This window comes from Lycorma delicatula, chromosome 3 (assembly GCF_047948215.1).
Source record: "Lycorma delicatula isolate Av1 chromosome 3, ASM4794821v1, whole genome shotgun sequence".
NCBI classification, from domain to species: Eukaryota; Metazoa; Arthropoda; class Insecta; order Hemiptera; family Fulgoridae; genus Lycorma; species Lycorma delicatula.
In genome coordinates, this window is record NC_134457.1 from 24,361,548 (window position 1) to 24,881,226 (window position 519,679).

Consider the following 519,679-nt stretch of genomic DNA (forward strand, 5'->3'; position numbering starts at 1 on the left):
CGAGCATTTTGATCGTATACTGTTTATATGGTCGGACAAGTCAGGCATGTCCGACCATGACATATGTTAGTGAGGTAAGAAGCCTAGCTGGAGGAGAGGGTTGGAGCTTTTTCCTTCGACCTCCTTGTACACTGATTCTGACAACGATAGTTCAGAAGTAGATATAGAGGTGACCACCTGGTTGGGTATGAACCCACTTATTGAAGAGTTTTTGCAAGCCGGGGGCAGGCCTGGCAGCTCTGCTCCATTGGCCTGTGATGTTTTGGTGGAACTGGGTGGCTTATCTTCCTATTTAGCAAACCCCAAGTGTACTAGTGCAGCTACCAAGAGGAGTTTATTACCTCGTCTCAAATTCTTCCGAGTGGCTTTCACGGCTGTCGTTGAGGGTTTCGAAAATCTTGCCTCAAGGCCTTAAGAAATAACTGTAGCTCAGAAACCGGCCTCGGCCCGATGGAACCGTGTAGGTATGCTGTGATGGTCAAGGGCAGGCATGAAACCAGCCAGTCCTCTAAGAAACCTGAGATTGTATCTGTTAATAGGGCGGAGGACTCAACTGTGTCCAGCAGTCAGCTGAAGAAAGACCTCCAGGTTGTCCTTCCGGGTGACCGGAAAGGTCATAAAATCAGGAACATTAAAGAGACCGGCAAGGGATTACTTGTGGTAGCGGATGACACAGAAACAATTCAGGCAATTAGAGATTGCACGGCGGTTAGGCGATTGAATGTGAAAACAGACCCGAAGACAACGCGTAGTCCCTGTATTATAGTCTATGATATTGACCGTACCCTGACCGACGAAGATTTCTTGTCCCTCATTAGGAAGCAGAACACTGATTTGGATGACGCCATCTAACGGCGGAACTGCAGGTTGGTCTTTAAAATGTGTAGGCGTGATACCCAGAAATATCACGGAGTCTTTGATGTAAGTTCTGGTCTCTCAAAAATTTACGTATGCAGGCAAACTATTTATCGATTTAGGGTCCTGCCGACTAAAAGAGTACGTGGATGACCAAAGATGTTTCAAGTGCTGCAGATATGGTCACAGGGCTAAATTTTGTAAGTTTGCGTTGGTGTGTGCCCATTGTGGTGAGGAGGGCCACAAACGTGATGTCTGTTAGCATAGATCCGAGGATCCGGCTTGTGCTAACTGTAAGAGGTTGCACAAGAATCATGAGCACCCAGTTGTTAGTAAGGAGTGTGGCTGTAACGTAAGGACCGTTGCGGTATACTTTAATTATTTAGATGGTTGGGTTCGGTCAAATAAATGCCCAGAGTGCTTATGGAGTTCAGGTTGAGTAAGGTGAATTTGTAGAGAGACGGAGCCTCGATGTTGTCCTTCTGCGGCACCCGTTTATCATTAGGGGTGATCTGCCAGGCTTTCACAGCTGTAACAAATTTGTGTTGGGCATACCTTTGTCTGCTATTCTGTGCAGGAAGTCGCTTGTTAGTGTCTTTATACGGCAAGTTTCTGACGCGCATCATGTTGTGGTCAGACTTGCCATCCGCTCAGAACCTTACAGTTGTTAGTTCATATTTCCAATAGTGGGATACCACTATGTGTTCCTTAGTGGTATCCCACTAGCGAGATACGATAGGATCCTTCGTATTGTGGGTAATGGTCCAATTCTTATAGATGCTGATGTTAATGCGAAGATGCTTTTCTGGCACAGTGGGATCACTGATCATGGAGGTGCCTTAATTGACAGTTTCATCGCGCAGCACAATTTTGAGGTCTTTAATGTTGCAGACCAGTTGGCCACTTACGACGGTACGGTTAACGGACGAAGGGCCTTTTCAGGTACAAATATTGACATCACCATTGGTAGGGACATCCCTGGGAGGGGTCTTGACTGGTATGCGGTCGACGACTGTTCTAGCCACCATCGGTTGATACTTTTTGAAATAGCGGATGAGCTGCGCAGTGGCCATGAGAGGCATTTTCCTGTTTACCGAAGGCGCTTCCTGCATAGGAAGGCGGACCGGCCGAAATTCTACTCTTTGTTGGAGTCCAGACTAGAGATTTTTTCTGTAGATCTTGACGGCCTGTTATTAGATGTCCTAGCAGAAACTTTCACTTCTGCGGTGGTGGTGGCGCTGAAGCCGCCATTCCTAGAGGCACTGACCGGGAACGTATATCTGGTTGGTAATCTCGGAATCTGATAGCAATGAAGCGGTCTGTGAATCGACTCAAAAGGGTTGCGCAACGAGAGGGTGAACCCGATCGCCGTACGGATCTAACTGTAGATTACTGCAGAGCGAGGGCTAGGTACTTTCATTGCATTAGGTCCTCCAAGCGTAATTCCTGGCGCTCCTTCATTCAGGAGCAAGGGAATAGAGACCCTTGGGGTGTTGTGTATAGACATAAGCACAGGAAAGATGTCCTCTTCTTGTCAGTTTTGTCAGCCCGCGAGGGTGTGGTAATTAATTACAACCGTGTCCTTAACATTTTGCTGAATGATTTGCTCCCGGATGACACTATGGTGGGTGAGGTTTCATACCACCAGCTGGTCAGGGGTCAAGTCGCGATTTTTGAGACCGACTTACAATCTTCTGAGATCACTGAGGCGGAAGTGCGCCAGGTGATCTGTAGTATGGCACGGCACAAGGCCCCCGGATATGATTGTATCACAGTGGAGCTCCTCGTCCGAGCGCTTCCAGTAGTTCTTGGTCCTCTAACTAGAGTACATAATAGGTTGCTCTTTGCCGGCCACTTTCCGGCGTGTTGGAAGCGTGGAGACTTGGTGTTGTTGTTCAAAGGTGGCGACAAACATCCTACTGTTAGTTTTTCTTACCGTCCACTAACGCTCTTGTCCGTGATTGGCAAGATTTTTCAGAAGATCCTATATTTTCGTATTAATGTTATTGGCCACTGATCATTTGCTAGACAACCAGTATGGTTTATGACCGGGCAAGAGCACTGAGGATGCCATACTAAAGGTGATGGATATAGCTTCCTCCAGTCCATGTAAATATATATTAGGGATTTTTCTGGACATATCCGGGGTATTTAATAACTTATGGTTGCCTTCTGCCCTGTTTCAGATGTAGAAGCGTAAGTGTACACGAAATGAACTATATGTGCTCTCAAGTTATTTCAACCATCGGAACGTTTCCCTGCGTGATGGCGGTTCGGAGGTTCGTAAGACCTTAACTAAAGGACGTCCTCAGAGCAGTGTTCTGAGTCCCCTTCTTTGGATCATACATTTCGATTCGATGTTGCGTTTAAGGTTGCCATGTGGTTGTCGTGTCATCGCTTATGCTGGCGACGTGCTGCTACTGGTTGAAGGGGATTCGCGTAACGAGGTAGAATTCCGAGCTGCTCGTGATTGTGGGACACTCCCAACTGTGGAGTCTCCAACATGAGATGATTTTCAGCCCAGAGAAAACCATAGTGATTTGCTTAAAAGCCGATTGGCTGCTATCTAACGAATCCGGGTTCGGATGGCTGGTCTCCCCATTCGGTTCGTTACGACTCAAAAATACCTGTGTGTTATCCTTGATGAGAATTTTCGGTTCAAGAAACATCTACAGTATGTAAAAAAAAAAGGCCGCTGATGCTTTTTATGGAATCCATAGAGTCACTCATCCCGATTGGAGATTGAATTACCGTACCATGCGTATCCTTTGCAAAGGTATCAGTGAGGCTATTATGCTGTATGCTGCACCTGTCTTGGCCACCGCATGGCTTTTAGATATTGCGTGGACATTTTGCTATGGGCCCAGCGATTCCTCTTGCAGGCTGTTATAGGCAGTTATAGAACAGTATGGCGGGAGGCAGTCTATCTTATAGCCGGAATAAAACCAATAGTTATCTTGGCTAATGAGTGTAAAGAGTGTAAGGTAAATAGTTATTTAGCATTTCCATAGTAAATAACCTATTGACGAAAGCAGGAGTTTGAAGGCCGGGGTCTTACGTCTTAGCAGGTCAGGTAGGACGAATCCCACACAGGTCGCTACACGCATGGAGTATTTCCTATAGTGTCTGATTTAGGTGCGATTGGATGGGTCTCCCCAATCGGTATATCACACAGTTTCTCTCCGGACATAGTGCCTTTTGGGAGAGTTTGGCTAGGTTCGGTTTGGTGTATTCGAGTCAATGCCCGGATTGCGGGACTGGTGGTACGTCCTCTACATCTGTCCCCAATACGAGGTCGAACGTTGAGAGAATACATTCCTTTCTGAATCTCCGTATTAACTGGATGATCCGCGAGGAGTGGTCTATAGTGGCTGGTTTTCTCCGCGCCTTTGCCGTGTATAGGTCTGCAGAGGGAGTTTAATCGAGGTACTCGATCGTGGTAGGATCCTGTGTGGCTAGGGTTCCGGGTTAGGCATTGGATTGGTCGGAGGTTGGCGCATTAGCATCGTGCCACGGTTATATTGGTATTGTTTGAGATTCGATTTGAGACTCCCGCTGGTAGGTTGGCCGCGCCGCCGAGGTGTGTTAACTCATGTGACCAGGGGTGTGGCTTCCCTCCGCCGGTGGCGGTTCTAATCGTGACTTGGTAATGCAACGCGAGACACCATGATGGGACCAGGTGGTGGTGCGGGGTTTGTCCCCGGCCTCTGCGCGGACCGGAATGCGGTTACGTTCCCCTTGTTAGGTGACCTAAATTGGTCGATTAATTTGGGTGAAGGTCTGAATTTCTATTTTGCGTAAGATATAATTTTGATTGGTATGAGTGTAGCACTGATTTAACTTTAAACTCGTTCTTTTTCTCAGACATTCACAGTCACGAACGGTGCTGTCAAATCTGGACTAGGTGCGGGGTTTGCGGTTTTGGTCATTTAGTTTGAGGGAATCAATCATGTTAGGCTGGATGTGAAGTTGTCCGTTTTTGAGTCCTACGTAAAGGCAAAATTTGATATGTATTTTACCGATGCAAATGTCTGCTGAGGCATTTACATCTGTGGCATCCCGACCGAGGCCTGGCTGATGACTGTGAAATGTAATCAGTTAAGAGTGATTACAGACTACCTCTGGTAAAGCCCCCCCTGGGTGGTGTGGCAACCAGTAACGTCACAAGGTGGTGTCTTCCCCCTACGGGGTTCGGATGTACAAGCTTGAACACTATCTAATATCATAATTATTGGAAGATATGAATAGATAATTTTAGAAAATTTACTTCATCAAAATGGCACTCTACTATACTTCCATTATGATGTTAATGCTATCTGAAATTGTACAGAGTGCTTGTTTTTGGCTCAGTTAACAACAGCCTAGCTTCCACAATCACTTGATTGAACTTAACACTTTTAACCTCTTCATGTGGAGATACATTAAGGGCAGTACTAGTTCTATCTTTTCTGCAAGCTTATATCAGTTATACCTTAAAAAACAATAAAAAAAGTTGTCTGAACCATTCATGAAGAAAGAATGTTATTTGTTGACAGGACCTCTACCAAGTTACACAAGAGCCCACATTGAACATAGAAGTTTGTCAGTACCTATTCACTAAACTTTATGAAATTTATTAAGTTTATAATTTATTAAACTTTTTAAGTTCATTATAATTATATATATTTTAATGCTAAAAGATGATAAATACACATGTTAGTTCTTAAAATAAAAAGAAAACAATAATAAAGTCAAAATAAAAACATAAGTCTATATACCTTTTTAAACATTATGGTAAACTCCTCATCATTTGGAAAAACAATATCAGCAGCCAGATCTTCTAAAATATTTTTGAATTCTATTTTTGAAAATGATTGAAATCCATTTTTCTGAAATTATAAAATTTTCATATATTAATTTAGATTTATAAAATTACTAAACAATTCATATAGAATCTAGCCAGAGATGGTGTAGAAAGATGTCATGTCAACTTCCTCAATAGTGTCCAAAATCATCTAAAAACTTTTTTTTTCATTAAACCATTTAAAATTGTTGCTTAAGTCATGTTTCTGTCATACCTATTTAATCACAAAGTAAATCACTCATCATATTGCGTAACAAGACATTATCCAAATGAAGTATTCTTTACAGCTGTTTTAAGAGCAGCTATTAGAGAATCACTAGATCATCAGATCTCATTGTAAGATCAGCTAAATTGGTGTCTATATTTTCTCCAGATTTAAAAAATCAATTTCTTTAGTTATTAGTCTGTAGTTCCTTATTTGTGTCCACAGAAATATTTATGTGGAATACAAATACAGTGTGGAATTTTTCTTTACTAGGTGTAGTACAATAATTTCAGTTGACTCACTTAATGTTTTTTTTTTTTTTTTTTTTAAATAAAAGGCCTTGACAATCTTGATTTACAAAACTTATAAGTAAGATGAAGTGGTGAAATGACAGAATCAAGTGAATCAAACATGGACTTCAACCATTCAAATTCATCTTCCATTCAACTAGACTATTTTTAAAACCTTAAATAAATTCTTTCCTATAAAAAATATTCAATTAATTTACTTGTCAATCTTTTGTATTTTATGTGAAAAATGTCTGAAGCTACTTTCACAATATTGATGATTTTTTTTTTTTTTTAAGTTTTAGTCAGTATTCATAACTCATTCTCACAATAAGCAGCTGGAATGGTTAACGTTTTATGAAGTTCTGTAATGGTGTCTTTGTACACTTTATCAACTTTGTCTATCACAAATTATAAATATCTTGTTGCCTATTTATAAATATCAACCGTGTCTTACTGTCTAATCTTTCATGCCTATGTAACCAGTGATTCCTTGATATCACTAGATAAATATCCAGTGAAATATCCAGCTTTTAAATATCCAATGATATCTATTATTAACCTTGATATCAAGGATAAATATCTAACTGATGGTTGTTCCAAACATTCAGTTAAGGTGGTTGATGCTAAAAAAATAAATTTGCCTAAAAATAAAATAATTATTCACTCTTTAAATCAATTTTTTATTAACTGCAAAACCTCACATGATTGAGGAAATATACAATCCTTGTAAATATTATTTAAATAAATTTAGTACCTGGAAGATCATTAGAAAATGAATATTGCTGTTTTCATGAAAGTGCTTATTTTTTAATTTAGTTTGTAATAAAAGAAAAAGAAAAAAATATGCAAGTTAAAGAATTCTTTAACTAAAAAGCTTCTTGAAAATAATTTGAGTTCCGCCCTTGAAATAACCTGGGCAGTTTATAAGAAACTGGATTGATTTTAGAATAAAAAAAATTTTAGTAATATCAAAAGAAATGTGCAAAATATCCTTTTCTGATAGTACTAATGTAAGAGATGTGTTTATTACCATTTACATGGTGTTAATTTTCTTCATAAATTTTCTTTTCTATTTGCACTGTTAATTCTGCAGTTTGATTCACTGAACTCTTCCAAGATAAGGCTTTTTAATATATTATAGTGCTATTTCATTTTACATCATTTTTAAATATTAAGTGGTTAGTGAACAATTCAACTAAGTCGTTTGAAGGAATAATCTTCAAAAACCCTCTGGTAGTTACCACTCAAAAGTATGAATATTGGGACTTTCTAGACAGCTTGCAGGTTTTCTTAGAAGCAGTATGAAGCAATATTTATTAACTGAATTCACTGAATCCCAGAACACCAGCAGGCATGATTAGATGGCTAGACAAGAAAATGAGATCAATTATTGTTTGGCCAAACACCAGAAAACATATGAAAGTAAAAGGAAACATTTATATGACATGTCTAAAATTTACCCTTTATTTCAGCATGTGTCCATGAGCAAAATGGGAATTTTACTAGGAAGGTAATAAATATTAAAATCATAGCCTTATTAAAGGTATAAATGTAAATTTAACATCCCTCTAACACTATAATGCCAAGGTGAAACAATATGTACATATTTTTATTTATGTATGGGATAAATTGAAAAACAAGATTATACTTCAAAAACAATTTATAAAAAGTCTTAGTTAAAATCTAAACACAGATAGCAATTTCAATTATTAAATAATCACAGTCAGTAGACAATAAAACAAACACAAGTAGAAAATAAAAACAAATAAATAAAAAATTTTGAAAACCTTTTCTGCATTTACTAAAAATTGAAGAAAAATGCACAAAGCTTACCTTTTAACTTGAGAAACCTTTTTAAATGTTTATTTAAGTTTTTTTTTATAGATGATAATAATAATTTTCAAACTGCCCCTTTACTAGGCTCAATAAATGATCTCAATAAATCTCAATAAATGAAAAATTATAATCTCAATAAATGAAAATATGGAAATATATTCAAGTAATGTACCATTTAATTACAGTACCAACATGCAGTGCAAAGTACATACAGATAGCAACATAATATTGATTTATAACAATTGTTTTAACAATTTATTTTTAAGATAATTGTCAAATGTTAAATAAATCATTCCTGATTTGACTTGAAGCAACTAGTTAACTGATTCAATTGCCTGTAACCCTTCTATCACTTCAGAAGTTGCTATAAATAATGATAATTAATTTTCTATTTAATATATTATGTCTGAGAAGTCTCTCTAATCCTAGACAAATATATATTGTGAACAGATATATTTGAGTGGTGACTTATTTGCAGACATTGGAAAGATGGTTAATACCTCAACTTTAAGAGAAGGATATAATGAACGAATCTGGATACAGCAAGTTGGGGGAGCTCCAGCTAATTTTTCTCTTTGAGTGAATTTTCCTAATTGAAAATCATTTCTTAAATGAACAATTTCCAGCCACTGGTTGCCAGCCATTGATTTACAAGAAGCCCCATTACAACCCCCTTCCAAAATCCTGACCTTACCTAACCAACTCATTGTGGGAATAATAAAGGCCTATGTATCTCAACATCAGTACACAACAAATGAAGAATTGCATAAAAGCCTGAGTACAGCCTTTCAACCATAAGTCTGGAGATATTTTGCAACATGTCAGGGACATGAAGACACACAGTTCTTTGTATTTACCATCGTGGTGCATATACAGATCCACTGGATAAATAATTATTACAAGTGACATTGACTTTTGTAGGCTCTTGTACTTCAACAATAGATTACCCAGCCAATTATTAAAGAGTTTTTTGTTGGTTTCAGAGCACTGAGTAGCAACCCCAGACCTTCATCTTAGTGAAGAGATGCTGCCTTCACTTTGTGCAAAAGCTAGGATGCAAGAGAAATGATAAAAATTTCCTACTTCAACAACTCCGGTATATCTTTATAGAACTATTCAATGGAGCTTAACTTTATCAAGTAGAACAATTCCCTACATGAGTAACCCCAGGTCATTTACTTTTGACTGGCTCTACAAGCTTCTTCAGTATCTTACAATAACCTTTTGATGTTTTTTTAGCTCATGAATTCTTCTACCAAATTCCCTTGGGATCCCATAGCTCTGCGCTATTATTTTTTGGTTTGATAGTGCCCTTTTTAATATTTATGGCTAGTTATGCAAGCAAGTGCATATACTCTGTTTGGATTGTTTTTTGATCTCTTCGTTCATGAATATGATCCATGTGTCATCCCTAGTTACAATTTTGTCAAGAATCATTTCCCCTTTTCATTGAAATGTTAAGGAATTTCAAAACCATGACCATTCTTTAAGTTTAGTACATTACAGTTAATTTCTTTGGTAATCAATCACCTTCCAAAGAAATTATTTAAACGCAGCCTGTTTGTCACAGTACTAAAAAGATTTATTCTTGAAAATTGCATAAATTCATCTGATAGTTCGGAAATTATGAATCTATGTTTATTCACAAAATTTTATCAACTTTTTAAAAAACCCATCTTTCTCAATTGAGTATTCTCCTTATATACTTATGCTCTTCTCCAAATTTCCAAAATGAACCTCTCAGTGTTGCCTTTGCCTCATATCATTTGTACTAAGCTCATGATGCAATTGTCAAATGATGTTACAATCAAACTTTCTAACTTCTAACTTGCAAAAAAAAATTAATCATATCATATGGTTTTTGTTGATGACAATAACAATGTCTATGATTCATTCATGGTGGAGGATATAGATTAATGCATATAATATTATATATTGCTGATGACTAATGCGCAGTTGCTGTATTGTTATGACTATTTGTTTATTTTCAACAGCTATTATCAATTGGAAGTTAATTTGGAATAGCCAGTGCATAAAAAATGATTAGTAATTGTCAATGAACCCTAAAATTGAAAAAAAAAATAACGACAGAAAAGTAATTAGGAATCAGGCAGAAAAAAATACTTTCCGTAAAACGTAAACAGGCTTATTCACATATAAGAGTTTAACAATACTTGTACATGGTGAGCAACTTAAAACCACAATGAGCTAGTTCAAATTGCAGTTATTTGAATGTTACCTTTAATACTGTTACTATCAGAATCATTATTGGTTGTGCTATCATTGGTTATGTTATTATTCTCGTCTACTGTTGTCCAATGTAAACTGTTCATGCTTCAGTACAGTATCACTGTACTGTATTGTGCTTTACTAAAATGCCTTATATCAAGGAAGGGCTGCTGTTATAGAAGCTTATATGCATTCTGAATGCTTTTAAGAAATGCATCAAATATTTGCAGAAAAATTTTGAAATTCCAGTATCTCAGCAAAGAAATTTAGTTAAAAAATGGCACATAACAGGGTTGGTTTAAAACGCAAAATAAATAGGCAGTCTTTAAAAGCCATAACCTATATTCAAAGAATAATTTCTGCCAGTCTGAAAAAAAGAAAATACAAGTTATCACAACAATGTTGTGTAAAATACACATTCTGTCAAAAGATTCTTCACAATTTAAATATGAAACGAAATTGTAACTGTCACAGATCAAATTATTCACTAGCATGCATTCATGCGGCTTTTGCAGAAGAAAAAACAGTCAGCAGAGGATGGTGGTTTCTGCAAACTCTAGGTTTTTCTAATTCCAACTTTTTCATTTGGGAATGTTTAAAGGGCAGAGTTTATGTATCACACCTGCATAAAATCAATGAACTGAAGGGGAAACATTCAACAAAGAACTGATGGTACTGAAAAGTACTTTTTGTGTCGGATGACTCTCAATGTGATCACTTTAGCACAAAAATCCATCACTATACATAGTGCTTTTGTTAATCTAAATACGGACTTCTTTTAATTTACATTTTCATTTCATTCATGTAATGCTACTGTGAAATGTCACTGTATTTTGTCTTTAGTGGTTCAGTTTTAATTGCTCATCCATTATTATACATGCACATACTATTTATTGTATGTTATTTCAGTAAAAATAGCATTTACTTGAAACTTATTTTCAACGTCTTCTATATTTTTTATTGTTAACTTTTCACAAATTTTGTAACCTTGAGATTTTAGTAGGTCAGTAGATTCTTCTTTAACCATACCTTCCTCCAACACCTCCGCCAACCTAATAATAAATAAATATTAATAGTTAAATGAGTAAATTTGAATTATATAGTACTAGTACATGCAATTAAAAATTTAATTGTAAAAGTAAAAAAGAGAATATGTAACTAACAACATTTTCTTTCAACATAGGGGTACTGCAAAACCTAGTACATCTGAAGGATTAGTATCTGGAAAAATTAAAGTAAAGATAAAATTTCAGCACCAAATTTCTCTTTTGTTATCTTTAATTTTAATTTGTTTAGCTATTGTCTTAAATGTTAAAAATGTATACTTATTAAACTGATTATTGTAGGATATTGAAGTATAAACAATGCTAGGTATTATCTTCTTTCATTAAAGAAAAAAAATGACGGTTGGTTTTGAAACTCATCAACTCATATTTAGGTTACGAACATTTTTTATGAACAAAAAAATTTTTTTACTGATTTTCAAAACGCTGTAACTTTATGAAAAATTATTGTACGGAGACGATAAAAAAATTTTTAAGCTTCAAGTTTCTATTAGACAGTCTGTTTAGAAGCTTAAATTCTTAGTTGCTTTCATTTTTTTTGGAACTGTAGTAGTAGTTATTTATTTTATTTTAGGGAGCCAGAAGAGGAAGCAACCAGATGAGAGTAGTAGCGAAAGTGATAATGGCGAAGAGGAGAAATTAAAGCAGAATGTTGGTGAAAAATCAAGTGGATCTTCGCTATCATCTGGTTCTGGTGTACAGGATCATATGGATCCTATGTATGGTCACATATGGTCAGAAAGGTACCAAAATTTTATATGGTCCGGAATGGTTGAACTAGAAAAGGTTAGAATAAGCAAGGATGTTGGTACAACAACACCATTCTCCTTCCTCATGATCCTCTGCACAGAAGTGACAGACTAAAGCAACAGCTCTTTTGAGATATCTGATGGCTCAATCTAAGTCATAACAAAAGATCACCCCCTTTCTGGAATTTAGTGTTATGTGGTTACACTTTTGCTTCGTCCTTCCCCATAGACCTAAGGGCTAAGGGCTTCCAACTCTCTTCGTCATTACTTACCTTGATTAACAGGGCACCTCTTCTAAGTATTTTAATAGACAATGGAGAGCCACACACTGCTATGGCAAAGGTTTCTCCTTCACCAAGGATTTACCTTCTTAGTTATACTTCTACAAGGAAAATGATATTAAATTATTTTTCTTATCACTCGATACATCTCATCTTCGACTGACAATGTTGGTCAAAGTCTTTTCAAACTTTTTGTTGGTTTTTCAAGTGGTCCAACAACCACCAAAGGAATATTAATTGGGGACTGATATACAGTTCCCACGAGTACTTGTACTACAACGGACCACTCCAACAGAGCATGCCTGTACTGGAGCTACGGCTAAATACAACTGGGTTTGTTCAGGTGCCTAGAGGACATCGTTTGAGAATCACTATGTAGAGCCATCCACCGGCATGATAATTGCCACCTTGAGTTAGGGTTGCATTTCGTAAGGTGTGTCGCAACACTACCGAGTGAGTATGTGAAAGGAAAAACTGTGTAAGATGTTTATGGCTGATAAATCCATAGAATCTATCAGCTTTTTTAAATAATTTATTATTACTTTTTTTGTATATTTCCCTTTTCTAAAAATACATTGTTTTGCATACTCATAATTACTTTTCATAATATAGAATTCTAACCTTTTGCACTTGTAGTACTAAATCTAGGTCTAGAGCCCAATCAGGATACATTTTCTGAATGAGAGATGAATTCTGTAATGTAGGAAAAATGTTGTACCACTCAAAATCTTTTAAATAAAAGCAGATGCTACCATTCCACTACCAGTATTGGGTAATTATGATTTTTATATTGTAGAATAAAGAAAGCATTGGGTTATAAAAAATCTGTATGTTAATGTTTTTATACTGCTCTTGAGAAGTCAATTGTGATTTTTATGTCTATATGTTGAGCAACTTCTTGGGTGGAAATATTTTGATAATTTACAACAGGATACAAAAATGTCTTGATATTATACTTCTAGGTACATTAGGGATTCATTATTCTGGGTTGGGAACTTCAGGTTCAATTTGTCAAGGAAATGTTTTTTACATTTTCTATAATGTCGAATTTATAATTTAAAAAAAAAAATTAACTGTGGGTTTTTTTTAAGTCCTGTAATATGATTTTTTTTAACTTTTCCATACTTTACTATTTAAGGTCTACATTAATGATGAAACTGTCATTAATTTTCTCTGCTGTTACTAGTGTAATGTTCATTTGTATTTTATTCTTCCAATTTTTTAGTTACAAATTATCATTGTAGAGGTGTTGAATTATAAAATTGTATAGTTTTATACAGATCTATTTTTATTTTCTGTCACAACTTGTCTTGGTGTTTTAGCCATTTATACTTCTAAATGGCCTAATTTTATATATTTTGTCTGTAATTACATTCAATTGAGAAAATAAATGGCAAAGGGAACTTGAGTTTTTTGAACAACATAATGAAACATGATATTATTTTAAAATTTCTAGAAATTATTAATAACACTCATCCAATACGCACTACAGCATTCCTGGTAAGAGTGAAGTAAACTGGTGCTGCTAATTAACTCCTAAAGGTTATACAGAAGAACAAGTTCTGTTAAATTGAAGCAATATAGTTTTTATGATTTTAGAAAAATTAAAATTATCTTTATTTAAATGCAGTTATTTTACTGATGTATTATAATTATATCATTTTCCAATTTTCTGTAAGCTCAGTTACAGTTTAATTTTGTTTCAGATCTAAAATCTAGATACCAAATAATCCAAAGTACCTGAAATAAAAATAATTTTGGCATGGATATATTGGTAGGAATTGAAAGTAAATTTAATTTGAGTTACTATGAATAATATTATAACTAATCTATAGCTTTAATGCTGACATGTTTAATGTTACAATTTTTAACATAGCCACATTTCAGTAAATGTAAGAATGAAAATATAATGTTGGGAATGAATCAAGAGAGTTTGTGCAAATCAACCATCCTACAGCCAGATAAGGCTTAGAAAGAGTATAATTAAATAAATATCTTACTTGATATGTATATGTATATAACATCAAGAACAGGCAGGTATGCTACTCCACATAAATATGATGATAAAAGATTTATTTGTTGTACCTACATAACATGGTGATAAACAAGAATTCAGAAGAAATTAACTTACACAATCTTACCTAACTATATCATCAGTGTTTTTAATGGTGTACGGTGGATTCGTCTCATCTTTATTTTGTGGTGTAACAGTATCCATTTTATTATAAAAATGTATATATTAATTAAAATTAATAAATATCACTATGTAAACATGTGTTGTAGCAGATAATTGCAATTAAAAAATCCTTAACTTACAGTCATTATAATCAGTAACAAATAAATGATTTAGGTTAAGTAAATATTAATTACAAGTAAAAGAACGTGTCAAGTTAATAAACACTTTTTTATAAAATAAAAGATTAAAACAAATCTCCTGTCATAAACAAAAACAATATTCCCAGTTTAAATGAAAATAAAAGTATGCTTATTTCTTCTTTATTTCTAATCAAAGAAGATAAAATTAACCAATGATATTATTTCAAATCAATTCTTTTAAATCACTAATGGAACTTTGGAATGTAAATGTGTCAACATAAGAATGTAAAGATTTTACTTTAAATATTTATAAATGAAGTAATGAATTATGTTTATTTTTATGTTTTACAGTTATCTGATTCAGGAATAGTGAAGAAATAAAAGAACCTGCACTTATTTGGTTGCTTAGTTATTCTAATGGTTTATTCATAAAATCTCACAATAATATAACTTTTATCATTAATGCTAGTTCAGGGGTATTAAGACTGTGGACAGAACTGTGTGGATATGGGTTATAACTGTGGATAACTATGATGATAGATGAGTTTTGTACTATATGAAAAATACAGACAAAAATATATGTACATGAAAACAATTCTAGCCTAACAGAATTTGAACTCGGAACAATCCAGATGAAAACCACTTCACTGATCGTGGTGTACAATTTATTTTACATTTAAAAAGTGTACTTGTTCTATTTGACTATGTAAACTTAAATATATTTTTGTTACAATAAACCACTGTTGATCTATATTTTTTATCAAGTTTCTATAGTCACTGTGGCAATTTCCTGCATCCAATCTCCAAGCCTTTCTGTTATGAGTCATTTCATCTTCTAATCCATGATCTCCTGCATTACACTCACTCTCTAGGCTTTCTTTCCTTCAATTACATGGCTGTCATTTCCAGATTTATCTGGACTCATATGGTGCATCTAGCCATACCGCAATGTTGTTTCTTAGAGATGTAATCAATCAATGAAACCATTTGAATTGGAAGTTGAAGTTGACATTGCTGATGTCCAGCAAGATTCAATTTGGGAGCAAATTTTTTTATATACTCATATTCTATGTTAATGAAAACTAAGGACATAAGTGCAAACACAGTAATATTTATACATAACACAAGAATAATTCAAATCAATAAAAATGTAAGAAGTAATTCAATGAAATATTTAATAGTAAAGTGTTGTTATATTGAGAGAAGTGGAAAAATGAGTATGGTAATAGTACATGACGTTAAGTAAAACTAAAACCTTATTATTAAAATTTAAAATAATACAAAGATATAATAAAAATTGGGAGCATTTCAGTTAATATCTCAGGAGAATAATATTCCTGTATCCAACATGAAGCTATTTGGGTTCTGGTTTGTTGATAAATTTAATCTGAATGAACATATTAGTCGGCTACTTAAAAAAAATTTTTAACCGACTGTATTTGTTCATTTAAAATCTTTTCATTTTAAACTACCAAAACACAGAGAGGATAGAGAGTATTTTAACATTTACTTATGGCGTCAATTTTTTTATTTGATTCCATTATCAGGTGAGTAATTAAAATAATTATATATGAAATCAAAGTTAAAAACTGAGATTTTTCACATTTGTCATTCTTAAGTCTCTTGACCAATTGACAAGAAACATTATTAATGAATAAAAACATGAAAAAACTGCAGTTTTAACTGTGATAATATGTAATTATTTTAATTACTTAAGTGTTGATGCAGTTGAGGACTAAGAAAGCAGTACTATGGGATAAGTATTTTAACATGCTCTATCCTAATTGTTTAAAAATATATATAAGTTATTTTAAATAATTTACTTATATTAATGTAAGTAAACATTTTGTTGATTTTGTAATACATTAGGTTAAGGTTAAATTTGTTCATTTTAAAAACTTTGGCAACTGTTTATGAAGCTCAAGTTATTATATCAAATGTGTTATGTAACAATAAATTAGTATTAGTCTCATTGATTGATCATACTTAAACCTCCTTTAGTTAAGAAAAGATTTTATATTTTAACATTTTTTATTTATTATTAGAAGAATTTTGTTATTTGGGAAGTAGAATTACTAAAGATGGACGAAGCAGGAGCGATACAAAATGCCGAATAGCACAAGCTAAACGAGCCTTCAGCAAGAAATATAAGTTGTTTACATCAAAAATTAATTTAAATGTCAGGAAAAGATTTTTGAAAGTGTATGTTTGGGGTGTCGCTTTATATGGAAGTGAAACTTGGACAATCGGAGTATCTGAGAAGAAAAGGTTAGAAGCTTTTGAAATGTGGTGCTATAGGAGAATGTTAAAAATCAGATGGGTGGATAAAGTGACAAATGGGGAGGTATTGCGGCAGATAGATGAAGAAAGAAGCATTTGGAAAAATATAGTTAAAAGAAGAGACAGACTTATAGGCCACATACTAAGGCATCATGGAATAGTCGCTTTAATTTTGGAAGGACAGGTAGAAGGGAAAAATTGGGTAGGCAGGCCACGTTTGGAATATGTAAAACAAATTGTTAGGGATGTAGGATGTAGAGGGTATACTGAAATGAAACGACTAGCACTAGATAGGGAATCTTGGAGAGCTGCATCAAACCAGTCAAATGACTGAAGACAAAAAAAAAAAAAAAACATTTTTTTATTATTATTATTATTCCACACTTTCACAGCTTTTACATTTGCCAGTGACATTCCTTAAACTCGGAGTAATTTTACCAACGAGATTAGGCTGCTATTGTTGACTAAGTGCCTTCCAGGCAACATGATTGGTGTCAATTATCACGCTCCTTTGCATGGGTCTTCCACTGGATCTTCATTTTTTCAAGACTATTGTGCAAAGCAGATTGCATTATTCCCAACGCAGATATAATTATTATTTAAACTTCTTTTTGATTCCATATTTCTTTAATTTCCAAAGCAGGATCTGTATATTTCTGCAGCTTCTCATTGTGTTTAGTGTTGATGTTACTTGATGGGATGGCTACGTCTATTAGGTAAGTTACTTTTTCCATTTTATCAACTACTACTATATCTGGCTTATTACAGTTGATGGGTTTTGCTGTTATAATTCCCTGGTTCCAGAAAATTTTTGCGTTGTTGTTCTCTAAAAAGGAGGCTGGCTCATAAGTATGGTAGGGCCCTTTTTGAAGCTTTAACTTGTATCTATTGCAGAGTTCTATGTGTACAATTTTTGCCACGTTGTTGTGCCTCCTGGTGTACTCTGTCGCAGCTCAAATCGGACAGCCAGTGATTATATGGTCTATTGTTTCATTGTATTGCATACATAGCCTACATTTGTTGTTGATATTTTCTTTAAGAACAACCTTCTTATAATTTCTTGTTGCTACTACTTGAAATTGTATGCTACACATAAACCCCTTCGTCTCAGAATGTAACTTTCCTTGCACAAGCCAATTATTTGAAGCTGCTTTGTTGACTCATTCCTGCTCTAGACGGTGCCTAGATCTCCCATGCAGCTCTTTTCTTCCCCAATCTAGAATTTTATCTGCATTGCTCTCTTTCTTGTGTTCTACGTTGTTAGTCCTGTTAGCTAGATTTAATGGCGTATACTTTTTGGTCTGCCGCTACGATGACTTGATAGAAGGGGTGTTGCCTGCTATGTAAGTAATCCCATAAGTTTTCGTTCTGGCCATAGCATAGATTTTTAATATCAAGTTCTCCTCTTCCACGTTACTTTCTTGGGAGCGTGAATCTTTCTTTAGACGTGTGGATGTGGTGGGACTTTTCTTGGTAAAATATTTTTCTAGCGAGTCTGTTCAACTCGTCTAACTCTGCTTAACTGTATTTTATTATACCTAGCGCATACATGAGTACTGGTACTGCATATGTATTCACTGCCTTCACTTTATTTCCCCCATTAAGTTCCGATTTTAAAATTAATTTTAATTGCTTTCATATGTTTTCTTAAGTTTTTCCTTAATGGCTTTGTACTCAATTTTATAGTTTGATCGCATCCTAGGTACTTGTACACGTCGTCTTCGTTCATTGCTTCTATGCTACCCTGGGCCTGCAGGTCATAATTCTGCGGCTGGTGGAACTTTCCCTTCACAATGGCATTTATCTTGCACTTACTTTTTCCTAGCTCCATTTTAATGTCTTCACTGAACATTTCGACAAAGTTTGAGCAGTTGCTGCAGCTGTTGTTCAGTCCCTCCATAAATCTTTAAATTGCCCATACAGAAAAGGTGTGCCAATTTGTAATCTCCTGCTCGCGATTTTATATTGTAACCGTATCTTGCCTCCTTTAGCATGTTTGAGAGTGGATTGATAGCCATACAGAACCAGAGAGGGCTCAGGGCGTCCCCTTGAAATATTCCTATACTTATACTTATGGGTCCTGTTTGTATATTTCTTGTTCCACTGTTTGCAATTAGTATCGTGTTCCATGCATTCATTGCATGCCTCAAGAACCTAATTGTCTTTTCATCAACTTGATAGGTTTCTAAGATCTTCATCAGCCACGAGTGCGGCACACTATCGAATACCTTTTTATAGTCTATGTCGGTCATCCACAGATTTCTTTTTAGTGTATTGGGCCTGTTGCGTGGTTACTGTATCTATGATTATTTGTTCTTTGCTCCCCCTCGTGGCATTTGCACATCCCTTCTGCTCCAAATGGAGGACTTTGTTGGTTTCCAGGTGCTTTTGTATATTTTGTTGGCATGTATATTATATGTTGTCTGAAGGCATGTTATGGGTTTATATTGAGCTGGGTCTTTTGTGTTATTACTTTTAGGCAAAAGGAATGTTATCCCCTCTGTTAACCACTTAGGTGTATTCTCTGGATGTTCAATTATACCATTATATGCCTCTGCTAAGATTGGCTGCGCTATATCAAATTTTTTTAGCCAAAAGTTATGCACTTTATCCAATCCTGGCGACTTCCAATTCTGAACGCGCTTAATTGCTTCACTCACATCATTGAGTGTGATGTTACTGTAACCCATTGTTTCGATGCTCCTCCATTCTGCTTTTATCCAGGTGGCATTTTTATTATATTCTGTGCTACTCAACCAGATGTTTTTCCAAAATTCTTCCACTAGTTCTTGGGATGATAGTTCAGAGTTGCTGTTTTTCTCCTCTGTCAATTTTCGGTAAAATAATCTCTCATTTTGTTCAAAATTTTTATTTTCTTCTCTTCTATTTTACTTCTTATATCATTTCAATCGTGTTGTGAGGGCCGCTAGCTTTTGCTTTTTTATTTCTAATGCATAATCTGCACTTTTAAGTTCATACATGCTAATCATTTTTTCCACCTCTCGTGTTATCCTTAATCTGACTTATCCTTGCCTGTACGCTTCCAATTTTCCAACTTCTTCCCGTATCTTTTCTATTTTATTATCAAGCCTTTACTGCCAAGGTGGGTTAACATTTTTGTTCCCCGACTTTGGTGTTGTTAATATTTTTTTGCGAGTTGCTTCTTATAACAGCTACTCCCCCACAGTAGTTTAAGTCATTTATTTCTTCTAAACTTATTTTATTGGTTTCTGCTGCTTCTATTATTTCTGAGATTTTATGTTCAATTTCTTTATTTACCATGTGTATTAGTGTTGAGGTATTCCTTCAATACACCAATTTAGGTAATCATGGTCATTGATGGGGTGCCAGTCCATTTTAATCCTTTAGGGATCTTTGGACTTCTTCTCTTACTCCTTCCACCAAGTCATTTTGATTTATATTTCTCAGTATATTCTGTGAAGACTGCTGACTAGCGTTAGTGACGAGATCACTTATTGCATTCTCATTATTGCTGACAATATTTGGTGTTAGCCTTCCTGGTTCTTGTGCTATTGGGTGACCTTGCTCACTACTTTGGTCCAATACTTCTTTGACTTCATCCTTTATTTTCTCTACGTGTGTGTCGGGATCCGGTTGTTTTTCTCAGTGACCCCCTTTTGGTCTGCAATTCGTTGTTCTGTCAGGTTTGAGTACTGCGGTAATTTATGTATGAACTGCTGATACAATGGCCCCTTGCACCCTGTCATGTCGTCTTCCAATCTAGTTATTGTATAGTAACAGCGCATTATGTGCTCATTCATTTCGTCTGACCATTTTAAGCTTTGTTTCGGTCTTCCAGCAGCAGTGGTCGCAGGCATTGCCTGTGAAGCACTAGCAGTGGGCTCGGCATGACGACTTTCGGCGCCATTTTCTTCAAGTGGTGCAGCAGTAGACGTTCTACGTGGCTCGATGCTATTGACTCCATCAGTCAGTAGCATTATTATTATTAAATTTATGAATACTTAAATGTTATGAATTCACTGGTGTTATAAATTTATAACATGTTATATTATAAAATAACTTTTTATAACAGAATATTTTGAAGGAGTTAACCCAGTCAAAAAACTCTTCCTCTTGAAACAATAGTTTCTTATATAATGTAAACACGATATTACATCCCAATAGAATGGACTGAAACTCAAAACGTTTTATCATAAAAAGCTTATATAACATGTTTACTGATTAATGAAATATAAATTACTACAGTAAATTATTTACACTATATTACTGGCAGGTTTTATAAATTAAAAGTTAAAATACATCTTTTTATCTCTTCTATTGACACAGGTTACTGCCATGAAGTGGTAGGTTATTGCCACAGGTCACTTTCATAAAGTGAATAATAACTAGCGAACAATTTTTTTCCAAAAATGAATAATAGTTGTTCCATAATGATGTACACATTATGATAAATAGTCAAATTTATTCATATTGGATTTTTAATAGATGAACAATTTCTCATTAAATTTAAAATTATGCTTAATAAAAATCTTCCCCTGAAATCAAAATTATGTACAAGTAGCTTACCTTGTATACTATTTTCCTTTTTTATATTTAGCTATAATTTTTACTTTCTCGTACAAAGTAAAAAAAAAAGAATTGTAATCACAAAAAATTTTAGATTTCAGATTTCAACAGAAATATCCATTCTAACCACCCCTGAATCCATTTTGACTAGTTTCGGTGTGACGTTTGTAAATACGTATGTATGTATGTATGTACATAAGTATCTCACATAACTCAAAACCAATTAGCTGTGTAGTATGTTGAAATTTTGGATTTAGGATTGCTGTAACATCTAGTTGTGCATCTCCCCTTTTTATTACAATTGACTTAACCAAAAGTGTCCAAAAAGGCTCAAAATCCAAAAAAAACATGAATTTTTGACTTTTTCTTAACTATAATAATAAGCCCTTGTTGAGAACTTTTCAGTGATATATCATAAGCTACTTCATCAAAATAATTATACATTATAAAATACTTATTTTCACTGGTTCCAGAGTTATAGCCAAATTAAATTTTAATTAATGAAATATTTGAATGTTATAAGCGGAAGGCACACTGATTCGAATCAGACTTCATCTCCCTTTTTTAACTTTTTTTTTTAATTTAAATATATTGATTTATTAATAATTATTAATCTCTGATTGTAAAAAAGTTTTACAATAATTAATAATTCAGTAATAACAATAAAAAAATGAAAAAAATATTAGAAGTTATTAATGAAATAAAATTTTATGCACTTTCATTTAAGAAAAAAAGGGTATATGTAATTTAATAGGCGTACTAGTAAGTCTTGTGGTGTCCACATCAGATTTGGTGAAACATCTGATTATTCGTTTTTGTTTTCATTTTGTCGATGGTTACATCACAATAATTTAAAAAACATAGTATTAGATATAAGACTTATATTCATTTAGAGAGTAATAAACTTACTTTTACTCTATCCTAATATTTCAGGTAAGCTTGTTGAATTAATAATTGTATAAATATTTGATGTTAATAAAAACTAATATTTAGTAATTTTGTAACTGTCCACTTTATTAAAGAATTGGAGGATCGTATCTTACTTTCAAATGAAATAAGTTTAAATGAAGTGCAGCAAAAAATGTGTATATGTAACTTAATAGGCATATAAGGAAGTCATGTGGTGTCCACATCAGATTTTTAAATCTAATAATTAAAACACTTAAATAAATATAATTGTACAAATTATTACAGATATGACATAGAAACATTGAAATAAATGTACCATACACAAAATAACAAAGTTCTTTTTTTTTAATATTACATGATAATTTTAATTTTATATTAATTTCATTTAATTACAAACTGTAATGACTAGAGTTTTTTCAAGCATTCAGAAATAAAAAAAATAAAAATCCATTTTATTGTTGAAAACCATTTTATACATTGAAAAATTGTTTGACCAGCTGGTTGGTGAGAAAGTAAATTAATACATTCATTTCCAGGGGTTTTCATTGTTGTAAATTAATAAATAATATTCATTAAATATGATCTACAACTTTTGTGAGCAATAAAAAACCCATTGCTTATTGACATGTAAAATTGTAAAGAACTTTAATTTTTTGCTGAGAAATTTTACATTAATCTTGATACTTTCAAGTCTGTAACAGCATACATCCACAGCGGTCTAATCCTCTTTAAATTACCTTGTAACAACTTCTATATATGGTGGTAAGTCATTATGGCATATCTAGACAATTTATGATGGTAAAGTAACTACTGAAAAGAATGATGAGAGATAATTAAAATTTTTTAAATAAAATAAATGTAAAAGCTACTCGAATTTTAAATACATCATCAGGCAGCGATGATAATGTGAGAGTGTTTTTCGACCAGAAAAATTAAAACAAAAAAAAAAAACAATCTAAACACACAAAACTGGATTTACTAAAAATCTTAAACTGCTGTTACATGACTCCATTATCAGTAATGTTGTAGATAGCGCTGTTATAATTACAGTAGTGTCTGTCTTGAAATGATTAGGAAACCCCATTATTTCTAACTGACTGGTTACATTTGTTCATTTAATAAGTCATTTTTTTTAGATATGGTATGTTTATGAATTTTATATTGCTTAAGATTTTATCTTTAATGTAGTATGTATAACATTTGCATATTGTTAACATCTTTATGTAACAAATGTATTAAATTCAACATGAATATTTTACTCATAGTACATAAAAGCCGTAACCTTAACTTGTTTGAAAAACGTTCACACAGACTAACTTTAACATAAACAACAGAAGAAATGAACAAAACCAATGGAGAGCAAGTATAATGTATTATTTTATCACACTTTAAAGGGGTTTTCCAGCTTCCCAACCACTTCAAGATAAGATTGACTTAATTATCTAGTGTAAATTTCAAAATCAACAATGAAGAAGTGGATAATATCTATAAAATTATCTTCTGGAAGTATAATTCCTTGTACATGAAAATAACTGTTTAATTTACTTCTTTTTTTTTAAAGTAAACTTTACTTTTTAAATAATTGTTTATTTAGTTTACGTTTTTCACGTAGAGCCATGAAAGAAGTGCCATTATTAATGGTAGACCCAGTTGGCTTTGTTATAAATTTTAAAAGGTGGCTTTTGAGTGAACTCACACTTTCTACATTCATTGCCTTCAAATACCTTACTGACTGAGCTATTATGATTATGTAATGTTCTGTATCAATATAGCAACTAATCAATAGACTTGCTGTCCACTGAGGAAGCAGTTGTTGCATTCCTGCAGAAATTCTTCCTTCCACAAGTAGTAAAAAATGAAGGTATATTTCAGTAAAAGGATGCAGCTGTGCTATAATATGTGATCTTGCTGTGTAAAAAATAATAAATAGATTGCTGGATTGAGAATTCACACATCCTTTTATAACTAACATAAGTTTCATTTATGGCTGAAATGAAGTGATGTTACCAGTAACAACTACTGAATGAGTGAAAAACAGCTGGAAATAGACAACTAGATCATCGACTGTAAAACAAAGATATACAAAGCATGTAAATATATAAGCATATATATATATATATGTAACAAAGCATATTGCTTTATATGTCCAACAAACATACAAAAAGTTAGATTCCACTTTAAACAGTTCTTCCCCTTTGCTTTCAACAGTAAAAGGTGGGCTGCTGAAATTAAACACAGTCGTACATCCATTCAAGATGATAAACACTTGGGGAACGCCCAAAAATCTTTACGACAGACAAAGTAGTAAAAAAATCCACAATGCCATATTAAATGATCGCCGACTAAGGTATGCGAGGTTACTGACAGCAAACATTTCAATAGACCATGCCCACTACATTTTATACAAATTTGGGTATGAAAACGTTTTCCACTCGAAGGGTGCCACTTTTGTAGATGATTGACAAAAAGATGCATTGACTGTACACTTCTCGAGGGTATTTAGAATTACAATAGGATTCCGCTGAATTTCTTCAACGTTTTATAACACTAGTTGGAACACCATTACACACCAGAATCAAACAGTGGGTAGAAAAAAAGTGAAAGTGCAGCAGAGAAAGCAAAAACGATTCCATCTGCATGGAAAGTCATGGCTACATTATTTGGGATTCTTGTGGTGTGATGCTCATAGACTAACTGGAAAAACCCAGAACCATCATAGGGGAATATTATGCTTCACTACTGGACTGACTGGTGCTATTCCAGCTAAACATTTACATTTAGCTAAAAAGAAAGTGCTCTTTTACATCTGCACAAATGTTTTGTGTCTGCACAAATATTTCAGGTTGTTGTTGCTGCAAAACTCTACCTACGCTTCAAAGTGTTTCTACATGCACCATATTTCAAGAATTTGTTCCCAGCAATTACTTCTTCCCAAACCTAAAGAAATGGCTCACTGGATGAAGATTCACTTCATCTGATGTAAAAGTTGAGACAGTTGAATTGCAGAGTTTGACAAATTATACTAAGGATAAAAAAAGTTGGAAAATCATGGGTTTCTTTTTCAGGCCGAGTTATTTCTGAACAACTCTCGTATATTAGTATTGGGAAAGGTGGCTATGGTATAGTGTAAGTTAATGAGTCTAATAATGAAGTGGAAATATAATATTTATCACTGGATGTGTGCTTTCAGAACAATGGATTTCCAGTGGAATTTATTTTCAAAAAAATCTTTCTGCAAATTTGTACTACTTGGAAATGTATTCAGTGAGGTTATATTGGAAGTAAAATATCATGAACATTTATTTAATATACTTATCCTCTCTGCTGTTAAATACTTCTGATTGCTGTAAATCAGTCGGCAACTCAGTAAAAGTTATAAAACAGTTGTTCAGTCATGCATCAACGTTATGGAAGCAATCACACTGTATACTTAAAGGAAAAGAATTGGTTTCTCAATAATGCATAAGTAACGTTCATTATAAAGATGTTATATGTTTCTATTTAGAAATAAGAATAAATATGAGTAGCAATTACATGTCATCATCTTTCCACCCATAACCAGTGTTTCCTTCTCTCTTAACTCTAAAATTTCAACTCTAGTTTTCAATCTGATCAATTTAGTGTTAAAATGTATTAAAATTCCAGTAATTGACAAATAATTAGATTAATGATCTTCAGCTATTAGAGTATTTTATGAAACGTGTATACCTACTATTCTAAAAACAAAAAGTGACAAAATATCTTGAAGGAATCAGATTGTTCTAGTTGCTTATTTTGCTACAAAATATATTCATAAAGGGAAAGTTATGTGACTATTTATTTTTTTAACTAACTTATTCTTTTTGAATCAAAATGGATCTATGTTATATCGCACCAAACCAGGAAGTATATAAGTTAGGATCTTTCACATTCACGAAAAGAAAGTACTATATAAAAAACGCATATCTGATAAAAAAAATAATAAAAAGTGTTTTCCAATTGGCCAAGGAAACTAAAATGAAGAAAATAGAAATTAGTAATTAATTTAATAAATTAGGATAATTTAAAACTCATTATTTGCATCTTTTGTGAAGAGTTTTAATAAAAGCCGTGATATAAGTTTCCTATAATTATATATATTCAATTAATAATATGTTTAAACAATTTTACTGTTTAGTTTTTATTCTTTAACAGAAAATATTTTTTATATTTTAAACAAATTGATTGTATGTTAATATAAATTCATATTAAACAATTAATATGTAGATATAATATTGAATATCAATATTATATCCAGTTTCAGTGTTCAGTGTTTTTCCAGTGTTTCTTTTTCCTCTTAGCTTTCTCTTTTTTCTTTATTTTTTTTAATTTTTTAGTTAATCTTCTTTCTTCTTTACTATCAAACTCACAAGACAATGGAGATATTGATTCAATGTCACTTAAATGTAAATTGCATGGCTGAAATAAGATGAAAATAGATGTTTTCAACATTTTATGATAAAAATAAAACTCAATAAAAGTATGGACAGATAATTTGGTACTTATTATTTTTTTTGCATTTAATATAAATTAATTATTTTTATATTTAATTTTTAAGTTTATAACTTGCTATAACATTAGAATAGCAGTGTAAAAGAAAAATAATCTACACACTGAATATATATATTCTCATTTGCTTTCTCATACTGTATTCAAAAGTAGATTAAAACCACTGTGAAATTGAAAATAATTTACTATTTTTTCTGTTATGATATTTGTACCTTAAAAAAGAATAAAATATTCATTTAAGTATGCTTGGAAGAATAAATTTACAAAAAGAGTTGCATAACATATAACTCTCTTTTATTAAATATATATATAATGTATGTATTTTTCACTCATATTTAGATTAAATATTCTTAAGAGAACCAAGATGCAAATTAAGTAATATAGTTCACCTGATTGAGATAACAAAACATAACAACGAAGTCACTCTTGCTAGTTTAAATTTGAATTAATTATCTACAACTTCTTAATGTATTACTTTGTGAACTTTATGAAATAAACACATCTTTAATCTAATACAATAATCTATTTCTAAATTTATGAATTGTTTAAGAATTTTGATAACTGTATACTTATTTTTAATTCTATGTTTATCAAGATTATTGTTATAATTACTATTAATATTATTTTTACACGTAAAAAGTTACAAAATAGTCTACCTATCTAAACCATTACTTAAAAAACAAATTTTCTAATATTTTATAATCTTAAGGTCAGTATGATTAATATTTTTTGTAACTTCCTCTTTTTGTAATTCTTCTTGTTTTAATTAGCTTCTTTGTAAAATTAGAAAAAATTAATATCTCTTTACTACTGAAGAATTCTTTTTCATTATTTTTTCATATTTCATCGCAATTTTGTTTACTTTCTCATCCAATAATTTTTCTTCCTCTGTATCAATTTCATGTTGTAAATCACTTGCATGCACATCAAATGGCTGAAATGGAATAAGTTACAAATTCACAAATAAATTTCTTTTTGAATGAAATAATACTAGAATAAAAGTGATTATGGATTTCATTTTATTTTGCTATTCCTTTATTTATTTTTTCTTTTCAAGTATAAAAAAAAAAAAGACTACATTCTTTTAAACGGTTTTATTATAATTATTTTTGTCATCGCTATAATTTTCATCTTCAGTTTCAGGACTAAGATTAAATGCACTACCATCAGAATCAAAACCACAAGGTTGAACAGTAAATGGCTGAAATAAAAAGTATTAGGTTAAATTTTAGCTACATGGCATATTTTCATTATTTATATTTTAAAAAGTATTAATCATAATAAGAAAAATTAAATTAATTTCACCTTGAATAATAGTTATATGCAATATTTATTTAATTACTTGATGAAAAATAGTATGTACAGCAAATTAATCAGGCTTAGTAAGTTCTGATAACAAACACATACTTACTTTTTTTTTTAATATTTATTTGTATGTTTAGAAAATTATGTAACATAAAATATAGCCATTCTTGAATGGATCTTTATTATATTATATGATTATGTCTTAATCTGAATTAAATTGTTTAAGAATTAGATTTTTAATATAGAATTTACAAAATAACTATTACAAATAAAGAACTATACTCAAGACTAATTAAAACAAATTGGAAAACAAAGGACTGCTTAGAAATGTTTACAAAAACAGTATTTAAAATCTAAACTAGATAGTCATTTTGATTGTAATATAATTACAATTAGTATACATTGAGAAAAGTTTGCATAACAAAATAAATAAAAACATAAGAAATAATAAAAAAAAAATTTTGACAAATAAATAGTGGTTAGAAAAATATTTTTGAAAAATAATATTTTTAACATAATGGGAAATCAGAATTGGAGGTCAGTGATCTCAATATTTTTTATGCTAATTTTGGGATTCTTTTGGGATTGATTAAAATGAAAACAGTTGTTTGTTTTTTTTTACTCTTATCCTAAAAACACTGTAAAAAATACTCATTTTTAGTGTTTATAAGTACTGATTATTTGTTAATTAACATTTTTTGTTATAATTTCTTATTTTCTTCATTTATTTACTTATAGTATTATATATATATATATATATATATATATAATATTTATTTGTATGTGTAGCAAATTATGTAACATAAAATATAGCCATTCTTGAACGGATCTTTATATTATATGATTATGCCTTAATCTGAATTAAATTATTTAAGAACTAGATTTTTAATATAGAATATACAAAATAAATATTACAAATAAAGAACTATGCTCCAGACTAATTATATATATATATATATAAACTGAGTGTATATTTATATACTCAGTATCTACAAATGAAGATTGTTAATGATCAAAAAGACTATCTAAACAATTTTTGATTATTTTCTTGTTTTCTAATTTATTTTTATTTTTTATATTTTTTAAAAAGAAATTAAGCCATAATGGTTGTTGCCTAAGAAAAGAGATGACAATTTAACAAAACAATAGTTGAGGAATGATACAAAAAGCACTTTTAACTAAATACAAACGGCTAAATGATAGGACAAACAGCTAACTAGCATGTTGTAATAAATAAATTATATTTTTAAAACTTGTTTTATGATAAAGCCTACTGCTAAACCAATCCAATAAAAATGTGGATATAATATTGTGTTTAACACTACGAAACTATATAAATTTTCTAGTGTATTCTATATAAAATTCATGTATTTGCAAACACCTCAGTGTTTCACAAAATTATTTCATATGACAACCACTTCACTGATTCAGGTTAAACAGCTCTAAATAATGAAGTTTCTTAGAACTGTTTTGGAACTAGTATATATATATATATATATTACGTATAGGAAGTTACTTTAAGAAAGTAATATTTTTTCAGCCATCACATAAAACGTGAACTATTTATTATACAATCAGTTTTTTAATGTAATATACTTTTTTGACATAGATTATGGAAAATTTTTTTTTTGTTATTTATTAAGAATCCTTCATCACTTATAGAACATTAGCAGCACTGTGAAGAGCCACATGAATAATCTTCTGTCTTTATTTTATAATTTTTTGCAGATGAATCTAATAACTCTTTCAACAATTGATTCTTTAAATAATCATCAGCTACTGATATTGCATGTAACTCAGTTCGTTTTGTCTGTGGAAAAAGTAACTTCTTAATACTTAATTGATAACTTTATATACATATCAATCTTTATACAAAACTAGAAGTTCAATAGGTCTTTCACAAGAAATATCACTTACAATAAAAAAATAATTAATATGTATTAATCCACAGATTATAAAATCCTAAATTACTAAAATAGCTCATATGAAAATAAATCACAATTTTCAGTTACCTTTCTAACCATTTCCAAGTGTTAATGCTTCACAGAGACAAAAATTAAAAAAAAAACAACATTTATTTAAATATTCACCATAAATCAAATAATTAAAATTTTGCTTATAATAAACTAAACACTCTTTTGATCTTTTTTAAATGTGATAACAGAACGCGGAAAGTTTGAAGTGTCATTTTTAGTTTATAGTCAAAAAGTTGTCTCATTAATCTGGCAGCAATTTACAGCATTTTATTTAACTTATATTTTTAATAAATGATAAATTTTATGTTAGTTAATTTTTCAGAATGGATAAATATAAAACTGAAACTTAACACATTTATTATTCTGTTAAACAGTTAACTGAATCAGTAAAAATTCTTTTAAGTAATATTTTATAAGAGAAGTATGATCAAAGGAGGGCTTAATGTTCCTTTACAAAAACTTTAGAGTATTAAGATAAGTAATATTATTCCTGTTTCTCAGAGAAATAAAGATATATCTTTTAAAAATTGGAGAAAAACCAGGAAAAGTATTGTAGGATAGACTAAGGATAAAATGATTCAGTAAAAAATAGATATTCAAATGATGTAATAAGCAAAAGTGGCCATCTCTAAATTTGTTTTTAAACATTAACAAATAATTTTTATTTTTTAACCTAATTGAAAAAGGTTATGAAAATCTTAAAATTAGTGAATACATTGTTGACATTAAAATTATAAAATTATTTTATATTTACCTCCCATGCCTTGGCAATTTTATGCAGAACCGAGTATTTTGAACGATTATGGTTTGCAATCATTAATGTTTTGTGAGTGCCATTGTCCTGTAACAAGTTTTTTCTTCCAAATTTCAATGTTTTACAACAATAAAATAAAATTAATTATAAAGGATAAACAAAGTACTGTCTGCAAAAAACGAGAATTGCCCTATCCAAATGTCTGCAGGTGCTCTATATAAATATATATAGCACCTACTTATTTGTATATTCTTTTTATTTCTAATTTCCCCAAGTAATTAATTCAATTCAAAGCTTGTATTAAAACCATAAAAGTCATTATTCCTATTGGTTCTCAGCAGAGAACTACTTCTGCTGGTATACTTTCAAGTGATTGTGAACGACTGTTGTACATTCTTTAAATTTTGTATGGTGCTTTTCTGTTTGACTGACCTAGTCTGATATTCTTAATAGAGAGAGTGGGCCAAGTAAAAATGTAAATAAAAATGAAAAGCAAAAAGTAATATTAAATTACTCACATTTATTGATTCCATATTATAGTCCTTTTGAAAAACGAAATGTTTACAATGTTGGAATGTAATTTTAAAGTCTGTTCAAAATGCTCACCATCACTATACAAAGTTCAGCACGGTGAATCATGTTCAGAAAAACTTTCTGCAATTCTCCAACTGGAATCCTGGCAACTCTAGTCTTATGTTGTCTTTCAACTTTTCTAACGTCCGTGGGTTGTTCTTGTAAACTATCCATTTCAGATTGGCTCAGAGGTAAAAATCGCACGGCGAAAAGTCTGGAGACATGGATGTCCACAAGTTTTTACTGATGGTTCTATTCTTTGTGAAATATCGGTGGATTTGAGTTGGAGAACGATCAGAAGTATGGAAAGTTGCTCGTCTTGTTGGAAGTATCAATAAGAAAGTTCTTCTGGAGTCAAGTTATGCATAAATTCTTCGTATAGTCATAAATGAACGTCAGTATTAACAGTTTCCTCAAATAATATTGGTCCGAATATCCGGATTTCAGAAATTGCACACCAAACGCCAATTTTTAAATCATAGAGTGGTTTCTAATGGGTTTCATTTGCGTTTTGTGTAGTTCGTGCCACATATTCTGTGAATTAACGTATCCTGATAAATGGAGCCATCCGTCTTTTGTTGAAATGAAGAGAAAAGCATCACGGAATCCTTCGCTAATATTCTGTAATTGCCACTGACAGTAATTTACTCGTTTACCCTTATTGTGTTGTTTTAATTCATGTACAACACTCATACAATAGGCTTTCATTGTAAACTGTGAAGATTACGCCAACGCGATGTTAGAGAAACTCCTGTTTGTTAAGCAATCGTTGTGTTGACTTGTAAGGACTCCTTCTAATACAAATCACTATATCAATGACAATTTTTCCAGAGGTCGTTGGTTGTTTCACTCTCTTTGCATTGGTAACAAACCGGTCGGTCATTCACCACTTTTTCACTAAATCTTGAATTGTTGATTTTGAAAGAACATTACTTCTAGGATATGCCCCTTGAAATCTTTCACAAACCAGTTTATTGGAGTTGTACAAACATATTCCTCGTCATTGAAAACACACTACTCAATTGAATACACCTTGACGCACAAACACTACTGACTCACTGATCGAAAGGGGAAGGCTGAAGGCTTCTGAATGAGTCAATGACTTTAAACTAATATGCATGCGCGACAAACATACCACCTTCTGACACAAATGATATTGTTTCAGACGGTGAGACTGGTTTTATATGGTCTACCCGGTACTTTCAGTGACCAGTGAGTTCTGTTCCTGTAATATTTTATATGAATAACATACAAAACAAAATTTATTAAAATAGTTGAATATCCTTGTATTTTGTTTGTGGGTATTTATTAACTAGTTACATCTTTTCTTAACAAAGAAGAGATAAATAATTGTTTTTCTATAAATAAAGCATGTATGCATTGCCTTATTTAATCATTAAAATAAATGTTTAATTAAAACCAAAATGCACCCATAAATATCTTTAAATTCAATGCTTTTCAGAAAATAAATATAAAAGAAAATAATTGAATTTATTTAAAAAATAAAAACTCAAATTCCCTTAAAAAGTGCCCTACTGAACCACATAAAGATATGTAAGTGTACTACATTATGGTTGATGTATATAACAATCAATTTCAAATTTGTTCAGTACAAAATATTCACCAACTTTAAGGCAGAGCAGTAAAGTTTTTGTCTTTTGAAAATTCCCAAATTTGAATTCTGTCTTGCTATTTTTTTCACACTAAAAATTTCTATTACTATATTCAGGTATAGAAGCTTAATCGGTGAATAATTATTAAAACAATAAAAATAAATAAAAAGTAGTTTTATTAACACTATTTTTGTTTAATGGGTACTGAGACTAGCATCTGCACTAATCATTGAAAAATATTTATTATGGATCTAATGATTTGTATGATATAAAAACCTGAATGGTACTTTACCAGTCATATTCACCTCAAAAGTAAATCAATACATGGAAATATATTGTTATATTAATGTTGCCATCATGAACAAATAAATAATCTTATTCAAGGTTTGACGTTATAGTTTATATAATCTACGTCTTATATATCCTAATTAATAATTAGGCTTATAATTATACTCGGCCAAATTAATAAATTTACAAACTCAAAAGTCTTTGCTGTGGTGGTAGTTAACTAATGAAACAGCAATTAATGAATGGTGAAATATCACTTCTTTTACATCAATTTGGATTTCATACGCAAGTACGAATTACGACATATTATAAGTAATTACCTTAATTATCCTTAATTGTTCTTCTTTTACCAGAAGTAGCTTTATCATATATTTGAAAAGAGCTTTATCAACTACTTCTTTAGGCCCATTTTCTTTTACATCAACAATAGCGCAAAATTTATTCATGTCTGTAAATAAAATTTGAAAAAATAAATGAAATTTTTGAAATCATTCATGCTTTTTAATGTTATCATTCATATTTATTTTTATGAAATAGTTGAAATTGTCAATAGGAAGAAAAAGAAACAAAAAAGAAAGTTTAGTTCAGTTTGGTTTTTCTCTTATTTAATTTTTGTAACAATGTATGAAGTGAATAATTTTAAGAGTGTAATAAGGTTAAAAAGTAAATTCTACTTTCATATGTTAAGATAACTTAACATATTAGAATGAAAATTTAATCATGGAGAGATTATGGACAAATTTTCTGGCCTCCAACTGTATCTTTAATGCAACAAAATGAATTAAATCAAATTTTACTGTTTTTGTTAGAGCAGGACTCTGTCCATCTGATTCCCAGTAACATTAGACCCCTCCAAAATTTAAATATAATGGAGATTTTTTACCATTATCAAAATTAATTTCATGTAAACTTCAATAGTGGCTTCCCAAAATGTGTAATATAAAACCCATCAAATTGTCCATAATATTCAACTGTAAAGCTGAAGATGACACTTTCATTTTAATCACAAAGGAACTGACTGTAATGGTTCGAAATGATTACTCTCAGAGTAGGGAATTCTGATTATTGTTTCTTGTATAATAAATTTATAAAATAGAAACTTTAAATGCAGATGTCACTCCAAATTTTGCATGAACTATGATGTGGAGTTAATGTTTTTCATTATTAACGCTAGTAATATTTAAGTTTCCAAGAAATGTTAAAGAATATTTAGAGCCTGGGAGATTGATATAATTAAATTTACTGTGCTTAATCCTTTAAATAATATGACACATAAACAAATGAGAAAGAGCCATTCATATGTAAATTAAAGTTAAGTTATTTATGGGTCAGCAGATGAGAATGAAGAATGGTAGTTCAGAACAAGTCGTAAATTGAAGAAGATTATGGTGAGATACTGTTAGGGATAAAGAAGGAAAGTCTACAACAGGCCGGTCATCTCAGAAATAACAATGGATTAGATGACAAGGAAGGTGTGAACTGTCAGGCCTAAAGGCGTTGAAGGAGGGGCAATCAAGTTAGAGATGGGTTGATGATATCAAGGAGGATTTGAGGGAGATGAACATCAGGAAAATGGAGGCACAAGACAAAGATGAGAAACAGGTTTGGGGAGATATTGATAAGGAGACCAAGGTCCTGAACAGACTATAGCGCTTAGGATGTATGTATGTATGTACTTAACTAAAATATGCTTGTAAATTTAATTATACATCTGCTATTAATAATTTTTTTTTATATAGTAAAAGTAGTTATTACAATGCACTAAAAGTCAAATACAGTAATTTTATAAATTATTTTTTTATAATTTTTTATACAAAAATACTTCTATATATTCCTTCTAAGAGCTGTAGAAAATATTACAAATAATCTAATAAATAATATCAATGGGCATAATGATTAGGAACGGACTTTTTAACTTTTCTCCAAAATAATAACTTTTAACAAAAAACAGATCAAACCTCCAGAAGATGCATATGGAGGCTTGATCTGTTTTTCAAATAGGAGAAATTTTTCTGGTGAACTGGATCTAAACAAACTTTACAACTTCATCTATCATCAAGTCATACCCTTCTATCATCTCACTAGGTCACATTTAGAGTTTTAACTCAGGACCTAGCCCCACCACAGGTGACCCCTTGACAGTCAATAATGAAAGGTCTTTTAAGGAATACTTCACTAGCTGACCCAAGCAACAACAGAGTTCAGGGAAAGCTGCACTAGGATATGATGGGCTGCCACTTAGAGGATAATGTGCGATTGGAAGCATTGGAATGCTTTAACACTCCACACACAAACAAGAACAATACAAAATCCAAAATCAAATTGAAACAAATCACCTACATTTCCATACACAATGTAAACTCACTCATGCAGACTGGTAGCTAAAAATAACAACTGACTTAATGGACCAACACAAAATTTTCATCATGGGATTACAGGAAAATGAAATATTGTCCAGAACACCATGGATTCTCAAGGATATAAACTCTAAAAAGGTATACCTAGGAAGAAAGTGATGAAAAGTGTCCTACAGTTTGGAACAGACTTTTTGGTCAGCCTCAAAATAATAAACTTCATACAAGAATTCAAGTCACAATCCCCAGAAATCTCAGCACTCACCCTAAAAGCATCATAATGGATCATAAAGAAACAGAAACATTCTGGGACCTACTTGACCAGAAAATAAATAACATCCCCAAAAATCACATTAAACAAATAATTAGAGATTTCAATGCTCAACTAGGCATAAAAAGAAGATACTGTGAGACTTCGTAAGAAAATGGCCGCCCAAAAGAGAACAAATGAAAACGAACAGAGACACATTGATCTCTACCAAAACCTATCTTGAAATCCACATATTTCAAGAGGAAACCTCAAAAACTCAAAACCTGCAAACACTCAACTACACTAAAGAAGAATAGCAATTAGATCATGTTTTCATAGACAAATACCATCACAAAGAGATCTACAATGTAAAAGACCTCTGAGGAGTGCACAGACTCAGATCAATATGTATTTTAATTAAAATTAAATTCACTCTCCAAAAGAAAAAACAAAACCAAGCCTCTACAACTAAAAAAAATTGACCCTACCCAACTAATTGAGAATGAAAATTACCAAAAAGAAACTGAAAAAATAACAATCACAAATAAAAGTGAAGACCTAGCAACAACCTTAAACAAATTGCAAAAGAATTGGCCTCAATAAAACCCTGTAAAAAGCATCAATGGTGGAACAGTGAATTCAACAAAACCCATAGAGAAGAGACATCAAAAGCATAGCTATCACACCAATCCCAAAAATCAGAAATATCCTTCCAAAATCTAGTAAAACAAAGAAAAATAATCACTCAAACCCTGAGAATAATAAAAAAACAACACCATAAAGACACACTGAAATCAACAGAAGAAGATTTCAACAAAATGCAGTAAAAGAAACTATCACAAAACCTTCAAAAACCAACTCCAAAAATACAAATCCCCAGTCCTACTAATGAAGGATGAAAACCATAATCTGGCCCATAACAATAAAAACAATACAGAAATCCTGGCTAAATATTTCAACAAACTCCTAAATTGCGAAGAACCAACAGAACTCCTAAACTTCAACACCAGTACCCCAATAACAACACCACTGGAAAACATCAACCCTCCAACAATAAAAGAAGTCTACCAAGCACTCGGTGAGATGAAGAATTACAAAGCGACAGGAGATCAGACCTTTGTAGAAATCTGAAAATATGCAGGAAGACCAGCAAAAATCACCCTTAATTAACAGCTTGTCAACATCTGGATCAAAGAACTACCAGAACTCTGGACAACAGCCCTCATACACCTGCTCCACAAAAAAGCAGACAAAACAGACCCTACAACTACAGGGGAATCTCACCCATAGACACAACATACAAAATTCCTTTAAGAGTCATCCTCAACAGGATTGGTTTACAACTTGAGAAAGAACTAGGAGAATACCAGGGAGGTTTCAGATTCTTGAGCTGTCCAGACCAGATCATGAGTCTCAAGCTAATATTGAATTATAGCAGAAAAAGAAGCAGAGACATGTGGTAACAGACTTCAAAAAAGCATATGATTGCATCCACAGAGAATCCCTACTAAAAATTCTACTAAGTCAATAGTGAAATTCAGAAGTGACTCGAAAATATTTGAGATCAAACAGCACTGTGCCAAGGCAATGGACTATCACCACTATTATTCACGTGCAGTCTGGAGGTGATAATGGGGATGGCTCAAAAAATGCTACCAAAAATAAAAAAAGGCCAAAAATCAAAACAATTGCCTTGGTTTCACTCATGACTTAGCACTATTAACAAACGACATCAACAAAATTAAAACACAGATATTAGAAGCTCAAAACATTGCAAATAAAATCTGCCTCAAAATATCATTTGAAGACAGAAATTATGCCCCAAAAACAAACACATTGAAAATAAGTAAACGTAAATGGTAATAAAGTCAAAATAGTAACCCAATTTAAATACCTCAGAGAAATAATGACAACAACCTAAACAAAATATCTCAGTCCACATGAGAACAAACAAACTAGCTAAAGCACAAAAATTAACCTGTTATACCTACAGTAAAAATGTCTACCTATAAAGGCAAAAATAAGACACTATAACACAGTTGTAAAACTGGAAGCCACATATGCAGCACCTGAACCTGAATCAAAGATCAAGAGACTCCAAAAAATCAAAAGGAAAATTAGAAGAACCTGCATCAACAAAAAGTACCAGAAAGCTGGGCAGTGGTGGATTGTGCCCAACAAAGTTGTCTAGAAATAGGTAGAACCCAGTACTGGTACCATGCGTAAGAGGAGACTAGGATTCTTTGAACACTTTGAGGATGTAAGATTCAAGACTTCTGAAACAACTGGTACATATAATACTGTCCAGTTGTTTCAGAAGTCTCTGAAATTATACATCTCGACTGAAAAACACCAAGGTATGATGCAGTTCAGAGAATACGGATCAGAGATATAAGAGAGGATGTGAAGGAAATTGGCCTTTCATCAGAAGACATCAGAGACAAGACAAAATTAAATGAAAAAATCAACGATAAAAACATTCACCAAAAAGAAACTCACAACATGAATATTTTCACCACCAAAAAGGGCAAGGAGATTTAACATGAATAAGTACTGGGAGGATCACAAGGCTCAAAAAGTCTCTTCGAAGAGGCTTCAGTAATGGATTGACTAAAGAGATCGTATGCAGTTATAAAAGATGAAAAAGATATATCAATACATAATACATTATTTATTTTATAATTACCTGATACTTCATTATCTTTAGCACCAGGTACTACTTGAAGATTAATGAATATATTTTTCCCCTTGTTAGAAACAAATTTATAAAATGGAATTTTACATTCATGTGTATCTAACTTATCCTGCAACAAAATAAGGATTTATGAATCTTACTAAAGAACTCAATTGTAAGAATCTTTATTTCAGTATACTCATATTAATTCAGACACATTCAATCTTTTTAAATTAAGTCATTGAATTTCATAGACTTTGTCATCTCAGTTAAAGTTTTGTAAACGTGATAAAATTTAATTTAAAAAGAGGTAACCCAACTTTAAGGTAGTCTAATCAAATTAACATTAATAAGTTGTGTTCAATGTACACCAACTTCTAAAATATAAAATTAAACAAGTTTGAAAAAACTTATTTTTTATAATGTTTAGTGCAATTTTTAAGCTAGTTTTCTTAAATTTATGATGTATGTGCAATTTTCTTAAATTTAACTTTATTTTAGTAAATCATCCTAAATATTTTATTTTAGTTTCTATTTAATATATTCATTTATACAATATTAATGTTGAATACAGTGACTGTAGAAAGATTGTAAGTGATCTGATATGAGATACTAGTCATTCCTCACACTAGCATAAACATTCCTCAAGATAAGAACCATACTGTGTCAGAGTTATGAAGGAAATTCAGGAGCGATTTGGAATCTCAACACCTTCTTTACAAAGACAAGAATTTGTTTGTTTTGTTTTTATTTAAGACTATAAAAAATATGCCTGTACAAGAAAAGTTATTTGCAAAAAATGAAGGAAGATAGATGATCTTGAAAAAAGAAGGAAGATAGATTGAGAAACTACTGAAGAGTGTTTGCTAAGCCTATTTGGAGAACAAAAGTAATAACATTTTATAAGATATAAAAATCCAACACCACTAATGTAACCATTGATGACAAAAAACGAAGAAAACTATCTTCAAAATAATTCTGTATGTAATAATTCTAGTTTCTTTATGTAGAAAATTTAATATTCTGTAAAAAAAGTTTCCAGTTAAGTTACTTATTAAAAAAAAAACTTAAAATGGGACCATCATTTACTAAGTACAAAGTAAAAAAATAACATTTAATTTGGTTCATTAATTAAATAGTAAGCAATATATAAAAGAATACAAATATTTTGAATTTGAGAACCTCCTCTTCCTTTTATTGAAGTTTGTTAAAAAAAGACCAAGAACAACTATAGGTAATTTTTTATTAAAAATAAAAAACTACAAAAACAATGACTTCGATTCACATTTTTTGATCATAACATTTTTGTACCTGGATTATTTTTTTTAAAGTTTTTTAACACAATTTCACAATTCTCACAGCTTAATTTTTATGACCAAAAAATATTTTTGAATTAATGCACAGACTTAACATGATGTAGCTTCAAAACAATCATATAAACACTAGTACTTTTAGCCCTAATTCAGTATTTACCTAAACAAAATCAGTTAAGTTGCTTAATCATGTTTTAAAATACAGATACCAATAAATGACCAAAACGTTTAAAAAAATGAGTAAGTTGGTGTAACATCACTTATATTAGAAACAAGATGATGAAAAAGTATTTATTATTAAGTTAAATTTTTATTATAATTTTTTACCTCTGATGAAATATTTGAACTACTTGTATCTTCTGAATCACATCTAACATACCTAATTGTTAGGAAAAATGTAAATATTTTTATTACATTTGTCATAATTTATATAAATTAAAAATTTTATATTTTAGTTTATCGTTTAAAAATTAACATTGTAAATATTTTTAATTAATATAAGTCTGATGGTGCTGTTGATACTAACAATTATCATGTTATTTATGTTACATAATTTAATAACAATAAATTCTATGTGATAAAAATCAATTAATCTGATAAATATTATAGAATTAACTGTATAACTAAATTATTCATGTTACTTTCATAGGAAGTTGATAACCAAACTTATGATTAATTTGTTTAAATTCAAGTAAATTTAAAAAAATGTTATGGTAAAAATAAATGTTATCACTACCTAGACACTGCGTGACAAGCAAGCAATGCATGTTTATTAAAGAGGCTATTTCAGTAGTAAAATAAACATAAAAAAATACTATAAGCAATGTGATTGATATTAAGTGAAATAAATGGAAGTTTTAAAAAATAGACTTAACACATCCTTTAAAAAACACAAAAATATTTTTAAGCAATAATTACCCAATTCAAATACTAGCATTTTATTCAGTGGCACCACAAGATTCATTACTCCCAGAAGCAGTTGCTGAAGAAGCTTAACATAGAGAAAAAGCTAGTTTAAATACAATTAAGGATATTTCTGTTCAGCTTTCACAATCAATTTTTTAAAACAAGTATATTGTGGACATCAATTCATACTTCAAATATGAGTAAAGGGTAAGATACTGATAACAGCGGAAAATGGGATAAATGATCCTCAACTCATTTCCCAAAAATGGGAAATTAAACTTACAAAATAATAACAGATCTAGTTTGTAATACAAAATAAATATATGTACACATATACAAAAGCGCAAAACAATACACAATCCAGAACTTAGTGTAAAAGGTTCCTGGCTGAATTTAGTTTAAAGAAATTTTATAAAATAACACTAAAATTCAGATTTTAGTCAAAAAGAAGTTAAAAATGATATTTATGAGATTTGCGATTATTCCCTAATTTGAATAATTTTAAAAATGAATTTCTTTAAACTTCTCAGTAAACACTGCAGCGTTATAATCCAGGAAAATAACAAAGTCTTTTGAGATATGCTGCTACTGATATATAATGAAAATTAAGTGGGTTAATAAAATATGAAATGAAAATTCATCTCTTGCAAAGGGAAAATAAAATTGATGGATTGGATATTAAAACATCTGAATTTGATTAATTTGGTGAAAAAGGCTTAAGTAAAGGATAAAATCTGTAGAGGAAGACAAATTGGGAACTTGTAACCAGATAACTGAGGATGCAGGATGTAGTAATTAATAATAATGGTTTAGTTTAGCTTAATATAAAATATAGTCATGGAGAATAGCACCATCCAGTCAAATAGTTAATAACTAAAAAAAAATCATTCATGAACAAATAGAACATTCATTAACAAATAAAATCATTCATTTAAATAGAAACTATTTTCTTTATCAACAGGTTTCAATTGAAGAATTTTACTTCAAATAAACAAGAAAAAATGGTTTAGATCATAACACATGATTATTAATCTGAACTAAATCTCCAAACCATATTTTTAAGGAATTCATTTGTAAATACTATGTCACACTCATTAAAATTTTCTAAATTTCATTGTTTATCCATTACTTGCTAAATACTATACTGTGGTAGATTACTATTGTATTCAATAAAATTTTAAAGAAAGGTTTAAGATTACAAAATTAAAAATTTATCAGAAATTTCTAATACAAATTACTGCCACATTTTATAAGAATTGATTAATAAAACAGAATCATGTTGCATGTTTCTGATTAATCTTCAATAGTGGGTTATGGCTACATCCCATTACCATATGAAAGGCTGGAAAATTAGATTGCAAAAGTCTAACCTTTATTGCAAAGTGAATCTACCTGCTTAATCCAGATGATTATGTGTTCATAACCTTTTCTTTCTTTTTCCTGTTTAGCCTCCGGTAACTACCGTTTAGATAATTCTTCAGAGGATGAATGAGGATGATATGTATGAGTGTAGTAAAGGGCACGATTTATATTTACCAGGTTTCAGTGCGGGGATCATCAATGTTTTTTTTTTGGACGAAAAACATTTCCGTGTTATCATCGCCCGGAAAAAATGAAATATAGATATAAAATACAAAATCGAATAAGCAACAACAAAATAAAAATAAAATAAAAAAGTAAAGTAGAAATTTAAAACTCAAACTAAAATACTAAAAAGAAAGACAAAAGAAAAACAAATAATAAAAGAAAAATAAAAACACAAAAATATACAACTACGTACAAAAATTTAAGAACACTATTAAAAAGTTTGTAAAATACTAATAGCTTGAAGAAATAAAAATACCCAGTCTAAAACTTCTTTAATATTGCCCAGGATTTGACGAAAATTCCTGGGCAATTTAAATTTCCAACGAAGGCCGCATATCGTATACAATCCACAAGAATTGGTGCATAGTCAAGCGGTACTTGCATCGTACACATATAGGTACATTTTCTGCTGACATCAGGTACCCGTGAGTAGCTCTCGATGTCCTATCGAGAGCATGGCAACACAGTATCTTTGACATGTCGAAGTTTGTTATCTACCTTGGCAATCCAGTCATCTTGCCACCTCGCGCGAAGTGCATGTTTGACATGGTTAATACACTTGGATGTAGTAACACGGGTAGTGAAGGATGGTTGATTGCATGCGTCTTTAGCAGCGGAATCTGCACGTTCATTATCCGTGGCTAGGGATCTATCAGAAACTCACTTGTGTGTTGCGATGGTTCAACTCGATTGCGATTGCATTGTAGATTTCGGTGATGATAGGATGTCTGGAATAAAAATTTTCAAAGACTTGGAGAGCACTACACGAGTCGCTATAAATAAGGATATGACGATACTTACGGTTAATGATATTCAAAGCCTTATGTATAGCGTATAGTTCAGCAGTAAACACACAAGACTAGGTAAACCAAATATGTAGGTTCGGTCATTAACAACAAATGCGCATCCAACGGTATAGTTCTGTTTCTACCCATCCGCGTATACCACTGCGTCTGGGTTTGCCTTGGAGAGAATATGGTGAAACATTTGCTGAAAGAAAATTGATTCTTTATTGTATATCGTAACGTCAAACGTAAAATTAATAAAGTTGATTCTCGACGGAGGATACGAAAACGGATAAATCGGAAAAATGAATGCTTCTGACCAGGAATCTAGAAAAAATCTGGTAAGAAAATATTTTCTTGTAAATAAACAAAAGATGTCGTAATGCACTGCTCGGGAGGTGAGAGAACATACTGAACCTGATATTATCATTTCCAGGGTAAGTGTCGCTGGAATTTTTCAAGGCATACCTTAGTTTAACAAAAGAAAAAGGAATGTTTAATTCATTTTGCGAGTCTCCGATAATAAAAGCCACACTTTCTACCAGCAACTTATACCTCATAAACTCAGGACAGTAGGATGATGTTAGTGAAACTGACCTAAAAGAGTAATCAAACAAGTTCGCCGCATCAATTGACGCGGTAACGAGGATGCCGTTATTTCCAGGTCCAATCGGCGGTGATGATTGTCCTGATCCACACATAGCCCCTACCTTTCTCCAAACAACCGATGATGTTGTTGTCCGAGAAATGGTATAGACACATTTTAGCCATGATTTCCGCTTATCACACCGAAACACTCGACGACATACAGTCCTCGCATTGCAGTATTCGCAGAGCATTTCTGTCGCAGGCTTACGATTGAAATTACGCAAAGCCCTGTGACGATCCCTTAATGCTCTCCTATACTCTTCGTTCCACCAAGGAACAGCAGGCCGTCTTGGTTTTTCAGATGTTAGAGGATTATTTTCACTTGTTTTATCGAGTATTAGGTGTGCGAACTTAGAAAGTTGGTGGATCGCGTCACCATTTTCATCGTATTGGCTAAATGAATCTTTGTATCCGATCCAGTCTGCCTTCCCAACCACCTATCTGCCTAGCTAACTCTGAGGCAAATTACTTTTACCAACCGAGATAATAACCGGTCTGTAATAATTTCCAAAAAGGTTTTTGGAAACGCGCCAGTTAAGACGTGGAAGTAGGGATGCTGAACAAGACGATGCACAAAGATCTGATGAAGATGAGGCAAACGTGTATGATCTATCTTTCAATAAGTACAGATCTAAGTTCTGCCTCAGTCGATCAGCTACACTTCCTTGGGAAGAACATGACGATGAGCCCCAAGAATGATGATGGGCGTTGAAATTTCCAGTTATTAGGTAGGGTACAGAAATCTGAGAAAACAGTCTGGACAGATCATCCTAATGATGATTTGGAGGATATAGTCGCACGCAGATATAATTTTGAATGCTGCCAATATCTTCACTGAGACTGCAGGATGTTTGTATTCAGTGATTTTCTGCGTGGCCAATAATATTTCCTTTAGGAAAGCATCTACACCTTCTCGTCTTCTGCCCTTAGTTTGTTAGTCGCATCTTTCGGAAGCGTATCCGCGAAAAGACATAATACTGTGGACGGAGGTGAGTCTCCTGCAGCCACAGTATTAAAGAATTTTCTTTCTTTGGAAGGACTTCAATATTCTCATAGCGAGAACAGAGACCGCAAAAATTCCACTGAATAATATTTGTAGCCATAGGAAAAAATGTCTTTCCCGTTATATATAAAAACTGCGTGCAAATTATTTATCAAATACTATCCGGTTTTTTATTTTTATTTTATAAAAATAAAAAACTGGTGGCGGATTAAGTGCTTCGCCTCTTGGGCACTTCATCCGCTACCATATCCTCGTATAAATCTGGAGACTGTGGAGGGGATTTGGAAGGATGGAGGTCCCGTGCCAGGCGGTGAAGTTTTAATAGATCTCTTCACAAGGAGCTTGGTTGTTTGCTGCGTAATTAGTGCAGCAGGAACATTTTGTAATGGTGTAATTACTGACGTAGAGGTAGATAAACCACCATCAGTTTTTTTGGCAAACACTTTTTGCCAGACTCAATGCTGTAATTACAACAATGAGGTATTTTACTTGTTCTAACTAAGCTTGGACCAACTTGTTCAGTTCTTTAAATGGTGTGTATTCGTTGTCCCTTTGTACATTGTTGGAAAGAGCCTTGAAAAAACTAACACCGGGCTGGACAGGATTCCTCATGTGAAAGAATTTGTTTTCCCGACGAGCCACAGGAAATGACATTTTCTTTTCAATAATAATCCTTTTTATTGTCTATTCTTCCCTATAAATCGGACATTCTCGAGACCTTGCCGAATGTGAACCCTTACAATTTATACACTTTTCAGCTTCAGTGCATGCGGTCATGTCCCGCACAGTTGCAACGTGCACAGACTCTTTCTTTAGCAAAACCAGTTTTGGTGTGACCAAAACCCTGACACTGGAAGCAGCGTCTGGGTTTAGTATGTATGGTCGCACACGGCCAAAGAGTTACCTTGTTTTGATTGGCTCAGGGACCGTCGGAGTAGAAAAGATTGTAATAAGAGTGGGTACTGGTACATCAATGCCATTTTCATTCCTCATTATCCTCTGAACAGAAGTGACTGACCGCGTGAACAGTTCCTATGACATCTCTGATGGTTCAATACCAGCCAAGTAAAGGCAGAAGATGTCCTTACTGGAATTTAAGGTATTATGTGGTTCCACCATCACTTTGTCTTTCCCTATGAACCTAAGGACTGGTAGGTTCCGACTCTGTTCGTCATCAGTCACTGCAATCAACAGATTGCCACTCCTAAGTTTTTTAATTGATTTCGCAGAGTCTCACGCTGCAACAACGCATTTGTTAATTAAGAAAGGTGAAACCTTGGTAAATAATTAATATTCTTCCTTTTATTTGACTACAAAAGACATATTATTGATATTTTTGCATTCGTTGTTTTATGTAGTTTCATTTCGACACATCTTCGGCTGACAACGCCGGTCGAAATCTTTTAAGCTCCCGGGTTTGTTGGCTTTTCAAGTGGAACAACCACCACCGAGGAAGTATTTAATGGAACAAACAGTCCTATGATTCCCACGAGTGCCGGCGATATAACTGACCGCTCTAGCAGAGCGCACGCGTACGGAGCTAGGGCAGCAAATAAATGGGTTACCCTGTTTTCCAAAGGACGTCGTTTGAGACTCACTACCCATCCACAAAACAAAATACAACAAAAATATTTTTCAATAGATTATATCTTAATCATACCAAGGTCGTTCGGGAAGTTCTCAGCCTGACAGAAGTATGACCAAGCAACCAAGTTTTTATATTTTGTAAATAAAGATAAAAGAAGTTCCGAGTACTATTTATAAGGTACTATTTTTAAAGGTTTAATTCCGAAGGACATACAAAAACTCACTTTAAAGGACTTTTCCCGTTCTTTTTCGACGGTTGAAAGTGGAGTGTTGAATTTAAACGTGGTCGCACATTAATTCAAGATGAATGCTCGGGACGACCAAGAACCGCTACGCACTACAAAATCACCACAAAATTCAGATGCCGTTATAAATGATCGCCGACACATTTTATGCAAGCTTGCTGACATGTAAACATCTCAATAGACCGTTTCCACTGCATTTTACGCCTGTTTTGGGTATGAAGAGCTTTCCGTTCTATGACTGCCGCATTTTTTAAAGTCTACCATAACATATTCTACTGAACCCTTCTCGAGGGTGCTTAGCCTTATTTAAAAGCAATTCCATAAAGTTTCTTCAATGGTTTATAAGTGAAACATGAATTAAACATTATACACCAGAAACCAAACAGCAGTAAAATAACAAGTCGGAGTAGCAAAACAGTACCAATGAAAGCAAAACGGTTCCATCTGTAGGAAGTCATAACCTAGTTTTTTTTTGTAATTTTGTGGTGTGGTGCTCAAAGACCACCTGGTAAAAGACATGACTTCACAGGGTTATTACAGTTCACTGATGTACCGTTTGAAGAACGATAATCAGGTTAAACGTCTAGATATAGAAAAAAAAAAAAAAAAACAAAAAAAATGCTCTTTCACCATGATAAAGCGCCTGCACAAATGTCTTGAGTTGTTGCTGCTGCAAAACTCCACCTATGCCACCTATATTTTCCCAAATGTTTCTTTCTTCATCAATTTGCCAGAACACCTCTTCATTTGTCACTTTATCCAACAATCTGATTTTTAACATTCTCCTATAACACCATATTTCAAAAGCTTCTAATCTTTTCTTCTCAGGTACTCTGATCATCCAAGTATCACTTCCATATAAAGCTATGCTCCAAACATATCACTTTCAAAAATCTTTTCCTAATGTTTAAATTAATTTTTGATGTAAACAAATTATATTTCTGACTGAAGGATTGTTTCGCCTGTGCTATTCGGCATTTTACATCACTTCTGCTTTGTCCATCTTTAGTAATTCTACTTCCCAAATAACAAAATTCTTCTATCTCCATAATCTTTTCTCTTCCTATTTTTAAATAATCTTCATTATTTCTACTACATTTCATTAGTTTCATTTTGTTCTTGTTTATTTTCATGCGATAGTTCTTGCATAGGACTTTATCTATGCCTTTTACTCTCCGCTAGAATTACTATATCATCAGCAAATCGTAGCATCTTTATCTTTTCACCTTGTACTGTTACTCCGAATCTAAATTGTTCTTTAACATCATTAACTGCTAGTTCCATGTAAAGATTAAAAAGTAACGGAGATAGGGAACATCCTTGTTGGACTCCCTTTCTTATTACGGCTTCTTTCTTATGTTCTTCAATTATTACTATTGCTGTTTGGTTCCTGTAAATGTTAGCAATTGTTCTATCTCTGTATTTGAACCATAATTTTTTTAAAATGCTTAACATTTTATTCCAGTCTACGTTATCGAATGCCTTTTCTAGGTCTGTAAATGCCAAGCATGTTGGTTTGTTTTTCTTTAATTTTCCTTCTACTATTAATCACTAAAATTGCTTTCCTTGTCCCTATACTTTTCCTGAAACCATATCGGTCTTCAACTACTCTCCTCCCAATTCTTCTGTACAGAATTCTAGTTAAGATTTTTGATTCATGATTAGTTAAGCTAATTGTTCTATATTCTTCAAATTTATCTGCTCCTGCTTTCTTTGGTATCATGACTATACCGCTCTTTTTGGTCTGACGGAATTTTTCGTAAATATTACACACCAGTTTGTATAATCTATCTAACGCTTCCTCACCTGCTCTGCGCAGTAATTCTGCAGGTATTCCGTCTATTCAAGAGCCTTTCTACCACTCAAATCTTTTAATGCTCTCTTAAATTCAGATCTCAGTATTGTTTCTCTCCTTTCATCCTCTTCTTATTTTACAATAAATAATTTTTATTCAAAGATTATTCATTCAAAATGTCCTTCTAACAACCAGACCCCAAATTAAAGATTTACATTTTTTCGTTTTTATTTTCTGTTAAGAATAAATATTCTTCAATATTATTCTCTGTTTTTAAGAAAGCAGGATCAGAAAAATAGACAACTATATGATAACATTATAATAAATAAATAAGAGAGGTTAAAATAGACTTGTCATGTTACTTCGTTTACAATGATCCTCACAGTAGTATACACAAATACTGGGAATCTCAAAATAACATACGAAAAATGAAAATAACATGCAGTAATATCTAAAACTTGAGAACCTGACTTAACTTAAATACAAAAAAATTTGTTTAACTAATCCAATGAAACTGTTAAAAAGGAAAACAAGAAATTAACAATAAACACCAAGAGACAAAATAACATACAAAAATAATCTGATGACACAACTGCTACAATTCAACAATGCTAGACAAATGAAAAAATCTAAATGAAACAATCTTAAAAATATAAATTATAAAGTACAACTATCATATTAAAAAGTGAATTTACTGAGTATATGTACTTTGACTACATTTCCAGGACTGTTTTTAAGTTATTCAACATATTTAGGACAATAGTTATGCCAAACTTCAACTTAAATTGAAAGAGTGCTATATATAAAGTTTTAAGAGGATTCAAAGAAGCAAATTGTTGATCTCATTGCAAAGCCTATTTTTAAAGATGAATTACTGAGAAAATTAATATTAATCTAATTAATGCGATTCTAAAATATGTTTGTATTTATTATATTAAAAACAGAAATTTGTTCCTCATAATTTTTCTGTAGAATTTAAATTAATTATATATTTTATAACATAGTTGAATCCTGAATAACAATTTTGTAAAATATGTAATGCTGCAATAATTCAAGTGAATTTAATTGATTTACTTCGCTTCTTAGAATAAAGAATAAAAACACATCATAAAAAACTGCTGCGTTAGCATCTTAAGGTCTTTTTAGGCTAAAACGTGTCATCAGAAACTAATATAACAAATTAAAAATAAAGTTTCTTAAAATTATAGTGAATTTCATTTCGATGTGATATGTTCTTACAATTACGTTTAGTGAAAATTTGAAGATATAGAAGGGGTGATATAAAGATCAATGGATCATTAATTTATAATACTTAATATTAAAAAAGATCAGATCCAATATTTTACAATGATGAATAACTACACTGTACATATCAAGATGTAAAATTGATAAAGTTATATAAATCTTTGAAATAATAACCAAAATTTAAATCAAACAATTTAGCATTTATCTTATTAATACTTAAATGACCTGAAATACAACATAGCTATTCATAATAACTAGTTTTTCAAATATCTTACAAAGCAATCTTACAAGAATTGAAAATAAATATACTTCACAAAAAGTTAAGTTTTTAGTTTTCTTAATCATAACTAATAATTAATTCATTGCCTGTTTCTAAGAAAGCTAACCTTTTAGAATGAAAACTTGAATTAATAATTATAATTGTGCCTCTGTGTCTGAAGTTGACATTACTTCTATCAATCATGTTTCAGATACTGCTACATACACCAAAACTCAAATTTAAAAAAAAAAAAAAAAAAAAAAATAGTTTTTGGACACAGTCCTCTTAAATTTTTGTAATAAATACTAATCTCCTTTTCACAAGTTAACATTATAATTTAAAATCAGTAAAATCATTAGCAGACTTATAAAATCATTAATCAAGATACTTTTCCTTATAAAAATGTCACAGCTTTCAACCTAGACATTTAATACAGTTTTTAGCTGAAGATTCCTTTACCATTCTAAATAAATTTTTACTTCAAAGTAAGAGTCAAGATACAAGAATTCTATTCTCACTAGCACAATCCATTTCCATAGCTGACAATTGTTTCAATTTTCTGTTCAAAATAAATTCATTCTTACTAAAATATTGTACAACATTTACAATTATAGATGGTGGATGCTAAAGTCTATGTGGAACACCAATAGATAAATTTTATCAAAATAAATTGTTTTTTCTATTTTCCCAATATTCTGAAAATATTTTCTTGGCTCTCAAGAGGTACATCCTTAATCAAGACATAATTAACTTAAGAAATTGTTTGTATTTTGAATATTATTTTACCGATTGTAGTCATTTTCTTAATATTACGAAATATCAGTAATATTGATATCTCAACATTAAATAACCTTCTCTGATCACCTTAATAGAATTAAAATTTTTTGACCCCCATCCCCATAAGGTCCTTAAATAATTTTTAAATAAACATTAACAAAAACATATTAGTGTGAAAACACCAATATCAAAAAAATTACATGAATAATTGAGGATTGGCATAAGAATAAATAAAATTTCATTAAAATAGTTTTATTATAATTTTTTTTTTTTTTTTTAGTTTATTCTGTATTTTACAAACAATGTCCTAAGCTTTTAAGTAAGTGAAGTAAATTACATGTACACATAAATTATTATTACTCTATTTTAATGATCAATTGTTTATTCATTTTACAGTTATCCGATGATGAAATAATTATTTCCAACTGCTTAAAAGAGTTTTTCTTAAATCCATACAAGACTTAATTGCTTCTTGTTCTCTTCTGTAAAAATCAGCAGTACGACCCAAAAAATCTGAAATCATAAATAATATTTTTTTAAGAAATGGGCATTTGGAAAAAATTAAAAACATTCTATTAACAATTTTTCCTAATCATTAACAAATCAATTAACTTAAATTTTGTCTATGTGGATTTTTCAAATACTAAGAAACAGTGAGTAGATGTTATGTTCACATATAAAAGCTAATCACGTTTTTTTTTTTTTTAAATAATAATAAAGCAACAGAAATTATTTAAAAATTAATATAAAAATATATTTTTTTGTCCCGACTTTATGTCAAATGTATGTCATTTTTGAGCAATAAAAAACTCGGAATTTTTAGAAAATTAAGTAGCAGTATTGTTATTTTACCTTTAATAACTGGATTAGTAAACTATTTATGCCATTACTTTATAGTTAAGGACCACCAATAAGAATTTATTAGGGCCATCCCTAGAGGAGGCAGAAAAATATTCTGATACATTCGTGATTTCTTTAGGTAGTTCCTCTGGGTTGATCAACAGAGGAACTCTACTCTTTTCTTTTCTTTTCCTTAGCTCTTTATTTTCATACATGTATCTTAAGAGCTATGATCACTTCTATACATAGGTCTATCATACCATGAAATCCACACAATTTCCAATAATCAAATCTAGTACGTGTTTAAGATTTAATTTCGAAAAGTCTAACAACAGAGATAATAGATAATTTAATTTTTATATTTAATTAATATTCTTTTTTTTGGATGGGTGAAAAAAATACTGTACATATTATCATCCTCCAGGACAAAAACAAAAAGAAATTCCCCTTCTTGGATAAGAAAAATATTAATAAAATAAGATTAAAACTAAGCTGAAATAGTATGATAATAAGAAGATTAAAACTAAAATAATAAAAAAATATAATCAGTAAGATAAAAGACATAACATAAATAGGAAAAAAAAACCAGAGTTTATCATTTGATAACATTGTAGTTTATGGAGTATATTGATACTTTGTAATAGTAACAATACCCAATCTAGTACATTCTTATCATTGTCGAGAATGCAGTGAATGTTCCTAAGTAATTTAAATTTACGACATAAGGCCTCATAACATATGCAATCCACAAGGATGTGGTGCACACTCAATCAATCATACATAGAGGGGTGCATTTTCTCCTGACATCAGATGCCCATGAGTAGCTCTGGTATGCCCTAACTGCTATCAGCAGAGGAACACTTCCTCTGTGAATTTTTCTGGATGAAGAGTTCCACGGTAACACAGTATCTTTCATGTGTCAGAGTTTATTATCCACTGTAGCAGTCCAGTCACCTTGCTCAAAGAGTGTGTTTTACACAATATTTACACAATGGGTAAGGATTCAGTAGAAACTCACTTGTGTTGTGATGGTTCAATTCAGTGATTACATCATAGATTTCAGTGATAAGATGTCTAAAATACAAATCTTGTACAGCTTGAAGTGCACTACAAATAAGGATATCACAGTATTCAGGGTTGATGATATTCAAAGCCTTATTGATAGCATACAGCTGAGCAGTAAAAACACTTCTAATATTAGGTAGACCAAACATATAGGTTCTGTCATTAATAACAAATGCGCATCCAACATTATCATTTTGTTTTAATCTATGTGTGTGTACTACTGTGTCTGGGTTTGCCTTGGAGAGAAATTGGTAAATTTGCTGAAAGACAAGAGGTGTTAATATTTTATTGTATACGGTAAGATCAAAATTAGAATTTATGGGGTTGGTCCTCCAAGGAGGATATGAACAGGGCTAAGTTGAAAAAATAGAAGGTGTGTCTAAATTTAAAAGGTCCATTAAACATCATTTATGAACACACTCAGGTACTGTATAACGTGGATGGTCTTTATGCCTTTGTAAATGACGATTTGCATGGACTACATTAAAAATTGGGTGATTCAGTTGTCCTTTAAACCGGGCAGAGTAAGATGCCATCTATCCCAAAGTGATGATTCACCGCAGTCAACAAGTAGGTTTGCGACAGAGCTTGATCTAAAGGCACCTGTAGCAAGATGATGGAAAGCACGATACACAGAATACAGCAACTTAAGCATGTTATGGCATGCTGAACAATAGGTGACACAACCATAATCTAAACGGGAACAAACAAGGAATAGTAAAAAGGCACATACATGAATGATCGGCTCCCCAATTGGTATTGCAAAGAACTCTCGGCATATCCATAAATTTGGAACATTTGGTTTTTAATTGTTTGACCCACATAAGATGGCTACCAAAAAATAAATCTAAAAATTTAACCTCAGGAAATAGTAATTAGCTCTCTGTTGAGAATGATTTGTGGAATAAAAAGGTCCTGCAGGCAAGAAAAGGCTATATATTTCGTTTTCCCAGGTGAAAAGGTGAAGCCAGTAATCTTGGACCAAGCTTCAAGGTGAGATATAGAGTTCTGTAGTAGTCTCTCAGCTGTGGCTGAACCGAACGTGATATATATTGCAAAATCTTCAACAAATAAAGAACAAGAAACAGGTGACTACACACATTTAGTAATACTGTTGATGGCTAAAGCAAACAAGGTGGCAATTAATAACTTCCTGGAGGCACTCCATTCTCCAAGGTGACACTATCCGACAAAGAATCTCCAACACAAACGCAGAAAGTTTAATCATTTAAGAAACCCTTAAATAAGGGTTTAACTCTTATTTAAGGCAAACACATTGCCTTTATTAATAAAAAAAAAAAAAAAAAAAAAATTTTTGTACGGGTCATGACTACTTGTAATTTGTTAACAACAGTTTCAATTTGTAGCAATGCAATTCTAGGAGTGAATGAGCAGAATTGAATTTAATAAAATTTTATCAGAATAATAGTAATAGTAAAATTGATTAAAGAGTTACTAAATATAAAAATTAGAAGAAAAAATATATTTAAGTTTATTTATCAAATAATTTAGCTGTTATTACTAAGACTATCTTCAATTTTGCAGATTATGATAAGAGTTATTCACAATAATTTTCTATAAGTAATTACTTTTGAATATTTACTTGGTAATCTAAAAATAAAAAAAATAAATATGTACAATCTCAGACGAAAAATGTACTAAAAGACTACATACATGTATATATTTCTAACAATTATTATGTCGGTATTTAATAATACTGACAAGCCATTTTAATATTAGAGAAGAGCAGTTATTGAAAATTTAGCTTACGCAAAGTGTATAATGTATTAGAAAAAGTTTTTTTTTTATAAATTATAAAAGAAAAAGATATAAATGGGTGCAGTCAGGATAAATCTAAAGATATCAGGTAGAATATACAACGGTTAAGCAGAGATTTTGATTTTTGAAACAAATTATGGACTGGGAAACATATCAGGCACGTTCCAAAGAATGGTTATAATAATCAAATTGTGATAACACAGCAGAAAGAAGTTTATGACAGAATATTTTAAAAAGAATTATTTATTAAATAACACACTAAGGCGTTCAATTTTAGATCGCTTGTTAATTGAAAGTTGCGTAAAAATAAAATACTGTTAAAGAAGGCAAATTAGAAATAATAAAGCAGATAATTCAAAATGTTTAATGTAGTATGTATGCTGGATTTTAAAGATTACCATACAATAGAAAAAAAAAGAATATAAAAGTAATTATACAACTGAAACAAGAAAAATTCAGTAATTTTGTTGAAAAAATTCATCTATACTCATTTTTTTTACAATAAATTCTTCCTTGAAATCTTCTATAAATATATATATATATATGTATATATGTATAAAAAATTTAGATTGTATTAAAATCACAGACATTAAAAGTAGTGAATGGAAAAAATCAGTTTTTAAGTAAAATTATAATGTAAGTTTAATGACCAAAGATGTATTTTTCATTTTTCAAGATCACTTACTCAGATATGTTAAAACTCACCTTTGAGGGTGGTTTTCTATTTTTCAAATGTTCTCGCTCAATAATTAAAAATCTATTGCATATTCTTTATTTTTTAATAAACCACAAATTTATGCATTTTGTGAACATTAAGTACTCTTCACCATACTTCAAACTGAGCTTAGATTTATGAATTTATTATTTTTTGATATTTAGAAATGCAATATTTTTCTGCTTATTGCTTAAAGTAGAAATAAATAAATAAAGCAGTATAAATGATAAATTTTTAATTATGTATTTAGTGGAAGTTCTTCTACAATGGATGTTATTATTTTTAAGTGTTCTATAATTTGCATTATAACTAATTTTTAAATGCTCTTTTTTCTACCACTATTTTTCAATCTTTCAATCATTACATATAATATTGCATATTTCACATTTGTCATATTTATGAGTATTATTTGTATACTTAAATTCATAAATAAGGTAAATTGTTTTATATGGTAGTTTGACCTTTTACTATCAAATAAATTTACAATTTTATCTCGGTTGTATTATTTTTATATTTTAAGTAATTTTTACTTTTCCAGTAGCAGATCCTATAGAAGGAAAATATACCATTCAACCAAAATTTTGGATATAGGATTTTTGGCTATGTCTGTGTTTTAAAACAACCTTAGTCAAAAAAAAGTATCAGAATTTCTGGAAGATTTATGCACCTACATATGTTGGCCTACATTTTAATTAATATCTTCAGGACTGGTTCAACAAGTAGTATTCAAAACTTTTTATAAATAGAGAATTAAATTTGAACAAAATTAAAAAAGGGGAATAGATAGTTTTCACCATTTTTAATTTTTGGCTTTTTGTATAGTAATTACAGATTACTTTTCCATCGTTTTAGCATGATGGAAGTACTTATAAACTTATTTACAAATCCAAAGTTTTAAGCCACTCAAACTTAAAACCTAAAAGCTTTTGGGTTTGGGGACGTTCAAAATTATTTCTAAAGAGTTTTAGCAACATATTTCAAAAATTGGTTGAATAAAAAAGTTGAAACTTGACTATATACAACCTAGCTTTGGCCTGATTTTTGACCCATTGGACAAGCAGCATCACGGTAACCACTTCCTTCCTCCACCAATAAAGTACAATTTTTTTAGACTTTTGAATAACACTGCATCAAACCAGGCCAATTTATTGAAGCAAATAATTACTCCAATAAATAAACATTTAAGCCCCCAAAAGCAAAGGGGTTGAATGAGTAAAATATTAATTTTTTAAACTTAAGATTTAAAATCTAGCCATATGTAGTATTAAGGGAACTTAATACTTAAAGCCATAGGAACCTTTTAAAAAAGTGGGTCCTGTGGGACTGACTTAAGAATTTAAAAAATTGTTATAATAAAAAAGGCCAGATGAAACAAATCCATGAGCAACTACAAAAGAAATCCTACATAATCCTAATTAGTTATAGTAAATAAACCACAAATAGCTAAACTTATATGACAAACCAAAGAATAAGTAGCAAAATTTTAGAGTCTCTTTGAATTAAACAAAATATACTAATACAAAAACAACTAATTTTGTGGGGGTTTCTGACCCCTACCAGGCGCATCCCCAAGAGTCAGATAGGAAAGTAGATACCCTGCATATCTACTTTGCAGACATGAAGGGTAGATGGGAAATAAAATACCACCCTTGGACCAAAACAGAACTAAAACCCACCACATCTGTTTCTGGATCAGGCAGCGGTTGGTCAGCATCTGTCTCATCATACTCCCCCACTAAGGTAGAACTAACCCTGCAGGAGCTAACCTTAGTTTTATCTCTGAAAAAAATTTATTTCTTTTTCACACTTTAGTTTAATAACTTGAATATGATGGAAACTTCTTTGGGTAAAACTACTCGGGGGGGTAACTCTATAGAACAATCTTCCATTACAAGAAGTGAGGCAATTGGGCCTAAAGATTCTGGAGAGCTTAAAACAAAACAGAGAAGTCAGAGTCTCTTGAAAACCTTTCTAAGATAAAAAAAAGTAAATTACTTTGGAATCATAAAAATGCTTTTGAAAGTCGGTTAATTAAAACAGCTCACACATACCCCACATGAAACTATATCTTCAAGTCAGATAACTATAGAATTTTTAAAGGAAAATTTGGTAACAGAGTTATGAAAATCTCCTCTATTTTGAGAGCAGCTTTTGTTGTAAATAAGAATATTTTAAACTAATGATTGATTTTCACTCACCATCTAAAAGGTTGTTTTTTTGTAACTTTAAAATATGCAAATAGATATTGTACCTAAAGTGGCTTTCAATTGCAAATAGGTATTGTACCTAAAGTGGCTTTCAATGCAATCTCAAAGAGCAATATCAAACTCAAGCAAGGAAGACAAAAACGTTAATGAGGAAAGCTAAACGGGAATCTTGGAATGGGTATGTTGCCAGCATAGAACATGATCACATGGTAGAGAGAGTAAGGCTTACAAGATTATGAAATATCTCAATGCAGATGTACGTGATTCTGTAGGAATTTACTCAGCTGATGTTGAGAAATGGTTGGAATAATATCAGCAACATTGGTCAACAGACATTCAGGTTCATCCAATTGATGATCCATGGGTGTTCATACTTGGTATAAACAATATAGACTTAAGGAATTACAAACGGCTCTAACTTGTAGTCATAATAAGAAAGTGCCAGGGACAGACAACTTGAATATGGAATTGTTTAAATATGCAACATTGGAATTGCATGTCCGATTAGCAAGTTTCTTTGACTTATACTGGAAGCAGAGGAGAATACCAGAGAAATGGAGGGACGCATTGGTGGTATCTATAAGAGTTAATAGAGAAGATCTTAGTAATTATAGAGGAATAAGTTTGTTAAATTCTAGTTATAAGTTATTTTCCCAGATTTTGATTAATCAAATTAAGACCCATTGTAGAGATTGTGCTGCTGGAAGAACAAACTGGTTTCTGGAAGGGACATTTGTGCACAGATATCTTTGTATTAAAACAGATTATAGAGAAAAGGAGGGAATTTATGTCCTTATACAGTGTTTATTGATTATGAAAAGGCCTTCGACAGAGAGTCCAAGTTTTGGAATATAATGGCTGAGAGGCCATTTCCTTTACAAATTATTGAGACATTGAAAACTTTATACTGGGTCACAAGAATAGTGGTTAGATTGCGAAATGGAAAGGTTGAATATAGGAAGGTGGACACGGATGTAAGACAAGGATGTGGAATTTCACTTATATTGTTTGATATTTATTTAGATAATGCGATTAGAGCATGGAAAATAGGTTAAGAATTTTAAAAATTGATATTTATCAGAATAATTTTGTAATGACTTTTGTTTGCCAATAATCCAGTTATTATATCAAACAGAGATTACCTACAGCGTGCTTTGTTTGAATTGAATAAGATAGTCAAAGAATATAAATTTAATATCTCGTGGGGTAAAACGGTTTCCATGGCCTTTTCTGGATTAAATCTGCTGCGATATAAATTAGTAATGGAAGATAAAACCATTGACCAAGTGAATGAATTTAAATTTCTGGGTTGGAGTATATCACTTTTTGTGGAAACAGATGTAAAAAATAAGATAGAAAAGTTTAATAAAATGTTTGGTACTATTAGAACATTGCTTGGCAGGGTGAGGAATAGTACAATGATGAAACTTTATAAAAAGCATAGCTGTTCCAGTGGATCTGTATGGCAGTGAAACATGGGTATTGACATCAGCTGACAAAAGCCAATTACAGGCTGGTGAAATGAATTTTCTTAGATGTAACAACAATATCATAGGTGAAATTAACTTTATTAGACAACAATCAGTATATGACTTTTAAATGGATTTTTTATTTCATTTTTCTCATTAATAGTGAGATGCTTCTATTTTAGCTTCATGTTTAATATAGAATTATTTTGAGTATGAATATTTATATCCTTAAATAGGTTTAAATTAAATGAAATTTTACTTCTTTACTCTTTAATCTAAGAAAGATTGAATTTAGCTTTAATATTTTTTATTTGCAAAATAAATACTACTTTTTAACTACTTTCCTTTATAAGGTATTATTTTAACTGTTATTTGTTTTTATTATTTTCTTCATTCTAGTATTCCTGTTTTTCATTTATGAATTAGACCTAGTATTAAATAATTATTATTATTAATGTTGATGTTATTCTTTCAATTAAGTTTATTATAGTTGTTGAAAATATTAGTATAATTATTGAGATTTCAATGTCAAAGATTTGAGAAATAGATGCAATTAGAAAAAAATGTGTTGAGAATGATTTTCTTGTAAATTATATTTTAGAAAATCCACATACAAACGGTGAATTTTTCTCATCTTTTCATTTTTTTTTAGATTGTTATTGTAAAAAATAATAATGTTAAAATGATTACTGTAAGTGTTATACTTTTAATATTAATTAATCTTTTGGTATGGGCTACTAACTGGCCCATACCTTTGCTGTAGAGAGAGAGCTGCTGCGTGGCTCACTTGTCACTCTGAAGCATTTCCATGGAAATTAACTTCTAGCAGAATTTGATGTTTTAACACCTGAATTGTATGAGATACTGATGCTTTAAATACTTGATTTTCCAAATTCTCCCAGCAAAAGAGAATTAATGCTGAAAGATAAAGTAAGCTGGCTGACCGTATAATGTTCCCATAACATAACTAGGGAAATTCTGCAAATTTACTTTGGAACTTATGTTTCAGATGGCTCATAGTTTCATTAGAAGAAAATTATTCCTTGTTTGGTAAATAATTTCAGAAACTACAAGGTAACAACAATGTAGTAATTTTTCTCCATATGTTCAATAATCAGCTATGGAAGAGAATGCTACCAGACAACTTCAAAAGTGAATAGTGGTTTCTCAGGAAGTGTAGTGATTTTTCTGGGGAACCATCAATAAAAGTTTTGCTCAACATGCTAGGTAAGTGAAAATGAGCCTATTTCTCAAAAAGTTGTTTATCAGTTCATGCTTTTCGTTAATAACTGTTACACAGTTGATAACAATTTGAAAAAAACATGTACTTTTGTTTATTTTGTCGATTAACACCTTGAATTTTGAAGGGATGGAAGTAGTGCAGGTCTTTATCTAAAATCTGAGAAATGCTGGCTTCAGAAAGTTTACATTAAATAGTTTGGTGTGAACTCTGTATAATGGTCTTTCTATGCCCTGTATTTATGAAGGTTATTTTTTTTTCAAGGTCTGATCGGTCGCAATATAAAAACCAGCGCAAAAATCGGATGAACCTTTGCGCATATGTGTTGTATGGCGTCTCTAGTATGGCCTTCAATCACGCCGCATCACTTCGTTTAGTTCTGAACACGCAGCTAGCACGTAAACATATCTACAACAATAGCATCTCCCGTCAAGTGTGAAGTGTGTGCGGTAATACGATTTCTTCAGGCTGATGGGTGTAATGCAGCTGAAATTCATAGACGAATAAGTAATGTGTAAGGTGAAACTTCAATAAGTGACAGCAAAGTGCGACAATGGTGCAGGAAATTTGCTGTCACAAAGCAGGACGTGCAGATGTTCATGATGCAGGCGGTCAGGGAAGGAAGCGAGTGTCAACCGATGATCTCGTTGAGCGATTGGATGAGGCAATTCAAGAAAATCGTCGGTTCACAATTTCAGTATTGAGTGATTTGTTTCCTGAAATTTCAAGGTCAGCTCTTTACACCATTGTGAGTGAGAGACTTCAGTACTGCAAACTGTGTGCAAGATGGGTTCCCAAGATGCTATCTGACTATCACAAAACAATGAGAATGGACGCCTCCCAAACATTTCTCCAGCGCTACCCCAATGAAGGAGAACAATTTTTGAACAAAATTGTCACAGGGGACGAGACATTGGGGTCCATTTCGAAACTGAAGAAACAAAAGAACAATCCAAACAGTGAATGCATTTTCATTCTCCCAGTAAACCAGTTCAAGCAAACCTTCTCCAACAGAAAGTGAATGGTTACTGTGTTCTGGGACCGGAATGGAGTTCTCTGGGTGGAATTCATGGAACATGGCATGACTATCACTGCAGCCTCATACTGCGTGACTCTTCAACACCTACGAAGGACAATTCAGAATAAGCAGAGAGGAATGTTGTCATCAGGCATTGTCTTTCTCCATGACAATGCTCGGCCGCACACTGCAGCTGTAACAAAGAAGCTCCTGCAACATTTTCGTTGGGAAGTGTTTGATCACCCACCATACAGCCCGGACTTGGCTCCATCCGATTTTCACCTCTTTGCTCACATAAAACGCTGGCTAGGAGGACAACATTTTGGCACAGACATCGAGCTGCAGACCAGTGTAGAAACATGGCTGAAAACACAGGCAGCTCCATTCTATGACGAGGGTATTGGTACCATGCTAAGACAAATGTCTAAATCGGAGTGGCGACCATGTAGAGAAATAGCATAACTATGTAAGTACTTGTTACAAATAAAAAATTTTTTATTTTCACTGTGGTTTTAATTTGATGACCGATCGGACCTTGAAAAAAAACAACCCTCGTACATTGCTATTTTTTTTATTGTACAGCCAGCAGCTTCAAAATTTTGAACCAAAATCCTGTTAGGAAGGATTGGTGAAACGGAATAATTACAATAAATACTGTACTGTCTTCAAAATCCATGCTGAGCAATCACAAATTTATCATTATTTCTGTAAAAGGATTTCATACCAAAGGTAAACTGCATTCAGTCGACGATTCCACTCCTACTAAAACGTAGTACCAGGGTTGTTTGGAAATGGAAAGTTCTTGACCTGACATAGAAACGGCACAATTATTACCAAATGACTGTGATAACTGTCAAGTATGATCCTTTAGACGGTATGCTGTGAAGTTTCAGACACATGCATTTAGTTGCTTGTTTCTGACAATCAAGTAAAACAAACAAATTTTGAAATTTTATGAAAAATGTATAAAACTGATCAGCTGTTATTAAGTAATTTGTTTTAAAAGATTTAACCCCATATATACACAAAGAAAAGAGTTAGAATCAACTTTAAAGGATTTTTCCCATTCATTTTTAACAATAAAAAATAGGCTGAATTTAAATACAAGTAAACATAATGAAAAAATATTTAAAATTAGATTTAATGGACATTACAGAGAATTAAAAAAAAATCACAAAAATATCTCCATTATAAACATTAAACTTTATAAATGTTAAAAGTAATATGAATATTTCAGAAATAAATAACTCTATTTCAAGCAAAATGAGTAGGTGGTTTTTAGAAAGTAAATATACCTAAAACTTTCTTCAATCAGACGAATAATAATAATAATAATAATGTTAAATAAATTTATTTTTATGGTAATTTATTTAAACTTACCACTACTACCACCACTACTAGAATGATGATTGTATGTTAGTTTCAAATGTGAGAAAGGAGGATCCTGTAATTCTGACAAACTGTGATTCAGTGGAACATTTCTTTCTGTAGTACCTTTAAAATATAATACCAAAATCTAATCATTGCTGTAATTTCAATTATCTGCTATTAAATAATCAAAGGAATATTTGAAATTTATTTATATATGAGGGAGAGAATATACAAAAAATCTGAAGTACCACACCATTATCCCACTGTTCTGCAACTGGCAAAAACTACACATGATTGAAAGAAAGAATGATTGATGAGACAGCATGAGGCCAAAACACAAAACAATGGTGTAATAATAGTGAAAAGAGGATAGTTCTACGTACAACACACATCAAAGAAGGTATTATTCCTCTTTGATGAATTTTGCTTCAATAATTAGTTTTTAGCAGTGAAGAAGCAAAATCTGTTGAAATTTATCAATATAAGAAATTTTAGTATAGTGACATGTTTATCAAGTATATAAATGGGATAAAAGTTTCTATACAATGTTAATTCTATAACAGACTTATCTAGACCAAGTGGTGACACCAAATCCACTACAAAAATTGAAGGTATGATGGAAGAAAATTGTTCCATAACAGTAAATGAATGATATACCTCATCTGGATATGAGTCATGTATCAGTATATCAAATTATCAATGGTATTAGCATTTCAATAGTGTCCATAACATATAAGCTACATCAGTAATTGCAGAATTGATGATCATCAATAAAGAACATCATTGATGATGAGCTGATGCCTGCAAAAAAACTTTTGTGGCACTTGAAAGTAAGTAATGGCTTTCTAAGAACTTTCACTTGAAATGAACCCTGGGCGTGCTACCACCTACTATAACCATGTAGGTCCAAAGCACTGAAACACATGTTGAATAACTGAAGGCTATGCAGAAAGATCAGTGAAATATAAACCATGCTTTTTTAGCGAGTGGTGTAGGGCACCACGCTTATTCCACTCATGCAGTTAGGTAAGCTCTAGGAGCTAATTAGGATATTGGTCGCTAAACCGTTTTGAGGAACAGTAGCTGTTTGTGGTACGGACATTCGGTCTAATGCTTTAGGACGACTGAATGGGGTGTGGTGGGAGAAATGCCAGAAACCAAAAACCATGCTTTTGTTTTTAACATTTATTAGTACTGAATAAAAATACAAGACGTACTTATTACTCTATGCAGTCTCCCTTAAGTTCTACATGTTTTTCCCAACATGTGAGGAACTTGTGAATTGCTTCTTCATTAAATGTTTGGGGATGTGTTGATTGCACATGAACTCCTCTATTCTGTTGTCACTCTCAAATTGATGTATTTTCAATGCATCCTGGAATGGCCCAAACAAAAAGGATCACAAGGTGATAAATCTGAACTCTGTGAGGGAAGTTCTAATTTCTTAGTAAATTTCATCTGGAGCTCTGTACGAGACCTGGAATAGTCATGAAGAAGAATCATATCTCTGATTGGCTGATAGTACCTAGCAGTAGTGTGTAGCAATTCATGGAGAAAATCGCAAAAGTCCCAAAAAAACAGTTGCGAGGACTTTTCCAACAGATGTGTTTTTGCCTTACAGGGGCTCCATACTCACCAATTTCAATTTGAGAATGTAATGATGGACCCATGTCTCATAACATGTGACATACTTAGCGCAAAGTATAATTTCCTCTCATCTAAATCAATTCAGGAGCCTTTGGCAAATTTCCTGTCAGGCCTTTTCTGATTTTGTGTCAAAAGTCTTGAAACCCACCTAGCATACTTCAGAATCCAAGGTGATCTACGATAATGAAATGGTCACATTCATGATCGATACACACTTTTAAAGACACTATCATCGTGCCAATTGTCTTCAGTGAGGTCACAGATCAAAGGAATGTTGTCATCTGTCATACTTGTTCTTGAACACCTACTGTGTTCTACAGCACATCCTCCTTTAAATTTGCTGGCCCAATGATAGACTTGGGTGCATGACAATGTCATATGCCAAACTATACATGTAGCCTAGTTAAATTTCAGAGGGTTTACTCCAAAACCAAAAAGTTTCTCTCTCATTCATGAGCAATTTCACAATAATACAATGCCAACCACTATGGAACAACTTGCTTTGATATGATGCTACTGACCAGCGATGTGAATCCAAAGACGGTTAGAGCATCCATCCCTCCCATCAACATCCTTCCACACCAGCTCAGTCATATTCGTTTATAGGCAGTGAAGTAAAGACCATTTTATATGTACCAGTAGTATTTAGGAAACATCGAGACATGATTTACTGCACTGATGAAATTTGAGACAAAATTCAGTGAGGTATAAATATTGCATTGTGTTTATGAGACATAAAATATTTCAAGTTCTCATCTGACCTCCCTCATGTTTGATATAACATACGTTTTTATTATTAATACATTATAAAAAGATGTTGAAATCTGTAGCATTATATCTGATCAACAAAATAAGAGCAACCGGTTGGCTACCAGTTCATTAGAAAAAAGCACATAGTGATAATGTTAAAGAGGAACTGTGTCAATATGGAAAAACTTAACATACAAATTAGATTTATAAAAAATTAAACAAAAAAGTAAGAAATTTTTTTATTTTCTTCACTTAATTGTAGAATTAAAAATTAATGAAATTTTAAAAATGTATATTATTTATTTGCTACATGAATAAATATATATTTAAATTACTTATGAGCATTTATATTTATATAATTACATTATCATCGTCTACTATATCTTACGTATTTTGACTTGTAACAAATTAATTCTTCATATCTATTGCAATAAAGAGGTAAGCTAAAATAAAATATTATTTTTTATCCAGCTTTCTAACTGAAATAAAAATATCTCCAAGCATGTGAATGAACACCACACACACACACACACACACACACACACACACACTTACCAATATCTAATTACTGTATAAAGAAGTACACAGGGGATAGCCAAATTAAAGACCAAGGTGTAACTCCTTTTCGGCACACTAAACACGGAAACCTTGTTTTCCGGCCGTGTAGATGCAATAAAATAAAAAAATATCAAATAAGGAGCTATTTACAGTTCCTAACCCCTTTTTAGTTTATCACCATGTATATGATTATGCACAAAAATTGCTATATTTTTTATTATGAAAAATTGACACGTTTTTCATTCAATTTTATTTTTTAATGAAATAATGCATGCTAAATTTTTCTCATTGTCAGACTCCTAATCTATTTAATTTTGAAACTTCAAAATTCATTAATACACTCCTTTAAAGATTTAGATATCACATTAAGATTTCTATAGATTTCAATCATGTTAATTTATATGTTATATGTTTCAACAGGGCAAAAGTTAAGAATTTCAAAAAATTTAAAAAACCTTGTCTGTTACAGTGAAAAATTTGCAAAATACAATTCGTTCCAAGCAAAAAAAACTTTTTTAATTCACCTGAATTTTATGTTACCTATTTTACCAAAAATAATACCTGATATTTATTTTCTTGGGAAAAGATTAGATATTTTACAATTTCCTTAAACTGTTAGCAGGAAAAATTTTAAAAACTGATTAGGAAGGAGTTTTGACTTCTTTATAGGATAAAATTCAATTCCAGAAGAGGAGGAAATTTCCTAACTTATAAAATGATGTTAATCTAAGACATTCAGAGTAAGATTCTATTATAATCAGTAATCTTAAAAGGGTCTATATGGTTAAATCCCTACAAAAACAAAAGAAGTTGGACAGTTATTCTACCATCAGTCAAAGAAGTTCAGTTATTCAAAAAAGTTGGACAGTTGTTCTACCGTGCTATATTTACTTAAATATTTATTATTTTATGGCATCAATCAAATTTAGAATAGTGTAACTGGTAGCTCTAAAAGCTTAAGCCGATTGCCTACTTGCATCTTCCAGGTTATTTATTTGATCAATTATTTGTTATATAGATCATTTAAGTTTAAAAATATCAAATTCATATTTTATTCAAAACTTTTTTTAGGTCATAATTGCTTTTGCAATTTTCTGAAAACTGAGAAAATAAAACTACTCTAAATTATGTGCTTGCATCCACTTTTTCATAAAAAATAATCTTTTTGTACAATTACATGCCAACCTTCAAATAAAACATTTTAAATAACTTTATAAGCTAATTGAATTTATTTATTACAATTATTTTTTTTAATTTAGCACAGAAGTTTAATTATAATAAAACAAAATACCTCAGCAGCACCTGAATTTAAAAGTTTTAAGTTCAAATAAATTCATAATAGAATAATTCAAGAAGAAAGCGAAATAATTTGGGAACTAATTCTAGAGCTTTAAAAGTTAATACAAACAAGTCCTAAAAAGCTTAGTTATAGAGTTACAGCTAACAAAAAATTTCACCCGGGTTTCAATTCTCTCAGTGAAATGAAGCCATACTTAGATTTTAAAGGTGTTATATAAGAAATAAGCTTGATGATGACTTATGTTTTTTGATCTGAAAAATTGAACAAAACAATCCCAGAACTGTATCTTCCATATTTTCATGATATCCACTATAAAACATAAAAATTTGGTGATGAAAAACAAGTTTTTTTTTAGGTTTGTAATACAATAACATAAATAACTAATACATTTGTAAATTCTATTATCAAACTTTGTAGAGAATTTAATTCTGAGAAAATTGATACAATAAAGTCTATGAAAATGAAAAAAAATTTAACTTTTATTAATAAAAACAAAACTTAACAGAAGAATGATATGAATTTTAAAATTAAGAAAAAGCTGTTTAATTTTTTTTTTCCATCTGTTAACCAGTAGTAACATTTTCTGTTAAGTTTTGTTTTTTAAAAATAAACGTTTTCTTAGAATTAAATTCTAAGTTTTGATAACAAAATTTACTCATTTATTAATCATTTAACAAAGTTATTGTAATTAAAATGCCTTTTGTGTATATGTGTGTGTACTGCACACACACACACACACACACACACACACACACACACATACACACACACACACACATGCACACGCACACACACACACACACACACACACACACACACACACACACACACACACATACACGCACACACACATATACACACACTTTCTTGTAACCTCCTCTGTTAAATGAATTCAAAATGTTTCATTTTAGTATAAACATACCTAGTGATGGAGTTGATGATGAAATTTTACAATCAACAGAATGCTTCAATGGTTGCTTTTCTAATGACTGCTTAGAGATTACCTGTTTGTTATTCACATCGCTTTGATCCACAATATTTTCCTTTAAAATTTCTCTTATTTCTTTAGAATCTGTCAGTTTTTTACCAACTAATTCATTTAATAACTTTTCTATGTCTCTCTCAAGACAACTTGTCTTTGTTTCCAGTTCCTTTACCTACACAAAAACTTATTATTTAACATAAAAGAAAAAATATATAATCAGTTTTACAGATGACCTTTTATTTTACAATTTTATAACAGTATGGAATTTCAAATACATATTTTAAAAAAAAACACAAAAAAACATTAATAACCATACTGAGGAGATTCTGAACTTATTTGATGGTTTTAATTCTAGATGGATCATGGTGGCCATTCTATATTACTGGCTTTCCTGTCATTCAGTCTTTGCTCAAGAAACAATAACTACTCTTATTAAACAGTTTACTCTTCCAAACATTAATGTGTGTATAGATTAAGAGTTATTTTTAATATTTCATTTTATATTTTATTAAAACATATCAAACACACTTAAGACTCATAAACAGTATGTAATCATGAAATATTAACATTATCCAAATACAATAAAGGTTTATAAGAAAAGGAAAATTGTGATTAAAAAGAATGATTGGGTAAACATTTCTTTAAATATTTTTTTAATACATTTCATTTTTACAGTCGTTAACATTATTGTTAAATTTTTGAAACAATGTAGCCCCAAACATACGTTTTAACTTAATGTGTTTGTCAAATTATATTATTTTATATATTATCATTGCTCAAAAAATACAATGAATCTTTTTCATTAATTTTATTCAACCGATTTCATTTAAAAAAATTAACAATAATGTACATGATAATAACTTACAGTAAGCAAAAAACTAACTGAATTTAATAAAACAAACTTACATCAATATCGTCCTGAGCAGAAAATAACTCCTCTTGACATTTACCCATTTCTTCCGCCATTTGTAATTCTATAGACTGGAGTAAATCCTCAGCAGTCGCTAACCAGTTCAACAATTTTTGTTTTCTTCTATTATGAACTGAAGAAGCCTCAAGTCTAACCTAAACAAAAACAACCCTTTAAAAAATCTTGTTATACATATAAAGAATATCCGAAAAAAGAACTCTGGGGTATCTCTAAAATGAATGTAATCTTATTTTGCAGCACTATTTATTTTGCAGCATTTTTTAGTGTTTTATGCCTAATCTTGAAGCAACAACAATTAAGCTTAGTTTACTTATTATCCATCAGATGGTAACTGCATTAAGACTGTTGCACAAGCTAAGCTATAATGAGCCTGAACTTCAGTATCAAGGCATCGTGACAAGAGACAGCACAATGCATACACTGGTTTGCAGAAACAAGATAAATGACTGTTGTACAAAGAAATTATATGAGAGTCTATCAGAAATTTTTTAAGAGACAAATGTAAATGGTGTGAACTATTTTTGGGAACAAAAAGCATTTTGAAAAAACACTCCCCAGAGAGGCGTAAAAAAGTTTTAAAAACACGAAAGAATTCTACTGTCTTTCCAATGAAATCCAAAATAGTACTATTAAGTATTATTAATCCCATACTAGATGAATGTTGTCAAATAGTATAATATGTTAGTCATCAACTAAATATTCCTAAAAGAACTTTATTTTCTGATGAAGCAACATTTCATGTTCATAAGTTGTCAATCGCTGTAACTGTCAAGTAAAGGGCTCAAAAAATCAACACAAATTGGTGAAATTTGTTCACAACTGCCCAAAAGCAAATGTCTGGTGTGGTATCAGATTCTCCTATAATATGTCCTCACTCTACAGAGAAGTAAACTTCTAAGATTGGCTCATGATTAAAAGATGAAAATGAAGTGTAGCAAGAGCAGAGGTAAAAAAAGTGTTTTTGAGGATGTCTGATTTAAGCAAAGTGTATTATAGTAGCCAATTTGGAAGAATTTTTCAACACAATTCGATTAATGATAACTCCTAAAAATGTTTTTTAGCATTAATCAAATTAAACATTTATAAATTTATTATAAATATACATGGTATAAGAGCTAAATTAAATAAATTTTTAACTTCATTTTTTTTTTTTTAGTAGCAGTTATTTGGTTATTGTTTTAACAAAAACTTGGTTACATGATGGAATTCATAATATAAAATTTGTAGATGTTTGATTACATGAGTACTACAAGATGGTGACTAATACATGAGTAATGATTATAGTGTAGTATATAGATATAGCCTCAATGTGAATCGGCACTGATGCAAGGGATGCGACTCAGCAGAATCATGATGAAATCACTGACACAAACGCAACATTTGTTTATTCCTCACTCTATAAGCTAACTGAATACAGTATAGTTAACTTGTAACCACCAGACAATGTGTCTGTAAGAACTCTGCATCAGACAGCTGTTTCCAGTTCTGTTTATCTATACTTACTGTATTTTCTGTAGCAATGTGCATTTACAAATGTTTTTATTCTTCCCTAGTGTAATGGATCCATATATTTAAACTGATGATAGAACTTATTCCCAAAACATGTTATTAAACTGAATAAAATTGCGAAATAAATTTAAATTATGTCATCTATAAATTTAATCAGTAAATAATTAGATATTTATCAGGCTTCATGCAGAACATCTTTTATTTTTATCTATAAAAACGTTTTCATTTATTTCCACAATTCAATTTCAAGTTGTAGGTTTCAAACATATGCTGACATCGGAAGAAACATATTCTACATCTCGCTACATAATTGTGAGTTAGCTAATAATATTATTACGTTTTACATCTAGCTGAACTGTGTTTTAAATACCAAACATTTTTAAGGGCTCAGTTTGTTGAGTGATCTCCTCCAGACAACAAAATAAGCAGATAAAACTAAATATTTAGTCCTCCTGAGGACTTGGATTATTATTAAACAACACAAAACTGATTTACTGGGAACACTATTATACTTATAAATAAAAGCAAACAAATTAATGAACCACTAGGGTACTGACCATGGAAGTGTGAAAAATTTTACTGTAATATTAAAAGAGAAAATTGATGAAGCAATAAAAAACTGGCAAAGAATTACATAATTTTTCTTGTGTTGCCCTTGTCATATTTTGATTTCAAATACATCACACGGTTATTAAATATTAATGACTTAATTATGTAATATTTAAAGCACAATTACAAAAAAGATGAAAATGTACAGTAAAAAATTTGGGTTTCATTTGAACCACATTAATCAAATGACATTTTTATCTTTTAAATGTGCAATATTAAAAGTACAAATGATGAAAAAATCAAAATTCTTAATAAAAGATTTTTGTTAACAGTTGACCCCTTGTTCACTTGTAACACTTTTAATAACATCCACAATTTGAAGAACTGATAAAATATCAGAAATTATAAAAATTCAGAAATTTTTATTTAAATATTCTCATTTTGACTATGTTAATACTAGATACATTAGGATTTTCAATTTTAAAAATTAAAGTAAAAAACAGATATTTTAACAACTGGTCACGTTCAAACCGCTTGTTTTTACGGCTTAAAAGTTACACCATTATAGGATTAGTGGAGGACCTTGCATTTACTTCAAATGTCAGCCCAATTTAAATTGATGTTATTCAACCAGGCTAAAAAAATTTGTCTACTAAAAAATACATACAGGTACGTGATATCCTTGTTTGACGGGGTCAAAAATCAGGCCAAAGGTGGAATTGTAGATGGCCAAATATTTGTGCCAAATTTCAACTATTTTAGTCAATACGTTTTTGTGATCTAAGGCTAAAATTGTTTAGAAATAATGTTAAATACTCCCCACCCCTAAATCCGATTGAATTTAAACTTCAGAATAATTGTAAATAAATACTTTCATCATAATAAAGCTCAAATTTCTTCAACCACTATACAAAAATCAATAATTCAAAATAGTGAAAACTGCCCTCCCATTTTTTAATTTATCCAAAATTTAATGCTAACACTTCCCCCAACATAAATTTTTTAAGCAATTTTCAAAGAATTTACATTGAGGCAATCCAGGATATTAAATATAATAAGTCTTCTGAAGATTTCTATAATTTTATTGTTTTTTTTTTAATAACGGCCCTTATGAAATGTCAACATTTGCAAAATCTCTGATACTCAAAATTCTGACTGATTGGCATACATCCCTCTGCAGCAGCAATAGAACTATGTGGGTGAATCAAATATATGTGGTAATGTTTTTTAATAGATTTATTGATTAATAAATAATTTACACAATTCATACCTTCATCATTTTTCTATAGTCTTCTGTAAGATCTACACACTTTGCCAACGATTTGCAAGTTTGAATATTCCTTGTTCATAAAATTTTGAGGATGAGTTGTCAACCAACTGCGCACACACTCCTCAACATCTTTATTGTTTTCGAATCATTCCACTCCAAGCAATTTTTTCAAGGGCACAAATAAAAAATAGTCACAGGAGGACAAATTTGGACTCTAGGGAGGGTGGTCAAGGGTTTCCCAGTGCGTTTTTCTAATTTATTCCTTGTCAAAATCACGGTGTGTGATCGATCTGGTATTTTCATAGAGAAAGATGACATCTTTGATGAGCATACCTCATCTTTTGTTTCGGTAGGCAGCTTTTATTGACTATAGCAGCTGACAATAGTAAGCCGCCATTCACCATTTGTTAAATGGCATTCACCATTTGTTCATTGTGAAGAATATCAATGAGTAAAACTCCCCTTGAGTCATAAAAAATCATTGTAAGAACTTTTCCGGCTGACAGACAGGATTTGGCCTTCACTGGGCAGCCCTCATCCTTCCTTTGCCACTCCTTAATCGCCATTTTCGACTATGGAGTATAATGATGGACTCTGTCTCATCAAATGTGACAATGCACCTCAAAAAATCATCCCCTTCTTGCCAAAATCAATTCAGAAGTGTCTCACAGATCACCAACCTGACCTGTTTTTGATTTTCGTTCAACAATCTTAGAACCCATCAAGCACTAATTTTTCTAAATCCAAAATGATCATTTCAACCCCTTGTAGGGGAAGACACCTACCTGTCACCTTGTGACGAATCCGGTCGCCACACCAGCCCCCCCCCCCCATTCCTAGTCCTGATGGGCTTTAACGGAGGTCTTCTTTTGACCCTCTAACTTTTTACATCTCACAGTAATAAGCCAGGCCTACTTGGGATGCCACCAATGTAAATGCCTCGGTAGATACTTACATCAGTGAATTATGACTCAGCCTTCGCCTTTGCTGTAGGCTTCTTTCAGACACATCCTGACTGTCCTACTAATCAAGGTGATCATCCGAACTCCATAGGGGAAGATACCCATCTTGTGACGCTTCCGGTCGCCATACTACCCCCTTCCGTTCCTAGGCCTGATGGGCTTTTAACAGAAATTCAAGAGATCAGTGATAATGGAGTGAGCACTCCCATAGCTGATACCTATTTTAAAGTGATTTCTTCAACAATGAACTGGCAATCACCTTTGATAAGCCTTCAAATGGCATGGATGTTGTCAGCTGTGGCACTTGACCTTGGTTGCCGATCATTGACTTCAATTTTCTACCCTTTCTAGCCCACCCTAAAATTGTCTGGCCCATGTATACCCTCAGTTCTGGGAAGTGTAGTGTCCACAAACTGTACTTTTAAATGAGTAAAAAGTGCCTTCATTAGTTAAAAACTTTATGATTATATGTTGTACAGCAGACGACGGAACCTCTTGTTCACTCAATGCTGTACTGACGACAAAACAGAGCAGAGGAACTAAGCAAGCTGGTTTCCCCTCTCTAACACCCCAAACATTAATCCCCCCCACTCTGCCACCAAGCTGTGTAGAATATCAAAATTACCGTTTAAATTTGATTCACCCTTGATTGCGAAATCAGGAGAGTAAAATTAAACTCTCTGCAAAATAAATTAAGAAGTTGATGCTGCTTATTTGGTAATAACTCTGATGAAAAAAAGCATAAATATAAAATAAAATTAACATTCAACCTTGCTTAACTCTTCTGATAAATGTTTATATTGTTGCTCTAATGCTGAATATTCTAATCGTGGATAGATTCCATTCTCATCAGTTAACTTCAACTGTAATTGTAGCTGTTTCTTTTGTTCTAATAAATCTTCATATCGTTCACATAATTCATCTTCAGCTTCTTTTACATCCATGTCTTGACGAACTCTCTAAAAAAAAATAATAAGCAATAGTAAATAAATAAAAATCATAATTCTCTTTATACAGAATTTTTGTGGTAAAATGAATAATGGAATTATAAATTTATTGCAAACAGAATTTTATCTTTCCTGTAAACTTTAATTTACTTATATGAAAAAGTAAAAAAAACTTGATTTAAACATGTGAATTTTATTAACACTGTACAAAATGAAAAAGTTAGAACATTTATAAAAACTTATCATGTATTTCCTACTTATTTTTTTCCTCTTTTTTCATATTTGGTGTTTCTGCCAAGACCTCTGCTTCACTAGAATATATTAAACTATATGTTTAAAAAAAAAATCAAAATTGAGAGTCTAAAATTCATCATTTCAGCGACTGACATGAAACATATATAATTTTAATTATTCTGATGAAAAAGATGCAAAAGTACTAAACATGAAAAAAGAAAAAGAATAAGAAGCTATGTATATGATTAATTTTTATAAATAAATATATTGTGTTCCTAGGTTGCAGTTTAATATGGTGTTAAAAAATTATATGTATATTTTAAAGAAAATAACCATCGAATTCTGTAACATGATAAATATCTTGGTAACTTGCATAGTAAAACAGATCAGATGATCTGCTAAGAGAAAATTATTAAATGAATTATAGTTTAACTACAACAATTTATCTTAGCCTCATTATCTCACATGATACATAATTTTTTTTTTAGTTCAGTTCTAATTACAAATACTTTTTAAATCTAAGAAACTACTTGGAACTAAAACATATCAAAAACAAATTAAGACATACTTAATAAATGTTATCTTCTCAATTGCTCTTGCAAACATCATTAGTGAATGGTTATAGATATAAATGAAGGGTTCATTCGCAAATTTTCTCTTCAAATCAAACCTAATTTAAGCTAACAAAACTGCATCAAACCTAACCCAACTAGTAATATTTTACAGGCGAAATTGTGATCTTTGCAAGCAATATTTTCACTTTAATGATTATTTAATGAATCTAAAATTACAGGAATTCCCCAAGCATTTGATTCTTTAAATTGGTAGCTGGGATCCCCCAACCTTTTGCAATTCTGCAGTCTTTTGGGATCACTGTTACACACTCTACGGCACAGTTTTCTATCGCTGTCCAAATCATTGAATGCATCGTAAATGTAATCTTTCAGTTCATCAACAGTATGAGGCTTTCTAGAATAAACAGACTCCTTAATGACCCCCCCATACAAAAAAATCCATTGATAATATTGGGTGAATGTGGAGGCATGTCAATATCTGCCTGTCAACCATTCATTCTTCTGCCAAATGTTTCAATCAAATAATCATAGACTGCAGTGGTGTAATGTGGTGGAGTGCCATCATGTTGGAAGTAAATTTTTTAAATGTTTTCAGTACACATTATGAGTCCTGTACCATGTAATTTTTAAGCAATTATCTCCTGTCACTGTTTCTTCAAAAAAGTATGGTTCAAGTACGTCAGAAAATGATATTGCCCACCAAACATTCACACGTGGTTGATTGAGTTGTTGCTCTAACAAAAGATGTTGGTTTTCAGTATGCCAGTAAGTGCAGTTATGTCTGCTAACTTGTCCACTTGACTTAAAATTGGCCTCATCAGACCACATAATTTTAATGAATAATTCCAGATCTTGCTTCTGTTCGTTAAGCATCAATTCACAAAATTGAAGACACTGATCTGGGTCATCTTCAAGTACCCCATGAAGTAATGTAGACTTTAAATTTATGTTTATGTAACATTCTTTGTACCTTAGTTATCTTCATGATAACACCAGTTCAGAGACCAATTGTCTTGCTGATTTTCGTGGACTCTGAGTCACTCTAAACATACACATAATTCATTTTCCTCTGTTGCGACTGTTATTGGATGCCCAGGTCTTGGTGGATCCATAATAGATCCATGTTCAAATTAATCTTGTATGTCATATACAATTTGTCTAGAGGGAGAGTATGATGTAATATATCTATTCCACTCATTAATAACTAGTAGCACCAATTATATAAAATGTTTTTAAAGTGCAAATCCTTTCTTCTTTCATTAACATCATTACAACTACTTAACACAGAAAACAAAATCGGACATTACAACTCACTTCAATACACTGAGATACAGATCTAGACAGTCAGGTGTGTTTGTCATTGTACTACCAACTTGACATGGCTGAATTATCGACATTTTGTCATACCAACATCATGGAGAAATATACTATAGTTTGCTATTGTTAATTTAAAAAATATTTTTTCCTATTCGTAATTATTTTTATCTAGTGTCAAGTGACGTTTGCACCACCTGTATTATGGGTTTAGCTGAAGATGTTTTATTTGCTAGATGCTTTAAACCATTAATTAAATCATTCAAGAGATTAATGAAAAACCTGATAAACCAAAACCAAAATCATCAATACAATTCGCAACTGATATTGAAATTTTTACTGCTAAAATTGGCCATGATTTGGCTGATAGACTATATGCAAATTATCAAGAAACTTGTAGTTTGCTAGCACAAGATTTAGAAGTTTCAGATGATGATTTTTCACCAACTTAAATTGTAGGACATTCAACAATTTTGAATAAACAACTTTAATTGAACAAACTTTAGATGATGATGAACCCATTAAATTTTAAATTGTATTTAATTTAAATTTTTTTAAATTAAATAATTTATAAATAATTTAAATTTTTTAAATTTAATTAAAATTTTTTGTATTTTATTTAATTTAATTTTAAATTGTATTTAAGGGTGTAAAATCTATTTGGGTGATCACAATATACATGGGATAAGAGCTAAATTAAATAATTTTTTAACTTAATTTTTTTAGTAGTAGTTATTACGATTATTGTTTTAACAGAAACTTGGTTACATGAAGGAATTTGTGGTGTGTTGATAGTTGAAGTTAATATAAAGTGGACTGTAGAATAAAAACACTTGAATTAAACATACTATGATTCTAATAACTTTACTAATAAAAGAATATTGATACATTAGTTGGCGACTCGGCCGTATAGTATGGTTGCTCGTAGCACACTAACTTATTACTATACGATACAAGAATAGTTCACTCTTCTGCCGCAAGGAAGTGATGCAACATACTGCCCACCAGAAATCGATATGATTTCTCAACTAAATAAAATGTTCGATAATTAATTCACTTAACAAAAATAGTATAAAGACTTAAAAGAGCATTAGATGATTAAAACATTAAATGCTAATAAACATAAGTAACATAATAATAAACTTATGTAATCTTAAAAAGAATGATAATGAGAAAATTATTAACGAATAAGAACAAAATATACAAGAAATAAACAATAATAATGTAGAACAAGATGATTATTTTCACATAGGTAATACAGTTATACTGTTTAATTAACATAACATTAGTCACTGGTGGGTAATGGGCATAATTTGTCACTGGCCTTTTAAACACTCCTAAGGAGTTTCGAACTGTTACCTCATGAACTAGATTGTCTGGACCGGGATGAACGTTCTCAACTATTCCCAGCTTCCATTGAAGAGGAGGAATGTTGTCTTCCTTCATTAGCACCAAATTTCCAGGTTTCAGAGATGGTGATTTGGATTTCCATTTAGAGCGTTGCTGGAGCTGAGATAAGTAATCAGCGGACCATTGATGCCAAACATGTTGAACACATTGCTGAACTAACTGCCACCTGTTAAGCCTGTTTATAGGGATGTCAGTTAGGTTATAATCTGGCAAGGAAGTAAGTGGGCCGCCTACAAGAAAATGTCCAGGTGTCAAAGGTTTTGGGTCGGATGGGTTGCAAGATAAGGCACATAAAGGTCGAGAATTAAGACAAGCTTCAATCTGAGTCAGAATAGTATTGAGCTCTTCAAACGTAAAGGCTATTTCCTACCACACGTCGGAGGTGAAATTTTACTGACTTTACAGCTGCCTCCCAAAGGCCTCCAAAATGAGGGGAATTGGGAGGTATAAAGTGCCACTAGATGCCATTTTCAGATGCAGAGTTTACTATTTTTTGTCTCACGTGGCTAGTATTTAAAAATGAGTACATTGAGCGAAGCAAATTATTTGCGCCCACGAAGTTCGTTCCATTATCGCTATAAATGTTTGAACATAGACCTCTTCTTGAAGTAAATCTCCTCAGTGCTCCTAAGAACGCATGAGTTGATAAATCGCTGACTAATTCCAAATGTATCGCCTTTGTAGAAAGACAAATAAATAGAGCGACATAACATTTTGTTTTTATCTTTGAATTCCGCCCACCATGCCGAATTGTCAGAGGTCCGGCGTAATCTATACCAGAGTTCATAAATGGTTTGTATGTTACCTGAGTGCGATGGCTCGGCAATTGACCCACTAATTGTTGTGACTGTTTTGCCTTAAACCGGAAGCATAATAGGCACTTGTGCAAAATTGATCTGATGACATTTTTACCATTTATTATCCAGTACCTCTCACGTAATTGAGAATGAACCAATTGAGGTCCTGCATGTAACATTCTCAAATGCTCGTTTATGACTATTAATTTAGTTAGATTGGATTTGGGTGGAAGAATAATCGGATGCTTGCCATCAAAATTCAATTGAGATAGTTGTAATCTTCCTCCTACTCTTAAGCAGTTCGTGCTGTCTAGGAATGGATGTAACGAATACAATTTACTATCTTTGGAGATGCTTGAATTGGTGGTCAATTTCTTGATTTCAGTTTGAAAATTAATGTTTTGGGTATGTATGATACAACGTAACAAAGTAGATTCCTTTACCTTAACTGATAAGACATCTCTATTGATACTATTATCTTTAGTTTTCAAAATTTTTAAAAATCTTATACAATAAGAAAGCGTATTTATCATTTTTTGTAAAGACGAAAATGAGTCTGATAAATCTGACAAATTTGTGGTTACCGCAAATGAAGTAGATACATTGCGAAGTTCACTTGAACAATCAGCTTCTAAGTTAGTTTCATCAAAAGGTTTATGATTCCAGTATTCTGATGGTTTGTTAAGCCAAGAAGGCCCATACCACCATAATTGATTGATCTGTAATTCAAATGCGTCGTTTCCAAGAGAAAGTACATCAGCTAGATTTTCATCTGTAGAAACATGTCCCCAAACACAGCCATCGGTTAAGTCTTGGATTTCTGAAACTCGATTTGCTACGAAGGTCTTCCATTTTGTTGGTAATGCTGATATCCAAGAAAGTACAGTATATCCAACTGTAGAATCAGTCCATAAATAAATTTTATTTATAATTAATTTAAGTGTAGGGTTTACAAAGTTAAGCAACCTTGCCATCAAGAGTGCTCCACATAATTCCAATCTTCGAATAGATATTTGTTTTACTGGAGCCACCCGTGATTTAGAGCAAAGGAGTTTAACTGATATATTTCCAAAGGTGTTAACTGAACGTAAGTATATACAAGCTCCATAACCATCTTTTGGAGCGTCAGAAAATCCATGTAATTGTATATCAAATATTTTTCCAGTACACTTGACTAATCTAGGAATCTTAATTTGCTCGATGAATGGAAGCTTTTTACAAATGTCAGACCATTTATTAAGAAGGTTTTCTGGAAGTTTATCGTCCCATTCTAGATTTTGGAGTCATAATTGTTGCATGAATACCTTACACTGCATAATAATAAGGAGATTAAGGAGATTTACACGCGAGACAAAAAATAGTAAACTCTGCATCTGAAAATGGCATCCAGTGGCACTTTATACCTCCCAATTCCCCTCATTTTGAAGGCCTTTGGGAGGCAGCTGTAAAGTCAGTAAAATTTCACCTCCGACGTGTGGTAGGAAATAGCCTTTACGTTTGGACCTAACAGACCAAGGGGGTCGAATATTGAAGATATTGTGGCCAATACTGATCCTTTAGTAAATAAGTTGTTGGTTTTTACATTAGTTGAAAAACATAACGTATCTTGAATGTGGTTCCAAATTAAACCTAATGTGTTGATTCCCTCGCTGGAAAAGTTAAATGTATGGTTTGAATCATCGGTTTCGGATACAGATTCCAGGAGAGCTGAGCTGTTAGAGCACCATTTACGTAGTTCGAATCCCGCTTGCTTTAGAATCGCTGTTATTTCACCTTGCAGTTGCATTGCCTCAGTTAAATCATCAGCACCAGTTTGTAAGTCATCTACGTAGAAGTCATGACGTATCACTTCAGAAGTCTTAGGAAATTGTTTTGAGTTTTCGTTGGCCAGTTGTATAATGCATCTTGTGGCGAGAAATGGCGCGGATGCTGTTCCATATGTTATTGTTTTTAGTTGGTAATGGCCAATTTCTTCTTCACCAGAATTTTGCCATATAATCCTTTGAAGATCATAATCCCTTGGATCAACCAGTACTTGCCTATACATTTTCGCAATGTCAGCGGTCATAGCGTATACATGTGTTCTAAAGCGTAATACTATCGATATTAAGTCTTGCTGCATAGTCGGACCTACCATGAGCGTGTCGTTAAGGGATATTCCATTGTCAGCCTTAGCTGAGGCATCGAATACGACTCGTAGTTTGGTGGTACTACTGGTTTGTTTGAATATTGTGTGATGTGGTAGATAGTATGGTCTCTCAAAGGCATCATTGCATGTCAAAGCATCGTTTCTTGTTGGTTGTTCAATTACCTGCATGTGATTGAGTTCAAGATATTCCTTCATAAAATTGCTATAATCCTCCTTAAGATTAGTGACTTTGTTTAATTTCCTCTCTAATAACAAGCATCTGCGATGCGCATTGTCGAAAGAATCGCCAAGGGGTGTATGGTTTTGTTGTCTGGGTAATCTAACAATGAATCTGCCATCTTGATTTCGCTTGAGGTTTTCTGGAAAATGCTGTTCGCACATCCTTTCTTCCTTGGTGCGAGGAGTAGTTTTAATCTCCTCCAGTTTCCAAAATTGTTTTAACTGATTTTGAATATTTAGTTCTGAATTAATACATAGTGACGTTATCTTAGGCGGGTTTTCATTTTCATCTGTTGATGGTAATCTACCTGCGACTATCCAACCTAATGTGATTTCTTGAATGACTGGGAAGTTCTGAGTTTTCTTTATTTGACCCTTCTTCATTAAATGTAAATACAATTCAGATCCTATCAATATGTCTATATTACCGGGTGTGTTAAAATGATAATCCGCAAGTTTTACGAATTTTGGAAGGTTCCACGTACTCGTATTGATGGGTTCGGAGGGCATAGAACTTGTAATACAAGGTAAAACAAAACATTTAATTGTAGTAGCATATTCTTGATAATTTGAATGTAACTGAACGGTAACACTCTATTTTACGGTGGCTGAAATGTTATTTATTCCATGAATTGGTAGATTTTCCCATTCACGCTTTAATTTTAAACGCTGAATCATGTCTTCAGTAATGAAGTTAGCTTGCGAGCCTGCATCAAGCAACACTGCAAGGTTGTAGCGTTTTTTTGTGAATCCTTGACACCAACTATAGCAGTGGCTAGTAAAACTCGTGTCACACTCTGAATCTTTAAACTGCAATAGTTACTGCATACGTTTGGGTCAACCTGAGCTATCCCTTTAATTGTGTCTTCTGTTTTATCCTTAGAAATGGTGTTCCTTAACTTGAGAGAATGCATTGTCGTGCAAGATTGAATGATGTCTACGCTTACAGTATTTACAACAATGAGAATTATAATATTCTTTGACATTGTGATTACTATTAAGACAGTTAAAACATAATCTGTGCCTTTTGACGAATGATATTCTACCATTTACTGGCAACTTAAGAAAATTCATACATTTGTAGAGTAAATGAGGTTGCTTACAGTAAGGACATTCTGAGTTTGCTATACTAACTGCATGAGTATAAATTTTCTGGGAAGACTTAAAGTCTTTGTCATTTATATTACTTGATATTGTATCAATAAAATTAGATATGCTAGATGCAGATTCCTTTGGAATACTCTGAACATTAATACTATTTCACGAACATGTTTTGAGGCTATGAGTCGCTTGTTGGCAAACCTAGATTCGAGTAATTTCCAGGCGACTGTATAATTATCAGCTGTGACCGATAAGTTTTTGATTATTTGTAGAGCAGAATCAGTTAATGATGATGTCAAGTAATGAAAATTTTGAATTACCTTTAAATTTTCGTTGTCATGAACTACTGCACGGAAAAATTCACTAAACGTTAACCAGTCTTCATAGGAACCATTAAATTTCGGCAAATTTATTTTTGGAAGAATAATAGATTTATCATTTTTATGATTGCTGCAGTTAGAATTTCTAGACGAACTAGATGAGCTTGGAGACAATGATCTATGGCAGTTGGAATTTAAGATTTTTTGTAACTTTGATTTAAGAATAAGAAATATTTCTTCCACTTCTTCCCTATCTGCTTCTTCACTTTCGTGGTTAAGTTCTAAAAGGGTTTGCACCTCATCATATTTATGCCAAGTTGTTTCTAAATGATCCAGTTTGACCTTTACTAAATCAAGATCTGGTTTTTCGGAGTCTAGAGACTCTACAAATGTTTTTATGTGCGTAATAGAGCCTTTAAATGTACCTCGTTTACGCCTGTTTTGTTTCATTTGGGTTTCAAAATCTGTTGTAAGCATCTTATTACCTATTTCATCATCTGTATTTGGCATTTTGGTCAGTTTGAATAATACAAGATGTAATCAATAACAAGTTTGAATAATTGCGATAAGAAATAATATTAAACAATAAACTAAGGAAATAATGATAAATGACAGGAATATAAATATATGATAAATAGGTTTGGTAGTTTTAAATTGATAATGGTAATTTGTAAGTAGGGTTACGTAAGGATTTGAGATAAGTAAGGCGTATGTACTGATGTAAATAAAATAAGGATAATTAACGTAAACAGGCATTAACAGATTAATTATAATGTTATAAGAGTGGCAGTCAGCTTACTGATAACACCTGACACGTCGATGAAGTAACTGCGATGGAATGTAGGCTGCATCAACACTGCCGACACGATGTCTGGAGATGGCTGAGTATTAGTAATATTCGTATATTTTTACAAAAATACAGCTCCTAATTCATAGCCATTATACCGTTTGAATAACAACACAAATACAAATAGACAGAAATAGCTACACAAATAGATAGAATGATAATCTAAGCTTAGCATCATAGCACTGGTCACTTATGATTCGAAGAAACTGGATCGGTGGACATCCGGTCGGTGGACCAATATGTGGTGTGTTGATAGTTGAAATTAATATAAAGTGGACTGTAGAATAAAAACACTTAAATTAAACATACTATGATACTAATAACTTTACTAATAAAAGAATATTGATACATTAGTTGGCGACTCGGCCGTATAGCATGGTTGCTCGTAGCACACTAACTTATTACTATACGATACAAGAATAGTTCACTCTTCTGTCGCAAGGAAGCGACGCAACAGAATTCATAACATAAAATTTACAGATGACAGATAAGTGTATGGAGAAGTGACTGTACTGGAGATAAGCAAGATGGAGGAATATTGCCAACAGTATTAAGTTCATTATTATATTGTATATTATATGAATTTTAACTCCACAGTGTATTATTTTGCATCATTTAAATTAATATTTTTACATCTATTTTCTTTTAAAATTAAAAGTTGTTTATTTTAGACAGGCAAATTTAAAATAAACATTTTTTAGTGATAATCAAGTTTAGTAGATTTTTTTGAAAGGTATGAAGTGAAGATTTATTTTGATAGTATAATTATTTGCTTTTAGGAGATTATAATTTAACTAATTCTTATAACTGGTACAAAGGTTTGGTTAGTTTACATATAGATAAATAGGCTAGAACTTATTGATAATTCTTTGTCACTGTTGAATTTGAAATTATATAATATTTTAAATAACTACAGAAGAATTGTAGATCTAATTTAATCTACTACCACAGTTAAAGTTGGAAGAAGAATTAAACCCTTTTGTTACAACTGACTCTCACCATCCTGCACTTAGTACTGTAGTACCTCTTCCAAAACATTCATATTACAACTAAAAATAGTAATTTTCCAAAGAATATGATGAGGTAATATGAATTGTTAAAATTTGATTTATTCAATTTTGATTGAAGTAAATCATATATTTTTCTCATTCTTTACTTATATATTCCAGTTAACCAATTAAATATTGAAAAATGTTTTCAGTATGATTTAGAAAAGATATAACTAAATTATGTAAAAGAAAAAAATAGGTTTACCAAGAAAAAAACACCTTTTTGAAGTCTATTTTTTTTAGAGACATTAGGACAGAACTTGAAAGGAAAATAAATAAATACAGCATACTTAGCTTGTTGCTAACATTGAATAAATAGTGTAAATGAATGTAAATGATCTTTGGTTTTTGTATAAAATGTTTAATATCCAAAGTGAGGTTATTAAATGAATTATTGTAATATTAAGTATGAAGGGCAGGACTGATATTCTAGTAGATTTTGTTTTTTCCTGTACTTAGAAAACACTTTTTGCCTTATATAGATAATAAATTTATTACAAAATATTTTTCCTCCAAAAAAAAAAAAACATGCAAATAGGATCAAGCTTTCAGCTAACATCCTCATTCTTGCCATCCAGAATGCATTGGAATGAACCTGAATGAGTAACAAAAATTGGCCAGTTACCACAGGAACCTATAACACTATATTTCTAAAATAAATCTTTAACAAATCATCAGTTTGATATTGACAAAATAACTACTGAAGAATATGTTGCACCTGCAATTTTCTCCACCTGCTTACAGAAGGATAAAACTCTTTGAGATTCTATTGAGATAGTTAATCTCATATGAACTTAAAAAACTCGGCAAAGCAGTAAAAAGATGTTTAGATTACATCGACTTACACAATGTTTCTATGAAGGTATATCTGTTTAACTAATAAAGGTATACTATACTGGATTATGAGATTTTAACAATACTTCATGTAAAAAAAATTTAACTGAATTCAGTTAGAAATAGACAAAAATTTCTTTTTTTTATAGAAAAACAAACATAACAGTATTAAGTACTCACTGTTCTATCAATTTCTGTAAGGAGAGCCTCTAACTGTATTCTACGTTTCTCGGCATTCTGATGCAATATCTGTTGCCTTGTATCTTCTAGAAGTTGTTTCTCCCTTTGCCGCAATTCTTTTCTCATAATCATCACTCTATGACGTTGATCAGCCACTCTTTTCTCTTCTTTAGCTATTGCCTTTTTATACTGTTTTTCAATTTCTGAAACATTAAAATACCTTTGAAAAAAGATTTTATTATACTTTCATTAAAAAAGTAACTAAATCTAACATTTTATCAACTGACAAAAAATATGTAAATAAAGAAGTTCACACACACACACACACACACACACACACACACACACACACACACACACACACACACACCCCTCAAGTATAAAGTAACATACCATGTATCTGAGAATCCTGAACCTGTTTACATAAATACTTTACTTGTTCTCTTTCATGTTCTAATCTAGCATTGGCCAAACGTGACTGTTCGTTTAATAATTCTAATTCCTCCATTCTCACTGCATTGACGTGTTCTGCCTAAATAAAAAAATAAATATAATTAAATAAAAAATATAACTGCAATACAGGCAATTAGGAAATTATAATTTCAATAAACCAAAACATTATTAATAAAAACACCTGCTGTTTTCATACAGTTGGAAAATGACTTGGATCATTCTTTGTAACAAATGGAAACACTGCTACCAAAGCCATTGTTTTATATTTCATGTGTTCTTTATCCTGAAATACTATTTGACATATTTTTCTGTACTGCAAATGGACAATATTTTCAGTATGTAACTGTTTTTAATTTTTAACATTTTTTTAATTTTATTAAAATTCCAACAGGCAAGAATTTTTTACTGCAGAAAAATTATATGATTACATTTTTTTTTTCATATTGCAAGAGAACAAAATAATCATTGAAATTAATGCTAACATTATATAGAGAAGAGCTGTAATATAAGCTCTATTTTTAATATATTTTGTTGTGTGCCTTTGGGAGCATAAAAGATTGCTTTTTTAGTTTTTTTTTTTTTTTTTTTTTTTTTTTTTTTTTTTTTTTAGTTAGTGTAAATGATGTTTTAAACTGAATCTAAATGAATGAAAATCCATACTTCAATTATAAATAATAATTGTTAAAATCCCATTACATGATGTACGTTATTTCACTGACCTGAATAAGGAAGTTTTAAGTTTTATTTTACTGGCAGACAAATAATTGTTTAATATATCCTTTTTCATTACTTCAAGATTTTGAGGGTTCTTTAAGGAAATGCCTGACATGCCTGAAAAATCAACTGAAGTTGACCATTTTGCTGAATTTAAAAGATTAAAAACAAATTTGTTATTGAGTTTTAATTACTGTAAATCACTGCATTGTTGAACATATTCTTTGCATTCTTCAGAGATATTACAAGCTCATCCCAGTTATAGAGAACAGAATAGTCCTGCTGGGAAAGCAGTCATCATTAGCATCTACTTAATAAACCAATACTAATGTTAAATTTTAATTTCAAAAATTCATCTTGCACTAGTTTTATTTTTAATACATGTCTTAAACAATCAGATAATGTCTACAATGTGTAATAAAGTTTATGAATAGGTCGAAGAAGAAAAGTAATGGAGCACACCGTAGGTGAACACCTGCTGATGGATAATAGAACTTTATAAGCATATATATGTATATAGGTATATTGTAGGTGTATATATGTGAATGAATATCTCTTTTATATGGTGTAGTCAGTAACATTTCCAAAGCCAAAAGATAAACATGTGGTGGTAGTTTTTAATTTTAAGCAAACGTTATTGTTAATTTTAATCATAAGACTGGTTTGTAAGGTTTGGGAAGTTGGAATAAATTATAAATTACATTAACAATTGTAAAAAGTTTATAACTAATTATAAATGCACCATTAAAACATTTTAAGCTGCTGAAAACAAAGTTTTTTCATCATTAAGGTGGATTCTAAGGGTTTCAACATTGTAATGAAAAATAAATTAAGTTTCAGAATATGGAACAATGTTTATTTTACACATTTAAACATGGTTTCAATGTATGAATCATTTAAATCTATGGTTTTTGAATTTTTTTTAACAAGGGGTAGTTTTCACCCCAAAAAAACAAAAAACACACATCAGGAACATATAACTTTTGAAGCAGAGGGTTAGATAATCTTAATTACAAATTCTCATGAAAATTGATGTTATCCGAAAGAATTCTGAAGTATATCTATTTTTACTGTCAAACACTAGACTAGTATATTTGTTCACCATAGCAGTTCTACGGCTAAACCCTATTAGATGAATGACCCTGTGTCATTCCAAGAGTCCCATAGACTACAAATAAATGTATGTGTGTGTGTGTGTGCATATATATATATATATATATATATATATATATATATTATATATTTATTAACAGTGAAAATTAACTTAGCTTAGTCATTTATAAACAGTGAAAATAAAGGCTGTAAAAGAATGTAAACTTACCTGCAAATCAATAACAACCTTTGGATAATCACTGAAAACTTGATACATTTCACCTTTTTCCAATGGAGTAAATGGTTTTAAATAATTTTTTGGATGATTATCAGCTTCTGTTTCCAAACACATTTTATATATTTTACAAATGAACTTTTTCATATCAATAGCATTTTGATTATGATAAAATGTCTGAAAAATAACAAAATACTTATAATTAAATTAGTATGATTAATATCCCTGTTGAGAAGAAATATACATAAGATGCATTTAAAAAATTAGATTTTGAAGCAAAATAACTGATTTGAGGTTCAAATCCTAATAAAGGTTAATTGCTTTTATACAGATTTGAATACCAGAGAGTGAATATTGGTGGACTTTGGCAGTTGAGGTTCAATTTACCACACATCTCAGGAATGGTCAGCCTGAGTCTGTACACTTCATTTACTACATCTCACTGTACAATGTTCAAAAAGTGACATTATGGGAACATTAAAAAGCAACATTATGGGAAAGCGAATTAAGTTACAATAGTTGTTGAATATGGCCTCCAATTATGCGATTCACATAATTGAATATGATGTTGCATGCTCTTAAATACATGCTGTAACTTTTGTTGAGGAATTGCAACATCATCAAATATTGCTCTACAATTCAGGAATGGTGAGAGGATGATTTTTGTAAGCAGCATCCTTAAGGTATCCTCATAAGAAAAAAGTCAGGAGGGGATAAATCAGAAGACCAAAGGGGCCACAACCCCTTCAAAATCACTTGTCCATAAAAACACTGTTCCAAGAAAGTCATAAGGTTCTTGGCTGTATGAACCGTAGCAGTGTCCTGCTGAAATCACATTTACTCTTAACCAGTCTGCAGGTATAGTGTTACAAATTGTTGGACCATCTGTATGTAGCGCTCACTATTCACTGTGTCATTAAGATTTCCTATGTGACATTGCACACTAAACAACCAGTTTTTGTCTAAGCATAGGAGACTCATGCGACTGATGTGGATTTTCCATACACCAAATGCATGAATTCTGTGCATTCATATAACCATTACAGTGAAACCTAGCCTCATCAGACCAAAATCAACCATCTAGTTCTTCTCCAGCTGACGTTAAAGATGACATGAACCACATGACACGTTTTCCAGAGCCTGCAGGTAACAACTCGTGAACAAAACAACTTCTTCACTGATGCATCTTTAAATACTTACACACCATATGGGCACTACCAACAGAGACTGAACTGGCTAGACAGGTGTTGCACAGACTTCTTGGAACTAACAGAAAATGCAGCTTGCACATTAATCAACTTTTCTGGTGTTAGCACTTTCGGTCTACCACTTTTGGCTGCATCTGCCACATTGTCTCTTGAAACTTGCCATACAGCCGCTTGATGGAGGACTTGTTTGGTGGATCCACATCATACTTTTCTGTGAAGACATTCTGGATCTGGGCATAACTGGCATATCTAGTATATTGGGAGACAATGAATATTCTCTTCTGTATGTAACCCATTTTTCCTCAATTAAACCTGCATCCAAAAAAGGAAACATTCTTCCATAAGGTTGTGTCACTTTTTGAACACTCTGTACTACTGACTGCACCGCATTTGCATGTCACAAATTATCCTCATCTAATTGGACCGTAGGAGGACTGCTTATTGTTCACTAGTTAAGCAGATTGTAACATACACATTGGGAAAATAAATATTTTATTCTTCGAAAATTATGCACATTCAACAAAAATAAAATAAATAAATCAAGAAAAAACACCTTTAGAGAACACCATTAAAAATCCAATTGAGTCAAACTGTATTACTTAGGTTATCAATTCAAGTAATTTACACTTGAGTAAGGCCTTGGGTATTCTAAATCTCTTCTACCTAACAGAAGAATAGCATCTCCTCCTTAGTATAAAAGAGCACTACTATTAATAATTCATTTCATTGTTAACATACATCAGAATAATTTTATTACTTATAATAAAAGAAAAAAAAACAATTAAGCATTTAAATACTTTCAGTAACACAGATAAACTTTACATACTGCAGCATCTTATTCTAACTGTTATTTCATTTTCATCTTTATAATTTTATCTCTATTTTGATTTTATTTCAACATTTTAATCTTCAGTTATAAAGTATAAAGGGCAATAATTTTTCTTCAATACAAATTAGATGAAATAATACTATGTTCTATTACAATTTTTACTACTAAACCCCCTCCTCCTCTATGAATCATGAGACCTTGCCGTTGGTGAGGAAGGCAGGGGTCACCAGAAAATTAAAAAATAACATTCTACGAGTCGGAGCGTGGAATGTTAGAAGCTTGAAAAAGGTTGGTAGGCTAGAAAATTTAAAAAGGGAAATGGGTAGGACAAATGTGGATATAGTAGGAATTAGTGAGGTTCGGTGGGAAGAGGAAGGCGACTTTTGGTCAGGTGATTTGAGAGTAATTAACTCAGCGTCAAATAATGGGCAGGCAGGAGTAGGTTTCGTGATGAACAAGAAGATAGGGAGGAGAGTGGAGTATTTCAAAACGCATAGCGATAGAATCATTGTAATAAGGATAAAATCAAAACCTAAACCGACAACGATTGTTAACGTCTATATGCCTACAAGCGCCCATGATGATGATGAGGTAGAGTGTGTATACGAAGAGATTGATGAAGCAATTAAACATGTAAAAGGAGATGAAAATTTAATAATAGTTGGAGATTGGAATGCAAGCATTGGAAAAGGCAAGGAAGGAAATATAGTAGGTGAATACGGGCTGGGCAAAAGGAATGAAAGAGGGGACCGACTTATAGAATTTTGCACAAAGTATAATTTAGTAATTGCCAACACCCAATTTAAAAATCATAATAGAAGAATATACACTTGGAAAAAGCCAGGCGATACCGGAAGGTATCAGATAGATTATATCATGGTTAAGCAAAGATTTAGAAATCAACTCGTTGACTGCAAAACTTACCCTGGAGCAGACATTGATAGCGACCATAATTTGGTGATAATGAAATGTAGATTGGGGTTTAAAAACCTGAAGAAAAGGTGTCAGATGAATCGGTGGAATTTAGAGAAGCTTGAGGAAGAGGAGGTAAAGAAGATTTTTGAGGAGGACATCGCAAGAGGTCTGAGTAAAAAAGATAAGGTAGAAAATGTAGAAGAAGAATGGGAGAATGTTAAAAAGGAAATTCTTAAATCAGCAGAAGCAAACTTAGGCGGAATAAAGAGAACCGGTAGAAAACCTTGGGTTTCAGACGATATATTGCAGCTGATGGATGAACGTAGAAAATATAAGAATGCTAGTGATGAAGAAAGTAAAAGGAACTATCGGAAATTAAGAAATGCTATAAACAGGAAGTGCAAACTGGTGAAAGAAGAGTGGATTAAAGAAAAGTGTTCAGAAGTGGAAAGAGAAATGAACATTGGTAAAATAGACGGAGCATACAGGAAAGTTAAGGAAAATTTTGGGGTACATAAATTAAAATCTAATAATGTGTTAAACAAAGATGGTACACCAATATATAATACGAAAGGTAAAGTCGATAGATGGGTGGAATATATTGAAGAGTTATATGGAGGAAATGAATTAGAAAATGGTGTTATAGAGGAAGAAGAAGAAGTTGAGGAGGATGAAATGGGAGAAACAATACTGAGATCTGAATTTAAGAGAGCATTAAAAGATTTAAATGGCAGAAAGGTTCCTGGAATAGACGGAATACCTGTAGAATTACTGTGCAGTGCAGGTGAGGAAGCGATTGATAGATTATACAAACTGGTGTGTAATATTTATGAAAATGGGGAATTTCCATCAGACTTCAAAAAAAGTGTTATAGTTATGATACCAAAGAAAGCAGGGGCAGATAAATGTGAAGAATACAGAACAATTAGTTTAACTAGTCATGCATCAAAAATCTTAACTAGAATTTTATACAGAAGAATTGAGAGGAGAGTGGAAGAAGTGTTAGGAGAAGACCAATTTGGTTTCAGGAAAAGTATAGGGACAAGGGAAGCAATTTTAGGCCTCAGATTAATAGTAGAAGGAAGATTAAAGAAAAACAAACCAACATACTTGGCGTTTATAGACCTAGAAAAGGCTTTCGATAACGTAGACTGGAATAAAATGTTCAGCATTTTAAAAAAATTAGGGTTCAAATACAGAGATAGAAGAACAATTGCTAACATGTACAGGAACCAAACAGCAACAATAACAATTGAAGAACATAAGAAAGAAGCCCTAATAAGAAAGGGAGTCCGACAAGGATGTTCCCTATCTCCGTTACTTTTTAATCTTTACATGGAACTAGCAGTTAATGATGTTAAAGAACAATTTAGATTCGGAGTAACAGTACAAGGTGAAAAGATAAAGATGCTACGATTTGCTGATGATATAGTAATTCTAGCCGAGAGTAAAAAGGATTTAGAAGAAACAATGAACAGCATAGATGAAGTCCTACGCAAGAACTATCGCATGAAAATAAACAAGAACAAAACAAAAGTAATGAAATGTAGTAGAAATAACAAAGATGGACCACTGAATGTGAAAATAGGAGGAGAAAAGATTATGGAGGTAGAAGAATTTTGTTATTTGGGAAGTAAAATTACTAAAGATGGACGAAGCAGGAGCGATATAAAATGCCGAATAGCACAACCTAAACGAGCCTTCAGTAAGAAATATAATTTGTTTACATCAAAAATTAATTTAAATGTCAGGAAAAGATTTTTGAAAGTGTATGTTTGGAGTGTCGCTTTATATGGAAGTGAAACTTGGACAATCGGAGTATCTGAGAAGAAAAGATTAGCAGCTTTTGAAATGTGGTGCTATAGGAGAATGTTAAAAATCAGATGGGTGGATAAAGTGACAAATGAAGAGGTATTGCGGCAAATAGATGAAGAAAGAAGCATTTGGAAAAATATAGTTAAAAGAAGAGACAGACTTATAGGCCACATACTAAGGCATCCTGGAATGGTCACTTTAATATTGGAAGGACAGGTAGAAGGGAAAAATTGTGTAGGCAGGCCACGTTTGGAGTATGTAAAACAAATTGTTGGGGATGTAGGATGTAGAGGGTATACTGAAATGAAACGACTAGCACTAGATAGGGAATCTTGGAGAGCTGCATCAAACCAGTCAAATGACTGAAGACAAAAAAAAAAAAAAAAATACTAATAAGCAGACTTTGAAAAAATTTAAGCAGTTGGCACCCAGAAAGAAAATATTTCATCCATTAGGCTTTGCTAGTTTATTTATTCAGAACTGTGTATCACAATTATAAAATATTAAACGATTTTTTTTCTTAGACCTTCAATAATTTCTAATCTGTAAATACATTTGGTAAAACTGAAATAGTAAGTTTATAAAAAATTACTGAAACAACTAAAAGCGATAGGTGATAAGCTGAAAAACAATGTAATTATGTTGATAAGATCCAATAAATAAGATATTGCACAAAACATTACAAATGATTTGGAGCACATAAAATTATACTGATAAAAAGAAACACTAAATCTTGTAAATTCAATACAATTACAATTTTTTCCCCTTGTAAGATCCAAATACTTCATTAATTAGAAGTTCATTTGGATGTAACTCTGGAACCAATGAAAATAAGTACCACATATGATATATCGTTGAAAAACTCTCAATGAGGGCTTCTTACTGCAGTTAAGAAAAAGTCCAAAATTCAATTTTTTTTGATTTTGGGATTTTTCGGTCACTTTTGGTACCAGTCAATTGCAATAAAAAGGAAGTAAAATTATTATCTTCCAAGTAATATCTCAATTTTTTACACGACTGCCCAAAAAGGAGTGTAATGTTTTTAGGGTGTGTATATGTATTTCATTTTTTATATTTGTAAGATCAAGTAACATTGTAAATACACAGTTATCATAGAAGACGTTGAATAACAACTATCATCTAGCAATTAGAATCTTAAATTAATATTCGCAAAAAAAGACATTACAATTAATTAAATATCAAACGAAACAATTTATTTCATCATCAAGAAATTATAATAGAACAATTTAGACATATTTCTTGATTTTAGTAAAAATATTTCACTTTCATTTAGATTATTGAAGTCCTTGAAATAATTGTTGAATTAAGTAAAAATCTGAGTGTTTGTCATGGTATAAAATTATAAAAATAACACTAGATCCAGTAGTAATATACATATCTTCGTAGCTCACGATTACAATTTTGAAGTTTTCTAACAGTTCAAGATGTATATATTGAAGATAATACGATGAATTTTGTATTATAAGTCACATATGCCACTATTAATTTTAAATTAAATATAATTTTCTAAATGCGAAACTTTAGGAGATGTCCTTGTCCACTGATAACTGATTCTGAGAAGCACATGATGCAGTAAACTTATAAATTTGTTGTTATTTTCAGAAGTTTTCATAATGCATTTATCTTCCTTTAATTCAACTGAATTATCTTCGAATACCTCTATGGTCACGTCGTTACTCAGGGCTGATGAAACAGGTCTATCAGAATACGATTCTTTGCTGTTATCTGTTGTTTTCGATGATGTCTGGACATGAACGACCATTTCCTGCTTAAAACTAGCCAGTTGTTTTTCAAAATCTATCTTCGTTTTATTTGCTCTAATAGAATCTAAATGTTGTACCTGTAGATCACGTTTCAGATTTTCATTTTCTCTTCTGAGAATTGCATTCGTGTATTCTTGTTTTTTGTATAATTCGTTGAAATGTTCTAGTTTAGCCTTCACTTCATCATAATCTTCACTTAATTCTTCCATTCTTTTTTTATTTGTTTTCATGACCTTTTCCTGTAGAACATATTTTTCATTTGCTTCAAATAATTCAGTTTTTAGTATTTTTATGTCTTCTTGGAACTGACGATTTTTTTCATTTAAATCTTTTAAAATATTGGTTTTCGATTCTTGAATGCGATTTAATTCAAGTATTTCAGTTTTCAACCTCTTTATAATGTTGTCTCTGATATATATCTCTTGAATTGTATTGTAAGTCTCGCCATTAATTTCTATGATTCCTTTAAATATTTGACTTGGTTCAGTTTGATTATTTTGCGACATTTTTCTTTAAACCGCTATAAAAATTCTTCTTACAGCTATGAGTAGAAAAAATATAATGAATTAGGTAAAGTAAACAATTCAAATATAAAATAATTCTGTTCCACGGCAACAGACTTTCAGAATAATAAAGTAGATAGAATAATTCATTGTTAACTTCCGTTGGATGCATTATATTAAGAATTCTTTTTTACCTTTAATTACTTGATGTTTTTATTAGTATTGCATGGTTAGTTGATTGATGTGATGCCATCTACTGAGGCAATTAATGCTGACCTTCAGAACGTGTGCTTCTGGTCAGCGAGTGGCTGACCTATTTGAAAATGCCCAGGGTTAAAGGGGACACGTCTGAAGAATCAGAAAGGTAAGTTAACGGATGGGAGTTTAAACAACTTTCTGTTCTACATAAAATCGTAAATGTCAGTGATGCCTTACTATATGTTCTTAGCAAGAGATGCTTTACAGATTTTACTGAAACGAGGAGATCTGAGAGGAATGAATTTCTAGGTAATATTGTCTTCAGCGAGGGTATCAAGTATCGTTTCAAGATGTGCTATTGATGATAAAAGTTGGTTTAATTCGTTTGAGGTTCGAACGAAATTCTTTGCGTTGTCATGAACATTTTCCTCTCCGTGAAATAAAGCGTTATAACGCTGCCAAGAAGGATTTGGCGGTTAATTCTTGAACAAGCTCCAAGTGAATAGATTTCGTGGCCATGCAAACAAATAATGAAATGTATCCGTTGGATGTTTTACATCCTCGTGTGTATGATGTCAGAATTTCAAATGGTTCACAGTAGTCCACTACGATATTAAGAAACGGTCTAGACAGTTGGTGGGCATATCTCCCATTTGTTGTTGAATGAACCTTGGTTTTACTCTGAAGCGTATAACATTCATTAACTATTTGTTTTGCAAGTTTTCGTCCGTTAACAGGCCAAAACTGTTGCCGAAGTGGAAGCAACTAATGCTTGTGGTCTCAAATGTAACTGTTTAATGCGCTCATGTTTTACAACCAGTTTTGTAAAGTGATGATTTTATGGAAGAACAGTAGGATGTTTTGTTAGTAGTTTGAATCTGAATTGTGTATTCGACCACCAACTCTGATAACATCTTTGTTAGTAAATGGGCACAGGGATAAGAGCTTGCTATGTGTGCTCAATTCCTTGCCGTTTTTTAGATGATTGTACTCATCAATGAATGTTCTTTTTTGAACTGTCTTGACAAGAGTGATCGTTGCTTGATCTAATTCATTCGTTTTAATAATCCATTTATTCTTAAACTGTAAACTTTCAGTTTTGCACTATTTATAAAACGAAGAATATATGCTGATACGCGCTTAACCCTAACAAAGGATGAATATTCATCATCTAAAGTGATCACATTAACTGGAGACATCGAGCTTTGTTCAGGTATGTCATCTTCATAGAACTCCAAATCCAATAGTTGCTGCCATGTGGAAGAATCTGATAACCACGTTGGCCCATGCCACCATAATGTTAACTTTAACAAGTGATCGCTGAAACTCCTCGTGAAGCCATATCAGCAAGATTGTCGTCTCCTCTCACATGATTTCAATCAGGGTCTGACATTTTTTTAATCTTTCCAACGCGGTTTGCTAAAAACACATTCCAACTGTCCACAGAGGCAAGCTAAGTGGTTTATAAAAAAGAAAACCGTTTGTTTCTTTTACCTGTTTAGCCTCCGGTAATTACCTTTCAGATAATGCGTCAGAAAATGAATGAGGATGATATGTATTAGTGTAAATGAAGTGTAGTCTTGTACAGTCTCAGTTCAACCGTTCCTGAGATGTGTGGTTAATTGAAATCCAACCGCCAAATAACACCGGTAGTATCCACGATTTAGTACTCAAATCCATGTGAAAATAACTGACTTTACTAGAACTTGAATGCTGGAACTCTCGACTTCCAAATCAGCTGATTTACGAAGACTAGTTCACCACTAGACCAACCCAGTGGGTTAATAAAACATAAACCAAATAATATTATCGCGGTGGACTGCGGGTCCGCTTTTTTTCAAGTAAGAATAAATAACCAATGCCACGAAAGTATTGAAACTTTATTATTAGCTTTTTTAATTAAAATTTTTATTTATATTGAGATCGACAAATAGTTTTTTGTATTTTTTTTTAATTTTAAAAATACTTTCTTTATTATAAAAATAATAAAGAACCTTTGTAATGATTTCTTATTAAATTTTTACTTCCTTGCACGAAGTAAAGGAAGTATTGTGATCACGAAATTTTCAAATTTCAACCAAAATATCAATTCTGATTATCCCTGAATCCATTTTGTCTAGTTTCGGCGTGACGTCTGTACGTACATACGTATGTATGTATCTCGCATAACTCAAAAATTATCAGCCGTAGAATGTTGAAATTTTAGATTTAGGATTACTGTAAAATCTAGTTGTGTACCCCCCCTTTTGAATGCAATCGACTGAATCAAGAGTGTCAAAAAATTTGGATTTTTGACTTTTTCTTAACTGCAGTAATAAGCCCTTATTAAGAGCTTTTCAACGATTTCATAATAGGTACTTATTTTCACCAACTTATAACCAAAAGAAATTTTAATCAATGAAATATTTGGATTTTGTAAGGGGAAGGTACATCGGTTCGAATTAGACTTCATCTCCTTTTTTTAATTTTTTTTTTAAATTTAAATATAATTTGAGTTATTAATAACTATTAACCTCTGATTGTAAAAAAAATATTACGGTGAATACAACAAAAAACAAAAAAATATCAGAAGTTATTAAAGAAAAAATTTTATATACTTTCATTAAAAAAAAAATTGTATAGTTAATTTAACAGGCGTACAAGGAAGTCACATCAGATTTTTTTTTTAATTTTCCGTAGTCTACCTAATGATGGTTGTTTAATAATCGAAATGGTCATCTAGATTTAGAGTTTAATATAACTTGTTTAAATGGAAGTTTGTATGTTGAGTAAACGAATTAATAAATAATATTAAGAAATAAGAAATTAGAATAGCAAACATGATATATTCCAAAAACCGTCTACTTTTAATGTATATTGAGCTTCACTCCAAAAATCGTTTACTCAAAAATAAGTTAATAATTCGCCAATTTATTATTCATTTTTTAATATTATTTATTTATCAGTTTTTTTACTCAAGGTACAAATCTACACTTAGAGGGTTCATTATTAAAATTATCATTTGCATCATGATTGAAAAATACATCTTTTATTATGATAAAAATTTGTTAAATCAGAAAATATGTGTTGGAAACTTTCTTAAATTATTTTAAATATATATTTATTTTTTAAATTTAATACGTGTGCTTTAAAACTTTTTTATAAGTTAAATAATTATGTTACAGTAACTCATGTTTTCTTTGTAATTGTTTTATTCAAGAAATGAATATAAAAAAAAGTAAATAAAATAAGTAATAAGTTAGGTACTATTAAATAGTATTAGGGATATTTTTTACAATCAATGTAACAAATGCATATCACTCTACAAATAAATCGTGAAATATTATTTACAATTAAGATTGAAAATCGTTAAGAAAGCTTTAGAGAGAGAAAAATATAAAACACCAGAAGTAAAAGAATTTAGCTACTTATTCTTTATCAACAGTTTCTGCTCTGCAGGTTCTAGCTATTTTTCTCGGATGCTCTAATCTGTGCCTTCCTCTTCACTGATGTATCTCACATTATCATTTCACATCAACCCTAACTTTCATCCTTCTTCTTCTTCCTCTTCTACTTCTCGTGAACTACTCCGTGTTTTTTCTGATATATCCTTCAACCAAAGTATAAGAGCAATATAATTCTCTTTCTTTTAATAATGGTATTAACCAATTTCCAATGGCTCACTTGCCAACATGTGGTTATTTTATTAATAACATGTGGTTATATTAAAAATAAATAGTACGTCTATAAATAAAGTTATAACAAGTAGTGATATATTCTATTTTGAAAAATTTCAAAAGTCAAAAATTAAAAAAGAGTATTACGTAAAATAAAATCTGTTTCTACTGTAACTGGGTAAAACAAAATTGAGGTTTTATCATCCTGAACCGCCACATGGCGTATGTTCTCAGCCAATCATACCTCCACTATCTTTACCCTCCAATTAGGCTTATATTACTTATTTTGTTTCTCCTCCTTTCTACATTGTGCCTGCTCGTTAACTTCTCTAAAATATATTCGGTTTATAGTTTTTAGTGTTATTTTGACTTCTTAGATGTGAGATTAGATATAGGCACGGGATCTGTGCTTCCGCGAATCGGTTAATAATTCAGAGGGAATGACGTCTAGAATAGAAGATGTCTAAAGAAGGAAAAGGAAAAGCTGAAATAAATTTGCTGATGTATATACAAGTATTTGCCTAGCTGCTAATTACATCGGTGGTATCCTGACAGAAGTCTAGCTGGTGATGGAAATATGTAATCAGAGAACAGTGGGGGGGGGGGATTATCTGTTTACTAGAATCATTAAAATGATGCTTGACTTCACGCATGCTGATCAGGATGCTCGAGTTATCTTATGTTCTCTCTAATAACTTCTCATTATTTGTTCTCAATTTACAAAAAGTCTATTAGTGTTACCAATCATGTGTGTATTTATTCACAGACAATACACCTTACAGTAAATGGAGTACTAATAATGCGTAATCTCTAGAAAATATTTCAATTATATGTAAAAATATTAATGATTTTCCTTTAGCTTCAAGACTATATGGTAACAAAATCTCTAGACTTAAGGCAGTGGTAATAATAATAATAATAAATTTTTTTATTATTAAACTAAATGACAATAGGAGTAGTGTTGTAGCAATTCAGTAGGAATTTCCTTACTGGGCACTGGGTGACGGAACAGTGTTTTGGATAATGCAGTAAGCCAACCGAACGACACAAAAGATTCAATTCTCCATCTATTAAGTGCCAACGGTTTCGTTCGAGGCCAGATGAAAGGGTAGGGGATTAAACACTCTATTTCCCTTAGAGTGAAGAATACTCGCAAAGGCAGTAGAATATTCGGAATTAGTCAACTGTATTAAATGTAGAACAAAATTGAAAACCACAGCATTAAAAGTCCAAAAATATACCTTCAGGAAATCACAAGGCATGTCTTTCTACACAGACTGTAATTCTTGGGGTCCAAATTAAGACATAAATTTAACGGTTATATTTGAAATCTGATCAAAAATTTCTAAACAAAAAGTTCCAAGATTATATTTTCAGTAGTTTTCGAGAAATCTGGTGTAAAAAGACAAAACATTTGTGACAAAAAACATGCTATTTTATGTTTGGCGTAAAATAACTTAGGAAGAATGCTTTAACTGTCCTAAACATTTATAATAAATGATGTCCACGTTTAGTACAAAAGTCAAGAAAGAAAATTCATTTATAGTATTGTCCAAGAAGGAAGAAAATAACCAAGAGAATTGGGCTATTCATACCTATTATTAACTCAGCTGCATCTACTTATATATGAGTGACACAATAGTTATACCATGCTTATTTTTTTCGTAATGTTTAATTTATAATCGGTTCCAATTAACAGGAACCGTAAGAAAATTTGAGTACCAAAAAAATTACATACAGAGAAAGGTTTCCATTGAAATCCGTCAAAGAATTGTATATGTATATATGTACAGTATACATAAATATTATACTACACAAGTACAAACAAAACGTAGTCCAAAGAACATTGATCAAAGTCTTAAGTTCAAATAAAATATTTTTCAGTTCAGAAAATATTTTTATCAGTCACAAGAAAAACAAAGAAACTACTATTTTCTTGTCACAGAAAGATTCAAGCAAAAGGCTTTCTCATATTCTATGTACTATATATATATATATATACATACAGACAACACGTGCCACTACTTTTTATATTTTCTCTTCTTAGCATCTTTCTTTTTTTCTTTCCTGGAAAAACATTCCTCATCCATTGAAAAATATAAAAATATTCATCATTATATTCAATATTACGATGCTTTATTATTAAATATTTACTCGTTATCATTTTCTTTTAAGTATTCATTAATTTTTTTTTTTTTTTTTGAGCAACCATACTTCAGTTAGCATTTTAATTAAATTACTATGGAAATTTAGTGAAGATATAGTAATTTAATTATTATATCAATCATTTAAATAGTCGACGTAAAAATTAAATAATACTTTTTAAAAATTAAATTGTTCAATTTCATTTTTCCCTTGTTTATTTAAATATACATTTATGTTTTTGTTTCACCAAAGATAAATTGTAATAAACTTTTTTTTCCTTTTTAATTTTATTATTTTCTTACATGGATAAAATAATTTAAACATTGTTAACAAATTTTAATACGCGAATAATTAATTTGACAATTGAAAAAACAAATAAATATAACTGAATTTAACCAAAAACAAACTTAATAATCTTGGTTATTTATATAAAATAATTTATATGTACAAATTAAATTAAGTGGAGTAGAAATTTTTAAATATTTAAAAAAGAAAAAATCTAGAGCGTGACCTTTTTTACAAAAAATTAATGTATATTAAATTAATCACATTATATTTATAATTAATTCTGTTAAATTAAATAATTCCTCACCATACATAAAAAGAATATGGAAAAAGCTAACAATAGAATTGTAGAAATTACCCGTCAGTGTGGGTTGTTTCTGATTCACGGGGCCTACACACTCAAATTAAAAATATTTATCATTTTTTTTAAATATAATATTTTTTCGTTTGTTTAATTCAATGATTCTAACTAAAGCGCGCTCGCGCATACCGTATTTAATTCGCGCAGGTGTGGCGGTATTAGCGGCGACGGTCGGCAATAACTAAACTAATGTAATTTCACAAATTACATAGATCAAATTTCGCTTGTACGGTCGGCAGATCAGTATAGCCGCGAAGCTTAATGTACCAGGTAACAAGTCAACTGGGCGATCGATTTCGAGACCCCAGCCAGACCAAGTTACTTTGTTACTCATTAAATATTATTCATAGACTGTTGTTTTTTAATTGGTAAAAAATTTTCCTAAGAAAATTATGACTTTAATTAGGTGAATTCTCGAGATTCTAAGAGTGACCTTGTTCTACAGCCTTACCCTTTTGACTTTTTAAGTTGAAAATTTAATGGCATCAGTGTCCCACATATAGAATCAATCTGACCAAGTTTGGTGAAAATCGGTCCCGTAGTTGTGAAGATATAAAGTGATTTAAAGTGTGACACCGAACACACACAACATAAGAATATTAATATCCGGAAAATTTCCATCCAGTTTTTTTGGGTATCTTAGGTGTGAAAACGTCAAGATCCGGTGAAAACCGCCTATACCCAAATAGGACCGATTACAATACTTTTCCTTCCAGAGCTAAATCGGGATGTAGACGGGAAAGTAAAAGTAATGTGTACTGTATATATTCAGTTAATTTATGAATATTTATTACAAATGCATTATCTTACCTTTCAAAATAGTAACAATTATATTTTGATAACAAATATAGTAAAAAAATGAAATTTCATAACATTAAAAGTCAAATTCGGTAGTCCACAAATAAAATTATATTATTATTTACAGACTTAACTATATTGATTGAAAATTAAATATGCATCCCCAAATATATATATACAGTTTCGAAGGCATTTAATATTTATAGAATAAAAATTAAATAAGCATGCTGATCTTCGTGGCTGAATCAGAGCGTCTCGGCCTTTCATCTGGAGATCCCGGTCATGTAAGGCATTCTTCATATGCTAAAAATCTCCATCAGGCTAATGATCATAGCGCAGTTGAGCCCGTAATTTAAAAAAAAATCCCTTTCGGCACGCCTGAAGGCAGAGGTAGATTTCAGCGGTGCTAAGTAGGGGATAAAAAAGATTTCCACCTTAAAATTAAAATAAACTTCAAATTTACTCAATACGACAATAGTTGCATGTGAAAAAAGTTTCGCATGTTTAAAATACGAACTACGCCCATCTTCTTACAATTCCAGCAAACGTTTGGTCATCCGGTGCCGTAAAGAGTGGTCACATCAAAACTTGTTACAAAAGTTTTAGGTATTGCTTAGAGGACTAACGACGACTTTAAAGCGATTCGATACTGTGCCTATTAAGGGAGGTATGATTTATTTTGTCTTCGAAACCTCACTTTTTCCACCCTCTGGGCCAATGTTTGGTGATATCAAAAAACTTTACTTACATACGTTTTAGGCAATTATCCAAAATAGTAGGATCTTTAAACGAATTTTACTTAATAAGAAAGTTATAGCGATATTTTGTTTTTTTGAAAAAGTCACCCATTTCCATGATTCGAATTTGGCCGTTAACGAATTCAACCGAGATTTTCGGAAGAGTTATTTTTAAGGAACAATCTGAAAGCGATTGACGCAAAATTACGGCAGTTATGTCCACAAGAAAATGATATATATATATATACACATTGTAGATAAACTATTCAGCTGACAGTGATTTTAGGGAGTGAGGGATGTGAAACGGAAAGACATACCGAAATTTTCCAGAAGTTGTACCCATTACAATAGGTAGCTTTCTTACTAAATCTACCTAAAATGTTCAAAAATATAAGGAAATAAACTATTTTGTAAATTGGTGGGTTTTACCCATTTACAATCCCTTAAAACTGGATAATTCATTCGGTTTGATAAACAGATATTTTACGTAAAATTAAATGTAATAATTTATTTTTAATTATTACAGGTCTTTTAATGAGAAAAAAGTCAAATAAAGACAAAAAAAAACTACTAAACCCAAAGACTGATTTTCAAAATCCAAGTTTGCTCTTTCTTATACGGTTGTATACTTGTCCTTTAAGCAATTAAAATTTCCAAAATTTGAAAACCCTAAAAAATGTTTTACGATTTTCAAATTTTTGAATGAAGAAAGAAAGAGAAAAATTATAACTGTTTAATTGCTTTCTAAGAGAATAATACATTCTGTATATTTTAGGCCTTATAAAATTCATTAAATTTTATTTAATTTTTCATTTTCAATCCTTAATAACTCAATAAATGGACCAATTATCATATTTCATATATAATTGTCTTCAGAATTTTCTGAATCTGTTTTTTTTTCATTCTTCTCTACATTCAACTTTTAACTTTTCAAATTTTATAAAGATAAAGAAAATTATTCTAATTAAATAAAAATATTATTAACACCTTCTTTTTGTCATTACTAGAAGCAACAATCAAAAGCTCCAATAGTTTAGGTTTCTGAATAATTAATAAGTCTTAAATTTCATTCTTTACAATTATTATTATTAGTATTATACATTATCTCTGTTCATGTCAATATATTACATCATACAAAAATAATCTTTCTTTAAGTTTAATAGATTTATTTCTATTTAACCCATATATATTATTTTTGCAAATACAATAATTTTATAAAGAATATTTATAGAATATCATAAACATATCATGTCCATATTAAAACTTTATGAGTACGAGTGATGTCATGTATTAATATACTCTAAATATACTATGGCATCACTCAAACACAAAAACGTTTTAATAAGGACATGGAATGTTGACGATATTCTCATTATATATAACCCAGTAAAAAACAATGAACACCTAACAATTTTTAAAATGAAAATCTAAAATTCACATTTGAAAATGATAATAATAAACTGTTAAAACTATTTAGATGTCAATATCAAAATAAACAAGGGCAACCAAATTGAAAATCAGTATATAGAAAACCTACATCTAATAATATAACAATTCATACAAAATCAAATCGTCCTTCGTCACAGAAAATGAACACTTGTACAAATATTATTATTAGTATTGTTACACCAACTGAGGAGCACATTAATCAATCCATTATTTCAAAATCCTTGAAGAACAAGTTCAAGGATCACCTTCAAGAACAAGTTCATGAGCAATCACCTTTTTCTTTTGCTCGCAATATTTTTTCATACAATTTTTCATCCATAGAGACTGCCCCTATTTCTTCTGTATGATTATGTTGTACATTTCTCTTTTTTAGGGGGAGTCTGATGGACTCCCATATTAATAATTACAAATATTACTAACAGAGTAATTAAGTACATACATAACAAAAAAAGTTAAATAATGAAATAAACATCATAAAACATATAATAGGTGAAAATGAATAAGATACTATTTTAATAAATAATATTTAAAAAAAAAAAAACTATCAAAACAATAACAAAATAATTTCCTTACAACCAATTATAAATAAGACAAAAAAGAGAGAGAAAATATATATGTAAAGTATGTATACACTAATAATATCATTGAAAACATTACTAAAATTTATAATAACGAAATATTTAAACCAGCATACAAATCTAATAATTACATAACAAAAATATTTAAAAAGCAAAACTAATAATAATAATAAAATAAAATGTGTGGAATTTATAAAATTAAATGCAATGATTCTTTAAAATTAGATTTCTTGAACATTAGAGATTACAAAAGTATTAAATTAGGTTTATCTAATATGGCAGACCATAATAAACAATAAACATTCTATTTTTGATATTAACACAAATTTAGAAGTATTAGAAATTAATAAAGATGACAGAAAATGAAATATATTAAAAAAATATTACATATATAAATACAAATAAAATTTCAACTTGATAAACCATCAGACAGTGTTTGAGGGAGAAGGCCTTATAAAAACTGCAACAGATGGCAGCACTCGTTAAAATCAATATGCAATTTTCAGTAAGTATTTTTATTTTTAGATTTTTTTTATTATGCAGTAATGAAATTATTTCAATCATGACTAAGGATGTGGGATTTCACAAAAGCACTTACATGAAAAATTAAGATAAGATGTGTCTACATTCTCAACATTCTGTACTAGGTGGTTTAATTGAATTTAAATATATATACACATGGTTTACTTAGCTTTCTAACTTGGTTTACTTAGCTTTCTAAGTTAGCTTTCTAACTAGAAATGGGACCAATAGAATGAAAGGTAAGCTTTTAGAAAAAAATCACAAAGAATAAAGGATCAGGTTCTCTTTTAAAACTATTTTTAACAAAAGCGACATCTTTGTGCATCTACAAAATTAGCTCATCTGCAAAGAAAAATAACTGCAGCAGAATGTTGTAAAACAAAATTCATTAGACTCTATAATAAGACATTTAAGTTAAAATTCATATTGTTTTTGTTTTTTTTATTTATGTTCTGCATTTAATACTAAGTGTTATTTTGATTGTAAGAAAACAAGCTCATAAGATGCAATGATTAAGGATGTTATTTAAAGAATAAGCCACTATCCCAAAATAAAAAGTAAAAGAAAAATGCCTTAATCCCATGCAAATGATTTACAGTTAAAATTTTTAAATAATATTAAGTTCAATTTTACAAAATTACTAGCTACAGAGGCGTGTTGTAGGCACATCCTTTGCAACCAATGAATCCGGGATTTTTCGCTACTGATCAGTACACTCCAGTGCTAAGTTAAAGGGGATGGACAGACACACAGACCCACATACAAATGCTCTTTAGTAGGGTAGGATTATTAAGTTATTTATTAAGTCTATTATTCTTTTTAAACTATTGATCACACGTTTTTATATTTCTTTGTAATGTGACTAATATTGGGTTTATTGGGTTTTCAAAAAAGATAACAGCCTTCTGAAGATTTATAGAATTCATAGATATGATTTGGTCTGTAAAGTAATAATAGTCTAAATGAATGATTAAATTATAAGACAAAAATATAAAGTTGCCAGAGTTTCATTACGTAGGGAATAAATTACAAAAAAATAACTGTGGAAGGAAATAATAAAAGTAAACTGATACAAGCAAGAGAGACTTTTCATGCAGAAAAGAAGTATGTTAATGTCGAATAAAGACATAAAAGATAGAAATTTTTAAAAATATTTATAATGAGTTCATTATAAATTACACCAAAAAAAAAAAAAAAAAAAAATGGACAACCAGAAAGTAAAACAATACTTTTGTAATGTGGTTTATAAAAAAAAATGCTGAAAATCAGTTAAGAGAAGTATGAGATAAAGTACTTTAAAGAAAACAAATAGAGAAAGAAGATTTATACAGAATTTTGATGGGCTATAGTAATACATCCACACACAATTAATTTAGAATAGAGTGCTATGGAGGATGAAACCTGGATGACAAATATAGATACATAAAAATGAGATAATCAGGGTGTAGAGCATGTAGTAAATACCTTGAGATCAAAATTTTAACAAAAAAAAAAAAAGATAAAAATTACCATCAAATCAATTAAATGGTTTATCACAAAAAAAGTACAACAAAAATTTAAAAAAAATATTAATATTAAACAGAATAAAGTATAAGTGTATGAGGCATTTAAATAATTTCTTTTTCACTTTAACACAAAAACTTCTTACCTCAAAATCACTAATATTACTTAGTTTCAGCAATGCTGAACGACATAAAACATTATAACTGACAACAGCAAAAATAATGAATGATGGCTCATTTGATAATATATTATCAAATAATTGTAACCATTGGTGACTCGTTAAAACCTGCAACATAATTTATAATCATCAAAATACATGATTCAAAAAAATGCCTGCTGTCTATATAAATGTATATATACACAAGAACTATAAATTAATAATATTGAAATTGGATTGGTAAGAGGATGGTAAGAAACTGATCTTTACATACATACCTTGGATTCATGAAATATTAGAAAATCCATAAATGTAGCTTTTCCTTCAGTATGGATCAGAGTAGTTGAAAATTCTCTGAAAGTCAGCATGAACCATGATATAATTTTTCATTATGTGCTGTGACACTGTAGCAACTACTGCCAGATTACCAGACAAATCAAGCAACTTTAAAAATCAGGTATATCAAACATTGATAACAATGCTAATTATACCACTACATAAACTAATATTTTCAGTTTTCAGTCTTGAGAGAATATTCAAAATAACTCAACTACTTGCCTTAAGTCTTTGACGAAATTACAAACGCCTCGTCACACTTAAGAGCAGCAATAATGAATGCTGGATCTGGATTACTTTGCTTTTATCTCTAACATAGACAAGGATGTTCTATGATCAATTAAGCGTCATACTCTTCCCATGATGTCTTTTTTGAAAATCAAGTGGTGGTTCTAGCGCTTGGTCATGATATAATTATTTAAGTTTTCTGGAATGGGATTTCTCTTGAAAGGTAAGTATTGTCATAACATTTGTAGCACACCACTCAGTCAAAACAAAATGCTTAGATTTTCTAAAAATATCACATTTCTTTGAAATATCAGCTTCTGCAGAAGTTAAAAATTATTCACAACCTCTCTGATATCTTATTAATGACTTGAGTTATTTCTAGTATTGTTATTTAATTTTAGTAACAAAAGAGCCTTCCAGTAATGGCTGTGGAGTTGTGTTGGTCATACAAATATTGTTGATATTAATAGCATTATGTTTTCTAAATTTCAAGTTTTTTTAATATTTGATTTTTCTCCCTTGATGAATCATGAGATCTTGCCGATAGTGAGGGGGCTTGAGTGCTCAGTGATACAGAGTAGCTGGACAGAATGTGCAACCATATTGGAGAGGTATTTGTTGAGAGCCAGACTAAGGAATGATTCCTGAAAGAGGGCAGCAGCTCTTTCAGTAGTTGTTAAGGGCGTAAGTCAGGAGGACTTAAATATTCATATCAACATCACTCAATCTTCTAAGTACTGTGCAGTTGAAAGCAATGGAAAAATACAGCTGCTTTTTTTCAAGAATATGTAACTCTGCATTTTCATGCAACAAAGATGAGGCGCCTTCCTTAGTAAAATATTACAGAGTAAACTAGTCCCCTGTTCGGGTCTCCAGGTGGGGACTACTAAGAAAGGGATCACTAGAAAATTAAAAAATAACATTCTACGAGTCGGAGCGTGGAATGTTAGTAGTCAAAGAAAGGTTGATAGGTTAGAAAATTTAAAGAGGGAAATGGATAAATTAAATGTAGGTGTAGTAGGAATTAGCAAGATTCGGTGGGAAGAAAATGATTTTTGGTCAGGTGATTTTAGAATAATTAACTCAGCTTCAAATAAAGGGCAGAAAGGAGTGGGATTCATAATACACAAGAAGATAGGGAAGAGAGTAGAGTATTTCAAAATGTGTAGCGTTAGAATCACTGTAATGAGGATAAAATCAAAACCTAAGCCAGCAATGATTGTTAACGTCTATATGACTACAGGTGGCAATGATGATGAGGTAGTGTGTATACGAAGAAATGGACGAAGCAATTAAACACATAAAAGGGGATGAAAATTTAATAATAGTTGGAGATTGGAATGCAAGCATGGGAAAAGGCAAGGAAGGAAATATTGTGGGGAATACGGGCTGGGCAAAAGAAATGAAACAAGACCAACTTATTGAGTTTTGCATGAAGTATAATTTAGTAGTTGCCAACATCCAATTTAAAAATCATAATAGAATAATATACACGTGGAAAAAGCCTGGTGATACTGCAAGTTATCAGATAGATTACATCATGGTTAAACAAGGATTTATACATCGACTCGACTGCAAAGCAAATCCTGGAGCAGACATTGATAGCAACCATAATTTAGTGATAATGAAATGTAGAATAGGGTTTAAAAACCTGAAGAAAAGGTATCAGATGAATCGGTGGAATGAGGAAGAAGAGGTAAAGAAGATTTTTGAGGAGGACATCACAAGAGGTCTGAGTAAAAAAGATAAGGTAGAAAATGTAGAAGAAGAATGGGAGAATATTAAAAAGGAAATTCTTAAATCAACAGAAGCAAACTCAGGCAGAACAAAGGAAAATTGGAACTGATGTATGATCGTATAAAGTAGTGATGAAGAAAGCAAATGAAACTATAGACAATTAGGGAATACTATAAACAGGAAATACAAATTAGCAAAGGAAGAGTAAATTGAAGAAAATTGTTCAGAAGTGGAAAGAGAAATGATCATTGGTAAAACAGACGGAGCATACAGGAAAGTTAAGAAGAATTTTGTGGTACATAGATTAAAATCTAATAATGTTAAACAAAGATGGTAAACCGATTTATAATATTAAAGAAAAGTTCAATTAGGTGGGTGGAATATATTAAAGTAATATGGAGGAAATGAATTAGAAACTGGTGTTATAGAGGAAGAAGAGTAAATCGAAGAGGATGAAAGGGAAGAAACAATACTGAGATATGAATTTAAGAGAGCATTAAAAGATTTGATTGCAGAAACTATAATGGAGTACCTAAGAAGAAATGATTAAAAGCTTTTGAAATGTGGTGCAATATAAGAATGATAAAAATCAGATGGATGGATAAAGTGACAAATGAAGAAGTGTTGAGGCAATTGATGAAGAGAGAAACATTTGGAAAAATATAGTTAAACATAGAGACAAACTTATAGATTACATATTAAGGCATCTTGAAATAGTTGCTTTAATATTGTAGGGACATGTAGATGGGAAAAATTGTGCAGGTAGGCAATGTTTGGAATATGTAAAACAAATTGTTAGAGATGTAGAATGTAGGAGGTATACTGAAATGAAACAACTGGGACTAGATTTAATTGACCAAAACTGTTACCGGTGGTTATAATGATATTGTTACGGACTTTCTAGTAATCTGAATCATTAATAAATGGTTCTAAGACATCAAAAAGAAAAAAAGCTGAAATAATTGGTCAGTGGAGAAATGTCTAAATTTTTTCACAATTACTTTTATTATAAATTTTTGCCATGATTACTGGTAAAGACAAATGTGATAAGTTAAACCTTAACTACAATGCCATAGTAAATCAATGACTGAATTAAAGCAAAATAAACTGTTTTTAATAACTTGAGGCTAAGAATATTACATAAGAATGAAAATACATGAGCAATTTGTTAAAGTTCTTGCCAAGATATGCAATGTGATAAGTCCAATTCATTGGGTTGTTCAATGATAAACACCCAAGTAATTACATTCTGTCATTCTTTTGACAGAACTGCAACCATTCTTGATACATTTATTAATATAACATTTGTAATATAAATGTATTATGCATATGTATATATGTATTAGGCATTTATTAATATTACTGATGAATGTAAAACAATATTCATATTGCCATTCAAAGAGTTGCTATCAATCCAAAAGCCATACAATAAGTTTTGTCAGTATTGACTGAATTAAGACTAATGTTGTCCATTCAATTTTTTCATACTTCTTAGACACATTTGATGCCTAATTTTTGACTTACTAAAAACGTATTACAGCTGCAAAGAAATAATTAAGTTCTTATTTCTTTACAGTTGCAAAGAAATTAATAATATTAATGATACATTAAAAAAAATACCTCGGAAAACATATTTTCTAATAATGCCCAACCATATGTATGTGCTGTAATATGATGATCATTAAACCACAAAAACAATTCCTCATCCCATTCACTAAGTACGTTTTCAATCAATGATAAGACATTGACAGGTGGGAAAGGAAAAAACTCAAACCAACGCTGACACCAATTAACTAGAAAAAAAAGTCATCCATTTGTATGAATTCAATCAATTATCTGAGTAATTAATACACATTTTTTTAAATAAAAAAGATTTCAAAAAAATAATAATGATTAAAGTACTTGGAATTACATATTATAAAACCACTAGTATGCTCCCCAACCTACACTTAGCTGTGTACCTGTAACATAACCCAATGTATTGAATATAACCCAAAACCCTATATTCAAATACAGTAAAAAAAGCAACACCCAAAAGAATAAAAATAAATAAAAAAAAAGAAAAACTGATTGAAAAGTTACTACTTAAACTACTTTCACATTCAAAATTTGATACACAAAACATCAACTAATCTATTGGTTGAACTTTTTGCCATTCAACCAAAGATATAGGTAACATTAATATATGATTAAATTTCTAAATTCTATAGTAACATGTAGGGATGGTCGGTACTATCATTTTTTCATGTGAAAATTTTTAGATAATTTTATTTGACAAGATAACCCTCTCTAAAAGCACTAGAGAATCTAGGAAATACTTTAAGGTCCAAGATTCAGTGATGGGGAAATCTGGATATTCACCTACCTGTGAGAGAGGAGGCAACCTCTGTATATATTAACAACTGCTAGAATATACAAGCTGTTAATGAATGAAGGAGCCAAGTTATTCTCGATATAAGAAGTTCTCCCCATTACAAGTTCCAATAGCCTCCTCAGAGGGCAGATGAACAGTGGTAGGTATAGGGCACTCTAATGACCTGAGGGTGAGAAACTGCTCCCAAAAGTGGAAGAATATCTTACGGAAGTGTACTAAAATACAGAAAGCAACTGAAAACCACTATTTTAAAAATCCTAGTGATAATTCCTTGCATTAGGCTATGATCCTGCCTTTTGTTAAAAGCTCCAGATTAAAATAGCTCTCATTCAGATCTCCAAGAGAACGAACAAAAGAAATTAAAAGACTGATTGCCTAAAGGAATTTGAAATGTCAAGACTGATTAGAATAGAAAGTTAAAGAATCTAAAGAGGTAAATGAAATAATACGGATATACTACAACTGAGTGAAGTAAAGCTGGAAGGGTAGGATGAAATGAAGAGTGAAGAAGTTACAATGTTCTATTCTGGAAGAAAGGAAAAAAAGGAGTGGCAAATATTATGAGGAATGAAGTAGCAAAACAGTTGCAGAAAGTATGTTATATAAATGATTGATATCGTTAAGAATAGAGATGTTACAAAAGATTTAGTTATAATACAAGTATATATATCCCAACACTGAACTATGAAATAGGTATTGAAGAGATGTATGAAAATATTTAAGATCTAATAAAATCAGAAAAGAACTGCTGTAAGATATAAATGAGAGACTGGAATGCTATGTGGTAAGAAAATTTCATTTCGGAGTAAAGAATAGAAGAGGGAAAAGATTAGTAGAATTTTGTCAAGAGTAAAAATTATTTTTAACCAACATTGGTTTAAAAGTTATAGAAGAAAGAGATATACACGGGTATCCCCTGGGGACAAAGCACACTATCTTAGATCATATCTCACTAGATGAAAGGGATAGAAATACTGTAAAAAAGCCAATGATTACCAGTTGCAGATATAAATTGAGATCATGAACTACTTATGATGGAAATGAGAATAGCTTTACAGAAAGAAGAGAAAACAAAGATAGTTAAGAAATTGGACTAAAAAAAGTTAAAAGAAATTGGATGGGAAACAATAGGAGAAAACTAGCAAAGGCAACTACAGAAAGAAAAGAGTTAACAGAGGACAGCGAGGAGATCTGCATTAGAATAAAAAATGTAATAGTAAAAGCAGCAGGAATCAGAAGACTATTATGAGCAAAAATAGAGCCAAGAAACCATGGGTAACAAAAGAAATGCAAAGAAAATGAAGAAAAAAGGTATTATAAGAATAGGAGAGGAGAAAATGAAAGGGCGATGAATCGAAAATTAAACAATAAGTAAAGGAGGGAAACCAAAAAAAGCTAGGGAAACATGGTTGAAGAAAGAATGCAATGATATTGAGGAACTAGAACAGAAAGGCCAATATGATAAAATGTGTAGGAAAGTGAAGACCATTTCATGGGATAAATGAAAATGGAGGAATAAAATGAGAGAAATTGAGGAGGGTGATAAAATGCTACTTTAGGAGAAAGAAGTAAGAAAAATATTTAAAAAATACATGCAGGACCTATATATAATAAGAGAAAAACCTGAGGAACTAAACATAGAAAAGGAATGGAATAGTTGAAGAGAATAAAGGATTAATGTTATTAAAATGTGAAGTACAGATAGCAGTTAAAGAAATAAAGAATATAACAAATCGACTAGTTGATTCCATAGAATTTTATAAACACTTAACTGAGGTTGCGGTAGTAGTGGAAGAAACAGCACAACTGTGTAATAAGATATAAATACAGGAGAATGGCCTGAAAACTGTGAAAGCAGTAATTATACCTATTCCAAAGAAAACTAGTACCAGTAAATTTACTGAACATAGAAGAATAAATTTAATAGTCCACTCTGTGAAAATAATGTTATGAATCTTAAACCTTGATAAGAACGATGGAAGAGAATGCAGGAAAGGAACAATCTGGCTTCAGGAAAGGAAAAGGAACCAGAGATGCTATCAGGCTACTAAGGATGGTTGGAAAGAGATACTTAGAGAGGAAAAATAAATCTGTTTCATACATTTTTTGAGAAGGCATTTGATAAGAGTCAAAAGGCAGTAAATGTTTAAATTCTTAAAGATAAAACTTAAAATGGAAAGATAGAAGATTAATTAAAGAATTTTACATTAGTCAAACAACAGTAATGAAAGAAAAAAGTACATAACTGATTGAGTGGGCCTAGGTCAAGGTGTTGCCATGAGAGGCAAGGATGCTGCCTCTCATTGACACTGTTTGAGATGATATTGCAGAAATTATCAAAAATAAATTAAATGGAGAAATCAAAAATTAAAGAAAATGGAGTATATATAGGAGGATGAAAATAAGGTGCATAAGGTTTGCTGATGATTGGTAATTTTAATTGATGGCAAACATGTGCTTCAAAGATTATTAACAGTCCTGGAGAAAGGAATGAAACTAAATATAGAGAAAGCTAACGTAATAGAAATAAAGAACAAAAACAATTAAATGGTTAAGCACAAGTGAAGGAAGAATAGAAAAAGTAAAATTTTTGGATATTTAGGGACTATGGTGACAGAGGACTGGAAGAACACAACGGAAATAAAGGAAGGATAATGCTGGCAAAACATCTTCTTCTTCTTCAGTAAGAGGAGGAAATTACTATGTCGTAAAAGACTGAATTTTTTTCTTTTTTCTGTTTAGCCTCTGGAACCACCATAAGGTATCACTTTAGAGTGTGAGTGAGGATGATATTTATGAATATAAATGAAGTGTAGTCTTTACAGTCTCAGGTCGACCACTCCTGAGATGTGTAGTTAATTGAAACCAACTACCAAAGAATACCGGTATCCACGATCTAGTAATCAAATCCACATAAAAGTAACTGTCTTTAGTTAGACTCTAAGTCTGAATTTAGAGTTAAGGAAGAGGTTACCTAAATAATATGTTTGGAGTGTCTTGTTTAGAAGTGAAGCATGGATAATAAGGAAGAGGGAGAGAGACTGATTGAGATTTATAGATGTGGATATGGAGAAGGACGAAGAAAATAAGGTGAACAGATAAAGTGAAGAATGAGCAAGTATTAGAATAGGTTAAAGAAAAAAACATGTTTGCAGCAAGTTCACAAAAGAAAAGGAAATTGGTTAGGACAAGTAGTTAGAGGAAGTAGAATTAAGACAAGTGCAATGGAAGGGTCAGTAGGAGAACAGAAGCAAGGAAGAAGGTCAAAGTTAATAGATGAGGTAAAAATTGTAAACTGCAAGAGGACAAACAAAGGAAAAAGCTTGAGGCAAAAATGGATGGAGACAGAGGAACCTGCCACCAGGCAGAACACCAGATGATGATAGTCCAAATCACACTTTGTCAAAGTTGACAATAAGTGGGCATCGACCAGTTATTATTATGAAACACAAATATGTATATTCTATACAGTAATAAGAAACAAGGATATTAAGGGAAAAGTATTGAAAATATATGTGTTGGTTAGGTCCCAAATATTTCATATGTGGGTAATATGACGACATGAATAAATAAAACTTGCTGATTGGAGTTTTTAATGACTGGTTTATTAGCGGACTGTACATTAATTGACTGTATAATTATCTCTCTCTTTTTCTCTCTCTCTCTCTCTGTGTGTGTGTGTGTGTGTGTATTGTCACCAAATGGCTTCAACAGCACGTAATTCATAACCTTGCAGTGCCCCTGAAAAGGGCAGTTTTTTAGCGTTAGCTCTGAGAAGAGCTGTTGAATCGAAAAGCTGGTCTCCACCAAAGTCGGGGAGTTGCGGCTCGTCCATTGAAGTCTGACCAGGCTTTCCCTCAGCGGCAGTTGGGTCCCCACTACAGTGAGGCAGTGGTGGTCCCCAGAGCCCTGCAGTGTTGGGTTGGCATCGGTTGTCCTTCACCGGCACAGCCAAGGCGGTTCTTCCTGAATGATTCCATGCTGGGCCGGCTCTTGCTGCTGAGTCTGGTGAGCTGGAGCTGGAGCTGGAGCAGGAATGTAGTGACTGTGACCAGCGGCTCCCTTGATGGGCCAGCCAGGCCTGCTGCTCCGACGGGGATGTTGACATCCGCCAGGAGGTCCCATGTTGAGCAAGCCAGGAAACTTCTTCTTCCAACTTTTTCTTCAGGTGGTGGTCAATGTTAAATTGCATCCACTCTCGTGGTGAATGCTCTTTTATTGGTGCCTAAGAGTGGTGGGGCTGCAGCGCCGCTATGGTGGGAGAACTGCGCAGTGTGGGAGTGATGCTTATATCTGCACATCAGTATACTGTGCGCTTGCTCACATTGTTGCTACCATTATCGCCCGCCAATATTAAATTAGGCATATATGTGGTAACAATATATATACATATAAATCCAAAAAAATAACAATTTAACCACTTAACACAGTAAGAAAAGAACCTATAAAACTAATACTGATAATCAACTTTCATGGGATCCCATATCATTAGCCGGTACATAATTCTACAACCACATCAACAAATAACAAAAACCCGCCGGGATAGTCTAGTGTTTAAACTCTGATTTTCAAAGTCAAGAGTTCTAAGGTTCCTTGTAAAGGCAGTTGCTTTTATATGGATTTGAATACTAGACCGTGGATACCAGTATTCTTTGGTGATTGGGTTTCAATTAACGACACATCTCAGGAGTGGCCGACCTGAATCTGTTCAGTATGTTTCAATGAATGTTTGTGTACGTTCATTGTGTGACATTTTAAATTTAAATCATTTCAGTATGGCAGTGATGTGTTATAAATTTTAAGGTTTTATAAATTTTTATTTCTTTTTTGTTTTTGTTATTTGCTAATGTAATTGCAGAATTATGTACCAACGGTTGATGTGGGATCTCATGTAAGTCGACTACTGGTATTAGTCTTTTAGGTTTTTTTATTGTTTTTTTTTTTTACTTAATATAAAATATTAATAATCTTTTGAAAATTCAAATCATTCATTAACATTTTGACCAATGTGCTAATAAAATTTAATATTAAATTAAATTTAAACCACCAATTTAATATTAAATTAAATTTAAGCAAATGCAGTAAATAGCTAAGTTAAATTTACCATATTAATTTCAAGAATCAATTTTTATGGGATCCAGCATCTTCAGTTGGTATTTAATTCCATAATTACATTAAAATAAAATTGTTTTTATAATTTGTAAATTTTGATTTTGTCGAAAATGTTACTACTTTATAAATTTTGAATTTATTATGGATGAATACACAAATTCTGCTGTGCAGTACTGAAATGATGCAATACTTAAAATGTAGTATTATTTTCCTTTGTTTTGTTGTCAGTGCCAACCGTTAGATTGTATTTTTATTATGTTTTAATTAAATCAACTGTGAATGTGATCTGGAAGTTCATCATTTTATATTTGTTTATATTTATATATGTAATATTTCTTGAGTATATTCATTTTTTTTATCATTATTACAAATTTCCAAAATCTCTAAATTATTTTTGCAATCAATAATACTATGCATTCTATCATGTCAGCTATATTAGAGATACTTTTTTTTTTGTATTTTGGGTAATGTTTTGTTAATTTAAAAAAAAAATGATTATTGGTTTTACCAATGTAAATATTATTACAGATGTTGCATTTAATTTTGTATATTGCTCTTAATTCATCTCTATTAATTTATTATTGATATTTTTTAAATAATTTATAATGTGATTAGTTGCATATTAGTAGTATGCATATAATATATATTTTTTTATCTTTTATGACCGCACAGGATCACTTCAGGCAGTCCATTATCCAAGTCTCTTCATAGGGACTTGGAGTTCAGGCCTTGCAGTCCTCCCAGTACTTTTTCATACATTCCAATCTCTGACCCTTTCTGGTGTTGAAAATGTTCATGTCGAGAGTTTCTTTCTTGTGAGGGTGTAATGAATTTTTTGCCCTTGATTTTCTCATTTAATTTTATCTTCTCTATGGATCTTCTGGTGTAAAACCAATTTCCTTCAGATCCTCTCTTATTTTCCTGATCCATATGCACCCTGTCTTGGTGTTTTACAAGTCAAGATTGTATTGTACCAGCGGTTTCAGAAGTCTCGAATCTTGCAACCTCATGATATATCCAAAGAATCCTAGTCTCCTCTTGCACATGGTATCAGTAATGGGTTCTAACTGTTTAAACATGTTTATTGGGCATGATCCATCACTGCCAATCTTTCTGGTACTTATTGTTGATGCAGGTTCTTCCAATTCTTTTGATTTTCTGGAGTCTGCCAGTCTTTGATTGTTCATTCAGGTGGAAGAATGACTCTGCTGCATATGTGGCTTCCAGTTTTATAACTGCGTTGTAGTGTCTTATTTTTTCATTTATGGTTAGACATTTTTTACTGTAGGTGTACTAGGTTAATTTTTGTGTTTTAGCGTTTGTTTGTTCTTGTTGAGATTCTTTTGTTTAGGTTGTTTATTATTATTTTTCCCAGGTATGTAAATTGGGTTACTACTTTGACATTATTACCATTTATGATTACTTTTTTTAATTGTGTTGGTTTTTGGGGCATAATTTCTGTTTTTTCAAATTTTCAAAATTTGAAAAAATCAGTGTTTTCAAAATTTGAAAAAATCAATTCTTTCAAAATTGAAGCCAATTTTATTTGCAATGTTTTTAAATTCTAATATCTTTTATGTTTTATTTTTATCATATACATTAATAATATTTTCTGTTATTTTATTTATATAACTGCATTTTAGGTATAAAACTATTATTAATATTTGCATTATTTTAACACAACTATCATGGTATTTTTTTATACTGTTTTTATAATTCTTTTTTATAATTTCATTGTCAAAACCATAAAAATATTGTTTTATTTCTATTTTTTTTTTTAAGTTTATTTTTATTGTTTTTTGTATAATGAACCATTCTAAATATCATGTTTTTGTATAAATCTTTTGTGACTGTAGGTGCGTTAAAATTTAAATATATTGTAATATTATTTGTTGTGGGTTTTCTATAAACTGATGTTTCTATTACATGGTTTATATTTATTTTGATTTCAATATCTAAAACATGTATTTTTCTGTTATTTTTTTTTTATTTCCTCAGTAAATTTTTAATTCTTATTGCAATTGTTAAGATTTAAAATTATCAAATGCTCATTATTTATAATTGGTTATATATGACTAAGATATCAGATGCATATCAAAAATTATATTTGGTGTGTAAAATTCAGAGATATTATTACAGTTTAACTACTACACACATCAACATGAGTTGAGTGAAAGAAAACCACAAGTACATTGTACTAAAATACCAGTGGTTTAAAGTATATTTTCTGACTGGTGCTTAATACACAAATTACATACCCTAGCATTTTACTGTATGGAAGAAAAAAAAACAAGTAAACTGAGAAGGTTCACAGGTAAACAGGAAAGCCATAAAAGTTTATTCTTACAGTGAAATTGGTGGGAAGATATACAAATTTTATAAGAAAAGAGGATATAAATTAAATTTTGAAATTAGATTTTATTCATGACTTGGGGAAGTGTTTTAATAAGTTTAAAATATAATAATACAAGTAATAAATCAACTAACGTTATAATTTTGATTCAACTTCCTCAGCCAGCTTTATAGTTTGAACTCTAAGATAGAAATATCAGAAACTAAACCACTTCAAAGGTTCTATCATAAATGGAAACTACATGATCATATCTGAATGCAGGTATTAGTATATTTTCAAGAAAAGACCCAGCACCAGCTGAATGAAGATGCCACATAGCAACTATGAAAAATAATAATTCAGTTTTTTGCTTCCAGATGTACTTACACAAAAAATCTGATGTGGACAACACATGACTTCCTTGTACACCTATTAAATTACATTTACACACTTTTTTAGAATGAAAAGTACATAAAATTTTATTTCATTAAAAACTTCTGATATTTTCATATATATATTTTTTTCTTATTGAATTATTATTCATCATAAAACTTTGTTTACTATCAGAGGTTAATAATTATTAATAATTTATTAATAATTATTAATAAAAGGAGATGAAGTCTGATTCGAACTATGTGCCTTCCCGTAGGATCCAAATATTTCATTAATTAAAATTTTATTTGGTTATAACTCTGGAACCAATGAAAATAAGTACCACTTATGTTGTATCATTGAAAAGCTCTCAATGAGGGCTTATTACAGCAGTTAAGAAAAAGTCCAAAATCCAATTTTTTTGGATTTTGGGCTTTTTTGGACACTTTTGGTTCAGTCAATTGCAATCAAAAGGGGTGGTACACAACTAGATGTTATAACAGTCCTAAATCCGGAATTTCAACATCCTACAGCTAATCATTCTTGAGTTATGCAAGATACATACGTATGCATAGATGTCATGCCGAAACTAGTCAAAATGGATATTTCCATAGAAATCTGGAAACCAAGACTTTTTGCAATCACAGTACTTCCTTTACTTCATACAAGAAAGAAAAAACCTACCCAATTTTTGAATTGGACCAATGTGCTTATAATGTGTGTTTCAGAGGGTAGTATAACACTGTTAAATTGAATCTTCCCTCACTTTAAGCTTGGTGTTCTAATTATAGCTATGGATGTTTGTAACAATGCAGTACCCATATGAGGATATTAAATTTTGGTGAAGGATGTTCGTCGTTTTTTGATACTTCCACACCCTATAAAAAGTTGTCATTCTTATAGAGCTACCATTAGATGCTACGGACAGCTACATGAGTAATGTGTGTGATACGTGTTACAAATGTTTATATTTATTATAAGCTATTATAACATACAAGAAGTATATTCTAATATCTAATTATACAATATATTTTTAAAACTTGCATTTTTTGATGAGTTACGGACAATTTAAAATGCAAATAACTAACAAAATATATGTCATTACTGACACTATTCCACATTACATGGAAAGAATTATAATAATAAAGACAATATATTTACCTATAATTGTAATAACAGCTTCAAAACATGCTAATGGATCATTTTTAAAAACTTTAACAAATGGAAACACAACTTCTGGAAGATATGACACTTGACTGAATAAAGGTGACCAATAAGCAAGACATGACATTGACCTGAAAAATATAATTATGTAATTTAATTTCTACAAATTACAACACATACTACAGATATATTTCAGTAAGTAATCAATTTACAATTGATAAGCTAACAAACCAACAATTATTGTAATTATCAACTTCTACCAAGCACATCTTGACTTCAATTTAAAAATGGATGTATTAATACATTCATTAATATAACTTTTAAATTATATAGGGAAATATTATTAAAATTAAATTAAATATTAATTAATAAAGACTTAAATTTATAAAAAAAATTCTTTATAAAATGTTTAAAAAATGTTTTTTAAATTAATATATAGCAATTACCTTTTTAGGCTGCTTAATAAATGTTTATTTTCTAAAGGATAAGCTTTACCAACTGATTCTGAGACAATATGAAAGCCTTTACTAATAAGAGCATTAAATGCTGATCTATTCATTGGTAATGCTAATATATTTTTCCATATTACCAATCTATAACATTCTGGATACTCCCCAAATTCCTTTAATATTGGTCTCAATCTCTCAACGTTTAATAAACAACTTATCTAAAAAAAAAAAGAAAAAGTTTATATTAACATACTGTATTAAAAAATAATAATAAGGAAAGTTCTAGTCTCAAGTTAAAAATTCATTAAAACATATTTAGTGTAATACAGACTGATAAATGCAATTTAAAAAAATCATATTCTTTAATCTGGAATTCTCATATTTTGAGCAGATTTTCTGATTTTGCGGTTTAGATACCTGCAACCCTTGTTCATGTTGTGAACATATCTGTTACATCCTTAGATTGCCAAGGGAGGATGCTAAAATCCAGTAATCAAGTGGTGATCAGCACTAAAATATCGACAAGCTGTTATCAAATCACAACTGATCGAGAGGGCTTTGAGTAAATAATTCTCCCTTACGGCAAGCACTAACCCTCTATAATGTCTAAGCTTTTATAGATGGTAGGAATTATAAGTATCAAAAGACAAACTTGATCATAAATTAAAAATAACAAAGCTGACACAATATTATATTTCTAATAAATTGTAATTTTTTAAGTAAGTCAATTATGAAGTTTTTAAGTTATAAAGAAAACTGTTTAACTGTGTAATAATTTAAAGATAAATTTAGCTAACGTGAGAATAGTAAATACACTGAAATATGAATAGATGAAAAACAATATTAACTGAAAAGAAATGCTAATGACCAACGGCAGTAAATATTAAAAATAGCCTAGCAGTAGACTTTTCTTAATGATCCTCAGAACTATAATCAAGATTTTAGCCCAACATAAAATTAGAACTCTTATTTAAATTTTGTGTTATCTATGACAAAACTGAAAATAAGAGACCTAGAAATGTAATAAACTAATTTAATAAATTAATGATAATTATTTTTTTCAGATTAATAACAAGCCTGCAAAATTTGGGTTTTGGAGTGTTTTTTTAACTTTTGATAATTGATTCCTATGTATTTCTTAGCACTGAATCTGAAAATAACCTTCATTTTTTCCATCACATCAGGATTTTTTGCAATTGCAAATTTCATAATTTGTAAAAAGTTGAAAAATGTGATACTGTAAAATAGACATAAAACCCTTTTCTTTATAATAAATTAATATAATATATTTACCTTTTTAGTTTATACTATACAATCTTATAGCTAAATAGTTGAGTGGTCTGAAGAGAAGGACAGGGAAGGTTGAAGATGACGAGATGGTGGCTCTCCATCAAGATGGAGAATTGGCTTTCCATTGCTCAGTCAATCCTTGGCTGACCATTAAGTTTATTGGTAGCTATCTGCGCCACAAATGCACCGTGCAACTACTATCAGTGCTATTTCGAGTTTTTTCAATCCTCCATGATGAATGCATTTTTGTTGGTGGAAAATTCTCAGGCCATAAAGCAAACTTTCCATTTTCAAAATGGCTTCAAGAGGCTGCAAAAATTCTGCATATTATTTTTGTTACATTTGTGGTGAGTTAATGGTGGAAAGGCAAAAAAGAAAAAAACAAGTTTCATTCGACAAGTGAATCTCACATATTTCAGAGTGGAAATAGGAGATAAAGACAAAACTTGGGCACTCCACTACACATGTGATGTGACTTAGACAGTGCTCAAAGAGTGAACAAGTGTTCAGATTTAGAGTTCCAATGGTGTGGCAAGAACTAAAAAATCACACCAATGACTGTTACTTTTGTTCGACTGGTGTTCACTATTTCAATGAAGAATAAAAAAAAATAATTTACCCAAATATGCCATCTACTTTGTACATGGTTCCTCCTGGTCCAAACATACCAGTGCCAATTACACCTAAACATTTACCTGAAATAGATGGTTCCAAAAGTTATTTAAATGAAGATAACATAAAGTACGAACTTGGAGGTAGCTGTGCACTAGAGCTTTATTCACAGTCTGAACTAAACGATTTGGTTTGAGACTTACATCTGACCAAAGAAAATTCACAATTACTGGGTTCAAAACTTAAAGAGAAGAACCTGCTAGCAGCTGGTACCTCATTTTCCTGGTTCAGGTACTGATGTATGTGAACTTTTAACTCTATTTAAAATTCAATCGGTAATTTCAATTGGAAAATAATGATTAGATAGGATTTGACAACTTTCCAATGGAAAATACTGAGTGGAGACTGTCCATAGATTCGTCCAAAAGAAGCCTTAAAGTTGTCCTTCTTCACAATGGGAATATGTATCCATCAATACCCATCGGACATTTTGTCCATTTAAAAGAGACTTACGTTAATTTGGAATTTGTTCACAGTAAAATTAAATAAAACAATCATCATTAAATAAGACATTCAATTGAATTATGTGCGGTGATCTCAAAATAATATCGATGCTCCTAGAACAGCAAGGAGGATATACAATGTTTTTTTTTGTTTTTTTTTATGAACAGGATAGCTGTTCATACAAAAAACATTGTATGAACAAATACAATGTTTGTATTTGTTCCTAGAAAAAAACCATTGGTTAAAGAAAGATTGATCAAAAAGAGCTTCATTACAACCAGGAACCAAAAATGTGCTCCGAAAAGCTCTCAAAGATCCAAATAAAGTTCTCCTTCCACCTCTGCATATCAAGTTAGGTTTGATGAAGCAATCTGTCAAAGCCTTTCCAAAAGAAGGTAAATTTTTAAATACATTTGTGACAAATTTCCAGTCTTATGTACCACCAAACTAAAGGAGGGAGTTTTTGCTGGTCCTCTCTTTTTCTGTTTAGCTTCTAGAATCACCATAAGGTATCACTTCAGAGGAAGAATGAGGATGATATGCATGAATGTAAATGAAGTGTAGTCTTGTACAGTCTCAGGTCGAACATTCCCGAGATGTGTGATTAATTGAAACCCAACCACCAAAGAACACCAGTATCCATGATCTAGTATTCAAATCCAAATAAAAGTTCTATAAAAGTCCTTTACTCGTATTTGAACCTTGGAACTCTCGACTTTGAAATCGGCTGATTTGCGATTATGAGTTCACCACTAGACTGACACAATGTGTTTATCTTTACTGGTACTAACATTAGAAAACTTCTCAAAGATGGTACTTTTAAGAAACAAATGGAAGTTGCAGAAAAAGAAGTCTGGGGAACCGTTAAAGATGTAGTAACTAAGTCTCTGGGCAATAAGAAGGATACAAACTACAAATCAATCATTGACAACATGCTGCAGAAGTACAAAAATGTAGGCTGTTCCATGAACTTGAAGGTTCACTTCCTAAATTTACATGTGGACTATTTTCCTGAAAATCTGGATGCCATAAAGAGATAGTTGAGAGATTTCATCAGGACATGAAAGAAATGGGAGGTATGAAGGAAAATGGACTACTATAATGATGGCAAACTATTGCTGGATGTTACACTGAGATGAACCCTACAGAGAATATAGAAGGTGAAGCGCAAAGCAGAGTATAAGCCATCCAAAGAAACTTTGACATGTGGAATAAAATTCTAATATTTCACATACTTCATCATTAAGGGTGGGTGAAGAGGAGTGGTTTCCAAAAGCAAGACATACATCATAAAAATTAATTTAATTAATTTAAAAATGCACTGTAATAGAAATTAGGATTATTTTGTGGCAATTTTGATTAGAAATTAAGGGGTCAATGACTCCCCTGCCCACATCTTCAGACCATTAAATTGTTTAGCTATAAGAATGCATAGTATATGACAAAAAAGTGAATATATTATATTTATTTATTATAAAAAAAAAGTTTTATATCTATTTTATTGTATCACATTTTTACAATTTTTCAACTTTTTACAAATTTTGATATTTGTGATTTGCAAAGAATCCTCACATGATGAAAAAAATGAAGATTATTTTCAGATTCAGAGCTAAAAAATACATAAGAATAAATTTGTTTTTTGTCTTCAATCATTTGACTGGTTTGATGCAGCTCTCCAAGATTCCCTATCTAGTGCCAGTTGTTTCATTTCAGTATGCCCCTACTTCCTACAACCCTAATAATTTGTTTTAAATATCCCAAACGTTGCCTGCCTGCACAATTTTTTCCTAATACCTGTCACTCCAATATTAAAGCAACAATTCCAGGATGCCTTAATGTGTGGCCTATAAGTCTGTCTCTTCTTTTAACAATATTTTTCAAAATGCTTCTGTCTTCATCAATTTGCGGAAACACCTCTCCATGTCACTTTATCCACCCATCAGATTTTTAACATTCTCATATAGCAACACATTTCAAAAGCTTCTTATCTTTTCTTCTCAGGTACTCCGATCATCCAAGTTTCACTTCTATATAAAGCTACACTCCAAACATATTTTTTCAAAAATGTTTTCCTGATGTTTTCCTGACATTTAAATTAATTTTTGATGTAAGCAAATTATATTTTTGAAAGCTCGTTTCACCTGTGCTATGCGGCACTTTATATCACTCCTGGTTAGTCCATCTTTAGTAATTCTACTTCCCAAATAACAAAATTCTTCTACCTCCATAATCTTTTCTCTTTCTGTTTTTATATTCAGTGGTTCATCTACACTATTTCTACTAAATTTCATTACTTTCATTTTGTTCTTGCTTCTTTGGTAGTTCTTGCCTAGAACTTCATCCGTGCCATTCATTGTTTCTTCTAAATCTTTTTTACTTTCAACTAAAACATATATTGTTTAAACCTGTTGTCAATAAAGTGGGAATTGCTATGATGATTTCTACTTCTAATAGAAAATTGAATTAACAATGTTAACTTGTAAGAAGATCAAAAGTTTTCTCAAATCTTTCTCATTTATAATGATCTGCAAAATAATATTATTAATCTACAGTACTACATAATAACAAAGAAACTAAACAGTTATTGAATTGAAACAGGAAAGAGAAACACTCAAGATGATTTACACCAACATGAGAATTTATAACTAGACATTCATCTTGATTTGTTGAATAATTATTATCACTAGAAGTAAATTAATTAAAAATAGATATAAATACAAAAGAAAAGCATAAAAAGTATGTACGCAAATAAAACAAAGACTAACTAATAACCAAAAAGTAACAAAAAAATGCTTTTATTTATAAAATACACCAATAAAATTTGTTTATCATGCATGTAATATAATAAAATTCATTTATCTTGCATTTGAATGATAACTTTAAATATGCCTACTCTATGAATCATGATACCTTGCCATTGGTGAGGGGGCTTGAGTGCTCAGGGATACAGAGTAGCTGGACCGAAGGTGCAACCATATCGGAGAGGTATCTGTTGAGAGCCAGACTAAGGAATGATTCCTGAAAGAGGGCAGCAGCTCTTTAAGTAGTTGTTAGGGGCGTGAGTCAGAATGACATAAACGGCCATATCAACATCACTCAGTCTGAGTACTGCGCAGCTGAAAGCAATGGAAAACCACAGCTGCTTTTTTTCCAAGAAAATGTGGCTCTGCATTTTCATATAGCAATGATGGAGGCGCCTTCCTTGGTAAAATATTCCGGAGGTAAACTAGTCCCCCTTTCGGATCTCCGGGTGGGGACTACTAAGGAAGGGGTCACCAGAAAATTAAAAAATAACATTCTACGAGTCGGAGCGTGGAATGTTAGAAGTTTAAAAAAGGTTGGTAAGCTAGAAAATTTAAAAATGGAAATGGATAGGATAAATGTGGATGTAGTAGGAATTAGTGAGGTTCGGTGGTAAGAGGAAGGCGACTTTTGGTCAGGTGATTTTAGAATAATTAACTCAGCTTCAAATAATGGGCAGGCAGGAGTAGGTTTCATAATGAACAAGAAGATAGGGAAGAGAGTAGAGTATTTCAAAATGCATAGCGATAGAATCACTGTAATAAGGATAAAATTAAAATCTAAACCGACGATTGTTAATGTCTATATGCCTACAAGCGCCCATGATGATGATGAGGTAGAGTGTGTATACAAAGAGATTGATGAAGCAATTAAACACGTAAAAGGAGATGAGAATTTAATAATAGTTGGATATTGGAATGCAAGCATTGGAAAAGGCAAGGAAGGAAATATAGTGGGTGAATACGGGCTGGGCAAAAGGAATGAAAGAGGGGACCGACTTATAGAGTTTTGCACAAAGTATAATTTAGTAATTGCCAACACCCAATTTAAAAATCATAATAGAAGAATATACACTTGGGAAAAGCCAGGCGATACTGGAAGGTATAGATAGATTATATCATGGTTAAGCAACGATTTAGAAATCAACTCGTTGACTGCAAAACTTACCCTGGAGCAGACATTGATAGCGACCATAATTTGGTGATAATGAAATGTGGATTGGGGTTTAAAAACCTGAAGAAAAGTTGTCAGATGAATCAGTGGAATTTAGAGAAGCTTGAGAAAGAGGAGGTAAAGAAGATTTTTGAGGAGGACATCGCAAGAGGTCTGAGTAAAAAAGATAAGGTAGAAAATGTAGAAGAAGAATGGGAGAATGTTAAAAAGGAAATTCTTAAATCAGCAGAAGCGAACTTAGGCGGAATAAAGAGAAACTGGTAGAAAACCTTGAGTTTCAGACGATATATTGCAGCTGATGGATGAACGTAGAAAATATAAGAATGCTAGTGATGAAGAAAGTAAAAGGAACTATCGGCAATTAAGAAATGCTATAAACAGGAAGTGCAAACTGGCGAAAGAAGAGTGGATTAAAGAAAAGTGTTCAGAAGTGGAAAGAGAAATGAACATTGATAAAATAGACGGAGCATACATTAAAGTTAAGGAAACTTTTGGGGTACATAAATTAAAATCTCATAATATATTAAACAAAGATGGTACACCAATATATAATACGAAAGGTAAAGTCGATAGATGGGTGGAATATATTGAAGAGTTATATGGAGGAAATGAATTAATGATTAGTGAATTAAGGAAGGGTGACCCCTTCCTTAGTAGTCCCCACCCGGAGATCCGAACGGAGGACTAGTTTACCTCCAGAATATTTTATCAAGGAAGGTGCCTCCATCATTACTATATGAATGCAGAGCTACATTTTCTTTGAAAAAAATCAGCTGTAGTTTTCCATTGCTTTCAGCTGCGCAGTACACAGAAGAATGAGTGATGTTGATATGACCGTTTAAGTCGTCCTGACCTACGCCTTTAACAACTACTGAAAGAGCTGCTGTCCGCTTTCAGGAATCATTCCTTGGTCTGGCTCTCAACAGATATCTCTCCGATATGGTTGCAGCTTCGGTCCAGCTACACTGTATCACTGAGCACTCAAGCTCCCTCACCAACGGCAAGGTCTCATGATTCATAGAGGGAGTTTTAGATAATATAAAAGCTTATTTATTAAATAGTGCTTTAATTTTTATCATTAATTTTTATAAATATATATATGTACTATGCTAAATTACTTGTATCACTATTTGTAACCAATAGGCTAATCTGAATGATGATTTTTACCTTTCCATTGACTGAATTTGAGAATGGATTTAAGCAAACATTTCATCAACAAATGAGCAATAATGCTAAAAAAAAAAAAACAGCATGCAGCACTTTTCCATATCATTTTTCATATATTAATATTTGAGTCATTAACTGTTTCACATTCTGTAAAGCGATTGGTGGAAATACTAGCTGGTAAAATTTAGGAAATAAAACCAAATTTTATTTTAGTATTTTATTATCAAAATAAAATGAACTGTTCTTGATATATCAGCAGTTTAAAAAAAGAAAATTTAATAATGCCAGAATTTTTACTGTATCATCTTTATTTAGTAAATAAATTACTAATATGAATTTTATTTTCATGCTACCATGTGTTCCACACAAACCAAAGCAAAAGAGATTTTACTACAATGTTCAACGAGTATTGAAATTTGTGCCCATAATCTTGATTTATAAATGTTTTACTCCTTGTAAAGGATTACACATGAACAACATGATCTTGACCCCGTAGAGAAGACACCTGCCTCGTGACGGTTCCGACTGTCACACCACCCCCTCCATACCTAGTCCTTAGGGACTTTATGTTCAGTAAGCCTCAAAACATCTTTCAGTTTAGCCTTGGTCAAGATGCCACCAATGCGAATGCCACGAATGACATTCCCATCTGTATTCAACGCCTAAAGTGGACCTTAACACATACATAGAGTCTCAAACGACACCACATCGATTGAGATCCTACTCGAAGGGAGAGTGTCCAACACATGAATACCAACTCTGAAACCTCAATATCAAAACACTAGAGTAACAGGTTTAATAAAATTTGACAAACACAAACTTATTTTAACTAGATATAGCAATGTCTGCTACTTTTTTACTTGAAATATTTATTGATGCCATGTCCCACTCCTTCTTGATAATAAATAAATTTGTTATTAATATAAATAACAAAAATAATAATAACAATAGCATAAAAAATTAAAACTGTTCTCTTTTTTAAAAGTTGTTTATTTACACCTTTGGATGCATTTATCAAATAATTTTTCAAAACAAAAGTTAAAAAAAAATAAAATAGTAAAAAACTTTTGGAAATTTCATGCAGAATATATAATTCCAACTTAACAGAACAGTTATTTGTGATTTTGTGTATGCGTGCGCGCACACACACATTTTAACCTAAATAGTATAAAATGCATAATAACTGATACTTCAAAACAAATGTGATTTTTATTTCATGAGTAAAATACATACACAAATTAAATAAATAATTACCTCATTCTGTAACTGGTTTTGTAATAGCTCACGTGTTACTGTACTCTTAAGAGATGACTGTTTATTACTAATATGACTATCAACTTTACTTAATTGCTTCTTAAGTTTATCAGAATATTCTATTACACACTTCTCATGAAAATTTTTCTTGGATTCAGTAACATTACTTTTTGATTCATGTTTCTCTTTATCATTACTTAAAAAACCTGATGTTAAATTTGGAAATAATTTTTCAGTAGAATAAATATTCAATTCTCCTGTATCTAGTATAAAAACAGTATATTTGCTGTTACCACTACATATCAGTTTATCTATAACAAACATATAAATACACATAAGAAGTAGTTTAACTATCCCATATTCTAAATTTTTATTTTCAAGGTAATAAAGATGTATTATGTTTTTAAAAAAAAAAAACATTAATTAATTTTATATTAATTTTCATTAAAAATATCTTCAGTGATAATTTTTACTGCTAATTCATCTGAAATCAGACATTCTAAGTATGTGTAAAAAATACCACACTTTAATAATTTCAAATTTCACAGAAACAGTATGTGAAATAAGCAAATTTCAGATCAAACATTCTTTTTGATTACATTCCTAAATCTATATCTTCCTGATAAAAAAATTGTCAGTTATGATTTTAGCTGTAATCATAATGCAAAATATTAATCCTAATTCATTGAAGATGATAAGCAACAATAATTAAAAATATTCTGATATTAAATTTAGTTTTTCAATAAAAAATTTATCATTTTGTACAACTAATAAAAATCTGAACAATATAAATATGTTAACATCAGCAAATTTTATGTAAGAATAAGATCTTTTGTATCCTGAACTACTCTGGTGAGGTATTTGTCTTTTCTCATTTGCCCAATCCTTTTCCCTTATCCATGGGATAAGGATGGGAGTGTTGATTGTGGGACGTAACAGAGGTTGTGGCACAGTTTTTAGATCTGATCAGTCTGGATTCTCTGTGCTGAGAATGCCGTGATCTTAATGATAAAGCAAACAAATTCCTAGTAGGATGGGGAGATTGTCTAGAGGCCAAGTTGAGGACAGTAAGCCTGTCTATGGTTAAACAGTTAATCCTGCAACAAAAAGGATCTACATTCTAAACATATCATAATAATATATATACCAGTAAAAATATTGTGTGCTGGTTGCTTGAGCCAGAAGTATTTTTAGTGCATATTTATGTAAATATGCAATATATTTATACATATGCAATTTTGTGCTAATATCTACATATACTGTAATATTTTTTTTAATTACAGAAATAATACATCATTAGAAATTCTAGTGCATAATAAACATATCAGAACATTTATATACAAAATACACACAGAAAAAAGAAATATTTTATGGAATAAGTATAGACTGCTTCATATACTCTGAAATACTAAATATTATACAACACAAATAATATACGTGTGTTTAGTTTATTCTCACAGATACATATGTAAGTTAAATCAATCATCATTATAAGTCAATTTTGTGAACATTTTTGTTAATACACTTAATGGACTGCTGTCTTAATTTGAAAGAAATACAAAGTGAAAAACTTGTTAATCCAAAACCATAATGTTTATTTTTATGTACAAGTATAGGAATAAAAAGAAAAAATTACGGATATTGTGAATGGTAAAGCAATACTTTTTCTGTAATCAGATTGTTATTTAATTCTTTATATCTATTTATATGGAGCGAAAAGAGTTAATTTTTCCTTCTGTGCATTTTGGAATCCACTATTTCACAGAATAGCTGAAACAAAGAGTACAGTAAAAATTTACACTACAGATTACAGCACAGAGTTATTTCATAGAAATAAATGGAAAATGTTTCATTTAAACAAATTAATTCAATTTATATATAAAGTATAGTCGATGCACAATCAGTATTATTAAACTGTTTAAGGGAAGCAGGAATTAATTGGTACATTAATAGTAAACATGTAAAATTAAATTGGAGAAATGTCACCATTTAAAAAGAAAGGCTTTTATTGAAGAATGTAGGAACATTTAAATGTGAGAAATTTCCAATTTTCAGTCTTAACATCTTATGCATTAATAATAAGACATTTTATAAAACAAAAATGTAGCAGAAGAGGTAACTGGTAATGGTAATAATTAATTCAGTTTCAGAAAAAGAATAGGTACAAAAGAGGCCATTTTTTCATAAGATTAATTTTACGAGGGCCATTCAAATATAAACTGGAATTTGTTCACACAGCTTTATTGATATTAGCTAAATACATTTAAATTACCTTATTTTTCTACATAGTTTCCGTCAACAGAAATAGATTTTAGATAGCTTCCTTATTCCCCTCATCAAAAAAGCAAGATCGCTCCCCTAACAACCAGTCGTGCAGATAATGCTTGACTGCAGCATTATCTTTGAATCTTTCTCCTCCTAACCTAATTTTTCCAAAACACGTGAAAATCATACAGTGACAAGTCTGGACTGTACAATGGGTGTTCAAGAGGTATCCAATGAATTTTAGAGAGTTTATCACAAGTTTGAACTGTTATATGCAGCCATATGTTGTCATGGAGAAGAAAGATGTTGCGAATCTGTTACCAGGGTTGTTTGTTGCAATAAGGAGCCTTGACGTCATCCAAAAACTGGCAGTAGCATGGCACATTTACAATCTTCTGTTCGAGCAGGAAATCAATTGGCAGCATGCCTTTTAAGTCCCAAAACATAGTTGCCAGAACTTTTCCAGCAACAAGCATTTCTTGGCTTTGATCAGTGTCCCCTTCCCTGTTTTCAAACACTCCATACTTGTTTTCTTGCTTTCTGGGGTTTATTGATGGACCCATCTTTTGTCAGAGGTCACAATATGGTCCAAAAATGCTTCGCCTTCTTCCTCAAAGCGATTCAGAAGCCATTGACAGATGACTTTCCAGACATTTCTCTGTGCCTCATTATAACACTTTGTAGTATCCAAGAGCATATTGGTAACATTGTAACCACACTCCCAACACTCATGCACATCTATGATGCAATTTCAGCAACAGATGTGGCCGTCACCTTCCACAAGGTCAAGAACAGCCTGAATATTATCTGATGTGATCTGAATGTTATTCTGATTCTGACAATACTAGCAACTTTTCATTCTCCACTGCATCAATTTTTTGTCCCAATTAAACACCTGAATTTTGGATAGGGTAACATTTCTGAACTGTGCTTGGGGTTGAGAAACACTATGGAATATGAATATGGTATGAAACACGTGACTGAATTCCATTACTCTGGAAGACCAGTTGAAGTTCTGACTACCAGGCTACAAAATTGCATAAATGATCTTATTCGTGAACACAAACGAATCAAAATTTCCCTAATTGCTAGTTTGCTTAATATTAGTGTTGGAACTGCGCATTTAATCATTCATAATGTGCTGAATTATCACAAAACATATTCAGATGGATTCAAAGACAGTTGACTCAAACCCATAAAGACACCCAAATTCACATTTGTTCTGAGCTCAAAGAACAGTTTAAAGCGAAAGGTAACAACTTTCTAGATTGTATAATAACCTGTGATGAAACGTGAACACACCATTTCGAGCCCAAATCCAAACAGTAAAGTCTTGAGTGGAAACATCTGGATTTGCCCACCAAAAAAATTCAAAACTCAGCTTCAGCCAATAAAGTGATGTTGACTGTCTTCTGGGACTCGTGAAGCCCAATTTTTAGTGACTATTTAGAAGAACAATATACCATAAACAGTGAATACTATTCTAACATGCTCAAACAGAAAGTGGACCCACGATTAGGCAAAAACATCAGGGTTCTCTCTCAAAAGGTGATTCTCTTGCATGACAATGTGCGCCCCCACATCGCTCAGAAAACAGAAGAAATGCTCTAGAAGTTGGATTGGGAGGTGTTCATTTGTTCAGCCGGCTCAAAGAGTTTTTACATAGGAAGAAGTTCAATGATAACAAAGTGGTACACGAATGGTTTAAACAGCAAGGTAAAGACTTCTATGTTGCGAGAATCAGAAAGCTCACAGAACGGTGGGACAAGTGTCTAAAGGTTGCTGGAGACTATGTTGAAAAGTAATGCAAGTTTCAATTTCATTGAATACATTGATTTTTCTCTACATCAATTATACAAACATAGTATAATTTTTTATCAACTCACCATTAATAATTGGAGATTTAGATAAAAGTGAGTAGTATTGGTGAAAAAAATTCAAAATATTTTGACTAAATGAATCATAATATATACTTTATCATTTTCTGTAGGTAAGTACGAGTATATTTTTCATTATTAATGATGTTTTTATATTAAGACGATCAAACATGTATGTTTCCTTTAAAAAAGGAGCATCAAATTCTGTGATCCTAAATGTCAACAAAAACTTACATATCCCATAATTCAATCTTGGAATTTATTTTATAATAAATAAACATAAGATATCTCCTGTACATTACATCCTTCTGCAGAATGATTACAGAATCAGATTCATCTTAGTTGCTGAAGAAAAGAGAGCAAATATGAACAATCAAAACATGGAATTGCGCACAGTTGTACTTCAATCTGATATAACCTTGCATAACATTTAGAAATATAACTGTATCTATACAAGAAGATAATTATTTAAAAGTGTTTGAAAAACCTACATTAGCACCACAAAAAACAATTCACTGGATGGATTATCATGCAACCATCTGGATGGATAAAATCGTTGCGATGGTGCTTCTCAAGAAGACATAACATAGTTAATCACATCGGTAGAATTCCCATTAACTATAACAATAGCATTTCTGGGGCCCATCATGTGAAATTTCTTAGTATCTTATTAGGCAACTAATTAATTCTCTTAGAATACACAAATAAATTATACTTGTAATGAAATCAGACCACAGTTTTTTGCTTTGAAGCAACACTCAGTTTGTCATTTAATATTTATTATCCCTACATATATTTCCATCTCGAGTTTTATATCTTGGAGATCCCTCTAAAAGTCAGACTTGAGATCTCAAGACACCAAAATGGGCTGTCAAATCGTTGTTTGGCCCCATGTAAATCATTTACATGATTTAGTAAATTAAAATTGCAATTTATTCTCAAAAAATAGAAATATCCACTTCTACCAAACTGTACAACAGGACTGTAACTCAACTAATATTTTGCCGTATAAGAAAGTACTTTAATGTCTTATATTATTATATTTCTGTTCGTCATTTTTAATAAATTACAAAACCATTTAAAAATCTTCCAACCAATTTATTTAAAATAAAAGATTTTCTTTTACAAAAACAATAAACTTTGTTAATGAATTTTTAAAAACTGAAAAAGAAACCTGAATTTTTTGTATTTCTGAAAGATGTGTACATAAATATGTGCTCAAATATTTTTCATTAATGTCTTGTGACTTGTGATTTATCTTTTAATTATTTTATACATATTTGGTATTTTTATGTATTTACTTCACTATTATTTCATATGTTAAAGGTATAAATAATTAATATAGATTTTAACCACATCTATTTTTTATTTTATAATTAATTTTGTACTTTGTGATAATATTCTGATCAAGGTTTTACCACAGTTTCCCTTGATTACCTAGACAAATGCTGTGTCTATGTAATTAAGGAGTATCCATGGAGTAGCATACCAATCAGAATAAAAGATTATTTTAATAGTAATTTATTATCTATACCATACACTGAAAAGAAAACCATACTATACTCTAATAAAGAAAACTGAAAAGAACTTAAATAAGAATTATCTATGATTAAAGTATGATCCAATGTATGTATATGAATTAAGTGAAACACTATGATTAGGTAACTAAAATAAGTAACACACACACACACACACACACACACACACACACACACACACACACACACACACACACACACACACACACACACACACACACACACACACACACACACACACACACACACACACACACACACACATATATATATATATATATAATGTTCAGTAACATCTCTTTCAAATTTAGAGACATGAATATTGCTCAGTATTTGGTGAGACAATTGGGTGTCTCACTTAAATTAGGTGAGTTGACAAGTCTAAGAGTGGCACAATGTTAAAATGAAAGCACCCATGATTAGTTTATATCAAAGAACTGATTTCTTCTGTACTTTGCTTTTTAAAAAACCCAAACTGCTTTTTTTAAAAAATGAAATGTCATAATATTCAATAAATATTAATACAAACATACGAACTAGGTATCATGGAAACCAGGAATATGACTCATTGGGGTGAAATATTCATAACAGTAAATCATCTGTATTTGATAAACCATATGTTAGAAAACCTATCTCACATCAACAATAACTAATAATACTTCACACATCAATAACTTCATTTGCATGAGTGTTGCATTCAAATTCGTGAATCATTCAATAGCTTACAGTTTCTGTTGTGAAGTTCTTACTAAACTTAATAGAATAAATTAGTTTCACAAAATTTCTTTCTTCAACACGAAATTGTATAATCACATCACAAAAACAAGGCCTATCTTTAGGCCTTAAATAGGCCAAAAAAGGCCTAATTTTCAAAGCTGTACTGATGGAAAACCATGACTTATCCACCACACACAGCCCTGAACTCCTCACCAAATAAATGAGATTTAAGGAGGGAGGATTAAGTTAAAGAAACAGTCAAAATATTCATAGAAATTTCTGAAATTGGATGGAAACTTCTACAAAGAAACATTTTTGATGTCACTAGGATACAGGCTTTTCCAGTCTCAGTGATTAAGAGTTAAAAGGAAAAATTATGTAAATTTAATAATCACATTGATTTTTGTTTTTTATATAAAATAAATATTGTAAATAAAAACAGAATTTCTTTTGAAGAATCCTCATATATGGTTCACCTAAATCAACTTTCATGTGTTTCTTCCTATTTCTTTCTTTCAGTGAGTATATAAAAGCTGACATGTCAGCTTATTATTAAATTCCTGAATTATTCATTTAATCAGTATTGCACAGTTTTGTTTCAATAATAGATAATGCACAACATCTTTTAATAAAAAAAAAGTGCCTTAATGTTTTACTTACCAATACAAACACGTGTTAGCGAAAAATTATATAAAATATCACTAGTAGAAACATTGATAAAATACACGGTACAAGTAATTGTTAAAGCTAAAAGTATCTGAAAAAAATCAAAATAACACATTAGAACATGAATCTTACAAATGAATCCATTTCTCAGAGATAAGAAAACCCTTCTGAAAGAAATTAGTAATAATCAAAGAAATATCTATTCCAAAGCCAGAGTTAGTGACAAAAAAAAATATTTCAATCTAAGAAAGGATATTAAATTCTAATAGAAAAAATCACTCTCATGAGCTGACACAAAAACATAAATTGAACCATAATGACAAAAAAGCTATAGAAGAGATTATGTTTCTACAACATTATTGACATCAGGATCATAATTTTAAATGACAATGCTGACGCATTAGGGTTAAGTATTATGTCTCATTCTGGTATAAATGAGATCTAGAATTTTATTAGATGGACTTATAGAACTAAATTATGCAGTACATTAATAGTACAAATAAAACAGACACCCAAAGGGCTACTTCAACCACCTAATTGCTTCTTTTTTTTTTCTTACACTAAAACCAAATGAAAACAATATTTTTGTTTGTGATTGCATCAGGAAATAAAAAGATGTCACAGATATATTTTAAAAAGTTCCTTCAATTCTATAGAATGTACGTATAATATTTTAGGAACTTCAGGGAACAACCACTTTCAACATTGTTATCCACCTCACACCAGTTACATTAGAAAAACCCATTGAAACTTCAATGAAGTATTGTAACAGGTTTTCTCCTTTTATCATCATTTCACACATGCTCAATCTGTTACCTCATTATAATGCTAAGTTCCATTTCAGACAGCTATTGATTTTATGAAAAAAAACTGGTAATGAGAATGTCAGCTATCAATATATTTCCTTTTATCTTAAAACCAATTCCAGGAGGAAGTCTATTCTCTTAATAACTAAAGAAATCCTCTCAAAAATTCTATTTTTAAAGCCAATCACTTCTACAATGCATCAGGAAATGATGTAGCAAATGTAAAGAGATACAGCAATAGAAGAGATCATTCAATTACACATCAGTAAACTAGCAATGTGATATACGAGTAAAATAATAATAAGAAAAAAATTTTTGGAACAAAACCTTCTAGGATAGATCAAAGCAGGACATTTGAAGTTTTTTGCCAATGAGAAAAAACCTATAACTGATTTGACATGTAGTATAGAAATTTCCTGATAAGCAGGAATTTTTGAATTTAAAGAGTTATAATAGTTTTTTCTTTGACTACTTCAGAAGTAATGTTTGGATATTTTTTTTTATTCTATTAATTCTGGAAAAGCTATACAAAATTTCTAAAAATCACAAGTAACCAATTCATCTAACTGTAATACAACAGATGAATGGGAATTTCAAGAAAGCAAAATGGTAGATAGAAGTAGATGGACACTATCTCTTCTACAAAGCAAAAAAAAAAAAAAAAAATTATATAAAATTCATAAGTGGGGTATCAAAACTCTAAGTACAGAAAGGCTCAAAAGTTTCAAATTTTAAAACTGATTACAGTTAAAAAAAATCTGATAGAAACAGACCAGGAGAACACTCATAACACTAAAAACCGTAAGTGTGGATGGTGGAACAAACAATGTACAGAATCAATCTACCAGATTACAAGAATGCAACACAACTGGTATAAAATGAACAGATTAGAAAACTAAATTTCCAAAAAAACAAACTCAGAAAATCCTCAGAAAAGAAAGACTTAAATTTGAAACAAGCTTCCAACAGATAAATTAAGAATTTCAGAAGTACTACTATAGAGAATATTATTGAGAATCTAAACAGAAATTAACCAATACATCTGAACTTATGCTTCAAATGAGAAAATGGGGATGTAGAAACCAACTACAAAAAGAATTATGGAATCTCTGCCAGGTGCTTTGAAAACCTAGTCAATTGTAAGGAATCTAAAGAAAGAATCTCTGAAGTCAATAACAACAAATACAAACCTACCAAACTCAGATACATCAGGCCTAGAAGAGATCAAAAGTGCAATCAGAGTACTCAAACACTACAAAGCTTGCAGAAAACATTCAGTAGTGGCATACAAGAACAATATTATACTAAGTAAGAAAATCATAAGAATATGGGAAACAAGGAACTCTTTACTCACTAAAATAGAATGTGACAAAAAAAAGTCAATAACTACAGATGCTTACTCTATTATCAATGATATCCCAACCCCCCGTAGGGGAAGACATCCACCTTGTGATGCTTCTGGTCACCACACCACCCCCCTGTTCCTAGCCCTGATGAGCTTTAACAGGACCTACCAATGATATAAAAGTTTCTGTCCAAATTGTTTCCAAACCAATTTGAGAAATACCTAAACATGCAAATAGGCAAATATCAAAGCTGCTTTATAAAGCCAAGTCATGGAAGATACTTATTCCAAAAGCAATCTTTCAACTGTACAAACAATAAAATAAAAATATTGTTGTTTACGCCATTCTGGCATAAAGTTTTTCTGTTATTTCTACGAATTCACAGCTAGGGTAGGTCCCGTTGCTTTGTTACAAGGAATGTTTGAATTCCACTTGGTTTCGTATTGCTGGGTCCGTAAAGTCCACCTGTCTCTATTATTGTTATTGTATTCGAACCTCCCACCGTCATCCTTAGCGACCGCGCCTATTATTCTATCGAGTTATTTCTGACTACCCTTTTCAAACACCCGTTATCTTTTCGTCCCCTCACTAATACAAACACACTCTATCCTGTCCACTACCTGGATCTGGTTACCCCCGCCTTTTTTCGCCATCTTTTCGGCAGAGTACCTCCAACATCTCACCACTGCAGTCGCCTCGGGCAATACTCTCCTGCAAAATCTGTGTTAACATTCACGCTCCAGCAGAATTTCAAACTCATCACAACACATTTGAGATTCCGAGCCTCACTCTACCACTAAACCACATCACGCCGCTGTATTCCTGATTCACCGTGCGGACTACGCCCAGGACTACATAGGTATTCTTCCGTACTTGCTGTTACGAGGTCATCTCTGGCAAATATTTGTGTGCTACAGGCAAGTTCAGTTTTTCTTTACTCATTACGTTAAACCTTTATGTTATCATTCAAATTCGTGGAACATTCAGTTCATCCTACCTATGCCGTTCAAGTTTCAATTTCACTTTAGTACAGTCACGGCAGGTCACTTACAGAAGGCTGTCATTTCAGCTGCAACCCATTTCATGTGCTCAATTAAGTTCAGTGTGATTATATTGTAATTAACTCTTTTGTACTGTAATATTGTTGTGTATTTTTCTACGTCAAACTAAAATTACATTTTTACATTATTTAACGTTAAGTTTGTGGTTCATAAATCAGGAAAGGCCAATGCCAATCAAGATTTACTTTAATTTATTTTTCTAAGGTTATGACATTTGTTCATTGCTAATTTTTCAATATTACAGCATTTGTCAGTAATGCAATAGTTTTCAGACATACTATGTTTATTGATGTCATATTTTTCTAAAGTTATAATTAAAACTAAGGTGTTTCATGTTATCCTTCAGGCTTTGTCAAAAACGTATATTGTAAAAATCTGTATTTAGAAGCGTGTACTCATGTATTTTTTCAGTTAACTATCATTGTTCAGACGCTGATTTCAGCTGATGTATTTAGTAGTTTTTAAGGTTATAATAATTAACTTATATCAAGTTGTTCTCATTAAAGTCCAATTTCTTTTGGCAAATACTAGCTGTGTGTTTTTTAATTTTTTAACTTTACCCAACATAGCTAGTTGTTTTTGGTCCTCCGGGTGCCGGATATCACTCCGGATTTACAGTTCATACTACATTTCTTAAAGTAAATTTTTGTTATAAAATCTCTTTCAAACATTTTTGATCTAAACTCTTTCTATTATAAATACTTTAAATTGTTCTTTCAAATTTAGAATATCTTATATTGTATTGTTTTTAAGCATGTTACTGAAAGTAATGATGTCATGAAAGTTGTAAACAACTACTAATTACAGTAATTATATAATTAATTATTGCTTGTGATAATTTAATCTAACGATTATCGTATGTATTAATTCTCTGATAAAAAATTCTTTCTGATTTTATATTATTATTGTTGTATAATTAAGTTGTTATTTTTAAGAGTGGTATCTCATATTGCATCTAATCTTACTATTTAAACATTTATTGTAAACTTAATGCACAACATGACTCGCGCTCAGGCCACCATCATTTCAGCTAACGCTGCGCTGTTAGCCAAAGCGCAGCTTCGTGTTAACAAACTCAGTAGAATTGTCAACTCTCACGGAATTTCTGTATCTAGTAAACAACTTGATGATATCAAAGCCCTCGATCAACAGTTTTATGGCATCATCGATGAAATTCTTATTAATAACTCAGAAATAAAAAACAAATCCGAAATTTGTGATATAAATTTAATCAGCACCGAATGGGATTCATTGTTTTGTCCCATCAAACTTGTAGAATCAGAAACTCCCGATGTAAAACAGAATATCAAACCAGTTTTTCATTCCTTATTAGAGACTCCGAAATTCAAAATTCCCATTTTTTCTGGAAATTTCCACGACTGGATAAATTTTCACAATCTGTTCAAAGGTTCCGTCCATGAAAATTCACAGTTATCTTCTGAACAAAAACTGCAAATTCTAAGAACACATTTATCTGGTAATGCGCTCCTATTAATTGAATCTCTGCCAATTTCTGCGGAAAATTATCAAGTCGCTTATGACATTTTGATTTCCAGATATGACAACAAACGTTCTCTTCTAAATAGCTTTTACAGCCGTATTAAATGTTTTCAGTCCGATGATCGTAAAAATTACCTCTCTAATTTTAAGGCCACGTACATTTCCTCCATTAATGCGTTGAAAAGTCTCAACATAAATTTAGAAAATTTTCTTCTTCTGCAGCTTGGTTTAGAAAAACTCACCCCCAATGTTCGAACGCGTTTCGAAAATCGTATCGCCTCGTCAAGCGTACCCACATACGAAGAGCTGATTGAATTCCTCACGGTTGAGGAAAAAATTTCCGAAAGCCTTGACGCCGATGTCACCTTTTCTGAAAAATCTCCTACGTACTTTAATAACCCTAGTCCTCAAACATCAAAATTCTCCAAGCCAATAAAATCCTTCTTTCTTCAAAATCACACTCCGTCCGGCCGCTGTCCGGTATGTGCGGACGCTCATCGTATTTATGGCTGTAAACAATTTCAAACTTTGTCGCATGAACAAAAAATCGCCTGGTTACGAAAAAATGATCGTTGTTTCCGCTGTTTGGGCTCTCATTCGCCGAAAACTTGTATGTCAAAATTCAACTGCAGAAACTGCAATAACTCCTCACACCATACTTTACTGTGTCAAAAGAGTAACATCGCTCTATTCGGAAGTTCAAACGACAGCACTTTGAAACCCTTTTTATCTTCAGGTCGTTGTACCACTCCTCCGTCTCCTAATTTTTCCCGGCAAAATATTATACAGAATTGTCCATCTCAGTCTTCCAGTAATTTTCAATCGTCCCATCACTCGTCTCTACGCCCACATACCCCCACTCTATCTGGTTGTCATTCTGCTCATAACGCTTGCCCCTCACCCTCTGTAACCACACCTGCTCCCACGACACCTTCCGTGGCTCTAGCCCCTAATTTTCTCTCTAATAATTCACCCGTCACTCATTCCGCTCGTATCAGTTCTACTCCAATTTCACCGCAGTCTGACCCCAACGCAACTTGTTTTTCCTGTCATTCCTCTTGTGAACAGTCTTCGACTGTGCTGCTTGGCACTGCCATCGTCTCTTTAGAAGACTCATTCGGTAAACTGCATACGGTCCGTGCTGTTTTGGACTCCGGTTCGCAACGCACCTTAATTACAAAAAATTGTCTTTCCCGTCTTGCCCTTCCTTTGGAAAATTCTGAAATACGCCTTTCCGGTATTTCCTCTACCCATGCTTCTGTTCTTGGTACCGCTAACATCAAAATTCACTCCTTACCTCAATTCAAAAAGACCTTTCAATCTAAGGCACTTGTTCTTCCTAATATTTCTGGTAACCTTCCTTCGCATTCTTTGTCCCCTTCAGTCGCCCACAAATTTCAACATCTCCATCTCGCTGACCCGACGTTTTGCTCTTCCTCGCCTATTGACCTTCTCATTGGCAGTGACCTGTTCTGCCATGTTTTGGCGCCCTCCGGCAATATTCAAGAATCCGGATTTCCTTCCGCGCTCTACACTGTCTTTGGATGGATAATCATCGGCAACACCTCCGAATTTCTCGCTTCGCCGTCTGAAGAATCAACTTCCTTTTTCAACACCCTATTTTCACAAGAAGACAATGTTGGTGACACTTTTCATAAATGTAGGGAAACCGAGGAAGTTATGTATCCCCAGCCTCCCAATCCGGATGATCAACGATTTGAGCATCCTTTTCATCCTAAAACCACTCAAAGTCCTGAAAAACGATACGCTGTCGTTTCAACTCTTTCTTCAGATGCTACGACCGTGGCTAACAACCGCAACAGATCATACAGGTTACGGACCTACGAGACTAACCGTGTCAAACGAACTTTGGAAACCACTTCTCCCCCTTCTGTAAAATCTCCAAGTAACGCTTCTGACATCGCGTTTCAAGGATCTTCTGCCTCACAGCCTCCTACTCGCGATTCCTGGTGGAATGGACCACCAGCCTTCCACGTTCCTATCAATCGCATACCTCTTTCTAAGCCCAAGAAAACGACTTCTCAAATCCGTTCTTTCAACTCCGCATCTTCTTACCGAAAAACCCATTGGTGTCATCTCGGAAACATTTCCTGGTAAGGATGGTATCTTCCGTGTCATCCGTATCAAACTCTCTTCTGGTTTCATCACTCACCATGGAAACAAGATTCCTCCTCTGGTCTTCTCTTCATGATTCTGCTCGCTCGCCCCCCAGTATGTTTACGCCATTCTGGCATAAAGTTTTTCTGTTATTTCTACGAATTCACAGCTAGGGTAGGTCCCGTTGCTTTGTTACAAGGAATGTTTGAATTCCACTTGGTTTCGTATTGCTGGGTCCGTAAAGTCCACCTGTCTCTATTATTGTTATTGTATTCGAACCTCCCACCGTCATCCTTAGCGACCGCGCCTATTATTCTATCGAGTTATTTCTGACTACCCTTTTCAAACACCCGTTATCTTTTCGTCCCCTCACTAATACAAACACACTCTATCCTGTCCACTACCTGGATCTGGTTACCCCCGCCTTTTTTCGCCATCTTTTCGGCAGAGTACCTCCAACATCTCACCACTGCAGTCGCCTCGGGCAATACTCTCCTGCAAAATCTGTGTTAACATTCACGCTCCAGCAGAATTTCAAACTCATCACAACACATTTGAGATTCCGAGCCTCACTCTACCACTAAACCACATCACGCCGCTGCATTCCTGATTCACCGTGCGGACTACGCCCAGGACTACATAGGTATTCTTCCGTACTTGCTGTTACGAGGTCATCTCTGGCAAATATTTGTGTGCTACAGGCAAGTTCAGTTTTTCTTTACTCATTACGTTAAACCTTTATGTTATCATTCAAATTCGTGGAACATTCAGTTCATCCTACCTATGCCGTTCAAGTTTCAATTTCACTTTAGTACAGTCACGGCAGGTCACTTACAGAAGGCTGTCATTTCAGCTGCAACCCATTTCATGTGCTCAATTAAGTTCAGTGTGATTATATTGTAATTAACTCTTTTGTACTGTAATATTGTTGTGTATTTTTCTACGTCAAACTAAAACTACATTTTTACATTATTTAACGTTAAGTTTGTGGTTCATAAATCAGGAAAGGCCAATGCCAATCAAGATTTACTTTAATTTATTTTTCTAAGGTTATGACATTTGTTCATTGCTAATTTTTCAATATTACAGCATTTGTCAGTAATGCAATAGTTTTCAGACATACTATGTTTATTGATGTCATATTTTTCTAAAGTTATAATTAAAACTAAGGTGTTTCATGTTATCCTTCAGGCTTTGTCAAAAACGTATATTGTAAAAATCTGTATTTAGAAGCGTGTACTCATGTATTTTTTCAGTTAACTATCATTGTTCAGACGCTGATTTCAGCTGATGTATTTAGTAGTTTTTAAGGTTATAATAATTAACTTATATCAAGTTGTTCTCATTAAAGTCCAATTTCTTTTGGCAAATACTAGCTGTGTGTTTTTTAATTTTTTAACTTTACCCAACAATTGTTGTAATCTTTGTAGACTTCAAAAAACATGCAACTCAATAGATCCTTTTTAACATTTTTGCAGAATTTGGAATAAACAACTAACTAATTTATCTACTAAAGCAAACATTAACAGGGATTAAATTCAAAATACAGTTTAAAAGGAACTATCAGAAGCATTTAAAATCCAAGCAGGAGTAGGACAAGGAGACAGATTATCGCCCAATTTGTTTAATGAAGTAGGAAAAGGTAATCAGGGAATGGCAAAAATAATGTGAAGAAAAATCAATTGAAAAAGTAAAGAAAAGACCTCCAGAAAAAACTTTTCAATACATTGCTGGCATTTGCAAACAATCTTGCAATCCTAGCAGAAAAAACTGTGTGCACCCAATGTGCATACAGTTTCCAGAATCCTAGGTCTTCAGTCAGAATTGTGTATAGAAAAGACCTTGAAATTTCTGGGATTTCTGCAGAAGGTTCACTTAACGTAAACCTCCATTTGTTGCAGACAAAATCATCAACGCACTCAACCAGGCACACAGTAGCGACAGACTTGCGTTCTTGCCCAACTTCATCATGGATGTCCATTCGCCCTTCTTTAAATTTCCTACACCATTCCCATACACTAACAGCACTCATAAAGTTTTCACCATACACTAAACTCATACTGCAATGGATTTCAGCAGCACTACATCCTTCTGCTTGTAGGAAACATATCGCACTTCACAACTCACACTTGGCAGGAGCATTGATCATAGTGGCCATATTCAATTGCTCATAACTCGGCTCAGACTCTTGTAATGGAGCTGGCAATGGCAGAGATTGTGGTGGAGGAGTGGCATAATCACACAATACGCAGATCTGGTTGCCGCCTATCTCTTGTTTACTTAGATGCACGATCGAAGGTTGAAAAAACAAACAATGATTAAGGATAGAAAGGGTAATGGTAACAAGAAGAAATGATGATTAAAATAAAATCGTGAAAAGCATAAAAGAAAAACAGGTAAAGTTTTGCTCAAGTAGAATAATTCCAGTCATTTGTCTTAACTTTTTTAGTGGTTTAGAAAAGAGAGAAATGGTTGAACCAATAATCACAAACCCAGACAACCAAGAATTATCAATACCATGATTATTCATCCTTTCATATGTTATACAGAAGAACGAAGAGAATTAGTCTGATGTGTGTGGGGGGTTGGCCAACTGCCTGAGAAACTGCATATTTACTGTATATTACTACATTCAAAATAATGATTAATATAGCAATATGTGAGCAGAAAATAATTACATTCCATGTTTATAAAGTAACATGGCTCAAGTAAATACAGTTTGTCACCATACCAGGATGTGTCATTAACTGCAATCCAATAACAAATGGTGGCTAGGAGAAAACTAACGAACTAATAGTTAAAATTACACAAATTTAATGAAAATTAAATTTGCCAAGCTTTCACAGTAACATCTGTGCTACACCAATATACAAATAATAATAATACCATAATGAATATTGCTATACAAAATTACTTACATTATTATTCCCACCATCATAAGGTTGGGATAAAAATTCTAAATGTTTCGTTCCAATACACTTCTCTGGTAAATTAAGAGTACATTTGATTACCCAATCTTGCAAATTTATCACAAATAACATGGAAGCCTGACCACCAACAACTAAAGTACAACCATTTCTGAAAATAAGTATATATGTAATTGATAAAAAAGAAAATCATATTAAATGAATAATAATCAATATAAATCTATTTTCAGATATTTTATTTGCTTTTGATATAAGCCTAATTATTTATTAAATTATTATTATTATATAAGTTTTCAGTTTTCTGAACTGCTGTAATGGTAGAATTGTACAATATATTAAAACTGTATGTAAACAACTATTAGAATGTTAATTATAATAATTAGTACAACTATACTAGAAGATTACAATTAATATTATTAAGATTACAAATTAGTATTATTATGTTATGTATTAAAATCATATTTATTGTGCTATTAGTTACTGATATGAAATAACACGTAAACTTGATAGAATACAATTTTTTTAATGATTCAATGACACCCCAGAAGTCTCCAAATATCTCATGAAAGTTTATTGATTTGAGGCCCAAAAGCACTCTCTTTGTTCTTGTAATGAATGTAACTGTACCTTGGTGGTATATCCATATTGAACGCCAGATCAGGATATATTGTTAATAAAAAAACCCAACAAAAATGGTAGTCAGGGAGTATGGACTAGTCATTATTGGAAGAGACACTACCTCATCGATGGTAACTTGCCTATTCACCAGAACAATCTCTCAAGCTTACTGAATCTTGTCACCCATGGTGGAGGTTGACAGGGTCCTGCTCCCTTTGTGTATCATACTTGTCTGCACACCTTTAAACCTCTCGATCAATGAAAAAACTTTCATGTGATAAAGCACGGTCTCTGTATTGTGAAAAAAGCTTAGAATGAATTTCAAACCCTTTCAGATCCTCTGATCAGAGAAATCAGATCACTGCTCATAATTCCACCTTGGTACAAACTGCTAGCACAGCAGACGTGTTTACACTGTAATAGCAGGAAGGCAAATGACATCATCAGGATTAAATTTCACACAGGTGATCGCAGTTGTACCAACACAGAAGGCAGTATGACAACCTTGAAGATCTATTATATACTATAAACTGTAGATAATTTTTGAATCGTCCATTTATATTTAATAAATAAAATACAAAGTGGATAGCAACACTTTCTGGGAGAAAAAAGTATAGGTGATACTCTTACAATTACTGAGATAATGAGGATTTTCCTGTGATACATTCGGCATCTTAAATTTTAAGTGACAAAAATATTTATTTTCATCATTTAAAATTTATTTAAGTGAAAGATGGATGGTTACATGCATCTTTAGCAGTGGAATCTGCTCTGAATTCCCACATGGCTAGGGATCCAGCAGAAATTCACTTGTGTGTTGTGATGCATGAATATGTATGTACGTGTGTTGTATATCAATGAATTGATATGCTTATCAATTGTTAAAAATAAAAAATACAATATTAAAAATGAATAAGATTATAAAGAATTTGCTATGTAATCCTATATTCTGGTGAATGTGGACAAAAAGTATTTATTTTTACTCATCTGATTTTTCAGTAAATGGTTACCTGTGAATAAGAAAACTTATTAATTTTTTAACTTTTGATAGTAATTATGGTTAACTACATACAAAAGTGTTTTGTATCCATATACATTTAAATTGAGTTGTATATTAAAATCAACATTTGTTTTTAAGTACAACAAATACTGACAAAGTTCCAATAAAAATAATATTTAAATAAAGATTAAAATGCAAAATTCAGCATGTCTATAGCTTTCCTAAATTCCATAGTAGACAAGTACAGAAAATAATTTGTTCACCAATAATTAATTAAGTAAAGATAGTTAAAACCCATTAAGATATTGTATAAATATTTGTTAATCTTGAAAGAAGTCATATCATGTATGATAATATTACCACTGGTTTTTCTTTTGAGTATACCATGCTTTCGTGCTAAGATATTACAGATGTGGGAGTCATACGTAAAGATATGGTCTTCCAATATTATAAAAGTAAGCATTAACAATGAGTTTACAGATTTTGTAAATTTTATAAATTCAAACTACTTAATAAGAATGTAAACCCATACAGGGTATACTTTATGATGTAGGCTATACTTTAAGTTAATAATAGTGAGTTTTTAATTATTTAACATCAAACATACTTGCTCTTATTGAATAGAAAAAAACAATTTATTGAATATAAAGCACTGCACCAGCATGAAGCAGTATATAAGTGTTCTAGCCATCCTGCCTGGTTTTTGGTAGTTCTGAATTAAATTATTTTTATTCACTTTATAGTAAAGTACAAGGTAAGATGCTTACTTGGAAAATGCAATAGCATTTAAGCGATGGTTTTTCCAAATATCTGGTGAAATTTGTATAATACTTTCAAATGTTCCAAACTTCCATGCCTGAATAGTATCATTTTCAAAACAAGCCAATATGTTATTACTGACTGGTATGAATGTAACCTAAGTGGCAAAAAAGGCAAGAAAGCTTAAAATATTATTTTTCAGTATTACACAATAAATAAGTTGAAACTTTTAAAATATGTATGTACACTTCATTTAATATATCACTAAAAAGTGGTGTATATAACTCATAAATTTTCAAAATTTAATCGCATTTTCAAGAAAATTTTTAAAGGCTACCAATTTATAATGTTGAGATCATAGTATGTGTTAATTATTGTTACTAACTCATGGAGTCTTATGCCGCATAACTGACATTTTTTTTCCTTCTTTATAAAAAAAAAGCTTGGTGCATTGGTTCACTGTATGTCCTCACATTTTTATTTTGAGTGAAGCGCTTCTACACTAGATCACAGAACATACAGTTTTACTCAAAGTACATTTTACCAAAGCTTTTTCTAAAATATGTTTTACTACAGTTTTTTTTAATTTTATTTATTAAACTAATTATTTTCTGTTTTTGTTGTTATATTTTTAAAAATAATGTTTATTATATAATGCATTTCCAGATAATTAACTTAAAATTTGATGTATAATTAAATAGAGCTGTAGTCTTCATGAAAGCATTAGTTTAAGTGCATAAGATTTAATAATGCATAACAGAATGAAAAAAAGGTGAAAATAACCAAAAACCCTGTTTTTGATCGTAATGTCATATCAAGAAGCATGGTGTGCAATGGTTTGTTTGCTGATGTGCTCACATTTTTATTAATAGAACAGATGTTAATGTAAACAACGAACTGTTCATATTACACAAAACAATTTATTACACAGCTGTTAGTTCAATTTTTAGTCATTCTTTTTCTTCATTTTGATTATTTTGGTACTGTAATGTTTTTATTATTTAATAAAAATATTATTTACAAATGATATAAAATGAAAGAAACCGCTTCAGCATTTTCCTGGATGCATCAGGAAAAACCATGATAAGAACAGCACCATGAAATACTTAATAAAATACTTATACTATAAAATGGTAATAAAAATGATGAAAACTGCAATACTTCTTAACCATTTATTCAATAAGAAATGGTAATAATATCCAATAATGCAATACTTCTTACCATTCTCGAAAACTGCAATAATTCAAAACCTCATTGATCTACTGGGATGAGCAAAGACTTAAAACACTTGGATAATCAAGTCATTATCCAATTCATTATTCAAGTCATTATTAAGTGGATTACCACCTAATGAGGTCTCACCCAAACTTTTTTCTCAACTCTGAGTCGAAATATGAGGAACATTTGTTCTCCCTATATTATGACATGGTAAGAAAAACTATGAAATGGCAAGGGGGCACAGCCCACTAGTACTAAATAAATATAATGCTAATCTATGGGGTAAGTCTAGTGATTAAACTCATCATCAAGTCAAGAATTCTAAGGTTCAAGTCTTTGTAAATGCAGTTGCTTTTATATGGATTTGAATTCTAGACTGTGATATCAGTGTTCTTTGGTGGTTGGGTTTCAATTAACAATTTGTCTCAGAGGTGATCTACCTGAGTCTGTTCCAGATATATGTTTACAGGTACATTTATATTGACATTGTACTACATCAGGTCTAGTAAGCTGATAGTGATAATTGCTTTTGCCTATACACACACACACACACACACTTAGACCCAACAATAGCTGAAGAAAATAAACAAGATATAATGTTATAAATTACTAATTTTCAATAAATCTTTTCTTTTTGTTTGAATGTACATTATTTTTTCAAAAAAATTCAACAAGATTATAAACTAAATTTATTTCTAATTCATATTTCTTTTTATCAAAGTTAAAATAAAGTAAAATCACCTCTTACACTGACCAAACCTAGCTAAAAAAAGGAGGAAAATAAAATGTTTTCAAGTCAAATAGCTGAGTACAATTAGCCCAGTCAAGCTAGACAAATCCAGTGGAATAAATCCTGTAGTTTTGAAAATTGGCACAGTTCTTCCTTGGTACCTAAGTTTGAAGAAAATAAAAAGTCCTGGTGGGTAGGATGTGAACTCGAAGGAGAGCTGCCTTTAAAGGTGACCTTTTTTTAGATTTTCGCTCATATCTCAGAAACTATCATTCGTACTGAAAAATTGTATACATAAAAATTGCAGACAAAATTCCTGCAAAAATGGTCCTACGCATTATTTACGTAGAACCAATAATTTCAGCATTATAGAGCCAAGAAAGTAACAGTATTTCTGACTTATTCACATATGATTGTTATAACATACTTAATGTATTTAATGTTAATACTTACATTAGTTATGAAAATTATGCATTATTAAGAAACAATCATGTTGCTAGGGTTGTATTAATTAAACAATCACCTCATCAGGGTCTTCGACCTCTTCTTCATCCAGACATTCATAGTCTACTGTAGGGCTACTGGTGCAGGCTCCTTTGCAATTCCCACACACTGCTGTGCAGTGGATTCCCACCTTTCGACACCCACAACCCTGTTTCCCAACAACAAGCAGGTATTTTACAGACAAACAGACAGGTGAAAGTGCTGCTGACAAAACATTGCGAAGAAGAATCTTGGAAAGATTACCTTGTCTCGATATTAGACATCTCTTTGGTGTTCTGGTTGAATAAATGGCTACGCAAAGGAAAGAAGCATTGCCACCCGGTGCTGGGGCGACAAGGTTTTTTGGCTTATTCCAAGTTGGACCAGGTGGAGGTCTTCACAGACACACTGGAGGAACAGTTCACTCCAAACCCCGCCAAAGCCGCCGGGTTGGTCTAGTGGTGAACGCGTCTTCCCAAATCAACTGATTTGGAAGTCGAGAGTTCCAGCATTCAAGTCCTAGTAAAGCCAGCTATTTTTACACAGATTTGAATACTAGATCGTGGATACCGGTGTTCTTTGGTGGTTGGGTTTCAATTAACCACACATCTCAGGTATGGTCGAACTGAGAATGTACAAGACTACACTTCATTCACACTCATAACATATCATCCTCTGAAGTATTATCTAAACGGTAGTTACCGGAGGCTAAACAGGAAAAAGAAAAGGAAAAACCCCGCCGGCCCAAACAACGACCATGCAACCGAAGTGGAGTCTTTCCTCAGTACTACTTCACTTAGATAAAGGATACCCCCTCCCCCGTGAAATAGACCACATCACTGAAGCAGAAGTGGCTGTAACTATCAAGGCCACAATGCCCCATTAATTCCACATGGGTGGACAGGATTAAGGCCTAAGCATACCGGAATGTACCCCCACTCTCATAGCGACTATGGCCACCCTTTTTACATCCATTTTGAACGTAGGATATTTTCCAGAATACAGGAACATGGCGAAGATGGTATGCCTGCCCAAACCAGGGAAAAGTCTATATTCCCCCGGAATTACAGGTCGAGATCCTTACTACCTGCATTCTCAAAATTATTTGAAAGAATTTTCCTTGAGCAACTTCGGCAATGTTTGGGGCCAGAGGTTCAGCCTGAGCAACTCGGGTTCAGAGAGGGTCACTCGACAACCCTCCAACTAGTTCAACTGGTGGATAGCCTTGTCGAGGCTTGAACAGGAAAGCGGTGACCGCGGCTGTTTTCTTGAGGTGGCTAAAGCCTTCAATAAAGTTTGGCATGACAACCTACTGTATAAACTCGCTCACACAACGATCCCTTGCCACCATGTCAAGCTAATAAGATCTTACCTACTGGGAAAATAGTTTGCAGTACGCGTTGGGGGGGTCCTTACCACTGCCAGGGTTCCCCAGGGGGCAGTTCTTTTGCCGATTCTGTACACTACATACACAAATGTATTGCTGGAAGGTGTTAATACCACTTTATATGCCGATGATACAGCATATTACTACACATCCCGAAATACAGACTACGCAGTCGAGACTGCAATGACAGCTGGATTTAGTGAAGCCGTGGCTTCATATGTGGAGAATCAGGGCCAACAGGGAAAAGTCTGTGGCTGTGCTATTCACATGCAAGTGACGCACTCCAGCCAGACAGCTGGAAATCTTAGGGGGAAAAATACCCTTTGAGAAAAAAGTTAAGTATCTATAAATCAAGTTAAGTTATGAAAATCAGACACTGGTTAAAGACAACGGAGAAAGTTGAGCCTGTACACCACTTAACATGATGTAACAGAAAGCCACCATCTATCACATTTATGCCAAGCTTGAAGCTAAAGTGTTCTCGTGAACTGGGAAAAATTCACAAAGCTGACATCTTCATCTTTCTAAATCTCATCATTCTTCTTGAAAATTACAACTTGTTGGAATACGAGAAGTGAATCCACAATCATTCTTTAATATTTCTAAAATTTCTTTAATATTGATAGTACTATCTATATTAAAGAATATCGAAGAAAGATAAAACTTTGTCTTCCTTCTTGCATGTCGACACAGATAGTGACGATGTCGCCAGAAGACAAATGACAAAATTATAACTTGGAACAGCTTTTTATTACTACTGCAGCTTAACCTATTGTGCTGATCGTTAGCGCCCCTATGGTGGAAACACTGCATTTACGTTAAAACTCATATCAGCGTATCTCATGTTAGGCCATTAGTATAAGCTCAACCCAAACCAGCTTGTCAACTCTCCCCTCGAGCTGCTGCCCTTGCGGGAACACCTGGCTAACCCTCTCCCCCTGGCCATCGTGTCTCCTTCACTGTAAAACTGCTAATTTGAATACTATTGACTATAATTTCATTTTATATGCCTGTTATATACAAATGGTTTCATGGTAATGCATTACCTGTGGAGATTACTGAGGCCGAGGTTTACTCAGGCTACCTGTAATCTTGGTAGAGGTAAAGCGCCTGACTTTGATGGACTAACGGCTGAGCTCCTTGTTTGCTCGGTTGGAGTTAACATGAGAATTACCACACGCGTATTTAATAAATTATTGTTTGGTGGCTTCTTCCCAGTGTGCTGAAAGAAAGGGACTGTAAAATTGTTGTTTATGGGAGCCAACAAGATCCAGTAGTTAGTTCGTCATAGCAACCCCTAACGTTGCTACCAGTTATCCGCAAAGTCTTTGAGATGTTGTATCTTCATATAAATGAGAGACTGGCTTTGCATGGGATGCTGATGGAAAACAAATATGGGTTTCACCCTAGAAAAGGCACTGAGAATACCATACTTCGTGTGGTGTTGACCAGTGAGGCAGAATATGTCTTGAGGATCTTGCTACAAATTTCCGAGGCGTTAAACAATCTGTGGTGGCCCTCTGCCATTTTCCAATTACAGAGACAAGGATACACAGAAAATAACTGCAGGTGTTGAAAAGTTATTTCATTCATTGGAACGTGTTGCTCCGCGAGGGCAACTATGAAGTAGGGAAGACGCTATCTATGGATAGTCCCCGAAGCAGTGTGTTGGGTACTCTCTTGTGGGTGGTGGAGTTTGACTCTCTTCTGCAGCTGAGGTTGCCCAGTGGGTGTCTTGTTGTGGCCTATGCATATGATGGGCTCCTGCTTGGCGAAGGATGCTTGTGTAGGGAATTCAAGCTCAGGGCCACTCGTGCATGCAGGGTGCTTGAGCTGAGGACTTATTAACACAAGATGACTTTCAGCCCAAAGAGGACCACAATGATGCTTCTCAAAGGCTGTTTGGTAGACAGTTGGCGAGTTCAAGTATCGATGTCAGGACATCAAATAAACTACACTCAGGTTCATAAGTACCTCAGAGTGTATCTTGAGAAATTTCAGTTCAAGAAACACCTTCAATAATTTTTTGGAATCCATGTAGTCAATTCAGACTGGAGTCTCAATTTTAGGACCCTAAGCATCCTGTACAGGGCGTGGTGAAGCAAATATGTTGTATGCTACGCCAATTTAGGCGGATAGGATGAAATTCCATTGTTATTGATATATTATTGACAGCCCAATGACTATTACTGTTGATGGTAATGGATAGTTACCGGACAGTTTCACAAGAGGCAGTCTTGGTGATTGCGAGAGTGAAACTGGTTGACATTCTAGCTCTTGGGAAAACAGGAGCAGTATGTTGCTAGGAAGTTGGGTGAGTTGACTTCTGAAAAGATTCGGGATGTTGAGCAACATGGTTATGATATATAGCAGGCTAGATGGAATGAGAATATTGATGGACGATATATACGCACAATCTCTTCCCAGACATTAGATTTGCGTCTCATGGATTTCCCCTAACAAATACGTAACTCAGTTTCTTACTGATCAGAGGGCCTTCAGGGATAGACTGGCTGGGTTTGGCCTGGTTGATTAGAGTCTGTGCCCACAGTGTGGGGTGCAGGACAATGCCTTCCATGTGTTGTATAAGTGAACCAAATACAATCTAAAATGCACCGCAGTAATTTGTTGACTTTTTTTTTTTTTTTTTTTTTTTTTTTCTTAAACACCCCCAACATCCCCGGCCTCCGCCGTTAGGCTATGCGCAGGAATGTCGGAGTGTCGTGGCAGTCGACTGCCCCCCTGTCTTGCCTTTTCTTTGGCGTCCCATCGGGGTCCTCTCAGTTTCATCAGGATGCAGCAGCCCTCCCTTCTGGACAACCACTACATCCCTCCACTTAGAGGCTACCCTTCCCGTCCCTACACTAGGTTGCCGGCTACGCATTGCGCGAAGCCGGCAAACCGCCGCGTCCCCCTCTCACACCTGAGGGTCCCAAATGCATCATCGGAGCACCCCAACTGACCTTCATTCTTGCATATGAAGGAGCCAAAGCGTCCTCTGCATCCAGGCTGCCTCCCTGGCCCTGCACGGCGACCACGATTCGCCCCCTGTATTTTATTTATTTATTTATTTTTCCTCCCTTCAGTTGCAGCCCATCACGTTGGCGTCTGAACTTATTCCTCCTTCCGCAATCCGCGGGCACGTTCGCTGTGAGTGCCCTCGTAACCGTTAGAAGGAACACAATCAATAAAATAAAATAATACCACAATCATACAATACAAGGAAAATACATAATAAATGAAACCCACTTCATGTTGTCTCTTCGGCGATGTCACCTCTAGCCGTGGCCCTCCTGCACACGGTCGAAGCGATCGTGCTTGTCGTCTCGAGCCGGCCGTAGAGTACCAACCACAGTGACAATGGAGACAATGAATTCACAATACCATACAACACAAAAATAATATATATAGTAGAAGAAACACACAGTATACTTGCTAGGGACATTGCTGCTTACCCGCGCCTAGAAGTCTTCTCCCCACTCTCTTCCATGTACCTCCTTCGTCTTCAGGATGCTAGCCACCATGCTCTGTACCGCATCCCATTCTCTCTTCCCTTTCAGCATGTGAGCTACAGTTGTTTCTGGAGTGAGGCCATCTGTGCCATGCCTCTGCCGGACCACAGCCCACCTTTCGCACTCGTAAAAGGTGTGCTCCGGCGTGTCATCCTGACCGCAGTAGAAGCACCTCGGTGTCCGTCTTCTCTTGAACCGATGTAGGTAGACCCCGAACTCCCCGTGTCCAGACAGGAACTGCGTGAGGAAGTAATCTACCTCCCCATGCCTCCGCCTGACCCACGGTCCCAAGTCCGGGATCAGTCTCCTGGTCCATGCCCCAGCCGTAGCCGTTCTCCACATCTCCTGCCAGTTGACCATCAGCTGCCTCCCGGCTTCCGCCTTCGGCGTTCCTTCGTATGTGGAGACCAGCTGCGTGGCCCGCAGCTCGATGGGAGGCACCCCTGCGATGACTGCCACTGCGCATCCAGATACGGTGCGGTACGCCGATGTTATGCGAATCGCCGCTCTTCTGGTAAGGGAGGCTAGCATCCGTACGTTCTTCTTTCTCGAAAGTGCGTCCTTCCAGGCCGGGACCGCGTACAGCAAGACGGAGGAAACCACTGAAAGGATCAGCCGTCGCTTGCTCGCCCGTGGTCCGCTCTTGTTGCCCATTAGTTTTTGTAGAGCGTCTTGTATCTTCTCGGCCCTCTTAGTGACCTCTCTGAGGTGGGTGTTAGACAGCCCATTCTTGTCAATCCACACGCCCAGGTACTTAGCGCAACCGGACGTGTGGACCCGTACGTCGTCTACCATGAAGGACATTCCTCTCAGTCTTCTTCTGCCGGTGATCGGGACAGCTGCCGTCTTGTGCGGTGCCAGTCGTAGTCCTCTCTCCCCCAGCCATCTGCTGACGACTGCCACCGCCAAGTTTGCCTTATCTTCTACCTCCTCCTCCGTCCGTCCCGACACCATCAGCGCGAGGTCATCTGCGTACGCGACCGACTGGCATCCTTCCGGGAGTTCTTCCCGCAGAAGGCCGTCGTACGCGATGTTCCAGAGAAGAGGCCCAAGCACCGACCCCTGCGGAACGCCTCCAAACATGTTGAAGTCATCTTCTCCTTCCTCTGTGCGTACCCGCAGAGATCTCTCATGCAGATAGTCATTTATTACGGCGAGCAAGTAGCCGCTGATCCCTCTCTCCCGGAGTATTCCCATGATCACTCCCCATGGCACGCTGTTAAATGCATTCCTGATGTCTAGGAAAATGATCAATGGGATTTTCCTTCGTCGCCACGTGCCTGCCGACTGAACTCTGGCCCACTCTAGCACCCGTCGGACGGCGTCGACGGTCGATCTTCCCCGAACGAAGCCGTACTGGTCTGGGGAAAGACCTCCGCCCGCCTCAATCTCCGACCGCAGTCTTTCAGCGATCAGTCTCTCATACAGCTTTCCCATCGTGTTGATGAGGCAGATCGGCCGGTATTTCCTGGTTTCTTCGGCTCCCGGTTTCGGGAGGAGGACCAACCTGGCCTCCTTCCAACAGCCGGGAAAACTCCCCGTGGACAATGCCCCACTGAACATGTCTAACACCGTCCACGGGTGCCTATCCACCAACACCTTCACGATGGACCCAGGGATGTTATCTGGGCCCGGGCTCTTCCGCAGGCTCATCTTCTTGGACGCCCACTGTAGTTCTTCTACAGTGAAGCGCCTTTGTTGATCACCAGCTATCGGTTCCCATTCCTCCTCTTCGACGTGGAAGAGCTCCGTTATCGCTGTGAGAGACTGTTCCCTTGTCAATGGGGTCAGGCGCCTACCAAACTTCTTGGTGACGATCTGGTAGGCCCTGCCCCACGGATCTTGCTCCAGGTCTTCCACGAGGTGTTGCCACGCCTCTTGTTTGGCAGCCTTAATGGCTCTACAAAGGCTTCTTCGTGCCGCGTGGAACACCTCCGTTTCCTCCTGTAGGCGCTCAGAGTCCCTCCGTCGTGCGCGCTGCATCCTCCGCCTTGCTGTTTTGGTTTCACCACGTAGTCTCGCAATGTCCCTGTTCCACCAGTAAACATTCTTTACGCGTCTTCCAGGCTGTGGCCGCTGCTTCACACATTCCCCCTGTAGGATGGCCATGAATTCCTCGGGGGTGTGAACACGCCTACGGGCCACCTCTGCCGCCGTCCTATCCGCTACCGTCGCAGCCTGCTGTTCCGACGGCCTCCAGATAGGGTCCTGTTCCTCTAGACCCCTTCCGCCTCCTTGTATTTCAAAAATTATGGCCTTGTGGTCGCTGGCAAAATCATCTTCTACTACCTGCCAGCCCACTATCCTTCTTGCCACCCTATCTGAGGCCGCTGTCAGATCCAACACCGATCCATCACCCCTTGCGTCGTATGTAGGCACCCTAGGCGTGTTCATGACCACCAGTCCCGCGGCCCCAAGCATTGTAGCTAGGGTGTAGCCTCTCCGCGTGGACCGGCACCCTCCGAGTTCAGTGCATTCGGAGTTGAAGTCCCCGGTCAAAAGTACCGGGAACCCAGCCCTTCGTATGCATTCCTCCAGGTTTCCGATGAATTCTTCATGTCGATCCATTCCGCTGTTGGGAGAGATGTACCCATTGATCACCGTGAGTTGATGGATGTCTACAGCCACGAACCCTCTACCTCTAACTACCTTCGTGACTGCAAACCTGCCGGTGACATTCCGTATAGCAGCATCGCCATCCTGGTCAACATACCAGTGGCCTGAGTTAACCAGTCGCTGATTAGGTTCCACGACCAGCAGTAGGTCGTATCCTCCAACCAGCGCTGCCGCCCATGCCAAGTCATGGGCAGCCACGGCTCTGTTTACGTTGAGCTGTAAACACTTCATTTCCGAACGTGTTTACAGTCCCTGCTACCCAGTCTATGCCCAATCACTCCACAACCCACGCATTTGGTGGGTTCCCGGCACTCTGCCCTCTTGTGCCCCGTCGCCCCGCAATTGTAACAACAGGCTCTCCTATCGGGACCCGTGCAGTGTGCCGCAACATGACCCGTCTCCCAACAGCGAAAGCAGTTAACATCTGGTCTTCGTATCTCTGCTCGACACGATTGCCACCCTACAAGGAGCCTCCCGGTGGACGTAAGCCTCTTCGCCTCTTCCAACGGCAGCACCACAGTGGCGTTCTGCGTTTGTCCATATGCTTGGCGGACCGACGTGATCCTAGCAGACGTCTTTCCCTCCAGCGCGCGTTGTACCGCCGCCATCACCTCCTCCTTAGTCACTTCAGCGTCAAGGTCTCTAATGTGGACAACCTCTTTTCTGTCCAACTGCCCTTTCCCACCAATCTTCACCTCTGGCGCCTTCTGTGCCAATTTCTCTCGTAGGGATTGGGCAGAGTTGGTCCCCGCCCGCACCCGTACCTCGACATCCTCGCCCCTGCCTTTACGAACTGAGAGTATGTTAGGAGCCAGTTCCTCTCCCACTGTTACCTTCACTTGGCGTAGTAGCTCTGCATAGGACTTGCCCGTCTGCCGTAGGACCACGGTCTCGGTCTGCCTCTCACGCCGTTCCTCGGTCGGGTCCCCTGAGTGAAACATAGTAACCTTCCTTTTATGCTTTCTTGCCCAGAATTCCAGGGTGTTTTTAACTATGCTACCCAGTTTACCCCCTGGCGCCGCAACAGTCACCGGGTGTACCTCGTACGTTGAAACGGTTTCCAGACCAGATAGCAACCAGTCGACAGCAGTTATGTCTTCCCCTTTAACTGGTATCACGTACAGGTTTCCCGACGGGTCGATCTCCTCTTTTTCCCCAATAACGTCTGTGGCCGCGACATGTCGCACCACAGTGCCTGGGAGCATAGCGCCACTGTTCAGCTTCCTCTTTATACCGGGTGCCAGGTCGCAGACCCGGCAAGCTATTTTTGACTTCTTGTCGCCCTCAAGGTCCAGCACATAGACACATGCACGCTCGTCATCCGCCTTGGGTAAGCCCCGCACCTCCTCGACTAGCTCGAAGGCCTGTTGGGGCCACCTTTTTTCAGCAAGCTCCTTCAGGTCTTGGACCTCCCCCTTCTTCAGCACTGCCTGGATCGCGGCGAGATCCGACCCTGCCGTCTGGGTATGCTTATTGTCCAGGTTCGCAGTCCCTTGAGTGCCCTGCATCGTCGTCGCAACCCTTTGCGCCTTTTCCATGACTCTGCCGGCCGTCTCCTTGAAAATGTCGCTCACTTCTGGGCTCGCCTCACATAGAAGCAGCAGGACCTGAATTTCTTCCAGAAGCGACTTCATGGTCGGGTGGTGGGCCTCTTCCGCGTCTTCACTCACCTCCTTCCTGCGCTTCCGCGCCCTGAGCTTGCCCAAAACCGTCTCGTCCGTTGCCTCCTCCTCTGACTGGTCGGTGGAGGAAGTCAGCGGGGGGCGCGGTGAGCGCAACGTCTTCCTTGACCGTCGGAAGGCCCTCTCTTCCTCTGTCGTTGCTGCACTACACCCCGCATCGCCGGCAATCATCAGCTCTTGCTCCATATCGACTGCTCGCTCCATCAGCACCGGTTGGTACGGGAAAACCCCACAGATTCCACTTACTAGTCCTATACTACACTTACTGTAGCTCGTTAATAAAATAATTAACAAAATAACCTAAATGATGCAGGACTTACGCCCTAGAGTTCGCACCACTCAAAAATAACACACTAATTAAATAAGATTACGGTCCTAAAACTAATTATTAGTCTAGTTCACTTAAACGAGTCTTAACTGATTCACTAAGTAGGTTGGCAACACTGCTGCAACCTCTTTGTCTTTAACTTGTCCTAATAATGGCGGACAATGGCGGCTGATACCACTATACAGTATCCCGCCTGCTATGCTAGTATTTTTCCCTCCACAAAGCACGTGGCGAGAATCCCGTTTAGGTTACCTCCTAAAAACACTTATTATTTAATTAAAACTATATCTAACTGTCTTAAACTACTATTATCATCAACAAAACAAACAAGGTTGATAATCTATCACTTAAAAAAGAGTCACTACTAATGTATAAATTAACTTAAAGGGCTGGCGCCGAAGTGTCGCCACGTGGACACTTGGTGAGGGAAAAACGTTAATATCACGCCTTCCCACGAACCGATTTCCACGGTTGATGTCTTAAAATGATCGTCTTGTCAAACACTAACAACTACAAACTATTCTACGCTAATTGGCACTGTTTAAAATTCCACTTAATACGACCGCCATGCGGTCCATATTTAAACTAAAAAACCTTATATCTACTGTAATTTCTAACCGATTTGAACGTTTTATGCCTTAATCCACTCGTCTAAACCTATATTTTATCACTAAACACTAATAACTACCGAAAACTATGAAAAACCACTGATATTATCACCCGTACGGGATACACCGAATCTAGTTGCTTATCGGACCGAGTCACTACTCAACTCAGTAATTTGTTGACTGGATACCATCGAAGCAACACTTGACATCAATCAAAATTGGTAGGACCAGGCTGGTTGCAGAATTTCTACACTATTTGGCTAGGGAACAGATTGCAAGAGAGGAATCTAGGGTGCTGCTTGGTCTTGTTTCTTGTTTACATGTTTTTGTTTTTCCACATTTGTGAACTCAATTTATCTTTGGGGTAGGTTAAGTGATTCAGTTCCTTCAAAAACTACAGTTTTCAGTCTTGCTTAAGACTAGAGATTTAGAGATGTGTTTTGTTATTTTTAGTAATAGTTACACCAATGGGAATGATGCTTGTGTCAATCGCATCAATGGCATACTGGGCCGAGACAACTGAAAGATGTCATATGCCAAGGTTTAAAAAATGACCTTAAAGCCCATCAGGGCTAGGTACAAAAGGGGTAGTTGAAGGGGTCAACTATCTCATCATAGAGGGGTCTTCCCCTCTATGATGAGAATTGGGATGTTTGAAACCATTTACAATGAAGGAAAATTCAATAAACCCTAGTCCTGAGTAAATGCTGAATATATGAATATAATAAAGCTGAATATATGAATTTTTATACTTTTATTTTTGCATATTGTTTATAGAATTTTTCACTACAAGTGATAGTTAGTTTCAGAGATGTCAGCAAAAACTAAAAAAGTCAATTTTAAAGGACCCCCCCTTGAGCTCACATCCCAACCACCAGAAACTTAGGTAACAAGGAACAACTGTACCAATTTTCAAAACTCCAGGATTTATTTCTCTGGACTGGCCTTTTTGTGTCTCATTTAACTGGGCTAAATAGTTCAACTGAGAAAAGATTTCTTTTGAAAAAACCCAAACAAAAAAAAAATAAAGATTTACATGAAAGAAAAGGTAATTATTCTTAAAATAGAAAACAATAATTAATATTGAGAAATACTATTCTTTTTTAATTTTTTTTTTTTATATATATTAAGATAAATATACGCTCAAAAACATTCATTTCCACTTACACTAGATAAAAGTTTTAATCTTCTGAGCTATTAATTGTACTATTTAAAAATGTTGCAATTTAATATTTTATGTTTATTAATATTTATGTTTATTTAATATTTATGTTTATTTAATATTTATGTTTACTTAATATTTTATGTTTATTTAAAAATCTAATGTGATATAAAAAAATTAATTGAGATTATATGCAAAAAATAATATGGTTATATAGATATGGTTGAAATTAATAAAAAAAAATTATTAAATGTTTTTAATTTAATTAGTAAAGGAAGTGAAAACAGGCATGAAATTTTCTTCATAATTTCTGAAATCCACTAACAATTTCAACCATATTTCAGCTATTTATCCAAAAATTTGAACAAATAAGCTGTATAATTTTGTTCACAATAAAAACCATAAAATTCTACCTAATAAATGTTAGTTGATAAAACTAATATTTTCAAAGCATTTACTAATTAAAAAATTTAAATGGCCATAATTTTTAAATAAAAAAAATCTTATTTATTATCAAAGAAAGACTTATTTATTTTGTAGATGTTGTTTGGTACATGAACACCAAATTTCATTAAGATAATCTCAATCCATTCTTAAGAAATACATTTTTATTGAAAGAACACAAAATAGCTGACGAGGAGAAAATGAACAAGGTAAGACCATTTATATACATGAACATATTTGTTTATTTTGATATCCTGAATTAGTCCGGAACCAACGTTAGATATTACTTAAAGGACGAGATGAATGATAATTTTTGTAATGTGAAAATGCCATGCCTGACCAGAATTCGAACCCGGGACCTGCAGATGAAATGAATTAGTCCCGTAAGTTCGGCTAACAACACCTAGTATATATTTTATTTAACTAACTAATAAATATAAAGGGATCATTTAACAATTAATTAAAAAGTCTATGTTCATACCCAGACATGAAAGCAGTTCATGTTAGTGCAAGACGTGCAGTTCAGGACACCCTGAACTGGTTTCATGTCTGGATGTGAAAACAGATTTTTCAATTAATTTTTAGATAATCCCCTTTATTTATTCTTTAGCTAAATAAATATATTATGGTTCCCTTCTGCCCATAATCGGCCACTACTTACACAGGGTACAGAAACTGTTTGTAGCTGCCCTGTAACATAAAAAACATATGGTGCTCTGAAAGTGCTTCTAACATAGGGAACAGATACTTCTGTAAAATTCTTCTTAATCCGGTTCCTAACCTTTAACTTGCCAGACTTGAAGAGCAAGTTAAAAGTTAGATAGGCTACCTTATCAGTTACTGTTGACATGGCTCTCAGGAACACACAAGTCCTACCACCACTATCACCATGATGTGAAGACCTAGGAAATGAATTTTCTATATGAGGACTGGCTACTTAGTGAAAAAAAACTATTTCTGATTGATACCACTTGTACATCCAAATAACAAATTAACAACCAACAAACAACCAGTGAAACAAAGGCTTTGGAGTTGTGTTGTTCATACAAATATTGTTGTTATTAGTAGCGTTACGTTTTCTAAATTTTAAGTTTTTTTAATATTTGTTTTTTCCCCCCTCGATGAATCATGAGATCATGACGATAGTGAGGGCGCTTGAGTGCTCAGGGATATAGAGTAGCTGGACCGAAGGTGCAACCATTTCGGAGAGGTATCTGTTGAGAGCCAGACTAAGGAATGATTCCTGAAAGAGGGCAGCAGCTCTTTCAGTAGTTGTTAAGGGTGTAGGTCAGGACTTAAAATGGCCATATCAACATCACTCAATCTTCTGACTACTACACAGTTGAAAGCAATGGAAAACTACAGCTGCTTTTTTTCCAAAAAAAAGTAACTCTTCGTCTTCATATAATAAAAATTGAGGCGCCTTCTTTGGCATTTAGTGGTTAAATATTCCGTTAATTTAAATATTACGGTAGTAGTTAAATATTCCGAAAATAAATAGTCCCCGTTCAGATCTCCGGGTAGGGACTACTAAGGAAGGGGTCACCAGAAAATTAAAAAATAACATTCTACGAGTTGGAGCATGGAATGTTAGAAGTCTAAAAAAGGTTGGTAGGTTGGAAAATTTAAAGAGGGAAATGGATAAATTAAATGTAGATGTAGTAGGAATTAGCGAAGTTCGGTGGAAAGAGGAAAATGACTTTTGCTCAGGTGATTTTAGAATAATTAACACAGCTTCAAATAACGGGCAGGCAGGAGTAGGTTTCGTAATGAAAAAGAAGATAAGGAAGAGTAGAGTATTAAAAATGCATAGCGACAGAATCATTGTAATAAGGATTACATCTAAACCCAAGCCAACAATGATTATGATTATGATTATGATTAACGTCTGTATGCCTACAAGTGTCCATGATGATGATTATGAGGTGGTGTGTACATGAAGAAATTGACAAAGATATTAAACACATAAATAATATTAATTAATAATAGCTGGAGATTGGAATGCAAGCATTGGAAAAGGTAAGTAAGGAAATATTGTGGGTTAATATGGACTGGGCAAAAGGAATGAAAGAGAGGACCGACTGAAGGGTTTTGCACAAAGTATAATTTAGTAATTGCCAACACCCAGTTTAAAAATCATAGTAGAAGAATATAATTACAGAAAAAGCCAGGTTATACTGCAAGGTATCAAATAGATTATATCATGGTTAAGCAAAGATTTAGAAATCAACTCTTTGACTGCAAAGCTTACCCTGGAGCAGACATTGATAGCGATCATAATTTAGTAATAATGAAATGTAGATTGGGGTTTAAAATCCTGAAGAAAATGTATTAGATGAATCGGTGGAATTTAGAGAAGCTTGAGGAAAAGGAGGTAAAGAAGATTTTTAAGGAAGACATCGCAAGAGGTATGAGTAAAATTATAAGGTAGAAAATGTAGAAGAAGAATGGGAGAATGTTAAGGAAATTCTTAAAACAGCAAAAGCAAACTTAGGCGGAACAAAGAGAACTAGTAGAAAACCTAGTGATGAAGAAAGTAAAAGAAACTAATGACAATTAAGAAATGCTATAAACAGGAGTGCAAACTAGTGAAAGAAGAGTGGATTAAGGAAAAGTGTTCAGAAGTGAAAAGAGAAATGAACATTGGTAAAATAGACAACGCACACAGGAAAGTTAAGGAAAATTTTGTGGTACATAGATTAAAATCTAAAAATGTGTTACAAAGATGGTAAACCAATTTATAATATGAAAGGAAAGTGGGTGAAATATATTCAAGAATTAAACAAAAGAAATGAATTAGAAAATGGTGTTATACAGGAAGAAGAGGAAGTCGAAGAGGATGAAAGGGGAGAAACAATATTGAGATCTGAATTTAAGAGAGCACTAAAAGATTTGAATGGCAGAAAGGTTTCTGGAATAGACAGAAACCTGCAGAATTATGGTGCAATGTATATAAGGAAGCAATAGGTAGATTAAACAACTGGTGTATAATATTTACGAAAAAGGGGAAGTTCGGCCAGACTTCAAAAAGAGTGTTATAGTCATGATACCAAAGAAAACAGGAGCAGATAAATGTGAAGAATACAGAACAATTAGTTTACCTAGTCATGCATCAAAAATCTTAACTAGAATTTTATACAGAAGAATTGAGAGGAGAGTGGAAGAAGTGTTAGGAGAAGACCAATTTGGTTTCAGGAAAAGTATAGGGAGAAAGGAAGCAATTATAGTGCTCAGATTAATAGTAGAAGGAAGATTAAAGAAAAACAAATCAACATACTTAGCGTTTATAGACTTAGAAAAGGCATTCGATAATGTACACTGGAATAAAATGTTCAGCATTTAAAAAAAAATTAGGGTTCAAATATAGAGATAGAAGAACAATTGCTAACATTTACAGGAACCATACAGCAACAGTAATTGAAGAACATAAGAAAGAAGCCATAATAAAAAAGCAAGTCCAACAAGGATGTTCCCTACCCCCATTACCTTTTAATCTTTATATAGAACTAGCAGCTAATGATGTTAAAGAACAATTTAAATCTGGAGTAACAGTACAAGGTGAAAAGATAAAGATGCTATGCTTTGCTGATGATATAGTAATTCTAGCTGAGAGTGAAAAAGATTTAGAAGAAACAATGAACAGCATGGATGAAGTCCTACAAAAGAACATGAAAATAAACAAGAACTAAATGAAAGTAATGAAATGTAGTAGAAATAATGAAGATGAACCACTGAGTGTAAAAATAGAAAGAGAAAAGATTATGGAGGTAGAAGAATTTTGTTACTTGGGAAGTAGAGTTACTAAAGATGGGCGAAGCAGGAGCGAGATAAAATGCCAAATAGCGCAGGTGAAACGAGCCTTCATTCAGAAATTTAATTTGTTTACATCAAAAATTAATTTAAACATTAAAAAAAAACATTTTTGAAAGTATATGTTTGGAACGTAGGTTTATATGGAAGTGATATTTAGATGATTGGAGTACCTAGGAAGAAAATATTAGAAACTTTTGAAACGTGGTACTATAGGAAAATGTTAAAAATCAGATGGGTGGATAAAGTGACAAATGAAGAGGTTTTGCAGCAAATTGATGAAGAAAGAAGCATTTTGAAAAATATAGTTAAAAGAAGAGACAGAAGACTTATAGGCCACATATTAAGGCATCCTGGAATAGTCGCTTTAATGTTAAGAGGAACAGGTGAAAGGAAAAAAAATTGTGAAGGCAGGCAACGTTTGGAATATGTAAAACAAATTGTTAGGGATGTAGGATACTGAAATGAAACGACTAGCACTTGATAGGGAGTCTTGGAGAGCTGCATCAAACCAGTCAAATGACTGAAGACAAAAAATAAATATTTGTTTTATGTAATTATAGAATTTGTGTGACTGATGATGTGAGATCCCATGAAAATCGACTATTGTTATTAGCTTTTTAGGTTTTATCTGTCACTTTGTTTTGGTGGTCGAGTTATTAATATTGAATTTAATTGGAAAATGGCCAATTTTTTAATGAATTATCTGAATTTTAAAAACAAAAGTGGGAGATGTGGGAGAGATATGGGGATAGAAAGAGGGGGTGTGAGAAGGGGGGAGTGAGAGTGAATGAGAGATTCTAGAAATTCTTTTTGAGATGTGTACCTACAGCACAAAACAATACCTTATCTCAGTTTCTAGGTCTCTGCCTATGGATTAAAGAGATATGGTAAGTTTAACAGTCAAATAATAATTGACCATTTTAATTCCTAGATGAAATTTTAAAAACTTACCTGTTTAAGTTTTACTGTTTTATACAAAGTAATTTGATGTATTTGTGTGTTTGTCTGTAAATTCCATATAAATGCTTCATCGGTTGTACCAGTCAAACAATAAGTATATCTCTGATGAAATGAAATCCATTTCACAGCTAATTTATGTCCAATCAATCTACCAGTAATTTCACACAACTCTAAAAATGATATGAAAAAGATATGAAAAGAATTTCTTACAAAGTTCTTAGAAAAAAATATATTAAAAATCTCAAAGAAATATTTTACACAAAACACATAAATAAATATTCAATTCAGATCAATAAATACATTATACATTTCATCACAAATGGGTAGGGTTACTGCTCTCCTAACAGTAGCAATGCTTACCCCTTCTAGATTTTATCCTTTTAAGAAAGAAACTATCCCAGTGCCTGCTTGTAAGAATTGAGGGAAAATATGGGAAAACATTGATCAGGACACCATCACAAATTAATGAAAGAAAGAGAAAAGAAATGGTTAGACTCCATACAGATACATAAAAATAATAGATATATGAAATAATAATACTAAATAATAATACTAAAGAAGTGCAAAAATAATTAATGGATAAATAAAAAGCAAAGTAAAGTACAACAGTAAGCAGTATCAGTAAATGTAAAAGAGAGGGGCTGGAGAAGAGTAAAATAGAATATCTAAAAAGAAATGTGAATTATAGAGAACTCAAAAAATTAGCTTGAGAGTAGAGGAAAGTGGAGACAGATATGGTGCATGGGATCTGGCTTAAAAAGGATAATCATACAATGACGATACATTCAGTCCCTATGATAAACAGAATGGCGTCATTTGTAGAGTTAGATATTATCTGCATTATAGCAGACTTGGTAAGCTGATATGCACCAGTATAATCTAAGTGAGGCAGGTAATATAAACCCTTACTTATTTCTCACACTCTTTGGTAATCTCAGCATGGGATGCTGTTGCTCTTGGAAAGGTACACCATTTTTAGGAGTAACATTTCTTGCATAAGGTAATTTTTTAACAATTATGATATAGTAATCGACATTTAACAGTACTGTTATCTAATAAACAAGAAGAAATTCATTAAAAACAACTTCATTCAAATTCATTTGATACAAAACATTTATTTACAAATGTTCAAAAACTCCAACCTCATTATCCTTATTATCCTAAACAAAAAGACTTCTGTTATATAGTAGTAGTAAACTTCCTTATAGCAAATGCAGAAAATTTATTCACAAGTCATAATTGTTTCACGTTGTTTTTTGCAGTTATTATTACATATATTTATTTATACCAGTTATCTACAACACAATAAAGATTTTAGCAATTCCTATTATATGCATTACTAATTCTAATATGAGGGGCCTGAGAAAATTCATTTCTAAATTCAACAAATATTTCTTCTTTGTTAGATTCAACAACAGTGACTATTTGACAAAGAGTTCGAAAATTACTCCACTCCCTAATTAGATTGACTGAAAATAAATACTACTGATTAACTCTTGGCAATAACATAATTTTATGTAATTATTCTTCTTCATAATATTTTTACAGTTTTCTTACATATTAGCAAAAGATTCTACCCATATTTCATTAAAAAACATATTTATTTTTGGATGTAAAATTTTATGATTGCAATCCCTAGCAAGTAACACACGAAACTACTGTTATTAACAATAGGTTTTCTGTGATTCATATGATGTATTAAGCTTTGTAATATGTATTTATTTAATACTTTCAGCACATTGTATTTCATATATAATTACTTATTAGTTTTAATTATTAAAATGTTCATTTTGTGTTACCTATATTTACAGATTCAACATCTCCGTTATCTTTTCCAATAAGTAATTCATTTTTTCTGTAAGTTGAATATACAAGAGTAGAACAATAACCAGTACACGGCAGCATCCAGAATCTAAAAATATAAAAAATTATATATTTCACACATATATATTTTACAAAACTCAAATAAAACAGTAATAATAAAAAGGTGATCTAAATGTTATATGATATAAAATCTGAAATGGAATTTTAAATTTTAAATTATAAAAAAACAGAAAATAGAAAATAAATAAATAATTAATACACTAGTAACTTGGCGTTAAATTATTTATAAAAAAAAAAAAAAAAGTTTAATTAAAAAGCTCACTTTATAAATTATATTTATATTATGTAATATTAATTGTACACCCAAGAGCAAGATGTTGGATTCTGAAAAATATAACATGATAGACATGGTAAATTAATTGATAGAATGCATAAATTAATTACACCAAAGTAGATAATAAGTATATTTATCTACTTCATCTACTTTTTGGGCTCAAAATACTTTAATCAAATAGCTTTAAACAACAGTGACACAGTCTAACCACTTGCAGACATCAGAGGATCTTCTTGAATCTTTTGAACAACTAAAAACTGTGACAAAAATATTACTTATACCAAACTATAAACTGTAAAAATTTAATTTTCTTCACGTTTATTTATATTAACTACAAGAAACAACAATTAAATGAAAGATTACCAAAAATAAATGTCAAATGATACGCAATGAATAGATATTACAAAACTACCAGCCAAACTATTGAATTTGACAATATATAATACACTCTACAATTCAGATTAATGAGACAAAGTTTAAGTAATAAATAAATTAATAAACTTAATTTATCTTATAAGGTTTTATTAACAAGCAGGTATTAACTATTGTAAAAAGTGAAGTAACAAATATGAATACCAGTAATAGGGAAATAGGAGTACGGCGCCAGGAAATGACGGCATCCAAGATGGCGGACGTTCGCCATCTTGGAAAATGGCGTATAATATGGCGGTCGTCGGCCATCTTGGATTGTGACGTCGGTAGCGCCGTAGTACGCAGTCTTTCCAACCTGTTTCTTTTAAGACGTTCCTCGAGGATCATCCTGGTCGCACGAATATGTTTTGACATCCTTATCACCCTTCACATCTGCTCGACTCCGATTAAAACAAAAATAATAATCTTTTCCTTATAAAACAGGAAAAAACCTGGAAGGATGAATTGATCAGCGATGGGTGGTGCTACTAGTAAGTACATTAAATTAAAATTCTAGATTAAGGTTATTTTTTTAAATAGAATCTTGGATAATTTACGTTTTGTATTTAGGGTATCACCATGACCACCTGGTGCAGCTGTTGTATTCAACGAGGAATACTATACATTATTAATCGAATTTCAACAACAATACCAGAGTATTAACCGAATTTATTTTTTATCAAGAACAATGGAATTTAGAGTATTGATGCTCAGAAGTTTTATGAGGAGGTATGTAGGGTTTTATACTTAAGAAAAAATAACACAAAATATAATACAATACAATAATTTATTTTATATTACATACGTAATTTTTTTTAGTTATTATAACACATAATGGTTTTTAAGAAAGGCAATATATATCCGCATGATAAAAAAAAATTAACAATAGTCATGGTCGTGGGCTACTAGGGTTTCGTTTACGGTTCTTTGACTACAATAGTCATGACCGTGGGCTATGAGCACTTCGTTTACGGTTCTTGGTCTCTTTTGCGGATTGATGTCGTCATTGATGGGTGGGAGTTTACGTTTCTTTTTGGTCATAATGTAATGCCCGTATGGAACTGTGTTTATTTTATATTCTAATATGTAACGTTTATCGTCGTAAGGGGAAAGTGATTTCATTCACTTGTTAATAGAAAATATATTGTGCAAAGTGCTTATGATTCCGCACGCGCTTGTGTACGTAACGGAATCATTAAAAAGCCTTATTTTGTACAGATCGTGTCTAAGATCCTTTGCAATGGATACTCTAGGAATACCCTTTGCAACATTCTTCTCCTTGTTGAAATCGAGAATGGTATACATCTTAGCACGAAGTCCGACAAATTCACGGAATAGCTTTTCCATTTATTTCGTTTTGAATTTACCAAGTCGCTTCTTATTGGTGTTACTAAAACATACGTGATCGCGAGGGTAATCTGAAGTATCGAACCGATCGATATCGTGAAGAATATCGTTGTAAACGTTATCGGTCACGATATGATAACATCAGCCTGTCCGTATCGGTCATTAGAAGATTTATATTATGACCGTACTTTTCCACCATGTAGTCATAGTGGAATTCGTACATGATCATTTTGCTAATGTCCAATACGGTAAATCCGATGTAGATCGGACGATTGAGGAATATCTCAGTTTTCTTCATACTTACCTCGACGACATCCTTGTTATAGATGTACCAAGCCCTAACTCTCGTTTTTGCAATCACCTTATCCAGTTTACGTTCGTTAGTGACCAGTTGGAAGTCTATTCTGTTTCGAACGTTTTCCAAGGATTTGCCTATACCGCTTTGTTCATCAACTTAGAAAAGTCCTTTTCAAAACTGTTTCGTGCTTGTGCACGCTTTTCAGTATTGAAGTCTATGTACGGTTTCAACAGAGGCGATTGGGAGAATTCCAGAACTCTGTGAACGGTTTTCACTTTCAGTCCTAGTCGAGTGTACAACTTTAGGTTTCTGTAATGTAAAACGTATTTTTGTTTGTCGAACAATGTTGTCGTTAATTTCTTTACGTGACATCTCTTTATGTCCTTCAAATAGGGGGACAACTATCATCGGTTGGTACTAATCGTTCTGGTGCAAGAGGGTAATCCTCTCGTGCAATTCTTTCGGATAGTCATGATCCACTTCCAAGGTGTAGCTCTTTTCGCCACGATCGTCAACGTTGTTAATATCGAGATTGTCAATCTCTTCAGTACTCAACCACCTAAAATTAGCGTGTGGTAAGGGCTCAACCATGGCTGTCCCGGAAAGGTGTTTGCAATCGTAATATTGAACCCAGGACGTGGGTTCGGGTGGGTCATACTGATCTGGAATGTTTGGATTGTTCGCCTTGGCGTATCTGTTTGAAATCAAGGCTACATCGCCTCGTGTTCCTTTTTCAACAAACAGATGCATATCTATGTCGGTCAACAGTTCCGATTTTTGACTGGTAATTTTTAACATGGCATTCCACGTAAAATGGGGCGTGGAGTAAAAGTGACAGGGGTCCAAACCGTAATATTGCATAGACGTACTTCGGAAATTTTCTAATACGTCTACCAACAATAATACGTCGCTAAGAAGGTAAAGATCGTGGTAATCGCCTAAAGTATTGCAGTCAAACGTTTGCTAGACGTTTTGAACGTGGACCTAATCATCGTCCGTTATGTTCTTTCTTCGTAGCGTACTGTAGAATGCCGTCTGCGGTGGAAGTTGGGTTTCGAAAAACTTGTTTATATGGGTTATGTACTCGTGCTGGTAAACGCCTTTACGGATTAAACAATCTCTTTTCTCGGGTAGCGGGTAACAGTTTGTGAGACGTTTAAATATGGTGTCTTTGTCCTGACAATCTTTTACTAGATTTTCTACAAGTTTTTCAAGGGACGACGATAGAAATTGTAAAGAGTCCAAGAACTTCAATAGACCGCCGGATAGTGACTGTAATGGCTCGGACGTGTTGGCGATACAGTTTAGTTTTACATCGTCCTTATATTTTCCTAAAGCTTGAACTATGTGATGGCTATCGTAACCGCGAAGGTTATGAAAAAATACCGGAATATGCTCGTTGTGCTTATTTAAATTGCACTCTTTATAACATGCACCCAGAAACCGTCCTGTGGTATGTGAGTGATGACGTATACGATCGTCGTTCAACTCACATTGACAAAGAAAACACTCGGTAGCCCTTTGAAATGTTTCAGTGTCTTCGGGAGTCATCACCATCGGTTTGTCGGTAATCAGAATTTTGTGCAATCTACCGGCGTGACTGAGCAATTCATCCAGCATCTTTTCAACGATATTTTCACCATCGGTTCTCGCTCGGTAGACTACAGGACCTTTGCAAATCTGCCCTTCCTCATCCACGACTACGTATGCGTAACCGGACGGAAGATGATGGGCTATCTTATCGGTAAAACTAGTGTTGGCTTTAGGAGTGGCAGTGTCCATCGGATGTACAAATGATTCAGTCTTCATACACCGCATACGGAACGCGTAGTGTGGACGAGTAGTCCCTAAACTTCATAACGCATTCCTTTTCTTTAGTGGGATCGGGTACTCTTATCCTTTGTGCACTGTGCGTCGCTTACACTCGATCAAATGTTGGTTTAAGTTTTGTGTAGCGACAAGTGGATCTGATGAACTGAAACGGTGCAGGCAATATGTACGGTATTTACCGCAGTAATTAGCCTTTGTGAGACCCGAAAGTAGACGAGATAGCCCATTTGGTATTTATAAGGCAATAATGGAATGTATCTCGTCTCCTCTGCAAGCAGCAATAGGTGTATGCAGTGGGCACGATCGCGGTTTTCGGTAACACGTACCGGGTACACACGATCGTTATCTTCCTCATAGCCGTAGACATTGATGATTATTGTGGGGTTCAACACCTCGAATCGATGAATGTTTTTTACTTTTACTGGATATGATATCGCGGTCATGCTAATTTCATGTTCAAAGTGTGCATACCAACTCTGACGATAGTGACGTCCTGGTTGGTCATGTAGGTATGCTAACACGGACCAAAGGAAACATTTTTCATCATGCGGATTTTTTACATTAATTATTTCCTCTCTTCTTACATGTTTTTTCGGTGTAGCAATGAATGTGCTAGAGGCACCGTGCAGCGGACGGTAACGAATATTTAAATCTATATAAATTATTTTACTCATTACCCACCCGCTACCGTTGCTTATGAATTTGGTTAGTTTCTCTATGATCTTTTCCACAGATTCTATCCATGATTCTTCAACAACGTTGGTGTTATCGTCCAAATTCTAGTCTTTCTGTGCAAATATAAATTAGTGAATGTCGTCTCTACTCCCTTTCGAGACGTGTCTTCTTCATCAATTCAACATTTGCAGGAACGTACCTGTAGAAACAGAATAAATTTAGTACATATTGACTACTATTTTTTAAAAAGTATTAACATAAAAAACAGTTCATTTAAAAAAAAAATTAACGTTTTTAAAACATGTATAATTACCATTTTATGTTGCCGTCAAAACGTCTGCCTTCTTCCTTCAAACAGTTCAGGATGTTCTTCTGATACCGCAGAAGGGTTGAAAGGAGATACATGTCCTCAAAGTCAGACAAATTCCATCGAAGACGGATGACATTATTGCTTATTGCACGAATAACTACCGGTGATAGCATTTTAGATGATAACGTCTAAAACAAATTAAAATAACATATATCGTAACATTGTTTTTTTTTTAAAATGGTAATTGTTTTTTGTTTTTTTCTCTGTGTGTTTCAGACAGTAACAGAAGAAGACATTTATATAGTTTATTTATTTATTTTTAAAATTTATCTATTTATTTTATTTATCTTATTTATTTGTATTTATTTTTAAAAATTAAATTTAATTAAATTAATATTTATATTATTTATTTGATTGAATGTCATTTAATCTTCCCTTAGTCATATTAAAAAAAAAAAACTTATATTCAAACTTACCTAGTTGCTTACGGTGATGAAACAACTACACTTAATAGTTTAACTTTACAATAATACCGTGTTCATTGATCACAAGTCGGTAAATGACTGAAACAATTTTTCAATATATATACCTCCGTATATATATTGTATCAACCGTTCGTGTCAGTCGCACTCGAACTCCCACAGCATTAACATCGTTGGATGTAGTTCTCTGCAACTGCGTACATACACACACACATATGTATGTATGTGTGAACCGATAATATGTATAAGGAAAAATAGTTGTTAAAAATTGAGCGGATGTGTGTGGACAATAGATAAGCAGGTTTTTTCCTGTTTTATAAGGAAAAGATTATTATTTTTGTTTTAATCGGAGTCGAGCGGATGTGAGGGGTGATAAGGATGTCAAAACATGTTCGTGCAGTTGATAAGTAGGTGTTTCCGCAATTTATATCTGTTTTCCTGTTCATAAGGAGAAAAAGAGTCACGCGTAGGCCTGACGGTTCGTCAGTCGAGCGCCGCATCCCGCACGGTAAACATCTCTCTCTCTACGTCGCTCCACTGATGCACGCACGCAAACACACGCGCAGCAGACACCGCCTCCCGGTGCTTGATCTACACGAGAACCTCTCGAGCGGCGACGCCTCCCGACGCCGTCGCCTGGACGACCAGGATCATCCTCGAGGTACGTCTAAATTTTTTTTTCACAGACACCACCTCCCGGTGCACCAGCCACAACGAAGACCTCAAGCGGGGCGGGCGACGCCTCCTGGTGCAACGACTACGACGACTCGGATCATCCTCGAGGTGCGTCGGACAGTCGAATGCGGCACCCCTCGTCGAGGCGACGACAAGGTTCTCGTCGTGGATAGTGCACTGAGAGGTGGCGGGCGCCGCCTCCCGGTACACGATCTACGACGAGAACCTTGTCATCGTCTCCGCGACGACCAGGATCATCCTCTAGGGACGTCTTAAAAAAACAGGTTGGAAAGACTGCGGGCTACGGTGCCACTGACGTCACAATCCAAGATGGCCGGCCTAAAGAAACAGGTTGGAAAGACTGCGCCGCCTCCCCGTGCACGATCTACGACGACCAGAATCATCCTCGAGGAACGTCCTAAAAAACAGGTTGCTAAGACTGCGGGCTACGGCGCTACCGACGTCACAATCCAAGATGGCCGACCTAAAAAACAGGTTGGAAAGACTGCGTGCTACGGCGCCACCGACGTCACAATCCAAGATGGCCGACCACCGCCATCTTGGAGACGGCATTTCCTGGCGCCGTACTCCTATTTCCGTACTACTAATAACTACATGAGCAGTTTTACAATTGTACATGGACTGAAACGAATGTAAATAAAAAAGTTTTATTATTTTTAATTTGTAAATTTTGTATTTTAATTTTATTTAATCTCTAATAATGGTTACTCTTTTAGACCGTGAAGTAAATCATTTATGTAACTGGTACACTTAATAAAAAAAAAAATTAATTAATAACAAATATAGACAATGAAAACCAAAATTAACATTAAGAATAACAACCCCCCCCCCAAATAAAATAACTAAATTACAATTAATAAATTTTCACTTACTTCAGACTCAATAAATCAATAATAAAAACATTTCCAACTTGATCTGATGCAGCAATTTGTTCATAAGTATCACTAAAAGAAGCATTAACAAATCTTAAACATTTTTTTTTACCCTTATGATTCGTAACTGTATTATGGATTTGAACAAGTAACCTGAAAATAAAAATATTATTTAAAAAGATTAATTGTTTCACTTAACAATTTAATTTTTTTTTCTTCTATATTTTATGCTTTCACAGAGATCTCTACTTAATCAAAAAATTTATGTGTAAATTTATATTAAAAACACTTTAAAAATGTTAAATACAGAAAGATATATTTACCATACATGTCACTGACTTGAGTTTGTACAGATACCATTCTATATTTTAAAGCATGTATGATGAGTGCACAGATAAAAATATATACTACAGAATCTCTGGTATGTTCTGTATATCAGCAATAGACAACCCCACCCACCATGTAGTCAGATACAATAAACATTATTAGATATTCAAAATAAATTATATCTTTTTACTCAAACTACTCTTTTATTTTCACTTACCCTTTACATAATAACTGCAATCCAAAGATTTTTTTCATAACTGCTCCAGTTAACTGAATGCGGGAATAATAATCAGTGAACAAAATTAACAGGGCAATCAATAATTTTTAATAAATGATATATAAATACTGTCATTAAATTATAGAAGACATGAAATAATAAAACACCAGATCTCAACTTACTCAGAAAAAGTAAGCACCAAGTAACTAAATCAATCATGATTAACAAGTACTGAAAACTTCAATCAGTTACAGCAGCAAGTGTTACTTTGCTTTAAGTTGTTACCTTAAAAAACAACTGAATCTAGAATTTAATCTTGCACCTATCTTTAATACAATTATTAAAATCTCAAACATCGTTACATCAAAGGCTGATTCTAGAACAGGTAGCTCTATTTAATGATGTACAAACACATTTTACAAATTTAATTAAAACAGTAAAACAAAAAAAAAACACTGACATCTTCCAAAGATGATGTATCTGAATGCACGTTCGTATTAGTTTATGCTTTGTCCGTTCCTTTGAACTAATCTTCAATATTAATAACTTCAATTTTTCTTTTCTACAGTTCTAACTTCCATACATCTAATACCAAATTAACTAAATTTAGATGTCTAAATAAATGACCCATCAATCTAGTTCATTACAAGATTCAGTCACACGTATTCAATTTAATACCTCTTCATTTCATACTTCATCAACCATCTAATGTCCAACATCCTTCTACAGTGCATTCAAAAAGTAACTACACACCTATATAAACACAATTATATGCTGAGATACTAATACACAGTACTGGGATAATGTTTTCTACAAAGGTTGGTAATCCTGTGTTGTGTCAGTTTGCATCTGTGAGCCAATCAGGGTGTTGACCTAGAGATGAGAAGGCGTATCTGGTTCTTTATGTGTTCATCACTTTTGAATGATTGAGACCTGTGTCTTTCCATGTGCACTCAGAACAGTGATAACTTTAGAATTGCAAATATTTCTCATTGAATATGTCTTCCAAGTACAAACAGCAAGATAAATTTTCCATTAAATTTTCAGGTAGACAACTGACATAGTGTCGAGTGCTAACTGAGAAATTTGGGGAAACAGGATTGCTAAAGGACTATGAGCGAAGTGGTAGACCATCAGAAATCAATGAAGAAAAGCTGCTGCAAGACTTATCAGCTGCTATGCAATGTAGTCTTGAGTCCATTTAAAACACTGGTGTTGCAACTACACACAAGGCAATCCATAAGATGCTCAAGCTCAGTCACACCCCATATAATGTGAAAGCAATTCAAAGGTTATTGGCTGTAGATTGTGGAAAGTGAATTTAATACTGTGAATGGTTTCAACAATTTCTAGCGCATAAATCTAATGATATTTTGAATTATGTTTTCTATACTGATGACTCATGGTTCCATTTATTAGAGTATGTGTATGCACAGAAACTTACGTTTATTGTCTGTTAACAACCCACATGTCTTAAATGAAATTCCTCTAAATGATTTTTCAAACACACTGGCAAATATTCTTTCCTGTTTTTATTTTCCTATAGTAAATATTTCAATACCATAAAAGAGCTACACACACAACAAACATTTTCAAACTTATAGACCTATATTTAATACTAGTAGATTTCTTCTCTGTATGAAATCTCTCAATCTTTAATTGAAAATACTTAAAACAAGGGATATTACATTATAATTATTACACATTAAATTTATCTGACTGACAAAAAAAATTAACTCATAGAATATCCTACGTTTACACGTCAGACATAGGACTTATTAATGTAGAATTGAATATACAATATAAATTGATTATTTACAACTGAAAATGAATACTTCTTTTTGTTCACATTCTAACTTTACAATTATCTATCCATCTCAATAAGGCCACCTGCAATATATTCAGTTGGAAACAAAAAGCAATGATAACAATGTTACGCAATTATCACGGTTACCATGCACATATTTTAAACTATTTACAAGACATTTTCATAACATTACAAATTTGGCTCACTTTAATGGTTTACTAAAATAGAATCTGATTACCAAAACTAGCTCTCTTCTTCCTAATCATAATACACTGAATAGGTCCCATGCGTCAGGTTATTTATTTTTTTTTTTTTACAATATGTTTTAAATCTATTAAACCTTAAATGCAAAAATGCAATTTATTTTAAATGATGAAAAGACAGACACACTTACCCATCCTTCCGTGAGGATTTTATCTGAAATGATTGTTTGTGAATATGTGAATTCATCTCATTACAGTTTGTAGTGTTACGTTAACAATACACCTGAATGAAAATAGCATGTACTACGCCTATCTTGCAAAAAAGATTTAAACCGAGGTCTAAACATAACTAAGAATAAGCTCTCGGAAAAAGTTGTCAATCTTTTTAATTATTTGTTTGTAACATCATACCATAAATACTCTACGCATAATTTTATAAAAAACAGTGTTCTGTCTTTATAAAAAAATGCACGCTTTACATTAAAGATTTAACAATCAGCATTCCTCTGATCACAAAAATTACTTTCATATCATAGTCGAATCGCTCCAAAAGGAAATATTTATGACAATTGAGGGATAAAACTTGTATTCACGGATAAATGTTTCGGCTTTTGTGTAACTTATTGGACAATACAATAAATTATTAAAGGCTAACACCGAATAAACACATTACATGAAACAGTTCGATAATACCTCGCGCAGCAGCTGGTACTTGACATTACAACGGCTTTTGTTTAAAACATCTACCAACACTTTTAAAATTAGTTTACAAAAATTGTATTATAAAAAAATTACTGTAATTTATAACTTAATTAACAAAAACTATTGTTATCTTAATGAATTACTAAAATGACAAAATTCGGGTAGAATTTTTATTATTTTACAAAATAAACACAAATTATATATTTTTTGAATGTAAAATCTATTTAACTATATAAGCGGGGTAATTACATGTTTATGTATTTTAAAAGCACTATTTGCTAAATCTATTCATAATATTTGTTAATAATTATTAGTTAAGCCAGACCCTTTTTTTCGAAAGATTATGGGCTGTCATATGGCCTTGCAGTTTGGTTCTGACGTTAGCTGGTTAGCGAATGTGGTCGAGCTTTTTTTTCTAGGCGAATAAGTAACTTGAACATTTGTTTTTGTTTATTTTATATTTATATTACTTATTAATTATTTTAACAAGTTCAAAATGAGTTTTCTTAGTAAAGTGTTTGGTGGTAAAAAGGAAGATAAAGGGCCCACTACAGGAGAGGCTATACAAAAATTACGAGAAACTGAAGAAATGTTGATGAAAAAACAAGATTTTTTGGAAAAGAAAATAGAAGCTGAAGTAGCTATCGCCAGAAAAAATGGGACTAAAAATAAGAGAGGTAAGAATGTTTTTCTAGTAAACACAGAAAAGTATCGCGTAATTGTTTGTGAGTCATAAGGTAACCTAGTAATTTAATTGACTAAATTTCACACGCACACTGACTGATTGTTTCATCAAGTCGATTTTTTTTATATAAAAAAAAAGAGTAATATTTTTAGAAAAAATAAAATTGTACTTTCAATTTTGCATAGTGCCACTACAACTAATATATTTCACAATAATAATTTTTTTCTGAAAGCTTGTAGGTAATCAGAATAAGGAAGTCTGAATGCAATGATCTTACTTTCCCTTTATGTACTTCAGGTTAGGATGTTAGCAAAACTTTTTATATATGCCGAGATCTGGGGTAGTTCTATTTTACTTATTTACTTCATTGGTCAACCTTCATTAATATCCGAAATAATATTTACATTTGTAAATTGAATTCCGAACACCAGTTTATCCCATGCAAAAAAATCAAAATATATATTGGGGCAAAAAAAATATTTCATGGTTGGTGACAATTTATCCATTTATTAAATTTACTAATGGTAGTACAGTTCAGTTGCATAAAACAATAAGAGATTTAATTCCCAAAAAATATACATAAAAGTTACATAGTATTTATTTAAAAATTAATCATACATAATTCTGAGCAATTACTTGATCACCTTCAATATTTTTCATATTTTAATATACCATAGTATATATGCTTAGGATCAGGAAGACACTAGATCTAAATGTCAAAAAACATAATTAGACAGCAGATGTTTTGTGCAAGGTCAGATGCACACCATGCAACAATCAGTATACGCTAGTCAATTAGCTATAGTTTGTGAGTTATGGCAATCTGTTGATTATGGCTAATCTGTTCTGTTCACAAAAGTCTAAACTTAACCCTAACCTCTCTCTACAGAATGAATTATCATCTGAACAGGTCTTGATAATTCAAAAAACTGATAGCTAATTGATAATACTGATTATATAGTGTGGGCTTTGACCTTGCACAGGTCACCGCTGTCCAATCCTGCTTACTGAAATTTGAATCTTTTGTTTTCCTCACCCTAATCATATCTATAATGGTGTATTAAAATGAAAAAAATTGAAGGTGACCAAATAATTGCTCAGAATTACCCACTCATATATGAATCTGTATCACTGCAATATCAAATAGAGCATCACCAATAAAAAGTGGCCAGAGGAACTGGAATTAGATAGATTCCAGCAAAGTTGAGTGAAGTGCAACACTTTGATTTAGTTTCAGAATACACATTCTATCACAAATGTAATCTTTGGTGACTGCCTAATTAGCAAGTTTTGTGACTGAGGGATGGTACTTTAAAACAGGTGATCTGTTCTACATTAGCCCTGTTGAAGAGCTTCATTGATATATCCTGCACTTAAAACATCACCAACCTGACAAGCTCACTACAGTTGTTTGGAAGCAGTTTGTAAGGAAAAAGAAATGTTCTTCTTCAGTGCAATAGGTCGTTCTAATGAGCTAAGAAAACCAATTAATTAAGGCTGATAAGCTGCCTGAATTAGTTTTGTTTAAAGTCCCAATAAGCTTTACAAAAGCTTTTATCACAAGTAAAAAAATTGAGAATTTCCTTGTGTTAATATTATCTTTTAGTATTTGAATGGTATCCAATTTTTCTGATTGTTCTGTTGCATATATTTATGTAGAAGTAGATCTGTATTTAATAGCAATGTTACTTAACAGTGTCTGTCCTTTGTAATTGTAAATGTTGCTCGCAACATACATACTTGAGACCTGAGTTTCATTAAAAGTATAAGTGACAAACCAGTTGTGGATAAAGCTTTATTTATTCTAAGAAAAGAGATGTTTTATGAATGACATGGGATCTTGTATCTGTCTTCAAAACTACTTTCCTCATAAATGTTTTACTTGCCTTCTGTGACGGTGTTCAAATTACCTTTAGTATAGTAGATAATTAATTACTCTTCCCATAAAAATAAAACAGATTCTAATAAAATGCTTTTATTAAACTTTTTATTTTAATGTCAACAGTCAAAATGATAAGTATATTTAAGAAATGTTATTTCTCCTGCCTGTAAAATAATAATTGTGCATTGCATCAACATTAAGATTTTTCACGAAAAATAGTCAGTAACCAAAAAATAAAGTCAAAAAAATTTCATGCCCTTCTACACAAGAAGATAGACAGATAGGCTTGTTATTTTATGTTACATTTCAACTTGTTGCATCATAACGAACCACTAACTTGCCATGCTCAAATTTTTTTAACCTTAAATTGAACATAACTCAACCAATCTATGTCAGATTTTAATATGCACAACTAAAGATGCACTACTACAGCATGTCTAAATTTCAGTGAAATTGATCTAGTAATTTTGGAGATTTTTGAGTCACAAAATGTTATATATACCATTGGCTTATAAATAAATATTTAAGGAAACCACAATTTAAATAAATGGCATTTTTTTACTCCCCTCAAGACGTGAAGAAAATTCATTTTCACCCTCCACTCCCACAATGCAACTGAAAGTAATACCATACTTTTCTTCAAAAGTAAAGAGGTGAAACATTTATGGGCTGCCCAGTACAGAAATCAATTCTAATTTAAATTCAAGCTTGCTGAAGTTTTTTTATTATGTAGCAGATTATAATTGCTCAATATAATTATTTATTATTATTACTATTCACTTATTCTTTAATTATATTTCCTCAATTATAAAATTAGTTTTAAAAAAACAGCTGTCAAATGTAGCAAAGTTTGTTTACCAACTGATATTTTTATTACAGTGACTGAGATGCTAAACATATTTATTTATTTATTAAAACAGAAAATCTGCATTATTACATAAGTAATCCCATGGAGGTAAATAAAATTACCTGTTCATAGGTCTTGTTCACACGTATTTATTTTATTTATTTATTTATTTTATTTATTATTTATTTTATTTTATTAATTCATTAAGTACTTAAAATCTATTATTTCTGTATATTAATTATAACTGTTTTTAATTGAATATCAATATTTTCATGCATTCTAACAAAACAGCAGCTTTCTGCAGAAGCCATAACGTACAAAAAAGAAAAATTTAAGATGAATTTTTTTCTAAAACGTTTTCACCTCATATCTCAAAAACCTGTTGCCTGAAAAAAGAAAAAGTTTAAAGTTAGCACAAATATTTGGCTCTGTATATATATATATATAGTTTTGGTTTGATTTTCAACCCAATTACACAATGAGTCATGGTACCGATAATTTCCTCCTCCCAACAGGTTGTCCCAAACTTAAGGGACTGATTCCAGACAAAGTAAACAAAAAGGTTTCTTTGACAGATCACCTGTCTCACTTCATTTTCCCTTTGTTGACCAGTTTTCCCCTGGCAAAATCTAGGAGGTTTCAGCCAAACTTCATGTAGCTCTATCTTGCTTTATTTTCCCTTTATTTGCCATTTTCATCTTTAAAAAAAAATTGGGATATTTGTGTAAAATTTGGTATATATGATGTACCCTACAACATCTACAAAATAAATATATTGAAAATTTTTCTTTTTGAAAAAATCCAAAATGGCAGCCTTTAAAATTTTCTAATGTTTTATTGGATAAATTGTTAAGCCTTAAATTGTGAACATAATATCTCAAAATCAGTTTATAAATAGCTACTGTATGAATGAAATTGTTAAACGTGGAGGCCAAAATTAGGTATGAAAACAGGTATAAAATTGTCAGACTATAATTTCCAGTCCATAACCCTACGGACAAGTAGGTAAGGTGAAGTAAGTACCTTATATCACACTTATTAGTTTTCTTCTAATATCATAAAACAGATTTTATATTATTAGAGATTAAAATGTTTCCTTCTTAGGAAGATTTACAACAGATTATTATTTTTTTCATGAGGTAACATTGCTACACTTGGTACCAGCTATTGAAATTTCACCAGAATCTTTATGAACAATCTGTAGAAACCAATCTCTAAAATTGTTTGTTAAATTTGTTATCTAAAATCAATATCACAAATCATTTCATAATTTATTTGATTAATTTTAAGTGAAAATAATAAAATCCAATTGGTGTATTTGAAATAAAGGTCTGACAATGGCAAAGTCTGGAAAATTAAGCAACCTTTTGCTGGTTTTTTTTTTTTACTACCAGTAAAAACAGAGAATTCTCAGTTTTTGGTGATTACTTTTTAAATAAAATTTAATTTACTTTATTCATACAAGAAATTCATTTTAATACTATACAATACAAATAAAATCATATAAGTTGATTTTGATGCTAAATTTATTTATTTCCCGATTTTTAATGACAAATGCACACTGTTCACTAAAGTTTTTCTTTATTAATAAATCCACCATTATTTTGATTATTTTTATAGATTTATCTAATGCTAATTTCTAATTTTTTGTGCAGATAAAAACCTGTTAATCTTTATGGTGTGAAGAAACATATTTGAACATTTTTTTTTGTCTACACACTTATTCCAAAACAGTTTCTAATCAGTCATTATGTCTATGAACCGAACTAAAGAAGATTGTTCTTTAGTATTTATTGTCTGTGTTGTAATTTATTACAATTTGACACTGTATGAGATGTGTAATAGTTATATTATTTCTAGAATACCTTTAATGTAATAATATTGCAACAAAATCTAATTAGTATTACAAACGTCTTTAAAAAGGATTTATTTATTAATTCTTTACAAATAATTGTAACGCATTGATATTTATTATTATTAAAATTAGATTAAATTCATGTTACTCTATGTACTTAAATTAATTCTTTGATAAATTCAGACCAATCATTTATAATATTCCTTTTATAAAGATTGTATAACTCTAGAATTCATTTCATCTATCATCTTTTGTACAGTTACTTTTTATATATTTCTTTTTCTGTATGTTTTATCAAACATGCAGATTTCCTTTTCCTAGTTTTCATATTTATATATTTCACTCAGATGAAATTTTATACTAATGTATTCTAATACTTTAAACAAAAGATTGAAACCTTATTAGCCTATAATTTTTTTGTTTCATTTTAACATATGGTTTTTGTTAAGGGTTAATTTTAGCAATTTTTAACTATTCAAGGCATTAATTAAAACTTTTAATAATTTTTGTATGTACTTTAATTTTATTTTGTATGTACATTTTAATTTACTAAGATTTTGGGAGAATAATTTAGGAGAAAAAACTTGGGAGAATTTAAATCTTTGTTTTAGCCTTTATTTTTTCTTGTCTGAAAATATTAACTGAACAAGTTGCTGATTTCCCTATTATCTGAAAAAGTTTTTGTTATATTTACAAATTTTTTACATAATTTCATGAATTAACAAAATATACTACTACTTTCCTCAAAACTCCTTTTCATAATTTAATAGCTGAAATGACAATGTGCAGTAGTTTCACTTATATCAGTCGTATCTTAAGTGTTTATCAACTAATTTGAACAAATGAGATGTCATTTTGTTCACAATAAAAGGCTTAGCATTCTACATAATGAAATGTAATTTGATAAAAGTAATATTTAAGGAGGAATTGATAATTAAAAAAATTTAATGGCTATCTTCTTTGAGTTTTCTTCCATAGATAAAATTGTTACACATTGTTTTGTAGAAGATATTGTTAACATACATTATATACAAAAACATGTATACCAAATTTCATTAAAATATAACAATTTGTTCTTAAGAATTAAATTTTTTATTAGAAAACATAAAATGTCATCCAGAAAGAAAATGAAGCAAGATGAGGCATTTATCCCCTTGAATCTTTTGTTTATTTTGATGTCCTGATTTATTCTCTTAAAATGGACAAACACCTCCCAGGATACTGTATATTCTAAGTGAGCGTCATTTCTTTACACCAAATATGCTCTCCCATAACTTATTCTTTAAAGTCCAGTAAATCTTTGGATATAAGGATTTCCTATTTCAAGCTTCTTTGCCCCACAAAAAAAAGCTACATTAAAGTATGGTGAAAATCTGTTATATGTCCACAATGCTAAGATTAAGTTTAGTTAGATCTTAGATGGCACCATTGAAATGGTATATTGAGATAGAAAATAAGTAAATAAAATTATAAATGTAATCTAACCAAACTTAACCTACGCTCACTTCGCTCAATAGTTAAGGTTATTTATTTTAGGTTTAGTCAAGGTTATTTATTTTCTTATTTCTATATAGCGTTTCTGTGGCACCATCTAGCAACTAACTAACTAACCTTAACATCTAAACATAACCTTAGCGTTGTGGAATACAACAGATTTTGACCTAAAGTATCAATTAAATAAGTATTTTAAAGAAATTTATTGTGCATAAGTTAGATAATTTTCAATTATATCAGGTTATTTCATTATTCTACTACTTTTCTGTTGTTTAGTTTTCAAAACTGTTTTATCTGCAACTGTCTCTTCACGCCATTTCCAAGATGTATAATTTGATGTCTATAACAAGTGATGCCCATTTCATGTTTGATGGTTTATTTTCATTATAGATCTAATTATTATTTAATGTTTTCAACACAAGGCTTGTTTTTCATATTGGTTTAGATAGACCTTTCTTTTTCCTATTTAGCCTCCGGTAACTACCGTTTAGATAATACTTCAGAGGATGAATGAGGATGATATGTATGAGTGTAAATGAAGTGTAGTCTTGTACATTCTCAGTTCGACCGTTCCTGAGATGTGTGGTTAATAGACCTGGTTTAGATAGACCTGGAAAATTGTGTGTTGCATAAATGTATATGTACATACTTTTTGCTTGTATGCACATATGCTTTCATTTATGTAAAATTTTAAAATAGACCTTTCTTTTTCCTGTTTAGCCTCCGGTAACTACCGTTTAGATAATACTTCAGTGGATGAATGAGGATGATATGTATGAGTGTAAATGAAGTGTAATCTTGTACATTCTCAGTTCGACCGTTCCTGAGATGTGTGGTTAATAGACCTGGTTTAGATAGACCTGGATTTACTAATTTACTAAGATTTTGGGAGAATAATTTAGGGGAAAAGACTTAGGAGAATTTAAATCTTTGTTTTAGCCTTTATTTTTTCTTGTCTGAAAATATTAACTGAACAAGTTGCTGATTTCCCTATTATCTGAAAAAGTTTTTGTTATATTTACAAATTTTTTACATAATTTCATGAATTAACAAAATATACTACTACTTTCCTCAAAACTCCTTTTCATAATTTAATAGCTGAAATGACAATGTGCAGTAGTTTCACTTATATCAGTCGTATCTTAAGTGTTTATCAACTAATTTGAACAAATGAGATGTCATTTTGTTCACAATAAAAGGCTTAGCATTCTACATAATGAAATGTAATTTGATAAAAGTAATATTTAAGGAGGAATTGATAATTAAAAAAATTTAATGGCTATCTTCTTTGAGTTTTCTTCCATAGATAAAATTGTTACACATTGTTTTGTAGAAGATATTGTTAACATACATTATATACAAAAACATGTATACCAAATTTCATTAAAATATAACAATTTGTTCTTAAGAATTAAATTTTTTATTAGAAAACATAAAATGTCATCCAGAAAGAAAATGAAGCAAGATGAGGCATTTATCCCCTTGAATCTTTTGTTTATTTTGATGTCCTGATTTATTCTCTTAAAATGGACAAACACCTCCCAGGATACTGTATATTCTAAGTGAGCGTCATTTCTTTACACCAAATATGCTCTCCCATAACTTATTCTTTAAAGTCCAGTAAATCTTTGGATATAAGGATTTCCTATTTCAAGCTTCTTTGCCCCACAAAAAAAAGCTACATTAAAGTATGGTGAAAATCTGTTATATGTCCACAATGCTAAGATTAAGTTTAGTTAGATCTTAGATGGCACCATTGAAATGGTATATTGAGATAGAAAATAAGTAAATAAAATTATAAATGTAATCTAACCAAACTTAACCTACGCTCACTTCGCTCAATAGTTAAGGTTATTTATTTTAGGTTTAGTCAAGGTTATTTATTTTCTTATTTCTATATAGCGTTTCTGTGGCACCATCTAGCAACTAACTAACTAACCTTAACATCTAAACATAACCTTAGCGTTGTGGAATACAACAGATTTTGACCTAAAGTATCAATTAAATAAGTATTTTAAAGAAATTTATTGTGCATAAGTTAGATAATTTTCAATTATATCAGGTTATTTCATTATTCTACTACTTTTCTGTTGTTTAGTTTTCAAAACTGTTTTATCTGCAACTGTCTCTTCACGCCATTTCCAAGATGTATAATTTGATGTCTATAACAAGTGATGCCCATTTCATGTTTGATGGTTTATTTTCATTATAGATCTAATTGTTATTTAATGTTTTCAACACAAGGCTTGTTTTTCATATTGGTTTAGATAGACCTGGAAAATTGTGTGTTGCATAAATGTATATGTACATACTTTTTGCTTGTATGCACATATGCTTTCATTTATGTAAAATTTTAAAGAGATTTATCTTAGGAAAACATGTTTTTATTTACATTAGTTTCATTTTTTTTTTTTAAATTGTTACTGAATTATGTAAAAAAGCTTCAATGGAAAGGAAAAACTAGTAAAAAGAATCCAGTGATATATTGTTAACAGTATAGTTAAAAAAATCAAAACTAGTGTAGTTCAAATAGATTAAGTTTGTTTTACTCTTTTTTTTAATTTTCAGTTTCTTATAAATATCTTAACCTTTATTACGCTTAGATGTGTTTGTATTTATTTATTTTTACTAGCATTGAACAATCGTCACTATTTCAGCAAGGCTAACTGGAGTAGCATCTATATCTAATGTAATGATTGCCAGTTTAAAAAAAAAAAAAACAGAAAAATTATCAAATAATATCACAGCATAGTGCTACTGAGGATAGAGTAGATATTTTTCATTGACTTATAATAAATAATATTTATATTTTTTTTATTAATGACTAATTACTTAAATAATACTCATTTTAAATTTTGCTTTACTCTCCTTCTAAATTAAGTATTATATTTATGTCTGGGTAAGTGATTATGATTATCATCAAAAGTTTAGTTTCAGTTTCAAACAACATTAATTAAAATGATTAAATAAATATTTTTACAAACATTAATTAAAAGGATTAAAACAATATTTTAAAAGCAATGATGTGAGAGTAGTTAACTTCTGAAATATTGGCAAATAATTCTCATAGAGAGAGACTACAAAAAGTTTTTCCAATTTAAATTACAATCCTTGTAGAGTCCAAAAATTTGACATCTTACAAGGTTGCACATTAAATCACCATGCATAATGCTAGCTAGCTATTTTGCTTGATTTTAGTTACATTTGTTAAAGTGTACTTTTTTAATCTATCAATGCTATCTTACAGTGGTATTATCTACACGTAAAATTAAGTTATTTTGTACATTATTACGTAAGTTCTTGTAGAGAAGAAAACACTGTCAGTCCAGAATTAATACTAAAGGATGCCAGAATTATCTTTTTACCATGAAAAACATATTGCTCCTGGTTTTTTAAAATGCTAAATTCTGCATCCTGTTTGATTAGAAGGATTTGATCTATTGCAACAGCACCAAATACTTCATAATATTAAAGTTTTTCAGTAATAATGTCATGCATAATATAGCAAGGCCTTGATAGATCATCGAAAAGGTCAGATTTTTTAAATTTATCGCAAGACCTTCTAGTGTCTGTTAATACATTATAAATAGCCAACTGTATATCACACTCCTTTTAAAACCGTATTGCAGGATGGAAAATGTTCTACAAACCCACAAAATATCACATTTTGCAAATCTAATGAAATATTAAAGTCTTATTTACATCCTGTCTTGTAAGTATATTTAATCTTTGATTAAACCAGTTTAATTGGAAAAATACGTTGAAGAATAAATGAATAATTGATTATCTTGGTCAGGGATTAAGGGTTAAAACAACAATTAATTTTAAAGTTTACATTTTGAATGTCTTTATTGATTGAAGAAATAGTTACCCAGGAATCAGTAGTTTTTACAAATGTCATTAAACAAAGCCCCAATGGGATTATCAGTTAAGATAGCATTGGTTCACAGTTTACAATCCTAAATATTCTAAATATTCCTATTATTCTGTAAACTAACTGAGACTAATAATGAGCATGGTTTAATCATTTTAATTTCACCCCTCCCACTGGCAATAACTTCACAGTTAACCATTGATTTACCTTCCTTATTAATCTTACAAAATATTTTTTTATTATTAAAATAATAAATTTTAAATGTCTGTGACAGATTTTGGAAATTGTATTAAACTTTCTTTTAAAAAATTATATGATGCCTTTGTATTAATTGTATAATAATTTCCACTTACCAGCTATTTTTTTTTATTATGTCTGAGCACTTTTGGTTATTAATCTATCATCCAGATTTATCTAATGCTAATTTCTAATTTTTTGTGCAGATAAAAACCTGTTAATCTTTATGGTGTGAAGAAACATATTTGAACATTTTTTTTTGTCTACACACTTATTCCAAAACAGTTTATAATCAGTCATTATGTCTATGAACCGAACTAGAGAAGATTGTTCTTTAGTATTTATTGTCTGTGTTGTAATTTATTACAATTTGACACTGTATGAGATGTGTAATAGTTATATTATTTCTAGAATACCTTTAATGTAATAATATTGCAACAAAATCTAATTAGTATTACAAACGTCTTTAAAAAGGATTTATTTATTAATTCTTTACAAATAATTCTAACGCATTGATATTTATTATTATTAAAATTAGATTAAATTCATGTTACTCTATGTACTTGAATTAATTATTTGATAAATTCAGACCATTCGTTTATAATATTCCTTTTATATAGATTGTATAACTCTAGAATTCATTTCATCTATCATCTTTTGTACAGTTACTTTTTATATATTTCTTTTTCTGTATGTTTTATCAAACATGTAGATTTCCTTTTCCTAGTTTTCATATTTATATATTTCACTCAGATGAAATTTTATACTAATGTATTCTAATGCTTCAAACAAAAGATTGAAACCTTATTGGCCTATAATTTTTTTGTTTCATTTTAACATATGGTTTTTGTTAAGGGTTAATTTTAGCAATTTTTAACTATTCAAGGCATTAATTAAAACTTTTAATAATTTTTGTATGTACTTTAATTTTATTTTGTATGTACATTTTAATTTACTAAGATTTTGGGAGAATAATTTAGGGGAAAAATCTTGGGAGAATTTAAATCTTTGTTTTAGCCTTTATTTTTTCTTGTCTGAAAATATTAACTGAACAAGTTGCTGATTTCCCTATTATCTGATGAAGTTTTTGTTATATTTACAAATTTTTTACATAATTTCATGAATTAACAAAATATACTACTTTCCTCAAAACTCCTTTTCATAATTTAATAGCTAAAATGACAATGTGCATTAGTTTCACTTATATCAGTCGTATCTTAAGTGTTTATCAACTAATTTGAACAAGTGAGATTTCATTTTGTTCACAATAAAAGGCTTAGCATTCTACATAATGAAATGTAATTTGATAAAAGTAATATTTAAGGAGCTATTGATAATTAAAAAAATTTAATGGCTATCTTCTTTGAGTTTTCTTCCAAATATAAAATTTTCACACATTGTTTTGTAGAAGATATTGTTAACATACATTATATACAAAAACATGTATACCAAATTTCATTAAAATATAACAATTTGTTCTTAAGAATTAAATTTTTTATTAGAAAACATAAAATGTCATCCAGAAAGAAAATGAAGCAAGATGAGGCATTTATCCCCTTGAATCTTTTGTTTATTTTGATGTCCTGATTTATTCTCTTAAAATGGACAAACACCTCCCAGGATACTGTATATTCTAAGTGAGCGTCATTTCTTTACACCAAATATGCTCTCCCATAACTTATTCTTTAAAGTCCAGTAAATCTTTGGATATAAGGATTTCCTATTTCAAGCTTCTTTGCCCCACAAAAAAAAAGCTACATTAAAGTATGGTCAAAATCTGATATATGTCCACAATGCTGATTAAGTTTAGTTAGTTCTTAGATGGCACCATTGAAATGGTATATTGAGATAGAAAATAAGTAAATAAAATTATAAATGTAATCTAACCAAACTTAACCTACGCTCACTTCGCTCAATAGTTAAGGTTATTTATTTTCGGTTTAGTCAAGGTTATTTATTTTCTTATTTCTATATAGCGTTTCTGTGGCACCATCTAGCAACTAACTAACTAACCTTAACATCTAAACATAACCTTAGCGTTGTGGAATACAACAGATTTTGACCTAAAGTATCAATTAAATAAGTATTTTAAAGAAATTTATTGTGCATAAGTTAGATAATTTTCAATTATATCAGGTTATTTCATTATTCTACTACTTTTCTGTTGTTTAGTTTTCAAAACTGTTTTATCTGCAACTGTCTCTTCATGCCATTTCCAAGATGTATAATTTGATGTCTATAACAAGTGATGCCCATTTCATGTTTGATGGTTTATTTTCATTATAGATCTAATTATTATTTAATGTTTTCAACACAAGGCTTGTTTTTCATATTGGTTTAGATAGACCTGGAAAATTGTGTGTTGCATAAATGTATATGTACATACTTTTTGCTTGTATGCACATATGCTTTCATTTATGTAAAATTTTAAAGAGATTTATCTTAGGAAAACATGTTTTTATTTACATTAGTTTCATTTTTTTTTTTTTTAAATTGTTACTGAATTATGTAAAAAAGCTTCAATGGAAAGGAAAAACTAGTAAAAAGAATCCAGTGATATATTGTTAACAGTATAGTTAAAAAAATCAAAACTAGTGTAGTTCAAATAGATTAAGTTTGTTTTACTCTTTTTTTTAATTTTCAGTTTCTTATAAATATCTTAACCTTTATTACGCTTAGATGTGTTTGTATTTATTTATTTTTACTAGCATTGAACAATCGTCACTATTTCAGCAAGGCTAACTGGAGTAGCATCTATATCTAATGTAATGATTGCCAGTTTAAAAAAAAAAAAAACAGAAAAATTATCAAATAATATCACAGCATAGTGCTACTGAGGATAGAGTAGATATTTTTCATTGAGTTATAATAAATAATATTTATATTTTTTTTATTAATGACTAATTACTTAAATCATACTCATTTTAAATTTTGCTTTACTCTCCTTCTAAATTAAGTATTATATTTATGTCTGGGTAAGTGATTATGATTATCATCAAAAGTTTAGTTTCAGTTTCAAACAACATTAATTAAAATGATTTAATAAATATTTTTACAAACATTAATTAAAAGGATTAAAACAATATTTTACAAGCAATGATGTGAGAGTAGTTAACTTCTGAAATATTGGCAAATAATTCTCATAGAGAGAGACTACAAAAAGTTTTTCCAATTTAAATTACAATCCTTGTAGAGTCCAAAAATTTGACATCTTACAAGGTTGCACATTAAATCACCATGCATAATGCTAGCTAGCTATTTTGCTTGATTTTAGTTACATTTGTTAAAGTGTACTTTTTTAATCTATCAATGCTATCTTACAGTGGTATTATCTACACGTAAAATTAAGTTATTTTGTACATATTACGTAAGTTGTTCTTGTAGAGAAGAAAACACTGTCAGTCCAGAATTAATACTAAAGGATGCCAGAATTATCTTTTTACCATGAAAAACATATTGCTCCTGGTTTTTTAAAATGCTAAATTCTGCATCCTGTTTGATTAGTAGGATTTGATCTATTGCAACAGCACCAAATACTTCATAATATTAAAGTTTTTCAGTAATAATGTCATGCATAATATAGCAAGGCCTTGATAGATCATCGAAAAGGTCAGATTTTTTAAATTTATCGCAAGACCTTCTAGTATCTGTTAATACATTATAAATAGCCAACTGTATATCACACTCCTTTTAAAACCGTATTGCAGGATGGAAAATGTTCTACAAACCCACAAAATATCACATTTTGCAAATCTAATGAAATATTAAAGTCTTATTTACATCCTGTCTTGTAAGTATATTTAATCTTTGATTAAACCAGTTTAATTGGAAAAATACGTTGAAGAATAAATGAATAATTGATTATCTTGGTCAGGGATTAAGGGTTAAAACAACAATTAATTTTAAAGTTTACATTTTGAATGTCTTTATTGATTGAAGAAATAGTTACCCAGGAATCAGTAGTTTTTACAAATGTCATTAAACAAAGCCCCAATGGGATTATCAGTTAAGATAGCATTGGTTCACAGTTTACAATCCTAAATATTCTAAATATTCCTATTATTCTGTAAACTAACTCAGACTAATAATGAGCATGGTTTAATCATTTTAATTTCACCCCTCCCACTGGCAATAACTTCACAGTTAACCATTGATTTACCTTCCTTATTAATCTTACAAAATATTTTTTTATTATTAAAATAATAAATTTTAAATGTCTGTGACAGATTTTGGAAATTGTATTAAACTTTCTTTTAAAAAATTATATGATGCCTTTGTATTAATTGTATAATAATTTCCACTTACCAGCTATTTTTTTTTATTATGTCTGAGCACTTTTGGTTATTAATCTATCATCCAGATTTATCTAATGCTAATTTCTAATTTTTTGTGCAGATAAAAACCTGTTAATCTTTATGGTGTGAAGAAACATATTTGAACATTTTTTTTTGTCTACACACTTATTCCAAAACAGTTTATAATCAGTCATTATGTCTATGAACCGAACTAGAGAAGATTGTTCTTTAGTATTTATTGTCTGTGTTGTAATTTATTACAATTTGACACTGTATGAGATGTGTAATAGTTATATTATTTCTAGAATACCTTTAATGTAATAATATTGCAACAAAATCTAATTAGTATTACAAACGTCTTTAAAAAGGATTTATTTATTAATTCTTTACAAATAATTCTAACGCATTGATATTTATTATTATTAAAATTAGATTAAATTCATGTTACTCTATGTACTTGAATTAATTATTTGATAAATTCAGACCATTCGTTTATAATATTCCTTTTATATAGATTGTATAACTCTAGAATTCATTTCATCTATCATCTTTTGTACAGTTACTTTTTATATATTTCTTTTTCTGTATGTTTTATCAAACATGTAGATTTCCTTTTCCTAGTTTTCATATTTATATATTTCACTCAGATGAAATTTTATACTAATGTATTCTAATGCTTCAAACAAAAGATTGAAACCTTATTGGCCTATAATTTTTTTGTTTCATTTTAACATATGGTTTTTGTTAAGGGTTAATTTTAGCAATTTTTAACTATTCAAGGCATTAATTAAAACTTTTAATAATTTTTGTATGTACTTTAATTTTATTTTGTATGTACATTTTAATTTACTAAGATTTTGGGAGAATAATTTAGGGGAAAAATCTTGGGAGAATTTAAATCTTTGTTTTAGCCTTTATTTTTTCTTGTCTGAAAATATTAACTGAACAAGTTGCTGATTTCCCTATTATCTGATGAAGTTTTTGTTATATTTACAAATTTTTTACATAATTTCATGAATTAACAAAATATACTACTTTCCTCAAAACTCCTTTTCATAATTTAATAGCTAAAATGACAATGTGCATTAGTTTCACTTATATCAGTCGTATCTTAAGTGTTTATCAACTAATTTGAACAAGTGAGATTTCATTTTGTTCACAATAAAAGGCTTAGCATTCTACATAATGAAATGTAATTTGATAAAAGTAATATTTAAGGAGCTATTGATAATTAAAAAAATTTAATGGCTATCTTCTTTGAGTTTTCTTCCAAATATAAAATTTTCACACATTGTTTTGTAGAAGATATTGTTAACATACATTATATACAAAAACATGTATACCAAATTTCATTAAAATATAACAATTTGTTCTTAAGAATTAAATTTTTTATTAGAAAACATAAAATGTCATCCAGAAAGAAAATGAAGCAAGATGAGGCATTTATCCCCTTGAATCTTTTGTTTATTTTGATGTCCTGATTTATTCTCTTAAAATGGACAAACACCTCCCAGGATACTGTATATTCTAAGTGAGCGTCATTTCTTTACACCAAATATGCTCTCCCATAACTTATTCTTTAAAGTCCAGTAAATCTTTGGATATAAGGATTTCCTATTTCAAGCTTCTTTGCCCTACAAAAAAAAAGCTACATTAAAGTATGGTCAAAATCTGATATATGTCCACAATGCTGATTAAGTTTAGTTAGTTCTTAGATGGCACCATTGAAATGGTATATTGAGATAGAAAATAAGTAAATAAAATTATAAATGTAATCTAACCAAACTTAACCTACGCTCACTTCGCTCAATAGTTAAGGTTATTTATTTTAGGTTTAGTCAAGGTTATTTATTTTCTTATTTCTATATAGCGTTTCTGTGGCACCATCTAGCAACTAACTAACTAACCTTAACATCTAAACATAACCTTAGCGTTGTGGAATACAACAGATTTTGACCTAAAGTATCAATTAAATAAGTATTTTAAAGAAATTTATTGTGCATAAGTTAGATAATTTTCAATTATATCAGGTTATTTCATTATTCTACTACTTTTCTGTTGTTTAGTTTTCAAAACTGTTTTATCTGCAACTGTCTCTTCACGCCATTTCCAAGATGTATAATTTGATGTCTATAACAAGTGATGCCCATTTCATGTTTGATGGTTTATTTTCATTATAGATCTAATTATTATTTAATGTTTTCAACACAAGGCTTGTTTTTCATATTGGTTTAGATAGACCTTTCTTTTTCCTATTTAGCCTCCGGTAACTACCTTTTAGATAATACTTCAGAGGATGAATGAGGATGATATGTATGAGTGTAAATGAAGTGTAGTCTTGTACATTCTCAGTTCGACCGTTCCTGAGATGTGTGGTTAATAGACCTGGTTTAGATAGACCTGGAAAATTGTGTGTTGCATAAATGTATATGTACATACTTTTTGCTTGTATGCACATATGCTTTCATTTATGTAAAATTTTAAAATAGACCTTTCTTTTTCCTGTTTAGCCTCCGGTAACTACCGTTTAGATAATACTTCAGAGGATGAATGAGGATGATATGTATGAGTGTAAATGAAGTGTAGTCTTGTACATTCTCAGTTCGACCGTTCCTGAGATGTGTGGTTAATAGACCTGGTTTAGATAGACCTGGATTTACTAATTTACTAAGATTTTGGGAGAATAATTTAGGGGAAAAGACTTAGGAGAATTTAAATCTTTGTTTTAGCCTTTTTTTTTTCTTGTCTGAAAATATTAATTGAACAAGTTGCTGATTTCCCTATTATCTGATGAAGTTTTTGTTATATTTACAAATTTTTTACATAATTTATATATTTTGCATAATTATTTTAATTTTAATTATTTTACATAATTTATTTTATTTTGTTATAAGTAACAAAATATACTACTTTCCTCAAAACTCCTTTTCATAATTTAATAGCTAAAATGACAATGTGCATTAGTTTCACTTATATCAGTCGTATCTTAAGTGTTTATCAACTAATTTGAACAAGTGAGATTTCATTTTGTTCACAATAAAAGGCTTAGCATTCTACATAATGAAATGTAATTTGATAAAAGTAATATTTAAGGAGCTATTGATAATTAAAAAAATTTAATGGCTATCTTCGTTGAGTTTTCTTCCAAAGATAAAATTTTCACACATTGTTTTGTAGAAGATATTGTTAACATACATTATATACAAAAACATGTATACCAAATTTCATTAAAATATAACAATTTGTTCTTAAGAATTAAATTTTTTATTAGAAAACATAAAATGTCATCCAGAAAGAAAATGAAGCAAGATGAGGCATTTATCCCCTTGAATCTTTTGTTTATTTTGATGTCCTGATTTATTCTCTTAAAATGGACAAACACCTCCCAGGATACTGTATATTCTAAGTGAGCGTCATTTCTTTACACCAAATATGCTCTCCCATAACTTATTCTTTAAAGTCCAGTAAATCTTTGGATATAAGGATTTCCTATTTCAAGCTTCTTTGCCCCACAAAAAAAAGCTACATTAAAGTATGGTGAAAATCTGTTATATGTCCACAATGCTAAGATTAATTTAGTTAGATCTTAGATGGCACCATGGAAATGGTATATTGAGATAGAAAATAAGTAAATAAAATTATAAATGTAATCTAACCAAACTTAACCTACGCTCACTTCCCTCACTAGTTAAGGTTATTTATTTTAGGTTTAGTCAAGGTTATTTATTTTCTTATTTCTATATAGCGTTTCAGTGGCACCATCTAGCAACTAACTAACTAACCTTAACATCTAAACATAACCTTAGCGTTGTGGAATACAACAGATTTTGACCTAAAGTATCAATTAAATAAGTATTTTAAAGAAATTTATTGTGCATAAGTTAGATAATTTTCAATTATATCAGGTTATTTCATTATTCTACTACTTTTCTGTTGTTTAGTTTTCAAAACTGTTTTATCTGCAACTGTCTCTTCACGCCATTTCCAAGATGTATAATTTGATGTCTATAACAAGTGATGCCCATTTCATGTTTGATGGTTTATTTTCATTATAGATCTAATTATTATTTAATGTTTTCAACACAAGGCTTGTTTTTCATATTGGTTTAGATAGACCTGGAAAATTGTGTGTTGCATAAATGTATATGTACATACTTTTTGCTTGTATGCACATATGCTCTCATTTATGTAAAATTTTAAAGAGATTTATCTTAGGAAAACATGTTTTTATTTACATTAGTTTCATTTTTTTTTTTTTTAAATTGTTACTGAATTATGTAAAAAAGCTTCAATGGAAAGGAAAAACTAGTAAAAAGAATCCAGTGATATATTGTTAACAGTATAGTTAAAAAAATCAAAACTAGTGTAGTTCAAATAGATTAAGTTTGTTTTACTCTTTTTTTTAATTTTCAGTTTCTTATAAATATCTTAACCTTTATTACGCTTAGATGTGTTTGTATTTATTTATTTTTACTAGCATTGAACAATCGTCACTATTTCAGCAAGGCTAACTGGAGTAGCATCTATATCTAATGTAATGATTGCCAGTTTAAAAAAAAAAAAACAGAAAAATTATCAAATAATATCACAGCATAGTGCTACTGAGGATAGAGTAGATATTTTTCATTGACTTATAATAAATAATATTTATATTTTTTTTATTAATGACTAATTACTTAAATAATACTCATTTTAAATTTTGCTTTACTCTCCTTCTAAATTAAGTATTATATTTATGTCTGGGTAAGTGATTATGATTATCATCAAAAGTTTAGTTTCAGTTTCAAACAACATTAATTAAAATGATTAAATAAATATTTTTACAAACATTAATTAAAAGGATTAAAACAATATTTTAAAAGCAATGATGTGAGAGTAGTTAACTTCTGAAATATTGGCAAATAATTCTCATAGAGAGAGACTACAAAAAGTTTTTCCAATTTAAATTACAATCCTTGTAGAGTCCAAAAATTTGACATCTTACAAGGTTGCACATTAAATCACCATGCATAATGCTAGCTAGCTATTTTGCTTGATTTTAGTTACATTTGTTAAAGTGTACTTTTTTAATCTATCAATGCTATCTTACAGTGGTATTTATCTACACGTAAAATTAAGTTATTTTGTACATATTACGTAAGTTGTTCTTGTAGAGAAGAAAACACTGTCAGTCCAGAATTAATACTAAAGGATGCCAGATTTATCTTTTTACCATGAAAAACATATTGCTCCTGGTTTTTTTAAAATGCTAAATTCTGCATCCTGTTTGATTAGTAGGATTTGATCTACTGCAACAGCACCAAATACTTCATAATATTAAAGTTTTTCAGTAATAATGTCATGCATAATATAGCAAGGCCTTGATAGATCATCGAAAAGGTCAGATTTTTTAAATTTATCGCAAGACCTTCTAGTATCTGTTAATACCATTATAAATAGCCAACTGTATATCGCACTCCTTTTAAAGCCGTATTGCAGGATGGAAAATGTTCTACAAACCCACAAAATATCACATTTTGCAAAGCTAATGAAATATTAAAGTCTTATTTACATCCTGTCTTGGAAGTATATTTAATCTTTGATTAAACCAGTTTAATTGGAAAAATACCTTGAAGAATAAATGAATAATTGATTATCTTGGTCAGGGATTAAGGGTTAAAACAACAATTAATTTTAAAGTTTACATTTTGAATGTCTTTATTGATTGAAGAAATAGTTACCCAGGAATCAGTAGTTTTTACAAATGTCATTAAACAAAGCCCCAATGGGATTATCAGTTAAGATAGCATTGGTTCACAGTTTACAATCCTAAATATTCTAAATATTCCTATTATTCTGTAAACTAACTGAGACTAATAATGAGCATGGTTTAATCATGTTAATTTCACCCCTCCTACTGGCAATAACTTCACAGTTAACCATTGATTTACCTTCCTTATTAATCTTACAAAATATTTTTTTATTATTAAAATAATAAATTTTAAATGTCTGTGACAGATTTTGGAAATTGTATTAAACTTTCTTTTAAAAAATTATATGATGCCTTTGTATTAATTGTATAATAATTTCCACTTACCAGCTATTTTTTTTTATTATGTCTGAGCACTTTTGGTTATTAATCTATCATCCAGATTTATCTAATGCTAATTTCTAATTTTTTGTGCAGATAAAAACCTGTTAATCTTTATGGTGTGAAGAAACATATTTGAACATTTTTTTTTGTCTACACACTTATTCCAAAACAGTTTATAATCAGTCATTATGTCTATGAACCGAACTAGAGAAGATTGTTCTTTAGTATTTATTGTCTGTGTTGTAATTTATTACAATTTGACACTGTATGAGATGTGTAATAGTTATATTATTTCTAGAATACCTTTAATGTAATAATATTGCAACAAAATCTAATTAGTATTACAAACGTCTTTAAAAAGGATTTATTTATTAATTCTTTACAAATAATTCTAACGCATTGATATTTATTATTATTAAAATTAGATTAAATTCATGTTACTCTATGTACTTGAATTAATTATTTGATAAATTCAGACCATTCGTTTATAATATTCCTTTTATATAGATTGTATAACTCTAGAATTCATTTCATCTATCATCTTTTGTACAGTTACTTTTTATATATTTCTTTTTCTGTATGTTTTATCAAACATGTAGATTTCCTTTTCCTAGTTTTCATATTTATATATTTCACTCAGATGAAATTTTATACTAATGTATTCTAATGCTTCAAACAAAAGATTGAAACCTTATTGGCCTATAATTTTTTTGTTTCATTTTAACATATGGTTTTTGTTAAGGGTTAATTTTAGCAATTTTTAACTATTCAAGGCATTAATTAAAACTTTTAATAATTTTTGTATGTACTTTAATTTTATTTTGTATGTACATTTTAATTTACTAAGATTTTGGGAGAATAATTTAGGGGAAAAATCTTGGGAGAATTTAAATCTTTGTTTTAGCCTTTATTTTTTCTTGTCTGAAAATATTAACTGAACAAGTTGCTGATTTCCCTATTATCTGATGAAGTTTTTGTTATATTTACAAATTTTTTACATAATTTCATGAATTAACAAAATATACTACTTTCCTCAAAACTCCTTTTCATAATTTAATAGCTAAAATGACAATGTGCATTAGTTTCACTTATATCAGTCGTATCTTAAGTGTTTATCAACTAATTTGAACAAGTGAGATTTCATTTTGTTCACAATAAAAGGCTTAGCATTCTACATAATGAAATGTAATTTGATAAAAGTAATATTTAAGGAGCTATTGATAATTAAAAAAATTTAATGGCTATCTTCTTTGAGTTTTCTTCCAAATATAAAATTTTCACACATTGTTTTGTAGAAGATATTGTTAACATACATTATATACAAAAACATGTATACCAAATTTCATTAAAATATAACAATTTGTTCTTAAGAATTAAATTTTTTATTAGAAAACATAAAATGTCATCCAGAAAGAAAATGAAGCAAGATGAGGCATTTATCCCCTTGAATCTTTTGTTTATTTTGATGTCCTGATTTATTCTCTTAAAATGGACAAACACCTCCCAGGATACTGTATATTCTAAGTGAGCGTCATTTCTTTACACCAAATATGCTCTCCCATAACTTATTCTTTAAAGTCCAGTAAATCTTTGGATATAAGGATTTCCTATTTCAAGCTTCTTTGCCCCACAAAAAAAAGCTACATTAAAGTATGGTCAAAATCTGATATATGTCCACAATGCTGATTAAGTTTAGTTAGTTCTTAGATGGCACCATGGAAATGGTATATTGAGATAGAAAATAAGTAAATAAAATTATAAATGTAATCTAACCAAACTTAACCTACGCTCACTTCGCTCACTAGTTAAAGTTATTTATTTTAGGTTTAGTCAAGGTTATTAATTTTCTTATTTCTATATAGCGTTTCAGCGGCACCATCTAGCAACTAACTAACTAACCTTAACATCTAAACATAACCTTAGTGTTGTGGAATACAACAGATTTTGACCTAAAGTATCAATTAAATAAGTATTTTAAAGAAATTTATTGTGCATAAGTTAGTATAATTTTCAATTATATCAGGTTATTTCATTATTCTACTACTTTTCTGTTGTTTAGTTTTCAAAACTGTTTTATCTGCAACTGTCTCTTCACGCCATTTCCAAGATGTATAATTTGATGTCTATAACAAGTGATGCCCATTTCATGTTTGATGGTTTATTTTCATTATAGATCTAATTATTATTTAATGTTTTCAACACAAGGCTTGTTTTTCATATTGGTTTAGATAGACCTTTCTTTTTCCTATTTAGCCTCCGGTAACTACCGTTTAGATAATACTTCAGAGGATGAATGAGGATGATATGTATGAGTGTAAATGAAGTGTAGTCTTGTACATTCTCAGTTCGACCGTTCCTGAGATGTGTGGTTAATAGACCTGGTTTAGATAGACCTGGAAAATTGTGTGTTGCATAAATGTATATGTACATACTTTTTGCTTGTATGCACATATGCTTTCATTTATGTAAAATTTTAAAATAGACCTTTCTTTTTCCTGTTTAGCCTCCGGTAACTACCGTTTAGATAATACTTCAGAGGATGAATGAGGATGATATGTATGAGTGTAAATGAAGTGTAGTCTTGTACATTCTCAGTTCGACCGTTCCTGAGATGTGTGGTTAATAGACCTGGTTTAGATAGACCTGGATTTACTAATTTACTAAGATTTTGGGAGAATAATTTAGGGGAAAAGACTTAGGAGAATTTAAATCTTTGTTTTAGCCTTTATTTTTTCTTGTCTGAAAATATTAACTGAACAAGTTGCTGATTTCCCTATTATCTGATGAAGTTTTTGTTATATTTACGAATTTTTTACATAATTTATATATTTTGCATAATTATTTTAATTTTAATTATTTTACATAATTTATTTTATTTTGTTATAAGTAACAAAATATACTACTTTCCTCAAAACTCCTTTTCATAATTTAATAGCTAAAATGACAATGTGCATTAGTTTCACTTATATCAGTCGTATCTTAAGTGTTTATCAACTAATTTGAACAAGTGAGATTTCATTTTGTTCACAATAAAAGGCTTAGCATTCTACATAATGAAATGTAATTTGATAAAAGTAATATTTAAGGAGCTATTGATAATTAAAAAAATTTAATGGCTATCTTCTTTGAGTTTTCTTCCAAAGATAAAATTGTTACACATTGTTTTGTAGAAGATATTGTTAACATACATTATATACAAAAACATGTATACCAAATTTCATTAAAATATAACAATTTGTTCTTAAGAATTAAATTTTTTATTAGAAAACATAAAATGTCATCCAGAAAGAAAATGAAGCAAGATGAGGCATTTATCCCCTTGAATCTTTTGTTTATTTTGATGTCCTGATTTATTCTCTTAAAATGGACAAACACCTCCCAGGATACTGTATATTCTAAGTGAGCGTCATTTCTTTACACCAAATATGCTCTCCCATAACTTATTCTTTAAAGTCCAGTAAATCTTTGGATATAAGGATTTCCTATTTCAAGCTTCTTTGCCCCACAAAAAAAGCTACATTAAAGTATGGTGAAAATCTGTTATATGTCCACAATGCTAAGATTAATTTAGTTAGATCTTAGATGGCACCATTGAAATGGTATATTGAGATAGAAAATAAGTAAATAAAATTATAAATGTAATCTAACCAAACTTAACCTACGCTCACTTCGCTCAATAGTTAAGGTTATTTATTTTAGGTTTAGTCAAGGTTATTTATTTTCTTATTTCTATATAGCGTTTCTGTGGCACCATCTAGCAACTAACTAACTAACCTTAACATCTAAACATAACCTTAGCGTTGTGGAATACAACAGATTTTGACCTAAAGTATCAATTAAATAAGTATTTTAAAGAAATTTATTGTGCATAAGTTAGATAATTTTCAATTATATCAGGTTATTTCATTATTCTACTACTTTTCTGTTGTTTAGTTTTCAAAACTGTTTTATCTGCAACTGTCTCTTCACGCCATTTCCAAGATGTATAATTTGATGTCTATAACAAGTGATGCCCATTTCATGTTTGATGGTTTATTTTCATTATAGATCTAATTATTATTTAATGTTTTCAACACAAGGCTTGTTTTTCATATTGGTTTAGATAGACCTTTCTTTTTCCTATTTAGCCTCCGGTAACTACCTTTTAGATAATACTTCAGAGGATGAATGAGGATGATATGTATGAGTGTAAATGAAGTGTAGTCTTGTACATTCTCAGTTCGACCGTTCCTGAGATGTGTGGTTAATAGACCTGGTTTAGATAGACCTGGAAAATTGTGTGTTGCATAAATGTATATGTACATACTTTTTGCTTGTATGCACATATGCTTTCATTTATGTAAAATTTTAAAATAGACCTTTCTTTTTCCTGTTTAGCCTCCGGTAACTACCGTTTAGATAATACTTCAGAGGATGAATGAGGATGATATGTATGAGTGTAAATGAAGTGTAGTCTTGTACATTCTCAGTTCGACCGTTCCTGAGATGTGTGGTTAATAGACCTGGTTTAGATAGACCTGGATTTACTAATTTACTAAGATTTTGGGAGAATAATTTAGGGGAAAAGACTTAGGAGAATTTAAATCTTTGTTTTAGCCTTTTTTTTTTCTTTTCTGAAAATATTAATTGAACAAGTTGCTGATTTCCCTATTATCTGATGAAGTTTTTGTTATATTTACAAATTTTTTACATAATTTATATATTTTGCATAATTATTTTAATTTTAATTATTTTACATAATTTATTTTATTTTGTTATAAGTAACAAAATATACTACTTTCCTCAAAACTCCTTTTCATAATTTAATAGCTAAAATGACAATGTGCATTAGTTTCACTTATATCAGTCGTATCTTAAGTGTTTATCAACTAATTTGAACAAGTGAGATTTCATTTTGTTCACAATAAAAGGCTTAGCATTCTACATAATGAAATGTAATTTGATAAAAGTAATATTTAAGGAGCTATTGATAATTAAAAAAATTTAATGGCTATCTTCGTTGAGTTTTCTTCCAAAGATAAAATTTTTACACATTGTTTTGTAGAAGATATTGTTAACATACATTATATACAAAAACATGTATACCAAATTTCATTAAAATATAACAATTTGTTCTTAAGAATTAAATTTTTTATTAGAAAACATAAAATGTCATCCAGAAAGAAAATGAAGCAAGATGAGGCATTTATCCCCTTGAATCTTTTGTTTATTTTGATGTCCTGATTTATTCTCTTAAAATGGACAAACACCTCCCAGGATACTGTATATTCTAAGTGAGCGTCATTTCTTTACACCAAATATGCTCTCCCATAACTTATTCTTTAAAGTCCAGTAAATCTTTGGATATAAGGATTTCCTATTTCAAGCTTCTTTGCCCCACAAAAAAAAGCTACATTAAAGTATGGTGAAAATCTGTTATATGTCCACAATGCTAAGATTAATTTAGTTAGATCTTAGATGGCACCATGGAAATGGTATATTGAGATAGAAAATAAGTAAATAAAATTATAAATGTAATCTAACCAAACTTAACCTACGCTCACTTCCCTCACTAGTTAAGGTTATTTATTTTAGGTTTAGTCAAGGTTATTTATTTTCTTATTTCTATATAGCGTTTCAGTGGCACCATCTAGCAACTAACTAACTAACCTTAACATCTAAACATAACCTTAGCGTTGTGGAATACAACAGATTTTGACCTAAAGTATCAATTAAATAAGTATTTTAAAGAAATTTATTGTGCATAAGTTAGATAATTTTCAATTATATCAGGTTATTTCATTATTCTACTACTTTTCTGTTGTTTAGTTTTCAAAACTGTTTTATCTGCAACTGTCTCTTCACGCCATTTCCAAGATGTATAATTTGATGTCTATAACAAGTGATGCCCATTTCATGTTTGATGGTTTATTTTCATTATAGATCTAATTATTATTTAATGTTTTCAACACAAGGCTTGTTTTTCATATTGGTTTAGATAGACCTGGAAAATTGTGTGTTGCATAAATGTATATGTACATACTTTTTGCTTGTATGCACATATGCTCTCATTTATGTAAAATTTTAAAGAGATTTATCTTAGGAAAACATGTTTTTATTTACATTAGTTTCATTTTTTTTTTTTTTTAAATTGTTACTGAATTATGTAAAAAAGCTTCAATGGAAAGGAAAAACTAGTAAAAAAAATCCAGTGATATATTGTTAACAGTATAGTTAAAAAAATCAAAACTAGTGTAGTTCAAATAGATTAAGTTTGTTTTACTCTTTTTTTTAATTTTCAGTTTCTTATAAATATCTTAACCTTTATTACGCTTAGATGTGTTTGTATTTATTTATTTTTACTAGCATTGAACAATCGTCACTATTTCAGCAAGGCTAACTGGAGTAGCATCTATATCTAATGTAATGATTGCCAGTTTAAAAAAAAAAAAACAGAAAAATTATCAAATAATATCACAGCATAGTGCTACTGAGGATAGAGTAGATATTTTTCATTGACTTATAATAAATAATATTTATATTTTTTTTATTAATGACTAATTACTTAAATAATACTCATTTTAAATTTTGCTTTACTCTCCTTCTAAATTAAGTATTATATTTATGTCTGGGTAAGTGATTATGATTATCATCAAAAGTTTAGTTTCAGTTTCAAACAACATTAATTAAAATGATTAAATAAATATTTTTACAAACATTAATTAAAAGGATTAAAACAATATTTTAAAAGCAATGATGTGAGAGTAGTTAACTTCTGAAATATTGGCAAATAATTCTCATAGAGAGAGACTACAAAAAGTTTTTCCAATTTAAATTACAATCCTTGTAGAGTCCAAAAATTTGACATCTTACAAGGTTGCACATTAAATCACCATGCATAATGCTAGCTAGCTATTTTGCTTGATTTTAGTTACATTTGTTAAAGTGTACTTTTTTAATCTATCAATGCTATCTTACAGTGGTATTATCTACACGTAAAATTAAGTTATTTTGTACATTATTACGTAAGTTCTTGTAGAGAAGAAAACACTGTCAGTCCAGAATTAATACTAAAGGATGCCAGAATTATCTTTTTACCATGAAAAACATATTGCTCCTGGTTTTTTAAAATGCTAAATTCTGCATCCTGTTTGATTAGTAGGATTTGATCTATTGCAACAGCACCAAATACTTCATAATATTAAAGTTTTTCAGTAATAATGTCATGCATAATATAGCAAGGCCTTGATAGATCATCGAAAAGGTCAGATTTTTTAAATTTATCGCAAGACCTTCTAGTATCTGTTAATACATTATAAATAGCCAACTGTATATCACACTCCTTTTAAAACCGTATTGCAGGATGGAAAATGTTCTACAAACCCACAAAATATCACATTTTGCAAAGCTAATGAAATATTAAAGTCTTATTTACATCCTGTCTTGTAAGTATATTTAATCTTTGATTAAACCAGTTTAATTGGAAAAATACGTTGAAGAATAAATGAATAATTGATTATCTTGGTCAGGGATTAAGGGTTAAAACAACAATTAATTTTAAAGTTTACATTTTGAATGTCTTTATTGATTGAAGAAATAGTTACCCAGGAATCAGTAGTTTTTAAAAATGTCATTAAACAAAGCCCCAATGGGATTATCAGTTAAGATAGCATTGGTTCACAGTTTACAATCCTAAATATTCTAAATATTCCTATTATTCTGTAAACTAACTGAGACTAATAATGAGCATGGTTTAATCATTTTAATTTCACCCCTCCCACTGGCAATAACTTCACAGTTAACCATTGATTTACCTTCCTTATTAATCTTACAAAATATTTTTTTATTATTAAAATAATAAATTTTAAATGTCTGTGACAGATTTTGGAAATTGTATTAAACTTTCTTTTAAAAAATTATATGATGCCTTTGTATTAATTGTATAATAATTTCCACTTACCAGCTATTTTTTTTTATTATGTCTGAGCACTTTTGGTTATTAATCTATCATCCAGATTTATCTAATGCTAATTTCTAATTTTTTGTGCAGATAAAAACCTGTTAATCTTTATGGTGTGAAGAAACATATTTGAACATTTTTTTTTGTCTACACACTTATTCCAAAACAGTTTATAATCAGTCATTATGTCTATGAACCGAACTAGAGAAGATTGTTCTTTAGTATTTATTGTCTGTGTTGTAATTTATTACAATTTGACACTGTATGAGATGTGTAATAGTTATATTATTTCTAGAATACCTTTAATGTAATAATATTGCAACAAAATCTAATTAGTATTACAAACGTCTTTAAAAAGGATTTATTTATTAATTCTTTACAAATAATTGTAACGCATTGATATTTATTATTATTAAAATTAGATTAAATTCATGTTACTCTATGTACTTGAATTAATTATTTGATAAATTCAGACCATTCGTTTATAATATTCCTTTTATATAGATTGTATAACTCTAGAATTCATTTCATCTATCATCTTTTGTACAGTTACTTTTTATATATTTCTTTTTCTGTATGTTTTATCAAACATGTAGATTTCCTTTTCCTAGTTTTCATATTTATATATTTCACTCAGATGAAATTTTATACTAATGTATTCTAATGCTTCAAACAAAAGATTGAAACCTTATTGGCCTATAATTTTTTTGTTTCATTTTAACATATGGTTTTTGTTAAGGGTTAATTTTAGCAATTTTTAACTATTCAAGGCATTAATTAAAACTTTTAATAATTTTTGTATGTACTTTAATTTTATTTTGTATGTACATTTTAATTTACTAAGATTTTGGGAGAATAATTTAGGGGAAAAATCTTGGGAGAATTTAAATCTTTGTTTTAGCCTTTATTTTTTCTTGTCTGAAAATATTAACTGAACAAGTTGCTGATTTCCCTATTATCTGATGAAGTTTTTGTTATATTTACAAATTTTTTACATAATTTCATGAATTAACAAAATATACTACTTTCCTCAAAACTCCTTTTCATAATTTAATAGCTAAAATGACAATGTGCATTAGTTTCACTTATATCAGTCGTATCTTAAGTGTTTATCAACTAATTTGAACAAGTGAGATTTCATTTTGTTCACAATAAAAGGCTTAGCATTCTACATAATGAAATGTAATTTGATAAAAGTAATATTTAAGGAGCTATTGATAATTAAAAAAATTTAATGGCTATCTTCTTTGAGTTTTCTTCCAAATATAAAATTTTCACACATTGTTTTGTAGAAGATATTGTTAACATACATTATATACAAAAACATGTATACCAAATTTCATTAAAATATAACAATTTGTTCTTAAGAATTAAATTTTTTATTAGAAAACATAAAATGTCATCCAGAAAGAAAATGAAGCAAGATGAGGCATTTATCCCCTTGAATCTTTTGTTTATTTTGATGTCCTGATTTATTCTCTTAAAATGGACAAACACCTCCCAGGATACTGTATATTCTAAGTGAGCGTCATTTCTTTACACCAAATATGCTCTCCCATAACTTATTCTTTAAAGTCCAGTAAATCTTTGGATATAAGGATTTCCTATTTCAAGCTTCTTTGCCCCACAAAAAAAAGCTACATTAAAGTATGGTCAAAATCTGATATATGTCCACAATGCTGATTAAGTTTAGTTAGTTCTTAGATGGCACCATGGAAATGGTATATTGAGATAGAAAATAAGTAAATAAAATTATAAATGTAATCTAACCAAACTTAACCTACGCTCACTTCGCTCACTAGTTAAAGTTATTTATTTTAGGTTTAGTCAAGGTTATTAATTTTCTTATTTCTATATAGCGTTTCAGCGGCACCATCTAGCAACTAACTAACTAACCTTAACATCTAAACATAACCTTAGTGTTGTGGAATACAACAGATTTTGACCTAAAGTATCAATTAAATAAGTATTTTAAAGAAATTTATTGTGCATAAGTTAGTATAATTTTCAATTATATCAGGTTATTTCATTATTCTACTACTTTTCTGTTGTTTAGTTTTCAAAACTGTTTTATCTGCAACTGTCTCTTCACGCCATTTCCAAGATGTATAATTTGATGTCTATAACAAGTGATGCCCATTTCATGTTTGATGGTTTATTTTCATTATAGATCTAATTATTATTTAATGTTTTCAACACAAGGCTTGTTTTTCATATTGGTTTAGATAGACCTTTCTTTTTCCTATTTAGCCTCCGGTAACTACCGTTTAGATAATACTTCAGAGGATGAATGAGGATGATATGTATGAGTGTAAATGAAGTGTAGTCTTGTACATTCTCAGTTCGACCGTTCCTGAGATGTGTGGTTAATAGACCTGGTTTAGATAGACCTGGAAGATTGTGTGTTGCATAAATGTATATGTACATACTTTTTGCTTGTATGCACATATGCTTTCATTTATGTAAAATTTTAAAATAGACCTTTCTTTTTCCTGTTTAGCCTCCGGTAACTACCGTTTAGATAATACTTCAGAGGATGAATGAGGATGATATGTATGAGTGTAAATGAAGTGTAGTCTTGTACATTCTCAGTTCGACCGTTCCTGAGATGTGTGGTTAATAGACCTGGTTTAGATAGACCTGGATTTACTAATTTACTAAGATTTTGGGAGAATAATTTAGGGGAAAAGACTTAGGAGAATTTAAATCTTTGTTTTAGCCTTTATTTTTTCTTGTCTGAAAATATTAACTGAACAAGTTGCTGATTTCCCTATTATCTGATGAAGTTTTTGTTATATTTACAAATTTTTTACATAATTTATATATTTTGCATAATTATTTTAATTTTAATTATTTTACATAATTTATTTTATTTTGTTATAAGTAACAAAATATAGTACTTTCCTCAAAACTCCTTTTCATAATTTAATAGCTAAAATGACAATGTGCATTAGTTTCACTTATATCAGTCGTATCTTAAGTGTTTATCAACTAATTTGAACAAGTGAGATTTCATTTTGTTCACAATAAAAGGCTTAGCATTCTACATAATGAAATGTAATTTGATAAAAGTAATATTTAAGGAGCTATTGATAATTAAAAAAATTTAATGGCTATCTTCTTTGAGTTTTCTTCCAAAGATAAAATTGTTACACATTGTTTTGTAGAAGATATTGTTAACATACATTATATACAAAAACATGTATACCAAATTTCATTAAAATATAACAATTTGTTCTTAAGAATTAAATTTTTTATTAGAAAACATAAAATGTCATCCAGAAAGAAAATGAAGCAAGATGAGGCATTTATCCCCTTGAATCTTTTGTTTATTTTGATGTCCTGATTTATTCTCTTAAAATGGACAAACACCTCCCAGGATACTGTATATTCTAAGTGAGCGTCATTTCTTTACACCAAATATGCTCTCCCATAACTTATTCTTTAAAGTCCAGTAAATCTTTGGATATAAGGATTTCCTATTTCAAGCTTCTTTGCCCCACAAAAAAAAGCTACATTAAAGTATGGTGAAAATCTGTTATATGTCCACAATGCTAAGATTAATTTAGTTAGATCTTAGATGGCACCATTGAAATGGTATATTGAGATAGAAAATAAGTAAATAAAATTATAAATGTAATCTAACCAAACTTAACCTACGCTCACTTCCCTCACTAGTTAAGGTTATTTATTTTAGGTTTAGTCAAGGTTATTTATTTTCTTATTTCTATATAGCGTTTCAGTGGCACCATCTAGCAACTAACTAACTAACCTTAACATCTAAACATAACCTTAGCGTTGTGGAATACAACAGATTTTGACCTAAAGTATCAATTAAATAAGTATTTTAAAGAAATTTATTGTGCATAAGTTAAATAATTTTCAATTATATCAGGTTATTTCATTATTCTACTACTTTTCTGTTGTTTAGTTTTCAAAACTGTTTTATCTGCAACTGTCTCTTCACGCCATTTCCAAGATGTATAATTTGATGTCTATAACAAGTGATGCCCATTTCATGTTTGATGGTATATTTTCATTATAGATCTAATTATTATTTAATGTTTTCAACACAAGGCTTGTTTTTCATATTGGTTTAGATAGACCTGGAAAATTGTGTGTTGCATAAATGTATATGTACATACTTTTTGCTTGTATGCACATATGCTTTCATTTATGTAAAATTTTAAAGAGATTTATCTTAGGAAAACATGTTTTTATTTACATTAGTTTCATTTTTTTTTTTTTAAATTGTTACTGAATTATGTAAAAAAGCTTCAATGGAAAGGAAAAACTAGTAAAAAGAATCCAGTGATATATTGTTAACAGTATAGTTAAAAAAATCAAAACTAGTGTAGTTCAAATAGATTAAGTTTGTTTTACTCTTTTTTTTAATTTTCAGTTTCTTATAAATATCTTAACCTTTATTACGCTTAGATGTGTTTGTATTTATTTATTTTTACTAGCATTGAACAATCGTCACTATTTCAGCAAGGCTAACTGGAGTAGCATCTATACCTAATGTAATGATTGCCAGTTTAAAAAAAAAAAACAGAAAAATTATCAAATAATATCACAGCATAGTGCTACTGAGGATAGAGTAGATATTTTTCATTGACTTATAATAAATAATATTTATATTTTTTTTATTAATGACTAATTACTTAAATAATACTCATTTTAAATTTTGCTTTACTCTCCTTCTAAATTAAGTATTATATTTATGTCTGGGTAAGTGATTATGATTATCATCAAAAGTTTAGTTTCAGTTTCAAACAACATTAATTAAAATGATTAAATAAATATTTTTACAAACATTAATTAAAAGGATTAAAACAGTATTTTAAAAGCAATGATGTGAGAGTAGTTAACTTCTGAAATATTGGCAAATAATTCTCATAGAGAGAGACTACAAAAAGTTTTTCCAATTTAAATTACAATCCTTGTAGAGTCCAAAAATTTGACATCTTACAAGGTTGCACATTAAATCACCATGCATAATGCTAGCTAGCTATTTTGCTTGATTTTAGTTACATTTGTTAAAGTGTACTTTTTTAATCTATCAATGCTATCTTACAGTGGTATTATCTACACGTAAAATTAAGTTATTTTGTACATATTACGTAAGTTGTTCTTGTAGAGAAGAAAACACTGTCAGTCCAGAATTAATACTAAAGGATGCCAGAATTATCTTTTTACCATGAAAAACATATTGCTCCTGGTTTTTTAAAATGCTAAATTCTGCATCCTGTTTGATTAGTAGGATTTGATCTATTGCAACAGCACCAAATACTTCATAATATTAAAGTTTTTCAGTAATAATGTCATGCATAATATAGCAAGGCCTTGATAGATCATCAAAAATGTCAGATTTTTTAAATTTATCGCAAGACCTTCTAGTATCTGTTAATACATTATAAATAGCCAACTGTATATCACACTCCTTTTAAAACCGTATTGCAGGATGGAAAATGTTCTACAAACCCACAAAATATCACATTTTGCAAAGCTAATGAAATATTAAAGTCTTATTTACATCCTGTCTTGTAAGTATATTTAATCTTTGATTAAACCAGTTTAATTGGAAAAATACCTTGAAGAATAAATGAATAATTGATTATCTTGGTCAGGGATTAAGGGTTAAAACAACAATTAATTTTAAAGTTTACATTTTGAATGTCTTTATTGATTGAAGAAATAGTTACCCAGGAATCAGTAGTTTTTACAAATGTCATTAAACAAAGCCCCAATGGGATTATCAGTTAAGATAGCATTGGTTCACAGTTTACAATCCTAAATATTCTAAATATTCCTATTATTCTGTAAACTAACTGAGACTAATAATGAGCATGGTTTAATCATTTTAATTTCACCCCTCCCACTGGCAATAACTTCACAGTTAACCATTGATTTACCTTCCTTATTAATCTTACAAAATATTTTTTTATTATTAAAATAATAAATTTTAAATGTCTGTGACAGATTTTGGAAATTGTATTAAACTTTCTTTTAAAAAATTATATGATGCCTTTGTATTAATTGTATAATAATTTCCACTTACCAGCTATTTTTTTTTATTATGTCTGAGCACTTTTGGTTATTAATCTATCATCCAGATTTATCTAATGCTAATTTCTAATTTTTTGTGCAGATAAAAACCTGTTAATCTTTATGGTGTGAAGAAACATATTTGAACATTTTTTTTTGTCTACACACTTATTCCAAAACAGTTTATAATCAGTCATTATGTCTATGAACCGAACTAGAGAAGATTGTTCTTTAGTATTTATTGTCTGTGTTGTAATTTATTACAATTTGACACTGTATGAGATGTGTAATAGTTATATTATTTCTAGAATACCTTTAATGTAATAATATTGCAACAAAATCTAATTAGTATTACAAACGTCTTTAAAAAGGATTTATTTATTAATTCTTTACAAATAATTGTAACGCATTGATATTTATTATTATTAAAATTAGATTAAATTCATGTTACTCTATGTACTTGAATTAATTATTTGATAAATTCAGACCATTCGTTTATAATATTCCTTTTATATAGATTGTATAACTCTAGAATTCATTTCATCTATCATCTTTTGTACAGTTACTTTTTATATATTTCTTTTTCTGTATGTTTTATCAAACATGTAGATTTCCTTTTCCTAGTTTTCATATTTATATATTTCACTCAGATGAAATTTTATACTAATGTATTCTAATGCTTCAAACAAAAGATTGAAACCTTATTGGCCTATAATTTTTTTGTTTCATTTTAACATATGGTTTTTGTTAAGGGTTAATTTTAGCAATTTTTAACTATTCAAGGCATTAATTAAAACTTTTAATAATTTTTGTATGTACTTTAATTTTATTTTGTATGTACATTTTAATTTACTAAGATTTTGGGAGAATAATTTAGGGGAAAAATCTTGGGAGAATTTAAATCTTTGTTTTAGCCTTTATTTTTTCTTGTCTGAAAATATTAACTGAACAAGTTGCTGATTTCCCTATTATCTGATGAAGTTTTTGTTATATTTACAAATTTTTTACATAATTTCATGAATTAACAAAATATACTACTTTCCTCAAAACTCCTTTTCATAATTTAATAGCTAAAATGACAATGTGCATTAGTTTCACTTATATCAGTCGTATCTTAAGTGTTTATCAACTAATTTGAACAAGTGAGATTTCATTTTGTTCACAATAAAAGGCTTAGCATTCTACATAATGAAATGTAATTTGATAAAAGTAATATTTAAGGAGCTATTGATAATTAAAAAAATTTAATGGCTATCTTCTTTGAGTTTTCTTCCAAATATAAAATTTTCACACATTGTTTTGTAGAAGATATTGTTAACATACATTATATACAAAAACATGTATACCAAATTTCATTAAAATATAACAATTTGTTCTTAAGAATTAAATTTTTTATTAGAAAACATAAAATGTCATCCAGAAAGAAAATGAAGCAAGATGAGGCATTTATCCCCTTGAATCTTTTGTTTATTTTGATGTCCTGATTTATTCTCTTAAAATGGACAAACACCTCCCAGGATACTGTATATTCTAAGTGAGCGTCATTTCTTTACACCAAATATGCTCTCCCATAACTTATTCTTTAAAGTCCAGTAAATCTTTGGATATAAGGATTTCCTATTTCAAGCTTCTTTGCCCCACAAAAAAAAGCTACATTAAAGTATGGTCAAAATCTGATATATGTCCACAATGCTGATTAAGTTTAGTTAGTTCTTAGATGGCACCATTGAAATGGTATATTGAGATAGAAAATAAGTAAATAAAATTATAAATGTAATCTAACCAAACTTAACCTACGCTCACTTCGCTCACTAGTTAAAGTTATTTATTTTAGGTTTAGTCAAGGTTATTAATTTTCTTATTTCTATATAGCGTTTCAGTGGCACCATCTAGCAACTAACTAACTAACCTTAACATCTAAACATAACCTTAGTGTTGTGGAATACAACAGATTTTGACCTAAAGTATCAATTAAATAAGTATTTTAAAGAAATTTATTGTGCATAAGTTAGTATAATTTTCAATTATATCAGGTTATTTCATTATTCTACTACTTTTCTGTTGTTTAGTTTTCAAAACTGTTTTATCTGCAACTGTCTCTTCACGCCATTTCCAAGATGTATAATTTGATGTCTATAACAAGTGATGCCCATTTCATGTTTGATGGTTTATTTTCATTATAGATCTAATTATTATTTAATGTTTTCAACACAAGGCTTGTTTTTCATATTGGTTTAGATAGACCTGGAAAATCGTGTGTTGCATAAATGTATATGTACATACTTTTTGCTTGTATGCACATATGCTTTCATTTATGTAAAATTTTAAAGAGATTTATCTTAGGAAAACATGTTTTTATTTACATTAGTTTCATTTTTTTTTTTTAAATTGTTACTGAATTATGTAAAAAAGCTTCAATGGAAAGGAAAAACTAGTAAAAAGAATCCAGTGATATATTGTTAACAGTATAGTTAAAAAAATCAAAACTAGTGTAGTTCAAATAGATTAAGTTTGTTTTACTCTTTTTTTTAATTTTCAGTTTCTTATAAATATCTTAACCTTTATTACGCTTAGATGTGTTTGTATTTATTTATTTTTACTAGCATTGAACAATCGTCACTATTTCAGCAAGGCTAACTGGAGTAGCATCTATATCTAATGTAATGATTGCCAGTTTAAAAAAAAAAAAAACAGAAAAATTATCAAATAATATCACAGCATACTGCTACTGAGGATAGAGTAGATATTTTTCATTGACTTATAATAAATAATATTTATATTTTTTTTTTATTAATGACTAATTACTTAAATAATACTCATTTTAAATTTTGCTTTACTCTCCTTCTAAATTAAGTATTATATTTATGTCTGGGTAAGTGATTATGATTATCATCAAAAGTTTAGTTTCAGTTTCAAACAACATTAATTAAAATGATTAAATAAATATTTTTACAAACATTAATTAAAAGGATTAAAACAGTATTTTAAAAGCAATGATGTGAGAGTAGTTAACTTCTGAAATATTGGCAAATAATTCTCATAGAGAGAGACTACAAAAAGTTTTTCCAATTTAAATTACAATCCTTGTAGAGTCCAAAAATTTGACATCTTACAAGGTTGCACATTAAATCACCATGCATAATGCTAGCTAGCTATTTTGCTTGATTTTAGTTACATTTGTTAAAGTGTACTTTTTTAATCTATCAATGCTATCTTACAGTGGTATTATCTACACGTAAAATTAAGTTATTTTGTACATATTACGTAAGTTGTTTTGTAGAGAAGAAAACACTGTCAGTCCAGAATTAATACTAAAGGATGCCAGATTTATCTTTTTACCATGAAAAACATATTGCTCCTGGTTTTTTTAAAATGCTAAATTCTGCATCCTGTTTGATTAGTAGGATTTGATCTACTGCAACAGCACCAAATACTTCATAATATTAAAGTTTTTCAGTAATAATGTCATGCATAATATAGCAAGGCCTTGATAGATCATCGAAAATGTCAGATTTTTTAAATTTATCGCAAGACCTTCTAGTATCTGTTAATACATTATAAATAGCCAACTGTATATCGCACTCCTTTTAAAACCGTATTGCAGGATGGAAAATGTTCTACAAACCCACAAAATATCACATTTTGCAAAGCTAATGAAATATTAAAGTCTTATTTACATCCTGTCTTGTAAGTATATTTAATCTTTGATTAAACCAGTTTAATTGGAAAAATACCTTGAAGAATAAATGAATAATTGATTATCTTGGTCAGGGATTAAGGGTTAAAACAACAATTAATTTTAAAGTTTACATTTTGAATGTCTTTATTGATTGAAGAAATAGTTACCCAGGAATCAGTAGTTTTTACAAATGTCATTAAACAAAGCCCCAATGGGATTATCAGTTAAGATAGCATTGGTTCACAGTTTACAATCCTAAATATTCTAAATATTCCTATTATTCTGTAAACTAACTCAGACTAATAATGAGCATGGTTTAATCATTTTAATTTCACCCCTCCCACTGGCAATAACTTCACAGTTAACCATTGATTTACCTTCCTTATTAATCTTACAAAATATTTTTTTATTATTAAAATAATAAATTTTAAATGTCTGTGACAGATTTTGGAAATTGTATTAAACTTTCTTTTAAAAAATTATATGATGCCTTTGTATTAATTATATAATAATTTCCACTTACCAGCTATTTTTTTTTATTATGTCTGAGCACTTTTGGTTATTAATCTATCATCCAGATTTATCTAATGCTAATTTCTAATTTTTTGTGCAGATAAAAACCTGTTAATCTTTATGGTGTGAAGAAACATATTTGAACATTTTTTTTTGTCTACACACTTATTCCAAAACAGTTTATAATCAGTCATTATGTCTATGAACCGAACTAGAGAAGATTGTTCTTTAGTATTTATTGTCTGTGTTGTAATTTATTACAATTTGACACTGTATGAGATGTGTAATAGTTATATTATTTCTAGAATACCTTTAATGTAATAATATTGCAACAAAATCTAATTAGTATTACAAACGTCTTTAAAAAGGATTTATTTATTAATTCTTTACAAATAATTGTAACGCATTGATATTTATTATTATTAAAATTAGATTAAATTCATGTTACTCTATGTACTTGAATTAATTATTTGATAAATTCAGACCATTCGTTTATAATATTCCTTTTATATAGATTGTATAACTCTAGAATTCATTTCATCTATCATCTTTTGTACAGTTACTTTTTATATATTTCTTTTTCTGTATGTTTTATCAAACATGTAGATTTCCTTTTCCTAGTTTTCATATTTATATATTTCACTCAGATGAAATTTTATACTAATGTATTCTAATGCTTTAAACAAAAGATTGAAACCTTATTGGCCTATAATTTTTTTGTTTCATTTTAACATATGGTTTTTGTTAAGGGTTAATTTTAGCAATTTTTAACTATTCAAGGCATTAATTAAAACTTTTAATAATTTTTGTATGTACTTTAATTTTATTTTGTATGTACATTTTAATTTACTAAGATTTTGGGAGAATAATTTAGGGGAAAAATCTTGGGAGAATTTAAATCTTTGTTTTAGCCTTTATTTTTTCTTGTCTGAAAATATTAACTGAACAAGTTGCTGATTTCCCTATTATCTGATGAAGTTTTTGTTATATTTACAAATTTTTTACATAATTTCATGAATTAACAAAATATACTACTTTCCTCAAAACTCCTTTTCATAATTTAATAGCTAAAATGACAATGTGCATTAGTTTCACTTATATCAGTCGTATCTTAAGTGTTTATCAACTAATTTGAACAAGTGAGATTTCATTTTGTTCACAATAAAAGGCTTAGCATTCTACATAATGAAATGTAATTTGATAAAAGTAATATTTAAGGAGCTATTGATAATTAAAAAAATTTAATGGCTATCTTCTTTGAGTTTTCTTCCAAATATAAAATTTTCACACATTGTTTTGTAGAAGATATTGTTAACATACATTATATACAAAAACATGTATACCAAATTTCATTAAAATATAACAATTTGTTCTTAAGAATTAAATTTTTTATTAGAAAACATAAAATGTCATCCAGAAAGAAAATGAAGCAAGATGAGGCATTTATCCCCTTGAATCTTTTGTTTATTTTGATGTCCTAATTTATTCTCTTAAAATGGACAAACACCTCCCAGGATACTGTATATTCTAAGTGAGCGTCATTTCTTTACACCAAATATGCTCTCCCATAACTTATTCTTTAAAGTCCAGTAAATCTTTGGATATAAGGATTTCCTATTTCAAGCTTCTTTGCCCCACAAAAAAAAGCTACATTAAAGTATGGTCAAAATCTGATATATGTCCACAATGCTGATTAAGTTTAGTTAGTTCTTAGATGGCACCATTGAAATGGTATATTGAGATAGAAAATAAGTAAATAAAATTATAAATGTAATCTAACCAAACTTAACCTACGCTCACTTCGCTCACTAGTTAAAGTTATTTATTTTAGGTTTAGTCAAGGTTATTAATTTTCTTATTTCTATATAGCGTTTCAGTGGCACCATCTAGCAACTAACTAACTAACCTTAACATCTAAACATAACCTTAGCGTTGTGGAATACAACAGATTTTGACCTAAAGTATCAATTAAATAAGTATTTTAAAGAAATTTATTGTGCATAAGTTAGATAATTTTCAATTATATCAGGTTATTTCATTATTCTACTACTTTTCTGTTGTTTAGTTTTCAAAACTGTTTTATCTGCAACTGTCTCTTCACGCCATTTCCAAGATGTATAATTTGATGTCTATAACAAGTGATGCCCATTTCATGTTTGATGGTTTATTTTCATTATAGATCTAATTATTATTTAATGTTTTCAACACAAGGCTTGTTTTTCATATTGGTTTAGATAGACCTTTCTTTTTCCTATTTAGCCTCCGGTAACTACCGTTTAGATAATACTTCAGAGGATGAATGAGGATGATATGTATGAGTGTAAATGAAGTGTAGTCTTGTACATTCTCAGTTCGACCGTTCCTGAGATGTGTGGTTAATAGACCTGGTTTAGATAGACCTGGAAAATTGTGTGTTGCATAAATGTATATGTACATACTTTTTGCTTGTATGCACATATGCTTTCATTTATGTAAAATTTTAAAATAGACCTTTCTTTTTCCTGTTTAGCCACCGGTAACTACCGTTTAGATAATACTTCAGAGGATGAATGAGGATGATATGTATGAGTGTAAATGAAGTGTAGTCTTGTACATTCTCAGTTCGACCGTTCCTGAGATGTGTGGTTAATAGACCTGGTTTAGATAGACCTGGATTTACTAATTTACTAAGATTTTGGGAGAATAATTTAGGGGAAAAGACTTAGGAGAATTTAAATCTTTGTTTTAGCCTTTATTTTTTCTTGTCTGAAAATATTAACTGAACAAGTTGCTGATTTCCCTATTATCTGATGAAGTTTTTGTTATATTTACGAATTTTTTACATAATTTATATATTTTGCATAATTATTTTAATTTTAATTATTTTACATAATTTATTTTATTTTGTTATAAGTAACAAAATATACTACTTTCCTCAAAACTCCTTTTCATAATTTAATAGCTAAAATGACAATGTGCATTAGTTTCACTTATATCAGTCGTATCTTAAGTGTTTATCAACTAATTTGAACAAGTGAGATTTCATTTTGTTCACAATAAAAGGCTTAGCATTCTACATAATGAAATGTAATTTGATAAAAGTAATATTTAAGGAGCTATTGATAATTAAAAAAATTTAATGGCTATCTTCTTTGAGTTTTCTTCCAAAGATAAAATTTTTACACATTGTTTTGTAGAAGATATTGTTAACATACATTATATACAAAAACATGTATACCAAATTTCATTAAAATATAACAATTTGTTCTTAAGAATTAAATTTTTTATTAGAAAACATAAAATGTCATCCAGAAAGAAAATGAAGCAAGATGAGGCATTTATCCCCTTGAATCTTTTGTTTATTTTGATGTCCTGATTTATTCTCTTAAAATGGACAAACACCTCCCAGGATACTGTATATTCTAAGTGAGCGTCATTTCTTTACACCAAATATGCTCTCCCATAACTTATTCTTTAAAGTCCAGTAAATCTTTGGATATAAGGATTTCCTATTTCAAGCTTCTTTGCCCCACAAAAAAAAGCTACATTAAAGTATGGTGAAAATCTGTTATATGTCCACAATGCTAAGATTAATTTAGTTAGATCTTAGATGGCACCATGGAAATGGTATATTGAGATAGAAAATAAGTAAATAAAATTATAAATGTAATCTAACCAAACTTAACCTACGCTCACTTCCCTCACTAGTTAAGGTTATTTATTTTAGGTTTAGTCAAGGTTATTTATTTTCTTATTTCTATATAGCGTTTCAGTGGCACCATCTAGCAACTAACTAACTAACCTTAACATCTAAACATAACCTTAGCGTTTTGGAATACAACAGATTTTGACCTAAAGTATCAATTAAATAAGTATTTTAAAGAAATTTATTGTGCATAAGTTAGATAATTTTCAATTATATCAGGTTATTTCATTATTCTACTACTTTTCTGTTGTTTAGTTTTCAAAACTGTTTTATCTGCAACTGTCTCTTCACGCCATTTCCAAGATGTATAATTTGATGTCTATAACAAGTGATGCCCATTTCATGTTTGATGGTTTATTTTCATTATAGATCTAATTATTATTTAATGTTTTCAACACAAGGCTTGTTTTTCATATTGGTTTAGATAGACCTGGAAAATTGTGTGTTGCATAAATGTATATGTACATACTTTTTGCTTGTATGCACATATGCTCTCATTTATGTAAAATTTTAAAGAGATTTATCTTAGGAAAACATGTTTTTATTTACATTAGTTTCATTTTTTTTTTTTAAATTGTTACTGAATTATGTAAAAAAGCTTCAATGGAAAGGAAAAACTAGTAAAAAGAATCCAGTGATATATTGTTAACAGTATAGTTAAAAAAATCAAAACTAGTGTAGTTCAAATAGATTAAGTTTGTTTTACTCTTTTTTTTAATTTTCAGTTTCTTATAAATATCTTAACCTTTATTACGCTTAGATGTGTTTGTATTTATTTATTTTTACTAGCATTGAACAATCGTCACTATTTCAGCAAGGCTAACTGGAGTAGCATCTATATCTAATGTAATGATTGCCAGTTTAAAAAAAAAAAACAGAAAAATTATCAAATAATATCACAGCATAGTGCTACTGAGGATAGAGTAGATATTTTTCATTGACTTATAATAAATAATATTTATATTTTTTTTATTAATGACTAATTACTTAAATAATACTCATTTTAAATTTTGCTTTACTCTCCTTCTAAATTAAGTATTATATTTATGTCTGGGTAAGTGATTATGATTATCATCAAAAGTTTAGTTTCAGTTTCAAACAACATTAATTAAAATGATTAAATAAATATTTTTACAAACATTAATTAAAAGGATTAAAACAGTATTTTAAAAGCAATGATGTGAGAGTAGTTAACTTCTGAAATATTGGCAAATAATTCTCATAGAGAGAGACTACAAAAAGTTTTTTCCAATTTAAATTACAATCCTTGTAGAGTCCAAAAATTTGACATCTTACAAGGTTGCACATTAAATCACCATGCATAATGCTAGCTAGCTATTTTGCTTGATTTTAGTTACATTTGTTAAAGTGTACTTTTTTAATCTATCAATGCTATCTTACAGTGGTATTATCTACACGTAAAATTAAGTTATTTTGTACATATTACGTAAGTTGTTTTGTAGAGAAGAAAACACTGTCAGTCCAGAATTAATACTAAAGGATGCCAGATTTATCTTTTTACCATGAAAAACATATTGCTCCTGGTTTTTTTAAAATGCTAAATTCTGCATCCTGTTTGATTAGTAGGATTTGATCTACTGCAACAGCACCAAATACTTCATAATATTAAAGTTTTTCAGTAATAATGTCATGCATAATATAGCAAGGCCTTGATAGATCATCGAAAATGTCAGATTTTTTAAATTTATCGCAAGACCTTCTAGTATCTGTTAATACATTATAAATAGCCAACTGTATATCGCACTCCTTTTAAAACCGTATTGCAGGATGGAAAATGTTCTACAAACCCACAAAATATCACATTTTGCAAAGCTAATGAAATATTAAAGTCTTATTTACATCCTGTCTTGTAAGTATATTTAATCTTTGATTAAACCAGTTTAATTGGAAAAATACGTTGAAGAATAAATGAATAATTGATTATCTTGGTCAGGGATTAAGGGTTAAAACAACAATTAATTTTAAAGTTTACATTTTGAATGTCTTTATTGATTGAAGAAATAGTTACCCAGGAATCAGTAGTTTTTACAAATGTCATTAAACAAAGCCCCAATGGGATTATCAGTTAAGATAGCATTGGTTCACAGTTTACAATCCTAAATATTCTAAATATTCCTATTATTCTGTAAACTAACTCAGACTAATAATGAGCATGGTTTAATCATTTTAATTTCACCCCTCCCACTGGCAATAACTTCACAGTTAACCATTGATTTACCTTCCTTATTAATCTTACAAAATATTTTTTTATTATTAAAATAATAAATTTTAAATGTCTGTGACAGATTTTGGAAATTGTATTAAACTTTCTTTTAAAAAATTATATGATGCCTTTGTATTAATTGTATAATAATTTCCACTTACCAGCTATTTTTTTTTATTATGTCTGAGCACTTTTGGTTATTAATCTATCATCCAGATTTATCTAATGCTAATTTCTAATTTTTTGTGCAGATAAAAACCTGTTAATCTTTATGGTGTGAAGAAACATATTTGAACATTTTTTTTTGTCTACACACTTATTCCAAAACAGTTTATAATCAGTCATTATGTCTATGAACCGAACTAGAGAAGATTGTTCTTTAGTATTTATTGTCTGTGTTGTAATTTATTACAATTTGACACTGTATGAGATGTGTAATAGTTATATTATTTCTAGAATACCTTTAATGTAATAATATTGCAACAAAATCTAATTAGTATTACAAACGTCTTTAAAAAGGATTTATTTATTAATTCTTTACAAATAATTGTAACGCATTGATATTTATTATTATTAAAATTAGATTAAATTCATGTTACTCTATGTACTTGAATTAATTATTTGATAAATTCAGACCATTCGTTTATAATATTCCTTTTATATAGATTGTATAACTCTAGAATTCATTTCATCTATCATCTTTTGTACAGTTACTTTTTATATATTTCTTTTTCTGTATGTTTTATCAAACATGTAGATTTCCTTTTCCTAGTTTTCATATTTATATATTTCACTCAGATGAAATTTTATACTAATGTATTCTAATGCTTCAAACAAAAGATTGAAACCTTATTGGCCTATAATTTTTTTGTTTCATTTTAACATATGGTTTTTGTTAAGGGTTAATTTTAGCAATTTTTAACTATTCAAGGCATTAATTAAAACTTTTAATAATTTTTGTATGTACTTTAATTTTATTTTGTATGTACATTTTAATTTACTAAGATTTTGGGAGAATAATTTAGGGGAAAAATCTTGGGAGAATTTAAATCTTTGTTTTAGCCTTTATTTTTTCTTGTCTGAAAATATTAACTGAACAAGTTGCTGATTTCCCTATTATCTGATGAAGTTTTTGTTATATTTACAAATTTTTTACATAATTTCATGAATTAACAAAATATACTACTTTCCTCAAAACTCCTTTTCATAATTTAATAGCTAAAATGACAATGTGCATTAGTTTCACTTATATCAGTCGTATCTTAAGTGTTTATCAACTAATTTGAACAAGTGAGATTTCATTTTGTTCACAATAAAAGGCTTAGCATTCTACATAATGAAATGTAATTTGATAAAAGTAATATTTAAGGAGCTATTGATAATTAAAAAAATTTAATGGCTATCTTCTTTGAGTTTTCTTCCAAAGATAAAATTGTTACACATTGTTTTGTAGAAGATATTGTTAACATACATTATATACAAAAACATGTATACCAAATTTCATTAAAATATAACAATTTGTTCTTAAGAATTAAATTTTTTATTAGAAAACATAAAATGTCATCCAGAAAGAAAATGAAGCAAGATGAGGCATTTATCCCCTTGAATCTTTTGTTTATTTTGATGTCCTGATTTATTCTCTTAAAATGGACAAACACCTCCCAGGATACTGTATATTCTAAGTGAGCGTCATTTCTTTACACCAAATATGCTCTCCCATAACTTATTCTTTAAAGTCCAGTAAATCTTTGGATATAAGGATTTCCTATTTCAAGCTTCTTTGCCCCACAAAAAAAAGCTACATTAAAGTATGGTGAAAATCTGTTATATGTCCACAATGCTAAGATTAATTTAGTTAGATCTTAGATGGCACCATTGAAATGGTATATTGAGATAGAAAATAAGTAAATAAAATTATAAATGTAATCTAACCAAACTTAACCTACGCTCACTTCCCTCACTAGTTAAGGTTATTTATTTTAGGTTTAGTCAAGGTTATTTATTTTCTTATTTCTATATAGCGTTTCAGTGGCACCATCTAGCAACTAACTAACTAACCTTAACATCTAAACATAACCTTAGCGTTGTGGAATACAACAGATTTTGACCTAAAGTATCAATTAAATAAGTATTTTAAAGAAATTTATTGTGCATAAGTTAAATAATTTTCAATTATATCAGGTTATTTCATTATTCTACTACTTTTCTGTTGTTTAGTTTTCAAAACTGTTTTATCTGCAACTGTCTCTTCACGCCATTTCCAAGATGTATAATTTGATGTCTATAACAAGTGATGCCCATTTCATGTTTGATGGTATATTTTCATTATAGATCTAATTATTATTTAATGTTTTCAACACAAGGCTTGTTTTTCATATTGGTTTAGATAGACCTGGAAAATTGTGTGTTGCATAAATGTATATGTACATACTTTTTGCTTGTATGCACATATGCTTTCATTTATGTAAAATTTTAAAGAGATTTATCTTAGGAAAACATGTTTTTATTTACATTAGTTTCATTTTTTTTTTTTTAAATTGTTACTGAATTATGTAAAAAAGCTTCAATGGAAAGGAAAAACTAGTAAAAAGAATCCAGTGATATATTGTTAACAGTATAGTTAAAAAAATCAAAACTAGTGTAGTTCAAATAGATTAAGTTTGTTTTACTCTTTTTTTTAATTTTCAGTTTCTTATAAATATCTTAACCTTTATTACGCTTAGATGTGTTTGTATTTATTTATTTTTACTAGCATTGAACAATCGTCACTATTTCAGCAAGGCTAACTGGAGTAGCATCTATACCTAATGTAATGATTGCCAGTTTAAAAAAAAAAAACAGAAAAATTATCAAATAATATCACAGCATAGTGCTACTGAGGATAGAGTAGATATTTTTCATTGACTTATAATAAATAATATTTATATTTTTTTTATTAATGACTAATTACTTAAATAATACTCATTTTAAATTTTGCTTTACTCTCCTTCTAAATTAAGTATTATATTTATGTCTGGGTAAGTGATTATGATTATCATCAAAAGTTTAGTTTCAGTTTCAAACAACATTAATTAAAATGATTAAATAAATATTTTTACAAACATTAATTAAAAGGATTAAAACAGTATTTTAAAAGCAATGATGTGAGAGTAGTTAACTTCTGAAATATTGGCAAATAATTCTCATAGAGAGAGACTACAAAAAGTTTTTCCAATTTAAATTACAATCCTTGTAGAGTCCAAAAATTTGACATCTTACAAGGTTGCACATTAAATCACCATGCATAATGCTAGCTAGCTATTTTGCTTGATTTTAGTTACATTTGTTAAAGTGTACTTTTTTAATCTATCAATGCTATCTTACAGTGGTATTATCTACACGTAAAATTAAGTTATTTTGTACATATTACGTAAGTTGTTCTTGTAGAGAAGAAAACACTGTCAGTCCAGAATTAATACTAAAGGATGCCAGAATTATCTTTTTACCATGAAAAACATATTGCTCCTGGTTTTTTAAAATGCTAAATTCTGCATCCTGTTTGATTAGTAGGATTTGATCTATTGCAACAGCACCAAATACTTCATAATATTAAAGTTTTTCAGTAATAATGTCATGCATAATATAGCAAGGCCTTGATAGATCATCGAAAATGTCAGATTTTTTAAATTTATCGCAAGACCTTCTAGTATCTGTTAATACATTATAAATAGCCAACTGTATATCGCACTCCTTTTAAAACCGTATTGCAGGATGGAAAATGTTCTACAAACCCACAAAATATCACATTTTGCAAAGCTAATGAAATATTAAAGTCTTATTTACATCCTGTCTTGTAAGTATATTTAATCTTTGATTAAACCAGTTTAATTGGAAAAATACGTTGAAGAATAAATGAATAATTGATTATCTTGGTCAGGGATTAAGGGTTAAAACAACAATTAATTTTAAAGTTTACATTTTGAATGTCTTTATTGATTGAAGAAATAGTTACCCAGGAATCAGTAGTTTTTACAAATGTCATTAAACAAAGCCCCAATGGGATTATCAGTTAAGATAGCATTGGTTCACAGTTTACAATCCTAAATATTCTAAATATTCCTATTATTCTGTAAACTAACTCAGACTAATAATGAGCATGGTTTAATCATTTTAATTTCACCCCTCCCACTGGCAATAACTTCACAGTTAACCATTGATTTACCTTCCTTATTAATCTTACAAAATATTTTTTTATTATTAAAATAATAAATTTTAAATGTCTGTGACAGATTTTGGAAATTGTATTAAACTTTCTTTTAAAAAATTATATGATGCCTTTGTATTAATTGTATAATAATTTCCACTTACCAGCTATTTTTTTTTATTATGTCTGAGCACTTTTGGTTATTAATCTATCATCCAGATTTATCTAATGCTAATTTCTAATTTTTTGTGCAGATAAAAACCTGTTAATCTTTATGGTGTGAAGAAACATATTTGAACATTTTTTTTTGTCTACACACTTATTCCAAAACAGTTTATAATCAGTCATTATGTCTATGAACCGAACTAGAGAAGATTGTTCTTTAGTATTTATTGTCTGTGTTGTAATTTATTACAATTTGACACTGTATGAGATGTGTAATAGTTATATTATTTCTAGAATACCTTTAATGTAATAATATTGCAACAAAATCTAATTAGTATTACAAACGTCTTTAAAAAGGATTTATTTATTAATTCTTTACAAATAATTGTAACGCATTGATATTTATTATTATTAAAATTAGATTAAATTCATGTTACTCTATGTACTTGAATTAATTATTTGATAAATTCAGACCATTCGTTTATAATATTCCTTTTATATAGATTGTATAACTCTAGAATTCATTTCATCTATCATCTTTTGTACAGTTACTTTTTATATATTTCTTTTTCTGTATGTTTTATCAAACATGTAGATTTCCTTTTCCTAGTTTTCATATTTATATATTTCACTCAGATGAAATTTTATACTAATGTATTCTAATGCTTCAAACAAAAGATTGAAACCTTATTGGCCTATAATTTTTTTGTTTCATTTTAACATATGGTTTTTGTTAAGGGTTAATTTTAGCAATTTTTAACTATTCAAGGCATTAATTAAAACTTTTAATAATTTTTGTATGTACTTTAATTTTATTTTGTATGTACATTTTAATTTACTAAGATTTTGGGAGAATAATTTAGGGGAAAAATCTTGGGAGAATTTAAATCTTTGTTTTAGCCTTTATTTTTTCTTGTCTGAAAATATTAACTGAACAAGTTGCTGATTTCCCTATTATCTGATGAAGTTTTTGTTATATTTACAAATTTTTTACATAATTTCATGAATTAACAAAATATACTACTTTCCTCAAAACTCCTTTTCATAATTTAATAGCTAAAATGACAATGTGCATTAGTTTCACTTATATCAGTCGTATCTTAAGTGTTTATCAACTAATTTGAACAAGTGAGATTTCATTTTGTTCACAATAAAAGGCTTAGCATTCTACATAATGAAATGTAATTTGATAAAAGTAATATTTAAGGAGCTATTGATAATTAAAAAAATTTAATGGCTATCTTCTTTGAGTTTTCTTCCAAAGATAAAATTGTTACACATTGTTTTGTAGAAGATATTGTTAACATACATTATATACAAAAACATGTATACCAAATTTCATTAAAATATAACAATTTGTTCTTAAGAATTAAATTTTTTATTAGAAAACATAAAATGTCATCCAGAAAGAAAATGAAGCAAGATGAGGCATTTATCCCCTTGAATCTTTTGTTTATTTTGATGTCCTGATTTATTCTCTTAAAATGGACAAACACCTCCCAGGATACTGTATATTCTAAGTGAGCGTCATTTCTTTACACCAAATATGCTCTCCCATAACTTATTCTTTAAAGTCCAGTAAATCTTTGGATATAAGGATTTCCTATTTCAAGCTTCTTTGCCCCACAAAAAAAAGCTACATTAAAGTATGGTGAAAATCTGTTATATGTCCACAATGCTAAGATTAATTTAGTTAGATCTTAGATGGCACCATTGAAATGGTATATTGAGATAGAAAATAAGTAAATAAAATTATAAATGTAATCTAACCAAACTTAACCTACGCTCACTTCCCTCACTAGTTAAGGTTATTTATTTTAGGTTTAGTCAAGGTTATTTATTTTCTTATTTCTATATAGCGTTTCAGTGGCACCATCTAGCAACTAACTAACTAACCTTAACATCTAAACATAACCTTAGCGTTGTGGAATACAACAGATTTTGACCTAAAGTATCAATTAAATAAGTATTTTAAAGAAATTTATTGTGCATAAGTTAAATAATTTTCAATTATATCAGGTTATTTCATTATTCTACTACTTTTCTGTTGTTTAGTTTTCAAAACTGTTTTATCTGCAACTGTCTCTTCACGCCATTTCCAAGATGTATAATTTGATGTCTATAACAAGTGATGCCCATTTCATGTTTGATGGTATATTTTCATTATAGATCTAATTATTATTTAATGTTTTCAACACAAGGCTTGTTTTTCATATTGGTTTAGATAGACCTGGAAAATTGTGTGTTGCATAAATGTATATGTACATACTTTTTGCTTGTATGCACATATGCTTTCATTTATGTAAAATTTTAAAGAGATTTATCTTAGGAAAACATGTTTTTATTTACATTAGTTTCATTTTTTTTTTTTTAAATTGTTACTGAATTATGTAAAAAAGCTTCAATGGAAAGGAAAAACTAGTAAAAAGAATCCAGTGATATATTGTTAACAGTATAGTTAAAAAAATCAAAACTAGTGTAGTTCAAATAGATTAAGTTTGTTTTACTCTTTTTTTTAATTTTCAGTTTCTTATAAATATCTTAACCTTTATTACGCTTAGATGTGTTTGTATTTATTTATTTTTACTAGCATTGAACAATCGTCACTATTTCAGCAAGGCTAACTGGAGTAGCATCTATACCTAATGTAATGATTGCCAGTTTAAAAAAAAAAAACAGAAAAATTATCAAATAATATCACAGCATAGTGCTACTGAGGATAGAGTAGATATTTTTCATTGACTTATAATAAATAATATTTATATTTTTTTTATTAATGACTAATTACTTAAATAATACTCATTTTAAATTTTGCTTTACTCTCCTTCTAAATTAAGTATTATATTTATGTCTGGGTAAGTGATTATGATTATCATCAAAAGTTTAGTTTCAGTTTCAAACAACATTAATTAAAATGATTAAATAAATATTTTTACAAACATTAATTAAAAGGATTAAAACAGTATTTTAAAAGCAATGATGTGAGAGTAGTTAACTTCTGAAATATTGGCAAATAATTCTCATAGAGAGAGACTACAAAAAGTTTTTCCAATTTAAATTACAATCCTTGTAGAGTCCAAAAATTTGACATCTTACAAGGTTGCACATTAAATCACCATGCATAATGCTAGCTAGCTATTTTGCTTGATTTTAGTTACATTTGTTAAAGTGTACTTTTTTAATCTATCAATGCTATCTTACAGTGGTATTATCTACACGTAAAATTAAGTTATTTTGTACATATTACGTAAGTTGTTCTTGTAGAGAAGAAAACACTGTCAGTCCAGAATTAATACTAAAGGATGCCAGAATTATCTTTTTACCATGAAAAACATATTGCTCCTGGTTTTTTAAAATGCTAAATTCTGCATCCTGTTTGATTAGTAGGATTTGATCTATTGCAACAGCACCAAATACTTCATAATATTAAAGTTTTTCAGTAATAATGTCATGCATAATATAGCAAGGCCTTGATAGATCATCAAAAATGTCAGATTTTTTAAATTTATCGCAAGACCTTCTAGTATCTGTTAATACATTATAAATAGCCAACTGTATATCACACTCCTTTTAAAACCGTATTGCAGGATGGAAAATGTTCTACAAACCCACAAAATATCACATTTTGCAAAGCTAATGAAATATTAAAGTCTTATTTACATCCTGTCTTGTAAGTATATTTAATCTTTGATTAAACCAGTTTAATTGGAAAAATACCTTGAAGAATAAATGAATAATTGATTATCTTGGTCAGGGATTAAGGGTTAAAACAACAATTAATTTTAAAGTTTACATTTTGAATGTCTTTATTGATTGAAGAAATAGTTACCCAGGAATCAGTAGTTTTTACAAATGTCATTAAACAAAGCCCCAATGGGATTATCAGTTAAGATAGCATTGGTTCACAGTTTACAATCCTAAATATTCTAAATATTCCTATTATTCTGTAAACTAACTGAGACTAATAATGAGCATGGTTTAATCATTTTAATTTCACCCCTCCCACTGGCAATAACTTCACAGTTAACCATTGATTTACCTTCCTTATTAATCTTACAAAATATTTTTTTATTATTAAAATAATAAATTTTAAATGTCTGTGACAGATTTTGGAAATTGTATTAAACTTTCTTTTAAAAAATTATATGATGCCTTTGTATTAATTGTATAATAATTTCCACTTACCAGCTATTTTTTTTTATTATGTCTGAGCACTTTTGGTTATTAATCTATCATCCAGATTTATCTAATGCTAATTTCTAATTTTTTGTGCAGATAAAAACCTGTTAATCTTTATGGTGTGAAGAAACATATTTGAACATTTTTTTTTGTCTACACACTTATTCCAAAACAGTTTATAATCAGTCATTATGTCTATGAACCGAACTAGAGAAGATTGTTCTTTAGTATTTATTGTCTGTGTTGTAATTTATTACAATTTGACACTGTATGAGATGTGTAATAGTTATATTATTTCTAGAATACCTTTAATGTAATAATATTGCAACAAAATCTAATTAGTATTACAAACGTCTTTAAAAAGGATTTATTTATTAATTCTTTACAAATAATTGTAACGCATTGATATTTATTATTATTAAAATTAGATTAAATTCATGTTACTCTATGTACTTGAATTAATTATTTGATAAATTCAGACCATTCGTTTATAATATTCCTTTTATATAGATTGTATAACTCTAGAATTCATTTCATCTATCATCTTTTGTACAGTTACTTTTTATATATTTCTTTTTCTGTATGTTTTATCAAACATGTAGATTTCCTTTTCCTAGTTTTCATATTTATATATTTCACTCAGATGAAATTTTATACTAATGTATTCTAATGCTTTAAACAAAAGATTGAAACCTTATTGGCCTATAATTTTTTTGTTTCATTTTAACATATGGTTTTTGTTAAGGGTTAATTTTAGCAATTTTTAACTATTCAAGGCATTAATTAAAACTTTTAATAATTTTTGTATGTACTTTAATTTTATTTTGTATGTACATTTTAATTTACTAAGATTTTGGGAGAATAATTTAGGGGAAAAATCTTGGGAGAATTTAAATCTTTGTTTTAGCCTTTATTTTTTCTTGTCTGAAAATATTAACTGAACAAGTTGCTGATTTCCCTATTATCTGATGAAGTTTTTGTTATATTTACAAATTTTTTACATAATTTCATGAATTAACAAAATATACTACTTTCCTCAAAACTCCTTTTCATAATTTAATAGCTAAAATGACAATGTGCATTAGTTTCACTTATATCAGTCGTATCTTAAGTGTTTATCAACTAATTTGAACAAGTGAGATTTCATTTTGTTCACAATAAAAGGCTTAGCATTCTACATAATGAAATGTAATTTGATAAAAGTAATATTTAAGGAGCTATTGATAATTAAAAAAATTTAATGGCTATCTTCTTTGAGTTTTCTTCCAAATATAAAATTTTCACACATTGTTTTGTAGAAGATATTGTTAACATACATTATATACAAAAACATGTATACCAAATTTCATTAAAATATAACAATTTGTTCTTAAGAATTAAATTTTTTATTAGAAAACATAAAATGTCATCCAGAAAGAAAATGAAGCAAGATGAGGCATTTATCCCCTTGAATCTTTTGTTTATTTTGATGTCCTAATTTATTCTCTTAAAATGGACAAACACCTCCCAGGATACTGTATATTCTAAGTGAGCGTCATTTCTTTACACCAAATATGCTCTCCCATAACTTATTCTTTAAAGTCCAGTAAATCTTTGGATATAAGGATTTCCTATTTCAAGCTTCTTTGCCCCACAAAAAAAAGCTACATTAAAGTATGGTCAAAATCTGATATATGTCCACAATGCTGATTAAGTTTAGTTAGTTCTTAGATGGCACCATTGAAATGGTATATTGAGATAGAAAATAAGTAAATAAAATTATAAATGTAATCTAACCAAACTTAACCTACGCTCACTTCGCTCACTAGTTAAAGTTATTTATTTTAGGTTTAGTCAAGGTTATTAATTTTCTTATTTCTATATAGCGTTTCAGTGGCACCATCTAGCAACTAACTAACTAACCTTAACATCTAAACATAACCTTAGCGTTGTGGAATACAACAGATTTTGACCTAAAGTATCAATTAAATAAGTATTTTAAAGAAATTTATTGTGCATAAGTTAGATAATTTTCAATTATATCAGGTTATTTCATTATTCTACTACTTTTCTGTTGTTTAGTTTTCAAAACTGTTTTATCTGCAACTGTCTCTTCACGCCATTTCCAAGATGTATAATTTGATGTCTATAACAAGTGATGCCCATTTCATGTTTGATGGTTTATTTTCATTATAGATCTAATTATTATTTAATGTTTTCAACACAAGGCTTGTTTTTCATATTGGTTTAGATAGACCTTTCTTTTTCCTATTTAGCCTCCGGTAACTACCGTTTAGATAATACTTCAGAGGATGAATGAGGATGATATGTATGAGTGTAAATGAAGTGTAGTCTTGTACATTCTCAGTTCGACCGTTCCTGAGATGTGTGGTTAATAGACCTGGTTTAGATAGACCTGGAAAATTGTGTGTTGCATAAATGTATATGTACATACTTTTTGCTTGTATGCACATATGCTTTCATTTATGTAAAATTTTAAAATAGACCTTTCTTTTTCCTGTTTAGCCACCGGTAACTACCGTTTAGATAATACTTCAGAGGATGAATGAGGATGATATGTATGAGTGTAAATGAAGTGTAGTCTTGTACATTCTCAGTTCGACCGTTCCTGAGATGTGTGGTTAATAGACCTGGTTTAGATAGACCTGGATTTACTAATTTACTAAGATTTTGGGAGAATAATTTAGGGGAAAAGACTTAGGAGAATTTAAATCTTTGTTTTAGCCTTTATTTTTTCTTGTCTGAAAATATTAACTGAACAAGTTGCTGATTTCCCTATTATCTGATGAAGTTTTTGTTATATTTACGAATTTTTTACATAATTTATATATTTTGCATAATTATTTTAATTTTAATTATTTTACATAATTTATTTTATTTTGTTATAAGTAACAAAATATACTACTTTCCTCAAAACTCCTTTTCATAATTTAATAGCTAAAATGACAATGTGCATTAGTTTCACTTATATCAGTCGTATCTTAAGTGTTTATCAACTAATTTGAACAAGTGAGATTTCATTTTGTTCACAATAAAAGGCTTAGCATTCTACATAATGAAATGTAATTTGATAAAAGTAATATTTAAGGAGCTATTGATAATTAAAAAAATTTAATGGCTATCTTCTTTGAGTTTTCTTCCAAAGATAAAATTTTTACACATTGTTTTGTAGAAGATATTGTTAACATACATTATATACAAAAACATGTATACCAAATTTCATTAAAATATAACAATTTGTTCTTAAGAATTAAATTTTTTATTAGAAAACATAAAATGTCATCCAGAAAGAAAATGAAGCAAGATGAGGCATTTATCCCCTTGAATCTTTTGTTTATTTTGATGTCCTGATTTATTCTCTTAAAATGGACAAACACCTCCCAGGATACTGTATATTCTAAGTGAGCGTCATTTCTTTACACCAAATATGCTCTCCCATAACTTATTCTTTAAAGTCCAGTAAATCTTTGGATATAAGGATTTCCTATTTCAAGCTTCTTTGCCCCACAAAAAAAAGCTACATTAAAGTATGGTGAAAATCTGTTATATGTCCACAATGCTAAGATTAATTTAGTTAGATCTTAGATGGCACCATGGAAATGGTATATTGAGATAGAAAATAAGTAAATAAAATTATAAATGTAATCTAACCAAACTTAACCTACGCTCACTTCCCTCACTAGTTAAGGTTATTTATTTTAGGTTTAGTCAAGGTTATTTATTTTCTTATTTCTATATAGCGTTTCAGTGGCACCATCTAGCAACTAACTAACTAACCTTAACATCTAAACATAACCTTAGCGTTTTGGAATACAACAGATTTTGACCTAAAGTATCAATTAAATAAGTATTTTAAAGAAATTTATTGTGCATAAGTTAGATAATTTTCAATTATATCAGGTTATTTCATTATTCTACTACTTTTCTGTTGTTTAGTTTTCAAAACTGTTTTATCTGCAACTGTCTCTTCACGCCATTTCCAAGATGTATAATTTGATGTCTATAACAAGTGATGCCCATTTCATGTTTGATGGTTTATTTTCATTATAGATCTAATTATTATTTAATGTTTTCAACACAAGGCTTGTTTTTCATATTGGTTTAGATAGACCTGGAAAATTGTGTGTTGCATAAATGTATATGTACATACTTTTTGCTTGTATGCACATATGCTCTCATTTATGTAAAATTTTAAAGAGATTTATCTTAGGAAAACATGTTTTTATTTACATTAGTTTCATTTTTTTTTTTTTTAAATTGTTACTGAATTATGTAAAAAAGCTTCAATGGAAAGGAAAAACTAGTAAAAAGAATCCAGTGATATATTGTTAACAGTATAGTTAAAAAAATCAAAACTAGTGTAGTTCAAATAGATTAAGTTTGTTTTACTCTTTTTTTTAATTTTCAGTTTCTTATAAATATCTTAACCTTTATTACGCTTAGATGTGTTTGTATTTATTTATTTTTACTAGCATTGAACAATCGTCACTATTTCAGCAAGGCTAACTGGAGTAGCATCTATATCTAATGTAATGATTGCCAGTTTAAAAAAAAAAAAACAGAAAAATTATCAAATAATATCACAGCATAGTGCTACTGAGGATAGAGTAGATATTTTTCATTGACTTATAATAAATAATATTTATATTTTTTTTATTAATGACTAATTACTTAAATAATACTCATTTTAAATTTTGCTTTACTCTCCTTCTAAATTAAGTATTATATTTATGTCTGGGTAAGTGATTATGATTATCATCAAAAGTTTAGTTTCAGTTTCAAACAACATTAATTAAAATGATTAAATAAATATTTTTACAAACATTAATTAAAAGGATTAAAACAGTATTTTAAAAGCAATGATGTGAGAGTAGTTAACTTCTGAAATATTGGCAAATAATTCTCATAGAGAGAGACTACAAAAAGTTTTTCCAATTTAAATTACAATCCTTGTAGAGTCCAAAAATTTGACATCTTACAAGGTTGCACATTAAATCACCATGCATAATGCTAGCTAGCTATTTTGCTTGATTTTAGTTACATTTGTTAAAGTGTACTTTTTTAATCTATCAATGCTATCTTACAGTGGTATTATCTACACGTAAAATTAAGTTATTTTGTACATATTACGTAAGTTGTTTTGTAGAGAAGAAAACACTGTCAGTCCAGAATTAATACTAAAGGATGCCAGATTTATCTTTTTACCATGAAAAACATATTGCTCCTGGTTTTTTTAAAATGCTAAATTCTGCATCCTGTTTGATTAGTAGGATTTGATCTACTGCAACAGCACCAAATACTTCATAATATTAAAGTTTTTCAGTAATAATGTCATGCATAATATAGCAAGGCCTTGATAGATCATCGAAAATGTCAGATTTTTTAAATTTATCGCAAGACCTTCTAGTATCTGTTAATACATTATAAATAGCCAACTGTATATCGCACTCCTTTTAAAACCGTATTGCAGGATGGAAAATGTTCTACAAACCCACAAAATATCACATTTTGCAAAGCTAATGAAATATTAAAGTCTTATTTACATCCTGTCTTGTAAGTATATTTAATCTTTGATTAAACCAGTTTAATTGGAAAAATACGTTGAAGAATAAATGAATAATTGATTATCTTGGTCAGGGATTAAGGGTTAAAACAACAATTAATTTTAAAGTTTACATTTTGAATGTCTTTATTGATTGAAGAAATAGTTACCCAGGAATCAGTAGTTTTTACAAATGTCATTAAACAAAGCCCCAATGGGATTATCAGTTAAGATAGCATTGGTTCACAGTTTACAATCCTAAATATTCTAAATATTCCTATTATTCTGTAAACTAACTCAGACTAATAATGAGCATGGTTTAATCATTTTAATTTCACCCCTCCCACTGGCAATAACTTCACAGTTAACCATTGATTTACCTTCCTTATTAATCTTACAAAATATTTTTTTATTATTAAAATAATAAATTTTAAATGTCTGTGACAGATTTTGGAAATTGTATTAAACTTTCTTTTAAAAAATTATATGATGCCTTTGTATTAATTGTATAATAATTTCCACTTACCAGCTATTTTTTTTTATTATGTCTGAGCACTTTTGGTTATTAATCTATCATCCAGATTTATCTAATGCTAATTTCTAATTTTTTGTGCAGATAAAAACCTGTTAATCTTTATGGTGTGAAGAAACATATTTGAACATTTTTTTTTGTCTACACACTTATTCCAAAACAGTTTATAATCAGTCATTATGTCTATGAACCGAACTAGAGAAGATTGTTCTTTAGTATTTATTGTCTGTGTTGTAATTTATTACAATTTGACACTGTATGAGATGTGTAATAGTTATATTATTTCTAGAATACCTTTAATGTAATAATATTGCAACAAAATCTAATTAGTATTACAAACGTCTTTAAAAAGGATTTATTTATTAATTCTTTACAAATAATTGTAACGCATTGATATTTATTATTATTAAAATTAGATTAAATTCATGTTACTCTATGTACTTGAATTAATTATTTGATAAATTCAGACCATTCGTTTATAATATTCCTTTTATATAGATTGTATAACTCTAGAATTCATTTCATCTATCATCTTTTGTACAGTTACTTTTTATATATTTCTTTTTCTGTATGTTTTATCAAACATGTAGATTTCCTTTTCCTAGTTTTCATATTTATATATTTCACTCAGATGAAATTTTATACTAATGTATTCTAATGCTTCAAACAAAAGATTGAAACCTTATTGGCCTATAATTTTTTTGTTTCATTTTAACATATGGTTTTTGTTAAGGGTTAATTTTAGCAATTTTTAACTATTCAAGGCATTAATTAAAACTTTTAATAATTTTTGTATGTACTTTAATTTTATTTTGTATGTACATTTTAATTTACTAAGATTTTGGGAGAATAATTTAGGGGAAAAATCTTGGGAGAATTTAAATCTTTGTTTTAGCCTTTATTTTTTCTTGTCTGAAAATATTAACTGAACAAGTTGCTGATTTCCCTATTATCTGATGAAGTTTTTGTTATATTTACAAATTTTTTACATAATTTCATGAATTAACAAAATATACTACTTTCCTCAAAACTCCTTTTCATAATTTAATAGCTAAAATGACAATGTGCATTAGTTTCACTTATATCAGTCGTATCTTAAGTGTTTATCAACTAATTAGAACAAGTGAGATTTCATTTTGTTCACAATAAAAGGCTTAGCATTCTACATAATGAAATGTAATTTGATAAAAGTAATATTTAAGGAGCTATTGATAATTAAAAAAATTTAATGGCTATCTTCTTTGAGTTTTCTTCCAAATATAAAATTTTCACACATTGTTTTGTAGAAGATATTGTTAACATACATTATATACAAAAACATGTATACCAAATTTCATTAAAATATAACAATTTGTTCTTAAGAATTAAATTTTTTATTAGAAAACATAAAATGTCATCCAGAAAGAAAATGAAGCAAGATGAGGCATTTATCCCCTTGAATCTTTTGTTTATTTTGATGTCCTGATTTATTCTCTTAAAATGGACAAACACCTCCCAGGATACTGTATATTCTAAGTGAGCGTCATTTCTTTACACCAAATATGCTCTCCCATAACTTATTCTTTAAAGTCCAGTAAATCTTTGGATATAAGGATTTCCTATTTCAAGCTTCTTTGCCCCACAAAAAAAAGCTACATTAAAGTATGGTCAAAATCTGATATATGTCCACAATGCTGATTAAGTTTAGTTAGTTCTTAGATGGCACCATTGAAATGGTATATTGAGATAGAAAATAAGTAAATAAAATTATAAATGTAATCTAACCAAACTTAACCTACGCTCACTTCGCTCACTAGTTAAAGTTATTTATTTTAGGTTTAGTCAAGGTTATTAATTTTCTTATTTCTATATAGCGTTTCAGTGGCACCATCTAGCAACTAACTAACTAACCTTAACATCTAAACATAACCTTAGCGTTGTGGAATACAACAGATTTTGACCTAAAGTATCAATTAAATAAGTATTTTAAAGAAATTTATTGTGCATAAGTTAGATAATTTTCAATTATATCAGGTTATTTCATTATTCTACTACTTTTCTGTTGTTTAGTTTTCAAAACTGTTTTATCTGCAACTGTCTCTTCACGCCATTTCCAAGATGTATAATTTGATGTCTATAACAAGTGATGCCCATTTCATGTTTGATGGTTTATTTTCATTATAGATCTAATTATTATTTAATGTTTTCAACACAAGGCTTGTTTTTCATATTGGTTTAGATAGACCTTTCTTTTTCCTATTTAGCCTCCGGTAACTACCGTTTAGATAATACTTCAGAGGATGAATGAGGATGATATGTATGAGTGTAAATGAAGTGTAGTCTTGTACATTCTCAGTTCGACCGTTCCTGAGATGTGTGGTTAATAGACCTGGTTTAGATAGACCTGGAAAATTGTGTGTTGCATAAATGTATATGTACATACTTTTTGCTTGTATGCACATATGCTTTCATTTATGTAAAATTTTAAAATAGACCTTTCTTTTTCCTGTTTAGCCTCCGGTAACTACCGTTTAGATAATACTTCAGAGGATGAATGAGGATGATATGTATGAGTGTAAATGAAGTGTAGTCTTGTACATTCTCAGTTCGACCGTTCCTGAGATGTGTGGTTAATAGACCTGGTTTAGATAGACCTGGATTTACTAATTTACTAAGATTTTGGGAGAATAATTTAGGGGAAAAGACTTAGGAGAATTTAAATCTTTGTTTTAGCCTTTATTTTTTCTTGTCTGAAAATATTAACTGAACAAGTTGCTGATTTCCCTATTATCTGATGAAGTTTTTGTTATATTTACGAATTTTTTACATAATTTATATATTTTGCATAATTATTTTAATTTTAATTATTTTACATAATTTATTTTATTTTGTTATAAGTAACAAAATATACTACTTTCCTCAAAACTCCTTTTCATAATTTAATAGCTAAAATGACAATGTGCATTAGTTTCACTTATATCAGTCGTATCTTAAGTGTTTATCAACTAATTTGAACAAGTGAGATTTCATTTTGTTCACAATAAAAGGCTTAGCATTCTACATAATGAAATGTAATTTGATAAAAGTAATATTTAAGGAGCTATTGATAATTAAAAAAATTTAATGGCTATCTTCTTTGAGTTTTCTTCCAAATATAAAATTTTCACACATTGTTTTGTAGAAGATATTGTTAACATACATTATATACAAAAACATGTATACCAAATTTCATTAAAATATAACAATTTGTTCTTAAGAATTAAATTTTTTATTAGAAAACATAAAATGTCATCCAGAAAGAAAATGAAGCAAGATGAGGCATTTATCCCCGTGAATCTTTTGTTTATTTTGATGTCCTAATTTATTCTCTTAAAATGGACAAACACCTCCCAGGATACTGTATATTCTAAGTGAGCGTCATTTCTTTACACCAAATATGCTCTCCCATAACTTATTCTTTAAAGTCCAGTAAATCTTTGGATATAAGGATTTCCTATTTCAAGCTTCTTTGCCCCACAAAAAAAAGCTACATTAAAGTATGGTGAAAATCTGTTATATGTCCACAATGCTAAGATTAATTTAGTTAGATCTTAGATGGCACCATGGAAATGGTATATTGAGATAGAAAATAAGTAAATAAAATTATAAATGTAATCTAACCAAACTTAACCTACGCTCACTTCCCTCACTAGTTAAGGTTATTTATTTTAGGTTTAGTCAAGGTTATTTATTTTCTTATTTCTATATAGCGTTTCAGTGGCACCATCTAGCAACTAACTAACTAACCTTAACATCTAAACATAACCTTAGCGTTTTGGAATACAACAGATTTTGACCTAAAGTATCAATTAAATAAGTATTTTAAAGAAATTTATTGTGCATAAGTTAGATAATTTTCAATTATATCAGGTTATTTCATTATTCTACTACTTTTCTGTTGTTTAGTTTTCAAAACTGTTTTATCTGCAACTGTCTCTTCACGCCATTTCCAAGATGTATAATTTGATGTCTATAACAAGTGATGCCCATTTCATGTTTGATGGTTTATTTTCATTATAGATCTAATTATTATTTAATGTTTTCAACACAAGGCTTGTTTTTCATATTGGTTTAGATAGACCTGGAAAATTGTGTGTTGCATAAATGTATATGTACATACTTTTTGCTTGTATGCACATATGCTCTCATTTATGTAAAATTTTAAAGAGATTTATCTTAGGAAAACATGTTTTTATTTACATTAGTTTCATTTTTTTTTTTTTTAAATTGTTACTGAATTATGTAAAAAAGCTTCAATGGAAAGGAAAAACTAGTAAAAAGAATCCAGTGATATATTGTTAACAGTATAGTTAAAAAAATCAAAACTAGTGTAGTTCAAATAGATTAAGTTTGTTTTACTCTTTTTTTTAATTTTCAGTTTCTTATAAATATCTTAACCTTTATTACGCTTAGATGTGTTTGTATTTATTTATTTTTACTAGCATTGAACAATCGTCACTATTTCAGCAAGGCTAACTGGAGTAGCATCTATATCTAATGTAATGATTGCCAGTTTAAAAAAAAAAAAACAGAAAAATTATCAAATAATATCACAGCATAGTGCTACTGAGGATAGAGTAGATATTTTTCATTGACTTATAATAAATAATATTTATATTTTTTTTATTAATGACTAATTACTTAAATAATACTCATTTTAAATTTTGCTTTACTCTCCTTCTAAATTAAGTATTATATTTATGTCTGGGTAAGTGATTATGATTATCATCAAAAGTTTAGTTTCAGTTTCAAACAACATTAATTAAAATGATTAAATAAATATTTTTACAAACATTAATTAAAAGGATTAAAACAGTATTTTAAAAGCAATGATGTGAGAGTAGTTAACTTCTGAAATATTGGCAAATAATTCTCATAGAGAGAGACTACAAAAAGTTTTTCCAATTTAAATTACAATCCTTGTAGAGTCCAAAAATTTGACATCTTACAAGGTTGCACATTAAATCACCATGCATAATGCTAGCTAGCTATTTTGCTTGATTTTAGTTACATTTGTTAAAGTGTACTTTTTTAATCTATCAATGCTATCTTACAGTGGTATTATCTACACGTAAAATTAAGTTATTTTGTACATTATTACGTAAGTTCTTGTAGAGAAGAAAACACTGTCAGTCCAGAATTAATACTAAAGGATGCCAGAATTATCTTTTTACCATGAAAAACATATTGCTCCTGGTTTTTTAAAATGCTAAATTCTGCATCCTGTTTGATTAGTAGGATTTGATCTATTGCAACAGCACCAAATACTTCATAATATTAAAGTTTTTCAGTAATAATGTCATGCATAATATAGCAAGGCCTTGATAGATCATCGAAAAGGTCAGATTTTTTAAATTTATCGCAAGACCTTCTAGTATCTGTTAATACATTATAAATAGCCAACTGTATATCACACTCCTTTTAAAACCGTATTGCAGGATGGAAAATGTTCTACAAACCCACAAAATATCACATTTTGCAAAGCTAATGAAATATTAAAGTCTTATTTACATCCTGTCTTGTAAGTATATTTAATCTTTGATTAAACCAGTTTAATTGGAAAAATACGTTGAAGAATAAATGAATAATTGATTATCTTGGTCAGGGATTAAGGGTTAAAACAACAATTAATTTTAAAGTTTACATTTTGAATGTCTTTATTGATTGAAGAAATAGTTACCCAGGAATCAGTAGTTTTTAAAAATGTCATTAAACAAAGCCCCAATGGGATTATCAGTTAAGATAGCATTGGTTCACAGTTTACAATCCTAAATATTCTAAATATTCCTATTATTCTGTAAACTAACTCAGACTAATAATGAGCATGGTTTAATCATTTTAATTTCACCCCTCCCACTGGCAATAACTTCACAGTTAACCATTGATTTACCTTCCTTATTAATCTTACAAAATATTTTTTTATTATTAAAATAATAAATTTTAAATGTCTGCGACAGATTTTGGAAATTGTATTAAACTTTCTTTTAAAAAATTATATGATGCCTTTGTATTAATTGTATAATAATTTCCACTTACCAGCTATTTTTTTTTATTATGTCTGAGCACTTTTGGTTATTAATCTATCATCCAGATTTATCTAATGCTAATTTCTAATTTTTTGTGCAGATAAAAACCTGTTAATCTTTATGGTGTGAAGAAACATATTTGAACATTTTTTTTTGTCTACACACTTATTCCAAAACAGTTTATAATCAGTCATTATGTCTATGAACCGAACTAGAGAAGATTGTTCTTTAGTATTTATTGTCTGTGTTGTAATTTATTACAATTTGACACTGTATGAGATGTGTAATAGTTATATTATTTCTAGAATACCTTTAATGTAATAATATTGCAACAAAATCTAATTAGTATTACAAACGTCTTTAAAAAGGATTTATTTATTAATTCTTTACAAATAATTGTAACGCATTGATATTTATTATTATTAAAATTAGATTAAATTCATGTTACTCTATGTACTTCAATTAATTATTTGATAAATTCAGACCATTCGTTTATAATATTCCTTTTATATAGATTGTATAACTCTAGAATTCATTTCATCTATCATCTTTTGTACAGTTACTTTTTATATATTTCTTTTTCTGTATGTTTTATCAAACATGTAGATTTCCTTTTCCTAGTTTTCATATTTATATATTTCACTCAGATGAAATTTTATACTAATGTATTCTAATGCTTCAAACAAAAGATTGAAACCTTATTGGCCTATAATTTTTTTGTTTCATTTTAACATATGGTTTTTGTTAAGGGTTAATTTTAGCAATTTTTAACTATTCAAGGCATTAATTAAAACTTTTAATAATTTTTGTATGTACTTTAATTTTATTTTGTATGTACATTTTAATTTACTAAGATTTTGGGAGAATAATTTAGGGGAAAAATCTTGGGAGAATTTAAATCTTTGTTTTAGCCTTTATTTTTTCTTGTCTGAAAATATTAACTGAACAAGTTGCTGATTTCCCTATTATCTGATGAAGTTTTTGTTATATTTACAAATTTTTTACATAATTTCATGAATTAACAAAATATACTACTTTCCTCAAAACTCCTTTTCATAATTTAATAGCTAAAATGACAATGTGCATTAGTTTCACTTATATCAGTCGTATCTTAAGTGTTTATCAACTAATTTGAACAAGTGAGATTTCATTTTGTTCACAATAAAAGGCTTAGCATTCTACATAATGAAATGTAATTTGATAAAAGTAATATTTAAGGAGCTATTGATAATTAAAAAAATTTAATGGCTATCTTCTTTGAGTTTTCTTCCAAATATAAAATTTTCACACATTGTTTTGTAGAAGATATTGTTAACATACATTATATACAAAAACATGTATACCAAATTTCATTAAAATATAACAATTTGTTCTTAAGAATTAAATTTTTTATTAGAAAACATAAAATGTCATCCAGAAAGAAAATGAAGCAAGATGAGGCATTTATCCCCTTGAATCTTTTGTTTATTTTGATGTCCTGATTTATTCTCTTAAAATGGACAAACACCTCCCAGGATACTGTATATTCTAAGTGAGCGTCATTTCTTTACACCAAATATGCTCTCCCATAACTTATTCTTTAAAGTCCAGTAAATCTTTGGATATAAGGATTTCCTATTTCAAGCTTCTTTGCCCCACAAAAAAAAAGCTACATTAAAGTATGGTCAAAATCTGATATATGTCCACAATGCTGATTAAGTTTAGTTAGTTCTTAGATGGCACCATTGAAATGGTATATTGAGATAGAAAATAAGTAAATAAAATTATAAATGTAATCTAACCAAACTTAACCTACGCTCACTTCGCTCACTAGTTAAAGTTATTTATTTTAGGTTTAGTCAAGGTTATTAATTTTCTTATTTCTATATAGCGTTTCAGTGGCACCATCTAGCAACTAACTAACTAACCTTAACATCTAAACATAACCTTAGCGTTGTGGAATACAACAGATTTTGACCTAAAGTATCAATTAAATAAGTATTTTAAAGAAATTTATTGTGCATAAGTTAGATAATTTTCAATTATATCAGGTTATTTCATTATTCTACTACTTTTCTGTTGTTTAGTTTTCAAAACTGTTTTATCTGCAACTGTCTCTTCACGCCATTTCCAAGATGTATAATTTGATGTCTATAACAAGTGATGCCCATTTCATGTTTGATGGTTTATTTTCATTATAGATCTAATTATTATTTAATGTTTTCAACACAAGGCTTGTTTTTCATATTGGTTTAGATAGACCTTTCTTTTTCCTATTTAGCCTCCGGTAACTACCGTTTAGATAATACTTCAGAGGATGAATGAGGATGATATGTATGAGTGTAAATGAAGTGTAGTCTTGTACATTCTCAGTTCGACCGTTCCTGAGATGTGTGGTTAATAGACCTGGTTTAGATAGACCTGGAAAATTGTGTGTTGCATAAATGTATATGTACATACTTTTTGCTTGTATGCACATATGCTTTCATTTATGTAAAATTTTAAAATAGACCTTTCTTTTTCCTGTTTAGCCTCCGGTAACTACCGTTTAGATAATACTTCAGAGGATGAATGAGGATGATATGTATGAGTGTAAATGAAGTGTAGTCTTGTACATTCTCAGTTCGACCGTTCCTGAGATGTGTGGTTAATAGACCTGGTTTAGATAGACCTGGATTTACTAATTTACTAAGATTTTGGGAGAATAATTTAGGGGAAAAGACTTAGGAGAATTTAAATCTTTGTTTTAGCCTTTATTTTTTCTTGTCTGAAAATATTAACTGAACAAGTTGCTGATTTCCCTATTATCTGATGAAGTTTTTGTTATATTTACGAATTTTTTACATAATTTATATATTTTGCATAATTATTTTAATTTTAATTATTTTACATAATTTATTTTATTTTGTTATAAGTAACAAAATATACTACTTTCCTCAAAACTCCTTTTCATAATTTAATAGCTAAAATGACAATGTGCATTAGTTTCACTTATATCAGTCGTATCTTAAGTGTTTATCAACTAATTTGAACAAGTGAGATTTCATTTTGTTCACAATAAAAGGCTTAGCATTCTACATAATGAAATGTAATTTGATAAAAGTAATATTTAAGGAGCTATTGATAATTAAAAAAATTTAATGGCTATCTTCTTTGAGTTTTCTTCCAAAGATAAAATTTTTACACATTGTTTTGTAGAAGATATTGTTAACATACATTATATACAAAAACATGTATACCAAATTTCATTAAAATATAACAATTTGTTCTTAAGAATTAAATTTTTTATTAGAAAACATAAAATGTCATCCAGAAAGAAAATGAAGCAAGATGAGGCATTTATCCCCTTGAATCTTTTGTTTATTTTGATGTCCTGATTTATTCTCTTAAAATGGACAAACACCTCCCAGGATACTGTATATTCTAAGTGAGCGTCATTTCTTTACACCAAATATGCTCTCCCATAACTTATTCTTTAAAGTCCAGTAAATCTTTGGATATAAGGATTTCCTATTTCAAGCTTCTTTGCCCCACAAAAAAAAGGTACATTAAAGTATGGTGAAAATCTGTTATATGTCCACAATGCTAAGATTAATTTAGTTAGATCTTAGATGGCACCATGGAAATGGTATATTGAGATAGAAAATAAGTAAATAAAATTATAAATGTAATCTAACCAAACTTAACCTACGCTCACTTCCCTCACTAGTTAAGGTTATTTATTTTAGGTTTAGTCAAGGTTATTTATTTTCTTATTTCTATATAGCGTTTCAGTGGCACCATCTAGCAACTAACTAACTAACCTTAACATCTAAACATAACCTTAGCGTTTTGGAATACAACAGATTTTGACCTAAAGTATCAATTAAATAAGTATTTTAAAGAAATTTATTGTGCATAAGTTAGATAATTTTCAATTATATCAGGTTATTTCATTATTCTACTACTTTTCTGTTGTTTAGTTTTCAAAACTGTTTTATCTGCAACTGTCTCTTCACGCCATTTCCAAGATGTATAATTTGATGTCTATAACAAGTGATGCCCATTTCATGTTTGATGGTTTATTTTCATTATAGATCTAATTATTATTTAATGTTTTCAACACAAGGCTTGTTTTTCATATTGGTTTAGATAGACCTGGAAAATTGTGTGTTGCATAAATGTATATGTACATACTTTTTGCTTGTATGCACATATGCTCTCATTTATGTAAAATTTTAAAGAGATTTATCTTAGGAAAACATGTTTTTATTTACATTAGTTTCATTTTTTTTTTTTTTAAATTGTTACTGAATTATGTAAAAAAGCTTCAATGGAAAGGAAAAACTAGTAAAAAGAATCCAGTGATATATTGTTAACAGTATAGTTAAAAAAATCAAAACTAGTGTAGTTCAAATAGATTAAGTTTGTTTTACTCTTTTTTTTAATTTTCAGTTTCTTATAAATATCTTAACCTTTATTACGCTTAGATGTGTTTGTATTTATTTATTTTTACTAGCATTGAACAATCGTCACTATTTCAGCAAGGCTAACTGGAGTAGCATCTATATCTAATGTAATGATTGCCAGTTTAAAAAAAAAAAAACAGAAAAATTATCAAATAATATCACAGCATAGTGCTACTGAGGATAGAGTAGATATTTTTCATTGACTTATAATAAATAATATTTATATTTTTTTTATTAATGACTAATTACTTAAATAATACTCATTTTAAATTTTGCTTTACTCTCCTTCTAAATTAAGTATTATATTTATGTCTGGGTAAGTGATTATGATTATCATCAAAAGTTTAGTTTCAGTTTCAAACAACATTAATTAAAATGATTAAATAAATATTTTTACAAACATTAATTAAAAGGATTAAAACAGTATTTTAAAAGCAATGATGTGAGAGTAGTTAACTTCTGAAATATTGGCAAATAATTCTCATAGAGAGAGACTACAAAAAGTTTTTCCAATTTAAATTACAATCCTTGTAGAGTCCAAAAATTTGACATCTTACAAGGTTGCACATTAAATCACCATGCATAATGCTAGCTAGCTATTTTGCTTGATTTTAGTTACATTTGTTAAAGTGTACTTTTTTAATCTATCAATGCTATCTTACAGTGGTATTATCTACACGTAAAATTAAGTTATTTTGTACATATTACGTAAGTTGTTTTGTAGAGAAGAAAACACTGTCAGTCCAGAATTAATACTAAAGGATGCCAGATTTATCTTTTTACCATGAAAAACATATTGCTCCTGGTTTTTTTAAAATGCTAAATTCTGCATCCTGTTTGATTAGTAGGATTTGATCTACTGCAACAGCACCAAATACTTCATAATATTAAAGTTTTTCAGTAATAATGTCATGCATAATATAGCAAGGCCTTGATAGATCATCGAAAATGTCAGATTTTTTAAATTTATCGCAAGACCTTCTAGTATCTGTTAATACATTATAAATAGCCAACTGTATATCGCACTCCTTTTAAAACCGTATTGCAGGATGGAAAATGTTCTACAAACCCACAAAATATCACATTTTGCAAAGCTAATGAAATATTAAAGTCGTATTTACATCCTGTCTTGTAAGTATATTTAATCTTTGATTAAACCAGTTTAATTGGAAAAATACGTTGAAGAATAAATGAATAATTGATTATCTTGGTCAGGGATTAAGGGTTAAAACAACAATTAATTTTAAAGTTTACATTTTGAATGTCTTTATTGATTGAAGAAATAGTTACCCAGGAATCAGTAGTTTTTACAAATGTCATTAAACAAAGCCCCAATGGGATTATCAGTTAAGATAGCATTGGTTCACAGTTTACAATCCTAAATATTCTAAATATTCCTATTATTCTGTAAACTAACTCAGACTAATAATGAGCATGGTTTAATCATTTTAATTTCACCCCTCCCACTGGCAATAACTTCACAGTTAACCATTGATTTACCTTCCTTATTAATCTTACAAAATATTTTTTTATTATTAAAATAATAAATTTTAAATGTCTGTGACAGATTTTGGAAATTGTATTAAACTTTCTTTTAAAAAATTATATGATGCCTTTGTATTAATTGTATAATAATTTCCACTTACCAGCTATTTTTTTTTATTATGTCTGAGCACTTTTGGTTATTAATCTATCATCCAGATTTATCTAATGCTAATTTCTAATTTTTTGTGCAGATAAAAACCTGTTAATCTTTATGGTGTGAAGAAACATATTTGAACATTTTTTTTTGTCTACACACTTATTCCAAAACAGTTTATAATCAGTCATTATGTCTATGAACCGAACTAGAGAAGATTGTTCTTTAGTATTTATTGTCTGTGTTGTAATTTATTACAATTTGACACTGTATGAGATGTGTAATAGTTATATTATTTCTAGAATACCTTTAATGTAATAATATTGCAACAAAATCTAATTAGTATTACAAACGTCTTTAAAAAGGATTTATTTATTAATTCTTTACAAATAATTGTAACGCATTGATATTTATTATTATTAAAATTAGATTAAATTCATGTTACTCTATGTACTTGAATTAATTATTTGATAAATTCAGACCATTCGTTTATAATATTCCTTTTATATAGATTGTATAACTCTAGAATTCATTTCATCTATCATCTTTTGTACAGTTACTTTTTATATATTTCTTTTTCTGTATGTTTTATCAAACATGTAGATTTCCTTTTCCTAGTTTTCATATTTATATATTTCACTCAGATGAAATTTTATACTAATGTATTCTAATGCTTCAAACAAAAGATTGAAACCTTATTGGCCTATAATTTTTTTGTTTCATTTTAACATATGGTTTTTGTTAAGGGTTAATTTTAGCAATTTTTAACTATTCAAGGCATTAATTAAAACTTTTAATAATTTTTGTATGTACTTTAATTTTATTTTGTATGTACATTTTAATTTACTAAGATTTTGGGAGAATAATTTAGGGGAAAAATCTTGGGAGAATTTAAATCTTTGTTTTAGCCTTTATTTTTTCTTGTCTGAAAATATTAACTGAACAAGTTGCTGATTTCCCTATTATCTGATGAAGTTTTTGTTATATTTACAAATTTTTTACATAATTTCATGAATTAACAAAATATACTACTTTCCTCAAAACTCCTTTTCATAATTTAATAGCTAAAATGACAATGTGCATTAGTTTCACTTATATCAGTCGTATCTTAAGTGTTTATCAACTAATTTGAACAAGTGAGATTTCATTTTGTTCACAATAAAAGGCTTAGCATTCTACATAATGAAATGTAATTTGATAAAAGTAATATTTAAGGAGCTATTGATAATTAAAAAAATTTAATGGCTATCTTCTTTGAGTTTTCTTCCAAATATAAAATTTTCACACATTGTTTTGTAGAAGATATTGTTAACATACATTATATACAAAAACATGTATACCAAATTTCATTAAAATATAACAATTTGTTCTTAAGAATTAAATTTTTTATTAGAAAACATAAAATGTCATCCAGAAAGAAAATGAAGCAAGATGAGGCATTTATCCCCTTGAATCTTTTGTTTATTTTGATGTCCTGATTTATTCTCTTAAAATGGACAAACACCTCCCAGGATACTGTATATTCTAAGTGAGCGTCATTTCTTTACACCAAATATGCTCTCCCATAACTTATTCTTTAAAGTCCAGTAAATCTTTGGATATAAGGATTTCCTATTTCAAGCTTCTTTGCCCCACAAAAAAAAAGCTACATTAAAGTATGGTCAAAATCTGATATATGTCCACAATGCTGATTAAGTTTAGTTAGTTCTTAGATGGCACCATTGAAATGGTATATTGAGATAGAAAATAAGTAAATAAAATTATAAATGTAATCTAACCAAACTTAACCTACGCTCACTTCGCTCACTAGTTAAAGTTATTTATTTTAGGTTTAGTCAAGGTTATTAATTTTCTTATTTCTATATAGCGTTTCAGTGGCACCATCTAGCAACTAACTAACTAACCTTAACATCTAAACATAACCTTAGCGTTGTGGAATACAACAGATTTTGACCTAAAGTATCAATTAAATAAGTATTTTAAAGAAATTTATTGTGCATAAGTTAGATAATTTTCAATTATATCAGGTTATTTCATTATTCTACTACTTTTCTGTTGTTTAGTTTTCAAAACTGTTTTATCTGCAACTGTCTCTTCACGCCATTTCCAAGATGTATAATTTGATGTCTATAACAAGTGATGCCCATTTCATGTTTGATGGTTTATTTTCATTATAGATCTAATTATTATTTAATGTTTTCAACACAAGGCTTGTTTTTCATATTGGTTTAGATAGACCTTTCTTTTTCCTATTTAGCCTCCGGTAACTACCGTTTAGATAATACTTCAGAGGATGAATGAGGATGATATGTATGAGTGTAAATGAAGTGTAGTCTTGTACATTCTCAGTTCGACCGTTCCTGAGATGTGTGGTTAATAGACCTGGTTTAGATAGACCTGGAAAATTGTGTGTTGCATAAATGTATATGTACATACTTTTTGCTTGTATGCACATATGCTTTCATTTATGTAAAATTTTAAAATAGACCTTTCTTTTTCCTGTTTAGCCTCCGGTAACTACCGTTTAGATAATACTTCAGAGGATGAATGAGGATGATATGTATGAGTGTAAATGAAGTGTAGTCTTGTACATTCTCAGTTCGACCGTTCCTGAGATGTGTGGTTAATAGACCTGGTTTAGATAGACCTGGATTTACTAATTTACTAAGATTTTGGGAGAATAATTTAGGGGAAAAGACTTAGGAGAATTTAAATCTTTGTTTTAGCCTTTATTTTTTCTTGTCTGAAAATATTAACTGAACAAGTTGCTGATTTCCCTATTATCTGATGAAGTTTTTGTTATATTTACGAATTTTTTACATAATTTATATATTTTGCATAATTATTTTAATTTTAATTATTTTACATAATTTATTTTATTTTGTTATAAGTAACAAAATATACTACTTTCCTCAAAACTCCTTTTCATAATTTAATAGCTAAAATGACAATGTGCATTAGTTTCACTTATATCAGTCGTATCTTAAGTGTTTATCAACTAATTTGAACAAGTGAGATTTCATTTTGTTCACAATAAAAGGCTTAGCATTCTACATAATGAAATGTAATTTGATAAAAGTAATATTTAAGGAGCTATTGATAATTAAAAAAATTTAATGGCTATCTTCTTTGAGTTTTCTTCCAAAGATAAAATTTTTACACATTGTTTTGTAGAAGATATTGTTAACATACATTATATACAAAAACATGTATACCAAATTTCATTAAAATATAACAATTTGTTCTTAAGAATTAAATTTTTTATTAGAAAACATAAAATGTCATCCAGAAAGAAAATGAAGCAAGATGAGGCATTTATCCCCTTGAATCTTTTGTTTATTTTGATGTCCTGATTTATTCTCTTAAAATGGACAAACACCTCCCAGGATACTGTATATTCTAAGTGAGCGTCATTTCTTTACACCAAATATGCTCTCCCATAACTTATTCTTTAAAGTCCAGTAAATCTTTGGATATAAGGATTTCCTATTTCAAGCTTCTTTGCCCCACAAAAAAAAGGTACATTAAAGTATGGTGAAAATCTGTTATATGTCCACAATGCTAAGATTAATTTAGTTAGATCTTAGATGGCACCATGGAAATGGTATATTGAGATAGAAAATAAGTAAATAAAATTATAAATGTAATCTAACCAAACTTAACCTACGCTCACTTCCCTCACTAGTTAAGGTTATTTATTTTAGGTTTAGTCAAGGTTATTTATTTTCTTATTTCTATATAGCGTTTCAGTGGCACCATCTAGCAACTAACTAACTAACCTTAACATCTAAACATAACCTTAGCGTTTTGGAATACAACAGATTTTGACCTAAAGTATCAATTAAATAAGTATTTTAAAGAAATTTATTGTGCATAAGTTAGATAATTTTCAATTATATCAGGTTATTTCATTATTCTACTACTTTTCTGTTGTTTAGTTTTCAAAACTGTTTTATCTGCAACTGTCTCTTCACGCCATTTCCAAGATGTATAATTTGATGTCTATAACAAGTGATGCCCATTTCATGTTTGATGGTTTATTTTCATTATAGATCTAATTATTATTTAATGTTTTCAACACAAGGCTTGTTTTTCATATTGGTTTAGATAGACCTGGAAAATTGTGTGTTGCATAAATGTATATGTACATACTTTTTGCTTGTATGCACATATGCTCTCATTTATGTAAAATTTTAAAGAGATTTATCTTAGGAAAACATGTTTTTATTTACATTAGTTTCATTTTTTTTTTTTTTAAATTGTTACTGAATTATGTAAAAAAGCTTCAATGGAAAGGAAAAACTAGTAAAAAGAATCCAGTGATATATTGTTAACAGTATAGTTAAAAAAATCAAAACTAGTGTAGTTCAAATAGATTAAGTTTGTTTTACTCTTTTTTTTAATTTTCAGTTTCTTATAAATATCTTAACCTTTATTACGCTTAGATGTGTTTGTATTTATTTATTTTTACTAGCATTGAACAATCGTCACTATTTCAGCAAGGCTAACTGGAGTAGCATCTATATCTAATGTAATGATTGCCAGTTTAAAAAAAAAAAAACAGAAAAATTATCAAATAATATCACAGCATAGTGCTACTGAGGATAGAGTAGATATTTTTCATTGACTTATAATAAATAATATTTATATTTTTTTTATTAATGACTAATTACTTAAATAATACTCATTTTAAATTTTGCTTTACTCTCCTTCTAAATTAAGTATTATATTTATGTCTGGGTAAGTGATTATGATTATCATCAAAAGTTTAGTTTCAGTTTCAAACAACATTAATTAAAATGATTAAATAAATATTTTTACAAACATTAATTAAAAGGATTAAAACAGTATTTTAAAAGCAATGATGTGAGAGTAGTTAACTTCTGAAATATTGGCAAATAATTCTCATAGAGAGAGACTACAAAAAGTTTTTCCAATTTAAATTACAATCCTTGTAGAGTCCAAAAATTTGACATCTTACAAGGTTGCACATTAAATCACCATGCATAATGCTAGCTAGCTATTTTGCTTGATTTTAGTTACATTTGTTAAAGTGTACTTTTTTAATCTATCAATGCTATCTTACAGTGGTATTATCTACACGTAAAATTAAGTTATTTTGTACATATTACGTAAGTTGTTTTGTAGAGAAGAAAACACTGTCAGTCCAGAATTAATACTAAAGGATGCCAGATTTATCTTTTTACCATGAAAAACATATTGCTCCTGGTTTTTTTAAAATGCTAAATTCTGCATCCTGTTTGATTAGTAGGATTTGATCTACTGCAACAGCACCAAATACTTCATAATATTAAAGTTTTTCAGTAATAATGTCATGCATAATATAGCAAGGCCTTGATAGATCATCGAAAATGTCAGATTTTTTAAATTTATCGCAAGACCTTCTAGTATCTGTTAATACATTATAAATAGCCAACTGTATATCGCACTCCTTTTAAAACCGTATTGCAGGATGGAAAATGTTCTACAAACCCACAAAATATCACATTTTGCAAAGCTAATGAAATATTAAAGTCGTATTTACATCCTGTCTTGTAAGTATATTTAATCTTTGATTAAACCAGTTTAATTGGAAAAATACGTTGAAGAATAAATGAATAATTGATTATCTTGGTCAGGGATTAAGGGTTAAAACAACAATTAATTTTAAAGTTTACATTTTGAATGTCTTTATTGATTGAAGAAATAGTTACCCAGGAATCAGTAGTTTTTACAAATGTCATTAAACAAAGCCCCAATGGGATTATCAGTTAAGATAGCATTGGTTCACAGTTTACAATCCTAAATATTCTAAATATTCCTATTATTCTGTAAACTAACTCAGACTAATAATGAGCATGGTTTAATCATTTTAATTTCACCCCTCCCACTGGCAATAACTTCACAGTTAACCATTGATTTACCTTCCTTATTAATCTTACAAAATATTTTTTTATTATTAAAATAATAAATTTTAAATGTCTGTGACAGATTTTGGAAATTGTATTAAACTTTCTTTTAAAAAATTATATGATGCCTTTGTATTAATTGTATAATAATTTCCACTTACCAGCTATTTTTTTTTATTATGTCTGAGCACTTTTGGTTATTAATCTATCATCCAGATTTATCTAATGCTAATTTCTAATTTTTTGTGCAGATAAAAACCTGTTAATCTTTATGGTGTGAAGAAACATATTTGAACATTTTTTTTTGTCTACACACTTATTCCAAAACAGTTTATAATCAGTCATTATGTCTATGAACCGAACTAGAGAAGATTGTTCTTTAGTATTTATTGTCTGTGTTGTAATTTATTACAATTTGACACTGTATGAGATGTGTAATAGTTATATTATTTCTAGAATACCTTTAATGTAATAATATTGCAACAAAATCTAATTAGTATTACAAACGTCTTTAAAAAGGATTTATTTATTAATTCTTTACAAATAATTGTAACGCATTGATATTTATTATTATTAAAATTAGATTAAATTCATGTTACTCTATGTACTTGAATTAATTATTTGATAAATTCAGACCATTCGTTTATAATATTCCTTTTATATAGATTGTATAACTCTAGAATTCATTTCATCTATCATCTTTTGTACAGTTACTTTTTATATATTTCTTTTTCTGTATGTTTTATCAAACATGTAGATTTCCTTTTCCTAGTTTTCATATTTATATATTTCACTCAGATGAAATTTTATACTAATGTATTCTAATGCTTCAAACAAAAGATTGAAACCTTATTGGCCTATAATTTTTTTGTTTCATTTTAACATATGGTTTTTGTTAAGGGTTAATTTTAGCAATTTTTAACTATTCAAGGCATTAATTAAAACTTTTAATAATTTTTGTATGTACTTTAATTTTATTTTGTATGTACATTTTAATTTACTAAGATTTTGGGAGAATAATTTAGGGGAAAAATCTTGGGAGAATTTAAATCTTTGTTTTAGCCTTTATTTTTTCTTGTCTGAAAATATTAACTGAACAAGTTGCTGATTTCCCTATTATCTGATGAAGTTTTTGTTATATTTACAAATTTTTTACATAATTTCATGAATTAACAAAATATACTACTTTCCTCAAAACTCCTTTTCATAATTTAATAGCTAAAATGACAATGTGCATTAGTTTCACTTATATCAGTCGTATCTTAAGTGTTTATCAACTAATTTGAACAAGTGAGATTTCATTTTGTTCACAATAAAAGGCTTAGCATTCTACATAATGAAATGTAATTTGATAAAAGTAATATTTAAGGAGCTATTGATAATTAAAAAAATTTAATGGCTATCTTCTTTGAGTTTTCTTCCAAATATAAAATTTTCACACATTGTTTTGTAGAAGATATTGTTAACATACATTATATACAAAAACATGTATACCAAATTTCATTAAAATATAACAATTTGTTCTTAAGAATTAAATTTTTTATTAGAAAACATAAAATGTCATCCAGAAAGAAAATGAAGCAAGATGAGGCATTTATCCCCTTGAATCTTTTGTTTATTTCGATGTCCTGATTTATTCTCTTAAAATGGACAAACACCTCCCAGGATACTGTATATTCTAAGTGAGCGTCATTTCTTTACACCAAATATGCTCTCCCATAACTTATTCTTTAAAGTCCAGTAAATCTTTGGATATAAGGATTTCCTATTTCAAGCTTCTTTGCCCCACAAAAAAAAAGCTACATTAAAGTATGGTCAAAATCTGATATATGTCCACAATGCTGATTAAGTTTAGTTAGTTCTTAGATGGCACCATTGAAATGGTATATTGAGATAGAAAATAAGTAAATAAAATTATAAATGTAATCTAACCAAACTTAACCTACGCTCACTTCGCTCACTAGTTAAAGTTATTTATTTTAGGTTTAGTCAAGGTTATTAATTTTCTTATTTCTATATAGCGTTTCAGTGGCACCATCTAGCAACTAACTAACTAACCTTAACATCTAAACATAACCTTAGCGTTGTGGAATACAACAGATTTTGACCTAAAGTATCAATTAAATAAGTATTTTAAAGAAATTTATTGTGCATAAGTTAGATAATTTTCAATTATATCAGGTTATTTCATTATTCTACTACTTTTCTGTTGTTTAGTTTTCAAAACTGTTTTATCTGCAACTGTCTCTTCACGCCATTTCCAAGATGTATAATTTGATGTCTATAACAAGTGATGCCCATTTCATGTTTGATGGTTTATTTTCATTATAGATCTAATTATTATTTAATGTTTTCAACACAAGGCTTGTTTTTCATATTGGTTTAGATAGACCTTTCTTTTTCCTATTTAGCCTCCGGTAACTACCGTTTAGATAATACTTCAGAGGATGAATGAGGATGATATGTATGAGTGTAAATGAAGTGTAGTCTTGTACATTCTCAGTTCGACCGTTCCTGAGATGTGTGGTTAATAGACCTGGTTTAGATAGACCTGGAAAATTGTGTGTTGCATAAATGTATATGTACATACTTTTTGCTTGTATGCACATATGCTTTCATTTATGTAAAATTTTAAAATAGACCTTTCTTTTTCCTGTTTAGCCTCCGGTAACTACCGTTTAGATAATACTTCAGAGGATGAATGAGGATGATATGTATGAGTGTAAATGAAGTGTAGTCTTGTACATTCTCAGTTCGACCGTTCCTGAGATGTGTGGTTAATAGACCTGGTTTAGATAGACCTGGATTTACTAATTTACTAAGATTTTGGGAGAATAATTTAGGGGAAAAGACTTAGGAGAATTTAAATCTTTGTTTTAGCCTTTATTTTTTCTTGTCTGAAAATATTAACTGAACAAGTTGCTGATTTCCCTATTATCTGATGAAGTTTTTGTTATATTTACGAATTTTTTACATAATTTATATATTTTGCATAATTATTTTAATTTTAATTATTTTACATAATTTATTTTATTTTGTTATAAGTAACAAAATATACTACTTTCCTCAAAACTCCTTTTCATAATTTAATAGCTAAAATGACAATGTGCATTAGTTTCACTTATATCAGTCGTATCTTAAGTGTTTATCAACTAATTTGAACAAGTGAGATTTCATTTTGTTCACAATAAAAGGCTTAGCATTCTACATAATGAAATGTAATTTGATAAAAGTAATATTTAAGGAGCTATTGATAATTAAAAAAATTTAATGGCTATCTTCTTTGAGTTTTCTTCCAAAGATAAAATTTTTACACATTGTTTTGTAGAAGATATTGTTAACATACATTATATACAAAAACATGTATACCAAATTTCATTAAAATATAACAATTTGTTCTTAAGAATTAAATTTTTTATTAGAAAACATAAAATGTCATCCAGAAAGAAAATGAAGCAAGATGAGGCATTTATCCCCTTGAATCTTTTGTTTATTTTGATGTCCTGATTTATTCTCTTAAAATGGACAAACACCTCCCAGGATACTGTATATTCTAAGTGAGCGTCATTTCTTTACACCAAATATGCTCTCCCATAACTTATTCTTTAAAGTCCAGTAAATCTTTGGATATAAGGATTTCCTATTTCAAGCTTCTTTGCCCCACAAAAAAAAGGTACATTAAAGTATGGTGAAAATCTGTTATATGTCCACAATGCTAAGATTAATTTAGTTAGATCTTAGATGGCACCATGGAAATGGTATATTGAGATAGAAAATAAGTAAATAAAATTATAAATGTAATCTAACCAAACTTAACCTACGCTCACTTCCCTCACTAGTTAAGGTTATTTATTTTAGGTTTAGTCAAGGTTATTTATTTTCTTATTTCTATATAGCGTTTCAGTGGCACCATCTAGCAACTAACTAACTAACCTTAACATCTAAACATAACCTTAGCGTTTTGGAATACAACAGATTTTGACCTAAAGTATCAATTAAATAAGTATTTTAAAGAAATTTATTGTGCATAAGTTAGATAATTTTCAATTATATCAGGTTATTTCATTATTCTACTACTTTTCTGTTGTTTAGTTTTCAAAACTGTTTTATCTGCAACTGTCTCTTCACGCCATTTCCAAGATGTATAATTTGATGTCTATAACAAGTGATGCCCATTTCATGTTTGATGGTTTATTTTCATTATAGATCTAATTATTATTTAATGTTTTCAACACAAGGCTTGTTTTTCATATTGGTTTAGATAGACCTGGAAAATTGTGTGTTGCATAAATGTATATGTACATACTTTTTGCTTGTATGCACATATGCTCTCATTTATGTAAAATTTTAAAGAGATTTATCTTAGGAAAACATGTTTTTATTTACATTAGTTTCATTTTTTTTTTTTTTAAATTGTTACTGAATTATGTAAAAAAGCTTCAATGGAAAGGAAAAACTAGTAAAAAGAATCCAGTGATATATTGTTAACAGTATAGTTAAAAAAATCAAAACTAGTGTAGTTCAAATAGATTAAGTTTGTTTTACTCTTTTTTTTAATTTTCAGTTTCTTATAAATATCTTAACCTTTATTACGCTTAGATGTGTTTGTATTTATTTATTTTTACTAGCATTGAACAATCGTCACTATTTCAGCAAGGCTAACTGGAGTAGCATCTATATCTAATGTAATGATTGCCAGTTTAAAAAAAAAAAAACAGAAAAATTATCAAATAATATCACAGCATAGTGCTACTGAGGATAGAGTAGATATTTTTCATTGACTTATAATAAATAATATTTATATTTTTTTTATTAATGACTAATTACTTAAATAATACTCATTTTAAATTTTGCTTTACTCTCCTTCTAAATTAAGTATTATATTTATGTCTGGGTAAGTGATTATGATTATCATCAAAAGTTTAGTTTCAGTTTCAAACAACATTAATTAAAATGATTAAATAAATATTTTTACAAACATTAATTAAAAGGATTAAAACAGTATTTTAAAAGCAATGATGTGAGAGTAGTTAACTTCTGAAATATTGGCAAATAATTCTCATAGAGAGAGACTACAAAAAGTTTTTCCAATTTAAATTACAATCCTTGTAGAGTCCAAAAATTTGACATCTTACAAGGTTGCACATTAAATCACCATGCATAATGCTAGCTAGCTATTTTGCTTGATTTTAGTTACATTTGTTAAAGTGTACTTTTTTAATCTATCAATGCTATCTTACAGTGGTATTATCTACACGTAAAATTAAGTTATTTTGTACATTATTACGTAAGTTCTTGTAGAGAAGAAAACACTGTCAGTCCAGAATTAATACTAAAGGATGCCAGAATTATCTTTTTACCATGAAAAACATATTGCTCCTGGTTTTTTAAAATGCTAAATTCTGCATCCTGTTTGATTAGTAGGATTTTATCTATTGCAACAGCACCAAATACTTCATAATATTAAAGTTTTTCAGTAATAATTTCATGCATAATATAGCAAGGCCTTGATAGATCATCGAAAAGGTCAGATTTTTTAAATTTATCGCAAGACCTTCTAGTATCTGTTAATACATTATAAATAGCCAACTGTATATCACACTCCTTTTAAAACCGTATTGCAGGATGGAAAATGTTCTACAAACCCACAAAATATCACATTTTGCAAAGCTAATGAAATATTAAAGTCTTATTTACATCCTGTCTTGTAAGTATATTTAATCTTTGATTAAACCAGTTTAATTGGAAAAATACGTTGAAGAATAAATGAATAATTGATTATCTTGGTCAGGGATTAAGGGTTAAAACAACAATTAATTTTAAAGTTTACATTTTGAATGTCTTTATTGATTGAAGAAATAGTTACCCAGGAATCAGTAGTTTTTACAAATGTCATTAAACAAAGCCCCAATGGGATTATCAGTTAAGATAGCATTGGTTCACAGTTTACAATCCTAAATATTCTAAATATTCCTATTATTCTGTAAACTAACTCAGACTAATAATGAGCATGGTTTAATCATTTTAATTTCACCCCTCCCACTGGCAATAACTTCACAGTTAACCATTGATTTACCTTCCTTATTAATCTTACAAAATATTTTTTTATTATTAAAATAATAAATTTTAAATGTCTGTGACAGATTTTGGAAATTGTATTAAACTTTCTTTTAAAAAATTATATGATGCCTTTGTATTAATTGTATAATAATTTCCACTTACCAGCTATTTTTTTTTATTATGTCTGAGCACTTTTGGTTATTAATCTATCATCCAGATTTATCTAATGCTAATTTCTAATTTTTTGTGCAGATAAAAACCTGTTAATCTTTATGGTGTGAAGAAACATATTTGAACATTTTTTTTTGTCTACACACTTATTCCAAAACAGTTTATAATCAGTCATTATGTCTATGAACCGAACTAGAGAAGATTGTTCTTTAGTATTTATTGTCTGTGTTGTAATTTATTACAATTTGACACTGTATGAGATGTGTAATAGTTATATTATTTCTAGAATACCTTTAATGTAATAATATTGCAACAAAATCTAATTAGTATTACAAACGTCTTTAAAAAGGATTTATTTATTAATTCTTTACAAATAATTGTAACGCATTGATATTTATTATTATTAAAATTAGATTAAATTCATGTTACTCTATGTACTTCAATTAATTATTTGATAAATTCAGACCATTCGTTTATAATATTCCTTTTATATAGATTGTATAACTCTAGAATTCATTTCATCTATCATCTTTTGTACAGTTACTTTTTATATATTTCTTTTTCTGTATGTTTTATCAAACATGTAGATTTCCTTTTCCTAGTTTTCATATTTATATATTTCACTCAGATGAAATTTTATACTAATGTATTCTAATGCTTCAAACAAAAGATTGAAACCTTATTGGCCTATAATTTTTTTGTTTCATTTTAACATATGGTTTTTGTTAAGGGTTAATTTTAGCAATTTTTAACTATTCAAGGCATTAATTAAAACTTTTAATAATTTTTGTATGTACTTTAATTTTATTTTGTATGTACATTTTAATTTACTAAGATTTTGGGAGAATAATTTAGGGGGAAAATCTTGGGAGAATTTAAATCTTTGTTTTAGCCTTTATTTTTTCTTGTCTGAAAATATTAACTGAACAAGTTGCTGATTTCCCTATTATCTGATGAAGTTTTTGTTATATTTACAAATTTTTTACATAATTTCATGAATTAACAAAATATACTACTTTCCTCAAAACTCCTTTTCATAATTTAATAGCTAAAATGACAATGTGCATTAGTTTCACTTATATCAGTCGTATCTTAAGTGTTTATCAACTAATTTGAACAAGTGAGATTTCATTTTGTTCACAATAAAAGGCTTAGCATTCTACATAATGAAATGTAATTTGATAAAAGTAATATTTAAGGAGCTATTGATAATTAAAAAAATTTAATGGCTATCTTCTTTGAGTTTTCTTCCAAATATAAAATTTTCACACATTGTTTTGTAGAAGATATTGTTAACATACATTATATACAAAAACATGTATACCAAATTTCATTAAAATATAACAATTTGTTCTTAAGAATTAAATTTTTTATTAGAAAACATAAAATGTCATCCAGAAAGAAAATGAAGCAAGATGAGGCATTTATCCCCTTGAATCTTTTGTTTATTTTGATGTCCTGATTTATTCTCTTAAAATGGACAAACACCTCCCAGGATACTGTATATTCTAAGTGAGCGTCATTTCTTTACACCAAATATGCTCTCCCATAACTTATTCTTTAAAGTCCAGTAAATCTTTGGATATAAGGATTTCCTATTTCAAGCTTCTTTGCCCCACAAAAAAAAAGCTACATTAAAGTATGGTCAAAATCTGATATATGTCCACAATGCTGATTAAGTTTAGTTAGTTCTTAGATGGCACCATTGAAATGGTATATTGAGATAGAAAATAAGTAAATAAAATTATAAATGTAATCTAACCAAACTTAACCTACGCTCACTTCGCTCACTAGTTAAAGTTATTTATTTTAGGTTTAGTCAAGGTTATTAATTTTCTTATTTCTATATAGCGTTTCAGTGGCACCATCTAGCAACTAACTAACTAACCTTAACATCTAAACATAACCTTAGCGTTGTGGAATACAACAGATTTTGACCTAAAGTATCAATTAAATAAGTATTTTAAAGAAATTTATTGTGCATAAGTTAGATAATTTTCAATTATATCAGGTTATTTCATTATTCTACTACTTTTCTGTTGTTTAGTTTTCAAAACTGTTTTATCTGCAACTGTCTCTTCACGCCATTTCCAAGATGTATAATTTGATGTCTATAACAAGTGATGCCCATTTCATGTTTGATGGTTTATTTTCATTATAGATCTAATTATTATTTAATGTTTTCAACACAAGGCTTGTTTTTCATATTGGTTTAGATAGACCTTTCTTTTTCCTATTTAGCCTCCGGTAACTACCGTTTAGATAATACTTCAGAGGATGAATGAGGATGATATGTATGAGTGTAAATGAAGTGTAGTCTTGTACATTCTCAGTTCGACCGTTCCTGAGATGTGTGGTTAATAGACCTGGTTTAGATAGACCTGGAAAATTGTGTGTTGCATAAATGTATATGTACATACTTTTTGCTTGTATGCACATATGCTTTCATTTATGTAAAATTTTAAAATAGACCTTTCTTTTTCCTGTTTAGCCTCCGGTAACTACCGTTTAGATAATACTTCAGAGGATGAATGAGGATGATATGTATGAGTGTAAATGAAGTGTAGTCTTGTACATTCTCAGTTCGACCGTTCCTGAGATGTGTGGTTAATAGACCTGGTTTAGATAGACCTGGATTTACTAATTTACTAAGATTTTGGGAGAATAATTTAGGGGAAAAGACTTAGGAGAATTTAAATCTTTGTTTTAGCCTTTATTTTTTCTTGTCTGAAAATATTAACTGAACAAGTTGCTGATTTCCCTATTATCTGATGAAGTTTTTGTTATATTTACGAATTTTTTACATAATTTATATATTTTGCATAATTATTTTAATTTTAATTATTTTACATAATTTATTTTATTTTGTTATAAGTAACAAAATATACTACTTTCCTCAAAACTCCTTTTCATAATTTAATAGCTAAAATGACAATGTGCATTAGTTTCACTTATATCAGTCGTATCTTAAGTGTTTATCAACTAATTTGAACAAGTGAGATTTCATTTTGTTCACAATAAAAGGCTTAGCATTCTACATAATGAAATGTAATTTGATAAAAGTAATATTTAAGGAGCTATTGATAATTAAAAAAATTTAATGGCTATCTTCTTTGAGTTTTCTTCCAAAGATAAAATTTTTACACATTGTTTTGTAGAAGATATTGTTAACATACATTATATACAAAAACATGTATACCAAATTTCATTAAAATATAACAATTTGTTCTTAAGAATTAAATTTTTTATTAGAAAACATAAAATGTCATCCAGAAAGAAAATGAAGCAAGATGAGGCATTTATCCCCTTGAATCTTTTGTTTATTTTGATGTCCTGATTTATTCTCTTAAAATGGACAAACACCTCCCAGGATACTGTATATTCTAAGTGAGCGTCATTTCTTTACACCAAATATGCTCTCCCATAACTTATTCTTTAAAGTCCAGTAAATCTTTGGATATAAGGATTTCCTATTTCAAGCTTCTTTGCCCCACAAAAAAAAGGTACATTAAAGTATGGTGAAAATCTGTTATATGTCCACAATGCTAAGATTAATTTAGTTAGATCTTAGATGGCACCATGGAAATGGTATATTGAGATAGAAAATAAGTAAATAAAATTATAAATGTAATCTAACCAAACTTAACCTACGCTCACTTCCCTCACTAGTTAAGGTTATTTATTTTAGGTTTAGTCAAGGTTATTTATTTTCTTATTTCTATATAGCGTTTCAGTGGCACCATCTAGCAACTAACTAACTAACCTTAACATCTAAACATAACCTTAGCGTTTTGGAATACAACAGATTTTGACCTAAAGTATCAATTAAATAAGTATTTTAAAGAAATTTATTGTGCATAAGTTAGATAATTTTCAATTATATCAGGTTATTTCATTATTCTACTACTTTTCTGTTGTTTAGTTTTCAAAACTGTTTTATCTGCAACTGTCTCTTCACGCCATTTCCAAGATGTATAATTTGATGTCTATAACAAGTGATGCCCATTTCATGTTTGATGGTTTATTTTCATTATAGATCTAATTATTATTTAATGTTTTCAACACAAGGCTTGTTTTTCATATTGGTTTAGATAGACCTGGAAAATTGTGTGTTGCATAAATGTATATGTACATACTTTTTGCTTGTATGCACATATGCTCTCATTTATGTAAAATTTTAAAGAGATTTATCTTAGGAAAACATGTTTTTATTTACATTAGTTTCATTTTTTTTTTTTTTAAATTGTTACTGAATTATGTAAAAAAGCTTCAATGGAAAGGAAAAACTAGTAAAAAGAATCCAGTGATATATTGTTAACAGTATAGTTAAAAAAATCAAAACTAGTGTAGTTCAAATAGATTAAGTTTGTTTTACTCTTTTTTTTAATTTTCAGTTTCTTATAAATATCTTAACCTTTATTACGCTTAGATGTGTTTGTATTTATTTATTTTTACTAGCATTGAACAATCGTCACTATTTCAGCAAGGCTAACTGGAGTAGCATCTATATCTAATGTAATGATTGCCAGTTTAAAAAAAAAAAAACAGAAAAATTATCAAATAATATCACAGCATAGTGCTACTGAGGATAGAGTAGATATTTTTCATTGACTTATAATAAATAATATTTATATTTTTTTTATTAATGACTAATTACTTAAATAATACTCATTTTAAATTTTGCTTTACTCTCCTTCTAAATTAAGTATTATATTTATGTCTGGGTAAGTGATTATGATTATCATCAAAAGTTTAGTTTCAGTTTCAAACAACATTAATTAAAATGATTAAATAAATATTTTTACAAACATTAATTAAAAGGATTAAAACAGTATTTTAAAAGCAATGATGTGAGAGTAGTTAACTTCTGAAATATTGGCAAATAATTCTCATAGAGAGAGACTACAAAAAGTTTTTCCAATTTAAATTACAATCCTTGTAGAGTCCAAAAATTTGACATCTTACAAGGTTGCACATTAAATCACCATGCATAATGCTAGCTAGCTATTTTGCTTGATTTTAGTTACATTTGTTAAAGTGTACTTTTTTAATCTATCAATGCTATCTTACAGTGGTATTATCTACACGTAAAATTAAGTTATTTTGTACATTATTACGTAAGTTCTTGTAGAGAAGAAAACACTGTCAGTCCAGAATTAATACTAAAGGATGCCAGAATTATCTTTTTACCATGAAAAACATATTGCTCCTGGTTTTTTAAAATGCTAAATTCTGCATCCTGTTTGATTAGTAGGATTTGATCTATTGCAACAGCACCAAATACTTCATAATATTAAAGTTTTTCAGTAATAATGTCATGCATAATATAGCAAGGCCTTGATAGATCATCGAAAAGGTCAGATTTTTTAAATTTATCGCAAGACCTTCTAGTATCTGTTAATACATTATAAATAGCCAACTGTATATCGCACTCCTTTTAAAACCGTATTGCAGGATGGAAAATGTTCTACAAACCCACAAAATATCACATTTTGCAAAGCTAATGAAATATTAAAGTCTTATTTACATCCTGTCTTGTAAGTATATTTAATCTTTGATTAAACCAGTTTAATTGGAAAAATACGTTGAAGAATAAATGAATAATTGATTATCTTGGTCAGGGATTAAGGGTTAAAACAACAATTAATTTTAAAGTTTACATTTTGAATGTCTTTATTGATTGAAGAAATAGTTACCCAGGAATCAGTAGTTTTTAAAAATGTCATTAAACAAAGCCCCAATGGGATTATCAGTTAAGATAGCATTGGTTCACAGTTTACAATCCTAAATATTCTAAATATTCCTATTATTCTGTAAACTAACTCAGACTAATAATGAGCATGGTTTAATCATTTTAATTTCACCCCTCCCACTGGCAATAACTTCACAGTTAACCATTGATTTACCTTCCTTATTAATCTTACAAAATATTTTTTTATTATTAAAATAATAAATTTTAAATGTCTGTGACAGATTTTGGAAATTGTATTAAACTTTCTTTTAAAAAATTATATGATGCCTTTGTATTAATTGTATAATAATTTCCACTTACCAGCTATTTTTTTTTATTATGTCTGAGCACTTTTGGTTATTAATCTATCATCCAGATTTATCTAATGCTAATTTCTAATTTTTTGTGCAGATAAAAACCTGTTAATCTTTATGGTGTGAAGAAACATATTTGAACATTTTTTTTTGTCTACACACTTATTCCAAAACAGTTTATAATCAGTCATTATGTCTATGAACCGAACTAGAGAAGATTGTTCTTTAGTATTTATTGTCTGTGTTGTAATTTATTACAATTTGACACTGTATGAGATGTGTAATAGTTATATTATTTCTAGAATACCTTTAATGTAATAATATTGCAACAAAATCTAATTAGTATTACAAACGTCTTTAAAAAGGATTTATTTATTAATTCTTTACAAATAATTGTAACGCATTGATATTTATTATTATTAAAATTAGATTAAATTCATGTTACTCTATGTACTTCAATTAATTATTTGATAAATTCAGACCATTCGTTTATAATATTCCTTTTATATAGATTGTATAACTCTAGAATTCATTTCATCTATCATCTTTTGTACAGTTACTTTTTATATATTTCTTTTTCTGTATGTTTTATCAAACATGTAGATTTCCTTTTCCTAGTTTTCATATTTATATATTTCACTCAGATGAAATTTTATACTAATGTATTCTAATGCTTCAAACAAAAGATTGAAACCTTATTGGCCTATAATTTTTTTGTTTCATTTTAACATATGGTTTTTGTTAAGGGTTAATTTTAGCAATTTTTAACTATTCAAGGCATTAATTAAAACTTTTAATAATTTTTGTATGTACTTTAATTTTATTTTGTATGTACATTTTAATTTACTAAGATTTTGGGAGAATAATTTAGGGGAAAAATCTTGGGAGAATTTAAATCTTTGTTTTAGCCTTTATTTTTTCTTGTCTGAAAATATTAACTGAACAAGTTGCTGATTTCCCTATTATCTGATGAAGTTTTTGTTATATTTACAAATTTTTTACATAATTTCATGAATTAACAAAATATACTACTTTCCTCAAAACTCCTTTTCATAATTTAATAGCTAAAATGACAATGTGCATTAGTTTCACTTATATCAGTCGTATCTTAAGTGTTTATCAACTAATTTGAACAAGTGAGATTTCATTTTGTTCACAATAAAAGGCTTAGCATTCTACATAATGAAATGTAATTTGATAAAAGTAATATTTAAGGAGCTATTGATAATTAAAAAAATTTAATGGCTATCTTCTTTGAGTTTTCTTCCAAATATAAAATTTTCACACATTGTTTTGTAGAAGATATTGTTAACATACATTATATACAAAAACATGTATACCAAATTTCATTAAAATATAACAATTTGTTCTTAAGAATTAAATTTTTTATTAGAAAACATAAAATGTCATCCAGAAAGAAAATGAAGCAAGATGAGGCATTTATCCCCTTGAATCTTTTGTTTATTTTGATGTCCTGATTTATTCTCTTAAAATGGACAAACACCTCCCAGGATACTGTATATTCTAAGTGAGCGTCATTTCTTTACACCAAATATGCTCTCCCATAACTTATTCTTTAAAGTCCAGTAAATCTTTGGATATAAGGATTTCCTATTTCAAGCTTCTTTGCCCCACAAAAAAAAAGCTACATTAAAGTATGGTCAAAATCTGATATATGTCCACAATGCTGATTAAGTTTAGTTAGTTCTTAGATGGCACCATTGAAATGGTATATTGAGATAGAAAATAAGTAAATAAAATTATAAATGTAATCTAACCAAACTTAACCTACGCTCACTTCGCTCACTAGTTAAAGTTATTTATTTTAGGTTTAGTCAAGGTTATTAATTTTCTTATTTCTATATAGCGTTTCAGTGGCACCATCTAGCAACTAACTAACTAACCTTAACATCTAAACATAACCTTAGCGTTGTGGAATACAACAGATTTTGACCTAAAGTATCAATTAAATAAGTATTTTAAAGAAATTTATTGTGCATAAGTTAGATAATTTTCAATTATATCAGGTTATTTCATTATTCTACTACTTTTCTGTTGTTTAGTTTTCAAAACTGTTTTATCTGCAACTGTCTCTTCACGCCATTTCCAAGATGTATAATTTGATGTCTATAACAAGTGATGCCCATTTCATGTTTGATGGTTTATTTTCATTATAGATCTAATTATTATTTAATGTTTTCAACACAAGGCTTGTTTTTCATATTGGTTTAGATAGACCTTTCTTTTTCCTATTTAGCCTCCGGTAACTACCGTTTAGATAATACTTCAGAGGATGAATGAGGATGATATGTATGAGTGTAAATGAAGTGTAGTCTTGTACATTCTCAGTTCGACCGTTCCTGAGATGTGTGGTTAATAGACCTGGTTTAGATAGACCTGGAAAATTGTGTGTTGCATAAATGTATATGTACATACTTTTTGCTTGTATGCACATATGCTTTCATTTATGTAAAATTTTAAAATAGACCTTTCTTTTTCCTGTTTAGCCTCCGGTAACTACCGTTTAGATAATACTTCAGAGGATGAATGAGGATGATATGTATGAGTGTAAATGAAGTGTAGTCTTGTACATTCTCAGTTCGACCGTTCCTGAGATGTGTGGTTAATAGACCTGGTTTAGATAGACCTGGATTTACTAATTTACTAAGATTTTGGGAGAATAATTTAGGGGAAAAGACTTAGGAGAATTTAAATCTTTGTTTTAGCCTTTATTTTTTCTTGTCTGAAAATATTAACTGAACAAGTTGCTGATTTCCCTATTATCTGATGAAGTTTTTGTTATATTTACGAATTTTTTACATAATTTATATATTTTGCATAATTATTTTAATTTTAATTATTTTACATAATTTATTTTATTTTGTTATAAGTAACAAAATATACTACTTTCCTCAAAACTCCTTTTCATAATTTAATAGCTAAAATGACAATGTGCATTAGTTTCACTTATATCAGTCGTATCTTAAGTGTTTATCAACTAATTTGAACAAGTGAGATTTCATTTTGTTCACAATAAAAGGCTTAGCATTCTACATAATGAAATGTAATTTGATAAAAGTAATATTTAAGGAGCTATTGATAATTAAAAAAATTTAATGGCTATCTTCTTTGAGTTTTCTTCCAAAGATAAAATTTTTACACATTGTTTTGTAGAAGATATTGTTAACATACATTATATACAAAAACATGTATACCAAATTTCATTAAAATATAACAATTTGTTCTTAAGAATTAAATTTTTTATTAGAAAACATAAAATGTCATCCAGAAAGAAAATGAAGCAAGATGAGGCATTTATCCCCTTGAATCTTTTGTTTATTTTGATGTCCTGATTTATTCTCTTAAAATGGACAAACACCTCCCAGGATACTGTATATTCTAAGTGAGCGTCATTTCTTTACACCAAATATGCTCTCCCATAACTTATTCTTTAAAGTCCAGTAAATCTTTGGATATAAGGATTTCCTATTTCAAGCTTCTTTGCCCCACAAAAAAAAGCTACATTAAAGTATGGTGAAAATCTGTTATATGTCCACAATGCTAAGATTAATTTAGTTAGATCTTAGATGGCACCATGGAAATGGTATATTGAGATAGAAAATAAGTAAATAAAATTATAAATGTAATCTAACCAAACTTAACCTACGCTCACTTCCCTCACTAGTTAAGGTTATTTATTTTAGGTTTAGTCAAGGTTATTTATTTTCTTATTTCTATATAGCGTTTCAGTGGCACCATCTAGCAACTAACTAACTAACCTTAACATCTAAACATAACCTTAGCGTTTTGGAATACAACAGATTTTGACCTAAAGTATCAATTAAATAAGTATTTTAAAGAAATTTATTGTGCATAAGTTAGATAATTTTCAATTATATCAGGTTATTTCATTATTCTACTACTTTTCTGTTGTTTAGTTTTCAAAACTGTTTTATCTGCAACTGTCTCTTCACGCCATTTCCAAGATGTATAATTTGATGTCTATAACAAGTGATGCCCATTTCATGTTTGATGGTTTATTTTCATTATAGATCTAATTATTATTTAATGTTTTCAACACAAGGCTTGTTTTTCATATTGGTTTAGATAGACCTGGAAAATTGTGTGTTGCATAAATGTATATGTACATACTTTTTGCTTGTATGCACATATGCTCTCATTTATGTAAAATTTTAAAGAGATTTATCTTAGGAAAACATGTTTTTATTTACATTAGTTTCATTTTTTTTTTTTTTAAATTGTTACTGAATTATGTAAAAAAGCTTCAATGGAAAGGAAAAACTAGTAAAAAGAATCCAGTGATATATTGTTAACAGTATAGTTAAAAAAATCAAAACTAGTGTAGTTCAAATAGATTAAGTTTGTTTTACTCTTTTTTTTAATTTTCAGTTTCTTATAAATATCTTAACCTTTATTACGCTTAGATGTGTTTGTATTTATTTATTTTTACTAGCATTGAACAATCGTCACTATTTCAGCAAGGCTAACTGGAGTAGCATCTATATCTAATGTAATGATTGCCAGTTTAAAAAAAAAAAAACAGAAAAATTATCAAATAATATCACAGCATAGTGCTACTGAGGATAGAGTAGATATTTTTCATTGACTTATAATAAATAATATTTATATTTTTTTTATTAATGACTAATTACTTAAATAATACTCATTTTAAATTTTGCTTTACTCTCCTTCTAAATTAAGTATTATATTTATGTCTGGGTAAGTGATTATGATTATCATCAAAAGTTTAGTTTCAGTTTCAAACAACATTAATTAAAATGATTAAATAAATATTTTTACAAACATTAATTAAAAGGATTAAAACAGTATTTTAAAAGCAATGATGTGAGAGTAGTTAACTTCTGAAATATTGGCAAATAATTCTCATAGAGAGAGACTACAAAAAGTTTTTCCAATTTAAATTACAATCCTTGTAGAGTCCAAAAATTTGACATCTTACAAGGTTGCACATTAAATCACCATGCATAATGCTAGCTAGCTATTTTGCTTGATTTTAGTTACATTTGTTAAAGTGTACTTTTTTAATCTATCAATGCTATCTTACAGTGGTATTATCTACACGTAAAATTAAGTTATTTTGTACATATTACGTAAGTTGTTTTGTAGAGAAGAAAACACTGTCAGTCCAGAATTAATACTAAAGGATGCCAGATTTATCTTTTTACCATGAAAAACATATTGCTCCTGGTTTTTTTAAAATGCTAAATTCTGCATCCTGTTTGATTAGTAGGATTTGATCTACTGCAACAGCACCAAATACTTCATAATATTAAAGTTTTTCAGTAATAATGTCATGCATAATATAGCAAGGCCTTGATAGATCATCGAAAATGTCAGATTTTTTAAATTTATCGCAAGACCTTCTAGTATCTGTTAATACATTATAAATAGCCAACTGTATATCGCACTCCTTTTAAAACCGTATTGCAGGATGGAAAATGTTCTACAAACCCACAAAATATCACATTTTGCAAAGCTAATGAAATATTAAAGTCTTATTTACATCCTGTCTTGTAAGTATATTTAATCTTTGATTAAACCAGTTTAATTGGAAAAATACGTTGAAGAATAAATGAATAATTGATTATCTTGGTCAGGGATTAAGGGTTAAAACAACAATTAATTTTAAAGTTTACATTTTGAATGTCTTTATTGATTGAAGAAATAGTTACCCAGGAATCAGTAGTTTTTACAAATGTCATTAAACAAAGCCCCAATGGGATTATCAGTTAAGATAGCATTGGTTCACAGTTTACAATCCTAAATATTCTAAATATTCCTATTATTCTGTAAACTAACTCAGACTAATAATGAGCATGGTTTAATCATTTTAATTTCACCCCTCCCACTGGCAATAACTTCACAGTTAACCATTGATTTACCTTCCTTATTAATCTTACAAAATATTTTTTTATTATTAAAATAATAAATTTTAAATGTCTGTGACAGATTTTGGAAATTGTATTAAACTTTCTTTTAAAAAATTATATGATGCCTTTGTATTAATTGTATAATAATTTCCACTTACCAGCTATTTTTTTTTATTATGTCTGAGCACTTTTGGTTATTAATCTATCATCCAGATTTATCTAATGCTAATTTCTAATTTTTTGTGCAGATAAAAACCTGTTAATCTTTATGGTGTGAAGAAACATATTTGAACATTTTTTTTTGTCTACACACTTATTCCAAAACAGTTTATAATCAGTCATTATGTCTATGAACCGAACTAGAGAAGATTGTTCTTTAGTATTTATTGTCTGTGTTGTAATTTATTACAATTTGACACTGTATGAGATGTGTAATAGTTATATTATTTCTAGAATACCTTTAATGTAATAATATTGCAACAAAATCTAATTAGTATTACAAACGTCTTTAAAAAGGATTTATTTATTAATTCTTTACAAATAATTGTAACGCATTGATATTTATTATTATTAAAATTAGATTAAATTCATGTTACTCTATGTACTTGAATTAATTATTTGATAAATTCAGACCATTCGTTTATAATATTCCTTTTATATAGATTGTATAACTCTAGAATTCATTTCATCTATCATCTTTTGTACAGTTACTTTTTATATATTTCTTTTTCTGTATGTTTTATCAAACATGTAGATTTCCTTTTCCTAGTTTTCATATTTATATATTTCACTCAGATGAAATTTTATACTAATGTATTCTAATGCTTTAAACAAAAGATTGAAACCTTATTGGCCTATAATTTTTTTGTTTCATTTTAACATATGGTTTTTGTTAAGGGTTAATTTTAGCAATTTTTAACTATTCAAGGCATTAATTAAAACTTTTAATAATTTTTGTATGTACTTTAATTTTATTTTGTATGTACATTTTAATTTACTAAGATTTTGGGAGAATAATTTAGGGGAAAAATCTTGGGAGAATTTAAATCTTTGTTTTAGCCTTTATTTTTTCTTGTCTGAAAATATTAACTGAACAAGTTGCTGATTTCCCTATTATCTGATGAAGTTTTTGTTATATTTACAAATTTTTTACATAATTTCATGAATTAACAAAATATACTACTTTCCTCAAAACTCCTTTTCATAATTTAATAGCTAAAATGACAATGTGCATTAGTTTCACTTATATCAGTCGTATCTTAAGTGTTTATCAACTAATTTGAACAAGTGAGATTTCATTTTGTTCACAATAAAAGGCTTAGCATTCTACATAATGAAATGTAATTTGATAAAAGTAATATTTAAGGAGCTATTGATAATTAAAAAAATTTAATGGCTATCTTCTTTGAGTTTTCTTCCAAATATAAAATTTTCACACATTGTTTTGTAGAAGATATTGTTAACATACATTATATACAAAAACATGTATACCAAATTTCATTAAAATATAACAATTTGTTCTTAAGAATTAAATTTTTTATTAGAAAACATAAAATGTCATCCAGAAAGAAAATGAAGCAAGATGAGGCATTTATCCCCTTGAATCTTTTGTTTATTTTGATGTCCTGATTTATTCTCTTAAAATGGACAAACACCTCCCAGGATACTGTATATTCTAAGTGAGCGTCATTTCTTTACACCAAATATGCTCTCCCATAACTTATTCTTTAAAGTCCAGTAAATCTTTGGATATAAGGATTTCCTATTTCAAGCTTCTTTGCCCCACAAAAAAAAAGCTACATTAAAGTATGGTCAAAATCTGATATATGTCCACAATGCTGATTAAGTTTAGTTAGTTCTTAGATGGCACCATTGAAATGGTATATTGAGATAGAAAATAAGTAAATAAAATTATAAATGTAATCTAACCAAACTTAACCTACGCTCACTTCGCTCACTAGTTAAAGTTATTTATTTTAGGTTTAGTCAAGGTTATTAATTTTCTTATTTCTATATAGCGTTTCAGTGGCACCATCTAGCAACTAACTAACTAACCTTAACATCTAAACATAACCTTAGCGTTGTGGAATACAACAGATTTTGACCTAAAGTATCAATTAAATAAGTATTTTAAAGAAATTTATTGTGCATAAGTTAGATAATTTTCAATTATATCAGGTTATTTCATTATTCTACTACTTTTCTGTTGTTTAGTTTTCAAAACTGTTTATCTGCAACTGTCTCTTCACGCCATTTCCAAGATGTATAATTTGATGTCTATAACAAGTGATGCCCATTTCATGTTTGATGGTTTATTTTCATTATAGATCTAATTATTATTTAATGTTTTCAACACAAGGCTTGTTTTTCATATTGGTTTAGATAGACCTTTCTTTTTCCTATTTAGCCTCCGGTAACTACCGTTTAGATAATACTTCAGAGGATGAATGAGGATGATATGTATGAGTGTAAATGAAGTGTAGTCTTGTACATTCTCAGTTCGACCGTTCCTGAGATGTGTGGTTAATAGACCTGGTTTAGATAGACCTGGAAAATTGTGTGTTGCATAAATGTATATGTACATACTTTTTGCTTGTATGCACATATGCTTTCATTTATGTAAAATTTTAAAATAGACCTTTCTTTTTCCTGTTTAGCCTCCGGTAACTACCGTTTAGATAATACTTCAGAGGATGAATGAGGATGATATGTATGAGTGTAAATGAAGTGTAGTCTTGTACATTCTCAGTTCGACCGTTCCTGAGATGTGTGGTTAATAGACCTGGTTTAGATAGACCTGGATTTACTAATTTACTAAGATTTTGGGAGAATAATTTAGGGGAAAAGACTTAGGAGAATTTAAATCTTTGTTTTAGCCTTTATTTTTTCTTGTCTGAAAATATTAACTGAACAAGTTGCTGATTTCCCTATTATCTGATGAAGTTTTTGTTATATTTACGAATTTTTTACATAATTTATATATTTTGCATAATTATTTTAATTTTAATTATTTTACATAATTTATTTTATTTTGTTATAAGTAACAAAATATACTACTTTCCTCAAAACTCCTTTTCATAATTTAATAGCTAAAATGACAATGTGCATTAGTTTCACTTATATCAGTCGTATCTTAAGTGTTTATCAACTAATTTGAACAAGTGAGATTTCATTTTGTTCACAATAAAAGGCTTAGCATTCTACATAATGAAATGTAATTTGATAAAAGTAATATTTAAGGAGCTATTGATAATTAAAAAAATTTAATGGCTATCTTCTTTGAGTTTTCTTCCAAATATAAAATTTTCACACATTGTTTTGTAGAAGATATTGTTAACATACATTATATACAAAAACATGTATACCAAATTTCATTAAAATATAACAATTTGTTCTTAAGAATTAAATTTTTTATTAGAAAACATAAAATGTCATCCAGAAAGAAAATGAAGCAAGATGAGGCATTTATCCCCTTGAATCTTTTGTTTATTTTGATGTCCTAATTTATTCTCTTAAAATGGACAAACACCTCCCAGGATACTGTATATTCTAAGTGAGCGTCATTTCTTTACACCAAATATGCTCTCCCATAACTTATTCTTTAAAGTCCAGTAAATCTTTGGATATAAGGATTTCCTATTTCAAGCTTCTTTGCCCCACAAAAAAAAGCTACATTAAAGTATGGTGAAAATCTGTTATATGTCCACAATGCTAAGATTAATTTAGTTAGATCTTAGATGGCACCATGGAAATGGTATATTGAGATAGAAAATAAGTAAATAAAATTATAAATGTAATCTAACCAAACTTAACCTACGCTCACTTCCCTCACTAGTTAAGGTTATTTATTTTAGGTTTAGTCAAGGTTATTTATTTTCTTATTTCTATATAGCGTTTCAGTGGCACCATCTAGCAACTAACTAACTAACCTTAACATCTAAACATAACCTTAGCGTTTTGGAATACAACAGATTTTGACCTAAAGTATCAATTAAATAAGTATTTTAAAGAAATTTATTGTGCATAAGTTAGATAATTTTCAATTATATCAGGTTATTTCATTATTCTACTACTTTTCTGTTGTTTAGTTTTCAAAACTGTTTTATCTGCAACTGTCTCTTCACGCCATTTCCAAGATGTATAATTTGATGTCTATAACAAGTGATGCCCATTTCATGTTTGATGGTTTATTTTCATTATAGATCTAATTATTATTTAATGTTTTCAACACAAGGCTTGTTTTTCATATTGGTTTAGATAGACCTGGAAAATTGTGTGTTGCATAAATGTATATGTACATACTTTTTGCTTGTATGCACATATGCTCTCATTTATGTAAAATTTTAAAGAGATTTATCTTAGGAAAACATGTTTTTATTTACATTAGTTTCATTTTTTTTTTTTTTAAATTGTTACTGAATTATGTAAAAAAGCTTCAATGGAAAGGAAAAACTAGTAAAAAGAATCCAGTGATATATTGTTAACAGTATAGTTAAAAAAATCAAAACTAGTGTAGTTCAAATAGATTAAGTTTGTTTTACTCTTTTTTTTAATTTTCAGTTTCTTATAAATATCTTAACCTTTATTACGCTTAGATGTGTTTGTATTTATTTATTTTTACTAGCATTGAACAATCGTCACTATTTCAGCAAGGCTAACTGGAGTAGCATCTATATCTAATGTAATGATTGCCAGTTTAAAAAAAAAAAAACAGAAAAATTATCAAATAATATCACAGCATAGTGCTACTGAGGATAGAGTAGATATTTTTCATTGACTTATAATAAATAATATTTATATTTTTTTTATTAATGACTAATTACTTAAATAATACTCATTTTAAATTTTGCTTTACTCTCCTTCTAAATTAAGTATTATATTTATGTCTGGGTAAGTGATTATGATTATCATCAAAAGTTTAGTTTCAGTTTCAAACAACATTAATTAAAATGATTAAATAAATATTTTTACAAACATTAATTAAAAGGATTAAAACAGTATTTTAAAAGCAATGATGTGAGAGTAGTTAACTTCTGAAATATTGGCAAATAATTCTCATAGAGAGAGACTACAAAAAGTTTTTCCAATTTAAATTACAATCCTTGTAGAGTCCAAAAATTTGACATCTTACAAGGTTGCACATTAAATCACCATGCATAATGCTAGCTAGCTATTTTGCTTGATTTTAGTTACATTTGTTAAAGTGTACTTTTTTAATCTATCAATGCTATCTTACAGTGGTATTATCTACACGTAAAATTAAGTTATTTTGTACATATTACGTAAGTTGTTTTGTAGAGAAGAAAACACTGTCAGTCCAGAATTAATACTAAAGGATGCCAGATTTATCTTTTTACCATGAAAAACATATTGCTCCTGGTTTTTTTAAAATGCTAAATTCTGCATCCTGTTTGATTAGTAGGATTTGATCTACTGCAACAGCACCAAATACTTCATAATATTAAAGTTTTTCAGTAATAATGTCATGCATAATATAGCAAGGCCTTGATAGATCATCGAAAATGTCAGATTTTTTAAATTTATCGCAAGACCTTCTAGTATCTGTTAATACATTATAAATAGCCAACTGTATATCGCACTCCTTTTAAAACCGTATTGCAGGATGGAAAATGTTCTACAAACCCACAAAATATCACATTTTGCAAAGCTAATGAAATATTAAAGTCTTATTTACATCCTGTCTTGTAAGTATATTTAATCTTTGATTAAACCAGTTTAATTGGAAAAATACGTTGAAGAATAAATGAATAATTGATTATCTTGGTCAGGGATTAAGGGTTAAAACAACAATTAATTTTAAAGTTTACATTTTGAATGTCTTTATTGATTGAAGAAATAGTTACCCAGGAATCAGTAGTTTTTACAAATGTCATTAAACAAAGCCCCAATGGGATTATCAGTTAAGATAGCATTGGTTCACAGTTTACAATCCTAAATATTCTAAATATTCCTATTATTCTGTAAACTAACTCAGACTAATAATGAGCATGGTTTAATCATTTTAATTTCACCCCTCCCACTGGCAATAACTTCACAGTTAACCATTGATTTACCTTCCTTATTAATCTTACAAAATATTTTTTTATTATTAAAATAATAAATTTTAAATGTCTGTGACAGATTTTGGAAATTGTATTAAACTTTCTTTTAAAAAATTATATGATGCCTTTGTATTAATTGTATAATAATTTCCACTTACCAGCTATTTTTTTTTATTATGTCTGAGCACTTTTGGTTATTAATCTATCATCCAGATTTATCTAATGCTAATTTCTAATTTTTTGTGCAGATAAAAACCTGTTAATCTTTATGGTGTGAAGAAACATATTTGAACATTTTTTTTTGTCTACACACTTATTCCAAAACAGTTTATAATCAGTCATTATGTCTATGAACCGAACTAGAGAAGATTGTTCTTTAGTATTTATTGTCTGTGTTGTAATTTATTACAATTTGACACTGTATGAGATGTGTAATAGTTATATTATTTCTAGAATACCTTTAATGTAATAATATTGCAACAAAATCTAATTAGTATTACAAACGTCTTTAAAAAGGATTTATTTATTAATTCTTTACAAATAATTGTAACGCATTGATATTTATTATTATTAAAATTAGATTAAATTCATGTTACTCTATGTACTTGAATTAATTATTTGATAAATTCAGACCATTCGTTTATAATATTCCTTTTATATAGATTGTATAACTCTAGAATTCATTTCATCTATCATCTTTTGTACAGTTACTTTTTATATATTTCTTTTTCTGTATGTTTTATCAAACATGTAGATTTCCTTTTCCTAGTTTTCATATTTATATATTTCACTCAGATGAAATTTTATACTAATGTATTCTAATGCTTTAAACAAAAGATTGAAACCTTATTGGCCTATAATTTTTTTGTTTCATTTTAACATATGGTTTTTGTTAAGGGTTAATTTTAGCAATTTTTAACTATTCAAGGCATTAATTAAAACTTTTAATAATTTTTGTATGTACTTTAATTTTATTTTGTATGTACATTTTAATTTACTAAGATTTTGGGAGAATAATTTAGGGGAAAAATCTTGGGAGAATTTAAATCTTTGTTTTAGCCTTTATTTTTTCTTGTCTGAAAATATTAACTGAACAAGTTGCTGATTTCCCTATTATCTGATGAAGTTTTTGTTATATTTACAAATTTTTTACATAATTTCATGAATTAACAAAATATACTACTTTCCTCAAAACTCCTTTTCATAATTTAATAGCTAAAATGACAATGTGCATTAGTTTCACTTATATCAGTCGTATCTTAAGTGTTTATCAACTAATTTGAACAAGTGAGATTTCATTTTGTTCACAATAAAAGGCTTAGCATTCTACATAATGAAATGTAATTTGATAAAAGTAATATTTAAGGAGCTATTGATAATTAAAAAAATTTAATGGCTATCTTCTTTGAGTTTTCTTCCAAATATAAAATTTTCACACATTGTTTTGTAGAAGATATTGTTAACATACATTATATACAAAAACATGTATACCAAATTTCATTAAAATATAACAATTTGTTCTTAAGAATTAAATTTTTTATTAGAAAACATAAAATGTCATCCAGAAAGAAAATGAAGCAAGATGAGGCATTTATCCCCTTGAATCTTTTGTTTATTTTGATGTCCTGATTTATTCTCTTAAAATGGACAAACACCTCCCAGGATACTGTATATTCTAAGTGAGCGTCATTTCTTTACACCAAATATGCTCTCCCATAACTTATTCTTTAAAGTCCAGTAAATCTTTGGATATAAGGATTTCCTATTTCAAGCTTCTTTGCCCCACAAAAAAAAAGCTACATTAAAGTATGGTCAAAATCTGATATATGTCCACAATGCTGATTAAGTTTAGTTAGTTCTTAGATGGCACCATTGAAATGGTATATTGAGATAGAAAATAAGTAAATAAAATTATAAATGTAATCTAACCAAACTTAACCTACGCTCACTTCGCTCACTAGTTAAAGTTATTTATTTTAGGTTTAGTCAAGGTTATTAATTTTCTTATTTCTATATAGCGTTTCAGTGGCACCATCTAGCAACTAACTAACTAACCTTAACATCTAAACATAACCTTAGCGTTGTGGAATACAACAGATTTTGACCTAAAGTATCAATTAAATAAGTATTTTAAAGAAATTTATTGTGCATAAGTTAGATAATTTTCAATTATATCAGGTTATTTCATTATTCTACTACTTTTCTGTTGTTTAGTTTTCAAAACTGTTTTATCTGCAACTGTCTCTTCACGCCATTTCCAAGATGTATAATTTGATGTCTATAACAAGTGATGCCCATTTCATGTTTGATGGTTTATTTTCATTATAGATCTAATTATTATTTAATGTTTTCAACACAAGGCTTGTTTTTCATATTGGTTTAGATAGACCTTTCTTTTTCCTATTTAGCCTCCGGTAACTACCGTTTAGATAATACTTCAGAGGATGAATGAGGATGATATGTATGAGTGTAAATGAAGTGTAGTCTTGTACATTCTCAGTTCGACCGTTCCTGAGATGTGTGGTTAATAGACCTGGTTTAGATAGACCTGGAAAATTGTGTGTTGCATAAATGTATATGTACATACTTTTTGCTTGTATGCACATATGCTTTCATTTATGTAAAATTTTAAAATAGACCTTTCTTTTTCCTGTTTAGCCTCCGGTAACTACCGTTTAGATAATACTTCAGAGGATGAATGAGGATGATATGTATGAGTGTAAATGAAGTGTAGTCTTGTACATTCTCAGTTCGACCGTTCCTGAGATGTGTGGTTAATAGACCTGGTTTAGATAGACCTGGATTTACTAATTTACTAAGATTTTGGGAGAATAATTTAGGGGAAAAGACTTAGGAGAATTTAAATCTTTGTTTTAGCCTTTATTTTTCCTTGTCTGAAAATATTAACTGAACAAGTTGCTGATTTCCCTATTATCTGATGAAGTTTTTGTTATATTTACGAATTTTTTACAAAATTTATATATTTTGCATAATTATTTTAATTTTAATTATTTTACATAATTTATTTTATTTTGTTATAAGTAACAAAATATACTACTTTCCTCAAAACTCCTTTTCATAATTTAATAGCTAAAATGACAATGTGCATTAGTTTCACTTATATCAGTCGTATCTTAAGTGTTTATCAACTAATTTGAACAAGTGAGATTTCATTTTGTTCACAATAAAAGGCTTAGCATTCTACATAATGAAATGTAATTTGATAAAAGTAATATTTAAGGAGCTATTGATAATTAAAAAAATTTAATGGCTATCTTCTTTGAGTTTTCTTCCAAAGATAAAATTTTTACACATTGTTTTGTAGAAGATATTGTTAACATACATTATATACAAAAACATGTATACCAAATTTCATTAAAATATAACAATTTGTTCTTAAGAATTAAATTTTTTATTAGAAAACATAAAATGTCATCCAGAAAGAAAATGAAGCAAGATGAGGCATTTATCCCCTTGAATCTTTTGTTTATTTTGATGTCCTGATTTATTCTCTTAAAATGGACAAACACCTCCCAGGATACTGTATATTCTAAGTGAGCGTCATTTCTTTACACCAAATATGCTCTCCCATAACTTATTCTTTAAAGTCCAGTAAATCTTTGGATATAAGGATTTCCTATTTCAAGCTTCTTTGCCCCACAAAAAAAAGCTACATTAAAGTATGGTGAAAATCTGTTATATGTCCACAATGCTAAGATTAATTTAGTTAGATCTTAGATGGCACCATGGAAATGGTATATTGAGATAGAAAATAAGTAAATAAAATTATAAATGTAATCTAACCAAACTTAACCTACGCTCACTTCCCTCACTAGTTAAGGTTATTTATTTTAGGTTTAGTCAAGGTTATTTATTTTCTTATTTCTATATAGCGTTTCAGTGGCACCATCTAGCAACTAACTAACTAACCTTAACATCTAAACATAACCTTAGCGTTGTGGAATACAACAGATTTTGACCTAAAGTATCAATTAAATAAGTATTTTAAAGAAATTTATTGTGCATAAGTTAGATAATTTTCAATTATATCAGGTTATTTCATTATTCTACTACTTTTCTGTTGTTTAGTTTTCAAAACTGTTTTATCTGCAACTGTCTCTTCACGCCATTTCCAAGATGTATAATTTGATGTCTATAACAAGTGATGCCCATTTCATGTTTGATGGTTTATTTTCATTATAGATCTAATTATTATTTAATGTTTTCAACACAAGGCTTGTTTTTCATATTGGTTTAGATAGACCTGGAAAATTGTGTGTTGCATAAATGTATATGTACATACTTTTTGCTTGTATGCACATATGCTCTCATTTATGTAAAATTTTAAAGAGATTTATCTTAGGAAAACATGTTTTTATTTACATTAGTTTCATTTTTTTTTTTTTTAAATTGTTACTGAATTATGTAAAAAAGCTTCAATGGAAAGGAAAAACTAGTAAAAAGAATCCAGTGATATATTGTTAACAGTATAGTTAAAAAAATCAAAACTAGTGTAGTTCAAATAGATTAAGTTTGTTTTACTCTTTTTTTTAATTTTCAGTTTCTTATAAATATCTTAACCTTTATTACGCTTAGATGTGTTTGTATTTATTTATTTTTACTAGCATTGAACAATCGTCACTATTTCAGCAAGGCTAACTGGAGTAGCATCTATATCTAATGTAATGATTGCCAGTTTAAAAAAAAAAAAACAGAAAAATTATCAAATAATATCACAGCATAGTGCTACTGAGGATAGAGTAGATATTTTTCATTGACTTATAATAAATAATATTTATATTTTTTTTATTAATGACTAATTACTTAAATAATACTCATTTTAAATTTTGCTTTACTCTCCTTCTAAATTAAGTATTATATTTATGTCTGGGTAAGTGATTATGATTATCATCAAAAGTTTAGTTTCAGTTTCAAACAACATTAATTAAAATGATTAAATAAATATTTTTACAAACATTAATTAAAAGGATTAAAACAGTATTTTAAAAGCAATGATGTGAGAGTAGTTAACTTCTGAAATATTGGCAAATAATTCTCATAGAGAGAGACTACAAAAAGTTTTTCCAATTTAAATTACAATCCTTGTAGAGTCCAAAAATTTGACATCTTACAAGGTTGCACATTAAATCACCATGCATAATGCTAGCTAGCTATTTTGCTTGATTTTAGTTACATTTGTTAAAGTGTACTTTTTTAATCTATCAATGCTATCTTACAGTGGTATTATCTACACGTAAAATTAAGTTATTTTGTACATATTACGTAAGTTGTTTTGTAGAGAAGAAAACACTGTCAGTCCAGAATTAATACTAAAGGATGCCAGATTTATCTTTTTACCATGAAAAACATATTGCTCCTGGTTTTTTTAAAATGCTAAATTCTGCATCCTGTTTGATTAGTAGGATTTGATCTACTGCAACAGCACCAAATACTTCATAATATTAAAGTTTTTCAGTAATAATGTCATGCATAATATAGCAAGGCCTTGATAGATCATCGAAAATGTCAGATTTTTTAAATTTATCGCAAGACCTTCTAGTATCTGTTAATACATTATAAATAGCCAACTGTATATCGCACTCCTTTTAAAACCGTATTGCAGGATGGAAAATGTTCTACAAACCCACAAAATATCACATTTTGCAAAGCTAATGAAATATTAAAGTCTTATTTACATCCTGTCTTGTAAGTATATTTAATCTTTGATTAAACCAGTTTAATTGGAAAAATACGTTGAAGAATAAATGAATAATTGATTATCTTGGTCAGGGATTAAGGGTTAAAACAACAATTAATTTTAAAGTTTACATTTTGAATGTCTTTATTGATTGAAGAAATAGTTACCCAGGAATCAGTAGTTTTTACAAATGTCATTAAACAAAGCCCCAATGGGATTATCAGTTAAGATAGCATTGGTTCACAGTTTACAATCCTAAATATTCTAAATATTCCTATTATTCTGTAAACTAACTCAGACTAATAATGAGCATGGTTTAATCATTTTAATTTCACCCCTCCCACTGGCAATAACTTCACAGTTAACCATTGATTTACCTTCCTTATTAATCTTACAAAATATTTTTTTATTATTAAAATAATAAATTTTAAATGTCTGTGACAGATTTTGGAAATTGTATTAAACTTTCTTTTAAAAAATTATATGATGCCTTTGTATTAATTGTATAATAATTTCCACTTACCAGCTATTTTTTTTTATTATGTCTGAGCACTTTTGGTTATTAATCTATCATCCAGATTTATCTAATGCTAATTTCTAATTTTTTGTGCAGATAAAAACCTGTTAATCTTTATGGTGTGAAGAAACATATTTGAACATTTTTTTTTGTCTACACACTTATTCCAAAACAGTTTATAATCAGTCATTATGTCTATGAACCGAACTAGAGAAGATTGTTCTTTAGTATTTATTGTCTGTGTTGTAATTTATTACAATTTGACACTGTATGAGATGTGTAATAGTTATATTATTTCTAGAATACCTTTAATGTAATAATATTGCAACAAAATCTAATTAGTATTACAAACGTCTTTAAAAAGGATTTATTTATTAATTCTTTACAAATAATTGTAACGCATTGATATTTATTATTATTAAAATTAGATTAAATTCATGTTACTCTATGTACTTGAATTAATTATTTGATAAATTCAGACCATTCGTTTATAATATTCCTTTTATATAGATTGTATAACTCTAGAATTCATTTCATCTATCATCTTTTGTACAGTTACTTTTTATATATTTCTTTTTCTGTATGTTTTATCAAACATGTAGATTTCCTTTTCCTAGTTTTCATATTTATATATTTCACTCAGATGAAATTTTATACTAATGTATTCTAATGCTTTAAACAAAAGATTGAAACCTTATTGGCCTATAATTTTTTTGTTTCATTTTAACATATGGTTTTTGTTAAGGGTTAATTTTAGCAATTTTTAACTATTCAAGGCATTAATTAAAACTTTTAATAATTTTTGTATGTACTTTAATTTTATTTTGTATGTACATTTTAATTTACTAAGATTTTGGGAGAATAATTTAGGGGAAAAATCTTGGGAGAATTTAAATCTTTGTTTTAGCCTTTATTTTTTCTTGTCTGAAAATATTAACTGAACAAGTTGCTGATTTCCCTATTATCTGATGAAGTTTTTGTTATATTTACAAATTTTTTACATAATTTCATGAATTAACAAAATATACTACTTTCCTCAAAACTCCTTTTCATAATTTAATAGCTAAAATGACAATGTGCATTAGTTTCACTTATATCAGTCGTATCTTAAGTGTTTATCAACTAATTTGAACAAGTGAGATTTCATTTTGTTCACAATAAAAGGCTTAGCATTCTACATAATGAAATGTAATTTGATAAAAGTAATATTTAAGGAGCTATTGATAATTAAAAAAATTTAATGGCTATCTTCTTTGAGTTTTCTTCCAAATATAAAATTTTCACACATTGTTTTGTAGAAGATATTGTTAACATACATTATATACAAAAACATGTATACCAAATTTCATTAAAATATAACAATTTGTTCTTAAGAATTAAATTTTTTATTAGAAAACATAAAATGTCATCCAGAAAGAAAATGAAGCAAGATGAGGCATTTATCCCCTTGAATCTTTTGTTTATTTTGATGTCCTGATTTATTCTCTTAAAATGGACAAACACCTCCCAGGATACTGTATATTCTAAGTGAGCGTCATTTCTTTACACCAAATATGCTCTCCCATAACTTATTCTTTAAAGTCCAGTAAATCTTTGGATATAAGGATTTCCTATTTCAAGCTTCTTTGCCCCACAAAAAAAAAGCTACATTAAAGTATGGTCAAAATCTGATATATGTCCACAATGCTGATTAAGTTTAGTTAGTTCTTAGATGGCACCATTGAAATGGTATATTGAGATAGAAAATAAGTAAATAAAATTATAAATGTAATCTAACCAAACTTAACCTACGCTCACTTCGCTCACTAGTTAAAGTTATTTATTTTAGGTTTAGTCAAGGTTATTAATTTTCTTATTTCTATATAGCGTTTCAGTGGCACCATCTAGCAACTAACTAACTAACCTTAACATCTAAACATAACCTTAGCGTTGTGGAATACAACAGATTTTGACCTAAAGTATCAATTAAATAAGTATTTTAAAGAAATTTATTGTGCATAAGTTAGATAATTTTCAATTATATCAGGTTATTTCATTATTCTACTACTTTTCTGTTGTTTAGTTTTCAAAACTGTTTTATCTGCAACTGTCTCTTCACGCCATTTCCAAGATGTATAATTTGATGTCTATAACAAGTGATGCCCATTTCATGTTTGATGGTTTATTTTCATTATAGATCTAATTATTATTTAATGTTTTCAACACAAGGCTTGTTTTTCATATTGGTTTAGATAGACCTTTCTTTTTCCTATTTAGCCTCCGGTAACTACCGTTTAGATAATACTTCAGAGGATGAATGAGGATGATATGTATGAGTGTAAATGAAGTGTAGTCTTGTACATTCTCAGTTCGACCGTTCCTGAGATGTGTGGTTAATAGACCTGGTTTAGATAGACCTGGAAAATTGTGTGTTGCATAAATGTATATGTACATACTTTTTGCTTGTATGCACATATGCTTTCATTTATGTAAAATTTTAAAATAGACCTTTCTTTTTCCTGTTTAGCCTCCGGTAACTACCGTTTAGATAATACTTCAGAGGATGAATGAGGATGATATGTATGAGTGTAAATGAAGTGTAGTCTTGTACATTCTCAGTTCGACCGTTCCTGAGATGTGTGGTTAATAGACCTGGTTTAGATAGACCTGGATTTACTAATTTACTAAGATTTTGGGAGAATAATTTAGGGGAAAAGACTTAGGAGAATTTAAATCTTTGTTTTAGCCTTTATTTTTTCTTGTCTGAAAATATTAACTGAACAAGTTGCTGATTTCCCTATTATCTGATGAAGTTTTTGTTATATTTACGAATTTTTTACAAAATTTATATATTTTGCATAATTATTTTAATTTTAATTATTTTACATAATTTATTTTATTTTGTTATAAGTAACAAAATATACTACTTTCCTCAAAACTCCTTTTCATAATTTAATAGCTAAAATGACAATGTGCATTAGTTTCACTTATATCAGTCGTATCTTAAGTGTTTATCAACTAATTTGAACAAGTGAGATTTCATTTTGTTCACAATAAAAGGCTTAGCATTCTACATAATGAAATGTAATTTGATAAAAGTAATATTTAAGGAGCTATTGATAATTAAAAAAATTTAATGGCTATCTTCTTTGAGTTTTCTTCCAAAGATAAAATTTTTACACATTGTTTTGTAGAAGATATTGTTAACATACATTATATACAAAAACATGTATACCAAATTTCATTAAAATATAACAATTTGTTCTTAAGAATTAAATTTTTTATTAGAAAACATAAAATGTCATCCAGAAAGAAAATGAAGCAAGATGAGGCATTTATCCCCTTGAATCTTTTGTTTATTTTGATGTCCTGATTTATTCTCTTAAAATGGACAAACACCTCCCAGGATACTGTATATTCTAAGTGAGCGTCATTTCTTTACACCAAATATGCTCTCCCATAACTTATTCTTTAAAGTCCAGTAAATCTTTGGATATAAGGATTTCCTATTTCAAGCTTCTTTGCCCCACAAAAAAAAGCTACATTAAAGTATGGTGAAAATCTGTTATATGTCCACAATGCTAAGATTAATTTAGTTAGATCTTAGATGGCACCATGGAAATGGTATATTGAGATAGAAAATAAGTAAATAAAATTATAAATGTAATCTAACCAAACTTAACCTACGCTCACTTCCCTCACTAGTTAAGGTTATTTATTTTAGGTTTAGTCAAGGTTATTTATTTTCTTATTTCTATATAGCGTTTCAGTGGCACCATCTAGCAACTAACTAACTAACCTTAACATCTAAACATAACCTTACCGTTGTGGAATACAACAGATTTTGACCTAAAGTATCAATTAAATAAGTATTTTAAAGAAATTTATTGTGCATAAGTTAGATAATTTTCAATTATATCAGGTTATTTCATTATTCTACTACTTTTCTGTTGTTTAGTTTTCAAAACTGTTTTATCTGCAACTGTCTCTTCACGCCATTTCCAAGATGTATAATTTGATGTCTATAACAAGTGATGCCCATTTCATGTTTGATGGTTTATTTTCATTATAGATCTAATTATTATTTAATGTTTTCAACACAAGGCTTGTTTTTCATATTGGTTTAGATAGACCTTTCTTTTTCCTATTTAGCCTCCGGTAACTACCGTTTAGATAATACTTCAGAGGATGAATGAGGATGATATGTATGAGTGTAAATGAAGTGTAGTCTTGTACATTCTCAGTTCGACCGTTCCTGAGATGTGTGGTTAATAGACCTGGTTTAGATAGACCTGGAAAATTGTGTGTTGCATAAATGTATATGTACATACTTTTTGCTTGTATGCACATATGCTTTCATTTATGTAAAATTTTAAAATAGACCTTTCTTTTTCCTGTTTAGCCTCCGGTAACTACCGTTTAGATAATACTTCAGAGGATGAATGAGGATGATATGTATGAGTGTAAATGAAGTGTAGTCTTGTACATTCTCAGTTCGACCGTTCCTGAGATGTGTGGTTAATAGACCTGGTTTAGATAGACCTGGATTTACTAATTTACTAAGATTTTGGGAGAATAATTTAGGGGAAAAGACTTAGGAGAATTTAAATCTTTGTTTTAGCCTTTATTTTTTCTTGTCTGAAAATATTAACTGAACAAGTTGCTGATTTCCCTATTATCTGATGAAGTTTTTGTTATATTTACGAATTTTTTACAAAATTTATATATTTTGCATAATTATTTTAATTTTAATTATTTTACATAATTTATTTTATTTTGTTATAAGTAACAAAATATACTACTTTCCTCAAAACTCCTTTTCATAATTTAATAGCTAAAATGACAATGTGCATTAGTTTCACTTATATCAGTCGTATCTTAAGTGTTTATCAACTAATTTGAACAAGTGAGATTTCATTTTGTTCACAATAAAAGGCTTAGCATTCTACATAATGAAATGTAATTTGATAAAAGTAATATTTAAGGAGCTATTGATAATTAAAAAAATTTAATGGCTATCTTCTTTGAGTTTTCTTCCAAAGATAAAATTTTTACACATTGTTTTGTAGAAGATATTGTTAACATACATTATATACAAAAACATGTATACCAAATTTCATTAAAATATAACAATTTGTTCTTAAGAATTAAATTTTTTATTAGAAAACATAAAATGTCATCCAGAAAGAAAATGAAGCAAGATGAGGCATTTATCCCCTTGAATCTTTTGTTTATTTTGATGTCCTGATTTATTCTCTTAAAATGGACAAACACCTCCCAGGATACTGTATATTCTAAGTGAGCGTCATTTCTTTACACCAAATATGCTCTCCCATAACTTATTCTTTAAAGTCCAGTAAATCTTTGGATATAAGGATTTCCTATTTCAAGCTTCTTTGCCCCACAAAAAAAAGCTACATTAAAGTATGGTGAAAATCTGTTATATGTCCACAATGCTAAGATTAATTTAGTTAGATCTTAGATGGCACCATGGAAATGGTATATTGAGATAGAAAATAAGTAAATAAAATTATAAATGTAATCTAACCAAACTTAACCTACGCTCACTTCCCTCACTAGTTAAGGTTATTTATTTTAGGTTTAGTCAAGGTTATTTATTTTCTTATTTCTATATAGCGTTTCAGTGGCACCATCTAGCAACTAACTAACTAACCTTAACATCTAAACATAACCTTAGCGTTTTGGAATACAACAGATTTTGACCTAAAGTATCAATTAAATAAGTATTTTAAAGAAATTTATTGTGCATAAGTTAGATAATTTTCAATTATATCAGGTTATTTCATTATTCTACTACTTTTCTGTTGTTTAGTTTTCAAAACTGTTTTATCTGCAACTGTCTCTTCACGCCATTTCCAAGATGTATAATTTGATGTCTATAACAAGTGATGCCCATTTCATGTTTGATGGTTTATTTTCATTATAGATCTAATTATTATTTAATGTTTTCAACACAAGGCTTGTTTTTCATATTGGTTTAGATAGACCTTTCTTTTTCCTATTTAGCCTCCGGTAACTACCGTTTAGATAATACTTCAGAGGATGAATGAGGATGATATGTATGAGTGTAAATGAAGTGTAGTCTTGTACATTCTCAGTTCGACCGTTCCTGAGATGTGTGGTTAATAGACCTGGTTTAGATAGACCTGGAAAATTGTGTGTTGCATAAATGTATATGTACATACTTTTTGCTTGTATGCACATATGCTTTCATTTATGTAAAATTTTAAAATAGACCTTTCTTTTTCCTGTTTAGCCTCCGGTAACTACCGTTTAGATAATACTTCAGATGATGAATGAGGATGATATGTATGAGTGTAAATGAAGTGTAGTCTTGTACATTCTCAGTTCGACCGTTCCTGAGATGTGTGGTTAATAGACCTGGTTTAGATAGACCTGGATTTACTAATTTACTAAGATTTTGGGAGAATAATTTAGGGGAAAAGACTTAGGAGAATTTAAATCTTTGTTTTAGCCTTTATTTTTTCTTGTCTGAAAATATTAACTGAACAAGTTGCTGATTTCCCTATTATCTGATGAAGTTTTTGTTATATTTACAAATTTTTTACATAATTTATATATTTTGCATAATTATTTTAATTTTAATTATTTTACATAATTTATTTTATTTTGTTGTAAGTAACAAAATATACTTACTACTTTCCTCAAAACTCCTTTTCATAATTTAATAGCTAAAATGACAATGTGCATTAGTTTCACTTATATCAGTCGTATCTTAAGTGTTTATCAACTAATTTGAACAAGTGAGATTTCATTTTGTTCACAATAAAAGGCTTAGCATTCTACATAATGAAATGTAATTTGATAAAAGTAATATTTAAGGAGCTATTGATAATTAAAAAAATTTAATGGCTATCTTCTTTGAGTTTTCTTCCAAATATAAAATTTTCACACATTGTTTTGTAGAAGATATTGTTAACATACATTATATACAAAAACATGTATACCAAATTTCATTAAAATATAACAATTTGTTCTTAAGAATTAAATTTTTTATTAGAAAACATAAAATGTCATCCAGAAAGAAAATGAAGCAAGATGAGGCATTTATCCCCTTGAATCTTTTGTTTATTTTGATGTCCTGATTTATTCTCTTAAAATGGACAAACACCTCCCAGGATACTGTATATTCTAAGTGAGCGTCATTTCTTTACACCAAATATGCTCTCCCATAACTTATTCTTTAAAGTCCAGTAAATCTTTGGATATAAGGATTTCCTATTTCAAGCTTCTTTGCCCCACAAAAAAAAAGCTACATTAAAGTATGGTCAAAATCTGATATATGTCCACAATGCTGATTAAGTTTAGTTAGTTCTTAGATGGCACCATTGAAATGGTATATTGAGATAGAAAATAAGTAAATAAAATTATAAATGTAATCTAACCAAACTTAACCTACGCTCACTTCGCTCACTAGTTAAAGTTATTTATTTTAGGTTTAGTCAAGGTTATTAATTTTCTTATTTCTATATAGCGTTTCAGTGGCACCATCTAGCAACTAACTAACTAACCTTAACATCTAAACATAACCTTAGCGTTGTGGAATACAACAGATTTTGACCTAAAGTATCAATTAAATAAGTATTTTAAAGAAATTTATTGTGCATAAGTTAGATAATTTTCAATTATATCAGGTTATTTCATTATTCTACTACTTTTCTGTTGTTTAGTTTTCAAAACTGTTTTATCTGCAACTGTCTCTTCACGCCATTTCCAAGATGTATAATTTGATGTCTATAACAAGTGATGCCCATTTCATGTTTGATGGTTTATTTTCATTATAGATCTAATTATTATTTAATGTTTTCAACACAAGGCTTGTTTTTCATATTGGTTTAGATAGACCTTTCTTTTTCCTATTTAGCCTCCGGTAACTACCGTTTAGATAATACTTCAGAGGATGAATGAGGATGATATGTATGAGTGTAAATGAAGTGTAGTCTTGTACATTCTCAGTTCGACCGTTCCTGAGATGTGTGGTTAATAGACCTGGTTTAGATAGACCTGGAAAATTGTGTGTTGCATAAATGTATATGTACATACTTTTTGCTTGTATGCACATATGCTTTCATTTATGTAAAATTTTAAAATAGACCTTTCTTTTTCCTGTTTAGCCTCCGGTAACTACCGTTTAGATAATACTTCAGAGGATGAATGAGGATGATATGTATGAGTGTAAATGAAGTGTAGTCTTGTACATTCTCAGTTCGACCGTTCCTGAGATGTGTGGTTAATAGACCTGGTTTAGATAGACCTGGATTTACTAATTTACTAAGATTTTGGGAGAATAATTTAGGGGAAAAGACTTAGGAGAATTTAAATCTTTGTTTTAGCCTTTATTTTTTCTTGTCTGAAAATATTAACTGAACAAGTTGCTGATTTCCCTATTATCTGATGAAGTTTTTGTTATATTTACGAATTTTTTACAAAATTTATATATTTTGCATAATTATTTTAATTTTAATTATTTTACATAATTTATTTTATTTTGTTATAAGTAACAAAATATACTACTTTCCTCAAAACTCCTTTTCATAATTTAATAGCTAAAATGACAATGTGCATTAGTTTCACTTATATCAGTCGTATCTTAAGTGTTTATCAACTAATTTGAACAAGTGAGATTTCATTTTGTTCACAATAAAAGGCTTAGCATTCTACATAATGAAATGTAATTTGATAAAAGTAATATTTAAGGAGCTATTGATAATTAAAAAAATTTAATGGCTATCTTCTTTGAGTTTTCTTCCAAAGATAAAATTTTTACACATTGTTTTGTAGAAGATATTGTTAACATACATTATATACAAAAACATGTATACCAAATTTCATTAAAATATAACAATTTGTTCTTAAGAATTAAATTTTTTATTAGAAAACATAAAATGTCATCCAGAAAGAAAATGAAGCAAGATGAGGCATTTATCCCCTTGAATCTTTTGTTTATTTTGATGTCCTGATTTATTCTCTTAAAATGGACAAACACCTCCCAGGATACTGTATATTCTAAGTGAGCGTCATTTCTTTACACCAAATATGCTCTCCCATAACTTATTCTTTAAAGTCCAGTAAATCTTTGGATATAAGGATTTCCTATTTCAAGCTTCTTTGCCCCACAAAAAAAAGCTACATTAAAGTATGGTGAAAATCTGTTATATGTCCACAATGCTAAGATTAATTTAGTTAGATCTTAGATGGCACCATGGAAATGGTATATTGAGATAGAAAATAAGTAAATAAAATTATAAATGTAATCTAACCAAACTTAACCTACGCTCACTTCCCTCACTAGTTAAGGTTATTTATTTTAGGTTTAGTCAAGGTTATTTATTTTCTTATTTCTATATAGCGTTTCAGTGGCACCATCTAGCAACTAACTAACTAACCTTAACATCTAAACATAACCTTAGCGTTTTGGAATACAACAGATTTTGACCTAAAGTATCAATTAAATAAGTATTTTAAAGAAATTTATTGTGCATAAGTTAGATAATTTTCAATTATATCAGGTTATTTCATTATTCTACTACTTTTCTGTTGTTTAGTTTTCAAAACTGTTTTATCTGCAACTGTCTCTTCACGCCATTTCCAAGATGTATAATTTGATGTCTATAACAAGTGATGCCCATTTCATGTTTGATGGTTTATTTTCATTATAGATCTAATTATTATTTAATGTTTTCAACACAAGGCTTGTTTTTCATATTGGTTTAGATAGACCTGGAAAATTGTGTGTTGCATAAATGTATATGTACATACTTTTTGCTTGTATGCACATATGCTCTCATTTATGTAAAATTTTAAAGAGATTTATCTTAGGAAAACATGTTTTTATTTACATTAGTTTCATTTTTTTTTTTTAAATTGTTACTGAATTATGTAAAAAAGCTTCAATGGAAAGGAAAAACTAGTAAAAAGAATCCAGTGATATATTGTTAACAGTATAGTTAAAAAAATCAAAACTAGTGTAGTTCAAATAGATTAAGTTTGTTTTACTCTTTTTTTTAATTTTCAGTTTCTTATAAATATCTTAACCTTTATTACGCTTAGATGTGTTTGTATTTATTTCTTTTTACTAGCATTGAACAATCGTCACTATTTCAGCAAGGCTAACTGGAGTAGCATCTATATCTAATGTAATGATTGCCAGTTTAAAAAAAAAAAAACAGAAAAATTATCAAATAATATCACAGCATAGTGCTACTGAGGATAGAGTAGATATTTTTCATTGACTTATAATAAATAATATTTATATTTTTTTTATTAATGACTAATTACTTAAATAATACTCATTTTAAATTTTGCTTTACTCTCCTTCTAAATTAAGTATTATATTTATGTCTGGGTAAGTGATTATGATTATCATCAAAAGTTTAGTTTCAGTTTCAAACAACATTAATTAAAATGATTAAATAAATATTTTTACAAACATTAATTAAAAGGATTAAAACAGTATTTTAAAAGCAATGATGTGAGAGTAGTTAACTTCTGAAATATTGGCAAATAATTCTCATAGAGAGAGACTACAAAAAGTTTTTCCAATTTAAATTACAATCCTTGTAGAGTCCAAAAATTTGACATCTTACAAGGTTGCACATTAAATCACCATGCATAATGCTAGCTAGCTATTTTGCTTGATTTTAGTTACATTTGTTAAAGTGTACTTTTTTAATCTATCAATGCTATCTTACAGTGGTATTATCTACACGTAAAATTAAGTTATTTTATACATTATTACGTAAGTTCTTGTAGAGAAGAAAACACTGTCAGTCCAGAATTAATACTAAAGGATGCCAGAATTATCTTTTTACCATGAAAAACATATTGCTCCTGGTTTTTTAAAATGCTAAATTCTGCATCCTGTTTGATTAGTAGGATTTGATCTATTGCAACAGCACCAAATACTTCATAATATTAAAGTTTTTCAGTAATAATGTCATGCATAATATAGCAAGGCCTTGATAGATCATCGAAAAGGTCAGATTTTTTAAATTTATCGCAAGACCTTCTAGTATCTGTTAATACATTATAAATAGCCAACTGTATATCACACTCCTTTTAAAACCGTATTGCAGGATGGAAAATGTTCTACAAACCCACAAAATATCACATTTTGCAAAGCTAATGAAATATTAAAGTCTTATTTACATCCTGTCTTGTAAGTATATTTAATCTTTGATTAAACCAGTTTAATTGGAAAAATACCTTGAAGAATAAATGAATAATTGATTATCTTGGTCAGGGATTAAGGGTTAAAACAACAATTAATTTTAAAGTTTACATTTTGAATGTCTTTATTGATTGAAGAAATAGTTACCCAGGAATCAGTAGTTTTTACAAATGTCATTAAACAAAGCCCCAATGGGATTATCAGTTAAGATAGCATTGGTTCACAGTTTACAATCCTAAATATTCTAAATATTCCTATTATTCTGTAAACTAACTCAGACTAATAATGAGCATGGTTTAATCATTTTAATTTCACCCCTCCCACTGGCAATAACTTCACAGTTAACCATTGATTTACCTTCCTTATTAATCTTACAAAATATTTTTTTATTATTAAAATAATAAATTTTAAATGTCTGTGACAGATTTTGGAAATTGTATTAAACTTTCTTTTAAAAAATTATATGATGCCTTTGTATTAATTGTATAATAATTTCCACTTACCAGCTATTTTTTTTTATTATGTCTGAGCACTTTTGGTTATTAATCTATCATCCAGATTTATCTAATGCTAATTTCTAATTTTTTGTGCAGATAAAAACCTGTTAATCTTTATGGTGTGAAGAAACATATTTGAACATTTTTTTTTGTCTACACACTTATTCCAAAACAGTTTATAATCAGTCATTATGTCTATGAACCGAACTAGAGAAGATTGTTCTTTAGTATTTATTGTCTGTGTTGTAATTTATTACAATTTGACACTGTATGAGATGTGTAATAGTTATATTATTTCTAGAATACCTTTAATGTAATAATATTGCAACAAAATCTAATTAGTATTACAAACGTCTTTAAAAAGGATTTATTTATTAATTCTTTACAAATAATTGTAACGCATTGATATTTATTATTATTAAAATTAGATTAAATTCATGTTACTCTATGTACTTGAATTAATTATTTGATAAATTCAGACCATTCGTTTATAATATTCCTTTTATATAGATTGTATAACTCTAGAATTCATTTCATCTATCATCTTTTGTACAGTTACTTTTTATATATTTCTTTTTCTGTATGTTTTATCAAACATGTAGATTTCCTTTTCCTAGTTTTCATATTTATATATTTCACTCAGATGAAATTTTATACTAATGTATTCTAATGCTTCAAACAAAAGATTGAAACCTTATTGGCCTATAATTTTTTTGTTTCATTTTAACATATGGTTTTTGTTAAGGGTTAATTTTAGCAATTTTTAACTATTCAAGGCATTAATTAAAACTTTTAATAATTTTTGTATGTACTTTAATTTTATTTTGTATGTACATTTTAATTTACTAAGATTTTGGGAGAATAATTTAGGGGAAAAATCTTGGGAGAATTTAAATCTTTGTTTTAGCCTTTATTTTTTCTTGTCTGAAAATATTAACTGAACAAGTTGCTGATTTCCCTATTATCTGATGAAGTTTTTGTTATATTTACAAATTTTTTACATAATTTCATGAATTAACAAAATATACTACTTTCCTCAAAACTCCTTTTCATAATTTAATAGCTAAAATGACAATGTGCATTAGTTTCACTTATATCAGTCGTATCTTAAGTGTTTATCAACTAATTTGAACAAGTGAGATTTCATTTTGTTCACAATAAAAGGCTTAGCATTCTACATAATGAAATGTAATTTGATAAAAGTAATATTTAAGGAGCTATTGATAATTAAAAAAATTTAATGGCTATCTTCTTTGAGTTTTCTTCCAAATATAAAATTTTCACACATTGTTTTGTAGAAGATATTGTTAACATACATTATATACAAAAACATGTATACCAAATTTCATTAAAATATAACAATTTGTTCTTAAGAATTAAATTTTTTATTAGAAAACATAAAATGTCATCCAGAAAGAAAATGAAGCAAGATGAGGCATTTATCCCCTTGAATCTTTTGTTTATTTTAATGTCCTGATTTATTCTCTTAAAATGGACAAACACCTCCCAGGATACTGTATATTCTAAGTGAGCGTCATTTCTTTACACCAAATATGCTCTCCCATAACTTATTCTTTAAAGTCCAGTAAATCTTTGGATATAAGGATTTCCTATTTCAAGCTTCTTTGCCCCACAAAAAAAAAGCTACATTAAAGTATGGTCAAAATCTGATATATGTCCACAATGCTGATTAAGTTTAGTTAGTTCTTAGATGGCACCATTGAAATGGTATATTGAGATAGAAAATAAGTAAATAAAATTATAAATGTAATCTAACCAAACTTAACCTACGCTCACTTCGCTCACTAGTTAAAGTTATTTATTTTAGGTTTAGTCAAGGTTATTAATTTTCTTATTTCTATATAGCGTTTCAGTGGCACCATCTAGCAACTAACTAACTAACCTTAACATCTAAACATAACCTTACCGTTGTGGAATACAACAGATTTTGACCTAAAGTATCAATTAAATAAGTATTTTAAAGAAATTTATTGTGCATAAGTTAGATAATTTTCAATTATATCAGGTTATTTCATTATTCTACTACTTTTCTGTTGTTTAGTTTTCAAAACTGTTTTATCTGCAACTGTCTCTTCACGCCATTTCCAAGATGTATAATTTGATGTCTATAACAAGTGATGCCCATTTCATGTTTGATGGTTTATTTTCATTATAGATCTAATTATTATTTAATGTTTTCAACACAAGGCTTGTTTTTCATATTGGTTTAGATAGACCTTTCTTTTTCCTATTTAGCCTCCGGTAACTACCGTTTAGATAATACTTCAGAGGATGAATGAGGATGATATGTATGAGTGTAAATGAAGTGTAGTCTTGTACATTCTCAGTTCGACCGTTCCTGAGATGTGTGGTTAATAGACCTGGTTTAGATAGACCTGGAAAATTGTGTGTTGCATAAATGTATATGTACATACTTTTTGCTTGTATGCACATATGCTTTCATTTATGTAAAATTTTAAAATAGACCTTTCTTTTTCCTGTTTAGCCTCCGGTAACTACCGTTTAGATAATACTTCAGAGGATGAATGAGGATGATATGTATGAGTGTAAATGAAGTGTAGTCTTGTACATTCTCAGTTCGACCGTTCCTGAGATGTGTGGTTAATAGACCTGGTTTAGATAGACCTGGATTTACTAATTTACTAAGATTTTGGGAGAATAATTTAGGGGAAAAGACTTAGGAGAATTTAAATCTTTGTTTTAGCCTTTATTTTTTCTTGTCTGAAAATATTAACTGAACAAGTTGCTGATTTCCCTATTATCTGATGAAGTTTTTGTTATATTTACGAATTTTTTACATAATTTATATATTTTGCATAATTATTTTAATTTTAATTATTTTACATAATTTATTTTATTTTGTTATAAGTAACAAAATATACTACTTTCCTCAAAACTCCTTTTCATAATTTAATAGCTAAAATGACAATGTGCATTAGTTTCACTTATATCAGTCGTATCTTAAGTGTTTATCAACTAATTTGAACAAGTGAGATTTCATTTTGTTCACAATAAAAGGCTTAGCATTCTACATAATGAAATGTAATTTGATAAAAGTAATATTTAAGGAGCTATTGATAATTAAAAAAATTTAATGGCTATCTTCTTTGAGTTTTCTTCCAAAGATAAAATTTTTACACATTGTTTTGTAGAAGATATTGTTAACATACATTATATACAAAAACATGTATACCAAATTTCATTAAAATATAACAATTTGTTCTTAAGAATTAAATTTTTTATTAGAAAACATAAAATGTCATCCAGAAAGAAAATGAAGCAAGATGAGGCATTTATCCCCTTGAATCTTTTGTTTATTTTGATGTCCTGATTTATTCTCTTAAAATGGACAAACACCTCCCAGGATACTGTATATTCTAAGTGAGCGTCATTTCTTTACACCAAATATGCTCTCTCATAACTTATTCTTTAAAGTCCAGTAAATCTTTGGATATAAGGATTTCCTATTTCAAGCTTCTTTGCCCCACAAAAAAAAGCTACATTAAAGTATGGTGAAAATCTGTTATATGTCCACAATGCTAAGATTAATTTAGTTAGATCTTAGATGGCACCATGGAAATGGTATATTGAGATAGAAAATAAGTAAATAAAATTATAAATGTAATCTAACCAAACTTAACCTACGCTCACTTCCCTCACTAGTTAAGGTTATTTATTTTAGGTTTAGTCAAGGTTATTTATTTTCTTATTTCTATATAGCGTTTCAGTGGCACCATCTAGCAACTAACTAACTAACCTTAACATCTAAACATAACCTTAGCGTTTTGGAATACAACAGATTTTGACCTAAAGTATCAATTAAATAAGTATTTTAAAGAAATTTATTGTGCATAAGTTAGATAATTTTCAATTATATCAGGTTATTTCATTATTCTACTACTTTTCTGTTGTTTAGTTTTCAAAACTGTTTTATCTGCAACTGTCTCTTCACGCCATTTCCAAGATGTATAATTTGATGTCTATAACAAGTGATGCCCATTTCATGTTTGATGGTTTATTTTCATTATAGATCTAATTATTATTTAATGTTTTCAACACAAGGCTTGTTTTTCATATTGGTTTAGATAGACCTGGAAAATTGTGTGTTGCATAAATGTATATGTACATACTTTTTGCTTGTATGCACATATGCTCTCATTTATGTAAAATTTTAAAGAGATTTATCTTAGGAAAACATGTTTTTATTTACATTAGTTTCATTTTTTTTTTTTTTAAATTGTTACTGAATTATGTAAAAAAGCTTCAATGGAAAGGAAAAACTAGTAAAAAGAATCCAGTGATATATTGTTAACAGTATAGTTAAAAAAATCAAAACTAGTGTAGTTCAAATAGATTAAGTTTGTTTTACTCTTTTTTTTAATTTTCAGTTTCTTATAAATATCTTAACCTTTATTACGCTTAGATGTGTTTGTATTTATTTATTTTTACTAGCATTGAACAATCGTCACTATTTCAGCAAGGCTAACTGGAGTAGCATCTATATCTAATGTAATGATTGCCAGTTTAAAAAAAAAAAAACAGAAAAATTATCAAATAATATCACAGCATAGTGCTACTGAGGATAGAGTAGATATTTTTCATTGACTTATAATAAATAATATTTATATTTTTTTTATTAATGACTAATTACTTAAATAATACTCATTTTAAATTTTGCTTTACTCTCCTTCTAAATTAAGTATTATATTTATGTCTGGGTAAGTGATTATGATTATCATCAAAAGTTTAGTTTCAGTTTCAAACAACATTAATTAAAATGATTAAATAAATATTTTTACAAACATTAATTAAAAGGATTAAAACAGTATTTTAAAAGCAATGATGTGAGAGTAGTTAACTTCTGAAATATTGGCAAATAATTCTCATAGAGAGAGACTACAAAAAGTTTTTCCAATTTAAATTACAATCCTTGTAGAGTCCAAAAATTTGACATCTTACAAGGTTGCACATTAAATCACCATGCATAATGCTAGCTAGCTATTTTGCTTGATTTTAGTTACATTTGTTAAAGTGTACTTTTTTAATCTATCAATGCTATCTTACAGTGGTATTATCTACACGTAAAATTAAGTTATTTTGTACATTATTACGTAAGTTCTTGTAGAGAAGAAAACACTGTCAGTCCAGAATTAATACTAAAGGATGCCAGAATTATCTTTTTACCATGAAAAACATATTGCTCCTGGTTTTTTAAAATGCTAAATTCTGCATCCTGTTTGATTAGTAGGATTTGATCTATTGCAACAGCACCAAATACTTCATAATATTAAAGTTTTTCAGTAATAATGTCATGCATAATATAGCAAGGCCTTGATAGATCATCGAAAAGGTCAGATTTTTTAAATTTATCGCAAGACCTTCTAGTATCTGTTAATACATTATAAATAGCCAACTGTATATCACACTCCTTTTAAAACCGTATTGCAGGATGGAAAATGTTCTACAAACCCACAAAATATCACATTTTGCAAAGCTAATGAAATATTAAAGTCTTATTTACATCCTGTCTTGTAAGTATATTTAATCTTTGATTAAACCAGTTTAATTGGAAAAATACGTTGAAGAATAAATGAATAATTGATTATCTTGGTCAGGGATTAAGGGTTAAAACAACAATTAATTTTAAAGTTTACATTTTGAATGTCTTTATTGATTGAAGAAATAGTTACCCAGGAATCAGTAGTTTTTACAAATGTCATTAAACAAAGCCCCAATGGGATTATCAGTTAAGATAGCATTGGTTCACAGTTTACAATCCTAAATATTCTAAATATTCCTATTATTCTGTAAACTAACTCAGACTAATAATGAGCATGGTTTAATCATTTTAATTTCACCCCTCCCACTGGCAATAACTTCACAGTTAACCATTGATTTACCTTCCTTATTAATCTTACAAAATATTTTTTTATTATTAAAATAATAAATTTTAAATGTCTGTGACAGATTTTGGAAATTGTATTAAACTTTCTTTTAAAAAATTATATGATGCCTTTGTATTAATTGTATAATAATTTCCACTTACCAGCTATTTTTTTTTATTATGTCTGAGCACTTTTGGTTATTAATCTATCATCCAGATTTATCTAATGCTAATTTCTAATTTTTTGTGCAGATAAAAACCTGTTAATCTTTATGGTGTGAAGAAACATATTTGAACATTTTTTTTTGTCTACACACTTATTCCAAAACAGTTTATAATCAGTCATTATGTCTATGAACCGAACTAGAGAAGATTGTTCTTTAGTATTTATTGTCTGTGTTGTAATTTATTACAATTTGACACTGTATGAGATGTGTAATAGTTATATTATTTCTAGAATACCTTTAATGTAATAATATTGCAACAAAATCTAATTAGTATTACAAACGTCTTTAAAAAGGATTTATTTATTAATTCTTTACAAATAATTGTAACGCATTGATATTTATTATTATTAAAATTAGATTAAATTCATGTTACTCTATGTACTTGAATTAATTATTTGATAAATTCAGACCATTCGTTTATAATATTCCTTTTATATAGATTGTATAACTCTAGAATTCATTTCATCTATCATCTTTTGTACAGTTACTTTTTATATATTTCTTTTTCTGTATGTTTTATCAAACATGTAGATTTCCTTTTCCTAGTTTTCATATTTATATATTTCACTCAGATGAAATTTTATACTAATGTATTCTAATGCTTCAAACAAAAGATTGAAACCTTATTGGCCTATAATTTTTTTGTTTCATTTTAACATATGGTTTTTGTTAAGGGTTAATTTTAGCAATTTTTAACTATTCAAGGCATTAATTAAAACTTTTAATAATTTTTGTATGTACTTTAATTTTATTTTGTATGTACATTTTAATTTACTAAGATTTTGGGAGAATAATTTAGGGGAAAAATCTTGGGAGAATTTAAATCTTTGTTTTAGCCTTTATTTTTTCTTGTCTGAAAATATTAACTGAACAAGTTGCTGATTTCCCTATTATCTGATGAAGTTTTTGTTATATTTACAAATTTTTTACATAATTTCATGAATTAACAAAATATACTACTTTCCTCAAAACTCCTTTTCATAATTTAATAGCTAAAATGACAATGTGCATTAGTTTCACTTATATCAGTCGTATCTTAAGTGTTTATCAACTAATTTGAACAAGTGAGATTTCATTTTGTTCACAATAAAAGGCTTAGCATTCTACATAATGAAATGTAATTTGATAAAAGTAATATTTAAGGAGCTATTGATAATTAAAAAAATTTAATGGCTATCTTCTTTGAGTTTTCTTCCAAATATAAAATTTTCACACATTGTTTTGTAGAAGATATTGTTAACATACATTATATACAAAAACATGTATACCAAATTTCATTAAAATATAACAATTTGTTCTTAAGAATTAAATTTTTTATTAGAAAACATAAAATGTCATCCAGAAAGAAAATGAAGCAAGATGAGGCATTTATCCCCTTGAATCTTTTGTTTATTTTGATGTCCTGATTTATTCTCTTAAAATGGACAAACACCTCCCAGGATACTGTATATTCTAAGTGAGCGTCATTTCTTTACACCAAATATGCTCTCCCATAACTTATTCTTTAAAGTCCAGTAAATCTTTGGATATAAGGATTTCCTATTTCAAGCTTCTTTGCCCCACAAAAAAAAGCTACATTAAAGTATGGTGAAAATCTGTTATATGTCCACAATGCTAAGATTAATTTAGTTAGATCTTAGATGGCACCATGGAAATGGTATATTGAGATAGAAAATAAGTAAATAAAATTATAAATGTAATCTAACCAAACTTAACCTACGCTCACTTCCCTCACTAGTTAAGGTTATTTATTTTAGGTTTAGTCAAGGTTATTTATTTTCTTATTTCTATATAGCGTTTCAGTGGCACCATCTAGCAACTAACTAACTAACCTTAACATCTAAACATAACCTTAGCGTTTTGGAATACAACAGATTTTGACCTAAAGTATCAATTAAATAAGTATTTTAAAGAAATTTATTGTGCATAAGTTAGATAATTTTCAATTATATCAGGTTATTTCATTATTCTACTACTTTTCTGTTGTTTAGTTTTCAAAACTGTTTTATCTGCAACTGTCTCTTCACGCCATTTCCAAGATGTATAATTTGATGTCTATAACAAGTGATGCCCATTTCATGTTTGATGGTTTATTTTCATTATAGATCTAATTATTATTTAATGTTTTCAACACAAGGCTTGTTTTTCATATTGGTTTAGATAGACCTTTCTTTTTCCTATTTAGCCTCCGGTAACTACCGTTTAGATAATACTTCAGAGGATGAATGAGGATGATATGTATGAGTGTAAATGAAGTGTAGTCTTGTACATTCTCAGTTCGACCGTTCCTGAGATGTGTGGTTAATAGACCTGGTTTAGATAGACCTGGAAAATTGTGTGTTGCATAAATGTATATGTACATACTTTTTGCTTGTATGCACATATGCTTTCATTTATGTAAAATTTTAAAATAGACCTTTCTTTTTCCTGTTTAGCCTCCGGTAACTACCGTTTAGATAATACTTCAGAGGATGAATGAGGATGATATGTATGAGTGTAAATGAAGTGTAGTCTTGTACATTCTCAGTTCGACCGTTCCTGAGATGTGTGGTTAATAGACCTGGTTTAGATAGACCTGGATTTACTAATTTACTAAGATTTTGGGAGAATAATTTAGGGGAAAAGACTTAGGAGAATTTAAATCTTTGTTTTAGCCTTTATTTTTTCTTGTCTGAAAATATTAACTGAACAAGTTGCTGATTTCCCTATTATCTGATGAAGTTTTTGTTATATTTACGAATTTTTTACATAATTTATATATTTTGCATAATTATTTTAATTTTAATTATTTTACATAATTTATTTTATTTTGTTATAAGTAACAAAATATACTACTTTCCTCAAAACTCCTTTTCATAATTTAATAGCTAAAATGACAATGTGCATTAGTTTCACTTATATCAGTCGTATCTTAAGTGTTTATCAACTAATTTGAACAAGTGAGATTTCATTTTGTTCACAATAAAAGGCTTAGCATTCTACATAATGAAATGTAATTTGATAAAAGTAATATTTAAGGAGCTATTGATAATTAAAAAAATTTAATGGCTATCTTCTTTGAGTTTTCTTCCAAAGATAAGATTTTTACACATTGTTTTGTAGAAGATATTGTTAACATACATTATATACAAAAACATGTATACCAAATTTCATTAAAATATAACAATTTGTTCTTAAGAATTAAATTTTTTATTAGAAAACATAAAATGTCATCCAGAAAGAAAATGAAGCAAGATGAGGCATTTATCCCCTTGAATCTTTTGTTTATTTTGATGTCCTGATTTATTCTCTTAAAATGGACAAACACCTCCCAGGATACTGTATATTCTAAGTGAGCGTCATTTCTTTACACCAAATATGCTCTCCCATAACTTATTCTTTAAAGTCCAGTAAATCTTTGGATATAAGGATTTCCTATTTCAAGCTTCTTTGCCCCACAAAAAAAAGCTACATTAAAGTATGGTGAAAATCTGTTATATGTCCACAATGCTAAGATTAATTTAGTTAGATCTTAGATGGCACCATGGAAATGGTATATTGAGATAGAAAATAAGTAAATAAAATTATAAATGTAATCTAACCAAACTTAACCTACGCTCACTTCCCTCACTAGTTAAGGTTATTTATTTTAGGTTTAGTCAAGGTTATTTATTTTCTTATTTCTATATAGCGTTTCAGTGGCACCATCTAGCAACTAACTAACTAACCTTAACATCTAAACATAACCTTAGCGTTTTGGAATACAACAGATTTTGACCTAAAGTATCAATTAAATAAGTATTTTAAAGAAATTTATTGTGCATAAGTTAGATAATTTTCAATTATATCAGGTTATTTCATTATTCTACTACTTTTCTGTTGTTTAGTTTTCAAAACTGTTTTATCTGCAACTGTCTCTTCACGCCATTTCCAAGATGTATAATTTGATGTCTATAACAAGTGATGCCCATTTCATGTTTGATGGTTTATTTTCATTATAGATCTAATTATTATTTAATGTTTTCAACACAAGGCTTGTTTTTCATATTGGTTTAGATAGACCTTTCTTTTTCCTATTTAGCCTCCGGTAACTACCGTTTAGATAATACTTCAGAGGATGAATGAGGATGATATGTATGAGTGTAAATGAAGTGTAGTCTTGTACATTCTCAGTTCGACCGTTCCTGAGATGTGTGGTTAATAGACCTGGTTTAGATAGACCTGGAAAATTGTGTGTTGCATAAATGTATATGTACATACTTTTTGCTTGTATGCACATATGCTTTCATTTATGTAAAATTTTAAAATAGACCTTTCTTTTTCCTGTTTAGCCTCCGGTAACTACCGTTTAGATAATACTTCAGAGGATGAATGAGGATGATATGTATGAGTGTAAATGAAGTGTAGTCTTGTACATTCTCAGTTCGACCGTTCCTGAGATGTGTGGTTAATAGACCTGGTTTAGATAGACCTGGATTTACTAATTTACTAAGATTTTGGGAGAATAATTTAGGGGAAAAGACTTAGGAGAATTTAAATCTTTGTTTTAGCCTTTATTTTTTCTTGTCTGAAAATATTAACTGAACAAGTTGCTGATTTCCCTATTATCTGATGAAGTTTTTGTTATATTTACGAATTTTTTACATAATTTATATATTTTGCATAATTATTTTAATTTTAATTATTTTACATAATTTATTTTATTTTGTTATAAGTAACAAAATATACTACTTTCCTCAAAACTCCTTTTCATAATTTAATAGCTAAAATGACAATGTGCATTAGTTTCACTTATATCAGTCGTATCTTAAGTGTTTATCAACTAATTTGAACAAGTGAGATTTCACAATAAAAGGCTTAGCATTCTACATAATGAAATGTAATTTGATAAAAGTAATATTTAAGGAGCTATTGATAATTAAAAAAATTTAATGGCTATCTTCTTTGAGTTTTCTTCCAAAGATAAAATTTTTACACATTGTTTTGTAGAAGATATTGTTAACATACATTATATACAAAAACATGTATACCAAATTTCATTAAAATATAACAATTTGTTCTTAAGAATTAAATTTTTTATTAGAAAACATAAAATGTCATCCAGAAAGAAAATGAAGCAAGATGAGGCATTTATCCCCTTGAATCTTTTGTTTATTTTGATGTCCTGATTTATTCTCTTAAAATGGACAAACACCTCCCAGGATACTGTATATTCTAAGTGAGCGTCATTTCTTTACACCAAATATGCTCTCCCATAACTTATTCTTTAAAGTCCAGTAAATCTTTGGATATAAGGATTTCCTATTTCAAGCTTCTTTGCCCCACAAAAAAAAGCTACATTAAAGTATGGTGAAAATCTGTTATATGTCCACAATGCTAAGATTAATTTAGTTAGATCTTAGATGGCACCATGGAAATGGTATATTGAGATAGAAAATAAGTAAATAAAATTATAAATGTAATCTAACCAAACTTAACCTACGCTCACTTCCCTCACTAGTTAAGGTTATTTATTTTAGGTTTAGTCAAGGTTATTTATTTTCTTATTTCTATATAGCGTTTCAGTGGCACCATCTAGCAACTAACTAACTAACCTTAACATCTAAACATAACCTTAGCGTTTTGGAATACAACAGATTTTGACCTAAAGTATCAATTAAATAAGTATTTTAAAGAAATTTATTGTGCATAAGTTAGATAATTTTCAATTATATCAGGTTATTTCATTATTCTACTACTTTTCTGTTGTTTAGTTTTCAAAACTGTTTTATCTGCAACTGTCTCTTCACGCCATTTCCAAGATGTATAATTTGATGTCTATAACAAGTGATGCCCATTTCATGTTTGATGGTTTATTTTCATTATAGATCTAATTATTATTTAATGTTTTCAACACAAGGCTTGTTTTTCATATTGGTTTAGATAGACCTGGAAAATTGTGTGTTGCATAAATGTATATGTACATACTTTTTGCTTGTATGCACATATGCTCTCATTTATGTAAAATTTTAAAGAGATTTATCTTAGGAAAACATGTTTTTATTTACATTAGTTTCATTTTTTTTTTTTTTAAATTGTTACTGAATTATGTAAAAAAGCTTCAATGGAAAGGAAAAACTAGTAAAAAGAATCCAGTGATATATTGTTAACAGTATAGTTAAAAAAATCAAAACTAGTGTAGTTCAAATAGATTAAGTTTGTTTTACTCTTTTTTTTAATTTTCAGTTTCTTATAAATATCTTAACCTTTATTACGCTTAGATGTGTTTGTATTTATTTATTTTTACTAGCATTGAACAATCGTCACTATTTCAGCAAGGCTAACTGGAGTAGCATCTATGTCTAATGTAATGATTGCCAGTTTAAAAAAAAAAAAACAGAAAAATTATCAAATAATATCACAGCATAGTGCTACTGAGGATAGAGTAGATATTTTTCATTGACTTATAATAAATAATATTTATATTTTTTTTATTAATGACTAATTACTTAAATAATACTCATTTTAAATTTTGCTTTACTCTCCTTCTAAATTAAGTATTATATTTATGTCTGGGTAAGTGATTATGATTATCATCAAAAGTTTAGTTTCAGTTTCAAACAACATTAATTAAAATGATTAAATAAATATTTTTACAAACATTAATTAAAAGGATTAAAACAGTATTTTAAAAGCAATGATGTGAGAGTAGTTAACTTCTGAAATATTGGCAAATAATTCTCATAGAGAGAGACTACAAAAAGTTTTTCCAATTTAAATTACAATCCTTGTAGAGTCCAAAAATTTGACATCTTACAAGGTTGCACATTAAATCACCATGCATAATGCTAGCTAGCTATTTTGCTTGATTTTAGTTACATTTGTTAAAGTGTACTTTTTTAATCTATCAATGCTATCTTACAGTGGTATTATCTACACGTAAAATTAAGTTATTTTGTACATTATTACGTAAGTTCTTGTAGAGAAGAAAACACTGTCAGTCCAGAATTAATACTAAAGGATGCCAGAATTATCTTTTTACCATGAAAAACATATTGCTCCTGGTTTTTTAAAATGCTAAATTCTGCATCCTGTTTGATTAGTAGGATTTGATCTATTGCAACAGCACCAAATACTTCATAATATTAAAGTTTTTCAGTAATAATGTCATGCATAATATAGCAAGGCCTTGATAGATCATCGAAAAGGTCAGATTTTTTAAATTTATCGCAAGACCTTCTAGTATCTGTTAATACATTATAAATAGCCAACTGTATATCACACTCCTTTTAAAACCGTATTGCAGGATGGAAAATGTTCTACAAACCCACAAAATATCACATTTTGCAAAGCTAATGAAATATTAAAGTCTTATTTACATCCTGTCTTGTAAGTATATTTAATCTTTGATTAAACCAGTTTAATTGGAAAAATACGTTGAAGAATAAATGAATAATTGATTATCTTGGTCAGGGATTAAGGGTTAAAACAACAATTAATTTTAAAGTTTACATTTTGAATGTCTTTATTGATTGAAGAAATAGTTACCCAGGAATCAGTAGTTTTTACAAATGTCATTAAACAAAGCCCCAATGGGATTATCAGTTAAGATAGCATTGGTTCACAGTTTACAATCCTAAATATTCTAAATATTCCTATTATTCTGTAAACTAACTCAGACTAATAATGAGCATGGTTTAATCATTTTAATTTCACCCCTCCCACTGGCAATAACTTCACAGTTAACCATTGATTTACCTTCCTTATTAATCTTACAAAATATTTTTTTATTATTAAAATAATAAATTTTAAATGTCTGTGACAGATTTTGGAAATTGTATTAAACTTTCTTTTAAAAAATTATATGATGCCTTTGTATTAATTGTATAATAATTTCCACTTACCAGCTATTTTTTTTTATTATGTCTGAGCACTTTTGGTTATTAATCTATCATCCAGATTTATCTAATGCTAATTTCTAATTTTTTGTGCAGATAAAAACCTGTTAATCTTTATGGTGTGAAGAAACATATTTGAACATTTTTTTTTGTCTACACACTTATTCCAAAACAGTTTATAATCAGTCATTATGTCTATGAACCGAACTAGAGAAGATTGTTCTTTAGTATTTATTGTCTGTGTTGTAATTTATTACAATTTGACACTGTATGAGATGTGTAATAGTTATATTATTTCTAGAATACCTTTAATGTAATAATATTGCAACAAAATCTAATTAGTATTACAAACGTCTTTAAAAAGGATTTATTTATTAATTCTTTACAAATAATTGTAACGCATTGATATTTATTATTATTAAAATTAGATTAAATTCATGTTACTCTATGTACTTGAATTAATTATTTGATAAATTCAGACCATTCGTTTATAATATTCCTTTTATATAGATTGTATAACTCTAGAATTCATTTCATCTATCATCTTTTGTACAGTTACTTTTTATATATTTCTTTTTCTGTATGTTTTATCAAACATGTAGATTTCCTTTTCCTAGTTTTCATATTTATATATTTCACTCAGATGAAATTTTATACTAATGTATTCTAATGCTTCAAACAAAAGATTGAAACCTTATTGGCCTATAATTTTTTTGTTTCATTTTAACATATGGTTTTTGTTAAGGGTTAATTTTAGCAATTTTTAACTATTCAAGGCATTAATTAAAACTTTTAATAATTTTTGTATGTACTTTAATTTTATTTTGTATGTACATTTTAATTTACTAAGATTTTGGGAGAATAATTTAGGGGAAAAATCTTGGGAGAATTTAAATCTTTGTTTTAGCCTTTATTTTTTCTTGTCTGAAAATATTAACTGAACAAGTTGCTGATTTCCCTATTATCTGATGAAGTTTTTGTTATATTTACAAATTTTTTACATAATTTCATGAATTAACAAAATATACTACTTTCCTCAAAACTCCTTTTCATAATTTAATAGCTAAAATGACAATGTGCATTAGTTTCACTTATATCAGTCGTATCTTAAGTGTTTATCAACTAATTTGAACAAGTGAGATTTCATTTTGTTCACAATAAAAGGCTTAGCATTCTACATAATGAAATGTAATTTGATAAAAGTAATATTTAAGGAGCTATTGATAATTAAAAAAATTTAATGGCTATCTTCTTTGAGTTTTCTTCCAAAGATAAAATTTTTACACATTGTTTTGTAGAAGATATTGTTAACATACATTATATACAAAAACATGTATACCAAATTTCATTAAAATATAACAATTTGTTCTTAAGAATTAAATTTTTTATTAGAAAACATAAAATGTCATCCAGAAAGAAAATGAAGCAAGATGAGGCATTTATCCCCTTGAATCTTTTGTTTATTTTGATGTCCTGATTTATTCTCTTAAAATGGACAAACACCTCCCAGGATACTGTATATTCTAAGTGAGCGTCATTTCTTTACACCAAATATGCTCTCCCATAACTTATTCTTTAAAGTCCAGTAAATCTTTGGATATAAGGATTTCCTATTTCAAGCTTCTTTGCCCCACAAAAAAAAGCTACATTAAAGTATGGTGAAAATCTGTTATATGTCCACAATGCTAAGATTAATTTAGTTAGATCTTAGATGGCACCATGGAAATGGTATATTGAGATAGAAAATAAGTAAATAAAATTATAAATGTAATCTAACCAAACTTAACCTACGCTCACTTCCCTCACTAGTTAAGGTTATTTATTTTAGGTTTAGTCAAGGTTATTTATTTTCTTATTTCTATATAGCGTTTCAGTGGCACCATCTAGCAACTAACTAACTAACCTTAACATCTAAACATAACCTTAGCGTTTTGGAATACAACAGATTTTGACCTAAAGTATCAATTAAATAAGTATTTTAAAGAAGTTTATTGTGCATAAGTTAGATAATTTTCAATTATATCAGGTTATTTCATTATTCTACTACTTTTCTGTTGTTTAGTTTTCAAAACTGTTTTATCTGCAACTGTCTCTTCACGCCATTTCCAAGATGTATAATTTGATGTCTATAACAAGTGATGCCCATTTCATGTTTGATGGTTTATTTTCATTATAGATCTAATTATTATTTAATGTTTTCAACACAAGGCTTGTTTTTCATATTGGTTTAGATAGACCTTTCTTTTTCCTATTTAGCCTCCGGTAACTACCGTTTAGATAATACTTCAGAGGATGAATGAGGATGATATGTATGAGTGTAAATGAAGTGTAGTCTTGTACATTCTCAGTTCGACCGTTCCTGAGATGTGTGGTTAATAGACCTGGTTTAGATAGACCTGGAAAATTGTGTGTTGCATAAATGTATATGTACATACTTTTTGCTTGTATGCACATATGCTTTCATTTATGTAAAATTTTAAAATAGACCTTTCTTTTTCCTGTTTAGCCTCCGGTAACTACCGTTTAGATAATACTTCAGAGGATGAATGAGGATGATATGTATGAGTGTAAATGAAGTGTAGTCTTGTACATTCTCAGTTCGACCGTTCCTGAGATGTGTGGTTAATAGACCTGGTTTAGATAGACCTGGATTTACTAATTTACTAAGATTTTGGGAGAATAATTTAGGGGAAAAGACTTAGGAGAATTTAAATCTTTGTTTTAGCCTTTATTTTTTCTTGTCTGAAAATATTAACTGAACAAGTTGCTGATTTCCCTATTATCTGATGAAGTTTTTGTTATATTTACGAATTTTTTACATAATTTATATATTTTGCATAATTATTTTAATTTTAATTATTTTACATAATTTATTTTATTTTGTTATAAGTAACAAAATATACTACTTTCCTCAAAACTCCTTTTCATAATTTAATAGCTAAAATGACAATGTGCATTAGTTTCACTTATATCAGTCGTATCTTAAGTGTTTATCAACTAATTTGAACAAGTGAGATTTCATTTTGTTCACAATAAAAGGCTTAGCATTCTACATAATGAAATGTAATTTGATAAAAGTAATATTTAAGGAGCTATTGATAATTAAAAAAATTTAATGGCTATCTTCTTTGAGTTTTCTTCCAAAGATAAAATTTTTACACATTGTTTTGTAGAAGATATTGTTAACATACATTATATACAAAAACATGTATACCAAATTTCATTAAAATATAACAATTTGTTCTTAAGAATTAAATTTTTTATTAGAAAACATAAAATGTCATCCAGAAAGAAAATGAAGCAAGATGAGGCATTTATCCCCTTGAATCTTTTGTTTATTTTGATGTCCTGATTTATTCTCTTAAAATGGACAAACACCTCCCAGGATACTGTATATTCTAAGTGAGCGTCATTTCTTTACACCAAATATGCTCTCCCATAACTTATTCTTTAAAGTCCAGTAAATCTTTGGATATAAGGATTTCCTATTTCAAGCTTCTTTGCCCCACAAAAAAAAGCTACATTAAAGTATGGTGAAAATCTGTTATATGTCCACAATGCTAAGATTAATTTAGTTAGATCTTAGATGGCACCATGGAAATGGTATATTGAGATAGAAAATAAGTAAATAAAATTATAAATGTAATCTAACCAAACTTAACCTACGCTCACTTCCCTCACTAGTTAAGGTTATTTATTTTAGGTTTAGTCAAGGTTATTTATTTTCTTATTTCTATATAGCGTTTCAGTGGCACCATCTAGCAACTAACTAACTAACCTTAACATCTAAACATAACCTTAGCGTTTTGGAATACAACAGATTTTGACCTAAAGTATCAATTAAATAAGTATTTTAAAGAAATTTATTGTGCATAAGTTAGATAATTTTCAATTATATCAGGTTATTTCATTATTCTACTACTTTTCTGTTGTTTAGTTTTCAAAACTGTTTTATCTGCAACTGTCTCTTCACGCCATTTCCAAGATGTATAATTTGATGTCTATAACAAGTGATGCCCATTTCATGTTTGATGGTTTATTTTCATTATAGATCTAATTATTATTTAATGTTTTCAACACAAGGCTTGTTTTTCATATTGGTTTAGATAGACCTTTCTTTTTCCTATTTAGCCTCCGGTAACTACCGTTTAGATAATACTTCAGAGGATGAATGAGGATGATATGTATGAGTGTAAATGAAGTGTAGTCTTGTACATTCTCAGTTCGACCGTTCCTGAGATGTGTGGTTAATAGACCTGGTTTAGATAGACCTGGAAAATTGTGTGTTGCATAAATGTATATGTACATACTTTTTGCTTGTATGCACATATGCTTTCATTTATGTAAAATTTTAAAATAGACCTTTCTTTTTCCTGTTTAGCCTCCGGTAACTACCGTTTAGATAATACTTCAGAGGATGAATGAGGATGATATGTATGAGTGTAAATGAAGTGTAGTCTTGTACATTCTCAGTTCGACCGTTCCTGAGATGTGTGGTTAATAGACCTGGTTTAGATAGACCTGGATTTACTAATTTACTAAGATTTTGGGAGAATAATTTAGGGGAAAAGACTTAGGAGAATTTAAATCTTTGTTTTAGCCTTTATTTTTTCTTGTCTGAAAATATTAACTGAACAAGTTGCTGATTTCCCTATTATCTGATGAAGTTTTTGTTATATTTACGAATTTTTTACATAATTTATATATTTTGCATAATTATTTTAATTTTAATTATTTTACATAATTTATTTTATTTTGTTATAAGTAACAAAATATACTACTTTCCTCAAAACTCCTTTTCATAATTTAATAGCTAAAATGACAATGTGCATTAGTTTCACTTATATCAGTCGTATCTTAAGTGTTTATCAACTAATTTGAACAAGTGAGATTTCATTTTGTTCACAATAAAAGGCTTAGCATTCTACATAATGAAATGTAATTTGATAAAAGTAATATTTAAGGAGCTATTGATAATTAAAAAAATTTAATGGCTATCTTCTTTGAGTTTTCTTCCAAAGATAAAATTTTTACACATTGTTTTGTAGAAGATATTGTTAACATACATTATATACAAAAACATGTATACCAAATTTCATTAAAATATAACAATTTGTTCTTAAGAATTAAATTTTTTATTAGAAAACATAAAATGTCATCCAGAAAGAAAATGAAGCAAGATGAGGCATTTATCCCCTTGAATCTTTTGTTTATTTTGATGTCCTGATTTATTCTCTTAAAATGGACAAACACCTCCCAGGATACTGTATATTCTAAGTGAGCGTCATTTCTTTACACCAAATATGCTCTCCCATAACTTATTCTTTAAAGTCCAGTAAATCTTTGGATATAAGGATTTCCTATTTCAAGCTTCTTTGCCCCACAAAAAAAAGCTACATTAAAGTATGGTGAAAATCTGTTATATGTCCACAATGCTAAGATTAATTTAGTTAGATCTTAGATGGCACCATGGAAATGGTATATTGAGATAGAAAATAAGTAAATAAAATTATAAATGTAATCTAACCAAACTTAACCTACGCTCACTTCCCTCACTAGTTAAGGTTATTTATTTTAGGTTTAGTCAAGGTTATTTATTTTCTTATTTCTATATAGCGTTTCAGTGGCACCATCTAGCAACTAACTAACTAACCTTAACATCTAAACATAACCTTAGCGTTTTGGAATACAACAGATTTTGACCTAAAGTATCAATTAAATAAGTATTTTAAAGAAATTTATTGTGCATAAGTTAGATAATTTTCAATTATATCAGGTTATTTCATTATTCTACTACTTTTCTGTTGTTTAGTTTTCAAAACTGTTTTATCTGCAACTGTCTCTTCACGCCATTTCCAAGATGTATAATTTGATGTCTATAACAAGTGATGCCCATTTCATGTTTGATGGTTTATTTTCATTATAGATCTAATTATTATTTAATGTTTTCAACACAAGGCTTGTTTTTCATATTGGTTTAGATAGACCTTTCTTTTTCCTATTTAGCCTCCGGTAACTACCGTTTAGATAATACTTCAGAGGATGAATGAGGATGATATGTATGAGTGTAAATGAAGTGTAGTCTTGTACATTCTCAGTTCGACCGTTCCTGAGATGTGTGGTTAATAGACCTGGTTTAGATAGACCTGGAAAATTGTGTGTTGCATAAATGTATATGTACATACTTTTTGCTTGTATGCACATATGCTTTCATTTATGTAAAATTTTAAAATAGACCTTTCTTTTTCCTGTTTAGCCTCCGGTAACTACCGTTTAGATAATACTTCAGAGGATGAATGAGGATGATATGTATGAGTGTAAATGAAGTGTAGTCTTGTACATTCTCAGTTCGACCGTTCCTGAGATGTGTGGTTAATAGACCTGGTTTAGATAGACCTGGATTTACTAATTTACTAAGATTTTGGGAGAATAATTTAGGGGAAAAGACTTAGGAGAATTTAAATCTTTGTTTTAGCCTTTATTTTTTCTTGTCTGAAAATATTAACTGAACAAGTTGCTGATTTCCCTATTATCTGATGAAGTTTTTGTTATATTTACGAATTTTTTACATAATTTATATATTTTGCATAATTATTTTAATTTTAATTATTTTACATAATTTATTTTATTTTGTTATAAGTAACAAAATATACTACTTTCCTCAAAACTCCTTTTCATAATTTAATAGCTAAAATGACAATGTGCATTAGTTTCACTTATATCAGTCGTATCTTAAGTGTTTATCAACTAATTTGAACAAGTGAGATTTCACAATAAAAGGCTTAGCATTCTACATAATGAAATGTAATTTGATAAAAGTAATATTTAAGGAGCTATTGATAATTAAAAAAATTTAATGGCTATCTTCTTTGAGTTTTCTTCCAAAGATAAAATTTTTACACATTGTTTTGTAGAAGATATTGTTAACATACATTATATACAAAAACATGTATACCAAATTTCATTAAAATATAACAATTTGTTCTTAAGAATTAAATTTTTTATTAGAAAACATAAAATGTCATCCAGAAAGAAAATGAAGCAAGATGAGGCATTTATCCCCTTGAATCTTTTGTTTATTTTGATGTCCTGATTTATTCTCTTAAAATGGACAAACACCTCCCAGGATACTGTATATTCTAAGTGAGCGTCATTTCTTTACACCAAATATGCTCTCCCATAACTTATTCTTTAAAGTCCAGTAAATCTTTGGATATAAGGATTTCCTATTTCAAGCTTCTTTGCCCCACAAAAAAAAGCTACATTAAAGTATGGTGAAAATCTGTTATATGTCCACAATGCTAAGATTAATTTAGTTAGATCTTAGATGGCACCATGGAAATGGTATATTGAGATAGAAAATAAGTAAATAAAATTATAAATGTAATCTAACCAAACTTAACCTACGCTCACTTCCCTCACTAGTTAAGGTTATTTATTTTAGGTTTAGTCAAGGTTATTTATTTTCTTATTTCTATATAGCGTTTCAGTGGCACCATCTAGCAACTAACTAACTAACCTTAACATCTAAACATAACCTTAGCGTTTTGGAATACAACAGATTTTGACCTAAAGTATCAATTAAATAAGTATTTTAAAGAAATTTATTGTGCATAAGTTAGATAATTTTCAATTATATCAGGTTATTTCATTATTCTACTACTTTTCTGTTGTTTAGTTTTCAAAACTGTTTTATCTGCAACTGTCTCTTCACGCCATTTCCAAGATGTATAATTTGATGTCTATAACAAGTGATGCCCATTTCATGTTTGATGGTTTATTTTCATTATAGATCTAATTATTATTTAATGTTTTCAACACAAGGCTTGTTTTTCATATTGGTTTAGATAGACCTGGAAAATTGTGTGTTGCATAAATGTATATGTACATACTTTTTGCTTGTATGCACATATGCTCTCATTTATGTAAAATTTTAAAGAGATTTATCTTAGGAAAACATGTTTTTATTTACATTAGTTTCATTTTTTTTTTTTTTAAATTGTTACTGAATTATGTAAAAAAGCTTCAATGGAAAGGAAAAACTAGTAAAAAGAATCCAGTGATATATTGTTAACAGTATAGTTAAAAAAATCAAAACTAGTGTAGTTCAAATAGATTAAGTTTGTTTTACTCTTTTTTTTAATTTTCAGTTTCTTATAAATATCTTAACCTTTATTACGCTTAGATGTGTTTGTATTTATTTATTTTTACTAGCATTGAACAATCGTCACTATTTCAGCAAGGCTAACTGGAGTAGCATCTATATCTAATGTAATGATTGCCAGTTTAAAAAAAAAAAAACAGAAAAATTATCAAATAATATCACAGCATAGTGCTACTGAGGATAGAGTAGATATTTTTCATTGACTTATAATAAATAATATTTATATTTTTTTTATTAATGACTAATTACTTAAATAATACTCATTTTAAATTTTGCTTTACTCTCCTTCTAAATTAAGTATTATATTTATGTCTGGGTAAGTGATTATGATTATCATCAAAAGTTTAGTTTCAGTTTCAAACAACATTAATTAAAATGATTAAATAAATATTTTTACAAACATTAATTAAAAGGATTAAAACAGTATTTTAAAAGCAATGATGTGAGAGTAGTTAACTTCTGAAATATTGGCAAATAATTCTCATAGAGAGAGACTACAAAAAGTTTTTCCAATTTAAATTACAATCCTTGTAGAGTCCAAAAATTTGACATCTTACAAGGTTGCACATTAAATCACCATGCATAATGCTAGCTAGCTATTTTGCTTGATTTTAGTTACATTTGTTAAAGTGTACTTTTTTAATCTATCAATGCTATCTTACAGTGGTATTATCTACACGTAAAATTAAGTTATTTTGTACATTATTACGTAAGTTCTTGTAGAGAAGAAAACACTGTCAGTCCAGAATTAATACTAAAGGATGCCAGAATTATCTTTTTACCATGAAAAACATATTGCTCCTGGTTTTTTAAAATGCTAAATTCTGCATCCTGTTTGATTAGTAGGATTTGATCTATTGCAACAGCACCAAATACTTCATAATATTAAAGTTTTTCAGTAATAATGTCATGCATAATATAGCAAGGCCTTGATAGATCATCGAAAAGGTCAGATTTTTTAAATTTATCACAAGACCTTCTAGTATCTGTTAATACATTATAAATAGCCAACTGTATATCACACTCCTTTTAAAACCGTATTGCAGGATGGAAAATGTTCTACAAACCCACAAAATATCACATTTTGCAAAGCTAATGAAATATTAAAGTCTTATTTACATCCTGTCTTGTAAGTATATTTAATCTTTGATTAAACCAGTTTAATTGGAAAAATACGTTGAAGAATAAATGAATAATTGATTATCTTGGTCAGGGATTAAGGGTTAAAACAACAATTAATTTTAAAGTTTACATTTTGAATGTCTTTATTGATTGAAGAAATAGTTACCCAGGAATCAGTAGTTTTTACAAATGTCATTAAACAAAGCCCCAATGGGATTATCAGTTAAGATAGCATTGGTTCACAGTTTACAATCCTAAATATTCTAAATATTCCTATTATTCTGTAAACTAACTCAGACTAATAATGAGCATGGTTTAATCATTTTAATTTCACCCCTCCCACTGGCAATAACTTCACAGTTAACCATTGATTTACCTTCCTTATTAATCTTACAAAATATTTTTTTATTATTAAAATAATAAATTTTAAATGTCTGTGACAGATTTTGGAAATTGTATTAAACTTTCTTTTAAAAAATTATATGATGCCTTTGTATTAATTGTATAATAATTTCCACTTACCAGCTATTTTTTTTTATTATGTCTGAGCACTTTTGGTTATTAATCTATCATCCAGATTTATCTAATGCTAATTTCTAATTTTTTGTGCAGATAAAAACCTGTTAATCTTTATGGTGTGAAGAAACATATTTGAACATTTTTTTTTGTCTACACACTTATTCCAAAACAGTTTATAATCAGTCATTATGTCTATGAACCGAACTAGAGAAGATTGTTCTTTAGTATTTATTGTCTGTGTTGTAATTTATTACAATTTGACACTGTATGAGATGTGTAATAGTTATATTATTTCTAGAATACCTTTAATGTAATAATATTGCAACAAAATCTAATTAGTATTACAAACGTCTTTAAAAAGGATTTATTTATTAATTCTTTACAAATAATTGTAACGCATTGATATTTATTATTATTAAAATTAGATTAAATTCATGTTACTCTATGTACTTGAATTAATTATTTGATAAATTCAGACCATTCGTTTATAATATTCCTTTTATATAGATTGTATAACTCTAGAATTCATTTCATCTATCATCTTTTGTACAGTTACTTTTTATATATTTCTTTTTCTGTATGTTTTATCAAACATGTAGATTTCCTTTTCCTAGTTTTCATATTTATATATTTCACTCAGATGAAATTTTATACTAATGTATTCTAATGCTTTAAACAAAAGATTGAAACCTTATTGGCCTATAATTTTTTTGTTTCATTTTAACATATGGTTTTTGTTAAGGGTTAATTTTAGCAATTTTTAACTATTCAAGGCATTAATTAAAACTTTTAATAATTTTTGTATGTACTTTAATTTTATTTTGTATGTACATTTTAATTTACTAAGATTTTGGGAGAATAATTTAGGGGAAAAATCTTGGGAGAATTTAAATCTTTGTTTTAGCCTTTATTTTTTCTTGTCTGAAAATATTAACTGAACAAGTTGCTGATTTCCCTATTATCTGATGAAGTTTTTGTTATATTTACAAATTTTTTACATAATTTCATGAATTAACAAAATATACTACTTTCCTCAAAACTCCTTTTCATAATTTAATAGCTAATATGACAATGTGCATTAGTTTCACTTATATCAGTCGTATCTTAAGTGTTTATCAACTAATTTGAACAAGTGAGATTTCATTTTGTTCACAATAAAAGGCTTAGCATTCTACATAATGAAATGTAATTTGATAAAAGTAATATTTAAGAAGCTATTGATAATTAAAAAAATTTAATGGCTATCTTCTTTGAGTTTTCTTCCAAATATAAAATTTTCACACATTGTTTTGTAGAAGATATTGTTAACATACATTATATACAAAAACATGTATACCAAATTTCATTAAAATATAACAATTTGTTCTTAAGAATTAAATTTTTTATTAGAAAACATAAAATGTCATCCAGAAAGAAAATGAAGCAAGATGAGGCATTTATCCCCTTGAATCTTTTGTTTATTTTGATGTCCTGATTTATTCTCTTAAAATGGACAAACACCTCCCAGGATACTGTATATTCTAAGTGAGCGTCATTTCTTTACACCAAATATGCTCTCCCATAACTTATTCTTTAAAGTCCAGTAAATCTTTGGATATAAGGATTTCCTATTTCAAGCTTCTTTGCCCCACAAAAAAAAGCTACATTAAAGTATGGTCAAAATCTGATATATGTCCACAATGCTGATTAAGTTTAGTTAGTTCTTAGATGGCACCATTGAAATGGTATATTGAGATAGAAAATAAGTAAATAAAATTATAAATGTAATCTAACCAAACTTAACCTACGCTCACTTCGCTCACTAGTTAAAGTTATTTATTTTAGGTTTAGTCAAGGTTATTAATTTTCTTATTTCTATATAGCGTTTCAGTGGCACCATCTAGCAACTAACTAACTAACCTTAACATCTAAACATAACCTTAGCGTTGTGGAATACAACAGATTTTGACCTAAAGTATCAATTAAATAAGTATTTTAAAGAAATTTATTGTGCATAAGTTAGATAATTTTCAATTATATCAGGTTATTTCATTATTCTACTACTTTTCTGTTGTTTAGTTTTCAAAACTGTTTTATCTGCAACTGTCTCTTCACGCCATTTCCAAGATGTATAATTTGATGTCTATAACAAGTGATGCCCATTTCATGTTTGATGGTTTATTTTCATTATAGATCTAATTATTATTTAATGTTTTCAACACAAGGCTTGTTTTTCATATTGGTTTAGATAGACCTGGAAAATTGTGTGTTGCATAAATGTATAATATGTACATACTTTTTGCTTGTATGCACATATGCTCTCATTTATGTAAAATTTTAAAGAGATTTATCTTAGGAAAACATGTTTTTATTTACATTAGTTTCATTTTTTTTTTTTTAAATTGTTACTGAATTATGTAAAAAAGCTTCAATGGAAAGGAAAAACTAGTAAAAAGAATCCAGTGATATATTGTTAACAGTATAGTTAAAAAAATCAAAACTAGTGTAGTTCAAATAGATTAAGTTTGTTTTACTCTTTTTTTTAATTTTCAGTTTCTTATAAATATCTTAACCTTTATTACGCTTAGATGTGTTTGTATTTATTTATTTTTACTAGCATTGAACAATCGTCACTATTTCAGCAAGGCTAACTGGAGTAGCATCTATATCTAATGTAATGATTGCCAGTTTAAAAAAAAAAAAACAGAAAAATTATCAAATAATATCACAGCATAGTGCTACTGAGGATAGAGTAGATATTTTTCATTGACTTATAATAAATAATATTTATATTTTTTTTATTAATGACTAATTACTTAAATAATACTCATTTTAAATTTTGCTTTACTCTCCTTCTAAATTAAGTATTATATTTATGTCTGGGTAAGTGATTATGATTATCATCAAAAGTTTAGTTCAGTTTCAAACAACATTAATTAAAATGATTAAATAAATATTTTTACAAACATTAATTAAAAGGATTAAAACAGTATTTTAAAAGCAATGATGTGAGAGTAGTTAACTTCTGAAATATTGGCAAATAATTCTCATAGAGAGAGACTACAAAAAGTTTTTCCAATTTAAATTACAATCCTTGTAGAGTCCAAAAATTTGACATCTTACAAGGTTGCACATTAAATCACCATGCATAATGCTAGCTAGCTATTTTGCTTGATTTTAGTTACATTTGTTAAAGTGTACTTTTTTAATCTATCAATGCTATCTTACAGTGGTATTATCTACACGTAAAATTAAGTTATTTTGTACATATTACGTAAGTTGTTCTTGTAGAGAAGAAAACACTGTCAGTCCAGAATTAATACTAAAGGATGCCAGAATTATCTTTTTACCATGAAAAACATATTGCTCCTGGTTTTTTAAAATGCTAAATTCTGCATCCTGTTTGATTAGTAGGATTTGATCTATTGCAACAGCACCAAATACTTCATAATATTAAAGTTTTTCAGTAATAATGTCATGCATAATATAGCAAGGCCTTGATAGATCATCAAAAAGGTCAGATTTTTTAAATTTATCGCAAGACCTTCTAGTATCTGTTAATACATTATAAATAGCCAACTGTATATCACACTCCTTTTAAAACCGTATTGCAGGATGGAAAATGTTCTACAAACCCACAAAATATCACATTTTGCAAAGCTAATGAAATATTAAAGTCTTATTTACATCCTGTCTTGTAAGTATATTTAATCTTTGATTAAACCAGTTTAATTGGAAAAATACCTTGAAGAATAAATGAATAATTGATTATCTTGGTCAGGGATTAAGGGTTAAAACAACAATTAATTTTAAAGTTTACATTTTGAATGTCTTTATTGATTGAAGAAATAGTTACCCAGGAATCAGTAGTTTTTACAAATGTCATTAAACAAAGCCCCAATGGGATTATCAGTTAAGATAGCATTGGTTCACAGTTTACAATCCTAAATATTCTAAATATTCCTATTATTCTGTAAACTAACTCAGACTAATAATGAGCATGGTTTAATCATTTTAATTTCACCCCTCCCACTGGCAATAACTTCACAGTTAACCATTGATTTACCTTCCTTATTAATCTTACAAAATATTTTTTTATTATTAAAATAATAAATTTTAAATGTCTGTGACAGATTTTGGAAATTGTATTAAACTTTCTTTTAAAAAATTATATGATGCCTTTGTATTAATTGTATAATAATTTCCACTTACCAGCTATTTTTTTTTATTATGTCTGAGCACTTTTGGTTATTAATCTATCATCCAGATTTATCTAATGCTAATTTCTAATTTTTTGTGCAGATAAAAACCTGTTAATCTTTATGGTGTGAAGAAACATATTTGAACATTTTTTTTTGTCTACACACTTATTCCAAAACAGTTTATAATCAGTCATTATGTCTATGAACCGAACTAGAGAAGATTGTTCTTTAGTATTTATTGTCTGTGTTGTAATTTATTACAATTTGACACTGTATAAGATGTGTAATAGTTATATTATTTCTAGAATACCTTTAATGTAATAATATTGCAACAAAATCTAATTAGTATTACAAACGTCTTTAAAAAGGATTTATTTATTAATTCTTTACAAATAATTGTAACGCATTGATATTTATTATTATTAAAATTAGATTAAATTCATGTTACTCTATGTACTTGAATTAATTATTTGATAAATTCAGACCATTCGTTTATAATATTCCTTTTATATAGATTGTATAACTCTAGAATTCATTTCATCTATCATCTTTTGTACAGTTACTTTTTATATATTTCTTTTTCTGTATGTTTTATCAAACATGTAGATTTCCTTTTCCTAGTTTTCATATTTATATATTTCACTCAGATGAAATTTTATACTAATGTATTCTAATGCTTTAAACAAAAGATTGAAACCTTATTGGCCTATAATTTTTTTGTTTCATTTTAACATATGGTTTTTGTTAAGGGTTAATTTTAGCAATTTTTAACTATTCAAGGCATTAATTAAAACTTTTAATAATTTTTGTATGTACTTTAATTTTATTTTGTATGTACATTTTAATTTACTAAGATTTTGGGAGAATAATTTAGGGGAAAAATCTTGGGAGAATTTAAATCTTTGTTTTAGCCTTTATTTTTTCTTGTCTGAAAATATTAACTGAACAAGTTGCTGATTTCCCTATTATCTGATGAAGTTTTTGTTATATTTACAAATTTTTTACATAATTTCATGAATTAACAAAATATACTACTTTCCTCAAAACTCCTTTTCATAATTTAATAGCTAAAATGACAATGTGCATTAGTTTCACTTATATCAGTCGTATCTTAAGTGTTTATCAACTAATTTGAACAAGTGAGATTTCATTTTGTTCACAATAAAAGGCTTAGCATTCTACATAATGAAATGTAATTTGATACAAGTAATATTTAAGGAGCTATTGATAATTAAAAAAATTTAATGGCTATCTTCTTTGAGTTTTCTTCCAAATATAAAATTTTCACACATTGTTTTGTAGAAGATATTGTTAACATACATTATATACAAAAACATGTATACCAAATTTCATTAAAATATAACAATTTGTTCTTAAGAATTAAATTTTTTATTAGAAAACATAAAATGTCATCCAGAAAGAAAATGAAGCAAGATGAGGCATTTATCCCCTTGAATCTTTTGTTTATTTTGATGTCCTGATTTATTCTCTTAAAATGGACAAACACCTCCCAGGATACTGTATATTCTAAGTGAGCGTCATTTCTTTACACCAAATATGCTCTCCCATAACTTATTCTTTAAAGTCCAGTAAATCTTTGGATATAAGGATTTCCTATTTCAAGCTTCTTTGCCCCACAAAAAAAAGCTACATTAAAGTATGGTCAAAATCTGATATATGTCCACAATGCTGATTAAGTTTAGTTAGTTCTTAGATGGCACCATTGAAATGGTATATTGAGATAGAAAATAAGTAAATAAAATTATAAATGTAATCTAACCAAACTTAACCTACGCTCACTTCGCTCACTAGTTAAAGTTATTTATTTTAGGTTTAGTCAAGGTTATTAATTTTCTTATTTCTATATAGCGTTTCAGTGGCACCATCTAGCAACTAACTAACTAACCTTAACATCTAAACATAACCTTAGCGTTGTGGAATACAACAGATTTTGACCTAAAGTATCAATTAAATAAGTATTTTAAAGAAATTTATTGTGCATAAGTTAGATAATTTTCAATTATATCAGGTTATTTCATTATTCTACTACTTTTCTGTTGTTTAGTTTTCAAAACTGTTTTATCTGCAACTGTCTCTTCACGCCATTTCCAAGATGTATAATTTGATGTCTATAACAAGTGATGCCCATTTCATGTTTGATGGTTTATTTTCATTATAGATCTAATTATTATTTAATGTTTTCAACACAAGGCTTGTTTTTCATATTGGTTTAGATAGACCTTTCTTTTTCCTATTTAGCCTCCGGTAACTACCGTTTAGATAATACTTCAGAGGATGAATGAGGATGATATGTATGAGTGTAAATGAAGTGTAGTCTTGTACATTCTCAGTTCGACCGTTCCTGAGATGTGTGGTTAATAGACCTGGTTTAGATAGACCTGGAAAATTGTGTGTTGCATAAATGTATATGTACATACTTTTTGCTTGTATGCACATATGCTTTCATTTATGTAAAATTTTAAAATAGACCTTTCTTTTTCCTGTTTAGCCTCCGGTAACTACCGTTTAGATAATACTTCAGAGGATGAATGAGGATGATATGTATGAGTGTAAATGAAGTGTAGTCTTGTACATTCTCAGTTCGACCGTTCCTGAGATGTGTGGTTAATAGACCTGGTTTAGATAGACCTGGATTTACTAATTTACTAAGATTTTGGGAGAATAATTTAGTGGAAAAGACTTAGGAGAATTTAAATCTTTGTTTTAGCCTTTATTTTTTCTTGTCTGAAAATATTAACTGAACAAGTTGCTGATTTCCCTATTATCTGATGAAGTTTTTGTTATATTTACGAATTTTTTACATAATTTATATATTTTGCATAATTATTTTAATTTTAATTATTTTACATAATTTATTTTATTTTGTTATAAGTAACAAAATATACTACTTTCCTCAAAACTCCTTTTCATAATTTAATAGCTAAAATGACAATGTGCATTAGTTTCACTTATATCAGTTGTATCTTAAGTGTTTATCAACTAATTTGAACAAGTGAGATTTCATTTTGTTCACAATAAAAGGCTTAGCATTCTACATAATGAAATGTAATTTGATAAAAGTAATATTTAAGGAGCTATTGATAATTAAAAAAATTTAATGGCTATCTTCTTTGAGTTTTCTTCCAAAGATAAAATTTTTACACATTGTTTTGTAGAAGATATTGTTAACATACATTATATACAAAAACATGTATACCAAATTTCATTAAAATATAACAATTTGTTCTTAAGAATTAAATTTTTTATTAGAAAACATAAAATGTCATCCAGAAAAAAAATGAAGCAAGATGAGGCATTTATCCCCTTGAATCTTTTGTTTATTTTGATGTCCTGATTTATTCTCTTAAAATGGACAAACACCTCCCAGGATACTGTATATTCTAAGTGAGCGTCATTTCTTTACACCAAATATGCTCTCCCATAACTTATTCTTTAAAGTCCAGTAAATCTTTGGATATAAGGATTTCCTATTTCAAGCTTCTTTGCCCCACAAAAAAAAGCTACATTAAAGTATGGTGAAAATCTGTTATATGTCCACAATGCTAAGATTAATTTATTTAGATCTTAGATGGCACCATGGAAATGGTATATTGAGATAGAAAATAAGTAAATAAAATTATAAATGTAATCTAACCAAACTTAACCTACGCTCACTTCCCTCACTAGTTAAGGTTATTTATTTTAGGTTTAGTCAAGGTTATTTATTTTCTTATTTCTATATAGCGTTTCAGTGGCACCATCTAGCAACTAACTAACTAACCTTAACATCTAAACATAACCTTAGCGTTTTGGAATACAACAGATTTTGACCTAAAGTATCAATTAAATAAGTATTTTAAAGAAATTTATTGTGCATAAGTTAGATAATTTTCAATTATATCAGGTTATTTCATTATTCTACTACTTTTCTGTTGTTTAGTTTTCAAAACTGTTTTATCTGCAACTGTCTCTTCACGCCATTTCCAAGATGTATAATTTGATGTCTATAACAAGTGATGCCCATTTCATGTTTGATGGTTTATTTTCATTATAGATCTAATTATTATTTAATGTTTTCAACACAAGGCTTGTTTTTCATATTGGTTTAGATAGACCTGGAAAATTGTGTGTTGCATAAATGTATATGTACATACTTTTTGCTTGTATGCACATATGCTCTCATTTATGTAAAATTTTAAAGAGATTTATCTTAGGAAAACATGTTTTTATTTACATTAGTTTCATTTTTTTTTTTTTTTAAATTGTTACTGAATTATGTAAAAAAGCTTCAATGGAAAGGAAAAACTAGTAAAAAGAATCCAGTGATATATTGTTAACAGTATAGTTAAAAAAATCAAAACTAGTGTAGTTCAAATAGATTAAGTTTGTTTTACTCTTTTTTTTAATTTTCAGTTTCTTATAAATATCTTAACCTTTATTACGCTTAGATGTGTTTGTATTTATTTATTTTTACTAGCATTGAACAATCGTCACTATTTCAGCAAGGCTAACTGGAGTAGCATCTATATCTAATGTAATGATTGCCAGTTTAAAAAAAAAAAAACAGAAAAATTATCAAATAATATCACAGCATAGTGCTACTGAGGATAGAGTAGATATTTTTCATTGACTTATAATAAATAATATTTATATTTTTTTTATTAATGACTAATTACTTAAATAATACTCATTTTAAATTTTGCTTTACTCTCCTTCTAAATTAAATATTATATTTATGTCTGGGTAAGTGATTATGATTATCATCAAAAGTTTAGTTTCAGTTTCAAACAACATTAATTAAAATGATTAAATAAATATTTTTACAAACATTAATTAAAAGGATTAAAACAGTATTTTAAAAGCAATGATGTGAGAGTAGTTAACTTCTGAAATATTGGCAAATAATTCTCATAGAGAGAGACTACAAAAAGTTTTTCCAATTTAAATTACAATCCTTGTAGAGTAACCAAAAATTTGACATCTTACAAGGTTGCACATTAAATCACCATGCATAATGCTAGCTAGCTATTTTGCTTGATTTTAGTTACATTTGTTAAAGTGTACTTTTTTAATCTATCAATGCTATCTTACAGTGGTATTATCTACACGTAAAATTAAGTTATTTTGTACATATTACGTAAGTTGTTCTTGTAGAGAAGAAAACACTGTCAGTCCAGAATTAATACTAAAGGATGCCAGAATTATCTTTTTACCATGAAAAACATATTGCTCCTGGTTTTTTAAAATGCTAAATTCTGCATCCTGTTTGATTAGTAGGATTTGATCTATTGCAACAGCACCAAATACTTCATAATATTAAAGTTTTTCAGTAATAATGTCATGCATAATATAGCAAGGCCTTGATAGATCATCAAAAAGGTCAGATTTTTTAAATTTATCGCAAGACCTTCTAGTATCTGTTAATACATTATAAATAGCCAACTGTATATCACACTCCTTTTAAAACCGTATTGCAGGATGGAAAATGTTCTACAAACCCACAAAATATCACATTTTGCAAAGCTAATGAAATATTAAAGTCTTATTTACATCCTGTCTTGTAAGTATATTTAATATTTGATTAAACCAGTTTAATTGGAAAAATACCTTGAAGAATAAATGAATAATTGATTATCTTGGTCAGGGATTAAGGGTTAAAACAACAATTAATTTTAAAGTTTACATTTTGAATGTCTTTATTGATTGAAGAAATAGTTACCCAGGAATCAGTAGTTTTTACAAATGTCATTAAACAAAGCCCCAATGGGATTATCAGTTAAGATAGCATTGGTTCACAGTTTACAATCCTAAATATTCTAAATATTCCTATTATTCTGTAAACTAACTCAGACTAATAATGAGCATGGTTTAATCATTTTAATTTCACCCCTCCCACTGGCAATAACTTCACAGTTAACCATTGATTTACCTTCCTTATTAATCTTACAAAATATTTTTTTATTATTAAAATAATAAATTTTAAATGTCTGTGACAGATTTTGGAAATTGTATTAAACTTTCTTTTAAAAAATTATATGATGCCTTTGTATTAATTGTATAATAATTTCCACTTACCAGCTATTTTTTTTTATTATGTCTGAGCACTTTTGGTTATTAATCTATCATCCAGATTTATCTAATGCTAATTTCTAATTTTTTGTGCAGATAAAAACCTGTTAATCTTTATGGTGTGAAGAAACATATTTGAACATTTTTTTTTGTCTACACACTTATTCCAAAACAGTTTATAATCAGTCATTATGTCTATGAACCGAACTAGAGAAGATTGTTCTTTAGTATTTATTGTCTGTGTTGTAATTTATTACAATTTGACACTGTATGAGATGTGTAATAGTTATATTATTTCTAGAATACCTTTAATGTAATAATATTGCAACAAAATCTAATTAGTATTACAAACGTCTTTAAAAAGGATTTATTTATTAATTCTTTACAAATAATTGTAACGCATTGATATTTATTATTATTAAAATTAGATTAAATTCATGTTACTCTATGTACTTGAATTAATTATTTGATAAATTCAGACCATTCGTTTATAATATTCCTTTTATATAGATTGTATAACTCTAGAATTCATTTCATCTATCATCTTTTGTACAGTTACTTTTTATATATTTCTTTTTCTGTATGTTTTATCAAACATGTAGATTTCCTTTTCCTAGTTTTCATATTTATATATTTCACTCAGATGAAATTTTATACTAATGTATTCTAATGCTTTAAACAAAAGATTGAAACCTTATTGGCCTATAATTTTTTTGTTTCATTTTAACATATGGTTTTTGTTAAGGGTTAATTTTAGCAATTTTTAACTATTCAAGGCATTAATTAAAACTTTTAATAATTTTTGTATGTACTTTAATTTTATTTTGTATGTACATTTTAATTTACTAAGATTTTGGGAGAATAATTTAGGGGAAAAATCTTGGGAGAATTTAAATCTTTGTTTTAGCCTTTATTTTTTCTTGTCTGAAAATATTAACTGAACAAGTTGCTGATTTCCCTATTATCTGATGAAGTTTTTGTTATATTTACAAATTTTTTACATAATTTCATGAATTAACAAAATATACTACTTTCCTCAAAACTCCTTTTCATAATTTAATAGCTAAAATGACAATGTGCATTAGTTTCACTTATATCAGTCGTATCTTAAGTGTTTATCAACTAATTTGAACAAGTGAGATTTCATTTTGTTCACAATAAAAGGCTTAGCATTCTACATAATGAAATGTAATTTGATAAAAGTAATATTTAAGGAGCTATTGATAATTAAAAAAATTTAATGGCTATCTTCTTTGAGTTTTCTTCCAAATATAAAATTTTCACACATTGTTTTGTAGAAGATATTGTTAACATACATTATATACAAAAACATGTATACCAAATTTCATTAAAATATAACAATTTGTTCTTAAGAATTAAATTTTTTATTAGAAAACATAAAATGTCATCCAGAAAGAAAATGAAGCAAGATGAGGCATTTATCCCCTTGAATCTTTTGTTTATTTTGATGTCCTGATTTATTCTCTTAAAATGGACAAACACCTCCCAGGATACTGTATATTCTAAGTGAGCGTCATTTCTTTACACCAAATATGCTCTCCCATAACTTATTCTTTAAAGTCCAGTAAATCTTTGGATATAAGGATTTCCTATTTCAAGCTTCTTTGCCCCACAAAAAAAAGCTACATTAAAGTATGGTCAAAATCTGATATATGTCCACAATGCTGATTAAGTTTAGTTAGTTCTTAGATGGCACCATTGAAATGGTATATTGAGATAGAAAATAAGTAAATAAAATTATAAATGTAATCTAACCAAACTTAACCTACGCTCACTTCGCTCACTAGTTAAAGTTATTTATTTTAGGTTTAGTCAAGGTTATTAATTTTCTTATTTCTATATAGCGTTTCAGTGGCACCATCTAGCAACTAACTAACTAACCTTAACATCTAAACATAACCTTAGTGTTGTGGAATACAACAGATTTTGACCTAAAGTATCAATTAAATAAGTATTTTAAAGAAATTTATTGTGCATAAGTTAGATAATTTTCAATTATATCAGGTTATTTCATTATTCTACTACTTTTCTGTTGTTTAGTTTTCAAAACTGTTTTATCTGCAACTGTCTCTTCACGCCATTTCCAAGATGTATAATTTGATGTCTATAACAAGTGATGCCCATTTCATGTTTGATGGTTTATTTTCATTATAGATCTAATTATTATTTAATGTTTTCAACACAAGGCTTGTTTTTCATATTGGTTTAGATAGACCTTTCTTTTTCCTATTTAGCCTCCGGTAACTACCGTTTAGATAATACTTCAGAGGATGAATGAGGATGATATGTATGAGTGTAAATGAAGTGTAGTCTTGTACATTCTCAGTTCGACCGTTCCTGAGATGTGTGGTTAATAGACCTGGTTTAGATAGACCTGGAAAATTGTGTGTTGCATAAATGTATATGTACATACTTTTTGCTTGTATGCACATATGCTTTCATTTATGTAAAATTTTAAAATAGACCTTTCTTTTTCCTGTTTAGCCTCCGGTAACTACCGTTTAGATAATACTTCAGAGGATGAATGAGGATGATATGTATGAGTGTAAATGAAGTGTAGTCTTGTACATTCTCAGTTCGACCGTTCCTGAGATGTGTGGTTAATAGACCTGGTTTAGATAGACCTGGATTTACTAATTTACTAAGATTTTGGGAGAATAATTTAGGGGAAAAGACTTAGGAGAATTTAAATCTTTGTTTTAGCCTTTATTTTTTCTTGTCTGAAAATATTAACTGAACAAGTTGCTGATTTCCCTATTATCTGATGAAGTTTTTGTTATATTTACGAATTTTTTACATAATTTATATATTTTGCATAATTATTTTAATTTTAATTATTTTACATAATTTATTTTATTTTGTTATAAGTAACAAAATATACTACTTTCCTCAAAACTCCTTTTCATAATTTAATAGCTAAAATGACAATGTGCATTAGTTTCACTTATATCAGTCGTATCTTAAGTGTTTATCAACTAATTTGAACAAGTGAGATTTCATTTTGTTCACAATAAAAGGCTTAGCATTCTACATAATGAAATGTAATTTGATAAAAGTAATATTTAAGGAGCTATTGATAATTAAAAAAATTTAATGGCTATCTTCTTTGAGTTTTCTTCCAAAGATAAAATTTTTACACATTGTTTTGTAGAAGATATTGTTAACATACATTATATACAAAAACATGTATACCAAATTTCATTAAAATATAACAATTTGTTCTTAAGAATTAAATTTTTTATTAGAAAACATAAAATGTCATCCAGAAAGAAAATGAAGCATGATGAGGCATTTATCCCCTTGAATCTTTTGTTTATTTTGATGTCCTGATTTATTCTCTTAAAATGGACAAACACCTCCCAGGATACTGTATATTCTAAGTGAGCGTCATTTCTTTACACCAAATATGCTCTCCCATAACTTATTCTTTAAAGTCCAGTAAATCTTTGGATATAAGGATTTCCTATTTCAAGCTTCTTTGCCCCACAAAAAAAAGCTACATTAAAGTATGGTGAAAATCTGTTATATGTCCACAATGCTAAGATTAATTTATTTAGATCTTAGATGGCACCATGGAAATGGTATATTGAGATAGAAAATAAGTAAATAAAATTATAAATGTAATCTAACCAAACTTAACCTACGCTCACTTCCCTCACTAGTTAAGGTTATTTATTTTAGGTTTAGTCAAGGTTATTTATTTTCTTATTTCTATATAGCGTTTCAGTGGCACCATCTAGCAACTAACTAACTAACCTTAACATCTAAACATAACCTTAGCGTTTTGGAATACAACAGATTTTGACCTAAAGTATCAATTAAATAAGTATTTTAAAGAAATTTATTGTGCATAAGTTAGATAATTTTCAATTATATCAGGTTATTTCATTATTCTACTACTTTTCTGTTGTTTAGTTTTCAAAACTGTTTTATCTGCAACTGTCTCTTCACGCCATTTCCAAGATGTATAATTTGATGTCTATAACAAGTGATGCCCATTTCATGTTTGATGGTTTATTTTCATTATAGATCTAATTATTATTTAATGTTTTCAACACAAGGCTTGTTTTTCATATTGGTTTAGATAGACCTGGAAAATTGTGTGTTGCATAAATGTATATGTACATACTTTTTGCTTGTATGCACATATGCTCTCATTTATGTAAAATTTTAAAGAGATTTATCTTAGGAAAACATGTTTTTATTTACATTAGTTTCATTTTTTTTTTTTTTTAAATTGTTACTGAATTATGTAAAAAAGCTTCAATGGAAAGGAAAAACTAGTAAAAAGAATCCAGTGATATATTGTTAACAGTATAGTTAAAAAAATCAAAACTAGTGTAGTTCAAATAGATTAAGTTTGTTTTACTCTTTTTTTTAATTTTCAGTTTCTTATAAATATCTTAACCTTTATTACGCTTAGATGTGTTTGTATTTATTTATTTTTACTAGCATTGAACAATCGTCACTATTTCAGCAAGGCTAACTGGAGTAGCATCTATATCTAATGTAATGATTGCCAGTTTAAAAAAAAAAAAACAGAAAAATTATCAAATAATATCACAGCATAGTGCTACTGAGGATAGAGTAGATATTTTTCATTGACTTATAATAAATAATATTTATATTTTTTTTATTAATGACTAATTACTTAAATAATACTCATTTTAAATTTTGCTTTACTCTCCTTCTAAATTAAATATTATATTTATGTCTGGGTAAGTGATTATGATTATCATCAAAAGTTTAGTTTCAGTTTCAAACAACATTAATTAAAATGATTAAATAAATATTTTTACAAACATTAATTAAAAGGATTAAAACAGTATTTTAAAAGCAATGATGTGAGAGTAGTTAACTTCTGAAATATTGGCAAATAATTCTCATAGAGAGAGACTACAAAAAGTTTTTCCAATTTAAATTACAATCCTTGTAGAGTAACCAAAAATTTGACATCTTACAAGGTTGCACATTAAATCACCATGCATAATGCTAGCTAGCTATTTTGCTTGATTTTAGTTACATTTGTTAAAGTGTACTTTTTTAATCTATCAATGCTATCTTACAGTGGTATTATCTACACGTAAAATTAAGTTATTTTGTACATATTACGTAAGTTGTTCTTGTAGAGAAGAAAACACTGTCAGTCCAGAATTAATACTAAAGGATGCCAGAATTATCTTTTTACCATGAAAAACATATTGCTCCTGGTTTTTTAAAATGCTAAATTCTGCATCCTGTTTGATTAGTAGGATTTGATCTATTGCAACAGCACCAAATACTTCATAATATTAAAGTTTTTCAGTAATAATGTCATGCATAATATAGCAAGGCCTTGATAGATCATCAAAAAGGTCAGATTTTTTAAATTTATCGCAAGACCTTCTAGTATCTGTTAATACATTATAAATAGCCAACTGTATATCACACTCCTTTTAAAACCGTATTGCAGGATGGAAAATGTTCTACAAACCCACAAAATATCACATTTTGCAAAGCTAATGAAATATTAAAGTCTTATTTACATCCTGTCTTGTAAGTATATTTAATCTTTGATTAAACCAGTTTAATTGGAAAAATACCTTGAAGAATAAATGAATAATTGATTATCTTGGTCAGGGATTAAGGGTTAAAACAACAATTAATTTTAAAGTTTACATTTTGAATGTCTTTATTGATTGAAGAAATAGTTACCCAGGAATCAGTAGTTTTTACAAATGTCATTAAACAAAGCCCCAATGGGATTATCAGTTAAGATAGCATTGGTTCACAGTTTACAATCCTAAATATTCTAAATATTCCTATTATTCTGTAAACTAACTCAGACTAATAATGAGCATGGTTTAATCATTTTAATTTCACCCCTCCCACTGGCAATAACTTCACAGTTAACCATTGATTTACCTTCCTTATTAATCTTACAAAATATTTTTTTATTATTAAAATAATAAATTTTAAATGTCTGTGACAGATTTTGGAAATTGTATTAAACTTTCTTTTAAAAAATTATATGATGCCTTTGTATTAATTGTATAATAATTTCCACTTACCAGCTATTTTTTTTTATTATGTCTGAGCACTTTTGGTTATTAATCTATCATCCAGATTTATCTAATGCTAATTTCTAATTTTTTGTGCAGATAAAAACCTGTTAATCTTTATGGTGTGAAGAAACATATTTGAACATTTTTTTTTGTCTACACACTTATTCCAAAACAGTTTATAATCAGTCATTATGTCTATGAACCGAACTAGAGAAGATTGTTCTTTAGTATTTATTGTCTGTGTTGTAATTTATTACAATTTGACACTGTATGAGATGTGTAATAGTTATATTATTTCTAGAATACCTTTAATGTAATAATATTGCAACAAAATCTAATTAGTATTACAAACGTCTTTAAAAAGGATTTATTTATTAATTCTTTACAAATAATTGTAACGCATTGATATTTATTATTATTAAAATTAGATTAAATTCATGTTACTCTATGTACTTGAATTAATTATTTGATAAATTCAGACCATTCGTTTATAATATTCCTTTTATATAGATTGTATAACTCTAGAATTCATTTCATCTATCATCTTTTGTACAGTTACTTTTTATATATTTCTTTTTCTGTATGTTTTATCAAACATGTAGATTTCCTTTTCCTAGTTTTCATATTTATATATTTCACTCAGATGAAATTTTATACTAATGTATTCTAATGCTTTAAACAAAAGATTGAAACCTTATTGGCCTATAATTTTTTTGTTTCATTTTAACATATGGTTTTTGTTAAGGGTTAATTTTAGCAATTTTTAACTATTCAAGGCATTAATTAAAACTTTTAATAATTTTTGTATGTACTTTAATTTTATTTTGTATGTACATTTTAATTTACTAAGATTTTGGGAGAATAATTTAGGGGAAAAATCTTGGGAGAATTTAAATCTTTGTTTTAGCCTTTATTTTTTCTTGTCTGAAAATATTAACTGAACAAGTTGCTGATTTCCCTATTATCTGATGAAGTTTTTGTTATATTTACAAATTTTTTACATAATTTCATGAATTAACAAAATATACTACTTTCCTCAAAACTCCTTTTCATAATTTAATAGCTAAAATGACAATGTGCATTAGTTTCACTTATATCAGTCGTATCTTAAGTGTTTATCAACTAATTTGAACAAGTGAGATTTCATTTTGTTCACAATAAAAGGCTTAGCATTCTACATAATGAAATGTAATTTGATAAAAGTAATATTTAAGGAGCTATTGATAATTAAAAAAATTTAATGGCTATCTTCTTTGAGTTTTCTTCCAAATATAAAATTTTCACACATTGTTTTGTAGAAGATATTGTTAACATACATTATATACAAAAACATGTATACCAAATTTCATTAAAATATAACAATTTGTTCTTAAGAATTAAATTTTTTATTAGAAAACATAAAATGTCATCCAGAAAGAAAATGAAGCAAGATGAGGCATTTATCCCCTTGAATCTTTTGTTTATTTTGATGTCCTGATTTATTCTCTTAAAATGGACAAACACCTCCCAGGATACTGTATATTCTAAGTGAGCGTCATTTCTTTACACCAAATATGCTCTCCCATAACTTATTCTTTAAAGTCCAGTAAATCTTTGGATATAAGGATTTCCTATTTCAAGCTTCTTTGCCCCACAAAAAAAAGCTACATTAAAGTATGGTCAAAATCTGATATATGTCCACAATGCTGATTAAGTTTAGTTAGTTCTTAGATGGCACCATTGAAATGGTATATTGAGATAGAAAATAAGTAAATAAAATTATAAATGTAATCTAACCAAACTTAACCTACGCTCACTTCGCTCACTAGTTAAAGTTATTTATTTTAGGTTTAGTCAAGGTTATTAATTTTCTTATTTCTATATAGCGTTTCAGTGGCACCATCTAGCAACTAACTAACTAACCTTAACATCTAAACATAACCTTAGTGTTGTGGAATACAACAGATTTTGACCTAAAGTATCAATTAAATAAGTATTTTAAAGAAATTTATTGTGCATAAGTTAGATAATTTTCAATTATATCAGGTTATTTCATTATTCTACTACTTTTCTGTTGTTTAGTTTTCAAAACTGTTTTATCTGCAACTGTCTCTTCACGCCATTTCCAAGATGTATAATTTGATGTCTATAACAAGTGATGCCCATTTCATGTTTGATGGTTTATTTTCATTATAGATCTAATTATTATTTAATGTTTTCAACACAAGGCTTGTTTTTCATATTGGTTTAGATAGACCTTTCTTTTTCCTATTTAGCCTCCGGTAACTACCGTTTAGATAATACTTCAGAGGATGAATGAGGATGATATGTATGAGTGTAAATGAAGTGTAGTCTTGTACATTCTCAGTTCGACCGTTCCTGAGATGTGTGGTTAATAGACCTGGTTTAGATAGACCTGGAAAATTGTGTGTTGCATAAATGTATATGTACATACTTTTTGCTTGTATGCACATATGCTTTCATTTATGTAAAATTTTAAAATAGACCTTTCTTTTTCCTGTTTAGCCTCCGGTAACTACCGTTTAGATAATACTTCAGAGGATGAATGAGGATGATATGTATGAGTGTAAATGAAGTGTAGTCTTGTACATTCTCAGTTCGACCGTTCCTGAGATGTGTGGTTAATAGACCTGGTTTAGATAGACCTGGATTTACTAATTTACTAAGATTTTGGGAGAATAATTTAGGGGAAAAGACTTAGGAGAATTTAAATCTTTGTTTTAGCCTTTATTTTTTCTTGTCTGAAAATATTAACTGAACAAGTTGCTGATTTCCCTATTATCTGATGAAGTTTTTGTTATATTTACGAATTTTTTACATAATTTATATATTTTGCATAATTATTTTAATTTTAATTATTTTACATAATTTATTTTATTTTGTTATAAGTAACAAAATATACTACTTTCCTCAAAACTCCTTTTCATAATTTAATAGCTAAAATGACAATGTGCATTAGTTTCACTTATATCAGTCGTATCTTAAGTGTTTATCAACTAATTTGAACAAGTGAGATTTCATTTTGTTCACAATAAAAGGCTTAGCATTCTACATAATGAAATGTAATTTGATAAAAGTAATATTTAAGGAGCTATTGATAATTAAAAAAATTTAATGGCTATCTTCTTTGAGTTTTCTTCCAAAGATAAAATTTTTACACATTGTTTTGTAGAAGATATTGTTAACATACATTATATACAAAAACATGTATACCAAATTTCATTAAAATATAACAATTTGTTCTTAAGAATTAAATTTTTTATTAGAAAACATAAAATGTCATCCAGAAAGAAAATGAAGCATGATGAGGCATTTATCCCCTTGAATCTTTTGTTTATTTTGATGTCCTGATTTATTCTCTTAAAATGGACAAACACCTCCCAGGATACTGTATATTCTAAGTGAGCGTCATTTCTTTACACCAAATATGCTCTCCCATAACTTATTCTTTAAAGTCCAGTAAATCTTTGGATATAAGGATTTCCTATTTCAAGCTTCTTTGCCCCACAAAAAAAAGCTACATTAAAGTATGGTGAAAATCTGTTATATGTCCACAATGCTAAGATTAATTTATTTAGATCTTAGATGGCACCATGGAAATGGTATATTGAGATAGAAAATAAGTAAATAAAATTATAAATGTAATCTAACCAAACTTAACCTACGCTCACTTCCCTCACTAGTTAAGGTTATTTATTTTAGGTTTAGTCAAGGTTATTTATTTTCTTATTTCTATATAGCGTTTCAGTGGCACCATCTAGCAACTAACTAACTAACCTTAACATCTAAACATAACCTTAGCGTTTTGGAATACAACAGATTTTGACCTAAAGTATCAATTAAATAAGTATTTTAAAGAAATTTATTGTGCATAAGTTAGATAATTTTCAATTATATCAGGTTATTTCATTATTCTACTACTTTTCTGTTGTTTAGTTTTCAAAACTGTTTTATCTGCAACTGTCTCTTCACGCCATTTCCAAGATGTATAATTTGATGTCTATAACAAGTGATGCCCATTTCATGTTTGATGGTTTATTTTCATTATAGATCTAATTATTATTTAATGTTTTCAACACAAGGCTTGTTTTTCATATTGGTTTAGATAGACCTGGAAAATTGTGTGTTGCATAAATGTATATGTACATACTTTTTGCTTGTATGCACATATGCTCTCATTTATGTAAAATTTTAAAGAGATTTATCTTAGGAAAACATGTTTTTATTTACATTAGTTTCATTTTTTTTTTTTTTTAAATTGTTACTGAATTATGTAAAAAAGCTTCAATGGAAAGGAAAAACTAGTAAAAAGAATCCAGTGATATATTGTTAACAGTATAGTTAAAAAAATCAAAACTAGTGTAGTTCAAATAGATTAAGTTTGTTTTACTCTTTTTTTTAATTTTCAGTTTCTTATAAATATCTTAACCTTTATTACGCTTAGATGTGTTTGTATTTATTTATTTTTACTAGCATTGAACAATCGTCACTATTTCAGCAAGGCTAACTGGAGTAGCATCTATATCTAATGTAATGATTGCCAGTTTAAAAAAAAAAAAACAGAAAAATTATCAAATAATATCACAGCATAGTGCTACTGAGGATAGAGTAGATATTTTTCATTGACTTATAATAAATAATATTTATATTTTTTTTATTAATGACTAATTACTTAAATAATACTCATTTTAAATTTTGCTTTACTCTCCTTCTAAATTAAATATTATATTTATGTCTGGGTAAGTGATTATGATTATCATCAAAAGTTTAGTTTCAGTTTCAAACAACATTAATTAAAATGATTAAATAAATATTTTTACAAACATTAATTAAAAGGATTAAAACAGTATTTTAAAAGCAATGATGTGAGAGTAGTTAACTTCTGAAATATTGGCAAATAATTCTCATAGAGAGAGACTACAAAAAGTTTTTCCAATTTAAATTACAATCCTTGTAGAGTAACCAAAAATTTGACATCTTACAAGGTTGCACATTAAATCACCATGCATAATGCTAGCTAGCTATTTTGCTTGATTTTAGTTACATTTGTTAAAGTGTACTTTTTTAATCTATCAATGCTATCTTACAGTGGTATTATCTACACGTAAAATTAAGTTATTTTGTACATATTACGTAAGTTGTTCTTGTAGAGAAGAAAACACTGTCAGTCCAGAATTAATACTAAAGGATGCCAGAATTATCTTTTTACCATGAAAAACATATTGCTCCTGGTTTTTTAAAATGCTAAATTCTGCATCCTGTTTGATTAGTAGGATTTGATCTATTGCAACAGCACCAAATACTTCATAATATTAAAGTTTTTCAGTAATAATGTCATGCATAATATAGCAAGGCCTTGATAGATCATCAAAAAGGTCAGATTTTTTAAATTTATCGCAAGACCTTCTAGTATCTGTTAATACATTATAAATAGCCAACTGTATATCACACTCCTTTTAAAACCGTATTGCAGGATGGAAAATGTTCTACAAACCCACAAAATATCACATTTTGCAAAGCTAATGAAATATTAAAGTCTTATTTACATCCTGTCTTGTAAGTATATTTAATCTTTGATTAAACCAGTTTAATTGGAAAAATACCTTGAAGAATAAATGAATAATTGATTATCTTGGTCAGGGATTAAGGGTTAAAACAACAATTAATTTTAAAGTTTACATTTTGAATGTCTTTATTGATTGAAGAAATAGTTACCCAGGAATCAGTAGTTTTTACAAATGTCATTAAACAAAGCCCCAATGGGATTATCAGTTAAGATAGCATTGGTTCACAGTTTACAATCCTAAATATTCTAAATATTCCTATTATTCTGTAAACTAACTCAGACTAATAATGAGCATGGTTTAATCATTTTAATTTCACCCCTCCCACTGGCAATAACTTCACAGTTAACCATTGATTTACCTTCCTTATTAATCTTACAAAATATTTTTTTATTATTAAAATAATAAATTTTAAATGTCTGTGACAGATTTTGGAAATTGTATTAAACTTTCTTTTAAAAAATTATATGATGCCTTTGTATTAATTGTATAATAATTTCCACTTACCAGCTATTTTTTTTTATTATGTCTGAGCACTTTTGGTTATTAATCTATCATCCAGATTTATCTAATGCTAATTTCTAATTTTTTGTGCAGATAAAAACCTGTTAATCTTTATGGTGTGAAGAAACATATTTGAACATTTTTTTTTGTCTACACACTTATTCCAAAACAGTTTATAATCAGTCATTATGTCTATGAACCGAACTAGAGAAGATTGTTCTTTAGTATTTATTGTCTGTGTTGTAATTTATTACAATTTGACACTGTATGAGATGTGTAATAGTTATATTATTTCTAGAATACCTTTAATGTAATAATATTGCAACAAAATCTAATTAGTATTACAAACGTCTTTAAAAAGGATTTATTTATTAATTCTTTACAAATAATTGTAACGCATTGATATTTATTATTATTAAAATTAGATTAAATTCATGTTACTCTATGTACTTGAATTAATTATTTGATAAATTCAGACCATTCGTTTATAATATTCCTTTTATATAGATTGTATAACTCTAGAATTCATTTCATCTATCATCTTTTGTACAGTTACTTTTTATATATTTCTTTTTCTGTATGTTTTATCAAACATGTAGATTTCCTTTTCCTAGTTTTCATATTTATATATTTCACTCAGATGAAATTTTATACTAATGTATTCTAATGCTTTAAACAAAAGATTGAAACCTTATTGGCCTATAATTTTTTTGTTTCATTTTAACATATGGTTTTTGTTAAGGGTTAATTTTAGCAATTTTTAACTATTCAAGGCATTAATTAAAACTTTTAATAATTTTTGTATGTACTTTAATTTTATTTTGTATGTACATTTTAATTTACTAAGATTTTGGGAGAATAATTTAGGGGAAAAATCTTGGGAGAATTTAAATCTTTGTTTTAGCCTTTATTTTTTCTTGTCTGAAAATATTAACTGAACAAGTTGCTGATTTCCCTATTATCTGATGAAGTTTTTGTTATATTTACAAATTTTTTACATAATTTCATGAATTAACAAAATATACTACTTTCCTCAAAACTCCTTTTCATAATTTAATAGCTAAAATGACAATGTGCATTAGTTTCACTTATATCAGTCGTATCTTAAGTGTTTATCAACTAATTTGAACAAGTGAGATTTCATTTTGTTCACAATAAAAGGCTTAGCATTCTACATAATGAAATGTAATTTGATAAAAGTAATATTTAAGGAGCTATTGATAATTAAAAAAATTTAATGGCTATCTTCTTTGAGTTTTCTTCCAAATATAAAATTTTCACACATTGTTTTGTAGAAGATATTGTTAACATACATTATATACAAAAACATGTATACCAAATTTCATTAAAATATAACAATTTGTTCTTAAGAATTAAATTTTTTATTAGAAAACATAAAATGTCATCCAGAAAGAAAATGAAGCAAGATGAGGCATTTATCCCCTTGAATCTTTTGTTTATTTTGATGTCCTGATTTATTCTCTTAAAATGGACAAACACCTCCCAGGATACTGTATATTCTAAGTGAGCGTCATTTCTTTACACCAAATATGCTCTCCCATAACTTATTCTTTAAAGTCCAGTAAATCTTTGGATATAAGGATTTCCTATTTCAAGCTTCTTTGCCCCACAAAAAAAAGCTACATTAAAGTATGGTCAAAATCTGATATATGTCCACAATGCTGATTAAGTTTAGTTAGTTCTTAGATGGCACCATTGAAATGGTATATTGAGATAGAAAATAAGTAAATAAAATTATAAATGTAATCTAACCAAACTTAACCTACGCTCACTTCGCTCACTAGTTAAAGTTATTTATTTTAGGTTTAGTCAAGGTTATTAATTTTCTTATTTCTATATAGCGTTTCAGTGGCACCATCTAGCAACTAACTAACTAACCTTAACATCTAAACATAACCTTAGTGTTGTGGAATACAACAGATTTTGACCTAAAGTATCAATTAAATAAGTATTTTAAAGAAATTTATTGTGCATAAGTTAGATAATTTTCAATTATATCAGGTTATTTCATTATTCTACTACTTTTCTGTTGTTTAGTTTTCAAAACTGTTTTATCTGCAACTGTCTCTTCACGCCATTTCCAAGATGTATAATTTGATGTCTATAACAAGTGATGCCCATTTCATGTTTGATGGTTTATTTTCATTATAGATCTAATTATTATTTAATGTTTTCAACACAAGGCTTGTTTTTCATATTGGTTTAGATAGACCTTTCTTTTTCCTATTTAGCCTCCGGTAACTACCGTTTAGATAATACTTCAGAGGATGAATGAGGATGATATGTATGAGTGTAAATGAAGTGTAGTCTTGTACATTCTCAGTTCGACCGTTCCTGAGATGTGTGGTTAATAGACCTGGTTTAGATAGACCTGGAAAATTGTGTGTTGCATAAATGTATATGTACATACTTTTTGCTTGTATGCACATATGCTTTCATTTATGTAAAATTTTAAAATAGACCTTTCTTTTTCCTGTTTAGCCTCCGGTAACTACCGTTTAGATAATACTTCAGAGGATGAATGAGGATGATATGTATGAGTGTAAATGAAGTGTAGTCTTGTACATTCTCAGTTCGACCGTTCCTGAGATGTGTGGTTAATAGACCTGGTTTAGATAGACCTGGATTTACTAATTTACTAAGATTTTGGGAGAATAATTTAGGGGAAAAGACTTAGGAGAATTTAAATCTTTGTTTTAGCCTTTATTTTTTCTTGTCTGAAAATATTAACTGAACAAGTTGCTGATTTCCCTATTATCTGATGAAGTTTTTGTTATATTTACGAATTTTTTACATAATTTATATATTTTGCATAATTATTTTAATTTTAATTATTTTACATAATTTATTTTATTTTGTTATAAGTAACAAAATATACTACTTTCCTCAAAACTCCTTTTCATAATTTAATAGCTAAAATGACAATGTGCATTAGTTTCACTTATATCAGTCGTATCTTAAGTGTTTATCAACTAATTTGAACAAATGAGATGTCGTTTTGTTCACAATAAAAGGCTTAGCATTCTACATAATGAAATGTAATTTGATAAAAGTAATATTTAAGGAGCTATTGATAATTAAAAAAATTTAATGGCTATCTTCTTTGAGTTTTCTTCCAAAGATAAAATTTTTACACATTGTTTTGTAGAAGATATTGTTAACATACATTATATACAAAAACATGTATACCAAATTTCATTAAAATATAACAATTTGTTCTTAAGAATTAAATTTTTTATTAGAAAACATAAAATGTCATCCAGAAAGAAAATGAAGCAAGATGAGGCATTTATCCCCTTGAATCTTTTGTTTATTTTGATGTCCTGATTTATTCTCTTAAAATGGACAAACACCTCCCAGGATACTGTATATTCTAAGTGAGCGTCATTTCTTTACACCAAATATGCTCTCCCATAACTTATTCTTTAAAGTCCAGTAAATCTTTGGATATAAGGATTTCCTATTTCAAGCTTCTTTGCCCCACAAAAAAAAGCTACATTAAAGTATGGTGAAAATCTGTTATATGTCCACAATGCTAAGATTAATTTAGTTAGATCTTAGATGGCACCATGGAAATGGTATATTGAGATAGAAAATAAGTAAATAAAATTATAAATGTAATCTAACCAAACTTAACCTACGCTCACTTCCCTCACTAGTTAAGGTTATTTATTTTAGGTTTAGTCAAGGTTATTTATTTTCTTATTTCTATATAGCGTTTCAGTGGCACCATCTAGCAACTAACTAACTAACCTTAACATCTAAACATAACCTTAGCGTTTTGGAATACAACAGATTTTGACCTAAAGTATCAATTAAATAAGTATTTTAAAGAAATTTATTGTGCATAAGTTAGATAATTTTCAATTATATCAGGTTATTTCATTATTCTACTACTTTTCTGTTGTTTAGTTTTCAAAACTGTTTTATCTGCAACTGTCTCTTCACGCCATTTCCAAGATGTATAATTTGATGTCTATAACAAGTGATGCCCATTTCATGTTTGATGGTTTATTTTCATTATAGATCTAATTATTATTTTATGTTTTCAACACAAGGCTTGTTTTTCATATTGGTTTAGATAGACCTGGAAAATTGTGTGTTGCATAAATGTATATGTACATACTTTTTGCTTGTATGCACATATGCTCTCATTTATGTAAAATTTTAAAGAGATTTATCTTAGGAAAACATGTTTTTATTTACATTAGTTTCATTTTTTTTTTTTTTAAATTGTTACTGAATTATGTAAAAAAGCTTCAATGGAAAGGAAAAACTAGTAAAAAGAATCCAGTGATATATTGTTAACAGTATAGTTAAAAAAATCAAAACTAGTGTAGTTCAAATAGATTAAGTTTGTTTTACTCTTTTTTTTAATTTTCAGTTTCTTATAAATATCTTAACCTTTATTACGCTTAGATGTGTTTGTATTTATTTATTTTTACTAGCATTGAACAATCGTCACTATTTCAGCAAGGCTAACTGGAGTAGCATCTATATCTAATGTAATGATTGCCAGTTTAAAAAAAAAAAAACAGAAAAATTATCAAATAATATCACAGCATAGTGCTACTGAGGATAGAGTAGATATTTTTCATTGACTTATAATAAATAATATTTATATTTTTTTTATTAATGACTAATTACTTAAATAATACTCATTTTAAATTTTGCTTTACTCTCCTTCTAAATTAAGTATTATATTTATGTCTGGGTAAGTGATTATGATTATCATCAAAAGTTTAGTTTCAGTTTCAAACAACATTAATTAAAATGATTAAATAAATATTTTTACAAACATTAATTAAAAGGATTAAAACAGTATTTTAAAAGCAATGATGTGAGAGTAGTTAACTTCTGAAATATTGGCAAATAATTCTCATAGAGAGAGACTACAAAAAGTTTTTCCAATTTAAATTACAATCCTTGTAGAGTCCAAAAATTTGACATCTTACAAGGTTGCACATTAAATCACCATGCATAATGCTAGCTAGCTATTTTGCTTGATTTTAGTTACATTTGTTAAAGTGTACTTTTTTAATCTATCAATGCTATCTTACAGTGGTATTATCTACACGTAAAATTAAGTTATTTTGTACATATTACGTAAGTTGTTCTTGTAGAGAAGAAAACACTGTCAGTCCAGAATTAATACTAAAGGATGCCAGAATTATCTTTTTACCATGAAAAACATATTGCTCCTGGTTTTTTAAAATGCTAAATTCTGCATCCTGTTTGATTAGTAGGATTTGATCTATTGCAACAGCACCAAATACTTCATAATATTAAAGTTTTTCAGTAATAATGTCATGCATAATATAGCAAGGCCTTGATAGATCATCAAAAAGGTCAGATTTTTTAAATTTATCGCAAGACCTTCTAGTATCTGTTAATACATTATAAATAGCCAACTGTATATCACACTCCTTTTAAAACCGTATTGCAGGATGGAAAATGTTCTACAAACCCACAAAATATCACATTTTGCAAAGCTAATGAAATATTAAAGTCTTATTTACATCCTGTCTTGTAAGTATATTTAATCTTTGATTAAACCAGTTTAATTGGAAAAATACCTTGAAGAATAAATGAATAATTGATTATCTTGGTCAGGGATTAAGGGTTAAAACAACAATTAATTTTAAAGTTTACATTTTGAATGTCTTTATTGATTGAAGAAATAGTTACCCAGGAATCAGTAGTTTTTACAAATGTCATTAAACAAAGCCCCAATGGGATTATCAGTTAAGATAGCATTGGTTCACAGTTTACAATCCTAAATATTCTAAATATTCCTATTATTCTGTAAACTAACTCAGACTAATAATGAGCATGGTTTAATCATTTTAATTTCACCCCTCCCACTGGCAATAACTTCACAGTTAACCATTGATTTACCTTCCTTATTAATCTTACAAAATATTTTTTTATTATTAAAATAATAAATTTTAAATGTCTGTGACAGATTTTGGAAATTGTATTAAACTTTCTTTTAAAAAATTATATGATGCCTTTGTATTAATTGTATAATAATTTCCACTTACCAGCTATTTTTTTTTATTATGTCTGAGCACTTTTGGTTATTAATCTATCATCCAGATTTATCTAATGCTAATTTCTAATTTTTTGTGCAGATAAAAACCTGTTAATCTTTATGGTGTGAAGAAACATATTTGAACATTTTTTTTTGTCTACACACTTATTCCAAAACAGTTTATAATCAGTCATTATGTCTATGAACCGAACTAGAGAAGATTGTTCTTTAGTATTTATTGTCTGTGTTGTAATTTATTACAATTTGACACTGTATGAGATGTGTAATAGTTATATTATTTCTAGAATACCTTTAATGTAATAATATTGCAACAAAATCTAATTAGTATTACAAACGTCTTTAAAAAGGATTTATTTATTAATTCTTTACAAATAATTCTAACGCATTGATATTTATTATTATTAAAATTAGATTAAATTCATGTTACTCTATGTACTTGAATTAATTATTTGATAAATTCAGACCATTCGTTTATAATATTCCTTTTATATAGATTGTATAACTCTAGAATTCATTTCATCTATCATCTTTTGTACAGTTACTTTTTATATATTTCTTTTTCTGTATGTTTTATCAAACATGTAGATTTCCTTTTCCTAGTTTTCATATTTATATATTTCACTCAGATGAAATTTTATACTAATGTATTCTAATGCTTTAAACAAAAGATTGAAACCTTATTGGCCTATAATTTTTTTGTTTCATTTTAACATATGGTTTTTGTTTAGGGTTAATTTTAGCAATTTTTAACTATTCAAGGCATTAATTAAAACTTTTAATAATTTTTGTATGTACTTTAATTTTATTTTGTATGTACATTTTAATTTACTAAGATTTTGGGAGAATAATTTAGGGGAAAAATCTTGGGAGAATTTAAATCTTTGTTTTAGCCTTTATTTTTTCTTGTCTGAAAATATTAACTGAACAAGTTGCTGATTTCCCTATTATCTGATGAAGTTTTTGTTATATTTACAAATTTTTTACATAATTTCATGAATTAACAAAATATACTACTTTCCTCAAAACTCCTTTTCATAATTTAATAGCTAAAATGACAATGTGCATTAGTTTCACTTATATCAGTCGTATCTTAAGTGTTTATCAACTAATTTGAACAAGTGAGATTTCATTTTGTTCACAATAAAAGGCTTAGCATTCTACATAATGAAATGCAATTTGATAAAAGTAATATTTAAGGAGCTATTGATAATTAAAAAAATTTAATGGCTATCTTCTTTGAGTTTTCTTCCAAATATAAAATTTTCACACATTGTTTTGTAGAAGATATTGTTAACATACATTATATACAAAAACATGTATACCAAATTTCATTAAAATATAACAATTTGTTCTTAAGAATTAAATTTTTTATTAGAAAACATAAAATGTCATCCAGAAAGAAAATGAAGCAAGATGAGGCATTTATCCCCTTGAATCTTTCGTTTATTTTGATGTCCTGATTTATTCTCTTAAAATGGACAAACACCTCCCAGGATACTGTATATTCTAAGTGAGCGTCATTACTTTACACCAAATATGCTCTCCCATAACTTATTCTTTAAAGTCCAGTAAATCTTTGGATATAAGGATTTCCTATTTCAAGCTTCTTTGCCCCACAAAAAAAAGCTACATTAAAGTATGGTCAAAATCTGATATATGTCCACAATGCTGATTAAGTTTAGTTAGTTCTTAGATGGCACCATTGAAATGGTATATTGAGATAGAAAATAAGTAAATAAAATTATAAATGTAATCTAACCAAACTTAACCTACGCTCACTTCGCTCACTAGTTAAAGTTATTTATTTTAGGTTTAGTCAAGGTTATTAATTTTCTTATTTCTATATAGCGTTTCAGTGGCACCATCTAGCAACTAACTAACTAACCTTAACATCTAAACATAACCTTAGTGTTGTGGAATACAACAGATTTTGACCTAAAGTATCAATTAAATAAGTATTTTAAAGAAATTTATTGTGCATAAGTTAGTATAATTTTCAATTATATCAGGTTATTTCATTATTCTACTACTTTTCTGTTGTTTAGTTTTCAAAACTGTTTTATCTGCAACTGTCTCTTCACGCCATTTCCAAGATGTATAATTTGATGTCTATAACAAGTGATGCCCATTTCATGTTTGATGGTTTATTTTCATTATAGATCTAATTATTATTTAATGTTTTCAACACAAGGCTTGTTTTTCATATTGGTTTAGATAGACCTTTCTTTTTCCTATTTAGCCTCCGGTAACTACCGTTTAGATAATACTTCAGAGGATGAATGAGGATGATATGTATGAGTGTAAATGAAGTGTAGTCTTGTACATTCTCAGTTCGACCGTTCCTGAGATGTGTGGTTAATAGACCTGGTTTAGATAGACCTGGATTTACTAATTTACTAAGATTTTTGGAGAATAATTTAGGGGAAAAGACTTAGGAGAATTCAAATCTTTGTTTTAGCCTTTATTTTTTCTTGTCTGAAAATATTAACTGAACAAGTTGCTGATTTCCCTATTATCTGATGAAGTTTTTGTTATATTTACGAATTTTTTACATAATTTATATATTTTGCATAATTATTTTAATTTTAATTATTTTACATAATTTATTTTATTTTGTTATAAGTAACAAAATATACTACTTTCCTCAAAACTCCTTTTCATAATTTAATAGCTAAAATGACAATGTGCATTAGTTTCACTTATATTTGTCGTATCTTAAGTGTTTATCAACTAATTTGAACAAATGAGATGTCGTTTTGTTCACAATAAAAGGCTTAGCATTCTACATAATGAAATGTAATTTGATAAAAGTAATATTTAAGGAGCTATTGATAATTAAAAAAATTTAATGGCTATCTTCTTCGAGTTTTCTTCCAAAGATAAAATTTTTACACATTGTTTTGTAGAAGATATTGTTAACATACATTATATACAAAAACATGTATACCAAATTTCATTAAAATATAACAATTTGTTCTTAAGAATTAAATTTTTTATTAGAAAACATAAAATGTCATCCAGAAAGAAAATGAAGCAAGATGAGGCATTTATCCCCTTGAATCTTTTGTTTATTTTGATGTCCTGATTTATTCTCTTAAAATGGACAAACACCTCCCAGGATACTGTATATTCTAAGTGAGCGTCATTTCTTTACACCAAATATGCTCTCCCATAACTTATTCTTTAAAGTCCAGTAAATCTTTGGATATAAGGATTTCCTATTTCAAGCTTCTTTGCCCCACAAAAAAAAGCTACATTAAAGTATGGTGAAAATCTGTTATATGTCCACAATGCTAAGATTAATTTAGTTAGATCTTAGATGGCACCATGGAAATGGTATATTGAGATAGAAAATAAGTAAATAAAATTATAAATGTAATCTAACCAAACTTAACCTACGCTCACTTCCCTCACTAGTTAAGGTTATTTATTTTAGGTTTAGTCAAGGTTATTTATTTTCTTATTTCTATATAGCGTTTCAGTGGCACCATCTAGCAACTAACTAACTAACCTTAACATCTAAACATAACCTTAGCGTTGTGGAATACAACAGATTTTGACCTAAAGTATCAATTAAATAAGTATTTTAAAGAAATTTATTGTGCATAAATTAGATAATTTTCAATTATTTCAGGTTATTTCATTATTCTACTACTTTTCTGTTGTTTAGTTTTCAAAACTGTTTTATCTGCAACTGTCTCTTCACGCCATTTCCAAGATGTATAATTTGATGTCTATAACAAGTGATGCCCATTTCATGTTTGATGGTTTATTTTCATTATAGATCTAATTATTATTTAATGTTTTCAACACAAGGCTTGTTTTTCATATTGGTTTAGATAGACCTGGAAAATTGTGTGTTGCATAAATGTATATGTACATACTTTTTGCTTGTATGCACATATGCTTTCATTTATGTAAAATTTTAAAGAGATTTATCTTAGGAAAACATGTTTTTATTTACATTAGTTTCATTTTTTTTTTTTTAAATTGTTACTGAATTATGTAAAAAAGCTTCAATGGAAAGGAAAAACTAGTAAAAAGAATCCAGTGATATATTGTTAATAGTATAGTTAAAAAATCAAAACTAGTGTAGTTCAAATAGATTAAGTTTGTTTTACTCTTTTTTTTAATTTTCAGTTTCTTATAAATATCTTAACCTTTATTACGCTTAGATGTGTTTGTATTTATTTATTTTTACTAGCATTGAACAATCGTCACTATTTCAGCAAGGCTAACTGGAGTAGCATCTATATCTAATGTAATGATTGCCAGTTTAAAAAAAAAAAAAACAGAAAAATTATCAAATAATATCACAGCATAGTGCTACTGAGGATAGAGTAGATATTTTTCATTGACTTATAATAAATAATATTTATATTTTTTTTATTAATGACTAATTACTTAAATAATACTCATTTTAAATTTTGCTTTACTCTCCTTCTAAATTAAGTATTATATTTATGTCTGGGTAAGTGATTATGATTATCATCAAAAGTTTAGTTTCAGTTTCAAACAACATTAATTAAAATGATTAAATAAATATTTTTACAAACATTAATTAAAAGGATTAAAACAATATTTTAAAAGCAATGATGTGAGAGTAGTTAACTTCTGAAATATTGGCAAATAATTCTCATAGAGAGAGACTACAAAAAGTTTTTCCAATTTAAATTACAATCCTTGTAGAGTCCAAAAATTTGACATCTTACAAGGTTGCACATTAAATCACCATGCATAATGCTAGCTAGCTATTTTGCTTGATTTTAGTTACATTTGTTAAAGTGTACTTTTTTAATCTATCAATGCTATCTTACAGTGGTATTATCTACACGTAAAATTAAGTTATTTTGTACATATTACGTAAGTTGTTCTTGTAGAGAAGAAAACACTGTCAGTCCAGAATTAATACTAAAGGATGCCAGATTTATCTTTTTACCATGAAAAACATATTGCTCCTGGTTTTTTTAAAATGCTAAATTCTGCATCCTGTTTGATTAGTAGGATTTGATCTACTGCAACAGCACCAAATACTTCATAATATTAAAGTTTTTCAGTAATAATGTCATGCATAATATAGCAAGGCCTTGATAGATCATCGAAAATGTCAGATTTTTTAAATTTATCGCAAGACCTTCTATTATCTGTTAATACATTATAAATAGCCAACTGTATATCACACTCCTTTTAAAACCGTATTGCAGGATGGATAATGTTCTACAAACCCACAAAATATCACATTTTGCAAAGCTAATGAAATATTAAAGTCTTATTTACATCCTGTCTTGTAAGTATATTTAATCTTTGATTAAACCAGTTTAATTGGAAAAATACCTTGAAGAATAAATGAATAATTGATTATCTTGGTCAGGGATTAAGGGTTAAAACAACAATTAATTTTAAAGTTTACATTTTGAATGTCTTTATTGATTGAAGAAATAGTTACCCAGGAATCAGTAGTTTTTACAAATGTCATTAAACAAAGCCCCAATGGGATTATCAGTTAAGATAGCATTGGTTCACAGTTTACAATCCTAAATATTCTAAATATTCCTATTATTCTGTAAACTAACTCAGACTAATAATGAGCATGGTTTAATCATTTTAATTTCACCCCTCCCACTGGCAATAACTTCACAGTTAACCATTGATTTACCTTCCTTATTAATCTTACAAAATATTTTTTTATTATTAAAATAATAAATTTTAAATGTCTGTGACAGATTTTGGAAATTGTATTAAACTTTCTTTTAAAAACTTATATGATGCCTTTGTATTAATTGTATAATAATTTCCACTTACCAGCTATTTTTTTTTATTATGTCTGAGCACTTTTGGTTATTAATCTATCATCCAGATTTATCTAGTGCTAATTTCTAATTTTTTGTGCAGATAAAAACCTGTTAATCTTTATGGTGTGAAGAAACATATTTGAACATTTTTTTTTTGTCTACACACTTATTCCAAAACAGTTTATAATCAGTCATTATGTCTATGAACCAAACTAGAGAAGATTGTTCTTTAGTATTTATTGTCTGTGTTGTAATTTATTACAATTTGACACTGTATGAGATGTGTAATAGTTATATTATTTCTAGAATACCTTTAATGTAATAATATTGCAACAAAATCTAATTAGTATTACAAACGTCTTTAAAAAGGATTTATTTATTAATTCTTTACAAATAATTGTAACGCATTGATATTTATTATTATTAAAATTAGATTAAATTCATGTTACTCTATGTACTTGAATTAATTATTTGATAAATTCAGACCATTCGTTATAATATTCCTTTTATATAGATTGTATAACTCTAGAATTCATTTCATCTATCATCTTTTGTACAGTTACTTTTTATATATTTCTTTTTCTGTATGTTTTATCAAACATGTAGATTTCCTTTTCCTAGTTTTCATATTTATATATTTCACTCAGATGAAATTTTATACTAATGTATTCTAATGCTTCAAACAAAAGATTGAAACCTTATTGGCCTATAATTTTTTTGTTTCATTTTAACATATGGTTTTTGTTAAGGGTTAATTTTAGCAATTTTTAACTATTCAAGGCATTAATTAAAACTTTTAATAATTTTTGTATGTACTTTAATTTTATTTTGTATGTACATTTTAATTTACTAAGATTTTGGGAGAATAATTTAGGGGAAAAATCTTGGGAGAATTTAAATCTTTGTTTTAGCCTTTATTTTTTCTTGTCTGAAAATATTAACTGAACAAGTTGCTGATTTCCCTATTATCTGATGAAGTTTTTGTTATATTTACAAATTTTTTACATAATTTCATGAATTAACAAAATATACTACTTTCCTCAAAACTCCTTTTCATAATTTAATAGCTAAAATGACAATGTGCATTAGTTTCACTTATATCAGTCGTATCTTAAGTGTTTATCAACTAATTTGAACAAGTGAGATTTCATTTTGTTCACAATAAAAGGCTTAGCATTCTACATAATGAAATGTAATTTGATAAAAGTAATATTAAAGGAGCTATTGATAATTAAAAAAATTTAATGGCTATCTTCTTTGAGTTTTCTTCCAAATATAAAATTTTCACACATTGTTTTGTAGAAGATATTGTTAACATACATTATATACAAAAACATGTATACCAAATTTCATTAAAATATAACAATTTGTTCTTAAGAATTAAATTTTTTATTAGAAAACATAAAATGTCATCCAGAAAGAAAATGAAGCAAGATGAGGCATTTATCCCCTTGAATCTTTCGTTTATTTTGATGTCCTGATTTATTCTCTTAAAATGGACAAACACCTCCCAGGATACTGTATATTCTAAGTGAGCGTCATTTCTTTACACCAAATATGCTCTCCCATAACTTATTCTTTAAAGTCCAGTAAATCTTTGGATATAAGGATTTCCCATTTCAAGCTTCTTTGCCCCACAAAAAAAAGCTACATTAAAGTATGGTCAAAATCTGATATATGTCCACAATGCTGATTAAGTTTAGTTAGTTCTTAGATGGCACCATTGAAATGGTATATTGAGATAGAAAATAAGTAAATAAAATTATAAATGTAATCTAACCAAACTTAACCTACGCTCACTTCGCTCACTAGTTAAAGTTATTTATTTTAGGTTTAGTCAAGGTTATTAATTTTCTTATTTCTATATAGCGTTTCAGTGGCACCATCTAGCAACTAACTAACTAACCTTAACATCTAAACATAACCTTAGTGTTGTGGAATACAACAGATTTTGACCTAAAGTATCAATTAAATAAGTATTTTAAAGAAATTTATTGTGCATAACTTAGTATAATTTTCAATTATATCAGGTTATTTCATTATTCTACTACTTTTCTGTTGTTTAGTTTTCAAAACTGTTTTATCTGCAACTGTCTCTTCACGCCATTTCCAAGATGTATAATTTGATGTCTATAACAAGTGATGCCCATTTCATGTTTGATGGTTTATTTTCATTATAGATCTAATTATTATTTAATGTTTTCAACACAAGGCTTGTTTTTCATATTGGTTTAGATAGACCTTTCTTTTTCCTATTTAGCCTCCGGTAACTACCGTTTAGATAATACTTCAGAGGATGAATGAGGATGATATGTATGAGTGTAAATGAAGTGTAGTCTTGTACATTCTCAGTTCGACCGTTCCTGAGATGTGTGGTTAATAGACCTGGTTTAGATAGACCTGGAAGATTGTGTGTTGCATAAATGTATATGTACATACTTTTTGCTTGTATGCACATATGCTTTCATTTATGTAAAATTTTAAAGAGATTTATCTTAGGAAAACATGTTTTTATTTACATTAGTTTCATTTTTTTTTTTTTTAAATTGTTACTGAATTATGTAAAAAAGCTTCAATGGAAAGGAAAAACTAGTAAAAAGAATCCAGTGATATATTGTTAACAGTATAGTTAAAAAAATCAAAACTAGTGTAGTTCAAATAGATTAAGTTTGTTTTACTCTTTTTTTTAATTTTCAGTTTCTTATAAATATCTTAACCTTTATTACGCTTAGATGTGTTTGTATTTATTTATTTTTACTAGCATTGAACAATCGTCACTATTTCAGCAAGGCTAACTGGAGTAGCATCTATATCTAATGTAATGATTGCCAGTTTAAAAAAAAAAAAACAGAAAAATTATCAAATAATATCACAGCATAGTGCTACTGAGGATAGAGTAGATATTTTTCATTGACTTATAATAAATAATATTTATATTTTTTTTATTAATGACTAATTACTTAAATAATACTCATTTTAAATTTTGCTTTACTCTCCTTCTAAATTAAGTATTATATTTATGTCTGGGTAAGTGATTATGATTATCATCAAAAGTTTAGTTTCAGTTTCAAACAACATTAATTAAAATGATTAAATAAATATTTTTACAAACATTAATTAAAAGGATTAAAACAATATTTTAAAAGCAATGATGTGAGAGTAGTTAACTTCTGAAATATTGGCAAATAATTCTCATAGAGAGAGACTACAAAAAGTTTTTCCAATTTAAATTACAATCCTTGTAGAGTCCAAAAATTTGACATCTTACAAGGTTGCACATTAAATCACCATGCATAATGCTAGCTAGCTATTTTGCTTGATTTTAGTTACATTTGTTAAAGTGTACTTTTTTAATCTATCAATGCTATCTTACAGTGGTATTATCTACACGTAAAATTAAGTTATTTTGTACATATTACGTAAGTTGTTCTTGTAGAGAAGAAAACACTGTCAGTCCAGAATTAATACTAAAGGATGCCAGATTTATCTTTTTACCATGAAAAACATATTGCTCCTGGTTTTTTTAAAATGCTAAATTCTGCATCCTGTTTGATTAGTAGGATTTGATCTACTGCAACAGCACCAAATACTTCATAATATTAAAGTTTTTCAGTAATAATGTCATGCATAATATAGCAAGGCCTTGATAGATCATCGAAAATGTCAGATTTTTTAAATTTATCGCAAGACCTTCTATTATCTGTTAATACATTATAAATAGCCAACTGTATATCACACTCCTTTTAAAACCGTATTGCAGGATGGATAATGTTCTACAAACCCACAAAATATCACATTTTGCAAAGCTAATGAAATATTAAAGTCTTATTTACATCCTGTCTTGTAAGTATATTTAATCTTTGATTAAACCAGTTTAATTGGAAAAATACCTTGAAGAATAAATGAATAATTGATTATCTTGGTCAGGGATTAAGGGTTAAAACAACAATTAATTTTAAAGTTTACATTTTGAATGTCTTTATTGATTGAAGAAATAGTTACCCAGGAATCAGTAGTTTTTACAAATGTCATTAAACAAAGCCCCAATGGGATTATCAGTTAAGATAGCATTGGTTCACAGTTTACAATCCTAAATATTCTAAATATTCCTATTATTCTGTAAACTAACTCAGACTAATAATGAGCATGGTTTAATCATTTTAATTTCACCCCTCCCACTGGCAATAACTTCACAGTTAACCATTGATTTACCTTCCTTATTAATCTTACAAAATATTTTTTTATTATTAAAATAATAAATTTTAAATGTCTGTGACAGATTTTGGAAATTGTATTAAACTTTCTTTTAAAAACTTATATGATGCCTTTGTATTAATTGTATAATAATTTCCACTTACCAGCTATTTTTTTTTATTATGTCTGAGCACTTTTGGTTATTAATCTATCATCCAGATTTATCTAGTGCTAATTTCTAATTTTTTGTGCAGATAAAAACCTGTTAATCTTTATGGTGTGAAGAAACATATTTGAACATTTTTTTTTTGTCTACACACTTATTCCAAAACAGTTTATAATCAGTCATTATGTCTATGAACCAAACTAGAGAAGATTGTTCTTTAGTATTTATTGTCTGTGTTGTAATTTATTACAATTTGACACTGTATGAGATGTGTAATAGTTATATTATTTCTAGAATACCTTTAATGTAATAATATTGCAACAAAATCTAATTAGTATTACAAACGTCTTTAAAAAGGATTTATTTATTAATTCTTTACAAATAATTGTAACGCATTGATATTTATTATTATTAAAATTAGATTAAATTCATGTTACTCTATGTACTTGAATTAATTATTTGATAAATTCAGACCATTCGTTTATAATATTCCTTTTATATAGATTGTATAACTCTAGAATTCATTTCATCTATCATCTTTTGTACAGTTACTTTTTATATATTTCTTTTTCTGTATGTTTTATCAAACATGTAGATTTCCTTTTCCTAGTTTTCATATTTATATATTTCACTCAGATGAAATTTTATACTAATGTATTCTAATGCTTCAAACAAAAGATTGAAACCTTATTGGCCTATAATTTTTTTGTTTCATTTTAACATATGGTTTTTGTTAAGGGTTAATTTTAGCAATTTTTAACTATTCAAGGCATTAATTAAAACTTTTAATAATTTTTGTATGTACTTTAATTTTATTTTGTATGTACATTTTAATTTACTAAGATTTTGGGAGAATAATTTAGGGGAAAAATCTTGGGAGAATTTAAATCTTTGTTTTAGCCTTTATTTTTTCTTGTCTGAAAATATTAACTGAACAAGTTGCTGATTTCCCTATTATCTGATGAAGTTTTTGTTATATTTACAAATTTTTTACATAATTTCATGAATTAACAAAATATACTACTTTCCTCAAAACTCCTTTTCATAATTTAATAGCTAAAATGACAATGTGCATTAGTTTCACTTATATCAGTCGTATCTTAAGTGTTTATCAACTAATTTGAACAAGTGAGATTTCATTTTGTTCACAATAAAAGGCTTAGCATTCTACATAATGAAATGTAATTTGATAAAAGTAATATTAAAGGAGCTATTGATAATTAAAAAAATTTAATGGCTATCTTCTTTGAGTTTTCTTCCAAATATAAAATTTTCACACATTGTTTTGTAGAAGATATTGTTAACATACATTATATACAAAAACATGTATACCAAATTTCATTAAAATATAACAATTTGTTCTTAAGAATTAAATTTTTTATTAGAAAACATAAAATGTCATCCAGAAAGAAAATGAAGCAAGATGAGGCATTTATCCCCTTGAATCTTTCGTTTATTTTGATGTCCTGATTTATTCTCTTAAAATGGACAAACACCTCCCAGGATACTGTATATTCTAAGTGAGCGTCATTTCTTTACACCAAATATGCTCTCCCATAACTTATTCTTTAAAGTCCAGTAAATCTTTGGATATAAGGATTTCCCATTTCAAGCTTCTTTGCCCCACAAAAAAAAGCTACATTAAAGTATGGTCAAAATCTGATATATGTCCACAATGCTGATTAAGTTTAGTTAGTTCTTAGATGGCACCATTGAAATGGTATATTGAGATAGAAAATAAGTAAATAAAATTATAAATGTAATCTAACCAAACTTAACCTACGCTCACTTCGCTCACTAGTTAAAGTTATTTATTTTAGGTTTAGTCAAGGTTATTAATTTTCTTATTTCTATATAGCGTTTCAGTGGCACCATCTAGCAACTAACTAACTAACCTTAACATCTAAACATAACCTTAGTGTTGTGGAATACAACAGATTTTGACCTAAAGTATCAATTAAATAAGTATTTTAAAGAAATTTATTGTGCATAACTTAGTATAATTTTCAATTATATCAGGTTATTTCATTATTCTACTACTTTTCTGTTGTTTAGTTTTCAAAACTGTTTTATCTGCAACTGTCTCTTCACGCCATTTCCAAGATGTATAATTTGATGTCTATAACAAGTGATGCCCATTTCATGTTTGATGGTTTATTTTCATTATAGATCTAATTATTATTTAATGTTTTCAACACAAGGCTTGTTTTTCATATTGGTTTAGATAGACCTTTCTTTTTCCTATTTAGCCTCCGGTAACTACCGTTTAGATAATACTTCAGAGGATGAATGAGGATGATATGTATGAGTGTAAATGAAGTGTAGTCTTGTACATTCTCAGTTCGACCGTTCCTGAGATGTGTGGTTAATAGACCTGGTTTAGATAGACCTGGAAGATTGTGTGTTGCATAAATGTATATGTACATACTTTTTGCTTGTATGCACATATGCTTTCATTTATGTAAAATTTTAAAGAGATTTATCTTAGGAAAACATGTTTTTATTTACATTAGTTTCATTTTTTTTTTTTTAAATTGTTACTGAATTATGTAAAAAAGCTTCAATGGAAAGGAAAAACTAGTAAAAAGAATCCAGTGATATATTGTTAATAGTATAGTTAAAAAAATCAAAACTAGTGTAGTTCAAATAGATTAAGTTTGTTTTACTCTTTTTTTTAATTTTCAGTTTCTTATAAATATCTTAACCTTTATTACGCTTAGATGTGTTTGTATTTATTTATTTTTACTAGCATTGAACAATCGTCACTATTTCAGCAAGGCTAACTGGAGTAGCATCTATATCTAATGTAATGATTGCCAGTTTAAAAAAAAAAAAACAGAAAAATTATCAAATAATATCACAGCATAGTGCTACTGAGGATAGAGTAGATATTTTTCATTGACTTATAATAAATAATATTTATATTTTTTTTATTAATGACTAATTACTTAAATAATACTCATTTTAAATTTTGCTTTACTCTCCTTCTAAATTAAGTATTATATTTATGTCTGGGTAAGTGATTATGATTATCATCAAAAGTTTAGTTTCAGTTTCAAACAACATTAATTAAAATGATTAAATAAATATTTTTACAAACATTAATTAAAAGGATTAAAACAATATTTTAAAAGCAATGATGTGAGAGTAGTTAACTTCTGAAATATTGGCAAATAATTCTCATAGAGAGAGACTACAAAAAGTTTTTCCAATTTAAATTACAATCCTTGTAGAGTCCAAAAATTTGACATCTTACAAGGTTGCACATTAAATCACCATGCATAATGCTAGCTAGCTATTTTGCTTGATTTTAGTTACATTTGTTAAAGTGTACTTTTTTAATCTATCAATGCTATCTTACAGTGGTATTATCTACACGTAAAATTAAGTTATTTTGTACATATTACGTAAGTTGTTCTTGTAGAGAAGAAAACACTGTCAGTCCAGAATTAATACTAAAGGATGCCAGATTTATCTTTTTACCATGAAAAACATATTGCTCCTGGTTTTTTTAAAATGCTAAATTCTGCATCCTGTTTGATTAGTAGGATTTGATCTACTGCAACAGCACCAAATACTTCATAATATTAAAGTTTTTCAGTAATAATGTCATGCATAATATAGCAAGGCCTTGATAGATCATCGAAAATGTCAGATTTTTTAAATTTATCGCAAGACCTTCTATTATCTGTTAATACATTATAAATAGCCAACTGTATATCACACTCCTTTTAAAACCGTATTGCAGGATGGATAATGTTCTACAAACCCACAAAATATCACATTTTGCAAAGCTAATGAAATATTAAAGTCTTATTTACATCCTGTCTTGTAAGTATATTTAATCTTTGATTAAACCAGTTTAATTGGAAAAATACCTTGAAGAATAAATGAATAATTGATTATCTTGGTCAGGGATTAAGGGTTAAAACAACAATTAATTTTAAAGTTTACATTTTCAATGTCTTTATTGATTGAAGAAATAGTTACCCAGGAATCAGTAGTTTTTACAAATGTCATTAAACAAAGCCCCAATGGGATTATCAGTTAAGATAGCATTGGTTCACAGTTTACAATCCTAAATATTCTAAATATTCCTATTATTCTGTAAACTAACTCAGACTAATAATGAGCATGGTTTAATCATTTTAATTTCACCCCTCCCACTGGCAATAACTTCACAGTTAACCATTGATTTACCTTCCTTATTAATCTTACAAAATATTTTTTTATTATTAAAATAATAAATTTTAAATGTCTGTGACAGATTTTGGAAATTGTATTAAACTTTCTTTTAAAAACTTATATGATGCCTTTGTATTAATTGTATAATAATTTCCACTTACCAGCTATTTTTTTTTATTATGTCTGAGCACTTTTGGTTATTAATCTATCATCCAGATTTATCTAGTGCTAATTTCTAATTTTTTGTGCAGATAAAAACCTGTTAATCTTTATGGTGTGAAGAAACATATTTGAACATTTTTTTTTTGTCTACACACTTATTCCAAAACAGTTTATAATCAGTCATTATGTCTATGAACCAAACTAGAGAAGATTGTTCTTTAGTATTTATTGTCTGTGTTGTAATTTATTACAATTTGACACTGTATGAGATGTGTAATAGTTATATTATTTCTAGAATACCTTTAATGTAATAATATTGCAACAAAATCTAATTAGTATTACAAACGTCTTTAAAAAGGATTTATTTATTAATTCTTTACAAATAATTGTAACGCATTGATATTTATTATTATTAAAATTAGATTAAATTCATGTTACTCTATGTACTTGAATTAATTATTTGATAAATTCAGACCATTCGTTTATAATATTCCTTTTATATAGATTGTATAACTCTAGAATTCATTTCATCTATCATCTTTTGTACAGTTACTTTTTATATATTTCTTTTTCTGTATGTTTTATCAAACATGTAGATTTCCTTTTCCTAGTTTTCATATTTATATATTTCACTCAGATGAAATTTTATACTAATGTATTCTAATGCTTCAAACAAAAGATTGAAACCTTATTGGCCTATAATTTTTTTGTTTCATTTTAACATATGGTTTTTGTTAAGGGTTAATTTTAGCAATTTTTAACTATTCAAGGCATTAATTAAAACTTTTAATAATTTTTGTATGTACTTTAATTTTATTTTGTATGTACATTTTAATTTACTAAGATTTTGGGAGAATAATTTAGGGGAAAAATCTTGGGAGAATTTAAATCTTTGTTTTAGCCTTTATTTTTTCTTGTCTGAAAATATTAACTGAACAAGTTGCTGATTTCCCTATTATCTGATGAAGTTTTTGTTATATTTACAAATTTTTTACATAATTTCATGAATTAACAAAATATACTACTTTCCTCAAAACTCCTTTTCATAATTTAATAGCTAAAATGACAATGTGCATTAGTTTCACTTATATCAGTCGTATCTTAAGTGTTTATCAACTAATTTGAACAAGTGAGATTTCATTTTGTTCACAATAAAAGGCTTAGCATTCTACATAATGAAATGTAATTTGATAAAAGTAATATTAAAGGAGCTATTGATAATTAAAAAAATTTAATGGCTATCTTCTTTGAGTTTTCTTCCAAATATAAAATTTTCACACATTGTTTTGTAGAAGATATTGTTAACATACATTATATACAAAAACATGTATACCAAATTTCATTAAAATATAACAATTTGTTCTTAAGAATTAAATTTTTTATTAGAAAACATAAAATGTCATCCAGAAAGAAAATGAAGCAAGATGAGGCATTTATCCCCTTGAATCTTTCGTTTATTTTGATGTCCTGATTTATTCTCTTAAAATGGACAAACACCTCCCAGGATACTGTATATTCTAAGTGAGCGTCATTTCTTTACACCAAATATGCTCTCCCATAACTTATTCTTTAAAGTCCAGTAAATCTTTGGATATAAGGATTTCCCATTTCAAGCTTCTTTGCCCCACAAAAAAAAGCTACATTAAAGTATGGTCAAAATCTGATATATGTCCACAATGCTGATTAAGTTTAGTTAGTTCTTAGATGGCACCATTGAAATGGTATATTGAGATAGAAAATAAGTAAATAAAATTATAAATGTAATCTAACCAAACTTAACCTACGCTCACTTCGCTCACTAGTTAAAGTTATTTATTTTAGGTTTAGTCAAGGTTATTAATTTTCTTATTTCTATATAGCGTTTCAGTGGCACCATCTAGCAACTAACTAACTAACCTTAACATCTAAACATAACCTTAGTGTTGTGGAATACAACAGATTTTGACCTAAAGTATCAATTAAATAAGTATTTTAAAGAAATTTATTGTGCATAACTTAGTATAATTTTCAATTATATCAGGTTATTTCATTATTCTACTACTTTTCTGTTGTTTAGTTTTCAAAACTGTTTTATCTGCAACTGTCTCTTCACGCCATTTCCAAGATGTATAATTTGATGTCTATAACAAGTGATGCCCATTTCATGTTTGATGGTTTATTTTCATTATAGATCTAATTATTATTTAATGTTTTCAACACAAGGCTTGTTTTTCATATTGGTTTAGATAGACCTTTCTTTTTCCTATTTAGCCTCCGGTAACTACCGTTTAGATAATACTTCAGAGGATGAATGAGGATGATATGTATGAGTGTAAATGAAGTGTAGTCTTGTACATTCTCAGTTCGACCGTTCCTGAGATGTGTGGTTAATAGACCTGGTTTAGATAGACCTGGAAGATTGTGTGTTGCATAAATGTATATGTACATACTTTTTGCTTGTATGCACATATGCTTTCATTTATGTAAAATTTTAAAGAGATTTATCTTAGGAAAACATGTTTTTATTTACATTAGTTTCATTTTTTTTTTTTTAAATTGTTACTGAATTATGTAAAAAAGCTTCAATGGAAAGGAAAAACTAGTAAAAAGAATCCAGTGATATATTGTTAATAGTATAGTTAAAAAAATCAAAACTAGTGTAGTTCAAATAGATTAAGTTTGTTTTACTCTTTTTTTTAATTTTCAGTTTCTTATAAATATCTTAACCTTTATTACGCTTAGATGTGTTTGTATTTATTTATTTTTACTAGCATTGAACAATCGTCACTATTTCAGCAAGGCTAACTGGAGTAGCATCTATATCTAATGTAATGATTGCCAGTTTAAAAAAAAAAAACAGAAAAATTATCAAATAATATCACAGCATAGTGCTACTGAGGATAGAGTAGATATTTTTCATTGACTTATAATAAATAATATTTATATTTTTTTTATTAATGACTAATTACTTAAATAATACTCATTTTAAATTTTGCTTTACTCTCCTTCTAAATTAAGTATTATATTTATGTCTGGGTAAGTGATTATGATTATCATCAAAAGTTTAGTTTCAGTTTCAAACAACATTAATTAAAATGATTAAATAAATATTTTTACAAACATTAATTAAAAGGATTAAAACAATATTTTAAAAGCAATGATGTGAGAGTAGTTAACTTCTGAAATATTGGCAAATAATTCTCATAGAGAGAGACTACAAAAAGTTTTTCCAATTTAAATTACAATCCTTGTAGAGTCCAAAAATTTGACATCTTACAAGGTTGCACATTAAATCACCATGCATAATGCTAGCTAGCTATTTTGCTTGATTTTAGTTACATTTGTTAAAGTGTACTTTTTTAATCTATCAATGCTATCTTACAGTGGTATTATCTACACGTAAAATTAAGTTATTTTGTACATATTACGTAAGTTGTTCTTGTAGAGAAGAAAACACTGTCAGTCCAGAATTAATACTAAAGGATGCCAGATTTATCTTTTTACCATGAAAAACATATTGCTCCTGGTTTTTTTAAAATGCTAAATTCTGCATCCTGTTTGATTAGTAGGATTTGATCTACTGCAACAGCACCAAATACTTCATAATATTAAAGTTTTTCAGTAATAATGTCATGCATAATATAGCAAGGCCTTGATAGATCATCGAAAATGTCAGATTTTTTAAATTTATCGCAAGACCTTCTATTATCTGTTAATACATTATAAATAGCCAACTGTATATCACACTCCTTTTAAAACCGTATTGCAGGATGGATAATGTTCTACAAACCCACAAAATATCACATTTTGCAAAGCTAATGAAATATTAAAGTCTTATTTACATCCTGTCTTGTAAGTATATTTAATCTTTGATTAAACCAGTTTAATTGGAAAAATACCTTGAAGAATAAATGAATAATTGATTATCTTGGTCAGGGATTAAGGGTTAAAACAACAATTAATTTTAAAGTTTACATTTTCAATGTCTTTATTGATTGAAGAAATAGTTACCCAGGAATCAGTAGTTTTTACAAATGTCATTAAACAAAGCCCCAATGGGATTATCAGTTAAGATAGCATTGGTTCACAGTTTACAATCCTAAATATTCTAAATATTCCTATTATTCTGTAAACTAACTCAGACTAATAATGAGCATGGTTTAATCATTTTAATTTCACCCCTCCCACTGGCAATAACTTCACAGTTAACCATTGATTTACCTTCCTTATTAATCTTACAAAATATTTTTTTATTATTAAAATAATAAATTTTAAATGTCTGTGACAGATTTTGGAAATTGTATTAAACTTTCTTTTAAAAACTTATATGATGCCTTTGTATTAATTGTATAATAATTTCCACTTACCAGCTATTTTTTTTTATTATGTCTGAGCACTTTTGGTTATTAATCTATCATCCAGATTTATCTAGTGCTAATTTCTAATTTTTTGTGCAGATAAAAACCTGTTAATCTTTATGGTGTGAAGAAACATATTTGAACATTTTTTTTTTGTCTACACACTTATTCCAAAACAGTTTATAATCAGTCATTATGTCTATGAACCAAACTAGAGAAGATTGTTCTTTAGTATTTATTGTCTGTGTTGTAATTTATTACAATTTGACACTGTATGAGATGTGTAATAGTTATATTATTTCTAGAATACCTTTAATGTAATAATATTGCAACAAAATCTAATTAGTATTACAAACGTCTTTAAAAAGGATTTATTTATTAATTCTTTACAAATAATTGTAACGCATTGATATTTATTATTATTAAAATTAGATTAAATTCATGTTACTCTATGTACTTGAATTAATTATTTGATAAATTCAGACCATTCGTTTATAATATTCCTTTTATATAGATTGTATAACTCTAGAATTCATTTCATCTATCATCTTTTGTACAGTTACTTTTTATATATTTCTTTTTCTGTATGTTTTATCAAACATGTAGATTTCCTTTTCCTAGTTTTCATATTTATATATTTCACTCAGATGAAATTTTATACTAATGTATTCTAATGCTTCAAACAAAAGATTGAAACCTTATTGGCCTATAATTTTTTTGTTTCATTTTAACATATGGTTTTTGTTAAGGGTTAATTTTAGCAATTTTTAACTATTCAAGGCATTAATTAAAACTTTTAATAATTTTTGTATGTACTTTAATTTTATTTTGTATGTACATTTTAATTTACTAAGATTTTGGGAGAATAATTTAGGGGAAAAATCTTGGGAGAATTTAAATCTTTGTTTTAGCCTTTATTTTTTCTTGTCTGAAAATATTAACTGAACAAGTTGCTGATTTCCCTATTATCTGATGAAGTTTTTGTTATATTTACAAATTTTTTACATAATTTCATGAATTAACAAAATATACTACTTTCCTCAAAACTCCTTTTCATAATTTAATAGCTAAAATGACAATGTGCATTAGTTTCACTTATATCAGTCGTATCTTAAGTGTTTATCAACTAATTTGAACAAGTGAGATTTCATTTTGTTCACAATAAAAGGCTTAGCATTCTACATAATGAAATGTAATTTGATAAAAGTAATATTAAAGGAGCTATTGATAATTAAAAAAATTTAATGGCTATCTTCTTTGAGTTTTCTTCCAAATATAAAATTTTCACACATTGTTTTGTAGAAGATATTGTTAACATACATTATATACAAAAACATGTATACCAAATTTCATTAAAATATAACAATTTGTTCTTAAGAATTAAATTTTTTATTAGAAAACATAAAATGTCATCCAGAAAGAAAATGAAGCAAGATGAGGCATTTATCCCCTTGAATCTTTCGTTTATTTTGATGTCCTGATTTATTCTCTTAAAATGGACAAACACCTCCCAGGATACTGTATATTCTAAGTGAGCGTCATTACTTTACACCAAATATGCTCTCCCATAACTTATTCTTTAAAGTCCAGTAAATCTTTGGATATAAGGATTTCCTATTTCAAGCTTCTTTGCCCCACAAAAAAAAGCTACATTAAAGTATGGTCAAAATCTGATATATGTCCACAATGCTGATTAAGTTTAGTTAGTTCTTAGATGGCACCATTGAAATGGTATATTGAGATAGAAAATAAGTAAATAAAATTATAAATGTAATCTAACCAAACTTAACCTACGCTCACTTCGCTCACTAGTTAAAGTTATTTATTTTAGGTTTAGTCAAGGTTATTAATTTTCTTATTTCTATATAGCGTTTCAGTGGCACCATCTAGCAACTAACTAACTAACCTTAACATCTAAACATAACCTTAGTGTTGTGGAATACAACAGATTTTGACCTAAAGTATCAATTAAATAAGTATTTTAAAGAAATTTATTGTGCATAAGTTAGTATAATTTTCAATTATATCAGGTTATTTCATTATTCTACTACTTTTCTGTTGTTTAGTTTTCAAAACTGTTTTATCTGCAACTGTCTCTTCACGCCATTTCCAAGATGTATAATTTGATGTCTATAACAAGTTATGCCCATTTCATGTTTGATGGTTTATTTTCATTATAGATCTAATTATTATTTAATGTTTTCAACACAAGGCTTGTTTTTCATATTGGTTTAGATAGACCTTTCTTTTTCCTATTTAGCCTCCGGTAACTACCGTTTAGATAATACTTCAGAGGATGAATGAGGATGATATGTATGAGTGTAAATGAAGTGTAGTCTTGTACATTCTCAGTTCGACCGTTCCTGAGATGTGTGGTTAATAGACCTGGTTTAGATAGACCTGGATTTACTAATTTACTAAGATTTTGGGAGAATAATTTAGGGGAAAAGACTTAGGAGAATTTAAATCTTTGTTTTAGCCTTTATTTTTTCTTGTCTGAAAATATTAACTGAACAAGTTGCTGATTTCCCTATTATCTGATGAAGTTTTTGTTATATTTACAAATTTTTTACATAATTTATATATTTTGCATAATTATTTTAATTTTAATTATTTTACATAATTTATTTTATTTTGTTATAAGTAACAAAATATACTACTTTCCTCAAAACTCCTTTTCATAATTTAATAGCTAAAATGACAATGTGCATTAGTTTCACTTATATTTGTCGTATCTTAAGTGTTTATCAACTAATTTGAACAAATGAGATGTCGTTTTGTTCACAATAAAAGGCTTAGCATTCTACATAATGAAATGTAATTTGATAAAAGTAATATTTAAGGAGCTATTGATAATTAAAAAAATTTAATGGCTATCTTCTTCGAGTTTTCTTCCAAAGATAAAATTTTTACACATTGTTTTGTAGAAGATATTGTTAACATACATTATATACAAAAACATGTATACCAAATTTCATTAAAATATAACAATTTGTTCTTAAGAATTAAATTTTTTATTAGAAAACATAAAATGTCATCCAGAAAGAAAATGAAGCAAGATGAGGCATTTATCCCCTTGAATCTTTTGTTTATTTTGATGTCCTGATTTATTCTCTTAAAATGGACAAACACCTCCCAGGATACTGTATATTCTAAGTGAGCGTCATTTCTTTACACCAAATATGCTCTCCCATAACTTATTCTTTAAAGTCCAGTAAATCTTTGGATATAAGGATTTCCTATTTCAAGCTTCTTTGCCCCACAAAAAAAAGCTACATTAAAGTATGGTGAAAATCTGTTATATGTCCACAATGCTAAGATTAATTTAGTTAGATCTTAGATGGCACCATGGAAATGGTATATTGAGATAGAAAATAAGTAAATAAAATTATAAATGTAATCTAACCAAACTTAACCTACGCTCACTTCCCTCACTAGTTAAGGTTATTTATTTTAGGTTTAGTCAAGGTTATTTATTTTCTTATTTCTATATAGCGTTTCAGTGGCACCATCTAGCAACTAACTAACTAACCTTAACATCTAAACATAACCTTAGCGTTGTGGAATACAACAGATTTTGACCTAAAGTATCAATTAAATAAGTATTTTAAAGAAATTTATTGTGCATAAGTTAGATAATTTTCAATTATATCAGGTTATTTCATTATTCTACTACTTTTCTGTTGTTTAGTTTTCAAAACTGTTTTATCTGCAACTGTCTCTTCACGCCATTTCCAAGATGTATAATTTGATGTCTATAACAAGTGATGCCCATTTCATGTTTGATGGTTTATTTTCATTATAGATCTAATTATTATTTAATATTTTCAACACAAGGCTTGTTTTTCATATTGGTTTAGATAGACCTGGAAAATTGTGTGTTGCATAAATGTATATGTACATACTTTTTGCTTGTATGCACATATGCTTTCATTTATGTAAGATTTTAAAGAGATTTATCTTAGGAAAACATGTTTTTATTTACATTAGTTTCATTTTTTTTTTTTTAAATTGTTACTGAATTATGTAAAAAAGCTTCAATGGAAAGGAAAAACTAGTAAAAAGAATCCAGTGATATATTGTTAATAGTATAGTTAAAAAATCAAAACTAGTGTAGTTCAAATAGATTAAGTTTGTTTTACTCTTTTTTTTAATTTTCAGTTTCTTATAAATATCTTAACCTTTATTACGCTTAGATGTGTTTGTATTTATTTATTTTTACTAGCATTGAACAATCGTCACTATTTCAGCAAGGCTAACTGGAGTAGCATCTATATCTAATGTAATGATTGCCAGTTTAAAAAAAAAAAAACAGAAAAATTATCAAATAATATCACAGCATAGTGCTACTGAGGATAGAGTAGATATTTTTCATTGACTTATAATAAATAATATTTATATTTTTTTTATTAATGACTAATTACTTAAATAATACTCATTTTAAATTTTGCTTTACTCTCCTTCTAAATTAAGTATTATATTTATGTCTGGGTAAGTGATTATGATTATCATCAAAAGTTTAGTTTCAGTTTCAAACAACATTAATTAAAATGATTAAATAAATATTTTTACAAACATTAATTAAAAGGATTAAAACAATATTTTAAAAGCAATGATGTGAGAGTAGTTAACTTCTGAAATATTGGCAAATAATTCTCATAGAGAGAGACTACAAAAAGTTTTTCCAATTTAAATTACAATCCTTGTAGAGTCCAAAAATTTGACATCTTACATGGTTGCACATTAAATCACCATGCATAATGCTAGCTAGCTATTTTGCTTGATTTTAGTTACATTTGTTAAAGTGTACTTTTTTAATCTATCAATGCTATCTTACAGTGGTATTATCTACACGTAAAATTAAGTTATTTTGTACATATTACGTAAGTTGTTCTTGTAGAGAAGAAAACACTGTCAGTCCAGAATTAATACTAAAGGATGCCAGATTTATCTTTTTACCATGAAAAACATATTGCTCCTGGTTTTTTTAAAATGCTAAATTCTGCATCCTGTTTGATTAGTAGGATTTGATCTACTGCAACAGCACCAAATACTTCATAATATTAAAGTTTTTCAGTAATAATGTCATGCATAATATAGCAAGGCCTTGATAGATCATCGAAAATGTCAGATTTTTTAAATTTATCGCAAGACCTTCTATTATCTGTTAATACATTATAAATAGCCAACTGTATATCACACTCCTTTTAAAACCGTATTGCAGGATGGAAAATGTTCTACAAACCCACAAAATATCACATTTTGCAAAGCTAATGAAATATTAAAGTCTTATTTACATCCTGTCTTGTAAGTATATTTAATCTTTGATTAAACCAGTTTAATTGGAAAAATACCTTGAAGAATAAATGAATAATTGATTATCTTGGTCAGGGATTAAGGGTTAAAACAACAATTAATTTTAAAGTTTACATTTTGAATGTCTTTATTGATTGAAGAAATAGTTACCCAGGAATCAGTAGTTTTTACAAATGTCATTAAACAAAGCCCCAATGGGATTATCAGTTAAGATAGCATTGGTTCACAGTTTACAATCCTTAATATTCTAAATATTCCTATTATTCTGTAAACTAACTCAGACTAATAATGAGCATGGTTTAATCATTTTAATTTCACCCCTCCCACTGGCAATAACTTCACAGTTAACCATTGATTTACCTTCCTTATTAATCTTACAAAATATTTTTTTATTATTAAAATAATAAATTTTAAATGTCTGTGACAGATTTTGGAAATTGTATTAAACTTTCTTTTAAAAAATTATATGATGCCTTTGTATTAATTGTATAATAATTTCCACTTACCAGCTATTTTTTTTTATTATGTCTGAGCACTTTTGGTTATTAATCTATCATCCAGATTTATCTAATGCTAATTTCTAATTTTTTGTGCAGATAAAAACCTGTTAATCTTTATGGTGTGAAGAAACATATTTGAACATTTTTTTTTGTCTACACACTTATTCCAAAACAGTTTATAATCAGTCATTATGTCTATGAACCGAACTAGAGAAGATTGTTCTTTAGTATTTATTGCCTGTGTTGTAATTTATTACAATTTGACACTGTATGAGATGTGTAATAGTTATATTATTTCTAGAATACCTTTAATGTAATAATATTGCAACAAAATCTAATTAGTATTACAAACGTCTTTAAAAAGGATTTATTTATTAATTCTTTACAAATAATTGTAACGCATTGATATTTATTATTATTAAAATTAGATTAAATTCATGTTACTCTATGTACTTGAATTAATTATTTGATAAATTCAGACCATTCGTTTATAATATTCCTTTTATATAGATTGTATAACTCTAGAATTCATTTCATCTATCATCTTTTGTACAGTTACTTTTTATATATTTCTTTTTCTGTATGTTTTATCAAACATGTAGATTTCCTTTTCCTAGTTTTCATATTTATATATTTCACTCAGATGAAATTTTATACTAATGTATTCTAATGCTTCAAACAAAAGATTGAAACCTTATTGGCCTATAATTTTTTTGTTTCATTTTAACATATGGTTTTTGTTAAGGGTTAATTTTAGCAATTTTTAACTATTCAAGGCATTAATTAAAACTTTTAATAATTTTTGTATGTACTTTAATTTTATTTTGTATGTACATTTTAATTTACTAAGATTTTGGGAGAATAATTTAGGGGAAAAATCTTGGGAGAATTTAAATCTTTGTTTTAGCCTTTATTTTTTCTTGTCTGAAAATATTAACTGAACAAGTTGCTGATTTCCCTATTATCTGATGAAGTTTTTGTTATATTTACAAATTTTTTACATAATTTCATGAATTAACAAAATATACTACTTTCCTCAAAACTCCTTTTCATAATTTAATAGCTAAAATGACAATGTGCATTAGTTTCACTTATATCAGTCGTATCTTAAGTGTTTATCAACTAATTTGAACAAGTGAGATTTCATTTTGTTCACAATAAAAGGCTTAGCATTCTACATAATGAAATGTAATTTGATAAAAGTAATATTTAAGGAGCTATTGATAATTAAAAAAATTTAATGGCTATCTTCTTTGAGTTTTCTTCCAAATATAAAATTTTCACACATTGTTTTGTAGAAGATATTGTTAACATACATTATATACAAAAACATGTATACCAAATTTCATTAAAATATAACAATTTGTTCTTAAGAATTAATTTTTTTATTAGAAAACAAAATGTCATCCAGAAAGAAAATGAAGCAAGATGAGGCATTTATCCCCTTGAATCTTTTGTTTATTTTGATGTCCTGATTTATTCTCTTAAAATGGACAAACACCTCCCAGGATACTGTATATTCTAAGTGAGCGTCATTTCTTTACACCAAATATGCTCTCCCATAACTTATTCTTTAAAGTCCAGTAAATCTTTGGATATAAGGATTTCCTATTTCAAGCTTCTTTGCCCCACAAAAAAAAGCTACATTAAAGTATGGTCAAAATCTGATATATGTCCACAATGCTGATTAAGTTTAGTTAGTTCTTAGATGGCACCATTGAAATGGTATATTGAGATAGAAAATAAGTAAATAAAATTATAAATGTAATCTAACCAAACTTAACCTACGCTCACTTCGCTCACTAGTTAAAGTTATTTATTTTAGGTTTAGTCAAGGTTATTAATTTTCTTATTTCTATATAGCGTTTCAGTGGCACCATCTAGCAACTAACTAACTAACCTTAACATCTAAACATAACCTTAGTGTTGTGGAATACAACAGATTTTGACCTAAAGTATCAATTAAATAAGTATTTTAAAGAAATTTATTGTGCATAAGTTAGTATAATTTTCAATTATATCAGGTTATTTCATTATTCTACTACTTTTCTGTTGTTTAGTTTTCAAAACTGTTTTATCTGCAACTGTCTCTTCACGCCATTTCCAAGATGTATAATTTGATGTTTATAACAAGTGATGCCCATTTCATGTTTGATGGTTTATTTTCATTATAGATCTAATTATTATTTAATGTTTTCAACACAAGGCTTGTTTTTCATATTGGTTTAGATAGACCTTTCTTTTTCCTATTTAGCCTCCGGTAACTACCGTTTAGATAATACTTCAGAGGATGAATGAGGATGATATGTATGAGTGTAAATGAAGTGTAGTCTTGTACATTCTCAGTTCGACCGTTCCTGAGATGTGTGGTTAATAGACCTGGTTTAGATAGACCTGGATTTACTAATTTACTAAGATTTTGGGAGAATAATTTAGGGGAAAAGACTTAGGAGAATTTAAATCTTTGTTTTAGCCTTTATTTTTTCTTGTCTGAAAATATTAACTGAACAAGTTGCTGATTTCCCTATTATCTGATGAAGTTTTTGTTATATTTACGAATTTTTTACATAATTTATATATTTTGCATAATTATTTTAATTTTAATTATTTTACATAATTTATTTTATTTTGTTATAAGTAACAAAATATACTTACTACTTTCCTCAAAACTCCTTTTCATAATTTAATAGCTAAAATGACAATGTGCATTAGTTTCACTTATATCAGTCGTATCTTAAGTGTTTATCAACTAATTTGAACAAGTGAGATTTCATTTTGTTCACAATAAAAGGCTTAGCATTCTACATAATGAAATGTAATTTGATAAAAGTAATATTTAAGGAGCTATTGATAATTAAAAAAATTTAATGGCTATCTTCTTTGAGTTTTCTTCCAAATATAAAATTTTCACACATTGTTTTGTAGAAGATATTGTTAACATACATTATATACAAAAACATGTATACCAAATTTCATTAAAATATAACAATTTGTTCTTAAGAATTAAATTTTTTATTAGAAAACATAAAATGTCATCCAGAAAGAAAATGAAGCAAGATGAGGCATTTATCCCCTTGAATCTTTTGTTTATTTTGATGTCCTGATTTATTCTCTTAAAATGGACAAACACCTCCCAGGATACTGTATATTCTAAGTGAGCGTCATTTCTTTACACCAAATATGCTCTCCCATAACTTATTCTTTAAAGTCCAGTAAATCTTTGGATATAAGGATTTCCTATTTCAAGCTTCTTTGCCCCACAAAAAAAAGCTACATTAAAGTATGGTGAAAATCTGTTATATGTCCACAATGCTAAGATTAATTTAGTTAGATCTTAGATGGCACCATGGAAATGGTATATTGAGATAGAAAATAAGTAAATAAAATTATAAATGTAATCTAACCAAACTTAACCTACGCTCACTTCCCTCACTAGTTAAGGTTATTTATTTTAGGTTTAGTCAAGGTTATTTATTTTCTTATTTCTATATAGCGTTTCAGTGGCACCATCTAGCAACTAACTAACTAACCTTAACATCTAAACATAACCTTAGCGTTGTGGAATACAACAGATTTTGACCTAAAGTATCAATTAAATAAGTATTTTAAAGAAATTTATTGTGCATAAGTTAGATAATTTTCAATTATATCAGGTTATTTCATTATTCTACTACTTTTCTGTTGTTTAGTTTTCAAAACTGTTTTATCTGCAACTGTCTCTTCACGCCATTTCCAAGATGTATAATTTGATGTCTATAACAAGTGATGCCCATTTCATGTTTGATGGTTTATTTTCATTATAGATCTAATTATTATTTAATGTTTTCAACACAAGGCTTGTTTTTCATATTGGTTTAGATAGACCTGGAAAATTGTGTGTTGCATAAATGTATATGTACATACTTTTTGCTTTGAATGCACATATGCTTTCATTTATGTAAAATTTTAAAGAGATTTATCTTAGGAAAACATGTTTTTATTTACATTAGTTTCATTTTTTTTTTTTTAAATTGTTACTGAATTATGTAAAAAAGCTTCAATGGAAAGGAAAAACTAGTAAAAAGAATCCAGTGATATATTGTTAACAGTATAGTTAAAAAAATCAAAACTAGTGTAGTTCAAATAGATTAAGTTTGTTTTACTCTTTTTTTTAATTTTCAGTTTCTTATAAATATCTTAACCTTTATTACGCTTAGATGTGTTTGTATTTATTTATTTTTACTAGCATTGAACAATCGTCACTATTTCAGCAAGGCTAACTGGAGTAGCATCTATATCTAATGTAATGATTGCCAGTTTAAAAAAAAAAAAACAGAAAAATTATCAAATAATATCACAGCATAGTGCTACTGAGGATAGAGTAGATATTTTTCATTGACTTATAATAAATAATATTTATATTTTTTTTATTAATGACTAATTACTTAAATAATACTCATTTTAAATTTTGCTTTACTCTCCTTCTAAATTAAATATTATATTTATGTCTGGGTAAGTGATTATGATTATCATCAAAAGTTTAGTTTCAGTTTCAAACAACATTAATTAAAATGATTAAATAAATATTTTTACAAACATTAATTAAAAGGATTAAAACAGTATTTTAAAAGCAATGATGTGAGAGTAGTTAACTTCTGAAATATTGGCAAATAATTCTCATAGAGAGAGACTACAAAAAGTTTTTCCAATTTAAATTACAATCCTTGTAGAGTAACCAAAAATTTGACATCTTACAAGGTTGCACATTAAATCACCATGCATAATGCTAGCTAGCTATTTTGCTTGATTTTAGTTACATTTGTTAAAGTGTACTTTTTTAATCTATCAATGCTATCTTACAGTGGTATTATCTACACGTAAAATTAAGTTATTTTGTACATATTACGTAAGTTGTTCTTGTAGAGAAGAAAACACTGTCAGTCCAGAATTAATACTAAAGGATGCCAGAATTATCTTTTTACCATGAAAAACATATTGCTCCTGGTTTTTTAAAATGCTAAATTCTGCATCCTGTTTGATTAGTAGGATTTGATCTATTGCAACAGCACCAAATACTTCATAATATTAAAGTTTTTCAGTAATAATGTCATGCATAATATAGCAAGGCCTTGATAGATCATCAAAAAGGTCAGATTTTTTAAATTTATCGCAAGACCTTCTAGTATCTGTTAATACATTATAAATAGCCAACTGTATATCACACTCCTTTTAAAACCGTATTGCAGGATGGAAAATGTTCTACAAACCCACAAAATATCACATTTTGCAAAGCTAATGAAATATTAAAGTCTTATTTACATCCTGTCTTGTAAGTATATTTAATCTTTGATTAAACCAGTTTAATTGGAAAAATACCTTGAAGAATAAATGAATAATTGATTATCTTGGTCAGGGATTAAGGGTTAAAACAACAATTAATTTTAAAGTTTACATTTTGAATGTCTTTATTGATTGAAGAAATAGTTACCCAGGAATCAGTAGTTTTTACAAATGTCATTAAACAAAGCCCCAATGGGATTATCAGTTAAGATAGCATTGGTTCACAGTTTACAATCCTAAATATTCTAAATATTCCTATTATTCTGTAAACTAACTCAGACTAATAATGAGCATGGTTTAATCATTTTAATTTCACCCCTCCCACTGGCAATAACTTCACAGTTAACCATTGATTTACCTTCCTTATTAATCTTACAAAATATTTTTTTATTATTAAAATAATAAATTTTAAATGTCTGTGACAGATTTTGGAAATTGTATTAAACTTTCTTTTAAAAAATTATATGATGCCTTTGTATTAATTGTATAATAATTTCCACTTACCAGCTATTTTTTTTTATTATGTCTGAGCACTTTTGGTTATTAATCTATCATCCAGATTTATCTAATGCTAATTTCTAATTTTTTGTGCAGATAAAAACCTGTTAATCTTTATGGTGTGAAGAAACATATTTGAACATTTTTTTTTGTCTACACACTTATTCCAAAACAGTTTATAATCAGTCATTATGTCTATGAACCGAACTAGAGAAGATTGTTCTTTAGTATTTATTGTCTGTGTTGTAATTTATTACAATTTGACACTGTATGAGATGTGTAATAGTTATATTATTTCTAGAATACCTTTAATGTAATAATATTGCAACAAAATCTAATTAGTATTACAAACGTCTTTAAAAAGGATTTATTTATTAATTCTTTACAAATAATTGTAACGCATTGATATTTATTATTATTAAAATTAGATTAAATTCATGTTACTCTATGTACTTGAATTAATTATTTGATAAATTCAGACCATTCGTTTATAATATTCCTTTTATATAGATTGTATAACTCTAGAATTCATTTCATCTATCATCTTTTGTACAGTTACTTTTTATATATTTCTTTTTCTGTATGTTTTATCAAACATGTAGATTTCCTTTTCCTAGTTTTCATATTTATATATTTCACTCAGATGAAATTTTATACTAATGTATTCTAATGCTTTAAACAAAAGATTGAAACCTTATTGGCCTATAATTTTTTTGTTTCATTTTAACATATGGTTTTTGTTAAGGGTTAATTTTAGCAATTTTTAACTATTCAAGGCATTAATTAAAACTTTTAATAATTTTTGTATGTACTTTAATTTTATTTTGTATGTACATTTTAATTTACTAAGATTTTGGGAGAATAATTTAGGGGAAAAATCTTGGGAGAATTTAAATCTTTGTTTTAGCCTTTATTTTTTCTTGTCTGAAAATATTAACTGAACAAGTTGCTGATTTCCCTATTATCTGATGAAGTTTTTGTTATATTTACAAATTTTTTACATAATTTCATGAATTAACAAAATATACTACTTTCCTCAAAACTCCTTTTCATAATTTAATAGCTAAAATGACAATGTGCATTAGTTTCACTTATATCAGTCGTATCTTAAGTGTTTATCAACTAATTTGAACAAGTGAGATTTCATTTTGTTCACAATAAAAGGCTTAGCATTCTACATAATGAAATGTAATTTGATAAAAGTAATATTTAAGGAGCTATTGATAATTAAAAAAATTTAATGGCTATCTTCTTTGAGTTTTCTTCCAAATATAAAATTTTCACACATTGTTTTGTAGAAGATATTGTTAACATACATTATATACAAAAACATGTATACCAAATTTCATTAAAATATAACAATTTGTTCTTAAGAATTAAATTTTTTATTAGAAAACATAAAATGTCATCCAGAAAGAAAATGAAGCAAGATGAGGCATTTATCCCCTTGAATCTTTTGTTTATTTTGATGTCCTGATTTATTCTCTTAAAATGGACAAACACCTCCCAGGATACTGTATATTCTAAGTGAGCGTCATTTCTTTACACCAAATATGCTCTCCCATAACTTATTCTTTAAAGTCCAGTAAATCTTTGGATATAAGGATTTCCTATTTCAAGCTTCTTTGCCCCACAAAAAAAAGCTACATTAAAGTATGGTCAAAATCTGATATATGTCCACAATGCTGATTAAGTTTAGTTAGTTCTTAGATGGCACCATTGAAATGGTATATTGAGATAGAAAATAAGTAAATAAAATTATAAATGTAATCTAACCAAACTTAACCTACGCTCACTTCGCTCACTAGTTAAAGTTATTTATTTTAGGTTTAGTCAAGGTTATTAATTTTCTTATTTCTATATAGCGTTTCAGTGGCACCATCTAGCAACTAACTAACTAACCTTAACATCTAAACATAACCTTAGTGTTGTGGAATACAACAGATTTTGACCTAAAGTATCAATTAAATAAGTATTTTAAAGAAATTTATTGTGCATAAGTTAGATAATTTTCAATTATATCAGGTTATTTCATTATTCTACTACTTTTCTGTTGTTTAGTTTTCAAAACTGTTTTATCTGCAACTGTCTCTTCACGCCATTTCCAAGATGTATAATTTGATGTCTATAACAAGTGATGCCCATTTCATGTTTGATGGTTTATTTTCATTATAGATCTAATTATTATTTAATGTTTTCAACACAAGGCTTGTTTTTCATATTGGTTTAGATAGACCTTTCTTTTTCCTATTTAGCCTCCGGTAACTACCGTTTAGATAATACTTCAGAGGATGAATGAGGATGATATGTATGAGTGTAAATGAAGTGTAGTCTTGTACATTCTCAGTTCGACCGTTCCTGAGATGTGTGGTTAATAGACCTGGTTTAGATAGACCTGGAAAATTGTGTGTTGCATAAATGTATATGTACATACTTTTTGCTTGTATGCACATATGCTTTCATTTATGTAAAATTTTAAAATAGACCTTTCTTTTTCCTGTTTAGCCTCCGGTAACTACCGTTTAGATAATACTTCAGAGGATGAATGAGGATGATATGTATGAGTGTAAATGAAGTGTAGTCTTGTACATTCTCAGTTCGACCGTTCCTGAGATGTGTGGTTAATAGACCTGGTTTAGATAGACCTGGATTTACTAATTTACTAAGATTTTGGGAGAATAATTTAGGGGAAAAGACTTAGGAGAATTTAAATCTTTGTTTTAGCCTTTATTTTTTCTTGTCTGAAAATATTAACTGAACAAGTTGCTGATTTCCCTATTATCTGATGAAGTTTTTGTTATATTTACGAATTTTTTACATAATTTATATATTTTGCATAATTATTTTAATTTTAATTATTTTACATAATTTATTTTATTTTGTTATAAGTAACAAAATATACTACTTTCCTCAAAACTCCTTTTCATAATTTAATAGCTAAAATGACAATGTGCATTAGTTTCACTTATATTTGTCGTATCTTAAGTGTTTATCAACTAATTTGAACAAATGAGATGTCGTTTTGTTCACAATAAAAGGCTTAGCATTCTACATAATGAAATGTAATTTGATAAAAGTAATATTTAAGGAGCTATTGATAATTAAAAAAATTTAATGGCTATCTTCTTCGAGTTTTCTTCCAAAGATAAAATTTTTACACATTGTTTTGTAGAAGATATTGTTAACATACATTATATACAAAAACATGTATACCAAATTTCATTAAAATATAACAATTTGTTCTTAAGAATTAAATTTTTTATTAGAAAACATAAAATGTCATCCAGAAAGAAAATGAAGCAAGATGAGGCATTTATCCCCTTGAATCTTTTGTTTATTTTGATGTCCTGATTTATTCTCTTAAAATGGACAAACACCTCCCAGGATACTGTATATTCTAAGTGAGCGTCATTTCTTTACACCAAATATGCTCTCCCATAACTTATTCTTTAAAGTCCAGTAAATCTTTGGATATAAGGATTTCCTATTTCAAGCTTCTTTGCCCCACAAAAAAAAGCTACATTAAAGTATGGTGAAAATCTGTTATATGTCCACAATGCTAAGATTAATTTAGTTAGATCTTAGATGGCACCATGGAAATGGTATATTGAGATAGAAAATAAGTAAATAAAATTATAAATGTAATCTAACCAAACTTAACCTACGCTCACTTCCCTCACTAGTTAAGGTTATTTATTTTAGGTTTAGTCAAGGTTATTTATTTTCTTATTTCTATATAGCGTTTCAGTGGCACCATCTAGCAACTAACTAACTAACCTTAACATCTAAACATAACCTTAGCGTTGTGGAATACAACAGATTTTGACCTAAAGTATCAATTAAATAAGTATTTTAAAGAAATTTATTGTGCATAAGTTAGATAATTTTCAATTATATCAGGTTATTTCATTATTCTACTACTTTTCTGTTGTTTAGTTTTCAAAACTGTTTTATCTGCAACTGTCTCTTCACGCCATTTCCAAGATGTATAATTTGATGTCTATAACAAGTGATGCCCATTTCATGTTTGATGGTTTATTTTCATTATAGATCTAATTATTATTTAATGTTTTCAACACAAGGCTTGTTTTTCATATTGGTTTAGATAGACCTGGAAAATTGTGTGTTGCATAAATGTATATGTACATACTTTTTGCTTGTATGCACATATGCTTTCATTTATGTAAAATTTTAAAGAGATTTATCTTAGGAAAACATGTTTTTATTTACATTAGTTTCATTTTTTTTTTTTTAAATTGTTACTGAATTATGTAAAAAAGCTTCAATGGAAAGGAAAAACTAGTAAAAAGAATCCAGTGATATATTGTTAATAGTATAGTTAAAAAATCAAAACTAGTGTAGTTCAAATAGATTAAGTTTGTTTTACTCTTTTTTTTAATTTTCAGTTTCTTATAAATATCTTAACCTTTATTACGCTTAGATGTGTTTGTATTTATTTATTTTTACTAGCATTGAACAATCGTCACTATTTCAGCAAGGCTAACTGGAGTAGCATCTATATCTAATGTAATGATTGCCAGTTTAAAAAAAAAAAAACAGAAAAATTATCAAATAATATCACAGCATAGTGCTACTGAGGATAGAGTAGATATTTTTCATTGACTTATAATAAATAATATTTATATTTTTTTTATTAATGACTAATTACTTAAATAATACTCATTTTAAATTTTGCTTTACTCTCCTTCTAAATTAAGTATTATATTTATGTCTGGGTAAGTGATTATGATTATCATCAAAAGTTTAGTTTCAGTTTCAAACAACATTAATTAAAATGATTAAATAAATATTTTTACAAACATTAATTAAAAGGATTAAAACAATATTTTAAAAGCAATGATGTGAGAGTAGTTAACTTCTGAAATATTGGCAAATAATTCTCATAGAGAGAGACTACAAAAAGTTTTTCCAATTTAAATTACAATCCTTGTAGAGTCCAAAAATTTGACATCTTACATGGTTGCACATTAAATCACCATGCATAATGCTAGCTAGCTATTTTGCTTGATTTTAGTTACATTTGTTAAAGTGTACTTTTTTAATCTATCAATGCTATCTTACAGTGGTATTATCTACACGTAAAATTAAGTTATTTTGTACATATTACGTAAGTTGTTCTTGTAGAGAAGAAAACACTGTCAGTCCAGAATTAATACTAAAGGATGCCAGATTTATCTTTTTACCATGAAAAACATATTGCTCCTGGTTTTTTTAAAATGCTAAATTCTGCATCCTGTTTGATTAGTAGGATTTGATCTACTGCAACAGCACCAAATACTTCATAATATTAAAGTTTTTCAGTAATAATGTCATGCATAATATAGCAAGGCCTTGATAGATCATCGAAAATGTCAGATTTTTTAAATTTATCGCAAGACCTTCTATTATCTGTTAATACATTATAAATAGCCAACTGTATATCACACTCCTTTTAAAACCGTATTGCAGGATGGAAAATGTTCTACAAACCCACAAAATATCACATTTTGCAAAGCTAATGAAATATTAAAGTCTTATTTACATCCTGTCTTGTAAGTATATTTAATCTTTGATTAAACCAGTTTAATTGGAAAAATACCTTGAAGAATAAATGAATAATTGATTATCTTGGTCAGGGATTAAGGGTTAAAACAACAATTAATTTTAAAGTTTACATTTTGAATGTCTTTATTGATTGAAGAAATAGTTACCCAGGAATCAGTAGTTTTTACAAATGTCATTAAACAAAGCCCCAATGGGATTATCAGTTAAGATAGCATTGGTTCACAGTTTACAATCCTTAATATTCTAAATATTCCTATTATTCTGTAAACTAACTCAGACTAATAATGAGCATGGTTTAATCATTTTAATTTCACCCCTCCCACTGGCAATAACTTCACAGTTAACCATTGATTTACCTTCCTTATTAATCTTACAAAATATTTTTTTATTATTAAAATAATAAATTTTAAATGTCTGTGACAGATTTTGGAAATTGTATTAAACTTTCTTTTAAAAAATTATATGATGCCTTTGTATTAATTGTATAATAATTTCCACTTACCAGCTATTTTTTTTTATTATGTCTGAGCACTTTTGGTTATTAATCTATCATCCAGATTTATCTAATGCTAATTTCTAATTTTTTGTGCAGATAAAAACCTGTTAATCTTTATGGTGTGAAGAAACATATTTGAACATTTTTTTTTGTCTACACACTTATTCCAAAACAGTTTATAATCAGTCATTATGTCTATGAACCGAACTAGAGAAGATTGTTCTTTAGTATTTATTGCCTGTGTTGTAATTTATTACAATTTGACACTGTATGAGATGTGTAATAGTTATATTATTTCTAGAATACCTTTAATGTAATAATATTGCAACAAAATCTAATTAGTATTACAAACGTCTTTAAAAAGGATTTATTTATTAATTCTTTACAAATAATTGTAACGCATTGATATTTATTATTATTAAAATTAGATTAAATTCATGTTACTCTATGTACTTGAATTAATTATTTGATAAATTCAGACCATTCGTTTATAATATTCCTTTTATATAGATTGTATAACTCTAGAATTCATTTCATCTATCATCTTTTGTACAGTTACTTTTTATATATTTCTTTTTCTGTATGTTTTATCAAACATGTAGATTTCCTTTTCCTAGTTTTCATATTTATATATTTCACTCAGATGAAATTTTATACTAATGTATTCTAATGCTTCAAACAAAAGATTGAAACCTTATTGGCCTATAATTTTTTTGTTTCATTTTAACATATGGTTTTTGTTAAGGGTTAATTTTAGCAATTTTTAACTATTCAAGGCATTAATTAAAACTTTTAATAATTTTTGTATGTACTTTAATTTTATTTTGTATGTACATTTTAATTTACTAAGATTTTGGGAGAATAATTTAGGGGAAAAATCTTGGGAGAATTTAAATCTTTGTTTTAGCCTTTATTTTTTCTTGTCTGAAAATATTAACTGAACAAGTTGCTGATTTCCCTATTATCTGATGAAGTTTTTGTTATATTTACAAATTTTTTACATAATTTCATGAATTAACAAAATATACTACTTTCCTCAAAACTCCTTTTCATAATTTAATAGCTAAAATGACAATGTGCATTAGTTTCACTTATATCAGTCGTATCTTAAGTGTTTATCAACTAATTTGAACAAGTGAGATTTCATTTTGTTCACAATAAAAGGCTTAGCATTCTACATAATGAAATGTAATTTGATAAAAGTAATATTTAAGGAGCTATTGATAATTAAAAAAATTTAATGGCTATCTTCTTTGAGTTTTCTTCCAAATATAAAATTTTCACACATTGTTTTGTAGAAGATATTGTTAACATACATTATATACAAAAACATGTATACCAAATTTCATTAAAATATAACAATTTGTTCTTAAGAATTAATTTTTTTATTAGAAAACATAAAATGTCATCCAGAAAGAAAATGAAGCAAGATGAGGCATTTATCCCCTTGAATCTTTTGTTTATTTTGATGTCCTGATTTATTCTCTTAAAATGGACAAACACCTCCCAGGATACTGTATATTCTAAGTGAGCGTCATTTCTTTACACCAAATATGCTCTCCCATAACTTATTCTTTAAAGTCCAGTAAATCTTTGGATATAAGGATTTCCTATTTCAAGCTTCTTTGCCCCACAAAAAAAAGCTACATTAAAGTATGGTCAAAATCTGATATATGTCCACAATGCTGATTAAGTTTAGTTAGTTCTTAGATGGCACCATTGAAATGGTATATTGAGATAGAAAATAAGTAAATAAAATTATAAATGTAATCTAACCAAACTTAACCTACGCTCACTTCGCTCACTAGTTAAAGTTATTTATTTTAGGTTTAGTCAAGGTTATTAATTTTCTTATTTCTATATAGCGTTTCAGTGGCACCATCTAGCAACTAACTAACTAACCTTAACATCTAAACATAACCTTAGTGTTGTGGAATACAACAGATTTTGACCTAAAGTATCAATTAAATAAGTATTTTAAAGAAATTTATTGTGCATAAGTTAGTATAATTTTCAATTATATCAGGTTATTTCATTATTCTACTACTTTTCTGTTGTTTAGTTTTCAAAACTGTTTTATCTGCAACTGTCTCTTCACGCCATTTCCAAGATGTATAATTTGATGTTTATAACAAGTGATGCCCATTTCATGTTTGATGGTTTATTTTCATTATAGATCTAATTATTATTTAATGTTTTCAACACAAGGCTTGTTTTTCATATTGGTTTAGATAGACCTTTCTTTTTCCTATTTAGCCTCCGGTAACTACCGTTTAGATAATACTTCAGAGGATGAATGAGGATGATATGTATGAGTGTAAATGAAGTGTAGTCTTGTACATTCTCAGTTCGACCGTTCCTGAGATGTGTGGTTAATAGACCTGGTTTAGATAGACCTGGATTTACTAATTTACTAAGATTTTGGGAGAATAATTTAGGGGAAAAGACTTAGGAGAATTTAAATCTTTGTTTTAGCCTTTATTTTTTCTTGTCTGAAAATATTAACTGAACAAGTTGCTGATTTCCCTATTATCTGATGAAGTTTTTGTTATATTTACGAATTTTTTACATAATTTATATATTTTGCATAATTATTTTAATTTTAATTATTTTACATAATTTATTTTATTTTGTTATAAGTAACAAAATATACTTACTACTTTCCTCAAAACTCCTTTTCATAATTTAATAGCTAAAATGACAATGTGCATTAGTTTCACTTATATCAGTCGTATCTTAAGTGTTTATCAACTAATTTGAACAAGTGAGATTTCATTTTGTTCACAATAAAAGGCTTAGCATTCTACATAATGAAATGTAATTTGATAAAAGTAATATTTAAGGAGCTATTGATAATTAAAAAAATTTAATGGCTATCTTCTTTGAGTTTTCTTCCAAATATAAAATTTTCACACATTGTTTTGTAGAAGATATTGTTAACATACATTATATACAAAAACATGTATACCAAATTTCATTAAAATATAACAATTTGTTCTTAAGAATTAAATTTTTTATTAGAAAACATAAAATGTCATCCAGAAAGAAAATGAAGCAAGATGAGGCATTTATCCCCTTGAATCTTTTGTTTATTTTGATGTCCTGATTTATTCTCTTAAAATGGACAAACACCTCCCAGGATACTGTATATTCTAAGTGAGCGTCATTTCTTTACACCAAATATGCTCTCCCATAACTTATTCTTTAAAGTCCAGTAAATCTTTGGATATAAGGATTTCCTATTTCAAGCTTCTTTGCCCCACAAAAAAAAGCTACATTAAAGTATGGTGAAAATCTGTTATATGTCCACAATGCTAAGATTAATTTAGTTAGATCTTAGATGGCACCATGGAAATGGTATATTGAGATAGAAAATAAGTAAATAAAATTATAAATGTAATCTAACCAAACTTAACCTACGCTCACTTCCCTCACTAGTTAAGGTTATTTATTTTAGGTTTAGTCAAGGTTATTTATTTTCTTATTTCTATATAGCGTTTCAGTGGCACCATCTAGCAACTAACTAACTAACCTTAACATCTAAACATAACCTTAGCGTTGTGGAATACAACAGATTTTGACCTAAAGTATCAATTAAATAAGTATTTTAAAGAAATTTATTGTGCATAAGTTAGATAATTTTCAATTATATCAGGTTATTTCATTATTCTACTACTTTTCTGTTGTTTAGTTTTCAAAACTGTTTTATCTGCAACTGTCTCTTCACGCCATTTCCAAGATGTATAATTTGATGTCTATAACAAGTGATGCCCATTTCATGTTTGATGGTTTATTTTCATTATAGATCTAATTATTATTTAATGTTTTCAACACAAGGCTTGTTTTTCATATTGGTTTAGATAGACCTGGAAAATTGTGTGTTGCATAAATGTATATGTACATACTTTTTGCTTTGAATGCACATATGCTTTCATTTATGTAAAATTTTAAAGAGATTTATCTTAGGAAAACATGTTTTTATTTACATTAGTTTCATTTTTTTTTTTTTAAATTGTTACTGAATTATGTAAAAAAGCTTCAATGGAAAGGAAAAACTAGTAAAAAGAATCCAGTGATATATTGTTAACAGTATAGTTAAAAAAATCAAAACTAGTGTAGTTCAAATAGATTAAGTTTGTTTTACTCTTTTTTTTAATTTTCAGTTTCTTATAAATATCTTAACCTTTATTACGCTTAGATGTGTTTGTATTTATTTATTTTTACTAGCATTGAACAATCGTCACTATTTCAGCAAGGCTAACTGGAGTAGCATCTATATCTAATGTAATGATTGCCAGTTTAAAAAAAAAAAACAGAAAAATTATCAAATAATATCACAGCATAGTGCTACTGAGGATAGAGTAGATATTTTTCATTGACTTATAATAAATAATATTTATATTTTTTTTATTAATGACTAATTACTTAAATAATACTCATTTTAAATTTTGCTTTACTCTCCTTCTAAATTAAGTATTATATTTATGTCTGGGTAAGTGATTATGATTATCATCAAAAGTTTAGTTTCAGTTTCAAACAACATTAATTAAAATGATTAAATAAATATTTTTACAAACATTAATTAAAAGGATTAAAACAATATTTTAAAAGCAATGATGTGAGAGTAGTTAACTTCTGAAATATTGGCAAATAATTCTCATAGAGAGAGACTACAAAAAGTTTTTCCAATTTAAATTACAATCCTTGTAGAGTCCAAAAATTTGACATCTTACAAGGTTGCACATTAAATCACCATGCATAATGCTAGCTAGCTATTTTGCTTGATTTTAGTTACATTTGTTAAAGTGTACTTTTTTAATCTATCAATGCTATCTTACAGTGGTATTATCTACACGTAAAATTAAGTTATTTTGTACATATTACGTAAGTTGTTCTTGTAGAGAAGAAAACACTGTCAGTCCAGAATTAATACTAAAGGATGCCAGATTTATCTTTTTACCATGAAAAACATATTGCTCCTGGTTTTTTAAAATGCTAAATTCTGCATCCTGTTTGATTAGTAGGATTTGATCTACTGCAACAGCACCAAATACTTCATAATATTAAAGTTTTTCAGTAATAATGTCATGCATAATATAGCAAGGCCTTGATAGATCATCGAAAATGTCAGATTTTTTAAATTTATCGCAAGACCTTCTAGTATCTGTTAATACATTATAAATAGCCAACTGTATATCGCACTCCTTTTAAAACCGTATTGCAGGATGGAAAATGTTCTACAAACCCACAAAATATCACATTTTGCAAAGCTAATGAAATATTAAAGTCTTATTTACATCCTGTCTTGTAAGTATATTTAATCTTTGATTAAACCAGTTTAATTGGAAAAATACCTTGAAGAATAAATGAATAATTGATTATCTTGGTCAGGGATTAAGGGTTAAAACAACAATTAATTTTAAAGTTTACATTTTGAATGTCTTTATTGATTGAAGAAATAGTTACCCAGGAATCAGTAGTTTTTACAAATGTCATTAAACAAAGCCCCAATGGGATTATCAGTTAAGATAGCATTGGTTCACAGTTTACAATCCTTAATATTCTAAATATTCCTATTATTCTGTAAACTAACTCAGACTAATAATGAGCATGGTTTAATCATTTTAATTTCACCCCTCCCACTGGCAATAACTTCACAGTTAACCATTGATTTACCTTCCTTATTAATCTTACAAAATATTTTTTTATTATTAAAATAATAAATTTTAAATGTCTGTGACAGATTTTGGAAATTGTATTAAACTTTCTTTTAAAAAATTATATGATGCCTTTGTATTAATTGTATAATAATTTCCACTTACCAGCTATTTTTTTTTATTATGTCTGAGCACTTTTGGTTATTAATCTATCATCCAGATTTATCTAATGCTAATTTCTAATTTTTTGTGCAGATAAAAACCTGTTAATCTATGGTGTGAAGAAACATATTTGAACATTTTTTTTTGTCTACACACTTATTCCAAAACAGTTTATAATCAGTCATTATGTCTATGAACCGAACTAGAGAAGATTGTTCTTTAGTATTTATTGTCTGTGTTGTAATTTATTACAATTTGACACTGTATGAGATGTGTAATAGTTATATTATTTCTAGAATACCTTTAATGTAATAATATTGCAACAAAATCTAATTAGTATTACAAACGTCTTTAAAAAGGATTTATTTATTAATTCTTTACAAATAATTGTAACGCATTGATATTTATTATTATTAAAATTAGATTAAATTCATGTTACTCTATGTACTTGAATTAATTATTTGATAAATTCAGACCATTCGTTTATAATATTCCTTTTATATAGATTGTATAACTCTAGAATTCATTTCATCTATCATCTTTTGTACAGTTACTTTTTATATATTTCTTTTTCTGTATGTTTTATCAAACATGTAGATTTCCTTTTCCTAGTTTTCATATTTATATATTTCACTCAGATGAAATTTTATACTAATGTATTCTAATGCTTTAAACAAAAGATTGAAACCTTATTGGCCTATAATTTTTTTGTTTCATTTTAACATATGGTTTTTGTTAAGGGTTAATTTTAGCAATTTTTAACTATTCAAGGCATTAATTAAAACTTTTAATAATTTTTGTATGTACTTTAATTTTATTTTGTATGTACATTTTAATTTACTAAGATTTTGGGAGAATAATTTAGGGGAAAAATCTTGGGAGAATTTAAATCTTTGTTTTAGCCTTTATTTTTTCTTGTCTGAAAATATTAACTGAACAAGTTGCTGATTTCCCTATTATCTGATGAAGTTTTTGTTATATTTACAAATTTTTTACATAATTTCATGAATTAACAAAATATACTACTTTCCTCAAAACTCCTTTTCATAATTTAATAGCTAAAATGACAATGTGCATTAGTTTCACTTATATCAGTCGTATCTTAAGTGTTTATCAACTAATTTGAACAAGTGAGATTTCATTTTGTTCACAATAAAAGGCTTAGCATTCTACATAATGAAATGTAATTTGATAAAAGTAATATTTAAGGAGCTATTGATAATTAAAAAAATTTAATGGCTATCTTCTTTGAGTTTTCTTCCAAATATAAAATTTTCACACATTGTTTTGTAGAAGATATTGTTAACATACATTATATACAAAAACATGTATACCAAATTTCATTAAAATATAACAATTTGTTCTTAAGAATTAAATTTTTTATTAGAAAACATAAAATGTCATCCAGAAAGAAAATGAAGCAAGATGAGGCATTTATCCCCTTGAATCTTTTGTTTATTTTGATGTCCTGATTTATTCTCTTAAAATGGACAAACACCTCCCAGGATACTGTATATTCTAAGTGAGCGTCATTTCTTTACACCAAATATGCTCTCCCATAACTTATTCTTTAAAGTCCAGTAAATCTTTGGATATAAGGATTTCCTATTTCAAGCTTCTTTGCCCCACAAAAAAAAGCTACATTAAAGTATGGTCAAAATCTGATATATGTCCACAATGCTGATTAAGTTTAGTTAGTTCTTAGATGCCACCATTGAAATGGTATATTGAGATAGAAAATAAGTAAATAAAATTATAAATGTAATCTAACCAAACTTAACCTACGCTCACTTCGCTCACTAGTTAAAGTTATTTATTTTAGGTTTAGTCAAGGTTATTAATTTTCTTATTTCTATATAGCGTTTCAGTGGCACCATCTAGCAACTAACTAACTAACCTTAACATCTAAACATAACCTTAGTGTTGTGGAATACAACAGATTTTGACCTAAAGTATCAATTAAATAAGTATTTTAAAGAAATTTATTGTGCATAAGTTAGTATAATTTTCAATTATATCAGGTTATTTCATTATTCTACTACTTTTCTGTTGTTTAGTTTTCAAAACTGTTTTATCTGCAACTGTCTCTTCACGCCATTTCCAAGATGTATAATTTGATGTCTATAACAAGTGATGCCCATTTCATGTTTGATGGTTTATTTTCATTATAGATCTAATTATTATTTAATGTTTTCAACACAAGGCTTGTTTTTCATATTGGTTTAGATAGACCTGGAAAATTGTGTGTTGCATAAATGTATATGTACATACTTTTTGCTTGTATGCACATATGCTTTCATTTATGTAAAATTTTAAAGAGATTTATCTTAGGAAAACATGTTTTTATTTACATTAGTTTCATTTTTTTTTTTTTTAAATTGTTACTGAATTATGTAAAAAAGCTTCAATGGAAAGGAAAAACTAGTAAAAAGAATCCAGTGATATATTGTTAACAGTATAGTTAAAAAAATCAAAACTAGTGTAGTTCAAATAGATTAAGTTTGTTTTACTCTTTTTTTTAATTTTCAGTTTCTTATAAATATCTTAACCTTTATTACGCTTAGATGTGTTTGTATTTATTTATTTTTACTAGCATTGAACAATCGTCACTATTTCAGCAAGGCTAACTGGAGTAGCATCTATATCTAATGTAATGATTGCCAGTTTAAAAAAAAAAAACAGAAAAATTATCAAATAATATCACAGCATAGTGCTACTGAGGATAGAGTAGATATTTTTCATTGACTTATAATAAATAATATTTATATTTTTTTTATTAATGACTAATTACTTAAATAATACTCATTTTAAATTTTGCTTTACTCTCCTTCTAAATTAAGTATTATATTTATGTCTGGGTAAGTGATTATGATTATCATCAAAAGTTTAGTTTCAGTTTCAAACAACATTAATTAAAATGATTAAATAAATATTTTTACAAACATTAATTAAAAGGATTAAAACAATATTTTAAAAGCAATGATGTGAGAGTAGTTAACTTCTGAAATATTGGCAAATAATTCTCATAGAGAGAGACTACAAAAAGTTTTTCCAATTTAAATTACAATCCTTGTAGAGTCCAAAAATTTGACATCTTACAAGGTTGCACATTAAATCACCATGCATAATGCTAGCTAGCTATTTTGCTTGATTTTAGTTACATTTGTTAAAGTGTACTTTTTTAATCTATCAATGCTATCTTACAGTGGTATTATCTACACGTAAAATTAAGTTATTTTGTACATATTACGTAAGTTGTTCTTGTAGAGAAGAAAACACTGTCAGTCCAGAATTAATACTAAAGGATGCCAGATTTATCTTTTTACCATGAAAAACATATTGCTCCTGGTTTTTTTAAAATGCTAAATTCTGCATCCTGTTTGATTAGTAGGATTTGATCTACTGCAACAGCACCAAATACTTCATAATATTAAAGTTTTTCAGTAATAATGTCATGCATAATATAGCAAGGCCTTGATAGATCATCGAAAATGTCAGATTTTTTAAATTTATCGCAAGACCTTCTAGTATCTGTTAATACATTATAAATAGCCAACTGTATATCGCACTCCTTTTAAAACCGTATTGCAGGATGGAAAATGTTCTACAAACCCACAAAATATCACATTTTGCAAAGCTAATGAAATATTAAAGTCTTATTTACTTCCTGTCTTGTAAGTATATTTAATCTTTGATTAAACCAGTTTAATTGGAAAAATACCTTGAAGAATAAATGAATAATTGATTATCTTGGTCAGGGATTAAGGGTTAAAACAACAATTAATTTTAAAGTTTACATTTTGAATGTCTTTATTGATTGAAGAAATAGTTACCCAGGAATCAGTAGTTTTTACAAATGTCATTAAACAAAGCCCCAATGGGATTATCAGTTAAGATAGCATTGGTTCACAGTTTACAATCCTAAATATTCTAAATATTCCTATTATTCTGTAAACTAACTCAGACTAATAATGAGCATGGTTTAATCATTTTAATTTCACCCCTCCCACTGGCAATAACTTCACAGTTAACCATTGATTTACCTTCCTGATTAATCTTACAAAATATTTTTTTATTATTAAAATAATAAATTTTAAATGTCTGTGACATATAATAATTTCCACTTACCAGCTATTTTTTTTATTATGTCTGAGCACTTTTGGATATTAATCCATCATCAGGAACATTTGTGTGTTATGCATTATAATTATTTCCTTCACAAATTAATATTTTAAATGAATTTTGTATTTTAAAACCAAAAATTATTTTAGTTTAAACTAGAACTATTTCAAATTTAACAAGTATTACCAACAAGAGATGTTCTCATTATGGGATCTCCACTTTCAGCTATTTTAGCTAACATCTTCATGAATAAATTAGAGAACAAAAATCTACAAAATATATTTAATAAACATAAAATTTTAGTGTATAAAAGACATGTGGATGATATATTGATCATATATGATCAACAGTTTGAAGAAGATACAGTAATTGAAGAAATGAACCCTTTAAATAATAACATTAAATTCACTTTAGGTGGAGAAAATAATAATGGCATAAATTTCTTAGATATATAAAAATTAATAAAAACTATAATACTAATAAACTATAAATAAATAAACTATATATATATATATATATATATATATATATATATGAATATATTTATAGGAAACCCACTAAACAGGACACCATAATTCATTATAGTTTCATCCTTGTAATAAAAAAATATCGATATTAATAACGGATACAAATATGCTAAAACTGAATACAATATAAATTACAAAAAATTTAATAAAATATTAATTAATATTTAATTAAATCTTTTGGATTAAAAACTGCATATACAATGAATAATAGAATAATTAACTATATAAATAACAGAGATCCTACTAGAATAATAAAACAACAATAAATTTAGTTTATTTAATTAGGGAGATATAGTTTAAAATGCACAAATTCTGATTAGAATGTATCAAGATGACAAACCGATCTTTTTCGATCAGAATTAATGAACATGTTAATTGTATAAATAAAGGAAATAAAGAACAATCCAATTTTGCTAGACATATCTTAGAAAATAATCATAATTACAACCCAGATAATTTTATTAACATTCCAATAACCTTCATAAAACAAATATTATTGAAACATATTATATAAACTTAAATAATAAAAATTAGATAAATGAACAAACCAAATTTGGTAATGATGTATTAACAAATATTAAACAATAATTTTGATTCTTAGGTTGGCTATACTGATTCATACTAATAAACATAACAATTGAAAGCTTCATACTGACATGACGTCAGTATGAAGCTGAAAAAATACGACGTATTTTTACCTTTTGACAATCAATTGTATTTATAATTTTTGTTTTCAAAAATTCAAAATTCATTTATAATATATTAACTTGTGAAGGAATTAATTAAAATGCATGTCACATAAACGTTCCTGATGATGGATTAATTTCCAAAAGTGCTCAGACATAATAAAAATAGTTGGTAAATGGAAATTATTATATAATTAATTTATATCAATACCAATGGAGAATGATTAATAATAATGTTAATTTAAATTTGTATTATTTAATGCATTTGATCTTTGACTTTCCAATACATATTTCATATGATTTTTTTTTTTTTTAAGTAAACTTTCTACCTATCTGGGATTATTCATATTGCCTTAGTCACTGAATCAAACCTACAAAATAAAAAGAACTCTCTAATCCAGGATCCTAATAAAGAAAATTACTTGATTTGGTAACAGTTTATATTTGATGAAATAATATCCGCCTTTGTGTAGTAAATTGGATAGGGTAATTACTCTCTGTATTTACCACTGGTTCAAATAATAAATAAATATAGACATTTATCACTTCGTAACTAAATATGATCCCTTAATATTTGAATGAATAATACAAGATTATGTATAAGTGTATATAAATGCTTTTAATGATTCCATAAATGATACATTGTTAAAGAATATATATTATATTTTGTACGTTGAGCCCATGAAGACTGATAGAAGAAGGCTGGAAAAAGACTGCTTGAATGTAGTGCGAGCCGGCTTATGTAGTGTGTACGGAGCTTCTGAATTGTCAGGAGCCAAGTGCATCTTAAAGGAGCTGTGTGAACTGATAGAAAGTCCTTCTTAAATAAATTTTTAATAACATGCACTGAGTCTGAACAGTATTAACTATATTCATTTGTGAATTTAAAGTAAACCTGATTACTAGAGTATAACGAGCGTCATTCCAAAATGCTCTGAAACACAAAATTCAAGAATATCATTTTTCAAAGAATTTGCATCCTCTGAAATGTCAATTTTAAAATGATCACACTTGTTTATATTTTAATCTCTTAGAATAAAAACTAAGAAAATTATACAAAGTTTTTTTAAGAAGTTTTGGAGCCAGCCAACTTCTAAATATGTACAACAGTTTAACAACAGGAATCTGTATATCATAAACTTCAAACACCAATACCTTTACCAGGGTTGTCATATCATTTTGATTTATAGACTGCATGCACCTACAAACAATAATGCCAGTACCGTCATATTTTGACTACAATAACGTATGTGAGAAGCAAACAGTAAGATTAAGAAGTTTATTTCAAATAACAGTTTCCTCAGTGGTAGTAACTAACTGATTTCATTCATATAGACAAATATTTAAAAATAAACATTAAGAAATGTATCTGAATTATCAGTTTTATAAAATACGTTACATTATGCATAAGATATTTTAAATTTTGGTTAAATTTAAGTTATATTATTACAATTATTTTTCACTCTCCTTTTTCTGCTATTTTTAACAGTTAAAACATCACAGTAGGCATTAAATAAATTTTATAGTCCTTGTAAAACCAGTCAAAATATGTATAATTTGAAATTATTACTACCTTACCATTACCTGAAACATTTAAATCTGTGCATTCTAAACAAAACCATTCATCAATCATAGCTTTAGTAAACAGCTACCTAGGTTTTATTTTTATTTTTTATTAGCAGCATGAGCAAAAATATTTTTTTTACCCATTTTGATTTAAAATGATATTGATAATAACAATATTCAAAAATGAATAAGAGAAAAAACATTAAATAAATTATGCTACCCGTAGAGTTGTAAGGACCAGAATGGTTAGGGTAAGCGCCTAAAAAGATGTCTGTTAAGTTGTAATATTGAGTGAAGGAAAGTTATTATCTATTAATTTGGTTAATATATTAATTATGTAAAATTAGTTAATAAATTTAAGTAGATAGTTAAGATTATTAAAACATAAAATAATTCACCCTTTAATAGATTATAAAAATTGATCTGCCGTTTATGAATGAATTTGATGTAAGATATGTTTAAAATATAAATATGCTGTAAATATAAATAGTTTTTTCTTCTTTAAATTAGTTTATAGTACAATTAAAAAACAAGTTACAAAATTTTGCTCCTTATTCATAACCATGTAATACAAGTTTTCTTAGAAGTCCTACTTAAATTGAAAGAAAATTGCATTATAGATATCATGCAGAACCATTCTTTTTTTTGTTAAGTGAGTGTGATTTTTCATAATCATTTAAAATATTAATATTGTACTTGTAGCTTATCGTTGTTAAATTTTTAAATATGGTATAATTTTTCAATCATTTATAGTTTGTTTAAAATTGTTAAATTTTAGTTAAATAAAATAAGAAGTATCTATCAGTATTGAACTAATCTCACATTGCATGATACTTATTTCAGATATAGCTAATACTCATATTTTGTTGTTCCCAGTTTGGGCTTTAAAGTATTTCTGAAGAGTAATTTAATCATGAGTGGCAAATTTTATGTACTTTTTTTTGTATTTTATTTTATTAAAGATGTATATGTTTTCAAACCCCTTAACAGTTTCAGACAGCTCTTTAATTTATGATAATTTCTTTATATTGATTCTCCTGTAGAAAAGATTAATTTCCTGAGAAATTAGACTCGGTTGAAGAGTTCTGAAAAAAAGATCATGTCATTGATTCCCATAGTTCAGGATGATTTTGGATTTTTCGTACTTTTTGTGGAATTTAAAATCTTTCCAATTTTTTATTTTTATTTTTTCTTGTTTAATGTTGAGATGGCATTCAGTCTTTTTGTATTTATTTCTTGACTAGTTACCATAAATGTCATGATTTATTTATAACATCTTTAGTTATGATGTTTACTTTTTGTGGTAACTTATACAACTATATTTATAAACATTTAATGTGCTTATTTTATTTATCTCATTTTTACTGAATGTATTGGTGAACTGGGAGGCTCATCCTTCATATCATTGTATCGGTGTTGTATTGAATTTATAATATTTTAATATGTGTTTTAATTTATTTTATAAAAAGAAAAATAAAGGTATTGTATATTAATCATTGTATTATTTTTTAATGTGGACTATTACTGCTTATTGGACTAAATTCTAAATTGTAATCTCAATCAGGCTTGGCATTTTGAATATAATACAGAATTCATCTTTCTCCTTCAATTGTGCAGTTAGCCTGTAGTTGCTGAATTAAAATAAAGAAATAATGGAGTATTTTTTAATTTACCAACCATTATGTAGTAGAATTTGTAATATTTTTTTACCACCACTCCCAAGCAGGAGTTTTGACAATTTTTCATTATCATTCCAAAAAGAATGTAACTATTGCAGGAAAATTGTTCTTTGCTAATTTTAACTCTTCATTACTACATATGTGGTAAAATTTGACTTTCATTAAAAATCTTCACATTGTATATTTCCACCACTGAATTAACATCATATGTTGGATGAATTAATATTTGTCTTGCCAACCTTTCTTTTATCTGTTTTAGCTTCTGGTAATTATCTTTCAGATAATACTTCAGAGAATGAATAAGGATGAATGTAAATAAAGTGTAGTCTTGTAAATTTTTACAAACTTGTAAAAATTGAGGTATTAGTTGATTTTATTTTTTGTTTTATTTCAAGTTTTTATTTTTTATCTTAATAACTAATACCTTTCTCAGTTAATTTTTCAAGGTCTTTTGGTTTTAGGGTTCATATGATTTTGTTTGTTGTTTGCATTTATAAATTAATCTCAAAAACAATTTTTTTTATTTACTTGTATTCTTATAATAAATGTTTATTATACTTATAATAAACTTTATTATTCATTTAAAAATGTTGTGTTATTTTACATACAGCAAATTTTAGATTCTATTTTTAAAATAATATAAGATTTTTAAAGATTATTCAAATTTCAGAAAGTTTTATATCATTAAATTTTATTTCAAAGTAGAATAAATAAGGATTATATACATTCACCATTATTGTTTACGTCTGTAAACATATATAATAAATGTTTACATCATTTTTGTTTTTACTATAAATTTTGTTAATCTTTTTGTGGCATACGTCTCTTAATAAATATTAAATTAAGCATTTCTCCCTAAATTTAGCCTTTAAACAGTTACCTAAACACAGCATTAAATACAATCACATCATACCTCAATTTTATTCATCACTGTTATCTAACCCTTGGAAGCTTTGACACTTATCCCAGTGTTTCTGCCATGAATAGAATGACATCCTGAAAAACATTTTTGATGAGTATTCAGCACTTTGCTGTAATTCTGCTTGAATCTCTTCATTGTGCCAAATTTTCACCCTGTAAAGTTGATTCTCAACTTAGAAAAGAAAGAGAAGTTGCATTAAGCAAAGTTGGCCAAATTTGGTGGATAAGGAATCAACTGTTATTATTTTTTTCCAAACACTGATACATGATAAAAGAGGTATGTGACCATTAATCCATCTCCATTAATTGTCTGGGCCATGAGGTTTAAACTCCTTTTAGATAATCTCATTAGTATCAAACAAACAAGGGTTTGATGTTCCTCTTGATTTCACTGGCTTCTTGGCTTAGGTGAATATTAGCTCTTTCACTAGAATTACTGCTTAGTTTCAGTCATAGCCTTAACCCAACTTTTGTTGCCTGTAATGACCTTAGAAAGAAAATCTGGGTCTGTTTGAAGTAGCACTTCATGTGGATATTTATGTGATTGTGTTACTTCATTTCTCAGCAATCATTACATGAACTTTGCAATAATCCTTTCTCATATTCAATTCTTGTGACAAAATTTGCTTATAAGTATCCTGCAATAATCCCATGGTCTACCTACAATTTTGTACAATTGCATTCTGAACAGCAGTGACTTTTTTTTGTAGTGGCAATAGGTGATATTCCTGAGCATTCATCTAGAGATGTTTGGCCATTTTTTTAAATGTTTAAACAAGTCATACATTTGTATCTGGCCTAAAGCATCATTGCGGAATGCTTGCATTAACATTATGTGCAACAAAGCTTAATACAAATGTGCTGTTCTATCTGATTGGTTATTGAGAAATCACAGTCCAAGCAAACAATGGAAAACTGTCCATCTGTACCAGGTGTGTAAATATGAAACAGGAATTTGCCCATAGATGGGCCCTAGCTGTCAATGTAGTTACCGTCAAGCCGCATTGTTGGCGCCATTTTCTTTCTTTGACATCTGACAAAGATTTTCAACTCACATCAATACGAGTTTCATACAACAGCATAGTTTTAATTAGCGTTGAACATGTCGAGTTTTGTACTTACAAACTATGATTTGCCGACAGCATTGATTTTCTGTTACCATTTAAAGAAAACTGCTACAGAATCACATTGAATGCTTGTCGAAACTTACGGTGAACATGTTCTTGGTAAATTACAGTGCTTTGAGTGGTTTAAAAAAAAATTCAGAAGCGGTGATTTTGATGTGAGAAATGAAGATCAGTGAAAGACCACCAAAAGAGTTTGAAGACAGCGAATTGCAAGCATTGTTGGATGAGGATGACACTCAAATGCAACAACAACTCGTGGATCAGTTAAATGTAACACGAGAAGCCATCTGTTTGAAAGCCATGGAAAAGATCCAGAAGATGGGAAAATGGATTCCACATAAACTGAATGAAAGACAGCAAGAAAACCGAAAAACGACTTGTGAAATGCTGCTTGCCAGGTACAAAAGAAAGTCATTTCTCTATCGAATTGTGACAGGTGATGAAAAGTGGATATATTTCAAGAATCCTAAGCACAAAAGATCATGGGTAACTCCAGGTGAACCATCGACATCGATTTCAAGGCCAAATCATTATGGAAAGAAGCAGTGCTCTGTGTTTGGTGGAATCAGAAGGGTGTGATCTATTATGAGCTGCTAAAACCTGATTAAACCGTTTATGCAGAACGCTACTGACAACAAATGATCGATTTGAATCGAGCATTGTGTGAAAAACAACCAGAATACCAAAAAAGGCAGCACAAAGTGAATTTGCGTCATGATAATACACAATCACACAAAGCAAAACCGGTCAAGGAAACGATTGAGGCGTTCAGTTGGGAAACACTTTCACATGCGGCTTACTCAACAGACTTGGCTCCATTTGACTACTATTTATTTGCATCAATGGGACACGCACTTGCTGAGCAGTGCTTCACTTCTTATGAAAATGTACGAAAATGAGTCGATTATTGGTTTGCCTCAAAAGAGCAACAGTTTTTTTGGCTTGGCTTTCATAAATTATCAGGGAGATGGGAAAAATGTGTAGCTAGTGATGGACAGTATTTTGAATAAAATATTTTTTATTGTTTTCATGCAATAAACAACAAAAACTGGAATTTTTCTACATAAAAATTCAAGTTTCATATTTACACACCTGGTAAAAATGAAATACATACCCTTAGATAGAAACCACAAGGTGTTCTTATTCACGAAGGATATATTACATTGTTACTATAGCACATTCAAGCCCATAATAAATTACAGATATCACCTTGTACATTTCATTAAATATAACTAAAATACCTAATGAAATATATATTTCATTGTAACTAATTATCATTGTTGTGACATATGACTTTCGATGAAATCGAAGTGCCCTATAAATACAATGCAATATATCTGGGAATCATTCTGGATCGGTCCTTGACATTTAAACAACAGTGCATTAGGTAATCTAAGAAACTTGGCTCAAGAGTGAATCTACTTTGCAAGATTGCCTGAAGCAGTTTGGGTACAGATCCCAGTACACTATGCTCTGCTGCCCTTGCTCTTGTGTATTTGGCTGGTGAATATTGTGCCCCTGAATGGGAAAACAGCACCCACACAACAAAGTTTGATGTGCAGTTCAATGAAGCTGTGAGGGTTATCACTGGTACTGTTAGATCTACTCCCATTCAGTGGTTGCCTGTCCTGGCTGATATTACTTTGCAAGATCTGAGGAGGAAAGCAGCTAAGGTAGACTTGCTCAAGAGGATCACTTCTCATAAGAACCTCCCCTTGTACGATGCCCTACAAGATCTACCAATAACTCGGCTGAGGTCACGCAAACTGCCCTGGACAATTGAGAATAGAAAGTATCAATTATGTTGATGTGGCCTCCAAGTGACGACAACACTGGATTGAACATCCACCCAACAATGCTCACCTGGTTCAAAATCCAACTAAGAAGGTTGAGGGATTCCAACTACCACGCCAAACCTGGTTGAGCTTGAACCGCATTAGGACGGGTTAAGGGAGGTGTGGTTACACCTTGAAGAGGTGGTGTTTCCACCCATCTGTGGACTGTGGAGTAGACAATAGAACATATTGTTACACAGTGCCTACTTCAAGTGTTTGATGTGATCTGGGGACTACATCAAGTGACTGAGTGCTCCAGGCTGGTTGTCAAATTTGGACATTTCCATCTGATTGTGGATACTTTCATGTACTTGTAAAACCATATGATATTTATATATATATATATATATATACACACATACACACACACACACACATTGTTGTTAATGGTTTTGCACTGTAGTATTTCTGAGGAATCCATCAAACATCAACAAAATATAGATTTCTATTTTTTACCCAAGTTATACATCCTTCTTGAATTAAGTTTATTATTTATATTACTATGGTTTTTGGATTTTGGTAATTGCATAATTCCAAAATGTTATATTGTGTTTCTAATTATAAGTAATTGCTTGATTTTAGCGGCAATTCAGGCTCTTAAGAGGAAGAAGAGGTATGAAAAACAATTGCAACAAATTGATGGAACATTATCCACAATTGAAATGCAAAGAGAGGCTTTAGAAGGTGCAAATACAAATACTGCCGTGTTGCAAACGATGAAAAATGCAGCTGATGCACTTAAAGCAGCCCATCAGCATATGTATGTTTTATTTATTACTATTTAATTATATTATTTTTTATTGTTTTAATATCTTATGTAGTTTTGTTTCCCCATTTCCTTTTCATTTGTTTCTGATGTAGTAATTTCCTTTGTTCCACTTTTCTTGTACAGTTATTTTGTTTTTATTTTATCATTAAATATCACTGTTACAGCTAATGAATAATGAAATTACAGCATTGTGGTGTATGCTCTGATGTGTTTACATAACTCTCCCTTGGATATGAGACCCCTTAGATATCTGTTGTGTTACAAAAGACTGATATTTATATTTTTCAGATAGGCTGTATCAATGATGAAAAATTAATAATTTTTTTAATATATATATATTTTTTTTAAGACGTGTGAAGTTTTATGGTTTTTATCCTATAAAAAGTAAGACTTTTTAAACTGGAATTTTTTATGAAAGACATATTTAAAATTTATTATCAAAATATTTATTTTGTATATTAAACCTTGCATGCCCAAATCCAGTGAAATTGGTTTGTTATCCAATGGAGTGCCTTCTTTAGTCTGGCACCATTTAACAGATTAAATCCCTGATCATAATGTGAAAGACTAAATTCAAGAATAGAAAATTGATCAGAGGTGCAGATGTATTTGTCTTTAAGGCATTTTTTATTTCCAGATTTGTTGAATTCTTGTTAAATCATAATAGATGTGGATAATGTTAGGACCAATTCATATATATCCTGTTCTAAAATTTTGAGATTTAGTTATACATTTTTATTGCATTCTTATTGCTTTAATTATAACTATGTTGATTATTCTTCAGTATTTATATTCACTTTTACTACTGCAATGTCAGTAGAGGATACTGTATGTTCTTTTAGTGGAAAAAACTTTACTAATGCTTATACTTAAGCACATAATGTAAACATTTACTTTATGTAATTTTATTTCTAGCATGCATTATATTATAGAATACTCTTTTTGTTATGTTATATTGTTTAAATTGATTTATATAAAATTAAATTTTATTTTATTTACAGGGACGTTGACCAAGTGCATGATATGATGGATGATATAGCTGAACAACAAGATGTTGCTAAAGAAATATCTGAGGCGATATCAAATCCTGTAGCATTTGGAAACGACATAGATGAGGTGTGTAATTAAATTAATGTATTTTTCTATGTGCTGGTCTCATTCCAATCAGTTGCATGTCATTTCCTTTTTTATAAATGGAAAGAGGAGATAGGGATTAAAAAATATTAGTATTTTCTTTTGTATCTTCTTTCTGTTTTTAGTTATACTTACCATTTTCATAATCATTTTTCTAAATATTCTTAGAGTCCTCAAATAGTTACTTTTTCAATTACACAAGGGTCTATTTTGTCTTAGAAAACCCTTGTTTACAATCAAATTTTCAATTCGCTAACTTTTTTCTATCAATTGATAAAAAATTTAACTCATTTTTGTAAAGCTTTTCTATTAGTAAGCATTAATAATAGAAAATAATAAAATTATTCATAAAGAAGGTAACATTACTAAAAATTAAAAAAAAAGAAGAATATTGTTGATTTTACCAAAGCATAGTATTAAAGAAAAAATGCATTATCTAGTTTTTTTTATGTTAAGATAGAACAGAGCTTTATTAAATATTATTAACATCATATATTATGTTCTCTCCGCTCTGAACTACAAGGGTGAATCAAATATAAATGAAACTTTTAATTTAAAAATCTTTTTGTTTGCCTTTAAAAAAAAATTTTTACTTTTTTTCTATACGTCCCCTTTGGAAATACATTTATCCCAGCAAGCTTTTTGATCGCATTGACATAAAGATTTGGGTTTTTTCAGCAGCCAATTGTGCACAAACATTTCCACACCATTGTTGGTATCGCAGAACTATAAATTTGTTCACCTTACATTCTGTTTCTTAAGTTATCCTAGTAGATACCTGTAACATCATACATCTCAATCTGATAGATTTTTCTTATTCACTTAATAACCTAAGTTATGTAGTTAAACATTATTTTAATAAGAAAGACGAGATAAACACAGAAAATAAGAGTGAATTTTACATTATGAGGGTGATTTCCTGGCAGCCACATTTTCATGTTGGGAAACATTAGTGTGAAGGAAGCACCCCATTAGTGTGAAGGAATTACAACATTAGTGTAATAGGGAGCATTCAGAACAAGTTTAAACCCTAACACTATCAATTTTGCAGCCACAACTGCAGAGGAGTGAACAGATGCATTATCGTAATGGAAAACACTTTATTTGTAGGCCAATCGTAGACATTTTACTTGCAGCTTGATTTCCAAACAGTCCAATAAGATTGCATAATATTTGCTTGTGATTGTTAGACCTTTTTTAAATAGTCTATCTGGATTATCCTTTATGAATTTCAAAAGGCAGTGGCCATAAACATCCCAGCCAAAGGAACACCCTTTGTCTTCTTTGGTGCAGACTCCCTGCTGGAAACCCATTCTTTACATTGTTCTTTAGTCTCAGGCATGTAGTAGTTTATCTGTGTTTTGCCTACAGTGATGAAATGACACTTAAAAATCCTATAGATTTTGCTGAAACAGCTGCAAACTACTCGTGGAATACTTCACACAATTTCATTTCAGTCAACTGTGAGCAGCGGTGGCTGTTATCTTGCAAATAGCTTTTTTTTGTACAAGTGTTGATGTAAAATATTATGTACTCATTCAGTCAAGATAGCCCATAATACTACCAATTTTACATTTCACACACCCTCACTCTTCTGTTGTCCTACACCATACCATGAATTTTGTCAATCATTTCTGGAGTCATCAGACTCATCAGGATGTCCAGAACATTCAGCATCACCTGTGCTCATCATGACCACTTACAAACTTTTAAACTGTTCTAATCGAAGATGCAGATTCACTGTAATATTTAACAAGTTTTTTTTAGTCTCCTTAGTGTTTGCCTCTTTAGAAATTGCTTATCTTTCTTGATCAAATGGACACCAAACACAGAGAAATTAACTGATGAGGTCAAAACGTTGTGGCATTCTTCTAAAAGATGCTACTAACTGTATTAAAGTAACATTACTAACCCATATTTCTGATGGGTTAGTAATCTAACTGTAATAAACATTACATTTAAATTACTGTATATGTGTTAATTTTTCTTATGTTTCTCAATGCTACAATGTGCTTCTATAATTTTTTCTTACTTAATACTTCTGTTTTCCTTTGCTGCCTTGCATTATCTGTTTAATTTGTTTTTCTAAATGAGTTAATTTTCTCACCAGTATCATCTTTTGCATTTCTCTTTATGTACATATATATATATATATATATATATTTGTGTGTGTGTATGTGTGTTTGTTTTAATAGTTTTGAAAAGTGTAAAACTTAAAATTTTGTGTTCCATTTTCTTTTATGTTATTTTTTTATCTTTTTGATAGGATGAATTAGAAAAGGAATTAGAAGAATTAGAGCAAGAGGAATTAGATAGAGAATTATTAAGCACAGGTCCAACTACTGATGAACTGCCAGCTGTTCCTAGTACTGAGCTTCCATCGAAGGCTAAAGAGAATCCAGGTATGTAAGTAAACACTACAGTTTATTTTATGACTGTAAAACAGGATGTAATGGGATCTTCTCCTGAAAAAAGCTGTGCCATTTTGTAGAATAACTGTCTGACATTGTATTAACAATTGTTGCTATTATAACTGATATAGTAAAATTGATGGCCATGAACTTATGTTCACTGTCTGTCTTTAACTTTAACACATTTCAGATTGTTCATTTTTCACACACGCTACAAAACGCTCATCTCATCCTCTACGGAAAGAATTAATTGACTGCGGACCTGGAGGTTAAAAAAAAAAAAGTTGTTCAGAAAAAGAAAATAAGGATTCAACATTATTTGTAAACATTTTTGCCTCATACTATGTAAACCATTGACCAAAATGTTGAAGTTTAGCACAGATGGTTGAGTATATATACATACACCCCAGCTGAAGCCTGATTTTTTATCCAATTGGACAAGGAGACATCAAGGTACCCATTTTTTTTATCCTTGTTCAATAACATTTTTCCAAAGTAACTCAACTGTAATAAATAACTTTTATTAACTTTTAAGTGTCAAAAAACAAAAGGAAGCTAGATGGGACCCTTGTTTAAAATATCAGTTATTTCTACTTTAATTTTCAAGATTGAAAATTCTATAATATGTAATATTAAAGTAATTTTACTTTAATGGCATGTTATGCGGGAACTTTTTAAAAAACAATTTTCCATAGGACCCAACTTAAGAATTTAGTTTTTATTAATTTTTGATACTTAATTTTTTTTAAAGTTGTAAAACATGGGATTCAAATGTGACCCAAATTTTTTTACTGAACATTTTAATTCTTTTCACCATTATACTCCAAATTGCATAATTAAGTAACCTAATATTTAAATATGGCATATTTGAAATAAAAATTTATCAATGATTAAGCTGGGGAGTTTTGCAACCCTTTGCAGGCTGTTTTTACAAATAATTGAAATTGTAAGTTCAGGAGTAGAAATAATGAATAAAAATATAGGACAAAGAATGTATTGTTACAAACACACGGTGATCAAGTTATTTTTGTGATAACAGATATAACACCCCTAAACCTACTTTAATAGTATAGAAGTAGACCACATTTTGGTAATATGAGAGGCCTTAATGACATAATAGGAGTAAGATGAGAAGGGAAAATTTCCAAGATATAGACTACTGTGTCAGAAAAATGAAAGAACAGCGCTTTTAGAATTTACAAAGTGTAAATTTATAATTGCTAATGGTAGTAATTACTGGATGGACTAACAAATAATAAATTCTGTGGCAAGAACTAAGAGTAAATAATAAATGAAGGGGTTTATGGTGTAAAAATCTGTTTACTTGATTGTATTGGTTGAACAGGCTAATCCAAATTCTATTTTAGGATCCTGCTGTTAGCACAATTGAGGCTGTTTTTTTTTTTTTTTATTGGACATTTATCTATTGAAATCATAACTTCACTTCATTCAAGAGTATTCTATATTGGAGTTAATTTGCCCTACTCCTTCTTTTTGCATAATTTATTCTCAGTTTCTACATATGGTTGAATATGATGGTTCCACAGGCTGCTCCCTGCTTGGCCCAAATCCAATAAGACAGGAGAGTGGTCCGAGCTGAGGTTTATCGTTTCAGTCATGACCAGAGTTGTTACCGCTTTCATGATTGCGATGTCAAGTACATCAGGTCTCAATCTGCCCGTTCGATGAACAAAGGTGGGCACCTTGGGGCCTATGATGACTAACCAGCGTGCTCGTGCCCTTTCGTATAGCAACCTGCCATTTACACTTGTCAGATTGCTATTCCAAGACTCGTACTTAGTGTTGAGGTTGCCCATGAGTATCATGGGCCCATCCCAATTTTCTAGCCTGGCTTCTAGATCTGCACCAGGTACTGCTGAGTTTGGTTTATTGTAAGCCGAAATCAGCCGATACACTATGCCTAGATGCTCCACATGTACACAAGTCTGCTCCATTACGTTAGTGTGGAGGTCGACTCGCGTGTGTATATGGCATCTGTGGATTAGAATTGCAGTTCCACCGCTGGCAGGGCGTCCGGGTCGTACTGGCCTATCCATCCTATACGTAAAGTAATTCTGAATGGTGAGTTGTTTGTTCATATTCAGACACGTCTCTGACAACAGTATCACGTCTATTAGTAGATTCTCGGCCAGACGGCAAAGTTCTGCCATCTTGCCTACTACTGAATTGGCATTCCACTGTAGCAATCTGATAGTTTGCCTACTGAATACAATCCTTCGGAGATTTTGCTTGGAGCAGGCGGGGCAATATTGCTAGAATTTCCAATAGGACATCCTTAATTGTCACTTGTGACAAGAAATCCTTGCCGGAACTCTCCTTCGGGAGTGCGGTTATATTTATTTTGCCCCTGGAGGGCCAGGAGTTGTTAACGCCTTTTTGGTAGGGGTGTGGGGCTTCTGGGACCTTAGTGTGTTTGCCAGACATCATGGGTTTGGCATCTGCCCTCTTTGATTTTGCCGATTGTTCGGCTGCCTTTTTTTCCTGTGGAGCAGGCTTGTTCGGCTTTTTTGCCTCCACCTTTCTTTTAACTATTGCCGGTTTAGGCTTTGGTGGTGTGGGGGTAGGTGATTCCCCTTTTTCCACCATCACTGTTGCCACCTGTAAAACTACCTGCGGCTGGGGGCTCGGTTTTCCCCATCCGGCAACTCGTGCCCAGCTACATCTATCAGTAACAGCAGACATTTTCTGGGTGCCCTTTTGCTCGTTCAGCTGCTTCTTATAATAAGGACAGCCCCTGTAATGGCCGGGTACGCCCCTTACAGTTTGCACACGAGGCAGGCTCTTCACCTGGCTTCAGACAAGTTGCCATGTCGTGGTCTCCACCACATTTCACGCAGAGTTGTGCCCTGTGGCAAATGTTCAACGAGTGGCCAAACTTTTGTCATCTGTGGTATTGGGGCGGATCCCCCTCAAAACACAAATGCGGTCATCTTAATTCTACAATAAAATAAGTTTTCCAGGCCATGATTGCCCCTGGTGGCTGGTGTTCATTTTAAGGCGACGAGGCACATGGAGGTCTCCCTTCCGTCCCTCATCGTCAGCTTTTTAAGTGAAACTGCCTCGTAACCGAGCGAGGTCAGCTCCTCTTTTACCTCTTCCGGGGTGGCCTCATGCTCAGGATAACCACTTTGAGCTCCCTATCTTTTGGGATCTGAAAGGAGTGAAAGGCAACTCCCTTGGAATGCAGAAAACTCTGTACTCGCCCTCTTATAATGGCAGAGATTGCTCTCACCAGCGTTGGCCACTGCTTGGGGCATTCCAACATGATAGGTGGGATTTTCTCCTGCCTAGTGATCGGAGGTAGCGAAGAATTTCCATCGCTAACTTCCATGGTGGCAGCTTTAGATGGTAACCACCACCTCCATGGTGGTGGTTACCGACCTATGCTTTAGATGTTTTCTTGCTCCCACACCGTTATCCTCTCCTCCATCAGAAAACTCCAGGGAGGGAGAACAAGAGAGTGGAGGACGGGTTCAGATTAGATAGCTTTCCATTAAGAAAGAATCGTCCAAAGAGTACTGCTAAAATTTTAATTAGTATTAAGTTATTTAACTATTTTTGACTTCTATGAAAAGTCTGTCGTAGAAAATTTAAAATAAATAGTAAAAAGGTTAAAACTAGAAGTAATTTAGTATAATATAATAAAGTTATTTATTATATTATATTTAATTTACATAAAGTTCAATTTAATAGCTTTATTAATTAAATTAAATTAAAATTAACTTATATGAAGTTAAATTAAATTAAGTAATATCAATTTAACAAAATATAATAACAGAGTTATTATATTTTATAAATATAATATTAATATTTATAGAATAAGTAAATTAAATTAATTTAAGAATTAGGAATAAAATTACTTGTAAAAGTTTAGTAGTATTCACTAATATATTAACTTATAGAAATAAATAGAATTAGAAAGTTTTTAAACAAAGTTTTAATACTTATCCGGTCGTTGACAATAGCTTTGGTATATGGCTGAGGGCCTGGGTAGGCATTCTAACGGGATGTTGCCAACGTCACATGGTCATAGATACAGGTAGCCGGAAACAAAGCAGAACACCAACACAAGCACTAGTAACACACACTAATGCAGGAGTACTATTTAACACAACCTTTCACGTTCACTTCTCAACAGAGACTCCTCATGACATTAATGATTTAAATTAATATATATGTACTAGCGGACCCGACAGACATTGTCCTAACGTGGCATTGTTCTGTAATAAATGCACAACACATAAATATAAGTAACTTATTTAAGTTAAAATTAGCAGGAATGTGGATGAAATTTCATTAATATGACTATTACTATGACTATTATCAGTTTGTGATTGTTGTATTATTGTAATGGGTTTATTGATTAATTATGTGTAGTATGGTTAATATTTATTTTCACTAAATATTAAGATATCTGATGAAAATCGAAACGTCGTAAAATTAATAATTAGTGTAATTAATAAATTTTGGTACTTACATATTAACACCACCGCAGCTACAGCTTTATTTAAAAACAAAGTAGCCAATCGGATTTCGGTGGAAAATGGGTCGATATAGAGTTTAACATAGATTCAAAACCGTCTCTTTATTAATTTTAATAATGGTTATTTATATTTATATATTTTATAAATATAATTTAACCAAACTTAACCTTCGCTCGCTAACCTTGACTAATTAACAGGAGTGTTTTGATTATTTAAATAATAAATAATTGCAATAATTACTGAATTTATTAAATAAATACTCAAAAAATTACGGTATAATTAGTCAAGGTTAGCGTAGCAAGCGTAGGTTAAGTTTTGTTAAATTTATAAAATAAATAACCATTTATTAAAATTAATAAACTGTTCATTTTCCACCGAAATCCGATTGACTACTTTGTTTTTAAATAAAGCTGTAGCTGCGGTGGCATTAATACGTAAGTGCCTAAATTTTCATCCATGTTACTTCTAATTTTCACTTAAGATCATTTTAAAAAAGTACCTCCTGCATATTTTTTTAATTTAATAATTTTGATGTTTCATAACCATGTGATAGCTTAATTAATCAATTAATAAAAAATTAAAGCACTGTAAAAAAGCAACGGTGTTAAAATTTTAGTAGAAATTTTTATCTTTTTTCTCATTCTTTATTTTAACATCTATTTTACCAACTTTTAGATAATTGTAAATTAAAAACAATTTTAGAAAATTAATCAGCTACAAAAATTATAACTTCAATTTTTTAAATATACTTTAAACTATAATTATTATATGTAAATTATGTTTTAATTTTATAAATGTTATAATTTATTTTACAAACTGACATTTTTATTTTCAAAGAGCCGTTCAATACGTCATAAGTTGAATAGAATCAAATAAGAACTAATAATTTAAATTTGTAGGTTAAGTTTTAAATTTATTAAATGCAGGTGTATACATCATTAAAATTCATGAAAAATCATGTAAAATAAATACGTCAATACTGCATCTTACAAATTTGCACAATGTATATTTTTTAATTACACTTTAAAACGTTATTTAAATAAATAATATTCTCAACAAGTGCGCAATTATAGCAGACTCGGCAATGCTTCGCTATTGCTAGATTTGAGTATACATACAAATTAAATGAACACAATTGAAAGTTTCATAAAACCTTAAAAACAATGAACATTAGGAACTTCACAAAATTTAACCTTTCACTTTATAAAAGTCAGAATGTAAATAAATCCAATTGTCAGAACAGCACTACCTATCGGATTTAATTCAAACTACTCTCTAAACACAGTAGACTGTTAAAAATACGAATTTTAATGTAATAACGACATTAAGCTACGACGCAAGTAACCGATATGCGAAAAAGCAACAAAACATAAAAAATTCCTAGAATCCGATCGCACCACCAACTACCGGTTCTGACTGATATCCCAAAAATTTTTTTAAAATTCTAAAACGCGATCGCAGCGCTGCCTACCTGATTTAATTGTGAACCATAACCATCGCAACCAACTTAATCTCAACAACAACACATAAATAAATTAATTAATTTAAAAAGCATTTTCTATCGTATCAAATTGTGAATCTAAATCATTCTCGAATCAACTTAATCACACACACAAAATTTCATAAAAATTAGTCCAGCTGTTTAGGAGAAGTTCAGTGACATACACACGCACAGAAGAAATATATATATAAAGATATATATGCATGTATATCTCATTTTTTCGAACGTTATATACCACTGTATCAAATAATAATTAACTAATAAATATTTAAATCCACAGATACAGTTCAATAAAAAGTGCTTTCAGAGCTTTAACTCCTTCATCTTTTTTATTTGTCTTCAGTCATTTGACTGGTTTGATGCAGCTCTCCAAGCTTCCCTATCTAGTGCTAGTCGTTTCATTTCAGTATGCCCTCTACATCCTACATCCCTAACAATTTGTTTTACATATTCCAAACGTGGCCTGCCTACACAATTTTTCCCTTCTACCTGTCCTTCCAATATTAAAGAGACTATTCCAGGATGCCTTAGTATGTGGCCTATAAGTCTGTCTCTTCTTTTAACTATATTTTTCCAAATGCTTCTTTCTTCATCTATTTGCCGCAATACCTCTTCATTTGTCACTTTATCCACCCATCTCATTTTTAACATTCTCCTATAGCACCACATTTCAAAAGCTTCTAATCTTTTCTTCTCAGATTCTCAGATTGTCCAAGTTTCACTTCCATATAAAGCGACACTCCAAACATACACTTTCAAAAATCTTTTCCTGACATTTAAATTAATTTTTGATGTAAACAAATTATATTTCTTACTGAAGGCTCGTTTAGCTTGTGCTATTCGGCATTTTATATTGCTCCTGCTTCGTCCATCTTTAGTAATTCTACTTCCCAAATACCAAAATTCTTCTACCTCCATAATCTTTTCTCCTCCTATTTTCACATTCAGTGGTTCATCTTTGTTATTTCTACTACATTTCATTACTTTTGTTTTGTTCTTGTTTATTTTCATGCGATAGTTCTTGCGTAGGACTTCATCTATGCCTTTCATTGTTTCTTCTAAATCCTTTTTACTCTCTGCTAGAATTACTACATCATCAGCAAATCGTAGCATCTTTATCTTTTCACCTTGTACTGTTACTCTGAATCTAAATTGTTCTTTAACATCATTAACTGCTAGTTCCATGTAAAGATTAAAAAGTAACGGAGATAGGGAACATCCTTGTCGGACTCCCTTTCTTATTACGGCTTCTTTCTTATGTTCTTTAATTATTACTGTTGCTGTTTGGTTCCTGTACATGTTAGCAATTGTTCTTCTATCTCTGTATTTGAACCCTAATTTTTTTCAAATGCTGAACATTTTATTCCAGTCTACGTTATCGAATGCCTTTTCTAGGTCTATAAACGCCAAGTATGTTGGTTTGTTTTTCTTTAATCTTCCTCCTACTATTAATCTGAGGCCTAAAATTGCTTCCTTTGTCCCTATACTTTTCCTGAAACCAAATTGGTCTTCTCCTAAAACTTCTCCTCTCAATTCTTCTGTATAGAATTCTAGTTAAGATTTTTGATGCATGACTAGTTAAACTAATTGTTCTGTATTCTTCACATTTATCTGCCCCTGCTTTCTTTGGTATCATGACTATAACACTTTTTTTGAAGTCTGATGGAAATTTCCCTTTTTCATAAATATTGCTCACCAGTTTGTATAATCTATCAATCGCTTCCTCACCTGTACTGCGCAGTAATTCTACAGGTATTCCGTCTAGTCCAGGAGCCTTTCTGCCATTTAAATCTTTTAATGCTCTCTTAAATTCAGATCTCAGTATTGTTTCTCCCATTATATCCTCCTCAACTTCCTCTTCTTCCTCTATAACACCATTTTCTAATTCATTTCCTCTGTATAACTCTTCAATATATTCCACCCATCTATCGACTTTACCTTTCATATTATATATTGGTGTACCATCTTTGTTTAATATATTATTAGATTTTAATTTATGTACCCCAAAAATTTCCTTAACTTTAATGTATGCTCTGTCTCTTTTACCAATGTTCATTTCTCTTTCCACTTCTGAACATTTTTCTTTAATCCACTCTTCTTTCGCCAGTTTGCACTTCCTGTTTATAGCATTTCTTAATTGCCGATAGTGCCTTTTACTTTCTTCATCACTAGCATTCTTATATTTTCTACGTTCATCCATCAGCTGCAATATATCGTCTGAAACCCAAGGTTTTCTACCAGTTCTCTTTATTCCACCTAATTTTGCTTCTGCTGATTTAAGAATTTCCTTTTTAACATTCTCCCATTCTACTTCTACATTTCCTACCTTATCTTTTTTACTCAGACCTCTTGCGATGTCCTCCTCAAAGATCTTCTTTACCTCCTCTTCCTCAAGCTTCTCTAAATTCCACCGATTCATCTGACACCTTTTCTTCAGGTTTTTAAACCTCAATCTACATTTCATTATCACTAAATTATGGTCGCTATCAATGTCTGCTCCAGGGTAAGTTTTGCAGTCAATTAGTTGATTTCTACATCTTTGCTTAACCATGATATAATCTATCTGATACCTTGCAGTATCGCCTGGCTTTTTCCAAGTGTATATTCTTCTATTATGATTTTTAAATTGGGTGTTGGCAATTACTAAATTATACTTCGTGCAAAACTCTATAAGTCGGTCCCCTCTTTCATTCCTTTTGCCCAGCCCGTATTCACCCACTATATTTCCTTCCTTGCCTTTTCCAATGCTTGCATTCCAATCTCCAACTATTATTAAATTTTCATCTCCTTTAATTGCTTCATCAATTTCTTCGTATACACACTACCTCATCATCATCATGGACGCTTGTAGGCATATAGACATAAACAATCGTTGTCGGTTTAGGTTTTGATTTTATCCTTATTATAATGATTCTATCGCTATGTGTTTTGAAATACTCTACTCCTACCTACCTTCATCAGCAGATCAATTTTTATAAAATACACATAATTATAAATGAAATATATAGTTACTTTAAAAAAAAAAAAAATTTAAATTGTTAAATGTTTATACTATTATATTTAAAAACTTCCTATATATACCATGGTAAGATAAATTGCTAAAATGCAGTATTTTACACCATTTTAAGATATTAATTTAGTAATATTGTGTAAAAAAAATTCCATAAATCTTCTTTCCGGCTGTCCAGAAAGAAACCTAAATTTCACTTTGTTTGTGAAGGAGTAGGGGTAATGGTGCCATTATTGTGTTTGTTGCTAACCTGACTTGGTAGGTATTGAGCTTCACTAAGTGAAGGACTGTGATACGTTTTGTTGACTTTTTACAGTTGTTTAAAATGTGTACCTCTAGAGAAAATCAACAATGAATTAAAATTTACTCTCATGCACACTCTTTTATTGGAACCTGGGAGTGGTGGAGCCACATGCCACTATGGTGAGAGAACTGCGCAGCAAGAGTGACACTTGTACCAACACGTACGTATACGTGCTACTGTTATCTGCTGATATTAAGTTAAGCATATATGTGGTAACAATACCATAAGTTACTTTCTGGACAGTCCTCTTATCTTTATACTTTACACATATATTTAATAATAAATTTTTACTCTTTATTTTATAGGTCGATCTAAGGTGAAGGAAGAAGACAGTGATATTATGAAAGAATTAGAAGAATGGGCTTCGTAAGCTACATTCATAAACTTTATGTAACATTATTTATAATAAACTAATTATTGATTATTTTATTATTATTTTAATATTTACATGTGTATTATTAATATTATCAGTATCATCGATATAAACTGAAACAAAAAAAAGTTAAAGTAAATTAAAGTGAGCTGCTAAAAAGAGATTGCGATAATATTAAAAAAAGAAAATATTAAAGAATAAAAAGTAAAAGGAGAGTTTGCGGCTTGATGACTTTTGTTTAGAATTATAGAGTGCCTCATATATTATATTTTTGTTTTTTATTTACTTAAATTTAAGATGTTTTTTAATCTGGCATAGCTTTTTATTTATATATATAGGTAATTTACATATACGAAAGTTGTATTATTATGAATGCAACAATAAGAATATAGCTGCTGATGTATCAAAATTACTAGGATTCATGTGAGAAACTTTTGCTAGCAGGAGATGCATGAACAGTCAGCAAATGTCAGGAGTTTTGGAATTTTTTTTACTATACTGTTGTATTATTTAACATGATAATATATAATTATAGATCAAACTACCTTTTTTAATTGATACATTAACATTATTAGCTAATATATGTCTATAATTTAATCATATAGAATTTTGAAGAGATCTTTCTGTTAACACATAGTAAGATTAAAAGATATCATTTACATTCTGAAATATTCTATTATTAGATGTGAAAACAGTGATCTCATATAATTGTTGTTATTAAAGCGATTACATGTATAGAAATATTACATGAACTGTGACAAACGAAAGTACCCTGGCATATTTGAGTTGAAGATAAAATAGTAATGATTGATTTGTTCACTGAAAACAGTACCTCTGTTCCAATAATAAAAAAATAAAATGAATGTATATGTGTGTGTAAAGAGTTACTTTCACTCTATCTTGTAAGTTTTTTTCACCTGGTAACCTGGCCTTTGCTGAGTTATTTTGTTAATCTTCGACTGAAGATCTTAATTTTCATGATACTTTTTATATTCATTATTTCTGAAATTGAACCGTAATTTCTAAAATACTATATATTATAGCTAATGTATATTTTTTTATCATTAAGAAATATATGTATTTTAGTTGCTTTTTGTTTTATATAGTTTTAGAATCAGAACTTACTACAAACCTAGTAACTGTTAATTAATATTAAAATACAATATAAGTTTTGTATTTATTTAAGAGCATATGGTAAAATGTTTGTCTTATTTATATAACTTCAATTTTGATATGGCGTATTAATTTTTTTAAATTTATCATATTTTTTCTTACTTAAATTGTCAATTAATTCTAGCATATAATCAAAATTATTAAATTGTCAGATTTATTGATGTTTCTAAACCAAGGAGCTATATTAACACAATTGGGATATCATACTTTATTCTGATTACTCGCTGTTTCTCAAAGATTAGGAAATAATTTTATCGTGAAATCTCTAAAAACAAGATGTTAGGGCCAAAATACATATTGGGTGCTGTACAGAGGTGTCTGTAGTTTAGAGGAGAACATTTTATGAAATTTTATTACAGTTCTAATTTATAATATTTGTTCTACATCACTTTTATATTATTCTTTGTAAGTTAATAGTAGTATAGTATAAATCGCATTGTTCTGAAATGAATAACAGAGAGAATCCTAGATTATTAAGTTGAAAATTTTTATTTTCATATTATACATAACATAAAGTACATTTAGATTGTTCACTTAATTGCACTCATATTGCTTAGGAATCTTATCAAAATATTGCATATAAAAAAGCATATATGTTTTTATATACATATTTATTATTCAATCATAATATATTGGTTATATATTTGGCTGAACAAACTCCACTTGTTAAGCATATGATGATACCCGAGTAAGCTAATCATTCTCTGATTTCTTCACGTAAAGAACAGGAGTTCTTTCACATAACGTAATACAAGAAAAAGAAAAGTAATTTATTACAGTAGAAAATTTATAATTTTGTAACAAGCTTAAAAATTACTTAAATTATATCTTTCATGTTTTCTACATTTAATTGTTCAGAATTTCCTCCACCGTCTAAATGAATCATTCTGTCTAAGTGGAAAATTCTGCTGTATTTTATTTAATGAAAAAATACTGAATTTCCTTTCATCACAGTATTTGTTTGATTTCCATACTGTAGAATTTTTTAAATTGATCCCGTATAATTTCTTAATGTGCAGAATATATTATTTCTAAATTTTCTTGTTACATAATTTAATTTTACTTTTATATTTCTTTTTTATAGTTATTTTTTTATCTACAGTAGATTTACATTGGCAGTGTAGTCAGTACTTTAGTATAAATGAAAACTAGAATTCTTAATTATAAATTAATTGAAGAAAAAAAATTAAAATGAAATAACATAGATTTCACAGCCATTTCTTAAGTGCTTAAAATGATACCCCTTTCTCTAAAGTAATAGCAATCCAGCAGTAGAATACTTATGAAGCTTAGCGCACTGCAACACAATGTTCATGCATGGGATGGATAATTTTTTTTATTAATTGGGTTTTACAATCTACATTAATAATCATGTTTTCCCTGGTATTCCTAAAACTCTAGTAGGTTAGCATCTCTTGTCAACAAATGTAGTCTGTTTTTATGAATTCATTTTGAAAGCTAACATGATATTTAACTGTATAATTAATATATATATATAATAGAAAAACTTTAGAGAAATAATAGATTCCCTCTTTCTGAATTTATATTGACAGTAGTCCATTTTTAGCCCACAAAATGAAACTTGCGAGTTAGATTACTGCACAAATTATTAAAAAAACTATATATATGCAAATTATACTAAAAATAAATTATGCATTTTGTTGCATTAGTTAGCTATTTAAAGATTATAATTGTCAGGTAAAGAAAATAAGCTCAGTTGAATAATTAAATGTTAACAGTTACCTGTAAAAATTTTGTTCATTCTCTCAGAATTTCATTATTGTTTGTTAATTAATATATTATACAGTGATAATGAAATTTTACTCTTTTTTTTTTTTTATATATAGAAATGTAAAAATATATTGCTTGATATTGCTTAAAAAGTAATCTGTATAAAAATTACATGTATAAAATTGTTTTATGCTGTAACTTAATAGGGTTTAATTATTGTGATTAAATTATATTATTTTTGTTATTAATTCTGTAACATTGTAAATTATGTAATAAAGTACTTTATAATTTCTATACTTTAATTTTATTTTAGTACGTAGTTATTTTTTTAACATCCTCTGATTTATTAAATTTTCTTCTTGCTTTTGTTTAACTTGCACATCATATTAAATGTACCAGACCATCTAAATCCTAACAAAAGGAACCAATCATCTGCCCAATAACTCTTATCATTACCTCTCTGGTGCTGTGTAGGTTTTGTATAACTGCGGATAAAAATATCCGTGAGCTTATATTACCATAACCTTAGGACTGATAGCTTATATACATTGCTTGACTGGTAAAATGTGATGCTTCATCTACTAGAACATGTTGTTAGTTTTTGTGCTCATTTCATGTTTCACTAAAAAAGAAGGGAGATCTGAGTTTATACTCCATAAATTTTCTGAAATGAAATTTAAAAAAAAGGGTCTATAAAACCTTAACCCAAGTATATCACAAATAATTCTCTAAGAATATTTACTTTGCTACTTTTGTCATATTCTTTACAATTTGAACACTTTAAAAAAATAGTTATAGTTAGTAAAGTTAAGTACTTAGGAAAGTAAAATAGTTATAAGCAATGGTTAATAAATCCAGTTGTAGATAATCTTCCAAAAATAGTTTATAAACAACTATTATTATGATGAAGATGGAGGAAAACCTCTTAAAATTACTATAATATTATCTACTATAGAAAGATAAAACAGCAATAAATTTGTTAAAATATTCATGATTAAATACTTAATCTCTAACTTGTTAATCAGTAATTGATTAAGTTAAAAAATTTTATAAATAGATTAATCAATATTATTAAAAATATTGGGTTTTATATTTACAAAATTAATATTTTGCTTAATGGGCAACACAGCAATGATAAAAATAATTGAACTGTTGCCGCAGTACCATGAACTATGTAATCATAACCTAAATTGTACAAATCACATACATATTATAATATGTATGAGGTACCAAACTTATTTTAAACATACAGGGTCATTCACGTGAACCAGATGTTTTTGAAGTGGGTTGTACTCAGGCGTTCGTGGTGGGAGGGGCATGTGGCTGGTGTCTGACGTTTCCTTTGTTCATAGCATTTACATTTTAGTCGTTGAGATGGAGCCGTGGACGCTAGACCAACGCCTGTACGCGTATGACAGTTTTGTGCGAAATGACGAATCTGTAACTGCTGTTCAGCGAGATTTCCGCCGTCAGTTTAATATCCATCATAATTCAAGTGTCCCTTCTCATAACACAATATAGCGATGGGTAAACAACCTTCGAACAAGTGGTTTAATATTGAAGAAAAAACCACCGGGTCCCCGACGAACTGCTAGCACTCCTGAGAACATCGAACTAGTAAGGGAAGCCATTTTCAGAAGCCCACACCACTCTATTCAGAGGCATTCAGCAGCGCTTCAAATGAGCACAAGTACGGTAAGACGAATTCTGCATACAGACCTGCATTTCCATCCTTACAAGATAGCCATCGTGCAGCAGTTAAACGAGCAAGATTTCACGCAGCGATTACAATTTTGTCGACAAATGCTTTCCATTTTTGAAGAAAATGAAAATTTGTTATTGTTAATGAGTGACGAAGCCCATTTTCATCTGAATGGCTTCGTCAACAAACAGAATTGCCGGTATTAGACAGAAAGAAACCCACATCAGCTTCACGAGAGACCACTTCATAGCCCAAAGGTGACTGTTTGGTGTGCAATAGGAAAGGTCGGTGTTATTGGACCATACTTTTTTTAAGAAGATGACGCTGCCGTAACTGTAACAGCTGATCGTTACATTGCGATGTTGAATACGTTTTTCATCCCTGAGTTACGAAACCGGGGAATCGATTTTCAAAATGTGTTATTCCAGCAGGATGGAGCTACAGCGCACACAGCGAGGGCAACGATGGCTGTTCTCCGTAACTTGTTTCCGGGACAGATCGTTTCTAGATTCGGCGACATTCCTTGGCTCCCTCGGTCCCCCAACTTGAGTAGTTGTGATTTTTTTCTGTAGGGGTTTCTGAAATCGTGTGTGTACGGCAATAAACCGCGTACATTGGAGGACCTAAAGATCGCAATTCGTCATCACGTCACCCAGATTGATGTAAACATGCTGCAAAGAATTGAGGCCAGTTACCGTGAAAGGCTACAACAATGTATTCCCCAAAATGGACATCACTTGCCGGACATAATTTTTCGTTCATGAGTAAGTAACAAATGCTTTAATTTAACAAGTGTTTCAGTACCAATAAAACTTTTTTAAAGTAAATATTCAATTTTTTATGATTATTTGAAAAACATCCGGTTCGCGTGAATGACCCTGTATATGAGGATTATTTATAAATTAACCTCTTGTAGAGTAACAAGAATAAACAAAATATAGTGAAAAAAGTTTAATATCTACAAAAGTTTCATACATACTTATATTACTTCTCAACATAATCCCCGGCTAAATTCAAGCATTTGTACCAACTTGTCTTTTTCCCTCTTCAAAGAACAACACTACAAAAGTACCCATTCATCCACAAGTTAATCATTACTTTTGAATTGTTGTTTAGCCAACCAATTTTTCAATTTTGTGAATAGATGAAAATCATACAGTGGCAAATCAAGGCTGTAAGAGGGTTAGTAAAAAATTATTACTTAAACTTGTTTAGTTGCCATCTATTGCTAGTGGCAGTTTGAGGTTACATATTCTCATGCAAAAAAATCCCCCTTTCTTAGCATCATCCCTCACTGTGTATATCACTCTCTTAAGGTTTGTCAGCATTTCACAATAAACATCTGCTGTTATTCCTGTACCTGGCTTCATTAATTTTTCTCACAAAATCCCTTTATGGTCCTAAAACATGTGTTTGCATTCACTGTTTGAATTGTTTTGTCTGGTACTGATGATCCAAATCCATGTCTCATTACTGTCAAGAAATTCACTTCTTAATTCTGTTGTTGCTGAAGAAAAGTTAATGAAATTCCCATTCTTTTCATTTTGTGTGCGTTGTAAGTTGTTTCAGTAGTTATCTTGTACAGTACTTACAAAAAAACAGCTGTGTGGAACAATTCAATAAAGAGTGGACTTGAAATTTAATGAAAATTTTTCACAGAGGCAGTAATTGTGAAGTACTATTTATCACAAATGGCATGTTCAGTTTTTTCTAGATCATTACTTAAGAGTAGAATGTCATCCTCTTAACTTCCTCATAAGTAATTACAGAGAAAAAACAAAGCCACTTATTTAATTTCAGCAATTAAAAAATATAGATGAAGTGTAAAATTTAAACTGTTAATTAAAAGATAGTTTATATATTTAAATAAACAGCATTATACCAAGCATAAGAAAATAAAATTTATCTACTTTGCTAAACACCTAATAAAATCCATAATGTAGACAATGGAATTAAATACTCTTTGGCAATACAAAAATGAATAAACAGGGTAAAGAGGTAAATAACTGGAAAAAAATTTTATGTTTAAAAATAAAATTAATTAATGAAATATTAATTGATTATCCACTTCATATTTAGATTATTATTAATTAGATAAACGTACTATAATTACATCCCTTACCACCTATGATGCTATGATAGAAGGGCACCTGATCATGAAAGGAGGGATACAATAGAACAGTAATAAAAAACCTTAGTTTACTGTTTGAAATAAGGCAGAATATAAACTCTGTCTTAGAAATAAGTATTATTTAGAATATATTTTTTTCTATAGTAGCATTTAACTCAAAAGAGTCCCCTATGAAAAGCATCACACTTTCATAAGAATTCTTTTTTATTTGTATAGGAAATTTCTCTGACAAAATTTTTTTCCACATGAAAAATTTAAAAATAGTTTATTATAGATCTTTTTGTCATCATTGCTTAGATTTATATAATGATATACAGTCTCATTAAACTGAATATCAGAGTGAAAATGTTATGGTAAAAAAGTAACATGTATTCCCACATTCTAGAGAGTAAATTCATACTTATTAGCCGTCTATAATACACTTTGCATTCCTTTTTTTTTATATAGACAAACGTTTTTTTTTTCACTTTTATATTTTGTTTAAGCATTTTTTACAGGTAAGCAACATTTTTATTTTAACCACTTCCATATTTTAAGTATTAATTGAACTAAAAAAAGTGTAAAAAATAATACTAACTTTCAAAACCTGTACAGAATATAAAAAGTTTTAAAAAAAATACTTTTTCAATTGTATCTTATCTTGTAATTAATTGTATATTCTATGGTGCTGCTCTGATCAAGTTTGTACCTTAGTTTCCCTTCATCCATCCAGACAAATTCTGGAGAAGTTTTTTTTTTTATACTTTGTGTAGCATACTATTCATTTCTTACATGATCTATATAATGTCTTTAAGTTAATTATTTTACAGTACAATTGTTTGTTTTCTCCAACCAATTTTACAGCTACTGCTGAGTCTGGGCGTGTTTGGGCAAAAACAATAACTGCTACCAGCTTGCCAGGCCTTACATAGCTGCACATGTAGTACAGTGTAAATGTACCAGAGACATATAGTATGGAACAGACTCAGGTTGAGCAATCCTGAGACTTATGATTAATTGAAACCCAACCACCAAAGAAAACCAGTATCCATAGTCTAGCATTCAGATCCATATAAAAGCTACAGCCTTTAGGATTTGAATTTTAGAACTTTGGACTTCAAAAACCCGCTGATTTTGTGATGATGAATTTAACCAGTGGGTTTACTTACAATATAATTATTGATTATAATTTATTATTTGTTAACAAAAAGAAAAAAAGCAAATCATTATTTTTCTTTTAAATCCATATGAACAAGCCCTTTTTTACACTGCATAAATATATTTACCTCAAGGTTTATGATGGCAACTACCAAATTGATATTAAGATTGAATTGCAACAGATTTAAAGGTAATAAAATAATTTTATGGTAAGGAAGTGCCAGTAATTAAAAATATGGCCTTATTTTTCTGATCAGTCGGTTCAAAATAAAGTTAATAACCTATCTTCCTATTTAGTATTTTATGCAGTTCAGTTTAAGGATAAATATCTCCAAATTTTCATAAATATAAGCCTGTTAGAATTTTAAATTTGTTGTTTATCTGTAAAAGATACTCAAACAAATGATTTTTTTTTAGGTGAATCCAAAAAAGGACTGATTTTAGAGTTTGATTCTGAAGAGCTTACTTTTTCCAGTTATTAATTATTAAGTCCTAAGCAGATTGTTTCAAACTGTGAAGCACTATCATGTATTTTTAAAGACTTACCATATCAGAAGTCATGCTTTAAATAAATTGATACACGATTCACTAAATTTATTCTTTTTTATTTTTACAAAGATACGATATATATTTGTAACTGCAGTTTTATGAGCTATACTGGGTTGTTATGAGGAGAATATTATTTATACATTATAAAGAAGGGTTTTATAGTGCCAGATTCCTTTCAGATGTACAAGTAAATAGATTATTTGCAGTTATGACAGTTTCCTATCTTAAAAGAATCTTACTATGTTGAGTTACCTCCATTACTAACATAGGTTTAAAAAATTATAAAAGATCTGTTCAGTATAATTTAAATCTCATGTACTAAATTTGATAAAATAAGACCATTATGAGGAATAGGTACAAATTATTTTTAAATAGGTAAACAAGAATTTGTTTTATAAAAGTTTGTCAGATCAATAATGTCCAGTAGTGGCAAAAACTTCAATTTACAGTAATTTAGCAGAATAAATAAAAATTATATACATCTTAAGTTTTTGCCTGTGTAAAATAAGTAATGATTTGATTTTGGAAATTGTTTAAATTGTAATTTACTGCACCAATAAATGGATAATCCAATTTGACTCGTATCTTCTAAGGACCTACAGTACAGGAGTTGTAACCCTTGGGTTCATGATTAACTGTAAGTTCTGCATGATATAACTGAAAGAGGCACTTATAATGTTAAGAAAATTAAAAATTGACTATAAAAGTAGATGTTTAGTTATAGTTATTTAAACATTTGACTGATTTGTTTAGAAAATTATTAAAATCTAATTGATTCTCAATGTTGAACATTTTTTATAATCAATTATCATTTTTTATAATGACTATTATTGATAAAAGCCGTTATGAATAATAATAATAATAATAGTTATTGGTCCAACTAGCAATTTTTAGTATTTTTATTTAGTCTTTAAAAACCTTCTCTATCGTTTCGTGATTTAACCTACGAAACATATAAGTTATATTAAAATTTATATTGATAAAAAGGACATTTATTTTTTGCAATCAACCAAGTTTGAAGCTAAATTATGCCACCAAGCATTAACTGCAGCGATCGCTACCTGTTGGCGGTAAATAGGGGACGCCATGTAATCACGTGACGATTTCCGATGGTCGATATCGGCTTTGTTCGTTTAATACTGATGCGTTGTTATACTGAGCTACCGAGTCGTCACATTTCTGTTTCGGAGAAAACCGATACCGATAGTGAAGTGATTGGGAGTCGATATATTATATTACAAAGTAGTGAATGGTATTTTCGTTTAATACCGATTCGCGGTAAATTTGTAACGGGTGGTATAAGTAATTGCATGTATGGTTAAGTAACTGTTTGTGAAAATGGGAACTCCTAAGAAACGTTTAGTTTCAGTCATTGAAGCTGCATCAGAAAACGTCCATGACGGTTTGTAGTGTTTTAGGATATTTTTTATTGTTTGTATATATTGTGCGCTGAAGAATAAAATTATTTAAATTCATTTGCAGTTTTCTATTTTTTTATCGCGAATTCAGAAAATACATAATCTTAAAATTTGATTTGACTGGAATTGTAATCCACTTGTAATAAACTACTGGTGTCATGAATGGGGTTTTTAAAGGAGAAATAAAAAAAAATCGTTAAATCATATGATACCGTGCTTAGCTTTCCGCCGAATTTAGGTTAGAGTTGAACATACTGGATAACCCAAAATGAGGACCGAGTCAAAAGGCATCAACTGATCATTAATAAACGATTTTCATGTGTACCTTGCAGATACGGTAACATTGAAAAAATAACGTCTGCACGAACTTTTAACCCGGAAGTTTACTCGTAGTTATAATTTTCATATAATACAATGGTCAGCCCTTTATTTAGACTAGATTACAGAAATTGTGTTGGTTATTTATGTAATGTTTATAATTCCGAAAAAAATAGTAAATATAATCTTAAATTATTTCACCCATAATTGAAGCTGTTATTTTATTACATGAATCCGGTTCATGTTATTGTTATTTTATAGCTGTGTAATTATATTAGGAAATAGTAAAATTGCCAACATGTTAATAACTGTGGGACATTGGTATTATATGAATTATTTGTTGACTAAAAAAAATATGTTTTCTCCAGTTTCATAAAGAATTTTAGTTGATAAACTTGTTCAATTAATATTTATTGTCAAAATTTACCACTGCTGAACTTGCAAAATGTTATATCATTATTTGACAGTAATGTTCTAAAAAAGAACTATGTTTATTACCTTGATACTATTTATATGTATTGGTGTGGTGGACCTTTGGTTTTGTGAAGGATTTCTTTATTTTAGAATAGCCCAGTTAAATTAATTCCAGGATTATAATTCCACTTATTTATCAAAAACCTAGTTTTAATTCTGAGTAATTACGAGATAAAATTTTAATTTTTTAATAGTTTAATATATCATAAATTTAAATATCAGAAAGCAGGTTTAGCCAGGTGTGACCTGTGCTAGACCAAAGTCTTTGCCGTGAATTATCAGTACTCATAGACAGTTATTAGCATTCAGTTTTATGAATTTTGGCAACCTGTTCAAATGCTAATCTGTTCTGCAGAGAGAGGTTAGACTTTTGCGGATAGAGGAATAAACCATAAACTGACCTAAACAGTTGTCACAGCCAGACTTGGAGTCAGCGCTCTTTGTAACGTATTATCTATCATACTCATGACTAATAGCATGGACATTATCTATCATACTCATGACTAATAGCATGGACATGTGGTGTAGTCTCTGTGTAGCGATTGTATTTCTGTTTAAACATAAATTTGGCCAAGCGTCCTATGAGATTATGTTAAGTGTTGCCATACCTTGATATTTATATCTCTCCACTAAAGTCTGACCGTAACTCTAACCTCTCTCCATAAAACAAGTCGCATTTGAACAAGTCTTGATAACTCACAAAACTGACAGTTAATTGCCTAGAATATTGATAATGCACCTTTGCACGGGTCACCCATTGTTCAAACCTGTTTTTCTGATACTAAATGTATGGTAAATTTAAGTATGAACAAAACTAAAGTTGATCAAGTAATTACTTGATCAGATTATCTTGTTTAACTTAATTTAGTTTTTTTTTAATGTATTTTGTTCCAGTTAAAGTGGGATCTAGCAGCGCTAATAGTGATTTACATGAAAAGCAAATATTATTGACACAATTGTTAGATGATAAACATACATTTGTTTATAAGAAACTTGTTGTTCCTATGAATATGAGAAGTATTTATTGGAAATGTTACGGATTCCCTGCTAATGAGGATGGTGAAATATTGACAAAAGTTAAAATTGTTTGTATATTGTGTAAAACAGTTATATCATATAATGGAAATACCAGTAATCTTAGAATGCATCTAAGAAGTAAGCACCCTCAGGTATGTTTAAGCTTAACACTTTTTTAATAAAATATGTCTTTGGTTTGGTATATAGGTCAGACAGATAGTTTAGTTCCTGCTTATTACTAAAAAGTTCCAGTGTATGTATTTTATTTCTTTTAGATTAGGAACCTGTTCTTTGGGGTTTTCATACATTTTCATTTTTCTGTTTTTTCCCTTTTTAATTTTTTCCTAATCATTATGGTGATTTAATTTTTTTAAGTGGCTATGGCTATTAACCTCTAAAAATGCTGGCAACTTGCTCTGAAACTGGACCCTGCCTTGTTCAGCTGCTGCAATCTACAATAAATGGTTAATAAATTATGGCTTCAGCTTGTATTTTACCCTTACATTATTTCCTTTAATTTCAAGGATGCCATGCTTTGAGACATTCCAGGTATTCTAGAAGAACTGTTACATTATATATTATAAAGCTGTTTGCCATCTTATCGAGGACCAATAATTAATTTTTTTTTTTTTGTTAATTGATCTTCATAAAAATTATTTGTGAAGTTTTTACAACTTAATGTAAATGGCTCGCTTCTCCTCTATGAGTACCATAATAATTTTTACATTTTTGTGATAACCAGCACCAGCATCACTTAGACGTTCATTACATAATTCGTGGAGCAATAAATGTTAAACAAAAGTAAAACTTAATTATAAAGATAAACATAAGATAAGATTCATTTTTAAACATGGTGTAATCTGTTAGTATACCTTGCCTTTCGACTTCATAAACTGGCAGTAGATTAAATAAAAGTGTTGTGATCTGTTTGTTCCCTCACTCTTGGATTCTATTTATACATTTACTTTTCAGTTGTGCAGTGTACTTCACGTCGATATTTTAATTAATTACATTAATTAACATGAACGTATGGGATTTTCCAGTACTGAAGAAGCCACGATTGTGTAATGGATAAGGATATTCTTCTGAAAGAATGAAAACAAATGTGAAAATGATAACATGATTTTATACATAAATGAAGCTGCTACATGGCATTGCAAATAAACGGGCAAGCTGTAAAAAAATGAGCAATGTATGTAAGAATTTTAATCTCCTGTTTATGTAGGTTTGCTTCCTTTATTTGTAGACGTACAAATTGACAAGTATGAATGGTGCAAAGAATTATAAACGGCAAAAAATATTGTAAATTTGGATAATTATATGGGATGTGTGTATTGCTTTTGTCAAAACCTGGGGTTACTGGAAAATAGATATAATTGGTAGAATTTAGAAGTCTACAAAAATCTGTAGAGGAAAAATCATTTGAATCCATCCTAGGGGCACTCGAGCAGTACTGACTGTCCACAATATGTATGTAATTAAAAAAAGTGAGTTTACTTTCTATTGTTTTTCTATTTCAATGTTTTTATTAGTTGGATTAATATAATAAAAGTTTTACTTAAAAAAAAAAAAGAACAATTTGTAGTGGTGTGTAATAAAAAATACTGATAGATTATTTCTAGGTCTTTAATCATCTAGACTGATATTTAGCAAATTACAAAAAAAATAATATCACCCTCTATCAAACCAAGTAACAGAACTGTTTTCATTAACAACACAACATTTCGGCCTGTTTGAAAGGGCCTTATGGGTCAGTCCATTTGAAGTGTCCCAAAAAAACATAGCTGGTTGCTTGACCAATTCAAAAAAAAAAAATTGAAACTTACCCACTTGTTTCCTACATGTTTTAGATTCTTAAAGCTACTTTTTTTTAAATTTTTATTTAAGCAGTTTACCTGTGGTGGCCATTTTTGTTATGGTGCGCACTCCGATTTTTGTGATTGTAAGGGTTTATGGAAAAAATCATAACTAAAAAACTGTTGGTCCTGCAAGGATGAAACAAAAAGCAATTTAATCATATTTTCTCAACTTAAAAGATTTGTCCAGTGGTTTATTTACCTATCTCTCTGTCTATGAGAAAATTACCAATAAAGTTCAACATTAAAATCAGTGAAATTTCCCTTTTGGTAATTTTTTTCAAGAGGCAGGGATGGCATACACAGTTTGAATTATTTTTTTATATATAGGTATGTGTTAGTAGTTTTACCATAAATAATATTAATGGTGATATACTACCCCTAATGTTTATGAATTTTTGAAAACTAATTTTTTTTTTAAATTCAAATTTTAGCTTCAAGTAACTTTGATGGAACTAGTGATAAAAATCTCAAATTTGTGCAACTTGCAGTGTTTTTGCAGATGTTTATGGCAAATAAAAAAGTTCCTTGTGTATTGCACTAATAAAAAAGTTTTAACCTCTCAAAAATCATGAAAAACCTGTTAAAAGCAATACCATTTTAACTCTATAAATAAGTACTCCTAGGGGGTTTCTTGTCTTCTTTGTACCTTACATTTCTTATTTATTTTTTATATTTAGTCCCTATGTTGAAGTTGACGTCTTCAATATTTTTAAAATTGTTTTTTTTTTTTTTGGTCTTTATTTAATAACTTAATCAATTGAATATATAATAATTTCCACTTACCACCTACTTTTATTATTATGTCCGAGCACTTTCAGATATTATCCATCATCAGGAATATTTATATGTTATGGATTATAATTATTTCCTTCAGAAATTAATATATTTGATGAATTTTGAATTTTTTATAAATAAAAATTTTAAATACAACGATTGATTGTCAAAATGTAAAAATAATCATAATGTAATGTAATAAATGTAAATAATAATAATCGACCATCTGTCATGTGAGTATGAAACTCAATTGTTATGTTTATTGGTAAGAATTAGTATAACCAACCTAAGAATCAATATTATTGTTCAATATTTGTTTAAATAATACATCATTATCAATTTTGGTTTGTTCATTTATCAAATTTTTATTATTTAAATATATGTAATATTTTTCAATAATATTTGTTTTATGAAAGTTATTGGAATGTTGAAGTATAGTAATACAATTATCTGGGTTGTAATTATGATTACTTTCTAAGATATGTCTAGCAAAATTGGATCGTTCTTTATTTCCTTTATTTATACAATTAATGAGTTCATTAAATCTGATTGAAAAAAGATTGGTATGTCATCCCGATATATTCCCAATCATAATTTGCGCATTTTAAACTATATATACTCCCTGTTTATCTAAATTAAATTTATTGTTATGTTGTATTATTCTATAATCCATAACACATAAATGTTCCTGATGATGGATTAATATCCAAAAGTGCTCGGACATAATAATAAAAGCAGTTGGTAAGTGGAAATTATTATATATTCAATTTATATCAATACCAACGGGCCATGATTAATAATAAAAATTAACTTAACCAATACTAATAACCTAATATAATTTTGATTTAAAAATGCTTGTTAAACTTACCCAAACTGAGATTGCAATGAGTAGCCTACATCTTTTTTTAAGAATTAATTTCTATTTTTATATTGATTTATTTTTGTAAATACTATAGAACAAAAAATAAATTATAGTAAAATTTTAATTATTCTTCAATGAAATAGCCTGTTTTTGTAGCATTGAAAGTTTATTATTTAATGTGGTTAACCAACAGCTGTGGTGGTATCTGTGCTGATAAATTCCCTTGAAATTGTGTGATAACAACCTGTCACTGTAGTTATTTCAAGTAATGTCAACTTTCTCAGGACTTTGCAGATCGGTACCCACACTTTGTCTTGTTGAAACCTTTGAAATGGTGTACGTGGTCCGGCTCGGTGGAAAAAATGACCATCATCATGTTCGAGGCTACTTTTTACCACTTCTCTAAAAAATTAAAAATTTTTTTTAAATTTAAAAATTTTATATTGTAAATTAAAATTAAAAATTGCATGTAACTGTCTAAAGTTACATAACTTTGGCTAGCTAGTCCACATGCATTTCAATTTAATTTTATTATTGATTTTAATTTTGACCTTTAATTTAATTTTATTAATGACTTCATATTTTATATATATGCAATTTTTAATTTTAATTTACAATTTAAAATTTTGGAATTTAAAAAAATTTTAGTTTTATTTCTCTTTTAATTGAAAAAGATCTTTTAACAACTTTAAATCTCATGTATAGTAAAGGGTTTTTAATTTTAATGTGTAATTTGCAATGAACAATTGAAAAAATATAAAATAATAATAAGGAATAAGGTAGGTGTCATCCTATTTTATTTTATTAATTTTATACTTGGGTTGATTCGTATATTATATATATAGTTTTTTTTCTCTTCAGTCATTTGACTGGTTTGATGCAGCTCTCCAAGATTCCTTATCTAGTGCCAGTCATTTCATTTCGGTATACCCCCTACATCCTACATCCCTTACAGTTTGTTTTACTTACTCCAAACATTGCCTGCCTACACAATTTTTTCCTTCTACCTGTCCCTCCAATATCGAAGTGACTATTCCAGGATGCCTTAGTATAGTAATATAGTAATAATATATAGTAATATAGGCCTATAAGTCTGTCTCTTCTTTTAACTATATTTTTCCAAATGCTTCTTTCTTCATCAATTTGTGGAAACACCTCTTCATTTGTCACGTTATCCACCAATCTGAATTTTAGCGTTCTCCTACAGCACCACGTTTCAAAAGCTTCTAATGTTTTCTTCTCAGGTTCTCCAATCGTCCAAGTTTCACTTCCATATAAAGCTATGCTCCAAACATATCACTTTCAAAAATCTTTTCCTAATGTTTAAATTAATTTTTGATGTAAACAAATATTTCTGACTGAAGGCTCGTTTTGCCTGTGCTATTCGGCATTTTATATCACTCCAGCTTCGTCCATCTTTAGTAATCCTACTTCCCAAATAACAAAATTCTTCTACCTCCGTAATATTTTCTCTTCCTATTTTTACATTCAGTGGTCCATCTTCATTATTTCTACTAGATTTCATTACTTTCAAATGCTCTTGATTATTTTCTTGCGGTAGTTCTCGTGTAGGACTTCATCCTTGCCGTTCATTGTTTCTTCTAAATCTTTTTTACTCTCAGCTAGAATTACTATATCATCAACAAATCGTAGCATCTTTATTTTTTCACCTTGCACTGTTACTCCGGATCTAAATTGTTCTTTAACATCATTAACTGCTAGTTCTATATAAAGATTAAAAGATAACGGGGGTAGGGAACATCCTTGTTGGACTCGCTTTTTTATTATGGCTTCTTTCTTATGTTCTTCAATTACTGTTGCTGTATGGTTCCTGTAAATGTTAGCATTTGTTCTTCTACTGTTGTACTTGAACCCTAATTTTTTTTAAATGTTGAACATTTTATTTCAGTCTACGTTATCGAATGGCTTTTCTAGGTCTATAAATGCCAAGTATATTGATTTGTTTTTCTTTAATCTTCCTTCTACTATTAATCTGAGCACTAACATTGCTTCCTTTCACTTTCAAGTCTGATAGAACTTCCCCTTTTTCGTAAATATTATACACCAGTTTGTTTAAAAAATCTATTGCTTCCTCACCTACACTGCGCAGTAATTCTGCAGGTATTCCGTCTATTCCAGGAGCCTTTCTGCCATTCAAATATTTGTTTAGTGCTCTCAAATTCAGATCTCAGTATTGTTTCTCCTCTTTCATCCTCTTCTTCCTCTACAACACCATTTTGTAATTCATTTCCTGCATATAACTTCAATGTATTCCACTCGCCTATCGATCTTTCCTTTCGTGTTATAAATTGGTGTACCATCTTTGTCTGACACATTATTAGATTTTAATTTATGTACTACAAAATTTTCCTTAACTTTCCTGTATACTCCGTCTATTTTACCAATGATAATATATTTATTTTTTCACTTCTGAACACTTTTTTTTAATCCACTCTTCTTTTTCTACTTTGCACTTCCTTTTTATAGTATTTCTTAATTGTCGATAGCTCCTTTTATTTTCTTCATCACTAGCATTCTTATACTTTGCACGTTCATCCATCAGCTGCAATATATCCTCTGATATCCAAGTTTTTCTACCAGTTCTCTTTGTTCCACCTAAGTTCGCTTTTGCTGATTTAAGAATTTCCTTTTTTAGCACTCTCCCATTCTTCTACATTTTCTACCTTATCTTTTTTACTCAGACCTTTACCAATGTCCTCTTCAAAAATCTTCTTTACCTGCTCTTCCTCAAGCTTCTCTAAATTTCACCAATTCATCTGACACCTTTTCTTCAGGTTTTTAAATCCCAATCTACATTTCATTATCACTAAATTATGATCGATATCATTGTCTGCTCCAGGGTTAGCTTTGCAGTCAACGAGTTGATTTCTAAATCTTTGCTTAACCATGATATAATCTATTTGATACCTTGCAGTATCACCTGGCTTCTTCCATGTGTATATTCTTCTATTATGATTTTTAAACTTTGTGTTTGGAATTACTAAATTATACTTTGTGCAAAACTCTATAAGTCGGTCCCCTCTTTCATTCCTTTTGCCCAGCCCATATTATATATTATATAATAATAATGTATATACATATTATATAATAATGTTATATAAATTCTTCCTTGCCTTTTCCAATGTTTGCATTCCAATCTCCAACTATTATTAAATTTTCATCTCCTTTTATGTGTTTAATTGCTTCGTCAATTTCTTCATATACACACTCTACCTCATAATCATCATCATGAGACTTGTAAGCATGTAGATGTTAATAATCGTCGGTTCAGGTTTTGATTTGATCTTATTACAATGATTTTATCGCTACACATTTTGAAATACTCTACTCTCTTCCCTATCTTCTTTTTTATTATAAAATCTACTGCTGCCTGCCATTTATTAAAAGCTGAGTTAATTATTCTAAAATCACCTGACCAAAAGTCATTTTCTTCTTCCCACTGGACCTCACTAATTTCTACTACATTTGCATTTAATATATCCATATCCCTCTTTAAATAGACTTTTTTACCAGCCTTTTTTAGACTTCTAAAATGTCACGCTCCAACTCGTAAAATGTTATTTTTTAATTTTCTGATGACCCCTTCTTTAGTAGCCCCCCCCCGGAAATCCGAATGGGGGACTAGTTACCTCCAGAATATTTTACTAAGGAAGACACCTCCATCTGTGTTACATGAAAATACAGTTACATTTTGTTGGAAAAAAAAGCAGCTGTAATTTTCCATTGCTTTCAGCTGCGCAGTACTCAGAAGATTAAGTGTGATGTTCTTATGGCCATTTAAGTCTTGACCTACACCCTTAACAACTACTGAAACAGCTGCTGCCCTCTTTCAGGAATCATTCCTTAGTCTGGCTCTCAACAGATACCTCTCTGTTGTGGTTGTATAGGTCCAGCTACTCTGTATCACTGAGTACTAAAGCCCCATCACCATCGGCGAGGTCTCATGATTCATAGAGGGAGATATATATATATTTTTTTTGTTAAGGTCTCTTTGGACCGCGTTGAACGTTTTGCACAACAGATGTCTTCCGTCTGTTTCCCAGTACAATTTCATTTTGTCTCGTTTAACTTGTTTTTGTTCATCAGTCCACTGCCTCCCAGTTCTTGTCTTATCTGTAAGTTTCCGGAAAAAGTGTTTATTAATTTTATCTCTAAACTCAATTCTGTTACACTCATCGCCTTCGTTCAGTTGTAGTTCGCTAAGATCCTTCTTAACTTCAACGACCCAATCTGTAGTCGCTTTCATATTTGTTAAAAAACTAAAGACGCGCTTCGTTAACCTATCATCCCTCATCCTGAGTATATGACTGTAGAACTTCACCCTTCGTTTTCTCATCAACGTCAGCGGTTCGTTGTTACCTTTATAAAGTTCTTTATTACTTCTTAGTCTGTAAGATCCATCTTCTATCTTTCTTGGTCCCAATATTTTCCTCAAGATTCTTCTTTCACGTATTTCCATCTCTTTCAGTTCATTCTTCTTCCTGAGTATCAAACATTCTGATGCGTAGAGTGCCTCATATATACATTTACACACACACATATATATATATATATATACATTATATAAAATGTAATTGCATATAATGTACACATATATTTATATATATATATATATATATATATATATATATATGTGTGTGTATGAGTTAGGACCAGTATAAATTGAAATGATTTACACACATATATATATATATATATATATATATATATATATTATATCACAATTTAGTAGAGAACTAATGACATTCACAGTGTTACTAAAAAAATTCTTGATTAAACCATACTCTAAGGCCCTAGTACAATCTGTAATTAAATGTTGTCTTATCATTTGGTTGTTAGTGGCTCAGTCACAGTCAAATTGAGGGAATATTCATGTAGAAGGTGGTCAATGTGTGAGCGGTAGTGTCAATTGCTCCCTAAGTTTTCCATTTCATTGATTAAATAGAAGTAACTATTATATCTAATAATTCATAGGTAATTGTTTGTTGATAAGGAATTTTGTGCTCTTACAAGCAGACAGCAAACAGATGGTTAAAAAAATGCTGTTTATAATGTCTGCAAACCGTTAGTATGAACAGTTAGACACGTTTTACTTCACTGCAGTCACAAATTTGTTTTTATATCAGAGATTTTTTTTACATAATGGTATTTACATTTGTAAAAATCTATTTTTTACTCTAATTCTTTTATTCTAATGAATGTTATTTATTTTTAAAAGGAATTAGATAATTTAGAACTTCAAGCACCTCCAAAGAAACCTCGTATTGACATAAAAGAAAAAAAAAGTGTAAAAAAACAACAGAAAACTTCACCAGCCGTATCGTATGTTTATTCTGCTGATGGTACAGTTCATCTCGATAAAGATGTTCATATTGTATCTGATCCAAATATAACCCTGGATGAATTAAACACATCAACACCAACTGTTAAAGTTCTAATGAAGTCTGAACAGTCACCTGCAGATAATGAAAATGTTACGGCTTATTTAATGCAGGAAGATCATCATTCTGAATCCACTACAACTGAGGTAAAGATTATAGTTGAGGTTTAGAATAATTTGTTAAACATTCATACAGCACTTCTTAGCATTTGAATCTTACAGCATTTCTTAGATTAAAAAAATTATTGTTTTTATTTCATTAGAAATATTAATTTACAGTAATTTACTTATTAATATTATACAGTACCATGGAAAAACCTCTATTTTTAATTACAATGAATTAAAAAATTATTTTCTCCTTCATATATACCATTAACTAAACTGACATTTTTTTTAATAATTGTAGATGTCTGCAAAAAAAAAATAAATATTCCTTGCTATGAATGTGATTTTAGTCATTTCTAAAAATTATATCTTCCTTTTTGGTTCAGTTATGGTCAAAGTAATTCTAATTAAATGTGCTTTACCATTTTCCAGGAAAAGATACCTCTATTTTAATTTAATATAAAAGTTATGGTATTTTTACTTCCTTGTACGAAGTATTGTAATTGCGAAAAATTTCGGTTTTTAGATTTCAACAGAAATATAAATTTTTACCATTCCTGAATCCATTTTGATTAGTTTCGGCATGACATCTGTACATACGTATGTATCTCACATAACTCAGAAACGATTGATTAGCTGTAGAATGTTGACATTTTGGATTTAGGACTGTTGTAACATCTAGTTAAAAGGGGAGTTGCACTCCCCTTTTGATTGCAATCGATTGGATCAAAAGTGTCCAAAACAGCTCAAAATCCAAAAAAATTAGATTTTGGACATTTTCTTATCTGCAGTAATAAGCCTTCATTAAGAGCTTTTCAACAATATATCATAAGTGATACTTATTTTCACTGGTTCCAGAGTTATAGCCAAATTAAATTTTAATTATGAAACATTTGAAATCTTACAATGGAAATGCACATTGGTTCGAATCCGATTTCATTTCCTTTTTTTCAACTTAAATATATTGATTTATTATTACAGTATAACCCTGCTATAATGTGATTATCGGAGGACTTAAGTGGCACCCGCATTATACGCTAACTGTATTATTTCGAGAAGTAAATTTTAAATCACATTTTTTGTTTAGACATGTTAGGCAAATACGAATGAAAACAAACACTATAAAAACTAATAAATTAACCAATGTAATAAAACTTAACGATACTGATAAACACAGTAAAAGTAGCTCGGAATAAATCACAATATGTAATAACATCAGATACTGTATATTGTGCCATGTACAGGCAGCACATTGTCGCTGTTACAGGAAATGAGTCATGTGCAGTATATAATAAGAATTTTTCCTATTACTATATTAGAATCATAGTTCAGTTTTATTGAATCATGTTTATGGGAATTCCAAGGCTTTAAAATAGGTCGTGACTAATTGACAGATGTTATATTAGAAGCGTAGTGTCGACAATTTCAAAGGATTTATGGTGGGTTTTACAGTGGTAGGGTGACTAACATTTCTTCATCCTATTTTATTTTTTGGAGAACAGGTTATAATCTACGTTATATCTGTATTTGTAGTATATCGAGCCGCGTTACAGCTGGGCTATACTGTAATTATTAAGCTCCGATTGAAAATCATGTGAAAAAATCAGAAGTTATTAATAAAATTAAATTTTATGTACTTTTCATTTTAATTCAACAATTTTTACAGGGTTAATATTATTAATAAATTAATATATTTAAATTAAAAGAAAGCTTAACAAAAAAAAAAATTATATATATTATATGAAGTCAGATTAGAACCGATGTGTGCATGGTTATGGATTCAACACATTCTTACTTACACCACATAACTACTTAAGTGACATGAAACAAAATTCATGTTCATACTGTTATAAAATGCTGATACGGACACCACAAAAAAATGTGATGCAGTGTGCTGCCCACCACAATGCAATTATGTAACTGTCCACTTTATTAAAGAATTCGAGGATTGTATCTCACTTTCAAATGAAATAAGTTTAAGTGAACTCAGCAAAAAATGTTTATATGTTATGTAATAGGCGTAGAAGGAAGTTTTGTGCCCCACATCAGATTTTTTTTTATCATATAATTATTACTGGAGGCTCTACAAGAATTTAGAAAAATTTAGAATAGTTTTTTGAATTATTTTATTTCTATATAAATTTGAAAACATACATTGTCTGAAGGTTGTAGCTTACTCATATTAATAATAATTAAACTTAATTCAAATAATCATCTGGTTTAGAAATTATTTAATAACAAATGGGATATATATTTTTTTTAATGTATAAAAAGTATGCACTAAAGTTGTTCAGAAAGTTCTTGGCCTCATATACAGATGACACATGAATGACCAATGATTATGATATTTGTCTAGTATGATCGTTTAGATGGCATGCTGCAAAGTTTCAGATTCGTGCCTCTATGGATTGAGTAAAGCAAACAAGTTTTGTCGTTTTCTGAAATACAGATAAAATTGAATTTCAAGCTTTATTTTAAAGTACTTGTTTTAAAAGGTTTAATCCTGATGGATGTACAAAAAGAGTTGGATTGTATTTTAAAGGGTTCTTTTCCTCATTTTTGGGTAAAAAAAGTGGGCTGCTGAATTTTAACACGGTCATGCATTCATTGCTGAATAGTCAGTACCATCACAAACTGTTACGACTGTCAAAATCACCACAAAACTTTACGTTGTATTGATTGCTGAATGAAGATGCACAAGCATGCTTACATTACAAACATCTCGGTAGACCATGTTCACTGTATTTTACATGTTTCGATTATGAAAACTTTGCTTGACATAAGCTGCGTTATCAGTTTACCAAAAAAATATTTGACTGAACATTTCTCAAGGAGTTTATACTTATTTAAACATAATTCTGCTTAGTGTCCTTTGTGCTTTATAACAGTAGATGAAATATGGATTCATCGTTACATACCAGACCAAACAGTGAATCGTAGTGGGTGAAAGTGGTTCCAATTCAGGAAAAGTCATGACTATGGTTTTTTAGGATTTTCATGGTGTTGTGTTCATAGACTACCTGACAAAAAGCACAAAAAACTCATGTATTTATTACACTTTACCACTGGATCTAATGAAAGGTGCTATTCAGATTAAACATTCATATCTGGCCAAAAAGAAAGTGCTTTTCACCCTGATAATGCACCTGCATACGTCTCCATGCTGCAAAACTTCATGACCTATGCTTTGAAGCACTTCCACATGCACCACATTTGGTCCCCAGCAATTACTGATCTTGCTATTTTTTCAGTTGGTTTTCAAGTTTTCCCAATCCAATTCAATTTTAATGTGCCGGTCTCCATGACGCAAGAGATAGCATCTCATCCTTTCATCTAAAGTTCCCAGTCAGGCATGGCATTTTCACACATGCTACAAATCATTCATCTCATCCTTTGAAGGAGTACTTAATGGTGGACTCTGAGGTTAAAAAAAAAAATCAATTTATTGTAGACCTTATATGTTTCAAGATGCACTTTTTTCAATATTTCTGAATCTGATCCAATATAATTTTGATCTGAATTTTACTTTATTTTCTCTATTTTTGGAGGTGTTTTAAAAAGAATTAGCTACCAAATAAACTCTCATTTTATCTTTACACTTTCTTTTACAGTGAGTCCAGTCAAATTTTCCAGTTTTGTGTAATTTAGTGACTTTCTCAGGTTCTTAGAATTTTTAATAAGTGCAAAATGTGTGCAGCTTCTATTCATTGTCTGTCTTGTATTGAGATAATTGATCTAAATGTGTGATCTCAGAAATCATTTTACTCTTAATGAATATCTTTAATGGAAATATTGAAACCTATATTACCTTTGAATCCATGATTTTCTTTTTAAACTTTTCAGAGAATATTTTCAATTTATATTCCACTTAAATATTATTTAATAAAACTGTTTCATATTCTATGTTACAGACACTATTTTCCAACATAAATAATCATCTGAATGTAGCATTGTTAAGTGGTAACTGGCAGTTCAATAATTAAATTTTACTGTCATTCCTGTATGCGCCTTTGTAACAATAAAAATTCACTATCTATCTTTCCACTGAATTTTTTTCATGCATCTTGTTTTATTTATTCCATTACAGTTTTAATTTTTTGATATCTGTGTCCTTTTCTATTACACGGGTGCCATTACACTTCTTACATTCGGTAAAAGCCAATACTGCTTTATTGCATCTAGGATAAATCCTTTAAATGTCAATTTAATAACATTAATTTATTAACAGAAAAGGACTTGTAAGTTAGCGAGCATTAGGCTATATTGATATCGTATAAAGTTCAGTACATAGAATCATTAATTACCTAACTTAATCTAACTTTATCCTTTAACATGTAATTAAATAAATCTTATCTTCTTTATTATTATATTTCATTTAAATTTATAAGACAATTTTATATCTTTTAATAATTTAAATGATTGTGGATATCAGTAAATATGAAAAATTTGCAGTGGTGCCTGTATAATGAAAAGCACCATGTATGTTTATTGTGAAGTATAAAAAAATGAATGAATCTGTTACAATTAAGATTGCAGATGTTTATAACTTTTTCTGGAACAATTCCAGGGTTGTATCCAGCTCAAAATGGAAGGGGGGAAGTATTCTCAATTTAACTTCTTTCATAGGAGAAGGGTAGCCCATGAGGGGGGTGCTATGCAATAATACACAATAACAAAATGATTTGGGAAAAACTCTTTAAAACCTCAATTATGTTTGGCGCTTCCTGTATCTCATTCCACATTTTAAAGCTCAATTTCCTTTCTTCTTCAATGCCTTCTAAATTGTAGAAAGTTTTACCCAAAGTACACATTCAGATGATTCACCATTGAATTAAATCATGTCTGCTGGAAAAAATGACACAAGAAACAATTGAGGACAGTCCTTTTTTGTTTTTTCTATTAGTTTTCTTGAAGACTGGTGATGTTGGATGTCCACTCGAACGCTGTCTGTGAATGATTTTGCAGATTCCATTGCAGATTGATGACCCTGGAATGTAACTGTACATGTGCTTTGCAATAATCGTCCATGGCCTTGTATTTAGTGAAAAGTCTGATGGGAAAAAGATCCCCAACCACTTCTCATTTTTCTGGCTGATTGTGGAAACAATACACAATATTTACAGAAAGCACCTTTGCATCACCTTGAGTAAGCTAGCCGTAGTGAGTATGCGTCCAGCCACTGGTGATTGAATTTCCTCTTGAGGTGTTTGACATTGCTACAAAATCATAGTTCTTTGAAGGTATTCAGGCATTTTCCAAGAGACATTTTTTCTTAACAACCGGCATAGTGTTTACAATGCCGATGAATTTTCCAATATCATCTTCATGACAACTGTCATCTTTAATTTCACTTTCACTGTGTTGCACATTGGTTTGAACTGTAAAAGAAGGTCTCCCCAGTTGCAGTGTTTGAACAGAGTGATTATACTTCCTTGTCCTCATCCTCTTTGCTGCTTCTGGTATTTTTTTTTTGTTTTAAATTTACTACAAAAATTAATTTAATTTGACCAAACATTGATTTGGACAGATGTGGCATCTCTCTGCATTGATTTGGCAAGGAATGTAACTGATATTTTTGTCAAAATTGAGTTTTAAACAGTATATGAATGAATATACTAGTTGAACTTAATTCAAAAATATGACTGTTATGATTATAACATTAAAAACTTATGGAAGAATCATCAGTAGAAAATTTGTGAGACATACAGACATTTTTTTAAAACCACTTTTTGGGTCTCATGGACCCCAAAATGGATATTTTGATATATCCATATCATAATCATAAATCTTTCACAAGGTATCTTTCATATGTATTTATATTATATTATATCTTATATATATATATATTTATATTATATCTTTCATAAATGTTTCCCTTTTTTTAATGAAGTTCAAAATAAACTAGAAACGAGCTGATTTTACCGATATAAAAACAGAGTAATTGCAAAAAGCACTATTGTTAATTAGGCTATGCTTTTAATTGTTTATCAATTAAAAGCGTAGCCAATTAGGCTACGCTTTAATTCATTTTGATTATTTAGAAAAACTTAACAAAAATTATAAACTTAAATACAAAAGTCTAGTTTACACTGAAAGATTCTAAAAAATGTGGTGTAACACTTGCAAGCAAGTGCAAGAAAGATAAAAATGAAGAATAACAAATTTTAAGTTACATGTTTTTAAAGCAAGAGCACTTATGTAAATTTACGTACATACATTGCAAGTTAAATAAAGCATATAATAAACAGAAAATGTTCTAATATCCATTGATTATAATAAAGTGGATGACAGGTGGCTGGTATGAAAAAACAAACTTTACAGTCATAAAAAATTCCATCTACTACTTACACAAATGTGTGAAAGTAACAACTGCACTGACAATTTTATACAGAAACAAACAAAAATGCATGCGCTCTTATATACTTGATAAATAGCTTCTGGAATATTCCCGTTGTGTCGTGAAATGAGAGGATAGTGACGATACTATTCTAGAAAATTCTTGTTGCTACAGTTAGATGGTGCTGGTGTGTAACAGTAGTTCTTAAATCTTCTCACAGATGGTGCAAGTGTCTATTTTGTAATTAATTTCTTTCAAAATGTTGTTTAGTTTTAAATTTTTTAAAAATTTGTTTATAGTTTCTTTTTCGTTTTTTTTCTATCATCTTGGAAGGGGGTAGCAGCTCCTCCTTGCTACCCTGTTGATACATCCATGAAAAATTCACAGGTATTATTATTAAATCCCTCTGGGTTCTGTACAACTTTAAATAAAATGGTGTAAGCACTATTTTGAAAATTGTTTCTCAATGGTTCCTAATTTATGATGAATTAGTTTGTCCGTACGTTTTTAAAGCTTTTTAATTGTTTATGTTAAATTTTTTACTCAGAGTTGACCATCTTGCTTAGAATTTTTTTGTAGTATTGAATTTTCTGTTTGTTTTCTCACAGTTAGAACTTCAAGTACAATCAGATCAATCAGTTTTCGAAAGAAAAACAATATCAGATGCTATAGCTGAATTTATTACTATGGATTTACAGTTACCTGATGTTGTTGAAACAGCTGGCTTTCAACGGTTGGTAGCAACTTTACGATCTCCTTGTGAAATACCTAGTAAAATAAAATTAGTAGAAGATGTAATTCCTAAATTATATGATACGTTTAAAGAATCTGTATTAATAAATTTAAATGCAGCTTCAAGTGACATAGCAATCAGTATTGAAGAATGGAAGTCTGATAACAGTGAGACAAACATTACTATAGCAGCTCATTATTTACAGGTAAATGCTTTTGTTTATTCTTTTATGTGACATAATGTAAATTATTTTAAAAATTAAAAATTCAGTGATGTGAAGTTCAAACCTTGAATAGTAATGCTATTTTTTAACATGATTTCAAACTTACAAAAATCTCCTTCTTTCTTTTATTTAATTTCTTCAGCATTACCATCCTTCTTGTTTATAAAACTGGGCCTCCTATTCTTGTATTATTTATCTAGTGTGATCGAAATTTATGTTTATAGAAGAAACTTTGTAAATTGCAGTGTTTGAAAAATATTTATGTTTCTTTTTTTTTCAAATATAAGATGTGCTACCAGGTGAGCAACTTCAAACTGACTTGAACTGCAGTTACTTGAGAGTCACCTTCAACACTGTGACTACTAGTACCAATATTGATTGTGAATGTTACTACTCTTGTCTGTTATTGCCAGTTGTATAATCTGTTCATGCTTCAGTACAGTATAGATCTGTTCTTTGCAGTTGTGTTTTTCTAAAATGCCCTACTCAATTATGGAAAGGGCTGCTATAGTAGAAGCTTATATGTATTCTGGATCCTTTCATGAAATATGTCAATATTCGTGGAAAAATTTCTGAATGTTAGTATTCCAGCAAAGTGTTACATACACAATTTGACAAATAATTTGATCGGTTTCAAATATTAAACGAAATAGGCAACCTTTCTTTAGGACTCCAGAGGCCATTGCTGATATTCAAAAAAGAATCTCTGCTTGACAAAAAAAGTTATTCTGTACATGAAAGTAAAATTCTTCATGATTTAAGTTTGAAACCATATTGAGTAATAACTGCAAGAGCTTATTAGGATGGACAAACTGAAAGTCTTAATTCTCAAAAACATTGTTGATGGACAAATAGAACTGATGCTGTAATTCATATCAGACAAGGTAAGGTTTCATGTATCTGGTCGTGTTAATTCATACAACTGAAAATCTTTATCAGGTGTTTGAGAATCCTTTTCACAATGAGAAAATTGGTGTTTGGTTTGCTGTTTTTGGTAATTATATGGTGGGGCCAATATTTTTTGGATGGACTGTCAGTATAGAAGTCTACTGTATAATTTTTGAAGAATTCTTTCACTTCAACAAGACAGAGTAAAGTGGCACATACGTAATAATTCACTAGCATGCATTCATGCAGGTTTTACAGAACGAACTGTCAGCAGAAGATTGTGGCCTCCATGTTCCCCAGTTTTGTCTGGTTGCGATTTTTTCCTTTGGGACTATTTCAAGGATGGAGTTTATGAATCAAATTTCCATACTATCAATGAATGAAAAGCAAACATTAGCAAGAAATCAGTGACATTGACAACAGTGTTTTGTGTCAGGTGACTCAGTATGATCACTTGAGCACAAAAATACATTGCTGCATAGGGTGCTTTCTTCTTTTGTAAAAAATCTGATGTGGACACTACATGACTTCCTTGTACGCCTGTTAAATTACTTTTTTTTTGTTATTGAATTATTATTTATTGTTAAACTTTTTTTACAATCAGAGGTTAATAATTATTAATAAATTGATTTATTTAAATTAAACAAAAAAAGGAAATGATGTCGGATTTGAAGGGTGCCTTCACCCTGTAAGCTCCAAATGTTTCATTAATTAAAATTCTATTGGGCTATAACTCTGGAACAATTGGAAAATAAGCATCACTTATGATATGTTGAAAAGCTCTCAATGAGGGCTTATTACTGCAGTTACGAAAAAGTTCAAAATCCAATTTTTTGGATTTTGGGCTTTTTGATTCAGGGATGGTCAAAATTAATATTTCTGTTGAAATCTGAAAACCGAAATTTTTCACGATTACAATATGAATAATTTTTGGTAATTTATATGCAGAATTTAATTTAATTTTCTTTATTAACTTTTTCATTTAATTCATTAAATGAAAGCTGCAAGCTGCAACTGTGTTTAGTTTGTAGCAGTTTGGTTTTAAGTTGTTTATTCTATATTTCTTTAAATTATACTCCTTAAAAATTGGATTTGTTTTTTAACGAGGGAGGGAAAAGATTTTACTACATATTTTAACTGAATCTTTATATCAAAATTTATCATTGAAACTGGAATAAAATTGATATAATTTATAAGATTTTCAGACTACACTACTTTATTAAGATTAGAGCACAAAGTAAAATTGGAAGTGACATGGTACAGGACGTATTTTTACTGTTAACAGATATATCTGTATTAGTGCTCTGACCTTGAACCTTGACTACATTCATTTCCTAACTGACAAATTCAGTCATGAAAAAATTTTAATTATTTAAGCAACTTTAATTATATTAAGAGCTCAGTGGTAATTACTTTGATTTTTAATATTTACTGTATTATTCTGTCACCTGTACTCAAATTCACTGTGTCTAAAATAAGAATCTAAACAAATACCGGTGTTCTTTGGTGGTTGGATTTCAATTAACTACACATCTCAGGATTGGTCAACCTGAGGCTGTACAAGACTACACTTCATTTACATTCGTACAAATCATCCTCATTCATCCTCTGAAGTAATAATAATTATTGTGGTCTGGCAGAACAAAATTTACAACACAAAACCTAAAAATTTGCCTCTTTTTTTAAAAGCCACTTACTTCAAATGACATGAACATATCTTTAAGCCTGCAGAGGAAGCCTTTTTTTTTTTACTTACCTTTTATTACTTTATTTTTTTTTATTTTAAATGTTGGATTCTTGTAGGCTTACATGAATCAACACATTATTTATTGATAAATTATTGTAACATTTTATAGTTTTTAAAAAAATTTCAGTTGTAAATATATATGTTATTGTTTGTGTTTAATGAATGATTATTTCAGTTTTTTCCTTTTCAACTGACATTTTGAAATTTTTGTTACTGGTATTTTTAAATTTGTTTTACATAAAATATATTCTTTTAGATGTATTAACTTCCGTTTATTGTACTGCATTTTTTTTGTAGTTTTAGAATTTAACAGTTAATAATAATGTCATTATGAATAGTAAAGTATTTTTATTAGTTAAATTATTCCAATTTTAAAATGAATATTACGATAATAGAAAAAATAACAATATTTTAATTTCTAACTTCAGTTTCTTAGAAATTTGATAGAATATTGAAATTAAGTAACATGTTTGCTTGTTTAGAAAATTCTTACTTATACAGTGTCTGACAGAAATAACTCCCTGATTTCCCACCACTGCTGGTAGAGTGCTAATAGTACACGGTGTGGCGTCATCATGCCATTTTGTGAAGCAGATGACTTGCCATTTCAGTTACAACCATGGTCATGGTGCGGAGTGGTGAGCATCACATTTTCATTGTTGAAATGTATTTTAAAATGGTGATTCTGTTATCAACACGCAGCGATTTTTCATTTACACTTTTGGCTAGGTCGACATGCCACGGTACCCAATAAGAAGAGAATTCAGTTATGGATATACAGTTTTAGTGCTGCTGGCTCAGCTTTGAAGACCACCAGGTAGGCCACGAAGCATTTGAATACCCGAAAATATTGAAATAGTGAAGCAGTTACACAATCTCCACCTTGCTCAGCTCTTAAATACACTGCTGTATTACAAATTTTGGATTGGACTGTAAGGAGACTTTTACATGCCGACTTACAGTTTCATCTTTACAAAATGATCGTGCAGTAGCTAAATGAACGCGACTGGATTAGCCATATTGCTTCAATATGGCTACAACAATGTTCCAGTGAATTTGATTGTGCTGTCAATTGATGAAGCCCATTTTCATCTATCGGGTTGTGTTAAAAAAACTTTCAATACTAGGCAGAAAATAATTCCTTACAACTTCATGAGCGTCCTCTGCACTCTGAGTATGCTACAGTTTGGTGTGCGGTTGCTGAATTTGGAATAATAGGGCTGTACTTTTTTGAGGAAGAAAGGCAATCAGTTACAGTAACTTGCGAATGTTATGTGATTGCTTGCTACCAAGACTTAATGAACTTGAAAATCAAGACAAAAATGTATGGTTTCAACAAGATAGTGCCACACTCAAAAGCAAGACAATCAATGAATTTCCTCAGATAACTGTTTCCCAGATATCTTATTTCACTTTGAGGAGACACCCCATGGCCTGTACGGTCGGTCACCTGTTCTTGCAACATGTCATCTTTTTCTCTGGGGACATCTAAAGTCTGAAATCTTCAAACAGAAACCAAGCACCCTTGATCATTGAAAGCTGCTATCAATCAATAAATCACTGCAATGCCATTGAAAATGACAAAAAAGTAATGTGGAATTCCAGGGATAGGTTAAAGACCTGTATAGATAGTGAAGGTTGGCATATGAACGACATAATTTTTAAAAATGAATAAATATGTGAAAATAAATGGCAAACACTTTTAGAATGTATTGTCAAATAAATATACTCTTTCAGAATATATTTAATTTTTTATAATTTTGTTGTGATGTCTATTTTACTTACATTCCAAATTGGGCAGTTATTTCTGCTGGACCTTGTATAACAAACATTTGTGAACAGTTTCTAGTAGGTAATGCTGGCTTTTAAATGTAATATATAGCTGATGTCAATCATTCATATTCAATTTGTTTAATACTGCACAAAATACTGTATTGAAATGGGTTACTATTTAACCCATGTAATTAATTTACAGTTCATTGATTGCGTATAATATTAACAAACGTGTAAATTACGTTACTGTGTTTTCGAGTATCGCACAGTGAAGACGGAATTTTGTGAAGGGAAACAAAATCAGAACTCTATTACTACTTTAATTAATGTGCTTTGATTTTTTAATTTTTTTTAAGATGGCTCTAAAGTGCACAGTTTTTATAGAAAACAATTTTGTATGTTTTTTGTCTAGTAAATTGTCCAAAATTCTAATTGTTTAATATAGGTGTTAAAAAGTTAAAATTGTTGTTTTTGTTGTTAAGATAACAATTACTATTATCTTTTCTGCTAAGATCACTGTTGTTTCTATGTTTAGTACTGCTTCCCTTTCGTAGCTTAATTTTTTTATCCTTGTTGATATGTTTTGAAACCACTCCATTATTAAAACTTATTGTACTACAGGTACAATAAGTTTTGACTGTACAATAAGCTAAGAAAGGTTGGCAGTACTAAACATAGAAACTGTTAAAAAGTTTTTTGGATATTTATGAAAAGTCTAAGTAAAATAAACACATTGATCTCTTTTACGTAATCATGAATACTGCTAAACTAACTTTCAGGAAGCGTAAAAATTAGTTTGTGCATTTCTAATATATTAAGAAAATTGCAGAATTAATAAATATGTTTTCCTTCTATGGAGTCAATTCCTAACTTCCTCAGGAATTGAGATGATCCTGTTAGCCAACCACAATCTTTCCTGCTATTTAGTATCATATGTTCATCATGCCACTACTGTGATTATTGTAGGCTCAACTATTCTTGATTGCTGATTGGCAAAAACTAATTTGTTTAAAATTAAAATGTCTAAACAGATACCATTCTTCTTTCGATGACGTTTCTGTTTTTTTTTCACAGTTCTTTTCCTGAAGTTATTTTAAAATCTTTTATTTGTATGAACAGTTTTTATAACATTTTCGGTCCTATTGTAATAATACTTATGTTCTATTAGTGTGATAATAATCTTTTCTGCATCTATATATCTCAGACTCTTCTTAGTTGGTCCCGTAATTGTTGCAGATGTTTTTCTACCACCATGAGACACTTTTTTAGTTTAATTTTTCTTAAACATATCAAATTATTTTCTGTTTCTATTGTGTGTATATTTTTCTCTTTCAGCAAGAACTTGAAGATCAATTGCAAAGCAAAGTATTGTTAACTCATCACTGTTCACAGTTGTTTAATTCAGAACACTGGTGTCACATGTTTGATAACCTGTTGAATGACTGGGGTATTAAATTTAATAAGGTTAAAGCAATAGTAGTTGCCACCGAACAAGAGCTTTTATTATCGGCACTAAAGTTACGTGGTTTTGTTCTCATCCCATGTCTTATATATACATTGCAGGTAAATATATTTAATTTTTTTAAGACTTAATTTCATTTAAGAAATTAATTTTATTATTATGGTAGTGTGGAATTTATGTATGAAAAAAGTACATTAATGTGAAAATGCATGAGTGCATTAATGTATTTTTTTATGGCTGAGAAAATATTAGGATTATTGATTAAAATCAATGATAAAGTACATTGTTTACTGAATATCTTTGTTAATTTAAAAAAAAAAATACATTAACTATACGTTCAAATTAATCTCTGCTTGCTGCCTACTAAATCGGATTAAAAAACAGCTGATACATTAAACAATAACTGATTGGTCAGTGATTGAAAAGACTAGGCTTCTGATAGGTTGAATACCTGTATCATAATGACCCTCATTATGGTACGGGTTCCAGCCATGTAATTCAAACTTACAATGCAGCTGTAGAAAAAACTTATTTGATAGTAAAGTAATGTAGTATCATATCATAGGAGTTGAATAATTAAAAATCAAATAAAATTTCATAATGGTCAGTTAAACAATTATTCGATTTTAATTAGTAGACCAAAAATGATTTTTTTAATCTTTATATTCCTGTAGCATCTAGAATATTTCTGGGAGTATCATCTTGGAAATTAAAGGGTGAAAAGTAAAAATGAAATGGTAACAGCTGAAGCCATGTTTATTAACCCTTCATGGGTGGAAACCCATATATGAGTCTCTGAATATAACCGGCTATTTGTTTAGTTATCAGATGAGTTCAGTGACCGTGCGTATGTAAAAAGACATGTAAATTTTTTTTTTTTCGTGTTTTTTGCTAATTTTTAAGTAATTTGTTTACAAACTGTTCCTTGCAAAACTTCATTTTCGGCTTGCTTCGTTTTAATTCAAACAAAATTTTTGGGACAAAAATTCAATAGGAAATGAATAAAATATCTATATTGTTATTATTATAAAACCATATAAATTCCCTGCCTAGGAGCACTGCTTCTTCAAAATGACTATTGTTATTATATTACCATCAATGTTACTACTGTTACGATTATTATTCAGTTTTACATGAAAAGAATTCAATGTAAAACGTAACCAAAGTCAACACCTATGGTTTGCAAATTCTAGTACACTCAATGAGACTTGTGCTGTTTTCGTGTAAGCTTTTTCTCATTAGATAATTAAACAGTGTCCCTTAACCAGATTAGTGGCAGAATTCAGAAAAAAACATAAGGTATATGTTGTTTTTATGCATGAATGTATGTTTTAAGTTACTTTAAATAGTTTTTGCATGAATATTTTTTTTGTTGAAAATGTCTTTCGTCCACAGCAATAAAACATCACCACCTGCGAAGGGTTAAACTTGTTTTAATAGATCACCAAAATTAAAAGTTTTGAATGTGTAGTTCAGTATTACATGTTGAGGCATTTATTAATAACTGAAGACTACAGCAATTAATCATTTTAAAAAATGTGCAATTCATAATAAAGTACTAAATTTTTTTTTTTTAGTAATGATTTATCAGTAATGAGATTTATACATTGCAGATTTATTACAATTAAGCTTTGAAAAAAATTATTTGTCTGAATCGATCCATAACTTTTTTTTACTCCTTTAACAATTGTGAGATATAAATGATAGATAGTGATGAGAACAGTGAATGATGAGTGATATGAACAGTGATGAGATATGACTGTTTAACAATCAGCATTGATATGAGAGGATATTTCTTTTGTTTGTGGTCAGGTTATTTGTAGTTATTCCTATAATATACTTAAATTAACAATTTTTTTCTTTCTATCTATAGCATGAATATCTTGTGAAAAATAAAATGTACGCTGTATCTCATATATTTATGAAGTGATGCAAAAAGTTGTGTTTTTAGGTCTTGTTAACTATTGTCTTTTATGCTGTTCATTATATTAAAAAAAAACAAGAATATTTGCTAATCACAATAACAATAGAAAGAATGTAATTAATTTTTATTAAGTCTGACTTGTCTGTGGCAGAAAGCTGAATACTATTTCTTATTTTATTAATTTTTCTTGATTAATCTGTTTATTGTATCGTCCTTTAATCATTTACACACATCTTCTTATTTTGCAGAATATTACTTAATGAGGTGTTCAAGGTATTGGGAAATGATGAGAATTAATTAGGGATGTAGTTTACAACTTATCTGACACCTGTTATTTATTGATTTTATTTAATAATTTTCAATATATTTTAATAAAGCGGTTAATGTATTATACTTTTTATTGTTATATAATAAAATGTCAAATGTAAATACAATTTTTATGCTGTTTAAATTTTAGAATCCATAACATAAAAGTTTTGTACAGTTTTTAAAATTGACTATAACACACTTTATTTTAATATAAAAGTTATAAAAGGTATGTCTAAATCTAATGTTAGATTTATTCTAAATCTTCATTTAATTGTTAGATATTTTGGATTTGTTGAGTATGAATATGACTATCCTGCTAGGGTTTGGGTGAGGATCTTTATTATTTGTGATATGTAAGAAGAGTCTGATTTTAAATTATGCTGTTTATTTAGATTGCTATTTTTGTATTTTTTTTTCAGTTACTCAAGTGTGTCTAATTTTTGTCCATTATTGGTTGGTTTTTTCATGTTGATCTTTGTGCTTTGTATCTTATTTTAATGGTTGTGTTTATAATCATCATGTTTCAGAGGTAGTTTGGGAAAGTTGATAGAGTGAGGTATTTTTATTTATTCTTTGTATTGTTATCTTTGCGTTGCACCCTGTTTGTCCTATATACAACTTACTACTATAAAATTTAACTTTGTAAATCCCCCTTAATAAAATAAGATTTCTTTTTAATGTTTATGAGTTTTTGGCTAATAGTATGTATTACATTCTACTAATAGTTCTACATGTAGTGTATTGTCTGATTTTTTTTTTTAAATTTATAGATAGTTTTTTTTTTAGTGTGGTTGTTAGTGTTAATTGATGTGAATGTATTGTTATTGTTTCTTACATTATCAATAACAAAGATCCTTAAAAGCATAATTTAAGTTGTAGCATGAAATTTATTGGCACAACACTGTGCTTCCAGCAGCAATCTTTGAAGAGCTCGATTTAGAGTGAAAGCTAGTTCCAATTGATTTAAAAACTGTTCCAGAACACATATAGCTTGTGGATTTATTTTTCCTAGTAGGTTAATGTTTTAAAGAATTTTAACTAATGAACTGTAGCAATTAATTGAGTACGGTTTAGACTATAATGTTGAATTCAAGGAGGAATCTTGTACTTTAAATGCACATGATTCTATTAGTCCAGCAGGTTAACCAGATGTTGTTGTACTTGAATTGTGCTTATTATAAATTTTAAAGCAAAAATTTCTGAATTACTACAAAAACTATAGTTTATTAAATACTACATTGCTAATGGGATAGGTTTAATTCATTAAATATGTATTTATAATAGTATATTGTATATGTATAGTATAGTATACGTGTGTATTTGTAATAATTATCCTATGGACAATAACTATTTAAAGAGTAAATTCAGATATTGGCATAATAATTTTTGTGTCTATGTTTTTATTTTTGCAGAGTGTTTGTATGAAAGGTTGTTTTACTTTGCCAGTTGTGTCAGAAGTCATTAATAAAGTCAGATTGCTACTGACTTTGATTTATAGAAATAGCAGTGCATTGACTTCATTACGTATTCAAGAACATGTACTACAGGTGAGTTGTGATTGCCGAAAATATAATTATAACTGTCTTGAATTCATTGAAAATATGAGCTGTTTTGAAAAGATCGCCCATACAATGTTTTTTGAGTATGTTGCATGCAAAATAACATGTAACAAACATAACCAGAAAATATGACCATTATTTTAATTCACATTTCCAAGACAAAAAGTAATAAATAAATAATTAATTGATAGAATGAAATTAATATCACAGTGAAGAATATAATTTAACCATTTTCTTGAATAAATCTATTAAATTGATAAAAATCATGACCTATTTTCTAATTACCTACAGATATGCTTTTATATCTTGAAATATCTTAATTTAACAACAACATTAAAGTCTTCCTTGGTGGAATTTCAGCATATGGTGGTCATCCTTAACTGGGTAGGAAATTCATTTATGTGATTAGTTAGTATAGTAATGTGAGTTGTGATTTTCATATAGTATGCTTGCTTGTTGTGTTTGCTAGTTTAGATGTTATTTGAGGAGGACCAGAACCTTCCTATTCATGACAGAATATCAACACCTCCAGAAAGACAGGTTTAGAAACAAATTGATCCACATTTTTTTGGAACCTTGCATCATAGAATGTATTTGTAGTCCTGAAACTGATGATAAACTCATGAAAATGCTTATAGAAATGTCCTATTCTAATGATGAAAAATAAGGCACTCTTCTAGCATCCTCTGCTATGTACATTAGGAAGCTAGAGGGGTCTACTAGATTTAAATTAGTTTTTTACCCAGACTTTGTGCTGAATATTTATACAAAAGTTTAGTTTATGTTTGTAGCCCTACATAGAATATTTTGATCACAGTCAAATTAATACTCCAAATAATAAGCTCAAGGCCTACTTTTAGATAAAAGGTTCCAGTTGTACTGACTATCATTCTTTCATATCCTTTCATTGCTCACTATACTTTGTTTCCTGGTCTGTAATCGAACTGATGTAAAATTAATGTTTTAAGAACTGCCTGTCCATCAGTATAAAAACAAATTTCTTTGTTGGTTTAATCCTCTTATTGAATTGAAGAAACCCAAGGTTTAATGAAATCAATCTGTTTACGAGTAATATGTTGCAAAGGAAATGATCATATTAGCATTTTAAAAAACTAAATATGTTAAAAATACTTTAATATTTTTCTATATACCATTGAGTCATCTTAACAAATTCATTGGATATCTCTTAATACAGAAAATATTTACTGAAAACATTCAAACGGAGAGAATAGCTGTTAATTAACAAACTAAAGTAATAATTAAAATTAAGATTATTAAGATTTTGATTGCAATTAAAGGATCTGTTTATTATTAATATTAATTAATTTACATTACTCTTAGCTATTTCAAATTTAATTTTTTTGGTGGGATCTGTTTAAAATTCTTTTTTTTGTAATTGAAATTTTTCAAATCTCTTTATGTCAGGATTGAATGAATGAAGTATTATTATAAAATATTTGTTACTACCTAATTAACATACTAAATGTATCGGCACATATGTTGGTGCAGGGACTGAAAGCCTATGTTCTAACATTTTACATGCATTGGCAAACTAAAAACATTGTCATTTTCTATACATCTTTTGGGGTAAGGCAATATATATTTAAAAAAAACAGGTTTCATAAACTTGCTGTGCATATGTAATTGTTGAGTTTTATTCTAAATTATATATTGATGTTGTGATCTAGGCCTACTCTTTGTTGTATAGCAATTAATAATAGTAGAATCATTCACGACTGATATGCTATTTATGAATTGTAAACATAACACGCAATTCTAAGAATTTCATTTACTTATTTTTAATCTACTCTAATCATTGTGCTGTGAAGAATCATATGTCACACATCGCTTATAAATTATGTTCTAGAAGTGATTATTACAGAAACATTTATTACGGTGTTTTTTTTTTGTCTTCAGTCATTTGAGTGGTTTGATGCAGCTCTCCAAGATTCCCTGTCTAGTGCTAGTCATTTCATTTCGGTATACCCCCTACATCCTACATCCCTAACATTTTGTTTTACACATTCCAAACGTGGCCTGCCTACACAATTTTTTTCCTTCTACCTGTCCCTCCAATATTAAAGCGACTATTCCAGGATGCCTTAATATATGGCCTATGAGTCTGTCTCTTCTTTTAGCTATATTTTTCCAAATGCTTCTTTCTTCATCTATTTGTCGCAACACCTCTTCATTTGTTTACGGTGTATATTTCACTTAATGAAATTAATGCTGTTAGTGATTTATTTTTACTATTTGTTGTGTCTTTTCATTTAAGGCTTTGTCATAAATTCAGTCATTTAAATTTTTAATATTTCAATACAGTTATTTTCTTTTAAAACACTCAAGTTAGGAGGAAAGGGTACAGTAGTTCATAATCAGGAGGAAATTTTATTCAATGTTTATAGTTTCTTTTTACAAAACAATGCCAGAACTGGAGTAGTCAGGAAAACTGAAGTGCTGAATACGATTGTTCAAGCAGACAAAAGCATCAAAATGAATGGTCCAAAGAATTATAGCAGAAGGGAAATTAAATGAAAATGAGAAGCCATCCATTTTCGTTTGACTGAGAAAACATGTAGATTGTCCCAGTGCTATATGCAATTTAGATTTGTTTGACACGGATACTTTGAGGCATATAATAAATAAATTTTATGTAACTGAAAAATGCGTTCCTACTGTGAAGAGAATTATGCAAAAAGCCCATGAGAGTGAAATTAATTTCAAAGAAAGTGAAAGATCTTTAACTCCCTTTGAAAGGCATGACATTAAAATGCAAAGAATGAAATTTCTACGACAAATTTCCCTGTTTTGCGAAGAAGGAAAACCTATTGTATACACAGATGATACCAACATTCACAGTAGTCATGCAACACCAAAATCATGGATAGATAGCAAACCTTCATAAGAAACTGAAAATACCAATATCCAAGGGCTCATTATTAATAATGGTTTATGCCAGCTACAATAAAGGATTCATTAACAATGCTTTACTTATGTATGAGTCAAATAAAAAATGTGATTATCACAAATTGATGGACTCCAAAAAGTACACGAAATGGTGGTTACAGAAGTGTATTCCAACTGGCCACATCAGTCGGTCATTGTATTAGATAATGCATCATATCACAACATTCTGCTACAAAAGTAGTCAAATTTTAACTCTTTAAAAAGTGATATGTTAAAATGGTTAGCCGAACAACGAATTAACTGTTCTCCTGCAATGACGAACACTGAATTATATGATATAAAATTACACAAAGAAAATCTAAAGAAATTTCTAATAGATGACATTTTCGAAAATTATAGTCACCCAGTTCTGTGGTTGCCACCTTATTACCCTGACTTAAATGCCATTGAAATGATTTGGAATCAAGAGAAAGGCAAGTAGTTAAAGAAATACAATGTTTAGCATGTCCGACGTTCTTAAGTTAGCTAAAGAGGAATTTTATAAAATGTCTGAAGCTGAGTGGAGCAATGTCTGCGAGCATGTTATCAAATTTGAAAAAAAAAATACATTCAAGATAAACATTTATATGATGTGCGCATCGACAATTTTGTGATAAATGTGAATTCGGAGTTGGACACAAGCTCTTTTGAATCTACCAATGACAGCAACTTTTTAAACATAAACATTTTATGTTTACCTACAATTTGAAATCAGATTTATAAACTATTCTGCCAACTAACTAGTTCATGCTGTTGTTTTTATCCTATCATATTTTGATTATTAATTTGCTTTTATTGTATTAAATAGTAATATGTTTACCCTGATTAGTAAATTTATGTAAGTAACAAATCAGAAAAGTAGATAAGTAGTAGGCCATTTTATTGAATGTACAAGAGGTTATCTATAAAGTAAAGACAGTTTCGTTGTAGAAACATTTATTCTGAAAAATTTATATCTACTTTTTATTTTTCTTAAACTAGATCCCTTATACTACTTCTCCATATAATTGCCACATGAATTACGACATTTATCATAGTAATACACCAACTTCATATTCCCTCGTCGTATTCTTCCGCCGCCAGTCACAGCATTTTTAAGTTCATTTTCACCCGCAAATTGTTTACCACTCAAAAATTCTTTCAACTTCCCAAACAAATGGTAATCAGATGCTAAGTTTGGACTGTACGGTGGATGATTGTAAATTTCCCATTCAAATGTTCTCAGTAAATCACGTGTCGGACTCGCAACATGTGGATGTGCATTACAATACAGCAGGACGATGCCATCGGTCATCCACCCATGTCACCAATTTTGAATGACGTGCCATAACTCTAGAATTTCACAGTAGGTTTCTGCATTTATAGTCGTTCTATGAGGCATGAAATCAATTAGCAGGTATGCCAAAGTGATCCCAAAAGACTGTGGCCATCAGTTTGCATCCAAATGGCTGTGACTTGACCTTTGTTGGTCTGGTTGGTGATTAAGGATGATGCCATTCACTAGACTGCTGTTTTCTCTCTGGTATGCAATACGAAATCCATGTTTCATTGAATTAAGGAATTAATTAACGATTGAATTAAGGAACTTACCTTTTTTCTGTGTAGTGCATCATAATTTCCAAAGCAGATCCCATTTGGATTTTTTTGTGACGTTCCATTAAGACACTGATTTTCAAACTTTTTCGCCCACCGCCCACATTTAGAATCAAAACTTTAGTAGCGCCCTCAAAATTGTTAAACTTACCATCTTTTAAAAATAATAATTGCAATTGCTATTTATAAAATCCGCTCTTAAAAACAGCAATTAAAATAATTGTTTTTAAACGGGGCATATTTTTCAGTTAAAACTTATATTTTGGTTTAAAACTACACGCAGTGGCGTGCCGTAGTCACGCCCTCCGCAGGCCGTGGCAGGCGATGTCTCTGAATGGGATTATTAGGTGTCCAAAATTGATTATCTCTAGTGTAAAAATAGTTTCTTTTGAATGTTGAAAATTTATATAACGTAAGTTTAATTAGAAATTTAACTCTAGAAATTGATACTAACGATTCGGGATTTCCGCTAGTGAACGGTACATTCCGGTGCCTACTCTTTGGTTTATTTTATGAAGAAAAACATGTATAAATAAAAAAATATATTATTAATATATATTTTGCACATATATCGATACATATGCGATATATCGATATGTAATAATATAACAAGTATACACCTGACCACCACGAGATATGTACTAATGAATCGGGATTTTTCGCTAATGATCGGTACATTCCGGTGCTAAGTTAAGCTAAGACACACGCGCGCGCATGCACACACACACAAATGCCCTTTAGTAGGGTAGGTAGGATATGTGGAAAACATAATTTTTGTATTTTTTTTAATCAGTTATCGCCTTACTAGACTGCCTGAACGCCCCCAATTTTCTGTAGGCCTTTTACCGCCCCCCTGAAGGCCTCCAGTGTCCACAAGGGGGCGTTATCGCCCACTTTGAGAACGAACGCATTAAGATGTGCATCATACAATGAGCATAAACCTTTCTGAACTCTAAGGTCATGAACAATGCGACCAATAACAGCTCTTTAAACATCAGGAAAAAGAAGGGCCTGGTCAAAGATTATTGAGTAACGATCTTTTCTGATTTCATCATCAACCCATTTCAACAAGTCATTGGCGATTGTTGAGGGCTATCTTGAACGTTCTTCATCATGCATATTAATTCTGTTATTTCTAAACCTTTCACACCATTTTCAGATGTTTCTTTCATCCATTTCATTATTACCGTACATAGCAACCAACTGCGTATGAGTTTCAGCTGGCTTAATGTTTTGATGGTTTAAAAACGTATAACTCCACATATTTCTCAGTCGGCGGTAATATCAATTTTGCTATTCATTTTATAAAAATCAAAGATACTACAACGCGATAACATACAGACAAAAATGTAGTGTATACATACAAGCATGGCCATGAACGTCACAGGTTTGCCAACCTTAAGGAGGGAAATTTTCCAGCACTCTTTACTTTAGAGTAAATCAAAATCTCTTGTATGATATCAAAAATAGTGTTATATAGTTCATAAATCCACTCTTTTTAGCGGTATGTTTTCAATATTTTAAATTTTTATTGCAGCTAGAAGATATTCCATTGACTCTAGACTACCCTAAAATATGGATTTCAACGTATATTATGTTAGAACAGTTGTTAGCAAGAAGATCTATAATGAAGTCTGTCATTGATGCTATTGATTCAGTGTCATATGAAAGAGAATTGATGAATATCTCAGATGATGATTGGTGTGTTATTGAAGATATTGTTACAGTGTTAGAACCGTTTAAGGTAAATCAGTTTTTTAATTTATAAAATTTTTCTCAAAGCATTCATTTTTTTTTTTTTTAGATATAATGAAATAGTTTGTTAATGTCTTAATTGTTTCTATGACATATAAACATTAAGGGTATTTATGTAAACAAGTAAAGAATATATTTGTTTTAAGGCAATTTACATTAAACATTGATGAAATTTTTATTATTTTTTGACTGCTTCCTGCTTTTGTCTCCAATTAAATTTTGACACGTCCTTGTAGATATTTATTTGGCTACATATCCTCGTTCTTCCTCAGTTATTAGGAAAATAAGATGCACGTATTTTATTTGAATGAAAAGTTATTAGAATACAATGATCAGTATTAAACAGAAATTTTCTTTTCATATATTTGTTCAGTTGTAAAATAAATTAAATATAAGAATCAAAGTTACAGTTATAAAAAGAGAAGTAATTTTAAGATGTTCAATTGCTGAATGATTATTGTAATGTAAAGTATTATATAGATGTATATTACTTTTTTAATTTCTTAGAATTTTAAAGATTACATAAATAAGAAAATAGTTTTATTAACTCCTAAAAAGCATGGTCCAGTACAAAGGGATTGCTACAGATATTTGATACACTATTTTACATTTACATCACAGTATTTTTGTCAGCTTGTTTTCCATATATTGTTTTACAGGAATGACTGCAAATGTTTGTATTTTTAGCTTTTTTACTAAATGACACAGTTTATCTTTGCTATAGAAAGAAAGAATTATTTTTTTGCTTTTGTTGAAGAATAGTCAACAGCTCTGCATTAGTTATAATCATTTTTGTCATATTTAAAGTCATAATCATTTGATTTTTATGTTTATAACTTACTTTTTTTTTATCTAAATGAAGAGAGAACATTTTTAGTTTGACCCATATATGGTTTTTTAAAGTTCAAACCTTATTCTTGACCAGATGACAGGTTTTGATAATTCTAGTTTTTATTTTGTAAAGGTATTTAATGTTGGTGGTTCCAATGTGAGTTTTTCAATATAATTTTTAGAAAATTTTAAATAAATTATAACTGTCATTTTGACAGTTTAATTATATTTATCTGTTACTGTCACTTAATATTTATAGTGTATAGCATTTTATCCTGATGAGATTCTGATACTTATTCATCCTCTACAGACATTCAAGAAAACTAGTTGGAAAAATTAGGATAAAAAATAAGAAATTCCTGCACTTTTTTCTTAATTTAATTTTCTTTTCATGGTCTATTCATTGTACAGTAAAAGAATAATACATATCCCTACATTCCAGAAAACCTTTGTTTATGTTTACTAGCCCTCTTTTTGTTTTTCCCAATTTTTTTTTTTAATCAATTTGTAGGTTTATTCGCTTTTTACTCCTTTTGAGTGTTCTTTTTTAAAAAATTCAAATAGGATGTTTTTTTAGGAGATTTGATCTGGGATTGATTTGAGAGATGGGGCTTATTTGAATAGAATGTTTTCTGCAGACAACCAAGTAATAATTCAATAGAGCAAGAATGAACTTCAGAGGTCGTTATTCCAATTGCAGTAGGTTAGTGCAGCTTATGATCATTTCCATAAGAAAAACAAAAACTATAGCTTTCTTGGGAAATACCCTGTGCACACGAAAATCACAATAAATGATAAAAAAACATAGAACAAGTTTCTCATTTCCAATACCTTGGATGCGACATCAGCTATGCTGTAGATCATGATATGACCAGAAACTGACAAAATTTTAGACATTGTTTGGATGTACTTGACAGATGCTCTGTAAGAAAACGAAAAAGGAGACGAGATTAAAGTTTTATAAGCTGATCAGTAAAGAGCTGTATGAGATTGGCTCTATAATGAAGAGGTTTTCGGGAATTAATCATTTTCAAAATGGAAGATTAAAGAAAACAGACAGAGATGGATAACACATTTAGATAGAATGTCCGATGGGACGTATACCCAAGGAGGTTTGGAGATACAAATCGATGGGTTAGAGAGGTGTGAGCAGACCAAGGAAATGATGGTGATAAACAATCTCAAGATTACATTTATTTTCGTAAATCAAGCAAAAATGAATCTATATAAATAAGTGTATATGGAAACCAGTAATGTAGTATTTTATAAATATGAATTTCATTAAGTATGGTGATGGAAAGATAATGTACTTTCATTTTTTTTAGAAATGCTGCTTTACCTATACTCTACTGGCTCATAGACATCATTACTAGTTAAATTTGAATGCGTAAATGTAGAATTTCTTTGAGATTGGAATAGGTGATTTGCCTATACCCTGAGAGAAGAAGATGTAGTTTTAGGCCAGTCCATTTTTGAAGTAAACTAAAAGAACATGAAAACATGAAAAAAGAACTGTAAAAAATCCTAACAACTTGAAAAAACTGTACTAAAAACTAAAACAAATAGAGTTGTTAAAAATAGAATTGTTGAAAATTAATTTAAATTTCAACTTTTGAAGTCTGCACTGAATTAAAGTTTAGTGAGGTGGTTATAGTTTGTTTGTTTTTAATTTGATGGTTGTTTCAAAAGGACAGATTTAAGGAAGTATTGAGAAAGTATTTTTTAATGGAACCTTTTTTCTTTTTATTTACCTTATTTTTTAATTTTATTTTATTAAGTATATTTTATTACATTTGTTTTGTGCTATTTGGAATTTTCTTTTTTGTTCATTTCAGAGTTAGTTTTTTTTTGACATCTTTGTATAAGGAGGTATATACTACATATTTTGCCAGCAGGATTTTTTTTTATACTGCTAGTTCAGGTTGAACCTCATTCAACATCAGTTGTTTTAGCCATTACTTTCCTTTGCTTTGTAATAATATACGAAGGCTATTCAGAAAGTAAGGAACATTTTGGAATTTTAAAAAACCAAGTACAAGAAAAACTTTTTATTATATACATGTGAAAGAGGGACTAAAATACTACTTTTCAACATAATCACCATACAAATTCAGGCACTTATCATAGCGGTGGACAAGCTTTGAAATTCCTGTGTCATAGAATTCTGCCGCCTGTGATCTCAACCACTCAGTGACGCGTTTTTGCCACCCATCTTGCACAAAATTTGTGGTAGCCTAGCTTCTGTGAAACAGTTTCACACAATAAAGTCCGTGAAACTTGTGGAAAACATAGAGAAAGCTCAGTTATTGTGAAACGGCGGTTTTCACGAATCTTTTCGTCAACTTTGGAGACCAGATCGTCGGTCACAATGCTCGGACGTCCACTCTTCTCTTTATCGTGAGCGTTTGTTCGGCCATTTTTAAACTGAATGCACCACTTCCTGACAGAACTTTCACTCATTACGTTGTTCCCGTACACTTCACACAGTTCCCGATGAATTTCTATTGGTTTTAAGTCTTTTGCCAACAAAAAACGAATCACAGACCGCACCTTACAACTGGCGGGATTTTCGATTGCAGCACACATTTCAAATTTGTATATTAAAAAACGGGCAGTGCGGAGATGTTCCCGTTGTCATGGCTGGACACTGACTGAGGTGCTGAGCACGAGCACACCAATATATACGCGATTGGCGTGCGCCTGGCGGCGTCAGGTGGAAACGTTCCATACTTTCTGAATAGCCCTCGCATTACATACATTTTATCATAAATTGATGTTATTCCTTTATTTAGGTTACCACTATGACATTGGCTGAAGAGAAGTCTCCACTTATATCCTTATTGAAGCCGCTGATGTGGCAGTTGATAAGTGTGCACCTTAAAGTTCGCGATGATTCAGACTCAGATTTATCCAAACAAATGAAAATAATGCTTACAAAATTATTAACAGAAAAGTAAGTAGAACTTGTGATTCATATTTGTCACTTGTTATTTTAATATTTTTAATTAACAAAACACGAAGTTGTTCAGTCTGGTGCCTTTTGGATAACTGAATGTATTAATGATATTTTACCACGAGAAAGTGCGACAGCCACAATAACCACCACTAATGCTGTTACACAGCCCTTAAGATAGTTTCACAATCATGTTTTAATTTTTTTTTCTGTAGAAGAGTTCTTATTGCTTTTGCAGTAAATTAAAAACACTAGCAGAATTTTATGTTCAGACTTTTTAAATTTCTTATTGAAGTAATATACCTTTGCAATATTTTATATATATTATAACATGCAAATATACGCTGCAAAAATACACATGTAAAAATATACCCTGAGTGGATATATTTTTTAAAATCATAAATATTGTCAAAAAACTTGACATTAGTCAAACAATACTTTTTGAACTATTTTTGAATTGTTATTATTAGATTAATTATTGCTTTCTATAATCTTTGGAAAACTGGAGGATATGTGTTCGTTCTTATTATTGCTGTCATTATAGGAAAAAAATGATACAATATACAACCGTGGTAATTTATTACAGTCCTATAATACATATTGTTTTCAAATTCACTGCATTATAAAATTATTTTATTTTGATTTGACACAAATTATCTTTTTATTTAGGAAAAGCATGTATAACCCATGTATTGGATTTAATTCAATATTTAATTTAATGATAAAATAATTACTGATTACATTTCTTGAAAATTACATCATTAATATAGATATGATTATGGGTATCATTATTTTTTGTCAAATAATAAAATGTGACATTAGATTTCTGAAAATATTTTATTAATTCAAGATTAACTTAGAATGAATTAATTTTGTTAAAGGAAAAGTAAATGCTGATATTGATGATTTTCCATATCAAAACTAAAATTGTAATAAAAAAACTGAAAATTTTTAAATTATTTTTTACATATTACCTAGACACAATTTTGCTGTAGTATATCCTTTTTTGTCTTCAGACATTTGACTGGTTTGATGCAGCTCTCCAAGATTTCCTATGTGGTGTTAGTTGTTTCATTTCATTATACCCCTTACATCCTACATCCCTAACAATTTGTTCTACATATTCCAAACATTGCCTGCCTGCACAATTTTTCTCTTCTACCTATCCTTCCAATATTAAACCGACTATTCAAGGATGCCTTAATATGCATTGGTCTGTCTCTTCGTTTAACTATATTTTTCCAAATGCTTCTTTCTTCATCAATTTGCTATATCACCTCTTCATTTGTCACTTTATCCACCCATCTGATTTTTTAACAATCCTATAACACCACATTTCAAAAGCTTCTGAACTTTTCTTCTCAGGTACTTTGATTGTCCAAGTTACACTTCCATATAAAGCTACGCTCCAAACATATGCTTTTCAAAAATGTTTTCCTGAAGTTTAAATTAATTTTTGATGTAAACAAATTATATTTGTGACTGAAGGCTCATTTCACCTGTGCTATTTGATTTTTATATCGCTCCTGCTTTTCCATCTTAAGTAATTCAACTTCCTAACTAACAAAAATCTTTTTACGTTAAGTGGTCCATCTTCATCATTTCTACTACATTTCATTACTTTTGTTTTATTCTTGTTTATTTTCTTGTGTAGGATTTCGTCCGTGCCATTCATTGTTTCTTCTAAATCTTTTTTAATCTCGACTAGAATTACTATATCATCAGAAAATCATAGCATCTTTATCTTTTCACCTTGCACTGTTACTCTGGATCTAAATTGTTCTTTAACATCATTAACTGCTAGTTCTATATAAAGATTAAAGACAACGGGGGTAGGGAACATCCTTGTTGGACTCGCTTTTTTATTTTGGCTTCTTTCTTATGTTCTTCAATTACTGTTGCTGTATGGTTCCTGTAAATGTTAGCAATTGTTCTTCTATCTCTGTATTTGAGCTCTAATTATTTTTTTAAAATGCTGAACATTTTATTCCAGTCTACGTTATCGAATGGCTTTTCTAGGTCTATAAATGCCAAGTATGTTGATTTGTTTTTCTTTAATCTTCCTTCTACTATTAATCTTAGCACTAAAGTTGCTTCCCTTGTCCCTTTATTTTTCCTAAAATCAAATTAGTCTTCTCCTAACACTTCTTCCACTCTCTTCTCAATTCTCCTGTACAGAATTTAGTTAAGATTTTTGATGCATGGCTACTTAAGCTAATTGTTCTGTATTCTTCACATTTATCTGCTTCTGCTTTCTTTGGTATCATGACTACAACACTTTTTGAAGTCTGACATAACTTCTCCTTTTTCATAAATATAACACACCAGTTTGCATAATCTAGCTATCGCTTCCTCACCTACACTGCGCAGTAATTCTGCAGGTATTCCGTCTATTACACGAGCCTTTCTGCCATTCAAATCTCAATACTCTCTTAAATTCAGATCTCAGTATTGTTTCCCCTTTTATCCTCTTCTACCTCTATAACACCATTTTCTAAATTCATTTCCTGCATATAACTCTTCAATATATTATACCCACCTATTTACTTTTCTTTTTGTATTATAAATCTGTGTACCATCTTTGTTTAACACATTATTAGATTTTAATTTATGTACCACAAACTTTTCTTTAACTTTCTTGAAGGCTCCGTCTATTTTACCAATGTTCATTTCTCTTTCCACTTCTAAACACTTTTCTTTAATCCACTCTTCTTTCGCTAGTTTGCACTTCCTGTTTATAGCATTTCCTAATTGTCGATAGTTCCTTTTACTTTCTTCATCACTAGCATTCTTATATTTTCTACGTTCATCCATCAGCAGCAATATATCATCTGAAACCCAAGGTTTTCTATTAGTTCTCTTTATTCCGCCTAAGTACGCTTCTGCTGATTTAAGAATTTCCTTTTTAACATTCTCCCATTCTTCTTCTACATTTTCTATCTTATCTTTTTTACTCAGACCTCTTGCGATGTCCCCCTCAAAAATCTTCTTTACCTCCTCTTCCTCAAGCTTCTCTAAATTCCACCGATTCATCTGACACCTTTTCTTCAGGTTTTTATACCCCAATCTACATTTCATTATTACCAAATTATGGTCGCTATCAATGTCTGCTCCAGGGTAAGTTTTGTAGTCAAGTGTATAATCTTCTGTAATGATTTTTAAATTGGGTGTTGGCAATTACTAAATTATACTTCGTGTAAAACTCTATAAGTCTGTCCCCTCTTTCATTCCTTTTGCCCAGCCCATATTCACCCACTATATTTCCTTCCTTGCCTTTTCCAATGCTTGCATTCCAATCTCCAACTATTATTAAATTTTCATCTCCTTTTACGTGTTTAATTGCTTCATCAATCTCTTCGTATACACACTCTACCTCATCATCATCATGGGCGCTTGTAGGCATATAGACGTTAACAATCGTTGTCGGTTTAGGTTTTGATTTTATCCTTATTACAATGATTCTATCGCTATGCGTTTTGAAATACTCTACTCTCTTCCCTATCTTGTTCATTATGAAACCTACTCCTGCCTGCCCATTATTTAAAGCTGAGTTAATTATTCTAAAATAACCTGAGCAAAAGTCGCCTTCCTCTTTCCACCGAACCGCACTAATTCCTACTACATCCACATTTATCCTATCCATTTCCCTTTTTAAATTTTCTAGCCTACCAACCTTTTTTAAACTTCTAACATTCCACGCTCCGACTGGTAGAATGTTATTTTTTAATTTTCTGGTGACCCCTTCCTTAGTAGTCCCCACCCGGAGATCCGAATGGGGGACTAGTTTACCTCCGGAATATTTTACCAAGGAAGGCGCCTCCATCATTGCTATATGAAAATGCAGAGAGCTATATTTTCTTGGAAAAAAAGCAGCTGTAGTTTTCCATTGCTTTCAGCTGCGCAGTACTCAGAGGACTAAGTGATGTTGATATGGCCATTTAAGTCGTTCTGACTCATGCCCCTAACAACTACTGAAAGAGCTGCTGCCCTCTTTCAGGAATTATTGCTTAATCCAGCTCTCAACAGTTACCTCTCTGATATGGTTGCACCTTCCATGAGTATGGAAAGTATGAAGATATGCTTTCAGCTACTCTGTATCACTGAGCACTCAAGCCCCCTCACCATCGGCAAGGTCTCATGATTCATAGAGGGAGTATATCCTAATAAAATATATGCCAATTGTTGAGAATAAGCACTTGGTCAATTTGTTTTTAGAAAATTGTCTGGTTAAACATATACATTTTTCTACTAATTAAAATTTTATATAACTTAATCATAAGTCATCAAAAATTTACTTTGGTTTATATTAAACATTTTTAGATTTTCATAAGCATATTCTAATTAAAAGTATTGTAATTTAGCCAACAATTCTGCTACTGTACATTTGGGACTTTATGCTTGAAACAGTTCTGTTGAGAGATTACTACTCTTGCATATTACAGATCAAACCTTTCATAATTTATTGCTTCTCAGATTTAAACTCACGTTGTCACTTATTTGAAAAATCATTTCTTGTGTCCTCCTACCGCTTCATAGCTTTCGTAGTAAAATTTGCCACTACATCAAGTCTTTTCTAATATCAAGGAACAGTTTATATACCTTAAATACTTGAGTTTAATCATTCAAATTTATAACCTATTCTTAATCTATATTAATTTTCATTAAGAAGTGTGTGTTTTTCTCTGTTGCAAATTTCTTCAAGATGTTTGCAGTATTGATAGTATAAATTTCTGTTGTAGTAACTCATAATTTCTTTTACGTTTAGTGATGTATTAATTGGGTCCGTTATGACTTGTCATGATTTCATTATACTTGTCTTGAATCAAGATGTGTTTTTTTATTTAAATTATATAATAAAAAATAAGTTTTTTTTTACTTAGATAAATTTATAATTTTAAGTAAAACATAATATTTAACATAGTGAAATGTAGGTTTACTTTCACTTTGGTTCAATTCAGATTAGCTAATGAAATGTAATAAAACAAGATTTGAATGTAACAGTCATATAGTAAAGGTTTGAAACTGGTTAAGTCGTTAGGAGAAATCAAAATAATCTTAGTATAGTAATTTAATTTATTTATTACTAAAAAATAATAACTTATTACTTATTTAATTAACTACCACCTTAACTACAATTGATTTAACAGCTTCTTTCCTTGATATTACTATTGAAGGGGGGAAATGATTAAAATTATCTCATTTATATTCATCTGTTTTAGGTACAGTGATGAATCAGTAGATACAATATTGAAAACTGCAACTACTCTTGATCCAAGGTTTAAACAATTACCATATTCAGTTGAAGAATCAAAGGTGATGTTAAATGGGCCAATTAAAGTACAGCTCACTGACATGATGGAACAATGCAATGATGTAAATGACTCTAAAGATGGCGATGGACAACAGAATACACTGAAAAAAACACGTTTGTCAGGTAATCTTTATTTCACTTATTGGTTCTTTTTTCATAATTTATTATAATTTAAAGCAAGCAACCCTGTAATGATTTTTTCCAAAGATAATGTAAACAGTAGATTGTACCTATGTTTTATACCAAAATTCTAAGAGAAAATCTTAATGTTAGTCATCACAATTACTTTGTAAAATAATTTGGTGTGTGTTTTTGTTTTCTTTTTACAGGTATGGAATTTTTGCTGGGAGATTTATGTACAACTTCTAATTCATTGTCGGTGAGTGAGAGAGCTGAATTGGAGGTTACCCAATATCAGTCAGAACCAACAGCAAATTTGGATCATTGCCCATTACAGTGGTGGCAGAAAGCGGTTGGAAAATTTCCAAATCTTGCAAAATTGGCATCAAGCTACAATTGTATACCTGCAACAGCAATTCCACCTAACAGAATTCCAGTTGAGCCTCAGATATCATTTGACATGAAACGAGCTAAAATATTTCCTGAAATTTTGGATAAGCTGTTGTTCTTAAATGCTAATCGACCTAATTATATTTAAAAGGGTTATTCAAACTGGAATGACATTACATTTCCATACATAATGTTTCAAAGTATCTTGTAGATACTGGCTTTTATTTTCTTGTTTTTATTAAAAAAGATATCAAAAAATGAGTTTCGTCTATGTGTCAGTTGCTTAAGAATTTTGTAAGGTTTTAAAAGTCTGTGAGACTAATAATTTAATTTACTTTGGCTAGATTTGAAACTTTTGTAGCTACATCGCCTTGATAGTATCATTTAATCAATGAAGTATAAAAAAATAAATATAATAATAGTATGAAAATAAATATATCTTCTAGAGTAACAAACTGTAACAGTTTGTTTCAACTCATAATAATTTTAATGAGAATTATTGACTATCTGATTTCGGATTAATCTAAAATGTATTAATTTTTTTGTTTAATAAAAAAATAATTTAGATATGGACTGAAATCAGGCTCTAAAATGAAAAGAAATTATGCAAACTTAATTTTTTTTTTTGAAAGTTTAAATTTAGATGTACAAGTTAAGTAAGTGTTGATGATTGTGGTGAGAAAGTTAATAATATATTTTTAAATGTGCAAGAAAACTTACATACGTAGTATTTTATCAGCTAATATTTTATTAATATAATGTTTCTGATATATCAGTCCATTTATCTTGTTATAAAGTAGAAGATAATTATAATATAATTTCTTATATTAAGAATATACTTTTTTAATATATATATTTATATATTAAAGAAATGTTAGTTGTTTAATATGGTTTGTCAGTTGTTATCTTTTACTTTTGTTTTTGAAATTTTTATTATATAAAGTCTATATATAGCCAAAACAGATTCCTTTTGTGTGGGTGATGAACACCTCATACATTTTATTGAATTCATGGTCTGCATTAGTTTTACTTGTTTAGCAGTGTTACTGACACTCAATGCAGTGCATTCCACTGAAAAGCAAAAATTTGCTCAAATATGCTGTATAAAATAAACAGCTCACAAGTGGGCTGTTTATTATTTTACACAGCACATTTGACTAGTCACATCATTTATACTTCATCTTCGCATTAATTATATTTTAGTATAACTAAAACTATTTTGTTTTCATTTTTAACTATCTTTTATGAAAAAAAACTTAATTTTAATGAAATCAGAGGTGCACTGGCATTTTAGGTCTTGACATCTTGAACATGGGAAATGTAGCAGGGTCGGACCCTGCACCCTGAAACTGACAATGGTTAAGAATTTTCATTTACCTTTTTTCCTAAATGAAAAAGGGATTGGTGAAGAGTTAGTATTATCTACCACTCTGTGGTAGTTCACTGTCTTGCAATAGTTTGAGTTATTTTAATTTATTTATTTAGTTATCTAATTTATTCAGTATAATTTTTGTTTGGCCTACCATAACAATCTGAAACTCCTCATTCACTGTGTTGATAATTTAGAAAATTATTTTCATCTACATGCAACGCTATCTTAAGCGTTCTTATATGCTCAAGAACATTTTATTCTCTCTTAATAGATACTTAAGAAGTAATAAACAAGGAAAATATCATAGTTATAGATTATAAAATTTTAAAAGTTTATGTAAAATTGTGATATATTATTTGTACATATAATTTTTTTATATTTATTGTAATTAATATTAATAACTAATAAATTAATTATGACTGAGGCTATTAAAATTATTTTAAGATAATTCTCCTTCACAATAGGCTATAAAGTGCATTAGTGTGGGTGTTTAGTTTTCTATTCAAATGTATTGAAATCAAGCAGATGCTGGAGTATTTGGGGTATTTTTTTTCTCCAGATTTTTATCTACTGAGAATAGTGTACAAATCTCAAGCCATAAATAGATATATTTGGTGAATATATCAAAGGCATCTGTCTTTCATCTGGAAATTCCAGTTACCTTGGAATTTTTCATGTACTACAAGATTTCTACAACATATTCTAATGAAAAATCTTACAGTTAATATTTTTTTTTTTTTTTAAATATAAAGGCTTATAGAGAATCCATTACAGGCTTTACAGGGTATTGGATCATTTATTATTAAATGGAAAATTGTATAGTTAATGTCTGTATTATTTGTAATTAAACAATTATAATACTATTACTGTAACAGTTCAATTTGAAGTAATGGATAACTTTCAACATACTACTATGTTATTTAAAATGTCAGTAAGGCTGGATTTGATAGAGATTTTTTAATTACAAATTATAGAATACAGACATTAACGACACAATTTTTCATTTAATAATAAACTATTCATTACTCTGTAAATACAGAATTATTACCCTAAAAAGATAATATGTCTTATAAAACCTTTTCACATTAGCTTTAGATGACTGGTGAGAGTGTGAAGAAATAAAAAAAAAAATTGATTACCTGAAGGAAAATAAAAGAGTTAGTAAGGAGCTGAAAGAAAATAAAGCAACAAAAATAAGAATTAGTATAAATTATATGGTATGTATTACATATACATCTTTAACAAAGACCTTGAAGTATGCTAAAACTTTCACCTAAAACAACCAAATCAAAATGCAAAGAATTATAAATGCACAATAATCCAATGAAGAAAGACTTCTTGTGATGAGCTGTGTTCTTCGTACATAAAGAAAAATGTTATTTCTTCTTTTTAATCGCTGAATGTAAAAATTTATATAAACCATAACTTTTGAAAAGTCAACAAGATTATTCAGTAAACTCATGATGTCACAACCAACTTGTAATGATTTTACACAGAATAATCCACGTAGTAATTTCATTTAGTAATCAACAGGACAGAAATGAGTAATTTATTTTGCAAACTTTTATTTTATATCAGTACAATATCATGAGTATACTTGTAACAGTGAGGGCTCCAACTGATTGTGATATATACTAGTTTTGAATAGACAATATTAAATAAATCGATGTAACACCCACATCATGAAGGTGTTTCTTACTATGAAAGAAAAAGTCAAGTAGCTTGTTTGCTTCATTTTTGATCTTATTAACTAATTTTTATGTTCAAACCAGAATCAATCAAGACAACAAAATCTCTAATCAAGCTGACAAGTTCTATTTCTATTAAGGTTGTATATGTAATGAAAGTAGGATGTCTGTCTAATAAAAATTATATATTTACACTTTTTAATGTTGTGTCAATTAATTTTTCAACCAAGTAGACAAAATCTATTCAAATCTTTAGCCCACTGCTAAAATTTCTAGTTGTTAACTTGCTGCAAATCAGTTGTTTAACAGCTGATTTTCGAATCCAAAGATTCTGAGATTGAAATCCTAGTAAAAGTTAGTTGCTTTTATATGAATTTGAATACTGGACAGTGGATATGGGTGTATTTTGGTGGCTGGGGTTCAATTTAACCACATGTCTGAGGAATGGTCAGCTTGAGTCTGTACAAGACTACACCTCACTTACATGTCACACATATCATTGGATTGTTGGGAGGGTTGCTTATTGTTCACTAGTTTGAATAGATTGCAATATACACATTAGGAGAATAATGTAAAAATAATTTTGGAAAAGTAAATGTTCATCCTTATTGGTTATTGGCTCATAGAATTTGATATCATTATCACATACTAAATGCAAGGCAAGTTATTAATAAGTAATAGAAACAATAAAGGGTCTAGGTACTTCTTTCTTACCTGTTTAGCCTCCGGTAACTACCGTTTAGATAATTCTTCAGAGGATGAATGAGGATGATATGTATGATTGTAAATGAAGTGTAGTCTTGTACATTCTCAGTTCGACCATTCCTGAGATGTATGGTTAATTGAAACCCAACCACCAAAGAACACCGGTATCCACGATCTAGTATTCAAATCCGTGTAAAAATAGCTGGCTTTACTAGGACTTGAACGCTGGAACTCTTGACTTCCAAATCAGCTGATTTGGGAAGACGCGTTCACCACTAGACCAACCCAGTGGGTTAGGGTCTACGTACTAGTTGTGGGAAACCTAAACCATTAATAGACGCTCTCCATCAGCTGTTGGTAAAAATATTTTCTTAAGAAGAATTCAAAGTAGGTAAGAAGTTCATTAGAGAAATCAATTTTTAACATTTTATTTAGAATTAATAGTATATTACAAGGGACATTCCATAATTAATGAGACAAATTGAGAGAAAAAACGATTCAATGACAACAAAATTTATGCTATTTTTCTACATACTCTCCAGCAATATTTAGACATTTCACACTGTTCTGATTCCTGCAGAGTAGAAGTCTTTACCTTGCTGTTTGAACCATCTGTGTACCACTTTTTTGACCATCTCATTATCATCGAACTTCTTGTCGCATAAAAAGTCTTGTGAATGGGCTGAACAAATGAAAATCAGATGGGATGAGGTCTGGACTGTAAGATGTGGCAACACTTCCCAACCCAACTTGAGTGTTTCTCCCGTTCTCTGAGCGATGTGGGGGCATGCATTGTGCAAGAGAATCACACCTTTTGAGAGAGCTCTCTGATATTTTTGCCTTATCATGGGTCTCGTGTTCTGTTGGAGCATGTTAGAATAGTACTCACTGTTCGGTAAATTGTTCTTCTAAATAGTTACTAAAAACTGGGCCTTGTGAGCCACAGAAGATCGTCAACATCACTTACCAGCTGACGCATAAGTTTTGAATTTTTTTGGTGGGTGAATTCAGATGTTTCCACTTAAGACTTTTCCATTTGAATTCAGGCTCAAAATGGTGTATCAATGTTTCATTACAGTAGTCAACATGATTTTTGTCTCATGAGTACCAATAGGTGCACTTAATGTATTTTTATCGTGTTTTCAAATATGTATTTGGAATTTCTCCATCACCCACAGTTTTTTGTTATTTTAATTTTTTTAAATGTTTTTTCATTCATTTGTCCATTGTCAAGTAAAAGCTCCTAGAGCATTGTAAATATGGTGGGACCAAAAGGTAGCATTGCTACTGTTGTGCAGGTTCAGATGTGTATAGACATGTATAAATGTGATTAGTGTAGCACACATTGATCAGAACAATGCCAGTTGTGAGATAGAAGTGAACCAGTAAACACGTCATTGTTCATCTGAATTATTGTGTATTACATATTTACAAATTTATTTCTTTTAATTAGTCTTTAGTTACAAAATACCTAGAGTTTGTTTAAATCATCCTAACAATTTTTGTTATGTATGTGGTGAAGTGACTCTCAAGTCCCAAAGGTGAAACCTTACTCCATTAGTAAAAAAGTGTTATGAACTTTATTTTGGGTGTAAAGTCAGTGACCAAACAAGGGCCTGGGCCTGCATATGTGTTGTTTATCGTGTTTTAGTCTTCTCACTGCATGAAAAACTGGCACATGCCATTTGCTATCCCTATGATTTGGAAGGAACCCAAGATCACTCTTCTGAATGTTATTTCTGCTTAACAAACATTAAAGGGATTACATCAAAATCAAACCATACCCTAACTTGCAATCTGCAATGAGACAAGTTTCTCACTGTGAAGAATTGCCCATACCAAAGCCAACAGAACATGTGACACTAGATGAAGAGAGCTTAGAGTCTGATGGAAGTAAGGAAAGAAAAGAAACAGATTCTGGTGATACAACTTTTGAACAAAACAGTTCATCTGAGCCTCATTTATTGACTCAAGAAAGTCTTAACAATCTCGTATGAAATTTAAAGTTATTCAAAAAAACAGTCTGAAATGCTTGCTTCCGACTGAAAGGATAGAATCTTCTTCAAAAGAATACAATGATTTGTACTTATCATTATGAATTTAAAGACTTTTTCTGGAGAAAATGGCGTAGTGTTTTGTAATGACATTTCTTTTTGCGTGGAGATACTTTGTAATGAACATAACCAACAGAATGGCGCTTTTTCATTGATTCCTCTAAAGTTAGTTTAAAAGCTGTGTTTCTGCTTAATGGCAATAAATTTCCATCAGTACCTGTGGCTCACTCTGCTAGTATGATAGAAACACATGAAAACTAGATTTATATTGGAAAAGCTTCAATATGTAATATATGAATGGAATATTTGTGGTGACTTAAAGTTAAAGGTAATTGCACTTATTCTTGGTCTGCAACTTGGTTACACAAAGTACTGTTATTTTTTGTGTGAATGGGATAGTAGGGGCAGAAAAACCCATTTCATTAGAAAAGAATGGCCTAAACACGAATCACTCATTCCTGAACAGAAAAATGTGAAACATGACCCATTGTATAATCTTAAACATGTGTATCTACCTCAGTTACATATCAAACTAGAATTAATGAAGAATTTCGTCAAGGCCATAAACAATACTCTTGGTTTCATGTATTTAGGAACAGAAGATACCTAAATTAGTGATGCAAAAATTAAAGAAGGAATATTTGTGGGTCCACAAATACAATCACTAATGTATAATGAAAGGTTTGAGGAACTATTGAATCCACTGGAGAAAGCAGCTTGGCAAGAATTCAAAAATATTATGAGTTTTTTGGGAAATCGAAAGGTGGAAAATTACTGCGATATTGTCAATGATCTCACAACATCTTATAAAAACTTGGGTTGTAATGTGTCCTTAAAAGTACACTTCTTGCAAATGCACCTAGATTTCTTCCTGGAAAATCTTGCTGCAGTAATCGATGAGCCTGGAGAACACTTTCATCAGGAGATTTCAGCTATGGAAAAGAGGTATCAAGGCAACTGGAATCCTAATATGCTGGCCAATTATAGTAAGACCATTAACAGGGATGCTCCACAGGCGAAATATAGCAGAAAATCATCATTTCTTACTTTCTTGGGGAGTCAAATGTTTGAATATTGTGTAGTTAAGAATGCAGAAAGTATTAAAATGCTTGAAATTATAAATGGCCGGTTAGAAATCTTGCATGATGGGGAAAAACCAATATTATATTTGAATTCAGGAGAAAAATACTATCAGAATCACATATTTTTCTTACTGAGACAAATTATTATTTTTTGTTCCCCAGTGTTATTATACGATCTAGAAAAGTCATTAGTTTCTACTTCAAACTGTTCTTAGAACTCAGAACAAATGCGAATCCAGGTGTCTTTATGAGCTAGTGTCAACTGTCGTGGAACCCAACTTGAACACGTTTTGCGATAATTCAGCACATTGCGAATGATTGAATGTGTGGTTCCAATATTACACAAACTAGCAATTTGGGAATTTTGACATGCTTGTCTTCACGAACAAGATTATTTATGCGATTTTGTAGCATGGTAGTTGAAATTTCAACTGACTTTCTAGAACAATGGAGATAAGTCACACTTGTTCTGCCTGAATTAAACTGTTCCACCCACTTAATCACGTTACTGTGATTTAAACACTTTTCACCAAACTGTTTCAACATTCTTAAGTAAACTTCTGTCAGTTTCACTCCTTCTGATAGCAAAAATCTTACCACTGAACATTGCTTTTCTGGTATACACATTTCAAGAGGAGCTGACATTCTGAAACCAATCAAAATAGGTTATGTTTATATTAATTATCATCGAACAGCTAATTAAATATATTCCCAAGGTTGCAATTTGACCCTCAAAAAGTTTCATTGTTATTGAAAGAACTGTTTTTTTTCTACATCAATTTTCCTTGTTAATTATTGAACGTCCCTCTCTGCCTTACTTAAAGTTTTTTCTGAAAATCCTGATAAATAGAATCCATATGCAAATTTCTGGCCAAGTTGTTGAGAAATCATACAAGTGAAAATCAGTAGTTTAGTTATTGTACGTTTATTTACATTTAAACCTATGTTAGCGTGATGAAATATGACCCTTAACCTTATTAAATAGTTTTTGGTAAATAATATTTTTAAAAATATTGAGAAAATAAAAGAAATTAGGTGTTCTATATAGCCAAAATAGGCTTAAAACTAGATAGCAACATTTCTGTTACAGTAGAAGTATGATTGGCATCTTCATTTAACTCATGCTTAAGCTTAACAGTATTACTAAACACTTAACCCAGGGTCCTATTGTTTATATTTAACACATTAAAAGAATCAAGATAACAAAAATTTCTTAGACAGTAGGCTCTACTTCAAAAATCAGTTTAATTTAGATTTTCCAGTATGAAAATAATTTTAAGGTATGTAAGTGGTTACAAAGATAATCGGGTAATTTCATCCCAACATATTTTTCTTTAATAATAATAGTGTGTTTATTGACCCAATTCAATAAAAATAGATTGATCAATTGTAAACCAAGAGAAAAAAAAACAAATAAGATATGTTTACCACCACCCTTGTAGTGTGACCCAGAGGTTGTATGCAGGTTGATATGCACTAATAAAGTAATCATTAATATACTATTACCTATACTTCACATAATTCTTAGTTTTGACAATTTTTTTATTTCATTTTTCTCCAATACTCTACCTTTCAAATTTGTCCAAGATAATATATACCTAATGGAGAAGTGATCAATGTTTTCCTCCTCATACATCTAGTATAAAGGACAACATTTTCTCTCTCTGGTTGAATATTCAAAGGCAACTTAAGTGATGCTTCTTGTTAAAACAAGTTAATAAAATTTCTAGTGTAGTTGTCATTTAAATATGCCCACAATTCCAGAGGTAAGTTTAATTTAGTATTAGTACTACTTTCTTGTTTGATCAGATTCCTAGATTCCTCTTCCATTTTCGCAGCAATTAATTTAACTTATTCTCCCATACTTTCAAAATTGTCCAAATCACAATTGTATTTTACTCCCAATTCTTACAAGTTTTTAGCCCGACTAATTTTTCTTCTAATTACCTATTCTAGCTAACAACTTACATAATTCATTATTGAGTAAGTGTAAAGTTTTCATAATGTATTTTTCAAGTTTACAAAACTATTAAATTCCAAATATAGTATTAGGGGAATTTCTGATAAGTGTATACAGTTTTTTTAAATGAGATTTTCTAATTCTGAACCCTGCACAAGTCCCATACATAACTGTAGTTTTGCATGGAGATTCAAAAACTGTGAATGCTTTGTGGAAGTTAGATTATTATTGTCTGAACTTGGTTATTAAATTTTTCATACAATATTAAGTGCATACATTGTAACGAATGTTCTCTCTAAAGTACCTGCTAAATAATTAGGTTATGCTAAAATATTTATAAGTATTTACTACTTGTACAACATCATTTACATTTTTCTAATGCCCCTAATATCTATTTTTCCTTAAGACCATTTTTGACTTGGCTTAGGTTACTACTAAAATTCAACTTTATTTTAAGTTTTGAAGTTGTTAATCATTTTTTGGATATTTAAATTTTTTAAGCAAAACTGATTTTCCTTTAAATCACTTGATTGTGCTAAACAATGGATCATCCATCAGTTGGTCTCAAGATTCATGGGAACAGATGGTCATGATCCGGATGTTAACAATGAAACAGAGGATTGAGTAAGCATCATTTTTAACCTTCAACCTTTCTGCAGGGCCCCTGATGTTTCAACCTGTAGTGGTCTATGAGTTTTATGCTTCACATCTTCAGTAAGATATCAGTGTTTACATAGACTTTATTAAATATGTTTTGAAGAGTTTATAAAAAATTAAGAATAATTGTATAATAACAATCTAAAAGATGTTTGATGCTTTTTATCTTCCAGCATGTTTTTTTTTGTGCAAATTACTTGGTAGAATAATAATAATTCCCTTTTTTGTGAATAAAACATATACTAACTTATCAAATGACTCATGATTTTCTTTTTTAATGTAATACTCTAAGTGATTAGTGTGAAGTGCATGCGGTAATTCGATTTCTTCAGGCTGAGGGGTGTAATGAAGCTGAAATTCATCGACGAATAAGTAATGTGTACGGTGAAACTTCAATGAGTGACAACGGTGCAGAAACTTTAAAACAGGACGTACAGATGTTCATGATGCAGGCGGTCAGGGAAGGAAGCGAGTGTCAACCGATGATCTTGTTGAGTGAATGGATGAGCCAATTTGAGAAAATCGTCGGTTCACAATTTCTGTATTGAGCGATTCGTTTCCTGAGATTTCAAGGTCAGCTCTCTACATCATTGTGAGTGAGAGACTTCAGTACCACAAACTGTGTGCGAGATGGGTTCCCAAGATGCTGTCCAATCATCAAAAAACAATGAGAATGGATGCCTCCATAACGTTTCTCCAGCACTACCACAATGAAGGAGAAGATTTTTTGAACAAAATTGTCACAGGGGACGAGACATGGGTCCATTTCGAAACAATCCAAACATTCTCATTCTCCCAGTAAACCAAAAAAGTTCAAGCAAACCTTCTCCAACAGAAAGTTGGAGAAGGCTACTGTGTTCTGGGACTGGAATGGAGTTCTCAGAATTCATGGAAAATGGCACGACCATCACTGCAGCCTCATACTGTGTGACTCTTCAACGTATACGAAGGGCAATTCAGAATAAGCGGAGAGGAATGTTATCATCAGGCAATGTTTTTCTCTATGACAATGCTCGGCCGCACACTGCAGCTGTAACAAAGAAGATCCTTCAGCGTTTTCGTTGGGAAGTGTTTGATCACTCACCATACAGCCCGGATTTGGCTCCATCCGATTTTCACCTCTTTGCTCACATGAAACGCTGGCTAGGAGGACATTTGGCACACACATCGAGCTGCAGACCAGCGTAGAAACATGGCTGAAAATACAGGCTCTATTCTATGACGAAGGTATGGAAAGTTGGTATCACGCTACGACAGATGTCTAAATCAGAGTGGCAACTATGTAAAGAAATAGCGTAACTATTTATAATATAAGTACTTGTTACAAATAAAAAATTTTTTATTTTCACTGTGGTTTTAATTTTGTGACCGATCGGACCTTGAAAAAAAAATAACTCTCGTATTATAATTTGTTTTTATATGTGAAGTTAATTATAAAAATGTGCAGAGGTTCTCAGAATTGGACCACTGTATCTGCAGTAAGTTTTACTGCAGTGATGGTATATTAGCCTTTCAGTTCAATAGTCCTCATTACCAAAGAAGGGGTGAAGTTGTGAACTGTAAACATTGAGAGTGCTGTTTATAGTTATAATATCAACTAAACATTCCAAAGTAGTTAAATATTAAGGTTTTTCTACATTTTAAGGATAAAGGGTTGAAAATTAAGTACTTAACTGTTATAACAATAATGAATTTAAGGCAGTGATTCAAACTGATATATTTTCAAATTTATAGAAATTAAATACAAAACTAGAAACAATATTTTCTTGGAAGGAAAAAAATTAACTTAGTTTTAATTTGTATACATTTACAACAAAAATATAAATATATTTACAATATATAAAAAAAATCTGAAAGTAAACTTAAAAAATCATTTTTATTTGCACTTGCATAAATAAAATATCCTTACTTTTGACCATTTTCCTTTGTAGTTTATTTTCCTATAACTGAAAATTCTAAGCAATAGAATTTTTTCCTCTTTAAACTTGTTCCATCTTTTTAAGCTTTCCCCTTTATGGAAGAAATGTTTCATGGTGCATAGCTAATTTTGCATCACTTCAGTGACTTTTTCATTAAAATAAAAATTAATAATTGAAAGAATTTAGTCAAAATTCTTTACTGGAATTAAAGGAAACTCTTTTCCTTTCTGGTAGAGATGATGTGGAGATCTATGAATCAATAATTGCAATCTGTTAGGGTGTTTTATATATGAAGATAAATTGTTTTGTGAGGGTTGTGGTCTTCAGACAATAAACGATTTGCTCTCAACAGAGTTTACACTAAAAGATTAATATAATGACATGGCAAGAGCAGTTAGTTGCAGATTTTCAGTGGAAAAAATATCACTTTCAGCTGTGGGTGTTCAACAATAATTGTATTACTAACAACTGAGATTGGATGATATTATTAAGTCATTTGCTATTTTTTTATCTCTTCTGCAGAAGAGGTTATCATGTAAAACTTCAGTAGTGCTATAATTAAGACTTTAAAAAATCCTGATTAAAATACTGTGTATATTCTAAAATAATCAGATTAAGTCTGTTAAAGTGAAGTTTTTAATAACTTTTTTAGCCAAGTTTTACTAAACAGTTTATTTTCCGGTAATTGAAAATTCTAAATAATGAAAATATTTTGATTTTATATTTATAATATTCTTGTGATTTTAATTTTCTAAGAAGCAGCAACAAGTCAGTTTAATAATAGGTCTTTTTATATATTGTTAAATTTGAATTTACCATACATCTTAATATGTGTTTCAGACATGTATATTTGTATCTCTTTCTCTACCTCTCTTTCACCCTCACCCTCTCTCTCTCTCACTCAGCTTTTTTTTCTCGTATGAATCAACAGAACTCGATTCCCTTTACAAACATATATGGGCATGTACTATTTTTATATATATTTTCAGTGTCAAATATTCCATTTTTAAACTCTGATGATCCCTCAGAAGGGTCGGTGATGTTTTCAACAGATATATACTGAAAGACATCTCCCCCTAATTTTTGATGGAGAACCTGAATCAGGTCTCAAAACCTGAAGGGCAAATAGTCTGGATTCAACCGAACTGAAATGGTAGGTTACTTGCATTGAATAATAAATGTTTTTGCATTACAGTGACTTTTTGTGGCAGTGATTGCGGCAATAAAGCAAGATAAGCATTATCTAACTGGAGAGCAGAGTCCACCTGCATCATGCTTTATTTTTTCAATATAACCTAATTTATTAGTGTTGTTTCATGTAGTCATTAGTAAACATGCCATTCAGATTTTAAGATTCACACGTAAAAGTAAATAAACCAAACTGTAGTAATGGACGAAATGCATGATTTGTCCTTCCGTTTGCTGACTTGCAGGCCAATTTTCTGTTTGCATGATTTCATGGTATATTTTTTTAAAAAAAAGTGCCAAAAATACAATTTCATCTCATGACTGCTTGCTACACTTTCATGATGGCAGCAAGACTCCTCACTCCTGAAGGAAAGTAATGGCTGCCTTTTTCTAGATTGGTAAACTTTAAAATCTGAGTAGCCGATTAAGTACAGTCACAGAAAAAACAGCCATTATTTTCCTTGTGAGAAAGTTCCTTAACAGTGAGGAGTTTTGTCCCCATCATGGAAGTATAGCAGCAGAATAAAAAAGAAGAATAAAAGGAAGTAAAGATAAAATTGTATTTTGACAACTTTTAGATAAATTTGTATTTATGTTTTTTTTTGGAAATGTACCATGAAATCATGCAAACAGAAAATTGGCCTGCAGGTTAGCAACTGGAAGGATAAATCATACATTTCATACATTACTGTAATTTGGTTTATTTACTGTTGGTGCGAGACGAATTTGGTGAGACAGCTGAAATGCAATGTCAACTAAATGAGTAAAGTAAGCCACTTTATATGAATATGTATTTACATGAGGTATAAGCTTTTGCAGATGGAAAAAATAATAATTTTAGATAGATGGGCAAAGGCGCATAATCAAAATAGTAAAGACTTTATTAAAAAATAAAATTTATTTTAGAAATAACAAGTGCAGGACTGTGCCTCAGGTATGACTTTTCAGTGGGTACTGTCGCAAAACTGGTGAGGTATTTCTAGTAGAAATACCTGACCATTCTGTGTGGACTCTTAATGATGCTATTGTGGAATACACAGTAGGTCTGAAAAATTTCAGAACTAAATTTCTGTAGTCGATACAAGTAGTGCCATCTCTTGAACAACCAAGGAACAATGTAGTATGATGTCTGATGAGTGTGTATACAAAATTTCATCATATTTCATCACTAAAGTCTCAAATTATGTTCGGCCGCATGCGTTGTGCTGCTCATCTGACCTTGTGCGAGTTGGCAACAAGGAACAGAGAAGTGAGATAAAATTTTGTGTTCGACTCCAAAAATCTTTTGTTAAAACTTATTCTATGATACAGCAAGCATTCGGTGATGAAGCTGCATCTCGTACTACAACATAAACATGGTGGGAACAATTTAAAGATGGTAGAGAGTTGTTGAATGACGATGAACAAAGTGGGAGGTTGTCAACAGCTGTTCATGATGAAAACATTGTAAAAGTGTGCGTGCTCCTGCTTGAACAACCTCATCTTAACCTTCAAGCCATAGTAGAAGAGCTAAATATCGATAAAGATGTGGTACATACAATTCTAACAGAAAAAATGAACCACCAAAAGGTGTGCTCTAATTTTGTTCCACACTTTTTGACTGAAGAACAAAAACAGGTACGTCTTTTTTGCGCTTAAGACTTCATTGAAACTGCTGATAATGACCTGAATTTTTTGCAAACAATTGTAACTGGGGATAAAAATTGGTGCTTCATGTATGATCTGCTAACGAAGTGTCAATCTGTTGCTAGGTTGAGCCCTGGCGCACAAAAACTGGTGAAAGTCAGGCAGCAAAAATCAAGAGTGAAAACAATGGTGATTGCATTCTTTGATTCAAAGGGCCTGATTCATCATGAATTTGTCCCAACTTGTCAAACTAAATTGTAAATTCTATTTGGAAGTAATGAAATGCCTGATTTGTCACATTCGTTGAATCCGGCCTGAGTACTGGGATCCAAGCAGTTGGACTCTCTTGCACAACAATACCCCGGCACACATGGCAGCAGTTTTAACACGTTATTACGCCATAAATCAAATCACTATCTTATCCCACCTACTCTATTCACCTGACTTGGCTCTAGCAGACTATTTTCTGTTCCTGAAACTCAAGTTGAAGATGAAAGGCCATTTTTTTTTATGACATTCCGGCCATCCAAAGGGCTTGCATTGAGCAGTTGAAGGCAATCCCACACAGTGATTTCTCCATAGTGTTTGACGGACTGTACCCGCATGGTAACGAATGTATAACTAGAGAAGGGTTCTATATAGAGGGCTGATAGAGTAAAATGTATTTTTATTTAATTTAGTTCAGGAACCTTTCAGACATACTGTGTATGTTCAGCCAGGCACCACCATCTATTCAAATTGTTGGAAAGAGTTCACCTAGGCCAAATAGAAGGAAGTGGTTTATATCCACATAACGCTTAATCACAAATAATAATTTTGTGAACCACAAAATCAGTGCTCACATGCAAATCGTGGAATGTCTTTGGGGATCAGTTATGAAGCATAATAAGCACTGCAGAACAGGTTGCTATACTTATTTAGGAATTCATGCTCTACTGAATATCTTCACCAGAAACAATTTTTGATGAAATTTGGAAAATCACTGTGGAATTTTTACCACCCATACCAATTAATATTGTCAAATATGTCTGAAATATATTAATACTGGTTGAGGAAATTTAAGGTGATCAAGATAAATGACTTGAAACACACATGTACTTGCCAATTATCCTGAAGTCTAACAAGTGAGTCTTTAATTCACTGTTAAATGGAAATAGATTTTCTTTGTATCAAATAAATAAATAGATGTGTTGTTTATATATTTACAAAGATATTTTTCACACTATCAACTAAATGAAATGATGAAACATGTTAAATTTCAAAAATTAGCATGAAAGGGAGGGATCGGGATAATTAACAAATACCAATAAAACATTTATAATATAATTTAAAATAAATTTCAGTATATATACAGGAAACCATGGTTAAATAGGTTTTATTTTACAATAACTGCTGTTTTCTATTCTGTAGCTGTTTAAGTGTTGAGATTTAAAGAAGCAAGTAAGTTTGTTTGATCCTAAGTTATCAATCGCACAGTGGCAGTAAGACTGCAACTGTCACATTAGACAATACAAGATGATGTTTTATGTTTAGGTCTTTCTATTACTGAGTAATGGTAATGTGGATGAATTTTATAAACATGATAAAATTATTTATACCATTATAACAAGTATTATAATAAAGAAAAGTAAAAATTCTTAAGATTTTTTTGTTAATTCATCATTACGTTGAAGTCCAAAAGCTAAGGAATCAATTTATAACTTGTTTGTTCATCAAAGATCAAGTGATCGTATCAGTATGAATTGTTAAATACCAAATAACAGCTAAGAGCATTACTAAACACATACTGAAAACTACATAGCTAGTACAAGTGCTTTTGTAACAAACAGGACATAAGTAAGAGAAAGACCTAAGTCTCTTTAAGTGGAGATAAAAAAAAGTATAGAACCTTTTGAGCTAAATTTGGGGAAAAAGTTCAGATTTATAAAACCTCAATTTATCTGAAGTATATACAATCTCTGTTGAGATCATAATACTTTAGAGACCTTTACAACAAAATACTCAAGCCTATAAGAATAAATTCTCAAATCATGCAAATAAAAATTTTAAGGTTTGTTGGGTGCTAATCCACATGGAACACAAGAATTAGAATCAGAAGTATATAGATCAAAACCTCATGATCTCAAAGATGTGATAGACCATCTAACACATCGCCTTCTTTTTAAAGAGATAAAAGTTTTTACAGAGTTTTAAAAATTGATCCAAAAGGTAAGAAGGCAGACTGATTCTGGATAATGTCTTATCTCATTCCTATTTACACAAAATGTACAGTCATGATGTACAGTTCTATATTAGCAGTTTCCCAGAACACATCAGTGTGAGACTAAAAGATCAGAAACAAATATTTAAAAGAACATACAAATAAACTTCCTTAATGTTACCGCTACAAAATTATATAAAATTCTAACCTAAAAACATAAAGGTATTCTTTTTATTATTTATAGTAACAAATAACATACAAACTTATAATCAAATTAAAACAGTGAATATGACTGCTATAAAAAACAAAATAAATAAAAAATCATTTATAAAGTTTAAGTGACCAAAAAATTTATAACAAAATAAACAGAATTATTTTCAGTAAAAATCATATTACATATTTTCAATGCACACTTTTTTAAAAATGGGTATTTCACTTTCGACAATATATTTAATCGCTTTTGAAACCATAACTTTAAATACCCAGTTAGGGTTATAAGGAACTTGCTTAACAGATATAATTAATGGTGATGAGTAAATAGATTGTAATTTGTACTCAGGAGGTGATGATGGAAAATCATTCGGCACATTAATAACAAGCATATAACAAAAACACTCCTGGTCCAGTAAGAAAGAAACACTTTTAAAATTGAGTGCATCAAACTCAATAACTTCAGTACCAAAATAACTCAGCCACTCAAATATAAACCTTTTACGCTTAGCAACTGGTTTTAATAATGATGGTGATAACAATTCTTCTATTTTTTCATTTAATTTTATTACATATTCTGCTAAGCTAATGGTACCTGTGGAAACAAGAACAAACAATGTAGACAATATAGAAAAAAAAAATTTAATTCAATAAAAAATCCACTCCCAATACTAAACACAAAGCAATGATGTTTTCAATTAAATATAATTTAGAACACATACATAAACACTATTTCTACTCATTAGAAATTGTTTTGTTTAACAACTGTAATGAATCAGATAAGCTGTTACTGTGTTCATTCTCTTCAAATTTAACTCAAGCGTGGAGGCATTAGCATGTAAATTTTAAATACATGTGCAAGTAAATAAGAAAAAATTACAAAGCCAAAAGAGCAATCATTATTTGTTTCTGTGATCATAAGGATACCACTGTTTCCAATTGAAGTAAAACTCAGATCTATGTTTACAGTTTCATCCAAAAATGGATTATAAATTTTAATCAAAAACAGGTAGTAATAAAATTAGTAAAATATACAAAACTTATCTCAAGTGCAATGCTATTAAGTTTTTAAACTATTTTCAATTTTCAGTGTTAGTGATTACAGATTTGGTTCAGTCAATCAGCTTGGTTACAAAGTATATAAGAGGTGGTTCAAAATTTTCCTGGACTAGTTCTGTAGCACATCAAAGAATAACAGCACAGGGTTATGCCAGGAGCAAGCCTAACCTTTAAACTTTATAATGCAATATGCCAAACGACATTGCTGTGTATACTGGAAGTTGTAAAACTGGTGTTTTTGTAATAAGTGCATAAGATACTCTGCAACTACACCACAGATAAGAATTTAGAACAAAGAGTCAACATGAAATTTTGTGTTAAGAAAATCGACTACAGAAACATTCAATTTGCTTCTTACAAGTTTACAGTGATGTAACAATGGGTCGCACAGAATGTTTTAACTGGCAGCTTTGCTTCAAAACCAGAAAAATGTCCCTAGAGGATAACAAGTTATCAGGACGACCGTCCAATAGCATTGTGTTGAAAAAATTCACAGAGAATTCATCCCTCCTGGGCCAAACCATCAATAAGGAATTGTATTGCCAACTTCTGGGTTGTCTGTGAAGAACATTGTTCTATGGCAAGCAAACAACTAGATTCTCCATTATGACAATGCACCATGTCACCGAACACTCCTTGTTCATAATTTTCTTTAAAAAAACATGTTATCACTTCCACATCTGTTTCATTCACCAGATTTAGCTCCTGTAAACTTCTTCCTTTTTCCTGTTGAAGATGCAGCTGTGAAAGGATGCAAGATCCAGCATGAATTCCAGGTTATTATTGACATAAAAGATGACTTTAAAGCTGCATACCAGAAGTTGCCAGTATGCTGGGACTAGTGCATTATTGTGCATGGTGACTACTTTCAAAGGAGATTATGTTCAAACTAGGAAAAATTACTTTTCCTTAAATAAAGCTGGTCCAGGAACGTTTTCACAACTCCTGTATATAAATAACAGTTCAATTGGCAATTCATCGATTGATATGTTAATGAAACTAGATTTTTTTTAGTTAGTCCTTTTTCAAAAAAAAAAATTGTTTTATCAGTTGATTCATTAGATTATTTTATCAGATATATAAAATCCTATTGTTACAATTATTGAATCTGATAAGGAAAACTTTTAAATTATAGATCAATTCCTAATCTATCAAAACCATCATTTGGAAAACAAAATTTGAAGGAATAAACTTTATCAGTGTAATAGAAAATTCTGAGCCAATATCAAGAAATTTTCCCAATGAATTAAAAGGAGGATCACTCACAAGATGCTCTACTGTTCAATAATTAGATCCAAAATTTAGATATTAAATTTGTAAACTACTTCTGCTGGTGCAATTATACAATTGCAGGTAAAGTTATAATAGGACATTAAATTTTCAAGATGGTAACTACAAAAACCTGATTAATAATTTTTAAAAAATGGATGAAACTGAATAAAACTACAATAAAATTATGCTCAACATGTCTGAAAAATGCCCATGAATTAATTTAATACAAACATTCATGGATAACAGTTAATTAGTAAGAGATATAATTGTTATGGTATTGAAAAATATCATACAAAATAAAAAAACACTATTCAATATTCTCAAAAATGAATTAAAACATCAAAAGATTAATTTAAACAATACTAAAATAATAAAGACACCAACAAACAGTTTTTAAATTTATAACTACTATCATAAAATAAAACATACCAACATTAATAACTGGCAATCTAGACACAAAACAATCTTGAAGTAATGAGGTATATGAGACCTGAGGTTTGGCTATTTTATTAGGAGAAGATGTACTAAAATAAGCAGTAATATGAGCCGCATATAGTTCAGGATCTGCAGCAACAAAAACAAAGAAATGATGACTGAAATTGCATAATAAACATATTTTTACACAAAATTAATATAATTCAAAGTTTAACTTTAATAATTGAAAAAGACAAATAAAAGCATTCCTTTAGAAAGACATACAAAAGCAAAAATCAGTTCTGCTTACAGCAAACTGCTTCCTTCTTTGATAAATCAATAAAATACAATACCTATCCAAATAGCATGCTATTCTACAAATAAATAAATAAATAAATGTCTTTGCAATACTTGCTGCAAAGAGGCAATGTTATCTTAGAGCATGAACTTGACCAAAAATTAAAGTTCAAATCATGTATGTATCAGACTTAAGAAAACTTCAAAAAACATTTGCAATATACCCACATCTGTGGCAATATTACAATTAGCTATATGAGATATAAGATATTTAGTGTGGCAGTTACAATTCAGATGGGTATATTTTTACGATAGAATAATAAAAACTCAGGATTACCTTTAAAGGTTTTTTTAATATTCACATAAAAACATCCCAAAGGAACAGAATACTGACATTATTGTAATGCTCTACAGCGTAATGTAGTATGTGGGCATCACTACAAACAATAATTTCTTGCTCTTCCTCAAGATGATATTCAAAGCTGAAACCTAACTTATTTGGTTTCACAACTACAGAGGCTTGACCCCTGACAATTTTAAGAAAAATTCAATAAAACATAAAAGATCTCATCACTAACAGATGAGTGAAGCGAAAACAGGAATAATATTCCTAGAGAATGATAAAATACAATAAAAAAATATTGTTTTTTTTTCTTCTTTCTTCACTCGATTCATATAAATTTACAAAGCCATGTTTTATAAATTTGTTCTCATACAACACAAATTAAACAAACTTTGACCAGTATTTCATTAGATGGTAAGTAGGCTTTAGCTTTTTAATAAGTGGTCAATGGCAACAGTATTTCATGCCACTCAATCTTCTGCAAGTTTCAGTAAAACAAAAAACCAATATACAGATACTACATTTAAATTTCAGGTACAAATAAGATTTTATTAAAAAAGAAATCAATTTCACTACATTTTTTGATAAAAATTTGAGTTAAAATTATACTGATCCAAAAATATGATATTTTCATTACAAACCTAATTTTAAAGCAGGCAATCACTCCCTATCAACTAATTATATATTAAATATACCTCAAACAAATAATTCATACAAATAACATACTGAAACTCACGTTCATTATATCTAAGCACTTTATAATCCATTAAATCAGGATAAAGACGAATTAAAAAATGAAAACCAGTCTCTAATACCATTACTTCAATATCTTTTTCCTCAACAAGTCCAGTCTTCAAAAGTGAAAAGTATTCAGATAAACAAAAATTATCTTCTTTTAACTGGTCATACTGAAAGTAAAATAATATAATTAGTTTATATAATTTCTTTAATAAACAGCAATAATAATCATTAGAATAGTAAAAAAATAAGAAACGAATTTGCCAATTAAAAAAAAAAAACATTACCACAATAAAAATATCAGTCAAATCCTTCAGAACTGTTTAAAGCATGAAAGTTGAATTCTAATATTACTCTCTGTTAACTATACAGGCTAAAAAATCACAATAATTTAAATGAAACAAAAAAAGTTTACAAAACATTTATAATGATAAAACTCAATGTAGAACTGTAACATTAGCCAAACATACAACAAAATGGGAAAAAGTCCAAATAAAGATGAGTATGACTATATTCTTGTTGTATTTATTATGGCTGATGGTAAAGGTTACATAAAATTATAAATATGTTTAACAATAAATGCCAGAATAAACTATGTAAGGCACAATAATAAATTACAAGGTAAACCTTAAACAGTAACTGTTAGCAGCTTATTACATATATATATATATATTTTTTTTTATATTTTAAAAATAGAATCCAAAACTGAAAGGAAACTTCTACAAAGTATATTCAGAAAGTACAAAATGTAGTTCAAAAGTAAAGGTGATAAGTTATATATAGCAATTGGAAACACTGACTGGTTTGCACATGCAGTAGTTTTAAGTAATCTGTTGCGTATGTAATTGCTACATTGCTGTCAGTTTACTGTTGTCTGCTTTTGTGAAGTTCAATCAGTGATTAGATTTCTAAATGCAAGATGACATAATGCTACTGAAATTCACAGTTAATCTTGTAAAAAAATGGGCCTACATTAATGAAAGAAAAGTGAGGTAATGGTATTATGAGTTAAAGGAAGGCCATTCAAATGTTCACAATGAACAGAGAAGTGGAAGAACTAGTGTCCAGATTGAAACAATAGTTTATGAAGATCACAGAATTGCATCTGCGTTTGCTTTTTTGACTGCTTTAAGCAAAAGGGAGAAGATTTTTTTCCCATATCGTCACTAGTGATGAAATGTGGATTTCATACGTCAATGCCAAAATGAAACAATCTATGCAATGGCATCATTCCAGTTCACCTAAACCAAAAAAATTCAAACAAGCTCTGTCTTGAAGGAAAATCATGGCAAATGCAATGTGAGACCAAAAGGGTATGCTTTTGATTGATTTTATGGAACCTGGAATACCCATCATATCACAAGTCTTATTGTGAAACACTTTCTAAACTGTCGTGCCATTCAAAATCAACAACAGGGATTACTGAGATCAGAAATTGTTTTTCTTACAATAACGCATGTCCACAAACAACTGCACACACAACAGAAACAATTCAAAAATTTTAATGGGAGAAACTTATCATCCCCATTACAGTTCTGATCTCTTGGCAAGTGACTACCATATCTTCCTACACATCAAACATTGGCTTCTCTCAACGATTCAAGGAAAGTGAAGAAATGAAGATCTCTGAGTAAAGTGGCTAAAATCCCAGGTAGTGAAATTTTAAGCAATGGGTTTGAAGAAGTTTATTTCACGATATCAAAAGTTTTTGGAACAAAGTAATGATTTTACACAGAAAAATAAATTTGTAAGCATTTGAAACCAATTAATAAACTTTTCATTTTTTCAACTGTTCTCATTTTGTTACCAATCGGCCATTACTTTTCAACCACAACCTTGAAGTTCCATTTCTAAATGTTGCTACTGCAGTACTATGATTGCGATTCTATACATATGTGCTAAGTTGCTGATGTATCAGGAAGGGATTGATGCCATTCTTCTTCAGTTATCCGTCTGTACACTTCTTAGAGTCTCTTTATAATATTTAAGAAAATCAAGACACTTGCCACGTGAGAACAGTCTATAATACATTTCTTGAATGTAAGGAACATTAAACACTGATAATCACAGATATGTGATGTTTATGGAGAAAAAATGATGAGCGATTCCATGGTAAGAAGATGGGTGCATTGTTTAATGAAGGACGCAATAACATGCATAATAACGTACAGAGCAGGCAACTTCTTTGTTTACCAGCAATTTAGTGTAATTGATGACAAGATTAAAGAGAACAAGCAAATCACTATCAAATCTTTCTGTACATTTTCCAAAAATTTCACAATAGCTTTTATTCAAAATGAGTACCTAAGATGCTTACAGAAAATCACAAAATGAAATTGTTGGGCAGCGCATCGGATTTTTTGACAAGTACAGAGAACAAGGCAATGGCTTCTTGAGTTACATAGTCACTAGGGATGAAACATGAATATTGCACATAACGCCTGAAAGAAACAACAATAAATGGAATGGGAAAGTGTATACTTTGTTATACATAAAGACAAAATTCATGGCAAAATTCTCCACTTGTGCAGTGTTTTTAACAAAAAAGGAGTTTTGCTTGTCAACTTCTTGCCTCAAAGCAGCTCAGTCAATAGCAATAATTATCATAAAATGCAGAAAAGATTCTCAACAAGTGTTGGGAGTTTGCTTACATTGTGCATTGCTTACATTGGGAGCATTGTGTTGATTCACAACGTTTGACAAAGGCTGCCATCACAACATAACGTCTTCTCATGACTTTTGGCTTGGAACAGCTCGATCATCCCCCCACACAGCCTAGACCTTGCACTGAGTGGCATCACCTCTTCTTGTATCTTAAAACCTTCCTTACTGACCATCAGTTCCATGACGATAACCAGATCAAACAGGTTGTAAATACATGACTTGCTTCAGAGCCAGATCATTCCATGATGAAGAAATGTTACTTCTCATTCCCCACTATGATAAATAAATCAACAATGGCTGAAGCCATGTAAAAGACAGAGTAAGATCTGTATTTCCAAGAACAATTTTATGTAAATATATTCTTGATCTTCTTCAATAACCCTTCTTCAGCAGTTACTTTCTGGTAACTTCCGTATATTGACTAAAAATACTGATCTAAAAAATTATTCTGCAGAAGCAGACTGTATAAAATTCCTCTTCTAGTAATTTAAACAAGATGATTCTGCAATTCTAGAACCTCCAAGAATTCATATTAGTACACTTGAAAAAGTTGGTACTAATACTCTAGAGTGAATACAAGTTACTGTTCTTAATGCCCTGAAAAGATTTACTGGTTTTTGATAGGTTCTTCCATGTATTTTTGAAGTTACAACAATACTTAATATAAATAAAGAAGACAACTTTATAAACATAAAAATTTATGGAAGATTTTAATATTCCCTTGAATTACATTTTAACTAGAATAATTCTATTCAAATAATGACATATTTGTCGTTATTTATCTATTTTAAAATTGAAATATATATATATATATATATATATATATATATATATATATATATATATTTAAGCACTTTCATGAAAAATTAAGGTAAGATATGTCTTATCTCAATAGCCTGTACTATGTGGTATATTTAATAGGATTTAAATATAATTTAACCGCATAGAGGAATAATATGCATCTTAAAAAGATTAATTTCATTATAATAATAAATAAATACATATATATATATATATATATATATTAAATAAAATAAAAACATCAAAACACAGTAAATAGATAAGTTAAACTAATATTAATTCCTAGAATCAATTTACATGAGATGCAGCATCTTCAGTTGGTATTTAATTTTATAATTATATTAAATTTCATTTAATATTAGATTTTATTAGCACCGTGGTCAATATGTTAATGTAGTGTATCTCAACCTGTTGGGCACGCTGCCTAGGGAGATGTGATAACCCTTGATGGGGGTGTGAGCATATAGAAAAGAAAATATTATTAAAAAAGTTTATTAATTTACTGAAAGGAAAGCAAAACAAAATACATTCTTGACTTGATACATAATAAAATACACATTTACACTGATATAATACACTTATAGTATACGAGATGCTCTTGTTTTCAGGGCAGAAAACTCATCATTCACCCCTGCTCAAAATTCAAACAATGATTTATTACTAAATTATCTTTTGATTTTGCCACTTGCCATGAAGTCTATGAAGATTTCTTCTTCGGCAGTTGAGAGCCCTTTGGGAGTATTTTTAAACATATCCCTAAACTACTCATAATTTGCTATCAAGTTGTCGTCAGCAAGAAAATACTTTTAAATTCTTTGCAAAGCATGGCTAAATGATTTTCAATGGTTACAAAAACAACTTTCACATGTTGTTTTTCAGCCTTATAAGTTTTAATACATTCATTCACACGTGCAAACATTTCTAGGTTTTTTGCTTTTAATTTCTGCTCCACAATTCTAATTTTCTACAAAAAGAGTTAACTTTATCACTCGTACCCAATATATGTGTATTTGCTCCTTGGAGTTGAAGATTCAAGGTATTTCTCGAATCTGTTGACCAAGCAGCTCAATTCTATCTCAAAACTTCTTAGATTCCAGACAGTTTTCCTCTTCTAGAAAAATGGTGATTTCATCTCTTAATTCATAAATATGTTGCAAAAATTTCCCACACATGATAACCACCTTGCCTTGCCATAAAATAGTAATGCTGAATGTACTGCACCCTTGTCTTTACAAAGTGTAGAAAAGATTCTTGATTTTGGGGCTCATTTTTATATAATTCAGTATGATTACAACCATTGTTAGCACAATATTCAGACCACAACTCATTTCTTTGGAAGCCAGAGGTTCTCTGTGGATCATACAACGTGTCTAGGCACACTGTGAAGATTTTTGTTTCATAGTGCTAATATACTTTGGACTCTTCCAGACAATATCAGTGCATATTTTGATGCAATTTTTCCACTCTATGTTTGCCTTGTTTAAGATAGCACATAATGCGAGTGCTGTTGCTTTGAGTTTTATTGGTTGCAGAAAGGTAATTCCATTGCTGACATAACATTACAAAATTGAACGTAGGCATTGAAATGAGCATCTTTATTGCTATCTGTTGCCTCATCAAGCTTAACTGAAAACAATTTGTCACGTATCTTCCCAAAAAACTGATGCTATACATCTTCAGCTATATGACCAATATGACGGGCGGGTAACAGTATAATTTGATAGAGGTATGGACTGCAACTGTTTGGCAACATTATCTCCAAACATAGTTTCTACAACCTCAATCGCAACTGACAAAATAAGGTGTGGTGCTTTTTACATCTGCCTATTTTATATGAAACTTTGTAAGAGGAAAGTAAATCTTTTTCATTCACAAGGTTTTTTTAAAAATGATGTTTGCTTTTCATATGATTTTAATTTTAATTTTAAGAATTAACAGGGTTTCTTAACGTACTCACTATGAAGAATTTCTAAATGTCATTAAGTTTAACTTGTTATTAACAACAAGTTTGGCAGGTTTCATGCTGTATGCTGTCAAAAATGTTGAGCAAATAACACACATGTGCCTTCTTCTTCCTTTACTTCAGTACTGGTAAACCCAAAATTTAAGTATTCTTGATTTTATTTTCAGAACCATGCTTGACTATGCACTTGTTGATGCTTCACTATCATCTAATGCTCACTTACGCCCAAAAATATTTATCTATGATTCTGTATAAATCTACTGCCATGAATATTTAATACTGTGAATTGCAATTAATACATATGCACTCATGATAGATTTGATAGCGATGGATCGACTCAACTGAGACTGGTTGGAATTGAACGAGGTGCAGCATTTATACACATTTGCTCAGACGTTCCAGAATGTTCGAGACAAATTGGAACTTTTCACGAAGCTGCAAGAATGTCTGACATGGTGGATGTAAGACAGAGAGGCATCAATTCTGGTTTTGGCAATGCAACGGATCAGAGTTGTCAAATATCAATAAATTTACTTATTCTTGGAAATTTGTAAGGTTTATAATTAAGGTCGTAAAGCAGCTTTAGTGTTAAAATACTGAAAATACATTATTATTGTATACACTGTTATTGTATGAGAGGGGGACGTAATGAAAATTATGATTGAAATTTGGGTCACAAATACTGAAAGTTTGAGAAACGCTGTGTTAATCAACTGTTTGAATTTTCCAAAAGAAAAAAAAATATATATATATATATATCATTAATAGAATAGAGCAGTTATTAGAATGAAGATATTTACCTGATATCTTTTATATAATGTAATAAATTCAGCAATACAATTCCTTAATGCAAATGGATCATCATATTTCCAATTAGTAAGACTAGGCACAAATTTTTCTAAATCATCAATGCCAATTATCCTCATTAAATCATCATCATTGAAATTGAAATCAGGTGCATCTTTTGGTGACAATGAATTAAATATAACATCCCATACCAAAGTTTTTCCAGCATAGGAAATTTTTAATTTAAATCTATCTGCTACATCAGAGATACTCGAAGATCTTAAACAGTATTCAACAAAAGGTCTACCAGATGCTAAATCACAAATTCTAACACCATCATCTGCAATGATACCTGTAGAACACAAAAAAACATCAATAATGTAAGTTTTTGTTTTATTTTAAGCGAATGTGGTTCAGCTGTTCACTAAGCATTAATAGTGATGTATAAGAAGATAATCTGAGAGAAAGTTAATAAAGCCAAAATATCTTGAGCAATAATATATACATTTACAAGCTGAATGAATTACTTGATAGTTATAATTCTTAGCTTTATTAACTCTCTCTTAAGTCATATTGTTATTTAGTACTAAAAATAAATACATCTATTTGTTTAGAGATAGCATATATTATTTTTTTATCTAAAAGAAAACACATCAAAATTAAAAAAAATATATTTTGAATAAAAATTTTTCCAAATTATACCTTATTCTTTTCCTTCAAAAATATTTTACTAAATTAATTCTTAATGGGTAAATCTTAGAACTATTTCAGGGTCATTCCATGTCAAGTAGCCTAAATTTGGATAAGGTCCCCACTTGACAATCTCCAATTTTGATTAAATTTGTACAGGATATACATATGGGTCTTACTTGAACCCTTGCCAAATTACAGCTTGATAAGTAGTATGGTTGGACCACTAGCCATATTTTTGTGAAGGCAATTTTTTTGACATCATGACTTAAACAAATAAATCGCCAAGTTTTTATTTTTTATCATTGCTCATGATCTAAGGGACATGCTGAAACACAGTGATCCTTTTCTTTTTGGGTAAAGTAACTTAGTTGTAGAACAAAAGCTCAATTTATGAAAGATTTATCATAATGTGCTATCAAAATGGCTCATAAATCTTGCAACAAATTTGGACTAAACTTTATCAGCCTGTATCTACTGAAAATAACTTTCTGAAGCTGATTCTTTAGATATTTACAGCCTGTCAGCATCTCATAAAGCTATGCAAATGACAATTGCTCAAATAATAACTGAGTTATCAAAGTTCAGTCTTCTCAAATATTTTATTAGTGAATTTTGGCTCATTTTCAAGAGGCCGTATCTCAAAAGGAATCACTTGAATTTGATTTTTCTTAACACCATTGAAAAGAGCTCACTTTGTTTTACCAGAAAAAGTTTCTTTTATTTTTGAGACAGAGAAGTTTAAAGATAGCAATGAACTTTAAAAACCTGCTTTGACCATCATTCTGAAGGGCACTTTTGTGTGAAGAATGTGCAAATTTTTTGAATGTATACATTTTTAAATGATGTAAAGCATGTTTTCATTACTAATTAAATACGTTATCCTGTAAATAAAATTTTTTTTAAGCTGTCTTGACTTTTTAGAAATGTTTATCTGGTCATCAAAATTGGAGAGGCTCGAGTGGGGACCCTTAGGCCACTTGACATGGAATGACCCTTCAACAAAATAAAAGTAAGATTTATATTTCAAAGGTTTATTTTTAGCTTTCCAGGTGTCAAAGGGATGAAGTCATTTGCGCTATCGAGTATGTGGTATGTAACTTGGCAAGTTGGTGGATCGGGCTACTGCTCTTGTCATACCCGCCAAAGGAGTCCTTGTACCCGATCCAGTTCGCTTTCTGAACTACCCATCTGCATGGCTGACTGAAGAAAATCACAATTACCGATTATAACCTTTCTATGATTGTTTCCAAAGGCGTTTTTGGTAACGCACCAAGTAAGACGTATGAGCAACGTTGCTGAACATAAGAATAGATCAATGCACAAAAATGCACCTGATGAAGATGACATAAACGTGTACGATCCATTCAGCAAGCATAGATCTAAGTTCTGCTTCAGTCGATAAACTATATTGCTCCATGATGAACATGATGGTGACCCCCAAGAATGGTGCAATCCTCGGTGCCAACCCCTTCCATGAAGCCATATTGGTCCCTATTTAGAAAACCGTTCACATCTTTGTATTCCCGAAGCCGTTCAACAATCAGCCTTTCAAACAACTTGCTGAGAACCGGCAAGAGGCTGATGGCTCAATAACTGCCGACCTCACTGGAATACTTTCCAGGTTTTAAGAGCACCCTCACCAAGGCCACTTTCTAAAAACTGGAAAGCAACCCCAGCTAAGGTTAATGACGATAGTTACCAACTTTCACCAGATTATTAAATAGCATCAAAAATTATTCACCAGCATCACCAAAGTTGGTGACAGTATCACCTTGGGGATGGAGATGAATCTCCTGCACACACAATATTAAAGGATTTTCTTACTTTAGTAGGATTTCAATATCCTTAAGGCGAGAACAGAGAACGCAAACATTCAACTGAATATTTTTTTAGCCATAGGAAAAACTTATTTCCTTTTATATATAGAAATTCTGCGTTCAAAGTATTTATAAAATGCAGTCTGGTTTTTCTTTTTCGAATTATGATCTTTAAGAAGTGTTTTGATTCTTCAGGCGCTTCATCTGTCACCATATTATCGTAGAAATTTTGAGATGGTGGAGGGGATTTGGAAGCCCGAGAGGACGGTGATGTCGTACCATACGATTATGTTTTATGAGATCCCTTTACAGGGATCTTGGTTATTTGCTGCAGCAGAAACTTTCTGTGATGATGTACCGACTGATGGGGAGGTAGATACATCACCAACAGTTTTTTTTAGCTTTCCACAGTTTTTTTACCTTCTTGCCAAAGCTCAATGTTGTAATTGCAGCAGTGAGGGTCTTTACTTGTTTTGACAAAACTTGGATCAACTTGGTCAATTCTTTACATGATGTGCACTCGTTTTCCTTTTGTACATTGCTGGAAAGAACCTGGGCAAAACTAATACTGAAAGAACACTTCTGTTCAGTTATAATTAATATTGTCTGTTCTTCCTTATAAAAGGAGCATTCTCGAGACCTTGCCGAATGTGAACCCTTACATTTTTCAGTTGCAGTACATGCGCTATCATCATGACCTGTACAGCTGCAACGCGCACAGACTTGTTCCTTTGTATAACCAATTTTGGTGTTACTAAAACCCTGACACTGGAAGCAGCATCTGGGATTTGGTATGCATGGTAGCATATGGACAGAGAGGTAGCCTATTTTTATTGATTCAGGCATCATCAGGGTGGAAAAAGTTAAAATAAATGAGGATATTGACAAATCAACACCATTTTCCTTCCTCATTATCCTTTGAACAGAAGTGACTAATTGTGATAACAGTACTTCTGACATCTCAAATGGTTTAATATCAGCCAGGTCACTGCAGAAGATAACAAATGCAGAATTAACCCTGCAAAATTTTGCCTTACTGGAATTTAGGGTTTTATGTGGTTCAACCATCACCTCATCGTTCTCTATGAACCTACAGGCTAGTAGCTTCATCTTTCACTTCAATCAACAGGGCACCACTTCTAAGTATTTTTACTGACACCGCAGAAACACACACTGTAACAGTGGACTTGTTAATAAGGAAAGATGAAACAAATAATTTCCTTTCTTTCTTATATGTGACAACAAAATCCTTATCAATTTTTTGGCATTATTAATTTTATCTTTTGATCCATCATTACCAGACACATCTTCAACTGACAATGTTGGTTGAAGTCTTTTTAGTCATCAGGTTTGATGGTTTTTTTTCAAGCTGTTTTTTACGACAACCACTAAATAGGGAGAATTTTTTGGGAGGGACAACCAGTTCCACGAGTACCGGCGATATAATAGACCTCTCCAGCAGATTGCATGCGTACTGGACTAGACTTAATACAACTGGGTTTGCCCAGGTGCCCAAAGGACATTGTTCAGGACTCACATACAGTCATCCACCCATCAGCATGATAGTTTCCACCTTAGGTTACGGTTGCGTTTCATAAGGTGTTGCAACATCACCAAGTGTTAAGTATAAGAAGAAATAGTGTAGAGTATTTTAGTGTAAGGGAAAATGTTGTGGGAAAATAGTGTAAGGGAAAATCTGTGTAATGTATGTGTATAGAGTAAAGTGTTCTTCAGTTCTGTGTATAATGGAAAGAAAAGCTGCAGAGGCTAGGCCTATGGAGATGCCAACCCCCAAGGTCTTAAAGAATGAGTCCCATCAGGAAAATATTAACTACAACATAATAATGTAGTTTATAATATTACTAATATCACACACTTAAAAATACAAAAAATCTATTAAATATAATTTAATTCAGTAAATCTAATTTCATAAGAAAAGGAATCTACACATTTCATTAAATAACACGCATTATCAATTATAAAGATTTTCAACCATCTTTTTAATGATTTTTCGTTTTTAATACCACTTCATCTACAAAAACATAAAATTAGAAAATCGGGATTGTGGGACAATGTTTTAAATCAATTAAAACATTGATTTTCTAATCAATGTTTTAATTGATTAGAAAATCAATTAAAACATTGATATCTTGACAATTTTTTTCTTTTTGACAACAGTCATTTGATTGGTTTGATGCAGCTCTCCAAGATTTCTATCTAGTGCCACTCATTTCATTTAAGTATATCCCAACATCATACATTCCTAACAATTTGTTTTACATATTCCAAATGTTGCCTTCCTGTACAATTTTTCCCATTTATCTGTCCCTCCAATATCAAAGTGGCTATTGCAGACGTCTGCAATGATGTGGCCTATAAGTCTGACTCTTCTTTTAGTAATATTTCTTGAAATGCTTCTTTCTTCATCCATTTGCCACAATACCTCTTCATTTATCACTTTATCCACCCATCTGATTTTTAACATTCTACTATAACACCACATTTTAAAAGCTTGTAATCTTTTCTTCCAGGGTATTCCGATCATCCAAGTTTCACTTCCATATAAAGCTACATTCCAAACATATACTTTCCTGATTGTTTAAATTAATTTTTGATGTAAGAAGATTACATTCCTGTCTGAGAGCTCAACAACGATTTAACAATTTTGAAAAATTAACTAATTTATGAGAATACAGGAAAATCCTAATAAACTATCTTCACCTAGAACTCTAATCACAGACTAACAAAGGCCATTGAAATGTTTATTGAAGGAAGTATACAGTAGGAAAAAATCATTATTGGGATCTTTCAATATCAAGGATAAACCTAGGAAATATCACCAAATTTTGCATTTCCATCTGGATGTAACTTTAAAAAGTTATTAAAAAAAATCAAGTTAAAAAATTAAGAACTCTTGTAACTTAGCTCTTGAAACAATGCAAATAAAGTACGTCAGGCAAGTGTAACTTTAAATTTTGTCTACACTTTTCAGGCATTCTCATAAATTACCAAATATTGTACCAACAATATAAAAAGTCAAACAAAATCTCAGTCTATTTTTTTTTTTAAATTTCATCTGCAGGAACATCAATGCTACATCAATCTCTTATGTAGCATGATTTAAAAATAATAGCAACTAAAATAACACTACAAATCAAGAATTTCAATTGAACAGGATAGCAATAATCTAAAATAAAGTTAACTGTTGTACTGCTTTTAATGATATTTAAAGTGAAAATACTTAATCAAAGAATGTCCAGCAAACATTATAGCACTTACATACAATATAAAATCTCTTTTTATATGAGAGAAAATTTATAGCGACTGGAAAACTGATTATTTAATAGTTGGTAGATTATAAGTAGCAGTAGAGTTCCGGGTTTACTAGAGTAAATTATTTACAATATTACGTTAAGTTTACACTTTATCATCCAAAATGATTGCAAATATTAATAACACTCAGTAACTTCGAATGTTTATCTATTATTGATATTTTTATATTACCAACCAAATTTAAGAACAAACAAGAACAGTAAACTATGACTTACCAATATTATTATTCAGAAGGCAAGAAATCAAAGGCCTCAGATGCGTACAAACAGAACTGATCTTCAGTTCCATTTTAATAATTACTGGACGAGAAACAGTTCTTCTTGGTACAAGTAATTACTACTGTAACAAGAACGGAATTACATAACAGAAGTTTCGCATGGAGAATGCCCCAAGCATACGAACACACAAGTAAAAGATAACGTTACACACTTCAAACAATAACATAACCTTCTTTGAATCAACATCGACGTCTCGATGTACAGTTTTCATCAAGCAGTCCGCTGCCAACTTACCGTATGTTAAAAAGCAGTCTGCCTTCAATTACATCAAAAGATTTAAGTACTAATGCAATTTACATTTAAACTCAACGTAGACTTTTTACACAAAATAAAAGTAATTTTTGATTCTTCCCATTGGCCGGGCAGTACTCTGTTTTCTCATACTAAAAAAAGTGTGTATTCAATCTTAATAAACCTTGAGGTTCAAATTCCGATCAGGTATGGCATTTTCACAAGCTACAAAATCTCCATTTTATCTCATTCTCTGAAGCAATACCTAACGGTGGTCGCGGAGACTAAAAATAAAATAAAAACCGTACTACAACTAACTATTAATATTAAATTAATAAATACTAGTATCTTTGCGAGATAAAATGCTAAGCCTGATGGGAATCCGAACTCAGAGCCTCCGGATGAAAGTCAGAGGCGCTACCACTCCGCCACAGAGATCGGTACTGTTATCTAACGAACAAAACTTTTTCTTAACTGCTTATGTTATAAATAAGCAGTCGAAAAAAGGTTTTGTAGCAGTCCTATAGGACTACTACACGAACTGTGCGAGACCAGCACACAGTTCGTGGAATCCAAAAACCTCTACTTACTTAACGAGGCAGAACAAGCGCCGACTTTCTTTTCTGAACTGGGAGAAAGTTACATTGACGTCAACTTGGTGATGGGTGATCTACTTAGGAGTGCAAGTAGTTGGATTGTCTGGTCCGAGGCCAGTGTGAGCGATCATAGGCTCACTATGATATCGTTTACGGAGATGGTCGAAGAGCTCCAGATTCAGATTGCCATAACCTAAGAAGCCTGGATAAGGACAGGCAGCAGCGCGAGTGGGCGGCTGCCATACAGGGGTTGAAATGGCGCACGGAGCACAGTGAGGGGGTGGAATTGATGGCTGAACAACTGGGGCAGGCCATCAAGACTGGTGCGATAGGTCCTACGACGGCCTAGGCTAATGAACGGACCCTTGGGTAATAGCCAGTCCGCTGTACTGCGAGTGCCTGGAGCCGTCATCCTGCTTCCGAAGAGCCGTCTGGTAAATACAGGCGGAAACCCGGGAAAAGGTGGTGGTGCTCTGACCTGAGCGTGCTGCGCGCAAGAATTAGGTACGCTGGGAGAGGATACCAGCGTCACCCCCTAACGGGGATGAAACATCCCCGTTAGGGGGTGACGAATTTGGGATGTCACCGGCCAAAGCCATTGCACGTGCTGTCCAGTATTCGATGCGGGTTTGGTGGTCGTCACCACACTTTACCATGTGTGGCGACTTACCACATTTTCCTAGATACTATATTTTCAGATGCTTCGGAGGGTGAAGCAGAAGTCGACGTTACGGCGGGTAAGATACCATTCGCTGGCGTACGGGCTGTGGATCCCGTAGATAAAGACCAAGTGGTTTCATGAATGGTACTGAGAAAGGCACCGGGGATTGACCAACTTAACCCGGGTATTTTTTATCATCTGCTGCCTGACATATGAGAGCCTCTTGGCAGGCTGTTCTCGAGGTGCCTAAGCTGAAGTTGCCTTCCGACTTGTTGGAAGGTGGCTTTGGTGAGGGTGCTCTTCAAATCAGAAAAGGATCCAAGTGAAGTCAGCAGTTATTGAGCCATTAGACTCTTGCCGGTATGACTGATGAAAGGGGTTGGCACCAAGGATTGCATCTTAAATGCTCTTGCCGAGGTGGAAAACGCGGACTGTAAATATGTTTTCGCAATTTTTATTGACATAGCGGCTGTATTTCCTTCCTTGTTTTGGAGTTCTACCCTTTATGAGTTGGAAAGCCGCAATGTTTTCGTAGCCCTGCAGGCCGTACTACTTGTGTGATCGCACGGCTCTCCTAAGGATGCGCACACCTAGTTGTGGAAAAGTCAGTCACCAGGGGAAGCCCGCAGGGCTCTGTCCTCGGTCCCTTGGAAAAGCGCAGGCGGCTTTCCAACCACAGAATGCTGAATTGACATTCAAAATTAAAAGATTTCTGTGCCCAAGACGAAGTTTATGCTTCTCAAGGGTGCAGACAAATTATCATACTATAATAACCCTTCTATTAAGTATAAAGGCTGTGTAATCAGCCGGGGTCGAGTTCATAAGTGCCTAGGTTTTTGTTTGATGAGTAATTGCACCACATTAGGCAAGTAGCGGCGGACACGCCGTCTCTGTGATGCACAAGCTTAGGAGGATTGCTCGAAAAGATTACGGGCTCTCGGGCCGTCATTTGTACACAGTGTACCGTGATGTCTTCGAAAGTATGACTTCTTACGCGACGTCTGTTTGGGCGCATAGGTTGGAAAGAAATCGAGATCTTATTCAAAATTTAAGGAGTGCCCAGCACAAAGCTTTAATTGTATGCATTGGTGTTTTTAAAACAACCTCCTACGAGGCTACCACCTTATTGTGAAAGGCTCTTCCAATCGATTTAGTGGTGAAAGTTCGAGCAACCATGTGAAAATTACGAAGTGGTAGAGCGGCCGATGTATTTGGGAGCGGTTTCGAGTCGAGCCTGTACCGAAGCGGAACGGTAATCTCAATGCACCGGATCTAAATTTCTAGCAGTTGCCCATCTCCCGCCTGCGGAGGAGGCTTTACAGCCTCACAATGAAAGCATAGTAGCAAGAATGTCACATCATGACTAAGGAAGGTCCTTGGATAAATTTATTCAGGATCTGGGGTATAGTATGCCTCTCCTTCGTTTTTAAAAAGCCCGAGTACTCTCCAATACCGAGTACTCTGGTTTAATGTAAATTTAAACCAGTATTTGTTTCGGTTTCGCCTGGCAACTGATGAGCTGTGCGTCTGCGAGGAGGTCCATTCGAACAAACACATGATGTTTGACTGTCCAGTTCTTGTTGTGGGACCATGTGGGAGTTCCTTGATGCGGCTGCTTTGTTCAACTGACATCAGTAGTTTACCCAGGAGAAAAGACTACTACTGTGCTACTGTAGGAAGCTAAGCTGGCATTCAGCGACCTAGGCGGGGCAGCGAATTGCTATCTTTGACAAGATAACTTTAATTAGTGATAGTCATATATGTTTTAGTAGTTGACGGGGTGTGCCTACCCACTTTAGTGATATATGATGCAAGCAATTGGTGTATGGTATCACGCTTATTCCGCTCACACTTTTACATTAGCTCTAGGAGCTAGTTAGGACACTGGTCGCTAAACTGTTCTGAGGCTCAGTAGCTGTTTATGGCATAGACATTCGACTTATGCTTTAGGGCTATCGATTGGAGTGGTGGCAGGTGAAATGCCAAGCAAACCAATCTTTTTTTAACCATATTTTTTCAAATGCTTCTTTCTTCATCAATTTGCTGCAACACCTCTTCATTTGTCACTTTATCCACCCATCTGATTTTAAACATTCTCCTATAGCACCACATTTCAAAAGCTTCTAATCTTTTCTTCTCAGGTACTCTGATCATCCAAGTTTCACTTCCTTATAAAGCTACGCTCCAAACATATACTTTCAAAAATGTTTTCCTGACATTTTAATTAATTTTTGATGTAAACAAATTAAATTTCTGACTGAAGGGGCTCATTTCACCTGTTCTATTCAGTATTTTATATCGCTCCTGCTTCGTCTATCTTTAGTAATTCTACTTTCCAAAAAACAAAATTCTTCTACTTCCATAATCTTTTCTCTTCCTATTTTTATATTCAGTGGTTCATCTACACTATTTCTACTACATTGTTTTGTTCTTGTTTATTTTCATGTGGTAGTGCTTGCTTAGGACTTCATCCATGCTGTTCATTGTTTCTTCTAAATCTTTTTTACTCTCAGCTAGAATTACTACATCATCAGAAAATCATAGTATCTTTATCTTTTCACCTTGTACTGTTACTCCGGATCTAAATTGTTCTTTAACATCATTAACTGCTAGTTCTATGTAAAGATTAAAAAGTAACAGGGATTGGGAACATCCTTGTCGGACTCCCTTTTTTATTACAGCTTCTTTCTTATTTTCTTCAATTATTACTGTTGCTGTTTGGTTCCTGAAAATGTTAGCAATTATTCTTCTATCTCTGTACTTGAACCCAAATTTTTTTTTAAATGCTGTACATTTTATTCCAGTCTTTGTTATAGAATGCTTTTCTAAGTCTTTTGTGTTTAAATTTGCATTAAAGAATCTATAATCTACACCTTGTTTAAAGTAAATGAAGACTAAATTTTAAATAAAATTCATACATTATTATAGTATACCAATGTTACAAGTCATTACCGTAATGTTTGTAGTTGACGATATGAGTCACAAGTTGTTTCTTAAAATGACACAGTCATTTTCATGAATAATATGCATCCCACGTTGAACAATAAGCATGTACTTGGGAAAATGATGAGTGTAGTGGTTTCCTATTGCCTGTGCCAAAATGTTGTCCTCCTAACCAGCGTTTCATCCTCCGCTTACTGTTATTTAAATAAGAATAAGCGGAGAGGAATGTTGTATCAGACATTGTCTTTCTCCATGACAATGCTCGGCTGCACAATGCAGCTGTAACAAAAAAGCTCCTGCAGCGTTTTCGTTGGGAAGTGTTTGATCACCCACCATACAGCACGGAGTTGGCTCCATCCGATTTTCACCTGTTTGCTTACATGAAACGTTAGCTAGGAAGACAACATTTTGGCACAGACATCAAGTTGCAGACCAGCATAGAAACATGGCTGAAAACACAGGTGACTCCATTCTATGACGAGGGTACTGGAAAGTTGGTACCACCCTACAACAAATGTCTAAATCGGAGTGGCAACTATGTGGAGAAATAGCGTAACTATGTAAGTAATTGTTACAAATAAAAAAAATTTTATTTTCACTATGGTTCGTGACAGATCAGACCTTGAAAAAAAAATAACCCTCAAACTCTCACCTTATGATTGGTTAAAAAACAAAGAATATGATTGGTTGGAATTTTGTGTCTTATAATGATAAGAATTACTCTCACCTTATGATTGGTTAAAAAACAAAGAATTCGATTGGTTTGGAATTTCGGGCCTGATAATGATAAGAATCATTATCACCATATGGTTGGTTAAAAAACAAAGAATACGATTGGTTGGAATTTTGTGCTTAATGATAAGAATTAGGAGGGTTATTTTTTTCAAGTTCCGATCGGTCACAAAATTAAAATAAAGGTCCCAGTGAAAATAAAAAATTTTTTATTTGTAACAAGTACTTACATAGTTAGGCTGTTTCTCTACATAGTTGCCACTCCGATTTAGACATTTGTTGTAGCGTGATACCAACTTTCCTATACCCTTGTCATAGAACGGAGCCGCCTGTGTTTTCAGCCATGTTTCTATGCTGATCTGCATCTCGATGTCTGTGCCAAAATGCTGTCCTCCTAGCCAGCATTTCATGTGAGCAAAGAGGTGAAAATCGGATGGAGCCAAGTCCGGGCTGTATGGTGGGTGATCAAACACTTCCCAACGAAAACGCTGAAGGATCTTCTTTGTTACAATTGCAGTGTGTGGCCGAGCATTGTCATAGAGAAAGACATTGCCTGATGACAACATTCCTCTCCGCTTATTCTGAATTGCCCTTCGTATACGTTGAAGAGTCACACAGTATGAGGCTGCAGTGATGGTTGTGCCACGTTCCATGAATTCAGAGAACTCCATTCCGGTCCCAGAACACAGTAGCCTTCTCCAACTTTCTGTTGGAGAAGGTTCGCTTGAACTTTTTTGGTTTACTGGGAGAATGAGAATGTTTGGATTGTTTCAAAATGGACCCATGTCTCGTCCCCTGTGACAATTTTGTTCAAAAAATTTTCTCCTTCATTGTGGTAGCGCTGGAGAAATGTTAGGGGAGGCATCCATTCTTATTGTTTTGTGATGGTCGGACAGAATCTTGGGAACCCATCCCCAACTCCATCTCAATGAAACCTAATTATAACTATTTAGCTATATTGATAGCATCAGTTATGAACAAACATGAGTAATTTGCAGGTTTCAACTGGATTAGTGTCTACGTGCTCCATGTAATTTGGTCTGCTTCCATAATATTCACTGTGAGAGCATCATGTTTGAATGTGCAAATATGTTTGAACACGTGTGCTCTCAACAGTATAAAAGAGACAAAAAGGTTTGCAGAACGTCAGTTCAGTTTCGAATGCAGAGCATGCTTTTATTTAAGTTTTTAAAAGCATAGTTTTAATGAAAATAATTGTGTATTCCATTTTTTAGTGTGCATCAAATGGTGTAACTGTTTTTTATTCCAATTAGATTCTTTTGCAAAATGGATAAATTTGTGAATAAACGAAGTGAGCCATATAGATCCAGTGAATCAATTTGTAACCAGAAAAAATATTAAAAATTAAAAAACATGACTGCCAAAAAAAACATTGCTCCTTAATATAGGATAATTTCACCTTTACTAAAACTGAAATAATAATAACTGTATATTAATAGGACAAAATGATGCAGCATAATCAGAAAGCTAAAAATCATATTTAAATTGAATTTGGCTGAAGCTGCATACTTTTTTTTAACATATTTAATCATATAACTTTGGATTTTTTATAACAAAAAAAAAAACTATATGTTTGTTATTGTGCTTAACAAAAAATTTGTAGAATATGAAACATAAGCAATTAATTATTAATGAAAGCATTTTAAATGAATTTTCATTTAGTCAAAATCATTAATGAAAACATACATTCCAATTTTAATTACAGAATAAATTTCAAATTAATTTAAATGAAGAGTTATGGTTGAGTTCTTGCTACATTGTTTAAACACCACTACCTGTAGCAGTTATTGTTATAACAAAAAATGTCTTTTGGTCATTTTACTGTTACTGAAACATCAGAACTGGAGGGAAATGTTAATTCAAAACATGGAATTTTGTATAGCTATTTATATGTAAAATAAATTCTTCCATTTTAAATTTAAATGAAGGAAAACTAATTATTATTATTAATAATATTTCAGAGATATATTTTATAATTATGAGTTTTCTATTTATAAGAATTTCTATAAATAACTACTGTACAAAATAATCTAAGAACATCATTTAATTTGGTATAAATATAATTATTATTATAATTCGCTGAAGTATGTCATCACTAAATTTATGGATAAAGTTTTATTTATGAGTAAGAATATGCTTTTACATTAATTTCTAGTTAATTAATTAACAGATGTAGCTTTAATTTCTAGTAACAGATGTAGCTTTGTAAACAGTACATTTGTATGCTGTGCGGTGTTATATTAGGCCAATTTCTGAGCATATCAGTTAATTTTTGTTTTGTTTTAGTTCCATTGTGATTTTGTATTACACTTGCAAATACCCAATTTTAATTTTGAAAATCGGAAGATTGGTTTCAAAGATATTACATTTCTGAAAAACCATGTTTTATTAGATCAAGTGAACCCGATGCATGCAAAAGTTAGCCTTCAACTTACAACAAATACGCCATTTGAATTTTGAAAATCAGACAATTGTTTGCAGAGATATTATAACAGCAACCTATGCACCTCCTAAACAGCGCCTTATTTGTTACCAGTTGATGATGACTGGTCTAGCCTTGCAAGAGATGCTTGCATCACCTCACCATTCTAGCCTCACATGCAATCCCCACAGGAAGCCCATTATTATTAAACAGAATTTTTTTAAATTTATTTAAAGTAAATTTAATTCTATTATTTTTGTAATATTATTGATTTTATTGATTCAAATCATTCAGTTCAAACTCAGCTCACAGTTCATTAAATTTTGTGCTTCAACCAGCAAATCTCCACTACTACATATATATACACGAGGTGCGATTAAAAAGTAAGTTACACCCGCTCTATGAAACAAACACATATTTATAACCAAACATATAAAACACATATTTATTATAAACACATATTTCTAATTTTTTGTTATTGGACATAAAAATACATATTTTTATCTACTTTTCGACATAATCACTAAGTCTTTCTAAACACTTTTCATACCTGTGACAAGTTTTTCAATTCTACTCTCGTAAAAATTTCGTCCAATTTTCTTCAACCATTTAAGGACTGCTTCCTTCAGTTCATCATTAGTGAAACGCTCTCCTCCCAGGTCTCACTTAAGAGGATAAAACAGGTGGTAGTTGCAGGGTGCTAGGTCAGGGCTGTAAGGCGGATGATACCACACTTCCCACCTGAAGTTTTTCAATAACTCCTCTGTCACTGAGCTGAATGAGTAGTGTTGTAATGAAGAAAAACGACCCCATTGTTCAATCTTTTGAGTCTTCGATCTTTAATGCCTTTACACAATCTTTTAAAGTCTCACAGTAAGATTCGGCATTGATTGTTGTTCCTCAGGGGATACATTAACTGTAAACAACTCCCTCAAATTGAAAAAGACTGTCGGCATAACCTTTCGAACATGTGGGGATGTTTTCACTTCTTTTGGCTGCAGCAAACTTTTGTGTTTTCATTCACATGTGAAAAGTGTTAACCCGGTTATTGAAATTGTGAGATGAATTAGTAATACTTTTTCAGGATAAATAAATACCATTCTCAATGTACTTACAGAATGATGAATATATGTTGCTATTGGCTTACTTAGCCGATTTATTTTTCCATTTAAATAACTTGAATGTGAATTTACGATGTGATAAAAATATTTTATTAATGACACAAAGTTCATGCTCTTGTAAAGAAGCTTGATATACACCTTCAAAGCAAACATTTTTATGTTTCCATTTGCTTCCAATTATACTGAGAAAATTTTGAATGAAAAATATTCACAAATGAATATTTTTCATTCAAAATTTTCTTATAGCATAACTTTTATTCAAAAGTTTCAATAGCATGAAGATGCATTTTCGTGAGCTAAAAATTCAGTTAGCGAGTATTTCCTGAACGATAAAAATGATTTCTCGAAGGGATGGGTACTGAATCCATTTAGTGAAAATGTTGTTGCAGCTGCTAAGTCACTGATTTAAATTTACAACCAGTTCACCGAAATATCTGCGGATAAAGCATTACAACTACAATTCACATCTATAGATTTATATAAGTTTTTGCTTGCTTGTCGAAGTGAATATGGAAATTTAGACCCACAAGCATTGAAAATATTAGTCCGTTTTTCTATGAAAAAGGTTTTTTGTCTATGGTTGCACTAAAAACAAAAAATGGAAATAATCTTTAATATCGTTTCACTATCATAAAGGTCACATAAAATTTTTATCTTATCATTTCTTCTAGAAATACTTATTTGACCATAGCATGATAGTTTCTGTATAAAATTACTAAATTTGGTTTAAACTGCTTTTGTGATATTTTCCTTGCTTCGGATGTAATTATCTCTTTGTTTATGCAGGGTACGCGACAGTTTTAATAATTACAAGGCCAACTAACACTGAATGTTAATAATAGTTTATTTGAACCGGGAGGTTTGTATGCCTCTTTAAACCTCTCTTTAAAATTGAACGAATTCATCTAGTGCAATATGAGATTAGATTTAACAAAGACGACTGCTTCTCAGCCACACTTCAAGTTAGCAAACATTTTGGCTTCAATTTCACACTCTCAATGACTATCCATATTAATTTGGGAAAAATCAGGTGCTCCCTCAGTTAAAATTTATTACCCAAAAAAGGGTATGTGAACACAATTTTTTTTTTTTTTTTTTTTTTTTAATTGTTGCTCACTTAAATGAAAACGAAAAAACAAAATATTATTTTGTCTTCTTAAATTCAATAGAAACGGAAGTAAACTCAATAGAAACTGTTTTTAGCATTAAAGCCTTAAAGGCCACTATTGATAAATCTCTCTTCTAAATCTTCTATTTTATTAAGGCCTTAGTAATTCCTCCCACTTCTTGTAATCCACTTCCTTTCCTCGTATAACCTCAGCCATCTCTTTATTGCCAGCCACTCCTCTTTACCTCTCCGCATATGGTAGTTTCCGGGGTAATCTTTTGTATGTTATATCTTGCTTTTAGAATCTTCCAATGTGAACATTCAAAAAGTTATGGTAGGGAGTGTCCTCTTTACCGCAGTACACACAATTTGGGAGCTCCCCTCTAAACCCGTGTAAGTATACCAAACACTTCGTGAGCATAGAGGAATTGCGACAGATTTCACATTTTAGGGTTAAATTTAACTTTATGGTTATAAAATTCATTTGTGAATTTTGGTATCCTAACCTCAATCACAGTTGTGTTACATGAAAAAAAAAAAAAAAAAAAAAAAAAAACAGAAGAAAAACCATATTTATTTATTATTGTAAATAATACAGGAAAAAGACAAAGATGTTATGATTTGCCGATGATATAGTAATTCTTGCCGTGAGTAAGAAAGATTTAGAAGAAACAGTGAGTGCCACGGATGAAGTTCTACGCAAGAACTACTGCATGAAAATAAACAAGAACGAAATGAAAGTAATGAATTGAAGTAGAAATAATGTCGATTGACCACTGAATATAAAAATAGGAAGAGAAAAGATTATGGAGGTAGAAGAATTTTGTTATTTGGAAAGTAGAATTACTAAAATGGATGAAGCAGGAGCGACATAAAATGCCAAATAGAACATCCGAATGCTGAAATGAGCTTTCAGTCCAAAATATAATTTACTGACATCAAAAATTAATTTAAATGTCAGGAAAACATTTTTGAAAGTATATGTTTGGAGCATAGCTTTATATGGAAGTGAAACTTGGACAAACGGAGTACCTGAGAAAAAAAGATTAGAAGCTTTTGAAATGTGGTACTGTAGAAGAACATTAAAAATCAGATGGGTGGATAAAGTGACAAATGAAGAGGTGTTGTGGCAAATTGACCTCCATACATAGATTTGGCATGGTGAGTTTTTATTTAATCAGATAAGATTACAATAATAATAGCTAAATATAATACATTTGGCACCATAATTACATTGTTCAAGCATTGAATTAAAACTAATCAACAAAATGGATAAAGAATTTTGGAATAGAAAATCAATTACTGAAATTTATTTATTCTTTTTTGTGTGCTGAAAGGTTGTTTACAATTTTTTAAATAAAAAAAGTTTTCAATAGCATTTTGGGATATTTTTATTGTACCATGTTTATAAATATTTCAACAGTTATAAATAAAGTAACTTTCTGTCAATTTTACTACACCGTGATAACTTCTCCAGTAGGAGTGATATTTCTTTAAAATAAATTGTTTTGTGCATTTCTTTATTAGTGTTATGTTAAACGTTTTGAACTACTTAGGCATATAAGACTGTAATACACAATTTAAATGTATTTAGGACATTTGTCCTAAATACTTGTCTAAGAAGCTGAGGCTGCTGGAATCTTTAGCCTCTTCTTACATCTCCCTTTACGCCAGCTCCCTCATGCTCATATACGAGCCTTGAAGACAAAGTTCGTGT

General features: G+C 29.7%; 5 protein-coding genes across 8 annotated transcripts; 2 read left to right on the plus strand and 3 right to left on the minus strand.

Annotated features, from left to right (window-relative positions):
• Positions 1-26,539: 26,539 nt before the first annotated feature.
• Positions 26,540-40,561, minus strand: LOC142320861 (uncharacterized). 3 transcript variants are annotated; one of them, XM_075358835.1, is made up of 5 exons: positions 40,360-40,561; positions 38,732-38,849; positions 33,762-33,889; positions 30,968-31,054; positions 26,540-26,842 (listed from the first exon to the last, which is right to left on the minus strand). In XM_075358835.1, exons 1-5 carry the CDS (start codon positions 40,453-40,455, stop codon positions 26,684-26,686), a joined length of 588 nt encoding a protein of 195 aa, XP_075214950.1. In that variant the 5' UTR covers positions 40,456-40,561; the 3' UTR covers positions 26,540-26,683. The 3 variants fall into 3 exon arrangements, with proteins under 3 accessions (XP_075214950.1, XP_075214951.1, XP_075214952.1); XM_075358836.1 differs by lacking the exon at positions 26,540-26,842 and adding an exon at positions 27,257-27,866; XM_075358837.1 differs by lacking the exon at positions 26,540-26,842 and adding an exon at positions 27,775-28,133.
• Positions 40,562-51,179: 10,618 nt separating this feature from the next.
• LOC142321455 (TBC1 domain family member 31) lies at positions 51,180-180,328 on the minus strand. Its single transcript, XM_075359549.1, has 20 exons — positions 179,819-180,328; positions 177,074-177,226; positions 169,794-169,906; positions 167,986-168,164; positions 149,060-149,208; positions 146,666-146,825; positions 136,911-137,007; positions 129,854-130,164; positions 121,049-121,269; positions 120,600-120,733; positions 110,869-111,041; positions 106,936-107,076; positions 87,499-87,681; positions 85,404-85,542; positions 85,011-85,213; positions 73,805-73,993; positions 68,720-68,878; positions 67,751-67,985; positions 62,583-62,696; positions 51,180-51,382 (listed from the first exon to the last, which is right to left on the minus strand). The coding sequence occupies exons 1-20, from the start codon at positions 179,872-179,874 to the stop codon at positions 51,285-51,287; spliced, it is 3,207 nt and encodes a 1,068-aa protein (XP_075215664.1). The 5' UTR covers positions 179,875-180,328; the 3' UTR covers positions 51,180-51,284.
• A 345-nt stretch (positions 180,329-180,673) lies between these two features.
• shrb (charged multivesicular body protein shrub) lies at positions 180,674-424,709 on the plus strand. The gene is made up of 5 exons (XM_075359550.1): positions 180,674-181,006; positions 408,079-408,256; positions 409,267-409,381; positions 411,666-411,801; positions 421,436-424,709. Exons 1-5 carry the CDS (start codon positions 180,826-180,828, stop codon positions 421,498-421,500), a joined length of 675 nt encoding a protein of 224 aa, XP_075215665.1. The 5' UTR covers positions 180,674-180,825; the 3' UTR covers positions 421,501-424,709.
• Positions 424,710-431,070: 6,361 nt separating this feature from the next.
• LOC142321457 (E3 SUMO-protein ligase ZBED1-like) lies at positions 431,071-476,804 on the plus strand. Of its 2 annotated transcripts, XM_075359551.1 has the most exons (10): positions 431,071-431,328; positions 433,031-433,305; positions 441,888-442,196; positions 449,100-449,429; positions 455,191-455,418; positions 458,963-459,097; positions 465,186-465,392; positions 469,027-469,187; positions 474,407-474,621; positions 474,828-476,804. In XM_075359551.1, exons 1-10 carry the CDS (start codon positions 431,265-431,267, stop codon positions 475,154-475,156), a joined length of 2,253 nt encoding a protein of 750 aa, XP_075215666.1. In that variant the 5' UTR covers positions 431,071-431,264; the 3' UTR covers positions 475,157-476,804. The 2 variants fall into 2 exon arrangements, with proteins under 2 accessions (XP_075215666.1, XP_075215667.1); XM_075359552.1 differs by lacking the exon at positions 441,888-442,196.
• Positions 476,805-486,225: 9,421 nt separating this feature from the next.
• On the minus strand, positions 486,226-508,597 carry LOC142321458 (BRISC and BRCA1-A complex member 2-like). Its single transcript, XM_075359554.1, has 5 exons — positions 508,065-508,597; positions 502,021-502,358; positions 495,791-495,962; positions 494,430-494,564; positions 486,226-492,264 (listed from the first exon to the last, which is right to left on the minus strand). Exons 1-5 carry the CDS (start codon positions 508,135-508,137, stop codon positions 491,852-491,854), a joined length of 1,131 nt encoding a protein of 376 aa, XP_075215669.1. The 5' UTR covers positions 508,138-508,597; the 3' UTR covers positions 486,226-491,851.
• Between the last annotated feature and the right edge of the window lie 11,082 nt (positions 508,598-519,679).

Excerpts from the sequence above, each read along its gene's own strand:
- LOC142321457 (XM_075359551.1), top strand. The coding sequence starts at position 431,265 with ATGGGAACTCCTAAGAAACGTTTAGTTTCAGTCATTGAAGCTGCATCA. Across the intron at positions 459,098-465,185 it reads TTCAAGAACATGTACTACAG|CTAGAAGATATTCCATTGAC; the intron begins GTGAGTTGTGAT and ends TTTTTATTGCAG. Across the intron at positions 469,188-474,406 it reads ACAAAATTATTAACAGAAAA|GTACAGTGATGAATCAGTAG; the intron begins GTAAGTAGAACT and ends CATCTGTTTTAG.
- LOC142321458 (XM_075359554.1), bottom strand. The coding sequence starts at position 508,137 with ATGGAACTGAAGATCAGTTCTGTTTGTACGCATCTGAGGCCTTTGATT. Across the intron at positions 502,359-508,064 it reads CCTTCTGAATAATAATATTG|GTATCATTGCAGATGATGGT; the intron begins GTAAGTCATAGT and ends TGTGTTCTACAG. Across the intron at positions 494,565-495,790 it reads AGTGCTTAGATATAATGAAC|ATCCTGAACTATATGCGGCT; the intron begins GTGAGTTTCAGT and ends TTGTTGCTGCAG.
- LOC142321455 (XM_075359549.1), bottom strand. The coding sequence starts at position 179,874 with ATGAATTCACATATTCACAAACAATCATTTCAGATAAAATCCTCACGG. Across the intron at positions 121,270-129,853 it reads AAAACCAGTTACAGAATGAG|ATAAGTTGTTTATTAAACGT; the intron begins GTAATTATTTAT and ends TTTTTTTTTTAG. Across the intron at positions 85,543-87,498 it reads AGGTTGTTATTGATTTGCAG|GCAGAACACGTCAATGCAGT; the intron begins GTAAGTTTACAT and ends TTTTTTATTTAG.
- shrb (XM_075359550.1), top strand. The coding sequence starts at position 180,826 with ATGAGTTTTCTTAGTAAAGTGTTTGGTGGTAAAAAGGAAGATAAAGGG. Across the intron at positions 181,007-408,078 it reads TGGGACTAAAAATAAGAGAG|CGGCAATTCAGGCTCTTAAG; the intron begins GTAAGAATGTTT and ends GCTTGATTTTAG. Across the intron at positions 409,382-411,665 it reads TTGGAAACGACATAGATGAG|GATGAATTAGAAAAGGAATT; the intron begins GTGTGTAATTAA and ends TCTTTTTGATAG.
- LOC142320861 (XM_075358835.1), bottom strand. The coding sequence starts at position 40,455 with ATGACAAATGTAATAAAAATATTTACATTTTTCCTAACAATTAGGTAT. Across the intron at positions 33,890-38,731 it reads TAAAGATAATGAAGTATCAG|ACATGAATAAATTTTGCGCT; the intron begins GTAATTATAAAA and ends TTTTATTTACAG. Across the intron at positions 26,843-30,967 it reads AAATTGCCAAGGCATGGGAG|CCATGCAATTTACATTTAAG; the intron begins GTAAATATAAAA and ends ATCTTATTTCAG.